Here is a 576716-nt window from a genome sequence, read left to right on the forward strand (position 1 = left end):
ACTGCAAGGAGATCCAATCAGTCCATTCTGAAGGAGATCAGCCCTGGGATTTCTTTGGAAGGAATGATGCTAAAACTGAAACTCTAGTACTTTGGCCACCTCATGTGAAGAGTTGACTCATTGGAAAAGACTGATGCTGGGAGGGATTGGGGGCAAGAGGAGAAGGGGACGACAGAGGATGAGATGGCTGGATGGCCATCTCATCCTGACTTGATCACTGACTCGATGGACGTGGGTCTGAGTGAACTCCGGGAGTTGGTAATGGACAGGGAGGCCTGGCATGCTGTAACTCATGGGGTTGCAAAGAGTTGGACACGACTGAGCGATTGATCTGATCTGATCCCTTTTGAGTTTACGTTTATGTTAGGGAATGTTCTAATTTCATCCTTTTACAGTGAACTGTCCAGTTTTCCCAGCAGCACTACTGAGGAGCTTGGTTGGCCGTGTGTGTTTAAGAGTTGGTTTCTGGGCTATTTTGTTGCATTTCTGTTTTTGTGCAGTACGCTACCATTTCAATTACTGTAGTTTTGCAGTGTAGTTCAGAAGTCAGGGAGCATGATACCTTTTGGCTTTGTTCTTTTTCTTAAGAATGCTTTGGCTGGAACCATTTTTTATGTGATGTTAAAATTTTTAGAATCTTTAAGACCTATTTTCTAAAAGAAATTGAGGCCCTGAAGGAGTTACGTAGACTTGTATACCAGATTGGCAGCAGAGCCAAGAGAAGAGTCTAGACTAGCAGTCCTGTGCCGCTTTTCCTGGGCCGCACTCGGGTGGTTGTAATTTTCCTACCATGGCCCAGCGGCCTGGCCATTCAGGTTTCTCTCAGGCGTATACTCCCCCACTGCACCCCAGCTACTGTTCTCCAAGAAGTTGGAGACCACCCACTGAAAGGTGAGCTCCTCCTTAAAATCACTTGTAGAAATCGTAATGTCCACTTTCTGTGGTTTCCTTTTTTGTCTTTGAGGAGTTGTGATTGAAGTTTTGTTGTTTCAAAAGATGAACACACACCAGAGTGAGGCAGTCTGCTACAGGGTGTATTTACAACCTATTTGAAAAGATGTGACCTGTGATGATAATAACATCTATTATTATTTACTGAATCATTCTACACAGTAATCTTTATCGTGTTTTGTCATAATCCTAGTGTATCCTAATTGAAGATCTCTGCCAGAATGACTGGCAAGTGTCTCTCAGGATTTGTCCATCTTGTCCCAGCTGGAAGCCTGTCCTAAGCACCACTGACCAACGGTGCCATCTAGTGGATGGTGAGAAACTTTGATTCTTGTTCCCTTGGGAGTGTGTGGTGGGTTGCAGATGAACACAAAATCATTAGTTGGTGTCTAGGAAATCATTTTGTGAAGAATGGTTTTGCATTTATGAATAAGCCAAAAAAAGTTAAAGGTGTGCGATATGAATACAGGCAGCAGATATTTAGTGAATACCACCGTCCACTACTACTATAGAATTACAAATATTGCCTTCATGAAAGTAGTGATGTGGTCAGGAGATGAGATGGCTTCCTAGGTCAAGAACAAAGGCATACAGTAAGAAATGGAGAGGAGGAACTGAGTAATCTTGGTCAGAATGAGGTCATGCAAGACATGAGGATATACTGGGCAGCTCATACGGATTGTCCTCGCCCATTTCCTAGGAGTGAGGGGCTAGGGTCAGGTCCTGGTCTTGAGGAATGGAAAATACTTGGGTTATGTTTTCAAGGCTAGGATTTGCTCGGTAGCCAAAAGAGTCCTGGTAAGCTGGGGCCAGTTGTTAAGGTCCTTTGTGTGGTAGACACTAAATTGGGGGTAAAAACAGGTGGTGTTTTCTCAGTATGGCAGAAGGATGAGAGGTGGACTCAAGATACAAATGAGATTGTCTTGAAGGCCAACAAGTCCAGGGAAAAAAAGGAGACAGGACAGTTTAGATACTTAATGACCTCATCAGGGGTTTCCAGAGGTAAATGACAGTTTTGACAGAGGTTAGGAAAGGGAGGCTGTAGAGATTTGAGGAGCCAGATGACTTTCAGGCCTATATTCTGGGAAGTTGATTCTCCAAATAAGTCTTGGTACTGAGAGTATTACCAAGTCCCAGGGCCTCCGTTGCTACCAACAGGTTTTTTATTAGCTTCAGATCATATTATTTCCCTGTTCTTAAGAGAAAATGCCTGTGTTTGGGGAAGGGCCCAGGTATCTGAAATAATGCTAATCACTGCTGTGAAATTCTTTAGTTTCAGGGTGAATAAAAACTAAAAGTTGTGTAGAGGCAGTAATAGGGTCATAGACCAACTTTATTTAAATAACCAATACTTTGAGTCTTGTGGTAAATTCTAGAAGGACATTTGCTTTGGTCTTTCAGGTTGAATATAGTACTTGAATTAAAAAAATTTTTAAACATAGACTCATTTGGTGCAAAACTGGCAAAAGAATGAATAGGATCACAGTTCAAGACAGGGACTTGGACTTTGGAGTAATTTTTCAGCCCAGCTCAAAAACAGCAGTGCCTTTCCATGGTTGTGTTCGGTTGCATGGTTGTGTCTGACTTTGCTACCCTTTGGACCACAGCACACCGAGCTCCTCTGTCCATGGGGATTCTCCAGGCAAGGAAACTAGAGTGGGTTGCCATGCTCTCCAGGGGATTTCCCAGACCTAGGACTCGAACCAGTCACCAGGTAGAATCTTTGCCCACTGAGTCATCAGGGAACACAGCTCAGTAATAGTAAAATATAGTAAGCAGTAAATCTATTTGTGGGCTTATAAAGCTACTAGAAATATTTAGGATTACATACTGTTTGGTTTTTCCCAACTAACATAATACCAGTTTTTATATAACACATGATCTATGCTCTGTGAAGCAGAATAATACAAAAGAAAGACTTGTGGGAAGTGAACCAACAGTGGTCATCCCCTTCTACCCTCAGTCCTTTATACTGGTTGGTACTCGAGTATCTTGGTAAGTCAGGAAAACACAGATGATGCAACTTTTTAATTCCTGTGGTTTTAAAAAGCGAGTAATTTCAGGATGACTTAGTGTTCATCCCTGTCTTACCTTTTAATTAAACCCTTTCCGCCAGAGTTTAGACAGTAATGGAACTGATAATTGGTTGAAAAGATGTGAATGGAATGCCAAGACCAAAATGTGGACTCCCTAACTCAAGTGCCATACGTGATCCTACATAGTGCCTCAGAGATCCACTAACCAGGATGGATCCCTGACTCTAGGTTGTAATTTCTGGAGCTTGTACATCTTTTTTTTAGAACACATAACCATATGTCACCAGGCTCAATTAAGTGGGCTTAACATTGCAACTTTAATCTCTCCTCAGGGAGGGTGTGTGACAGGGGGACCAAGTCACATGATAACCCATTAACAGATGTTTCAGCTTTTTTAATATTAGTCCTAGAATTTGTTTCTGAAATTCTGTAGCTTCACTGGATTTTGAAAGCTTTGATTCGAATCATCTTTTGTTGTACAGTCACTTCAGCTGTTTCAAAAATGCAGATTTACCCAAGCATGATTAATATATAGGGAACAATTTGAGCATAATGTTTGCTTAAGTGGGAATTCTGACTGCAGGAAAACCATACTGAAGAGGGTGGCACCTGAACTCTCACCATGGCATTGAGCCACGCCTGTCTCCATCTGGCGCTAAAACGTCTCCTCTAGTTTCAGCTAACCTCCTCCTACCACTTGACAGCATCCATCACGAGCTGCAACGCTTCTGATGCCCGCTTCCAAAGCCAGCCTCCGGCCTTCAAGGTAGAGTGCCATACCTGCAGTGTTAATCTGTCTCTTAAACACTTAACACAGGTAAGACCAGTACTGCCTTTTAAAAATGTAGTGCTGATAAAGGTGGTGAATGTTATGCCCACATTCTATTCCCCCCACCCCTGTCAGTCCCATGGTTTTTATGGGACTTTTTGCACGGTGCTATGATTTTGGAATTGGCTATAATGGGATTCTGTCTCCTTTAGTAAAAGGTTATAAGGTGGAAATGTTGTAGGCTGGCTTTTTCCCTTTCCATCTGGAAAAAGTTTGCTAACAAAGTTTTGTTCAACATTTGTTTCTGAAATAATGTTACATTTATTAGAAAATTTTGGTGAAAAGTTCCCATATATGCTATATACGGTTACTAATTTCCAAAGGAACCACTGGACATCTTAGGCTGGCTGAAGTTTCAGCTGATTAAGAAAAGCACCTCACGCGATCAGTGTCTCCAGGTGTTAACCACAGAATAGGGGAGGAGACTACTCTCCCTTGCCTGTGACGCACCCTGGAAGGTGTCTATTGAACTCTATCTTCCATGGGGATTTGTGATATTCACCTCTTAAAATGGTAGTCCTAGAAGCAGCTCCAACCCCTCTGCTCCTTTAGAAGATGAGTTTACTGATTTTTTAAGTCATTGTTGAAAGTATGTTTGATGTCTCAGCTAATGTGTCCAGGAAAGGGGCTAGAAGGCAAGTTAGTATGTCCCTGACTTCACTGCCAGGCTTGATCAGGCTCAGCTTTTGTGTAGGGGTTTTAGTTTGGTTTACAAGTGGCTCAAGCAACAGCAAGAGAAGCAAAAACCTTTTGGAAGAAACTCACCAAAGACTGGGCTCCCAGCTGACTTTAGGGGGCCAGCAGGAATAGTCTACTCCAGAATTAGTATCTTGGGCTTGAAATTAATTTCACATCTAAATTAAATCTGATGGAATACATGAAAACATTAAGCAAAAGATACCATTTAAGGAGCTGAGGCACTTTTTGAAAAATGGTATTAAAATATAATAAACTTATAAAGGCTGTAGTCATCAGCTCCTTTATCCCCATCTTTAAACCACTGCCCTGCAGTTGTCATCCATGCCACTAACCCCTGTGCCAGGTAGAGTATTAATGTGGAATATAACTGCTCACATCCTGGCTGAAACTCTCCTGGAGCAGAGGGTGACACAGCCTAAAACGGTGGACATGAGCAACAGAATAAAAACTAGCAACTTATCTACAAGGTCGTCACTTAGGTTACTGTTTTTTTTCATTTTAAATGATGTGCTTTCAGCTAAGAAAAGGTCATGCCTTCAACATCCTGCAGGTGTCAGTGGAGGGCTGCATTTTTTTCAGTAAAACTCAGAAGGTTAGGATTATGAGCTTCAAGCAACCAACTGATAACAGTCATCAGCTATTAAAGCCAAGACTCCAAATTAAGGCAGCTACCAAGGTTGCATAATAAGTAACCGAACTCATATTTAATCCAGGTTGAGTGACTTCAGGCTCTTCCCTGCCTGCCTCCCTGTCTCCTCACACCCCAACTGTATATTAGCAAGTATCTCTGCAGTGAAACACACTTACTTGAAATTGTATAATCTCATAATTATGACTTATAAAACCTATGAGTTCCTCTGTGAAATAAATTTGTTCACAAATAACATGTTGGAGTTTTCTGTATTCATCAGCTGGGCCACAGGACAAGAAACTCGAGGCACTTACCTGTGATGGCCTAAAACAAGCTTAAAAGAGGGCAGTGTTCCGGGAGAGGACACTGTACCGCAAGAAAATGCTGGTAAGTAAGTTGCCTTGATGATGAAGCCCCCAGAATACAGATAGCAGGAGGGAGAACACTTACACTAGCCCATTTTTGATAAAGTCCTTTTAATGGAAAATGTAAAACCCCTCTCAACTTTACAAAGCCATATGTAACACTTGCACTTTAACAAATAAAAGCAAGCCAATGTTTTAAAAAAATACATCATTAAATGTATATATGTATATATTTACATAGCATATTAAGTTTAATATTTAGCTTTAAAAGTTCACATAAATTTTACCAAAATGAGACAATTTTAAATAAATTACACCTTTTGAAAATGTTTAATTGTACAGTCAATAGCTTCAACAAAATATTGAAGTGTCTGTAGTATCTACTTTATATACTTTATATTTTACAAATTTTACAATTATTTGGCAGTAATTTTCTGATTATGACATGTATGCTGTGCGATTCAGCAATTTCCCAAATGCAGGCAATAGCTGGTGTTTGTGTCCTATTCTCACAGTAACTGTCTCAATGTAGTGAAAAATATCAGTTATTTTAGTAAACTGTACAAGGTCACATTTACACTTGATCAACAATATAGCATAGAATTTTGTATTTTTTTTCCAAAAATAAATACATCATTTTAAATCTGGCATTTTCACAAACATCATATACACTATAATACAAAAACAGCTACGAACTGCTGCTTTTAAGATTTAGCTTGTTTTCATATTGAATCACAGGAGCTGTGACTTACGCTATACTGCTGTGGTGTCAGTAACAAGTAATTACTACATAGAGAATTTCTTGGCACTGATGGTTTCATGAAACTTAAGTCAGTGTACATACATATCATAGTCTAAGAGTAAGGAATTCCAGCTCAATGGTCTAAAAACATTAAACTGGACCACATCTAATTTTCTTCCATAGCCTCTACTTCATCTTCATGTATCTTCAAAGCTCTCACCATTTCCTTGACTGCATGATACAAGATATTTTTAACCTGAAAGAGATGTCGTATTTCTAGTCACTTCAGCAGGAGATAAATTAACAAATGAAAATTGCGACAAGAGTTTACAACAAACTTAAGCCAAAGTTAAAATGAGTCACACAATTAAATACTGGTTTGGTTGGTACTGTACTGTGACAAACCAGGCAATGACAGCCTAAGCTGTTATGCATGTATCATAATTCTGAATATAAAAAGCCTGCAGAATAGGAAGTAGTTAGAAAACTCATCTCTTACCTGTAGTTTATCATCATAATTGATTTCTTCCTTCAAAAGTCTCAGTTCCTGTGTTAAATGAAATGACTGTACGAGATGTTCTGGAGACACAAAGTCTTCGGTTACCTGAATACAGCTGTGAAAATTCTGTACCTGTTCCCCAACAGAGTAAAACAGGAGTTTTAGGAGGTGGGCAAAGTGGTCTCAACAAGAGACAATTCACCAAAGAACTTATTTTCTCCAAAACGTCAAATGCACTTCAAAGTGGAACACCACACTTTATGAGAAAGTTTATCACTGAGAAGTTTCATGTAACATGACTTCATGTAAATAGAATATTTTTAAATGATGCAAGAAAAAGAACTTTTCCAGGAATCCTTCAGCAAGGCTGATAACTGGATCCTAATTATCAATTTTGTCAAGGTAGATTTTCGTGTGTTAATTAAGAACAACAAAAACAAACTGCTGTGGAGAAGGGCATGGCAACCCACTCCAGTATTCTTGCTGGAGAATCCCATGGGCAGAGGTGCCTGGCGGGCTGTAGTCCATGGGGTCGCAAAGAGTCAGACGTGACTGAGCGACTAACAGAGTCCTATAAATGGGGAATTATCAAATTAAAATTTAAATAAGCCTACTAAATATATTTTATAATTTTATCATATATATCTAATCTTTTATTAGATAAATGTTTAAATATTTTCTTGGGAAAATCGTTTTTGAAAGTATGATAACTGCATGCTAACTAGGAAAGCAATAATCATTTTACAGTTATCCTTAGTTGAAGAGTGTAGCTAAGTTATATGTAAGTACTCCTACACTATTACTGTTAATATAGAAGTAGTAATAATAACAAATGAGATTATTTAGATCAGAGACAGGCAAACTATGTCCAGCAGGCCAAATCTGGTCCACCACCTGGTGTATGGCAAGTAAGCTGAGAATGGTTTTTACACTTTTAAATGATTGGGGGAAAAAAAAATTGTGACATGAAAATTATATGAAATTTGAATTTCACTGTCCATAAAGTTTTATTGGAACTTAAAAACAAACCCACTGTATGAAAGGTATGTTTTCCCAATCAGTGCAGTCAATCTGGATGTCTGATGTTGCTCCTTTGACTTTCAGCATTTGGTCATTTCACTGTTAAGTTTAGTTTCCTTTAATCTACTCTCTGGTGTAAAACTTATGTTTGATTATTTAAGCAAAGTTATGACCAACCTAGATAGCATATTGAAAACAGAGACATTACTTTGCCAACAAAGGTCTGGCTAGTCAAGGCTATGGTTTTTCCTGTGGTCATGTATGGATGTGAGAGCTGGACTGTGAAGAAGGCTGAGTGCCGAAGAATTGATGCTTTTGAACTGTGGTGTGAAGAAGACTCTTGAGAGTCCCTTGGACTGCAAGGAGATCAAACCAGTCCATTCTGAAGGAGATCAGCCCTGGGATTTCTTTGGAAGGAATGATGCTGAAGCTGAAACTCCAGTACTTTGGCCACCTCATGCGAAGAGCTGACTCATTGGAAAAGACTCTGATGCTGGGAGGGATTGGGGGCAGGAGGAGAAGGACGATAGAGGATGAGATGGCTGGATGGCATCTCTGACTCGATGGACGTGAGTCTGAGTGAACTCCGGGAGTTGGTGATGGACAGGGAGGCCTGGCGTGCTGCGATTCATAGGGTCGCAGAGAGTCGGACACGACTGAGCAACGGAACTGAACTGTGATGAAAACTAGTTCCAGAAAGATCTTCTGACCACACAGTTTTAGAACTCTCCTAGGATTTTTTTTGTGCCTTTCTTTCAAATCAACCAATTAAAGATACCCTTCAGTCTCTTGTGTTATCGATACAACCGTTTTTCTACTAGTTCTTTTTCTCTTGACTAAATGGATTCCCAAGAAGCCAGTCAATATCATCTGTTATTTGTTCAGCATGTACAAACTGACTGCACTTTACAATTTCTTTAGAACTGCTCGACAGAGAAAGGATCAAGCTTATCCAATCTGGATTATTTCTATGCTGTAACTCCAGTGATGTTAAAAGATATCACAAAATTCCTGGGAAAGGAGAAATAACTGAAAAACTAAGCATTTACATTTATTCTCATTTTTAAAAATACGAAAATAAATTTAATTGAGAGAACTGTGAAGGGGGAGATAGGAAGTGGGAAATAGAGACTGTGGAAAAAATCTGATAAAAGTGATGAAATTCCGAAGGGGCTGGCATTTCTCCTCTGGGCGTAATGACCACCTGAACAGCTGCAGATGTCTTTATTCTGTAACTCAAGCACCGTGCCTCCACTGGTAACCTGACAGCACGTATTGTTAAACATTATCTTCACGTGAGCAGTAGGTTGTTGGTCCCTCTGGAGACGCACACAGTGGATGCCTCACACTGTCAGCATCGCTGTGCAGTCCCAGTGGGTCCTCATTATGTGTCTGTAGAACAGATGCTCTATTTCACAGAGCAGCAAAGTATGGACAAGAGATCAGCGCCTGTTCCAAGACAAATCAGCCACTAAATGGCAAGTCAACAGGAACCCAGCTCCCGTGATCTCTTGTGCAGCAGAGATGCTTTACAGTCCTGCAGTAACTCAGTCATGCCAACATACACAGTCTCCAAATGCCCTGTCCCATCTTACATTCACCTGAACAAGCTGTCGGGAGTACAGTTTTTCTGAAGTCCAAGCCTTTAACTTTTAGCATGTGAATCTTAAAAAAAAAATAATAATAACTTCTCTTTATCAGTATTCTAATTTTGTTCATACATCATTTGCCGTCCCCAGCCCGAATCTTAAAAAAAAATAATAATAACTTCTCTTTATCAGTATTCTAATTTTGTTCATACATCATTTGCCGTCCCCAGCCCCCATAGTCCTTTAGCCCTTCGAGCATATTTAAGATAACAGACTTGAGGTCTATGACAAGTCAGCCTGATGTCTGGCCTTCCTCTGCTGAGCTCGTTTCCCCTGGGAAGGGGCCATCCTTTGCTGTTTCTGTGTAGGCTCGGGAATTCTGGTTGAAAACTGGGCATCTAGACATTATAATGCAGTAGCTACAATCAGATTCTACCCCTGCCGGAGAGTGATGCTGTTGACTGACATGGGTTGTAGTCATCTATTTGTTTTATGATCTTTCCAAACTGCTTTTGCAAAGACTGTTGTTTTTGGGTCTGGTCATTGATGTCTGTGTTAGGTTATCGAAGGTGTTAGAGATTTCCTTAAAGAACAAAAACCACATACCCCTTTCTTCATTAAGCAGGCCCCTGGCCAATGTTAAGTTTTGAAGTAGATTCTAGAGCTCTGAAAAAGTTGGTTCTGTCGGTCTTAGCCAGTTTATGGTTGTTTTAAAAGCACTCTTAGATGATGACTGTTTCCTGATGACCTCAAATTGATATTTATAAATTGCTTAAAGACTTCAGGGTTAGTTCGAAGAGGCAAGGTTTAGTTTTAAAGCAGAACATATGTGAACTTCCCATTCCACTTATCCCTTTCTGGGCCATCTTGTGAGTCATTTTACATTTCACTTCCTTAGTTGATTGTCTTAATTCATACTTGCCTTCAAGGATCAGTTGTAATCATAAGTAGGTAATGTTTAGAAAATGTAACTTTTGTTTTCATGGTAGGAAGGTTATTATCTTAACACTGACTTTTGTCTAAGTCCTTTTAGTCATAAGAATGCAGACAATTTACAATTTAGGAATATTATTAACTTACTGTGAATGACCAAACACAAATCAATTAAGCAATTAAGGAAAACATTACCAGTAAAGATTCTGTGTTAATTTAGAAAACAAAAAAACTGTTGCTGTTTAGAACTAAAAGCTACTCTAAACCTCAGGATACTAGAGCTGAGACAAAGTAAATCCTGGAGGTCACCATCTATCTGCTTTGTCCAAGGATATACAAACACAGGGGTTTCACAGACTCAGCCATGTTTGCCAACAGAAGATTTTTAAGCCTGCAATTCTAGAGTAGTTTTTAGAATATAAGGAGGGCTGCTATGACACTTTCCCTCAGCTTGCCAAGATATACATCTGAATGCCCCTGCTGAGTCACCTGCGGCCCTCCCTCCCCTAGCCCCAGGTCTTCAAAGTGTTCACTGCTGACAAAGAAAAGTATGTGGATTCTTCCCTAGCACTGCTGGACTGTCAGTTCATGTGCTATCATTTGGTTCAAAGTTTCCTGACTGATAGATGCCTTGGCTTTGCCAGGGCTTTCTATTTGTGCAGTTCTTAAAGCATGGTTCCCGGACAATAATACCAGAGTCACCTGGGAACTTGTTAGAAACGTAGAATTTCAGGTTCTTCCTCAGACCCACTCTGGGCTTAAGGTCTAGCATTATGTGTTATATCAAGCGCTCCAGGAATTCTGGTGTATGCTATAGTGTGAGAAGCACTGACTTAAGCTCTGGGATTATTTTTAAGGGCTATCTGTGGTTTGGTGGAAGTGTTGAAGCCATCAATGAAAAGTTTTCAGGACTCAGTTCTAAGGACTACATAAATTGTAAATAATCATGCATCTTAAGTCCAGGTTACACTGTGAATGGAGCTTGTACTTCCTTTTCATTCTCTGTAAAAACCACATTACCACCACTTGTGAGTCACGGCCAACACCCTTTCAACAGAGTGCAAATAACCGCACTGCCATTATCACACCCTGTAAAGGAAGGGAGGTGGAAATGCCTGCAATTTTATGGCCCAATTATGCAGTAGATAAGTTTTTATTTTGGAACACTCAACAATTTAGTGGCAGAGCTCAAAATAGAATTTGCCAGTTTAGGTCACAGATGCTGCTTCAGTCTATTTAAGCATAGCATCTTAAATAGGAGTGTGTGTGTATATACAGATCAGATACAAGTGCACAGAGATGCTAAAGCACAGTGACTTCTGAACTTTAAACAGGATTATTTTGCCCACTATTTTGAGGAAAAAAAGACTATTCTCTTCCCTCTCTCCCCTGCAAGAAAGTACAAGCAGTAGAGAGACATTTACACTCATGGACTCTCTATGGTTCTCTGCTAATAGTGAGTGCCTCTAGGGTAGAGGAACTGAGGGCAAAGGTGAGAAAAAGACTTAATTTTCACCATCAACCCTTGTGTACTGTTTGAATTTTTTAAAATTGGATGGATGTATTACATTTTCAAAAGAAAAAAGATTTAAAAATAGCTGGGCTTCCCTAGCTCAGTTGGTAAAGAATCCACCTGCGATGCAGAAGATCCCAGTTTGATTCCTGGGTAGGGAAGATCTGCTGGAGAAGGGATAGGCTTCCCACTCCAGTATTCTTGGGCTTCCCTGTGGCTCAGCTGGTAAAGAATCCGCCTGCAATGCGGGAGACCTGGGTTCGATCCCTGGGTTGGGAAGATCCCCCCCTGGAGAAGGGAAAGGCTACTCACTCCAATATTCTGGCCTGGAGAATTCCATGGACTAAGTCCATGGGGTCGCAAAGAGTTGGACACGACTGAGCAACTTTCACTTTTTCCTAAACAGTACTGAACTGAATGTCCACATGAAAAAACAACCTCAGTTCACGAGCTCTATGCACAAATATTAACTAAAAAGTAGATAACAGACCTAAACATAAGACTAGCAACTATAAAACTTCTAGAAGAAAATTTAAGAGACAGTTTTTTTGACCTTGACCTAGCCAAAAATTCTGCAGATACAACAAAAGTATAAATAAAGAAAAAAGTTGATCAATTGAACTTCATCAAAAAGCACTCTTTGGAAGACACTATTAAGAAAATGGAAGGATAAGTAAGCCACAGATTGGGAGAAGATATGTAAAAACTAAAAAGCACATATCAGATATAGGACTCTTAAGCAGAGCAGGTAGACACCCCCAACACAGTAAGGAAAAAGAACCCAATTACAAAACTGTATATATAAACGCATTGCAAACACTTCTCCTACTCTTTGGATTACATTTTCACTCTCTTAATAGTGCTTTTTAATGAACAGAAACTTTTAATATATTCCAGTTTATGCATTTTGAAAAAAATGGACAAATATTTAAACACACATTTACCAGAACATATTTACAGATGGCAAGTAAGCACATAAAAAGATGTTCAACTTATTTAGATATTAAGAAAATGTAAATTAAAGCCATAATGAGATAACAATGCGTACATTCAGATGCTTAAAAACAAAACTGCCAGTAAACAGAGGAAATGGAACTCACATGTACTGCTTTGGGGAATGGAAAATGGTATAACCACCAGATTCACAGTATCTTATATCAAGTAAATCAGACACTCATCCTGTGACCAGGTTGGTATTTACCCAACTGAAATGAAAATCTATGTTCATACAAAAAACCCTTAGGTGAATGTGGCTTATAGTGCCTTTGTTACTAATCCAAACTGAAAATAACACAAATGTTCAATTGGTGAACTGATTACAAAACCAAGTGACACATGTAAGCAATGAAAAACTACCCAGTAATAAAAAGAAGCAACTACTGATACAGACTGGTTCCAAATAGGAAAAGGAGTACATCAAGGCTGTATATTGTCACCCTGCTTATTTAACTTATATGCAGAGTACATCATGAGAAACTCTGGGCTGGAGGAAACACAAGCTGGAATCAAGATTGCCAGGAGAAATATCAATAACCTCAGATATGCAGATGACACCACCCTTATGGCAGACAGTGAGCAGGAACTCAAAAGCCTCTTGATGAAAGTGAAAGAGGAGAGTGAAAAAGTTGGCTTAAAGCTCAACAGTCAGAAAACGAAGATCATGGCATCTGGTCCCATCACTTCATGGGAAATAAATGCGGAAACAGTGTTAGACTTTATTTTTCTGGGCTCCAAAATCACTGCAGATGCTGACTGCAGCCATGAAATTAAAAGACGCTTACTCCTTGGAAGGAAAGTTATGACCAACCTAGATAGCATATTCAAAAGCAGAGACATTACTTTGCCAACAAAGGTTTGTCTACTCAAGGCTATGGTTTTTCCTGTGGTCATGTATGGATGTGAGAGTCAGACTGTGAAGAAGGCTGAGCGCCAAAGAATTGATGCTTTTGAACTGTGGTGTTGGAGAAGACTCTTGAGAGTCCCTTGGACTGCAAGGAGATCCAACCAGTCCATTCTGAAGGAGATCAGCCCTGGGTGTTCTTTGGAAGGACTGATGCTAAAGCTGAAACTCCAGTACTTTGGTCACCTCACGCAAAGAGTTGACTCCCTGGAAAAGACTCTGACGCTGGGAGGGATTGGGGGCAGGAGGAGAAGGGGATGACAGAGGATGAGATGGCTGGATGGCATCACTGACTCGATGGACTTGAGTCTGAGTGAACTCTGGGAGTTGGTGATGGACAGGGAGGCCTGGTGTGCTGCGATTCATGGGGTCTCAAAGAGTCGGACACGACTGAGTGACTGAACTGAACTGATACAACAACATGGATGAAACTCCAAGGCATTATATTGACTAAGAAAAGACACACTTTCAAAGGCTACATATTACATGATTCCAATCATATGACATTCTTATAAAGGCAGGGCTACAGGGAAAGAAAATAGGTAAGTGGTTATAGGAATGTCAGGTAGGAGAAGAGTGACCAAAAGTGAGGGAGAGATAAGTGGAACATGATAGAAAGTCCAGAGATAAACCCACACCCCTGTGGTCTCATCTGTGACAAAGGCAAGCATTCAACGAGTGGTACTGGGAAAACTGGACAGTTATACGTAAACGAATGAAACCAGAACCCTCCCTGACACCATACACAAAATTACACACAAAATGGATTAAAGACCTAAATGTAAGGCTGGATACTATAAAACTATTAGAGGAAAACTTAGGCAGACCACTCTCTGACATAAATCACAGCAAGATCTTCTATTTACCTCCTACAGTAATGAAAATAAAAATAAATGGGACCTCATTAAACTTAAAAGCTTTTGCACAGCAAAGGAAATCATCAACAAAACAAAAAGAGAACCCTGAGGACTGGAGAAAATATTTGCAAACAAAGCGACTGACAAGGGATTAATCTCCAAAATACACAAACAGTTCACGCAGCCCAATAATGAAAAAAAAAAATGGCCAATCACCATTTGGGGATTGACGTAAACAGACATTTATCCAAAGATATACAGATGGCCAAAAGGCACATGAAAAAATGCTCAACATCACTGATTACTAGAGAAATGCAATCAAAAATGCAATGAGGTACCACCTCACACTGGTCAGGATGGCCACAATCAAAAAAATCTACAAGCAAAGGCTAGAGAGGATGTGGAGAAAAGGAACACTCTTATACTGTTGATGGGAATGTAAACTGGGCCAGTATGGACATTCCTTAAAAAACTGAAAATAGAACTATCGTGTGACCCAGCAATCCCACTCCTGTGCATATATCCAAAGAAAACCATGATCTGAAGAGAGACATGCACCCCAGTGTTCACTGCAGCACAATGTACAACAGCCAGGACATGGCAACCACCTAGATGTCCACTGACAGAGGAATGGGTAAAGATGCGGCACGCATGTACAGGAACACTGCTGCCGCTGCTGCTGCTAAGTCGCTTCAGTCGTGTCCGACTCTGTGTGACCCCATAGACAGCAGCCCACCAGGCTCCCCCGTCCCTGGGATTCTCCAGGCAAGAACACTGGAGCGGGTTGCCATCTCCTTCTCCAATGCATGAAAGTGAAAAGTGAAAGTGAAGTCGCTCAGTCGTGTCTGACTCTTCGCGACCCCATGGACTGCAACCCACTAGGCTCCTCCATCCATGGGATTTTCCAGGCAAGAGTACTGGAGCGGGTCGCCTTCTCCACATACACACTACTACATGTGAAACAGGTAGTAAGGATCTACTGTATAGCACAGGAAACTCTACTCAATACAATGACCCACATGAGAAAAGAATGTAAAAAAGAGTGGATATATATAACTGATTCACTTTGCCGTTTACCCGAAATTAACATTATAAATCAACTACACTCCAATAAAAAACTTTTAAAAATTTGGGGAGGACGTAGGCGGAGAGAATTTATTGAAGCGATGGCAATGTTCTTTATTACCTAATTACACATTTGTGAAAATTCCCAAAACTGTATAGTAAAAAAGAGTACATATACTATATATAAATTATATCTTAAAAAATGCACTGTCCAGTTTGATTTTAAAGAAAATGAATTTTGGATAAACTGAGTATGTGAATAAGGATTTTCAAGAGAACCTGTTTTGTGTTGTCAGATAATTACTTATAGTTGCAAAATATTTACTGTACTATTCTCTTAAACAGACTGCTCCTTTCAGGGCATTTTACATTTGGATAAAGGCTAGCTGTTTTCTGGGCTTCCCTGATGCCAGATAGTAAATAATCCACCTGCAATGCAACAGATGTGAGTTCAATCCCTGGGTTGGGAAGATCTCCTGGAGGAGGGAAATGGCTACCCACTCCAGGATTCTGGCCTGGAGAATCCCACTGACAGAGGAGCTTGGCAGGCTACAGTCCATGGGGTCACATGACTGGGCGACGTTCACTTTACTATCTATTTTCTGGTAAGAGGTTAGAAGGCCAAGAATGATACGTGGGGTGCATCCCAATTAAACATGAATCATAAATGACACATCTTTGAAATTATTCTATTAAGTCCATGGGAAAATAAAAACAACTTTAACATCCTAGAGAAAAAAACATATAAGTGTAATTTTTTCGCTAGGATGTCACTATAGAGAAAAAGATATAATGATGATTGTATTTTACTACCATAAATGTTATTTAAGAATGATAAATCTAACCCTAAACTTGACATCTTAAATACTCCTTATCACTCAAGGAGTATTTGTGGCTATTAAACAGTGTCATAAATATTATGCAGGCTGTAACTATGTATTGGTATATAAAATGTAGGAAGCTTTCCTTGGTCAAAAGACACACATCAAATACATCTCAATACATCTCTGCCACCTTTAACCAACTCTGAGACAAGTCAGCTTTCTGGATTCCCAGGCTGCCTTTGCCTCTTGTTACTATGAGGGCTAAACTGCTCTCGGTAGCTTCAGTCTATTTATAGAAACCCCAATACACGCTTTTAATCCAAACCTTCCACATCACTGTCTATTCTATGTCATTCTGCCGGTCAAGCCCCAGAAACAAAAATTAGGTGTTTAGTTTTAAGTTTTGTGAATCAATAGCTATAAAAATTATGTACCATCTTTCTTTGGACATGCTACTGTTACATTAGCAAACTAAAGGAAGGAAGTCACGTTGGCAAAAAATAGGAAGGAAGCACATTGAAAGCCTGAATTATGGAATGGTCTATCCAATAATTCATTCTATTCATATCTGGTGTCTTAGAAAATACATCATCTCTAAGACCTGATACTCTCCCCTTCTGCTGTTAACTCTCAACTATTGAGAACTGAATACATATAGTAACTTTCTTTTTTTCCCTAAAAAGTCTTTAAAATTAGACTTCAGTCCACTAAATCAGAAACAACACGACAATGGGAATCTGGTTCATATTAATACAATTTACAGTCTCAAAGCACTTAATTATATCAGATCTCATCAAGCACTGAAAAGCTGCTTTCTTAATGAAGGCATACTAGTGTAGGTCATTCTCCTTCTCATGTCTTCTTTGATCTGTATTTAACTCGGGACAAGTTCTTTCTGGTTCAGTAATGATGTGCTACAAGTAACTATTACCTGATGAAGTGCTCCTGCTGGTAAGACAATGGCATCACCGAGGAACTGAACCAGAGTGCAGGTTTTGACTCCATATTCCTCAAGCAGTCTTTGACGAAGCTTTTTGTTCACATACCAACTCTGGTCACGTATTGGATCATGTTCTGGTAGAACTTCAAGGCCTTGTTCTTTTGAAATCTGAAATATGGATTACAATGAAAATATATACCCCAATTTAAATAAAGGAAATGGTGAATCCTGTTCAGCTACATTTCAATTTTCTTTACAATAAGTCTTTTATTCTCAGAATCTTCTGGAATGATGATTAAGCTTAAGTTAAAGAAAATCATGTTCTACAATTGGAAAAGCAAAAGGATATGAAACTGATGCAGACTGATGTAATGTTAAAAAAGTAAATTGTACTCCTTTCTCATCTCCTTTCACTATGAAGTTTTCTCTTTTTTAAAAATAGTAATAATGATCATTTTTTCCCAGTTTTTTTGGCTACACCACAAAGTTTGCAGGGATCTTAGTTCTCTGACCAGGGGAACTGGACTCATGCCCCTGCAGTGGAAGCACAGAGCCCTAACCACTGAACTGGCAGGGAATTCGATGATAATGAGGTTTTCATCCATTTGGTTCCTTCCAGTAATTTTAAGGTATAGCACAAAGATGGGGGAAAGGTTAGTTTAGTAGCTTTCTTCCAAAAGCCAAACCATTTGTATATATGAACTTCACAGATATTTTTTGATGCTCTTCTTTTTTTAAGGTAGGTACAAAGATAAATACCTTATATTGCTAACCTTCTAACCCTTGAGAAATGAATTTCAAGGAACCTTTTGACTAACAAGTGAAATCTTCTGCTTTAAAAAGCATACTTTATAATAAATTAAGACTGGTAGGTGGTTCTGGGATAAGATCACAGTTACAGGGCCATAGCTCCTTCACTTTTATACGGACCAAAGACAAACGTTAAGTTCATTCAGAAAGAAGAATACGAAAACCAGCAATTATGGTCCCTTAAAAGAAATCCTTATCATTACAAAATTCAGAAAATATTGAGAAAATGGTTTGAACTAATTTCAGATCAACATGTCACTTTTTAACAAGTAAATTAAATTTACAATTACTCAAAATGTCAACCTGTTCAACCAGATATGACTCCTTAGGTCAACAGCCAAAAATATCAACAACATTAAAAAAAAATCTGCTTTCTTTACATACTTCTATGACATATTAAATTTTATATTCTATAATTCCAGTGACTACTTTTCACCAAGGGTAACACATGACTCATTAACAGGTTCTTTACGGGGATAAACAATAACTAGTAACTGAGAAGAAACTGCCATTCAAATTCCTCAAGAGAAAGGAGCTTTTGATTTTCAAATGAAAAATTCCATCCTCCTAAGTAAAACTTATTTAATCATCTTAAAATTATTTAATCATCTTATACTGCTGAATGCCAATGAGTTTACATTAAAAATTAAGTCTTCCTTCAAGGTGAAGAGATAAAACTACGTATGGAACCTAAAATTATACCTTCTGAAGAAATTCCCGTATCTTGTCAACATCTTTCCCAGCATAAATATGCCACAGAGCACCGGGTATTTCACTTGAGTCCTTCAATCGTTTTCTTAAAATGTCATCCAAATCTTCTTCCTCAAATTTCTTGAGTATTCCTAAAACGCAGAATATTTTCATACTGGTCAATAAAGACTACCAGAAATCAAGTGGCCTAAAATTGACCTCTCAGAGAAGCACAGTGCCTGACTAGACTGGACTCTTAAAGAGGAGATAAACCCAGTTATACATGAACACTGTGATAACCACAAGAGCAGAGAACACTGACCTGGGGACGATAACGTTCCCCAGTTCATTTCTTTCTGTAAACTAAGGAACAGGAGATAAAAAACCAAGGACCTTTACTCAAACTTGACCACCTTTTTTCTTCTTGTCCCAAACTATGATCATAACAATTTTATACTCACAGCATTTCATAGTTTACAAAGGACTTTCCTGACCACTATTAGGCAAGGATCATAATCTCTATTTTACAGCTGAGCAAAAGGTTCAGTGGGGAGAAAGGATTTGTTCATTACCATGACTAATGAACGGCAGAGCAAAATGTCTCATTTATTATTACTGATTAATCTATAATCAAACACTAATAATTGAGGTATCAGACCATTCTAATATGTTGACAGATTAAAAACTGTACACACATATATATATATGAATGTATAAACAAATGTTAACTGAAGTTATCTATGAGTGAAGTACAGCAATGTCATCATTTTCAAACTGCTGATTTCACTACAATGAACATTTTAAAGAAATGTTTTAACAGAAAAAGGAATCTATTGCTTAACACAAAGAATATATCAAATGTTTACTAATGATAGTGAAATCTTTTTTAAAGTTAGTTGCGAAGATTTTTTGAAGTCAAACATTAGATGTTTACAATATACAAAATACTATCCTAGAATGTTGGGGATTAGTTAAGACTTCCTGGAATAAAAGAGGCTATTAATAAGTGTAGGTAAACAAGACTATCACAAGGGCAATGATACAAGTTAAAAGGATGCACAAAGACTAGTTCAGTCCTCAAGTTTTGTTCTTAGTTTTTATTTTTGGCCTCACTGTATAGCAGACATGTGGGACCTTACTTCCCCGACTAGAAAGTGAACCAACGTCCCCTGAATTCGAAGCGTGAAGTCTTAACCACTGGACCACCAGGGAAGTCCCCTGTCAAATGTTATCTTTAAACGAAAAAGATAAAGAAAACTGTTACTGCTCTGTGAATTTTTAAAAGCTACTACAAAGAATACATCACATTTCCTACTTTATGATAGTGAAATCACAAGGACAAAGAGGATTGTTGGAGCAGAGAAGGTTTACACTTTAATAAAGACCTTGATCTGATCTGTTTTGAGGAATTTGAATGAATACAGGAATTTGCTAGGGAGACACAGAAGTTGGGGAGCCATCATAGGTGGAGGAGAAAGCATGTGCTTAAGTAGGTACCAAACATTTCTTTTTATGGTGACCAACTATAAAAACTGGCAAATTAAAAAAGTCCAAAAATTAAAGTGCTAATGAACTTTTCTCAAAAGATCAAATATTATGGTATGAAAAAGAGGGATGGGAAATAAATTAGGAAGATGAAAGAGTTCTAGCATTTAAGGACATGAAAGAAAAGCAGAGGAGAAAAGCAGACTGTATAACCAACAACCACCTCTGTATTGTAGACCAAGTGCTACAGGGGATAATTTGAACGAAGTACAATAAGTTGCAAATGATTTACCTTAGTATCTGCAAGGGACTGGTCCCAGGACCCTCCACCCCCACCCACGGCAGATACCAAATTCCACAGATGTTCAAATTGGTTAAGTATTTTTACCCTCCCTCACCCTGTATACTTTTAGACCATGTATAATACCTAATACAGTATAAATGCTATGTAAATAACTATACATATGGAGAAGGCAATGGCACCCCACTTTAGTACTCTTGCCTGGAAAATCCCATGGATGGAGGAGCCTGGAAGGCTGCAGTCCATGGGGTTGCTAGGAGTCGGACACGACTGAGCGACTTCACTTTCACTTTTCACTTTCATGCATTGGAGAAGGAAATGGCAACCCACTCCAGTGTTCTTGCCTGGAGAATCCCAGGGACGGGGGAGCCTGGTGGGCTGCTGTCTATGGGGTCGCACAGAGTCAGACACGACAGCAAATTATAAATACAATATGAAAAACATGCAAACAGTTGCTGGACACAGCAAATTCCTTTTTCATTTTTTGGGTGGCAGAATTAGAAACTTTTGGAGTACAGCATGTTTTTATTTTTTTGTTGGGGTACAATGTTGTGTTAGCCAAATTCAAGTTTTGCTTTTTGAAACTTACTAGAATTTTCTCTTTCCTCAATTATTGTCCATCCCTGGTTGGTTGAATCCACACGTGTGGAACCCGCAGATTCAAAGGGGTAACTAACTCTATGGCACTACAGGCTTTGAAAAGGTAAGTAAGCTGGCACCAAGGACACACATTTCTGTGCTAGAGCTCAGACTATAACTCACGTGTGCTTGACTTTCAAGTCCTTGGGAGTGGGGGAGGTAAGAGTTTTTACTGATTCTAACAGTTAAATTAGCTGAGCAACTATGAGTTTCTATAGTTTTGGAGGAATTTAGCTTGTGTATTATGTGTGTGTACTCAGTTGCTAAGTTGTGTCCCACGCTTTTTGACCCCATGGACTGTAGCTCATCAGGCTCCTCTGTCCATGTGATTCTCCAGGCAAGAATACTGGGGTGGGTTGCCATTTCCTTCTCCAGGGGATCTTCCTGACTCACGGATTGAACCCGAGTCTTCTGCACTGGCAAGCAGATGCTTTCCACTGAGCCACCTTGTGTATCACAGAGGCTGTTAAATATGCATGATCAGAGTGAAGACTGTAAAAAACTTCCAGGTCCTGAGCACCTAGCCACTAAGCTGCAGATACATTCTGGGTTCCAGAAAAAACTGTTGAACTAAGTCGTGGCTGGAAATCATGTATAGACTTTCCCAGGAAGTGCACATAAACCAGAATGGGAATAAAGTCTATAACTCTAGAAAAGTCTGTGATTCTATTATATGAAGAATGAAAGGTGTAGTGTTACTGAAGCCACAGTCAGTATTTGAAGAAGAGGCAGTGATTAACAGTGTCATTTATTACAGATGGTTTAAATAATAAAAGGACCAGGAAAAAACCACTGTACTGAACTATGGCTGTCCGTGAGAGCCATAGCAACAGTAATCTTAGCGGGGCAGCGGGCAGGGGCCAACCCGCACTGAGCTGAAACAGGAAAGGGAGGTGACAGACACAGTGGAGAATGCCTCATGAGGGCAGGAGTAACAGGAGAGTGGCCAGAAACAAGATTTGAAGAAGGCTTTGTGAGAAAGGTGGAAAAGTCTAAAGTTTGCTCCTACTCTCAGAAAAGAAGCCAGTGTAAAAAGAAAAGTTTAAGGACCAATGTCTATAATGAAGGGAATGACAGATGGGTAGATGGAACAAGGTTTCAGAAAGACACCCAGAGGGCAGGATCTAAAATCTATACACTGGATAGAAAATTTATTTCTACTTAGGAGAAAGGCCCCTTCTCTTTGGTATCAGAAGGGAAAAAAAGCATGCTTGAGATAACGAACGTGTCTTCATCATCTTCAGAACAAAAACCTAGTTTCTCTTCTTTACTAAATGTTTTTAAGTGAGCTTACCATTTTATTTTCATACACTCAATCATAATATGAAAGGAGTAAATAAAAAATCTTCACTTTTAAGACTTCCCTGGTGGTCCAGTGGTTGAGTCCACCTGTCAGTGTAGGGGCCGCAGGTTTGACCCCTGCTCCAGGGAGACTCCACACGTTACAGGGCAGCTAAGCCCATGCAGCACAACTACTGAGCCTGAGCCCTAGTGCGCTCCACAAGAGATGCCATCATAACGAGAAGCGTGTGCACCACACCACAGACGCGCCTGACAGTCACAAAGCCCAGCACAGCCAAAAATAAATCTAATTCTTTTTTTGGTGGTGGTGGTACAGTTGTTGAGTCATATCCGACTCTTATGACTGTAGCCTGACAGTCTCCTCTGCCCAAGGGATTTCCCAGGCAAGAGTACTGGAGTAGGTTGCCGTTTCCTTCTCCAGGGGATCTTCCTGATCTAGGGATCAAACCCACGTCTCCTGCATTGCAGGTAGATTCTTTACCAACTGAGCCACCAGGGAAGTCCTAAAAGTAAATTTAACTCACTTTTAAAATTGAAAATCCTTTGTGTAAAAAAAAAAAAAAAAGCCAGGTAAAATAATCATACCTCAAAATGAGTATTAAATATCCCTAAATACACTGCAATTTTGGGGGGAATCTTTGATGTTAACTCAGAGGCTGACATTCTGGATAGTATTACTGGATGTGTGGTTCAGTTCAGTCGCTCAGTTGTGTCCGACTCCTTGCGACTCCATGAATCGCAGCACGCCAGGCCTCCCTGTCTATCACCATCTCCCGGAGTTCACTCAAACTCATGTCCATCGAGTCGGTGATGCCATCCAGCCATCTCATCCTCTGTCGTCCCGTTCTCCTCCTGCCCGCAATCCCTCCCAGCATCAGAGTCTTTTCCAATGAGTCAACTCTTCGCATGAGGTGGCCAAAGTACTGGAGTTTCAGCTTTAGCCTCATTGTGGTTATTCAACTGTTTTTCCAAAACACCACTATTCTTAAAGTTTCTTTACCTGCTTTTGAGAGAATGCCATTTCCTTTTGCTATGCCAACATAGACTAGAATATTTACAACATCAGAAACTTCAACATGTAGATTTGTTGTTCCTATATCATGATCTTTAGCAGCAGCTACACCTGTGTATAAAATAAAATTTTATTTAACATAATACTTTATATACCCTACATGTTCCTTCCAAAATCAACTCTATGAGGAAAGTCTGTTAGTTATAATTTGAGCTTTAGTCTCCTTATTCTAACACCTGCCCACAAAATATCAAATATCCATGAAATACACCATAAAAGTTAATAGAAAATCTAACTATATTTTTACGCTATTGGCTATTAATACCTAATATACCACTGGTCTGCTTCAAAAAATATTTCAAAGAATTATTAATGGAACAGATTTAGTAGAATCTAAAAATGATTAGACAATTTATCTTGTTGGTCAGAAGTTATTTAGAATTCCACATACTCCAAGCTGATAGAAATGCAAATATATACTTACCATAAGCGCTGCACAACCTGGGTCCTAGATCAGGGCGCACAAAAAATCCCGGTAAGTGAGAGGCCAGGTTGAACTTTCCTTCTGGATTACAATATTCTGGCAACGGCAGGCTTTTTAAAAGATCTTCATATCTGAATAACAACATTGACTTTTTTTTAAATAAAGATTTACATTCTTAAGTATTTTCAAATATATAATGTTCAAGTTGTTACACTTTCCATAAGGCCTCTAACAGTTAAAAAACTTTGCTTGGCTTCATTCAAACTTTAAATGAATGCATAATATACAATAAGCAAAGAATAGAAGTGATTCTGACTAAAACTGCAATTCTGCTTCCCTAAACACAGCAAACTGAGAGCAGCAGGAGAAGGGAGGTAGCAGCAGGGCCTCCTGTTCTTTGACAGAGCCCTCTCTTCTTTACTGACCCAGCCAAGACATTCACATTCCCCTGCCGAGACCACGGAGATTCAGTTCTGTAATTTTTTTTCTTACTTCCTTTAAATTGAGGAAGATACTACTTAAAGCTCACATTTGTAGTTTATTATCTCACTCCTTGGATAATCTCAGCTCAACCTCAAAAGTCAAGAGTCAAAATAGCCAAGTATAAAAAAATATACCTTGCTGGCATCATAGTCTTGAAGTCTTCTCCTGAAGGGCAGTCTTTCAATTTTAAAACAACTGTTTCTCCACTTTTTGTTTTTTGCCGTTCTATAAGAATGCAATTGATTATTAAAAAGATAATTTTTGCCTTTTTATTCTTATTAATGTTTGAAGAGGAAAGAAAAAACGTAAACTGAATGAGCACCTCTATTGTCATACAGTAGTTACTTCAAAGACTGCTTTTATTTATGTATTCATATAGTATAAAGATGTTTATTCCTTATGTAGATATTTGCAACATTAAAAAATTCTTTTAAAAAAACCTGTTTACAACTGTTACTAAGGTTAAAATTATAATCTTATTACATTTTTATTTTTAATTTTTCAAAATGTTTTACACAAAGTATTTAATCCAAGTTTCAAAAGTTTTTGGGGTTGGTTGCCAAAAAAATTCCCCAGGAATATTAATATACTGAATATGGCAGTAAGAAACAGAATGACGTTTTTTGGCGGGGGCGGTCACTGCATCCCGATTTGTGTAATCTTAGTTCACCCACCAGGGATGGAACCTGGACCATCGCAGTGAAAGCCTGAGAACTAACCACTGGCTCACCAGGCTATTTCTAAATGACTTCTTTATCAACAAAGGAAATGAGGGACAGAGACAGGAATAGGACCCAGTCTTTTGATTCCAAGTACTTGTTTCTTTTGACCAGAAAACAAAGTAATACAAATGTTTCAAAGATTTAAACAATGTTAAGTCATATTTCCAATTTATCATTTTGGGAAGACAGGTTTAAGAAAATAGTAAAACAAACAACAAAAAAAACCAACATACTTGAAACTTCCTCAAAACCATCCCAGAATTCCTTAACATTGGCATTTGAAATAATGCTGTCTTTGCAGTTGAGGAGATCAGCTTGGTGGTCTCCAAAATCAAGACTAATTGAGTCCGCCTTCCACAAGCTAATGTTCATTTTCTTATGCACGCCAGAAACCACTGCAGGCTTATAAACGATAAATAATTAAAAATTAAAAGATATACATGGACACTTCAAAAATTTGATTTTATACACAACATACAGAAAATAGTTAATGTGTTGAATTTATGGACTAATTAATGACAAATTGTGAGAATTAAAGCAGCTTTTAAAAATAGTTACTGACCTGGAAAGATGTTCACAATATATTTTCAAAGAGAAAAAGTGATAAGAGAATGCCATGTACTAGCAGAGTACACTGTCATTTTTGAAAACAATAATTATAATATGTAGTATTTTTCAGGAAAGAGTCTGAAAAGCTACATTAAAATTTCCATTTTTAAGCAATTTAATGTTTTCATGTTTTCTTTACGATTCATTTCTATAGACAAAACATACCTTGTACATATGTAATAAGATTTCTAAATATATAGTCTTTTGGATTAAAACAAATTATATCCATTTTGATTTTATATCACTTAGAATACACACACATTCTTTACCTCTACAAAGATAATGACAAGTAAAAATATTAACCACCAAGCACAACAACAATAAATTTAAAATCTATGATTGATTCCCTCAAAGTCAATTGGTTCTTTGAAATCACATGAATTCCAATTTCCTCCAGACTCTCTAACCCAGAAACCAACAATTGAAGATTTGAGGTTTTAAAACTCCAATGCCGATGTCAAAAAAAGACCTCTAAGGCAATCTGATGCATTATTCTTAGGTGTTTTTTTTTTTTTTTTTAATCCTTTATAATAAATGAAGTAAAAAGAAAACAGAAAGTTGTGACTTAAAGAGTCTCTTGTGACAGATATTTTTACATACTCTTAAAACACATAAAATAAGTCTGAGGAGCCATAAGTGCAGAATAACCTCAAGCTAAGGTTGTTATCACAAAAGATATGTCAAAAACATAAAACAAACACTACACTAAGAATAAGAAGGTAACAACTTGGGTAACTGCAACATTAAAATTCCTTTCAATGGGCTAATATATCCAACTATTAAAACAGGTCAACTATTAGATAATTAACTATGGCTGATCATTCACGTATTAATTTCCAGACCATACTATATCTATTCAGTAATACTTCTATCCAGCCTTGTAACATTGCTTATTACAGTAACCAGCAGCTTGGGAAAAGTAAAATTTAAAAAATATATTAGAATATTCTCAAGCAGAATTCTTAGGCTACTATCATCATCATCTTCCTGAAATACTGAAAGCCTTTGTAATTTGACCCCTTGCCTCTAGTCTTATTCCAATTCAACTTCTAATCTGCTTTGCTGTGTTAATGTTGATCTGTACTACACATGAAATATAGCCAATATTTTATAACAATCACAAATGGAGTATAACCTTTAAAAAAATGTGAATCACTGTATCGTACACCTATGACATATAACATTGTACATCAACTATGTTCCAATTTTTAAAAAGTCAACCTGATTACTTTGATTCTTCAATTAAAACTGTCATCTACAGGATAAAGTTCAACTCTTTAGCATGATATAATTATAACTAAACACCTCATTTCCCCATCATTACCCCACAAAACTCTTACATCAGGTAATCAAAGCTACTGAACAGTTCCTCTAACACCTGATCCTTTTTATTTCCAACCTCCCATCCATCTAGAAAATTCCTGAGACAACATCAATTTAGACTACCAGCCCTTTTGAATTAGTACTCTAGCTTAGCCATTCACTCTTTTAAGTTTCCATAGTACCTGAAACAAAATTCTTAACACATTTAACATATTTTTACAAGTATTTATTTATGAGGCTGTTTAAGCCTACACAAACTTAAGTTGTCTAAATTGCAACCTAGCAATGGCATCAGGGATTCAAGGCAGAGCCAACCAAAAAAATATGTATTAAATACTGTGTATATATTTTTTCTGGGGTGAGGGACCAAGCTATCATCAGATTTTGCAAAGGACTAGTGACCTAAAAAGATTAAGAATCACTGTACTAAAATGGTTCTTACTCATTTTTACATAACTTATTCATTTTTATACTCTTATTGGCCAGCACAAAGACTAGATTTTACTAGGTGCTCAATAACTATCTACTGAATGAAAACAATGAAGTAAAATAGCAATCATGTTTTCCAGAATGCAAGGAAAAAACTGAACAGAACACTAAGTCATACAAACTCCTAATTTGTGCACTAATGTAGTAAATTACCACCTGAAATGTGTATCAAACATTATTATGTAAAAACTGGTCAAACAGAAAATCACTTTTATTTGAGCAGAATTAAATAATGGAGTTTCTCATTTAAGATTTGATGAACTAACTTATAAATAAATGTCCTACAGTCAAAGGCAAAAACATCTACACTTATCAGTTCAAGAAAAATGCCTTCAGTATTAACATTATAATAGCAGATATCAATCTGTTAACTGGACTAAAATACAATGGAAAGAAAGGAAGGCGATACTAAACTTTGTAAATATATGACTTTATTAGAAGTCTGCTCACTAGCAGACTGAAACTGTAACATCAAATAATCAGTGCTTCCCTATTAATTAATAAAAATCTGGCCAAAAAATAAAAATTCAGAAATAATCATTCTGATAACTTTTCTGATATCTTCTAACCCAAATGTGTCAAGATTATCTTTCCCTTTTCTCTTTAGTCCTAAGGAGAAAACCATTTGTCCTATTCAACCAGCTTCAGTTCCACCCAGAGCATACTAAATGAGCTTAAAATACTCACTTGTCCATATTTCCAACACTCTTTGAAAAGCTTCCAATTATTAGTATTTTTATAATCCTTAAGCCACAGAATATGCTTCTCACAGATCCAAGAATGTGGTATATCACTGTACAATTTACTGTTTTCATCCATGGCAGATTTTCTGCTTTCTTTGGGTTCTTCTTTGAACTCTGATTTTACATTTATCTTAGAGGCTTTATTTGGTGGAATTTTGTTTTCAACAACTGAAGCAATTATGTCATCAAGAATGTTTGGCATAGTCCTTCCACTTTTACCACTCTAATAAGAAAAAATAAATATTTTAAGCAGAAATGATTACATTTGGAAACCTCTGCTTTAATGTTCCATTAACATAGCAAACACCACCACAAACAATATATCTGGCTTCAAGAATCCAGCAAATGGATTTGGATCTCTAGTGCCTACCTACACTGCTCCTGACAATGGGAAGCAGAAGTTGGGTGGTCTCCATGTGAAAAACTGTGGGATCTGCAGAAACTTGAAGTGTGGTCTTTCTTACTTTTGTAACATTTTAGGATCAGGGTAGAGGGAAGAGAGATTAGGAAGACTCTCCCAACTTTTAAAAGCTGCTAAAAATGTGTGTCTACCTATGCAATTATTCTGTTTTTATTTTCTTTCTGGTGAAAAAGCAAAAATTGATGTCTAAACATTTTAAGTAAGAAAACTTGCATTCGCATCCATCCCTCCCCCTCACCCCCAACTAGATACATGGTTTTCAAATTTTGAAGGAGTATCTTAGGGCGATTTTGGAATCAAAATGTCCCTCCCTCAACTCTTTTAACCTGGAAAAGAAAATCTCTGGATTTTAAGTTACCGGAATTATAACGCAAATAGGAACATGCACAGTAATTTGGTATATTTGATTGCATCTGCATCTATTTATTGTGTAGTTCACAGCAAAGACCCCAAATCTAAATTTAAGGCCCATATGAAATACAAAAATCTAGCTTCTCACTCACGGGGGTTCCCATTGAATAAACTGGTGCAAAGGCAATGCCAGCATCTGTAGACCCCACGCGTAGCTTGCCAGCGGTTGTGGTCAGCAAATCTCGTAATGTTGAACCTTGCTCATTATTCTGGGATACAGGAGGTGATGTTCTACTATTTGGAGAATCAGGATCATCTTGTTCTCTCTCTTCTTTTATTTGCTTTTCAAGGGCAAATTCTTTGTTTTCTAAAATAAAACATTTTTTAAAATGCAAATAAAATTAAACATGCTATTAAAGTACAGACAAAGGGAGTCTACATTTTACAGCGACAGATGAAGCACCAGTGATTTAAGCACCTGGGCACAGACAAGAGGACGGGTTAGATCCTTCAGGAGTCAAATGATTTGAAAATGAGAAGGCCTTCCTCAGTGTTTTAGACATGAAGTGAGTTTGCACCTGTCACAAATGAAAATGCTATAGCTAAGACAGGGACAAAGTGAGATAAGTTACAAATCTATTGCCCTGGTAGCTTTACTGATGTGCTCATCTACAGATGATTCTGTACCTAGCTTTGATATGACCATAGGAAGTTGAGTTCCTAGTAAGAAACATGTTTTACTGACCCTAAGCCACAATGCAAGCAAAAGACAAAACTAAAGTGTTCTAAGTGGACAGTAGTACATTAATGTATAATAGTACACTGTTGATTACATATCTTCTATCAGACGATAAACTAGATTTACCTTTTTTTTCCTCTCTGGCCTTTTGCTCTGCAAGATCTGCTAACCAGTGCAGGGGTGACTGGGATTCTGGAGGAGTTAACTTGCTGTCTGTGCTCACATCACTCCCTGGACTGCTGCTGCCATTACTTTCAGGCTTCTGAGGGGTACTTTGCTGCTGAGACTCAGGCATGCACAGAGAAATTTTATTACTGTGATTAAGAACATTCTGTAAAACCTACAAAGGTAGAACAGTTGAATTTTAAAAATACTATCTCTTCAATTATTCAAAGTTAAAAGTAGAGGTTACATTTATACAGTAACATAGGAAATATAATTTACAAAACATTAAATCCTGAAGTGGATTTCGAATATCAAAGTTGATTCCTTTAACCATGCAGTTTACTTGAATAGAGAATTTTCACTCACTTGAGACACACCATTCATAGGAGAAAAATTTCCAACTTGTATATTCTGTTTGTTAGTACAATGACAATGGGATTTAATACCATATTTTTCTCTAAGAGTGTGCATCGCATCCAAAAGATCTGTCAAAACTACAAAATATAATGGTTAATTAAAAGGTTATCATTAGTTGTTAAGATTATAACAATTTTTTGTTTTTCTTGTGTCTTTTCACTTTTCTTCCATTTTTCCTTCATCCCTTCTATTTCAGGTTAGATCATTCAACCAAATTCATGTTCTCTATTCTTTCCTCTTTTACCTCTACAATGAAAAATCAGTATGCTCAAAAAAAAAAAAAGGCAGAATAACCTGTAATAAATAAATCAAATATACTCTTTTTCATTACATTCTAGTTCCCCTCAACCTCACTTTCTCAGCCAAGCTGCACAGCTTGCAGGATCTTAGTTCCCCAACCAGGGATCAAACTCGAGCTCCCATGCAGTGGAAGCATGGAGCCCTAACCAGTGGACAACCAGAGAACTCCTAGTTTTCTCCATCTAAAATAGTTCCTCTATGGCTTTCTTCATCACTGGGTTTGGGCTTATCCTGCTAACTAGTACACAGAGGATTCTAAGAACAGAAAAAGAACAATTCAAGATTAGATAAACCTTATTTCTTCATTCTACTACTACTACCTACTTCTAAGTAATCTGGAACAATGAAGAGCTGTTACACTAAGTCATTAATGTATATTTATACTTACCAGAACCAGGAATAATTTGAGTTGGCATCAAATGTTTGTGATCATGAGGCTGTCCCTTCACACACTTCATCCAAGCATACAATTCTTTATCTGTAAGATTATAACATGTGTACTTTTATATCAATCATGGTTTTATAATTATAAAATTGATGGTATATATAAAAAGCTTAACAATTATATAAAATGTCAATGGTAGGCTTCATATGTTTGCCTCTTAAAGGAAAAATAACCAAACAAACATTTCTACTATTCTGAGAATTTTATAGCAATAAGATATAAAACATATGAAATGTTACTAGCCTTTTCTAAAATGACTGTTCTTTAGTCTCATTAATGTATTAGTCACCTCAATATTTCCTGTAGCTAATTTTTTACTCTTAGCTATTTGTGGCAAACAGGCTTTAGGCTTGACCTTGGTACCTTAAACTTGTAAGTTTGAGGCTACTACCAAATCGTTATTTTTAATGCGTCAAAGACATAAACTGTCAGAAGACATGTAAAAAGCTTCAACTTGACAGACAGTATTTAATAGCTATTACTGCAACAAGGCTCCATATCTGGAGTAGTCAGTGTTCACACATAGCACGAGGCATATTATACACAGGAAAAGTTCAGCACCCTGATCTCAAGATCTTCTCTATAAAACTAATGGCATAGATAACTACTTATGACATGGCTGTAAGAGCTTCAACAAATGTTAAAAAGCTCATTACATTCAACATAAAAAAATCTAGAACTATTTCACAGAAAGTTTCAGAAATAAAATTTAAATCCAGACAAAAACTGATTTTAAAAGTGTTGACTTTCCCTACAAACCCTACATAGTAACTTTAAATGTTCTCTACTTATATTTTAGATACTTAGGTTAGTTACCACTATATAGCTATAACCTGGTCAGTGTAAGCTTACTGCAGTATTTATCAGTGAAATAAGGAGATATATAAATAAAACAAATATATATTCATATATTCATAAGACACAATACAACTCAAGGCAAATAGATTATACTTTAAAAATCTATGGTTGACTAACAGACTATACTTTCAAAATTAATAGCACCATGGTATCTGACAGCAACACAACTTAGGTTTATTATATATACACACCTTATCTTGTTTAAGAAAGGAGTCATGCTTACATATGCATACAATATAAAAAATACATTAATTTCTTTTTAATTTGGCAAAAGGAAAATGAAAGTAACATGGGACCAGTAAAAAGGAATGGAGTTTTACAACAGTGCAGCTAGTTCTTCTCTCAACCGAAAATATCCAAATAGGTTCTTAAGGTTCTGAAGATACTTAATGGCCTACAATGCATTCCTTATTATAGCTTTACACAGGTGTAAGATACAGATCACAGAAACAACTAGCTGTGGAGCTCTCCCACTTGCTTAGGGTTCTTTGGTAAGTGCTGGGCATGTAAGAAAAAGGGGTGAGGCTTTAGTAGCCCTATCACTCGCAAAGCCACTGATGGCTACATCACAGTTCATCTGACACACCACTTTGAAAAAGAGCTGCCTGCAACGAAAATGACATTCACTGCTTTTAGATAGTAAACAGTCTACCATTAAATGTGATTTTACTTCTAATACTTGCACAATTTGAATCCTCTCATTAAGACTAGACCCCCCCCAAACCTTCAGGTTACTAGTATTTAAGTAGCTACTTCCTTAATTGTCTTGGATTAACTTTCTCTAAAACACTTGTACAGCAGGAGAAAAAGGTAAAATTAGTTGCTTTCTTTTTAAACTTTCTAATATCTTCCAGCAGGAAGAACACTGTTTTTGTGCCATTTTATTTTTCTAGAATTTTAAAAAATTCATTTAACATATAATAAAGACTTTTTCGTTTTCTAACCAGGGATAAACAGTGCTAGTGGCAGCATATTCTTGAACATTTTGATTTAAGCTTTATGGACCAACTTTTAGAAAAATCAATTCACTCTAGCAAGTATTCAATTGTGACTTCATTGCTCGACTATGTAATTAATAGGTCCTCTAAGGGAATTCAGGCTCTGACACAGTGGACTCTGAATGCAACAAAGCCTGACCTAAATTTGGGCTACATTAAGAAAATATCTACCTGAGAGAGTGGATCTACTAATCAAACTAAAAAGGTATAGATTAGTTTTATTTTAGAAAATCTGGCTGTTTCAACAAGCTGTGGCTAACTTTTTTTTAAAAAATAGACTTCACAAAATTTCCTATTATATTTGTAATTAAGGAAGGCAGGGAAAAAAGCCTCTAATTCATCTAATTTTCCAGATCAGTGGTCCTAAAGAAAACTATCTTAATAAAAAAATTTCAATTTAGATGAAGCTGTAACTAACCTCTAGAACTCTTCCTTTCCTTTGCCTTGTAACAATCTAAGCAGACCACAAATCCACATTTTTGGCAGACCCAGTGAATGTTGAACAATGTTGCTTCACATGCATCACACATCTCCCGGACTCCCCTCACTGCTCTTTTCCAGGCAATTTTGGCTGAAATACAGAGAAATAAAAATTTAAAGGCAAACATGCTCTTTTCCATACAATTTTCACTGAAATGCACAAAAAACATTAAACCAAGGATTTCAAAGGATTTATTAACGATCCAGAGCAGATTTCTTTTCTTGATGTAATTAGTAATTCTCTTCAGAAGGAGGGTTTCTCAATCTTGGCACCCTTGACATTTGCATGAATAATTCTCTTTTGTCGGGGACTAACCTGTGCAGAGTAGGATGGTGAGTATCATCTATGGCTTCCACCTCTTAAGATGCTAATTCTCTACACCCCCAACACTTTTCAGTTAGCAAAGAAAGGCGCATTTATTTCATTCAGTTTGGCACCTTTCAGATGCTAGATGTCCCCTGGGGGATGAACTATTGACTTAAGGGACGCGAAAAAGAAGCTCATGTTTAGAGTACCTAGTATGTTAGGTGCTTTCCTTAGTAAATAAAATTACTTTATAAACAAATCAATGAGGTAGTTCTCATTCCCATTCACATTCATACAGTTAAACAAGGAACCCAGTTGAGATTCAAATATAGATTTATCTAACTGCAAAGACTGTGATGAATAAAAAGCTTAAATAACTGGGATGGAGTATGTCTTTATATGGCAAATGCTGAAATTTCCCAATCTCACATTCAAAGAGTCTTTATTGTGCCTCAATTATTACCAAAATGTTATTGTCATTTCACAAACTGCTAATTATTCAATTCAACCTCAAGTGGAAAATACATTAACTAAATACATTTAGGTGTATTTGCACATAAAAAAGTGTCATTATCAAATTAAAAGTAAACAAGCATAGGTAAGGTAAGATTAAGGACTTCTCCCATAGATAAAACATACCCCAAAGAGAAATTCTTAAAACGAAATGTGCATAGTTGCATGTTCTAAGCATTTAACTTTCTTACCATCCTTTTTCACCCAGGACAAAGCTGTTTTTTCAGATGTTACCAACTGACAGAACTTATCACCTATTATGTCCAAGATGTATTTTGATGTTTCTATGTCTAGTTCATCATCTTCATAATTTTCATGTGTCCATAAACTCATAGCTTCATCATCATACTGGTCAGGAGAAGAGAAACCATCTATTCTAACCACTCCATTTTTACTAAATGACAATCTGAAACATTAAAACATAAAAGCATTAACTAACAAGAAACAAGTCCAGGCTTAAAAAGTTATACAGTGAATTTATATTTTTATATTATAAAAACATAAATTACATTTACAATTAAAAAACATGAAAACAGGGTGGTTCTTTACATAGACAAACTTTACTAACAAATTTAACCAGCTTCTGACTCCCATAGTGCTTACAAATGGCAAAAGGTGGTATTCATGTCGGGTTGTTTCAAGAAATAAGATCTTCCCTATCACTTAAGTCAACTACTTAACTCTAATCAAATGAAAACTATCCAAGTGGTTCATGATGACAAGAGTTAAAATGCTGGCCAAAAGCTGCCTTGAGCAATACAATTACTTTATACATCATCTAAAGCAGCAACCTCTACAGTTGAAAATGCTCTAAATTACCTTAAGACTGAGACTTTTTTAAAATGCTAAATTAAAAAGTACATTTTCTTCATTAATTAAAATGACACTTTATTAAAGTGATTTGGAGGAACAAGACTGAAACAGTGTATTAGGAAATCCATTAGTACTTCCTTCTCTTAGCTTCTGCCATCCAATTTATACAGCCCACTCAATTCAGATTCCATTTAGGGTAAATGGGAGGCAAAACTGCCATTTTCCTACAGGCTGATGGTTATTTTTCAGTTATTTTTGTTCTCACTCAACTCTCTGAGAGAGGGTATCAGTAATACATTACATATCACTCTATTTTTCAAATGGACAATACCAGCAACATTCCTTTACTACTTTTTCCTATCCTTTTATTACCTTTCCCTCTTTTTCTTAAAAAAGTAACTTTCTCCTTTCATTACAATTCATATTATTTCAGCTTGTGTTACATTTATCTTTCCTTAAAACTTTCCCAAAGGTTTTTTGGCCATGTATTTATTTTGGCTGTGCTGGGTGTTCCATGCTGTGTGGACTTCTCTGTAGTTGTGACAAGTGGGGCTACTCTTCAGTTGTGGTGTGTGGGCTTCGTCTGTGGCGGCTTCTTTGTGAAGCATGGGCTTTAGGACTCCTGGGCTCTACAGCACAGGTTCAATAGCTGTGGTGAACCAGCTTAGCTGCTCTGCAGCATGTGGGATCTTCCCAGATCGGGGATCAAACCCGTGCCTCTTGCATTGGCAGGGAGATTCTTTACCACTGAGCCACCAGGGGAGCCCTTCACAAAGGTTTCATCATCTCTTCAAACCTACTCTCCTGATTTCTAGCCACCAGGGGAGCCCTTCAAAAAGGTTTTCTTATCTCTTCAAACCTACTCTCCTGATTTCTTTCCCATCTTCTCTGCAATTCCATGTGGACTACCTTCTATAACAATTCTCTGAAGTTGTTTGTCCTTTGGGGACTGTTGTCTAGAAAAACCATGAAGAAATATTCAGTTCCTACCAACACATATTTTTGGGATCTCCACTGGGCCACAGTACCTTTATTTGCCAGAGCAAAGTGCTTTTTAACTTCTTAGGAAGATGATGATGATGATTTGGAAAAATAATTGCAGATAACATCAGAGGAGCACTTCATACAAGCTTGGGACTATGCTAAGGACTCTGTATACTTTATCTCATTCCACTTTCATGAAATCTCGGAGGCAGGTACCACTATCATTCTTATTATGCAGATGAGACAGGCTTAGCTATAATCCTACTACAGTTAATAAAGTCATACAGGAACTCAGGGATGGAGCTGGAACTGAAATCCAGGAATGATTGATTCTGGAATCTGAGACATCAACTAGTCTCTACTGGCGGGATTACCCAGCTGTTCATTAAACTCTTACAAATTTATAAACTTTTGGTATTAAAGTATGATTTAGTAATACTAATATTACAGTAGAATATGTTACTAACTATTAAGTTGCTTTTATATTTACCGCAACCTGTGAAATGTGGCATGCTACTAACAAATCTTTCTAGTCATTTTATAATGCTTGTAGTACATAGATTTATGGACTATCTGCTATTGTGGCTAATGCAAATACAAATGTGACATTATTTTGTTTTATACAAATAAATTGCTGTTTCCTTTCATTTAGAAAAAAACTACTAACACTTTCTCCTTAAGGAAGAATAAATCTCTCAGAAGAGGAAGGCCCTATGAACACTAGCAGTGAGAATATGAGTTTAGTCTAACATTTAACTATTGTTAAATTGGCACACAACACTAAATTTAGTATCTTTTTACAATGCTTTTATAATGCTTCAGAAACACAGGCTCAAAGCCTCATTCCCATCTCCAAAAGACCCTCAGAATGACAGTATAACTTCCAATATCTATTAACATATTTTCCTCCCATCACAAATTTTCAACTTACCGTCTAAAGTAGTAAAATCTACAAAACACTGGTGAGTGAGTTGGTTCTTCTCCCTTTTTACTCCGAATAAGTCTACATTCTCGGCACTTTTGCAAATTAGGCCCTATCTCACAGCAGGAGTCATCCTGTAAAAAGGATTCCCCAGTTTGCTTCAGCTTCTTGACTTTACGCCAATCTTTCAACACTGAACGAGGGATGCCAGCTGTAAAACCAGTAGGAAAGTATTAGCAAGACTGTACCTTTTCACAAAGGTAAACTCCTTAAGATAATATTCAAGTCAAGTAGAAAGATCACTTGGAATGAAGGCGAAAAAAAAAATTTCATGCCAATCATACAATTATGACCATGTATTAAGATTGTAAAAGATTACAGTCCTAGGTACTCATTATAACTAAAAAATCCATAGCAGCATTTTTATTATTCTACTAATCGAATGAACTCTTAACTGTCAGTATGATTGAAATGCAGACCTAAGTGAAATTTCCAGCTGATTGAAATCTTCCTAGGTTCAATATTTGTATCTTTTTAGTGGCAAATATGAGAATCGTTCATTTTCAATGGTAACCTAAAGCTAAAAATATAGTTCTACACATAAATTTGGTATATGTAAGAAGAGTCTCTTTCAAAATGCACATGAAGAACCTAAAAACCAAAAGTTAATACTTCTGGAAACTATAGGCTAGTTTCAATGTATTTAAATAGTTTTGAAATAATCTGATTCTGCAAGTTAAGTGTGAACCAAGACAAATGTTGATTTTATCATAATATTATTTGTGGGAAGAGGGCTAAGATTCTTCTCCTAATATCTCTCCCTTATTATAATGCCCTCCATTTGATATCAATATAGTGATAGAAGCAGTATCTTTTAGAAAAATAAAAGGGTTTGAGGGATGTGAAAGAAAAAAACCAGTATTAAACTGGCTGTTTTTATTGATGGTATAAAGAAAAGAAGGCATCAGAGAAGTCTAAAGAAAAACAAAACTCAAATGCACTATACCATTTAATATTTACAGGGAAAAAATTATTTACTGTACTCTGCATCACTACTCAATCACATTTATTAACTTGAACTTAACTGTTGTTATAACACTGGCTCAAGTAATCAGTCGTCTATGGAGCAACAATCACAATAAACTGTGGAAAATTCTGAAAGAGATGGGAATACCAGACCACCTGACCTACCTCTTGAGAAACCTATATGCAGGTCAGGAAGCAACAGTTAGAACTGGACATGGAACAACAGACTGGTTCCAAATAGGAAAAGGAGTATGTCAAGGCTGTATATTGTCATCCTGCTTATTTAACTTATATGTAGAGTACATCATGAGAAATGCTGGGCTGGAAGAAGCACAAACTGGAATCAAGATTGCTGGGAAAAATGTCAATAACCTCAGATATGCAGATGACACCACCCTTATGGCAGAAAGTGAAGAGGAACTAAAAAGCCTCTTGATGAAAGTGGAAGTGGAGAGTGAAAAAGTTAGCTTTTTAAGCTCAACATTCAGAAAACGAAGATCATGGCATCTGGTCCCATCACTTCATGGGTAACAGATGGGGAAACAGTGGAAACAGTGTCAGATTTTGTTTTTGGGGGCTCCAAGATCACTGCAGATGGTGATTGCAGCCATGAAATTAAAAGACGCTTACTCCTTGGAAGCAAAGTTATGAACAACCTAGATAGCATATTCAAAAGCAGAGACATTACTTTGCCAACAAAGGTCCGTCTAGTCAAGGCTATGGTTTTTCCAGTGGTCATGTATGGATGTGAGAGTTGGACTGTAAAGAAAGCTGAGTGCCAAAGAACTGATGCTTTTGAACTGTGGTGTTGGAGAAGACTCTTGAGAGTCCCTTGGACTACAAGGAGATACGACCAGTCCATCCTAAAGGAGATCAGTCCTGGGTGTTCATTGGAAGGACTGATGCTCAAGCTTAGTAGACCATGATGCTGGGAGGGATTGGGGGCAGGAGGAGAAGGGGACGACAGAAAATGAGATGGCTGGGTGGCATCACCGACCCGATGGACATGAGTCTCAGTAAACTCCAGGAGTTGGTGATAGGGAGGCCTGGTGTGCTGTGATTCATGGGGTCGCAAAGAGTTGGACACAACTGAGTGACTCAATTGAACTGATAGAGCAGCAAGAGCTCATAACATCATACCTAAATTAAATGCAGCCTATTCAATTTTTAAAAATATATTCACTTAAAAGCTTTACATTTTGGGACAAACAAATATTTGTTGACTCCTATAAGCATACTCATACTACCCATATTAATCCAGTTATATGCTAGACTTGAGATTTACAGTTTGTTATTTCTATCATGGTGAAAGAATAAATTGTATGTCCTACCATCGTGTTTACTACTCATGCCCATTTTGTGGATCAGAGGCAGTTCAAGTATTCTCCTGAGATTGTATACTTTCTGCAGAAGCATACAGCAGAACTGTTGTCCTGAGTGCTCACTATCACCTGTTGATAGCATGGCACAGTACAGTTACAGCAAGATCACATACATCTTAACATAGGAAGTTCGGGGTTTAAACTCCAGGGTGGCCCATTTCAAACAGGCTCCAGTATCAAGCCCTTTTATGACTGCTCCCAGTTCTTTACAATTACATGTTCTGTCACTAACAAAAGGCAAGGAGCCATTTGGCTTAATCCACTAGAGAAACACATACGTGGGCACACAAATACCACTTATAGAATAAAAAATGTTTCCAGAAGGCTTGTGTAAAAGGCTGGTTATTTCTTCCATTGTGTATAAGACAGATTTCTCTGATGAACTATATAAAAAAATTTAGAGCTTCTAGAAGTCAGAATGAACAATAGAATAAATAGTACACTGCTGATACTTTTTGTTACACTACTTCCAATCATTTATTTACTGCTGCTGCTAAGTCGCTTCAGTTGTGTCCGACTCTGTGCAACCCACAGATGGCAGCCCACCAGGCTCCTCTGTCCAAGGGATTCTCCAGGCAAGAGTACTGGAGAGGGTTGCCATTTCCTTCTCTGCACTTATTTACTACTTTATTATATCAGAATAAACTAAGTGAAATCTTTCTACTTAAACTGAAAAAGGACTATTAACCAATATACTTTTACATTCCAGACAATGGAACATCCATTCGAAGTATGGATAACCCTACTACTGTGAACAATTTAAATACGGTATTATAAGAAAGAATGAGACATTCATTTAAAAGCAACTTTCAATTCTGTGACAGAAATGAACACTTAGACCGTTTTTTAAAGTAAATGAATAAATTATAAAGATAATTTATAAGGTCATATAGAGTCTGTTTTTGATATTTTTTGCTTCTAGCCTAGCCCAAATGTGACTATGCTGAAATCCGTTTATATATTTTACTCTAATGTTATTTGAATAGCAAATAAAACAAAACTCCATTTTCAATTCTATGTATATAATTTATTGGTGCCATCTAAAATCTAAAAGTTTGAGACTGAGACACTTGGTCAACAAAAAAATATCTAACTCAATGGATATTTATTCTTCCTTTATACCAGATTCAAGCTTAGTTTTCTAATTTTCAGCAAATCCTTAAAGCAACTGCTCTAGCAACAGAAAACTAAGGGGGAAGAAAATAAGAAAAATACACACTAACCTTTAATCTGTGATACATGCCATCACCCACAAAATATTTTTTGAGGTACAGAAATGAACTCGGGTAACAGGTAAACCATTGTTTTTGTGTATCACAGGACTTAACTTAAATGTAAATTTGATGGGTAATTTCAGTACACAAAATAAAATTGTCTAAAAAATTAGTCAAGGAAAAGCAGACAACTTTTAATTATCAGTAACAAAAGGCAGCAGATATGAAGATATTTCAAAACAGCAGATAAAGCAAATTCTATTATACTTGGCTTTAGAATGTACGAAAAAACCACACTATGTTTATCTGTGTAATGACTATGCATGTATAATAATCCATGCAATCATATTACACTGTGTACAGACCTCATTCTTTTTTCAGTTGACTATGATTGATGACAACCCCAATGAACATCAAAAGGACAAAGATTTAATCCACAAGGGAGATAACCCACTCAGGTTTAGAATTTATGAACTCCCAATTTAAAGAACTTCTCTACAAAGCCCAGAACAGAATCAAATCAACTCTGCCCATAATTAACAGATGGTGTTTAATAGTCACTTAATATTATTTTGGACTTGGGAATAAACGGGACTTAGAGTAGTCTGTGTTACGCTAAATGTTATTTACTATGAAGGGGAGATTTAACTAAGCCTTACAACTTGGAGGGGGAAGTGTTGATTCCAGTCTGTCTTAAAACTTACTTTGGAAACATGTAGTCACCGTCTCCAAATGAAAACAGAATATATACTTCATTAAAAGCTAATTTTATAAATTTAAGTTTAGAACAATATTGTAAGCATTAAAAGCTTGAAGATTTCCATCTCTGTTTTCTGTAAGTTTAACTACAGTATTTGAATGCTGCTGCTGTTGCTAAGTCGCTTCAGTCGTGTCTGTGCGACCTCAGAGACGGCAGCCCACCAGGCTCCCCCGTCCCTGGGATTCTCCAGGCAAGAACACTGGAGTGGGTTGCCATTTCCTTCTCCAATGCATGAAAGTGAAAAGTGAAAGTGAAGTTGCTCAGTCGTATCTGACTCTTAGCGACCCCATGGACTGCAGCCTACCAGGTTCCTCCATCCAAGGGATTTTCCAGGCAAGAGTACTGGAGTGGGGTGCCATTGCCTTACTCAACACCAAAAGAAATGTTTTGTGAAACAAAATAGGAATCACACTTACTGACCACACTAAGCCTCTTGAATTCATTAGGGAAGCAAGCAGAACACAGTAGAGAGAAAAGCAACAGGGTGTACGTTGCAATTCTCAAATGAATGGCACGTATCCTGTACCCTCTTTTGTCAACCTCCCTCTCTCTCTCTCTTCTTATACCAGCATTTCAGTCTGGCAGCCTCTCTGTCTCTAGCTGAGCTTGGTTTCCTTCGTTCTTTCACTTCTGACTGTCCTTTTCTATGGTTCCATCCTCCTGCTTTTCTCTCCTTCACTTTGCCTCTGGTTCCCATACAGGCATACAGGAAAGACCTCATTCAGAGAAAAGGCCCAAAGAAGAGCCTTTGAGCATCCAAATGTTTATGAAAGTACTTCCAGAATGTCCACATTGTCACAGATATGTCATACATTGCATGTGGATGAATACACAGCTAGTGGAACTATGAACCTCTGTCTGCATTGTGCAACATACCTAAAAAAATAAGCAAACTGAGAAAATCTACTTCTAGAGTTAAAAACGTATAGACATTTTATAGTGGCAAGTATCATTTATTCTTCCTTGGAACCACAAACAAGTTTTGAAACTTTTACTAATTATGGAAATTCTTCTTGAATTATAGAAATGTACACACAAAACCACAAAACCCCTGCTTTTCTTTAACTTCTACCCACTGTTTCGGACTACTTGAGTGAGTAACATTATTAGTTAAATAGAAGTTAATTTTCATTAGGTTTTCAATTTTGTCTCCAGATGACAGAAGGGTGAGATATGGGCCATATCCACACTATTCTGTAGTTCTCTTCTAACAGTGAGACTTAAAGGAAGTTTCTCTGAAAAGGAATTCTTTTTTCAACTATTATCTTGTTATAGGCAAATATCTAATACAGTCGTATCTTGGAGATACTGTGGGTTCAGTTTCAGGCCACCACCAAAAAGTAAAGTACACAAATTTTCCCCTTTCCCAGTGCATATAAAAGTTACATTTACACTATAAGAAAGTCTAGAGTGTGCAACAGCATTATGTCTAAAAAACAATACACATACCTTAATTTAAAAATAGTTTACTGCTTAAAAAAATAGGGTAACCATCATCTCAGCCTTCAGTGAGTTATAATCTTTTTACAATAGTAACTTCAAAGACCACTTCTTCAGATCACCAAAACAAGTATAATAACAATGGAAAAGTGTGAATTACCAAAATATGACAGACATGACGTGAGCAAATGTTGGAAAAATGGTGCCAACACTCTCCTTATACAGAGTTACCACAAACCTTCAATTTGTTAAAAAAAAAAAAAAAAAAAGACAGTATCTGCAAAGCACAGTAAAACAGGGTATGCGTGTATTAGAAATCCAGTTTTAGTGTATAGAAATGGTCAAACTTCTGAACAACTACTGAAGTACACATGGGTTTTTGCCAACATGAGTGCTATGTAAAAACATTTTTCCACAAGCCTCTTGAAAAAGAAACAGACCTTCTCATTTCCTCTTACAGGGTACTTGTGAAATGCAGAAATGCAGTCAGTGAGCACATTACTCTAGGGCAAAGGAATGAAACCGAAGATGCCTTTAAGCGCTCTAATTCTTAGACAACACTGCAAGAACATACAGCCCATTTTACTTGAGATAAATAGTAATTTACTTACCACTATTATTGTTGCTCTGCAACTTCAATTTACTTTTTTCTTTGGCACTCCTGCTGAGAATCCCATTGGGTTTTAAATCTTCTTCCATTTCACCTTTTCTCTTTTGAAGATCATTTTGCTTCTTTTTGTAAGTTGGCTTAGGTTGCCTTTTAGTCCTTTGCTCTGATTTGCTTTCACTTTCGTCCGAATCTCCACTTTCGGAGCCAGATTCATAAGTTCGTTTGGCTTTTCTTCTATTTACTTTATCATCTTTTACATATTTATCAACTATGATCTTACTATCTACACTATTTTGTAGATCATTAGATGTAGAGGCTATTAAATTGACAGAACATGGCTTAATAATTTCTGATACAGAACTCCCTGAATTTTCCATTTTATTAGTATTTTTATCTTCTTCTGAATGTCTCGTAAGCCAGGCTTTTTTCAGTTTAGTATGGTAGTTTGGTTGACTTGTCTGGGATGCTTGCCCATTTCCTACAGAGTCTGCTTTGTTTATTGTACTACAGACTACAGTGCTATCTAAGAGATGGGAGGCTGAAGACGTCTGACTTTTCGCAGCATTAGGCTCAGTCTCACTGACATTACTACTTTTATATTGAGCTGCGGCCAACGCTGCCTTGTGCTTCTTTAAATGAATAAAATCAGTTGTGCCTGAAAACCCAGAGCTGGGCTGAACAGCACTTCCTGTCTTACTGCTGGCTGGTGTAACTGGAGCTGTGATGCTGACCGTGCATTCTTGTGTTTGAGCCACTGAATGACTGACGCTTTTTGAAGAGGTACATTCTAAGGATTTAGAGGCCAAAATGGTATTTGATAATGAGTAAATTATTTCTGAACCACCCCAGCTGGAAACACCGGGGGCAGTGGCAGCAGATGTGAATGTATCCGTTTTGGTATTACACACTGTACTTACAGCAGACGTGACTGAACTGGGAACACTGCCCTGTGAGACAGCCTGAAAGTTTTTTTCGGATTTTATGTGAGCACTGTCTGAATTCACACTTGGCAGAATGACTCTTCCACTCTCTCCAGCTTCTGCTGGTTTGAGGCAATCTGTTTGATTTGCCCCAAGTGAAGATCTTTCACTAACTCGCTCTTTGGAAGCTAACTGTACTGCTGGCACGCTGTCGAGTTTCGTACTTGAAGGTGGACGCACGATGACAGACGCCATGGCAGCCTGGGACTTTCCGCTGCTTTTCTCTACACGCCATTCAGCTTTCTCTTTGCTGAGGTTATTATTAGATTTCCACATTTCTGTCAAACTCTGTTCAGAAGAACTCTTAAAACTTGCCTGAGTATCTTTTGGCTCAGGAATCAGTGTGGGAGGCTTTTGTGATTCCTGAACTTTCCCACCAGCATTTACAGGCATCACTGGAGTTAACGTTGGAGGGGAAAGGCTACTATAGCTGCTTTCCTTTCTTTCCAGGCTATGATGGATCGGCGGGTGAAATACTGGTGCTCTATGTAAAGCAGGCATACTCCGGAGTGTATTTGTAGAAGAAACTGTCAAATGAGTAGGACTCCTACAGTCATTTCTGAAAGTTGTTACTGAGTGAGAAGCAAATTGATGGGAAAGATGTTCTGGTACCTTGCCTACTAAACCTTCACTTTCTGGCTGATGTTTTATCAAAGGTGGAGGCTTTGAAAGAGATGATATAAATGAAGTCAGAGTTTGAGGATTAGCTGCTGTTGCAAGGGTATTACTCTGTTTTTCAGTGTAAATATTTGAAATCTCTTTGGATGGGTATGACCTTGGTGGTTCATTGACTACACTATTAGACAATGTAGTGAAATAGTTACTTTGAGGCAAACTGTGAGGCACTGAGTGCTTCATTTTATAAAGATCTGTTTCTATATCCTTGTCTTGTTTGATGACATGGCTCTTAGGGCTAGAAGATGACGATGCTACTCTGGAATAATTATCTCTATCACACTCAAGACCCTTGATTTTAGTCGTAAAGGGAGCAACATCAATACTTTCTTGAAGAATTCGACGGTGTTCCTCCTTATATTTGTTTAATCTCTCTCCAGTTTCCTGGGGTGGTCTCTGTAATTGATTCAATACAGGATCCACAAAATGCCTATGCAAGTGACCATCTTTTCCAGTCTGTGACCTGTTTAGATCCAGGTCATTTTTGGCTGATGTGGATGCAACAGAACGCAGTGGTTCAATGAAAGCTTTCCTCTCCAATTCTCTGTAAAGAAAATACATGAAGGTTTCTGTAAACACTTTTTCTTGTATGATACAAGTATAGCTTCTATGCATTACTATTGTATCGTAAGAGTGAAACATGACTTTGCAAGTGCTGTAATATTAAGAAAATTAGAAGGGATATAAAACCAGAATAATAATAATTATTAAGCCTAGTTTTAAGACATTTGTTTAAAATACCTATTTATAAACAATTAAGAAAAACTATAAAAGATATGTTTTAAGCACTGGTAACTTACTCTTTATGGTGATCTACTAAACATTTTGTCAGTGGCGGACTGGAATGTGCTGCGATTTTAAGAGGCCGATGAGGTTCTGCACTGGAAGGTCTGACAGGAATGTGACTAAGTAATCCAATACCATCTGCTGAGGTCACAGGGGTAGGCTGATGTAACCAAGGACTGGGAGAATTCTATTAAAAAAAAAAATCCTTCAGTTACTAGAAAAAGCTAAACACAATATCACAGTAGGCCTTTATAGTATATTCATGAAGTATGTGACTTTCAGTAAATATATTTTATGAGAAATATTGAGACAACTACCATAGTTATATGGATTTTTTCATATGATGATGAAAGTTAATCAGCATTAAAACGGTTTGGTCCAGGGGATTCCCTGGTGGTCCAGTGGTTATCTATGCTTCCATTGCAGGGGGGATGGGTTTGATCCTTGGTTGGGAAACTAATATCTATCTCACATGCCAAGAGGTGCCGGCAAAAAAAATTATTTCCAGAAATTTGTTGTTATTTACGGACTGCGGATCTTGAAGCCACTGCCTTTCCCTTACAAATGACGTACAGAGAAGCTAGCTTTTATGATTTCCTAATGTTATAACACCAAAAGACCATATTGTGACTAGTAGAAAAAGAAAACATGTTGCTAAAATACATTTCACCAGATTTCATCAGGTTTATTTGCCAATTTTTGTTGTCAAAAGTAGTTTTTCCAATGTCGTAATTCATTTAGACTGGGCACAAAAATTATATTTTCAAGGCCCATTTATACTCCATTTCACTGTAGGCATTAAACTTGGAGGTGTGGAGGTACAACAAAATTCATTTTTAATATTAACACGCAGCCTTTCTCGTAGTGAGTATCTGGTGACACTGATGTCTATGTTGAGACTTACAACTATCTAATTACATGTTTCAAGACTGCTTCTATACTATGACTCACTGAAACTCTTCCAGAACATGCTTTGTTGAGTTATACTGTATTGAGTCTGATATTGGGAAAATATAATCCTTTGGTTTTAACAAAGTGAATAAATTTGACATCTCAAAATGAGAATGTGAAAATATATCATACCAAAGATACGCTGCTATAAAATTTCTTAGACTAAAAATATATACCATAAACCTCATATAAGAAGAAAAAGTGTGTGTATATATATATATATATATATATATATATACACACACACATGATCATTCAAATATATGTGTAAAAGGTTTCAATTCTACAAGATCCAGAAATCTGAAGTTATACAGATAACAAGAGTTATTGGTATACATAAAAAAGAATACTGCACAGCTTAAAAAGGAAATCTTATTACATGCTACAAGGATGAACTTTGACAACATTATGCTACATGAAATACTGTATGAGTTCACTTTATATGAAGTATACAAAACAGACAATCATAGAAACAGAAAGTAAAGGTGGGTGTTAAGAACTAGGGGGAAAGGGAATCAATGTTTCATGGGCAGAGTTTCAGTTTTGCAAGATGAAAAAGTTCCAGAGATCTGTTGTATAGCAATGGGAATATACTTAACACTACTAAACTGTACACTTTAAAATGGTTAAATAAATTTAATGTGTGGCTTTTATCACAATAAAAATAAATTTTAAAAATGTGCTTTAGAAGATTCTAGAGGATACTTGAAGTGCATCCTGGTCCACACAAAGGATTAAGTTGTCTCTTGGAGTTTAGCAGCAATCCCCAATCTCCCATTTTTTAGAGTGGGGTTGGTAATGCCCTCAACAACCATTTCTTAGCATGAAAATTAATTTGGTTACAAAAACCACACAGCCCATGAAGGAATAAGAGCCCTGCACCACCATCTTCAGAAATACTCTGTCAGGCAGAGAGAATATCAGCCCCAGCTTCACACCCAAATATCAGGAATCTCCAACGTTAGCAGCCTTAAGAGAACAAGGGGCTTAGACAGGCATAGCTTATAGTATACATCAGTGACATACCAGCTGGGAAATACAACAATTTTTCTTTTAAGAATTACTTGGTTATACATACCAAAAGCCTTATAATTTTATATAAATTTTATATCAGAAGTTTCACTTCTAGGAATTTACCTGAGCAAAATAACTATCAGTATATACCATAATCAGTTATGAAGACACTCATTTTTCATAATAGGAATTTTAAAAACAAGTTTCCTTCTTTCAATTGGCTTTAAAAAAAAATAAAACAGGATTTTCTGAGATTTCAGCTTTACAGCTCCAAAGTTACTAAGCATCAAAACTTCCATAATCATTAGAAAAATAACTGTTTAAAAAATTCTAGCATGGGTTTCTCTGATGACTCAGTGGTAAAGAATTCACCTGCCAATGCAGGAGACAGGGGTTTGATCCCTGGTCCAGGAAGATCCCACATGCTAAGGAGCAATTAAGCCCATGAACCACAACTATTGGGCTTCCCTGGTGGCTCAGCTGGTGAGAATCAGCCTGCAACGCGGGAGACCTGGTTTCAATCTCTAGGTTGGGAAGACCCCCTGGAGAAGGGAAAGGCTTCCCACTCCAGTATTCTGGCCTGGAGAATTCCATGAACTGTATAGTCCATATGGTCGCAAAGAGTTGGACACGACTGAGTCACTCTTATTTTCACCACAACTACTGAGCCTGTGCTGTAGAGTCAGGGAGCCACAACTACTGAAGCCTGAGCACCCGTAGAGCCTGTGCCTCACCAGGAGAAGCCCCTGGAATGAGAAGCCCGCACACCGCACCTACAAAGTAGCCCCCGCTCTCCACAAAAGGCCATGCAGCAACGAAGACCCAGTACAGCCATAAATAAATAAGTAGAATTATATATATATAAAATCCTAGCACATTTTTATAGTAAGAAACCTAAAAAAAAATAATGCGATACTGAAAAAAAGCACCTGTAAATATGTTGATTAATAAATATGAGACATATGGTAAGCCACAGCTTAACTTACCCTCCTTAATGAAGGTTCAGCATTAACCGCATTTTCTGGGTGAACCCACTTAGAAGGCAGACCAAGTCCTGAGTATGCATGTGTTCCATTTGGATATTGCCAAATAATTGGATAAAGTCCAAGCTGATTATATGAAGCAGATGGATGGGCTTGTCCAAGGAGATGAGGTGACTGGTGCTGTAACAACTGTTGCTGTTGCTGGTGTGCTAATGCTAAGTGGCTCAAGCTGCTGGCATGAGCAGTCTCTAGTCGTGGGTGGCCACCAAGTAAGGAGGCAGTAGGCACTCCGGGTAACACAGTAGGAAGTAAATGAGGGTGATGAACAGAATGGTGTGGACCACTAGTCAGAGGGTGAGTGTTAATGGTAGGTAATGGAGTTTGACTGGATGATCCAGCCAGTAAGTGGGGTGCAGGAGTTAAGGCAGGATGATGGGTACCTGGATTTAAACATGTTCTATGGGATGAAGAATGAAGAGGAAAAGGATGCTGGCTTAAGAAAGGTGAAATGTGGTTAGCTCCTGTATCTGACCCAATAAGTGCAGGATCTCTGTAAACTGTAAAATGTTCATTTTTATCAATGATTAGAGGGCTTTTTGTAGTTTCTAATGTACTGCCTCTAGTAGGAACCGGGTGAAAACTGCATCTTGATAACTCATGTTCTATCTTATTTGCTGGTCTTCTTTCACCAGCAGCTTGGCTGTTCGCATAAGTGGCTTTAGACTTTACAGAATCAGGGGAATGGTTGACTTTAGGCTTAACAACTTCAGGCGAGGGATTGGATTTTGTCTTGGGAGCATCTACTGAAGTATTAAGTTTAGATTTTATAGTTTCTGGAGGTGGACTTCGCTTATGCAGCTTATCTTCTGTGACAGAAACAGCACTTAGAGAAGATAAGTAAGAGACATACTGATTTTTCTCTTTTTCCATACTCAAGTTTTCATTTCCTGAAGAAGCATTCCTTACATTTGATTGGGTTAAATCTACTTTAACTACATCACTGACCCAGTTCTGGTCAGAATCTTGGTTTCCTGTTTCCAAGTATTTTGTATTTGCAATTGAATGTTTTGAATCACTAACATTAGGATCCATTTTCTGAAGTGTTTGAAGGCCAAAGGTACTACTTGAGGTTTCCTGAGCCACCTTTTCTGTGTTAGTGTCATTTGTAATATCAATAACACATTTCGGAGTGGGCGGTCTGGATACAAACTTCTCCTTTGGTAATAATTCCATTGTGTGTGTCTTCTCTGTATTACGTTCCTGAAGAAGTAAATCACTAGAATTATGATCAGAAAGTGTGGCCTGTTCTGATGAATGGATAATCATTTTTTCTTGACGCTGAAAGTCAACAGATTTCTGTTTCTCTGTTTCTTCATGTTTTTTATCTTCCTGTATTTGATCCCAGGGATGCTGGCTATCTATTAGTGTCTCTTCTGCCTTCTCATTATTCTGAGATTTTCCTTCTTCTCCGTTTATCTTTGAAGTGTTTTTATTTTTCAACTCATTCTCTGGCTTCTGCTCTGAGGAATTATTTATTATTCTCTTATTTGAATTTTCTGAGTCACTACTCTCAGAAAAGTCTGAAACATTGTCGGTTCGCAGTCTTTTCATATTTAGTTTCTTTTCATCCTCCTCAGCTTTCCTTCTTTTGTTCATCACCTGTTTTTTACCTTTAGGATTTTCTAGGAGATTAAAAAAAAAAAAAAACAGTTTTACCTTTCATATCAATATTAAATAAGCATATTTTAAATGAATTATTTGTTCCCATGCCTTTAAAAGTTGGTGGGTCCTACCTCCTCGTGCTATATAATCATATTTTTCCTCCTTCATCTTCTCTTCATCTGGTATACTGCTATCTGAGCCCTTCCTCTTATTTGGACGAATATTTCTTTGTTGCTGGTGTGAATTCTGTTTTGGTACAGCAGTTTGGGAGTTCATTGCTGGTCTGGGACTATTTGCTTGGGCACGTGTATAATGACCCTAAAAATAATTGATAATGACTATTTACTACCTGATCCTAAGTAATTTAAGGGAAAATATTTTACCATAATCCATCACTAACAACATACATACGTGAACAGTGTTGCTATTTTGACTGGCACGAGACCTTCGCCGTGATGTAATGCCAATATTTTCACCTTTTAACAAAGAGTGAACAACATCATCTAGAAAGGTCATTTGAACCATAGAAGGATCGACATTCTGTGGTTCTAGTACCTAATCCATGACACAAAACAAGAACAAAATTAAATCCAATCAGCTAGCCAATATAATGATAGGTACAATTTCTTTACTGAATAAAGGTGTTTAGAAATCAGTTTGAGATACCTAATTTGTAAGACACTGTCAGACTACAATAAATCACCTTTAATCATTAAAGATAAAATTATCTCCCAAATGTTATGAAGGTAACTGTTTCATGTTCTAACCAAAACTTAAAAAGCAAACACATCTATTGCAGGTATACCTTGAAAAACAAGAATTAGAGGTATTCAAGAATATATTGCCAAGTCATAATATGTATTTCAAAAATAAAAAATAATTTTCAGAAAACAGCTGTAAAATAAAACAGGAAGGTAAAGCATGATGGGAATTCCCTGACACGCTAATGGTTAGGACTCCATGCTTTTACTGCCAGCTCAACCCCTGGTTGGAGAACTAGATCCTGCAAGCTGCGCAGCGTGGCCAAAAGAGAAAATAGAGCATGGGAAGCAGAAAAGGACCAAAACTGTTTAAATGAATAGTAATCTTGAGGTTAAAGAAAAAACTATTTTAAAAACTAAAGGCAATTTTGTGCTTCAGTGAGGTCAAAGTTTGTTAGCTTTTAAGGAAATAAATTATACAATTTATTTAGGATTTTGATGAAAATTTTAACCAAAGCATCTGCATTGTTTATACAGGGAGTTCTTATTTATTCAGATACCCTCCACAATCCATCCAGTCAGGAAAATGCAAATAATCTATTTTCTGGGGGGTAAATACAGTACAGCTTTAAAAGATTTGAAATTAAGAATTTAATTTCAGACTGTTGCTTAAAACTCCCTATGATTCATATCCTTAACATTCTCCATATTCACTATAAAACTTAAAGGAGTAAAACAACTCTGAAATTGAATGTAAAAAGAACTTTAGAGGACATTTAAATTTTCATTTGTGAAAAGAAACCATTTGGGAAATATCTTTTATTACTGGAGAGACAGAAAAGCTAAGACTTTAAGAAAGTTTTACCTGACTTAAGGATGAACCAAAAAAAAGACTAAACAAGAAAGTCTGATGCCTCCATTTTAGGGACTGATTTTCTCAGTGCTGAAATAAATTTGGCATCACTATCTTGCTGTAACTTCAAGTGAACTCTATGTAACATCATATAAATGTGAACTTTTTAGGATTATATGACCGCAAAAAACCTAGAGATGGAAAATAGTACCAATCTGTTGATCCACTGGGGGTGGGGAGGAATGGAGTATGTGAATTGTAAACAGTTTCTTTTCCACATCTGGACTATTTACCTGATCATTCATAACGATCATGGTGCGAGTGAAGAGATCATGATGAGTAATTATGCCAGTGAACCACTGGGTGGCAGAGTCTTGTCTATATACTCTCACTCTGTATCCATTCAAGGAGTAAGGACCTTAAAAAACACAAAACCACACATCAAACACGACTTCATGGATGAAACGAAAAGGTAATGTGGAACTTGATGTACGAGCCTTTTAGCTGCTAAAACTTTTACCATAAGCAATTACAAATTTTGATTCCTGCAACAGTTTGGAAAAGCTGCCAAAGTCTTAAAACATGCAGAAACTGTTAACTGAATTTATGACAGTAAAATGCCATACTGGTGTACTTCTGGATTAAATTCACATTGTAAGACAACAATATCTGTATGTATATGCAGGTATCTTTCAGAAAATAGGCAATGATTAAATAATAAAAGATACATGCATATATCTGTATATATTTAAATATGTCAACACAATGGAGATAAAAATGTCTTCAATTCACAGGTACTAAAATGATATCAAATATTTGAAAGTTTAAAAAGAATTGTGAGGGAGGAAAACTGGTATACTTTATTAATGATAGTATTATACATTAACAATTTACAAAATGCTTTCACGATTTATAAATTCTCATTTAATCTTCTCCAACTCTGAGGTGTTTTCCTGTTTATAAACATTAAGAAAGTGAGGTTGATAGGTTAAATAAATTTTTAAGTGAAAGAACTAGGACTGAATTTATTTTTCTGATTCCTAGGTTGATGCCTTTTCTTCTAGAATTAAGACATTTAGCACATCAATGAATGGTTTAATGTTTGCCAGTTTTTAAAAGACTATGCCAGCAACAGTCTAAATATATCAAATTAACAGATCTGTAGAAAGTATTCCATATTACTTGTAAATTAAACATATTCATACCTATAATCAGTTTTACAAAATATAGGCTTAGAATTTCTAACTATGGAAGAAATAGACTCCAAATTAGTTTTTCTGAATGGAATACTGAAAAAGCTTACAGAAAACTCCAAATACGCCAATTTGCAACTCCCATCAGGACACTACCTTAACGGTCTTGTTCTACCACCAAACACAATCTGGAGTCAGCCTCAAATAATTCTGCTTAGGATGGAATGGACTATTGCTTTCATCATTTCATCTCTAAGAATATGACAAGGAAAAAGGGTTACTTAAAAAAATAGTAGCCTGGCGTCTTCCATAAAGTGCAAAGAAAGAAAGAAGAAAAAAAGAGAGAGGTCATATCAACCAGTCAATTTGTGGACCTTTTTTGGGTCCCGGATTAAAAATAAATAAAAATCAAGTCTGTGAAAAATCAATGAAGACATTTATGAGACAAATGGAAACTTGAACCTGAGTAATCATTATTTGAGGAACTATTAATTTTCAGCACAATAATAGTATGGCATCTGTTTAAAAACAGAACCCAGCAATGTCTTAAAATTGATGGAAATAACAGTATAGATGGGGCACAATCTATCAAGATTTTATTTTATAGTCGTTGGGGCTGAGAGAGGATATTTCAGTGAACTTTTATGTGCCTATTTCTGTATATGTTTCAAATTCTCCGTATTAAAAGTTTAAAAAATATTTAGCCTAAGAAGAATGTATAAGTAGATGATTCGCTATTAAAAAAAACATTCAACGAAAGGAAGCCACAACTCTGAGATTATCTCTATTAATGCTTAAATTAAATGGCATGGAAGCTGAGGCTGAGATAAACATGGGAATTTAACAAGATTACCTTTTAAAAACAATCAACCAAACATTGATACTGCATGTCGTATTGTTCCAGTTTCAGTTCAATTTCACAAAAAGCTTATGTTTTCAATACATAGTTTTACTGACAGGAAAAGAAATCATTTAGAATCATAAAATCTCAACTGAGGACAAGCTTATATCTTACTAAAAAAAGGAAATAAAACTAAGACTAGTATTGTGGTCATTGCTGAGGAAGGCAAACTGAAATAAGCCATTTTTATCAGATACCAACAGCATTCTTCAAAGGAAATCAACTGTGGCTCTGGGCAATCCTCCACAGAAAACAATGCTTCCTTCTCCAGGAAGGACACACCTACAGCGTCCGTAATACGGAAATTTTCCTATCAACAAAACACCTGTGTGGTCAGAATTTTATTCCAGGCATTTAGCTCAAATTAGTAAACTAGCAAAGTTATCAACTTCCTATTGAAATTATTCTGATTTTGCTATTATTTTCTGGGGCCTGTATATAATTGAAAATATTAGACTGGGTCTTCTATTTATACTGCATGTAACTAAACAACCAAAAGCAAACAAGAAATTGCCCAGTTCAAAAAACAAAAAAATTAATGCATAACTCAAAACAGTTACCTTGCATAAAAATCTCCTGAACCTTTTGTTCCTTTACCCAGACTTTCACTTCTTCCTGAAGTTGCGGGTTGTCCCTGAGAACTGGGTTTAGGCTGTCTATGTCGTCCTAGAATTATAGATTAAGAGAAAGGTCCATGTTACGCTGTCCTAACATTAATGTTACCAACCTTCCCTCCTATGTGTTCTAAGGACTGAAGAAAATTCCTTTATCTAAATGTATGCAAAAATGCAAATTCATAAGTTATAGTTCATTAGCAGTAACATAACAACAGAGCCTAAGAAATAAATCCATGGTAAGATTTGATCTTTGACAAGAATGTCTTAAGGAAAAATTTGAAACGTACTAATGTGTTCTCTAACTGTAAGCCTTATATAAGTCACCTTTTTAAGGGTTTCACTGTTAGAAGCAATATACAAACCAAATAGGTTCAGGTCATCTAAGGTTGGTAGCAAACAAATCAAACTGAGTATTTTGGGAAGCAATACATACATACATAGATGAGTTGTCCTCTCCCCACTATACCTAAAACATTAGGTTCAAACAAGTCATTATTTGACAAGACAACCACTGTCTTGATCTAAACACCATCAAATTCAGTTCTACTCCAACTCATCTGACCAGTAACTTCACCGATGAAAGTTTTATTTTTTCAAGCCAGTGTCAAAGCATCCAGGCAATTTAAATTACATTATTGATGATATTATCCTCATAACAGGGTGGATCTAGACACAGAAACAACCGGCTCTCTCCTTGGAGTGAATCACACAGTCACATGGTTTCCCACAATCTGCTGGCCTCCCGATGGACTCTCTGACATTCTGTTCTCTCTCAAAGCACTTCTGCTGCTCCTGCATGTGAGACCAGTGGCAGGGGCCCTAGAGTAGAGCTGGAAGAACAGAGCAGCACTGTCAATCTGGCGGCCCTTTTCAAAGTGGACGAGCAGATCATGGGAACCAGTGAACAGAAAGGTGCTACAAGAGGAAAATTCTATCTGGTGATAAAAATAATTCAGCTGTTTGGAAAAGCCAAAAAGGGGCTGAAGAGTACAGAGAATCCCTAATGAGGCAGGTCATACTTCATGCTTTAACGCTCATCCACGTAGAGCACTTTTCTTCTCACCTCATCACTGCTTTAAGGGACCACTCTGCATTTCTCGAATGATACTGTGGTAAACACTGATATTTTGTTTATACCCAGTGCACACCAACAAACAAAACTGTAAGACCTTTACACTTATCACCGTTGCTCTCCTTGGAAAATATACAAAAATGCTGCTTCACAGGAGAAGCAAATACTGGAGTGGAGAGATGTCACACAAAAAAGTAGGTAAAATCTGTCATGGGGGCGATGGGGGAAGCCCAGCCCATGACCTGTCTTCCCTTTTGTAAAGAAACTTCCTAACACTCCCTTTTCTCCACTCCACTTTAATAATACACTGCGCACTGTGTGAATCTCATTACCTGAGTAACAGAAAGTATCATGGGGAGTGTAGACGCTAACCCTCTTGATGCACACGAGGTGACAGTGAAGTCCATGACAGATAAAACACAGGAAACTTTCTGTTTCCCAAGGAAAACAATGACCATTTCCAGACAGTTCCGACAGATACCAAGTTATTTCTCACTTTATCTTCCATACACAGATCCAAACTTAACTCCTTGGAGTCAAACACTAATCATTTTCCTAAATGATGGTCCTTCAAGTGTTTGAGTTATGGTTTTATGTTTCCACAGCTTGAGTTTTGTTTCAATGCCTATCTTTATCATAATCGTTCTTCTTACTCTTATTCTAGACATTTAACTGGCATGAAAACGATGAGTACATAGAAAATTCACACAATTACATGGGTATCACAGCTGACTTACATGAAATTTACGTTTAGGGTTCTGCTGCCAAGCCTTTCTATTTTGGGGAGGGGAATGGTATAAATTGCTATTAAAGCAGCACTGCCAATGTTTTGTAGACAAGTACAGGTAGGATTTATAAAATCAGTTTCCTATACAGAAATTTTTAAAATTAAAACTACTGACATGTAAGTTTTGCTCAATATTTATGTTTTATTTATTCAACAGGTTAGGCTTCCCTGGTGGCTCAGCTGTAAAGAATCCATCTGACAATGCAGAAGACTCATGCTGGATGTCCTGGAGGAGGAAATGGCAACTCACTGCAGTATTCTTGCCTGGAAAATCCCTTGGACAGAGGAGCCTTGGTGGGCTACAGTCCACGGGGTTGCAAAAGTGTCGGTCACAACTTAGTGACTAAACCTTTTTTTTTTTAATTCAACAGACTGAAAAAAAGAGCTACGTTTCCAAAATCATTAGACAGCAGTTATCGTCTCAATAACGACCCATTCATTTCTAGGGAAAAAAAAGTATACTATTAAAAGTTGATAGTATCAGTCTGGAGAAGGCAATGGCACCCCACTCCAGTACTCTTGCCTGGAAAATCCCATGGACGGAGGAGCCTGGTGGGCTACCGTCCATGGGGTCGCTAAGAGTTGGACACGACTGAGCGACTTCACTTTCACTTTTCACTTTCATGCACTGGAGAAGGAAATGGCAACCCACTGCAGTGTTCTTGCCTAGAGAATCCTGGGGACTGGAGAGCCTAGTGAGCTGCCGTCTCTGGGGTTACGCAGAGTCGGACACGACTGAAGCGACTTAGCAGCAGCAGCATCAGTCTACTTACTCACATAACCTTATGTAAGTTCAAATTTCTATGTATCAATTTCCTCAGCATTTTAAGCAGGGTTACTAATATCTCTTTTCCTATTAACAAGTATGTTTTTACAATAATTTAAAAAATTTTCAGAAATTAGTCTTAACACATTCAATTCTAATTTAACCATGGTACTGACATGCCATTTACATATTTATGAGTTAATTATGAAACTAATTAAAACCCATGAAAATTATCCCAATACACGCCTGACTATGATAGTCATATTGCTGCTGGAATCTTTCTCTACATATAGTGCTTTGTAAGTTAGAGGCATTTTCATTGTTCTTCAAATTCTTATAGCCTGGTTTCAGTTTTGATCCTCAGATGCACATGATTACATTTTTTTTAGCCTTCTGTCTTGTCACCAACCATTCCCACTTGATGCGAATATATCTGGGGAAAAGGCCACATGATCTTTCTTACTCCACTCAATGCCTAAGGACATCCTGCTTCCTTTACTTGCATCCCACAGACGACTTCCCTTCTCCTATTCACTGCACCAACTCTCTCTGGAGTTGATGAGATTATGTTTATCTCCCTATGTACTCTACCTATCCTGAATGGTATGTCATTGTCTTTGCCTTTAAAATCCTTTCCCTTCCTCTCTTTAAATAATGATGGGGCTAAATTATACCCAAAGCTTGCCACCTGATGTGAAGAATTGACTCATTGGAAAACACCATGTGCTGGGAAAGATTGAAGGCAGGAGGAGAAGGGGACAACAGAGGATGAGATGGTTGGATGGCATCACCGACTCGATAGGAGTCTGAGCAAGCTCCAGGAGTTGGTGATGGACAGGGAAGCCTGGCATGCTGTAGTCCATGGGGCAAAGAGTTGGACACGACTGAGTGACTGAACTGAATGTAAGCTCCTACAGAGCAGGGACAGTGTTTTCTGTATGTTCTCTATTGTGCTTGAAAGTGAAAGTGAAGTCGTTCAGTCCTGTCCAACTCTTTTCAACCCCATGGACACCAGGCTCTGTCCAAGGGATTTTCTAGGCAAGAGTACTGGAGTGGGTTGCCATTTCCTTCTCCAGAGAATCTTCCCGACCCAGAGATCGAACCCAGGTCTCCCGCATTGTAGACAGACGCTTTACCATCTGAGCCACCAGGGAAATCCCTATGACAGTGGGAGGCAGTCAGTCTTGATGCTAAGAGTGAGAAACTGAAATCTTCCCCCACCCCAAAAAGAGGCACTTCTGTAGAACTGTAGTCATCATTACCATTTTAAAGAGGCTCACAAAAGAACAAAAGATCAAATCTTGTTAAGAGTTTTAGCAGGTTGCCAAATGAAGTTTCTCCCCCCATTTATTGACCTAATGTTGTGAGAGTATAAAAAGAAAAAATGAGATACAAGGCTATAATGCAGACTCACAGAGAAGGGCACCATAATCATAGATTACTAATAAATATTCACTATCTTTGACAGAATGGAACTAACAAATTCAGCTCTGCCTTGAGCTTTTCATTAACTGCAATTACCCCCCAACAATTTCATATTATATAACTAAAGTAACATGTATTCATTAATCTCCTCTCCCCAGATAATGAAGGAATAGCACTCTCTGTGAATCTTCTTCATAAACTCCATCCAGTGTATTAATTACACAAATTACAACCTCCAGCAAACGACTAATGGGAAAACAAAAAATCAGTGCAACAAGATCTGTTGTACTAGAAATTTATATAGAAAATATGGGAAAGTTCTAAATAATGCCTTAAGTGAAGTTCTGGACTATTTATTTATTGCTCACTTGTGTGCTGTTACTTTCCTCCTTTTGAAAAGACAGAAGTTAGATTTAATTGAGTATTAGTGACACCTTAATGTAAATAATAAAAAAGAAAAATAGCTAACAAGATTGTGCATTTACCATGGCAGATACTATGGATGCTTTCCAAACCTATGAATTTTTGTAGAGCTGAGATTATTATGCCCCTTTACATGTTATACACAGAGAGGTCCATGGTTACAGTCAGGATGTGATGGAGAGAGCTTGAATCTAATTCTGTGACTCTAAACCCCAGCCTCTTCACTTATTCTGTTTTCTCATGAACTAGTATAACAAAAAGGCATAAATAATAGACTATTTACTGTCACTGCCATTCAAAATCTGACACATTTCTTTCATTATATGGAAGAGAGGAATGGAATAGAGGAAAGATATTAAGATATTAAGTCACAATGGGTTAAAAACAAAGAATTCAACATTAGGTGGAAGTTATCTTTCTATACAACCTTATATTGGCCATGTGAATTTCTGCATATAGAAACAGTCTAACACTCATCAAACAGAAAAGACTTAGGATGTTAAATTCATGCCATCTTATAACAAGAAAGGATAAAAGAAAGAGAAGACAATCACTTTGGCAATGTGACATAATCATGATCTACAAATTCTCAAATGCTGTATTTTTAGGTAAACATTACCCTGAATTACAATGAGATGATCAAAACACACATGTATTCCTCATGAATACAGAAGAATATGATGACATTAAAAAGCATCATTTTAAAAGCTAAAATCAAAAAAATAAAAAAAAATAAAAGCTAAAATCAGGTTGGAATATCTACTCTGACAGTAAGACTACTGCACTAACCTAATTTTTGTGCAATTCTCTGCTTCATCCCAGTTCAAAGGGAAACAATAAATATTTTACTAATGGGAAAACTAAGATCACAGCACTAAAATTTTCATATATGCCTGGCTAGGTTTACAAAACAGCAATAACACCAAAGTGCTCAAAGGATATATAACACATGTTCTAAGATAATAAAGAAACAGTTTGTCATACCATAACAGTGCTCCCTACTATTTCAACAAATATTTCCCTTATGTTACACATCCTCTAGATTTAAATACTGACCAAAGAGCCAGCAGAGCCATGAAACAGGTAACAGTACACCAGTTCTAAGTTTCTATCAATATGACTGAGTTGACTGGCTTAACAATTTTAAGAGATTTGCTCTAAAGTCTTAACTGATGACGTTCATTTTAGGATACAAGAAATACAGGGACAGTTCTTAGAAAGGTATAGTCTTTCAAGATTGAACCCGGAAGAAAGAGAAAATATAAATACACCAATCACAAGCACTGAAATTGAAACTGTGATTAAAAATCTCCCAACAAACAAAAGTTCAGGACCTGATAGCTTAACTAGCAAATTTGTATCAAACATTTAGAGAAGAGTTAAAACCTATTCTTCTGAAACTGTTCCAAAAAATTGGAGAGGAAGGAAAACTTCCTCATTTTATGAGGCTCCCATTGCCCTGATACCAAAACCAGAAAAAGATAACACACACAAAAGAAAACTACAGGCCAATATCAGTGATGAACATAGATGCAAAAATCCTCAACAAAACACTGGCAAATTGTATTCAACACTACATTAAAAAGCTCATACACCATTGATCTAGTGGGATTCATCCCAGGGATGCAAGGATTTTTCAATATCTGCAAATCAATCACTGTTATACACCATATCTACAAATTGAAAAATAAGAAATATAAAACTGGAGCAGCTTCTCTCCCTTTGGACAATTTTCAATGGAGAATGACCTAAGGCCTGCTTTCAAACTTATACTGAGTGTGCCTTAGTAACAGAATTTTTTTTCCTCTTGCAATAAAGTCCCTGACCTTTGTGATGACATCTTAAATCCAATTATATTACATAAATTCCCCTATAAAAATCATACCTGACTGTATTTTATAAGAGTTATCATAAAAGAAACTGTATCTTGAATGTCAGATTGGGTAATTGAACATGCTTTGCAACATCACTTTGCCACAGTCATAATTTAAATTCATGCTTCAGCAAAACTACAAATGCTTGTCCTTAGATCCCTGAGGTTGCTAGCCAACAATGAATAACATGAATGATAGGTTCATATAGATCAAGAGTGACATCAACTGCTATTATTGCCAGTTCCTGTATAACTTATAAAAGAACCCAATTTGTTAATAAGGCTCTACTGAAATTGGAAATCTGTTAAGTCTGAGAGTTACTACAGAGGTCTTCAGAAAGCACAACTGTCTAACCATCTGCAATTTAATTAAATGCAGCTACCACTGAGGGCTTCCATATATCTTCCTGATCTAAAGCAAGAGTTGGCAAACTTTTCCCCTAAAGGGCCAAGAGTAAACACATTAGGCTTTGCAGATTATACCATCCCTGTCTCAACGACTCAACTCTGCTACTATAGGGCCCAGAGCAGCCAAACAATACCATAAACAATATGTAACTGAATGGGCATGGCTGCATTTCAATAAGGTTTATTTACTGGCATTATATGAAATTAGAATTTCACAGATTGATCAGTGTCATGACATTCTTTTGAGTCTTTTCCCAACTATTTAGAAATGTGAAAGGCCTTATAAAAAACAGGAAGGAGGTTTGATTTGACCTGCGGTCACTCTGCCTACCCATGATTTAAAAGAACACATAAACTACTAGTATAAACCAAAATTTAAAACTTCTCATCAAGGCAATGCAGTTCAATGGCAAACAGACTGCAAACTGTTTCCATAAATGTCTGCATATTCATCAGGATAGAAAAACAAACCAATTACCAAAATCTTTTCATTATTAAAGAAAGAATATTTTAAGACAAGTCATTTTTTTAAGGCTTTCACAAGTAAAACAATTTCCCGGGTACATTCCTGCACTCTCTGAATATAATAGTGTACTTGATTTCAGTGTAGAAAAGTTATCCATTTTGAAAGATAAGATTCAATCCTTTGGGTCAATAAGAATTATATACAGAGGTCAGTACTATGCACTTCTCTGGACTCCAGAGTAGGGTAAAAATAGGAACATGTATTAAAAAAGAAGAAATTTCCCAAAATTTATCCTATGGTTCATATATCTTAAGACTGCAAAATGAGTGTTTTCTCCATAAGATAATTTAATATAATCTCATTTATACTGTCTCCTAAGGAACACAGATACTCATTCAAAACAAACAAACAAAAAACAGGGGAGAGGAAGAAACAAACAGGGAGACAAAGAAATCTTAATTTCTTTGCTTCTCTACTTCCTCCAAGGGCTGACCATGTGACAACTCTGAAAAGAAAGTGATTAGGGTTAAGAGGAAGAAAACACATCACCACACGCTGTCACAAAATTATCTCAAAATACTACTGGGAGCAATGACCAACATATTTCAAATATTTTACCTGATATTTTCTATTACATAAGGTGAACGCTAAACTGTTTCTAAAATGTCTGACTCTTTGGCACCCCATGGACTATACATATACAGTCCATGGAATTCTCTAAGCCACAATACTGGAGTGGGTAGTCTTTCCCTCTCCAGGGGATCTCCCCAACCCAGGAACTAAACCCAGGTCTCACACACTGCAGGTGGATTCTTCACCAGCTGAACCACAAGCAAAGCCCCAAATCTTTCTAACATAATTCTAAATCTTGTATTGCCAATTTTGGTGACTTCTTTACAACATATATGATAAAACCTAAAAATTTCCAGATTCTTAATCACTGTTAAAAGTTTAAGTTTTAGGCAAAATTTAAATTGTTATAGTTTATTTAGGATTTATATGATTCACTGCATATAAACCACACATCAATATTTTTAGAGTCAAGAGCACTGGACTCATTACTTATATACACTACATAAAACCTCTGGAAGACAAAATTCTCGCTTACCATCATTCAAGAATTACCAAATTTAAATGTATTCCAGTTCTTCTGTCAATCAGATTGGAAAATGTAAAAAGTTTATGACACCATTCATGGGAGAGAAAACTTTTTCTGAAAGGCATTTGGACTACACATCCTATCTGAAATAATGAATGTTTCTGCAATTCATTTCAGCTCACAAGAAATTGTGGGAAAATAAGTTAATGATGTCAGTATGACAAAGAGGTAATGTTCATTCCTTGAGTTGAGCTATTTCAAATCCTAAAAGATGATGCTGTGAAAGTGCTGCACTCAATATGCCAGCAAATTTGGAAAACTCAGCAGTAGCCACAGGACTGGAAAAAGTCAGTTTTCATTCCAATCCCAAAGAAAGGCAATGCCAAAGAATGCTCAAACTGCGCAACTGCACTCATCTCACACGCTAGCAAAGTAATGCTCAAAATTCTCCAAGCTAGGCTTCAACAGTATGTGAACCATGAAATTCCAGATGTTCAAGCTGGATTTAGGAAAGGCAGAGGAACCAGAGATCAAATTGTCAACATCCTCTGGATCATCGAAAAAGCAACTGAGTTCCAGAAAAACATCTATTTCTCCTTTATTGACTATGCCAAAGCCTTTGACTCTGTGAATCACCACAAACTGTGGAAAATTCTGAAAGAGATGGGAATACCAGACCACCTGACCTGCCTCCTGAGAAATCTGTATGCAGGTCAAGAAGCAACAGTTACAACTGGAGATGGAACAACAACTGGTGTCAAATTGGGAAAGGAGTACATCAAGGCTGTATATTGTTACCCTGCTTATTTAACTTATATATAGAGTACATCATGCGAAATGCCAGGCTGGATGAAGCACAAGCTGAAATCAAGATTGCTGGGAGAAATATCAATAACCTCAGATGTGCAGATGACACCACCCTTATGGTAGAAAGCAATGAAGAACTAAAGGGCCTCTTGATGAAAGTAAAAGAGGAGAGGGAAAAAATTGGCTTAAAACGCAACATTCAGAAAACTAAAATCATAGCATCTGGTCCCATCACTTCATGGCAAATAGATGGGGCAACAATGGAAACAGTGATTGATTTTATTTTGGGGGGCTCCAAAATCACTGCAGATGGTGACTGTGGCCATGAAATTAAAAGACGCTTACTCCTTGGAAGAAAAGCTATACCAAACCTGACGGCATATTAAAAAGCAGAGACATTACGTTGCCAACAAAGGTCCATCTAGTCAAAGCTATGGTTCTTCCAGTAGTCAGGTATGGATGTGAGAGTTGGACTGTAAAGAAAGCTGAGCGCTGAAGAATTGATGCTTTTGAACTGTGGTGTTGGAGAAGACTCTTGAGAGTATCTTGGACTGCAAGGATATCCAACCAGTCTATCCAAAAGGAAATCAGTCCTGAATTTTCATTTCAAGGACTGATGCTGAAACTCCAATACTTTGGCCACCTGATGCAAAGAACTGACTCGCTGGAAAAGACCCTGATGCTGGGAAAGACTGAAGGCAGGAAAAGGGGACGACAGGGGATGAGATGGTTGGATGGCATCACCGACTCAATGGACATGAGTTTGAGCAAGCTCCAGGTGATGTTGGTAATGGACAGGGAAGCCTAGAGGGCTGCAGTCCATGGGGTCTTGAAGACTTGGACACGACTGAGTAACTGAACTGAACTGTATCTTCTTTTAGTCTGCTTTCAACTCCATAATCCAGCAATCTCAAGTCTTCCTTATACAATCTTAATATCAAGCAAACTTCCTCTTACCTCTAAAGTACTGTATTTGCCTAACTTAATTAGAAATTTGTCATTTTAAAGTCTACTATTTTTATATGATTATTATTCTATGTGCTAGTACTCTCTTAAAAAATTTACATAAGCTTTGAACAACATACTCCCATGCTATTTCTCAAAATCTTCATCACTGTACAACATGGTTTTCCATAGTTTTAGTATCTTCAACTACATACTCTTCTACCCAACATTTAGCTTTTTAGTAATCTAAGGAAATAAATGAATAACAAATCAAATTAATGCATGTATATGGAGAGTCTAGGTATTTTAAAACAGAAAAGTTTTTTTTTTCAGTTGATCATATACTCATATAAATTATATAATTATAAACTCAAACTGAGTGACACAGAAGGAAGCTAATGATAGAAAAAAATTAATTTAAAAACTTCACCACATAATTTTTAAAGACAATCATATAATTTTGTATATAATTTAAACAATAGATAATTAAGTCCTGTCTATATATAATTTTATAATCCCTGGTTGATTTTGGTTAATTTAGATGAGTGGTATCCTACAGTTTCAATACAGCTTAAATATATCCTAAATTAGGAAAAAGAAATGGCAACCCACTCCAGTATTCTTGCCTAGAGAATCCCATGGACAGAGCTGGACACGACTGAAGTGACTTAGCATGCTTGAATGCATTGGAGAAGGAAATGGCCACCCACTCCAGTGTCCTTGCCTGGAGAATCCCAGGGACGGAGGAGCCTGGTGGGCTGCCGTCTATGCAGTCGCACAGAGTTGGAAACGACTGAAGCGACTTAGCAGCAGCAGCATATCCTAAACTGACTGTATATGATTAATGGGACGAATTTTTTCTCAGCCTTTAAAAAGTATCTATTTAATAAGCATGTTCACTTAACAGTATAAGCAATTTTTAAAAAATCTTAAATTTTGATTGACAGATGAGATTAATACTTCACAAATATTAACATCATTTAATCCTAACAAATTCCTTGGTAGTCTGGTATTATTCTCTCCATTTTACAGATGAAACAAATTCAAGCATTAAGTAATTTACCCCAAATCACATGGCTAGAAGGCACATTAGCAAGAATCTGCATAATGTCAAAGCCCTTTCCACAAAGCCATTGTCCAAACCATGAACTGGCAGAATAAAGAATGTGAATACTCTCTGCTGGGTTTTCAGTATCTTCCTTATGGTATTAGTGTCATGATGACAGAAGTAAAAAGAAATCCAATTAACCAAATTATTTTGTTATACACAGAAAATGATGTTTGCTAAAGTCGGTTCACAGGAATATAGTATTCCAAAATTTGGAATAGTTATCAAAAACAATAAACTCTCATTTATCAGGTATAAGTAACTTATCAGATCTCAGATGGGATTTTAGAATGGGATATACTATATTAATATACATGTCCTATTACACAATTCTTAGGGTTTTTTGTTTTTGTTTAAAATGTATTTATATGGCTGTGCTGGGTCTTAGTTGAAGCATTTGATATCTAGTTCCCTGCCTAGGGATCAAACCTGGGTCCCCTCCATTGGGTGTCTGGAGTCTTAGCCACTGGACGGAAGTCCCCTCTTGCATCAATTCTTCACAAAGCACCTACTTGCTTTATTTTTATTTGTTCAGTTATATCAAAGTTAAAGAAAAAGCCAATTAGATTATTTTATTAATTATATTAATTTATAATTATATATTTTATTATTATAATTAATTTAAAACAACTACCATTTGGGTTTCTCTGCTCATCTCTGAACTGAATGAAACTGACCTTTTAAAAAGTGTTCTCTTGAGTAAACTTGATTAAGACTTATAATATTTCTGCATTTTCAACTACAACTTGCTAAGTGTCCTCTCCTCTCAGAATTACCACAGAGCAAAAATCAGAACAATTAAGTAAAACTTTTAAAACCACTTGAAGGAAAATGTGTTTCCTTCTAAACCACATGTTAATATTCTTTGTGGTACCTTTTATAATAGTTTTGAACTTTTTATGGCGGTTCAAAAGTCTGGAAGGCAATTTTTCTTTCAAGTTATTTATCAGCATGGTTTTTACACAGTTGAGTCATCCTGAGTTCAACCTATTGAGTCACCTGCTTACAGCATCTGCCAACCACAATTTACTAACTGCAGTTTCCTCAAACTTACAACTGAACAAACTCAGGAAGGCCTGGGAACTGTTTAATGTTTTCCAAAATAGTAACTGAAAATATTCCTTCAGAACAGCCTATGTTTAAGAAAATAAAACAAAAAAAGGCAACTCTCTTCCTCTTGATGAGCCCTCCACCGATGGCAGTCTCACTGTATCTTGTGAAGAGGGAGAGAGGGAGCTCAACCTGAGGAGGAAATAAACTTATACGCTTGTATAGTTTTTTGGAAAGTGATCCACTAAAAGTAATTCCTAGTCAATGACTATTCTGATCATACAGAGTGAACATTTATTTTTAAAATATAAATCGCGGGGCTTCTCTGGTGGCTCAGTGGTAAAAGAATTTATGTGCCAGTGCAGGAGACATGCACTGCATCTCCTGTCTGGGAACATCCCACATGCTGTGTAGCAACTAAGCCTGTGTGCCACAGCTACTGAGACTGTGCTCTAGAGCCCGGAACCGCACCCAATGAACTCTCGTGCAGCAACTACTCAAGCCTGTTCTCTTCAACAAGAGAAGCCACCGCACCGCAACTGGACAGTAGCTCCCACTTCGACACTAGAGAAAAGCCAGAGAAGATTTAATTTCAAAATTAACACCATACCACACATTCCAGGGCTGATTTTCACTATTTCCAATATACTGTTATGGAAATGACAAACCTATACATTTAAGATTATATAATACTTCTCTTAGGATGAATATAACAATATATCTAGTCCAAACTGAAATAATCAACAAGTCCTGTGACTTGACGGTCTTGTTGGATCTGCCAAGTGACTTAATTAGACTTTTATCATATGACCCCAAGTTAAGTATCTGTTTCCTCATTAAGTCTATGCAAATATGATGAAAATACAAATACATGACAAATGTGTCAAGTTATTCAGAAAAAAGGAGGGAGTTAAAATTACAACTCCAAAGTCTCATAATAAAAGAACATCTTAATTACCTATGACTGCTAAGCAAGGTAGTATGCATACCTGTACCTTATCACAATTACCAGGTCATTGTTTTGCTATTCGGAAAGGGTAAGTTTAATGTACTTAGAAAATCTTATCAGGAAAAAAGAGAACAGAAAATGAGTGAGGCATGTTAAATGATTATAAAAAGAAGGGCAGTTTTTAAACATTACAGAAATAAGAAAATTTATCAAAATCCCACTAATTCTGCAAATATTTCTAGAGTTCCTTCGTTTAATAACATACTAAATAAAATTTCAGCTTTTCAATAATGCAATTATCATCATTATTGATTAACTGTTATGATATAGTCTAATTATTGACTGATATAAAGTATTGTTGCTTCTATACCAAACTGTTCTACAAAGACAAAATTTGAGTTGTAAGTACAATTTCTTCTGTAACCTTTTGTGTTATCACGCTCCCAATCTACCATCATCATACTTTTTAAAACTTTGTTTTTGATATTTCATATGCTATGGTAGAGGAAATCAGATTAGATAATTTGTTGGAATTATGTTTGAAACACTAAGTGCTGGAGAGTGAGTAAAACATATTAGAAATACATTTCATTCAACAAGACTTCTGAATACCAAAGTTCTGCCCCTGTGAATCCTACAGCCTGTAGAATGATATTACAGCCTGGAGGAACAGAGACTAATAGACACACCACTGCAAAACAGATTAAACGGTTTTACATATAACACAGAGGTGAGACCAAGATGGTGGGGAAAGACAGTCCTGATACGTATATCAGGAAAGATACCCCAGAAAAGGAGGCATTTGAGTTGGGACTTGAGAAAAGCATGAATACCTAGATTCTTGAGTTGAAACTTCAAAAACATAATGGCACCTATCAGGATATGGTAGAGTAGAAAAGAAGGGCTCTTAGGACATGTGAAAGGCATGTGCAGACACAGACATAGATGCAACAGCATGGCCCATATGGAGAACTCAAAATACAATGAGATGGACTGAGTGCGGACAATGGAGTAAGCGAGCAGGAAGACTGAAGGACCCTATTTAGAGAGCTCCGTAATAGTCCAGCCAAATGAGGATGGATGCTTTACAACAGAGATGCGGAGGATGTTGTGGACAAATACAATGTTAAAGCAGCATCAGCAATTTTTGGAGCCAATAAGTAAGGGCAAGAGAGGAACCTAAAACATTCTCAGATGTTGATTTGACAAAATGGGGTAGATACTGTTACGCCTTTAGCCAGGATACAAAATTATTAGGAAAGACAAGGTTTGAGTGCTGAAACTTTACCACTGTAGTAGGCAGCAGCAAATACAGGTTTCACCTTCTCAATGACATCTACCATGACCACAACACGCTAGCCTGCCTCCCCCTTCTTCATTCTCAATAGCTCTTACTTTGCTTTACTTCTTTTATCGTGGCAATAATTAAACTATCACATTGTGAAGTGAAGTGAAGTTGCTAAGTCGTGTCCAACTTTTTGCAACCCCATGGACTGTAGCCTACCAGGCTCCTCCTTCCATGGGATTTTCCAGGCAATAATACAGGAGTGGGGTGCCATTTCCTTCTCCAAGGGATCTTCCCGACCCAGGGATCGAAGCCGGGTCTCCTGCATTGTAGACAGATGCTTTACCATCACACTGTACTACTTACTTATTATTATTTTTATTTTCTACTGTGCCCTTTCTGGAATTTAAGCTCCAAAGGGACAGGAATTTATGTTTAAACAATGTTTAAAATTATGTTTAAACAACGCTGGACACTTAGAAGAAGCTAAAAAAATAAATGTTAAATGAATGACAGTATAGCAAGGAGGTCTGGACTAGAGGTACAGATTCAGAAGATAAGAGTTTTAAAACGATAGTGAAAGCAACTGGAAATATGACACTGCTTAGATTGAGTAGTGAAAGACGACACCAAAAAGCAAGACCGTGGAAAATGACCCTACATTAAAACTACAGAAATCTTTGAAGCAGTTAATAAAAGTATACACAAGACAGTGATTCACAGTGCTAAATGCAAAGGTCCAGTAGGAGAGGAATGAGGACTGAAATAATCTATTTTTTTATAAAGAGATTATTAGTGATCTTAACAGTAACATTAGTTTTGTGGAAGTGGAACTAGAAGTCAGGCTGCAATAACTGGAGATGCTATTGGGAGGTTAGAAAATATAAAAAGATTTTAAGTCCAGCTATGTAGCTAAAGGAGTTAAGAATGGATGTGATCAGAGAACCTTTATATTTTATATTAGGATGCAGATAACTGAATTTATTTATATGATGAGAAAAAAAAGAGGAATAGGTTTAAGATACGGTAAATGAACACAATGCGTATGTGAAGATGGATTTCAGAACACAAGGACAGGGGTATATGCCTTTTAAAACACAAGGCATAGAGAGGAAAAATTTCAAGACAATAATACACATGAAAAAGAAATGAGTACATCCCTAGTGGGATATATCCTAAAGATAAAAAGAACGGCAACAAAACATTTAGACTGCTTTCAGTAATTATACTGTTGGTGGTAATGTCAGTGCTTTGAGGGTGGTAAGCTGCACAATGTACAAGAAAGCAAGTGAATAAACATGTGACATTCTATCATTTCTAATGTTGGGAACTTGTAACTTTTTAGAATATGACTAATGTAAATAGTTAGAATTAATTACAGACACTTTTAAATTTATTTATGTATAGACACACATAAACATAAAGAGAAACATTTGGTGATGAATACTAATACATGGGATTATACACGAGGAACCGTAACACAAACAATACTGGCCATGAATTAGTAACTGTTACACCTGGAAGACAGGTATATGGGAATCCATCTTACTATTCTACTTCTGTGTTCTAAACCAAAATCCTCTCAAGGTTTCTACTCCAATTTTAATCAGAACAAAAAATAGTCTTTTTAAAAGCCCCCAAAAGCCCCACTTAAATCTACTTTTATTATCTTTCTTACTTCATCCTCTAGTAGTGGTGGTTTAGTCACTAAGTCGTGTCTGACTCTTGCAACCCGTGGACTACAGCCCCCCAGGCTCCTCTGTCCATGGGATTTTCCAGCCAAGAATACTGGAGTGGGTTGCCATTTCTTTCTCTAGAGGATCTTCTGGACCCAGGAACAGAACCCTGGTCTCCTGCATTGCAGGCAGATTCTTTACTGACTGAGCAAGAGGGAAGACCGCATTCTCTACTAACCTCTAGACAGTTGTTTCTTGATGTTCTTGGAATGCTTTCATTTTAGGGCCTTTCTATTTTTGCTGTTCCAGCTAATACTTCTTACCAGGTTTTATATTTCTCCATAGCATTTATGTTTTCTAATATACTCAAATAGTTACTTTGTTTGTTGTCTCTGCTGACTAAGTTAAGCTCCCTGAAGGAAGGGAATTTATTTTTAGTTTTTGTTCATGGCTATACCTTAGAAAAGAAAGTAGAAAATGAAGTTGCTCAGTTCTGTCCACAGAGAAGGCAATGGCACCCCATTCCAGTACGCTTGCCTGGAAAATCCCATGGACGGAGGAGCCTGGTGGGCTGCCATCTATGGGGTCGCACAGAGTCGGACACGACTGAAGTGACGTAGCAGTAGCAGCAGCAGCAGTTGTGTACGACTCTTTGCGGCCCCATGGACTGCAGCCCACCAGGCTCCTCCATCCATGAATTTTCCAGGCAAGAGTACTGGAGTGGGTTGCCATTGCCTTCTCTGGCTATACCTTAAGTACCTAGAAATGTGCCTACAACATAGCAGATGCCCCCAAAGTATTTGTAAACTTGAATTAGTCATGGAACAAAGGGACACATCTCTTGAGATAAGAGAAAACGAGGTAAGCAAAGGTACATAAATAGGTTTAAGGACAGGAAGTTAAGGGGGTTCCTGCTTATAGCCTCAAATTCATCTGTGCTGCAGGAGCAAGGTCATCTACTAAGGGAAAAAGGAAGAAGCTGAATAGAGTAGTGACACCTTGGAATAACTGCTTTAGGAAACGAAGCTCAAAGGGGGCATAGAAAAGGCTGCCAAATGGCACCAGAAGCTCAGCTGAGACTGGAGACAACACAATGACACCAAAATACACTGGTATAATTTTCTCCTTCCATGGTAAACATTCAGGGCGAGGCTTTCAAGAAGAGATTTCTGCGTTGATATAAACGTATATACCTGCACTGTCCTTGTGGCTATCTGAACACTTGAAATGGGGCTAGCATGACTGAGGAAATGAGTATTAAATTTACTTTTGCTTGACATTTCCCTAGCAGTCCAGTGGTTAAGACTTCATGTTCCCAATGCAGGGGCCATGGGTGCGATCCCTGGTCAGGGAACTAAGAATCCACATGGAGCAGCCAATAGATAAATTAATTAAAATTAAAAAAAAAATAATAATAAATTTGCTTCATTTAAATTTAAATAGCCACACGTGACTAGTGGCTACCAATAATGGACAGGATATTTTCATTGGGATAAAAGTGGAGAAAATAAAAATACTACTCCAAAATAAGAAATTAAAAGGTAGATGTGACAGAAACACAAAGGCATTAGACAACTGAGGTGGTTAAGAATGACTGAAATAATATGTCACACGAGAGAGATTTTGGCTGGAAATAAAGAGAAAACTTAGAGAATGTAGGAAATTCACCAATTAGGCTGACCACTGCCAATTATGTGACCACTGGAAAGGTTGTTATGTGAATGACATCTATTTTGTGCTCAGGGTTTAAAAAATAATTACTTTGAACGGCTTCTTGAAGGTAAATGTTATGCATCATGAACCAAGATTTACCCAACCAGACCTATTTATTTTCTGAACTACCATATTTACTTTATCACAAAAATTTTTATAGGGTAAAAACTTTTTTCTTATACATATCTTACAGACAATAACAATACTATGATGAAACGGGTACTATAGAGCTAATTCTAAAGATGAAAAATGAAAGGCTGTTAAGTGGTTATACACTTTGCCTAAAATTTCAGATTAAACAGCAGAGTTGGGATATGAGTCAAAAAGTTAGCCTTGTTCTACCACCACATTCTGATATTTTAACAGATAGAAACTTTTGTTTCCATAGGAAGAGTCAAAATTCCCTAAAATTATAAACTTTATATACATGTACTTAGATGTGTTACTCAGTTCAGTTCAGTAGCCCTTTGCGACTCTTTGGGATCCCATGGATTGCAGCATGCCAAGCTTCCCTGTCCATCACCAACTCCCAGAGTTTAACCAAACTCATGTCCATTGAGTCAGTGATGCCGTCCAACCATCTCACCCTTGTTGTCCCCTTCTCCTCCTGCCCTCAATCTTTCCTAGCATCAGGGTCTTTTCCAATGAGTCAGTTCTTCACATCAGGTGGTCAAAGTACTGGAGCATCAGCTTCAGCATCAGTCCTTCCAATGAATATTCAGGACTGATTTCCTTTAGGATGGACTGGTTGGATCTTCTTGCAGTCCAAGAGACTGTCAAGAGTCTTCTCCAGCACCACAGTTCAAAAGCATCAATTCTTCGGCGCTCAGCTTTCTTTATAGTCCAGCTCTCACATCCATACATGACCACTGGAAAAGCCATAGCCTTGACTAGACGGACCTTTGTTGGCAAAGTAACATGTCTGCTTTTTAATATGCTGTCTAGGTTGGTCATAGTTTTTCTTCCAGGAGTAAGTATCTTTTAATTTCATGGCTGCAGTCACCATCTGCAGTGATTTTGGAGCCCCCCCTCCCCCACCAAAAGTCAGCCACTGTTTCCACTGTTGCCCCATCTATTTTCCATGAAGTGATGGGACCAGATGCCATGATCTTACTTTTCTGAATGTTGAGCTTTAAGCCAACTTTTTCACTCTCCTCTTTCACTTTCATCAAGAGGCTCTTTAGTTCTTCTTTGCTTTCTGCCGTAAGGGTGGTGTCATCTGCACATCTGAGGTTATTGATATTTCTCCCAGCAATCTTGATTCAAGCTTGTGCTTCATCCAGCCCAGCGTTTCTCATGATGTACTCTGCATATAAGTTAAATAAGCAGGGTGACAATATACAGCCTTGACGTACTCCTTTTCCTATTTGGAACCAGTCTGTTGTTCTATGCCCAGTTCTAACTGTTGCTTCTTTTTTTTTTTTTTATTTTATTTAACTTTACACTATTGTATTGGTTTTGCCATATATCAAAATGAATCTGCCACAGGTATACATGTGTTCCCCATCCTGAACCCTCCTCCCTCCCTATTAACTATTGCTTCTTGACCTGCATACAGGTTTCTCAGGAGGGAGGTCAGGTGGTCTAGTATTCCCATCTCTTTAAGAATTTTTCCACAGTTTGTGGTGATCCACACAATCAAAGGCTTTGGCGTAGTCAATAAAGCAGAAGTAGATGTTTTTCTGGAACTCTCTTGCTTTTTCCATGATCCAGTGGATGTTGGCAATTTGATCTCTGGTTCCTCTGGCTTTTCTAAATCCAGCTTGAACATCTGGAAGTTCACGGTTCACGTATTGTTGAAGCCTGGCTTGGAGAATTTTGAGCATTACTTTCCTAGCGTGTGAGATGAGTTCAATTGTGCTGTAGTTTGAGCATTCTTTGGCATTGCCTTTCTTTGGTATAGGAATGAAAACTGACCTTTTCCAGTCCTGTGGCCACTGCTGAGTTTTTCAAATGTGCTGGTATATTGAGTGCAGCACTTTCATAGCATCATCTTTCAGGGTTTGAAATAGCTCAACTGGAATTCCATCACCTCCACTAGCTTTGTTCGTAGTGATGCTTTCTAAGGCCCACTTGACTTCACATTCCAGGATGTCTGGCTCTAGGTGAGTGATCACACCATCGTGATTATCTGGGTCGTGAAGCTCTTTTTCGTACAGTTCTTCTGTGTATTCTTGCCACCTCTTCTTAATATCTTCTGCTTCTGTTAGGTCCATACCATTTCTGTCCTTAATTGAGCCCATCTTTGCGTGAAATGTTCCCTTGGTATCGCTAATGTTCTTGAAGTCATCTCTAGTCTCTTCCATTCTATTGTTTTCCTCTATTTCTTTGCATTGATCACTGAGGAAGGTTTTCTTATCTGTCCTTGGTATTCTTTGCAAATCTGCATTCAAATGGTTATATCTTTCCTTTTCTCCTTTGCTTTTTGTTTCTCTTCTTTTCACAGCTATTTGTATATATTACTGGATATATGTTTGTATGTATTACTAGATATATTATTAGATATCCTAAAATATAACCTTAATAAATTTAGCAATTTATTTTTTAAACTGTTGTGTGCTGATTTTTACTCTTCTTTATACATCTTTTCATTTGATTAATCTGTCAATTATCTTTGATTTTTAGTAATATTGGCACTAAATCAGCCACTCTTAAGTCCTTACAGAGTAGAGTCTGGAGCAAAAGGCAGAGCTCCCAAGTTGTGTCATCATTCAAACTGAACTCATAAAAAATTTAAGTACAAATGTGTATTTTTATCTATCATGGAACAAGACAGAATGGAGAAGAGATACCTTGGACTGATCAAGACAAATAAAACCTAAGCAGTAGTTCAGCCTGCTCCTTACAATGGTGGGAGGGACCATCATTAAGCACATACCACAGCCAGAGAGGAGCTTCACAGTCCTTTGCAATTTTAAAAACATGCCAGTCAGACGCTTCCAATTGATAAGTGTGCCTAACTGATCTGTATGTACTGTCATATGTAGATCATATAGATATATGACCTATATATCTGTATGATCTATATGTATCTAACTTGTAAGAAAATTTCTCAACAATGGGCTTTGCTAAGCATTGGAAGGAATTGTTATCATACGATGGAACTTAATTTCTTCAAAGTAAGAGTGAATGTGGGAGGAACAACATTAAGCCTCATCCTTCTGAATGTTTCAGGTATTGCATTCTGGAATGCCTGTAACATCCTAAGGGCCTTCAAGCTTGAAGATTCTACATGAGGAGGTCATATATATCCAGGCCTTACTCATACACGGAATTTTCTATTTCCAAAAATGTCTACCCTATACATGGCAGAGGGGAGAAGGGCTATAAATGGGAAACAATAACATGTCATTTCTATGTAAAGGTAAAGAACATATAGAGAAGCACTGGCTATTAAAAACATTAGTTTTTAAATGCCTTATTATTTTACATACCGACAAATTTGTGATATACAGGTATCCCCATTTAAGTACAAATGTGATGGAAAGATATTAACCATTTATAATTAATAACATTTATGAAATTATTAGGAGAGATCTAGAGATCTCAAGAGAATGTGTGAGTGATACAGGAATTTGGTCTGGCATGAGACTGAATTGTTATGGCATTATGAATATCCAGGGCAAAAATGGCACAGTATTGAAACTCAAGAGAAGGCAAACATTGAGAAAGAAATGATACTTTCTCATTATTAGGGTGCTTAGAGAATATAGCAGGCCAATGTTTGCTAAGCATTTCTAAGTGCCTTGAAAAGATTACTTGGAAGGCCTCTACTTTTCTAGTTGTCTTAATTTACAGTCCAAGAGCTCTAAATAAAGTGGGAAAGGGCACTGGTAATTCGTGGGGATAGTTTCTTTTCTATTAACATAATAACTAGAAAGAGGTGGTAAAGACATTTAACGGTTGAAAACCCAGGGATACCTACCATCCTAAAATTCACTATAAAACAAAGAGCCAAATATCAATAGTACCAGTGGCTGTTAATTATACATATCAACTTGGGTAGACTATGGTGCCCAGCTGTTTGGTCAAACACCAGTCTAGATGTTGCTATGAAGGTATTTTTCAATCAGAAGACTGAGTAAAGCAGACTAACCTCCATAATGTGGCAGGGGTTCTTTCTATTAGTTGAAGGCCTTAAGAATAAAGAATGAGGTCCTCCAAAGAGGAAAAAGCCTGTGCCTTCAGACTGCCTTTACAATCAGCATCAACTCCTGCTAGAATTTCCACTGTTGGCATGTCCTGTATATTTCAGAGTTCCCAGTCCCAACAAGAGGGTGAATCAATTTCCTTAAAACTTCTTCTACTCCTTTTCTCTCTACACACACTTGTATACACCCCCACACTCTATGGTGTTGTCTCCCTGGGGAATCCTAACGTACCCCTGTACAGTCAAAGCTATGGTTTTTCCAGTAGCCATGTATCGATGTGAGAGTTGGACCATAAGAAGGCTGAGCACCAAAGAATTGATGCTTCTCAACGTGGTGTTGGAGAAGACTCTTGAGAGTCCCTGGATTACAAGGAGATCCAACCAGTCCATCCTAAAGGAAATCAGTCCTGAATATTCACTGGAAGGACTGATGCTGAAGCTATAATACCTTGGCCACCTGATGCAAATAGCTGACTCATTGGAAAAGACCCTGATGCTGGGAAAGATTGAGGGCAGGAAGAGAAGGTGGCGCCAGATGATGAGATGGCTGATAGTATCATCGACTCAATGGACGTGAGTTTGAGCAAACTCTGGGAGACAGTGAAGGAAAGGAAAGCCTGGCATGCTGCAGTCCATGGGGTTCCAATGAGTCGGACATGATTTTGTGACTGAACAACAATAACAACAACTATGAAATACTATTAACTTTCCTTATCTCTTTCCCATCTTCTAAACCCTTGCTTTCTGAGAAAAAGTAAAACCAAAAAAAGAGAAACAGGCAAATAACTGATATTACTACATCAGGTGATTCTATAGTACAGAACACTATAAACATACCTCTACTTTAGAACTTATAGCTGCTGCTGCTGCTGCGTCGCTTCAGTCGTGTTCGACTCTGTGCGACCCCATAGACGGCAGCCCACCAGGCTCCCCCGTCCCTGGGATTCTCCAGGCAAGAACACTGGAGTGGGTTGCCATTTCCTTCTCCAATGCATGAAAGTGAAAAGTGAAAGTGAAGTCGCTCAGTCATGTCCGACTCTTAGCGACCCCATGGACTGTAGCCCACCAGGCTCCTCCATCCATGGGATTCTCCAGGCAAGAGTACTGGAGTGGGGTGCCATTGCCTTCTCCGAGAACTTATAGCACATTTCTGTAATTATATTTAAGTCTCTCCTCCTGGCCTGAAAGAGAACCAAGTATTTTATCTGTCTTTAAATCTCAGTAGCTAGCAAAGAAACTGGCACAAAGCAATAAATGAATGACTGATTGTTACAATTCAACAATCACTGGATCTTTTCCCCTTGCATCTTAAAAACATAGCTTATCTAAAAGGCATGTCTATGCCTAATAATTTAATGACAGGAATCATACCCCTAACACCGACAGATGCTTCAGAAAATGTCAATAGTTACAACACAAAACAGTATACTTTAAAATAATTTATCTTTAGGGTTAACAATCATTTAGCCAAATTATGCAGTTGTAGAAAAGTAGGGGAAAAAAAGATTATCTCAAGTAATCAATACAGACATATATAACAAAGCAATAGAATAGAGCTCAGAAATAAATTTTAGAATAAATGGTCAACAGATTTCCAATAAGGGTGACAAGACTATTCAATGGGAACAGGACAAATGAGCCTTGGAAATCTGGATATCCACAAGAACTAAATTGGATTTTTCCCTTATACTATCTAAAAATTTATTTTAAAATGAATCAATGACTTATATATAAGAGCTAAAACTACAAAACTCTTAAAGGCCATTTTTCATGATGTTGGCGTTGGTAACAATTTCTCAAATACGATACTGAAAGCACAGGCAATGAATAGGTATTATTTATTTATTTGAATAGCTATTATTTAGAAAACGAAAAATAACAAGTGGTCTCACAGAGAAATTGGATCCCTGTTGGTGAGAATGTAAAATAGTACAGAGCCTATGGAAAACTTTTGAACTGTGGTGTTGGAGAAGAGTCCTGCGAGTCCCTTGGATGGCAAGGAGATCCAACCAGTCCATCCTAAAGGAGATCAGTCTTGGGTGTTTACTGGAAGGGCTGATGTTGAAGTTGAAACTCCAATACTTTGGCCACCTGATGCGAAGAGCTGACTCATTTGAAAAGACCCTGATGCTAAGAAAGATTGAAGGCGGGAGGAGAAGGGGATGATAGAGGATGAGATGGTTGGATGGCATCACTGACTCAATGAATATGAGTCTGGGTAAACTCCGGGAGTTGGTGATGGACAGGGAGTTTGGGCGTGCTGCTGTCCATGGGGTCACAAAGAGTCGGACACGACTGAGCGACTGAACTGAACTGAACTGTGGAAAACAGTTTGTTTCTCAAAAAAGTAAAACATAAACTTTCATATGCTCTAGCAATCCCATTCTTAGGTATATACCCACAAGAAGTGAAAGGTGGAACTCAAATATTTGTACACCAATGTTCACAGCAGCATTATTCGTAATAGTAAAAAGGTAGAAACAACCCAAAAGTCCATCAACATATGAATGGATAGCCAAAATGTGGTAAATACATACTATGGAATATTATTCATCTATGAAAAGCAATGAAATGCTGACACATGATACATAGGTGAATTCTGAAGACATGACATTAAGTGAAATAAGCCAGTCACAAAAGGACAAACTGTATGAATACACTTATATGAGATATCTAGAAAAGGCAAAATAATAATAATAATAACACTGACCCAAAAAAGAGAACCAAGAGGTAACCAAGGGCTGGGAAGAGCAGGCTACTTGGAAATAGGGAGTTATTGTTTAATGAACGAAGAGTTTCTATTTGGGATGTTGATAAAGTTCAGAATGCGCATTGTGGTGATGGTTGCATAATACTGTGAATATATTCGATTCCACTGAATTGCACACTTAAATGTTTAAAATGCTAAGTTTTACTGTTACCTTTTTTAAAACAAATGCCTGTTATCCCTCTGCTCCAAAAGGGCAATGAGGTTGCAGCCAATCAGGTGGCTGACCCAACTAAAAAATGGTTAAAAAATTTCTGACTAGTCAACCATTCCACCTTCATGGGAAACGTATGATTAGAGTTAATACAAGTGGACCATCCAACACACATTATGCTTATTCACTATATTTCAAGCATTTAATCAGACCTGCTGTCTTAGTGGCTTAGCTAATTTAAATTCATCCTGAGACAATTTAGGGGGTCACCTAATCTAAGAATAGCAGTATCCTCTCTTTTTTTTCCTCCCACAACCAGGGTAGATTCCTTATACCTCTCTGGTGTCTGCTACTTTTTCTGTATTTTGTCTATATTTACATTTGTATTTTTCTATGCACTTCCCCCATTAGATTGTAAGATGCATGAAGGCAGCGTATTTGTATTCTTGAATACAACACAGAAGGTCCTCAAACACATGAATAAAAAGCCTCGAATCATTATTTATTGACTAAGGGCTAGTATCGTTTTTGCCTTGAGTCTGAAGCCTAGAAAGACTTGGATTTTTAGAGATAATCCTTTTAACAAGAGGCTAAAAGGGCTTTGTTTGAAAGTATTGTTTTTAATTTTAACTCTGAACAAATCTCTGAGCCAAACAGAAAACTAGGCAGCTGAGAAAACTGGGTGAGGGCAAAACATTGTATCTGTTTGGATTCTAGCCTGGGGAACAAGGGAATCTGAAAACGATGCACAGATTTGCGGTATAGCTTGATGCCAGTATTTCCAAAGTCTAAGGAGATTGTGCAGGTAATACAATTAAGGACAACTTTAATCTTATATATAGGAAAGACGGCAATCCTAAGAAAAACAGCAAAGTGCCAAACAAAAGAATGATGTGCAGATAAGAGATGTTTCCCATGTGACGGCTCACAAAGGCAGGGTGGCACAACAGAAATAATGTCTTGGATCTCAAGTTTTTGGTTCAAGTTCTGTTTAGGCTACCACTAGCTATGTGAACCTAGATGCCAAATCACAACTTCCCTAAACCTCAGTTTCTTCGCCTATAAAAACTGCTATCCTAGATTCTCTCCCTTCCTCATCTTTCTTCCTTTTTCTCTCTTCAGCTGTTTATTCTCCTACAGCCCTACCCTCAATTTTACCAAGAAACACAAATATTAGATTTAAAAAGTCCTGCAAAGGAGGGGGTGTGGGAGAATCGACACTCACACACAAAAGTCACGTGGAAACTAGTATTATGAGAAGCAAAACCTACGATTAAGCAGAAGAAACCTGTCTGCAGAAAGAAGACTGAGGCATGGGGGAAGAAGGAATATGTGACTTGAGTTTCTGACCTTCTAGTTCCTAATTCCATTCCAAATAAGGTTCAGCTGTACTTTTCTGCAATGGATATTCAAGATATTTCCTGTCGTATCTTTTTAATAGCCCCATCCCTTCAAAAATAAAACTAGTTTATATGGTTTTCCATTTCTGCTGCCTATTCACTGTAAGTTAATAGGTACTTCTCAAAGAGTTATGTGGATTAAATTAATATATGTACCCTGAAAGCATTATATATAATAAAATAATACAATCTGTACTCCTCATAAGGTGAATGTAAGAATGAATAAAACAGTGCACATGTAAATATTTTGGAAAATGTTGAACCTTATAAATATATTAACAGCACACTGAGAAATTAAATTTTAATTGATATTTTAAATAAATAAAGTGGCTGTGCTTTACTAAGAATCTGGGGTTGGGCAAAAGGAATAAACAAACAGTATCTACCTATTTTGACTGGCAAAAATTCTTCTCAATGATAACTAACTGATTGATGGCTTAGAAGCTTTGGAATCTGATGTCTACAAGCATAATTTCACATACTTTAAATTCATAACAGCAGTCACAAAAAATTAAAAAGAGACTGGCAGATTTTTCAGCATATGATCATAGCAGATTTGGGACCAGGAGAGAACTTTTGCAGACCGTGACTTATAAATGTTTTTAATCTGAATATTGCAGAACAGCTCATATGCGGGCCAAATTTCAGTCAAAATAACATGTTCCTGAACTTCATGAATACATTTTCAACACACCAAGTTTTGCAACTAATTTTTAAAAATGAAGAACTCTCTTTTAATAGCAGCAGACAATACATATTGGCATACCTGATTCATGGGACCTAATGTTTCACAATTATGGCAATATAAAATCAGGCAAGTGGGAGATAAAAGCAGCACTTACACAGAATGAAGAGCAAAATTACTGAATATTAAAACATGATGTACCAATTTAAAATTTTTAAAAAGCTTGCTTAAAAAGGAAGTACAATGATTCTGTTTTAGCTTCTGGTTCCGCTTTTCTTATTGTCCATTCTACTTTCTAGGCTTCAGCTTGGCTCTGCTATTGCAAGCTGTCACTTTTGACTAGAAATGGAATAAAGCCAAGTACTACACAATAGCAGCTTCCTGCTCTGGCCTCATCTCCTAGACCACCCCCAGGCCAACGCCTGCCCACAGATGCTGATTCTACCAAGCCATTATTACACCCGCAATCAGTCCACAGTTATGGCTATGACCCTGTATTTTTTATAGTCTCGGCACACTGTATATCCTACAATCTCACAGTTCTCATTTTACTGACATTATGGCAACAATGTCAGGCACCTCTAAATTTCAACCAAATGATAATATGAAGGCAAAGTGAAATGGAAAAGGGAAATGCATACACAAACTTATGGCCTAATGGAGAACATGCTCAATTCTGTCAAAATATAATTCAGAAACTGATATAGAAAAATAAAGAATAGAAAGCGCTCAGAATAACTGAAACTAATCCAAACAGTCCTGTTATTCCCATTTTGTATAATTTTGATTTGCATCTGGTATTGCCTGGTTTACTAGTTTTCTCTCTTTTGAGATAAACCTAGATTTAGGTTGAATGCTTCTTATCCCTGAGACTAAAATCCATTAGCCAGAGATTAGTTTGATTAGGTCAATGTTGGTCACAAATGTTTGTTCACAGTCAAGCAAAGAAAAAGAACTCTTTAACTTTCTGAATATCACTTCATATTTTTTGAAATTAAAAGTATCTATTAGCAGCAAGTAGAGCTTATGATCTTCCCTAGGGAAAAAATATAAGGATGTGTTTGTTGTGGAGAGTAATACCACAATTTCTGCATCTTTTCTAATATCATTTTCTTAAAATAGGAGTTTAATAGGAATTCCCCAGTAAAATTCACTGGGGAATCTTACCTAAATGCACTTTTAAAATAGAGAGAGGGAAAAAGAAACACTACTACAAAGACATGTTCTGTTATGCAGTGGCCATGGCTTGTACCAACACCAAAAGAGTTATCTAACACCAGCCGCAGGAAGAATGGTTGAGAGTTCCAGAGAAGACAAAGAAAACAGACCGTTACAAGAAAGAGGCGCAGATGGTGGCAGAGAAATGTCCAATGGTTGCATATGCTAAGAAGAGAAAGGAGTTTCAAATATCTACCACAAAGGTTTAAGACACCATCTACAGAAAGGGAAATTTAGGGCATATCTAAATAGCAGCGACCTTCTATTGAATGGTTTCTATATAGTAATAAGCTCTTAACTGTGTCATTCATTTAATCTGAGGTAGACAGTATATTATAGATGAGGAAACCAAGTATATAGCATGCTTTAGGCTTTTCCAATGTCACATGCTAGCAAATGGCAAAGCCAGGATTTGACACAATATCTGTATGAATCGACTTCAAAATTCATAGCTAGGCTGATTCTCTAAAACAAAAGATCCAATCAGTTAGCTCCTTCTGATATAGTACAATAACCAGATGTCGTTGTTAATACTTAATTCGACAAAATATAACATTTGGCTGTAGAAAATTTTGGTTTTGTTATTCTCTTGCTTCAAAGCTTCCAATGATTCATAGGGCCTACAAGATAAAAGTCACTTAGGAACTGTACTTAGCAGTCCTTTTCCTCTTTTATCTGACCCCACAATACTTATTTCTCTGGTATGATGTCTATATTTAAAACCAAACTCTCTTCTCTAGCTAGACTGATATTCTGCTGCTACTGCTGCTGCTAAGTCGCTTCAGTCGTGTCCGACTCTGTGCAACCCCATAGACGGCAGCCCAACAGGCTCCCCGATCCCTGGGATTCTCCAGGCCAGAACACTAGAGTGGGTTGCCATTTCCTTCTCCAATGCATGAAAGTGAAAAGTGAAAGTGAAGGCACTCAGTCGTGTCCGACCCTCAGCGACCCCATGACTGCAGCCTTCCAGGCTCCTCTGTCCATGGGATTTGCCAAGAGTACTGGAGTGGGGTGCCATTGCCTTCTTCGACTGATATTCTACTGACCCCTAAACCTAACTCATCATTCATCATGCAATTCTTTCCACCAAATGTCTGCCTCACTCTCCTGAGTTTTCACTTCCCTCTCCATTCAAATGAATCCTCAAGTTTCACCCTCTTCACGAGATGTCTTTGTACCATTTCAGTTTCCGCTGACTTCTCCTTTCTTCTGTATTCCTGAAGTCTTCACTATGTATTTTTTTGGTTCCTTTGATTTGAATAAATCAAATCTATTTCAAGGAAACTTTTTAAAAATCTAAGTTCTCATCATGACTTATAAAGGTCTTAATAAGGACTATAACACACTTACATCAACCTTTTTTTTTTGTTGTTGGCTACACTGTGTGGCATGCGGCATCTTAGTTCCCTATAAGGGACTGAACCTGTGCCTCCTGCAGTGGAAGCAATAAAAGCTTTAATCACTGGATTGCCAAAGAAGTCCCTTCAGCAACTTCTAAAAACCATCAAGCACCAAAGCAGGATGCTGTGAATAGGGAAACCACATAATTTAAATAACTACTGAATGAATGAAGTCAGTTGGGATATTTCTAAAGCTAGACATTAAAATTTTTTAAGGGTAAGTCAAAGGGAAATAGAGTCTGAGCATAAAACTGCCATTTAAAGACTCCTTTCTGGGAAAAACAACACAAAAACACATCAGGTGAGCTAACAGTTAAGTAGGACACAAAGAACTCCAGGCCCTCTCTCCTGCTCTGGGCCTGTTTCTGCCCATCTCAACTCAAGGGCAGAGGCTCATTCTTGAAGGCGGGGATGTGAGTGCACGCCACTCCCTTATCCTAATAGCTGTTTCTTACGAATATCTATTTCTCAATAAAAAGTTCAGTTATCACTATAAAAACAATAACAAAACTCCCACTATTTTCTATCATAAAAATAAAACAATAGTTTGCTAGGCAGTTTCTGAAAGTCTGTTTTTTTTTTTTTTTTCTTTTAGTAAAATTATGAGGGAGCAGTAATTTGACACCAGAAAGAATAAATCTGAGAGGAATTCTGGGACTAGGAATAAAGCGTGTACTAGGTCAAATTCTCATTTCCTCTACAGGAATGTTAGTTTAAAAATGCTCTGAAGTAATATATTTATACAACAAATTGAAATGAGAGTAAAGAAAAGTGTGAAAAGTTAAGACTTTTCTCCACCCACCAAAGCAATATTAACAATAAAGTTCTGTTTACTTCCTTCTCTAAACTATTAGCAATATCATCATAGTACCCTGGGAAATAAATCTGCATATAAGTCAAATTAGCACCACCAAGATTTTCAAAGTTGTCAGTGGCTCACTTATGTCAAATACTTAACAAAATATAACATTTGGTTGGTGACAACCAAAGAACTAGCTTATTGTTCCCCTAGGCTGTCTGGAGGCTAAATTTCACTTCCCTCAAATTCATCTCAATTCCAAATAACAAAAATATTAAGAAGGAAAAATACATGTGTCTGGTACACTCCACTCTTTAAACTACTGGTAACTTGTCCTGGGCAATCATTCAAGCTATTTTTAGTAAACCAGATGTGTTGAGCAACAACTAACTTAGGGACATTCTGAAACTGTGGACAATGAATTTATATATCAATAACGGAAAAATTGTGGTTCAAAACAGACTGTGACGAAAAATAACTTTCTCACTGAAGGACTACAGTAATGATAAACAGAGCTGACACAGTTCAGACACTTTCATTAACAGAATATTTTAAAACTTTGCTCAAGTCTTTAATCAATCTTTAGTCTAAGAACGAAGAAAATACTTAGGTTTGCTCCACGCATTCCCTTCAACCAGCAATTCACAGCCCAATAGTACCATATCAAATACTTAATAAAGTGTTCAATGCCTGTGTTTTGTGATAATAGAAAATAAAGTATTAGGAGTCTTATCTCTGAACTTTTAGCAGATTAGAATGACCAAGTACTTCAAATAGGATTATTCCTTCAGGTCTAGGATGATTCTACTTTATTCTAGGGAAAATACCTCATTACTACAATGAATTTTAATATATAAAGATAGACGTAGGGGTTAATTAAAAGCAAGCACATTCTGCTTCAAATCTTGAATGCCCTTTGTATTATTATTCCTTTATTGCAGGTGTGTGCATGGCCAGAAGCTAAAATCCAGGACAAGATGATTTCAAAATCATGCTAAAAGTTCAATGTTCATATTTCATTATCAAACTGTTTTTTACATTTGTTTGATCAAAACTTCAAATTTTAGTGGAAAGTTTTAAAAACTTCTCTACTCATCCTCCAAAGGCAATCATACATAGAAATCATAGTAATTAAAAAAAAAAAAAAAAAACCAAAACTATAGAAAGTATCTTTAAAAACAAATAATTTTTCCCTCCTCTTTCCCAGCCAGCTGAAAGACATAGTAGAATCTCAAGAGTTTCCTCCTACTTCCTCTCTTTTTCCCTTCCCCCTTTACTTCAAAGAAAGTTAACTGCAGCAAGCCTGATCAGGAAGTCTCAAAGGAGGAAGCAGAAACTCATTTCTATGCAAAAGGAAGGAAAAAACAGAATTAACAATACCATAGTACACTGCTTCAACGATGTATTAACATGCCTTCATTATACTGTATGTAAGATGTTGATTTCTCTCCTCATTCAGTATTCTTTCCAAAATATTGAAACCTATGATCAATGATGGTTGCACCCTGATTAACCAACCACAAGTCACTTTAAAAAATGACACAATCAACTAATACATGTCATCTGATACTCAATACACTGAAATAATTCAGAGAGATAAATGTAGGATTCAAACCAATAACCTAAAAGTGAGTCATCTGAAAAAATCTGTATTAATTTTGAGTCATCAGTTTTCTAATCATTATCTTACAATATATATTATTGTGATATATTAAATACGGCTGTACAACTAAAAGTTAACTTACGGGAGCATTCTACCACAGAATAAAATGCTGAGATGAGAAGTCAAGGAAAAAGATGGTGAATAGGAATTCCCACTATAAAACTATTTAAATAGATTCACAGTGAAGCATCATTTGGAATTTTTCATACAGAACTTAAGCATACTCATCACCTAATACAGAAAAGCCATTTCCAAAGACTTTTTAACCTGCCCTATTTAAGAACTCTACAATGGATAGTTAATACCCGGATTCAGAAGAAACTGACTCTTGAAATTTAAATAAGTGAGAAAAAACAGGGAGACCATTTAAAAAACTTAATTTCCCCCTAACTCCCTTTGACTTACATAAGGTTACTCTAAGGTTAAGATATGTCAAGGCACTATTTACAAAATCTATGCCAGGAACAGCTGCCATGTTTAACATGCCAAGGAATTTAATGTACTGTTTGGACAACTGGTTAGAGAAGAGCATTCTGGGATAAAGCCACTCTAATTATATGAACTCTAAAAGTCTTTCCTTATGTGGACTATATCTATATTTTATAAATTCATTTAAATAAATAACTTTGAAAACCTAGACTGAGACTTCTTCAGTCTCTGGAGTAAATTTTCATTCAAAATATTACAGTAGGTGACTATAATTTACATACTGGAGTATGTATTTTTAATTTTAAACCTGTTTTAAAAACATGAAATACAGAAATTAAAATGCTACAATAAGCCTTATTGTGTATCATTTATTCCTTCAAAAACACTTAAGAAACACTAAAATTAAGGTATGCTGGATCCTAAATCAAGTGCTCTTAGTGTAATTTCTTAAAATTAAAATTCACATTATTTATGAAACACAAACGGTTAAAATGTCAAGTGAATAATAGCACCTTAGGAAGATATTATATCCTTCTAGGCCAGAGAGCAACTTACCTATACTAGCAAGGGGAATATATATAGCTAACAAAGATAATCATACAAATCACCAAATCAAGTAAGACTTTAGCTCTTATGCTTTTATTTCTAATAAAAATAATAAAATTGTCAGAATCTAAAACAGTTTTAAATGTGTACGAAAACCCCTGTGTAATATGTTAGTACATTCTTTTAATCATTACAATTTTAATAAACATGTTGTAGAGTTTTAGGCCACCTGGCAAGAGTTTATTTTTAAAAGTAATTTCTACATAATGATTTCAGTTCTCTAAATCAAACCCAAGCTGTAACTTCTATAGTGCTAATCAGAAACCACAGAATTAAAATGCTAAGTTGGAAGGTTCCTTTGATTTCACCTAGTGTAATTCCCACTAAAAGACTGTTAGAAATGAGACAAATTACAGTAAGGCTATAAGCAAGCAAAATGGCAATCACAACTAAAACCAAAACAAAATAAAACCCGAGGGAAAAGCTCTAACACCTCCAATATTAAACTATAACTTGTTATAAATTTTTAGCTGAAAATACCATAATCAAATAACAGTACAAAAATGAGGCCATTTAATGAACTATGAAAAATAATGTGTAAAGACAAAAGCAGATCCATGCAGACTTCAAAGAAAAAAAATAACATTTAACTAAGGGAATTATCATCTACTTTTGGTAGATCTAATAAAAGAAGAACCTAACTACTAATTCCCTAAGCATTATAACCTCACATATAACAAACCACTGCTCATTAACTCAAGCTCTTGTTCTTTCCATGGAAACAATGCCTCTATACTTTACTTTTGAAATCAGTAACTATTCTGAAATGAAACAGGAATATGGACTTTCAGCTTCATTTTAAAAAACAAGTCAAACTAGTCCAGTTATACTTTCTTTCAATGTATGTACTATGTTATCTTAAACATTTAAGGAAAAGAAACCTATAAAATACTGATATAATTCAATCTAAAATTCAAATATACAAAGAAAACAAACTGCTGTGCATTTTAACCTTTACCTTTAAAAAATTAACTGATAAAACATAACTAGATTTTAAAAACATTTAGCTTACTACTTTTGATGAGTTTCTTTACATGATTTAAATCTAAAAACCAGCTAGAAAATGTTTTTCCAATTAAGTTTTGTATTTAAATTGCAACAACTGGGAATTAAAATCTAGAAACTGAACAATTCGACTTATGACAATCTAAAAGGAAAATTACCACTTAAAAAGAAAATGAACTACTATTATGCTAAACTGATATGCCTGTATATAGTAAATACTAATCTCATTTAATTACATGAATTGACCCAAATCTTAACCTTTAGAGCTGGAGACAAAGATAATTTATACTAATATCTACCCAGTTATTATCTAACAATGAACATCATTTGAATGGCAGGGACTTTTATTTTGCTCACTTGTGCAAGCACAGCCACAAGATGCTGCCTGGCTCACAGTAAGTTCTCTGTGTATACTGATTGGATAAATCAATCATTTACCCTATAATCAAACTTTATCAAATGCATTAAGTTTCTTATATACCTTGATGTTAGCTAGAAAGCTAGACTTAAATATTCAAAAGAATATCTGAATATCAACGAAGCTTAATGAATAGGTAATTTTTTAAAGCGACTTGAAATTTCTTACCTGGTAGGGCTGAAAGGCACTATCTTCAGTTAAAAAATCCAGTTGTTTATCTACAAGGAATTCTACTGCAGTGATTGAACTGGGTACACTTTTTTCAACCAGGGGTTTGAAAGTCTGGTAAGAGGGGGAAAAAAAAAATTCTAATGGTTATTTTCTGGGTTTTATCCTCAAAATGTGAACAGGTATATATAAACACAATGTATTAAAGTCATTATTATAATGATTTTAGGCTACCAATTAATACCAGTTTTCATACTCTAAAGTGATGCTTTTATCTGGAGTATTTTCTATTATTAAAAAGAAATTAAGTAAATTTTAATCAATAATTTGAAAAAAATCCCAGTCTATTAATAACTCCCAGTTGTTTAAAAGGATATAATCAAATATACATATGTATAAAAATTCCTAACATAAAGAAAGAGAAATTGTTTCCAAAAAAGCAAACTGGGTAGGAGAGGTTATTATCCCAACTCTTTTAAAATATTCTTAAGTATTATTCTTTATAAAACAGAGTAGTTATGATTTACATGTGTAGTTTATTTCCTAGCTCATTCACATCAAGGATTTTAAATGATCAGGATGCATCTGGTCTTTTAACTCCACCCCAAGTACTACTTACCCCCGCCCCTGCCCCAAGCACAAATAAAAATCCAGCTGCTTCAGTAACAGCAGCACTGGGGGAAGGGCGCAGGAAAAGAAGAGGGAGGTAAAAAGTATTACACAAAGCTCACAATCACCTTCCAGTAAACTCTCTCCAGATTTCCACTATTAGAAAACTAAACAAAACAAGGGGGCACGCGGTGGTGGTGGTGGAGGGGTGAACTGAGCAAATCCATAGTTATTTGAAGACAACTTTTACATAAATGAATTTACTCGTATTTTGGGTAGGAGGTGGGAGTGAGGGAGGCAAGACAGGAAGAGGAAGGAAGGAAATAAAGGTATAGGTATGCACTTTTTATGACTATCCTAATTATTTTCAAAGTAGAAGCAATGTGAATAAAAGCCAAGGATATTATATTCATGATAGTGTTTTAAAACTTACAAATGAAAACAATATTCTACTGTTTTAAAAACATAGTGACTTTACTATTAAAGAATCTAAGTTTGGAAAATGAAATAAAAAAGCAACTCAGTTCCTAAAGTTCTTGTATCACCAAGGGAAATCTTTCTTGCTACAAGCAACTTGTGCGACCATTTGGATGTAAACCAAAGATTTCTGCAGACAGTAGAAATCTCCAGGAGATACGAAGCTGTTGTAATTCCCTCTTCTCTTATTTATATCTTCAAAAAATTTAACATCTTGCTAATCACAACTAAATACTCTGCTGAAAAACCTTTCAAGATTTTTAATTCAGAATGGCTCTTAAACAGTTAACTTCTCTATTTAAGATATTATCTTTAAAGTTTTCATCAGGAGCCTATGTTTTGAAAAAGCTGAAAACACAAGAGAATAAATAAGCATTTTAAAAATGCCTTATTCCTATACTATTCACTTCATGAACTAATAAATATTTGTTCATAAATGAACATAAAAAAATTATCTTACATTTCCAATTTATTTTCAGTATTTATGATTAGAGAACCTAATCACAGTAATATCCTCCTTCCCATGTTCTAGGGCTAACCTTTTATGTATCAAAAGTATTTTTTTGTGTGAGAAGTTACATTTTCAGAACAGGTATTTCCCTATTATTTAGCTATCTCCTGCTTCTGTGGCCATCTGACACTTTCCATTTACCATAACTAAATTCTTTACGTGAAATATGTAATATTCTCAAATTAAATGTGTTTAATTTTTAGCAAAAAAATTAGAAAACACTGGCAGCTTCTCAAGAGAACTTTAAATCCCTGAACTTTATATCGAAGCTCTTATTTCTTTCTAAACAGTACCAAATCAGGTCAACTTGGGAAGGTTAAAAAAAGGCTCACAAAAGGTACTACCTAAATGCCTAAAGATATTGTACCGATTCAATTAAGGAGGACTGGAAAAAAAAGTAAACTTCTCCACTCCGAATGCCTCTTTCTTACGCAAATAATACAGGTGGTTTGCATTTCCTATGAGACCTAGTCATTTTATAATATGAAAAACATTCCTGTGAAGAGAACCTTTCAGAACTCTGCTTTTTAAGGTAAGTCAGAGATCTAAGGGTAAATTTCAATAGGCCAATTTATCATAATTTAAATTACTGAGAAAAAAAATTTAGTTTCCAGGCCAAAATAAATTCTCATTTTAGGGTATCTAACCGAAAGCCACTGGTAGAATCTAGCTATCAGAAATGTTAAAAGACTGGTTTATAATGGTCTGTTTCTGATACATGAGTATTTATAATAACCATGTTCAAATGTAAGTCAAAAGTACACCATGCTTCTTAAATAGCAAACAGGACAAAGACTTGCAAATTTTAAAACGTGCAATTAATCTTAAACTACAAATATGTTCCCAAGTGCCGATAAATACTTTTATAGTACTTGTTAAAGAAATGTTTCAATATGTATTAAACAAGCAACCCTAAAAATGTGCGACTGTTCCTACTTTACTGAAAAATTATAAAGACAAACAACATATAAAACTAAGAGTTAAAATACATCCTAATTCCCTAAAGTGGCAAATCAACGATGTAACCATTAGTAATTTTTGTATGCAAGTCAAAAACATCCACTTTAAAGACATTAGCTTAAAAATAAAAACAAATATTTAAATAAAAGTGAGTGAATCCTACAGATTTTGGACGAATCTGTAGTGAGTATTTCATGGGTCTAGGTGCACTGGAATGCAAAGAAACTAGAACTCATGCATAGCTAAGTAATTCAAGACTCTAAAGATACACCATTCTATGAGGAACTTCCACAGCCTAAGGGGAAGCTACAAGCTACCATCAGATGAAAGTCACAGTAGAATGTGACCCTAATCACAAAATGACTTCATTCTAACGCTGAAAAAAGTCTTTGAAAATCCAAATTAAAATTGCCAACTAAACAAAACACCTTTTCAATTTCATTAATGGACTGAGAGTTCGTTTAAGGTCTTTCGTCTTTGTTAACTGCACTTTAAAAATAGTATAAAGTCAAATAAATACTTAGTAGAGAGCCTGCATTTCTACTAGGGCCTACCACGCTATAGGAAGAATGCTTAGAACAACTGTATCCTGTTTGGGGCTCCATGCTGCACCACATTCCATTCACATGAGGAAGAGGCGAACAGATGAGCCCTCCTCGAAAAACATTTTTAAAATAAATCAGCTACAGTTCTCAAACATAACTCAGCTGCTCAAACAAACCATGTTAAAGCTCACCATTTAACATTTGACTGGAAATTCACAAGGTTTATGTCTACAGTCCAAGTTTCTAACAATCTCCAGTTAACATTTAACAATTTCTTTTCCAAGTGAAAAAAATTAGGCTCATAAACTACAGAAATCTGATATGAATCTCGAAATACTAAAGCAGAAAACAATCTAAGATACATTTTAGAAGTCAAGGTTTAGTCTTAAAAAAAAAAAAAAAAAAAAGATCGGAGTGACTCGAAAGAACAAAGTCCAAATTCCCACCCAAGCAGGTCTATTGAAAAACACGATACTGTTAGAAAACACGTTGGGGGTGGGGACAAGCACACACCAGACAGAAAAAACCCTCACAAAACAAACACCCCTACTTCCCTTAAGACATTATATTCTAAACCCTAATCCAAAACATTTCTGCTATAATACTTTAAACAACTGAGCTTGTTTTTTTTATCGTACCGTGTTATGAAATTACTACCAACACAATAAATCTCTCTCTAAACAAATGAAATCATTAAAAATTCTAAAAAACTAAGACCACGAAAGCTGGATCTGAAAAAGACAGTGACCTTAATTCCTAAAATCGAGAAGCAAAACCAAATGTAAATTAAGACAAAAGAAAAAGGAAGCAGAAAAATACAAACCGTACTTTGTTCTTGAGAATTTTAAAGTATCTTTAAATCTCCGATATCAGCGACAAGGCTTTAAAGGTCAAGAAGTATAGCTGACATTTCCATTTTGTTCTTGAGCAGTATTTTTTTTTTTAAATCTAGCCTCAATAATTCTTAAGTCTTCAAAAATCACAGGCAAATGGCTCTCAAACCAAGCATTTCTGAGCTCACTTGCAGCGTCGTCATTGTATAGTAAGAAAAGCCAAGACCACAGAACGAAGCAGAGGCTGTAACCTAACAAGTCTCCGACGAGCAAATGACGATTTTCTGTCTGCTCTGGCTCAGTCCTGGCAGTGATGAGGATTACAACTTGCTCTTTGTCATCAGCACTGTGGTGTTAACGACCAAGAAATCCTGCAGCTGAAGCACTACTGCATCCTCCGATCTGGGTCAGGATAATTTCTCCCGAGGTCGCTTACATAACCAGTAAGATACTCCAAATAGAGAGAACAGCCATCCATCAGCTAGAGAAAGCCTTTTCCCACTGTACTCTGTCTGTGTGGAAACACTGCAGTAGCTTCCAACAGCGCAGACACCCAAATGAGAACGACTACTTGGCTTAGGGCACACTGAGAGAAGGGAAGAGGCGGTGCTCTGTAAACTGTAACTAATCCTCCGTCACAGGTGCTGATGGAGTCACTTCCAGCACGAGTCACATTACTGGTGATTACTCATTTGGCTGCGCCATAGAGACTGGCTCATAATTTTAACAACAGACAAAGACAGACTAGTGGCGAGACTGAGAGCTCAAGTTTACTGTCTCCTTCACAAGGCAAATGCAAATACAAAGTTTCTGCCTTACAGATTTACCAAGGTGAGAAAGTGCAAAAAACAAGTCATATGTAAATATCTCTCAACTGGGCAAAAATAAAATGTAACTTTAAACCTATTAAGAATACTTTCTAGTGTGTTTTCAAGTAAAGAATTTACTTTTACTCATTTTTCATTGGAAATAACACTGATATTTATAAAAACACAGGGAGCAAAAACAGTTTAAAACATTTCTGGGGTAATAATCTAAGTGAAATCAAATGACATAACCAACAACCACACCAACAACCACACACTTTACTCAAAAGAACAACTAACTGGTAATATTTATTTTGGCAGATTAAAAAATATTCCTGAAACATTTTTTATTATTTTTAAGAACAATTTAAATCGTTCATAGTTATAAAAACCTTTAATAGCTACAGATGGCTATTCAGCACCTGACGTGATTAGTCTGAACTGAGATCTGTGCTGTATGTATAATAAACACACTGAATATGAAGAAAGAATGTCAGATATCTCCAAGTACAAGAAAACATTCACCTATTTTTAATGATGTGTGTGAATGGCCTTTTATTTTAAATTTGTCCCAATGTTAGGTATTGCAATTTCAATAAATCTAAAAATTTACACTGATTTTAATACCACACAACCAATTTATCAAATCGTGTTAAGAGAAAAACTTCCAATTCCCAGCCAATGCCCTGTCCCTTTAAATCTATTCCAGATGTATCAGCTTCATTTCATTAAAAAACATTGTTAACTACTAGAAAAAAAGATATTTTAAATTTAGTCTATTATGCATTGTACTAATGAAAATCTCAATCCTTTTTTGTTTTAAAGATGAAAGAGAGCAATAGTGATTATTCTAAAAATATTAGTAAAATTCAGTTTTAGAACAGTGATAGAAATGAAATGTAACTTTAGAACAAAGTACTTTTTAATAATGAGTCAAGTGAATCACATATAGCATACCAGTATTTCATTTCATAATTACTTAAGATGTGATCATAAAACATGCATGGAATTAAACGAATTCAGTGTAATATAAGTTACCAAAAAAAAAAAAACAACTGGAGTAATATGGCAGGCTTATTCTGAGCCCAAAACAAACAGCAACTATTTGATTCAGGTTATTACATTATATTATAAACTATCAAATTTTAAAACATGTCATACTACTTTTCTACAGTTTACTGTATTAGAGAATGAGTTAAATATTTCACAAGATGCATTTTACAATCTCATATAAATTCGGATTTGACTATGTTGTTATTAACTTAAAAACATGTTTGTTCCTCAAGTACTATGTCCCCTACAAAATCAAGTAGCCTTAAGAACTATACTTAACAACTGCCACAGTATTTATATATTGCTAGTGATACACAATTTAATAATTTTATAAAATTAAAATAATTAACGTCAGTACTGAAAAACCACTCGTTTTTATTTCATACTGCATCACGGTTACATTAGATACTTTTCCATTACCAGAAATACGACATTTTTGTGTTTAGTTGCTAAGTCCTGTCTGACTCTTTGCAACATAGTTGACTCTTTAATGGAAATAAATAAAGGTTGTAACCCTTAAGTATCTTATTTACATTGGACTTGATAAATATTTTTATAGGGCTTCCTTGGTGGCTCAGAAGGTAAAGAATCCGCCCGCAATGCAAGAGACCAGAGTTCAATCCCTGGGCCAGGAAGATCCCCTGGAGAAGGGAACTGCAACCAACTATAGTATTCCTGCTTCGGAAATCTCACTGGCAGAGGAGTCTAGTAGGCTACAGTCCATAGGGTCGCAAAGAGTTGGACACGGTTGAGCAACTAACCCAAATATTTTTATAAATATATAAATGTATGTTTGGTCTGGTACACTGACAAATTTCTAACAAAAATATTGAAGTAACAATGCTGAGAAAGCATTTGGTAGCAAGCGTAAGTTGCTTAGCTTTTACAACATGTCTACTTAAATTATCTCTTGTTCTTACAACTTGTAAGGGATGGTATTAAACATCACCTTTCAGATGGCAAAAAGCACAAATTTGAGGAGAGCAGCATTTTAATTCTTTAAACTGGTTCTTCTTACGACTTATACCTTCCTTAATGCATTAAGGAAGGAAGTTGAAGAGTTAAATTTTTTTTTTCTTTTTTTTTTTCGGTTGGGTAAAAGGTCTTTTCTGGCAGCTAAACCAGGCTAGAGGAAGAGGAAACTACTCCAGTTACTGCCCAGAAATACACATCTCTGACTTCCTTCCTTTTTAGCTGGTTTCTAGGTTACAAGCTGAATAAATCAACAGAGGTGAGAAAGTAAACAGAGGCTAAAAAGGCAGGCAATACTGTATGGCTATCTGAAGAAAATCTGTTCCTTCCAATAATTGTAGAACCTTTATACATATAATTAAGAGTTAAACTAGCATTTTGGTCCCATTTATTTTGAACCATGAAAGAAATCCCTCATCTTTACAGATACGGAAATCTAAACAAACAAGTGGATTTCTCCAAGTATACAGGCTGTACAAAACACCAAAACCTCTAAGTTTCAGTGCTTTAGCATTTTAAGTACTTTTTCAGACACAAGAATAGGAAAATAAGAGAAACAATAGTAATTTAAAAATGATTTGAACTTGATATGGCCTTATCTGAAGCTGATTAGATTGAGGAAAATACTTTTCATTATGTCCTATTAATCTATAAAATATATAATCAAATGTGTAACTCTTGCATCATGGTTATTACCCTAATGATTAACATCTTCACATTAATATATCTATGTAGATATTCCAGGCACTGCAAAGATGGTGTAGCATGGTACACTTCAACAGACCATGAAGTTCCAGGATTTCCAGATGATACAGACCTAACACTGATTTTTAAACTCTCTTTTCTCCCCTAAGCAAGCAGGACATTCAATCAACCAATATGTGTGGGATGTCTTGAATTAGTGCACCTTTCCCTCCTTTCTTCACTATATCCTGGGTAAACTGCCCCAGTCATAAGAGGAAAGTTATGCAACAACAGAATGTGTTCATTTAACTCTGTAAATATTTATCATAATTTTTATGACATGTAGTTGACTAAGAAAAATCACTGCTGAGAACACTAAAGCACTATGCAAACAGTCTCTGTGTTTCAATAAGCATCATGGCTGAACTCAGTGTCCTTTTCTTTTTCTTCTAGTCCTTCTGAGCACTAATAAAGCATACTTGAACTGGGGTAGTGGTTTTATCAGTTTGTCGTATCTATGGCTTCTCTTTAAGAATCTCACTGCTCAATCATTTTACTTCCCAATATCATGAGGTTTCACTTACAATCATTCCTCTGTAATGGCAAGGAATTGGTTTCAGGGTCTAGGAGTATATCAAAATCTTTCAAGGCTCAAGTTCCTTACATGAAATAGAATAGTATTTGCATATAACCCTCCCATATACTTTAAGTCATCTCTAGATTACTTATAATATCTAATAAAACATAAATACTATGTAAATAGTTGACAGTTTTAGTGGCCCAGTCATGTTCAACTCTTTGTGACCAAATAGACTAGTAAGCCTGCCAGTCTCCTCTGTCCAAGTAATTCTCCAGGCCAAGAATACTGGAGTGGGCTGCCATTCCTTTCTCCAGGGGATCTTCCCAATCCAGGGATCGAACTGGGGTCTCCTATATTGCAGGCAGATTCTTTAGTGTCCTGAACCACCAGGAAAGTCCCCCAAATTGTTGATAAGCACAAGGAAAATTCAAGTTTTGCTTTTGAGAATCTTTTGGTATTTTTTCTTCTGAAATTTTTCATTTATGGTTGATTGACTCCTCATATGCAGAACACACAAGTAGGGAGGTCTGACTGTCCTTTTCCTCCTCTACAACTTCATGGGTGTACGCCATTAAGATAACTAGTTTTTATTGCCATTAATAAATAATTCCAGGACTTCCCTGAGGGTCAAATGGTCAAGAATCCACCTGTCAAATGCAGGTGACATGGACTCAGTCCCTGGTCTGGGAAGATTCCACGTGCCATGGGACAACTAAGCCCATGGACCACAACTACCGAGCACTGCAACCACCGAAGCCCAAGCACCCTAGGCCAAGAGAAGCCACCAGCAATGAGAAGCACGTGGCACATCACCATTAGAGCAGCTGCCACTTGGCACAACTAAAGCAAGCCTGTGTGAAGCAATGAAGATCCAGTGCAGCCAGAAATAAATTTAAAAATTATAGTAATAGATTTTTAGACCTAAATTTTCATCTTACTCTAACCTGTATTTTATAGCTTTACTACTGGAGGACACAGATATACCCTGTAACCACATAAAACCAAAAATAACTAGAATTAAATGCTAAGTTTTCACGCTGCTTTCAAAACCACTAGAAATATTCTCACTACAATTTTAGAAATAGTTACCTCAAAATTCATTAATACAGTGATGTTTGATGATTTACTTTGGTTCCCTTACTCATATTATTATATTCTGAATACCTGATATTTTCCCTTTAAACCTCTGTCAATAATTAAAAAAAAAAAAACTATTCCATAATTTTAATATGACTAATAAAAAAATCAAGAACATTTTGGAAGCAAACACATCAAATTTACGGAAAATATAATCAGACAAGTTCCAGAAAGAGAGAAAAAAATAAATACAGATCAATGATATGGAACTAGCCATAAAAGATACAACATATTTTTAATGCTTTAATTAATACAACAAGGTGAAACTGGAACACAACACACATAAATAATAATCAATGGATTGTTTAAAAAGTCCCAAAATAGTTTGAAGTAGGTATGGGGATTTAGGGTAAAATAAAGGTGGATTTTCAAATCAGAGGGGGTAAAATGAAAATCAGGAAATTAAATACAAGAAAAACAGCTGTTAAAACAGAAATGGAACTTTAGTGACTAAGGTTCTCATTTTTACAGATGAAGAAATGGACATTCAGGGAGATTGAGTGACTTCTGTCAAAACACTTGTAGAAATCCTGCAACTAGAGACAAGATTTCTTAATTCATATCTGAATGAATGACTTTTACTATGTAATATGGTGTGAAAGAACCATGTTTTCTTCATGCTTGTTGACATGAGGTAGCAGAGAGCAAAGTGTCTTGCTATCTGCTGAATAAAGCTTTAAACTTTGAACGTAAAATGGAGGAAACCAAAGATACTTATTTCAATTATCAAAAAGAACAAGCACCTGTCAAAAAGAACTAGGTAAACAATTCAACATAAAGGAGCTTTTAAAGATAACTTCTGAAAAACAGGTGGCTCAGATGTAAAGCGTGTGTCTACAATGTGGGAGACCCGGGTTCGATCCCTGGGTCGGGAAGATTCCCTGGAGAAGGAAATGGCAATCCACTCCAGTACTACTGCCTGGAAAATCCCATGGACAGAGGAGCCTGGTAGGCTACAGTTCATGGGGTTGCAAAGACTCAGATACGAATGAGCGACTTCACTTTCACCTTCTTTCTGAAAAACAGCATTTCAGACAATGAGAAAACACTGATATTAATAGTTTTTTAGTTTAATTCTTATTTTGTCACTAGAATTTCTGTCAAGAAAAAAATATTTAAATGTAGAAAGTATAAACTAGGGATTAAAAATAAACTAAACCATACAAAACACATATTGGATCCTGTTTCTAGAAAAAATTAGTCTTCCTTATAAATAAGTAATTATTTTCAGTTCAGTCGCTCAGTTGTGTCCGACTCTCTGTGACCCCACTGACTGCAGCGCACCAGTCCTCCCTCTCCATCAGCAACTCCCAGAGCTTGCTAAAACTCATGTCCATCGAGTCAGTGATGCCATCCAACTATCTCATCCTCTGTCGTCACCTTCTCCTTCTGGCTTCAATCTTTCCCAGCATCAGGGTGTTTTCCAATGAAGTCAGTTCTCTGTATCAGGTGGCCAAAGTATTGAAGCTTCAGCTTCAGCAATAGTCCTTCCAATGAACATGCAGGGTTGATTTCCTCTAGGATTCACTGGTTTGATCTCCTTGTAGCCCAAGGGACTCTCAAGAGTCTTCTCTAATAACACAGTTCAAAAGCATCAATTCTTTGGCGCTCAGCTTTGTTTATAGTCCAACTCTCATATCCACACATGACTACTGAAAAAAATCAGCTTAGACTAGATGGACCTTTGTCGGCAAGGTAATGTCTCGGCTTTTTAATATGCTGTTTAGACTGGTCGTAGCTTTTCACTTTCATGCATTGGAGAAGGAAATGGAAACCCACTCCAGTGTTCTTGCCTGGAGAATCCCAGGGATGGGAGAGTCTGGTGGGCTGCCATTTATGGGGTCACACAGAGTCGGACACGACTGAAGTGACTTAGCAGCAGCAGCAGCAGCTTTTCTTCCAAGGAGCAAGCATCTTTTAATTTCATGGCTGCAGTCACTATCTGCAGTGATTTTGGAGCCCAAGAAAATAAAGTCTGTCACTGTTTCCATTGTTTCCCCATCTATTTACCATGAAGTGATGGGACCGGATGCCATGATCTTAGTTTTCTGAATGTTGAGTTTTAAGCCAGCTTTTTCAATGTCCTCTTTCACTTCCTCTTTCACTTTCATCAAGAGGTTCTTTAGTTCCTCCTCACTTTCTGCCCTAAGGGTGATGTCATCTGCACATCTGAGGTTATTGATATTTTCCCCGGCAATCTTGATTCTGGCTTGTGCTTCCTCCAGCCCATCGTTTCTCATGATGTACTCTGCATATAAGTTAAATAAGCAGGGTGACAATATATAGCCTTGATGTACTCCTTTCCCAATTTGGAACCAGTCTGTGGTTCCATGTCCAGTTCTATTGTTGCTTCCTGACCTGCACAGTTTTCTCAGGAGGCAGGTCAGGTGATCTGGTATTCCCATCTCTTTCAGAATTTTCCCCAGTTTGTTGAGATTAGAGAATAATTTGGAAAACAAAAGCATTGAGTGTAGAAAAGGATCTCATAGTTCTAAGCATGAACTCAGTTAAGCATGTGCCCTTTTGGCCTTTTTTTCACCAGTATGTTATATTTGCTACCAAGTTTTAAGGAACATATGCTTTATAAGTTGCTCATTTCTCTTAGTACTCTTTTTCTCTTTCTTTTTTGGTGGCAACACAGCTTTTGGGATGACAGTTCCCCAACCAGGGACTGAACCCAGGCCCCTGCAGTGAAAGCACAGGGAGTCCTAACCACTAGATTGCCAGGCAATTTTCCACTTAGCACTCTTTTCATGCTATTACATTGTCATCATTTAAAATATCTAACTAATAAATACTTAAGCAAATGAACATTAAGTTTTCATTACATCTTTTCTCAGTGTTGGAGATTTAGGTCTTCACTTTTCCACTATTACAAAAATCAGAGGAAAATCATCCTTCTTTTGTTAAACAACCAAAATTCCAAGTTTATATGGGTTCAAATAAATTACATGTTAGAATATTAAATTGACAGATACTAACACAGAGCCATTACTGGCAATCTTTGGAGAAAAAAATAACATCAAGCTACTAGAGATAAGTTATCTATTTATATTATTAATATTTGGAAATAAAGGAGCTATTCAGAAAAAAAATACATGCTAGCAAATGAACTTCAGCAAAACTCCAAGATGGACAATTAGAACCAACGAAGAGAAAAAAAAAAAACACCAAACCCACACAGTGATTACTAAGAGCCAAAAAGATTCACTGAGAGTAATTTGTCTTTTAGAAAAAACAAAGGTTACTTTTATGAAGAAACTCTACCATAGGTAAATCAATGAAATATGGGCTACATGACGGTTCTTGGTACATTTACATCTAGTTAAACAGTACTGAATAATAGTATTACTTTTAACATATAACATACAATCCCGTCATCTTTCATCTTACACACTATCACTTGAAGGCTACCTTTATTTACAAATTAATATATGACAGAATTATTCCAAAATAAATCTTACAAAAAATGCAATTAAGACCTAGATTTTAAAATCATCAAGAAAAGTGGAATAAGGTTACTCTCAAATTAAATAGTCAAAAATTTAGCTTCTATTTTTAACTTCAAAGAAAAAAAATCAACTACACAGGTAGAATGTAAGAGAGATCCAGATTCCTAGAAATTCATGTGAAAAGAATCCTGGAGAATTTCAAGACACTAAGCCAACAGAAGTTATGTATTTTTAAAAAAGAAAGGACAGAGTTGGGGATAAATCAAATTTTGACACAAAGTACCTACACCAAGGGAGGTACTACTAGTCCCTTTAGACTTTACATTGGTCATACTATGTTGGAATATCTTGTTCAATTTGGGACATAAAAGAGGAACGATTACAAACTAAGATGTTCGACACTTTAAAATCATGGATTATTAGAATCATTTGAAAGAATGAACAAATAATATTTAATTATATACAATTATTTAAAGGGTTGGGTAATTTGAAAAGAAAGAAGCTTATAAGCAAAATTTCCAGGAAGCCAATTCTAGCTCAACACAAAGAATGTACAAATTTTTAATAATTAAACACTACCAAACCAACATAGACTGACTTACGAAGTAATGAACTTCCAATAACTAGAAACAATCAAGAATCTGGATGAAAACTAACTTGACAAGCTTGTCACTGATGGATTCCATTTCTGGCTTTGGCAAAGGGTTGTTCATGAAATATCAAAGACATTTTCAAATTCTAAGATTCTAATACTGTATTCTTTAAGCAGCTTAATGTTTAACAGCAATTTGAAGATAAACAAAACTAAACCAAACTTTTCATAAACACTGCTACTGCTACTTTTGCATATAAAAAAGCATAAAAAGAGTACTGCTGAATGTTCATGTTCACCTTATTGACCTAAGGTGGCAAAACGAAAAGTAAAAAGTAAGATCTCCCATTTCAGACTAAATTAACCAAGACTTGCTCTGCTTGGTAGAAATAAAACTATGTGGGAGACTTTCCTGACACAGAAATTTCTGTACTCCACAGATCCTTTTATCTCTTATGATGAAAAAGTAAATGTAATTTTGTGAGAATAAAAAATATTACAAAATTGAGTCAACTCAACCATAAATGCAAAACATGTGTTAAAATGTTAATAACCAGAAAATCAAAGAAGAAATTCAAAGTTAAGCTAAAGAAACATTTAAAAATATTTTTTCTGATTTTTCTTAATCAGTTCACTGCTTGTACTCTTGGAAACTTTAATATGATATCTACTTGGTTTTGATAACTTCTGTATGGCAAACATCTGTTACTTGTGCAGCCCAAGTCCTCAATTATTTCTCCATTATATTCTTGTTTGTTAAAAACCTTGATGTTAGTTAGCAACAATCTGGAAGCTGAATTTTTCAAATAACAAGGTGAATTCACAATCTCCATTAAGTATAATACATTAACTATTTTGGTTATTTTAAAAATACATTCTAGGTGATAATTATCACATATGCTAAACAGTATTTAGATTCAAAATATGGTAATATTAAGCTATCAAAATTTCAAGCATATTTAATTTAGTATTGATAACTTATGCTAACATTTTGACAGCCCTGAAATAACAAAATACTAACTACAATGCCAAGTAAAAAGACTACAACAGAACAGAGAACTTAAAGACTTTGGCATTTAAGTATTTTCTTTGAATTACTATCAAATTATGAGTCATTCAAAATGAACTTCCCTTCCCTTCCAATATATTACAGGACAACTGAAAGTTATATAGCAAAAAACCCCACAAAAACAAAACAAAAACCCCCCAGAGAAAAGGAATACCCATTATCTAATTTCGGATTAATATATAATTTTGCTACACCTCCTTTAAACAAACTCCTTCCCCTCTAAAGCTCTGTTTTCTTAATTTAGGTCAGTTCCTATTCCATTGAGAACATCTCTCTCTCTAAGAGGCAACCAAAGTCCCAAGGCTAAGTGGGAAGGGAAAAAGGTAAGACCCATTAGTGGTGCACAGAAGCTTTTTGCTTAAGTTTATCTCTATACAGAGAGGAAATTATCACAATTAGACTCTTCATAGATAATAAAGATTCCTTACAGGATCTTAGTTTCCTTCAAAGTTTCAGCAGCCTGTAAGTAGTCTGGGCAAATAAACTTCTTTGGGACTCCCATGGATTTAGTGGTGTTTTACCACTTTCCAAACTCCCTGAGAAGTTGCTTTCTCCTCAGGGATAGCTTCTCTGCATTGACTACTTACCACTTGCTTTTAGGACTTTTTTAAAGTGGAACAAGTTTTCCTAATTTCAGGAATCCTTAGGATCATCTTTCCTATTTCCCAGCACATTTACATCAAACTATATTTTATATTTTAACTTTGAGTGTATTCTACCTTGGCCTTGGATAACATGCGCACACTTATAAAGTTATATTATGTAGTTAAAAAAAAGTTAAACCATTTAAATGGTTATGGAACTATGAATTTTTCTACTCTAATGGGAAGAAACACTACATAAGGAAGCAAGTGCTAAAATAACAACAAACTAGTGAATACAATGGAGAAGGAAATGGCAAGCCACTCCAGTAGTCTTGCCTGGAGAATCCCACGGACAGAGGAGCCTGGCAGGCTGCAGTCCATGGGGTGGCACAGGGTCAGACACAACTGAAGCAACTTAGCACAGTGACTAGGGGAAAAAAAAAAAAAGCAGACCCACATATAAAGAGAAAAAGTTAATGGTTACTGGTTGGGAAATGAAAGGGGGGAGGGGATTAAGTAGCTGATTTTATACTATAAAATATAAAGCAATATATATGTCAATCCTAAAGGAAATCAGTCCTGAATATTCACTGGAAGGACTGATGCTAAAGCTGAAACTCCCAGTACTTTGGCCATCTGATTCAAAGAACTGACTCATTGGAAAAGACCCTGATGCTGGGAAAAACTGAAGGCAGGCGGAGAAGGGGATGACAGAGGATGAGATGGTTGGATGGCGTCACTGACCCGGTAGATGTGAGTTTGAATAAGCTCTGGGAGTTGTTGATGGACAAGGGAAGCCTGGTGTGCCTCAGTCCATGAAGTCACAAAGACCACTGAGCAACTGAACTGAACTGACTGATATAAAGCAAATCTCTTAAAAGAGATGGGAATACCAGACCATCCTTATCTGTCTCCTAAGAAACCTGTATGGGGGTCAAGAAGCAACAGTTAAAACCCTGTATGGAAGAACTGATTGGTTCAAGATAGAGAAAGGAGTATGATAGGGCTATCTGCTGTCACCCTGTTTGTTTAACCTACATGCTGAGCACATCATGAGAAATGCCAGGGCTGGATGAGTTACAAGCCAGAATCAACATAGAGGGGAGAAACAACAACCACCTCAGATATGCATATGATACCACTCTAATGACAGAAAGCGAAGAAGAACTAAAGAGTTTCTTGATGAGGATGAAGGAGGAGAGTGAAGAGCTGGCTTAAAGACTAAATATTAAGGCTCCAAAATCACTGCATATGGTGACTGCAGCCATGAAATCAGAAGACAATTGCTTCTCGACAGGAAAGCGATGACAAACCTAGACAGCTGCTGAAAAGCAGAGACATTACTCTACAGACAAAGGTCCCTGTAGTAAAGGCTGTGGTCTTCCAAGTGGTCATGTACGGTTGTAAGAGCTGGACCGTAAAGAAGGCAGAAGGCCAAAGAACTGATTCCTTCGAACTGTGGTGCTGGAGAAGACTCCTGAAAGTCCCTTGGAAAGCAAGGATATCAAACCAGTCAATCTTAAGGGAGATCAACTCTGAGTATTCACTAGAAGGACTGATGCTGAAGCTGAAGTTCCAAAAAGGTCATCTGAGGCAAGCAGACAACTCATTGGAAAACTTGGATGCTGGGAAAGATCGAGGGCAGAAGGAGAAGAGGGTGTCAGAGATTGAGATGGCTGGACAGCACCACCTATGCAATGAAGATGAACTTGGGCAAACTCCGGGACATGGGAAAGGACAGGGCAGTCTGGTGTGCTGCAGTCTGTGGGGTCACAAAGAATCGGACACGACTGGGTGACTGAACAACAACTAAAGACACCTACATACTTTCCACTGCCACTTGCTTTGTCAGAAAGGAAGGAGCTTTCTTTACCACTCTCTTATATTAGTGAGCTAGACTGAGCTTCAGTATGCTTCGTTAAGCTTATTACTATATTAACTGGTGAAGAATCCTGAAGAATATGCTTTACTTCCAGAGCTAAATGCTGAAGGCACAGAGTGGTGTTAGCCAAGTCCTGAAACAGTGGTTCTCAAAGGACCACCCTCCACCATCTAGATACATGGACAGTACCAAGCATCTAGTTTAAAATGAAGATTCTCAGGCTCCACCACTACCAGGATCAGAATTCCTGGCTGGACAGCCTAGCAACCTGTTTTTAACAAATGCTTGGGTAACTCTGGAGCACCTTAAAGTCTGAGGACCACTGGATCAAGGAAGAGCTCTTAATGTAACCTCTTTGGGGTCAGTGTACTCTCTGGGTCTGATGAAAGCTATAGGTCCAAAGAAACACGACAACATAGAATTTTGCATCATAATTTCAGGGATTTCCAAGATCGTCTGAGACTCTTCTAAGAAAATGCATTTGTAAGCTTTAACCCTAATCATATACTCAATTAAAAACTCTGAGGATGTGGCACTTTATTGTAAATATTTTAAAAACTTCATTTTTAAAACCTTTCTCCCATATCCACATATCCACAAACAGGCTGTAAGCACCCTGCCCAGGTGAGCAGGTATACCTGGATGATAAGGCTGGCTTCTCCCACAATTTCCCTTTCCTGCCTTCCTCTGACCATGACCTAGTAACATTCAAAGGCACCAAGGAAATCTTCTTGGCTCTTCTACTTGGGTAATCCACCTGACCTCCCTGCACACCCCCAAGAAGGACACTAGCCTACAGGCCCTTGTGCTCTCTTTGGTGCCCCATATGCTGCTTGAGCTTTCTCCCTTGTGGCACAGTGACTTTATCTCTCCAGGACCTCTGAATAAAACAAACTTTGTTTTCATGTGTCTCCTCTTGTGGCTATACCTCAAATAAAAGAACACACAACAGGCCTAGGCATCCTCAGTTTTAAAATGCTATTTGAGTTAAATCTGAGGTTCAGTCAGCTTTGAGAACCATTGCTTCATGGATCCATGAATGTTGGTTGAGAACACCTAGCCTAGAGTGATCATATCTCAGGATGAAGTGCCCCAGTTCAGGGCTTAGAGAGTCTCTTGACAGACCAGTCTTATTATCACTTCAATAACTCAACCTTCTACTCTCTCAGAAAGCACAGGGTCTTTAAATAGCTTTTCAATAGCTTTACATTGGAAAGCTGTTCATTATCAGTTTGGTGATATGAGAATCATGTAGAGATCAATTTCACACACCAGGTTCTCAAATTCAAATCAACTAGAAGGAAATGGCAGTCCACTCCAGTATTCTTGCCTGGAGAATCTCATGCACAGAGGAGCCTGGCAGGCTACAGTCCATGGGGTCCCAAGAGTCAAACACAACTTAGCAACTAAAGAGAGAGAGAGAGAGGGCTAATGGGGGATAAGCTCTTTTGTATTATGCAGAGAAACCTGTTTAAAGATGCCTTGGATTCCTAAAGATAGCACAGCAGTCAAAGAAGCAGGCTCAGAAAGTGGCAATGCTACATCCCTAGAATAAAGGAAAAGAAAGAAGGGAGCCCAAAGAGTAAACAATGTAACCACAATAGTGGCTTTTTCTTGATGCTTAAAAAATACAAGTAATCCAATCATTGCTGTTCCTTACTTTCTACTCAATAGCAGAAACAGAGGAAGTTCAAGGGCAGATACAAAGAGCCAAAAGTACAGTTAATCATTCAACAAAAAAGATTTCCAAGCTGATTAAAACTGCCTGTGAAGGAGCAAAATAATTTCCCAGGTAACAAGAACTATGAACCAGGAATTAGTTGGCTTAAGATTGTGACCCAAGGAGGTGTGAAATGAAATGTATTTTTTTCAGTCCACAGAGGTGATGCCCCCAAATTACTTCACAATCTTCTATCATGTTTGATCAATTATAGCGATTTGGGGGATGGGGAGAGATGGGGCACATTAAGGTTAAGTGTTTTATCCTGACATCTAGAAAATAAACGTGAAGTTACATTTTCAGGTACTCATCTTTAGAATGGTAACAGTTATACGTGGAACCTAAATACGACACAAATGAACCTATCTACAAAACAGATTCATAGACACAGAGAAGGACCTGTGGCGTAAACAAAATGAATGCACAGCAAGGTCCTACTGTAGAGCACGTAACTATATTCAGTGTCCTGTGATGAACCATAATGGAGAAGAATACAGAACAGAATGCATATATACGGCTAAAGCGCTTTGCTGTGCAGCAGAAATTAACACAACATTGTGAATCAATTACACTTCAATTAGAAAAAACATGGAGCATTTACAAATAGTCAATCAAGCTCTCAAATTACATGCTTTAGTTGTTATTAATATAAATGCATGACCATTAATTATTCATCCAGTTATCAAACATGTGTGTACAGCCCCCGTAACGTGCTATACACCTACTGCGCACATCATATACCGAAAGTGAGAATTTTGTTTGTTTGTTTTCCTTGACCTCTAATCTAGATAGTAAAGGAACTAACTCCTCTTGTACAACGAAATTTAACAAGAGTAAACGTTAAATCCACAGTTTAGGTTCCAAAAAGCCACTACTTAAGTATGATGCAACACACACTCCCATCCCATCCCTCACAGGCATACATTACTATACTATGCAGTAAAACTTGTTTGGCCCCTTTTGATGCAAAAAAGGATTAGAAGTTTTATTCATTCCACAAATAGTCACTGGAATATCAACAATGTGTTAAGCACTGTCTCAGAGATTTGTGGATGATGCAAAGGTGAAGATAAACAGAAACTTTGTATAAGGCAAGAATGTTCTGTGATGTGAATGCTAAAATTGCTATTACAGTGTTCTAAATATACGAATTACAGTTCCAGTGATTGAGATCATTTCAAATGAAGATTAAAGTCATCCCATTCAGAAAGATATCGATATTAAAAAAGATAACAGTAGGTGACATGGATAGCACAGGTCTGTCTAAAATCAAGGTATGTTAGGGCTGGTTAAAGGAACCAGAAATGTTTAGCCTAAGGTCTTTATTATGCTTTAATATACAAGAAAAAAGTGACATTATCTTGTTCTATAGCTGAGGATCTAAACCTGTTTTGTGTTTTTTTTTAAAATCCTTCAAGGGTCCCCAAAATCCTTCAAATTGTTAAAAATTTTTGAATGTGAGAAAATTTTCCCCCTGGGAAAAGAGTTTTTGATACAGTCTTTCAGATTTTCAAAGGAGTCCCTGACCCAAAACACTTTAAGAAACAGTGCCCAGAAGATAAAGTAGGTTCAATATATGTAAGTTACATCTAGCTGGTTCAATGTCAGGAAAAGCTTTGTAACAACTGTAGCTAAGCAGGATGAGATGAGCTACCTTATGAAGTAGTAATATCTCAGAAACAAAGCATTCCTCCATGCAGAAGGTATTCATTTATATAGGACACTACAACGTAAAAGGTTGTGGACACACTTCAAAATATGAAAGAGCTCTTATTGTGAAAGATATTTCAAAATTTTAAATATTAAAGAAGAGCAAGAGTTTTCAGTGTTTATCAAAAGAGTATCACCTGCTAAAATCATTGTTACTTAAGATTTAATTTATGGGTAGGGTGTATATGGCATAATAAATCGCTATAAATGTGTGTATGTAGTATTTGTCTGTATAATAGCTAATTCTCTTCTAGACAACAGGAAAAAATGGGATGTACGAGTTCCTAAGATACAATTACAACAGGGTGCAAGAATTGTGCATGGCATATTGGACACTGGGAGAACATAAAGGGGATTCAGAGAAACTGAAGACAAGGAAACACCAAGGAATCTAAATATTCACTGAGCTCAGATTATCTCATCTACATATTGATAGCTATGTCACCTTTAAACTGGGCATTCACTGGTGATACTTATCATTGGTGATACCTATCAGATACGTTTTTGTCTTCTGCCAAAAACGTAAAAGATGAAAAAAAAAAAAAGACCACCACCACAAGAGAAGATTCTACATATGGACATCACCATATGTTCAATACTGAAATCTGATTGATTATATTCTTTGCAGCCAAAGATGGAGAAGCTCTAAACAGTTGGCAAAAACAAGACCAGGAGCTGACTGTGGCTCAGATCATGAAATCCTTATTGCCAAATTCAGACTTAAATTGAAGAAAGTGGGGAAAACCACTAGTCCACTCAGGTATGACATAAATCAAATCCCTTACGATTACTACGCAGTGGAAGTGACAAATAGATTCAAGGGATTAGATCTGATAAGAGTGCCTGAAGAACAAAGGACTGAGGTTCCTGACATTGTAAAGGAGGCAGGGATCAAGACCATCCCCCTAAAAAAGAAATGCAAAAAGGCAAAATGGTTGTCTGAGGAGACCATACAAATGGCTGAGAAAAGAAAAGATGCAAAAGGCAAAGGAGAAAAGGAAAGATATAAGAAGCATCTGAATGCAGAGTTCCAAAGAACAGCAAGGAGAGATAAGACAGCCTTCCTCAGTGATCAATGCAAAGAAATAGAGGAAAAAAACAGAATGGGAAAGACTAGAGATCTCTTCGAGAAAATCAGATATACCAAGGGAACATTTCACGCAAAGATGGGCTCGATAAAGGACAGAAACAGTATGGACCTAACACAAGCAGAAGATATTAAGTAGAGGTGGCAAGAATACACAGAAGAACTGTACAAAAAAGATCTTCATGACCAAGATAATCACGATGGTGTGATCACTCACCTAGAGCCAGACATCCTGGAATGTGAAGTCAAGTGGGCCTTAGAAAGCATCACTACAAACAAAGCTAGTGGAGGTGACAGAATTCCAGCTGAGCTATTTCAAATCTTGAAAGATGATGCTGTGCAAGTGCTACACTCAATATGCCAGCACATTTGGAAAACTCAGCAGTGGCCACAGGACTGGAAAAGATGAGTTTTCATTCCAATCCCAAAGAAATGCCAAAGAATGCTCAAACTACTGCACAACTGCACTCATCTCACACGCTAGGAAACTAATGCTCAAAATTCTCCAAGCCAGGCTTCAGCAATACGTGAACAGTGAACTTCCAGATATTCAAGCTGGTTTTAGAAAAGGCAGAGGAACCAAAGATCAAATTGCCAACATCCACTGGGATCATGGAAAAAGCAAGAGAGTTTCAGAAAAACATCTACTTCTGCTTTACTGACTATGCCAAAGCCTTTGACTGTGTGGATCACAAGAAATTGTGGAAAATTCTTAAAGAGATGGGAATACCAGACCACCTGACCTGCCTCTTGAGAAACCTGTATGAAGGTCAGGAAGCAACAGTTAGAACTGGACATGGAACAACAGACTGGTTCCAAATAGGAAAAGGAGTATGTCAAGGCTGTATATTGTCACCCTGCTTATTTAACTTATATGCAGAGTACATTACGAGAAGCGCTGGGCTGGAAGAAGCACAGGCTGGAATCAAGATGGCCGGGAGAAATATCAATAACCTCAAATATGCAGATGACACCACCCTTATGGCAGAAACTGAAGAGGAACTAAAGAGCCTCTTGATGAAGGTGAAAGAGGAGAGTGAAAAAGTTGGCTTAAAGCTCAACATTCAGAAAACAAAGATCATGGCATTTGGTCCCATCACTTCATGGGAAATAGATGGGGAAACAGTGGAAACAGTGTCAGACTTTATTTTTTTGGGCTCCAAAATCACTGCAGATGGTGACTGCAGCCATGAAATTAAATGACGCTTACTCCTTGGAAGGAAAGTTATGACCAATCTAGATAGCATATTCAAAAGAGGAGACATTACTTTGCCAACAAAGGTCCGTCTAGTCAAGGCTATGGTTTTTCCTGTGGTCATGTATGGATGTGAGAGTTGGACTGCGAAGTACGCTGAGTGCCGAAGAATTGATGCTTTTGAACTGTGGTGTTGGAGAAGACTCTTGAGAATCCTTTGTACTGCAAGGAGATCCAACCAGTCCATTCTAAAGGAGATCAGTCCTGGGTGTTCTTCGGAAGGACTGATGCTAAAGCTGAAACTCCAATACTTTGGCCACCTCATGCGAAGAGTTGACTCATTGGAAAAGACTCTGATGCTGGGAGGGATTGGGGGCAGGAGGAGAAGGGGACAACTGAGGATGAGATGGCTGGATGGCATCACTGACTCGATGCACATGAGTCTGGGAGAACTCTGGGAGTTGGTGATGGACAGGAAGGCCTGGCGTGCTGAGATTCATGGGGTTGCAAAGAGTTGGACATGACTGAGCGACTGACTTGAACTGAATGACACCTGATGTTCAACATATTTTCACATGCATATTTGCCCATCTGTAAATCTTCTTTGATGAGCTTCTTTTACTCATTTCTTAACCAGTTTTCTTATTGTTGAGTTTCAGGAGTTCTTTGTATATTTTGGACAGAAATTGAAACCGAGTACCCCTAAAACCGAATTCCTCTGAACAGCTTATGATTAACCTCTCTATCCAAAACTTCACTGCCTTTCTTGCCCCACACCTGTTCCCCTCTGGATTGAATAGTATCAATTAAAAGGGTGGTACTGAAACCTAGCAGGACCCTGTGAGGCCCTTCTGGGTATAAAAGCCTTTCTGTGTTCTCCCTTTTTGTTTTCAGAGTAAGTCTTTAGGCCCCCAGACCTTTCTGAGTTCTGAAGAACAGATTAAAGCAGTTAATAATTAGGGAAGTGAGAGAATGCAGAAACAAACAAAAAAAGCATTTAAGAAACAATGGTTCAGCAACAAAACAGAGTCCCAGTTCCTCCTCAAGGGATATACCTAACCATCTGATGCATATCTTTAAGTAGTTCTGTAGGATATAAGATCCCTGCCCAGGTGGAGGATGTGACTACAAGTTGACAGCAATCATGTAGACCCCAGACTGGTTACAACAAGAAGGCTGATGACTAAGATCCCTGAAACACCACCCTGTTACCTTACTAGCAATCAATCAAAAATAGTCATGCACCCTGAGCCCTCAGCCCAAATGCTGTCTTTAAAAACTCTTCCATGAAAGCCACAGGAGAGTTCATCTGGTCCTTCTGAGCATGAACAGCCTGTTCTCCTTGTTTTGCCCTGCAATAAATCTTCCTCTGCTCCAAACTCTGACATTTTGGTTTGTTTGGCCTCACTGTGCGTAGGACATATGAACTTGGGTTCAACAGCACAGTCTTTTGTCAGACATGTCTTTTGCAAATACCTTTCTCCTAGTCTATGGTCTGCTCATTCTTTTAATCTCCTTATTTTTGCTATGTATATTTAAATTGATTTAATGCCTTTGTTATCTCTGTATTTTAATATAATCTGTTGGTCTTTCTGTTGCACAGACTCTGGGAAACTTTAGTCTTCCAATTAGCACAAAAGAAAGTACAACTTTATCAGGGTAATTTCTCATACAGCACCAGTAAACTTCAGCTCACTTATCAAAAATTCAGAACTAGTGAAGTTTAAATCACTGTACTTCTCAGGAAACTGAAGCCCAAATTTTTTGGTAGTATTAGAAAAAGGTTTTCCTATGATTTATTCCTGTAAGAATTTTCTAAGAGAAACTGAAATTTTTCTGTCTTGGAAAACTGGTAATTTAATTTACAATTATTCATTTTGCTAGGCACATGATAAAAATGATTTAAGATCTGAAGTAAAAAAAAAAGCATGAATGTAAATACATGACTGGAAATATTAATTAAACTAGAAAAAATGTGTGTGTGTATCCATGTATGTATGCTCAATCGCTTAGTCCTATCTGACTCTGTGATCGCATGGAGTATAACCCACCAGGTTCCTCTGTAAATGGGATTTTCCAGGCAAGAGTACTGGAGTGCTTTGTGATTCCCTTCTACAGGGATCAAACCTGAGTCTTCCGCATTGGAAGGTGGATTCTTTACCTCTGAGCCACCTGGGAAGCCCCCCACAAATGACTGATTGATAGTAAAAAGCACTGGGAATATTTCTTTTCTCTTTTTTGCAATTGCAGCAGTAATCTGCAGTCTTATAAATTAAGACAATGAGCAGTGACTTGTTTTCATGAAGTGACTAGTACTATTTGATGGATGGTATTTACATATTTATAGTTTATTTGTATATATTTTAAGTTAAATCCCATTGCAATTAAGCTCCAAGGGACTGCATAAATTCCTTTCTGAGTATTATGGCAGTCAATATTAAAGTTAGTGGGTTACTGGTGGACTCTTTTTAAAAAATACATTTTCACTACAATTGTATTTATTACAAGGTATTTTATGTATGTATATAAATGCAGATATCACAGATATTTTAAGATTATGTCATTTTTAGAAAATTAATTCATTATTCAAAAACCTGATTACAGAACAAAAATTCTAAGATGACTTTTACTTACAAAATGTAAAGAATTTAATAAATTATTTAAATCACAGATAAATACCTAAAAGGAAAGATTACCCACCCTCCCTGAAAAAAAGCTCCAATATGTACAATGGAGACTTTTTCAAATAAAGAGATGATAAACAGGATAACACTTTGAAAATACATAAATTACACATGAATGTTCTAGAAAACAGTGAAAGCAACTTCTAGGCCCTAAATAGGAAAATATCCTTAAAGAAAGGTCTAAAGGCACAAATTTGTCTCCTGGGGAACTTGGAAATACAAAGTTTTTCTGAAATTGCTAAAAACACTGGAAAATATGTAAAGTGGGTTGAGAAAAAGCTCCTGGGGTAATACTATAGGGCAAGACCAGTAGAATCTGTCCATCTCTAATGTTTATGATTCCTCAGAGATACTTATGGAAAAAGATTAACATATGCAATGTTACAAAATGCTGGCAATTTTGCTCTTAGTAGAAAATTATTTATATTGAAATTCATTTTGCAATAAAAAGACAAAAATGAATAAATGAGGTCGGTTAAGGGAATTTAATTAATGAACTCATGAAAATAGTTTTGACGAGGTAAGAGAATCAATGCGAAGTTTTCTTTTTGAGGGGAGATAACTGATGTTGAGAAAGAATCCTACATTGTTAGTTATTAACCTGTGGGACCACTTGCAAATGCTCTATGTTACTCAGTAAGAAAAACCTCATCAGTACAGTACTTTTGCTACCCTTTTCTCTATTACAAAGATAATCTTTTAACCTAACATTTCGGTTTCTTTTTTCTATTTTTGTGGGGGAGGGAGAGTGGGATAGAAGAGAGATATATACAGACATAAAATATTTATATTTCCATTCTATATTTTAATTCCATTCCCACAAGCTTGTTTTTTTTAAAAAAAAAAAAAATTGTTTTAAAGGCATTCCAGTGGTCATTCCCACAGACTAAATGACCACTAGGATCTATTTAAGTCTATGGGGAGTAATTAAGACAGGACAAATGTCATTAGATCATACTAATATTCTACAAACATTCTAATGCCAAATCCACTTCATAGCCCATCATTATTAACATGATATAAGACCACCTACTATTCTTAATGTCTTAACTTACTATTCTTAATCTTTAATTGGAGGTGGGCCATAACCCACCTCCAAGCTAGCCAACTATTTTTTCTAGTATGATTACACAGTCCAATCCTCCTAACAAGAATAATCAATTCAGCTATTGTTATTTCAGAACCAACCCCAAAGAAGGACACTCTTGACCTTTTACTGAAATGCTCTCCTTGCCATCAAACCTTAACTAAAATAAAACTTGGCCACTCTATTAATTCATCCACCTAGCCATCAAATCAACCAACAAGTACCTGGAGAATAAGCACTGTGTAGAATCAAACATCTGCTCTCACAGAATTTTCAGTTTAGTGGGGTGGAAAAACAATAATCATTACTTTTCTAGCCATATTCTAAAGTGAAGATCTCTCTTGTTTTGTTATCACTGATGGCCACTGTTACCACTCTCTTGGGTGCTATAACACAGATGACAATAGTTAACATATTTTTGTCTTGCTTTTGGAAAACACTTTACAATATCAATGCACTCCCTGTCATTAAAATAGGGCCTCAGTATAAAATTTTCAAGTCATCCCAGTTTTACAATCCAACATAATCTCTTGCAAATGATCCTACAACAAATTTGACTGAATCATTCCCTTATTCAAATCACTTTGTATTACAGAAAGGTGTCCAATCTTCTTCTTCATTCAGATTTCTTTTTTGCCTCATTTTCCACTAGTGCCTTTCCCTAATTATGCATATCTTATATCCTGAAACAGCCTCTGTTCTTTCTCATTTATTTGCCTCTGTTGGCTTAAGATATTTCCCCATATCCACATTAAAATTCACTCAATCCTTTCCAGGCATAGTTCAAACATAGATTTTTCTATGACCTTTCAGATACTGCCAGTCAAAATTAATGTCTTCCTACCTCATAATCATTGATGTTTATTTAGACTTCTACTGTAACACAACAAAATAGCTTTAATTGCTTATTTATTTACTGGCTGCACTGCCTGGTATGTGGGATCTTTGTTCTCTGACCAGGGATCGAACCCGTGTCCCTTACACCAGAAGCACAGAATCTTAACCAAGGGACTGCCAGGAAAGTCCCTAATCGATAATGTATTTATGCATGTATTTATCTCCACAAAACTTTGAGCTCTAGGTCAAAGATCTCTTCATATTCATCTCTGTATTTTCCACAGTATCTAACAAAGAATTTGTGCAACAAATACCATCATGAAATATTTGTAAAGAACATTTAAAAATCGACAGTTGTTAGGGAAAACACTTTCCAGCAGATCTTAGAAAATCATTTTTAAAAGGTGCTATTGAAAATGCAGAACTAAACTGTTAAAGCCAGTATGCAGTTACTATATAAGACACTGTAACAAACCATCTTGAGGTCACCAAGTTGAAAGGGGAAATTCACTTTAGGGATTCTCCCTTGAAGAGGAAGAAATCTTTCAAAAGTGTAGTATTTAGAAAAATTCTGAGAGAAGCTATAAATATTATAAATTGAAAATGTGAATAAGAATTTAAGTGCTTCAAGCTCATGAGTTCTTTCCTCATGGGTTCCTTTCTTGCTTGGATTCCATATAGGTTCACTAGTTGGCCTTCTGATCAAGAAAGAGGTAGCTGTCATAAATCATAAACTTAATTTTGAAAATTTCACAAGCAAGAGCTTCTTTACATGCAAAAATACCTACAATTTACTTCCAATATGTCAGAGGACAAATTTTAAATATTTCAGTCAAATAATACAGTTGTAAATAGAGTTGTTATTTTCAGTAGTTATGTTCTATACAGTCTCTACAAATGACCAAATACTGAGTCAGAACCCCTAATGGAAATAGAGAGGTAGATTCCTGGATCCTCAGGTAACAACATTTTCATCAACCTATCAATATATAACCTCTGATGTGTGCTTCTGCTTTAAGACATTTTATCTAAGTATACTGTTGATTCTTTAACATTGAAATCAAAGCCAATAGCACTGTAACTCAAACCTGAATGAAGCTTACCCAACTGTCTCATTTCTGAAAGATCGCCTCTGATACAAAAACTTAAGTAGCACTGTGTTTTTAAGTCATTCCTGAATGTAGTGGGAAAAACAGTTTGGTTGATTAGAACTAGAACTTTAGCTATGAATATGGCACGAAGTTATCCGCTCAGAAAAGTTAAAGCCATATTAGTAATTTTGAAAAAAAAAAAGTATATATTATGTGAAAAAAGTACACTTTAACATACAAAAAATAATGTCAACTTTTAAGACACCTGTTTCTTCATTCACATTTTGATTTTCCAAAGCCCACTGCAAAGATGGATATGAAAACTCAACCAGATTGTTTCAGAGAATGAGAGCTTTCTAAAAGGAAGAGATGAGGGACTTCCCCAGTGGTTCAGTGGTAAGACTCTGCACTCCCAACGCAGGGGTTATGGGTTCAACCCCTGGTTGGGGAACTAAGATTCCATGTGCTGTACAGTGTGGCTAAAAAATTTAAAAACAAACAAAAATGCTTCGAAATTAAAAAAAGGAAAAAAAAAAAAAAGCTTGGGCTTCCCTGGTAACTCAGTGGTAAAGAATCAGCCTGGCAATGCAGGAGATACAGATTCAAGAGTCTTGATTCAGGAAGATTTGACATGCCTCAGAGCAACTAAGCTCCTGCACCAAAGAAAAAAAAGTTGACTTTTGGATGTCCCTGGTGGTACAGTGGTTAAGAATCTGCCTGCCAATACAGGGGACACGGGGTTCTATCCTTGGTCTGGGAAGATTCTACATGCCATGGGGCAACTAATTCGTGTGTCACAACTACCGAGCACAAGCCCTCTAGAGCCTGTGAGCCACAACTACTAAGCTAGAGCTCTGCAACGAGAAGCCCACACACCGCAATGAACAGCAGCCCTCACTGTAACTAGAGAAAGCCTGTGCAGACCCCGTGCACAGCAAAACGAAGACCCAGTGCAGCCAAAGATTAATTACCAAATATTAAATAAAAAATAAATAAAGTCATTAAAAAAAGGGAAGAGATTGAGACAGTTAAAATTTTCTATCTGCAAAACGGAAAGGTTAGACAAGATGATTTTTTTTTAATTTATTTTTAATTGAAGGATAACTGCTTTTCAATGTTGTGTTGGTTTCTGGAGTACAGCAATGTGAATCATATGTATACATATACTCCCTCCCTCTTTAACCTCCCATCATGGACAAGATGACTTTTTAAAGTCCATTATATTTCTCTAAAACTACAGCTGTTTCCCTCAGCCCCCAAGGACCATTAGGAATCATGATGACAAGTTCAGCTATATCTTTGGTGCATGATTCAGTGTTTCATCATGCCCACATATTACAGACTAGACATTCTGAAGAATTAAGGGTTCATTTTATACACTTGACAGGTAAGTGTAGATGAAAGGACTTCTACAGCTTCAGCTAGAGAAAAGAATGAGATTGTAGGAAGAAATAGACAAAGGAAAAATGGAAATAGGAAAAGGTGAGAAAAGGTTAAAAATAAGACTAACTAGAATATGTGATATAAATTACAAAAACATAAACTAAAAAAAAAATTAATTTGTGTTTTATCCATTTCCCTACAGCTGCTGTAATGAAGTGGCTTTAGCAATAGAAATTTGCTGTTTCATAGTTCTGGAAATGAGAAGTCTGAAAAGAAGTTGTTTATGGGCCATATTATCTCTGAAAACTCTGAGTTTTTCCTTGCCTCCTTCTAGCTTCTGTTGGTTTTCTGGCAATTTTTGTGCATCACTCCAATCAGTCTCCACCATCTCTCAATCTGTGTCCATTTTCTCTATTCTTATAATAACACTAGTCTTACTGGATTACAGCCTGCTATCTAATAACCTCATCTTAATTTGATTGTGTCTACAAAGATGCTGTGTTCAACTAGGTCACATTCACAGGTATCAAGATGTCAGGGCTTCAGAATATTTTTTGGGAGAACACATTTTAACCCAAAGCACATTACTTCCAAACATTTATATATTTGGAGTGTACTTACCACAGCACTTAAAAGACAGAATTATCGTAATGTCTTAAAATTATTAATAATTTACATATGAATAAACACTATAAAGTTTATAGTTCTAAGAACCACTCGAGAAAGTATGTACTATGAAAACATTTAGAAATCAAGATGATATTTGAATTATTACATATTTAAATAGTAAAACTGGATTTCCTACTATAGCATATTAGAAAGTCCATTTTACAATGGATATTTTTCAAGAGAAAAAAGTTCACCTGTTTCAAATGCCCTATAAACAAATATCCAGTGTATTATTGCTGCCCATAGTTTTTGTACAATAACATTAATTTATAATCTTCCCTTCAGCAAAATCATAATCATAAATTATCAACTCATATGAATTCCAAGAAGCTCTACATGAATGCCCTTATCCTATTTTCTTTTTTCTTTTTTTGGCCACACTGTGCAGCTTGCAGGATCTTAGAGTTCCCCAATCAGGAACTGAACATCCTGGTCCTTGGTAGTGAAAGTGCAGAGTTCTAACCAGGGAATTCCTCCTTGTCCTATTTTCAAATTTCAAGACTGTCAGCAAAAGTCATCTCTATGAGAAACAAAGAGACAGCTTCTCATAGAACCCAGTCTTTTTGAATTTTCTGTTTTCAGTAGATGATTAAGTCTTCAAATTATCTCATTTACAGTAACAATGATGATCCTTTAAGTTATTCCTAACACATACATGTGGACTGTTAAATACTTAGAAGTGGAATGTCTGAGTTAATGGGTATATTTAATTAGAATTGCTGATAATCTGCATTTTCTAAAGAAACGCAGAAGTATAATACATTTAAAACAAACGTATTACTTAAATGGCTATTCCACTAGGCAATTATCACACTTCAGTGAATATAACATACAACCAAGTATCTAAGGTAGCATGTTAATTCATAATTCAGTCTGGTCAGAGAGCTCTGTTAATTATAGTTCTCATGAAGCCAAGGTTAGGGACTCTATCTCACGTAGAGCATTACATGTTTGGTTTCAGGGCCACAAACTACCCTCTAAAACAATAAGTCAGCATAGTTATCAGAAGAACAATAAAACTACCAATCATGTATTTGTACCAAAAGGAAAGGAAGGCTATCTGTGTCTAGATAAAAAAAAAAATTTGCCCATCTTTCAAATTTACTACTTCAGGAAATACTACCATTTGGAGGAGCTAAAAAAAAAAAAGGATCTGTCAAAGAAAGATAGTTTTATAACACCATCTTTTTTACATGAATAAATATCTTTGGTAACTATTTCCTCCTCTGAAACTTAAAGGCAGATCATCTAAAAGGAATTTTTATTGCTTTCACAGTGAAAGTTGAGACTCAAGAGAAAAATCATTAAGAAAACTATAATAAACACTTTATATTCAATTTAAAGGCCTCAGCAGATTTCCTCAATACCTACTGAAGTATATACTACAGGAAAGGCACTAAGGGAAAATGCTTGAGAATCACTGTCTCTCAGAAACACAAAGTACAAAATTAAAATATATTCAGGGAAATACCAGTTACCATTTTATCCCTGTAAGCACATCTGATTTCTTAGCCCAAATAAATTTTGACAAATTCTTATTTTTTTCCAGAGATAATGTATGTAATATTTAAGCATGCATATATGTACACATAATATATAGGCCATGGACAAAACACATTTTTCCCCCAGAATTCTATACATTGTTCTTCATTAAAAAAAAAAAAAAACCCCGCTATATTCTGAAATGAATCCACTCCCTGTCTCTATATACAGAGCGATATCATTCTTTTTAATGGTTAGCTACATCCTACTCTACAGGATGTATGTATCATACTTGACTTAATAGCTATTTATGCTGTTTCCATGCTATTACACACAAGGATAAGCCTTGTAGTTAAAGTCATTTCCCAAAAATGCATGTAGACTGTAGGATAAATTTCTAAAAGAAAAATATCTGAGTTAGTATATAATTAGAACTCTATGCCATCAAGTTTATACTCTATGCCATCAAGTTTATACCAAAATATACTATCAGTGAAAGACTGGCAGCTTCCCCACAATCTTTTAAAAAAAAATGTTATCAACAATATTGATCTTTGTTAACTCGGTATTTGAAAAATGATGTTCCATTATAGCTTTCTCTTGCAGGAGAACCTTTTTAAAAAGCCAGCAAGTTGTATGTTATCTTCACAGACAGCTAAGACTGGAGAAAAAGTGAAAAGCAATCTACCCAACATATTATAACTGCATGTTTACTCTTTCTTCATGATTTAGCAGAGTAGAAAACAGTGCTGTGTCCAAATAAAGCAGTGAACAAGAACCTGTTATCTGACTTTATTGAGCCAAAAATTACAAAGGTTCTATTTATTATTAGATTATATTATAAAATATTCTGATTTTTTACTGAGACTTTTTCTGATATCAACAAAACACTTTCAGAGGGAAGAGCTAGGATACCTCTGAGAAGCCACTTTCTCTTACAACTGATAAAACAATACATTCTTATGGCATCAATTTTACTTTATCTTGAATTATAGTAATTACCGTGCTTGTCAGGTTTCCCTTCTGGCTCAGCTGGTAAAGAATCCGCCTGCAATGTGGGAGACCTGGTTTCGATCCCAGGGTTAGGAAGATCCCCTGGGGAAGGGAAAGGCTACCCACTCCAGTATTCTGGCCTGGAGAATCCCATGAACCATGTACAGTCCATGGGGTCACCAAGAGTCGGACACGACTGAGCGACTTTCACTTTCTTTCAGTGTGCTTGTCAGAGCAAGAAATTTGCCTTTCTCATCTTTGTATTCCTAGCAGCGTCTGTTAGAATAGCCTTCATATGAAAGTGAAAGTCAGTCAGTCATGTCCGACTCTTTGCAACCCCATGAACTATTCAGTTATTATCAGGAATGCAATCAAAATAACTCATATTGGATATCCGAAGGAGTTCATAACAGAAGTTTGGGCATAAGGCTGTCTCTTTTCAGACACAGGCATCCCCAGATTGCTGGGCTACCTCTGAGGGAATGAGAACTTAGGATTCACAGCCAGGAATTTAAAACACAAAAACAACCACCCAGCTGCCTGTTAAACTTCAAAATGGAAAAGTACTCAAGTATAAATAAAAGTATCATGCTTTACGCGAACATCCATGTTAACAAGTAAACTCTTTTTAGGTTGGCAGGAATAATTCTAAGATTGTTTTGTCTACACTGCAAAAGCAACATTTATTATTGGTAGCATCTGCCATAAGAATACCAACTATGATAAAGTCTGTATAGTAAAAACACTGAGCCCTAGACTGGGTTAAATTAGAAAAACTCAGATCACAGACATCAGTTCTTTTATTCACTTTTCATCTGTATAAAAGGTTGATTGGCAGAGGCTCTTCAAACAGACTTGACAGTGTACTCCATTGTGAAATATATATAATAGGTAAATAGAAATAACATTTTATTTTCAAATTGATGTCTTTTAAGACTTAAAAAAAATTTACCTTTTGGTTGCAACACAGGGCACATGGCATCTTAATTCCAAGACCAGGGATGGAACCCTATTCCCTATACTTGGAGGCACAGTATCTTAATCACTGGACCACCAGGGAAGTCCCCTTTTAAAACATTCTTATATTGACCTATGGAGAAGGCAATGGCACCCCACTCCAGTACTCTTGCCCAGGAGCCTGGTAGGCTGCAGTCCATGGGGTCGCTAAGAGTCGGACACGACTAAGTGACTTCACTTTCACTTTTCACTTTCATGCATTGGAGAAGGAAATGGCAACCCACTCCAGTGTTCTTGCCTGGAGAATCCTAGGGACGGGGGAGCCTGGTGGGCTGCCATCTATGGGTTCACAGAGTCAGACATGACTGAAGCGACTTAGCAGCAGCAGCAGCAGCTATTCACTTAAAACAGGCAAAAACAGAAATGTTTTAAAAAGTTAAACTATAGCCAAAGCTAAGATTCAAACACATTAAGTATAGCTTTTGCTATACTCCAATTAATAAATTAACATTAGCTACTTAGCACACCTAACTAAGAATGACTAGGGTTACCTACAGACAAAGGGATCCAGGTAAAGTTAAGCGGAGGTGATGCAGTGGTAAAAATACCTGTCTGTCAATGCAGGAGACACAAGAGATGCAGGTTTAATACCTGGGTCAAGAAGATCCCCTGGAGTAGGAAATGGCAACCCACTCCAGTATTCCTGCCTGGAGAATTCCATGGACCAAGGAGCCTGATGGGCTACAATCCATGGGGTTACAAAGAGTCAAACATGACTGGGCACACTAAGTATAAACATCATCTATTTAAGCATTTGTAAAGTGAAATTTGAGCGCAGAAGAATTGACGCTTTTGAACTGTGGTGTTGGAGAAGACTCTTGAGAGTCCCTTGGACTGACTGCAAGGAGATCCAACCAGTCCATTCTGAAGGAGATCAGTCCTGGGTGTTCTTCGGAAGGACTGATGCTGAAGCTGAAACTCCAATACTTTGGCCACCTCATGCGAAGAGTTGACTCATTCGAAAAGACCCTGATGCTGGGAGGGATTGGGGGCAGGAGGAGAAGGGGACGACAGAGGATGAGATGGCTGGATGGCATCACCGACTCGATGGACGTGCGTTTGGGTGAACTCCGGGAGTTGGTGATGGACAGGGAGGCCTGGCGTGCTGCGATTCATGGGGTTGCAAAGAGTCGGACACGACTGAGCGACTGAACTGGACTAAAAGTGAAATCTATTTTATGGTTTGGGTTTGTAAGTGTGAACCTCAATCTGCCTCTAACTGGATGATTAGTTAGCTCTTCCAGAACTAGTGCTGAGATTTCATTACTGCTTCCTTTTCAAAGTTATGTTTCTGATAATAGGGAAACAAAGCTCTCATTGTTTATAAGCACACATTTTAATAAGTGATTTCATATCTTGGGCAGATAAATCCTCTACTTTAAAAAAGACAAATTTCTGTAATAGCATGTGTGTGGGCTGAACTGTAGCCCATCTAAAATGTTCTTATGTTAAGTCCTAATTTCCAGTACTTCTGAATGAGACCATATTTGGAGAAAGGATTTTTACAGAGGTAATCAAATTAAAAATGAAGTCATTAGGGTGGGACATGATCTAGTATGACTGGTGATCGTTAAGAGAACATGAATGAAGAGGAGAGATAATATAAAGACACAGAAGAAGGCAGCTATCTATAAGGCAAGGAGACTGAGGACAGGTACTTCTCTCATAGGCCTCAGAAGAAACCAACTCTGGTGACACCTTATCTTTGATTTCTAGCCTCCAGAACCATGAGAAAATTAATTTCTATTGCTTAAGTCACTCAGTCTCTGGTAGTTTGTTATGGCAGCTGTAGCAAACTAATACAGCAGGTGTTTCATCATTTAACATACTTCACAAAAAAAGTTCTAGAGAAACTGCAGGGAAACTATATTGAAAAAGAAAAAAGTGAGCAAAGCATGTTACCACCACACAAGTTTGTCTTCTGAGCAAAATCTCAGATTGAGTCATCATATCCTGAGTAAAATTCACACTAAACACTTCTTGCCTCCACTCAAATAGGGCTTTAGGGGTAAAAAGTTATGTGGTTCAAAGAAAAAAGGACTTGGTCAGATAATAATTTGCTTATTGGCCTTTATTTTTCTGAAACTAGACTAAGGCTGTCTGAGTGGTTGAATTTTGATATGCAAAGCAACACGTTTTCAGGTGATGGATACTTAACATTTGCTATAAGTTTAAATCAAGAGATAATAACAATAGAGTTGTAAATAAAAACTGTTAGATGTCTCTTAACAGTAAATAGTAAAATACATACTAAAAAAAAAATACACTAACGCATTAATGATGAATTTCTGCCTTGACTTTCAGAATATTTTTTTGGATTTTTTTCTGCATTTTAAATCCCCAAACTTTGAAAGGACTAGCAGTATGTAAGAGGAAACTAGAATATTCTTTTAAAAAGTATACCCTGACTTACTTACTCTGTGATTTTTCTAAGTCATCAGAGTTCAAAATATTTAGAAAGTATGTATTCAAATGCCATGACTTCAAGTACCACCACCATTGAGCTGTAGAAGAATTTTAACCATCTATAACCTAATAGTAACACCAGATTTATCATCAAGATCAAAGAAAGACTTTTTTGTTTTCCAAACAGTCAAGTAAACGCCACAGTAAACAGGTAAATTGTGGGGGTGGTTTTACTACCATAAGAAACACAGCTACTTTCCAACATATTTTTTCAGACTCCTAGTTCAGTCTGGTCAGTCATTTTCTTTTTCTTCTTTTTGTCTTACATATCCCTGAGTTAACTAAACTTATAAAGTCTTTCTCAAAGGCATACTTCTATACTTTAATTCAAACCTTATACCAGTATAAGCAATTTGATTAAAATAGATTTTCCTGATGCTTCTTAGTGCTTATATCTGAAAAGAAGGTATTACATACAAAATTTCTTTATTTCAATATTTTATAGTGGTTGCCACCACAGTAAATAATTTGGCAAATTCATTTGAATTTTCCTTATATCTCCTTTCTTTTCACCTAGTTCCTTTACTTCAAAAAAGACACATGAATGTTGACATTCACAAAAATAGTTAATACTTTTTACTCAATGATTTACTTAAATAAGCATGCATGGAACACCTAGATATCACATATTTCAGGATATTTCAATGTTGCATCATAAATAATATACATGTAAAAGTAAGTAGGACCATTAGAAAGCAGGTTAAGGTTTCTTGGGTTAAGTTGGCAAAGTATATACAAGCATTTTAGTCCATCCTGAAATTCTACTAAAAAATAAATCAGAGAAATTCTTTAGAATGAAATACTTCAGAAGGTTAGGAGTAAAACGCGAAGAAGGTTTCATCATCATAAACAAATGAAAATAGAAAAATTAAGTGACTACACATATATGTATGTGAGTATGTATATTCAATATATGTATGTATATACATATACACACACACTAATAATTTAAAGGCAGAGACTTCAGCCTCTTCCCTGTTTGGTACCCAGAATCATTATAGACAGTTACCTGACAGGTAGGAGACTCGTGTCTTTCCTGGGGAAAGTAACCAATTTGAGAAGTGACAAGTCAAAATCCTACTACTGCATCTGACCCACGATTACTTTTCCAGGTCATCATTCAGCAAAGTTCAAAACAGACAAATCCCATCCATGCCCTTGGAACTTCCAGTCAACACCTGACAATAATTTACTCCTCTACCATGAGCAGTCAGCCAGCAATTACTTGGTATCTGTAGAAAGCCTCTAACTTAAAAAATAGACTCTATAAATAAATAGACAAATAGAAAAGAGTTATCTGTAGGAAAAAGAGACTATGAAGAGCTAACAAAACATTAATGACCAAAATTTACATTCTCAGAATAAGATATTTCATCCATGGAACCCAAACAAGATGCTATTAAAAAAAAAATAGTAAAAACCTTAAAAGCAAAGTTGAGGCAATTTACTTTTTAGAAAATTAGAAACTGATAATAGAACAAAAATACACAGAGAAATAGAAAACAGGACAGAAAATTAGAGAATCAGAAGAAAAATGAAGAACCAGCATCCATTTTAGGAGAGAACAGAAAAAATGGAGGGAAAGTTTTAATCAAAGGGGGAAAAACAAAAATAAATAAAACTAAGAAAATCTTTGGGCTGAGGAAGTAAACTGTCATATTAAAAGGGCCTTAAACCCAAAGGATGAAAACAGACGCATATACAGAAACATCACAATAAAATTTCAGAAACTTTGGGGATAAGGTGAAGATTCCACAAGGTTCCAGGAAAAAAAATGGTGACATATAACGGATCCAGGAAACAGTTGGTCCTCAAGGCTTCTCAACAACTACCTTGAAAGCTTTTAAATGTAATGCTGCATTTTCAAAATAGTGAAATAAAAATCTCTAAGCTAGAATTAAATGTCTAAACTATTACCAAGGAACCAAAGAAACATATCTTTCAAGCACTCTATCTCAAGGAGGTATTCATGATGTACTCCACCAAAAGGTACCATGATGACGTGATTGACAGAGTGAAGAAAGACAAGGATAAAAGAAAGAAATGAGCCAACACGTAACAGGGAAGAAAGTACCCTCTATAAATACAGTAAAGGTATAGAGTCCAAGGTTACAGCTGTGTAACAGACCTGGCTTCCCAGGTGGTGCTAGTGGTAAAGAATCAGTCTGCCAATGCAAGAGACACAAGAGAGCCGCGTTTGATCCTTGGGTTGGGAAGAGTCCCTGGAGTGGGAAATGCAACCCACTCCAGTATTCTTGCCTGGAAAATTCCATGGACACAGGAGCATGGCAGGCTATAGTCCAGTTTAGTTCAGTTGCTCAGTCGTGTTTGACTCTTTGCAACCCTATGGACTGCAGCACACCAGGCCTCCCTGTCCATCAGCAACTCCCGGAGTTTACCCAAATTCATGTCCAGTGAATTGGTGGTGCCATCCAACCGTCTCATCCTCTGTCGTCCCTTCTCTTCCTGCTTTAATCTTTCCCAGCATCAGGGTCTTTTCCAAAGAGTCAGTTCTTCACATCAGGTGGCCAAAGTATTGGAGTTTCAGCTTCAACATCAGTCCTTCCAATGAATATTCAAGACTGATTTCCTTTAGGATGGACTGGTTGGATCTCCTTGCAGTCCAAGGGACTCTCAAGACTCTTTTCCAACATCACAGTTCAAAAGCATCAATTCTTCAGTGCTCAGCTTTCTTCACAGTCCAACTCTCACATTCATACATGACTACTGGAAAAACCACAGCCTTGACTAGATGGATCTTTGTTGGCAAAATAATGTCTCTGCTTTTTAATATGCTGTCTAGGTTGGTCATAACTTTTCTTCCAAGGCTATAGTCCATGTGGTCGCCAAGAGTCAGATGCGACTGAGCACACACACACAACAGACCTAAATGGTAACCAATCTATAATGTGACAGTGTGATTCAAAAAATAGGTATACTGAGATCTATTATCAATAAGCTCTTTGCTTCTGTAACTTCTTTTGTAGCTTGAGGACTGAACCCAAGTTGAAGTCTATATATATAACTGGCTGGCTTTGACCATGTGATAATGAAGCTCGTGTTTTCTTCTGTGATTCATATACATTAACTGAGAACATGTATTCCATGTTTCAACTTACTCCTGAGAATTAGAGGTAAACCACAGTGAATTCAGAATTTTGAAGGAAGACAGTGCCCATCCTCTCTGACTATACTCTAGTGAGGCACCTTGTAACCAGTGTATACTAAAGGTCTGCTACCTGCCTAATGGCAGGAAAGAGGATTCATCATGACTCATCACTACTCACTTTATGAGTGAGTCTTTATGACCTTCCCCTGAAGAAACTCTGAAGCCTCACAGTGACCTAGAAACTGTTCTAATATTTTCTACTGGAAGCCTTCATCAAACAGTGGCAATAACACATTCTCCATACATACAGAGTTAAGTCTGTTTTTGTTACACAGTTTTTGAAAGTAAACAGTAACTGTTTATGGATACATACTTTGGTTATGAAACTATGAATAAAAGCAAAGGAATGATAAAAGTCATCTCACTAGTTAAATGTTTTGGGATAGGTGAGAAGGAAAGATAACTGGGAAGGGGAACACGGATGAATACTGATAATGTTCCACTTTTTCACTTGAATGGCAGCTTAAAGAGTAAGTCATTTTCTTATGTAAATTCACACAAATAAAATTTTATGTCAACACATTTTATATATGATTTTCATAGTATATTTCATAATTTTAAGAATAGGTTTGTATTTCCTGAGCTAGCAACAATATAAGTCAGATTAAAAAAAAAACAACAAACTTCTCTGTTAATCTAGAAATGTTCAAACTAGGCTTCTTCCAAGACTGTTTTATGAATGTAATTCACCATATTAACATATTATAGGGTAAAAAAGGATATATTATAAGAGGAAAAAAATATAAGTATCTCATGAGATGCAGAAATAGAATCTGATGAAATTTAATAATCATTTATGAACAAGAAAAAACATTCTTTAAGCAATATATAAAACAAGAAATCCATTAACTAATAAATGGTATCTATGCAAAATTCAGAGCTAATATCACTTATTAGTAAAACACTAGGGCAGAGATTTTCAATTACAATGCTTCTAACAAGTAAAAGGGTAGTAAACTTGTTCATGATTTAAATGGCTTCTGGGACAGGTGAACAAGATGTAAGGCGATAGGAACCCTAAATATAAATTGCATTAACGTCAAAATGCTTGACTGCTCTAAACTATAACATTTTTACTCATTATGAATTGAAAAAATGTGAAAAAATGAGCTGCTGAAGATGACATATGTAATATAAAACCATTAAAGGATTAGTATCTAGAAATACAAAGAAATCCTACAAAGCAGTCTTTTAAAAGAAACAAGCTTCTATTGAAAAACAGACTTTGAAGTCATGTCCAACTCTTTGCGACCCCATGGACTGTAGCCTGCCAGGCTCCTCCGTCCATGGAATTCTCCAGGAAACAATACTGGAGTAGGTAGCCATTCCCTTCTCCAGGAGATCTTCGTAACCCAGGGATTAAACTTGGGTTTCCCGCACTGCAGGCAGGTTCTTTACCATCTGAGCCATGAGGTGGGAAACAGCGCACATACTGAACAAGTGACTGAAAAAAGAAAAAGTCTAAACGGTCAACAGATATATGAGAAGATGTGGGTTATCAAAGAACAAATGAAAACAACAGTGAGATACTACTTTATACCATTAGCTGCAATTACAAAGATACATACTAAATGTTGATGAAGACGTGAAAAAAACATAAAGCTGATGAGAAAATACATGGAGACAATGGTCCTGGAGAGCAACTGGGCAATACCTAATAAAGTAAGAAGTGTGCCCTAAATGCAGTATTTCTAGTTCCAAAAATACACCTTCAAAAAGGTGTCACTGTACACCATGGACATATGTACAAAAACATGACTACAGCACTGTTTCTAACTTCCCTGACAGTCGAGTGGTTAAGACCCCGTGCTTCCAATGCAGGGTGAGTGGGTTAGATCCCTGGGGGAACTAAGATTCCCACATTTTGCATGGTTAAAAACAAAAACTATTGTTTTTAACAACAACAAGAAAAGAAACAACCTAAAAGTTATTAATAGAAGTATGGATAATATATTTGACAAAAATATAACTGAATACTATACATAAGTTAAAATAAATGAACTAAAACTACTAAACCACAAAAAAATTAAAATGAAAAAAGCATACTACACTCATTTCACAAAAACAAATCACATTCATTTAATAAAGTTTTAAAAAAGCAGATCATATATACAGAATATCAAGTTTAAAACATACAGAACAAAACCACATATTGTTTATGGATGCCTATATGCAAAATAACAATATAGTAGCACATACGAGAACAAGAAACTACAAATTTAGGGAGCTATTGCCTAGGGAGAGTGAGAAAAGCTACATAAGGAGAGGTATATGAGGGCTTCCCTGGTGGCTCAGTTGGTAAAGAATTCACCTTCAATGCAGGAAACCCGGGTTGGGGAGAGCCCCTGGAGAAGGGAACAGCTACCCACTCCAGTATTCTGACCTGGAGAATTCCATGGACAGAGGAGCCTGGCAAGCTATAGTCCGTGGGATCAAAAAGAGTCAGATACAACTGAGCAACTTTCACTTGCAACTTTATAGGAGGAGCACTTTACTTTCAAACATCAAAGGCCTGCAAAGTGTTAAGATAATGCTGCATAGCATGAACACAGGGGAACATTAGGCTATTCTCATTTACTTTGCTTTTAATACATCATTTTTCTTGCTGCTTTAAAAAATGTAACTATTAAGCCATACATCTATTAAAAACCATGTTAAGTTTAATTTTTAGCAAGATAAAAAGCAAGCACAATTGCTCATAATAATGAATATTTCCAATCTCTCATTGATTTACTCCAGGTAATCTAAACATTAAACTATTTATTTCTGTGTCTGATAATATTAAAACTCTAAGAAATGTGAAGAGTTAATCTAATCTGAGCCAAAGGATTCTTTACAGAAAAAAACTGAAAAAAGCTAAATAAAAATGTCTTCTATTAACTGAAATAGGTATATAAGAAGTATAAGATTTTAAAAAGAAGAAAAAAAAAAAAAAAAAACCCCAAAGTTTATGAGATAATATATTTTAAAAGTTTTAAGAAGTGGAAATGTAAAGTAGAAAGTTTACCATTAAGAGTTTTATAAATGCCTTGTATGATATGTCATAATACTCTAAATTCCTGGATTTTCTCTTTTCTCTCACCCTCCTTAGATTTAATTCTTCTGCTATAGTCACTTCCTTTAAAAAATCCCCCCCTCAAACGAAAATCCAGGACCAGAGGGGTTCTCTGGTGAATTCTACCAAACATTTAAAGGAAATTAATAGTAATCCTTCTCAAACTCTTCCATAAAACAGAACAGAGGAGAACTCTTCCAAACTCATTATAGAGGGCCAGCATTACCTTGATACTGAAAACAGACATGGATCTCCTTCACACACACACACACACACACACACACACACACACAGTTACACACCAATAACCCCAATGACCACAGATGTAAAAATCCTCAACAAAATATTAACAAACTAAATTCATTAATACATTAAAAGGATCATACCTCACTATCAAGTGGAATTTACTCAAGGGATGCAAAGATGATTAAATATCTACAAATCTGCCAATGTGACATACCATGTTAAAAATTAAGGACAGAAACTATATGATTATCTCAAGATGCAATAAAAGCATTTGATGAAATTAAACATACATTTATGATTAAAAACGCTCAACTAAGCAGGTATAAAGAGAATATATGTCAACACAATAAACACCATATGTGATAAGTTGATAGCCAACATAATACTCAAGGGATAAAATCTGTGAAAGCTTTTCTTCAAAGATTAGGAATAAGACAAAGATGCCAACGCATGCCACTTTTACTCAACATAGTATTAGAGGTCCTAGCTAGAGCAATTAGGCAAGAAAAAGAAAAGGCATCCAAATTGGAAAAGAGGAAGTAAAACTATGACAACTTGCACATGACATGGTATTATATAATTCTTACCTAAGGTCTCCATCAGAAAATTGTTAGGACTAATAAATGAATTCAGTAAAGCTGGAAGATACAAGATCAAGACACAAAAATCTGTTGTGTTCCTTTACACTAATAATGAACTATAAGAAAAACAATCTTATTTACAACTGAATCAAAAAGAACACAATACCTAAGAATAAATTTAAGGAAGTGTAAAATCTATACTGTAAACTACAAAACATAAACAAAAGAAACTGAAAAAACACACAAATGTAACATATTCTGTGCTTCTGGGTTGTAAGAATTAACACTGTTAAAAATGTACACATTACCTAAAGCAATATACACATTCAATTCCTATCAGAATTCCAATCCTATTTTTCACAAAATAGAAAAAATAATCCTAAAATTTCTACAGAATCGGAAAAGACCCTGTATACCCAAAGCAACCTTGAAGAACAAAGCTGCAACAATTAAAACAGTATGGTATTGGTATTAAAAAAGCAGACAAATGGATCAGTGGGATATAATAAAAAGCCAAGAAATAAAACTCCTGTGTACATGGTCAATTCATTTATAACAAAGTAGCCAAAATACAAAGAGAAAAGGGAAGTCTCTTCAATAAACAGAGTTGGAAAAAGTGGACAAGCACGTGCAAAATGATGAAAGAAATTGGAACACTAACTTTTACCATTAAAAACAAAACAAAACACCTTGCAATGGATTAAAAGACGTGAATGTAAGATGTGAAACCATAAAGCTCCTAGAAAAAAACGTAGGTGGCAGTAACCTCCTTCATGCAGGTCTTGGTGATGATTTTCTAAATTTGATACCAAAAATAACAAAAGTAAAATTAAACAAGCGGGACTACATCAAACTAAAAAGCTTCTTCACATGGGGTGGGAGGTTCAAGAGGGAGGAAACATAGGTATACCTATGGCTGATTGATATGGCAGAAAACACTACCTTGTAAAGCAATTATCCTCCAATTCAAAATAAATATATTTTTTATAAAAGCTTTTTCACAGCAAAGGAAACTGATAATAAAATGAAAAAAGCAAACTAGTGAATGGAAGAAAATAACTGCAAGTTATATATGTTGTAAAGGGCTGGTATGCAAACTATATAAAGAACTCATACAACTTCGTAGCAAAAAACCAAAAACAACCAAAGATAAAGGAGCAGAGGATTTAAGATTCTCCCAAAGAAGACATACAGATGGCCAACAGGTACGTGAAATAACAAGTAATGGTGAGAATGTGGAAAAAGGGATCCCTTCTGCACTGTTGGGGAAAGTAATTAGTGCAGTTCTTATGAAAAAAAAGTATGGACGGTCCTCAAAAAACTAAATATAGAACTACCACATAATCTAGCAATTCCACTTCTGGGTACTAATTTGAAAAGATATGTACTACCCTATGTTCACTGCACAGATACAGAAAACAGAAAGGTGAATTATTTTTGCTTTTATCTTTTATTTTAAATAAATTGAGTAATTTTCGTAAAAACCACAAAAACAAAAATAGAGCACCAAACCAAATTTAGGATTCTTAGGGTATCTGTCAATTGTTAACTTCTTTCCTGAAGCTATCTAATGAACAAATTAAATAAAAACAAATAACAAAAATTCCACTTGACACATTAGTTTCCTTTCTTTTCCTTTTGTTCATAGCACTTTAGACAATTTGACAAGTTGTATATCTACCAGTATGCAGGTTATCTGCCTTTCCCTTAGGATGAAAGCTTTTGTTTTTCTTTCACAGTGAATCCTCAAAATATAGAACAGTGCCTTACACCTAAGTAGTAGTATTGAATGAGTATCTGTTGAATGAATGAAAACACTTAGAACAATGCTTGGAATACTTGATGTTACCTGTCATTGTCATCAATATCACTGTCATCATTATCTCACATGAATTGCAATCTTCTCTGAATTGGCTGTGGAATGTTTATAGCCCCAAAATTTCTTGATTCAATTGCAACTGACAATAGTTCTTTACAGTGTCTCTGGGGACTATAGTTATTCCTTAACTACTGTTATCAAGGCAGCTAGACTTTACATGGCTTTTGTCCTAAGTGTACTTAGCCATGTCAGTGATGTTTTTTAAAAAATCTTAAGGCAACACTTTTTGCACACCATCTTTTCTACCTCATAACATTTCAGAATGACTTAAAAAATCAAAACCCAAGAAAACTCAAGACTTCAGAAAGGAAAGCCAAGAATACTTTCTACTAAATTGAGTATAATGAAGATGATGTTTTCTAATTGCTTTTAAATCCAGCTCTTTCTCTCATGCTGTTAGCATAAGTATACTCTTAGTTTGGAAGCTGCAATGAGTACAAATAAACTTCTGGTATTAAAACTGACATGGTGTTTGAACTGCCAATTTTACTACTTGTTCAGGACATGGCAAAGAGAAAAGGTACTTAAGGCCTCTGAGCACAATGCATTTATAAAAGAAACATAACAATGATAAAGAGGTTAAGGAAAAAATGAATATAAAATTCTTCAGAAAGACGGTCCTGATGGTCCAGTGGTTAAGAACCCGTCTTCCAATGCAGGGAATGTGGATTTGGTTCCTTATCAGGGATCTAAGATTCAATATGCCACCGGGCAACTACGCCTGTGCACTGCAACTACTGAGCCCTCACATTCGAGAGACCACTCAACACAAGTAAAGAACCTGTGTGCCACAAGCACTGAGCCCACACCCGGGAGCCTGCCTGCCACGACTACAGGGAAATTTGTGCACCATGACGAAGAGCCTGCGTTCTGCACAAAAGATCCTGGATGCTGCAATAAAGATCCTGCATGTCTCACTAAGGCCCTAAGCAGCCAAATGAATGAATGAATCAATGAATGCAATGTATTTTAAAAAATTCTCTAGGGCCATAAGGTTGGGGAGTGTGTGTGGGATTAGGTTTGCTTCTGGAAATGAGCTTTTTTGACAACTATCGTTGTTGTACAGTCATTCAGTCGTGTCCGATTCTTTGCGACTCCATGGAGTGCAGCACACCAGGCTTCCCTGTTTTTCACCATCTCTCAAAGCTTGCTCAAACTCTTGTCCATTCAGTCAGTGATGCCATCCAACCACTACATCCTCTGTCATCTCCTCCTGCCTTATATCTTTCCCAGCATCAGGGTCTTTTCCAGTGAACTGGCTCTTCATATCAGGTGGCCAAAGTACTGAAGCTTCAGTTTCAGCATCAGTCCTCCCAATGAATATTCATGGTTGATTTCCTTCATGGTGGAACTCGTTTGATCTCCATGCAATCCAAGGGACTCCCAAGACTCTTCTCCAACACCACAACTGAAAGCATCAATTCTTCAGCACTTAGCCTTCTTTATGACAGCTCTCACATCCATATACGACTACTGGAAAGATCACAGCTTTGACTATACGGACCTCTATCAGCAAAGTAATACCTCTGCTTTTTAATAAATTGTCTAGGTTTCTCATAGCTTTTCTTCTAGAAAGCACAAGTCTTTTCATTTCATGGCTGCAAACTAAACACAAAAATCAGATTCTGATAATGCGCCTTTTCTCTGGCACATAAAGCTAAACTATAAATATTTATTGTTATTTTATTTTATTTTTTGGCTACAGTGGGTCTTCATTGCTGGGAGCAGGCTTTCTATGGTTGTGGCTCACGGGCTTCTCATTGCAGTAGCTTCTCTTTTTGCTAACCACGGATTCTAGGCACAAAGGACTCAGCAGTTGCAGTTCTTGCACTCTAGAGCACTGGCCCAGTAATTGTGGTTCACGGGCTTAGTTATTCCACAGTGAATAGGATATCCTGGACCAGGGATTGAACAGGTATCCCTTGCATTACAAGGTGGATTCTTAACCACTGGACTACCAGTGAAGCCCACGTTATTTTATTTTTAATATAATAAACACAAGGACTGATTCACAAAAGCTATATGAGTAATTTTAGAATACCAAGCAATTTTATCAAATTATTCCATCATTCTGGAGAAGGCAATGGCACCCCACTCCTGTACTCTTGCCTGGAAAATCCCATGGACGGAGGAGCCTGGTGGGCTGCAGTCCATGGGGTCGCTAAGAGTCGGACAGGACTGAGCGACTTCCCTTTCACTTTTCACGTTCATGCATTGGAGAAGGAAATGGCAACCCACTCCAGTGTTCTTGCCTGGAGAATCCCAGGGACGGGGGAGCCTGGTGGGCTGCCGTCTATGGGGTCGCACAGAGTCGGACACGACTGAAGCGACTTAGCAGCAGTAGCAGCATTCCATCATTCTACATACCCACCAGGAAAGTTAGATATCCCAACTATGTGGACTCTTCCAAACACCTGTAAATGTCACGTTTAAAATATTTCTGGGACTTTCCTGGTGGTCCAGTGGTTAACAACATGTCCTGCAATGCAGGGGACATGGGTTGGATTCCTGGTCAGACAACTAAAGCACCACACGCTACTGGGCAACTAAGCCCACACTCCACAAGTAAGAGAGGCACACACACTGCGGTGAAGATCTGTACGGCAAAACAGAGACTGGATGCAGCCAAAAAAAAATACATCTTCCTTCTCTCTGAGGATGATGTGATTATTGCTGTTGTTTTTCAGTCACTCAGGCATGTCTGACTCTTTGCAAACCCATGGAACTGCAGCACACCAGGCTTCCCTATCCTTCACCATCTCCCGGAGCATGCTCACACTCCTGTCCACTAAGTCAGTGATGCCACCCAACCATTTCTTCCGCTTTTATCCCTTTTTCCTCCTGGCTTCTATCTTTCACAGCATCAGTCTTTTCTAATGAGTCTGCTCTTTTCGCATCAGGTGGCCCGCATCAGTCCTTCCAATAAATATTCAGGACTGACTCCCTTTAGAACTGACTGACTTGATCTCCCTGCAGTCCAAGGGACTCAAGAGTCTTCTCCAACTCAGTTCAAAAGCATCAATTCTTTGGCGGTCAGCCTTCTTTATGGTCCAACTCTCACATAAATACATGACTCTGGAAAAACCATAGCTTTGACCACATGGACCTTTGTTAGCAAAGTAAAGTCTCAGCTTTTTAATATGCTGTCTAGGTTTGTCATAGCTTTTCGTCCAAGGAGCAAGCGTCTTTTAATTTCATCGCTGCAGTTGTGATCAGCAATGATTCTGGAGTCCAAGAAACTGAAGTCTGTCACTGTTTCCATAGTTTCCCCATCTATTTGAGATGAAGTGACGGGACTGGATGCCATGATCTTAGTTTTTTGAATGCTGAGTTTTTAAGCAAGCTTTTTCACTTTCCTCTTTCACTTTCAAGAGGCTCTTTAGTTCCTCTTCACTTTCTGCCATAAAGGTGGTGTCATCTGCATATCTGAGGTTATTGATATTTCTCCCAGCAATCTTGATTCCAGCTTGTGCTTCATCCAACCTGGCTTTTCACACGATGTACTCTGCATATAAGTTAAACAAGCAGGGTAACCATATACAGCCTTGACATATTCCTTTCCCAATTTGGAACCAGTCTGTTGTTCCATGCCTAGTCCTAACTGTTGCTTCTTGACCTGTATAGTTTTTTCAGGAGGCAGGTCAGGTGGTCTGGTGTTCCCATCTCTTGAAGAACTGTCCACAGTTTGTTGTGATCCATATAGTCTAAGCCTTTAGCATAGTCAATGAAGCAGATGTTTTTCTGGAATTCTTTTTTTTTTTTTTATGATCCAATGGATGGTAGCAATTTGATCTCTGGTTCCTCTGCCTTTTCTAAATCCAGCTTGAACATCTGGAGTTTCTCAGTTCATGTACTACTGAAGCCTAGCTTGGAGAATTTTGAGCTTTTCTTTGCTAGCATTTGAAATGAGTGCAATTGTGCAGTAGTCTGAATATTTGACATTGCCCTTCTTTGGGACTAGAACAAAAACTGGTATTTTCCAGTCCTGTGGTTATTAATCACACAGTATTTCCATTTCCATGTCAGTCAGTTCAGTTCAGTTGCTCAGTTGTGTCCAACTCTTTACGACCCCATGGACTGCAGTACGCCAGGCTTCTCTGTCCATCACCAACTCCTGGAGCTTGCTCAAACTCATATCCATCGAGTTGGTGATACCATTCAACCATCTCATCCTCTGTTGTCCCCATCTCCTCCTGCCTTCAATCTTACTTAGCATCAGAAAATGAGTCAGTTCTTTGCATCAGGTGGCCAAAGTATTGGAGTTTCAGCTTCAGCATCAGTAGTCCCAATGAATATTCAGGGCTGTTTTCCTTTAAGAAATCATTTCTATGTAAGGTGTTAATTTATCTGCCCTTTTTCCTCATCCCTCATTCATGTTGTGTGCTATTAATTTATAGATATTACTTAATATACTCAATTACCTGATTGTTTGATACTGAAAAGTGTACTCATCAGGTCCTTGTGAACCCATTCAATGACTCTGTGTGTGTATATCTATATATATATTTGGGAAAGATTCAATTTCATCTTTTTCCACAGGCTACCATTTTCCCCTAGCTGTATACATAGTAAAGTCCCTCCTTTTCTGATGCTTTATCTCTGTCACAAATCAAAATTTCAAATCATGCTCAGTTATGTTTTGCAGGTAGATATTTTACTGCATTGGTCAATTTGTCTATTCTGATGTCAAATGTCACACTGTTTTAACTGCTGGAGCTTCACAGACATCCTCTTAATTCATAGAAAAAAATGACCACTTACAGCTGGATCTTCTTTCAAAACGTACATTATTTTTAGTCATTTTTCCAGATAAAATTTACTTTATCAACTTCAAAAAGAACTCCACCATGTTTACGACCAAATTTGCATTATATCTATAAATGAATATAATGCAGAACTGACATCATTTTATTGTTTATGTGTAAGTCTGGTATTATTTCTTCTTTAAATATGTCTGATACAATTCATCATTGAGATTGATTAGTGCAAACAGTTTACTTTTTCCAAAAGTACCTCATTATAAATTAAATTTTTTTAATACATGGAGAGATAATTCAAGTAATCCCTTTCTTTCTCAGTAAGCTTTGGAGTTTGTGTCTTAAGGAATTTGCTCATTTCAAGAAAATAATCACATTTAAGTTTTCCATTATAGTCTCTTTATCCTTCTAATGATGTAGATCTGTAGTGATAATCTCTTTGCATTTCTTATACATAGTAATGTATATATTCTACCTTCTTGATCAGGCTTGAGGCTTATCAACTTTATTAATCTTTTCAAAGAATCAGCTCATGATTTCACTGATACTGTTTTATTTCACCAATTTCTCTATTTCCTTTCCTACTGTGAATTTAATTTTGTCTTCTTTTTTCACATTCTCAAGTTCTAGTTTCTTCAATCACTGATTTTGATCCTTTCTTCCTTTCTCATATATGGATTTCAAGGTATAAGTTTTCTGTTAAGCACAACATTTTAGCTGCATCTCACGAATGTTATTGTTTTCATTTTTACTCAACTGAAAATATTTTCTTAATTTCCTTGTGACTTTGCTTTTTGACTCACTTAGTAGTGCATTAAATGTCTATAAATTGCCACATTTTCCAGGTAACTGTTACTGACCCCTAATTTCTAGGTAGAAAAATTTTAAGTTTATAGTGTACCTATTCCCTGTTCTCAAGTGCATTTTATCGGATATTAACATAGCCAGTTCACTTCTGTTTTAATTGGTGCTTGAAGAGCCTTTTCATCTCCATACTTTTACTTCTTAATATATGAGTGTGTTTTATTTTATATTTAATGTGCTTTACTCCTAGATGGTATATAGCTGGGATTTGCTTTGGCTCCCATTTAATAGTCTTTGGCATTTAATTGGGGTGCTTGGGAAATTTACAGTTCTTTTAAATACTGATTTGTCTAGTTTTAAATCTACCATCTGGCAATTTGATTTGTATTTGTCCATTTATTGTCTTTTTCCCCTCTTGGGATTATTTTAGTTTATATTTTTATTTTTACTAATGACTTATTTACTGTATCTCTTCATTGTTTCCAATGACTGCTCTAGGGTTTACAATAAGCATCATTAACTTATTACAGTCTACATTCAAATAATGTATCATTTCATTTATAAAGCAGAATTCTTTCAACAGTACACTTTTATTCCTCCCTCCTGTTCTTTGTACTAATGTCATGATATATCTTAATTTTACCTGTTAGCAAACTGACAGATTTTTGCTTTCATCAGTCAGTGGCTGGACCTATTACATATATAGCACAGGGAATTCTGCTCAATATACTCTAATAACCCAGTTGTTGTTGTTCACTCACCCAGTCGTGTCTGACTCTTTGCAGCCCCATGGAGTGCAGCACACTGTCCCTGTCCCTCATCGTCTCCTGAAGTTTGCCCAAGTTCATGTCCGTTGCATCAGTGATGCCATCCAGCCATCTCATCCTCTGACACCCTCTTCTCTTTCTGCCCTCAATCTTTCCCAGCATCAGGGACTTTTCCAAAGGGTAAACTGGTTATAACAGGTGGCCAAAGTATTACAGCTTCAGCATCAGACCTTCCAATAAATATTCAGGGTTGATTTCCCTTAAGATTGACTAATTTGATTTCCCTGCTGTCCAAGAGATTGTCTAGAATCTTCTCCACCACCAGAGATAGAAGGTATCAATTCTTTGGCCTTCTGCCCTCTTTACAGTCCAGCTCTCACAACCATATGACCTTTGTCGGCAGAGTAATGTCTCTGCTTTTCAAGACACTGTCTAGGTTTCTCCTTGCTTTCCTGACAAGAAGCAACTGTCTTCTGATTTCATGGCTGCAGTCACCGTCCATAGTGATTTTAGAGCCCAAGAAGAGGCAATCTGTCACTACGTCCACCTTTTTCCCTTCTATCTGCCATGATGTAATGAAGCTGGATGCCATGATCTTAGTGTTGTTGTTTTTTTTAATATTGTTTTAAGCTGACTTTTTCACTCTCCTCCTTCACCCTCATCAAGAGGCTCTTTAGTTCCTCTTCACTTTTTGCCATTAGAGTGGATCACCCCTGTACCTGAGGTTGTTGATGTTACTCCCGCCTATCTTGAGTCCAACTTGTTTTTCATCCAGTCTGGTCTTTCTCATGATGTGCTCAGCCTATGGATTAAACAAACAGGGTGACAGCAGACAGCCAGGTTGTATTCCTTTCTCAATACTGAACCAATCAGTTGTTCCATACAGGGTTCTGTTGCTTCCTGACACACATATAGGTTTCTTAGGAGACAGGTAAGATGGTCTGGTATTTCCATCTCTTTAAGAGCTTTCCACAGTTTGTTACAATCCAGAGTCAATGGCTTTAGCATAGTCGATGAAACATAAATAGATGTTTTTCTGGAATTCCTTTGTCTTCTCTATAATCCAGTGAATGTTGGCAATTTGATCTCTGGTTCCTCTTCCTTTTCTTTCTTTTTTTTTTCTCTTCCTTTTCTAAATCCAGCTTAGACATCTAATAACCTAAATGGGAATAATCCATATATTCCTGGCATCTATTCAGAGAAGTGTACAGAAAGCAATGCACTCTTTTATAAGAAATGTTTTATGATTTTTAAACTAAATTTAGTGAACAAATAAGTCAATGGCCATTTAAAGAAACTAAAAAACTCTCCAAAATACCCAAAAACCACACACATGAAAAGCTTTAAAACAAAAAAATCTGTGTTTTGAAAAATTAATAATTTATTTCAGGCTTCAGTCCTCTTGTGTAGATTCAAGTTTTCATACGGTATCATTGTTCCTCTGCAGATTCAAGTTTTCACACAATATCATTGTTCTTCTGCCAAAAGGCCCTTAACACTTCTTGAACTTCATGTTTGCTAGTAACAAATTCACTTAGCATCTGTTTGATAAGTCTTTTCATTTCTCTTTATTCAGAAGTTTTTGTTTTCTGCACAAATAATTGTAGGTTTAGTGTTTTCTTTCAGCACTTTAAAGATGCCATTCCACTATTCTTGTGGACTGAAAACTGTCTGGCAAGTAGTCCATTTGTTCACCTGACGGTAACTTGTCTTTATTCATTTGCGGTGCTGTGCTTAGGTCCTCAGTCATGTCCAACACTTTGCAATCCCATGGACTGTATCCTTCTGGTCTCCTCTGTTCATGGAGATTCTCCAGGCAAAGTCGCCATGTCCTCCTCCAGAGGATCTTCCCTATCCAGGTATCGAACCCAGGTCTCCTGCACTGCAGGTGGACTCTTTACCATCTCAGCCACTAGGGAAGCCGAAGAATACTGGATGTAGTGGCCTATCCTTCCTCTTGGGGATCTTCCCAACCTAGGAATTGAACTGGGGTCTCATGCATTGCAGGCGGATTCTTTACCAGCTGTGCTACCAGGGAAGCCATATATTCACCCGCTACTTTAAGCATTTTCTCTTTCTCAGGGATTGGATTATGACATACCTTGGTATGTAACTGTTTTCCTTTTTGGTGTGTTTGTTTTGTTTATGTTACTCTGAGTCTGCCAATTTATAATGTTCTTCCCAATATCAAAAGTTTTTGGGTATCATTTCATCAAATATTTTTGTTAGCTGCCTCTTTGCTGGAACATTAATCATGGATATGTTAGAATGTCTGATATAATCCAATAGGCCACCAAGACTTTATTGTGTCCTTCCCCACCAGTTGGCTTTGTCCCTTATTTGGAATAGTTACTATTATTACCTTAAGATCACTGATCTTTTCTTTTGCTGCATCTAATATCCTGTTAAGCCCATCCAGGCAATTTTTCATTTCAGTAACTGGACTTTTTTTCATCACTAAATATTCACTTGGGTTTTTATATCTTATATTTCTGCCATGTTCATGTTTTGCATAAATCCTTGCATACACTGACTGCATTTATAGTAGATTTTCAAGTCTTTTGTGCAATTTTCCTTCCTATCAACAGTTTGCCTTTTGGAAATATGTATTTCTTGTCTACAAAGTACAGGAGATGAGAATACATGTGTAAAAAATTTTTATACCAGTGTGACTTTGCTAAGACATCAATGTTTATGATTTTTTTAAATGTATGAAAGTTAGGTCTGAAAAATTAAAAATTAAAACAATAAGAGTTCCTTCAACACAGTTTGAAAAGTACTGATGTAGACTTTTAATTCTGAATTCGTATTTTCTCTATTTTTTGGTCTCAGCTACATTTGTTTAGGGGGAAAAAAAAAGTAACTGAAGTATTTCATTTCAATGCTTCATCTAAATCTATTTTATTATTTTAAAAAATTATTCATGTATTTATCTTTGGCTGTGCTGGGTCTTCATTGCTGCAAGGGTTTTTCTCTAGTTACAGAGAGCAAGGGCTGTCTTTGTTGCAGTGTGCAGGCTTCTCATCGAGGTGACTTCTCTTGTCACAGAGCATTGGCTCTATGGTGTGCAGACTTCAGCAGCTGTGGCAAGTGGACTCAACAGTTGCAGTTCCTGGAGTCTAGAGCACAGGCTCAATGGTTGAGGTGCCTCAGCTTTTTTGCCCCACAAAATGTGAGATTTTCCCGGATCAGGGTCGAACATGTGTCTCCTACAATGCCAGGCAGACTCTTTACCACTGAGCCATCAGGGAAGCCCTAAAGCTATTTTTAAAGTGAAAATTTATATAGTAGACCTTTAGAGACTTAACATGCATACTAACATTTTTTATTTTGCCTTTATATTTCAATGGCAGTTTAACTGGATGAAAAATTTCAAGTTCTTTTCAAACTTTTGTAAATATGAAGGCATTTCCTATTCATATTCAGAACTGCTGTTAAAATGTGATGTTATCTAATTCTTCATTTAATGGGACTTCTCTCCCATCTTTTGAGAAGTTTTAGATCTTTATTTCTGTTTGACAGTTTTACATTTAATCTTGTGTTGTGGGTTTTTACTAGTCTCTCCTTTGACTCTTCTATGAAACTTTTTTAATCTAAAAATACTCATCCCACCATTCCTCCCTGTCTCTAATTCAGGAAAGCCCCTCCTCTTTATTCCTTCAAATATATTCTCCTCCACTTTTTTTTTCCTTTCCTGAGATTCTTTTCATCTGAAAATTAGTACCCTGATTTTTTTTCAATATCTCTCAATCTTTTCTTACATATTCTATATTCATAACCTTTCCTGCTTTTTTTCTGTGAGATCATTTCACTGTAATCTTCCAATTAACTATTTCATTCTTCTAACAGATCATTCTATTATTTATCTTATTTTTGTATTCAATTCTAGCTGTTTAAACTGAATTATTTTCTTTTGAATTTTTTGTTTTGCACTGTTAATATCTTTCTTGAAATTTTTAAGCATGTGTACATATGTTTCATAATAATTCCATAGTCTCTGTTTGTCTATTTTTGTATTTCCATTACAAATGAAATCTGTAATCAGTACATTATTTTTCTTTTCTGTGGAATGTCTTACTGCTTTGGCCTGTGCCCTCATTTTCTTCTAGGAAAACTCACTCAAGCAAAGTATATGGAAGAAGGCCAGATCATAGTCTCTGTCAGCCCTACTGGGCTTAGAATACTGAGGCAGAAAATATCTAAGGTAAAAAGTTTCAGGCACCAGAAGAAAACTACACTCAATGTATGTTCTTATAGTATACAATTCTACCTCAAGAAACAAACAAAAAATTACAAAACAATAACCTAAAATTATTCCTAGAGCAATTAAAAAGAGAACAAAAAACTCTCAATGTTACTAGAAGGAAAGAAATCATAAAGATCAGAGCAGAACTAAATGAAAAAGAATTAAAACAAAGGCAAAGATCAATAAAACTAAAACCTGGTTCTTTGAAAAGATAAACAAACAAACCAATAACAAGACTCATCAACAAAAAAAGAAGATTCATATCAATAAAACTAGAAATGAAAAAGAAGTTGCAACTGACACCACAGAAATACAAATCATCATGAGAGAGTACTACAAGCAACTATATGACAATAAAAGGAACAACCTGGAAGAAATGGACAAATTCTCAGAACAGTACAACTTTCCATGACCGACCCATGAAGAAATAGAAGATATGTACAGACCAATCACAAGCACTTACATTGAAACTATGATTAAAAATTTCCCAACAAACAAGAGCCCAGGGACTGACTGCTTCACAAGCAAATTCATGAAAGTGAAAGAGGAGAGTGAAAAAGTTGGCTTAAAACTCAACATTCAAAAAACAAAGATTATGGCATCCGGTCCCATCACTTCAAGGCAAATAGATGGGGAAACAATGGGAACAGTGACAGACTTTATTTTCTTGGATTCCAAAATCACTGTGGATGGTGACTGCAACCATGAAATTAAAAGACGCTTGCTCCTTGGACAAAAAGCTACCACCATATTAAAAAGCATATTAAAAAGCAGACATGTTACTTTGCCGACAAAGGTCCATGTAGTCAAAGCTATGGTTTTTCCAGTAGTCACGTATGGATGTGAGAGTTGGACTATAAAGAAAGCTGAGTGCTGAAAAATTGATGCTTTTGAACTGTGGTTTTGAAGAAGCTTCTTGACAGTCCCTTAGAAAGCAAGGAGATCCAACCAGTCCATCCTAAAGGAAATCAGTCCTGAATATTCATTGGAAGGACTGATGCTGAAGCTGAAGCTTCAGTACTTTGGCCATCTGATACAAAGAACTAACTCATTGGAAAAGACCCTAATTCTGGGCAAGATTGAAGGCAGGAGGAAAAGGCGACGACAGACAATGAAATGGTTGGATGGGATCACCAATTTGATGGACAAGAGTTTTAGCAAGCTCAGGGAGTTGGTGATGGACAGGGAAGCCTGGCGTGCTGCAGTCCACGGGGTCGCAAAGAGTCAGACACGACTGAGCAACTGAACTGAACTGAACTGAACACCTATCCTTCTCAAACTCTTCCAAAACACTGCAGAAGGAGGAATACTCCCAAACTCAAGGCCACCATCACCCTGATACTAAAACCAGACAAGATAGAATAAGAAAATAAAATTAACACCAGTATCACTGATGAACAGTAGTAAAAATCCTCAAAATATGATTAGCATGCAATCAAACAACACATTAAAAGGATCACACACTATAATCAAGTGGGATTGATCCCAGGGATGAAAGCATTCCTCAATAAACACCAATCAATCAGTTCGATATACCATACAAACAAACTGAAGGATAAAAACCATATGACAATAATCTCAATAGATGCAGAAAAAGCATTCAACAAAATTCAATATCCCTTTATGATAAAAACTTTTCAGAAAGTGGACACAGAAGAAACTTACCTCAACATAGGGGCTTCCCTGGTGGCTCAGACAGTCAAGAGTCTGCCTGCAATGCGGAAGACCTGAGTTTGATCCCTGGGTCAGGAAGATCCCATGGAGAAAGGAATGGCTACTCACTCTAGTCCTCTTGCCTGCAGAATTCCATAGACAGAGGAACCTGGCAGGCTACAGTCCACGTGGTCACAAAGAGCTGGACATGACTGAGTGACTAACACGCACACCTCAACAAAACAAAGCCCATATATGACAAACCAACAGCAGACATTATTCTCAATGGTGAAAAAAAATGAAAGCATTTTCTTTAAGATCAGGAAGAAGACATGGGTGCCCACTCTTGTCACTATTAATTCAATATAGTTTTGGAAATCCTAGCCATGGCAATCAAGAACAAAAAGAAATAAAAGAAATCCAAGTTGGAAAAGAAGTAGTAAAACTGTCAGTGTTTGCAGATGACATGATACTACACACAGAAAATCCAAAATATACCACCAAAAAACTAGCTAATCAATTAATTTAGTAAAGTTTCCAGGTACAAAATTAATACACAGAAATCTCTTGTATTCCTATCCACTGCTACTGCTACTGCTAAGTTACTTCAGTCGTGTTCGACTCTGTGCGACCCCAGACGGCAGCCCACCAGGCTCCCCCATCCCCGGGATTCTCCAGGCAAGAACACTGGAGTGGGTTGCCATTTCCTTCTCCAATGCATGAAAGTGAAAAGTCAAAGTGAAGTCACTCAGTCATGTCCAACTCTTAGCAACCCCATGGACTGCAGCCTACCAGGCTCCTCCGCCCATGGGATTTTCCAGGCAAGAGTACAGGAGTGGGGTGCCATTGCCTTTTCCATTTCTATCCACTAACAACAAAAAAATGGCAACCCACTCCAGTATTCTTGCCTGGAGAATCCCAGGGACAGAGGAGCCTGGTGGGCTGCTGTCTATGGGGTCACACAGAGTTGGACACGACTGACACGATTTAGCAGCAGAAAACAGAAACAACAGAAAATGAGAAAGAAAAATTAAGGAAACAACTCCACTTACCACTGCAACAGAAACAATAAAATACATAGGAATTAACAACCTACCTAAGAAGAAAAAGACCTGTATGCAGAAAACCATAAGATACTGATGAAAGAGGACACAAACAGATGGAGAGATATATCGTGTTCTTAGGTTGGGAGAATCAATAATGTGAAAATGACTGTACTGCAGAACTCTGGATTCACAGAGTCAATGCAATGCCTATCAAATTACCAAGGCCATTTTTCACATAACTAGAACAAAAAATTTTACAATTTGTATGGAAACACAACGTACCTTGAATAGCCAAAGCAATCCTGAGAAAGAAAAATGGAGCTGGAGGAATCAGGCTCCCTGACTATAGACTATACTACAAAGCTACACTAAAGAAGACAGTAGGGTTCTAGCACAAAAAAGAAACATAGATCAACGGAATAGAAAGCCCACAGAGAAACCCATAGACCTATGGTCACTGTGTCTTTGACAAAGGAGGCAAGAATATGCAATGAAGAAAGACAGCCTCTTCAGTAAGTGGTGATGGGAAAAGCTGGACAGCTACATGTAAAAGAGTGAAATTAGAACACTTCCTAACACCATACACAAAAGTAAACTCAAAATGGATTAAAGACCTAAATGTAAGGCTAAACAGACAAGTCTCAGAATGGGACAAAATATCTGCAAACGGAGCAAATGACACAGGATAACTTTCCAAAATATACAAGCAGCTCATGCAGATCAGTATCAAATAAACAACGCAATCAAAAAATGGGCAAACCAACATTTATCCACAGAAGACATACAGACAGCCAACAACATGATGACACATGAAAAGATGCTCAAGCTCACTTATTATTAGAGAACTGCAAATAAAAACTACAATGAATTATCACCTAACACAGGTCAGAATGGCCACCATCAAAAAAGGCCTACAAACTATAAATGTTACAGAGGGTATGGAGAAAAGGAAATCCACTTGCACTATTGGTAGATATGTAAATTGATACAACCACTAGGCACAACAGTATGGAGGTTCCTTAAAAAACTAAAAATAAAACTATCCATATGACCCAGCAATCTAACTGCTGGGCATATACCCTAGAAAATCATAGCTCAAAAAGACACATGTACCCCAATGCTCATTGCAGCACTATTTACAATAGCCAGGACATGGAAGCAATCTAAAAGTCCAGCAACAGATAAAGAAGATGTAGTACATATATACAGTGGAACGTTACTCAGTCATAAAAAGGAATGACAGTGGGTCATTTGTAGTGATGTGGATAAACCTAAGAGTCTGACATACCGAGTGAAGTAAGTCAGAAAGAGAAAAACAAATATTGTATATTAATACATATATATGGAATCTAGGAAAATGGTACTGATGACTCTATTCACAGGGCAGGAACAGAGATGTAAACATAGAGAACGGACTTGTGGAAATGGTAGGAAGGAGAGGGTGTGCTGAATTTAGAGAGCAGCACTGACATATATACACCACCATGTTTAAAACAGATAGCTAGTTGGAAGATGCTGTTTAGCACAGGGAGCTCAGCTTGGTGCTCTGTAATGACCCAGAAGGTTGGGAAGGGGGGTTGGGTGGGACAGTCTCAAGAGGGAGGGGATATATGTATATATATAACTGATTCACATAGGGCTTCCCTGATAGCTCAGCTGGTAAAGAATCCGCCTGCAAGGTGGGAGACCTGGGTTGGATCTCTAGATTGGGAAGATCCCCTGGAGAAGGGAAAGGCTACCACTCCAGTATTCTGGCCTGGAGAATTCCACAGACTGTATAGTCCATGGGGTCACAAAGAGCCACACATGACAGAGCAACTTTCACTTTCTTTTTCACTCCATAACTGATTTACACACTCAACACTGTAAAACAATTATATTCCTATTTTTTTTAAAAAACTGATGTATGAAAAATTCCCATATAAATGAAAATTAGACACCACTGGGCAAAGAATAGAGAGAGGAGAGCATAGGACATAAACGGTTACCTAGCCAAAAGCCAAGCAGGGCCAGGCTGAGACATTAAGTAAGAAAGTCAAGAAACATTTCATTCAGAGTCATGAAAGTAAGTGCCTAGTCAAAAATACAGGGAAAGCTTAATGGCTACAATAAACTAATTGAGCCTAGAGAGAACACTAATGTGTCTGGAAGTGCAAATTGGTAAATAATGGCTATTCATTCAGAAAACAGGAATTACACTGAGTGCAAGAAAGGTAACAGAAAACTAAGAACCAACTCTCATGTATTCTTAGTATACTTAAATGTGATATAAAATGAGACGACAGGTACAAGAGACCTGGCTTTTTCTCTTCTTGAAAATAACTGTAAATAACAATAAAACAAATAAAAATTAATCAATACTTTCGTCATCTAAACAATGACAATAGCTAAATTTTATTAAGCTTATTGCACACCACGGACCACGTTATGCATTCTCTCAATTTTTAAATAATTTATCTTGAATGCACTCAACACTATCTAGTTTATCCTTATAACAAATACCATTTTAATATGTAATAGCTTGAGAAATCAAGGTTCAGAAAAATAATCAAATTTCACAAAACCAAGTAAATGGCTGAGCCCATAACTCAAACTCATGTCTTATCTCAATGAAGAGCATGCTAAGACTCTTTAAGGGAGGTAGTAGCAAAAAATATGGCCCACAATCTAAGGAGCTTCCAGTAGTGATGGAGACCAGATTAATACACACAAAACACCATAAAATTATTTTAGATTGACTACAAGATATAAACAGAGAAGCCCAATGGAAAAGAAGGTTCTTATTTAGACACACTCATTCATTGAACAAATGTTTCCGGAGACCCTGATATGTGCTAGGCACCGGTATTAGCAAAGGAGATAGATACCTCAGTATATCAACAAAATTCCTGCCTATGGAGATCACAGTCCTAATATGTATGTGCATGAGTGGAAAGGAAATGGCAAGAAAAAGTCAGATGGTGGTTAAGCGCATTTTAGAAAGAAGAGAGATTTTCAGGATTTTAAACTTTCTTTGATTAAATTTATATGCTGTGATTACTCAATAATCAGAGAAAGTTTAAAATGTCAAAACACTAACCAACAGAATGATCTGAGAGTATTGGGAAAAAATTGGCAGTACACTGATAACTCTCGAATTTGTGTGTATTTGAAATTTTTCATGATAAAAGAACAAAATATTCCAAGAATTCCCTGGTGGTCCAGGACTCTGTGCTTTCACTGCCTAGGGCCCAGGCTCAATCCCTGGTAGGGAAACTAAGATCCCACAAGCTGCTCAGGATGCCCCCATTCCCAAAAAAGACAAAATATTTTCAGGAAAGAAAGATTCTAGCCCCCTAAATTATTATAAATAGATATATAGATATTTTCATAAGTAAATAAAATAATATTATATTTGTGGACAAGTGTGAAGTGTTGGGTTTATTTCCAAAGTTGTACCAGTAAGGGCTTAATGTCATAGCTGATTTATATTACATATGATTTTGTTAACAAAATTGAAAGTCAACATACATATATATAAATGCACAAATATGGGAATAATTTTTATTTAAAATTAAGTGTTTTCCTTCCCAGACAGTGTATTTCTTGAGAACACTGATAAATAACTTTGCATCTTTCTATTCCAAGTACATAACATGTGCTAGCATCTAACACAATCTTAATGTCTAATAGATAGTCGTATCAAAAAGTTTAATATAGCTTATGTATTTTACCTCTGCTAAAAGGAAGACTTTACTCAATCTGAGGCACTGGTTTTGGTTATATTTAAGAAATTTAAATAAGCAATTATGTAGAAACCATTATATTTTAATTCTATTTCACAAGATGTAGGATTCTTAGCATATTCTATGTTATACTAAATTGCTTCAGTCGTGTTCGACTCTGTGGGACCCCATGGATAGCAGCCCACCAGGCTCCTCTGTCCATGGAATTCTCCAGGCAAGAATATCGGAGTGGGTTGCCATTTCCTTCTCCATAATATGCTGTCTAGGTTGGTCATAACTTTCCTTGAGTTATGACCATCTATTACATCCATAGATTTCCTTTCATCTATTCTATCTATAGATGATGAAAACCATTAACCTTAAAAGGTAAGATATTAATTTCTTTTAAATGAGACAGATTATTTAAATGTAAGACATAACATGAATACTCCCTTCCTTGCATATGAGGAAGGTAAAATACTGCTACTAGAAATTTGTCTCAAAGAAAAAATTTGAGTAAAAATGCTACCACCATCACTACTGCCCTGCAAAATTTTCCCACCTATTTAAATAGTTATGATCCACAGGGAATTATGAGGTAGAAACCTAAAAGCAATAACCACACAGTTATCCTGCTACAAAAATAAGGAAATGTCTTTTAACAATCTCTTCATATGAACACTTGCTATTTTGTCTTAAGATTTTTTTCAGTGCCTGCAAATGAAGTACAAGGCTCATTTCACCTTGATCTCATTTCTCAGTTAAATTCTGGATATTTAAACACTTAAAACTTTTTTCAACAAAATTTACTTCTAAGTATAAACATATTTCCTTAAATCAAATGCCAAAACTAAAGAAATAAAATGTACTAAAATCCAAGATTATTCTGAGTGCTGCTAAAAAGCAAAGAAGGAACTTGAATGATACATGGCACCCTTAAATGACCTTCAAACACTGTACCGACTAAACTCCAGGGCAGGGGGTGGCAACTACTGTCACAGAATACATTAAATGCTAACTCACAGGTGGTAACAGACATATTCTATTATCCTTTGGCACGTAACACTTTTTCAGCACTATTAAATCTGATTTATTGTCATAAAAAGTTCTGATTAATAAAGGAGAAACACAACAACATGATCTTTGCTATTCTTTCCCAATATAAATTTGTGTTCAAACAAGTCTGTGGTTTTTTTTTTAAATTGAAACTTAATTTTTTTTAGATTTACAAAAATACATCTAATTTGGCCTTCACTTTAATACATCAATAATCAAATTTTATCAATTCCATGTTCTTTGAATTAAAATAGTAATGAACATAAGTTAATATAATCTGTAATTACATGTCCTATGAGTACATTCAGGCAATTTTGTTTTAAATTGTGATTTCTTTTGTTTTTTAATTTGTTTCCTAGCTAGGAAGTTCTGGTTCTTCACAGGAAGAACTGACCTAGAAAAATGGAGACACTACCTCACAGACGATAAGGTCAGACAGGGCAGTCTGACAAAGCGCCTCTGAATATTGCTATCAGAAACTGTCATTCTAAGTAGCTCTGACCTTGATAATAAAATCTGTAACACAACCAACCTGAATACAGAATCCAAAACTGGGGTTGATCTAGGAGTGAGAACAATGCAAGAAAAATCTTAGTACTGTATGAAACATCTTTGTAGTATATAAAAAATTTGGTTTTTCAATATAGTGTGATAGTAGAGAAAAATATGATCATCAGATGCAGTATTCCATAAAATTTGTTATCTATTCATAACAAAAAAGAATCAGACAAAATACGAAAACTTCCTTAACCAGCAGAGACAAACATAATATGGATATATTTTAAGTCTGAAATCACATCTATTTACCACTTCAGTGACAGTCCAATGAATTAAAGACAAAAAATATTTTTCTAAATTTAAAAATCACTGAAACATATTAAAAAATACATAAATACATGCAGAAAACAGTACAGAATGAAATGTCAATAAAGATGTTAGTACTTCCTAAATTGATGTAATTGCAATAAAAAATATCCAGTCATTATTGTGCAATCTGACCAGTTAATTTGCTACTAACTGTGGTATCTGAGTTCTACAATGTCCTCTTGATTCACTTTCATTTTTAATTTTCTTGAATATGTCTTTACTTTACAGTTTGAGTCTTCATTACACCATTATGTGGATATTCTATTCATCTGTTTCTACTGTACACTGGTTTTATTTGGTTTTTCATCCCTGTATCCCTTTAGGCTAGACAGAAATCTTCTAACTGCTTTTCTCAGATACTATATAGAGAAAATAAAGATAATTTGAAGCTTTTGGTAATATTATCTTTCCAGGGATAGAATAACATTTCTTTTTAACAGGCAGCTTAAAGCAAAGGATACTAGTAAAGCTCAGATCATTGTAAACCAGTGATGGAGATGACTGAACACTGGGCTTTAATTCCTATAAAGCTGGTCTATTTCAGTTACTATTTAGTGCTTCTTAAAAGAGGGAGACTTGTTCACATTTGGCAATATATGGAAACATTTTCCATCATCACAATGAAAATACAAGAAGGGGCTGGTACAGGTATCTACTGAATAGAGAGAGGGATGTAGCTAAACATCTTTCAATGTACAAGACAGTTTCCCACAACAAAGGATTGTCTCATCCACAGTGTTAACAGTGCTGAAATTGAGAAACATTGATTTAGAGTATAGTTTCTTCAGGTTTTAACATAAAATCTAAGAGATTTAAGGAAAAAGTTTTCTTCTTAGGGGTCATGAACTCAAACTTTTATCTTCCTAGTCCAGTAAGTGTGACAAGATTCACTACTTAACTTCTCAGCCTCTTGGTGGTCTTTTCTAGAATCTGCTGACCTTAGGGGATAAAGAAAGCCCAAGTGTCAGTCTCAATATACTAGTTTTCTTTTCCCCCTAGAGCTTTAACCCTGTAATTTTTCGCAGCTTCAGACACTATATGATGTCCTAAAGATTATTTAATTTTTATTCAGCTTTTCCAGTGACTCTCAATAGTAGAGCTGATTCAGATTACCTTCTCTACCTGACAAGGTTCTAAATATATATGGGAGAACAAAAGGACAAGCAGCAGCACTATACTCCCGAAGAACAATGACATGGTTGGCTTGGCTTGCCCCACCAGATTTCAAGCCATTCTAACAAACACACCAGAAAAAAAGATTTTTTAATTAAAAAAAAAAAAAAAAAGGAAACCAAAAACCCGAAAAAGAAGACAACAACAACAACAAAAAAGTCCTCAAATAAATAAAGAAATACTAATTACACTATGTGTTACTAGAATAGGAATGTGGAGAGGGGAGGATAGAAAAGATAAATCCTTCAAATAAGCTAAACATACATGGAGACAAATGACAAAAGCAGGCATTAAAGACTGATGGAAACAGGACCGAGTCTTTCCTGAGGCAACTGGTTACACAAATAAAGTAAGGAAGTAAACATTTAACAACTACCTCACAGCATATACAGTCAATTTTAGGTGGAACAAAGAGGAAAAAAACAAAAACGAGTGTATGGCAGCTAAAAACAAAATGAATGAAAAAACTACCAAACATAATCAAACTGTAAAATGGACAACAGCCATGGTCAGATATTTAACTGAAGAGGAAATACAGATGGCAAATAAGCACATGAGATCAACACCATTAGCCATTAGAGAATTACAGACTAAAACTACAGCAAGGTATTATTTCACAAATAACTGAATGACTAATATACAATAATAGTGATGACACCAAATGCTGGCAAGGACACAAAGAAACTGGATCATTCATATATTACTGATGAAAACGTAAAATGGTATGCTCACTATGGAAAAGAAAATGGCACTTTTTTATAAACTAAACATGTATTTGCCACATGACCCAGTAAAATAAACTTTCAGGTGGCATTTATCCCAGAAAAAAAGAAAACAAACTAACGTCAAAACAGAAAACTGTTGACGAACGTTCATAGCATCTTTATTCCTAATAGCAAAAACTGGAAATAATGCTAATGTCCTTCAACAGGTGAAGATGAAACAAACTGGTACGTCTATACCTTGGAAATGCTACTAAGCAATAAAAAGAAACTTACTGATGCACACAAAAAATAAGGAAATTGTGCTTAGTGAAAAATTCCATCCCTTTTTAGATGGATACAGTATGATTCCACTAAGATAAAATTTTTGAAATAACAAAATTATAGAGATAGAAAAAGATTCGTGGTTTTCAGGGACTGGGTACTACAAAAGTGTATCTCCTGAGGGATCCATGTGATGGAACTATTCCGTACCTTGACTGTGGTGGTGGTCACATAAATCTAAACCGTTATGGAACTGGATGCAACACACACATACACAGAGTACGTTAAAAACTGGTGAAGTCTGAATACACAACTGTTATTTCCTCACTGTTCGTCACTAATTCAGCACTATTCAGCAATAATACTGAATTATGCTATTGCTGAATAAGATGTCATACTATTAGGAGAAACTAGGTTTCTTTCTATGTTTCCCAGGGTAAGTCTCTTTCCCTCTCTGAGCCTCAGGTCCTGTTTGTAGGTGGATTCTAATTCCACTAGTTTCTTCTAGCCTAGAAAGTATAAACTCATCCATAGACTGCAGATGTACTACAGGGACTCCATTGAAAAGGCAGGCAGAAATGCAACAAATTCAGGACACCCAGTCTCTGTGCCCAGATGAATGCCAGAGAGCTCAGAGACAGAAGAGCAATCATGTGGCCCCAAAGACCACTTATTCATGAGCAGGGACAACATACAGCCTTGAAGTGCTCCTTTCCAAATTCTCAACAGTCAGTGTTCCATGTCTGGTTCTAACTGGTGCTTCTTGACCTGCACACAGGTTCTCAGGAGGCAAGCAAAGTGGTCTGGTATTCTGATCTAGATCTTGAAGAATTTCACACAGTTTGTTGGGACCCAAACAGTTAAATGTTTTGGCATAGCAATGAAGCAGAGTAGATGCTTTTCTTAAATTCTCTTCCTTTTTCTATGATCCAACGGATGCTGGCAATTTGATCTCTGGTTCATCTGCCTTTTCTCAATCCAGCTTGTACATCTGGAAGTTTTCGGTTCATGTACTGCTGAAGCCTAGGTTGAAGGATTTTGAGCACTACCTTGCTAGCATGTGAAATGAGTGCAACTGTGCGGTAGTTTGAACATTCTTTGGCATTGCCATTCTTTGGGATTGGAATGAAAACTGACCTTTTCCAGTCCTATGGCCACTGCTGAATTTTCCAAATTTGCTGACATACTGAGTGCAGCACGCTAACAGCATTATCTTTCAGGATTTCAAATAGCTCAGCTGGAATTTCAACACCTCTACTAGCTTTATTTGTAGTAATGCTTCCTATGGCCCACTTAACTTCACACTCCAGGATGTCTGGCTCTAGGTGAATGATCACACCCTTATGGTTATCTGGGTCATTAAGACTTTTTCTGTACAATTCTTCTGTGTATTCTTGCCACCTCTTCTTAATCTCTTCTGCTTCTGTTAGCTCCTTGCCATTTCTGTCCTTTATTGAGCCCACCTTTGCATGAAATGTTCCCTTGGTATCTCCAATTTTCTAGTAGAAATCGCTAGACTTCCCCATTCTATTGTTTTCCTCTATTTCTTTGCTTTGTTCACTTAAGAAGGCTTTTTTATCTCGTGTTTCTATTCTCTGGAATTCTGCATTCAGTTGGGTATAACTTTCCCTTTCTCCCTTGCCTTTCACTTCTCTTCTTTATTTCAGCTATCTGTAAAGCCTTCTCAGACAACCATTTTGCCTTTCTGCATTTTTCTTTGGGATGGTTATCATAAGTTTGTTTTCTAAACCTGTGAGTCTGTTTCTCCTTTTTAAGTAAACTCATTTGTATCATTTTTTTAGATTTCAATTATAAGTGATATCATACAATACTGTCTTCTCTGTCTGACTTACGGCACTTAGTATGATAATCTCTAGGTCCATCCACGTTGCTGAATATAGCATTACTTTATTTTAAAATTTAACTGTTGTTTTATATTGAAGTATAGTGGCAGAAAGTGAAGAGGAACTAAAAAGCCTCTCGATGAAAGTGAAAGTGGAGAGTGAAAAAGTTGGCTTAAAGCTCAACATTCAGAAAACGAAGATCATGGCATCTGGTCCCATCACTTCATGGGAAATAGATGGGGAAACAGTGGAAACAGTGTCAGACTTTTTTTTCTGGGCTCCAAAATCACTACAGATGGTGACTGCAGCCATGAAATTAAAAGACGCTTACTCCTTGTAAGGAAAGCTATGACCAACCTAGATAGCATATTCAAAAGCAGAGACATTACTTTGCCAACAAAGGTTCGTCTAGTCAAGTCTATGGTTTTTCCTGTGGTCATGTATGGATGTGAGAGTTGGACTGTGAAGAAGGCTGAGCGCCGAAGAATTGATGCTTTTGAACTGTGGTACTGGAGAAGACTCTTGAGAGTCCTTTGGACTGCAAGGAGATCCAACCAGTCCATTCTGAAGGAGATCAGCCCTGGGATTTCTTTGGAAGGAATGATGCTAAAGCTGAAACTCCAGTACTTTGGCCACCTCATGCGAAGGGTTGATTCATTGGAAAAGACTCTGATGCTGGGAGGGACTGGGGGCAAGAGGAGAAAGGGACAACAGAGGATGAGATGGCTGGATGGCATCAGTGACTCGACAGATGTGAGTCTCAGTGAACTCCGAGAGTTGGTGATGAACAGGGAGGCCTGGCGTGCTGCGATTCATGGGGTTGCAGAGAGTTGGACACGACTGAGCGACTGATCTGATCTGATCTGATAGTTTATTTGCATTTTTTATTTTTTATGGCTGAATAATATTCCATCATGTGTGCGTACACACACACATATATATACACCACATCTTCTTTATCCATTCCTCTGTCAATGGACATTTTGGTTGCTTCCATTTTTGGCTATTTTAAGTAGTGTTACAATGAACATTGACATGCATGTATCTTTTCAAATTATGGTTTTCTCTGGATATATCCAGAGAAAATGCTCAGGAGTAGGACTGCTGTATCATATGGATCATATGGAGAAGGCAATGGCACCCCACTTCAGTACTTTTGCCTGAAAAGTCCCATGGATGGAGGAGCCTGGGAGGCTGCAGTCCATGGGGTCGCTAAGAGTCGGACACAACTGAGCGACTTCACTTTCATGCACTGGAGAAGGAAATGACAACCCACTCCAGTGTTCTTGCCTGGAGAATCCCAGGGACGGGGGAGCCTGGTGGGCTGCTGTCTATGGGCCTGCACAGAGTCAGACACAACTGAAGCGACTTCGCAGCAGCAGCAGCAGGACTGCTGGATCATATGGTAGTTCTGTTTTTACTTTTTTATGCAATCTCCACACATTCTCCATAGTAGCTGTATCAATTTATATTCCCACCAGCAGTACAGGTCAGGAAGATTGTCTGGCGTAGGAAATGGCAACCCACCCGAGTTTCTGCCTGGAAAATTCCATGGGCAGAGGAGCCTTTCAGGTTATAATCCACGGGGTTGCAAACAGTCGGACGTGACTGAGCACTCATGTACAGCAATGCAGGAGGGCTCCTTTTTCTCCATACCCTCTACAGCATGTACTGTTTGTAGACTTTTTGATGATGGCCATTCTGACTAGGCAGGATGTAGTTAATATGGAGAGTAAAAGGTAATTAGACAGAAATGAGTTAGATCTGTGAGGTGATAATGGAACAAAAAGGGAAATGTGGTAAGCCAGTGTATCTAAGATTATTGAATAGAACAAAGAGTTCATACTATTGCTTCAAATCAAGACATTTACTATTAATGAAATAGAACTAGAAGTCAAAAATAAAGCAACACATATGTCAAGTGATTTTCAATAGAGATGCCAAAGCAATTCAATGGAAAAATTAGTCTTTTCAACAAATGGTGTTGCTACAATTGGATATTCATTTCCCAAGAACAAAAGAATTTCTACCTTTCCCTTGTACCATGAACAAAAACCACCTTCTATTGTAGACCTAAATATAAAATTAAAAAGCATAAATCTTTTAAAAGAAAACCTCTATGACCTAGATTTGGGCAGAAGTGCCTTAGTTTATTCAGTATGATATAACAGACATACCATAACTTGGCAGCTTAAAAAAAAAAAAATATTTCTCACAGTTTAGGAGGTTGGGGAATCCACGATCAAGGTTTGAGCACATTAAGGTTTGAGCAGATCAATGTCTGGTGAGGGCCTGCTTTCCAGCTCATAGATGGTGTCTTTTCACTATATCCTTAAGTAGTAAAAGGGAAAAGGAGCTTTCTAGGGCTCCTTTTACAAGGGCACTAATCCCATTCATGAGGGCAGAGTTTAGCCTCATCTACTCCCAAAGGCTTCACCTCCTATCATCACTCTGCAGGTATTACAAAATATGAACTTGGGGAGATGCTAGCGTTCAGTCCATAGCACTGAGAAATGGTCACAAACTAAAGGAAACTAGAGAAACTTGACAGCCAAATGCAATGTGGTAGCTTGGACTGATCCTAAAACACAAAGAGGACACTGATGTAAACACTGATGAACTCTAAGGTCTCAACAGTAATGTCATTTCTTGGTTTTGACAATTATATCATGGTCATGCAAATTTTTAACAATGAGGAAAACTGGGTGACAAGTATAAGGTAAAACTCTACTTTGTACTAACACACAGCTTTTTTCACTCTAAATTATTAAAACCTGAGTTTTTAATATTTTAAAATATTTTCTTAAAATGGGCAAAGAGTTGATCTAAAAATACATACACTGTGCCAGACTCACAGGACAATAATGATGATGTCTACTTTGCATACAACAGTGAAATGAGAAGGGGGGAAGTTAATGCACAATGGTTCTCCAGTAACTAACTTCTACACCATTTTCACCTCCTCCCTAACAATTTGGGACTCATCAACTTCTCAGTCTTTCCTTGACCACCTACATAAAGGATAGGATGATTTTAAGTGAAAAAGGCAGAGTAAATATAAAGGAAAAGAAGAGAATACATGAGGACTGGAGGCTGAAAGATGTGAAGACTGTACTAGGGATCAGGTTGGGACTGTTTTTAAAAGATAAAATTTTTACAAGTAGGGTCTAGGCATAGAAAGCAAATCTACAAGTATAAAAGGTGGGAAAAAAGGTTTTGTTTTAGAAAAAAAGCTTGCTGTGCATTACACATACAGCTTAGTTATGGTTATTTCTTGAAGAAGCTACAGAAAAAATAATTTCCATACCCTTAGATAACTGCAATATTAAAGAGATTAATACTGGCAACTGAGGTGCTAAGTAAGGAGACCTGACTTAACCTGGATAGGAGATAACTTTGAGTCTTTAAAAAATGGGCTCTTTTAAAATTTGTTCAGTTCTCTGTTGATCTTATAAACTTAAGAGACTATAATCAGTCACCTTCATTTTGAAGTATTGTGACTTTATTTGTATTTGATTCAGATGGCCTAAAAACCAGTTTGTTTCTTCAGGCTAGTCACTTGTGAAATGGGAATGTGTCTACGTAGTAGAAATGCTTACAAAATCACAAATTTTGAAATGTAAACAACAAAGAGTACGTCTCATCACAAATAGCAGAAAAATAAGTTGAGGATAAAATAATTATAAGATTACACAGATATCTCAGAATCCACAAAGGAACAAAAGATGTGGGTCTCACAGACTATATATCTAGGAAGTTGTTAACCATAACAGTTCTCTTCATCTCTCACTGTTGCTTCTTTTTTGAAGTTTGAAGCTTCACACGAGAGAAAAACTAAAAGTTATATGTGTACCTATTCAAAGAGGACCACTCACATTACTCCAAGTTTAGCACTATACAGGCTAGGTGTCCATCCTTGATCTGATCATCAAAGACTAGGAGAAAGAAGGATGCTGCAATACAAAAGAAAGCATTTAGGTTTTCTGATACTGAAGGGAAAAAGGCAGTTTTCAGAAAAACTGTTATCTTCAATAAAGAAGGTAATTTTCAGCACAGTTAAAAAATAATATAAACGTATGTGACATTTTGGGGCCTCCCATATATCTTACAGGCAGATTATCAAATGTAATTCATGTTTCCATATCTTAAATCTTTAAAAGAAATACACTACATTTTTTGTTTGTATTACATGGGATATCAACTAAATAGTTCAAGAATACAGTATTTTCTGAGCTCCCAGATACTTTTCTATGACCTTATATTTAAGGTGACTACCATGTCTGAAATCAACTTTTGCACTGGTCTGATAAGTAACCTCGAACAGGAATGGTCTGATACAGCTGCTGGTGTTAAGTCACTTCAGTCGTGTCTGACTCTTTGTTACCCCATGGACTGTACCCCACCAGGCTTCTCTGTTCATGGGGATTCTCCAGGCAGGAATACTGGAGTGAGCCGCCATGCCCTCCTCCAGGGAACTTCCCAACCCAGGGATCGGACCCAGGCCTCCCACACTGCAGGCGGACGCTTTACCATCTGAGACACCATGGAAACCCATACTTCCTCCTATTTTGCTACTATTTTAAATTACCTTAGAAAATTAGTGTCACAGTAAACTACCTCTTCTCCTTCACACCATAATTTAGCTCTATTAAAATATTATTTTAAAAACTAGTTCAAAATTCATTGGCTAATGAGAACTTCAGTTTTGGGGAAAAGAAAGTTTAAAAATGTCTGGATTTAGGTGCTCCTACATGATATGGCATTCCAACTGTATTTTCATACCAAAAGTAAAGTTGGCCCCTGAAGGGTGACATTTTCAATAAACTTTTATGACTCCACAGTATGCAAAAAGGTAAAAAATGAAAAACAAATTTTTATACAATGTTTGTGTGTGTATATACATATATATAATCTAATCTTTGATTCAAGGGTTCCCCCCTCCCATATACGAACATTCAATCAGAAACAAAGGAAACGAGTTTCCTTAACTTCAGTTACAAAAAGGCATAGAGGTCAATGAGTGTAAATAGATGATTGAAAAAAAAAATTTAATAGACCATATATTCCAGTGGTTCTCAAAATACATAAAACAATATGCAGAGGAAATTCCATCCCTTTGCCCCTCCTTTCCTATATCTATATATTCATTCTTCAAACAAACAGACCCGTTTGAAACATACCGTATCATGAGGGTAACCGGAATTACTGATTTCTTATGCACCCTTGTGGAGTTCCTCTACGAGTGTATCAGTAGACACAAACATACGTATTGACTTCTCTCCCATATCTTATACTTACTTTGAAAAAAATAATATAAAGCTATATGTAGAACAGTACAACTTGCTTTCACTTAATAATATGAAGTTATTTTTAATTATCATTACATTTAAACTACTAATGATAAAAACAAATATAAGGCTAAATAAAAGGCCTCATTTAAATGTTATACACACACTCACATATTTAGGTTTGTCAGCAGTACTGATGTAAAACCATATAAAGAAAATGTTAATGATTTATATGACTGTAAATGAGAAATGAGATTTTCTGGGAGTTAGCAGAGGTTGCTTACCTATCTTCAGTAAAACATTAACCTCAGTGAGATCTCAAATGGCCTCTGTAAAAAGTATGGCAACTCCAAGGCTTAAGCTTAAACCAGACCACAATTAATACGTGAATAAACAAGTTACCTAATTAAAGTCAAGAACCTCCATTTTCAGCCCTGTAGCTATTTAGGTGAAGTGGCTAAAAACATAAAACTGAATAAAGAATATACATTTCATAAATGGGCAATACTATAACTAACACTTTCTCATTTCCTCCTGGTATAAAGCAGCATAAAAGTTGCTGCTGCTGCTACTGCTAAGTCGCCTCAGTCGTGTCCGACTCTGTGCGACCCCATAGAGGGCAGCCCACTAGGCTCCTCTGTCCCTGGGATTCTCCAGGCAAGAATACTGGAGTGGGTTGCCATTTCCTTCTCCAATGCATGAAAGTGAAAAGTGAAAGGGAAGTCGCTCAGTTGTGCCTGACTCTTAGCGACCCCATGGACTGGAGCCTTTCAGGCTCCTCCATTCATGGATTTTCCAGGCAAGAGTACTGGAGTGGGGTGCCATTGCCTTCTCCAATGAAAGTTGCAGGAACACTGAAAACCCAGAAACTGTACCATGCAATTTTTTTCTGCTTCCAAATTCAAAGAGGGGATAGAAACAAACTGTGGCCTGGACTCTTGTTACCTTCAAAATATATATTTTTCTGTGCAGAAAAAAATCTTTCATAAGAAAACTATATGTTACTACGAGCCCAAAGCATTTATCATGAAATCACCATAGTAAAAACATATATTTAAAAGTCTATAAAAAAGAAAATTAAGACCTAATACTAAGTATTATCCATTTTTAAAGCAAAGCAACCTGAAAGATTGCTAACCAATGATAATGTTAAGAAAATATTCAAGTGTCATCAAAGTACCAAAAAAAGTGATGCTTTTTCCACCAAGAGACAGACTAAAGCAGGTGTCAATGGGTCAGCAATGAGAATTTATGTCATCATCTCACACCATGGAGACTACAGAGATGTACTAGTTATTTAAACTAAGACTAGTCCAGAGTTAACAACATGACTAATAAGATGCTCTATATAATCCATAAGTATGATTCATTTCTACAAATAGTTTACTAGGTAAAATATAAGGACCCTGAGTGTAGGGTCTTATAAGGCTATGCTTTAGTCCCATGTCTGTCGATCACAAGCTGCAGGTCCACAGACAAGCTGCTTACATCTATAGCTTCAGTTATCTCATCTGCAAAGTGTAGATGATAAAAAGCTGTTAACGATTTAATTAGATGATACTTTAAAAAGTACCTCGTATGAAGTAAAAGGACTTCCTTCCTTGGTAAAGAATCTGCCTGCAATGCAGAAGACCTGGGTCGGATCCCTGGGTCAGGAAGATCCCCTGGAGAAGGGAACGGCAACCCACTCCAGTATTCCTGCCTGGAGAGTTCCATTGACAGAGGAGTCTGGCAGGCTACAGTCCATGGGGTCACAGAGAGGCAAACACTACTGAGTAACTAACACACACACACACACACACACAAAGTAAAAAGATCTCAATAATGCTGTGCTGTCACATACTGTATGTCATTGATGTCAAAGATATTATCTTCTAGTATCTTGGGGATAGAGATATCTCTAAGGGAATCTCTTAGGGAAAGAGAAATTAAAAATACAAACAAAACATCTTTAACTATCATTGTCAAAATGCTGATAGAAAAATATGGAAAGCAAGCATATATACAAATAATTAGACTGCAAGGACTTACAGAAATGTTGAATGCAACAGGAATAAAATTATTTTAAACTATTTATCTGAAAAGAACTCCCCACTTGTTTGAAAGTTATTTCACAAATGCACACTTCAATCTTTCCTGTTATTTTGAAAAGTACATACTAAGTGCTTTCTTATGTTTCTTCTTCATGTACTTTAAAACCTTACTATTAACTTGAAAATCATTCTACCATGTTACTTGTGATTAATATGTCAACAATTGTTTAAAACAACTGTTCTTCATTTTCAATGTCATATTAAGGTCAGTACAGTAGCAACACCAACATATGACATGAATTGAGATCTATATGAGTAAAGGACTGTAAAACTCACAATCAATTATGATCTGCATATGAGTAATTTGAAAGCATGTATTAAATCAGTAAAAAATTAATTTTAGGTTTGCATTTCCTAAAAAAAATATTAATTTCACCTGCTTCCACATCTTCATATTAAAAAAAGGACATGCATATAGACTTACTCTGAGGGCACTAGCTGAATGGGTGCAACCTGAGCTGAAGTTTACAGAGATTCTGGAAGTAATAACAATGCAAAAGCCACAGTCTGCTCAAAGATAAAAGGCTATCAAGAGACTTACCAGCACAAACCTGGAACCACAAAGTAGGCTAACAAACCAAACCTTGACATAAGAGTAAAACTACCCTACTCTTTCTACCTTCATGGGTCTACAAAGAAAGCTGAGTTGGTAGCGAGCAAACATAACTTAAAAACAATTTCTTTGAAGTTGTAACCATGAATCAGCCCTCACATGGACTTATTCACATTAACTTAGTAATACAAAAAAAATCTTTAAGCTTAAATTTAAAGTGATCTAAGACCATCATCAGTTCAGTTCAGTTTCTCAGTCATGTCTGACTCTTTGCAATCCCATGGACTGCAACACTCCAGGTTTCCCTGTCCATCACCAACTCCCGGAGCTTACTCAAATTCACGTCCATTGAGTCAGTGATGACATCAACCATCTCATCCTCTGTCGTCCCCTTCTCCTCCTGCCTTCAATCTTTCCCAGGATCAGGGTCTTTTCAAATGAGTCAGTTCTTTGCATCAGGTGGCCAAAGGATTGCAGTCTCAGCATCAGCTGAGGGACTCTCAGCTGAAAACACTGTTGAAGGGACTCTCAACAATTTTCTCCAACACCACAGTTCAAAAGCATCAATTCTTCGGCCCTCAGCTTTCTTTACACTCCAACTCTCACATCCAAACATGACTATGGGAAAAACCAAAGCTTTGACAAGATGGACCTTTGTCGGCAAAGCAATGTGTCTGCTTTTAAATATGCTGTCTAGGTTGGTCATAACTTTTCTTTCAAGAAGAAAGCATCTTTTAATTTCATGGCTGAAGTCACCATCTGCAGTGATTTTGGAGCCCCCCCCAAAAAAAGTCTGGCACTGCTTCCATTGTTTCCTCATCTATTTGTTATGAAGTGATGGGACCAGATGCCATGATCTTAGTTTTCTGAATGCTGAGTTTTAAGCCAACTTTTTCACTCTTCTTTTTCACTTTCATCAAGAGGCTTTAGTTCTTTGCTTTCTGCCATAATTGTGGTATCATCTGTATACCTGTGGTTATTGTTATTTCTCACAGTAATCTTGATTCCAGCTTGTGCTTCATCCAGTGTGTTTCATGATGTACTCTGCATACAAGTTAAATAAGCAGGGTGACAATATACAGTCTTGATATACTCCTTTCCAATTTGGAAACAGTCTGTTGTTCCATGTCAAGTTCTAACTGTTCTTCTTTGACCTGCATACAGATTTCTCAGGAGGCAGGTCAGGTATTCCCATCTCTTGAAGAATTTTCCACAGTTTGTTGTGATCCACACAGTCAAAGGCTTTGACATAGTCAATAAAGCAGAATTAGATGTTTTTCTGGAACTCTTGCTTTTTCCATGATACAAAGGAGGTTGGCAATTTGATCTCTGGTTCCTCTGCCTTTTCTAAAACCAGCTTGAACATCTGGAAGGTCATGGTTCACATACTGTTGAAGCCTGGCTTGGAGAATTTTGAGCATTACTTTACTAGCGTATGAGATGAATGCAATTGTGCCGTCGTTTGAGCATTCTTTGGCATTGCCTTTCTTTGGGACTGGAATGAAAACTGACATTTTCCAGTCTTGTGGCCACTGCTGAGTTTTCCAAATTTGCTGGCATACTGAGTGAAGCACTTTCACAACATCATCTTTTAAGATTTGGAATAGCTCAGCTGGAATTCCATCACCTCCACTAGCTTTGTTCCTAGGGATTTTTCCTAAGGCCGATTTGACTTCACATTCCAGGATGTCTGGCTCTAGGTGAGTGATCACACCATTGTTATTAGCTGGGTCATGAAGATCTTCTTTGTATAGTTCCTCTGTGTATTCCTGCCACATCGTCTTAATATCTTTTGCTTCTGTTACATCCATACCGTTTCTGTCCTTTATTGTGCCCATCTTTGCATGAAATGTTCCCTTGGTATCACTAACTTTCTTGAATAGATCTCTAGTCTCTTCCATTCTATTGTTTTCCTCTATTTCTTTGCACTGATCACTGAGGAAGCTTTTCTTATCTCTCCCTGCTATTCTTTGGAACTCTGAATTCAAATGGGTATATCGTTCCTTTTCTCCTTTGCCTTTTCATTCTTTTCAAAGCTATTTGTAAGACCTCCTCAGACAACCATTTTGCCTTTTGCATTTGTTTTTCTTGGGGATGGTCTTGAACACTGCCTCCTTTACAATGTCACGAACCTCCATCCATCATTCTTCAGGCACTCTATCAGATCTAATAACTTTAATCTATTTGTCACTTCCACTGTATAATCATAAGGGATTTGATTTAGGTCATACCTGAATAGTCTCGTGGTTTTCCCTACTTTCTTCAATTTAAGTCTGAATTTGGCAATAAGGAGTTCATGATCCGAGCCACAGTCTGCTCCTGGTCTTGTTTTTGCTGACTGTACAGAGCTTTTCCAGGTTTGGCTGCAAAGAATATAATCAATCTGATTTCAGTACTGACTATCTGGCGATGTCCATGTATAGAGTCTTCTCTTGTGTTGTTGGAAGAGGGTGTTTGCTATGACCAGTGCGTTCTCTTGGCAGAACTCTATAAGCCTTTGCCCTGCTTCATTCTGTACTCCAGGGCCAAATTCGCCTGTTACTCCTGGTATTTGACTCCCTAATTTTGCATTCCAGACTCCTATAGTGAAAAGGACATCTTTTTGGGGTGTTAGTTCTAGAAGGTCTTGCAGGTGTTCATAGAACCGTTCAACTTCAGCTTCTTCAGTATTACTGGTCGCGGCACATACTTAGATTACCGTGATATTGAATGGCTTGCCTTGGATACAAACAGAGATCATTCTGTCGTTTTGGAAATTGTACCCAGGTACTGCATTTCGGACTCTTTTGTTAACCATGATGGCTACTCCATTTCTTCTATGGGATTCTTGCCTGGAGTAGTAGACATAATGGCTATCTGAGTTAAATTCAGCCATCCAGTCCATTTTAGTTCCCTGATTCCTAAAATGTCGATGTTCACTATTGCCATCTCCTGTTTCAGTTCAGTTCAGTCACTCAGTAGTGTCCAACTCTTTGCAACCCCATGAACCGCAGCACACCAGGCATCCCTGTCCATCACCAACTCCTGGAGTCCACCCAAACCAATGTCCATTGAGTCAGTGATGCCATCCAGCCATCTCCTGGATCCAGTTGTCCCCTTCTCCTCCTGCCTTCAGCCCTTCCCATCATCATGGTCTTTTCCGATGAGTCAGCTCTTCGCATCAGGTGGCCAAAATATTGGAGTTTCAGCTTCAACATCAGTCCTTCCAATGAACACCCAGGATTGATCTCTTCCAGGATGGACTGGTTGGATCTCCTTGCAGTCCAAGGGACTCTCAAGAGTCTTCTCCAACACCACAGTTCAAAGGCATCAATTCTTTGGCACTCAGCTTTCTTTATAATCCAACTCTCATATCCATACATGACCACTGGAAAAATCATAGCCTTGACTAGATGGATCTTTGTTGGCACAGTAATGTCTCTGCTTTTTTAATATGCTATCTAGGTTGGTCATAACTTTCCTTCCAAGGAGTAAGCGTCTTTTAATTTCATGGTTGCAGTCACCATCTGCAGAAATTTTGGACCACTTCCAATTTGCCTTGATTCATGCACCTAACATTCCAGGTTCCTATGCAATAATGCTCTTTATAGCATTGGACTTTACTTCCATCACTAGTCACATCCACAACTGGGTATTGTTTTTGCTTTGGCTCAGTCTCTTCTTTCTTTCTGGAGTTATTTCTCCACTGATCTCCAGTAGCATATTGGGCACCTACCGACCTGGGAAGTTCATCTTTCAGTATTCTTTTTGCCTTTTCGTACTGTTCACGGAGTTCTCAAGGAAAGAATGCTAAAGTGGTTTGTCATTCCCTCCTCCAGTGGACCACGCTGTGTCAGAACTCTCCAACATGACCCCATTGTCTTTAAAGTGATTGAAGACCATTACTACGGTGCTACTCCAGGTATGTGGCAGACTGAACAGCAAATCCTCTCTACCTTCATTCTAGGCCTCACAATATTCTCACAAAATCCCCCAACCATCTTAGCCTGGAAAGGGGGTGTGGAGAGTTAAAAATTAACTAAGCAAAAGGTATCATGGACAGCAAACAGGAAAAACTTTAAGACATGAGAATTAACAGATAGTTTAACATAGAATAATTAGAAGTTGTGAATGTTTAAAAAAATAAAAAGCTTGAAATGTGCAGAAAACAGAATTTTTTTTTGCTATTTACAAGAAAGGCAAGCAGAATTAGAAAACAATCAGTTAGAACTTCTAGGTACAAGAAAAGAGACTAGTTGAAAAAAAATTTTTTTTAATTGTTTGTTTTCTGGCTGCACTATACGCACGTGGGAGCTCAGTTCCCCAACCAGGGTTCAAACCCACGGTCCCCTGCATCCCTGCACTGGAAGCAAGGCATCATAACCACTGGACCACCAAGAAGTCCCCTTAGTTGAAAATTTCTGATAAGAGCAATGGATGGTTGAAAGGTTATTAAATATCACGGAAAAGAGTAAGCAAAGTACAAGACACGTCAGAGGAAATACAGCACAGAGACAAATCAATAAAACAGTAACAAATAAATGAAAAGGAGAGTGTGATCAATTGTACTTTAAGTCTAATTCACTGTTTCACTAACAGGAGAGGGATGGCAACGTTGAGCAAGAAAGCATAGCCCTGCCCCCACGAGTTACATATTCTAGCAGCAGACTGACATTCATCACATAATCACATGAAATATATACAATTAAAATGTAAAAATTGTAACTGTGACTGATAAAAAACATTACAAAAATTTACTAAGTACTTTTAATTTAGACCATGCGTATAGAGCCCTTCCATTAAGAAATGAAGTAATATCTGAGGTATAAATCAAATTATTTGGGAATGTGTTCTAAAGCTGAGATAAGCCAAAATGCCAAGGCAGGAGAAAATATGCTGTTTTTTAGGAATTCAAAGAAAATTACATGGATGAGCTAAGAAGAAGAATGGGGCAACAGGGGATGGAGATGTGTGGTGAGAAGGGCAAGATCATGCAAAATCTTGCATGTTTACTAAATGGATGTTTGCTCTTTTATTTAAGATTAGAAGACACTTAAGACTTCTAAGGAAAGCAGGTGAAAACTAGATTTTCATTTGGAAAATATATTTGTAACTGACTTTTTCTGAGAACCAAAGAATGCTGGGAATTCTTTCTAAAACCATTATCAAAATAATGTTTTTATAGTAATGATGTACTTAACTGTAAACATTAAGTACAAGTTAATCACAAGTACAATAAATGATGTAAAGAAGGTCATTATGAATTCACTGTCCCAGTAGTGAACTTCCCTCTTTTACTAAGTGAGAGAAAAGAGAAACGCTGTCACCAGATACCTTTGATTTTTAGACCTCTGAAATTAATAATGTTATGCTGTTATTTTATGTATTATAATTGAGATGAACATGATGGACAGGGACTTTTATATAAACTCATATATTTCACTTTCCTCTATTTCTAAAAATAAGTTTACTATTTTAGTTAACTTTTACATTTACTTTCGACTACCTTTATTGTTCAGAGTATATTCTATTTGAATTTTCAATTTCTTTAGTTTATTCTACAATTTTTATCATTTCCTAATCTTTTAGCAATTTGTTAGTACTTTTATATTAATTTTCAAAAATTTAATCTACTTTAATTAAAAAAACAAACGCCTGATGGAACTTTGCTGAGAAGGGAAATTTAGTTTAAAAAATAAAAAGCATGAAAGTGTTTCTCAAATTTCTCTCACATGTGTTGTGACCCACTTTTTTGTCTTTTTATTTTGAAATAATTATAGCTTCATAGGAAACTGCCTAAAACAAAAGTCATCTACTTTCTTATAACAAGTAACATCTGATAGAACAATAACATAACGTCAAAACCAGGACTATTTCTCCAGATTTACATGTACTCATACCTGTGTGTGTGTATACGCATGCAATCTATTCAATTTTATCCTATGTTCAGATTCATATATTTTATTCAATTTTATCCTATGTTCAGAATCATGTAACCACCACCACAACCATTATATAGAACTGTTCCATTACCAAAAAGATCCCTAGTGCTTTCACACAGTTTATAAAAACCTTGAAACAGCAAAAGGGTATAAAGCTCCGTTTGGAAGAGAAAGATTCAGGCAATCTGTGGATGAAGAAAGGTCAAAGGTTGAGCAGCAGGCAAAAATTTTTTTTGAGGGACAGTTGTATGAGAGTAACTCTTGGTTTAAGACAAAGACACAAAGATTCTGTTGAAGCTTCGTTCTGTTTTGTGATTTCTTCTCTAGCTACTTACTCAAAAAAGACAGTGTATGCTGATGTGCATTAACTTTTGATAATACGTAATGATGAGAGGGATACCAAGTTACTGGGCTTCCCTGGTGTGGTGGCTCAGATGGTAAAGAATCTGCCTGCCTGTATCCCACTGCTGGGCATACACACTGAGGAAACCAGAAGGGAAAGAGACACGTGTACCCCAATGTTCATCGCAGCCCTGTTTACAATAGCCAGGACATGGAAGCAACCTAGATGTCCATCAGCAGATGAATGGATAAGAAAGCAGTGGTACATATACACAATGGAGTATTACTCAGCCATTAAAAAGAATACTTTTGAATCGGTTCTAATGAGGTAGATGAAACTAGAGCCTATTATACAGAGTGAAGTAAGCCAGAAAGAAAAACACCAATACAGTATACTAATGCATATATATGGAATTTAGAAAGATGGTAACAATAACCCTGTGTATGAGACAGCAAAAGAGACACTGATGTATAGAACAGTCTTATGTTATGGACTCTGTTGGAGAGGGAGAGGGTGGGAAGATTTGGGAGAATGGCATTGAAACATGTATAATATCATGTATGAAACGAGATGCCAGTCCAGGTTCCATGCACAATACTGGATGCTTGGGGCTGGTGCACTGGGACGACCCAGAGGGAGGGTATGGGGAGGGAGGAAGGAGGAGGGTTCAGGATGGGGAACACATGTATACCTGTGGCGGATTCATTTCGATATTTGGCAAAACTAATACAATATTGTAAAGTTTAAAAATAAAATAAAACTAAAAAAAAAAAAAAAAAGAATCTGCCTGCAATGCAGGAAACCCAGGTTCTATCCCTGGGTTGGGAAGATCCCCTGGAGAAGGAAATAGCAACCCGTTCTATATCCTCGCATGGAGAATTCCATGGACAGAGGACCCTGGCCAGCTACAGTGTATGGTGTCACAAAGACGCTGAGTGAATTACATACCAAGTTAGGAGTAGAGCAGGCTCAGCTTTATTTGTACTACACAGTGATGAAATTTTAAAGCAAGCTGACTTAAAGCCCAGTAACACCATAATTTAGCTGAAATAGAAGACTATATGCATCACTGCTCTTCGAAAACAAAATTCATCTGGTGTTCCAAAATTAATGTTCTTCAGATATGCTATGTTTAAATGGACTCCACATACTCCAATGAGAGAAAAAAACAAACCATAAATAGCATTTATTTTAAACTTAAAATTATAATAGTATTAGGGCTATACCATGTATCTGTACATTACAGTGCTGCATCATAATAAGGACTGCAAAAGACTTTATCCAAACCCATATGTACCACTACTACATATACATTACTGACTCTACCTCCGAGATTATAAAAGATAAGATTTGTCTGCACACACACCATATGCCATAATACCAGGTGGAGGAGTGTATACCAGAGACTTTCTGGCATTACTAAATCAAACGTAGGAGACAATTTTCAAAATTACACATACACAAAAAAAATTCTAAATCTATAATTATTTCTCCACCCAAAAAGGTCAGTCTCCCTTTTCTTCACTGTGAAAGTGAATTATTTTGATATGCCTTACCTTCAAATTCTCCTGAAAATTAAAAATCATCTTACTTTCTTTGAAATCCACAGGGGAGCCCCAAGATTATCACAACTATCTTTGGGCTTATCCAGTTTAGATGTCACAATGGCTTGCCAATCTTTCATAGTTCACATTAACTATTTCAACTTAATGACCTTAAGATATCAAAATCACACTTAATTCATAAAGCAGTACATGCACAGTAAGTTATCTATTTAATTTGAAAATAAGACTTTTGGAGCCCATTTACCAAGAAGGGAGGAAGAAAACTGGGGAATTCTGAAAGGACAATCTGTTAACCAGAGATACCTATGGGAAATATATGAAAGTGAATGAGAAAAGATTATCACTTCTACATAATTATTTGAACTTTTCAATAGACAGTTACTTCTTTCCACAGTTAACCATACCATGTCTCAAGTTTATTTATCTATAAAATAGGGATAATAAACATATCTACCTCAAAAAGATAATGTAAAAACACTGACAAAATTCCTGGAAGTTCGTTAAGACCTCAAAAATCAAACGATGTTATTATTACTTATACTATTACATGTAAAAAAGTAAAACTTACATGATATGTTTTTAAATAGTAAGTAAAATAAATATACTTTAAAACAGTATCAAGAGAAATCTGCATTTTTCATACAACTCTTCACAGGTGCATTTAAATAATTATGTGTCAGACAGCAAGGACTGATTTACAGTACTTACATCATGCTTAGCATGTAGCAAACTTTAAAATATATGTTGAATGAATGAAATTATCATGTAACATATATATAATGCTGCTGCATTTTAAGTTACTTGTGACCATTTATAAACTAAGAAAATATACAGTGAAAGGGAAGCTCCTTTTGTAAAGAGGCAAACATCTAAAACTCAACACCAAAGTAGAGTTTTTCCATTCAAGAGCTGAAAATAATTTCTCAAATGAGAACACACAGTAAACAGACAATCATATTTCTGGACAAGAAGAAAATATAATCAACAATATCTATCTATATTTTATATGGCTACTTGCTTTTGGCTGCTTTAAATTATATAGCAATAAAATAAAAATCCCAAGCAATTCCAACTGTTACAAAAAAGACAAACAGATATGGGCAAATATTTATAATGTGAAGGTCAAATTATCAAGAAAATGATTCCAAAATAATTTTAGGATATAAAGGTTTTTAATAAATTATTAAACATTCAACATCACAGTAATCTAAATCTACGCACCAATCACTGATGCTGAAGAAACTGATGCTGACTGGTTCTGTGAAGATCTACAACACCTTCCAGAACTAACAACAACAACAAAAAACCCAGATGTCCTTTTCATCATAGGGGACTTGAATGCAAAAGTAGGAAGTCAAGAGATACCTGGATTAATACAAAAGTTGGGCTTTAGAGTACAAAATGAAGCAGGGCAAAGGCTAACAGAGTTTTGCCAGAGAATGCACTGGTCATACCAAAACATCCTCTTTCAACAACACAAGAGATGACTCTACATATGGACATCACTAGATGGTCAATACTGAAGTCAGATTGATTATATTATTTACAGAAGAAGATAGAGAAGCTCTATACAGTCAACAAAAAACAAGACGTGGAAGTGACTGTGGCTCAGATCAAGAACTCACTGCAAAATTCAGGCTTAAACTGAAGAAAGCAGGAAAAACCACTAGACCATAAAGGTATGCTGCTATTGCTAAGTCGCTTCAGTCATGTCTGACTCTTTGGGACCCCATAGACAGCAGCCCACCAGGCTCTGCTGTCCATGGGATTTTCCAGGCAAGAGTACTGCAGTGGGTTGCCACTGCCTTCTCCAATAAAGGTATGACCTAAATCAAATCCCTTATGATTATACAGGGGAGGTGATAAATAGATTCAAGGGATTAGATCTGATAGACAAGAGTACCTGAAGAACTGTTGATGGAGATTCGTATCACTGTACAGGTGGTGGTGACCCAAACCATCTGCAAGAAAAAGAATTGCAAAAAGGCAAGGTGGTTGCCTGAGGAGGTCTTACAAATAGCTTAGAAAAGAAGAGAAGTGAAAGGCAAAAGAAAAAGGGAAAGACACACTCAACTGAATGCAGAGTCCCTTGGACAGTAAGGAGATCAAACCAGTCAATCCTACAGGAAATCAACCCTGATTATTACCCGGAAGGACTAATGCTGAAAGCTCCTCCAATACTCTGGCCACCTGATGGTGAAGAGCTGACTCACTGGAAAAGACCCTGATGCTGGGAAAGATTAAGAGCAGGAGGAGAAGGGGGCGACAGAGGATGAGATGGTTGGATGGCATCATGGACTCAATGGACGTGTTTGAGCAAACTCAGGGAGACAGTGAAGAACAGGGAAGCCTGGCATTCTACAGATCATGGGGTGGCAAAGAGTAGGACATAATTGAGCAACTGAAAAATACATTTTATCCAGAGGATACTTCACTATGACCTATGATGGGACTCTGAGCCACACATTATCAGTGTGACCTCCAAAGGAAGTGATAATTAAAAAAGTATTAGTCTGACCCTCTGAGAGGGGCTACAGACTAAGTCAGCCATGCGAACAGTTTGTTATCAAGTCCCAGTAAAAACTATCAAAACCAAAGGCTTGCCTTAGCTTTTCCTGTTTTACAACTATCCATGCATATTTTTATACACTGTGGTCAAGAAGAAATAATGCTATTCATGATTCCATAGAGAGATGATCAGGAGCTCCATGGGATTCTGTACCTTTGACAGATTTTCATTTATACCTTTTCTCTGCAACAAACTATGGGCTGGTGCATAACGGTTTCCAGTAATTTCTGAGTCCCCCCCAGCAAATTACTGAACCTGAGGATAGTTTTCAAAAACCCTTGGATTTGCAGTGGTGTCAGAAGTAAGAGCAGTCTTGTAAAGACTGTTTGTTCAAAACTGTAGTTAACTGAGCTTAGTGCAGTTGATGTCAGAAGTGGGATTTGCATTACAAATGCTAACTACCTAAACTGTGTAGTCTGGAAGAAAAAGAATGAGAGGGTAGGGGATGATAAACCTTTTAATTCATGGGTGACAAAGGACCATTCATGGTATACAACTGTAACCAGACAATGATCAGTCAGTAGAGCTAAAAGTTATCAGTGGAATTTAGGAAGGGTGAATCTAACTCGTAGAGATCTGGCACACTGAATACATAAAGAAATGTACAATTTTTTAAATGAGCTAACTATACAATTCCTTGACTATTATTAACTGTAATAGCTAAAAAGAAAGAAAAAGAAACATTAAGCCTGACACCTGGTCAAGCTAGGGAAGAAAAAATTTACTAACTAGAATAAGCAGATTAGAGGGTCTCTCTCCCCTTCCACGAGGAAAGCAAGGGATGGCAACCAGCCTATAAAAATGAGCTTTTAATGAAATGGGTCAGGCAGACTCAATAAATAATGCCAGTTAGGCACCAGGAGTGGGAAAGAATTTGTACTGACTCAAAAGGGCCTTCTGAGAGACTGAAGTCAAAAGAGCCTTGGGAAAATGCCCCTCCATCTTAACCGCACACCCATGGGCTCCCTACAGACCTCTAAACCTACTCAAGTTTCCTCTGGGGCACTTGCAATTTATGCCAATGCACTATGACTGCCCTTGCCCTACGACTGATCACAATAAGACATATCTTAAAATATACATCTAATATTAATGTAATTACTATAATTCTCATTACTCCTTGTGTACTGCCTATAAGAGAGAAGTGAGCCTTACTATCGATAATATCCAATCCCACACAATGATAAATAGTCTCAGTACAAGCTTGTGAACTGAGTGACACAGAGTGACTGTTTCAAACTGACTTAAGAATTCCAATAAAATGAGGAAGGGCCAATTGTAACTAAGCCTGTTCATAACAGTATCTGATATATTGCACAAGAGTCAATTCTGTTAGCAGCATAGCAAATTCCTCTGCAATACAGACTGATCAGAGTCGAACACTACTGATCAACTAACACTTTCATATATAAATATGTGTGTGTGCGTATACATGTGTGTGTTTGTATAAAATGCTCTGTTACACCTTACCACACTGTAAAGTATAAGGTAAATATAATTCCATGTGCTATAAAGTAGAACCTTGTTGCTCTGAGGTTTTTATCTATAAATTTTGTTGCTTAACCTTTACAACTCTACATAGTAAGTACTATTATTATGAAGGTAGTGAGACATAAGGAGAATAAATTAAGTTCATCCAGATACTAAGAATAAAGGGCACAACAGAGGTTTGAAACAGAAGTCCAACATCAAGGCTTATGTTCTTTAATACACTGCCTTCCTACATGGCTGCTAGGCTCCTGTTGGCTTTTTCAGCCAACTGCATTCTCGAAATCTATTTTAGAAGATCCCTAAGGTCATATCATGCTATGTAAACTTCTGGGCAAATAGTAATTCAGACAGAATTAAAAACAAATCTTAAACAATACTTATTATATTTTACTTGGTCATTGTTTCAATCGTTAATTTTATCAGAAAATCTTAATTCTTTGAACTGTTAAAAACAGATATTAATATTAATGTTAAATGCTGCATTAATATAAAAAGTAGATATCAAAATATATCAATAGAAACTTAAAACAAACTAATAAACTAACTCATTTGAATAAAACTATTTCCAAAATAAAACTTCCAGATAAACTGATTACATTAGAATTTCTACTTTCTTGGGAAACAACAGTTGTTTTCATTAAAAAGAAATTATCATTAGGCATTAACCTTCCATTTTGAAGGATGATTTTAATTACTCTATAATACTTTAATACATATTGATAATTTTAACACCACTATAATCAAGATGTTTCTACTTAAATTTTATTTGTTCATGTTTCTCTATTCATATTTATAATCTTAAAGCTGCATAATCTTTCAGATTATCTTCCAATCCTAAAGAAGGGCAATGCCAAAGAATGTTCAAACTACTGCACAATTGCACTAATTTCACACACTAGCAAAGTTAATTCTCAAAATTCTCTAAGCCAGGCTTCAACAGTATGTGAACCATGAACTTCCAGATATCCAAGCTGGATTTAGAAAAGGCAGAGGAACCAGAGATCAAATTGCCAACATCCTTCGGATCATCGAAAAAGCAAGAATTCCAGGAAGACATCTACTTCTGCTTTATGGATTATACCAAAGCCTTTGACTGTGTAGATCACAACAAGCTGTGGAAAATTCTTCAAGAGATGGGAATACCAGACCACCTGACCTGCCTCCTGAGAAATCTGTATGCAGGTCAAGAAACAACAGTTAGAACTTGATATGGAACAACAGACTGGTTCCAAATAGGAAAAGGAGAATGTCAAGGCTGTATATTGTCCACCTGCTTATTTAACTTATATGCAGACTACATCATGCGAAACGCTGGGCTGGAAGAAGCACAAGCTTGAATCAAGATTGCCAGGGGAAATATCAATAACCTCAGATACACAGATGACAGCACCCTTACGGCAGAAAAAGTGAAGAACTAAAGAACCTCTTGATGAAAGTGAAAGAGCAGAGTGAAAAAGATGGCTTAAAGCTCATTCAGAAAACCAAAATCATGGCATCTGGTCCTGTCACTTCATGGCAAATAGATGGGGAAACAATGGAAACAGTGACAGACTTTATTTTGGGGGACTCCAAAAATCACTGCAGTTGGTAATCGCAGCCATGAAGTAAATTAAAAGATGCTTACTCCTTGGAAGAAAAGTTATGTCCAACCTAGACAGTATATTAAAAAGCAGACACATTACTTTGCAGACAAAGGTCCATCTAGTCAAAGCTATGGTTTTTCCAGTAGTAATGTATGGATGTGAGAGCTGAACTATGAAGAAAGCTGAGTGCTGAAGAACTGATGCTTTTGAATTATAGTGTTGGAGAAGACTCGAGAGTCCCTTGGACTGCAAGGAGATCCAACCAAGGAGATCAGTCCTGGGTGTTCACTGGAAGGACTGATATTGAAGCTGAAACACCAATACTTCAGCCACCTGATGCGAAGAACTGACTCATTGGAAAAGACTGTGTAGTTGGGAAAGACTGAAGGCCAGAGGAGAAGGTGACGACAGAGAATGAGATGGCTGGATGGCATCACCGACTTGATGGACTTGAGTTTGAGCAAGCTCTGGGTTCGCAAAGAGTTGGACACAACAGAATGACTGAACTAACTAATCTCTCAGAATATTAATTCAACACCACTCACAAATTTTCAGACATTTGTTTCCTTTTTTCTTCTCTAATAGGACTTAATGAACAACTTTCTGCACGTAACATTATGTCTTTAATTTTTCTATCTGCATGCCTGTCTAACTTATCCTAGGTATCTGATAAACAATGGAGGAACTAAAATTATTTTTACTTATTAAAAAAATTTTTACTTTTTAATAATTATTTTATAAGGATAATTTCCTAAGAGAAGAATTAATTAATCAAAGAGTAGAAACTTTTTTATGGTTCTTGCAACTTAATACTTTCCCCCCAAATAATGTCATTTGATGACACACAAGAAATGAAAGACATGTTTACTCATTGGAATCCTTCTTAGTATTAGACTTTTTCATTTAAAAATTTTAATCCTTTACTATATATAATTTAATCTCATAAAATGCTTTATCTTCCTGAGAAATAATAATCCTAAAGGTATATTATTTCATTGTTTACTAAGTACAAAGAACTGTAAAACTAAGAATTCTAATTCTAAAACACAACGATCAATATGTAAAAACTCTCGAAACGAATTTATGTCAAAGCTCAATTCACAGAATATGGCGTATCTTCACATTTCAATAAAATTTGGTTAAAGTCATAATCTAACCAAGTCTGGCAACATAAGAGCTGAACATAAATGCCAAGTGTGTCCCAAAGAGAGGTGAATTCTATTCTACCTTGAGAGGGTTTCTTTCAAAATAGAAAGCAAGTAAAAAGCATTTTCATTAGGCAAATAACCAAAAGGAAATATACCGATGAAGGTTTACGTGCTTATGATCTGATCACAACTCCTGGTCAAACCAATCCACAATAACCTATTTAGTGAAGGAAAAGCTGCACTGGAAAAAAAGAGAAGTCAGAGCTTCTTAAAACTCATTCCAAAAATTCAGATAATCATTTTAGATTGGAAAATTTAGTTGACAGTGAAGATATTCCATTTCCCCCTATGATAACTTAAGGAATCACATTCGGATTTGATTAGAACAAGGGTATTTATTCTAAACATTTTTGCTGTTTATTTTTAACTACTTGCCATGTTCAACACTTGTAACTGACATTACCATAACTGGCTGATGATGCTCTCTTATACTTTGATCTTAGCATAAAGTAACAGACAGGAAATTTGCTGTAACTCCTATTGGGGTTCTTTTTCAGTAGTTGGGATAGAGTAAATTCATCACTTTAAGCGTTTACTCACTGTCTTAATATGGGTAAGGTACCCTGCTAGAGTCCTAGGATGATACAAAGATGACCATGACATGATCCTGTCCTCAAAGAACTTACAATCTATTAGAGAAAGACAGACATGTAAACAAATAAGTATTATACAAAGTAGAACGTGCCAGGTGTTAAAACAGAGTTACAAAAACCATGTTCTAAAGGAGCACAAGATAGTGAAATTAATTCTGGATGGGGAAGTCTGGAAGACTGGGCCAGCAGAAAGTAGCAGAAAACTCAGCCCCTTAGAAAATGCAGCAGTGTTACAGCCCAGCTAGGTTAGGGTCAAAGCCCCACTCCCCACAGAAGGTTTTCCTAAAGGAGATGGAGCCAGGGCCCTAACCCAGTTAGGTAGGCAACTCGTTGATTTCAATTATGAATGCAACACTTTCGTTCCCTGGTGCAGATAAATGGGATTTCATGAGTATTTTATTTCATTAAAAAATAAAATAAATTTAACAACATATTAAGTAACTTACATAAAAATGTAAGTTACCCTGGCCTCCATCATCAGAATGGCCTCAGGTGGTACCCTGATCATACAGGACCAAGCAGAAAGACAGACACCATTTCGGTGTGTTATATATGCGGTGCTTCAATACATGTTATGCTATTGAGATCGTGGGAAGAAAGATGAAAGAGACAAGAGACACTTTCAGACAAGTAACTTGGGTATTATTATACTATACCACTTTTGAAGTTTTACTTTAAAAATTTTAATGGAAACTTTAGAATAGGTTAATGAGATAACAGGATTTTTCTTTTAAGTCATGATTCCAAAAACCAGCCGGTATATTTGCTGGTTTCTATTGATTTCTTAGAATAAGGAGTAAACCAGATAATACAACCAATATGTAATATTTAACAGGTACCACACGAGGTGTGAAAACAACTGGAAAGAAGATAACACAAACATGTTTAGGTACAGAAGAACAAGAAAGCAATGATCTTGTGCCAACAGTTACAAACATTAAATCTGCAGAGAATCAGAAACAAGACTAACGCTCCACTATGTTTATCCTATTGTGCCCTCACATTTCCCTAAAATAACTCCAATTTGCATGCACAGTATTTTACTACACTATATGAATTCTCAAATTCAGAAATTCGTAACTACTGGTTGTAGATCTCCTTAAATAAGTTTCATTTTAGTGAACAAATAAACAAACAACAGAATTTTAGTCACCTATATTACACATAACTGAATGTTTACAAAGTCTTAAAGTTAAAATGATTATTTTCTAGGCTATACCATCCATTCTCATTTTTATTATTTGTTCTATTAATTTTTACAGCTTCCTGGAACAAATAAAGGAAACAGAAAGGAAGACACTTCCTATCTGAATTAAGAATGACATTACATTAGACAGATTTTCTTTAAATATAATAAACATACAATTCAAAAAGACTTTCTCTCCTAAAAGGAGCTGAGCAAACAACAAAACAAATATATCTGTAATAATATTTTAAATGTCATATTAAAAAAACACAAAACATATTAGAAAAACACAAAACTCTAACACGTAATTGAAAATACAGTTCACAAAACTACAAGTGGCTTGATAAATATGAAAAAAAAAAATTCATCCTATTAAAGAAATGCAAACTAAAACAATAAAATCGTATTTTAAAATACCAAATTAGAAGAATCAAAAAAACAACACAATTTGTTCCTGAATTGTAAAAATCCCCCCTTTTAAAATGTTTGTTTGGGTTTTAAAACAAGATGTTCTGAAAACAAGTAATCAATGCTTATGGGGAAGGAGTTGGAGGCTTAAGAGTCAGGGAGGGATGAGAATAATCATTTACTGGGGACAATGGAAGTTAAGTATAACTTTTAAATAATTTGTGTAGAGTATCATGTTTTAGATTTTGTTGTTTTCAGGTTCATACCCTTTAGATTCTATCACTGTGAACCTAAATTTTAAAAATAATCAGATTCAGACAAAGATTTATATATTTATAACAAGGACACTGATTACACTTTTTTCTAATAACAAAAATTCAGAAAAAACTAAATCACCAAACTAATTACCAAATAGCTGTGAAAAGAAGAGAAGTGAAAAGCAAAGGAGAAAAGGAAAGATATAAACATCCGAATGCAGAGTTGCAAGGAACAGCAAGAAGAGATAAGAAAGCCTTCCTCAGCGGTCAATGCAAAGAAATAGAGGAAAACAACAGAATGGGAAAGACTAGAGATCTCTTCAAGAAAATTAGAGATACCAAGGGAACATTTCATGCAAAGATGGGCTCGATAAAGGACAGAAATGGTATGGACCTAACAGTAGCTGAAGATATAAATAAGAGGTGGCAAGAATACACAGAAGAACTGTACAAAAAAGAGTTTAATGACCCAGATAATCACGATGGTATGATCACTCACCTAGAGCCAGACTTCCTGGAATGTGAAGTCAAGTGGGCCTTAGAAAGCATCACTACGAACAAAGCTAGTGGAGGTGATGGAATTCCAGTTGAGCTATTCCAAATTCTGAAAGATGATGCTGTGAAAGTGCTGCACTCAATATGCCAGTAAATTTGGAAAACTCAGCAGTGGCCACAGGACTGGAAAAGGTCAGTTTTCATTCCAATCCCAAAGAAAGGCAATGCCAAAGAATGCTCAAACTACCGCACAATTGCACTCATCTCACACGCTAGGAAAGTAATGCTCAAAATTCTCCAAGCCAGGCTTCAGCAATACGTGAACCGTGAACTTCCAGATGTTCAAGCTGATTTTAAAAACAGCAGAGGAACCAGAGATCAAATTGCCAACATCCTTTGGATCATCGAAAAAGCAAGAGAGCTCCAGAAAAATATCTATTTTGGCTTTATTGACTATGCCAAAGCCTTTGACTGTGGAGATCACAACAAGCTGTGTAAAATTCTTCAAGAGATGGGCATGCCAGACCACCTGACCTGCCTCCTGAGAAACCTGGATGCAGGTCAGGAAGCAACAGTTAGAACTGCACATGGAACAAGACTGGTTCCAAACAGGAAAAGGAGTACGTCAAGGCTGTATATTGTCACCTTGCTTATTTAACTAATATGCAGACTATATCACGCGAAATGCTGAGCTGGAAGAAGCACAAACTTGAATCAAGATTGCTGGGAGAAATATCAATAACCTCAAATACACAGATGACACCACCCTTACCACCCTTATGACAGAAAGTGAAGAAGAACTAAAAAGCCTGTTGATGGAAGTGAAAGAGCAGAGTGAAAAAAGTTGGCTTTAAGCTCAACATTCAGAAAACTAAGATCATGGCATCCAGTCCCGTCACTTCATGGCAAATAGATGGGGAAACAATGGAAACACTGACAGACTTTATTTTGGGGGGCTTCAAAATCACTCCAGATGGTGATTGCATCCATGAAGTTAAAAGACACTTGCTCCTTGGAAGAAAAGCTAAGACCAACCTAGACAGCATATTAAAAAGCAGACACATTACTTTGCAGACAAAGGTCCATCTAATCAAAGCTATGGTTGTTCCAGTAGTCATGTATGGATGTGAGAGCTGGACTATAAAGAAAGCTGAGCGCCGAAGAATTGATGCTTTTGAACTGTGGTGTTGGAGAAGACTCTTGAGAGTCCCTTGGACTGCAAGGAGATCCAACCAGTCCATCATAAAGGAAATCAGTCCTGAATATTCACTGGAAGGACTGATGCTGAAGCTGAAAACACCAATACTTTGGCCACCTGATGCAAAGAACTGACTCATCTGAAAAGACCCTGATGCTGGGAAAGATTGAGGGCAGGAGGAGAAGGGGACGACAGAGGATAAGATGGCTGGATAGCATCACCGACTCGATGGACATGAGTTTGAGTGAACTCCAGGAGTTGGTGATGGACAGGGAGCCCTGGCGTGCTGCGATTCATGGGGTCGCAAATAGTCAGACAGGACTGAGAGACTGAACTAAACTGAAATTACCAAACACTAGGTAAATGGATTATCATACAATATTAGGCAGCCATTAAAAACTGAGGAGAAATAAACACATTGAAACATTAACTAATAGAAAACCCAGGACCTACTTTTTTTTTTTTCAGGATCTACAATTTTAATGAAGCCTTAGCTAAAACTAATGATTAAAAGAAAGCCTTGATTTTGTATCCTGCTGCTCTGCTGAATGCATTAGTTTTTTCTTTTTTTAAGTTTTTATGTGGACCATTTTTCAAGTTTTTATTGAATCTGTTACAATATTGCTTTGCGTTTTGGTTTATTTTGGCCCTAGGCATGCAGGATCTTAGCTCCCTGACCAGGAATTTAACCCACACCCTTTGTACTGGAAGGCGAAGAGTTAACCACTGGACAGTGCGGGAAGTCCCTCATTTACTAGCTTTCACGTTTGTGCATGGTATGACCACACAAAGTCATACCGTTGCCAAACAAAACTTTTACTACTTATTTTCCAAACTTAGATCCTTTTTTCCCCGTTGTCTAAGTATCATCCTTGTCTTGGTCTGGAAAAGTTTCCAGGTTTTCACAATTAATCTGTTAGCTAAGAAGAAAGATATAAAATCAGCACATGAAAGTCAACTACATTTCTATACTCTAGTAATGAAAAATATGAAAATAAAATTAACAAAACAATTCCATTTACAATAGCATTGAAAAAGCTGAATTACGTAGGAATAACCATAGAGGGAAAACACTGGTACACTGAAAACTACAAAACACTGCAGTGTGTTAGTCGCTCAGTCGTGTCCGACTCTTTGCAACCCATGGACTGTAGCCCACCAGGCTCCTTTGTCCATGAATTCTCCAGGCAAGAGTACTGGAGTGGGTGGCCATTTCCTTCTCCAGGGGATCTCTGGACCCAGGGACAGAACCCACATCTCCTAGGTCTCCTCATTGCAGGCAGATTCTTTACCATCTGACTACCAGGGAAGCCCATAAAACACTGCTAACAGAATTGAAAAGACACAGAAAATAAATGGAAAGATATGTGTTCGTGGACTGGAAGGCTTATTAAGAGATCAATACTGTCCAAAGTGATCCACACATTCAATGCAATTCCCATGAAAAGCCCCACATTTCTTATAGAAATAGACCCATCCTGAATCTGAAATGGAATCCCCAGGGACACCAAACAGCCAAAACACTCTTCAAAATAAACAAAGTTGAGGGACTTACACTTCCTGATTTCAAAACTCTCTATAAACTAACACTGAGCACTGTGGTATTGGCATAAAGAGAGATACACATAACAAAGAAACTGAATAAAGACCAGACATAAAATCTTATGTATATGGCAAAAAAAGTTTTGATAATAGTGTCAAGAATATTCAATGGAGAAAGGACAGTGTTTTTAACAAACGATGGCGGGAAATGGAATATTCACTAACAGAGGAATGGTAGTGAGCCTTATCTAATGCACATACAAAAATTAACTCAAGATGGATTAACAGACTACATATAAGACTTAAAACATTCAAATTCTTAAAAAACATATGACAAAAACTTGATGACAATGAAATTGGCAGTGATTTCTTGGATATAACACCAAAGGCAAAGATAAGAAAACAAACAGTGGAAAAATTTAACTTACTGAAAATTTTAAAATTTTCTGCATGGAAAGATACTATCACCCATGTAAAAAGACAACCCACAGAATGGTAGAAAATATGTTGCAGATCAAATCTAGTAAGAAATCAAAATCCAGAATACTACAGAGAACCCCTAAAATTCAGTAATACAGAAACAATCCAATTCAAAAATGGGCAAAAAATTTGAAGAATCATTTTTCAGCAGATATACAAATGCCCAATAAGCATATGAAAAGATGTTCAACATCACTAATCATTAGGGAAATGCAAATCAAAACAACAAGGACATTATCACCTCAAACTCATTAGGATGACTATTATCAAAAACTTGAGGGGAGCAAGAGGTGGCTAGAATGTAAAGTAATACGGCTGCTCTGACAGTAGCTGCAAAATAAATTAGAAGACAGAATTACCATGTAATCCAGCACTTACACTTCTGAATATTTACCCCAAAGAAGTGAAAGCATGGTCTCCAAGAGATATACATAACCCTAAGAGCACAGCAGCATTCTTCACAACAGCCAAGCGGTGGAAGCAATACAAGTATACACCAACAGACAAATCACTGAACATGATATAATATATACATACAGTGGAATACCATTCAGCCTTGTAACACAAAGGAAGGAAATTCTAACACAGGTTACAACACAGATGAACACTGCAGACATGCTAAGTGAAATAAGTCAGTCACAAAAAGACAACTGCTGTAAGATTCCACTTATGTAAGGTACAGCAGAGTCAAAATCATGAAGACACAAAGCAAAATGATGGTTCCTAGGGTCTGAGAAAAGGAGGGAATGGGGGCTAATGTTTAATGGATATAGAGTTTCAGTTTTGTAAGATGGAATAATTTCTGTACACTGAAATACAGTGAGAATGTAGTTAATACCACTGAACTTTACACTTAAAAATTAGTAAAATGGAAAATTCTATGTTAAGCATATTATACCACAATTCCAAAAAACCATTTAATTCTATGCTTGAAAAAAAAGAAAGCAGAGATGTATACTTTTTAAGAAAATATGTCAAAGAATTAAGTTAGAAATATTCCTTGGAGGCAGAAATAGAATGATTATGATTTTCTAGTTTACACTATTTAGCACTTTCCAAGTTTTTTACAATGTGTGAAAGTGAAAGTGTTAGTCACTCTGTTGTGTCCGACTCTTTGTGACCATGGACTGTGGCCCTTCGGGCTCCTCTGTCCACGGGATTCTCCAGGCAAGAACACTAGAGTGGGTTGCCATTTCCTTCTCCAGTACTTTTTTTTTATTTAAAAAATAAGTTGAATTTTTTAAAGTTTGGTGTTTATTTAAGTAGTTTTGTGGGGTTAAAAGATTTAACAGAAACAAATTTGTAGAATATGATAAAATTATTATTAAATAGTATTTCCTAATAGAAACTTTCTCCAAAATGAGTAATTTATAAATATACATTAGGAATTCACCTTAATTTTAACTGTCTCTAAGAAAGGGCAAAGATTTTTCTAAAGTTCTGTCTATTCTTTAACTATGTTCCCAGGGAATACTTTCTGGTATTATTAATATTACTGCTTTTGAAACTTTTCATTCAAAATTCACTTATATGTGATAATTACAGATTTCATCCAATTTTTGAGTTGTTTATAAAATTATAAAGCATACTAGTGACAGTTTAAAAAACTTTATATTAACAATCCAAAAGACAAAGGATAAGACAGTTGGATGACATCATCAACTCAATGGACATGAGTCTGAGAAAACTCTAAGTGATAGTGAAGGACAGGGAAGCCTGGCGCACTGCAGTCCACAGGGCTGCAAAGAGTCAGTCACGACTTAGCGACTAAACAATAAAACACTCCTGCAACAAATATTTTTTAAAAATCTATCTTACTGAATAATATTGTCTTTATTTTCCTAGAATATTCAAACTATCCTATCAAAACTATAGTTCATAAATATTACCTTTCATCCTTCCATATTATATTCTCTTTTTAAAATGCCTTTAATTCATTTTATTCTCTCTCTCCTTCCCTCCCAATCTTTGCTTTTTATCCACTTACCTCCTTACACTTTTAAAGGGTTAACTAAAACAGAAAATTTAAAGCACTCCAATTGCCAACAAATTAAACTATCCTTCTATGTAGTTAATTTATGTTGAAAAATTTCTAAAAGTATCTTGATAATATATAAATACCAAACACCTAAATTGATGTTTCAATGCCTTTAACATATTTCTTTGATATTAATATAAGAAAATTATTTTATTCAAACTGAATAATTATTAAATGCTGAATACTCTTCCAGAAAACAGGGATAATAATGGTTAAAGAGATGTGACTTTTCCCCCACAGAATTAATGATGAGAATTCACTGCAATCTATTGTTTTCTTAAATGGAGTATCTCCTGATATGAAGTAATGTTTTCTTACTACCTTAAAATCCACAATTGACCCTTAAACAACATGGGGGTTACAACTCAACCCACAAACCAGTTTAAAGTATGTGTATATAACTTTTCAATTCATTCTCCATGTCTGTGGTCCCCCATTTGTAGAGTCAACCAACTGCAAACAGTGTAGCATACGAGTACATATTTATTAGAAAAAAATCCACATACAAATTGACTCACACAGTTTAAATCCATGTTGTTCAAGGATCAAATGTAATTCTTCCATAAATATCAGATATTATCCACAATGATTCACTCAATTTTGACAAAATTTAACAAAGAAAACCATATGCTACTTAATGATTTATAAAAAGTAACCCACAAAGTGTCATTCAGAAAAATTCTTTCACATTGCATACAAATCAGTCAACTATCCCTAAGCAGTCATCAATTCAATTCATGTTTCCCCTAAAAAACAGAATGAACTATTTGTGGACGAAATATGCTCAAAGAGTATTAACAAAAAGACATAAAATTGTTTGAGAAAATAGAAGTAGTATTTTGAAATATCTGCCAGCTACTTCAGAGCTTTGTTATTTTTGTCTAGTGGCTAAGTTGTGTCCAACTTTTTGTGATGCCATGGACTGCAGCCTGCCAGGCTCTTCTGTCCATGGATTTTCCAGGCAAGAATATTGGAGTGGCTTGGCATTTCCTTCTCCAGGGCATCTTCTCAACCTAGGGATCGAGGTTTCTCCTCAATCGAGGTTTCTCCATGTTTCTTGCATTGGTGGGGAGAAGCCACTACTCAGAAATATTAATCTTTAGTCACTAAGAAAACTCAAAAACTTATATTTAGCTCTTAATTCTTTTAAAACAAACAACTGAAAATTATTAATGACATAAGGAATATAGATCTTACCAATGCAGGCCACTGAATCTGTTTGCTCTTTGATCCCTGAGTCTGGCTAGGGTTGATCCTTCTGGCCCAGATTAAGTGGTATTCCACCAAGAAGGTTGAAAAATCTTCATAAACTTTAACCCACTCTCGTTTATCCCACTCAAGATCATCAAATTCCACATACACCTAGGAAAAGAAAATAAAACTCATAAGCAATGGAGATTGTGATATTTTAAAATTTAAGCCATGAAATTAAATTACAAAACCCATTAACAAATTCATTATTCAAATTAACAGTTCTCTTAAAAATCATTATTTATCTCTCTTTAAAAAATTATAACACTTATTGTATACAGGAAGATAAACAGTAAGTTTACTAAGAAAAGCAATTCAAGTAATATTGTTCAGTACAGATTGGTGAGTATCTACTAATGAACTATGTTGATACTGATGATTCTAGAAGCAGAAGTCAGGAAATGCTTTCTAAGGACCAAACAGTAATTATTTTAGGCTTGGCAGATGATATGACTTAACTACGTATCTCTGACTTTCTAGTATCAAAATAGACATAGACAGAATGTAAACAAATGAGTTTGGCTTTTTTCCAACAAAACTGTTCAGTACAAAGACAGAAGGCACTATAAGGATGGTCAACATATGAAAAATCAATTAATGTAACATAACAGATTAAGAGAATGAAGAGAATGACAGGATCATTTTAACTGACAAAGAAAAAGCACTTGACAAACTGATCACTCTGTCATTACAAAAATACTCAACCAGGACTAGAGGGAAACTCTCAACTTAATGAAAATAATAATGAAAATGAAAACCCCACAGCTGAATCATACTCAATGCTGAAAGACTGGAAAGCTTTTCCACCAAAACAGGAACAAGACAAGGATGTTATATTTGGGAAACTGAAGCTATTTTATTCTAAGTCATGCAATCATTCAACTCTTCTTTTCCCACCCTCATTCTTTTTCATTCATACATCTGTATCATGGAGCTGTCTTCCCTACAAGATTATTAGTTATGCTGGAGGCAATCTTATTCTTATGTTTTTCTTTTAGCCATCTTTTGCTCCCTTACACCTGATGTGTTTGTTTCCACTTACTTAAATTCTGTTTGTTCTTCTGGCCTTGCTCAACTTCTTGGAGGATGTTTATACCCCCCACCTCTATTCAAACTTAACTGTGAACATCTACAAGCAGTTGTTTTTCATACAGTTTTATCAGTATATAATCAAATAATGGGTACAAATGCACTGAGGGTAGAACTGTTTCAGGGAACACATCATTGCTGCATACATACAAAGTACTTAACAAATATTACAAATCTCATACTCTTGCAATCATGGAATTTTAAACATGGAGGTAAACTGGTAAAACATATGTTTGACTTGAGATATCTCTGCCCCTGCCCATTACTAAGCTACTTAGCTATGTTTATGTATTAGAATTAGGAAAGAGAGAAATACATTGTTTAAGTATATAATCTCTGTTCATGGTTACCCAGACAAACTCATAGCAGAAGCTCTGCTGTCTTCTACAAATGTATCCTTAGAGGTTACACTGAGGCCATCTGATATTCTGCAAATATTTCAAATGATACTACTTTCTCCACTACTTTAAATCTTTCAAGGTTCTCAGTTACTCAATTCTGCATAAAAGGGTTTTGGGTAACACCAGTAAACTGAAGTTGAGACCAGGTTCAGGAAAACATTATCACTATTTTTGCTTTCCCCTTATCAACAATACATACACACACGGATAAAAATATGGTATACCCAGTTGTGGATGTGACTGGTGATAGAAGCAAAGTCCGATGCTGTGAAGAGCAATATTGCATAGGAACCTGGAATGCCAGGTCCATGAATCAAGGCAAATTGGAAGTGGTCAAACAGGAGATGGTAAGAGTGAACGTCGACATTCTAGGAATCGGTGAACTAAAATGGACTGGGATGGGTGAATTTAACTTAGATGACCATTATATCTACTACTGTGGGCAAGAATCCCTTAGAAGAAATGGAGTAGCCATCATGGTCAACAAAGAGTCCGAAATGCAGTACTTAGATGCAATTTAAAAAATGACAGAATGATCTCTGTTCATTTCCAAGACAATTCATTCAATATCACGGTAATCCAAGCCTATGCCCCAACCAGTAACACTGAAGAAGCTGAAGTTGAACGGTTCTATGAAGACCTACAAGACCTTTTAGAACTAAAACCCCAAAATTATGTCCTTTTCATTATAGGGGACTGGAATGCAAAAGTAGGAAGTCAAGAAACACCTAGAATAACAGACAAATTTGGCCTTGGAGTATGGAATGAAGTACGGCAAAGGCTAGTAAGAGTTTTGCCAAGTGAATGCACTGGTCATAGCATACACCCTCTTCCAACAACACAAGAGAAGACTCTATACATGGACATCATCAGATGGTCAACACCGAAATCAGACTGATTATATTGTTTGCAGCCAAAGATGGAGAAGCTCTATACAGTCAACAAAAACAAGACCAGGAGCTGACTGTGGCTCAGATCATGAACTCCTTATTGCCAATTTCAGACTTAAATTGAAGAAAGTAGGGAAAACTACTAGACCATTCAGGTATGACCTAAATCAAATCCCTTATGATTATACAGTCGAAGTAAGAAATAGATTTAAGGGATTAGATCTGATAGACAGATTGTCTGATGAACTATGGACAGAGGTTCGTGACATTGTACAGGAGACAGGGATCAGGACCATTCCCATAGAAAAGAAATGCAAAAAAGGAAAATGGCTGTCTGGGGAGGCCTTACAAATAGTCGTGAAAAGAAGACAAGCAAAAAGCAAAGGAGAAAAGGAAAGATATAAGCATCTGAATGCAGAGTTCCAAAGAATAGCAAGGAGAGGTAAGAAAGCCTTCCTCAGTGGTCAATGCAAAGAAATAGAGGAAAACAACAGAATGGGAAAGACTAGAGATCTCTTCAAGAAAATCAGAGATACCAAGGGAACATTTCATGCAAAGATGGGCTCAATAAAGGACAGAAATGGTATGGACCTAACAGAAGCAGAAGATATTAACAAGAGGTGGCAAGAACACACAGAAGAACTATACAAAAAAGAGCTTCATGACCCAGATAATCACAATGGTGTGATCACTCACCTAGAGCCAGACATCCTGGAATGTGAAGTCAAGTGGGCCTTAGAAAGCATCACTACGAACAAAGCTAGTGGAGGTGAAGGAATTCCAGTTGAGCTATTTCAAATCCTGAAAGATGATGCTGTGAAAGTGCTGCACTCAGTATGCCAGCAAATTTGGAAAACTCAGCAGTGGCCACAGGACTGGAAAAGGTCAGTTTTCATTCCAATCCCAAAGAAAGACAATGCCAAAGAATGCTCAAACTACCGCACAATTGCACTTATCTCACATGCTAGTAAAGCAATGCTCAAAATTCTCCAAGCCAGGCTTCAGCAATACGTGAATTGTGAGCTTCCAAATGTTCAAGCTGGTTTTAGAAAAGACAGAGGAACCAGAGATCAAATTGCCAACATCCGCTGAATCATCGAAAAAGCAAGAGAGTTCCAGAAAAACATCCACTTCTGCTTTATTGACTATGCCAAAGCCTTTGACTGTGTGGATCACAAGAAACTGTGGTAAATTCTTAAAAGAGATGGGAATACCAGACCACCTGATCTGCCTCTTGAGAAACCTGTACGCAGGTCAGGATGCAACAGTTAGAATTGGACATGGAACAACGGACTGGTTCCAAATAGGAAAAGGAGTCCGTCAAGGCTGTATATTGTCACCCTGCTTATTTAACTTATATGCAGAGTACATCATGAGAAACCCTGGGCTGGAAGAAGCACAAGCTGGAATCAGATTACCAGGAGAAATATCAATAACCTCAGATATGCAGATGACACCACCCTTATGGCAGAAAGTGAAGAGGAACTAAAAAGCCTCTTGATGAAAGTGAAAGAGGAGAATGAAAAAGTTGGCTTAAAGCTCAACATTCAGAAAATTAAGATCACGGCATCTGGTCCCATCACTTCAAGGCAAATAGATGGGGAAACAGTGGAAACAGTGTCAGACTTTATTTTTTGGGGCTCCAAAATCACTGCAGATAGTGACTGCATCCATGAAATTAAAAGACGCTTACTCCTTGGAAGGAAAGTTATGACCAACCTAGACAGCATATTCAAAAGCAGAGATATTACTTTGCCAGCAAAGGTCCGTCTAGTCAAGGCTATGGTTTTTCCAGTGGTCAGGTATGGATATGAGAGTTGGACTGTGAAGAAAGCTGAATGGGAAAGAATTGATGCTTTTGAACTGTGGTGTTGGAGAAGACTCTTCAGAGTCCCTTGGACTGCAAGGAGATCCAACCAGTCCATTCTAAAGGAAATAAGTCCTGGGTGTTCACTGGAAGGACTGATGTTGAAGCTGAAACTCCAATACTTTGGCCACCTTATGCGAAGAGCTGACTCATTGTAAAAGACCCTGATGCTGGGAGGGATTGGGGGCAGGAGGAGAAGAGGATGACAGAGGATGAGATGGCTGGATGGCATCACCGAGTTGATGGACACAAGTCTGAGTGAACTCTGGGAGTTGGTGAAGGACAGGGAGGCCTGGCGTGCTGCGATTCATGGGGTCGCAAAGAGTCAGACACAACTGAGCGACTGAACTGAACTGAACAAAATATTTCAGTCAAGAACCTAAAGATCGATGGTGTATTTTTAATCTGAAAGGACATATACTCAACGTAAATTCTTCCAAATGCAAAGTCCTTGATGTAAAATTAAAAGTTTCATCTAGAAGTGAACTTTCTAAACTCATACTTACCTTGCATAGACAGTGTTATGGGCTATTTTAGGAATCTGCTAGCACCTGGGGACAGAAGGAAACTGAAACCAGGCATTCTGCTTCTTTGCTGTAAAGCCAATTTACCTCCATAATATCTACAAGAGTGAAGGACTTGACAGTTTACTGTAGACAGATAGGTAGGTAAACAGGTAGACAGTTGTGTGTGTGTGTGTGTGTGTGTGTGCACGTGCATGCTAACAAGCTACCTTACTACTGTTCATGGAGTCTGGCAAAGGACACAAGACCCCTAAGACTTCATTACTTAGAGCAAAAGCTACTTATTACTTAAAACAGAGTATCAGCATGCTACTTATGTTGGTTCCTCATGCCTCCCAACTCCCATGGGAAGGAAGTGAAGGGCCCAGGATGAACACCTATATACACAGAAAGAAGAACAATGACCATGGAATAGTCTTCCACTTTTATTTTAAGTGGAAGCAAGCATGTTTGGTTGGTAAAGTCTTTGCCTCATCCCTCCTTGCCACTCACTGCAAATACAACCCTGAGAAATGGCCCAGATAAAGAGCAGTCAGGGTTTTGCTTTCTTGGTATACATAGCAAGGGATACACAATGCAAATGTTAGATTACCTACATACCAACACAGGTAAGATTTTGTACCTTGCTAACTTGATCAGTAACAAACTTATTAGCCTTACAAAATATAGGTATGTAAATGGCAAGAGGCTTAGAGAGGCATAATTTCTTTCAATCTGTAAACCTATCTAAAACACTGTAAGTTAACACATTGTGCTGTGCTTAGTAAATACTTAATAATTATCACATTACTTTGTATTAACTCCCTCCTCATCTATATTAGATCCTTCTATACACTTAGTTCCCTGTCTTACCAGTTAAAATACAAGATCTTTGAGGGCAAGGATTAGTATACCTTCATCTTTTTTTGCATCTCTAGTGCCTAGCAAAGTAAGGTCCTTGTTAAATTTTTTGAATATCCACCACAGTGCAAAACATATTATAAACACAAATAAATGACAAATTTGGGGAAAAAGCACCACAACACTAAAGAAAAAAGGTACTAAAGGCAAGATGAATAGAATTGATCTATTTACTGATTAGTCACTGGTTTCATAATTCTGTAGATAAAAGAAAAGGATGAAGATTTCACACAGTAAATACCAGATTTCATATTAGAGCCAATCAAGATGAACACTGGAACTTCAGAAATTAGAGATATACATCAAGAGTTAACAGCCATGCATACATAGCAACAATTTACCATGTAGTGAATATGATGAGAGAAAAAGGCTAAACAAATAATTATCAAAAATAATCAGTATAAAAAAAATCAGTATGTGATAGTAAATATGTAGAAAATACTTTATTCCCCCTCATATATGATAAGGGGCTTGTGTAACTTAATGACGCTATGAGCCATGTCACGCAAGGTCACCCAAGATGGAATGGTCATAGTGAAGAGTTCTGACAAAATGTGATCCACTGGAGTTAGAAACGGGAATCCACGCCAGTATTCTTCCCATGAGAACCCCTTGAAGAGTATAAAAAGGCAAAAAGATGTGACACTAGAAGATGAGACCCCCGCACCCGACCCAAGTTGGAAGATGTCTTCCTGGGGAAGAGTTGGGGGCAATTACTAATAGCTCTAGAAAGAATGAAGCGGCTGGGCCAAAGGGGAAATAACACTCGGTTGTGTACGTGTCTGGTGGGGAAAGTAAAGTTCAGTGTCATAAAGAAGAGTATTGCATAGGAACCTGAAACATTAGGTCCATGAATCAGGGTAAATTGGATGTGGTCAAGCAGGAGATGGCAAGAGTAAACATGGACATCTTAGGAATCAGTGAACTAATATGGATGGAAACGGGCAAATGTAACTCAGAAGACAATTGTATCTATGACTATTGGCAAGAATCTCTTAGAAGAAATGGAGTAGCCCTCATAATCAACAAAAGTGCAACCTCAAAAAAGACAGAAAGATTTCAGTTCATTTATGAGGCAAACCGTTTATCATTACAGTAATCCAAGTCTATGCCCCAACCACTGACGCCAGTTGGACGTGGTAACGAATGAACAACAACAAATATGTTATTAGCTCAAGATACTATAACAGTGAATTCTAAGAATTGCTCACTGGAAAGTTAAAAAACTGTAATGTTTTTAATATGTGCTTTCTACAACAGATATCAATACGCCAAGATTCTCAGTTTTACATATGTTTAATAGGAAATCCCTAAAAGAAAAGCTGTCAAACTGTTAAAGCAATCATTGGCAAGAAAAAAAAACATAAACAGCAATCATGCAATTCAGTTTCTGCTATTTTGCCCATTAAAATTAACCTAACCTTTGAACTCTTCAAACACAGTTACTGTTTATATACAGAATGTCTCTTTTCTACTATATGGCTTGATTGCTTTAAATTAGCAAGTGGATTCTGCTCACCTGATTTCAAGACATGTAGGCAGCTTACATGAATCTAATTTTTCTACAACCACAAAATAAAACAATGACCATAAACTGAGAAAAGCCCCATTCTTCAACAATATACTCTCTATTTAATGACATTTATAAAGAAAACCACAACTGTTTCTTCTGCAAAATCAAATGATATAAGACAAATTGAGTTATTTTTACCATGGTTTCAATAACAGTAAGTTGCTATCACATGAATTTAGTGCAATTATCAGTTCAGTTTAGTCGCTCAGTCATGTCTGACTCTTTGTGAACCTATGGAATGCAGCACACCAGGCTTCCCTGTCCATCATCAATTCCTGGCGTTTGCTCAAGCTCATGTCCATCGAGTCGGTGATGTGATCCAGCCATCTCGTCCTCTGTCATCCTATTCTCCTCCTGTCTACAAACTTTCCAAGCATTAGGGTCTTTTCTAATGAGTCATTTCTTCACATCAGGGGGCCAAAGTATTAGAGTTTCAGCTTCAGTCCTCCCAATGAATATTCAGGGTCAATTCCATTTAGGATTGACTGATGTGATCTCCTTGCAGTCCATGGGACTCTCAAGAGTCTTCTCCAACACCACAGTTCAAAAGCATCAATTCTTTGGCGCTCAGCCTTCTTTATGGTACAACTCTCACATCAATACATGACTACTGGAGAAACCATAGCTTTGACTATCCAGACCTTTGCTGGCCAAGTAATATCTCTGCTTTTTAATATGCTGTCTAGGTTGGTCATAGGTTTACATCCAAGGAGCAAGCATTTTTAAATTTCATGGCTGAAGTCATAATACGCAGTGATTTTGGAGCCCAGGAAAATAAAAGTCTGCCACTGTCTCCACTGTTTCCAAATCTATTTGTCATGAATTGATGGGACCGGAAGCCATGATCTTAAGTTTTTCTGAATGTTGAGTTTTAAGCCAGCTTTTTCACTCTCGTCTTTCACTTTCATCAAGAGGCTCTTTAGTTCCTCTTTGCTTTCTGCCATGAGGGTGGTGTCATCTACATATCTGAGGTTTCTCCTGGCAATTCTGATTCCAGCTTCTCCTTCATCAAGCTCAGCATTTCACAGATTAGTGCAATATAGCCTCATCTTTTTATTTACTCCAAACGAAGGGTGAGGATTTACATAATGTCATGTAAGAACTAAGAGTTCCCAGACTTGATTCTGTCAAAACTAACCAGCAACACAGGCTAAAACCACTTACACTCTAAGAAATTTTAACATTAAAAATAAAAGCACAGACTACACCAAGAATCATTTCTTTGTATATATTAATAAATAAGCATTAGAGAAGCCAAGTAAGTCATGCACAAAGTTCATTAACTAATAAGGTAAAGTTCAGTTCAGTTGCTCAGTCGTGTCTGACTCTTTGTGACTCCATTAATCACAGCATGCCAGGCCTCCCTGTCCATCACTAACTCCCGGAGTTCACTCAGACTCACGTCCATCGAGTAATACATGTCTAATTTTACCACAGGTCTTCCAGGCTTTTAACATGCTAGTATTTCCTATACATTATTAATGGGAGAGTTTATACTGAGAAATTTTCCCAATTTCTTTGTCCATAAAATCTTCTCTCATGGGATACCTAATAGATATTTTTCTATAAACTAGCAGTAGGGGGTAAACAGACTAGTTTTTTCCACAAGATTTACCTATTTACAAATCTATATAAATATTTTGGTAATAAGAAATCAATGTGTAAGAAAGGAGGGAGATTAGCAGATGCAAACTATTATACAAAGAACGGATAAACAACAAGGCCCCACCATACAGCACAGGGAACTACATTGACTATCCTGTGATAAACCACAAATGGTTTCATGTATACGTTTTACATATAGGCTTCATATATACACTTTATATATAAGGAAGTAATCAAATAGAAGAATTTGAGAAATCAGAGTTAAATAATGTTTTTATTACTGCTGGTATAGAGTTGTATTTAAAATAAGTTTTCTAGATTATTGGAAGAAATTGTGAAAACAAAAGTACAATCATTTGGGAAATTCATTTATTATTAAGACAAAAAAGATATTAAAGAAAATAATTACACATAAATTATATACAATAAGGAAATTAGATCTCTTTTAAATTTCACTTCATAAAAAAGTAAACAATATAACCATAATTTTAGGTTCCTTCCAAAGTTATTAACACTAAGGGTCAAAATTAATAGGCATTCACATGAACTAGGCCAAGCTTAAACAAACAGAATATGTTGAGGAATAATCAACACATATAAGAATTATTTTAAAGAAACAAGTTGATCTTAAAAAAAATTAACTGAATTTGGAATTAGACATGAAAAATAGCCTCGCATAATCCAAGGAATAGCTGGTTTGAAATAACGTAAGAGGTTTCTGCTATTTTCTCTTTTATTTTCGTCATTATTGTGAAGTGAAGTGAAGTGAAGTCGCTCAGTCGTGTCCGACTCTTTGCGACCCCATAGACTGTAGCCTACCAGGCTTCTCCATCCGTGGGATTTTCCAGGCAAGAGTACTGGAGTGGGTTGCCATTTCCTTCTCCAGGGGATATTCCTGACCCAGGGATTGAATCGGGGTCTACCGGACAGACACTTTACCATCTGAGCCACCCAACTTTTTAACAAATAAGTATTATATTCTGTGTAGTTACATTAAATTTGCTAAGGTCAACTAAAATTAAAATTGTAAGGACAATTCTATAGAGGAGTAGAATACAAATTCACACCAAAATAGTATCTTACTAGAATGACAATCATAACAAGTAAAATTAAATATGCATTGTGCTATATGAATCTAGGTTCTGAAAATTCTGAAATAGTCTGGGGACCGCAGATAATCATTCATCTCCAAAGGGGTATTCAAATCTCTATCACATTTAACAAGTATTATTGATAATGGAAGTAATGGCAATATCAGTAACAACAGAAAAACAGCTAGCACTTGAACAGGGCCTACTATGTGCATATATTAGGGGGCTCCGCAGGTGGCTCAGTGGTAAAGAATCCACCTGCCAAGCAGGAGACAGGGGTTCAATCCCTGGGTCAGAAGGATGCCCTGGAGAAGGAAATGGCTACCCACTCTAGTATTTTTGCCTGGGAAATCCCATGGAAAGAAGGGCCTGGCAGGCTACAGTCCATGGGGTCCCAAAGGGACAAGACTCACCAACTAAACAGCAGCAGCACGTGCGTATACTAAGCCATTTGATCGTTACATATACCCTGTAAGTAGGCACTACTGTGACCGACTTTTTCAAAAGTGGGAACAGATCCAGAGAAATTATTTGCCTAATGTCAAGCAGTTAGTTAATGGAGTCAATGAAAACAGTAAAATATCTTATAAGAGGTTTAAGTCATATAGCAGCACAGGGATAGTCCTTACAAGCTGATCCACACAGCATGTGATAAAATCACTGATTAGAGACAGCTGTCCATGTAGCTGACTCCTTTGTGGCATAAAAGTAGAAGAACCAAACACTTCAAATGGCCTTAAGACTTTCCATATTAAGTCTACAAGTTGGAGCCCTATGGAGCAAAATAAGAAAAAGGGTCAAAAAAGATAGCAAACAGTAAAATAAGAGACCAAGCTTGCTTTCAAAATCTATAGTATTTAATAAAGTGAGACTAAGCTTGCTTCCAGTATTTATATTGCTTATTCCTCTATGAATTAAGTTACCGAAATAATGTTACTACTTGGTGAACAAAATGCATCAAGAATTGCAAAGTATCCAAAGATGCTTAAGTTTCAATTACTTTTCTCTACATTCAATAAAAAAGAACTATATTCCTATCGTGTCATCTAAGTTCCTTATTATAAAATTCGGTATGTATACTACTTGGCTTCTCAGGTGGCTCTAGTGGTAAAGAACCTGCCTGCCAATGCAGGAGGCATAAATACTACTATCTTTTGGAAAGATTGAAGTGAAGTGAAGTGAAAGTCGCCCTGTCATGTCCCACTCTTTGAGATCCCAAGGACTATACAGTCCTTGGAATTCTCCAGGCAAGAGTACTGGAGTGGGTAGCCTTTCCCTTCTCCAGGGGATCTTCCCAACTCAGGGATCGAACCCAGGTCTCCCGCATTGTGGGCAGATTCTTTACCAGCTGAGCCACCACAGAAGGCCAAGAATAGAGGAGTGGGTAGCCTATCCCTTCGCCAGGGGATCTTCCTGACCCAGGAATCAAACCGGGGTCTCCAGCATTGCAGGTGGATTCTTTACCAACTGAACTATCAGGGAAGAGGGGTGGGTTGGAAAGATTAGGTAGAGTATTTAATACAGTATCATTGATGATGATGACTGTCTTAATCTGCACGTGCTGCCTTAACAAAATACCAAAAATAAGAGAAACTTATTTTCTCACAGTTCCAGAGGCTAGAAGACTGAATACAGCAAGGTTTACTTAAGAGAAGGACCTTCCCTTGATTGCAGACAGGCTGCTTTCTCAGTGTGTGCTCACATGACCTCTTCTTTGTGGGAGCACAGACAGTCTCTTCTTAGGAGGCAACTAATCCAATCATGAGGGTCCCAGCCTCATGACTTCACCTAGCCCCAACTGTCTCCCAAAGACCATCATCTCCAAATACCTTCACACTGAGGGTTAGGACATATGAATTTGCGGAGGATAGAAACACTGAATCCATAACATTAGGAAAGACAGCAGCAGCTAAAATCTGAGTGCTTATCATGCGCTGGGTAAGGTTTTACAAAAAAGGAAACAGAGAACTTAAGCAACTTATAGCTTTTGGACAATTATTCAAATGATACACAATTGAAAATGGCTAAGCTTAGAGCTCTCTTTTAAAGTACTGAATGGCTAAGAAGAAGGAAAACCATCAGAGCAGTTCTTTTTTAGCATATGGAGGCATTCTAGACACCACAGTAATTTCTAGACAATACAAAAGATGAGTAAGAACCAGGAGCTTTACTAAACAAGGTGGGGGGAAGCTTTCCAGGAACACAAATTCTGCGATTGCTTTTAAAGCATAGGAATGAATTAAGGTAGACAGCTCTTAGATGGGTTAAGAGAAAAGGAATTTCTGGGAGTAGTTTACAAAACTGAATCCATGAGTACGTAACCCAAGAGTTTAAAGGAGAAGGATAACAAATAAAAATACAATGAATAAAAATCCAAGTTAAATGCAAAGTCCTGAATACCACACAAAGGTGTATTAATAAATTCACAACATAATTTGTTTAGAAAAAGACTCAAATTCTGGTTTTAGTCTTTTGAGATATAATTAGAAATTATATTAAATATAATGTTTTATAGAAAAGAAGTCAAATGTATGCAGAAGCTCCCATACCACTTCAATTCTAGGAGTACCTTTTAAAGTAGGTTGGAAATCTTATGAGATAACATAAATATCAATCATTTCTAAGTATGATAGCTTTTGATTTTTTTTCCCTTGGTATTTGATTATTAGACTCTTAAACTCAATCCTAGAGCTCCACAAAACTCCTAGAGATTTATCTTTTGAAAATTTATGCTGGCAGTTTTCTAATTTCTATCACCTAAGTGGCAAGCTATTCTCAAAATGTTTCTGTCACTACTGAGCATCAAACAATCGATGCTTTTGAACTGTGGTGTTGGAGAAGACTCTTGAGAGTCCCTTGGACTGCAAGGAGATCCAACCAGTCCATCCTAAAAATCAGTCCTGAGTGTTCATTGGAAGGATTGATGTTGAAGCTGAAACTCCAATACTTTGGCCATCTGATGTGGATTAGCTGACTCATTTGAAAAGACCCCGAGGCTGGGAAAGATTGAAGGTGGGAGGAGAAAGGGGAAAACAGAGGATGAAATGGTTGGATGGCATCACCGGCTCAATGGACATGAGTTTGGGTAAGCTCCAGGAGTTGGACAGGGAGGCCTGGCAGCTGCGGTCCATGGAGTCACAAAGAGTCGGACACAACTGAGCGACTGAAGTGAACTGATTATTGCTACCAACTCCAAATCCAGTGACTCCTTTCAGAGCTTTCTGTTCCACCTGAAAGATGGTTTGTTCCTTCTTCTTGTAATATAGTAAAAAACTGGGTCTTTTCTCCTAGTCTATAACAGGGACTATACTATGTTCCTGTCTTTAACCACGTGGACTTTCATTAACTGCGCCCCAGATGACAATGTAATAGGCAATTAGTCCATCAGATTGCTGAGGTAACTCAAAATCATCACTAATATTCTTTCTTAGACATTTGTCTTTCCAGGTAAGTAGCTTCTCAAAGAGCTGGCCAGAGGTAAAATACATCTCTTTGACACTTTGAATGAAAAAACCGAAGTGCTTCTATTCCTTCTCTTCACAGTCCTGAGAGCCACCTCTGCTTTCACTCTTTTGGTATCGTTAGTTTCCTCCATTTACCTTCTGAAACAGATTTTTAAGAAAGTTACTATAGAAATATAGACTTGTTATAACAATGTAAGGTAGTGATGAATGTCCTTTTTTACACTATTTATAAAGAACTCAGCACTGGGGCACTAGTAACAGTTTGTAAAATTAAAATATGCTTCTGTTTCTCAATCTAACCGTTCATGTTTGTTAATAAAATATTTAACTAATTATGATAAAGAAACATGACACTTATTTGATCAATGAAGAAAAACAAGAATAGAAAAAAGTGTGTCCTGAAAGGCAGAACAAATATATTTGAGTGAAAATGTACAGTGTCCTAAATATATTATTTTCCTGTAGGGCAGTAGTATTGCTATCCATCTGAAATACAAAAGAACTAAAAAATGAGCTAAAAGGCTCGTACTGAGCCAAGAAAGATGTTACAAATTCCATTCCCTAAAAGTAAATGCACTTGACCCAAAGGTAAACTCTCTCATCGTAGGTCAAAGCTTACTGACCCTAGTGTACAGATAATAATAAACTGTATTATCTAGTTTCCAAGTCCAAAGCAGATGATTAAGGCAAAACAAGCAGAGTCCTTGAAGACATGCTTTCACAGCATTCTAAAAACCGTAAAAAGTTTCATAAAGACTTTAGAAAACACACCTGGACTTGTAATTGGTCAAAAAATAGTATTACGGTATTACAATTCAATATTAGACATTTAATTGAAAAATACATGCAAAGCACTTAAAAAATCTTTATCATTTACTGTATACTTTGTATACCATGTGACACAAATAAAATGTGTATATTTAATTCTTGTCCCCTCTACTACTAGTTTGTAATATCTATTTAATGAGTGACACAGGAAATGTCTAAATTTATATTCAGAATAGTCTAAGATCATGCAAAAATACATTTTAGAAAACTCTCATGGAAATGGTTAATGCATTTAACACTTAAATTCTATAACATCTGTATACCAGCTTTATTCATAATTGCCAAAATTTCGAAGTAATCAACCAAACTGTCTTTCAATAGGTGAACAGATAAATGAGTTGTGGTGCATTCATACCAAAAAAAAAAAAAATTCAACAATAAAAAAAAAGACCATCAGAATGAAAAACTGCTTTTAATCTCTGTTAAAATTCACTACTAGTGTATTACTAAACGTTATTCAGTCCTTCTTTAATACTTCTATACTTCCAGTCAACTAACACAATATTCAGTATCAAAAATTTTATATGAATAATTATACAAGGCTTTTCCTATCAACCTAAAAGACAGTGCCAATGTAGAGTGCTCTGAAGAGCACTGGGGAAAGAAATTTCAGCCACCTAGCTTTTGAGACATCAATGGCCCATAAGCAGTTAAGTCATCAAAAATTATAATTAAAACTAACAGAATTTTAAAATAATGGTACCAGAATATTCACTATCAGAATAAGTACACTCATACTAAATTGTGCACTCATTTTGAGGTAGATGTTTATTTTTTCTACTGCAGAAAGAAAACTGTAAGATTCCAAGTCTTTTTATTTTTTAACTGAAAGCTAGGGCCTACTATCCTTGTAAAACATTTTGGATAAAAGAATTACTCTAGCATAGGAGAATGACCTAGTTATGTTTCATTCCTATCATTGGCTGATACCTGTATTAAAGCACAGCAGGTGTCATTACAAAGGTTCACTGCAAAATCATTATTAGGTTGTTTCACCTATAGATGCCGTATACCAACACAATTATCATCACAGATTCTTGACAGACACTTAGGTTATGGAGATCATTTGGACTTCCTTGGGCCTCAGTTCCTTTGATATTAAATTGATTCTGAAACCATTTAAATTTCCTGGGCTGCCAAATGTGTTTTCGAGAATAGAGCTATGTGCGGTATTTTCTGTAAAAATAAAGAAGATAACCTACCAAGCAAAGATCAAAATACGGACTATACCTTTGCTTATTTCCAGAGACCTAGAACATCTCTTAGGACATCTACCTAATAGGGCTAGAAAATCTACTAGTGGATCTTCTGCAAAGAGTCGGAAACGACTGAGCAACTGAGTGTGCACATGTGTGTGCACACACACACATAAACATGTAAAGCCAATCTGTTGTACTTTTGGAACTCCCCACAATTAATTTTTTGCAATAAATATAATTATACTTTTCTTTTCCCCTTAAGGATACTGTGGCTATCAATATGTTTTACTATGAATTTACTGAGTCACATCTAAAAAACACAATTACCATTAAGACTTTACCTTAATTCAGTTATAAAGGATAGTTCCAGCTGGCAGATAAAAGATGAATTATAAAATTTATGAGAAAAAAATACATGAGGAATCCCTCTTCTCACAAAACAAGCAATCTGCACCTTTGAGACTGTATGCACATTCTGACTAAAAATACCTATATCCCTGACTGAAAAGTGTTGGTCGCTCAGTCGTGTCCACCTCTTTGCAACCCCATGAACGTAGCCCACCAGGCTTCTCTGTCCATGGATTCTCCAGACAACAGTACTGGAGTGGACTGCCATTTCCTTCTCCAGGGGATCATCTTGACCCACGGATAAGACCCAGGTCTCCTGCATTGTGAGCAGATTCTTTACTGTCTGAGCCGCAAGGGAAGTCCTATTCACAATATTATTCACTGATGTATATTAATTCAATCTTCATAATAACCCAAAGAGCTATGGCTCCCATTTCAGTCAGTTCAGTTGTTCAGTCATGTCCGACTCTTTGCGACCCCATGGACTACACTATGCCAGGCTTCCTTGTCCATCACCAACTCCCGGAGCTTACTCAAACTCATGTCCATCGAGTCAGTGATACCATTCAACCACCTCATCCTCTCTCGTCCCCTTCTCCTCCCACCTTCAAACTTTCCCAGGATCACGGTCTTTTCAAATGAGTCAGTTCTTCGCATCAGATGGCCGAAATATTGCAATTTCAGCTTAAGCATCAGTCCTTCCAATGAATATTCAGGACTGATTTCCTTTAGGATGGACTGGTTAGATCTCCTTGCAGTCCAAGGGACTCTCAAGAGTCTTCTCCAACACCACAATTCAAAAGCATCAATTCTTCGGCGTTCAGCTTTCTTTAACAGTCCGACTTTCACATCCATACATGACTACTTGACAAACCACAGATTTGACTAGACGGACCTTTGTTAGCAAAATAATGTCTCTGCTTTTTAATATGCTGTCTAGGTTGGTCATAACTTTTCTTCCAAGGAGTAAGCATCTTTTAATTTCATGGCTGCAGTCACCATCTGCAATGATTTCGGAGCCCCCCGAAATAAAATCTGTTACTGTTTCCACTGTTTGCCCATCTATTTCCCATGAAGTGATGGGACCAGATGCCATGATCTTCGTTTTCTGAATGTTGAGCTTTAAGCCAACTTTTTCACTCTCCCCTTGCACTTTCATCAAAAGGCTCTTTAGTTATTCTTTATTTTCTGCCATAAGTGTGGTGTCATCTGCATATCTGAGGTTATTGATATTTCTCCCGGCAATCTTGATTCCAGCTTGTGCTTCATCCAGTCCAGCATTTCTCATGATGTACTCTGCATATAAGTTAAATAAGCAGGGTGACAATATACAGCCTTGACGAACTCCTTTCCCGATTTGAAATCAGTCTGTTGTTCCATGTCCAGTTCTAACTGTTGCTTCCTGAAACCTGCATACAGGTTTCTCAGGAGGCAGGTCAGGTGGTCTGGTAGTCCCATCTAATTCAGAATTTTTCACAGTTTGCTGTGATCCACACAGTCAAAGGCTTTAGTGTAGTCAATAAAGCAGAAGTAAACATTTTTCTGGAACTCTCTTGCTTTTCTGATAATCCAACATATGTTGGCAATTGGATCTTTGGTTCCTCTGCCTTTTCTAATCCAGCTTGAATATCTGGACATTCACGGTTCACGTATTGCTGAAGCCTGGCTCGGAGAATTTTGAACATTACTTTCCTAGCATGTGAGATGAGTGCAATTGTGCGGTAGTTTGAGCATTCTTTGGCATTGCCTTTCTTTGGGATTGAAATGAAAACTGACCTTTTACAGTCCTGTGGCCACTGTTGAGTTTTCCACATCTGCTGGCATATTGAGTGAAGCAGTTTCACAGCATCATCTTTTAGGATTTGAAATAGCTCAACTGGAATTCTGTCACCTCCACTAGCTCTCTTTGTAGTGATGCTTCTTAAGGCCCATTTGACTTCACATTCCAGGATGTCTGGCTCTAGGTGAGTGATCACACCATCATGATTATTTGCGGGTTTTTTAATCAGGACTTTTGCAGACTCTTACGTTTTTATGAGAGGCAAAAAATGTAAAACAAATGAAACAATTTCTAAAAAGAAAAAAGCTGGATGACTCACACTGCTTGGTTTTAAGACTCACTATAAAGCTATAGTAAACAAGACAGTGTGGTATTACCAAAAGACATATACACAAGTCAGTGTTAAGAAAGAGGGATGGTATGGGGAGAGAGGTGGGAGCGGGGCTCAGGATGGGGAACATGTGTACACCTGTGGCAGATTCATGTTGATGTATGGCAAAACCAATACAATATTGTAAAGTAATTAGCCTCCAATTAAAATAAATAAATTTATATTAAAAAAAAAAAAAAAGAAAAAAAAGTCCAGAAACAGAGCCATACAGAACTGACAACTGATTTTTGAATAAATGGACAAACACAATCAAAGGAGATAGTCTTTTTAACAAAACTATGCTGGGGTAACTGGTCACTCACATGCAAACAAAACAAAACCAACCCCTCCTCAAAAACCCTTCAATCCATATCCCACAGTACATACAAAACTTAAGCCAAAACAGGCTACAAATATAAACCTAAAACTTTCTGGAAAAAAACAAAAAACAAAGTCTTTGTGGCAAAGACTTGAACCAATACTTCACAAAAGACAAGATACAAATGACAAATAAGCTAAATGAAAAGATACTCAAAATCATCAATCACTGGAGAAACCACATAAAAAACGCAATGAGATACCATTACATACCTAACAGAAGAACTAAAATTTCAGTCTTGTGGAATAAAACTTGTACTTCCACAGAAACCTGTATATAAATGTTTAGAGCAGTTTTATTTTTAATAGACAAAAGCTAAACAACACAAATAGGGAATGAAAAACCAAACCTGCAAAAATATGGATAAATCTCAAATGCATTAGGATAACTGAAAGAAACCTGACTCAAAAGGCTACATATTGTACGGTTCTATTCACAGAACATCGGGGCAGCGGGGGGAGACACAAAACAAGGACTGAGAATTGATTATTAGTTGTCCAGGGTTAAACAGGGTGGAGGATTTGAAGATTTAACTACAAAGGAGTGGTAACAAAAGGAAATTCTGTGGGACAGTAATTACACTGTTCAACAGTTACCCTACCACACCTTGTCCTAATTCAAACAACTGTTTTACCAAAAAACGTAAACTTAAAAAAAAATGTAAGAAGAAAATTTAGCTAAAACAGTAAAGAAGGAAGGAGCAAGATGGACGACCATGTCACTCTCTTCTCCCAAAGTGAAAGTAAAAGTGTTAGTCCCTCAGTTGTGTCCCACTCTTTTGGATCTCATGCACTGCAGCCCACCAGGCTCCTCTGTCCATGGGATTCTCCAGTCAAGAATACTGGAGTGGGTTGCCATTTCCTTCTTCAGGGGAATCTTCCCAACCCAGGAATCAAACCTGGGTCTCCTGCACTGCAGGCAGATTCCTTACCATTTGAGTCACTAGGGAAGGCCACCTTCTCCCAAAGGAATGATGTTATAGAAATATTCTGACTGGTATTATAGTACAAAGCTTCATATGCCTTTTGGGGTACAGAACAGAAGAATGAGATGGCAATCAAATATCCTAATGGGCCAGAAATGTCTGCAATTATACATTATCATGGTACAAGTTGACCCCAGGATGCTTTTTCCTTGAGAAAGAGAAAGAATGTAAGTCCTCTGACATACCTACCTCCACCATTCCCATTATTTTGCTTTGAAAAGGCAAATGTGGAAATGGGGGTGGGGGGAGGGAGAGGGAAATGACAGAGCTATGGAAACACTAACACACTGAAATCAAACACATGTAACTGGTAATATAAATGCCATAAAACTGGTAATGTAACAACTTGCACAGAAAGACAAGAGCATGCCCTAAAATTTAAAAGGACATAAATTTCAGGTCCCAGAAAGCTTAAGATAGGCAAACGTATTTATAAACTTGCAAACGTTTTGTTTCCAGGAGCTCTTAGAAAGGGTTACCCCAAATTTTTGGGAAAACAAGTGATAGCTTTTTATCATAGGCACAAGGGGGCACCGGAGCACAGAGTATTCGGGATGCCTTGAGATATACCTAAGGACTTCCCTATGTTCAGCCAAAAGAGGAACCCAACAAGTGGTATACTTACTGCATTTCCATTTTTTTCAGCTGAAAAATTTCACAAAACTGGATTTCAATGTCTGCAATTTTCAACAAACTCATGGAATGAATTTTTCTTCCTATAAAATCCTATTAACAAAAATTGTTTTCCTCTCTTATTTGATTACTTATTTTTGGCTGCGCTGGGTCTTCATTACTGCACACAGGCTTTCTCTAGTTAAGCAGAGGCTACTCTAGTTGCAGGGCTCGAACTTCTCCTTGCGGTGGCTTCTTGCTGCAGAGCACAGACTCTAGGGCACTAGGGCTTTAGTAAGCCTGACACACAGGCTTAGCTGCCCTGTGGCATGTAGGATATTCCAGAACCAGGGATAGAACTTGTGTCCCCTGGTCAGAATACTAGACCCCACATGCTGCAACCAAGGCTTCGCACTGTTGTTTCTGTTGTTTAGTCGGTAAAAGTGAAGTCGCTCAGTCGTATCCAACTCTTTGCGACCCCATGGACTGTAGCCTACCAGGATCCTTAGTCCATGGAATTTTCCAGGCAAGAATACTGGAGTGGGCTGCCATTTCCTCTTCCAGAGGATCTTCCCAACCCAGGGATTGAACCCGGGTCTCCTGCATTGCAGGCAGACGCTTTACCGTCTGAGCCGTAAGTCATGTCCAACTCTTTGTGAACCCATGGACTGTAGCCTGCCAGGCTCCTCTATCTATGGGATTTCCCAGGCAAGACTACTGGACTGGATTGTCAATTCCTTCTCCAGGGAATCTTCCTGACCCAAGGATCAGATCCCAGTCTCCTGCACAGCAGGCAGATTCTTCACCACTTAGCCATTAGGGAAGAGTTCTCATGTCACAACTAAAAGACCCCAGGTGCCTCAAGACCTGGAGCAGCAAAATAATTAATTAAAAAATATAAAATGGTACAGTATTTGCATACAAGCTATGCACCTCCCCATTATCTTTAAATCATCTCTAAGTTATGTATAAAGTCTAATACAGTATAAATGTTATGCAAATAGTTGTAAATACAATGTAAGTGCTATGTAAAGTTATCAGCGATAGGCAATTCAAGATTCATTTTTGGAGCTTTCTAAAATTCCCCTCATTGCCCACCCCAAGTATTTTCAATTCTTCGTTGGATGAATCCAAGGATATAGAACACTCAGACATGGAAGGTCATGGAAAACAGACTGTAATGAGTCAGTAGCCTAATCCCGCATAATGTTAAATGAGAGTTTGTTTTTTAGGGGAGGAGTCATCACTTAAAACTCCTGGATTTAAACAAATGTAGTAATGCTTCCAATCACTGCAGCTATTACTTCTATTGCTTTCAAATTTCTCATCTTTAGGCAATGACAGCCTCTTCAATTAGTTTCTGAATCTTCTAGATATAACCATAGTAGTCTTAGATAGCTTCCTTGCTTCTACACAAGGGCATTAACTTGTCCAACTCCTACCTCAGACCTGAAATCAATCATATACCCAAGGAACCCTAAAACTTCAGCAGGAAATGGCATTCAGAGACAACAGTCTGGGTTCTAGGAGTTCTCATTACTCCTGAACTCGTCAAGTATACTAGTCAGAGTTAGGATATCTTTATATTGATACTCCTATATAAGATTCTACATCTGTTTGTAAACGGCATGACTCTTATTCCTAACTCATTTCTCCCATATTGAAGATCCTGTTATACAAAGACATCAACATAAATTCATTTGCTTGACTGCAGGATACATATATAACAATCTAGGGATAATACCAACACTACTTAATGAAAACATCTCTGCTTCATTTTGTTTTCATTTTTAGGATCTTTCTTTTTTTAATGATTCAAACTTGTTTTAAAATAATGTAAAACATTTACATAGTTTCAAAAGTCATATCTACAAAACAAACATGTTCACAGAACCCTATAAATATTCCTTCTGTCCTTGTTCCCTATGATTGGACAGTTTATGGTTAATTCCCAAGTTAAAAAACTAAAAGCAGAAATGCACACAAACTATGAATACAGAGTAGATAAATAACAACACTTTATAAATTTCTCTATATCTTACTGTTATTCCATACTATGTATACTGGCCCTCTAATGAAAAGGACATCTTTTTTGGGTGTTAGTTCTAGAAGGTCTTGTAGGTCTTCATAGAACCGTTCTACTTCAGCTTCTTCAGCATTACTGGTCAGGGCACAGGCTTGGGTTATTGTGATATTGAATGATTTACCTTGGAAACGAACAGAAACCATTTGTCATTTTTGAGATTGCATCCAAGTACTTCATTTCGGACTCTTTTGTTGACTATGATGGCTATTCCATTTCTTCTAAGGGATTCTTGCCCACAGTGGTAAATGTAACAGTCATCTGAGTTAAATTCACCCATTTCAGTCCATTTTAGTTCACCGATTCCTAGAATGTCGATGTTCACTCTTGCCATCGCCTGTTTGACCACTTCCAATTTGCCTTGATTCATTGACTATACCAAAGCCTTTGACTGTGTGGATCACAACAAACTGTGGAAAATTCTTCAAGAGGGGGGAATACCAAACCACATGACCTGACTCTTGAGAAATCTGTATGCAGGTCAGGAAGCAACAGTTTGAACTGGACATGGAACACAGACTGATTCCAAATTGGGAAAGGAGTTCGTCAAGGCTGCATATTGTCACCCTGTTTATTTAACTTATATGCAGAGTACATCACCAGAAACACTGGGCTGGACGAAGCACAAGCTGGAATCAAGATTGCCGGGAGAAATATCAATAACCTCAGATACGCAGATGACACCATACTAATGACAGAAGCAAAGAACTAAAGAGCCTCTTGATGAAAGTGAAAGAGGAGAGTGAAAAAGTTGGCTTAAAACTCAACATTCAGAAAACTAAGATCATGGCATCTGGGCCCATCACTTCATGGTAAATAGATGGAAACAGTGACAGACTTTATTTTGGGGGGCTCGAAAATCACTGCAGATGGTGATTGCAGCCATGAAATTAAAAGACACTCCTTGGAAGGAAAGTTATGACCAACGTAGACAGCATATTAAAAAGCAGAGACATTACTTTGTCAACAAAGGTCTGTCCAGTCAAGGCTATGGTTTTTACAGTGGTCATGTATGGATGTGAGAGCTGGACTATAAAGAAAGTTGAGCCCCGAAGAATTGATGCTTTTGAACTGTGGTACTGGAGAAGACTCTTGAGAGTCTCTTGGACTGCAAGGAATTCCAACCAGTCCATCCTAAAGGAGATCAGTCCTGGGTGTTCACTGGAAGGACTGATGTTGAAGCTGAAACTCCAATACTTTGGCCACCTGATGTGGATTAGCTGACTCATTTGAAAAGACCGTGAGGTTGGGAAAGATTGAAGGCGGGAGGAGAAAGGGGCGACAGAGGATGAGATGGTTGGATGGCATCACTGACTCAATGGACATGGATTTGGGCGGACTCTGGGAGTTGGTGATGGACAGGGAGGCCTGGCGTGCTGTGGTCCATGGGGTCGCAAAGAGTCAGACATGACTTGAGCGACTGAACTGAACTGATACTAGCTACCATGACACAGAAGATACAGTTTATTTGCTTCTATAAGTGAAAGTAAAAATGAAAGTTGCTCAGTCCATGGAATTCTCCATGCCAGAATACTGGAGTGGGTAGCCTTTCCCTTCTCCAGGGGATCTTCCTAACTCAGAGATGGAACCCAGGTCTCCTCATTGCAGGCGGATTTTTGATCAGCTGAGCCACCCTGGAAGACCAGAATACTGGAGTGGGTAGGCTATCACTTCTCCAGCGGATCTTTCCTACCCAGGAATTGAACTGGGGTCTCCTGCATTACAGGTGGATTCTCTCTCTACCAGCTGAGCTATTAGGAAGATTTAAAGGAAAAAAAGGTCAATGTCAAAGAGGTGGAAATAAAAGTGTCACTAGGAAACTCAACAGACTGGCCCAGGGTAAAACAAGTTTTACCTACTGCTCCCAAATCCCTATTTTCTATCCAAGTTGCACGAACCTTTTAAAACCTTAGAAATATGCATCCAAAATATATTCTAGGTAAATAAAATTTAATTTACCAAGATCAACAATGGAAAAATGGAGATCTTAAATTCAGATGATGAAGTTACAGAAGTGATTTCATGGAAGATATGGAGTGATGTTCAATGTTCTGCATCACTACTTTCCAGGTCACGTATTACAGTGTACACAGAATATTCTTTGGAATCAAGAACACTGAGACTTTGGCAAAAATTCATTGAGCCTCAGTTTTCAAATCAGCAAGATAGAAGTAATAATGGATATTATAGAGGGTTCTGGTAAAGATTAAACATGATATTGCAAGAAAAGGATTCAAAGTAGCTGACACGTGTTGGCTTCTGTTTTTGTCCTTGAAGCATGATGTACTTCATAAAGACTAAAAAGAAAATGTTTGGCTAGAGATTTATCACCATGATCAAGACTTAATTGCACTGAAATGTTAGACATGATCCATAAAATAGTTATTCAGGAAAATTAAGATGAATTTAATGTTAAGAAGAACCATCAGAGAAATAGGCCTGCTGCTGCTAAGTCACTTCAGTCGTGTCCGACTCTGTGCGACCCCAAAGACGGCAGCCCACCAGGCTCGCCCATCCCTGGGATTCTCCAGGCAAGAACACTGGAGTGGGTTGCCATTTCCTTCTCCAATGCATGAAAGTGAAAAGTGAAAGTGAAGTCACTCAGTCGTATCCAACTCAGCGACCCCATGGACTGCAGCCTACCAGGCTCCTCCATCCATGGGATTTTCCAGGCAAGAGTACTGGAGTGGGGTGCCATTGCCTCCTCCAGAGAAATAGGCCAGTTTCACTTAAAAATAAGAGTGGGAAAGGGGAGGGGAGAAGACACAGACACACTAATATTTTTTATGATTTTTTAATTATACAATGGTTAAATCACATTAATATTTAACCTGTATTTAGTATTTTAACATAAAAAGTAAAATTCTCTTCATATATAAAAGGAAATTCGTTATCAGAAAACAGCAACATGTCTTTATCTTTCAAAAACAGGCAAAGAAGGAGGACTACTGAGTAGCAGAGACGCCAGAAATCCACAAACCTAAGGGTGACATCTTTCCTTTCCCAGCATCAGGGTCTTTTCCAATGATTCAGTTCTTCGTATCAGGTGGTCAAAGTATTGGAGGTGGGAAAGACTGAAGGAAGGAGGAGAAGGGGGACGACAGAGGATGAGATGGCTGGATGGCATCACCAACTCGATGGACATGAATTTCAGCAAGCTCTCAGAGTTGGTGATGGATAGGGAAGCATGATGTGCTGCGGTCCATGGGGTCACAAAGTCGGACACGACTGAGTGACTGAACCGAACTGAAGGGTGACATTATGGAAATTTGGGAAGGAGAACAATCAGAGGCAATAATATTTACAAGTATATAATGGAAATTGGCCATATGGAGAATTTTTTTTAATAATGTTTTCTTAATGTTAAAACATATGGGTATTGATTATTATCAATAATGAAACTGGTGAAAAGAAATAATCAACAAATTTAGGCAATTCAATTTGAAACTGTAAGTCACTGCTATTTACCATCTTCAACAGGTAAAAGTCTATACAACATAATTCTTGCTCTCAAGGAGATTTACAATCATATTTCAAAAGGACTGCAATAAATATTTAGATAGCAATCCGTATTAAAAACACCATTATAAAGCATTTCAAATTTAAGTTCACATAATACATGTACGTACATTTCTCAATTCTTTTTTAACATCTAAATTCTCTCAATTCAACTCTATAAAGTAGATATTAAGTACATTTTATAAATGAAAACTTTAAGACAGAAAGGTTGTATGAGTTATCCAACATTACACAGTCAACATTTGGTAGAGCCAGAACTCAAACATGAGCGCTACTATTATAATAGTACACACAGTTCCAAAACGAAATACTATTCACAATGTGAATGAGAGACCAAAGAGCAAAAGTTAGTTTTTAATTATACAGATGTGGATAATTCTAATGAGAAATGGGAGACGATATTCCCTATGAAAATATGAACTCTACTAAGAAAAGTACTATTTTACCAATATTTTATTTCCCAGGGCCTGATACACTTTAGGAACTTAAATAATTTTAGTGGATTGAATTAATGAAGGTGATGAGTGAGTGAAATAGTATGACTACATATAATTTTCAGATACCAGATTTTAAAAGGACATATATAAATAATGGAAGGAGAGAAATATAACTAAAAATGTTCATAAAATTAACACCAACTTCCTAAGAATAGTACATCAGAATAAGCTAGTACATCAGAATAAGCTAAATTTTATAAATGATACAAAAGAAAACCAAACGAGTCCACTGGCTGCATAAGAGATGAACTAGGAAGAAACAAGAATATTGCATGGAAAAGATGATGTAATGTTAACAGATGCAGAGAGAATAAAGAACTACTCACACCTTCTCTTTTGCATCCATCTTCTCCACCAAGGAGAATTGAGTAGAAAACTGGAAAAGGTAGAAGAAACATAGTTAAAAAGTAAATGAAGTTGAAATGAGAAAAGAAGACAGTGAGAGAATACCTATCCACTTTTAAAATTATGTCTTCTCTACAGACCCTGAATTAGGCTGCACCTCTAATGTGTATAGCCTGTAAAACAACGTAAGAAAACAATTTCTAACACTGATTTTGAAAAGAAGAAAAATTTTAAGAAAATTATGTTAAAAAACACAAAAACATATACCCTTTGAGTTTAAAAGATTTTTGACAATCCATTAATGATCTGTATCCAAAACACAAAAACTTTTGTTTGAAGATGGCTTATAAGCACTAAAAAAATTAAAAGGCTATTCCTGGAACATATTTCTTTTCCACCACAAGTTATCCTAAACTTATTTATCAGTATATTTTTTCTTTTCAGGTAGACTAGGGTAACACTAGATGTTTTTAATTAAAATATTGTAGGGAAAGATTCTGAAAATCTTTAAGAATAAAATTTTAAAATATAGGATCATTAATAATAAGTACAACCAGGTACTCATAACTGTATAAACAAACATAATTTACAATACTAACCAAGAACTAAAGTAAAACTGAATGTCTTCAAAAGTAATCCACGGGGCCCTATCTTCATACTTTAATCAAGATACTCAGATGACTCCACAGGATTCAAATTTAAGAAAAATAATATGTTGGATGCTAAGTTTCAAAAAAAACTCAACTGGAAAATAGAATCAACTAGTACTAAAATAACAGCAATAGCAATGGTAGCAGACTTTCATGAAATGAAAGATTAAGCTAAAGTAAGAATCTGGGAAAGGTGATAAACACTCCAGCTTACAGCAGAGAAGCCCTCAAAGTCAAAAACTGGTTGAGGGTAAAGTAGGCCTAATCGAAAGAATTAGTCTATTTAAGCAACAGCCAGACCACTGCCTCTCCCTGGCACTAGCCTAGCAACTGCCTCCTCTCCCACTTTGGCAGAAAAAGAGTTTTCCCCCCTAGAAATAGATTATCAGAGGGTCTCTCAAGCAGAGCTGAAGTCATTACTGAAATAGGATGACAAAGTGAAGCTATACATAGTGAGATGTTGAGAACCAATCCCTTCCCTCCCACACAGTCTTTTTACCTCAAAGGGTTCAACTTTTGAGAGCCAGGGAAAACACTAATTTGTTTCTCTGGGAAACCTGACCAGTTTAAGATAAAAGACATTCAAATATACAGACATCAGGTGTTCCCCAAGGACATGGGCTGATCTCCAAGCAGGTAAGACTACAGTCAACAAATCCTGCCCACATGCTAAAAGCTCCCAAAGTGCTTTTTAAGATTTATGTTATTAAGTATGAGCAGTCAAAAAGGAACATCAAATATTTTATGTGGAGAAAACATGAAATATAAAACCCAGACACTGGATTACACAGAGGAAAAAAAAGCAAAAAAATAAGACTCTGAAGGGAGAAGAAAACAAGCAAAAAACACACAAAAGCTAATATTAATAGTCTCAGTAATATAATAGAAACAACATAAAAAACACAGAAAGAGGATTATAAAAGAATTTAAAAATAACCATTCAGGGAACAGAAAAGTTTAAGGAAATAAAGAACAGAGATGAAAAGCAAAAAAAAGTTAGAATATGTAGTTGAAAACTTTTCCTACTACCTGGAACAAAAAGAGAAGTCTTTACTATTTACTAAAGATATGGTATGAAGAGGACCAGTATGGTCCCATATCCCAGTACAAAATTTCCAGAAAAGAGAAAAAGAAAAGAATTCAGAAAAGACAGAATTAAAACAATTCAAGAAATTTTCCTGGAATTGAAACTCCAAGATCCCATACTGAAAAGCAACTCCTAGAGAGCCAAGCACACAGATGAAAAGAGATGTACATATAGAAATGTTGTGGTGACATTTCTAAGCACAAACAAAAGAGAAGATCCCAAATGCTTATATCTTATAAAAGAATCAAAAAGCAGAATAGTATGACTTTTCAAAAGCAACATCAGAATCTGGAAGATATATCAGTGCTTTCAAAACTCTAAGGAAGAATGTCCCATCTTTAATTCAGAATTTTATATCCAGTCAGACATGAGTCAAGTTTGAGGGTAGAATACAGATACTTTCAGATGAACTAGCCATTAAAATATGTCCAAACAGGCAGCCCTTTTCAGAGACATTACCGGAGGATACACAGAATAAGCCAAGACAAAGAATAAGCCAAGACACAGAATTCAGGAACATAATCTGAGAAAAAAAGAGGGGCAAAGGAAGTGCAGTGCCTCACATATAGTAAGCTTTATACAAAGTCTGTTTCGTAACTGTTTTTACTGAGCAAGAGCCTGTGGGGCCCTTCTAGATACAAATCCCACCCATGTCTTTGTTTCCAGTTTGTAGGAAATAGCTTCATTCAGACTCCTTCACTTTCCCTGAGTTCCAAGCGGCAGATTCAAACAACTGCTAATCAGGGAAGGTATTGTGAAAAGCTGCTTAGTTGTGTCCAACTCTTTGTGACCCCACTGACCCCTTATACAGTCCATGGAATTCTCCAGGCCAGAATACTAGAGTGGGTAGCCTTTCCCTTCTCCAGGGGATCTTCCCAATCCAGGGATTGAACCCAGGTCTCCCGCACTGCAGGAGGACTTTTTACCAGCTGAGCCACAAGGGAAGTTCAAGAATACGGGAGTGGGTAGCCTATCCCTTCTCCAGCAGATCTCCCCAACCCAGGAATCAAACTGGGGTCTCCTGCATTGCAGGTGGATTCTTTACCAACTGAGCTATGAGAGAAGCCCAGAAACAAAGGAGGAGCAATCAAGAAGCAAGTGCAGCAGTAAAGCAGGGTCCTGATTCCTCAAGGAATATACATCATAATGCCTTAGGGTTCTTCTGCAGAAACAAGGTCCCAACCCAGGTGGAGGACAGTAATTTCAAACTGAGCACAAGATGCCAGGAACACCACCCTGTCACCACACTACCAATCAAGCAGTGGAAGATATCTGAGACTCTGATTCCACCTCCCGCCCTCCCATCCCAGTAACTCCTGCTTCAAAAACTTGCATTGTTGAGCAGAATCTTCAGAGCAGGTTTTTGGACTAGAGTCTGCCATCTCCCTGGAGAAGGCAATGGCACCCCACTCCAGTACTCTTGCCTGGAAAATCCCATGGATGGAGGAGCCTGGTAGGCTGCAGTCCATGAGGTCGCTAAGAGTCAGACACGACTGAGTGACTTCACTTTCGCTTTTCACTTTCATGCCTTGGAGAAGGAAATGGCAACCCACTCCAGTGTTCTTGCCTGGAGAATCCCAGGGACAGAGGAGCCTGGTAGGAGGCCGTCTATGCGGTCGCACAGAGTCGGACACAACTGAAGCGACTTAGCAGCAGCAGCAGCAGCAGCTGCCATCTCCCTAGGTTGCTGGCCTCCTGGATAAAGTGACCTTTCATTTGCAACCAAGGCCTGTCTCTCCAGTATTGGCTTCTGACCAGTTAGCAGTTGAACCTGAGGTGAGTAATACCTCCAGTCACAATTTCTCTCCAGCTAACCTAATACCACCAGATTATCCTTCTTAGTACAGTTCCTTTCATCATCTCACTTTAATAATGCAAAATATACATGACTACATTCTGAATCAAGATCAAGCTTCTACATTTCATATTTATAGCTCTCCATTACATCTTCTAAGGGTCAGCAAACAGGTCCTACAAACCAGTTACCTACTTTTGTACGTAAATTTTTATTGAAACACAGCTACCCTCACTAATGTATGCACTGTTCATAGATGCTTTCTCACTCTGGTATCAGAGTTGGTTGGGACATAGTCCAGGGACATAGTCCATAAGGCCCACAAAGCATAAAATGTTTACTATTTGGTCCTTTAAAGGAAGTATTTGCCAATCCCTGACTAGCTCAATCTCTTATCTGTATCAATCACATATACATATTTAGCATGTCTAAAATGGAACTCACTTTTCAGAGACTAGCTCTTCTCAATTTCATTATTTTATGAATATTTAATAAATACCTATTGCGACTTTGTTACATGCCGAACACTGTTCTAGTAAGTTGGTATGCGGGGACAAAAAGAAAAGCCCCAACTCTTACAGAGCATAATTTGTTTCAGAGAGCAATAAACCAAAAATAACCTATACATGTTAAGTATACGTCAGTTGGTAATAAGTGTTATGAAGAAAAACAGGTATTTAGGGTAATATAATGACAGAAGACTGGGGTGATATTCTAGATATGATCTTTCAAATGAATAGGATCTTGAATTTAAACAGAATCTTGAATTAGAAAGTGAAGCACAGGAATGCTTTGGGGAAAAGCAACCCAGCAGCAGAGGGGAACTCAACCCCAAGAGAGGTGTTTCTTTAAATTTGGAATGAGTACCGCCCTTGCCTCACTCTAGTCCCAAATCCTGTTATTAACCACATATATACAGAATACATAAAGGAACCTCCTACCAATCAAAAAGAGTAAGCAAGCAATCCAATTACATAAGCCTTGGTCAGGGACCCCAAAAAAGATATATATCCATACAGCCAATAAGCATATGAAAAAGTACTCAACAAATTATTCAATGAAATGTAAATTAAAATTAAAGAAAAATACTATTACACATATCTGAAAATAGGCAAAATTTCCAAGTGAATACAACTTTATTCAAAAGCCAAAAAATTTGGAAACAACCCAGCTACGTGCAATTTGGAAAAGAGCTCAATTGCGATATATTTGTACAATGAAATATTTTATGCCAATAAAGAATAAATTTCTGGTAGATCCAATAACATTAATGAATTTATTAGTTCCCTAGGGCTACATTAATATATCAAAACACTATCTTTTGTAACAAATCACATTAATGAAATAGAGAAAGCAATAAAACCGGGAGTGAAACCACACAGGACCCTGTGGGGCTCCTGAGAATAGAAGTTCTGTTTCTCCCATGTCACGTTTGTAGAGACTAGGTTTTAACCTCCATGATCCTTCCTGAGTTCCCAAGAGCAGCTTCAAATAGTTGCAAAAGATGCAGAGACAAGGGACAAACAGTCAAGAAACAATGGTGCAGTCCGGGGGCAGGGTCCTGGATCCACCTCAAGGTGTACACACAGTAGGACCTTTGAGGTCTTCTGTAGACTGTACACGCGTGCTAACTCGCTCCAATCGTGTCCAACTCTCTGCAACACTATGGACTGTAGCCCACCAGGCTCCTCTGTCCATGGGATTCTCCAGGCAAGAACAGTACAGTGGGTTGCCACGCGCTCCTCCAGGGGACCTTCCTAACTCAGGGAAAGCGCCTGAGTCTCTCAACTCTAACCTGCACTGGAGATGCGTTCTTTACCACAGTGTCACTCGTAGAAGTTGTTGTTGTTCAGTCACCAAGTGGTGTCCAATTCCTCACCACTCCATGCCACGCTGCCCTGTCCCTCACCACCTCCTGGAGTTTGCCCAAGTTCATGTCCATTGCATCAGTGATGCCATCCAACCATCTCACCCTTTTCTCCTGCCTTCAATCTTTCCCAGCATCAAGGTCTTTTCCAGTGACTCGGCTATTCGCATCAGGTGGCCAGAGCATTGGCCTGGAGAACTAGAACTTGCCAGAACCAGAGGAGAATGAAGCATTTTTCATTCCAGAGAAGGTGACAATGTGATAAACTTGAGTGGCATAGAAATTCATCCCAGGAGACCACCTGAGGCTAGATTAAAGGAATGAAGGCCCTTCCAATACCTTTATCCTTATCTGCCTTTGAGCCACTGGTACAAAACTCCTCACCAAATCCCCCAGGTTGGAACACACAGTTTTGCGAGCATTAGCCCACTATGACACTCCCTTAGCTTGGCAAAGCAATAAAGCTCTTTTCTATTTCACTTAAAAGCCTTTCTCTGAGATTCAATTTAGCACTGGCATCAGCAAAGGGTACTTTGTATTTTGATCTTGATAGTAGTTACATGAATAGATAAAAAACGTATTTTTCTTTAAAGATCAAAGAATAACACTGAGTCTTCAAAAAATTGAGTTACCCTGCTGAGTTTGTGATTAACTTCTCTATCCAAAACTTTATTTCCTTTTTTCTCCTGCCTCTGCTCCCTCACAATTCAATTCAGTTCAGTTCATTTACTCAGTCCTGTCCAACTCTTTGTGACCCCACTGACTGCAGCATGTCAGGATTCCCTATCCATCACCAACTCCTGAAGCTTGCTCAAACTCCTGTCCATTGAGTTGGTGCTGCCATCCAACCTTCTCATCCTCTGTCGCCCCCTTCTCCTCCCGCCATCAATCTTTCCCAGCATCAGGGTCTTTTCTAAAGAGTCCATTCTTCGCCGTCAGGTGGCCAAAGTATTAGAGCTTCAGCATCGGTCCTTCCAATGAATATTCAGGACTGATTTCCTTTAGGATGGACTGATTGGATCACCTTGCAGTCCATGGGACTCTCAAGAGTCTTCTCCAACACTACAATTCAAATGCATCAATTCTTTGGCGCTCAGCTTTCCTTATGGTCCAACTCTCACCATGACTACTGGAAAACCATAGATTTTTGACTATCCGGACCTTTGTTGGCAAAGTAATGTCTCTGCTTTTCAATATGCTGTCTAGGTTGGTCATAACTTTTCTTCCAAGGAGCAAGCATCTTTTAATTTCATGGCTGCAGTCACCATCTGCAGTGATTGTGGAGACCAAGATAATAAAATCTGTCAGTTTCCACTGTTTTCTGATCTATTTGCCATGAAGTGATGGGATGGGATGCCATGATCTTAGTTTTTTGAATGTTGAGTTCTAAGCCAGCTTTTCACTCTCCTCTTTCACTTTTATCAGGAGGTTCTTTAATTCCTCTTCACTTTCTGCCATAAGGGTGGTGCCATCTGCATATCTGAGGTGATTGATATTTCTCCCGGCAATCTTGATTCCAGCTTGTGCTTCATCCAGTCTGGCATTTTGCACGATGTACTCTGTATAAATAAAGTTAAATAAGCAGGGTGACAATATACAGCCTTGACATACTCCTTTCCCAATATGGAACCAGTCCGTGGTTCCATGTCCGGTTCTAACTGTTGCTTCTTGACTTGCATACAGATTTCTCAGGAGGCAAGTAAGGTGGTCTGGTATTCTCATCTCTTTTAAGAATTTTCCACAGTTTGTTGTGATCTACACAGTCAAAGGTTTCAGCATAGTCAATGAAGGACAAGCAGATGTTTTTCTGGAACTCTCTTGCTTTTTCTATGGGGTGTTGGCAATTTGATCTCTGATTCCTCTGCCTTTTCTAAATGCAGCTTGAACATCTGCAAGTTCACAGTTCATGTACTGTTGAAGATTCACTTGGAGAATTTCGAGCATTACTTTGTTAGCTACGAGATGAGTCCAATTGTGCGGTAGTTTGAACATTGTTTGGCATTGCCTTTCTTTGGGATTGGAATGAAAACTGACCTTTTCCAGTCCTGTGGCCACTGCTGAGTTTTCCAAATTAGCCAGAGGTATAACTGAGCACATACAAATGTTGGTTACCTAATGGCATTCACAGTTGTCAGAGGGACTAGAGCTTTCTAGGAGCCAAAGCAAAAGATAATGAGTTAAATAAGCCAGTATCTTACTACGTAAGATAAAAATATGTTGACAATTGCACTGATACAATAAATACAGCCATTTAATTTGAAGTCCTACAAGTGGCGTGTATATATATACACTTCAGAATCACTTTCTCTAACAGGTTAAGACAATGAAGTACAAATACTTACTCTGTGACTTCATCTGAAGGTAAGTTTAGAGCTGTGCTAACTACTGTGCTAACTACTACATTTGCTGTGCTAACTACCCATCGGCCACAACTACTGAGCCCGCAGACTCCAGAGAACACGTGACAGAACTAAAGAGCTCATGCACTGCAACTTCTGAAAGGCCACACACACTGCAGCCTGTGTGACACAATTAGAGAGCCCATGTGCCGCAACTACTGAGCCTGTGCACTCCAGACTCCACAGGCCACAGCTAGAGGGCCTGCGTGCTGCAGCTACTGAAGCCAGCCTGCTCTGGTGCCCATGTGCCACAATCACTGAGGCTGCACACCACACCGAGAGAGTCCACGCACTGCAAATGATCCTGCGTAACACAACAAGGATCCCACATGTGGCAACTAAGACCCAATACAGGCAAAAAAATAATTTAAAAAAAACACCTTACTTGAAAACCACTGGTAAGTTCAGGTGTTTTGCGCATAAGCTGCTTGTTTCTCCTTGCTTGGTGCCCTGAAATAAACACTAAAGTTTCCTTTACCACGACCTGCTGTCAGTACACTGGCATGCTGAGCACTGGTGAAAAGACCCAAACTGGGTTCAGGAAGAAGAACAGAATATATTCTTTGACTATGATATGGTTTAAATAAAAGAAATAACGGTAAGACCACAACACAGCATATACATCAAAACAATCATAAAATAGTTGCTAAATAAAATATCACTGAAAAATGACTAGTTCAGAGTTATCTTAAAACCTAAGTCATTTAATCAGACAGACTAAAAGAAATATGATTTTCAAATACTTAATATCATTTTTCAATATATGGCTTTATCTGCGAAAGATAATGAGAAAATAGGTCAGCTATCTTAAAACCTAAGTCATTTAATCAGAGTAAAAGAAATATCATTTTCAAATAGTTAATATTATTTTTCAATATGTATCTTTATCTTCAAAAGATAATGAGAAAATAGGTCAAAGACAAGCACTCTTCAATAGCTGATTCATAGATAGCTCAGTTGGTAAAGAATCTGCCTGCAATGCAGGAGACCCCAGTTCCATTTCTGGGTCAGGGAGATCCCCTGGAGAAGGGACAGGCTACCCACTATAGTATTCTTGGGCTTCCCTTGTGGCTCAGCCGGTAAAGAATCCACCTGCAATGTGGGAGACCTGGGTCCAATCCCTGAGTTCGGAAGATCCCCTGGAGAAGGGAAAGGCCACCCACTCCAGTATTCTGGCCTGGAGAATTCCATGGACTGTACAGTCCATGGGGTCGCAAACAGTCGGACACAACTGAGCGACTTTCATTTTCACATACAATTGTTTGAACTTTAAGAAGTCTGGAGCTAAATACCAAAACAGATTATTTACTTGTATTTTGCCTTTTATATATATGAGTGATGAAATAAACTTACTTCTGCTTATATAACAATAACATCTTTTAAAAATGACATGCTATATTTATATGTATAGATTTATAAGAATGGTATCCTGAGAGTAACAAAATAGACACAATTTCATACTGTAGGAAAATTTTATGAAATAGTGGCAACTACTGGAAAGGAGGAAATCTAAAGATTAATTTAGTAAAACAGTTGGTTAAACTCCTTTCTGGTGGGAAAAATGCCCTTCACAGCTGCCTTATGTTGAAAAAAAATTTCTCTCTTTTGATAGGAGATAAAGAAATCAGGAGGTAAGACAACGGCAGAGGCTGTGCATATGTGCTGTGTGTGTGTGCACCCATGCGAGAGAGCGATAAATGCTAAGACATCTAAATAAATTGTTTTAACTTTTGCCAAGTAACTAAACTTTTCTCCTTCTAGTCAGATTAAAGGCTGAATGCAAGAAAGTCACAAATATTTTGTGATGAAAATTAGTGAATTTAAAAACGACATCTTGGGCTTCCCTGGTGGCTCAGCTGGTAAAGAATCCAACATGTAATGTGGGTTCGATCCCTGGGTTGAGAAGGAAAAGAAAAAAAAAATGACAAACACTGATAAATCCCAGATCAATAGGGGAAAAATTAAGATTGATTCTAACCAAATCAATGGAGAGAGAACCTGAGTAAACAGTGAACAATAAAGACTGAAAGGCTCACACTTCTACAAAGGTATTTAGACTTCTTACAATGTTAGCTGAATATTCTATGTTCTTCTAAAATTATTGATTATTGAGAAAACCTTATCTACTTAACTTTCTTATTGAGTTTTGTTTTAAGAAGCACATGACTCTATGTGCTATATTTTCTGATTTACAAATTCCAATTTAAAGATCAAATTTAACCAGATCACAAAAGGGAAGGTGCTCAAACCATTCTCACAGTTTCTTCACGGCTCTCATAAGCACCCTCACCAAAAGAAGATTGTGATGCTAGTATTCTGAGGTAAAAGCAAGATAGAAATGCAGAAAAACACTTTATCGAATAAAAAAAGAATTATTCTGACACTGAAAGAAAGCAAGCAAGCTACGTTGGATAAATTGAAAAACAACAGCTTAGTTTTCCCCAAAAGGCTTTAGGAGTGAATTTGATCAGATGCCTTTTCTACAATCTAATGCCCTCTTTTTAAGATCCAACTCCATTTTACTGGTTTTGAAAATGAGTAGAGCTTCCCTGGTGGCTCAGTGGAGGAGAATCCACCTGCCAATGCAGGAGACACAGGTTCAATCCCTGATCCAGGAAGAACCCACATGTCGCAGGGCAACTAAGCCCGTGTGCTGCAACTACTGAACCTGTGCTCTTGAGCCCACGCTCTGCAACAAGGAAAACCACCGCAATGAGAAGCTCGTGCACCCCAGCTAGAGAGCAGCCCCTGCTCACCCCAGCTAGAGAAAGCTCACACAGCAACGGAGCCCCAGCAGTCAAAAATGAATGAAGAAATTTAAAAAAAAGAAAATGAGTGAATGTAGCAGCGTGGGCTGAATAATAAAAATATGGTTTTACTTTAGTATATGTAATATCACAGGCACAGTGCAGATAAACTTCATTAGAATTTTACCTGTAATTGTTTACCTTTGCAGCAGCAGCACAGAAAGGTTTATTGCAAGATGGGTGGCTCATGGCCTGAAAAGCTGAGAGCTTTGAATTTTACCTATAAATTTTAGTGTCCTATCCATATACATATTTTTTAAAAGTCCCAGCTTATTAATAACTTTTTCAACCTAAAAAATCTCATGTGTGACTTTTATCAGGAGACACTGATTTACTAATTTACTAATTACTGTATCAGGAGACACAGTAATTAAAAAGTTACTGTAATTTGATAACATTACTGAAGAAATAATCACCCATAGTTTTCTTTAAGGCTTTTATGTACAAATGTATAAAACTGGCTTTTCCTGCAGTGTAACTGATACAGGCCATTAAGTTTGGTTCATATGGACTCAACAAAACTATAGCATAGATGTCAAGATTTTTTAAAGTTTTAGTTTAACGTAGTTACTCTTAGACTACCTGATACCTCTAAAAAACCTTTAATTTTTTTAAGGTGACATATAAGCTATACCAACTCATTATCAACTGTAATCCTTTAAAGAACTAGCTCAGTATATAATCTTAAGGCATACATAGTTGTTACAAAGCCAGAAGTAGAACTAAATATAACATTATATTTCTTAAATTTTCCTTAAAATAAAATCTTTTACCTACATCTGACACAATGAAAAGCAAATATAATATTCTATGGAATAGCAACACCTGAAAGGAAAAGATCTAGTCTGGCAACTGGTAGTACTATAAAATTAACACTTGATTCTCAAACATTATGGTACTCCTTTTCCTCCTTCCTACACATTCAAAGGATGTGATTAAAGGAAACAGAGCTTAGAGTGTTCATGCTGAACACCCTCAACTACACAGCTGAATCTCTTACATCCTCTAAAGAGAGACTGTCCTTCAGAAAACAAGCTTTAACATACATTTATGCAGCATCCTGCTCCTAGTTATGAGTTCCAGATATGGTTAGTGTTCAGTGATACATAATCTCTATGTAAAAATTCTATACTTTTGAACAGTATTTACAATCAAATAAGAACACTAAAACTGTTTACACTGCACAAGAGAAAAAAAAGACCAAGGCAATAAAAAACACGCTTTAATCCTGAATGACAATTTCATAAGCAAATTTTTCAATAAAGTAAAATACTATTCATTCAACATACAGGATTTTCTTGTTTTATTGTTGTTTTATAAAATAAACAATCACATTTTAAAACTACCTTAACTGTAATCCTTGATTTGGGAAAAATGACATATCTCATTTTATCAATATTTTCCAAAGTGCTTTTAATATTTTAGAAAGATTTTGGTATTATTAAAAAAAATGTTTAAATTTCTTTGATACGTTACTAAACCACTAAAGGCCTGTCAAGTAACAAGGGGAACATGTCTAGTTGGCTAATGCTGTCTGTGCTGGCAATTTCTCAAACATCTGTTAAAGGTCAGATTTCTAATGCATGGAACCAATCAATAGAACTACGCAATTCTCCTAGCACTGTAAGAAGCTAAACAAAGAACACTATTTTACATAAGAAGAGAAACAGAACCTTAGCTTTGTAATTAATAACTTGTAGCAAAGTCTATCCCCTTTCTCCTCACAGAATTCATACATTTAAAATCATAAATTTTGTACATAAAACTCTACAATTTAGTTAAAAATTTGTAACTGACTTTTTAATTTCACACTCCACAGAAGGGCTGAATGTCCAAATGAAATTTCAGGAATAATTTTAACATTGCAAAAATACTTATAGCAATGATTTTTTATGAGTATGAAAATTTTAATAGTAGCAACTTAATTGAGTGATTCATTTTGCAAGTAATTCACATTAGGGGACAACTGAGTTTACAAGAAGATGTATCATTAAAACCAAATTTGTCACAGAAACATTCTGATTTTATATGATCAGAGACTGATGTCAACTACTTTGAAAAACATTTTTGACCCAAGTCATCTTGAATACATTCTTTACTTTATGACTTGATCGATTTAAACAAGCAACAAAGCACAACAGGTTACCAAAGAATAATAGTATCACAAGAAGCATTCTCAGTGTACATATATAGATGAGGCTACTTCTCCAAGGCCCAAAAAATAATCTACCAGATACATTTAAAATTTTAAAAGAATTTTGTATCAGGCAAAATGATACAACAGATGAACATGTTCCAGGCAAAAGATAAAGAAAAGTCCCAGAAGAATTAAGTTCAAGACAGTGACCATAAAAATGAACAAAGAATTCAAGTGAAGATTGACTGCACAAAGCAAGAAGCTAGAAAATTTTAACAAAGGGACAGAAAATGTACAGGACAACCAAAGATGAAGAATACAGTAACTGAAATGAGAAATACACTAGACTCCAGGGGTCATCCACCTTGACACCAGGGACTGGTTTGTGGAAGACAATTTTTCCAAGGATTTGGGGGGGGGGGTGGTTTTGGGATAATTCAAGTGCATTACATTTACAGTGTACTTTATTTCTACTATTATTACATCAGCCCCACCTCAGATCATCAGAGATCATTAGATCCTAGATGGTGGGGACCTCTGCAAATAATAGAGAGGAACCTATCAGCAAGCTAAAAGTCAGAGTTGTGGAAATCACTGCTTCTGAACAAGAAAGAACAAAGAATGAAAAGAAAAGAGGACAGATTAAGGGACCTCTAGGACAATATCTAGTTCACTAATATTCTTGTTATAGGGGTCCCAAAAGGAAACGAGAGAAAGGGGTTGAAGCATGTTTGAAAAACTAAAAACCTAAAACTTCCTTAACCTGGTAAAGGAAAGCAAATCCAACAACACACTAAAAGGATCCTACACCATCATCAAGTGGGATCCCAGGGATGCAAGGATTTTTTAATATCCACAAATCAATGCAATATATCACATTAATAAAGAACAATTATCATCTGATCATCTCGATAGATGCAGAAAAAACTTTGGTCAAAATTCAACACCCATTTATGAGAAAAACTCTCCAGAAAGAAGGCACATAGGGAACAAACCTCAACATAATAAATGTCACATATGACGAGCCCAGAACTAACATACTCAACAGGGAAAAGCTGAAAGCATCTCCTCTAAGTTCCAGACTGAGATAAGGATACCTACTCTCAAAACTTTTATTTAATGTAGTATTAAAGCCATAGCAAGAGCAATCAAAAAGAAATAAAAGGAGTGCAAACTATTAAGAACTGTAGTATTAAGATACTACACACAGAAAATCCTAAAGACATTGCTGGAAAACTATTAGGTACATCAAAGAATTCATTATGCTGCAGGATACAAGGTTAATATGCAGAAATATGTTGCATTTCTATGAAAAACAATGAATAATTATAATAACAATAAATTAGAGATAAATCATAGAAATAATCCCATTTACCAATGCATCAAAAAGGATATGTAGGAATAAACCTATCAAAGAATGCAAAAGACCTATACTAGAAAAACTGAAACACAATGATAAAAGAAATTAAAGATGATACAAAAAGATGTGATTACTATGTTCTTGGAATAGAACTGTTAAAATGACCACATAAGGCAGGGAAACCTACAATTCAACACAGTCCCTATCGAAGTAACAGTAGCATTTTTTTCACAGAGCTATATCAAATATTAAAATCTGTACGGAAATACAAAAACTGAATAGCCAAAACGATCTTGAGAAAGAAGACCATGAGTGGGGGAATCATGCTGCCAGACTTCAGACTATACTACAAAGACTCAGTAATCAAAACAGTGCAATACCAGCACAAAAGCAGATACGTATATCAATGTAAGGAAACAGAGAGCCCAGAAATAAACTCACACACTTACAGTCAATTACAGCCAACAAAGGAGGCAAGCATATACCATGGAGAATACAGTCTCTTCAATAAGTGGTGCTGGGAAAACTGGACAGCTACCTTCAGAATATTTTCTCACATCATACACAAAAATTAACTCAGAATGAATTAAAAGATCTAAATACAAGACCAGAAACCATAAAACTCCTAGAAGAAAATAAGTAAAACACTGACATGAACTGTAGCAATATTTTTTTTCAATCAATCTCAAGCAAAGAAAATAAAAGCAAAAATAAACAAATGAGATCTAATCAGACTTAAAAACTTTCACACAGCAAAGGAAACTATGGACAAAACTAAAAGATAATTTACTGGATGGGAGAAAATATTTGTTAGTTGTATGACTGGTAAGGCTTTATACTGAAAATATATATTAAAAGCTCATAAACTCAAAATCAAAAAATAAACAACCTGATTAAAAATTGAGCAGAAGACCTGAATAAATATTTTTACAAAGAAGACAAACACATGAACGACAGGCACATATAAAGATGTTCCATTTTGTTATTCATCATAGAAGTGCAAATTTAAACCATAATGAGATATCACCTCACCTTCCAGATTGGCTATAATCCAAAGACCGCAGTAACAAACCCAGTGAGGATGTGGAGCAAAAGGAACCCTGTACAGTGCTGGTGGGAATGCAAATTGGCATAGCCACCGTGGAAATCAAAATGCAGGTTTCTCAAAAAAACTAAACGGAACTACCAAATGACCCAGCAATTCCCCTCTTGGATATATATATAATATTTGAAAAAAATACCAATGTTCACAGCAGAATTACTTACAATTGCCAAGATAAGAAGTAATCAAAGGGCCCATCAACAGATAACTGCATAGTTTATAGGTATCTACACACACACACTGGAAAACTACTCAGTCAATAAAAAGAATGACAATTTTGCTGTCTGTAACTTCTACAGACTTGGAGAGTATTACGCTAAGTGAAATAAGACAGAAATACAAATACTAGATGTTATCACTTCTATGTGAAATTTAAAAAATGAAACAAACTGGTGAATATAAAAAAAAAAAAAAACAGACTCATAGATATAGAGAAGAAACTAATGGTTACCAGGAGAGAGAGGGAAAGGAGTAGTGAGAAAATGTTCAACTCGTAGCTCTAACTGTGATTTCAATGATTACAAAACTCTAGTAGCATAACCGAAGTTTTATTCCCTAAGTTAATGTGCATCAAAACTAATTAGAAAAATAGATAAATCTTATAAATGATTTCAAACAGATTGAAGAAGATTATTTCACTTCGAAGTATTCACCACGCACTGAAAAGTAAGAACAGTGTGTCATAAAAAAAAAAAAAACCAACTGAGTATTTTTAAAGCTCTAGTATTTAGAATTTACTCCATAATGAAGAACCAAATTTTTCCTATACAAAGGCAAGGTTTGGGAATAGACAAAAAATTCTGCCTTGACTGTAAGCAAAGATAAGTGTTGGAATAAAACTCTTCTCTAAGGTTACAACTGATCATAGTTGATGTAGTTGTCACTGTGGTTTTTTAAACCACACACCTCACCAGATACTCTGGAAACAAAACAAGAAAGAAAATTGAGAACAATGCAAAAAAAGAAAGGGAAACAAGAAGGTTAATAAACTAAAACTCAAAAAAAAAAACAACTGGTGACTAAAATACATTTTAACTTTTTCTTATCCTTGGCTTTTATTTTAATAAAGTACTACGGTACTTTAGTACTTAAAATTATTTTAACATAACTGTTAATGCAAACCTCAAAGTCTAAAAAGGAAAAGAACAGTCTTTGTCAGAATAAGCTAGGTGATAGAACTGTAACAAAAACCCACAAAACCTCTGCAGCTTAAGGTTATGGAGAAAAGGGAACCAGGTACACTGTTGATGGTGTTGGAAACTGGTGCAGTCACTGTAGAAAACACTCTGGGGGTGTCTTACAAACTAAAAACAGAGCTACCACGTGATCCAACAGTCCCACTACGGGGTATACACCCAGAAAAAAGTGAGAAGGCTAGTTCAAAAAGATACATGCACACCAGTGTTTATAAGCAGCACAATTACAACAGCCGAAACACAGAAACCTGTCAAGTGTCAATCAAGACAGGATTAGCTTAAAAACGTGGGATATATATGCGTGTGTATGTGTGCATACACACACATATACACAATGAACTATTATTCATCAATAAAAGTAAATGAAATATTGCCATAATGCAGCAACAAGCATGAACATGGAGACTATTATGCCTTTTTAAATCGTAAAAGAAAAACAAATATTAATACTATGTGATACCACTTACATGTAGAATCTAAAAAATAATGCCAAGAAATCCATATACAAAACAGAATCACAAAAGAGAAAATTACCAAAGGGGGGAGAGATAAGGGGGAGGAACAAATTAGCAGTAAGGGATTAACAGACATAAACCACTACACGTAATAGACATAAGCAACAAGGATTTACTATATAGCACAGAACATAATACCCAATATCTTAATAACCTATAATGCAATATAATCTGCAATAAGAAAAGAAAACAAACATGTTGTACACCTAAAACTACCATAATAAATTAACTATATTTCAATAAAAAATAAGCATCATAGACTTAGAAAAGAATATACTTGTTTTCTTTCATACATCACTTTTTGTAACAATGCATTTATTGGTCAGAATTAGTCACATAGCCCCAAGTAACACAAGGGGACAAGGAAAAGCAATCTTATTCTGTGGCTTGTAGTACAAAATATATTTGGTGAGTAGTATTAACAAGCAAAGACAAAGGCATTTAGTTTGAAGACAAAACTCAAAGTTGTCTCCCAGGAACTCATTATGAGCCAGAGCCTATCTTGTTCTAGAATGTCCACCAGTTGAGAAAACAGGACCCTGGTATTTCAAATTAATATGATGACTCAATACAATTACAAATAAACACACACACACAACAGTGTGTGTTTCATCACTGGGCCTCTTAATTATTACAGCATTGAATTTGTAAAATTAAGACTAATATCTATGACTCTAATACCTCCAGCTGTGACTTCCTAAACAGTATATAAATTCACCCATTCTCAATTTCTTCTCAGTGAGGTCATATACACATTCACAAACATACTCAGATTTCTATTAGGAGTTACTTACTAGTCTTTGAAAACAGATAAATATTACTTCATCTCAGAATTAAAAACTTAATCCCATTTCTAAATATCCAGAGTCAAGATTAAGAATAAAAATGTTTCTTCATGAATAACTACTTACAAAGTATTTTTGAAAAAAGTTGGGGTATCAGAACAATTTAACTGGGGAGTGAATATTTGGTTCAACAAACAGAGGGGGGGAAAATGTATTTCCAAATAGAAAAAGAATAAAGTTGTATTCTTACAGAAGAATTGATGCTTTTGAACTGTGGTGTTGGAAAAGACTTGAGAGTCTCTTGGACTGCAAGGAGATCCAACCAGTCCATCCTAAAGGAGATCAGTCCTGGGTGTTCATTGCAAGGACTGTTGTTGAAGCTGAAACTCCACTACTTTGGCTATGTGATGCGAAGAGCTGACTCATTGGAAAAGACCCTGATGCTGGGAAAGATTGAGGGCAGGAGGAGAAGGGGACGACAGAGGATGAGATGATTGGATGGCATCACCGACTCAATGGACATGGGTTTGGGTGGACTCCGGGAGTTGATGATGGACAGGGAGGACTGGCGTGCTGCGGTTCATGGGGTTGCAAGGATTCAGACATGACTGAGCAACTGAACTGAACTGACCTTACACTACATACAAAAGTTCACTGAAAATAATTTAGAGATTTAAATATGACATAAAACTATACAATTCTTAAGAGAAAAATCTTTGTGACCCTGGATTAGGCAATGGTTTCTGAGACAAAACACCAAAAGTACAGTAAGAACAATAAAAATAGGTAAGACTCACCAAAACTAAAAGAACTTCCTGCTTCAGAGGACATTACAACAAATTGAAAAGCTCCAGAATAGGAGAATGCATTTATAGTCATTCTTTGATAAGGAATCTGTACCATCAAAATGCTAAAAGATGTCACACTCTTGAAAATATTCTGCTAAATGAAAGATAACATATGAAAAAGGCCAAGTATCATTTGCTTTTGCGTATATGAAATGTCTAGAACAGATATCCATACAGATAATAAGTACATGACTGGTTACAACAGGTTGGGGGTTCAGGGGGAGATAGGAGGTAATGAGAAATGGTTGCTAAATGGGTCTAGAGTTTCCTTTGTGGGTGATAAAAATAGCTTGGGTTCACTGTTGCCCAAACTTGACACTAAAATACCAAAGAATTATGTACTTTAAAGGAGTGAATTTTATGGTATGTGGTGTTGTTTTTGTTTAGTGGCTAAGTTGTGTGCAACTCTGCAACTCCACGGACTACAGTGCAAAAGGACTCCCTGTCCTTCACTATCTCCTGGAGCTTGCTCAAACTCATGTCCATTGAGTCCGTGATGCCATCCAACCATCTCATCTTCTGTCCCTCCCTTCTGCCCTCAATCTTTCCCACATTCAGGGTCTTTTCTCGGTGAGTCAGCTCTTCCCTTCAGAGGAACAAAGTACTAGAGTCTCAGCATCAGTCTTTCTAATGAATATTCAGGCTTGATTTCCTTAAGGATTGACTGGTTTGATCTCTGGGTAATCCAAGGGACTCACAAGTTTTCTCCTGCACCACAGTTTAAAAGCCTTGAGTGACTGTGGCTCACATCATGAACTCCTTATAGCCAAATTCAGACTTAAATCGAAGAAAGTAGGGAAACCCCTAGACCATTCAAATATCACCTAAATCAAATCTCTTACGATTATACAGTGAAAGTGACAAATAGATTCAAGGGGTTAGATCTGATAGACAGAGTGCCTGAAGAACTATGGACAGAGGTTCGTGACACTGTACAGGAGGCAGTTAACAAGACCATCCCCAAGAAAAAGAAATGTAAAAAGGCAAAATGGCTGTCCGAGGAGGCCTTACAAATAGTTGAGAAAAGAAAAGATTGGAAAGACAAAGGAGAAGGAAAGATACACCCATTTGAAGGCAGAGTTCCAAAGAATAGCAAGGAGAGATAAGAAAACCTTCCTCATTGATCAATGCAAAGAAATGAGGGAAACAACAGACAGGGAAAGACTAGACACCTCTGCAAGAAAATCAGAGATACGATAACAATGGAACAGTTCATGCAAAGATTGGCGCACTAAAGGACAGAAATGGTATAGACCTAACAGAAGGAGAAGATACTAAGAACAGGTGGCAAAAACACATGCAAGAACTAAACAAAAAAGATCTTCATGACCCAGATAATGCCGATGGTGTCATCACTCACGTAGAGTCAGACATCCCGGAATGCAGAATCAAGTGGGCCTTACAAAGCCTCACTACAAACCAAGCTAGTGGAGGTGATGGAAGTCCAGTTGAGCTATTTCAAATCCTACAAGATGATGCTGTCACAGTGCTGCACTCAATATGTTAGCAAATTTAGAAAACTCAGCAGTGGCCACAACTGGAAAAGGTCAGTTTTCATTCCAATCCCAAAGAAAGGCAATGCCAAAGAATGCCCAAACCACCACACAGTTGCACTCATCTCACAAGCTAGGCAAGTAATGCTCAAAATTCTCCAAGCCAGGCTTCAACAGTATGTGAACCGTGAACTTTCAGATTTTCAAGCTAGATTTAGAAAAGGCAGAGGAACCAAAGATCAAATTGCCAACATCCGTTGGATCACTGAAAAAGAGAGCGAGTTCCAGAGAAACATCTGCTGTTGCTACTGCTACGTCACTTCAGTCGTGCCCGACTCTGTGTGATCCCATAGACGGCATCCCACCAGGCTCCACCATCCCTGGGATTCTCCAGGCAAGAATATTGGAGTGGGTTGCCATTTCCTTCTCCCTCTGCTGCTGCTAAGTTGCTTCAGTCGTGTCCGAGTCTATGCGACCCCATAGAAGGCAGCCCACCAGGCTCCCCCATCCCTGGGATTCTCCAAGCATGAACACTGGAGTGGGTTGCCATGTCCTTCTCCAATGCATGGAAGTGAAAAGTGAAAGTGAAGTCTCTCAGTCATGTCTGACTCTTAGCAACCCCATGGACTGCAGCCTACCAGGCTCCTCCCTCCGTGGGATTTTCCAAGCAAGAGTACTGGAGTGGGGTGCCATTGCCTACTTCTGCTTTATTGACTATGCCAAAGCCTTTGACTGTGTGGATCACAACAAACTGTGGAAAATTCTTAAAGAGAGGGGAATACCAGACCACCTGACCTGCCTCCTGAGAAATCTGTATGCAGGTCAAGAAGCAACAGTTACAACTGGACATGGAACAACACACTGGTTCCAAATTGGGAAAGAAATATGTCAAGGCTGTATATTACCACCCTGCTTATTTAACTTACATGCAGAGTACATCATGAGAAATGATGGACTAGATGAAGCACAGGCTGGAATCAAGATTACCGGGAGAAATATCAATAACCTCAGATATGCAGATGACACTACCCTTATGGCAAAAAGTGAAGAAGAACTAAAGAGCCTCTTGATGAAAGTGAAAGAGGAGAGTGAAAAAGTTGGCTTAAAGCTCAATATTCAGAAAACTAAGATCATGGCATCCAGTCCCATCACTTCATGGCAAATAGATGGGGAAACAATGGAAACAGTGACAAACTTTATTTTTGGGGGCTCCAAAATCACTGCAGATGGTGACTGCAGCTATGCAATTAAAAAATGCTTGCTCTTTGGGAAAATGTTATTGACAAACCTAGACAGCATATTTAAAAGCAGAGACATTACTTTGCCAACAAAGTCTAATCAAAGCTAAGGTTTTTCCAGTAGTCATGTATGGATGTGAGAGTTGGACTGTGAAGAAAGCTGAGCACTGAAGAATGGATGCTTTTGAACTGTGGTGTTGGAGAAGACTCTTGAGAGTCCCTTGGCATTGCAAGGAGACCCAGCCAGTCCATCCTAAAGGAAATCAGTCCTGAATATCCACTGGCAGGACTGATGCTGAAGCTGAAACTGCAATACTTTGGCCACCTGATGCAAAGAACTGATTCACTGGAAAAGACTCTGATGCTGTGAAAAGATTGAAAGCTTGAAGAGAAGCGGACAACTGAGGATGAGATGGTTGGATGGCATCACCGACTTGATGGACCTGAGTTCAAGTAAGCTCCAGGAGTTGGTGATGGACAGGGAAGCCTGGGATGCTGCAGTCCATGGGGTCGCAAACAGCTGGACATGACTGAACGACTGAACTGAACAATTCAAAGGCATCAGTTCATCAGCAATCAGTCTCCCTTATGGTCTAATTCTAACATAGATACATGATTATTGGAAAAATCATAGCTTTGACTATATGGACCTTCATCAGCAAAATGATGTCTCTGCTTTTCAATGTGCTGTATAGGTTTTTCATAGTTTTCTTTCCAAGTAGCAAGTGCCTTTTAAATTCATAGCTGCAGTCACCATCCCCAGTCATTTTGGAGCTCAAGAAAATACAATCTGTCACTGTGTCCACTTTTTCCCCTTATTTTGGCCATGAAGGGATGGGACCAGTTGCTATGATCTTACTTTTTTGAGTGATGAGTTTTAAGCCAGCTTTTTTACTCTCCTCTTTCATCTTCATCAAGAGGCTCTTTAGTACCTCTTTGCTTTCTGCCATAAGGGTGGTGTCATCTGCATATCTGAGGTTGCTGATGTTTCTCCCGGCAATCTTAATCTCAGCTTATGATTCATCCAGTTCAAATTTCGCATGATGTACTCTGCATATAAGTTAAATAAGCAGGTGCTAATATACAGCCTTGTTGTACTCCTTTCCCAATTTGGAACTAAGTAGTTCTATGCTAATTCTGTTGCTTCTTGACCAGCATACAGGTTTCTCAGCAGACAGGTAAGGGGAAGGGGGTCTGGTATTCCCATCTCTTTAAGAATTTTCCAGAGTTTGTCATGATCCACACAATCAAAGGCTTTAGTGTAGTCAATGAAGCAGAAGTAGATGTTTTTCTGAAACTCTCTTGCTTTCTCTATGATCCAACAGATGTTGGCAATTTGGTCTCTAGTTCTTCTGTTTTTTCTAAATCCAGTTTATATCTGGAAGTTCTCAGTTCATGTACTGCTGAAGCCTAGCTGGAAGGATTTTGAGCATTACCTTGCTAGCATGTAAAATGAGTGCAATTGTAGGATAGTTTGAACATTCACTGGCATTGCCTTTCTTTGGGACCAGGATGAAAACTGACCTTTTCCTGTCTTGTTGCCATTGCTCAGTTTCCCAAATTTGTTGACATACTGAGTGCAGCACATTAACAACATCATCTTTCAGGATTTTAAATAGCTCAGCTGGAATTCCATCACCTCCATTAGTTCTGTGAAAGCAATGCTTCCTAAGGCCCACTTGACTTCACACTCCAGGATGTCTGATTCTAGGTGAGTGACCACACTATCAGGGTTATCTGGGTCATTAAGGCCTTTTTTATATAGTTTTTCTGTGTATTCTTGCCACTGCTTCTTAATCTCTTCTGCATCTGTTAGGTCCTTATAATTTCTGTCCTTTATCCTGTCCATCCTTATATGAAACATTCCCTTGATATCTCCAATTTTCTTGTAGAAATCTCTAGTCTTTCCATTCTATTGTTTTCCTCTATTTCTTTGCACTGTTCACTTAAGAAGGCTTTTTTATCTCTCCTTAGTATTCTCTGGAACTCTCAATCAGTTGGGTGTATCTTCCTCTTTCTCCCTTGCTTTTAGCTTCTCTTCTTCTCTCAGTTATTTGTAAAGCCTTGTTAGCCAACCATTTGCCTTACATTTCTTTTTCTTCAGGATGGTTTCAGCCATCACCTCCAGTACAGTGTTATGAACTTCTGTCCATAGTTCTTCAGGCACTCTGTGTACCAGACCCAATCCCTTGAATCTATTCATCACCTCCACTGTGTAACGGAGAAGGCAATGGCACCCCACTCCAGTGCTCTTGCCTGGAAAATCACCTGGACAGAGGAGCCTGGCAGGCAGCAGTCCATGGCGTACCTACAAGTCGGATACGACGAGTGACTTCACTTTCACTTTTCACTTTCATGCATTGGAGAAGGAAATGGCAACCCACTCCAGTGTTCTTGTCTGGAGAATCCCAGGGACGGCAGAGTCTGGTGGGCTGCCGTCTGTGGGGTCGCACAGAGTCGGACACGACTGAAGTGACTTAGCAGCAGCAGCAGCCACTGTATAAACCTAAGGGATTTGATTTAAGTCATACCTGAATGCCCTAGTGGTTTTCCCTATTTTTCAATTTAAGCCTGAATTTTGCAGTAAGGAACTCACGATCTGAGCCACAGTCAGTTCCACGTCTTGTTTGTGCTGACTGTACAGAGCTTCTCCATCTACAGCTGTAAAGAATATAATCAATCTGGAATGTCAGTATTGACCATCTAGTGATGTCCATGTGTAGAGTCAGCTCTTGTGTTGTCGGAAGAGGGTATCTGCTATGACCAATGCGTTCTCCTGGCAAAACTGTTAGCCTTTGCCCTGCTTGATTTTGTACTCCAAGGCCAAACTTGCCTGTTACTCCAGGTATCTATTGGCTTCCTACTTTTGCATTCCAGTCCCCTATGATGAAGAGGTGGAGAAGGCAATGGCACCCCACTCCAGTACTCTTGCCTGGAAAATCCCATGGACGGAGGAGCCTGGCAGGCTGCAGTCCATGGGGTCTCGAAGAGTCGGACACGACTGAGCAACTTCCTTTCACTTTCACTTTTCACTTTCATGCACTGGAGAAGGACATGGCAACCCACTCCAGTGTTCTTGTCTGGAGAATCCCAGGGACGGCGGAGCCTGGTGGGCTGCCGTCTATGGGGTCGCACAGAGTCGGACACGACTGAAGCGACTTAGCAGCAGCATGATGAAGAGCACATCTTTTTTTGATGTTAGTTCTTGAAGGTCTCATAGATCTTCATAGAACCATTCAACTTCATCTTCTTCAGCATAATGGCTGGGGCAAAGACTTGGATTATCATGATGTTAAATGGTTTGCCTCAGAAGTAAGCTGAGACCGTTGTGTCATTTTTGAGATTGCACCCAATTACCGCATTTCAGACTCTTTTGTTAACTATCACTTTTGTCGACTGGAGGAGGGAATGGCAAACCAATCCAGTATTCTTGCTTCAAGAGCTCCATGAAGAGTATGAAAAGGCAAAAAGATATGACACCAGAAGATGAGCCCCCTAGGTCAGAAGGTGTCCAGAATGCAACTGGGGAATAGCAAAGAAATAGCTCCAGAAAAAATGAAGAGGCTGGGCCAAAGCAAAAACAATGCTCAGTTGTGGATGTGTCCGGTGCTGAAAGAAAAGTCCGATACTATAAAGAACAATATTGCACAGGAACCTGGAATGATAGGTCCACAAATCAAGGTAAATTGGAAATGATCAAGCAGGAATGAAAAGACTGAGCATCAATATCTTAGGAATTAGTGAACTAAAATGGACAAGAATGGGAGAATTTATTTCAAATGACTATTATATCTACTACTGTGGGGAAGAATCCCTTAGAAGAAATGTTATTTGTACTATATCAAAACAAAGCCATTACTGTTTTTAAAATAGGTATACTCTTATTTTGAAATGCCATAAAGCCTACAGTAATCAAATGACAACAAAACTAATGTGGATAGTAACAGAGAGCAAACAAATTCAGGAATTACGCTTTAAAAATCAAATATACCTATTAGCTTCATGACAGAACATGAATGAAAAAACGATTTTAGTTAGATAAATCAAATGCTGATTGACAAAATGTCAATCACTTCTCAACCCTTCCACAAAGCATTTCAAAAGGATTATCACTGTATCTCATTTTTAAAAGATCAAATATTAATTGAGAAAGTTAAGAATAAAAAACAGGGATTAAGAATAAAGGTAGGATTAATGCACTAAAACACCTATGAATGACACATTGTAGCATATGACTTAAGGGCAACCCACTGCAGTATTCTTGGCTGGAGAATTCCATGGACAGAGAAGCCTGGTAGGCTACATTCCACGGGATGGCAAAGAGTCAGACATGACTGAATGACTGACTCTTTCACTTTTTATTTAAAAAAAAAAAAAAAAAAAGGCCCACACTATAGTTGTAAGAGGTTCCCAAAACATGGTAGTTTCTGAAGCATGAACTTTAAATTGTATATCCAATATCTATCTAACCCTGTTTTCTTACTATAAGAACACTGCCTTTGTTGAGGAAAGCAACAGCCTTTCCTAAACTCCCCATCCTTCTCGGTGATACAATGTCATGGGGGATTCCCTGGTGGCTGAGTTGGTAAAGAATCCACCTTCAATGCAGGAGACCCAGGGTCGATCTCTAGGTGGGGAAGATCCCCTGTAGAAAGAAATGACAACCCACTCCAGTATTCTTTCCTGAAAAATACCATGGACTGAGGAGCCTAGTGGGCTACAGTCCATGGGGCCACAAAGAGTTGGACACAACTTAGCGACTCATTGCAGACGGATTCTTTACCAACTAAGCCACTAGGGGCTTGACTGTAACAGATGGTATTTACTAATAATTCAGTTATATCATTCATAAAAATAACAATAGTAACTATCATTTTCTAGCTTCATAGCAATGATGAAGATAATTGAAACACATCTCAGAAGGCAAGGCACATGATGTAAATTAGGTGAATTTCAAAAGAGGATAGAAGTGAGTTCAAGCAGGGTCTGTGGGGAGGGCTTTTTATCCCCCATTCCTTGTAGGCAAGACTCCACCCTTTATGACTTCTAATTTCCAAAGAGCAGAACACTTACTAATCAAAAGAAGAGCAGCTAGGAAACCATCTAAATCAAGATTAAAGGGACCACAGATGCTCAAAATTAGGAGACTGGACAACCTAAGACTCATTGGAAAAGACCCTGATGCCAGGAAAGATTGAAAGCAAAGGAGAAGGTGGCAGGGAGAGATGAGATAGTTAGATAGCACCATGGACTCAATGGACATGCATTTGAGCAAATTCCAGGAGATAGCTGAGGACAGAGAGCCTGGCATGCTGCAGTTAACAGGGTCACAAAGAGTTGGACACAACTTAGCAACTGAACAACAACAAATGATAGTAGAAAGACAGTGAAAAATCAACGAAACCAAAAGGTGGTTTTCCACAAAGATCAACAAAATTGACAAACCTTCAGCTAGAAATTTTAAGAAAAAGAGAAGACTCACATTACTAAAATGAGAAATGGGAACAGAACAACACTGCCAACTCTTTAGAGACAGAAGAATTATGAGAGCATTCTACAGGACAACTGTAATTCAACAAATGAGATAACCTAAATAAAACAGACAACACAAAACCTATCAAAACTAAATCAAGAGGGGAAAAAAAAGAAAATACAAACAGACCTCTAAGTAAGGAGGACTGAATGAACAGTCAAAAATCTCTCAACAAAAAGTTCTGGACCTGATGGCTTCACTGGTGAATTCTAAGTATTTTAAGGACTAAAACGAATCCTTCTCAAACTTTCCCCAAAAACTGAAGAGAAAGGACAATCTCTGAGCTTATTTTAACCAGGCCAGCATTACTCAGACATTAAAGCCAAATCAAGACACTATAAGAAAACTATAGACCAATACCCCTCATGAACGAAGATAGAAAAAAAATCCTCAACAACCAACCACCAAACTGAATTCAACAATACATTAAAGGATCATACACGAAGTGAGGTTTATTCAAAGAATCCAAGGATGGTTCAACATACAAAAACTGGTTGATGTAATAAACTACCACATTAATAGAATGGAAGGAAAAGGTCCCACGGATCACCTTGGTTAATGCAGGTGACTGATTGTTGCAATATCTCAAAACTTCAACATCCTTTCACAATAAAAATACTCAATAAAACAGGAATAAATACAAACTACCTCAGCATAACAAAATCCATATATAAAAAACTCAGTGAACAGCATATTCAGTGATGAAAGGCTAAAAGCTTGTTCTCAAAGATCAGAAATAGGCACTTCAAAGGAGGTATTTTATTTGCAACAGCAAAAAAAAAAAAAAGAGTACTTATGAATTAATGTAACCAAAAGGAGACAGACTTTCACAATAAAAACTATAAAACAATGTTAAAAGAAATTTAAAAAAACAGCAATAAGAGGAAATACATCCGATGTTCACAGTTAGAAAACTTAATATTGTAAAGATATAAATACCATCCAAAGTGCATATTCAACGCAATCTCTATTCAAAAAATCTCAAATACACTCTCTCACAGAAATAGAAAAAAAGCAATCCTAAAAATTCATAGAGTACCTCAAGGGATCCTCAGAAGCCAAACTAATCTTGAAAGAGAAAGTTGTAAGACTTAAACTTCCTAATTTCAAAACTCACTACAAAGCTACAGTAATCAAAATGGTGTGATACTGCCATAAAGAAAGACATGAAGACTAATGCAATAGAGAGCTCAGAAGTAAAACCTTGCATATATGGTAAAAGAAGTTTTAAAATGGTGTCAATAACATTCAAGGGAGAAAAGATGGTCTTTTTTTTGTTTTTTTAAACAAATGATGATTGAGAAACTGGATAGTCACATGCAAAATAATAGACTTGACTCTTACATATTTTACAAATAGTAATTTAAAATGGATCAAGGACTCACACGCAAGATCTAAGAACAATAAACTCCTTGAAGAAAACATAAGACAAAAGCTTCATGGCGTCAGCTTGGACAATTTCTTGGATGTGATTACTACGGCAAAAGTAAGAAAAATAAAATACAAATTGGACTTAGGAAAAATTGCAAAATTTTGTGCATCAAAAGAGACTACTGATAAAAGTAAAAATGTAAACCACCAAATGAAAGAAAATGTTTTTATATCACATATCTGATACGGGGTTAACTTCCAGAATATACAGTAAACTCCTAAAACTCAACATTATAAAATCAACATGGGCTTCCCTGGTGGTTCAGTACTTAAGAAACCACTTGACAATGCAGGGGATATAGGTTCGATTCCAGGTCTGGGAAGATCCCATATGTTGTGGCGCAAGTAAGCCCATGCATCGCAACTACTGAGCCCGCACACCTAGACCTGGTGCTCTGCAACAAGAGAAGCAATTACAATCAGAAGGCTGCTGCACACAGCAACCAAGAGTAGCCCCCACTTGCCACAATTAGAGCTTGTGCACAGCAATGAAGACCCATAGCAGCAGAAAACAAACAACTGAATTCAAAAATGAGCAATGGGGCTTCTCTGGTGGCTCAGTGGTAAGGAATCCACCTGCCAATGCATGAGACATAGGTTCGATCCTAATCCAGGAAGCTACCATATGTCGTGGAGCAACTAAGCCCGTACATCACAGTTACTGCGCCTGTGCTCTACAGCCCAAGAGCTGCAACTTCTGAGCCCCCGTGCCGCAACTACTGAAGCTCTCATGCCCTAGAGCCTATGCTCCGCGTCAAGAAAAGCCACCTCAATGAGAAGCCCGTGTACCACAAGAGAGCAGCCCCTGCTTATTGCAACTAGAGAAAAGCCTGTGTAGCAATGAAGAACCAGCACAGCCAAAAATAAATACATCAACTTCTTTTAAAAAAAAATGTGCAATGGACGAAATAGACATTTTATCCAAAAAAGATGTACAAATGCCAATAAACACATGAAAAGATGCTCAATATCACTATTCATTAGGGAAACACAAATCAAAAGCACAAGGACATACTAATTCACACCCATTACAATGACTAATATCTAAAAAACAGCAAACATGAAATCACTGGTGAGAATGTGAAAAAATCAGAAACCTTGCACACTTAGGAATGTAAAACAGTACAGCCATGTTTACAGTGTTAAACATGTAGCAGGGGTGATCAGCTGGGGTGATCCTCAAATCAGTAAAAACAGAATTCTATGAGCCACATTTTGGAGTATATACCCAAAAGAATGGAAATCATGGTCTCAAAAAGAGATATATACACCCATATTCATAGCAGCATTATTCACAATAGCTGAAACATGGAAGCAACCCGAGTGTCCACTGACAGAAGAATGAATAGCAAAATGTGACATATACATATAATGTTTGATGGTTTTCAGGGGGTTGGAGAGAAAGGAAGTATGAGGAGTTACTCTGTAATAGTCACAGAACCTCAGTTTTACAAAATGAAGAGTTATGCAGATGGATGATTATTATGGCGATACACATAATAAATGTTAAATATTTAATGGCACTAAACTGTACACTTAAAAATAGTGATTGACAGATTTTATGCTATGTGTATTTCACTACTACAAAAGGTCTTTAAAATAACATCACAATGACATACCTCAACGCAACCAATAAGAATGTCTAAAATTTTAAAAAGCTCTGTCAAATGTTGGTGAGTCTACAGAACAACTAGAATTCTTATGCACTGCTGGTACCAATTGTGTTGGTACGTTGAGAAGTCTGGTATTGTCTCAAACACATTAAACATCATATGACCCAGACACTCTAATGCTAGGTATTTTTTATTTCCCCTAAGAGAAATGAAATATTTCCACAGTAACTTTAAATGAACTATTGATCCATGTTAACAATATAGATGTATCACAAAATAATTATGCTGAGGAAAAGAAGCCAGACAAAAAAGAACATTTACTTTATGATTATATTCGAGCAAAATTCCAGAAAATGCAAACCTGTCTATAGTGAGAAAAAGCAGTGAATAGTTCCTAGTATTAGGGGGTGAGCATAGGGATTTACAAAGAGATTGCAAAGCAATTTGGGGGATTATGAGGTGTTTACCTTCTTTTTTCTTAACTAAAGTATAGAGTTAACATACAATATTATAATAGTTTTGGGTGTGCAGCATAGTGATTCAATATTTTTACAGATTATACTCCATTAAAAGTTATTACAAGATAATGGCTATAACTCCCTGTGCTATATACAGTATATCCTTGTTATTGATCAATTTTAAACACACAAGTTAGTACCTTTAAATTCCATAAGCATATCACATGTCTGCCTCTCTCTCCCTACTTTTAATCCAGTCTGTTCTCTATATATCTGTGAGCCTATTTCTGTTGTGCTATATATCCCTTTGCTTTAGTTTTTAGATTCCACATATAATGATATATAGTATAACTCTTTCTCTGACATATTTCACTAAGCATAATATTCTCTAGGTCCATCCACATTGCTGTAAAGCGCAAAATTTCATTTGTTTTTTTAAGCTGAATAATATCCTGTGTGTGTGCACAAATGTATATAAAACACAAGAAGATGTGTTTATTTTCTTGATTATGTTAGTTTTATCTTGGAATCATGTATTTTTATATGTGTCATTAAAATATTTACAGTTTACTCCATTACAGCTCAGCAAAGTTGTTAAGCATTCTTAGATTTAAAAAATCACAAACAAAAAACTGTTCATCTTTTTTTCCAGAGTAAATTTCTTAATTGTCTCTTATAGAGGATTATTAATAGTAGGAAAAGGGATGGGAAAAGGTAAACCTAAAGAATTGAAAAACAAATGCTCATCCAATTCAAATGCAGTTCAGTTCAGTCACTCAGTCGTGTCCGACTCTTTGCAACCCCATGAATCGCAGCACGCCAGGCCTCCCTGTCCATCACCAACTCCCGGAGTTCACTGAGACTCACGTCCACCGAGTTGGTGATGCCATCCAGCCATTTCATCCTCTGTCGTCCCCTTCTCCTCCTGCTCCCAATCCCTCCCAGCATCAGAGTCTTTTCAAATGAGTCAACTCTTCGCATGAGGTGGCCAAAGTACTGGAGTTTCAGCTTTAGCATCATTCCTTCCAAAGAACACCCAGGACTGATCTCCTTCAGAATGGACTGGTTGGATCTCCTTGCAGTCCAAGGGACTCTCAAGAGTCTTCTCCAACACCACAGTTCAAAAGCATCAATTCTTCAGCACTCAGCTTTCTTCACAGTCCAACTCTCACATCCACACATGACCACTGGAAAAACCATAGCCTTGACTAGACAGACCTTTGTTGGCAAAGTAATGTCTCTGCTTTTGAATGGCAAATGCAGTTAAGACAACACAAAACAATGTTTTTTATTCATATTTTTATTCATACTAAGATGGGGGAAAGCAGCATATGAAACATTTGCGTGTCTAAGAATTGAACAATTTAAGGGGAAATATGTATTATTAACTAAAGTACAGATTTTGCTTAAATTTCACAAAATTTTATGCTAGTGTCCCTTATTTGTTTCCACATCTTATTCAAGATTCCACATTGTATTCAATTGCATTGAGCGGCCTCAGCTGCATTCAACAAATTTGAAAAATTCTTTTCATTTTTAATCTATTACAAATATTTTCTAAATTTCCTTGTTATGGCTTCTTAGATGCATCCATCATTTAAATGTGGATATTTAATTTCCAAATACATGGGATTTTTAAAGTATCTTTGATATCACTAATAATTTCTCATTTTGATACTGATTTCTCAATTTAAATGCTTTCTTCTCTACAATCACCCCCTGTGCTTTTTCAGGCTTCCAACTTTATTGAGGCTTTCAGTGAATGAGTCAAAGATCTCCTTTAGTAAATGCCACACTGCACTTGAAAATATGTGAGTTATTTTCAAGTATCTTTTGATATTCATCTCTCATGTAATTCCACAGTGATAAGAGGTAAGAATATATAGGAAAGATAAAAAACCACAACAGGAAAGACAAATGTACATTATGGTTTGGACATCAGTTAAATAAGGCAGTTATAACATAGACTATCAGTTTAAAGTAGATACAGTTATGGGTCATTATACAGAAGTCCAAGGGAACCACAAATCAAATACAATAGATTCGCAGAAACCAAAAAGAAAGGAATTTAAACACACTACAAAAGAATATCAAACCAAACAAAAAAGAAATGAACGAAGAACTACCCCCAAAAAACAGTAAAATAAAGATAAGAATGTCAATAAATGTATGCCTATCAATAATTACTTTAAATGTCAATGGACAAATCACAAAGATGGCTCAACATAGGCAAATCAAGGTAATACAGCACATTAATATATGACAAAAAAAATCATCCATAAAAATCAAACAAACAAAAAAAAGCTTTTGACAGAATTCAACATCCATTCATGATAAAAACTCTCATCTAAGTCCACAGGGTCGCAAAGAGTTGGACACAACTGAGTGACTTTTACTTCACTTCAAGTGGTGTAGGGGGGAGACACCGCAGCACACTAAAAGCCATAGATGACAAGGATGCCCATTCTCACCACTTCTATTTAACATAGTATTGGTATATTATGATTCACAGCAATCAGACAAGGAAAAGAAATAAAAGGTATCCAAATTGGAATTGAAGAGGTAAAGCTGTCACTATTTGCAATAGACACGGTCCTCTACACTGAAAACCCTAATGTCTCTGCACAAAAAAATAGCAGCATAAATAATTTTAGCAAGATATCAAAATACAAGATTAATATATAGAAATTACTGCATTTCTACACATCAGTAATGAAATGTTAGATACAAACAGTAAAAAACAACAAGAAGAAGTCAAGGTTAAAATCACATCAGGGAATTCCCTGGTGATCCAGTGGTTGTACCTCCATGCTTCCACTGCACGAAGGCATGGGTTCAATCTCTGGCCAGAGAACTAAGACACCACAAGTGTAGTCAAAAAATAATAATAATAAAAAATAAAATTACATTTAAAAAGCTAGGAATAAACTTAACCAAGGAGGTGAAAGACATATAGTCTAATAACAATAAAACACTGATAAAGGAAACTAAAGATGATTCAAAGAAATGCAAAGATATCCTAAGCTCTTGACTGGAAGAATTAATATTGTTTAAATGGCCATACTACCCAAAGCAATCTACAGATTTAATGCAACCCCAATCAAACTACTCAAGACATTTCTCACAGAACTACAATTAGTCTTCATTAGTTTTATATGGAACCACAAAAAGACCCAAAATTGTGAGAGCAATTTTGAGAAAAAAGAACAAAGTTAGAGGGAAAACCTTCCAGACTCTGGACTACACTAAAAAGTTATAGTAATCAAAACAGCATGGTATCAGTACAGAAAGCAGACACATATCAATGGAACAGAACAGAGCAGCCAGAAACAAACCTGCACGCCTACAGACAATTTTTGACAAAGGAGGCAAGAATACACAATGGTGAAAAGACAGTCTCTTCAACAAGATATTAAAAAAGCTGGACAGCTACATGTTAAGACAGTGAAATTAAGAGTATTCCCTCACACCATACACAAAAATAAAATGGTTTAAAGATCTAAGACATGACACCAAAAACTCCCATGAAAGAACACACACAAAACATTCTGTGACATAAATTATAGCATTATTTTCTTACATCAGTCTTCAAAGGAAAGAAATAAAAGCAAAAATAAACAAATGGGACCTATCAAACTTAAAAGCTTTTGCACAGCAAAGGAGGCCATCAACAAAATGAAAAAAAAAAAACAAACCATAGAACAGGAGAAAATATTTGCTAACAATGTGATGGACAAGGTGTTAATATCCAAAATACAGAAAGAGGCTCATGCAACTCAGTATGGAAAGAAAATGGACAATAAAAAAATAAGTGGGCAGAAGACCTAAACAGACATTTTTTCAAAGACACACAAATGGCTAACAAGCACGTGAAAAGATGTTATACTCTTGGTGAGAATGCAAATTGGTAAGGTCACTATAGCAAGCAGTATGGAGGTCCCTCAAAACACTAAAAATACAATTAACATTCAACTCCTGGGTGTATGCGTGTGTATATAGGAAAAATGAAAAACGATAATTCGCAAAGATACATGCACTACGATTTTCACAGCAGCACTGTGTACAACAACTAAGACATGGCAACAACCCAACTGCTCATCCAAATGATCGGCCTAAGATCTGGTATGTATGTGTGTGTGTATAACACACTCACACACACACAGAACATTATTCAGCATAAAAAAAAATGCAATATTGGCACTTTAGCAACATGGATGGACCTAGAGAATATTAAGCTTAGTGCAATGCACACAAAGATAAATATTTCATGATATCACTTACATATACAATCTAAAAATAATAAAAATGAGCCTATATACAAAACAGAAACAGATTCACAGACAGGGAAAATAAAATTATGGTTACCAAAGGCGAGGGAGGGAGTGAGGGGAGTAAGGACTACATTAGGATTATGGGATAAACAGATACAAACTGCTACACATGAGAGTAGATAAGCAAGAAGGACTTACTGAATAGCACAGAGAATTATACCCAACAGACTGTAATAACCTATAATGGAATATAATCGTAAAACTAAAAATACTGTAAATCAACAATACTTCAATATGAAAAAAGATTAAAAAAAAAAAAGCAACCTCAATGTACAACTAAAATGTCAGGCTTTCAGAGATAAAATGGGGGATAAATGTTAAAAAGCATTAAAAATACTTGATACTTAAGAAGTAGCCAAATTAAAAATAAATAAATTTATTTTTTAAAACCACAAGGATGATGGTACTATTTCCATCTACACATAAGGAAAGGAAGGGAATAAAATGCAGTGATTTCACAGTGAAATATGAAAGCAATATTAATCAACACAGTACAGACAAAGAAATGTGGACAGATTAGAAAAAAAGTCAGAATTTACTGATGAGATCTTAAAGGTATCTACAGCCAATTAAGGCAATGTTATTTAAAGCAGTAAGAAAGTATAAGCAGACAATTACAAATAATCATCCAAGAATTCACATTTGCCTTTGTAATACCTCATATGATTCAACTTACATTTTTTTGTAGAAGTTTCTACTTTATTATTAAAATTAAAATGCATTTTCAAAGTACCCACCAAGTAATAATAGATGCAGCTTTCACACAGTTTGGTACAGACTACCATTTAGAAACCCAGTGAACAACTAACTCTAAGTACCACCAGATTTTTATCATTCTATTCCTGGATCTTTTGATTTCAGGTATCTTTCTTAAATTATCATCCTTTACTACACTGAAGTCTAACAGTTACTTGAAAAATCAGATTTAGTAAAAGGAAGATAAAAGGCACTAAAATAAGTGCTTTATATAACTTAATTCCTGTAACACTGAAGTAAACTATTTCTTACATATCTCAGAAAGCCAAGAAAAAAGTCAGATCATTTTTCACGGACACATACAAACAAGTAGCAATTATTAATAAGATGTTACAAACTACTGGAAAATCTAGGCAAAAGATGATGATGGCCGGGACCTAGAGTGACAATAATGGAAAAGGTGAGATGTATTGGAATTCTGGATGTATTCTAAAGGCAGCACCAAAAATATTCTGCTGAGACTTTGGTTATGGGATGTGGGAGAAGGCTGTCAAGGATGACTTCCAAGGAACTGAATTATAAAGATGGAGTTGCCGTTCACTGGATGGTGCAAACTCACAGCAATCCAGGTGTAAGGGGCCAGAAACAGGAGCTCAACTGTGGACATGTTACTTTTGAGACACCCATTAGATACTGAAGGGAAACAATGAAGGGAGTGTTTCAGTGTGAGTCTGGGGTTTGGAGGAAAGGTCCAAACTAGGATATGAATGTGGGAACCATCAGCATGCAGATGTCTATCTCCCAAGGACAAAAGTTTAGGTAGAAAAGAGGTCCAAGAACTGACTGCAGTAGAAACAAGGAAAATTAGCACAAGAGACCTCAAAGGAGAGGCAAGTGAAGCAAGAGAAAAATCAGACGAGTGTAATATCCTAAAAACAAAGTGAACAAAATATAATGAAAAAGAGGATGATTAGTCATGTTAAATACTAGAAATAGGTCAAGTAAGATGAGGCATGAAAAATGACATTTAATTTAGAAAAGAGCAAGTCACTGGTGACTTTGATCATAGCAGTTTCCCTGGAATACTGAGATTAAAAATCTGCTACAGTGGATTCAAGAGATAGTACCACTGAGGATATTATCCTCAAACTAAGGATAGTATCAAAAGCCTTGTAAGTCATGGGGTAAAAGATACAAAACAGACTATTTTGCAAAGCAGGGATTCCAATTTCCTTCTAATCACCAATAAATTTCTTCATTTGCAACACAGTTTCTATGTTGTTGTTAACACTTCAGTTCTTTGTATGGAATTGGTATAACTTCTCTGGTAGGTCAGATGGTAAAGAAACCCATGCAACGCAGGAGACCCTGCATGTTCAGTCCCTGGTCAGAAAGGTCCCACTCCAGTATTCCTGCCTGGAGAATTCCATGGACAGAGGAGCCTGGCGGGCTACAGTCCATGGGATTGCAAAGAGTCAGACACGCTGAGCAAGTAGTTTCTTTTACTTTTAGATACAAAATGTAACCGTTTTATAAAAGGAGAAACACAAGATACAATCAACTTTCAAAAAAAATCTTCAATAGACTCAACAAAATCAGGGTACATGAAATGTTAATAGACACATTCTTCAGAAGCAAGTTTCTCAAGCTTGACCTTTTTCAGAGGCTCCCACAGAGCATAGCACATCACAAAAGCACTCAAAGGTTTATAGCTTCCGGGACCTCAACTCAGTTTTTCCTCATGTTTCCTTATTATTTCTGCAGAGCTTCTCAGAAACCCCTTTTCCAACAGAAAACAGCCTAGGGTATATATTGAAGACTGAAGAACAGAGGAAGAAAAAATAAGTTTTAAAGGGTAGAAAATAGTACTGGATTTAGATTACATTGCCCCTTTTGTCCTATAATCAAAATCAACATATTTCCAAACTCTTTCATTTCCGTTGCACTAAGTGAGCAAACTTCACTGAGCCTTCATTTTCCTTCTAACATAAAAGGGCACTCTAACATGAATCATAACATTCCACATTATTTAAAAAGACAGAAATAACAAAGGTAATAGCTTATGCTCTGAAGAAATCAAGTCTTTCTTTCTGTAACTCTGTGACATTAATATTATAACTAAAAACAATCAGCAGTGTTAAGTACACTGTCCATAATTCTGAAGTATGGGAGAAGGTGGAAAAGAAAAATAGAAATCTAAAGAAACCTGGGTTTAATGTTTTATTACAATAGAAAAAAATATCATTTCCATTTAGAAGATACTAAGATAAAAGATCTCAGGCTCCAAAATCACTGTAGACAGTGACTGCAGCCATGAAATTAAGACACTTGGCTCCTTGGAAGAAAAGCTATGACAAACCTAGATAGCATATTAAAAAGCAGAGACATTACTTTGCCAAAAAAGGTCTGTTTAGTCGAAGCTATGGTTTTACTAGTAGTCAGGTACAGATGTGAGAGTTGGGTCATAAAGAATGCTGAGTGCCAAAAATGATGCTTTTGTACTGTGGGACTGGAAAAGGCTATTGAGTCTCTCGGACAGCAAGGAGATCAAACCAATCTTAAAGGAAATCAACCCTGAATATTCACTGCAAAGACTGATGCTGAAGCTCCAATACTTTGGCCACTTGATGTAAACGACCCACAAACTGGAAAAGACTGATGCTGGAATGACTGAAGGCAAAAGAAGGGAGCAGCAGAAGATGCAACGGTTAGGTAGCATCACCGACTCAATAGACATGAATTTGAACAAATTTCAGGAGATAGTGGAGGATAGAGGAGTCTGGCGTGCTACAGTCCATGGGGTCGCAAAGAATCAGACACAACTTAATAACTGAACAACAACAACGAGTTCAGAATTTTTAAATTGACTGTCCATTAATTATTCATTTTGCCAGTCAAAACTGCTTTAAAAAAAGAAAAACTTCCTCAGAACAAAGTTTAAGAAAAATTTTTGCAAAAATCTGGATTATTTTCTCTCTTATGTAAAAAACAGCAACAAAAAAAGACTAGGCAAAAAATTAGTACCTAATGCACCTACCATCACTTGAATTCTTTGCATTTTTGAAATTAATAATGCTGGACATTTTTCTCATACATTTTTTAATTTCGCAGGTAATTGTCTAAGTCAAGACATAGAAAAATACAGCCATTTTTTGTTTAAAATGGAAATTTTGATCTACTATTTCCTAAACCCCACCAAGGTTCAAAACATCAAAAAGTTGGGAAAAAAACACATTAAAAAAATAGTGTACATAAAGTCAGTTTCCTATTCTCCAAGTTTCAATCTTCACTATAGTAGTACTCTTAAGAAGTAAAAATACAACAGTTCTCTAAAACGTAATATAGGTGAGAAATCAATTGAGAATGGAGTCTACTGCAGAAGACTTTTATTTTGTTAAAGATTTTTATTTTATTAAAAATAAAACCCCTATAGAGAATGTGTATATGTGTGCGTGTATATACATATATATATGTATATACATATACATACACATTAGTAGACTGTAATTTTATGTCATAAATATAACATTTTGAAAAAGAATAGTATTAAAAAGGATTGATAACTTAGGAAATAACTTAAATACACCTTAATATTAAGAACTCTGATAGGTACCTCTTTGAACAGTAAATAATTACTCACCAAATTTTTTACCTGTGTTTGTGAACACAGAAATGTTACAATTTTACTTGAAAATAAACTGCTACATATATAACCTGAAAGTAAAGCTCTATAAAATAAAATTTAGATTTCCACTGATTACAATTATAAAATGAAAAACAGGTTAAGGAAACCAAACAGTCAACAGACTACTGAAAATTTAAGCAAAAGATTTAACATGCTTACTAACATTATCATTTCACCTTTTCTTTGTGAGAGTCATCTTATAGATAAGCTTTACTATAACTTTGTTAAGCCCATTAATGAAAAGAACTAATAAGTAATTACATGAGCTAAAAATATACACAGGGGGAAAGAAAGGGAACATTATTTTTAATACAAAAATCATTTTGGGGGAGACAAATCAGTGACTTATAAAGGTATGTATTAATGATTCAGGTATACCCACATGCATTTAAAATCAAAATACAAAGTGTTTAAAAATGAACCTAAAAAAACGATGAGACCTGCATAGAAGAAAATTATTGCAGAACTTTAAAAAAAAAAAAAAAAACCTTAATAGCTGGATACTGCATGCTATTTGTGGAGAAAGCAATGGCACCCCACTCCAGTACTCTTGCCTGGAAAATCCCATGGACAGAGGAGCCTGGAAAGCTGCAGTCCATGAGGTTGCTGAGGGTCAGACACGACTGAGCGACTTCACTTTCACTTTTCACTTTCATGCATTGGAGAAGGAAATGGCAACCCACTCCAGTGCTCTTGCCTGGAGAATCCCCGGGACGGGGGAGTCTGGTGGACTGCCTTCTATAGGGTCGCACAGAGTCAGACACGACTGAAGCGACTTAGCAGCATCAGCATGCTATTTGAAATTCAGACACAATAATGGAAAGATACTCTTTCCTCTTGAATTTGTCTATAAATCTGTATACAATCTCAAGCAAATATACTAGAATATTTGTGAGAAAGAAAATTGAAAAGAGTTACAAAATTAATTTTTAATTAAATACACAAAGTATTATACACATAACCAAGTTGAATTTACTCCTGGAATGCAAAGATGGTTCAATATACAAAAAAAAAAAAATCAATGCAATAGATCACATTATAAAAATGAAAGGAGTAAAAATGATCATCTCTGTTGATAGAGAAGACACATTTGACAAAATACAATACCCTTTCATGATAAAAAGTGCACAACAAACTAGGAATAAAATGAAACTACCTCAACATAATTAATAAAGGCCATACATGAAAATTCCACAGTCAAAATCATACTTAACAGTAAAAAAACTACTAAAATTTAAGACAAATATGCTTGCTCTTAGCACGTCTATTAAATATGGTGTTGGAAGTTCTAAATAGAAAATCAGACAAGAAATTAAAAAGACATTCAAACTGGAAAGAAGAAATACTATGTTTGCAGATGACATGACATTATATGGAAAAAACTAAAAATTTCAGAAACACAGAAGAAAATAACTGTTAGAGAAAAAAAAAGTTAGCAGTGGCAGAATATAAAATCAACATGTAAAAATCAGTTATACTTCCATACACTAACAATAAGCAATCTGAAAAGGAAATTAAGAAAATTCCATTCACTATATATGTGTGTGTGTGTGTGTGTGTGTATTTACTAAATACAAAAATAATACAATACCTAAGCAATTAATGTAACCAAGGAGGCAAAAACTTGTACACTAAAAAATACAAAATGCTGCTGGAAAAAACTAAAGACACAAATAAAAGAAATACTGTGTTCACAGACTGTAAAACTTAATACTGTTAGGGTAGCAATTCTACTCAAACAGACTTATAGATTCAATATAATCTTTCATGGTATGTACATGCAAGAGAATGTTATTTGGGCAGAAAAATAAAGTTCTGATTTTTGCCACAAGATGGATGAATCTTAAAAAACACTACAGTAACTTAAATAAGAATAAAATTCACATATTGTATGACTCCACTTATATGAAATCAAGCAAATTCAGAAACAAACAATAGGTTAGAGGTAATGAGGAGCTAGTGTAGGAGGGAACTGAGAGTGGCGAGTGAAAAAGTTGGCTTAAAGCTCAACATTCAGAAAACGAAGATCATGGCATCTGGTCCCATCACTTCATGGGAAATAGATGGGGAAACAGTGGAAACAGTGTCAGACTTTATTTTTCTAGGTTCCAAAATCACTACAGATGGTGACTGCAGCCATGAAACGAAAAGACGCTTACTCCTTGGAAGGAAAGTTATGACCAACCTAGATAGCATATTCAAAATCAGAGACATTACTTTGCCAACAAAGGTTCGTCTAGTCAAGGCTATGGTTTTTCCTGTGGTCATGTATGGATGTGAGAGTTGGACTGTGAAGAAGGCTGAGCGCCGAAGAATTGACGCTTTTGAACTGTGGTGTTGGAGAAGACTCTTGAGTGTCCCTTGGACTGCAGGGAGATCCAACCAGTCCATTCTGAAGGAGATCAGCCCTGGGATTTCTTTGGAAGGAATGATGCTAAAGCTGAAACTCCAGTACTATGGCCACCTCATGTGAAGAGTTGACTCATTGGAAAAGACTCTGATGCTGGGAGGGATTGGGGGCAGGAGAAGGGGACGACAGAGGATGAGATGGCTGGATGGCATCACTGACTCGATGGACGCGAGTCTCAATGAACTCCGGGAGTTGGTGATGGACAGGGAGGCCTGGCGTGCTGCGATTCGGACACGACTGAGCGACTGATCTGATCTGATCTATTAGTTATGACAGTGGACAGTGGTGACTGCATAAGAATGTGAAGAACTTTGTACCATTAAACTGTACTCAAAAATGGTTTAAATGGTAAGTTTTCTGCAGGGCATATTTTACCACAATAAAAAAAAGAAAAAAATTTACATGCAAGAATTCCCAATATATTTTTGAAAGTTAAAGAAGTCTGCCTTCCCTATATTTAAGATTCTATAAAAGAGCAATTATTAAAATACTCTAATCCTGCACTACAAAAAAACAGATAAATGGAATACAGAAAAAGGTTCATAAAGATTCCTAAATATTAAAATACAGCAAAGAGAAAGGAGACATTTCATATAAGTGTGGAGTGGGGGGTAGTTAATGTTTTAAAATATAATCTGGGGTTAGAGTACTTTTTAAGACACAGTATTATGAAGTTAGTAAAAAAAACTTATTCATCCTATAAATGATAAGCAAAGTCATAGGAGAAACATATTAAAAATGTTAAAACATAATTAAAAATGTTTTAATTAAAAACATATTAAAAATAACAATGAGGAAAAAAATTACATCACATGTAAAAAATGAACATTTACTTTAAATATAAAAAGACTACCTATAAATCAGAAAAACAAATCACAAAAGGGGCCAAAATATGACCAAGCTATTTATATATTTTTTAAAATACGGCAAATAAATACATGAAATTCAAAAACACATAAATGGGAATCAAAGTAAGGTACAATTCTTTGGGCAAATTAGGCAAAAATTATGACTGACAGTAGTCAATAGTGATGAGTGTGGGAAAACCAGTGTTCCCACAAACTGCAGCTGTAAACAGGTCTGTATGGAAATTAGTATGCTTTTTCAGCTATCAAAATTAAAGGCTCTTCAATCTACCTTCAAAATATAGTTATGGCCCTACATGTTCAAATATGAAGGGCCAAATGAATTATGCCATTTTAAGAAAATGTCTTGAGCACCCTTGGATTTTGTTATCTGAGGGGGCCCTAGAACCAAGCCCCCAAGATACCTAGGGAAATGGCACAAGTAGTAAAATATTCATTTCAGCCAACCACCAACCAATCTCTAAGCACAGTCTGCTATTACAATTTGGCCCTAATTCTCCAATTATTTTTATTATTGTTATTTCGATATGAACCCTCTCTGAAGCCAAGTCCTTTTCCTCATATCGTTTGTTTTTGGGGGGCAAGGGGGTCATGCCGTGGGGCATGCAGGATCTTGGTGCACCTGCCAGGGATTCACCCCATGACCCCTGTAGGGGAAGAGCAAGGTCTTAACCACTAGACTGCCAGGAAAGTTCCTCCTCATGCCATTCTTTCTACCAAAATCATTTTATACCTATTCTACTATATTATGCCAGTCACTCTTCAGGGACCAAAATATCTTGTTTCCTCAATAAATGCATCCTTCAAATTTGTATCACTTCTATGGATCCACCCAGATAAAAACTGCCTATAATTCATTAAGCACTTAAAATTGGCAATCATGCCCAACAATATTTACATGTGATTAAGGCTCTATACCTTACAAAACACATGTCTTAAAAACACTACCTGTCATTAGAAGGTGCTCAAATATTTTTTGAATAAAAATATTTCAGTACATATTCATATTAAATATTTGCTCATATTGAATGACAGTGTATTTATTGAATATACTATCTCATTCACACAACAACCTTGTGAAATGGTTAAAGCAAGTAATTATTATTCTAAATCTTCTATTTATTACTGACATTTTACTGCTAGTTCTATCAGCTATTTAATTTCCCACTATGATTATAAATTTGTCTATTTTCTCTAACAGTTCTATTTCAGCTTTATGTACTTTAAGTCATGTCACAGGTACTTAGAAAACTAATATTATATCTTCTTGCTGAATAAAACTCGTCATGGTAAAGAAAGCCTCTTCATCCCAAATAATGCTTCTTTTCTTAAACACTGTCATTAAATCATGCATGCACGCTAAGTCACTTCAGTGAAGTCTGACTCTTTGCAACCCTATGGACTATAGCCCACCAGGCTCCTCTGTCCATGGGATTCTCCAGGCAAGAATCCTAGAGTGGGTTGCCATTTCCTTCTCCAGGGGATCTTCCAGAACAGGGATGAACTTGCATCACTAACATCTCCTGCAGTGGCAGGAGCGTTCTTTACTACTAGCTCCACCTGGAAAGCCACATCAACTATCTTTAATTAGTATCTACATGGAAGTTTCTTTTCCCCCATCTTTTTACAACCACCTTTAGGTATTCTTCGGCTTCCCTGATAGCCCAGATGGTAAAGAATCCACATGCAATGCAGGAAACCCTGGCTCGATTCCTGGGTCGGTCGGGAAGATCCTCTGGAGAAGTGATATGCTACCCACTTCAGTATTCCTGGGCTTCCCTTGTGGCTCAGCTAGTCAAGAATCCGCCTGCAATGTGGAAGACCTGGGTTCGATCCTGGGAGGATTTCCTGGAGAAGAAAAAGGCTACCTACCCATTCCAGTATTCTAGCCTGCAGAATTCCATGGACTCCATGGGGTCGCAGAGAGTCAGACACAACTGAAAGAGTTTCACTTAAGTATTCTTATGCTCTAGATGGATTTTTTTATAGACAGCAAATAAGTGTGTTTTGTGGGTTCTCACCTCCAGGTTTGATAACCTGGAAACATCATTTTTTAATAGAAACATTCAGTCAATTATACTTAATAGAAACATTCAATTATACTTAATGTAATTACTGATACATCTGTGTTTACATTAAACCTTGTATTTTGTGCTTCGTCTTGCCTTTCTTATGTTTGTCTCTCTTATTGCCTTCTTTTATTTTTATCATTCCAACTTTTTCCCTTCTACTAGTCTGAATAATAAGTTGTCTATTCTTTTAATGCTTACTCTAGAATAGTGTATCTAATAGATCTTTCTGCAATGATGGAAATTTTCTTAGTTGTGCTGTCTAAAATCATAGCCACCAGTAAGATGTGACAACTGAGAACAGGAAATTGGCTACAGTGAATGAGGAACTGATTTTCTATTTTATTCAACTTTAATCAACTTAATCTGTCACACAAAGTAAATGGCCACAATATTCAACAGCGTAGCTCTGCTCTTCACATCCTGGGTCTAGCTAACTCCATCCTCGCTCGTAGTGTGGTATAACACGCTCCTCTACTCTCATATGTCCTGTAAATTAGCTTATTGGATGTAGAGGTTTGAATATATTCAAATTCAGCAATTTTTAGTATAAATATTTCATCGGTTGGGCTGTATACTTCCTACTGTATCTTATCAGTAGACTTACGTGTGTTTTCCTTTTAGTGATGCTCAAGTTGATCATGTATGAGTGCGAGGAATGAAATGATATACACTTACTCCTATCTTTGTAAGTTAACTCTGGAAAGACACTTGAATTAATAAAAAAAAAGGCTATATAAAAGAGTGGGAGGGTAACTGAGATGATGGATACAGGGTGGGAGTATAATTATTCTAGATATATATTTTTATGTTGCTTTGGCACCTATTAAAAATAATTTTAATAAAATGGAGATTTTAGTAAAATGCAGATCAAAATATTTACATATGATGTATAAAAAACAGCATTTAAAATATGAAGCTCGCTCCACCATTTTCACATACATTAAAGCTTAACTGTATCCATTGTCAGACTGCAATGAATACAATACAAAAAAGATTGAGAATCACTGGCTTTAGCAAAATATCTCAGATTTTTCTGCATCATGATCAATAAAACTTACATACCTGGACCAAATTAGTTTAATCTTTTATAGGAATATCCTCATCAGGAGTCACTTTATAATTACATCTTTAATCTTTAATTACTAAGAAAGCTCTTATTTGTTATAATAATCATTTTCTTTAACAACAATTATACACTACTTAATTTTCAATGTACAAACCATCAATTATAGAATTTTTTTGTCAGGAAGTTTCTCCCTGAAGAAAAGAATTACATAACCTAATTTTTTGACCTGAGAAATCATTATCAAACACAACTGGTAAGATCAAAACTGTTCTAAATGAACAGTTTGAAGACTCGGTACCCTAGGATTTCCTTCTTTTCTAATAAAGCTTCTGTGCTGTGCTTAGTCACTCAGACCTTCCAAATGTACAAGCTGAATTTAGAAAAGGCAGAGGAACAGAGATCAAATTGACAACATCTCTTGCGTCACAGAAAAAGCAAGGGGATTCCAAAAAAAATCTACTTCTGCATCACTGACTAAGCTAAAGCCTTTGTGTGGATTACAACAAACTATGGAAAATTCTTCAAGAGATGGGAATACCAGATGACCTTACCTTTCTCCTGAGAAACCTGTAGTCAAGTCAAGAAGCAACAGTTAGAACTGGACACAGAACAATGGAGGGGTTCAAAATTGGGAAAGGAGTATGTCAAAGCTATACTGTCACCCTGCTTATTTAACTTATATGCAGAATATATCATGCAAAATGCTGGGCTGGATGAATCACAAGCTGGAATCAAGACTGCCATGAGAAATACTGACAACCTCAAATGTTAACAATTTAATGGCAAAAAGTGAAGAGGAACTAAAGAGCCTCTTGATGAAAGTGAGGAGATGGAAAAAGCTGGTTTAAAATTTGACATTCAAAAAATGAAGATCATGGCATCCAGGCCCATCACTCATGGCAAATAGATGGGGAATATGTGGAAACAATGTCAGATTTCATTTTCTTGGGCTCCAAAATCACTGCAGATCATGACTGTAGCCATGAAATTATGACTCTTGCTCCTTGGAAGAAAAGCTATGACAAACCTAAACAGTGTATTAAAAAGCAGAGACATCACTTTGCCAACAAAGGTTTGTACAGTCAAAGCTATGGTTTTTACAGTAGTCGTGTATGGATATGTCAGCTGGACCATAAAGACTGAGTCCCAAAAAATGGACGCTTTTGAATTGTGGTGTTGGAGAAGACTCTTGAGAGTCCCTTAGACAGCAAGGAGATCCAATCAATCAATCCTAAAGGAAATCAGTATTGAATATTCATTGGAAGGTCTAATGCTGAAGCTCCAATACTTTGGCCACCTGATGTGAAGAGCTGACTTACTGGAAAAGACCCTGATGCTGGGAAGCCTGAGGGCAAAAGAAGAAGGGGGCGACAGAGGATGAGATGGTTGGCTAGCTACACTGACTTAATGGACATGAGTTTGAGAGAGTTGGACTGTGAAGAAAGCTGAGCGCCGAAGAACTGATGCTTTTGAACTGTGGTGTTGGAAAAGACTCTTGAGAGTCCCTTGGACTGCAAGGAGATCCAACCAGTCCATTCTGAAGGAGATCAGCCCTGGGATTTCTTTGGAAGGACTGATGCTAAAGCTGAAACTCCAGTACTTTGGCCACCTCATGCGAAGAGTTGACTCATTGGAAAAGACTCTGATGCTGGGAGGGATTGGGGGCAAGAGGAGAAGGGGATGACAGAGGATGAGATGGCTGGATGGCATCACTGATTCGATGGATGTGGGTCTGAATTAACTCCAGGAGTTGGTGATGGACAGGTAGGCCTGGCATGCTGCGATTCATGGGGTCGCAAAGAGTTGGACACAACTGAGTAACTGAACTGAACTGAAGGGAGACAGTGAAGGACAGGGAAGCCTGATGTGCTGTAGTTCACGGGATGGCAAAGAGTCAGACATGACTTGGGACTGAACAACATCAACAATAAAGGGAACAGGCAAAACACACACACACACACACAGTTTGATCAATGTAGTTTTAAAGGTAAAGACAGACCAAAATTATATGGTGCTATTCAAAACATTGGAAAAGTTTACCAATTTTAATTGTTTCAGAGTTTCAATACCCTATCTTTCTGTACTGACTTGATCCTAAGATTCAGTGTAAGGTATATACATAAAGCCATTTTGCACTAAAGAGCAATGCATATAACTTTATCCATAAATTACATAAACATACAGTCCCTTTTCAATATTCCTCTGTGTCTAAAGATGTTTTCTGAATCTTAAACTCACTAATTTTGACAGATGAATCAGATTTTTCAGCTCCTTAGATTCTGGGAAAGATTGAGGGCAGGAGGAGAAGGGGGTGACAAAGGATGAGATGGTTGGATGGCATCACTGACTCAATGGACATGAGTTTGGGACAGTGGGAGACAGTGCAGGACAGGGAAGCCTGGTATGCTACAGTCCGTGGGGACGCAAAGAGTCAGACAGGACTAAGGGACTGAACAACAAGTGATAGTCATTTTCACACCTCCCCTAGCCTTGAAAAATTCTAAACTCTATTCTACAAATGCTAACTTAGTTTCTACTTCATGTTCTACTGTTTCTACCTTCTTTGGCATGAGACAGGAAATCTTCTAAATTTACCATACATTTTTTAAATATAGCAAATACTAGAAGACATCTGAAATGAAGATGCTAAATTAAATTTAAAATTCAAATATCTGCCATGTGAAAGTCACTCTGTCATGTCCGATTATTTGCGACTCAATAGACCATACGGTCCATGGAATTCTCTAGGCCAAAATACTGGAGTGGGTAGCTGTTCCCTTCTCCAGGGGATCTTCCCAACCCAGGGATCAAACCCAGGTCCTCTGCATTGCAGGCGGATTCTTTACCAGCTGAGCCACAAGGGAAACTCAAGAATACTGGAGTGGCTGTGGCAGATTCATTTTGATATATGGCAAAACCAATACAATACTGTAAAGTTAAATAAAAAAAAAAAAAGAATACTGGAGTGGGTAGCCTATCCCTTCTCCAGCGGATGCTCCCAACTCAGGAATCAAACCGGGGTCTCCTGCATTGCAAGCAGATTCTTTACCAACTGAGCGATACCAATATAAATAATTCCATATAAATAATAAAGGGATTAAGATCTGAAACACAAAAATAAACAGGCAGCAAAGGACTGACCCTCTAATGCTAAATTAAGAAGATGGGAGGAACTAAAATAACTAAAGTCACTAAGTGACTAAAAAAAAGAACCTCCCCAAAGGATCTGAAGCACGGGACTGTGAAAATCAAGAAAGCAAAGGTTTAGGGAGGCTATTTACCACAGCACTGGAAGGGCGCTTTTTCCTTTTTAAGCTTTCAAAGTGTGAAGTACTATGTTCATTGAAAGAATTTTTTTTACTTCTTTTAATAAATTTGAACTACAAGATATCTTCACAAAGAATTACATGTAGATGATCAAAACACCCAGGTACATGAAGAAATATACCAAATTATTTTAAGTTCCAATACTTTAGCCTTTAGATATTTCTTTATTCTACTTCAATTTATTTGATCATAAAAACCCAAATCCTATGACTTCATTTTTTATTATCCAGAAGAAACACTGCACAGAAATTACATTATTTACATACAATTGTGGGTCTCTGTAATAAGGTAACACAATAGATGTTATTATGAAATGCTTCACTAACTTGTAAATAAAGCTATTGGGACAGACCTAATATTTATTTCTGCTTAATAGACACTTTATTCCAAGACAGTACAGGATTTAAACAGAAACTATATCAACATCACAATTCTAGAACTACAGAATAGGAAAAACTGTGAACTCTAGACCAATTTCATTCACTAAATGGAATAAACAAGAAAACTGAGGCCCAAACTATAAATCAAGTGCTTAAACATTTTAAGCAATCTTTCTTTGTCATCAGTTATGTATTATTATGTATACTTATACATTTAATTCCTATTTATTCAAATGAATTTCAAAATATGTTCTCCTAAGACCTATTTTGTTTGGCTGACTTGAACAAATACAGATGAAATACTACACGTGAAATCCGTAATCCAAACTTTTTATTAATTCCAAAGAAGCCTACTAGCCAATAAACGCCAAAAGGCAGAAATAACTGTACTCACACCTTTTATTCAAAGATGTGAGCACTTATCTACCCTCCTCAAATTCTATAGGACTCAGAGCTTCAACTGGCGGCATCCAGGAAACAGGTCTAGACCATGCTGCAACCTTACAATTTTAGCACCAAGTCCAACCAAACAGTAAATGAATAATAAACTGCTTTCTCTTAATTAACCAAGTATCCTATAATCAGATCAATAGGTTCTATATAAAAAGAGAAAAAAACATTTTGAGTTTACTAATGTAATTTCATAAAATAGCTAAAATACAAAATGACTACAAATTCTACATGAAAAGATTCTACCCAATTAGATAATTTCAGAGACTCTTTCAACATCTTAAACACTTCAATATTTAATAAGCAATAATCTTAAAGGATAAAGTATACAATCCATACCAATTTGTCAGATTAATAATTTTATATCAAACAAAACATATTTATTAAAAGTCCACATTGAAAAAAATGTTTACCAGAGTTATTAGGCAGAGATTAATTAGTGTCAAATCTTGAAACATGAAATCAGCAGTGTTTGGTACCACCAAATTGCCACCATTAAAAAACCTGGCTAACAATGACAGAGTCGAAAAATACAACATTTATGGTATATAGCCTAAAAAGTAAAGGTTGCTATTTCTTTTTAATTTCTAAAATATTACTACTACCTCTTGCTGAGATTTCTCTTTAATAATGGCACATTTCCTGACATAAAATTTTAGGTATTTCTTATTTTAAATTACTAAGAAAACTAGGTATTTATCTTTTATATACATTAATTTTTTTAAAGCTCTGGGATACATCTGGACACAACAGAGTAGAACATATCGCCCTTCATGAAAAACACCTAAAATTATTCAAAGTCATATAACAAAAATCTAATGTCTCAACCTTAAATAACACATGAGGATGAAAAAAAGGCTATATTTCAAATGCTTTCAAAACAAAATAAAAGAGGCAAAGAAATACTACCACGTGTATCAGTTATGGTGCTTTTGGTACTAAAGAAAAGAAACAACAAAAAAAAAACAGAAATAAAGTCATTCTTCGTAATGAAAAAAGTTTTCTAAGTGAAAAACTCAATAATGATATTTAGGTTTCAGAAAAACAATGTGATCAGTCATATTTTTTGGTGCCTTTTCAATACTGTTAGCCTCTATATTTCAACTTTATCCTCAAACTGGCTCACCTTAAAATAGGAAAACAGCTGTGGCAATTCCAGACTAACACCTACACAGTACTCCTTGGCTTCATTCTGATGGGGCTTATTTAAGGTTTATACACCCATCAATGTAACCAGAGGAGTTTATTCCCTGATTGGTTTAGGAATACCATCGCCTACTCTTTAGTCAAACCACAGGATAATGAACAGGGAAAGTAACCACTTAGGTACACAGTTTCACACAATAAAAAAGGAGATTGAAAATTAAGAGCAAATAATAATTGACAACTGAGATCGTTGGTAAGAACAAGAAATTTATGATACTCAATTTATTTGCCATTCAGTAGAAAATTATCCCATGGACAGAGGAGCCTGGTGGGCTGCAGTCCATGGGGTCGCTGAGGGTTGGACACGACTGAGCGACTTCACTTTCACTTTTCACTTTCATGCACTGGAGAAGGAAATGGCAACCCACTCCAGTGTTCTTGCCTGGAGAATCCCAGGGATGGGGAGCCTGGTGGGCTGCTGTCCATGGGGCCGCACAGAGTCGGACACGACTGAAGTGACTCAGCAGCAACTTAGCAGCAGAACATTTACTAAACACTTCGACTGTACTGTAAAGTAGAAAGAAAATATGAGTTTCAAAGATGAAGATATTCTTCGCACATAACTTACAACTGCCAAAAAGTAATACATTTAACCTACAAACTTTGGAAAATGGCCTATATACTTTCAATTATGTTGAAAAATCTAGATACTTTTACTTTCAAATGCAGTATCCTCCCTATATGAAGCTAAGAGAAAGACTGGAGATCTCTTCAAGAAAATTAGAGATACCAAGCGAACATTTCATGCAAAGATGGGCACAATAAAGGACAGAAATGGTACAGACCTAACAGAAGCAGAAAATACTAAGAAGAGGTGGCAAGAATACACAGAAGAACTAAACAAAAAAGATCTTCATGACCCAGATAACACCAATGGTGTGATCACTCACTCAGAGCCAGACATCCTGGAGTCTGAAGTCAAGTGGGCATTAGGAAGCATCACTACAAACAAAGCTAGTGGAGGTGATGGAATTCCAGCTGAGCTACAAGTCCTAAAAGATGATGATGTTAAAGTGCTGCACTCAATACGCCAGCAAATTTGGAAAACTCAGCAGTGGCCACAGGACTGGAAAAGGTCAGATTTCACTCCAATCCCAAAGAAAGGCAATGCCAAAGAATGCTCAAACTACCGCACAATTGCACTCATCTCATACGCTAGCAAAGTAATGCTCAAAATTCTCCAAACGAGACTTCAACAGTACATGAAGTGAGAACTTTCAAATGTTCAAGCTGGATTTAGAAAAGGCAGAGGAACCAGAAATCAAATTGCCAACATCCCTTGGGTCATAGAAAAAGCAAGAGAGTTCCAGAAAAACATCTGCTTTATTGACTACGCCAAAGCCTTTGACAGAGTGGATCACAACAAACTGTGGTAAATTCTTGAAAGAGATGGGAATACCAGACCACCTTACCTGCTTCCTGAGAAATGTGTATGCAGATTAAGAAACAAGAGTTAGAACCGGACACAGAACAACAGGCTGGTTCCAAATTGGCAAAGGAGTACATCAAGGCTGTATCTTGTCACCCTGCTTATTTAACTTCTATGCAGAGTACATCAAGAGAAATGCTGGGCTAGATGAAGCACAAGCTGGAATCAAGACTGCAGGGAGATACATCAATAACCTCAGATATGCAGATGACACCACCCTTGTGGCAAAAAGTGAAGAAGAACTAAAAAGCCTTTTGATGAAAGTGAAAGAGGAGAGTGAAAAGCTGGCATAAAACTCAACATTCCAAAAACTAAGACCATGGAATCTGGTCCCATCACTTCATGGCAAATAGATGGGGAAACAGTGGCAATAGATGGAAATAGATGCAAACAGTGACAAGACTTTATTTTCTTGGGCTCCAAAATTACTGCATACCAAGACTGCAGCCATGAATAAAAAGACGCTTGCTCCTTGGAAGAAAAGCTATGACCAACCTAGACAGCATATTGAAAAGCTGAGACATTACTTTGCTAACAAAGGTCCATCTAGACAAAGCTATGGTTTTTCCAGTAGTCATGTATAGATGTGAGAGTTGGACTATAAAGAAAGCTGAACGTCAAAGAATTGATGCTTTTGAACTGTAATGTTGGAGAACACTCTTGAGAGTCCCTTGGACAGCAAGGACATCCAACCAGTCCATCCTAAAGGAGATCAGTCCTGAATATTCACTGGAAGGACTGATGTTGAAGCTGAAACTCCAATACTTTGACCACCTGAAGCGAAGAACTGAGTCATTAGAAAAGACCCTGATGCTGGGAAAGATCGAAGGCAGGAGGAGAAGGGGACGACAGAGTATGAGATGGTTGGAGTATGAGATGGCGTGACTGAATCGATGGACATGAGTTTTAGCAAGCTCCGGGAGTTGGTGAAGGACAGGGAAGCCTGGTGTGCTACATCCCAATGGGTTGCAAAGAGTCGGAAACGACTGAGCGAGTGAACTGAATGATAACATTCTGTTTTAAATTAACAGCATCAAAATATGTGCCAGAATGTTGTATCACAGGTGAAAAGGGCGGAAACAAGAGTTTCTTTAATTTTACACAAAACACGATTCACACCATTTGTTGTTTTTTAGTCACTGTTGTGTCCCACTCTTTCACGATCCCATGGACTGTAGCCCACCAGGCTCCTCTCTCCATGAAATTTCCGAGGCAAGAATACTGGATGGGTTGCCATTTCCTTCTCCAGCATATCCTCTCCACCCATGAATTGAACCCGTGTCTTGTGCACTGACAGGCAGATTCTTCACCACTGGGCCACGTGGGAAGCCCAGTCCACAGTTTAGAATAGTTTAAAATCAGTGTTTCAAGGTTACCTACTCCTCACTAAGTGACCATGAGACAATTCCCCTACGTACAAACTTAAATGTTTGGTCTGCAAAACACAATGCTATGATTTTTGGTTCCTTCTGTGTACTGGAAAAAACCTGATACATTTGGCAGTCATAAATGTTCAACATGTATAACAAAACAAGAAACTTTCTAAACAATGGAGCTAAAAAAAAAAACATGCTGAGGGCTCAAAATCTATTTTACTTCATCAATAACTTGGCCCTCCTGAATAAAAAGAGTTCAGATAAAGTCTTTTGTTGGTTAATATAATTGCAAAATATCCCAGATTTTTCAAAATATTTCTTAAATGTAATCAACAGAATATGTGAAATTATCCAAGCACAACTGTGTAAAACTTCTACAAATTTACTCATTTACTTAAGAGATCAGATAGTGATATCATTAAAACTTATAGCATAAATATTTTAGCCTCAATGGATTTGTATCAAATCATATGTTCATAATGTAAGAGGTTTTTTTTTTGCTACCATGGTGTGTTGGGCAGAATGCCACCCCCAAAATATTCACGTCCTAATACATGAAACCTGTAACCATGTTAAACTTCCATGGCAAAAGAGAATAGAAATGGAATTAAGGTTGTTAATTAGCAGATGTGGAGATCCTGGACTATCTGGGTAGGCCCAATATGATCACAAGGGTACTTCAAAGTATTTAAAGGGAAACAGGAGAGTCAAGAGGGTGATGTAACTAGAGAAAAACAGAAAGATAAATTGCTGGCTTTTAAAGACGAAGAGGACCACGAGCCAAGGAATGTGGGCTGCTTCTACAAACTAGAAAAGGAAAAGAAATCATCTCCCTTAGAGCCTCCAGAAAAGAGCAAGTTCTAATCACACACTGATTTTGGCCTATGGAAACCCGCAAGTTAGACTTGTCATCTCCAGAACCATTAAAATATAATTCATTTATATTGCTTAAATCAGGCAGGGGTCTCAACCCTGTTAGGAACCAGGAGGCATAGCAGGCTGGCCAGCATGAAGCTTCATCTGCATTTACAGCTGCTCCCCATCACTAGGAATAACCTCTGAGTTCCACCTCCTGTCAGATCAGCAGCAGCATTAGATTCTCACAGGAGCACAGACCTTAACCCTAAAGTCAATACAGAATATCCTGAGATTGGCACAAAATAGAAATAAAGTGCACAATGAATGTAATGTGCTTGAGTCATCCCCAAACCACCCCCACCTCACTCCCATGGAAACATTTCTACAAAACCAGTCTCTGGTGCCAAAAAAGGCTGAAGACTAGTGGTTTAAATCACCCAGGTTGTGACAGTTAACAGTAGTACACGAAATTAAAGTGAAAGTTGCTCAGCAGTGTCTGACTCTTTGGGACCCCATGGACTATACAGTCCATGGAATTCTCCAGGCCAAAATACTGGAGTGGGGAGCTGTTCCCTTTTCCAGGGGATCTTCCCAACCCAGGGATCGAACCCAGGTCTCTCGCACTGCAGGTGGATTCTTTACCATTTGAGCCACAGAGGAAGCTCCACAGGAAACTAATGCACATGGAAATTCTTCTTATCAAGACCCAAAATAAGAGAAATGGACTAACTTTTGAAACATAGTATCCCCTAAACTTCCCTGGTGATCCAGTGGCTAAAACTCTGTGCTCCCAAGGCAGGAAGCCTGGATTTGACCCCTGGTCAGGGAATCCCAGGGACGGGGGAGCCTGGTGGGCTGCCATCCATTGGGTCGTACAGAGTCAGACATGACTGAAGTGACTTAGCAGCAACAGGGAACCAGATCCTACACGCTGAAACTAAAGAACTTACATGCCCTCAGTTCAGTTCAGTCGCTCAGTCATGTCCAACTCTTTGCGACCCCATGAATCGCAGCACACCAGGCCTCCCTGTCCATCACCAACTCCCGGAGTTCACATAAACTCAATGTCCATCGAGTCGGTGATGCCATCCAGCCATCTCATCCTCTGTCGTCCCCTTCTCCTCCTGTCCCCAATCCCTCCCAGCATCAGAGTCTTTTCCAATGAGTCAACTCTTTGCATGAGGTGGCCAAAGTATTGGAATTTCAGCTGTAGCATCAGTCCTTCCAAAGAACACCTGGGACTGATCTCCTTTAGGATGGACTGGTTGGATCTCCTTGCACTCCAAGGGACTCTCAAGAGCCTTCTCCAACACCACAATTCAAAAGCATCAATTCTTCAGCGCTCAGCTTTCTTCACAGTCCAACTTTCACATCCATACATGACCACTGGAAAAACCATAGCCTTGACTAGACGAACCTTTGTTGGCAAAGTAATGTCTCTGCTTTTGAATATGCTATCTAGGTTGGTCATAACTTTCCTTCCAAGGAGTAAGCGTCTTTTAATTTCCTGGCTGCAATCACCATCTGCAGTGATTTTGAAGCCCCAAAAAATAAAGTCTGACACTGTTTCCCCATCTATTTCCCATGAAGTGATGGCACCAGATGCCATGATCTTTGTTTTCTGAATGTTGAGCTTTAAGCCAACTTTTTCACTCTCCTCTTTCACTTTCATCAAGAGGCTTTTTAGTTCCTCTTCACTTTCTGCCATAAGGGTGGTGTCATCTGCATATCTGAGGTTATTGATATTTCTCCTGGCCATCTTGATTCCAGCTTGTGCTTCTTCCAGCCCAGCATTTCTCATGATGTACTCTGCATATAAGTTAAATAAGCAGGGTGACAATATACAGCCTTGATATAGATGTCTGACTCTAAGTGAGTGATCACACTATTGTGATTATCTTGGTCGTGAAGATCTTTTTTTTTTTTTTTGGCCCTAGCAAAGATCAAAGATCCTGAGCGACACAACTAAGACCCAGTGCAGCCAAATGAATAAATATTGGACTTTTCTTATGGCTCAGTTGGTAAAGAACCTGCCTGCAATGCAGGGGACCTGGTTTCAATTCCTGGGTTGAGAAGATCTCCTGAAGGAAATGGCAGCCCACTCCAATATTCTTGCCTGGTTAATCCCACAGACAGAGGAGCCTGGTGGTCTACAGTCCATGGAGTCAGAAGAGTTGGGCACAACTTAGTGACTAAATCATAATCATCCCCTAAACTAATTATCCTCTCAAATCATGTGCCATAAACACATGCACAGCTGAGACTACTAACAACCCTGTTAAGTTTTAAATTACATAGACATGCAATAACAAAAAATTAAAATGGCCTATTTAATAGTATTTTTCATATAACTGATCAAGCTCCTTTCGCCTTGATTCATTCTGCAGCCACAAAAATATACCATCCGAATTACATTTTGGTGATGCTAAACTGTCTCAAGTTTCATTTAACTTAGGTAACATGAATGGAAAGAGATATGAATACAATAAAGTTTGAAAATAACTCTAAATCTGTAGGTTCCAGGCTAAAAACTCAGATTATACTGTACATTTTTTAAGACGGTTAAAGGAAAACTGTCAAAGGTTCACACAGTTACAGTATAGTTCAAAATACATTTCTGAGGGAAAATTTTCACAAATGAAATGCACAATTATTAAGTGCACAATTCAATGAGTTTTAATATATGTATGCACACATGTAATCAACAATTAAGATGCAAAACATTTCCATCATCTGAGAAAACTCTTTCCTGCTCTTTCCAGCCGATTTCCTCCATCCACATACACTTTTCATTTTTAAATACCTAATTAACCTTGCCTTTTCAAACAGTATTTGAAAACTCCCCTCTTTATATCATTTAAATTCTCATATACATTTTTAATAATTTAACTTTGATAAATTGGCTGTCACCAGTGATACTCATAACTTAAAACCGTATCTCCCAATTCTCATGTAACTAAAAATTTGTGGAAAACAAAATATCATTTCATGTTTGTTTAGAAACCATTTAAAAATGCTAACCCATAATCTATCTTCCACATAAAATCAAGACAATTACATGTCAGAGTAAAAGGAAGAAAAATAAAATCAACACACGCTTTTTACGCAAATACACTGAACTGCCACTCTGCAGCACCGTTAAGAAATGTTTGGGTTGTTTTTTTAAAAAAGCTGATTTTTTTTTTTTTTTTTCCAATGAAACTAACCAACCAGAATCTCCAAAATTACCTCTATTCTGCAAACATGCTTTGCAATATCAAGCCGACATTAATACAGGCAGCAAGAAACCATATCACTGACTACATTCATGAAACTGGGCTTAAGGAAAACAGACTCAAAACCTCCAACAAAAATATTAGGTATGTACACGTATAGATACTAAAGAAATTTCGGAATTGTAAACCTGCACATAACAAAAAGATAAAAGTTCCCCAATTTTAAATATTCAGTGAAAAATACCCCAGGGTATTACCAATAAACTCTGGATTATGTATTCATAAATCAATCTTTCAAAACCTATCAATGTCCTGCCTGTACTTGGCTCCTTAACTCCAACCCGTCCCCTAGTGAAAATGTTACTGGAACACTAACAGCGTATCCCGTCACAGAATCTTGCACATTCCTACACTACTGAAAGAAACTATTGGCAGTGTCACATGTAAGGAAAAGCAAGCAAAGAAAAAGCCACTTTAAGGTTTCGCGGGGTGTTACACGTTTTAATTTACAATATCTCGTTTCACTTAAAGTCATATAAAACCCAGGAACGGATGACTTTAAAGAACTATTCCCTTCTAACAACAACAAAAACTATGGGGGAAAAAAAATCCCAAGGAAAGAAGGGAGGGAGGGAGGGAGATATTAATTTCCACGACCATCCAAATCGAAATTTTCCACTTTCTTCGTTTCCGATTAGAAAACCAAGCATCTACTGTATAAAAAAGGTTTAATCAGGACACCTGCCACTGCCAAGGCCTTTGCCTCGAAAATACGTACGAATCTCAAGACAGGCTGTAAAACCAAATACCTCTTTTCTTTCCTCCCTCCCCTTCAAGTTTTAAATCTCCAAACCCTTTGCACTATTGAGAGTTTTGCAAACAGACGATGGTGAAGCTGGCCCCTCACCGCCACGAGCGACCCGCCCCCACCCCCACCTGCACGCGCGGCGCCGGGCTCGCAGCCCCGCCTTTCCGTGAGGTCTCCGCGGCCGCCGGGGTACCGCAGGGGAAGCCGCGGCCGAACCCCACCCGGACAGTGGCCGAACGGCCCTGGCGGGCGCCGGTAAGTCCAACCTGATCACCGCCTCCACAGAAGAAGCTACTCGTGGGGAGGTAGCGACCCCGGCAGGGTATGTGGGCAAACCCGCCCAAGAGCGCAGGAGAGGGGCGTGACCGCCAGTTGGCCCGGCTGAACCAGGTGCCAGAAGTAACCCCACACTGTGCGGCGGCGGGACCACGAGTGGGGGTGCGGCCGGGGGCTGGAGACTGAGGGGTGTTCGCGCTCTTACCGCCAGGTCGGGATTGCGGCTGTCCCTGTGTGACACCGCTCGGATAACCCCCGCTCGCCAGCCCCGCCAGCAGCGTCCGCTCTCCCCGCGCTCCAGCCGCGCCTCTTCGCCGAGCGCCAGGCAAAGGAACCGCTTCCCCACCAGCTCCGGCCGCGTCTCCACCGCCATAGCCGTCACTGCCAAAGCAGCCGTCGCCTCCTCGGCTGCCAGGCAATCAACGAAAACTCCGCTCCTACCGGCTGTCCATGCTGAAGACAGCGGACCCGGGAAAGGCGGCGGCCCCGCGAGCGAGCGCAGACTCGGGGGCGCACCGGACGCTCTGCCCAGAAGGGCACAGCGACCTCAGTCACTCAGTCCTCAACACTGCCCTGGACTCTCCGACCTGCAGCCTCTAGCTACGGTTCCACAAATGAAAGAAAGAAATTAACAAATTTCCACACGCCGCCTGAGACCCCGACGCAGCTCCGGCCGCTGCCGCCACCGCGCCGCGGCCAGTACTACTCCGCCTCCCCATCCACTAGCGTAGTTGCGAGCGCGCCGCGCGTCTCCTTCCGCCGGCGCGGGCTGGGGGAGGGAGCCGCGGGAGAGGGTCGGAGGAACCACCGCAGACGGAAAGTAGTGCCCGACGCGGCGGCTGCGGGACCAGACTAGATTTAAAAAAAAAAAAGGAGGGGCGGGAGAAGGGAATGTAGTCCTTCAGAAATGTAGTGTTTGGGGTCCAACTCTCTACTCGTCGCTCCCTGAGAAGTGGGGGGTTTGGGTGGGGGATTGAGTGAGGTGAAAGTGAAGTGTGCTGGTTCCACTCTGGGTCGCAAAACAAACTCCAGATTAACAGCCGCATCTCCAGAGTGATTTTCCCCCCCCCAGAACAAATGGCGCCCTGCAGTCTGAGTTAGCCCGAATTCTGCCTGAATTAGCAGTCCCGCAGTCCCAGCAGCAACGCAGAGCAACACTTTTCAACTGAAAACTAAGCCCACAGAACTCAGTCAGTGCAGAAACAAAGTACACGTCTTTAAATGAAAATGAAGAAAACACTGTCATCCTTTCATATTTCCTGTTTGGGGCGACACTCACTACACGTTCAATGGTGTCCAACTCTGCGACCCTATGGGCTATACAATGGAATTCTCCAGGCCAGAATCCTGGAATGGGTAGCCTCTCCCTTCTCCACAAGATCTTCCCAACCCAAGGATCGAACCCAGGTTTCCCACATTGCAGGCGGATTCTTTACCAGCTGAGCCACAAGGGAAGCCCTAACACTCAATACCGGTTTGGGCTATTCAGAGATTTACACCTCGCTACTGCTTTGTTTTAAGAAAGCCAAACACTCGGTTGAGGGCTTTTGTCAACATTCTTAAAATTCAAGAACAGTTTCTCCATACATTTGAGTACTTTCAATACTAGTACATACCCCAAACTCGTTGGTCTGACAATAAAAACGGTTTGGAAAGGCCCCGGATTCAAAGTTGTTAGAAAAATATCGTGGAAAGAAAAGGGTTTTAGCCAATCATAGTTCAGGAAAATAAATTATGTATACTTCCCGTCCAATCACAACAGGACGCTGTAACCCATCCAGCACACATCTCCCACTTGGAACAATTAACTCCTTTGATCTCACCGTTGAGTTCTAAATCAAGCATCCATACCGATGTCAGTGAGAAATCTGACATACTTTTATTAAAGATAATTTTTAAAATTCCTGTTGTGGGTTTTATTTCCAGGGCCACTAATGATTACATCAGCTCCCCAAATTATTCTAGCACAATAAAAATCTATTCTAAATTTCAGTTTCTTAAAGATTTTTCTAAACCTCCACGAAAAGTTACGTTACCTGTGGCGGATTCATTTCGATATATGGCAAAACCAATACAATATTGTAAAGTTAAAAAATTAAATTAAAAAAAAATAAAGGAATTTAGAAATCTGAATATTTTAAATAGACGTAAGGCTTTTATCCACTTTCTTACAACACCTAAGCTGTTTTTGAAATGGAAAATACATGGCCCCTGTTAATAGGTTGAAACCCTAAATTAAAGGAAAAGTTCTTTCCAGATTTTAATCATCATGGTCTAATTCTGCTAATCTAAAGGCCAAATGTAGACATGTAATAAATATACAAAGGAAAACCATGTCTAGAAATGCATACTTGCAAGATGAGAGAAAAATTTAATTTTATTATGCAATCTTTAACTTCCAAGTCCACTCTTTCAGTACCTACTGTATATTACTTAGCAAATCACCTTACAGGCTAAGATTTCTAAAATCTCAAATTGGATTAAGGAACCAGTAAAATAACCTGGTGAAAATAATCTAACATGTGGAAAGAGGGGAAAAAAGAAGAAGATTGACATTCAGATACCAAATTATCAATGACTTGCTTTGTGATCTTTGGCATGACACAGATGCTTAACTGAAACTGCCTGCTTCCTAATCTCAGTGATATTCTAGGAGCAAGTGAGAAAATATAAATAAAGTCGTTTGAGAAAAGCTGCAAATAACACTATTATCACATAAATATCACTCACTTTTAGAAGGAGAGATTGTCAGGTTACCTTACATAAAGGTGCCAGCTGACTTTAATTTTGTAGGCAAACTCCTGTAAATGGATCCCTAGGAACCCCCTGCTGCTGCTGCTGCTGCTAAGTCATTTCAGTCCTGTCCGACTCTGTGCAACCCCATAGACGGCAGCCCACCAGGCTCCCGCGTCCCTGGGATTCTCCAGGCAAAAACATTGGAGTGGGTTGCCATTTCCTTCTCCAATGCGTGAAAGTGAAGTCGCTCAGGCCTGTCCGACTCTTAGCGACCGCATGGACCGCAGCCTACCAGGCTCCTCCATTCATGGGATTGTCCAGGCAAGAGTACTGGAGTAGGGTGCCATTGCCTTCTCAGAGGAACCCCCTAGACATGTAGAATGCTGTCCTTTTAAGTGTTCTGAAAAGCATGCAAATCCAAGTCAAAATGTTTCAAATGCAGAAACAAAATTTTTCAGATGGTCATATAATATATCTTCATTAACATTTTCAATCCAAACATCTTATGTACTTACAACCATATTCCAGATACTAGTCTATGAATCGTCTGAGTACAATTAGTACCTAGGGTTTAACAACAACAAAAACAATAAACCACTAATTTGTGGATATTTTGCTTATGGAAAAACTTGAAATTCATTTTTTTAAATGTAAAATAAAAAGGCCTTAATGGATTTTGTTGTTGCTGGCATCTTTTGCTTTGTTTCGGGCAGTACAGCTGACCCTTGAACAAAATGAAACTGAACTGTGGAGTGACTTACACACAGGTTTTTTCAGTAAGTACTATAGTACTACACCACCCAGTTGAATCCACAAATGCAGAACCTCTGACACCAAGGGCCAAATGCAAAATACTCCAGATCTTCTACTGTACTGAGGGTCAGCATCCCTAACACCCAAGTTGTTAAAAAGAAATTCAACTGTATTTACATAATTTTTGCCAGCAAATCATAAGTGTAAACATAATCAAAAGTTTATAAAGTGTAACATGGAATAAAAATATTTATTTGTTCAATTAAATGCCCTTACATCCTTTACTTTCATAAAAATAGTCAGAAAATGTCAATATTGGTAAATGTAAAGAGTTATATTAATAGTACTAAAATTATAAGTTATAGTACTTCATTATATCAATCCTGGGCGTTCTTTGGAAGGACTGATGTTGAAGCTGAAACTCCAATACTTTGGCCACCTGATATGAAGAGCTGACTCAGTTGAAAAGACCCTGATGCTGGCAAAGATTGAGGGCAGAAGGAGAAGGGGACGACAGAGGATGAGATGGTCGGATGGCATCACCAACTCAATGGACATCGATTTGGGTGGACTCCGGGAATTGGTGATGGACAGGGAGGCCTGGCGTGCTGTGGTTCATGGGGTCACAAAGAGTGGGACACGACTGAGTGACTGAACTGAACTGAACTTCATTATATAGTCAAAGACAGTGACAGAGAAGTATTTAAAATAAGTTTACAGAAGCTGAAAATTTAGAAATATAGACTACAGCTTCTACTCTTTCCATTCCAAAATCCAAATATGTTTATAATATATCCATACACACATATGTATCAATTCAGGCAAATTTCCTACATCCAAATGCATTGTAGGATTATTTGGTTTTTTAAAAAGCCACAAAAATTTACTGGTTTATTATTTTTAAAAAACTGACTTATAAAGGAAGATAATGGCTTCATTACAATATGGACCACAATTACCCACTTATCAATAATTAATAGTTCATCAAGTTCCATTTTAAAACAGCCAACTAGTTATTAACTTCTTACTTTTTGACTCAGTTTAATTATAGAAAGGGCCAATTAGCTGCTCTAACATATACCAGTATCCTGGGTCACTACATGTGTCTGTTTTAAACATCATAGGTAAAACAGATAAAAAAGTTCAGTGCATACACAGATGGTCCTCAACTCAAGAATGGTTCGACCTAAGATTTTTTAACTTTAGGACAGTGTGAAAACAATATGTATTCAGTAGAAATCTTATTTTGAATTCTGAATTTTAATCTTTTCCCAGGCTAAGAGCAGTACAATACTCCCTCCTGATGCTGGGCCTTGGCAGGAAGCTGCAGCTTCTAGCCAAGCCAGGCAAGAAACACAAAGGTTAACAGGTAATATACATTTAAAACCTTTCTATACTCATACAACCATTCTGCTTTCCACTTTCAGTACAGGATTCAATAAATTACATGAGATATGCAACACCTTATTATAAAATATGCTATGTGTTAGATGACTTTGCCCAGGCTTATGAAAGTATTCTAAGCATGTTGAATGCAGGTAAACTTAAGCTAGGATGTTCAGTACATCAGGTGTTTTAAATGCATCTTCAACTTAGGATATTTTCAACTTCTGATGGGTTCATCTAGAAGTTACCCCATTGTAAGAGGAAGAAAATCTGTATCTTGTAATAATATTAGCCACCATTTTTGGAACAGTTATGATATGTCAGACACTGTGCCAAGCACTTTATACAAGAAATCTCATTTTATTTTTCAGCTCATTTTTTTTTTTTAGCCTCACCTCAAGGCATATGGGATATTAGTTCCCCAGCTACCAGCGGTGAAAGTACGGAATCTTAACCACTGGACCACTAGGGAAGTCCAATGATTTTAAGATGAAGAAGATGTGGTTTACAGAACTTTATTTGCCTAAGATTACACATTAAGGAACTGGTGTTCAAAACCAGACTTTGTTAAGTCCAAGCCCCTGTATTATGCTAAACAGTAAGTTAAAAGAAACAGGAGAGTCAGTTACCAAACTATTTCATCCTTATTTAACCCAGATTATCCATAATAGATTTGCTTATTTTACACTTATTATGTGTCTCACATCCTGCAAGGTTCTGGAGATAGGGCTTCTATCCTTTAAGAAGTTCAGTCTAAGAAAGATGTACAATAGAAATGCCTTGGTTGGTTTAATATTTAAGGAAGTATTACTGGAATGGCATACAAGGTAAGTTTAGTGCATTTTAACAAAAAATTTCAAATCCATTATAACTTGGAATTTTTTAGTTATTGTCAAATGTTAAGACTGGAGTGGGTTATGAAGTCTTAGACTCATACAAGTATAGAACTGTGGAAGCCAATGAAGAAAGTCAACAATTTCAAGTGAATTCTGCAAATGGAATACCAAGAACAGAATCGAACATAAATTTATGTTAAAAAAATTATGTTACCATGTTTATTAGTAAATCTTAATTTTTTTCTTTTTTTGCCATATCATGCAACATGCTGGAGCTTAGTTCCCTGACCAGGGATGGAAACCCATGCCTTCTGCACTGGAAGCAGAGTCTTAACTACTGAACCACCAAAAATGCCCCAAACTGCTTATTTCAGTATTTCCTTAAGCACTTATTTAAACTGAATTCTTCAATCACAATTACAATAATAATAAAGTAATTCAAATGTCACTTCCTCAAGGAAGCCATCTGATCCCAAGATTATCAAACCACCAAATATGGATTTTCAAAACTTTTCCCATTTGTCTTAGCACTCATCACAACTGTATATATAACATTTATTGTGTAAATGGTTGTTTTATGTTTGTCTCCCCTGGCAAACCATAAGTTCCATAAAAGCAAGGACAATTTATCTTGTTCATAACAATACTCCCAGCATCCAAGACTTGTGCATATTAAATGCTCATTACATGTTACTGAATTAACGAATAGCAAAAAAAAAAAATATATATATATATATATACTATATACCTTTTTCTATTAATAAATCCAACCCATCTAAGAGAACTTACAGTCTCTAAATTGAGGGCCATATTCATAAATAAGAGTTCATGTTTTTTCTATAGGGTTATTCATCACCTTTCTAACAATGTCTTACATACATTATCTCATTTCATCATGGAGGTACAATGCAAAGCCTTCCTAAAACTTGAGCTTCACCAGAAAAGCAAGGTGGTTCCTAGGGATAATTTCTAAAGAAGAGACACAGAGAAAAGAGTTAGAATCCACCGGAAAAGCTCACACTGTTACTAAAGTACCAATTTAATGCAAATCCCAAAATGATCCTATAAGCAATATATATGCAAAACACCAGCCTATTCTTAGTATTCCAAAGAGAACAGTCTCAAATAATGTCTTTGACAGAGCCAACATATCGATATAACTTTAGCCTCTTGATGCTAAGAACATACCAATATAACTTTGTCTTCTTGATGCTATGTGGAAGGAACAAGAGGGAGAGAGAAGAAATGAAGGTAAGAAGATACGAAAGAAGGAGAAAACAAATCTCTACTGGGCCTCCACATTTGTTAGTTTCTAATTTATATTCTGGATGCACAGGACCTACCACTTCTTTTCAATATTTTTCTATTAAAAATAAGACTAAATCTGATTTTTAATGATAATTTTTAATTTAGAAAGAATGAACATAATAGCACTGAAAATATCCTAATCTGCTGAATGAGAAACTATAAGAAAAAAATAAATGAAAAGCTGCCACTGAGCACACAGCAAGTCTTCCCAGGGTATCCCACAGCACTGTCTTGTGTGTTCATCACCCCTCTCATAAATGTGTCCACTATTAACTACCATTAAATATGCTAGATGGCAGTTTGTACTCTGCGTCTTCAACTTGACACTAACTTCTTAGCAGGTTACATTCCTAAAGGGTTATGTATCTGTCCTCACAAGCCTTCACTACGCCACAAGTAAGCAGTAGCGAAATGAAAGTCCCAAAGAATGGCTGTTCACATCCATGAAGCTTAGTTACGTAAAACTGTCTACACTTGGATTTGAAGCTATAAATGAGGAAAACTCAAAGTAAAACCTAAGCTAAAAAGTAATAATGACTCAAAATCTCAGCATGCTAACTATATTCCACTGATGTTCCTTCCCAGATGAAAGTTTATGATCAAGAACACACAGTTTTGAGGCACATTTCTTAAATTAATGGCATTTGGCTTCAAAGAAACAAAACCAAAACAAACAAGGCCTAGCAGTAAATATGGGAAATTTGTAGTCATTTCTTTCTTTGGCATATTCTAGAAAAAGCCACATGACTACATATAATGGGATTTATATGTAATGCTACATAACATAAACATGCGATAAAAATAAATTACTCTATATAAAGAAAGCATTGCCTTCTCCCTCCATGTGCGCTTCACTATTACAAATAATTTACTTATTCAATTAAAGAGTGTATAAAATAGTGCTCCAATTCTAAGGCCGATGTTCACAGAAGCTCAGTATTTGGGGGCCCCTAGATCATTTTCTTTATAAATCACAACTGACACACATAAAAAAGAGACCTCAAAAAAACTTTAACTACAGACTTAAAATTCAAATCAACATCCCCAAAACATTCTGCTACTCCAGGGCACATTTTGATATTACCGATGATTAAATGGCCAAAAGAAATATTCAGAAAGCTAACCAACTTTTCACAAAGTATGCAAACACTAAGGTTAAAACTGGTCAATCCCCATGCCACAGAGCCATTTACAAATGGATATTTTGCGCATCAAATGTACAAATACGAAATTAGTAGTCACACACATGTGTGCTCAGTTGTGTCAGACTCTTTGTGACACCATGGACTGTAACCCGCCAGGGTCCTCTGTCCATGGGATTTTCCAGGCAAGAATACTGCAGTGGGCTGCCATTTCCTACTCCAGGGGATTTTCTCGAGCCAGGGATTGAACCCATGTCTCCTGCATCTCCTGCATTGGCAGGTGGATTCGTTGCCACTGAGCCACCAGGGAAGCAGTCACATATGTAGTGTAATGAAGGAGCAAATGCCCAGGAGTCTATGTTACTACTATTGCTAACTACTGTACTATTGCTAACTACTTGGGGCAAACCCCTCTGCTTTTCTAGGAACTGTACAGAAAAAGGAGAGGCTAACATCATCAACTAAGTTTCTAAGAATTTGCTTCTAAGGCTTCTGAATAATCCAGTAAGCAGCCAAGTACACTCTCCTGATACATGGTAGGTTCAGAACTGACAAATATTAAAGGACCAATGTGCTAAGTTGCTTCAGTCACGTCTGACTCTTTGCAACCCTATCGACTGTAGCCTGCCAGGCTCCTCTGTCCGTGTGATTCTCCAGCCAAGAATACTGGAGTGGGTTGTCATTTTGTTCTCCAAGAGATCTTCCCAACCCAGGGACTGAACGTGCGTCTCTTTTGTTTTCTGCATTGGCAGATGGGTTCTTTACCACTAGTGCAATCTGGGAAGCCCTTAAAGGATTGATAGAATGCGATAATCTTGCTTAGGAAAACAAATGTGTTTAGCCTGAAAGTTTCTCTCTCAAAGATCTCTCAAAGATCTCACAGAAGACACACATATTAATCATTAATACATGCAAACTAATAATACAGACTAAAGAATTTCCCAAATAAACAGTTTTAAACCCTTGGAGAAATGCTTCCTCTTCTCTCCAAATTTGCCCTTAAAACTATCGTATTAAAATAATCTAGCAGAACTAACTTCAAATGGAGAAATTTTTGAGACATTCTGCATTACAAATAACCTTTATATTTGAAAAAATATAAAATATATATACAAAGAAAACTTTACTTTGCATGCCTTTATATTCTTCTTTGTTTATAATAGCTAAAAATCCATTTTTCAATTATTCTAATTACAAAAATTATCTGAAAATCATTTACAAATGTAAAAGTTTCATTTACTTTTACAGCTAAATGTGCATGGATCTTTCTTTCCCCACTTGCACTTTTTGATATTCACTAGTTCAAAATGTTTATACAAATAAGCCAAAATCTTTGTTTCAACCTTAAGCCATCCTCAGAAAATACGTAAGTATTCTTCAGTACTTTCTTCTGGTGTTTTTATGATTCAAACTTTTATAATTCCCTCAAATTAGAAGGTCGCATCTACCCCTGAGGGAAGGAAAGGAAATCATCCTGGCCCCAAACAACTCAGGGGAAAAGCAGGATTACTGAGAAGAGAAAAACACAGAGCCTGTCTAAAACTAACATTGGTCTAGGATGAAAAATAAGTTCTGTTGCCCACCACCACAAGGCTGAATAGTTCCCAGGGCCTCAAGCCTACCACAAGGCAAACAAGCTCCCAGGCACACGTAATAACAGAGAGGAACCACCACTCTACTAGAGAGAGGAACCGAAGAGTACAGAGAGAACCTCTCTGACTCTCAGATGTACCAGTAAGGCTTAAGGATGAAGGTGGAGTAAAAACATTGAGTTAAACTTTTCAGCAAATCAACTCTCACCTTAAGGATGAAGTGATGACAAAAGTATTTACAGTTGACAATACACTGAAGGTAACCAAAGCAACAAAAAAACCCCATAAATCATCAACTTCAGACAAGACTGATTCAACTCCCCATACTAACAATGTAACAGAACAAGAGTCTTGCCTACTTCTTGGCATAAATACTATATACTTCAGTCTCTATCATCATGCAAATGATAGCCGGCATTTGTTCAAAAAGTGTAGGCCTAGCCATGGGGGTGGTTTCCTTGGTCACCAAGGTAATGCATGCATGCTGGGTTATCATTACCTTTTTTATAATTTATACAAATCCATCCATCCAAGTTCTTTCATTTGTACTATTCCTTTAAATAAAGTAATTTCTTACCCTCCTTCGAAAAAAATTCCACATTACACAAAATCTGAAGAGCAAGCAAATCATGTAAGTCATATGTTGGAACTATCAGCCAAGGAATTAAAAATAATTATGAATAATGACAAAGGCTCAAATGGAGCAGAAAAACAATATGCATAATAGATGGCAAGTCAGAGACAGAAAGTACAAGAGTTGAACAGAAATGCTAAGAGTCAAACTGAAATGCTCAAAACAAGAACTGCACTAAAAATAATTTTAAAGTCTTTGGTAGGTTCAGACTTAACAGAGCTGAGAAAAGAATCAATAACCTTGAAGACAGGTCACAAGAAATTACCAATGTTAAAACTAACCAGGAATTAAAAAAAAAGAGTGGGAGAAAAAAAATCTACACAAATAGGAGGGAAAGTTTCAAATTCATTTTATGAACATAAGGTCCTGCAAACCAAAATCTGACAAAGAAATTACAAGAAAAGAAAACTCACTATCCCTCATATATGCAAAAATCCTCAACAAAATATTAGCTAATCAAATTCAGTAACTAATAAAAAGGATAACACACCACAACCAGAGATAAATACAGGTTTATCCCAAGAATGCAACTTGACTCAGCATTAGAAGATCAATCAGCATAATTCACCAGTCAACAGACTAAAGAAGAAAAATATGATAGCACCAACAAATGCAAAAAACATGCATTTGAGAAAACCCAACTCTCCTTCCTGAAAAACTTCTCAGCCAATCAGAGGTAGAAGGGTACTTACACAACCTGATAAAATGCATCTACTATAAAATTATTGCTAACATCATATTTAAGAGTAAAAGACTACCTGGTTTCTTCCAAGGAGTCAGAAAAAGGAAAGGAAATCTGCTGTCACCACTCCTATTTAATACAACATACTTAAAGACCTAGAAAGTACAATAAGACAAGAAAAAAAGAAATAAAAGGCATACAGATTGAAAGGGAAGAAATAAGACTGCCTCTGTTTGCAAATGGCATGATTGTCTACCAGTACTATTTAGAATAACACCTAAAAAGATTAAAACGCATATAAATGTAATAAAATAGGTACAACCTCTTCATGCTGAAAACTACAAAGTACTGATGAATGAAAGAAGACCTCAATAAGTGAAATGATATACCATGCACATTTATTAGAAGACTCAATTCTCCCCAAGTTGATCTGTAAATTCAAAGTAATCACAATGAAAATATCACCAAGTATTTTGATTTTGAGAATCAATGAGTTGATAGTAAAATCAATAAGGTAAGGAATTAGAACCACCAAAGCAATTTTTTTTTCGAAACAGTTTTGAAAGGAAAAAATAAGATTCAAAGTATCTTACCTCAGGACTATTCTATAAAACTCCATTAATAAACTCAGCATGACATGAGCAAAAGAGTAAACAAATTAACTGAACAAAATGGAGAGTCCAAAAACAGACTCATATGTACATAGTTAATTGGTTGTCAAAGGTAAAAAAGTAGTTTGGAGAAAGGACAATCCCTTTAACAAACAGGGTTAGAATAATTAGACGTTCATACTAAAAAAAAAAAAAAGTTCATCCATCACACCATATATTAAAATTAATAAAATTAATTCAAAATGAACTATAAACCTAAAATATCTGAAAAGCTAAAAATCTTTAAGAAAAAAACAATTTTCACACTGATTTAGGCTAAGATTTCTTAAAATCCATAAGATTCAAAATTAAACATTAGTGAAATAAAAAATTCCTAAGGTCACAGACTAGGGGAAATTATCTACAAGCCACACATCTGATAAATGATTGGTATCCAGAAAATTTAGAGAACTCTCAAAATTTAATTAAAAAACAAAACTTACTGAGCAAAAAATTTGAAGAGACACTTTATCAAGTAAGATATACAAATAATAATAATACAACTGGCAAATAAGTACATGAAGACACCCAATATCACTAGTTTTAGGGAAATGTAAATAAAAACTATAATGACATACTATTACACATCTATTAAGATGGTTAAAATTAAAAGAAAATGAAAACTGACAATACCAAATATTGAGGAAGATGAGGAGCAATTAGAACTTTCATCCAATAGTAGCTGGGAGGAATAATGTCCTTTCTCCATTGAACTACTTTTTTACCTTTGACAACCAATTAACTCGACCCCAAGGAGATCAAAGTCACCTACCTGAGGTGCACCGGTGGGGAAGTCAGTGCCACGTCTGCCCTGGCCCCCAAGATGGGCCCCCTGGGTCTGTCTCTAAAAAAGGTCGGTGATGACACCACCAAGGCAACTGGTGATTGGAAGGGTCTGAGGATTACAGTGAAACTGACCGTTCAGAACAGACAGGCCTAGACTTAGGGGTTACCTTCTGCCTCTGCCCTGATCATCAAAGCCCTCAGGGAACCACCAAGAGACAGAAAGAAGCAGAAAAACATTAAGCACAGTGGAAACATCACTTTTGATGAGATTCTCAACACTGCCTGGCAGATGCGGCATGGGTCTCTAGCTAGAGAACTTTCTGGAACCATTAAAGAGATTCTGGGGACCTCCCAGTCTGTAGGCTGCAATGCTGATGGCCGCCACCCTCATGACATCATAGACGACATCAACAGTAGTGCGGTGAAGTGCCTAGTTAGGTAAGAATGGCAAAGGAAACCGAAAAATAAAGGATTATTTGATAACCAAAAGAAAAAACAAAGAAGACTCTGCACATGGACATCACCAGATGGTCAATACTGAAATCAGATTGATTATATTCTTTACAGCCAAAGATGGAGAAGCTCTATACATTCAGTAAAAACAAGACCAGGAGCTGACTGTGGCTCAGATCATGAACTCCTACTGCCAAATTCAGACTTAAATTGAAGAAAGTAGGGAAAGCCACTAGACCACGCAAGTATGACCTAAATCAAATCCCTTACGACTATACAGAGGAAGTGACAAAGAGATTCAACGGATCAGATCTGATAGAGTGCCTGAAAAACTATGGACAGAGGTTCGTGACACTGCACAAGAGGCAGTGATCAAGAAAAAGAAATGCAAAAAAGCAAAACGGTTGTCTGAGGAGGCCTTACAAACAGCTATGAAAAGAACAGAGTGAGTGAAGTGAAAGTCACTCAGTCATGTCTGACTCTTTACGACCCTGTAGACTACACAGTCCATGTAATTCTCCAGGCCAGAATACTGGAGTGGGTAGCCTTTCCCTTCTCCAGGGGATCGTCCCAGCCCAGGGATCAAACCCAGGTTCCCGTATTGCAGGCGGATTCTTTAACAGCTGAGCTATCAGGGAAGCAGGGAAAGGCAAAGGACAAAAGGAAAGATATACCCATTTGAATGCAGAGTTCCAAAGAATAGAAAGGAGAGCTAAGAAAGCCTTCCTCAATGATCAGTGCAAAGAAATAGAGGAAAACAACAGAATGGGAAAGACTAGCGATCTCTTAAAGAAAAATAGATACCAAGGGAACATTTCATGCAAAGCTGGGCACAATAAAGAACAGAAATGGTATGGATCTAACAGAAGCAGAAAATATTAAGAAGAGGTGGCAAGAATACACAGAAGAACTGTACAAAAAAGATCTTCATGACCCAGATAATAATGATGGTGTGACCACTCACATAGAGTCAGACATCCTGGAATGTGAAATCAACTGCGCTTTAGGAAGCATCAGTACAAACAAAGCTAGTGGAGATGATGGAAATCCAGCTGAGCTATTTCAAATCCTGAAAGATGATGCTGTGAAAGTGCTGCACTCAATATGCCAGCAAATTTGGAAAACTCAGCAGTGACCACAGGACTGGAAAAGGTCAGTTTTCATTCCAATCCCAAAGAAAGGCAATGCCAAAGAATGCTCAAATGATGGCACAGTTTCACTCACATCACAGGCTAGGAAAGTAATGCTCAAAATTCTCCAAGCCAGGCTTCAACAGTAGGTGAACCGTGAACTTCCAGATGCTCACACTGGATTTAGAAAAGGTCGAAGAATCAAAGATCAAACTGCCAACATCCTTTGGATCATCGAAAAAGCAAGAGAGTTCCAGAAAAACATCTGCTTCTGCTTTATTGACTACGCCAAAACCTTTGACTCTGTGGATTACAACAAACCATGGAAAATTCTTCAAGAGATGGGAATACCAGACCACCTGACCTGCCTCCTGAGAAATCTATACGCAGGTCAAGAAACAACAGTCAGGAGTAGACATGGAACAGTCTGGTTCTAAATCAGGAAAGGAGTACATCAAGGCTATATATTGTCACCCTGCTTATTTAACTTATATGCAGAGTACATCATGAGAAATGCTGGACTGGATGAAGCACAAGCTGGAATCAAGGTTGCTGGGAGAGATATGAATAATCTCAGATATGCAGATAACACCACTGTTATGGCAGAAAGCAAAGAAGAACTAAAAAGCCTCTTGATGAAAGTGAAAAAGGAGAGTGAAAAAAAGCTGGCTTAACCTCAACATTCAGAAAATTAAGATCATGGCATCTGGCCCCATCACTTTATGGCAAATAGATGGGGAAACAGTGGAAATAGTGACAGACTATTTTTGGGGGCTCCAAAATCACTGCAGATGGTGACTGCAGCCATGAAATTAAAAGACACTTGGTCCTTGGAAGAAAAGTTATGACCAACCTACGTAGACAGAATATTAAAAAGCAGAGACATTACTTTGCCAACAAAGGTCCGTCTCGTGAAAGCGATGTTTTTTCCAGTGGTCATGTATGAATATTAGAGTTGGACTATAAAGAAAGCTGAGTGCTGAAGAATTGATGCTTTTGAACTGTGGTGTTGGAGAAGACTCTTGAGAGTCCCTTGGACTGCAAGGAGATCTAACCAGTCCATCCTAAAGGAAATCAGTCCTGAATATTCATTGGAAGGACTGATGCTAAAGCTGAAACGCCAATACGCCAAAATGGCCACCTGATGAGAAGAACTGACTCACTGGAAAAGACCCTGATGCTGGGCAAGATTGAAGCGGGAGGAGAAGGGGACGACAGAGGATGAGATGGTTCGATGGTATCACCGACTCAATGGAGATGAGTTTGAGTAAACTCTGGGAGTCGGTGATGGACAGGGAGGCCTGGCGTGCTGTAGTCCATGGGGTCGCAAAGAGTTGGATGTGACCGAGCAACTGATCTGAACTGAACTGAGAGTTATAAAACTCAAACAAGACATTTAACTCAGGGTCATAGTTTAATACAGCAAACGGATACAAATTAAAATCATTAAAGCCAAGAGGGGCATAAGGCAGAGTCCAGGAGACACCAAGCTTTCAGCTGTCCCCACCCAGTGGAGTTGGGTTCACAGCGCTTATTTCTCCCAAGAGCTTATAATAATATGTATGAATACAAGCAATCAGGTAAGTTCACCTGAGGTTCAATGTCTAGCATTTTTATCTGAGGTCTGACACATAGGTAGGGCTAACTATCTGCATGGCTAACTTTAGTCTCCAGCTCCTCTACAGGTCAAGCTGATACCACACACAGCCACACTGTCAGGATAAGCAACCTACGGTGGTCAAAGGCTCCCCAGTAAACAAAGACACCCTTATTAAGCGGACATTCCAGGGCTTAAAGGTTACCTCCCAGGAGCTGGCCAAGGTCAACCCCTAGGCAGCTTTGGGTACAAGTGAGCTATTTTTACTCAAAATACTTCTGACATCAAATCTGTAAGTTTTTTTCCTCACACCAACTAATTCTCCAACTCCCCAGAGACCAATTAGGTGTCCTAGAATTCATTTCAGTTCTGACATTAACTACTCAAGTCAGCATTAGACTCCCCCAGGCTTTGCGGCTCAGTCTCCCAAGACAGCCCTCACTTCAAATGCCAGTTCCAAGTTTTGGGTCCCCAGGTTACCCATATTTCTGTTCAGCTTGGCTACAAGGTCAAGGGGGCTCCCATAAACTCTACCCCCATTCAGGTGCATTAAATTGTTAGAAGGGGCCACAAAATTGCAGAGAAAACAATACTTACTTACCAGTTTATTATAAAGGATACAAGCAATTAGTCAGGTAAAAAGGCACAGAGGACAAGGTCCAGCGGGTCCTGAGCACAGGAGCTTCCGTCCCCACAGTCTGAGTGTGCCGCCCTATTAGCAAGTGAACAGGTTTCTCAAATCTGATGCCCTGTGAACTGCACAGTTTAAAGGTCTTTATGTAGGCTCTACTATTAACTAGTAGAAGTGATTAATGAAATCATGGGCCACTCATAACTGAACTCAAACTCCAAACCCTCTCCCCATCCTTGGAGGTCCAGGGATGAAGTCAAAGTTCTAACCTCTAATCACATTGTTGGTTACTCTGATAACCAGCCCCCAACCTGAAGCTATCAGGGGCCCAAGAGTGCATAAAGTCAGGCATGGTTAAAAAAAGCATATTATGAATATGTTCATTTCAGGAGTTTTTAGGAATTCTAGACCAGGAACCAGGGACAAAGACAAAACATGTGTTTTTATTATGCCTCAGGAATGCTATTCCTTTACTATACAACCTCAGATGCATTATACTTATGGAAAACAACCAAACCCAAAAGGCTCTGAAGTGTAGGAGTCCATTTATACAACGTTCTTGAAAATGCAAAACTACAGGGACAGGAAACAGACCAGTAATTGTCAAGGTCTAGGATGTGGGGGGAAGGCTGGTCTTATTAATGGCACAAGATAACATTTTTCATCTTTATTGTGATGGTGGTTACACATATACAAGTGCTTACCAAAATTCCTAGAACTATACACAGAGAACAATGATTTTTCACTGTTTGTGAACTGTACCTTGATTAACCTGAGACAATCAGTACTACAGTCACCTAAGACAATTCCATTCTTTAAAAGTGGCAGATAATAAATATTATGTAAATAATAAATATTTTTCCTAAATGGAAAGCAAGAGAAAATTATTTCTCTGCTCTATAAGTTCCTTATAAAATTAATGTCTGCACACAGCCAAAGGGAAACATGTTGACTCATTGGCTGGCAGGATTATGGGTGACTATACTGTTGTGCTTCAAGCTCTATTCATATTGTCTGTGTAATAGTAAATAAGCTTCTTAAATTTTTTATTGTAGGTGACAGTGTAATACTGGTAGGCAAAATTCTACTATGACCCTCAATGACTCATGTTCGTGTACAATCATCTCTCCCCTGAGTGTGGGTAGAACTCGCAACTTATTTTTAACCAATGAAATATAGCAAAGGTGACGGAATATCACTCCCACAATTATGTTGTTGTAAATGGCAAAGGTGAAAATACTTTGCAGATGTAATTAAGGTCCCTAATTGGTGGCTTTAATCAAAAGAGAGATTTTTCCCAGGTTGGCCTACCTGATAAGGTAAGCCCTTTAAAAGAGGGTCCAGACCTGTGTTCTACAGGTGGAAGGAAATGAATTCAGCCAATGAACACGTGGACTTGGAAGAACATCCAGAGCCTCAATGATATCTTAGCCCAAGTCAACCCTTCTGATTTGCAGCCTCGTCAGTCCCTGAGCAGAGAACTCGGCTTAAACTTTATCCAGACTCCTGATCATGGAAACTGGTGATAATGTATCTGTCATTTTAAGCAGCTGTGGCAATTTATTATACAGCAATAGAAAAGTGGGCTTCTCTGGAGACCCAGGTTCAATCCCTGGGTCTGGAAGATCCCCTGGAGAAGGGAATAGCTACCCACACCAGTTTTCTTGCCTGGAGAATTCCATGGACAGAGTCCAAAAGGCTACAGTCCATGGAATTAAGAGAGTTAGACACTACTGAGCAAGCAACACACACTAACAGAAAAGCAATCCAGTAATTAAAATTCTTTTCTGAAGAATCTTGGCTTTAACCATGGCTCATCTTGAACTAGAGGAAATGTCCTATTCTTGTTAAGCATCAATTTTCACAAAAGAATGTGAACCTTAACACAAGCTTCACTGCACAATGGTTTAGATTTAATCCATAACACAGAGGATCTATATTTCAGTGAGTTGTCAGCAAATAAAATCTCAATTCACTGCTGCTCAATACTTGGGGAAGCTTTCACACAAAACAGCGTTTTTATGGAGAACTACCTGCAGATGCTTCATATAATCCATTAGTTACTCTAAAACTTGGGAGATGGGGGTTATTATCAAAATCTCTAAGGAAATAGATGACTATGGTATTTTAAACATTTAAGACATTTTGACATTTTAAGAAATACTTATTTTGGAAACAAACCATAGAAAACAGAATTCAGTCAAATTCTTTTGGCCAACAGTAACAGCTATAAGGAAATTTCTCTTTTATCTGTTATACTAACCAATCTGCAACAGAAGGTTAGAGGAAGAAGTCATTACAGAAATGGAGGGGAGGAAGGATCAAGATGGGAAGATCTCTAATGAATTCTACTGGGGAGTGAGGTTCTTAGAATTTATCATATTGGCTCCCCATAAAGCTGATTTCACTGGAATTAATCATGGATGGGATTCCACTGGCCATTTTGTGGAATGCTATAAAAAACTGATTTCATTTCTTGAAGTGATGTGGTTTAAAATGCTTTTCACACTACATTACATAGTGTCCTCAAGAACACTGTCAAGGAAAAATTTGTGTTCTTAATAAATATTAGGAAGAGTTGTGCTTTTTCCCAGCAGTTGCTTTGTTTTTACTGTATGGTGGCGGTGGTTTGGTCACTAAGTCGTGTCTGACTCCTTATGACCTCATGGACAGTAGCCTGCCAGGCTGCCTTGTCCGTGGGAATTCCCAGGCAAGAATACTGGAGTGGGCTGCCATTTCCTTTTCCAGGAGATCTTCCTGACGGAGGGATTGAACCTGAGTCTCCTACACTGCAGGCAGATTCTTTACCAACTGAGCCACCAGGGAAGCCCTTTTTACTGTATGGTGGTGGTGGTTTAGTTGCTAAGTAGTATCAGATTCTTGTGACCCCATGGACTGTAGCCTGCCAGGCTCCTCTGTCCATGGGATTCTCCAGACAAGAATACTGGAGTGGGTTGCAATTTCCTTCTCTAAGAGGTGCTATTAATTATGTTACTGACCTAGTTTTCTATGTTGGCTGCTAGAAATCTTTATGCTACACAAATTTTAGGTTAATTCTTTTCAACCTTTGGTTCTGAAAATTTCCAGACATATAAGTAAGGAGATAACTGTAGAATGAATGGTCATGCAAGTTAACAATACTGCATATCTCTTTCCTCCCATTTCTTTTTCTTTGGGGGTGGAGGGGCTTGGAGGACTTTAGAGCAAATCGCAGATACCGTATCTTTTCACTTATACATAGTAAAGAATATATCACCATCAGTTAAAGACTTTTCTTTAAAGTCTGACACTATATTTCCATTAACTCATCTGACAAAATTAGCAATAATTTCTCAGTATTATCTAATACATAGTTCAGGTTCAAATTTCAATCCTCTTTCAAGTGGAACTTTTGCTAACTACTTGTTTGTCTAAACCAGGAAAGAAACAAGAACCACACACTGTAACTGACTGATACATTTCTTCAAATCTCATTTAATCTGTAACAAGACATTTGTCCTGTAGAATTTCTCATATTCTAAACTTAGGTGACTATTTCCTTATGGCATTAAAGTATTCCTCCATTTCCCCACGGAGCAGGCAATGGCGCCCCACTCCAGTACTCTTGCCTGGAAAATCCCATGGATGGAGGAGCCTGGTGGGCTGCAGTCCATGGGGTCTCGAAGAATCAGACACGACTGAGCGACTTCACTTTCACTTTTCACTTTCATGCATTGGAGGAGGAAATGGCAACCCACTCCAATGTTCTTGCCTCTAGTGTTCTTCAGGACGGGGGAGCCTGGTGGGCTGCCATCTATGGGGTAACACAGAGTCGGACACGACTGAAGCGACTTAGCAGCAGCAGCAGCCATTTCCCCATATTTCTTGTAAACTGTGGTGATATCTAGAGACATGATTCATTTTCAAATATTTGGCAAGAACACTATAGGTGATACATGCACTTGCCTAATATATCACATTAGCACACACATAAAATCTGGTTGTCCCACCTATAAAGTGATATTCAAATTGATTATTATACTCAAGTGTTGCCAGCCTCATTTACCCAGTGACCATTCTCCATTATTTATTTAGGGGTTGTCCAAAGGTGATACGCTAATACTATCATTTTATTCCATTTGCATTTATTATCTGGAATTCTAATAAGGAGTTTCCTTAAATAACTATGTGGTTACCATGAAACTCAGTTTACACAGGAAAAACAATATAAATTCTTGATTCTTTCCATTAACAATTTCTCAGAAAATGAACTGGTGATCTAGCACCTTCCAAAGCTATGATATCTATTTTTATTATCAATTTCTTTTTGTCTTTCTCACTAACTTCTAAGTTGTGTTATCTTGCTCAATTCTATAGAAATAAACATAGTGCTAGTACATTCAGAATTCTGTGGACCCACTCCTGAATGCTAACAGTTTCCTGAAGTACTGTGAACTATTAACACTGAAAAAATGTACGGAGTAATTTTAACAAAAACAAGGCCACTTTCACAAACTGACGATTTGAACAATGACAGCAGTGCAGGGAACAACAAGAAAACCGAAGTAAAACTTTGCAGGAAAGGTGCCTTAGAATTTTTTTAAAATTCAGAACGACATTCCTCCTCACTCCCCTAAAGACTTCTTCAGAACTTTCTGCCTATCTTTGGTATAAAGCATGGGTATACAGCCACCCCTTTTTCCATAGAGGACTGATTCCAGAACCCCACAGATACCAAACTCCAAAAATACTCAAGTCAAATCCCTCATAGAAAGTGTCATCATATTTGAATATAACCTATATGCATCCTCGAATATACTTTAAGTCATGTCTAGATTACTTATAACGCCTAATACAATGCAAATGCTATAAAAACAATTGCCACTGAAGCATATTCAAATTTTGCTTTGGGGAACTTTCTGGAATTTTTTTTTCCTGAGTATTTTTGATCCTAGGTTGGTTGAATCCATGGATGCAGAACCTGTGGCTACAAAAGGCAGACAGTACATACAGAATCCACATGAATACTCTAGGTATACTGTAGAATGAAGAATTAATTATAAAGGCAACATAATAAATTCAGTTCAGTTCAGTCGCTCAGTCATGTCCTACTCTCTGCAACCCCATGGACTGTAGCACGCCAGGCTTCCCTATCCATCACAATCTCCCAGAGCTTGCTCAAACTCGTGTCTATCAAGTCAGTGATGCCATCCAACCATCTCATCCTCTGTCATCCCCTTCTCCTCCAGCCCTCAATCTTTCCCAGCATCAGGGTCTTTCTAATCAGTCAATTCTTCATATCAGGTGGCCAAAGTATTGGAGTCTCAGCTTCAGCACCAGTCTTACCAATGAATATTTAGGACTGATCTCCTTTAGGATGGACTGGTTGGATCTCCTCGCAGTCCAAGGGACTGTCAAGAGTCTTCTCCAACACCACAGTTCAAAAGCATCAATTCTTCGGTGCTCAGCTTTCTTTACGGTCCAACTTTCACATCCGTACGTGACAACTGGAAAAACCATAGCTTGACTATACAGACCTTTGTCAGCAAAGAAATGTCTCTGCTTTTTAAAATGCACTCAAGCAATAGAGAAAGTCATAGGTGAGAAAAGCTGCTTCCCTACAATTACCCTCTGACAGTTAAAAATCATCCTGTGATTCCAAATCACAGGGTATCTTATACCTCACATAACTAAAAAGAAAAGCAGAAATGTACATGATACATGTAATAAGCATAACACGGCAAGTGTTATCAAGCTGTATAATTAACTCCCTCTAGAACGCCAGAGTGAGTGAGTGTTTCTGGAACAGTTTAAAATGCTTCCCAGAGGAATTCTACAATATATACAAAGAACTTATACTGATACTTTCCAAACTCTTTCTAATGATTGAAGAGAGAACACATTCTATGAAGCCACCAAAGGCATTCTAGGAAGCCTCCATCACCTTCAAATGAAAACCAAAGACACTATCAAATAAGAAAATTACAGGCCAATATCTTTGATGAATATAGATGCAAAAATCTTCAACAAAATATTAGCACACCAAACCCAACAACACATAAAAAAGATTAGATACCGTGACCAAGCTGGATTCATTCCAGGGTCACAAGGCTGATTCAACATACACAAATTAATTAATGTGATACACCACATCAACAAAAGAAAAGATAAAAGCCACTTGATCATCACAATAGATGTAGAAAAAGCATTTGATAAATTCAACATCCATTCATGAGAAACACTCTTACCAAAGTGGGTGTAGAAGGAACATGTCTCAACATAATAAAAGCTATTTACGACAAACCCACAGTCAACATAATACTCAACAGTAAGAAGCTGAAAGCCTTCCCACCAAAATCTGCAATAAGACAAAGATACCCTCTCACCACTTCTATTCAACAGAGTATTAAGTCCTGTGTGTGTGTGTGTATGCACGCACGCGCTCCAACATGTCTGACTCTCTGTGGCCCCATGGACTGTAGCTTGCCAGGCTCCTCTGTCCATGGAATTTTCCAGGCAAGAGTCCTGCAGCAGGTTGCCATTTCCTTCTCCAGAGGATTTTCCCAACCCAGGAATGGAACTTGTGTCTCCTGCACTGGAAGGCGAATTCTTTACCACTGACTCACTTGTGAAGCCAAATAGTATCAGTGGCTTCAAGTAAATATAAAAAATGGAAAGCTTGGGAGAACTTGTCACATTTGAAAACATGAGAGAAATTCAGTGCAGTATGACTGAAGCTCAGAACACTTAATGGCACTGGGGTATTTGGGGACAGAGAGGAAATGAAGTGGTGAGAGCTGAGGGTGGATGTGTTAGCAGGGAACTGAGTCCCTAGGTAGAGAAAGTTGGAATTACTCCTTTCCTTAACTTCTCCATGTCCATTTTTTCTATTACCTTTCTCATCTGTTTTACTATTACTGCTCCTCTTTTCCCCCAAATTTTTCTTTTAATAGTTCAGTCACTTCTTTGGGGGGGGGGGGGTAGGTCAGACCACACAGCATGCGGGATCTTAGTTCCCCCATCAGGGATCAAACCCGTGTCCCTGTCCCCTGCATTTGAAGTGGGAAGTCTTAACCACTGGACCACCAGAAGTTCTACAACTATTTTTAATTAATGACTCTTTCCTCCATTTCACTTAATCTGATTCAAAATAGTTTCATACTGCACTTCAATATTTATATGTAATCTTTTAATATGAGATAATTAGTATTCACTTAACACATTATACAAAGACCTGAAACTTCATTTTTTAATAAGAAGGAATCTGTACCAATACTCTTGACCCTCCCTTTTCTTGTATAGTGACTCTCACATTGTACTCAACTTGGTTGTGGACTGTCTAGTAAGAAAAGGAGAGGCTCCCTTGTTTCCTTTTCTTTTTCTAGGTCTCTGAGGAAGGTGGATATCAATATGTGTGTATGCTAAGTCACTTCAGTCGTGTCTGACTCTTTGCGGCCCCATGGACTGTAGCCTGCCAGGTTCCCATGTCCATGGGATTCTCCAGGCAAGAATCCTGGAGTGGGTTGCCATGTCCTCCTCCAGGGGGTCTTCCCAACCCAAGCATCTCTTCCCAAACCTTCATCTCTTATATCTCCTATACTGGCAGGCGGGTTCTTTACCACTAGCACCACCTGGATACCAATATAAATACTGCCAAAGAAGGCAATGGCACCCCACTCCAGTATTCTTGCCTAGAAAATCCCATTGACGGAGGAGCCTGGTGGGCTGCAGTCCATGGGGTTGCTAAGAGTCGGACACAAGTGAGCGACTTCACTTTTCACTTTCATGCATTGGAGAAGGAAATGGCAACCCACTCCAGTGTTCTTGCCTGGAGAGTCCCAGGGACGCGGGAGCCTGGTGGGCTGCCCTCTATGGGGTCGCAGAATCGGACAAGACTGAAGCGACTTAGCAGCAAAGCCTATCCATACTGGAAAGGCTTCCCTCCCTCCCCTCCCCTCCGCTTTTTTTTTAAACCGGGTCTGAAAATTTGCTTTGCAGTACACAATTTAAATTGATGCCTTGGTATTGCTGTATTTCACACTATCATCACAGAATCTTCCACAGTTGTTTTCCACAGCAGCTTAGAGCTGCAATCCTCCTCGGTGGGAAAAACAGGTCTGGGCTCCAGACTCTTTCCAGACAAATAAGGCAACTTTCGGAGAGCTTTCTAAGCAGCTGAATCAGAGAGCTGCCACAACACTCCCTTTGAGAGTCCCCAGAGGAAGTTTTCTTGCCAACTTCAGAAACAGCTATTTGTCACCACAAAAGAGAATTCATTCTAAACTAAAAAAGAAAAAAAAAAATCCAACTTAGCATAAATTCCTTGCCCTAATAGAGATTTGATTTTTAAATAATACGTGAAGTAATCATTACTTTTTCTTTGAAAGGCAAGCTTAATTTCCAAATAAAAAGGTTGCTTCTAATACCAAGTCTGATGACGTTAATCAAGAAGGGAGGTTTTCATCTACAATAACAAGTTAAAAGATCATTTTTAACACTAATTAGTAAATAAAAATAAGCATTTAAAATGTAAGAAAAAGCAAAACAAATTACACTTTTATACACCAAGCTCGAAGTGATTAATCCGGGGGTGGGAGGACCTAAATAATTAAAAATAACTCAGACACATAACTCACCACAGTACTGCCCGAATAACCCTAATATTAAAATCTTCACTTTAAAACTGTGTGATTCTAACTAAAATGTAAGTCTAGAAACCAGCTGTATCTTCGAGAGCAGTGTCAGATAAAAGTATTAGCTTTCTTATTTAAAGGAGGAAAAAGGGACCATGAATTAAAATTGTATGGATTTCTCTTTGAATTTCTCTTTCTTTTCTTTACTTATTCTTTTCCTTATCTTCTTTTTTTAACACCATTGATAATTTAAGAAAGTTCACTGAGTATGGTAACCTGAGAAAATTATACATTTATAATAGGAAAATTTAAATAATATTAAAATCTAGACTGATACCTATGTAAGACTCACAGACTGTTTTTAAGTAGAAAAGAACAAAACATAATTTCAGAAAGTACAAATTATTTAAATTAAAATAATACATTCAACAGTACCTAAAAGGAAAAAGCATAAATGTTCTGCCTTCACACATAAATTGATTTGTGGTTTATCGATCAATACTTTGGCCACCTGATGCGAAGAGGTCACCCATTGGAAAAGACCATGATGCTGAGAAAAACTGAAGGCAAAAGAAGAGGGTGGCAGAGGATGAGATGGTTAGATAGCATACTGACTCAATGGACATGAATTTGAGCAATCTCTGTAACCAGTCCATCCTAAAGGAGATCAGTCCTGGGTGTTCACTGGAAAGACTGATGTTGAAGCTGAAACTCCAAATATTTTGGCCACCTGATGTGAAGAGCTGACTCATTTGGAAAGACCCCGATGTTGGGAAAGATTGAGGACAGGAGGAGAAGGGGACAACAGAGGATGAGATGGTTGGATGGCATCACCGACTCAATGGACATGAGTTGGGGTAAACTCCAGGAGTTGGTGATGGACAAGGAGGCCTGGTGTGCTGCAGTTCATGGGGTCGCAAAGAGTCGAACGCGACTGAGAAACTGAACAGAACTGAACTGGGAGATAAGAAGGACAGGGAAGCCTGAGGCGCTGCAGTCCATGGGGTCTGACTGCTAAGTCACTTCAGTCGTGTCCGACTCTATGTGACCCCATAGATGGCAGCCCACCAGGGAGCCACCAGGCTCCCCCATCCCTGGGATTCTCCAGGCAAGAACACTGGAGTGGGTTGCCATTTCCTTCTCCAATGCATGAAAGTGAAAAGTGAAAGTGAAGTCGCTCAGTCGTGTCCGACCCTCAGCGACCCCATGGACTGCAGCCTTCCAGGCTCCTCCATCCACGGGATTTTCCAGGCAGGAGTACTGGAGTGGGGTGCCACTGCCTTCTCCGATGGGGTCTGAAGGAGTGAACAATCACATTTTCATGGATCACACAAGTGGCTACCATAAATGGAGGTAATAATGTTAAACAAGAGTAGAAAAAGTCTGATAGAATTAGAAATCTCCCAAACTACTTTAGAAATGTTCTTTTTCTAACCCACATTTCCAAATCACATTTCAAAAAAAAAAGAGAGAAATGTGACATCAGAAAGTTTTTTCTTTCTGCAAGTGATCAGAAGCAGGGTATATGATTTCTTGGTAGTCTGACTTTCGATTACTTTTCAAAATACAGATAATTACTAATCCAAAGTAAAGAACTACAAAGCTCCATTATAAAATAAATTTCTAGGTTCCAAAAGGGAAAATGTATTAAATTTTAAATGTCACATTTTAACTCCATACTTTCAAGAGGTAAACGTATTTAGATTGGGCTTCCCTGGCGGCTCAGACAGTAAAGTGTCTGCCTGCAATGCGGGAGACCCGGGTTTGATTCCTGGGTCGGGAAGATCCCCTGGAGAAGGAAATGTATTTAGATTAACTTCCTGATATTCTGGGCAAGAATCAACACAATGATACTAAAATAAATTAAAATAATTTAGTTTTAAAAGACACACTATTGTGGGTGTGAAGAAACTGTCACTAGCCTACCACTGGTAAAAGCTGTGAATTGCTATCAACTTTTCTGATGACAATTTGGCAGTACCTACAACAACTTTTAACATGTATCTACTCTTAAACACTGGAGAAGGAAATGGCAACCCACTCCAGTACTCTTGCCTGGAAAATCCCATGGATGGAGGAGCCTGGTGGGCTGCCATCTATGGGGTCGCACAGAGTCGGATACGACTGAAGTGACTCAGCAGCAATAGCACTCTTAAACACAGGGCTTCCCTGGTGGCTCAGATGGTAAAGAATCTGCCTGCAATACAGGAGATACAGGTTTGATCCCTGAGTCAGAAAGATCCCCAGGAGAGGGAATGGCTACCCACTCCAGTATTTCTTGCCTGGAAAACTCCACAGTCAGAGGAGCCTGGCAAGCTACAGTCCGTGAGTCTGGAGATGAGTCGGACATGACTGAAAGACTAACATACACACATTCTTAAACATGGCCATTTCCCTTCTAGGAATTTTGTCCTATTAAAATACATGGTCAAACGCACAAGAGTAAACACACACTAATGCTTCCTGTAGTAATGTTATTGACAGAGAAAATCTTAAGAAGCAAAATATATACTGATGTGTTATAAATTTATAGATGAAGAAACAGAGGCTCATACTGGTGTAAAGATAAAGGCATACCACATATATATTCTAAACAGTTTCCAAAAGTATAATACCTTCACTTTACTTTATTCCTCAAAGCAGAGATCAAATGTCATTGCCCTGAGGAAGATTTCCTAGAGACCCATCTTCCTTCTATGTGAAGTGACCTCCTATGAACTTTTATACTAAAAGCCCAACATATTTTAGTACTTATAACATCCTAAAGGAAATCAGTCCTGACTATTCATTGAAAGGACTGATGTTGAAGCTGAAATGCCAATACTTTGGCCACTTTATGCCAAGAACTGACTCACTGGAAAAGACCCTGATGCTGGGAAAGAACAAAGGCAGGAGAAGGGGATGACAGAGGATGAGATGGTTGGATGGCATCACCAACTCAATGGACATGAGTTTGAGTAAACTCCGGGAGTTGGTGATGGACAGGGAGGCCTGGTGTCCTGCAGTCCATGGGGACGCAAAGAGTCAGACACAATTGAGCAACTGAACTGAACACCATGCTTTAATTATTTACAAAGCAGGGACTATGTTTTATATCTGTTTATCTAAATGCCTAGGTATTAAAGAACAAAAACAGAAACTCATTTCCTGGAACTGTTCACTAAAAAACCAAGTAGCAGTGAGTACCAAGCACTCAGACTGTAGTCTCCAAATACCAAGTTTCTTCAAACAAATGCCTGATTCCAGGTCTGGATCAGGACATTTACATGATTCTGGAGTGTCTTATCATTCCAAAAAGCAAAGAAGCAATCAAGGACAACTAAGGTCATGTCAGGAAAACCTAAGAGCCAACTTGAAGAGTCTTGCACCAGCCAATCTGAGGATCTGGTAGAGAGCAATGAGCTAAAACATTAAATATTTGTAAATCCACAAATTCATCAAAGGATACTAAAATTAACTTACTCATCATCATTGAAGGATCCTAAGGAACCAACTCATTAGCTTGAAAACTGATAAACAAGGGGAAAAAAATTGAACATTTTATCCTTCCTTTTTTAACTTCATTTTGGGGTAACAAATAGTTGACAAGGAAAATTTCTCTACTCAAAAATATTTTAATCATTAAATATGAGAAAGATTTAATTAAAAAAAGAGTATCACCATTTTGCAATTCCTAATGAATTAATAAATCTATACAATAGCCATCAATGGCCACCAACAGACATTATGCGCCCCTTAATGGAAATATGCAACACAATTTATGAGGTAGCCAAGCCAAAAAACTCAAACCTCTAAATCTAACCACCGGTCTGTAGGAAATGCAGGGGCACAGGAACAAGTTAAATGATATCACAGGTATGCAACTAGTCAAATCAAGACTGAGGGAAACTGTACAGGATAAACAACCTAATTTCTTCAACAAACTTGGACCTTTATAAGGGGCTGTCATGAGGGGATGGGACTGGCCAAAAGACTACACAGAAGAAGGAATCTTCTGTTACCTTCTAGTAATTTATTCTGTAACACTTATGATGGGATCTCTGCTTCAACCCTACTCTCATCCACTTGCAAGGGTCTGTGGCTCACTTTCATATACTATTGCTTGAAGCTGGCCATCCCTTGACCTTAGTGCTAAAACGTCTCTTTATTTGTGAAGTCCTGAGATATTTCCTTGAATTGAAAAGACATAGGGCTACACCAGCTTCACCTCCATTTTTCTCATCTCTCCTCCATATGTTTCATTATTTCCTTCTGAGTTGCTCGACCTGAATTTCTGTTTCAAATCATCTGTGCCTCCTTCCATGCAAGATGGCTTTTTATCCCCACCCAGTGCCATATGACTTGCATTGCCTACAACAGTTGGGTTATACTTACCTGACTGATTTTCACGTTTGCCATATGACTCGCCCAACTAAGCCAATATAACGTGAGTGGAAATGAAATGTATGCCAAGTCTGAGCAAATGCTTTTACTGCATGTTTCTACCAGTTCTGTTTCTTTTTCCTTTAGTCAGAAGAAAAGCATGTCCCAAAGAAGAGTTTATTCCTTCAGCCTGAATCCTGGAAATGAGACGATGACGGAAGAAGATCCCCAACCAGGTGCAACTAACATAACCTGCTGCTGCTGCTGCTGCTGCTGCTAAGTCGCTTCAGTCATGTCTGACTCTGTGCGACGCCATAGACGGCCTCCCACCAGGCTCCCCGATCCCTGGGATTCTCCAGGCAAGAACACTGGAGTGGGTTGCCGTTTCCTTCTCCAATGCATGAAAGTGAAAGTGAAGTCGCTCAGTCGTGTCCGACTCTTAGCGACCCCATGGACTGCGGTCCACCAGGCTCCTCCATCCATGGGATTTTCCAGGCAAGAGTACTGGAGTGGGGTGCCATTGCCTTCTCCATAACCTGAACAAGAAACAAACCCATACTGCTGTGAACTACTGAGATTTTAAAGTTAGTTGTTAGTGCAGCGACGGAGAAGGCAATGGCACCCCACTCTAGTACTCTTGCCTGGAAAATCCCATGGATGGAGGAGTCTGGTGGGCCGCAGTCCATGGGGTCGCTAAGAGTCAAACACCACTGAGCGACTTCACTTTCACTTTTCACTTTCCTGCATTGGAGAAGGAAATGGCAACCCACTCCAGTATTCTTGCCTGGAGAATCCCAGGGACGGGGAAGCCTGGTGGGCTGCCGTCTATGGGGTCTCACAGAGTCGGACACGACTGAAGCGACTTAGCAGTAGCAGCAGTGCAGCAAACCTAGCAAAACCTAATACTTGGTAATAAAAGAGATAGACAGGATTTTCAAATATCTACAAAAGATTTTTCTAAAAGTAGTCCGCAACTTCTTTTTCTTTAGACCTTAGTTCATTAAAAAAAAAAAATCTCAAGAGAAATGAAAACATAATTCCACACAAAAACTTGTACATGTTTTATGTTTACAGCAGCATTATTCAGAATGTCCCAAAAGCAGAAACAATCCAAATGTCCATTAACTGATGAATGGATTAAATAAAATGCTGTCTATCCATACAATAGAATTTTATTCAGCAATAAAAATGAATTAAGTATGGATGCATGCTACAAATAGTTTAAACATTGTGCTAAGTCAAAAAAGTCAGTCAAAAAGACCATATATTATATGATTCCATTTATGTAGATGTATGGAGTATTTTTGGGGAATGATTCAGTTCACTTCAGTCGCTCAGTCGTGTCCAACTCTTTACGACCCCATGAATCGTGCCAGGCCTCCCTGTCCATCACCAACTCCCAGAGTTCACTCAGACTCACGTCCATTGAGTGAGTGATGCCATCCTACCATCTCATCCTCTGTCATCCCCTTCTCCTCCTGCCCCCAATCCCTGCCAGAGTCTTTTCCAATGAGTCAACTCTTCGCACAAGGTGGCCAAAGTACTGGAGTTTCAGCTTTAGCATCAGTCCTTCCAAAGAAATCCCAGGGCTGATCTCCGTCAGAATGGACTGGTTGGATCTCCTTGCAGTCCAAGGGACTCTCAAGAGTCTTCTCCAACACCACCGTTCAAAGGCATCAATTCTTCGGCACTCAGCCTTCTTCACAGTCCAACTCTCACATCCATACATGACCACTGGAAAAACCATAGCCTTGACTAGACGGACCTTTGTTAGCAAAGTAATGTCTCTGATTTTGAATATGCTATCTAGGTTGGTCATAACTTTCCTTCCAAGGAGTAAGCGTCTTTTAATTTCATGACTGCAATCACTATCTGCAGTGATTTTGGAGCCCAAAAAAATAAAGTCTGACACTGTTTCTACTGTTTCCCCACCTATTTCCCATGAAGTGATAGGACAGGATGCCATGATCTTCATTTTCTGAATGTTGAGCTTTAAGCTAACTTTTTCACTCTCCACTTTCACTTTCATCAAGAGGCTTCTGAGTTCCTCTTCACTTTCTGCCATAAGGGTGGTGTCATCTGCATATCTGAGGTTATTGATATTTCTCCTGGCAATCTTGATTCCAGCTTGTGCTTCTTCCAGCCCAGCGTTTCTCGTGATGTACTCTGCATATAAGTTAAGTAAGCAGGGTGACAATATACAGCCTTGACGGACTCCTTTTCCTATTTGGAACCAGTCTGTTGTTCCATGTCCAGTTCTAACTGTTGCTTCCTGACCTGCATACAGATTTCTCAAGAGGCAGGTCAGGTGGTCTGGTATTCCCCTCTCTTTAAGAATTTTCCACAGTTGATTGTGATCCACACAGTCAAAGGCTTTGGCATAGTCAATAAAGAAGAAATAGATGTTTTTCTGGAACTCTCTGGTTTTTTCAATGATCCAGCGGATGTTGGCAATTTGATCTCTGGTTCCTCTGCCTTGTCTAAAACCAGCTTGAACATCAGGAAGTTCACGGTTCACATATTGCTGAAGCCTGGCTTGGAGAATTTTGAGAATTACTTTCCTAGCATGTGAGATGAGTGCAATTGTGCGGTAGTTTGAGCATTCTTTGGCATTGCCTTTCTTTGGGATTGGAATGAAAACTGACCTTTTCCAGTCCTGTGGCCACTGCTGAGTTTTCCAAATTTGCTGGCATGTTGAGTGCAGCACTTTCACAGCATCATCTTTCAGGATTTGGAATAGCTCAACTGGAATTCCATCACCTCCACTAGCTTTGTTCGTAGTGATGCTTTCTAAGGCCCACTTGACTTCACATTCCAGGATGACTGGCTCTAGATAAGTGATCACACCATCGTGATATCTGGGTCGTGAAGGTCTTTTTTGTACAGTTCTTCTGTGTGTTCTTGCCACCTTTTCTTAATATCTTCTGCTTCTGTTAGGTCCATACCATTTCTGTCCTTTATCGAGCCCATCTTTGCATGAAATGTTCCCTTGGTATCTCTAATTTTCTTGAAGAGATCTCTAGTCCTTCCCATTCTGTTGTTTTCCTCTATTTCTTTGCAATGATCACTGAGGAAGGCTTTCCTATCTCTTCTTGCTATTCTTTGGAACTCTGCAAAGAGTTCCCCTGAAAAGGGGAATGATTAGGGTGATTTAAAACTAATTGTAAAAGGTGGATAGCTCTGTACATATGCTAAAAATGACAGAACTGTACAAGCTTTAATATAAGTTACAAGCAATGTGAATTTTAAGGCTGTTATTTTTAAAAGTCTGTAAGTGGATGTTTTTAAAAAGTTCTATCACTATAAATGAAACAAGTCAATTTTCTGCTCTAAAGCTGTACAAGTTTACTTTGCAAACCAGGAGCACATATTGGAGTAACAACCTGAGTAAAAAGCCCTGCTGCTGCTAAGTCACTTCAGTCATGTCTGACTCTGTGCGACCCCATAGATGGCAGCCCACCAGGCTCCCCGATCCCTGGGATTCTCCAGGCAAGAACACTGGAGTGGGTTGCCATTTCCTTCTCCAACGCATGAAAGTGAAAAGTGAAAGGGAAGTCGCTCAGTCGTGTACGACTCTTCTCGACCCCATGGACTGCAGCCTACCAGGCTCCTCCGTCCATGGGATTTTCCAGGCAGGAGTACTGGAGTAGGGTGCCATCGCCTTCTCCGGTAAAAAGCCCTAAATACCTAGAAAAGAGTACATAAATAGCATACATCAGAAAACATTCAGGATACAAGCTTGGAGTAAAAAAGATTTTTAATTGATTCTAAGTGTAACTTTCAGATGATATGGATATTTAAAAAAACAAGCCTTCAGAAAACAAAGTAACCCAGAAACCTTTGTTCAAGGTCAAAGCAACTAATTACTATGAAATGTTCTCTACACAGGTACAGTCAAATTGTTTTTCACTTTGGAAAAACATAAATCAGTCAATAAATAGTCACTGAGCACAGTGGGCCGTTAAGATACATAAAGGTTCTCTCTCCGTCATTTGCAAATCCTCAAATTTGGAAATAAAATGGTGGCACCTAATTTTGCCTATACAATGAAGTAAAGTAACCATAACAAAGTTAGGCGATTGTTGGGAAGAAAAGCAGAAAGTCATCACATCTTCTGAGTAAAGTGGTCATATCCAAGAAGTGAGTGACTCACTCCTACACATAAGGCTCCTAATTTTGTGCCTAAACATAATTATAAAAATTACTAGCTCCTGGGCCTTCAAGGTCTCAAACAACTGAAACAAATAATACAAGAATGACATCTCTGCATACAAAGCATGAGGATAGGAAGAGTGACAGATACACACACAAAACAACCACACCTACTTCCTTTTCTCAACAACTTTACCAACTAGTCCAGGAAACTGGACAATCAAGTAATGGTGTTGTCACGCAGTCTGACAATAATTTAAAACAAAAACATAACTGTTTTGTACCAGGCCCATACTAAGCATATTACATAAACACTAGCTAATTTAATTTCTGACAAGCCCATAGGAGAGGGCTTGTCTAGACAGCAAAGTATCTGACCAAAGATCACACACAGTCAAGCTGATGAGGTCAGAATCCAAGCCGCATCATTCAGCATAAAATCCTCACTTTTAATCATTTAGCTACACTGCTTAATGACCTTTAAAAATACATTATCAACATTGGGATTAGAAGGCACACTGTGGGGACTTCTCTGGTGGTCCAGTGGCTAAGACTCTGGGCTCCCTCTACAGGGGGCCTGGGTTCAATCCCAGGTCAAGGACTAGATCCCGAATGCCAAAACTGAGAGCCAGAATAGCCAAGCAAATAAATGTTTTTAACACATATAATACCTCTTTAAAAAAAGAAAGCACATTGTGAAGAGAGACAGAAATGAATGAGTGATACGGTCTTCGTGATGAAAACATCCCAACCACGTACTACAGAAGCAGTGGAATTCAGCAGAGTCCGATACTGGCAGTTATACCTCAAATAAGTAAATGAAATGACTCTGAAAATGTATCAAGTCACTAATCTAATAAAAATAGAAAGAAAGGAGACAGAGCAGTAGTTTGCAAATGGGCCCAACCATGTCTGTGTAAGAGCTGGCTTATCAGCATCACAGTCATGACCATACACCCTTAATCTCTCATCCACAAGAAGCAGGGGGCTTTAGAGAGCTTCAAGTATTTGAAATAATTCCCTTATCTGATAAGCATTAAAATTAGTTTTATTTCAACCAATAGCAAAAGATACCTTTTACTGCCAAGACTTCTGCTTACAAAATACTTAACATTTTTCAGCCCTCCTAAATAATGTAAATTTCTGTTTTGCCTGTCCTTAATTAGTGAAGGTCATCACCATAAACACAGGGCAATGTCCTGGGGTGTTACTGAAGTTAAGAGCCTGGCACTGCCTGACTCAACAAACAAACTGCTACGCTTATTTGAACACTTTGTCTGCGCCTCACAATTTTCACATCCTCCCCGGCTAAAAATTTTAAATTATTATAAACAAGGATGCTTCAATTCTTTGATTAATTAATAATGCCTTATAACAAAATAGACATTTTATATAAAAAAAGGTGAGTCACTGATTCATTAAAATAAAGATTAAGCATATCAAAGAAAATCCCTAGTTAACAGTATAGAGCTAGATAACTTCAAATCATTCATTAGAGATCCTAAGAAACAAGAAATGTATCATATATTGACAATTATTCAAAACCTGTAATTGTTTTAGTTCAAAAATGAAGCATTAGCACAATATGATTTCTTAATAGGATTCACATTAAAATAGAAAGTATTAAGTACATATAACTATGAGCAATAAAGTGATAAACACAAAAAAACCCCCACACAACAACACACTCCTGGAAAAAGGAGTTACCAACCTATTACCTGAGTAAAACAGAGAGACACAGTATTATTTAAATTCTTTAAAAGTCTTAAATTATTAACTTTTAAGCTTTAATCCACAAAAATCAGATAACAGAACTTAACTTTTCTAAAATTTATAGGCAAAACTGACTAAAGACCGATGTTAACTGTGCTTTGATTTTTAAGTTAAAAAACCATATATCACATTCAGCTCTTTCTCCTTATACTTACTCTTAAAAGGTACTAAATCTAAGATTCTTTACATGGTTAAAAAAAAAGTACCACAATTTTAGTATTTAAAATCTAGCCAAATTGGCCATTTAATAATTTTTTTAATATGAGTAAGTAAAACTAAAATACAACTTCTAAGGAAATGGTTTTCTTCCCATGTTAAAATAACATGCCAATGGTTACCAAGGAAATATACTTTATGAACATTCATTTGCACAGATTCCAATTATGAAATGTGTTGCAATAAAATGGAAAGCATGGAAAACACTTAAGGTGAGAATCATTTTTACAAATTTTGCCAATTTGGGAGTATTATACCTTCTATCTCCTTACTTGACATAAAATGACCTCTAAAACATCACCAGCAGCTCATTATCCACTTACTATTGAAGCTGAAGCTTGGTTTCCCCTCACTCTGTACTCAGTGAATATTCAACAGCTATTTTTATGAATAGGCTAGAGATTTTTTTAAAAAGCTAGGTCTTTAATCTCCCTCCACCCACAAGTGCGAATATAATAAATTGTTTTCTCAATTCATCTTTCTTGTGGTTAAAGGAGAGAGAATCAATACCTGGGGATCAAACTCTGAATCCAAAATCTACAATATAATATTCCAGGAATATGAGCTGCATAGCTCTAAGCAGAAGTAACAATTATAAAAGTAGAATAATAGCTAATAATTATTGAAGTTTTTTGTACAACATATCAAGTAAAGTGAGTGTGTGTTAGTCGCTCAGTCGTATCCAACTCTCTGCGATCCCATGGACTATAGCTAACCAGGCTCCTCTGTCCAAGGAATTCTCCAGGCAAGAATACTGGAATGGGTTGCCATTCCCTTCTCTACGGCATCTTCCTGACCCAGGGATCGAACCCAAGTCTCCCGCTCTGAGGGCAAATTCTTTACCTTCTGAGCCACCAGGGAAGATCATCTGTCTTTAGACATATACTTCAACATAATCAACTTATTCCAGCCTTACTTTCCTTTTTCTAAAGTCATATAATTAACATTATCCTCCTGTTTTTTTTTTTTTAAAGCACTTCCACATTTTTAACTCACATCTGCAGGGTCTGGAAATACTGAAACAAAAAAAAACTATCCTAACTGCCTAAATTTCAATTGGCTCCTTTGCTATTGTTCAGTCACTAAGTCATGTCCCACTCCCTGCGACCCCATGGACTGCGGCACAGTAGGCTTCACTGTCCTTCACTCTCTCTCGGAGTTCGTTCAAAGTCATGTCCACTAAGCGGTGATGCCATCCAACCATCTCATCCTCTGTCGCCCCCTTCTCCTCTTGCCCTCAATCACTCCTTTGCAAAGATAATGGAAAAGGAGACTATTTCAGCAGAGTTGCATCCTGCAATTTAGCAAACGGTAACAGTCTAAGACGATAGTGCCAAACGCGGAACAGGTGAGAGATTTTCCCATCTCCACCTTGGCCTCCCTACCCTCGCTCTCCTCTCCCAACTCCCAGGGTCTCCAGAGACCAGAGCCCACCACCTTCCTGCTGCAGCCCAAGCCCGCCAGGCCTCAACCTTCCCACTTGACCATAAGGCTCAAGACCGAGTTTGGGGACAAAAGAATAAGGTGCTGAAAGGCATCAGTCAGTCTTGAAATTCCCAACTTGCTGGGGAGGCTTAAAAAAAAAACAAACCCGAGGAAACAGGAGGTTCTGCTTCTAAGAAGTGGCAGAGACCAGGCCGGCAGGGTTGGGATAAAGTAGAAGACAACAAATCTACAAGAGACAAAATAAGGAGTAAAGAGTGTCAGAGCTGAGGTCCCGAGGAAGTCCCAAGAGTCACAGCAAGAAGCTGCCCGCCTGGTTAAAAATCAGGCGAGGGGGGCAGCAAACCATTAACAAAGATTTTTGAGGAAAAATATTTTTATAATATGGGATTCATAACGGAAAAACAATTTAAGCGATCTCTTGTGTGAAAATTTGGGGAGACGATGGACTAAATGACCTCAATGATCTACGGTGGATCTAACAACATCTGATTCTTTGCCTAACCAATGCTTCTACCCCAGAAATATGTCTACTCCACCCTCACTCCAGTGTCTTCCTCCTTTCAAATCTCACACTCACAACCTACCAGCTGCTTTTCATTACCACTGGGATTAAAGGAAACCAATTGTATTAAAATATAGTTATCAAAACAGTACAAAAAATGTGATTTGATAACACTATATGTGCTTTTTTAATCAACTCAGTAAATAATAAGTGGAAACAGTGGATACAGTGACAGACTTTATTTCTGGGGGCTCCAAAATCACTGCAGATGGTGACAGCAGCCATGAAATTAAAAGATGCTTGCTACTTGGAAGAAGGTGATGACCAACCTGGATAGCAAATTAAAAAGGAGAGACATTACTTTGCCAACAAAGGTCCATCTAGTCAAAGTTACAGTTTTTCCAGTAGTCATGTATGGATATGAGAGTTGGAGTATAAATAAAGCTGAGCACTAAAGAATTGATACTTTTGAACTGTGGTGTTGGAGAAGACTCTTGAGAGTCCCTTGGACAGCAAGCAGACCCAACCAGTCCATCCTAAAGGACTGAATATTCATTGGAAGGACTGATGCTGAAGCTGAAACTCCCAATACTTGGGCCACCTGATGCAAAGAGCTGACTCATTTGAAAAGACCCTGATGCTGGGAAAGATTGAAGGCAGGAGGAGAAGGGGATGACAGAGGATGAGATGTGTTGGATGGCATCACCGACTCAATGGACATGAGTTTGAGTAAACTCTGGGAGCTGGTAATGGACAGGGAGGCCTGGCGTGCTGCAGTCCACGGGGTCTCAAAGAGTTGGACACAATGGAGAGACTGAACTGAACTGAACATAGCAGCAGATCTACCATAGTTTCAAAGCAATGATGTGTGGTATAAGTAACATTTCAAGACACCTCCAAAAATTTAATGTGATATGAAAATGCCTGTGATTTCTATCCACGAAAAGTTAAAAGTGGTACAAATAATACTGTAGTTTGTTTCATATCAGTACATTTATAGCTGAAGTTTATGCTAACTTTCAGGAAAACATTAGTAGAGAAAAAGTTATTTTTCACCTTCTAAATTCATTGCCTCCTGAACTCTATTCAGAAACCTAATTTGTGAACCTCAAATTAAGAGGCTTTGGTTAAACCCCTGATCATTTTCTCTCCAGGTTAATATAATAGCCTTGGGATGGATCACCCTGCCTCCAATATTTCATCAAATCTATCCTTCACCCTGATGAAGGATCACAAACGTTCATCTTAAAACAATACTCCCCTGCTTAAAATCCCTGGAAGGGTTCCTCGCGGCCTATAGGACTGTATGGCATTGACAGATGCACTCTCCAGGCTCTGTTTCTCTAAACAGTACTTCAACGAGTTTCCCAGCATTACACTGAACTTTCAAGACTTTCTGCTGTGTTCTCTTTTCTACTCGTACATGATTCTACTCAAGTGTGGGTGTGTGAAAGTCGCTCAGTCATGTCCAACTCTTTGCGACCCCATGGACTATACAGTCCATGGAATTCTCCAAGCCAGAATACTGCAGCGGATAGCCTTTCCCTTCTCCAGGGGATCTTCCCAACCCAGGGATCAAACCCAGGTCTCCCACATTGCAGGCAGATTCTTTACCAGCTGAGCCACAAGGGAAGCCTATCATCTTCCAAAGCATCAGTGTCCTTTCCTCCAGACAGACCAATGTCTTCCTTGCCTATGAACTTCAAAATCAGTAAAGATTTTTGCCTGGCACATTATCCTGGGCTGTGATTATCTGCACATATTCCTTTTCCCATACATGACAGTTTATTTTTCCCCAAATTCAGTGTTCCCCCTACTGCAAAAAGTGGTCTTGAGTATTTCTGAATTTTTCTAAACTAAAAATAATATCTCATATCCCGATTATAGAGTTCAGTTTACAAAGGGATTTCTTACCTGTCCTTGTTTAAGTCTCTTAATAACCTTACGAAGACAAGCAGTCTAAAGGATTACCTTAATAACCCTATAAAAATAAGCAGTCTAAAGCTTTACCTGTTTTGTAGATGAGGGAACAGAAATCCAGTGATATAAATGATTAGACCTGAGCAAGTCAGTTTAACAAGCTAGAGCTGGGATTATAAAATCCAGGCTCCTTGGTGCAACACTTATTTTGAACTAAAACCAATGTACCAGGCCCAGGATAGGTACATAAAAAGCATGAGAGTGCTTCTTTATCAAGGTGGATGAAACTGGAGCCTATCACACAGAGTGAAGTAAGCCAGAAAGAAAAACACCAATACACTATACTAACACATATATATGGAATTTAGAAAGATGGTAACGATAACCCTATATGCGAGACAGCAAAAGAGACACAGATGTATAGAACAGTCTTTTGGACTCTGTGGGAGAAGGCGAGGGTGGGATGATTTGGGAGAATGGCATTGAAACATGTATATTATCATATGTGAAATGAATCGCCAGTCCAGGTTCGATGCATGAGACAGGGTGCTCAGGGCTGGTGCACTGGGATGACCCAGAGGGATGGGATGGGGAAGGAGGGGGGTTCAGGATGGGGAACACATGTAAACCCATGGCGGATTCATGTCAATGTATGGCAAAACCACTACAATATTGTAAAATAATTAGCCTCCAATTAAAATAAATACATTTATATTAAAAAAAAGAAACTATTCAACATGGTACCAATATAACCCTATAAGCAACAGCTTTTTTTTTTAAAATACAGTAGTACAAGTCCTTTGCTGTACACCTGAAACTATCACAACATTGTTAACCAACTATGCTCCAATATAAAATAAAAATTTTTTAAAGTATAAGTCCTATAATAAAATTATAACATAAAGCTAAACATTCCCTAATGTTTAAAAATATAACCAGTTTTCTCTTTTAGAGTTTTTAATTACATTATTCTACTAGTCTAGACCTCTGAAATAAAAGTTTCTTGTAAACACTAGTTAAATATTACACAACTAACTAGGCGTTATTACTTCAGTCACTAGAAAGAGAAAACTAAAGTAATAGCTTAATATTTTAAGAATGTTCCAATTTAAAACTGTCAGATAAGAATTCTAGACATTTGTTAACCTGCTAATTCGTATGTATTTTGATCAAGTTGTTGAAATTTTTCAATGCAATTTTTTCACATGTTATAACATGGCCAAGTATTTTGGTTCCCAATAGTTCTCTCTTTTGAAATTTGAGGCTTATAGAATATTGAGTTTTCAAGAGGGTGCTGCATGAACAGTAAAGAACAAAATTCAATTTAATGAAGCAAACATTTATTCTTATATGTAAGGCTGGTAATGCAGGACGAGATGTGGAAGACATCAATTCCTGCTTTCGAGACGCTTACTAGGAAGGATGACAACCATAAAAATATCTACAATTTTTAAAATATGATGCTTATATGCTTTAAACGTGATGCTATACGTATTACACACCTCAGGTAAACCTTCACATAAGCAGTTGGAGCAAAAAAAAATTTAAACATCCAAAATATCCTTATTTGGAATGAAAAATATACTGTATATACTACCCAGGATGGATATTACATAGTGGCGGAAATCTATGAACTACAGTCACAAGTAACAATAGGTAAGTCTCAAAAACAGGATACAGTAAGGGAGGAAAGTGTTAGGGAAGGGAAGAAGAAGAAAGAGCGCAGAGGATCTGGAAGGAAAGGAAAGATGAAGAGCTTCTTCAAGTGATTTTTAGCAAGGAGTACATGCTTTCTTAGAACCAGGAATAATTTTTTTTTTTTTTTTAAAGGACGGTGGTAATTACATAAAGGAGTTTCAAGGTAAGGTAAGGACAGGGAAGGAGGCGAGCCCTGGTGGAAGGCTAGAGCTAGCCTGGTGTTGAGTATTTCCCTTTCCCCTGTTAGGTCAGGTTCCGGTGAAATAGTTTCTCCTGAGGGCATAACTTGTTAAAAAGAGTATTTCAAAGAGTATTTGGTGTATTTCAAAACGGTTTCTTTTTCCTTCCCCTGCCGACTTCCAGCAGGGACGAACTTTTCTCCCACATTAACTGTGACGATTGGATTCTCCTGCAGCTTTTAACTCTCAGAGCTGTCCACATTGGGTCTCCAGATTCAATTATGGTTTAGGCTTTCCTACCCTAGCACTGATCCTTGCAGAGGTTTCCACTCTGGTGAGTTTTAATTCTCTGTACTGCCTCTCTCCCCAGTTTGGGAGGATGTTTATGACCTCATTTCTCTGAAGCATCTAAAAAGAGCTGTTAATTTTTTTAGTTTGTCCAGCTTTTTACTTGTTGTTAGAACAGAGTGGCAACTCCTAAAGCTCCTTCTTACATGCCAGACTGGAAACAAGATATTCTGAGTTTTGCGATATGTTTTTAATTAATGGTTTTTTAACAAGTGCTTTGTATATTAAGAATGTTAACCCTTGGTTTTACGAATGTTTTTCACCAATTTGTCATTTGTCTTGAAATTGTTTATATTGTTTCTGATGACATAGGAGTTTTAAATTCTTATGCAATCAAATCTTATGAAATTTGCCCCTTTGGTTTCTGATTTTACGGCATGCATTGACAGGCCTTTTCATTATCAAGGTTACATTGCCTTCACATGTGTTCTCTTTTTATATTTTCATGGTACTTTTAGATTTTACATTTACAGTTCTTATCCATCAAGAATTACTTTTTCTTCAGATTTTATTAAATGGCTAGATGGCTGTCACAAAATCATGTACTAAATTTTACATCATGTCCCAACTGATGTAAAATTCTACTTTTATCTTAAATACCTATATACAACTCTTATTCAAGACTTGACTCAACAAACAAAAACAAAAACCCAGCAACAGAGATAGGCCTTGTAAGGAAGTGGACAGCTGGAGACAAGTGATAAAAGAAGACTCACTTTACATTGTTCACCGTTTCGAATTTTATTCCATGTGCTTTGAACTGCCACTCAAAACTATCAACAAAAATTGTTTAAAGTTCTGCTTAGTGGACATAATAGAATTACCAAATATTTCAGTTCTCTGTAAATTACATCATAACAACCCAGTACGTACCTGAGCAATACCTGAAATCATAGATCTACCTTGATTTCAAACCTGGGAACTATGATTTAAATGAACAGCTAAAGTACCTGAAATATGTCTAAATCCTTCATCATTGCAACCAAAGCTACTACCTCAAATGTGTAACAGCCTCAGATACGTGCATTCCCTAGACCCAGACATTCCCTAGACCCAGCCACCGGCAGATGCATTTTGCTTTCTTCATCAAATGTTCGCTAGTAACTATCAAATACTTAATTCAGAATCTAATCTTTCTGTTCTAATGCAATTCAATTACGGTATTTTCAACATTCTTTATAATTTGATTCAGATGCCAAAACTGGCCTGTTGTAACCATAATACCATAAAGCAAACTAGCTAACACGTAAAAAGCATTCATCTAGCCGCAGATGGAAAAACAACAGATTTTGTCTTTTAAGTTATTCTCTTTAAGATCTTCATGTCATTTTCTAAACGACTATTAAAGGTAGACTATACTTTTAATAAACTATAAAAGCTAGTAATTTTAGCTCTTCTATACATAAAAATATTTTCAAGCACTTGAAAATACTCCACCAACAGAAATGGGAAGGTGACCTAGTATTCAGTTTCATTAGTATTCTCATTAATTATATAGATTAGATACTATCTCTGTACTCTGTAATTCTCTTACTACCTGCTCTCCGAGGTACCTTCCCACTCTTTTTTTCTAATAAATCAGCTCCTTTAACATGTAGGAGACACATATTCCACATAACTCCCAGGAACTCTAAAAGTGAAAATGCAGAAGAAAAATCAATTCTTTTTAATAGCCTAATTACCCTTACTCTTTAAAACCCCTTGCATTTGATTATCATAATATTATCCTCATTTAACAGGAAACATAGATACACTTGCCAAACATCACATGAATGGCAATTAGAAAAAGGTCTCCTGATAGAATGTCCTTTGCCCTAAATATGCTGCATCCCACCATGATTAAACACAACACCCAAAGAAAAGAGTCTTTGCAGAACACAGTGAAGGAAGCACTCAAATGAATATTAGCAATATGCTTTTTAAAAAGCAATTAAGTTTAGTATTTAAAGAAACAATTTTCCATCTTCTAAACAAGAAATGGTCTCAAGTATGCCAAAAGAGACCACCCGTTAAAAGGCAGAAGGTCATGTATTCCCTTTTCTCCCACCTCTCCGAGCCTTGCCTTACACCACGAAGCACTAATCTAAAGGCCATCTACTACGAGATCTCAACTATCAAGGCACAGCCCAGTACACCCACTACTAAACTCCGGGTTCTTCTCACATAAGGCAACTCCTCAGATGAAATTACAGTCTGTTTAGACTAAGAATTCTCAACCAAATCAGGCTTGATGTTCCCCTTTCATAAAATATTTTCCAGCTTCTGCTTTATCACCCAGAAATGAAATTAAAAACAATCTCCCTACAGACTTCAAACAAACCCATGTTATCTATCTTAAATAAAATATGGATGGAAAAGTGAAATGAAAATCATTTAAAATAAGGTATGTATTTCAGCATGTTAATCTTGAAACAAAACGGAAGTAGAAAACATACAAGAGTAATTACCAGCTAACCATGAAAGCTATGAATACAAAGTACTTTGTGACACAATTTTCCAAAACTGTAAACAACTCCTGATCAAACTGTGAACAAAACAAATATTTCTTTCACAAGTTGCATATAGAAATAGACACTGGAAAATTCAGTAGCGGTTAAAACCATGCTTTATACATAAAACAGAGGTTCTACATTCAGATAAGTACAAATATTACACAAATGTCAGGCAGTGTGTGTGTGTGTGTGTGTGTGTGTGTGTGTGTGTGTGTTTAGGCAGTGTGTTCTTAAACCTTGCAAAACATGGGAACATTCTTTGTTCAGGACAGTGTGTGCACCTAGAAAGAGTATACAGCATCCCTGGCTCTCACCCATCAAACGCTAGTGGTTAGCTGCAATCATTCCAACAACCCCCAAAAAATACCTCCAAACCTCCCCCTAGAGGGAACCTCCATCTGGACCTACTGTCTTAAACACAATTCGACTATCACAGTATAATGTAAAGAACACTTGGGAAATATGCATTAGAGTTCCAGTTCTATCACCTGTAAGTTATGTGGTCATTGGCAGTGAGTTCTCTAAACCTCAGTTTCCAGTGTACTAGACAGGAATAAACATTACCTAGGCTCTGAGTTGTAAAAGTTCTAAAAAACATTATTTGAATTTTTACTGGGTAATTTACTCTATCCTAGAGAATAGGAAAACACAAATAACTAATTTACCACACCTGTCCCTAAACATTTTGCCATTCAGTAGGTCAGACCTAGGTAAAACACAATATAAAGCAGAATGACAGGCATTAAATAGAAATTCAAGTAATTAATTATAGGGGCCTGGAGAAAATGAATAACTATGAAAATCAGGACATCAAGTCCAGGCATAGGCACAGAGCATGAAAATATAGCTTGGTTCAGAGAAGAAAGGTAAAGGAAAAAATACGTTAGAGACTGGAAGGGCAGGAAAAATTAACACTGTAAAAACATTTAGGGTCAGTTTGTGGAGGAATCTGAATGCCATTCAAATACTTTGAGTTTTATTGGGCAAGAGAACTTTTTAGAAAACTGGTATTTATGTGGCACATCTGATTTTCAAATAATGCTGAATAATGGCCAAAAATGATTCCAGACAAATGCAAATTTTCACTAATGAGATCCCTGAAATTAATATATAGGTTCTTAAAATGCATAAATAAGCAAAAAGAGCCTCAGTTCAGTTCAGTCCCTGAGTCGTGTCCAACTCTTTGCGACCCAAGAGTAAAAAGGAGTTTCCGATTTCATTCCTTGCATAACAAAAACATTACTAATGTACTGAACCTGGGACCTTAAAAGAACTCAAGATTATCTCCTATTCGTTTTTTATTTTCTCTCAAACAAGTGGCAGAATTTTATAAAATGTATTTCGCGTACTTCATGTCACCCCTGGAAGGCAAGAGATAAACTGCAGTATTACTGACCTCTTTTTACTACAGGGAAACTGAGGAACAAAAAGAAAAAATTACAGTATGGTCACAAAACAAACTATTATATTTCCTAGAACTTTTAATTAAAGGCTTGAAGCCCACGTTTCATCCTTTCTTCTTCGTACCATCTGAATACTAGAATTATCTCTTATTACCATCTTAGCAGGAAAAAAAAAAAAGACGCGAATTAAATTTCAAGATCACTTCCTCGATTCGGTATTGCCACCAAAAATATCAGAGTTTAAATTCTGCCTCCTGAAATTAAGACACCTGCGGGACCTGCAAGGTGCGAGCAGTAACCCAACTTCCCAAAAAACAGCTATAAATAGCAAGACAGGTCAGAAATCCTAAGCCCAACTTTTACTCTGAATATCTGGCAGGTCAGAGGTGTGTTTGTAATACAGGCTTTGCGGATGTTGTGATGGGAAGATGTCGTCAGAGGCCCAGAACAGTGCTATCTACACACTCACTACTGCAAACTTGAAATCAAGGCTTTCCTCCTCTGCCCCTCCCTGCATTGCACCACAAACCAGGAGACTCCTGACAGGCCTGTGCAACGATTCTCCCGACCTCTGCCTGAAAATGCGGTACTTTGATGATGTCCAGGGCCTCAGTCAACAGTGAGAACACCGATGTAGCTAAACACGTCTCAAAATTTCTCCTCTCCAGAATCTAGGGCCTGGTCCAAAAGGATTCTGTCAGAGAGAGAGTTTCCACGACTACTATTTTGCTTTTCACACAGATCTTAACATCCCTCACCCCCAAGTCCCCTTCCTCAGCCTCTCACTACCCTCTCCCCTCTACGCCTGGTGGACGCGCTGGACCAAAGGAGCCAGAGCAGGGAGGTTACAGCCAAGGATCCAGGCCCCAAGGCCGTCCGGCGCGGGCAGGGGTCCCGGCAGCCCAGCCCCCGGAGCCGGGCAGCCCAGACTTGGCCTCGGCCAACGCGCCGCCGCCGCCTATCAGCGGAGCGTAGGGGCGGGGCTGGCTGGCTCCGCGGCGGCTCCGCAGGCGGGCGGGGAAGGGTTGGGGGGGACCGACCGCCGCGCAGCTCCGGCCGCCGCGCGCAGACACCGGGCCCGGCTCCCGAGGGCGCCAGCGCGGCCCCGGGGAGTGCGAGGAGCCGGAGGGCGCGCGGCCTGCCGTTGGCCGCCTGGTCCGCCACCCTCGGCACCCACCCGCCCCCGAGGTGGGGTCCAAGCCCCCGGGAAGATGGTGTCCTGGATCATCTCCAGAGCTGTGGTGTAAGTGTCGCTCACGGCGCCCCTCCGCCCCCACGCGAGGCCCTGGAGGCCGGGGGTGGCGGCAAGGGCCGGGAGGAGAAGGGAAGGCCCGGGCCTGGGCGGGGTGGGCTGGCCCGGCCTCGGGCCTGCCCGGGGTCTGGGAGCCCTCGGCCTCCTCACCCTAGTCCACGTCGCTGCGGGGCTCCCTGCGTCGGCCGAAGGCCCGGCTGCTGCGGTGCGGCCGGACTGCGTGCGGCTCGTCGGCCCTGCTCCCGCGGCGCTGGGTGGGCAGGCGCGCAGGGCAGGCGGCGCGCGCTCCCTGCTCCCTCTCCCCGCGGTGCGCGGCACCGCCCTGCGGGCCCGGGAGCGGCGCGCCTCGCGGCGGCGCCCTGCGCAGGCTCCGCAGAAGCTAAGCGCGGGAGGCTCGGCGATCCTCCTGAGGATTTCGTGGCAGCGCCGAGCCTTTGTATCGTGCGTTGCGGGTCTCCCAGGGCCGCTGATTGCCTCTCGGTCACGTGTGGTAGGAGGAGAGATTTGTCTAAAAATCTGAGACCGCTCCCAGCTCAGATCCCTAGGAAGGGTCTCAGTTGCCCCGAGATTTACAGCTTATCGAGAAAGGAGCTCATTATTGAATGGTGACACTCGCCTGCTCGAACGGATCCCAGAATTTGGCCCTGTCGTGGTGGAAATATTTGCAAAGGGATTGAGAGGTTGCAGGTGCCTCTTGCCTTTGTTCAGAATATCCATTCATTTCATTGTGCTTTTACCACTGTTACAGGCCCATAAGAAAACAATTAGTTGAGTTGTGGGGATTACTCTGTAAAGGTTGGACTACCATTTAAACTGATTTCCTCCAATCCTTCTTGACTTAACCCCCACCTGGAACACGAAAGTCACGAAGTAAACAACAGTGACGTAGTTATAGCCAGGGGCCCATGGATTCATTAATCATGATCTCTGTAGGAGTATTATCTCTGTACCTTTCTGAAATGTTTTCAGGTGGCAGGCTTCTCCGATTAGCTTTATAATGTGGAAGAAAGAACGTTGCCAGATTGCTCATTTATTTCTCAATCAGAATTAGCTAATTTTTCTGTTGTTTTGTGTTTTGTTTTGGGTTTGTTTTGTTTTTTCTTTGAGAGTGAATCAATCGCTTAGTAGCCCTGTTTAACTTGATTTACAATAGCATTCAAGATGTGTCATTTGATTGTCTGAATGCAGTTTTCTTCTTCCTCGGTATAGTTTTTAGTTTTAAAGCTTCAGAGGGTCCCATGTTCATATGTACAAAACTAAAAATCAAGAAATAATACCACAGATGTCTTAAAGTTTTGTTTTTTAGAGGTTTTTTTTTTGGTTTTTTTTTTTTTGCCTTTTGGGGCCTTCTTTTGAGTCTACGTTTTCATAACACAGACATAACTTTCCTGACCTAGTAGGTGTCTATCAATTGTGTCAGTGCCTGGAAAATCAAGTATCCAGTTAAGATATTGTCATGTTGTTTTGTTTGTATTTTTTTTGATTCTCGGGGTTCCTTTAACCAGTTCTTTGACAGAAAATTGTGAAGCACTCATTTAATTTGCATTCATCAAAGTCAGATTTTTTTTTTTTTTGATCATTGATTATGAGTATGAATGTCTTCTGTGTGATATCTAGAACACAAGGGTTGATAATGTATGACCAATCTTAATGGAACTGATGGTTGCAATACCAGATACCTGCAGTACAGGGTGACGTCTTCTAAGAGTTACACCCAGAGCTATAGGGTTTAGACAAGGAAAGGATTGTATCTGGTTGGAGAATCAGAAGAAGCAAGGGAGATTACATTTGAGATGGGCCTTCAAAGACGGACTGACTTTAGACAGCCGAAGATGAAAAAGGAGAGGATCCCAGATAAACTGGTCACTGTGAGCCAAAGAATCGAGAAGGGAAAGCCCAGATTAGTTACTGAGGACTTAGAGACGGGGGAGAGAGAAAGCTGGAAAGGTAGGCTGGGGCCTGTTTTCAAGGAATATTCACGGAGAAGTGATAGCTATTATTAGGCAGCCATGGATTTGCTTTAGAAGATTCTGTGCCTTAGGTGAGATGGTTGTGAATGGTGAGACTCTGAAGATGGGAGACCCCTTAAGGAGTTCCCTAACTGGAGAGAGGATTAAAGCCTGCAGTGCTAGAATGTACAGAATTAAAAGTGCAAGGCAAAGGAAAGGAAGATAATAGTGAGGGAGAAAAGGTCATGAGAATGTATTTTTCAAGTGTCAGGAAGTTTCTCTCTTGAGCCCTTGAACTATTAACATATTAAAAAGCACACTTGCCAGGGAATATAAGCATCATTATATTTTGTCCCTCTGCTCCTCAGTTTCTCTTTCTCTAAGCACTGAACGTTTTCTACTCCCTTGATCACACATAAGAGTAAGAACATGAAGGATCAACCCCAGGGTTTATACAAACTTGGAAACCTTTTCACACTTGCAGATAGGATTTACTGCATTCTTCTAATCCTCTGGAACAGCCAACTAGTCCTGAGCCTAAAGAAAGATCAGACAGTTCTCTCCATATGAACCTTGGGCGATATGAACAAGGAGCACAAGGACCCTCTTTAACCTGAGCTCCCTGAGTGCGTGAGCACTTTCTCCCTAGCCCAGTGGCAGACCCTTACTAGGAAGAGCGCTGACTTGGTAATCAGCCCTGGATGCCAGTTAATGGACCCGGGCAACATACTAAATCTGTGCTTCATCATCTTAAAAATGATTATAATATTTACTACTTAAAACTGTTGTCAATATTTTAACTAAAACACCAACTGTGCCTGACATTTGTTATGCACTTGAACTTAGTATATAGATAGGTTTTTTGTTTTTATGAGGGAGAGAAGTTAGATGGTGTAGCAAGAAATATCATTGGACTGTCATCATCATTAATATTATCATTGGAAACCTGGAATTTAGAACTAGCTTTGGTTGTATTAACCAGATACATGATCTTTAGTCAGGTCTCACTGATTATAAACCTCTGTTTCTTACTCTGTAGAGGTAGAAGGATCTGGTAATCTCCAAACTGTTTTGTACAGCTGTAGCATTCTGTGACGCTATAAGGATTTTCATTTTTTTCCAGTCTGTTTAAAATTAGCTTGCTTTATTTTTACAGGCAAAATTGAAAGGTTAGTTAGCAATTATTGATAGTAATCTGAGACTACCAAATGATATTATATGTAATATAATACGTGATACCCATAACCTTCTAAAACATGATTCTTAGAGGTTGAGGGAAATCCCATTTTTCTGATTTGTGTCTACAGCATAGCTGGTCGTTATGATCAGGACCGAACACAGATTGTCTGAATTCAAATATCAGCTGTGCCATTTAGTATTGGCTGCTGTCTATCCCATTGGATTAAATGTGTTCACATATATAATGTTCATTCTCCTCCATCAGGTAGATAGTAAGTATTCAGTAATGTTAGTAGTTATTATCAGAACAAGGAAGAACATATTCACCTACGGTCTCAGCATACTGAACATTTAAACTGTTTTCAGTTTACATTTTTCTTTGTCTTTCTGTGTAGGTTACATAGTGGTAATTAACAGTATAGTAAAAGTAATTTTTACACTGCCGTTTATTGTTATATGATAAGCATCTCCTACATTGCCCTGAAATCTTATTTTATATCTTCCATTTGCTCAGGCCACTATTCATAATTTTCATAGCCATTCTTTGATCTTTTAATTTTCCTTTTAGATCATTTCTAGTATTTCATTATCATAGGTAATGCTATAATGTAATTATAATGCTGAATTGGACATCATTTATATATACTTTTTAAGTGTTTCCTTAGGATAAATATCCAAGAGGAGTATTTCTGACTCAAAGGTTATAAATATTTTTGTGACCTTTGATGTCAATTTCCAAATTAGTATCCAAAAAAATATTAATATTTTACACTACCACCAGCAAGGTATGAGTACTGTCTCTATCACAGTGTAGCCAGATTGGGAAGGTTTAATTTTTTTTATGTTTTCCTAATGAATATAACATTGTTTTCCTCTGCATTTTTCTTATTAGAATTAATATTTGTCCTAATATTTATTAATTATGTCATATACAAATAATCTATGCACTTTACCCATTAATCTCTTGGCTACTTAATAATTTACTTGTTTGTCGGAACTCCTTCAGTTCAGTTTCAGTTCATTCGCTCAGTCGTGTCCGACTCTCTGTGACCCCATGAATTGCATCACGCCAGGCCTCCCTGTCCACCACCAACCCACAGAGTTCACTCAAACTCACATCCATTGGGTCAGTGATGCCGTCCAGCCATCTCATCCTCCGCCGTCCCCTTTTCCTCCTACCCTCAATCCCTCCCAGCATCAGAGTCTTTTCCAATGAGTCAACTCTTGCATGAGGTGGCCAAAGTACTGGAGTTTCAGCTTTAGCATCAGTCCTTCCAAAGAACACCCAGGACTGATCTTTAGAATGGACTGGTTGGATCTCCTTGCAGTCCAGGGGGACTCTCAAGAGTCTTCTCCAACACCACAGTTCAAAAGCATCAATTCTTCGGCACTCAGCTTTCTTCATAGTCCAACTCTCACATCCATACATGACTACTGGAAAAACCATAGCCTTGACTAGACAGACCTTTGTTGGCAAAGTAATGTCTCTGCTTTTTAACATGCTATCTAGGTTGGTCATAACTTTCCTTCCAAGGAGTAAGCGTCTTTTAATTTCATGGCTGCAGTCACAATCTGCAGTGATTTTGGAGCCCCAAAAAATAGAGTCTGACACTTTCCCCATCTATTTCCCATGAAGTGATGGGACCGGATGCCATGATCTTCGTTTTCTGAATGTTGAGCTTTAAGCCAACTTTTTCACTCTCCTCTTTCACTCTTCATTACCTAATAAATTAACCTTAAGTCCTATTTGATGCAAGTGTGTTTCTAAATCTAACTATACTTCTCTTTAGATATTTTAAATTATCCAGAGAGTTCATAGTTTTAATGCAGTTTAGAGTTCAACTTGTTCATTTTTTATTTTGTGACTTTTTTCACTTCTAAATATAAAATATTTACTCCAAATATTTAATTAGTACTATTTTCTCATATAGAATTTTTAGATAAATTTAGAAACTTCCCTTTAAAGTCCATAAATCTGCATTTCCCTTTTTACATCTTAACACATTTTAGTTTTCCTTTTACTATAATTTTATTATCTGGCAGTGGTAGTAAAACCTCAGTTCTCTTTCTTTAATTGGTCCTCTTCCATTGTATTTAGTGAGTATCTTTAGAGTCTAAATTACATACCTTAAAAACCATATCCAGCGGGTGTTCCCAACATCATCCGTTTTCCCTCTCCACTTTATCTTTCTTGTCAGCATGAAAACATGCTATTATTGCTCCCATCTTAAAAAATAAATAAAAACCTGTCTCTCAATCTTCTCTACTTTCCATCTCATTTACCTATTTCTCTTCCTCTCATTAAAGCAAAAAACTCAAAAGAACAGTCTACATACACCTTCACCACTCATCCTTTGGGTCACTCTTGAACCCATACCAATTAGGCTCTGCCATCAACTCCTCCACTAAAATTACCCTTCCATAGGTTGGCAGTGGCCTCCACATGGCCAAAAGGGTCGGTCCTCTTCTGACTTATCAGCAGCTTTTGATACAATTGCTCTTTCTCTCCTTGAAATACTTCCTTCACTTGGATTCCCAGAAACCTTGCTTGCATTGTTTTCTTCTTACACTCACTGGCCACTCCCTACTTAATCTCCCTTGCCACATTCCTCCACATGCCCTGAATTATTAAAATTCATGTCTCCAGAGGCTCAGCCTTTTTCTTTTCTATCCACACTCCTTTGAGGGCTCTCATTAATTTACGCCTTCAACCCAGACGTCTGCTAAACTCATGATCATATGTATTTTTAACTACTTGAGTCTGCATGGAAACATCTGTCAGGTTGGCCAAAAAGTTTGTTCTGTGAAACATTACAGAAAAACCCAAACAAACTTTTTGACCAACCCAGTAGAAGTCATCTGGAACTTAAGCTATCCAAAACTGAACCCCTGAATTGCCCTTTTGATCTGACTTTGGCAGCCTACCCAGCTCAATTATTGACAACTCAATGCTTCATTAGTTCAGGCTAAAAAAACTTGGCATCATCCTTGATTTTTCTTTTTCTATTGTTCTCTACATTGAATACTACGGTAAATCTCGTTGACTCCTTCAAGATCTATGCAGCATTCAGCCAATTCTCATCACCTTTACTTAACATTACTCTAGTCCAAGCCCGTTTCATTCCTGAAATGTATTATTATAAAAGCAACCAGCTTCTACCCTTTGTATGTATGTATATTTGTTAAGATTATGACAGAATTAGTGAAAAACATCTTGATTAATTCTTAAATCATTGGGAACTTTTAAGGGAAGTCACAATTTACTAGTGATTTTTCTTCCTTTTGGTAGAATCTCAATAATAGCTAAAATGACTGTTGTTTATTTGTAAGTCGTGTACAACTCTTTTGTGACCCTATGGACCGTAGCCCGCTGGACTCCTTGTCCATGGGATTTCCCAGGTAAGAATGCTGGCGTAGGTTGCCATTTCCTTCTCTAGGTGATCTTCCTGACCCCCATGTCCTGCATTACAGGCAGCTTCTTTACCACTGAGCTACCAGGGAATTCCCGGAGAAGGCAATGGTACCCCACTCCCGTAACTTGCCTGGAAAATCCCATGGATGGAGGAGCCTGGTAGGCTGCAGTCCATGGGGTCGCTAGGAGTCGGACACGACTGAGCGACTTCACTTTCACTTTTCACTTTCACGCACTGGAGAAGGAAATGGCAACCCACTCCAGTGTTCTTGCCTGGAGAATCCCAGGGACAGAGGAGCCTGGTGGGCTGCCGTCTATGGGGTCGCACAGAGTCGGACACGACTGAAGCGACTTAGCAGCAGCAGCAGCAACCAGGGAATTCCAATGGCTAAAATAATTTCTTTCAATTAAGTTAAGGTAGATTTTAATAATAACTTTATTTACCAGTTTTGATGAGTTCATCATGTAAATCGCTTAAATGTTCCTGAGTGATGTCTAAAAGAATAGGACACTTACTGCTTTTAGGTAATTTGAAATAAGGAAAATAGGAGCAATGATATTTTCAAAGAAATTTGAAAAGTTAACTATCTTAAACATGTAATTTTCTGTGAATGTCCTGCAACAGGTCATTTTTGGTGTCTTCCTTAATTAAGACAGAAAACACATCCTAAATGTTTGGGTCTTGTTTTCATCGCACAGGCCAAAACTTCCAACAAGATTCCTTTGTCAGCCTTCATTTCAGAAACAATTGGCTTTTGTCCACTTTTTGTCACTGCTGCTATATTAGCTATTTCTTTTTCCACTGGAGTTTTTTTTAATTTGTCCCTGCCACATGGCATTTGGGATCTTAGTCCCCCAACCAGGGATCGAATCTGTGCCACCTGCGATGGAAATACGGTGTCTTAACCACTGGACCTCCGTGTATTTTTTTTTTAATAATTTTAGCACAGAGATTTTTGTATTCTCTTTTTTCAGTATAGATTTAAATGTTTAAATAAACAGTATGTGTGCTTAGTCGTTCAGTCATGTCCGACTCTTTGTGACCTCGTGAACTAGAGCCTGCCAGGCTCCTCCGTCCATGGAGATTCTCCAGGCAAGAATACTGGAATGGGTTGCCATGCCCTCTTCCAGAAGATCTTCCCAACCCGGGGACTGAACCCAGATCTCCCACATTGCAGGCAGATTCTTTACCATCTGAGCCACCAGGGAAGCCCAAATAAACAGTATATTACAATAATAATAGTATAAATGGGTAACTTAAATATCTTAAATATGATATTACTGTTTTGGTCATCACATGGAGAAGATTACTGCTGAGTCTTTGTTAGAGGAACGTGAGCTTATTTCTGTCATTGGTCATGCATTTGCTTTAAACTGCCACTTTGGTTCAAGTTAAATGACAAGTTAAAGATAAAAATGGTTATAAGTGTCTTTATGTTTACAAAACTGTCTGTTAATAGTTTAAGCATAGTTATCCCTATTACTGAAGCAAATTTACCAGCTTCCGGCCTGTTGAAATTAACAAAAGCCACTATAACTAAAATTCAGGTGAAATGTCCTACTAAGATACGGTGGTCAGAGACAAGGGTTGCAATTGGAATGGAATTATTTAACAATGGCTAGAGATTATTTTAAGTAAAGATCAGACTAGCTAATGTTAAAATATACAGCTCTTTATATTGATATTCAAAGTATTTTTCATTTCATTGGAAAGTGAAAGTGAAGTCGCTCCGTCAAGCTCCACTCTTTTCGACCCCATGGACTGTAGCCTACCAGGCTTCTCCATCCGTGGGATTCTCCAGGCAAGAAAACTGGAGTGGGTTGCCATTTCCTTCTCCATATTTCACTGGAAGATCCTTTAAATAGGTCAGAGTTTCTTAAGCTGGCACTATTGAAATTTTGGACCGGATAGTTCTTTCTTAGAGGTGGCTGTCCTGTGCATTGTAGAAGGTTTAGCAGCATCCCTGGCCTCTATTCACAAGATGCCAGTGGGACCTCCCACAGATACAACAGCCAGAAATATCTCCAGATGTTGCCTGGTTCTATTGGAGTGATGCTCTACAAGATACAATGCCCTCAGCATCCCCATCTGAAAATGGCTTTGTTTACTATTTCCTGCTTCTGTGGGAGAAATTATAAGCCATAACGATATGGAAATTCATAAAGCATCTCGGGATATCTTTTAAGAATTTTCTAGATAAAGTACTGTTGCTGATCATTCTCATATTTTTAATACTATTTCAAAATTAATTTCTATTTCAGAATGTACGGACAATTTCCCCAAATTGATGACAATTGTTGGTGCAGCACACTTTGAAAATAATTTCTGTAATCTCTTATTCTGCATACCAACTCTCATAGTTCTTATTTTCTAAATTTATAAATGAAATGTGGTTTACAAATTCCAGTTTTCCTGGCCTCAAAGTTGTTGGCATATTAGGATTTGAATGCAGAGTCAAGGGTTACTAGTATGTTGCTTTCTTTACTATTAACAGTCTCATCAACTCTGCAAAAGCAGAGCTACATAAAAAAAGAAAAATCATGAAAACAAAAGTCATAAGAAAAATCTAAACCCAATAGACTTGTGCTGGCCAGTAATTCAGAATTTAATTTCAGAATGTATTCAAATATTTCATTACAGAGAGCATTAATATTTTCAAGTAATTATATGCCCATTTTACCATTTTTTGAAAGAATTATTCTCACCCATATATAAACCCAAGCATTCGGTTGTGGAAATTTCCTTAACCTTTTATGTCACATTTCTAAGTAATGTAGTATATATAGTTTGCTAGGACTTTTACAGCAAAGTACCACCAAACTGGATAGCTTAAACAACAGAACATCATTGTGTCAACAGGGTTCTTCCTGCTGCAGGCTGAGAGACAATTCGTTGCATGTCTCTCTCCTAACTTCCACCCTGATCTCTGCTTTCATCTTCACCTGGCATTCTCCTTTCATGCCTGTTTCTGTGTCCAAATTTCCCATTTTTATAAGGATACAAGTCATATAGGATTAGAGCCCACCCTAATTACCTCATTTTAACTAGATTACCTCTGCAAAGACCCTGTCTCCAGATAAAGTCACCATATCTTTTACGGGGGACACAATTCAACCCGTTAACAATCTCTTTTATAAAAACAGGAAAACTAGTATATGGCAAGGAATAATTTGAGGGATTGGATTAGAAAAGTAGGGGGAAAAAAATCTAACAAAATAGCTGTCTATACATAATTTGAGTTGTCACATGAGAGAGCGAATACTGATTTTTCTATTTTAACTGTAAAATGCAAGGCTAGAGCAATAGGTTGATGTTATAGGGAAGATAATTTTATTCAGTGTAAGGGAAAACTCTGACACCTGGTGTTGTTCAGCATTGAGACTGACAGTCTCAAGAGAACAGTATGATGTTCTCCATCACTGGAAGCATGAAAGGAAGAGTAGAAAGCTAGTTACGGATCTTGATTGTATTACTTGTATGCTTCCTACAGAGAATCATAGATAAATTACTGTGAAGCATTTTGTATTTAATAAAACTACTTAGATATTTAAATGAACATATTAACATTATATTGTGCTTCCCTGATGGCTCAGCTGGTAAAGAATGCACCTACAATGCAGGAGACATGCCTTTGATCCCTGGGTTGGGAAGATCCCCTGGTGGAGGGAAAGGCTACCCACTCTAGCATTTTGGCCTAGAGAATTCCATGGACTGTAGTCCATGGGGTTGCAAAGAGTCGAACACGACTGAGCGACTAAGCATACACACACATTAGCCTTGTATTACAACAATATAAAGAATTAAAAAGCAGCATTGTTTCTCACTTACAAAACAGAGTGATTATATACAGCACTGAACAAGTTACCTGCTAAGCTTCTGCTAACATGACACTTTTTCATTGTCAAACTGTAATCACCAATCTTAAGGGCTCCCAACCAAAACTGTAAAGTGGAAAAACTGACTTTAGTCTCTGGAGACACCATCATGCTGGTACCAAACCCAAAACACCAAAAAGAAAAAAGAAAATGACAAACCAATATGCTTGATGAATATAGATTCAAAAGTTCTCAACAAAATATTAGCAAACTGAATCCAACAGTACATAAAAAGATCATACACTATGACCAAGTGGGATCCATCCCAAATTCATAAGGATGGTTCAGTATATGCAAATCAGTGTAATACACCACATTCAGTTCAGTCACTCAGTCGTGTCCTACTCTTTGCGACCCCATGAATCACAGCACGCCAGGCTTCCCTGTCTATCACCAACTCCCGGAGTTTACTCAAACTTTTGTCCATCGAGTCAGTGATGCCATCCAGCCATCTCATCTTCTGTCGTCCCCTTCTCCTCCTGCCCGCAATCCCTCCCAGCATCACAGTCTTTTCCAGTGAGTCAACTCTTCACATGAGGTGGCCAGAGTATTGGAGTTTCAGCTTCAGCATCAGTCCTTCCAATGAACACCCAGGACTGATCTCCTTTAGGATGGACTGGTTGGACCTCCTTGCAGTCCAAGGGACTCTCAAGAGTCTTCTCTAACACCACAGTTCAAAAGCATCAATTCTTCGGCGCTCAGCTTTCTTCACAGTCCAACTCTCACATCCATACATGACCACAGGAAAAACCATAGCCTTGACTAGACAGACCTTTGTTGGCAAAGTAATGTCTCTCCTTTTGAATATGGTATCTAGGTTAGTAATAACTTTCCTTCCAAGGAGTAAGCGTCTTTTAATTTCATGGCTGCAGTCAGCATCTGCAGTGATTTTGGAGCCCCCCAAAATAAAGTCTGACACTGTTTCCACTGTTTCCCCATCTATTTCCCATGAAGTGATGGCACCAGATGCCATGATCTTCGTTTTCTGAATTGTTGAGCTTTAAGCCAACTTTTTCACTCTCCTCTTTCACTTTCATCAAGAGGCTTTTTAGTTCCTCTTCACTTTCTGCCATAAGGCTGATGTCATCTGCATATCTGAGGTTATTGATATTTCTCCTGGCAATCTTGATTCCAGCTTGTGCTTCATCCAGCCCAGCGTTTCTCATGATGTACTCTGGATATAAGTTAAATAAGCAGGGTGATAATATACAGCCTTGACGAACTCCTTTTCCTATTTGGAACCAGTCCGTTGTTCCATGTCCAGTTCTAACTGTTGCTTCCTGACCTGCATACAGATTTCTCAAGAGGCAGGTCAGGTGGTCTGGTATTCCCATCTCTTTCAGAATTTTCCACAGTTTATTGTAATCCACACAGTCAAAGGCTTTGGCATAGTCAATAAAGCAGAAATCGATGTTTTTCTGGAACTCTCTTGCTTTTTCCATGATCCAGCAGATGTTGGCAAATTAACAGCAGTCAAAAACCACAGGATCATCTCAATACATGCAGAAAAAATATTTGACAAAGTTCAACATCCATTCATGATACAAAAAACAAAAACTCTTACCAAAGTGGGTAAAGAGGGAACATATCTCAACATGATAAAAGCCATTTATGACAAACCCAAAGTCAATGTAATATTCAGTGATGAAAAGATGAAAGCCTTCCCATTAAAATCCCACAAGGATGCACACTCTCATCATTTCTATTCAGCAAATTATTGGTAGTCCTAGCCAAAGCAATTAGACAAAGAAAAGACATTGAAAGATGTCCAAATTGGAAGGGATGAAGTAAAATTGTCACTATATGCAGATGACATGATACTATATATTTGAAGGATTCCACACAAAACCTACTAGGTAAATGAATTCAGCAAAACAGCAGGATACAAGATTAACATTCAGAAGTTGGTTTGCTTTTCTTTACACTAACAATGAAATATCGGAAAGGGAATGTTAAGAAAAAAAAAAAACTTTAGGAATGCACCGAAAAAATAAAATACCTAGGAATAAACCTGACCAAGGAGGTGGAAGACTTATACACTGAGAACTATAAAACATTGATAAGTGGATAAACTGATTTTTTTTCTTTAACATTTGGGAGGCCCACAGAAACAATCAACCTATATCTAGGTTTCCTTAAGTGTTCACTTAAAGAATACAGGAATAGAAGAGAACAAACTTAGGGGTATTTGACTAATGGTTATCATTACAGCCGAGATCAGTTCTTCCACTGCCCTATGCCTTGGTCTTTGCTTCCTATGGGAACACTGACCCACCTCACTATTGCTGAACAAACTTTCCAGTTGTTCATTTGATGTTTGTTTATTTACATTGTATTTTTTAATCATTCATTTTCATCAAGCTTAGTTTCTGTTTCTGATTTTCTGAAATATGGGCCTTTCAGCTTTTACTTTGTATACCTAGGCTAATTTTGCCAATATAAATGATAATGGTTTTAAGGTGTTTAATAGATTGTAAATGTATAGGACAAACTTTTCTCTAAAGATATACCTCTTGGTCCATATAGAAGAGCTTTGCTAGTGTATAAATCTTAAACAATCTAAAAATAGTAAAGTATTAAATAAAAGTATGAGAAAAGTAGTCTGAAAGCTCTGTGTAAAGATATTCTGACAGGCTATCTGGTCTTTTCCTTGCCGAGTAAAAGTTTCAGATGTACGAATTAAACTTTTTTCCCCCATAAAGTTTACGCACTGTCATTATGATTAAATATTTTAGGAACTTATAAATTCCACCTCTTGTATTGTTTTATATGGTAAATAAATATGATACAAATTCTACTTTATTTCAGTTGATCTCCTGAGTTTAAGAAAGGTGCTATCTAGGCATAGGGGATTAAGAGATACAAACTGTTATGTATAAGCTACAAGAATATATTGAACAACACAGAGAATATAATCAACATTTTATAATAACTATAAATGTAGTATAACCTTTAAAAACTGTGAACCATTATGTTGTACACCTGAAACTTGCATAATATATTCCATCAACTATATCTCAAAAATAAATAATCGTTTTTAAAGAAATGAAATGTACTGATTTCTAGTAACTCTGTACCCAATTACCTTAAATGCTTGCTGGTGACAAATCTTACTGTGCTTTAAACTGCAATAACTCATCTGAAACAAAGATCACTTAAACATAGGTGGTAAGCCATTCTAAGAGTAATAGTTGTAATAAAAAGAGACCTTGCTTACCTTAAATGAGAAGTACAAAGAAAAGGCTGAACATGATACAACCTATAAGCTAGAATTGACGCTGCCTATTTAAATATGTGAAGGAGAAGAGGGCAGCAGAGGATGAGATGGTTAAATAGCATCACTGACTCAATGGACATGAATTTGAGCAAGCTCTGGGGAGATAGTGGAGGACAGAGGCCCTGGTTTACTGCAGTCCATGGGGTCACAAAGAGTCAGACATGACGTAGAGACTCAACAACAACAACAAATCTAAACTGCGGAGAGGAGGAACTCTTTGGGGAAGGACAGCATTCAGTTTCTTCCTTTGAAGAATTCAGTTTGGCTCCCCAACTTCAAAGTACGTCATCACTTCCCTTGTCCTCACTTTTATATTTTTCTCACCTTTTTGTCTGGTTGTAATCCTTTTCCCTTCTCTCTCGATAGTGCTAAGGAGAAAATGGAATGATCTCTGTCATGTGCTGCTGCTGCTGCTAAGTCACTTCAGTCGTGTCCGACTCTGTGTGACCCCATAGACGGGAGCCCACCAGGCTCCCCCGTCCCTGGGATTCTCCAGGCAAGAACACTGGAGTGGGTTGCCATTTCCTTCTCCAGTGCATGAAAGTGAAAAGTGAAGGGGAAGTCGCTCAGTCATGTCCGACTCTTCACAACCCCATGGGCTGCAGCCTACCAGGCTCCTCCATCCATGGGATTTTCCAGGCGAGAGTACTGGAGTGGGGTGCCATCACAAGCCTATAAATATCTATAGTCTCCAAACCAACAGAGAAAGGAGGAGGTTAGAGGATTATAAAAGACCAAAATGAAAAGGACAGGGGGTGAGAGACACATGGACAACAAAAAGATAGTAGAAATGGGTTCAAATATATAGATAAAGATAATAAATGTAAAAAGATTCTATTTCTTTGTTAAAAAGAGACAGTAACAATGGAAAAGACCTATGAAGTTATAAAATGTGGTTGAAAGATAAAGGATCTAAATAAATGGATAGCTCTTATTAATGAATCAATATTAGTTGATGGTTATTAATTCTTCCAAAATAGAATTCCCTGGAATTCCAGGAAGAATTTGCTGGTTTTGCTTTCATGGAACTTGATAGACTAATCCATAGTTCATGGGGGAAGAACAGAAGCTCAGGAATCAGTAAGACAGCAACAAAAAACAAGGAAGGAAAATTTGTTTTATTACATTTCAATATTTATTATAATGTTGTAGTAATTGGGACACTGTAGTATTGGTGCAGTGCTTGACAGAAAAGGAGACACAAGCAAGAACCCACAAACTGACCTAGGCATATAAGGAAATCTGATATGACAGTAGTAGTAGTCAAAATCAGTGGGCAAGGAAGGATAATTAGTGTTGTGACAACTTGGATATCTCAGGAAAAAGAGGAATGTGACTACAGCCTTCAGTTCAGTCGCTCAGATGTGTCCAACTCTCTGCGACCCCATGGACTGTAGCACCACAGGCCTCCCTGTCCATCACCAACTCCCAGAGCTTACTCAAACTCATGTCCATTGAGTTGGTGGTGCCATCCAACCATCTCATCCTCTGTTGTCCCCTTCTCCTCCTGCCTTCAATCTTGCCCAGCATCAGGGTCTTTACAAATGAGTCAGCTCTTCGCATCAGGTGACCAAAGTATTGGAGTTTCAGCTTCAGCATCAGTCCTTCCAGTGAATTTTCAGGACTGATTTCCTTTAGGATGGACTGGTTGGATCTCCTTGCTGTCCAAGGGACTCTCAGGAGTCTTCTCCAACACCACAGTTCAAAAGCATCAATTCTTCGACCCTCAGCTTTCTTTATAATCCAACTCTCACATCATACATGACTACTGGAAAAACCATAGCTTTGACTATCCAGACCTTTGATGGCAAAGTAATATGTCTGCTTCTTAATATGCTGTCTAGGTTTGTCAACTTTTCTTCCAAGGAGCAAGCGTCTTTTAATTTCATGGCTGCAGTGACTTTGGAGCCCAAGAAAATAAAGTCTGTTACAGTTTCCATTGTTTCCCCATCTGTTTGCCATGAAGTGATGGGACCAGATGCCATGATCTTAGTTTTCTGAAAGTTGAGTTTTAAGCCAGCTTTTTCACTGTCCTCTTTGACTTTCATCAAGAGTCTCTTCAGTTCCTCTTCACTTTCTGCCATAAGGATGGTTTCATCTGCATATGTGTGGTTATTGATATTTCTCCCAGAAATCTTGATTCCAGCTTGTGCTTCATCCAGCCCGGCGTTTTGCATGATTACTCTGAATATGTTAAATAAGCAGGGTGACAATATACAGTCTTGATGTATTCCTTTCCCGATTTGGAACCAGTGTGTTGTTCCATGTCCAGTTCTAACTGTTGCTTCTTGACCTGCATACAGATTTCTCAGGAGGCAGGTCAGGTGGTCTGGTATTCCCATCTCTTTAAGAATTTTCCATGAAAAAAAAAAAAAAGAATTTTCCATGGTCTGTTGTGATCCACAGAGTCAAAGGTTTTGGCATAGTCAATAAAGCAGAAGTAGATGTTTTTCTGGAACTCTTTTGCTTTTTCAATGATCCAACAAATGTTGGCCATTTGATCTCTGGTTCCTCTTTTGTAAATCCAGCTTGAATATCTGGAAGTTCACAGTTCACATACTGTTAAAGCCTGGCTTGGAGAATTTTGAGCATTAGTTTGCTAGTGTATGAGATGAGTGCAGTTGTGCGGTAGTTTGAGCATTCTTTGATATTGCCTTTCTTTGGGATTGGAGTGAAAACTGACCTTTTCCAGTCCTGTGGTCACTGATGAGTTTTCCAAATTTGCTGGCATATTGAGTGCAGCACTATCACAGCATCATCTTTTAGGATTTGAAATAGCTCAACTGGAATTCTGTCACCTCCACTAGCTCTGTTCTTGGTGATGCTAAGGCCCACTTGACTTTGCATTCCTGGATGTCTGGCTCTAGGTGAGTGATCATAGTATCATGTTACCTGGGTCGTGAAGCTCTTTTTTGTACAGTTCTTCTGTGTATTCTTGCCACATCTTCTTAATATCTTCTGATTCTGTTAGGTCCATACCGTTTCTGTCCTTTATTGAGCCCATCTTTGCATGAAATATTCCCTTAGTATCTCTAATTTTCTTGAAGAGGTTTCTAGTCTGTCCCATTCTACTGTTTTCCTCTATTTCTTTGCATTGATCACTGAGGAAGGCTTTCTTATCTCTCCTTGCTGTTCTTTGAAACTGCATTCAGATGGGTATATCTTTCCTTTTCTCCTTTGCCTTTAGTTTCTCTTTTTTCACAGCTATTTATAAGGCCTCCTCAGACAACCATTTTGCCTTTTTGCATTTCTTTTTCATAGGGATGGTCTTGATCACTGCCTCCTGTACAAGTAAGACTACAGCCTTACTTCACAGCAAACTCAAAAATAAATTATCAGCGGATTACTTGCTGAGATGTGAAAAGTAAAACATTTATGACATAACAATAGAGGTGCTGCTCTTACCCTCATTTTGCCTTTGAGAAATGTGAGGGTTAAGGACATGAGATAACTTGCCCAAGGTGATAACATACTAAGAGGCAGAGCTAAGTGGCAGTCTGGCTCTAGAACCAGACTTAACCAACATGCTATCCCACCTCCCTGAAATATAAATTCCATCTGTTATTTTTAAAATTTCACATCAGCATTGGGATAGAATTTACGTATAATAATTTCAGTGACTTTTGTCAAATAATTTACTCTTGCATCACCTCCCCTACCACCAATGCAAAGACTGATTTTATATTCTCAGCAATGGTAGCTGAATTTTCACTGCATTGGCAATAAATTTGTCTTTGCCAATCTATGTGGAAATAAAACCACCTAATTATATTCAATAAACTTCTCAGGATATAGAATTTTAAAAACTCAGTTTAGAAACTAATATTGCTCTTTTTTAATTTCTCAATAGCTTGAGGCCAGGGAAGGAAGATGTGATGGAAGAAGCCCGTACTAGAATTATGGCCCAACATGGGCAAAAATTGCAGACAGTTTCATAATATGTGTAACTCACAAAGTATGATATTGGGATGGAATAGGAATTCTTTAAAATCAATAAGAAAATAGTCTAAAAGAAAGATGTACAATTGAACCAGTAGCAACAAAACAGGGAAAGCAACATACAAAACGCATTAGTTTTCAAAGAAATGTAAATTAAGACCACATTGGAATTCCATTTCATGGTTTCTAGCTTGCAAAAATTAAGAAGTCTGAAAATACCAGGTGTTGGCAAGGATGGGTAGAGCAACGGGATCTTATATTCGCGATGCCAGTAAGAAAGTAAGATGCTCCAACTGTTTTGGAAAACAGTTTGGCCCTAACTCATAGTATTAATCATACCCTATAACCAGAAGTTCCACAACTAGGTAGTGTTTGGCATGGAAACCAGGAGACATTTGCAAGGATATTTATAGGAAAGTTCTTAAAGCAAAAATCTACCAAAGGGACTTCCCTGGTGGTCCAGGGGCCAAGACTCCAAGCTCCCAGTGCAGGGGACCCAGGTTTAATTCCTGGTCTGGAAACTTGGTTCCAAATGCTACAACTAAGAGTTTGTGTGCCGCAACTAAAATATCTTGTGTTAATCGTATCACAGCTAAGACCTGGTGAACCAAATAAATACAGTTTTTTAAAAACCTACCAAGAATACTAATTTACATGGACATGAGAACGGGTAAATAAATCTTGGTCCGTTTACATAATGGCATATTACTCAGCAATAAAAGTGAATGAGATACATATTCCAAGCATCAATATGGATGAATATTTGGAAAACTAAAGTGTGTTTTTTTGGGGGGTGGGAAGCCAGATATGATTGCTTTTAGTGTGATACCATTTTAAAGTGTCTAGCATGTGCTGTGCTCAGTCACTTCAATCATGTCTGACTCTTTGCGACGCTATGGACTGTAGCCCGCCAGGCTCCTTCGTTCTTGGGGATTTTCCAGGCAGGAACACTGGAGTGGGTTGCCATGTCCTCCTCCAGGGAATCTTCCCAACCCAAGGGTCTAACCAGCATCTCTGCATTGGCAGGCGGGTTCTTTACCACTAGTGCCGCCTGGAAGCCCAAACTAAACAATGTATAGAGATGTATACATATATGGCAAATCTGTTTTTCAAAAAAGAGAATAATAAACACAAATTTTAGGATAAGGGTTAACTCAGTAACTGGAGAGAAAGGGACTCTGGGACAACTGTGTTGGTGGTGTTCTGCTTTGAAGCTGAATGACTGACTCACTTCATTATGCTCCTAACTTAGAACTATACGTCATATATTGTCTGTATAACAACTATTACATTTTTTAAAATGCTTAAGGGAATTCCCTGGTGGTCCAGTGGTTAGGACTCCACCCTTTCACTGCCGAGGACTCAAGTTCAGTTCCTGGTCCAGGAAGTAAGATCCTGCAAGCTGCGTGACACAGCCCAAAAAAAATAGCATGATACTTACAGTGCGTCAGGACCAAGGTATCTACAGTAACTCCTGTAGATAAAGACAATGCAGAGCAGATACCAACAGAAAGGAGATACTGCCCCTGTCCCAGCCCCTATGCTTCTGGCTGGTGCTGAGGCCAGTTTTAGTGCTAAGCCAGGCCCCAGATGGAGGGAGGGAAGGAGCTGCACCTGTCATGAAGAATATGTGAACAAAAGGCCAGAACCTCTGTGAAATCGCCAGACAGGCTGTCTCTAGTCCTTTTTTTTCCCCCCTCAAAACTGGTATGAGTCCAACGAACATGTCAAGTTCCTTATATATTCAAAGGATTTTTGAGCTTCTAAAAGTAGTGCATAGATGGCCAGTTAAGAGGATCCCCCCCACCCCCGCGCTATTTTCAGATAAAAGTATTTTTCTTGTCTGTCCACTTGGTATATGGCCATGAAAAGTAATTTGGCGTCTAAAAACAAAAAAGTGCCAGTCAATATGGCTTCATATAACTACTTCCAGATTAAGATAGACCTAAGAGTATTGATGTCGAAATGTAGAATAGTTTTCTTAACAGCTGCTGCTTTGTGTTCTTAATTATGTTACTTCTCTGTTTTGATAGTTTATCTGGTCAAAAAATGTTGCATTGCTTGAAGTTCCCTAATCCCTACAGGAGAACAATACAGCTTTTGGTTACGTGTTTTAGAGTCGTTCTCCACTACTACCCAGCAGAGACAATAGTCCTAGAATCTGGAGTGGGTTTGAACTTATCTATGGGAGCTAACATGTAATACTAACATTTTTTATCATTGTGTAGCTCTGATTCCTTATGCATCCTGAGCATTATTTATAGAAGAGGGGGAAATGGAAAATATTAGAGTTGTATGTTTTCCATGTGGTCAGCATTGCTCTGGTGGTGATCTGGCTGAAACATCTGTCACCCACTGATGGCCAGGATTTATCTGGCTTGTTAGGCTGTCCCCTTGCTCCTTTGTCATTCCGTGTGCTGTGCTCACTTGGTCAATAGAGGAGGACATTCAGAGCCACACAGCACCTCAGGAACACAATTAGACATTAGCTTGTAGATATGCAGGTTATATGGAGATTTCTAGTTTGAAAATGCAAAGTAAATACATCTACTAGATGTAACTGTAGAAATTATCCATATTCTTGCACTACCCCAGTAGTCACCCAGAAACATCAATAGGATTGCCAGCTAGTTTAACACTTTTTTTAAATGTGAAGAATGTTAGCCTCTTTGAGGAATCTTGGAGGATTTCATAAGAATGGTTTAAGAAGGGGAAATTAGAAAATGAATCATCCATCAGCGTGTACAAGAAAAGGAGTACCGCCCAAAGCCCAAGTGCATTCTGGTGGAATAAAGGAAGTGGGTAAGTTTGGAATGTTTCTTGTTAAAGACGACTGGAAAGCAACAAGGTTCTGCTGTATGGCACAGGGAACTGGATTCAGTGTCCTGTGATAAACCCTAAGGGAAGAGACTATGAAAAAGAATTACTTGTTTAAGTGAATCACTTTACTGTACAGTAGAATTTAACAGATTACAAATCAATTACACTTCAATAAGATAATTCATTTTTAAAAGACTGGAATTCATGAGATAAAATGGAACTTCAAATAGAAACAAGAAAAGGTTTGGAAACTGAGATTAAAAAAAAAAAAGCATGTTAGTCTACAATTGGGCTCATAAGTAAGTGACCATTTATTCCTTTTACTCCTAACCAGACTCTTATTCTATTATTATTTTGTTAGTCAGAGTCTTAAGTTTTGCTAGCATTTAATCCTTCAATAAAGGGACAAAATTTCCTAACATGACTCACTCTTTAAAAACGAGTTTTGTATGATGGGGTATTTTAAAATTACAGCTTTGAACCAGAAAAGCAACTCAACAGATTTACAAATGTTGAGAATTGATGACATCATTAAAATTGAGAAACATGGTTGATAGTGATAACTCACCTCTTAAAATCTTAATAAAATGATTTTCACTAATACACGCATACTACTATATGTAAGACAGATAACCAACAAGGACATACTGTGTAGCACAGGGAACCCTACCCAATATTCTGTCAAATGATATGAGATATGATGTAATAAGATATGAGAAAAGAACCTGTTGACATAGAAGATGAATATATGTATAAGTGAATCACTTTGCTGTGCACCTGAAACTAACAACATTTTAAATCAACTATACTTCAATAAAACTAAAATATTTAAAAATTTATTTTCACTGTAACTGAACACATGATAAACTGAGTATCTGTTTTCATAGAGATGGTTTAGATTCCTCAGTTAAAATAAGAGCTCACCAAGCACTATAGTAGTTTTAAAACACCTTTCCCAGAGCCCAGTCACAAACACTGTAATAATGGATCTGGGGTGGGGTTGGATATCCTTATTTTCTTAAAGCTCCCTAAGTGATTGGAATGTGCAGCCAGGTTCAAAAACCATTATAGTAGAGGTTATGAGATAGAAAACCTAATTGTGATTTTTTTTGAGAAATAGTGTCAGGAAACACAGAATTGAGCTACTGGAATACCATTGCCATTTTAGAACAAGGAAACAAAAATTGTAAAATATCCTTAGTTTAGTTTTCAATGGTTTGATGATTTTGACAATCTGAGTACCTAGAAAATATCTGCAGCTAAGCAATAAGCAACATTAGTGGCTTATAAAGAAGTAATCTTTCCAAAGCTGGTCTTTTCAGATTGAGTTACAGAAGTATTAGAGGAAAGGAATGCAGTGGCGGGAATATCTGGATTTTATTACAGCATTGTCTGTCGTGCTTCAAGAAATTCAACTTGGAAATGCATTTCATATTTCCAGTTAGTATTTGAATGAAGTCTACCAAACAGCAAAATATCACATTTGTCAGCTTAACTAAATTGCACATTTGCCTCAGCATGCACATCTATGCTGCCTTAAAAAGATCATTTGTAAGATTTGTCAGTATGGAGCTTTATTTTTAGTGAAACTCATATCAAAATCATTCCATGCCTTTAAAAGTCTCCACAACCTTAATATCATATATTAGAATATGGTATACATCTTGGTTTTTAAAAAAGGTATGCATGCTCAGTCGCTCAGTCGTGTCCGACTCTTTGTGACCCGATGGACTCTCTTTTTAAAAAAGAAAAATAGGTAATGAAAATCTGGAGAGGTTGAGAAGGAAGCATGCGGGCAGATTTAATCTTTCATAGCAACCTTTCATAGGGTTGAAATGCTAGCCTTTCCTAATCCTGTTCCTAAAGGATTAGTGTAGGCCCCAACATTTCTAAGTTAAAATTGTATTCGTTCCTTCAGTTTTATTGTCTGTTAATTTTAAGCAAAATGTAATTTAGGGTTTTTACATTAAATTTCATGTATTTTAAAATTTCATTTTTGTATACTTTTCCTGTCACTCTTTCTCTACTAATAGTACAGAAAGATGTTTGGATTATCAGACATTATCACTAATTATTTGTGGTCAGTGGATCTGGGGCTGAGTTTTAGAGTTCTACTTTGTTCTTTTTAGTACTGTTTGTATAGTTAATATAAATTATTTCTACTAAAAACAGTTTTTTAATTGAAGTAGCGTTGATTCACAACCTTTCATGTTTCATGTTTCCATCATTATATTTCTTCTTCTGTCTATACTACAACATGCTCACCACCAGAAATTTAATTTCCATCATATGGTTGACCTGTTTTAGCCATTTCGCCCTCCCCTTTCTTCGCCTCTGGTAACCTCTGCACTGTGCTCTGTATCTACATTATTTTTTTGTTTCGTTTGTTTATTTTGGTTTTTTGTTTTTCATATTTGACATGAGTGAAATCATATGGTGTTTGTCTTTGTCATTACTTAGCATAATGCCTTTAAGATCCATCTATGTTGTCACATATGGCAAGATTTGATCTTTTGTTATGGCTCATAAACATTTATTCTGTATCTTGGCTGTTGTAAATAAGGCTGTCCACCAACTTGTGGACCTAAAGTAAGGTTGCTTTAACAGTTTGATCCCCAAGTCTAACAGATTACTAACCTAACCCATCTCCTTTAGGAAGACCTCAGCTCCTTACTTCCATCTCTCTGGGCACATTCAAGGGCACAGGATGCTACACTTACAGTCAGAACCACTAACTGCAACCCTGCAATCCTCTTGCTCCAGCTGATGCTGCCTTCCTCTGTGTCTTATGAGGCCCACCAGCGCCCCACAGCCATGCACCAGGCAGAAATGATTCTCCCTTCACTTCCAGTCTGTGCTCACTGCCACCACGGCTACCTGGAGTTGCTTGCGGCTTCCAGTTATCTATTGCTGCAAACAGACCACCCCCAAAACTTAGTGGCTTTAAGAACAAAAAACGTTTTCTGTCTCAATTTTGTTCTACACAAAAAAGAACATAGCTTTTCCTTAACCTTTCTGAAGTTAAGATGACATGGCAAGCTTCTTTTATTTGCAACAATGTTTTAAGAGGTTTCATGCCTTAGAAGCTTTTTGATGCATTGCAAATTTTTTTTTCCAGTACTAGTAGACCTAAAGTCTTCAGTGTTAGTGGTGGAATAAAAAAGTTTGCAGGTGTCATCTTTAAATATTTAACTGACAGCTTTTTTCCTTGTATGCAAATCATACTTTATTTTTCTCCTTTTCTCTTAAACTGACTCAGGTTCTAGGATGATTTGATTAAGTTGACTCACTTTGGTCAGTAAGAAAGTAAAATTGATTCTAAGTTAAGAGGAGAATAGGCTATTTGTCAGTTTTTAGGTGATAGTGACTCATCCTAGTAAAAGTAGCTAACTTTCAGTTTACTGAAAAGGTTGTCTTGATTGTTAAGGATTAAATTTCTCAAGAAACGATTTTACTTAACCAAGTTTAAACATTTGCGTGGAGAAGAGAATGTGTTTTCTAGAAGTGATTTTCTCTGAGTGACAAATATGGCCACACAATTTGTTGTGATGCTATCTATATCTAGCAAACAATATTTGGAAGGGTTTCATTTTGTGAATCTTGTTTTTCTGTGGCTGATATGTATGTGTGTTTTTTAAAAAATACTCAAATTTGTCCAGCTCCTCTTTTGTGCCTCTTCCCTGAGGAAAGCTCGGTAGTATTTAAAGTACAGTTCAGTATGTTGCTCTGGAATCTAAAAAAAACATTAGAGGAAAAACATAAAAGGTAAATCTTAGGCGATCAACCAATAAGAAAAACATTCCATGAAAAGAAAAATTTAATGAAGCAAATACATTTTAAGTATGTTGAGAGAAGATGCTCTCCACAAAACTGAGATGAAGCAAACATGAGGAAAACAACCACCAATCCAAATGAATATGACTTTGGGAAATAAGGCCATTTTGCATGTATTTTGACACTAAGACTTCCGCTACTGAAGGAAGACTTGTTACTGCTTTTTTGACTTTATGATTTAATAAACTATGATTAAAAGATAACTTTGTGTGTCAAATGGAGAATTTAAATTGCTGATGAATGTTTACCTCAGTGATGATGATGTTCAGTCTACCAAAAGAAAATGCTACTGCTGTTATAATTTTCTAATCCTAAATGGCCACTGCAGTTTTTTAAGGCCATGAAGGTAGAAAATTCTGAAAGAGATAGGCATACCAGACCACCTGACCTGCCTCTTGAGAAACCTGTATGCAGGTCAGGAAGCAACAGTTAGAACTGGACGTGGAACAACAGACTGGTTCCAAAGAGAAAAAGGGGTTCGTCAAGGCTGTATATTGTCACCCTGCTTATTTAACTTAAATGCGGAGTACATAATGGAGAAGGCAATGGCACCCACTCCAGTACTCTCCCCTGGAAAATCCCATGGACGGAGGAGCCTGGTAGGCTGCAGTCCATGGGTTCGAAAAGAGTCGGACACGACTGAGTGACTTCCCTTTCACTTTTCACTTTCATGCATTGGAGAAGGAAATGGCAACCCCCTCCAGTGTTCTTGCCTGGAGAATCCCAGGGACAGGGGAGCCTGGTGGGCTGCCATCTTATGGGGTTGCACAGAGTCGGACACGACTGAAGCGACTTAGCAGCGGCAGCAGCAGTTAGGGAAGGCCTCTGTGAGAAGTTGGCATTTGAGCAAGGACTTGAAGGAGGTGAAGGTATTAGCCCCGCAGAAACTGGGGAAGAGCTTCCCAGGAAGGGAGTTGACCAGGTGCAAGCTCCAGACTGGGGCTCTGCCCAGCACCGGGAGGTCAGTGTAGCTGGTCAGACTGGGGCTCTGCCCAGTGTCAGGAGGCCAGTGTGGCTGGGCCAGAGCAACAGTGCGGCCAGTTATGTAGACCATTGTCAACAAAACCGGAATTTACTCTTGAATGAGATGAGTTCTGACCAGAGGAGCAAGATTTTATTTTAAAAGATCCCTCTATCATGGAGCATCTACTAGAGGGGCAAAAATGGAAGCTTGGAGACCAGTTAGGAGGCTGTTAATAAACCTGTGCATGGGACCAGGTTGGTAATAATCATCAGATTCTGGGTTTGTTTTGAAGATTGTTAAATGCAGAGGTTTGTTTGACAGAGTGTGGATATTCAAACTGATGAAACTGGATGAGTCTACCTAGGGATTGAGTATATCTAGAGAAGAGAAGAAAGTTGACAGATTATTCCTAAAATGTATTTGAAAATGCAAAGGGTAGACAGTCCTCAAACAGAAGAGCAAAGAATAGAAGAACCAAGTGGAATGACACATTTAATCAGGTATTAATAGTAGGATGAGTTGAACAGATAAAGTTTATAAACGTATAGCATTTAAGACAAGGTGGTATTAGAGCAAGGATGGACACATAGGCCAGTGAAAGAGCTTAGGGTCTGAAAATAGTCCTTTATATCTGTTATGGATACTTGTTTTATGACAAAAGGTAGTACTTACAGAGCAGTGAGGAAAGGTTGTTATCTACAGTACTGTGGTGTTTCCATGCCAACTGGATATCCATATACCTATACAAACATAGCCACTAACTCAGACCATCACAAAAATATTAATTCCAACCTGATTACAGAAAAAGTAAAACAGTAAGATTTCTAGAACATAGTTTAGAAAAATATCTTTGTGACTTTGTAATAAGGAAACTCAAACAAAGCACAAAAAGTGTTAGTCATAAAGATATCTAATAATGATAAACTGAAACAGACTAAAATTAAATACTTTTTTTAATCAAAAGACATCATTAAGAGAGTTTAAAAAAAGGCAAAATGGGAGAAAAACATTCATAACATATGGAAGTGTACGTTGGTTCATATTCAGATGTACAAAGAAAAATGGACAAAAGACTTCACACCAAAAACAGGGAGGGAGACACATGCGAACAGCCAAGAAACCTAGGGAAAGATGCTCTGGCTTCTCTTTCTGGAATGGTGGCAACGTGATGTGATGCAGAACCGCTATTTCTGTCCCCTTGTGTATCTTTGTAAAAAGAACTAGAGCTTCCTGGATCTTTATTTGTACTACTTTTGTACCAGTAGATCTTTAGGATTGAATAGGAATTGAGAGTGTTCAAACTTTAATCTAAAATTTGATTGGCTATATGTCTAAGAAAAATATGGACAAATTCCTGAAAGTGAGATTACTATTACTATTACTATTTTGAGGAAAGCTCTCATGCAACCTCTTTTTTAAGAATTAGATGCTTCAGCCTTCCTGCTAGAACTTACAGGTATAAGAGGGGGCAGTCAGAAAAATGCAGACCAGGACACTAACCTATCATGAAAGAAACACGATTACGGGGGAAGAAAATGCACACAAAAAGCATATTTTAATGTTTCAAGTTGTTTTTTAAGATACAACCTAAAGGTGGAGGCTACCCTGTGTGGCAGTTATTGCTTGTCATAAGAGGAAGGTTCTCATCAGATGGCACTGGGATCCAAGGTAACCAGCATGTGTTTAGCAGGGACTGGAAGTGATAAGGATAGAAAAGCATCTGTGTTTCGAATGCTCCAGTGAGCAGTCAGCACTCTCCTGAGATGACCCTTTCCTGTTGCTAGGCACTCATTTCTGTTTCTGGAGTGGGTGCAACATTATGTAATGCTGAACCACATTCCCATCCTCTTTATATATATCTTTGGGAAGAAGAATTAAAGCTTCCTAATGTTTTATTTTATACTATTAAATTTTTAAGATTGAATAGAAATGGATGTCATTCAAATTTGGCCTAAAATTTGAATGGCTGTACATTTCAAGGGGAAAAATCTATTTCTGAATATAAGACTAATTTTAAGAAAAGCTCTTTTACCATAAGCATCAAATAATGTTAGGAACTCTCATGTATAATCAGTAGTTTAGGTGGCTGATTTACATAATTCACATCACATATAGGCAACTCCCATATTTCAACTTATGTCCTCTGGCCCCAGAAATGCCTCCTAAGAGACTGATTTCCTTTCTTCTTATAGACTGTTCTGACTGTCCATTTTAGAACAAAGCCTCTGAAAATTTAAAGAGCAATTTAGAGTTTAATTTTCGGTGATCTGGTGGTGGGCACTCCCACTAAGAACATGAAAAAATGCTAGATAAAATATTTAATAACATTTCAAAATATACTATTGATGAAAGCTATTAGGACCCTGAATATTCTTATAAATAAAATGAAAATAAAACACCGGTTGGCAACATAATCAAAAACTTTATAACCATTCAGTATTATGTAAAGAAAATGGTATTGTTATATGTAATGGCTGGGAAATGCAATGTTTAATCGTGGTCTCCTCTACAAATCAAAATAAATGCCTTCTGTTGTTTTAAAAATACACCACCAAACTGACTAGGAAGTACGTTATTCAGAGGCCAAAAGCCCAGCAAGGTAAAGGGAACACTAAAGCTACCTTTCACTCACAGGCATTTCCTGAAACCCGATGACCTTGTTTTGGTTTTCCTGTTCTCATGGGGCATGTTGGGACAGCAAACACTACCAAGGATTCATCCAATATGAGCAGTAAAATAGCATAAAGCAAGAAACCAAAGAACTAAAAAGAACTGGGCCACATTCATTCCAAAGAAGAAGGGGAAAAAAAAAAAAAAGGCACAGGTAGGACAAATATAAAGTACAGAATAAGATTTAAACCTAAATGCATCAGAATTACAATAAACATTAGTGGACTAGCAGTTCTAATTAAAGACAGATTATAGGTAGCATAACAGAACAAATCTAGTTACATATTTTCAAAGGGATGTATTTAAGCAAAAACATACATACTTAATCTTTTGAGGGAAAAATACTTAATGAAAATACTGTTAATATGGCTTTCATTCTTTCTTACGTTCTTTTGTAAATGTATTTCACTGTTTTTCATTGAATAATGTGAATGCTACAGAAAATTTAAGAATATAATAAACATCTCTAATACCCTTGACCTAGAATCACCTGTTGTTAACAGTTTGTAATGGTTGATTTATATATATACACACACACATACATGTGCACACACATATACATACATGTGCACACACACATACATATATTATGCAATAGTAACAGCAGTGGAAGCACAGAGTCTTAACCATTGGACGACCAGGAAGGTCCCAAAATTATAGAGATTTTAAACTGCAATGGTTGCCAGGGTTTGGGGGTGTTAAATAGTCAAATCACAAGGGTTTTTATAGGGTAATAGAACTATTCCTTATGATTCTATAATGGTGGATTTATGACATTAGGCTTCCCTGGTGGCTTTTACGGTAAAGAATCTGCCTGCAATATAGAAGACTCAGGTTCAATCCTTGGGGAAGGGAAGATCCCCTGGAGAAGGGAATGGCTACCCACTCCAGTATTCTTGCCTGGAAAATTTCATGGACGAAGGAGCTGGGTGAGTTGCACTGTCAGAACCCATACAACTTTACAGCACCAAGAGTGAATCTTAATATATGCAAAATTTTTAAAAGCATTTTGGAGATTGAGGGACACAGGATGAAATGCAGAATATGACAGAACTATGTTACAAACACATTAAACAACTTTGTTGAAGGGAGTGAAGGAAAAGGGTGAGGATTTAAGCAACTTTGGAAATTACTGGGAGCTATAAGGCTAAAGTAAAAAAACTGCATTTACCACTGTACTTGATTAAGTTGCATCCCATGAAGGTGTGGGTTAACAGTTCTGAAATCACTATACACGTATACTGGAGTCAAACACTAAATTTTTCTCACTGTTGGAATGGCAGCTACAGATAAACAAGCTACATGATCCACATAGCAAAGAAGAAAGATGAGGGAGGCATTGCAAGCAAGAAGCACACACTCCAGGAAAAGTAGAAATACAAGAGGCATGTTGAGGACACCATGTTGAAGCAGATGGTTTATATAAGGCAGTGGTTTTCAAGTTATGCTCTCTTGAGCTCCCACGTGGGCTGGTTCACAAAAGGGGAAGGAGGCCAGCTATTGAAGTCTTTAAGCAATTCAGTACAGTGAGTGTGAAGTGAAGTCGCTCAGTCGTGTCCGACTCTTTGCGGCCCCATGGACTGTAGCCTATCAGGCTCCTCCGTCCATGGGATTTTCCAGGCAAGAGTGCTGGAGTGGATTGCCATTTCCTTCTCCAGGGGATCTTCCCTACCGTGGAATCGAACCCAGGTCTCCCGCATTGCAGACAGACGCTTTACCGTCTGAGCCACCAGGGAAGTGTGGTTGTACCAGGAAGTACAATTAGGAAATACAATTAGGAAGATTGATCTGACAGTGGAGCCAGAGGCTGTGTAGGGAAACCATTCTGTAGGTAGGTTGAGATGACATGACCGTAAATGTATCTTCAGCCACTGGTTTGAAAATAAAAGCAGAGGATGAATGTGTGTATGCTCACCAAGGGAAAACCAACATGACTGGGTTACAAATGAGATAGATGTTGTAGGAGGGGAAGGAGGAGTCAAAGATCCATTCACTGATAGTAACGGGTAAGGAGGGTTGCAAGGTACAGAACGTACAGTTATAAGTAAATCCTAGGATGTAATGCGTAGCATGGTGATATAGTTTATAATACTGTATTGCATATTTGAAAATTGTTAAGAGAGTAGGTTTTAAATGTTCTTACAGAAAATTCTTGTAACTGTGTATGGTGACGGATGTTAACTAGACTTATTGTGGTGACCATTTCCAGTATATGCAAATAGCAAGTCATGTCGTGCATTTGAGATTACTATGTTAAATGTCATTTATGTTATTGTTCAGTCACAAAGTCACATCCAACTCTTCATGACCCCATGGATGGAATATCATTTACTCATCAGTTAGAAATAAAGGGAAAGAATTAAGTTTTTTTTTAAAAAAAAAGGAAAGAAAAGAAATACTGTCTTGCTGCCACATATGGACAGATGAAGAGAGGTGAGCCAGTCCAGGCAACATAACAGGACTTCTTCATTGGCAACTCAGTATGAAAGGTCTTGTAGAGTCTTCAGTTTTACAAAAGATCGTCATCATAATTATAATTTATGAATAAAATGGGTATTTTTAAAGTATTTTATTTATTCATTTATTTGGCATGCACGATCTTAGTTCCCTGACCAGGGATTGAACCCACACCCCTTGCAGTGGGAAGCAGAGTCTTCTCCAAACGGATACTTTTAAAGCATTAAAAAAAAGAACCTCATATTGAATTTAAATCCAGTGGTACTAGATTATATGGGAATATGGAAAATATGTTGAGTCCACATTCTAGATGGAAATGCAACGTGGACTGAAGCGATTAACTTGAATATGTAACCTTTATCTGCGGTGACTGACGGTGGGATTCTACCTTAGGTTGGCAGTGAGGATGAACACAGCAGACCTGAGAGCTGTGTTCTTGTTTACACTTCAGGTCCTAAGGTCAGCTGATTCCTTAGAAACCACTAAGCTGGAAAGGCTCTGTAGGATGCCTGTGTTAAATTGAAAAACCCTAGGCTCTGTGGCACAGCTAAAAATCCCATAGCCAGAGTCTGGGGACTGGCTTCTGGTGAAGTAACATTCTCAGGGTATAGTATTGTTAGGTAAGGCAGAGACTGTTAAGAATGAGGCTTCCTGGTGGTGAAGATAAAATCCCCAGCAGAAGACTTGTTATTCCTCTGACCTGGTGACATGAGTCCCAAACCAATGGTTCAGCTTTGTGAAGGGTAAGAAAGTCACCGGGGATTTACAGCCCATCCCCTCAAACCCCCCCTGCCAATAAAATAAATTCCATATGAACTAAATATATAGAGAGATACAAATATTTACTTGCTCTCAGCATAAGAAAGCCTTATCTAATATAAATGCAGACATTTAATACAAAAATTCACAAACATATAACATATTCATATTAGCAGAATTCATCAACAAAATCAGTATTAGTTAAGATATAAAATAGACCCAAAAAAGGCCTAGAACCAACAATACTCCAGTTGTAATAAGCACACCCAGCACCTATATCTTGGTTTCAGATATATTTCTCTAGTAAAAGAAATGTATTCTTGGAGAAATAGCTAATTGGAGCACTCCTTGGAGAAACAGCTAATTCTAGGAATGGGACAAGAAATATACAAGATGAACCTTGACCATCTTTTAGTATCACGCAATAACAAAGTGCTCAAAAAAGATAAAAACAATGATGGGGGTATATCAAAGGGACATAAAAGTCAACTAAAAGAGATCCCAGTGACCAAATCTAGAACAATTTGAGCAACAAAATAAAGTACTATTGTGTTAGAGCCCAAAATGTATAATAAATATCCATGAGTTCATACTGATATAAATGATGGTTTAATCAATAAACAGAAGAGAATAGAAAAATTTCCCACGCAGAAGAATCACAAATAATTTATGTAAATATTCTGCCCTCATAGAGGTGGAGCATAATTCTTCACTCCTTAAGTATATAGGCTGTATAGAGTCATTTCCTTCCAAAAGGTATGGTATGGGAAGTGGGGCAGTGTTTTGGCAGGGAGTATTTAGTAAGCTTACCTGATAATTTCTTCTACAGCCACATGATCCAGGTTGTCATCAGTGATAAGGGTTGATCATATGTACCCTTGATACGTCATGAAAATGACACAGTATCTTTGTGGTGTTCCTCCCCCAAACCCCCATCCTGGTCCAACCTTGACAAAACGTAAGACAAGTACAATTGAGGGACTTATGAAAATTACTTGACCAGCAATCTTCAGAACCATCAAATCATAAAAAATAAGGTTTGGGAAACTTTTTGGGTTGCTTGGGGTGACAGGTGATTAAATGTAACGTCACAAATGGAGCGGGATTCCAGATGGTATCCTAAAATTTGTTGTTTAGTTGCTAAGTCGTGTCTGACTCTCTGCGATCCCATGGACTGTTGCCCATCAGGCTCTTCTGTCCATAGGATTTCAGAAACTAAGCAAATCTGAGTAAAATATGAACTTTAAATATAATGTATTGTTACTAGTTCATTAACTATGCAAATGTACCATACTACTCTAAGATTTTTAATAAGAGGGGAAACTGAGTGTATGGTGCATGAGAACTGTCTGTTTTATCATTATAATTTTTTGTAAATTTATACTAAAACTAAATTTTTATTTTAAAAAAAGTAAATTGAAGACATTATGACATTTTAGTCCTGATCACTGTGTCTCGTAAACAAGCGCATTCTTTTGCATAGCCACAAAATTAATATCAGCTAAGAAAATAACTGATAAGATATTAACATCTAAAGTACAGTTTGTATTCAAATTGTCCAAGTTATTCTAACAATACCTTATGTAGCTGCACTGTTGTTTTACAAAGAACAACCAGAACAAAAATACCAACAGATTTCAATCAGGGATTACACATTGCATTTAACTGGCATTTTTTTTCTCTGTCTCCTTAACATAAAACAGTTCTCTCATGACAAGGAATTTTAACAACCCTTTCTTTTCAATGGACATATCAGCTGTCCTTTGTTTAATCACTTTTGTAATTTTTTTTAGGGAGCAAAAAGCCATACAGTCAGAATTGGTGGATTCTGCACCGTTTCTCAAGAGTGGGAGTAGGATCATCCAAAAGGGCTGTCCTGAAACAGTGGTATTTTCTAAGAGCCAGAGTGCGTGTTGGTGCCAGCACGCTGGTGTTGCTGTCAGGCTGGCTTCCTGCTGTAATGAGTGATGTCAGAGTTAAACGAGGTGGTGGTATAGTTCTTCTGGCACATATTTGCTTTCTTTTTTTTGTTGATGAGTTGCCCAGGATAGGATAAAGTTCCCTCCTCTCTGATTTGCTTGTACAAAGAAAGTACCTAGAGATCCTCTTATCAGCTGACCACTTCCAAGAGAACAGAGAGATTATCTTTAGATGCTTTCACAATGTTTAATTTTTATGTCTGGTGGTTCGATTTTTATAATTTCTGTTATTGATTATTTGCTAAACAAAATAAGGAGACCAAACCTTCTTTAAACCTCATGAATCAAAGAGTAACATGCAGGGTGCCTATGAAAAGAGGGAGAGTTCTCAACATAAACAGAAAGGTGGTTCTAGCTCTAAGGAGTGGCATGAGAAAAAAAATTATTGAACTGGAAATAACAGGCCTATTAGATGTGAACAAGTGACATGAAGGAAGTGGTTTAAGATATATGAAAATAGACTGTTTTGATTCCCAAATCATCACAAGTTTAGTTTTAATTAAAAAGCAATGGGGACTTCACGGTGGTATCCTTACTTCTAGAATATACAGTGCCTGTCACAAAGTATGCCATCGGAGCGATCTGTTTTTTAATAATGGAGAGAAATTAACAGATTATTTGAAAGCAAAATATTCAGTTCACTTTAGACTGGTTGGAGCCCAGTAGAGAGTTGCTATGCTTGTTTGTGAGGGGACTATAGATGACTACAGTCTGGATTGCACAGTAGGTATGAATGCACAGTGGGAGGACTTGGCAGCAATTTTAAATCTGAGTTCAGTTCAGGGAAGTTCACTTGGAGGTCAGGATAGAACCCATGTTTGTGGCTTTTCTTACTCATCTCCTTTTTATTTGTATAGAGGCATTACTTTAAGAGAGGAAGTTTTCTCAACATATTCAGAAGTGGTTTATGTGAATTTTTCTTCACCAGAAGCCTTTTTTAAACTTTAGATTACAGCGAACTCTCCTTATCTTTAATGTTGATGGGGCTAATGCTGAGTTTGGGTTTTAACAGATCCTGTGTTTAAGGGGCTAAATAAAGAAATAGTTTCTCTGAGCTGCGAGTTATTCAGGAGTCAGGGGTTGGTCAGATGATGTGCGTAATTCTTAACTCCATCAAGTATAGCCACTTAACCAGTTTGATAGGAATGTAGAGCATGTGAATGTTGATTAAACATGTCAATATTCCTTATGTAGACTTTGTACACAGTCAAAAAATGGGTCTCATTCCTCCAAAGAAGACATACAGATGCCCAACAGGAACATGAAAAGATGCTCAATGTCCCTAATTATTAGAGAAATGCAAATCAAAACCACCCTGAGGTATTACCTCACACTGGTCAGAATGGCCATCATTAAAATATCTACGAATAACAAATGCTGGCGAGAGGGTGTGGAGAAAAGGGAACCCTCCTACACCATTGGTTGGAATGTAAAATCATACAGTTACTGTTTGTGGAGAACAGTGTGAAGTTTCCTTAGAAATCTAGAAATAGAATTACCATATGATCTGGCAGTCTCACTCCTGGTCATGTATCCAGAAAAAAACTATAATCCAAAAAGATACAGGCACCCCTTTGTTCATGACAGCAGTATTTACACTAGCCAAGACACGGAAGCAACCTAAATGTCCATGGACAGATGAATGGATAACGAAGATGTGGCAAATACATACAATGAAATACTACTCAGCCATAAAAAAGAATGAAGTAATAAGAGTTGCAGCAACATGGATGAACCAACAGATTATCATACTGAGTGAAATGAGTCAGACAGTTAAAGACAAATATTATATCACTTACATGTGAAATCTAAAATATGATACAGGTGAACTTACTTACAAAACAGAAACCGGCGCCCAGACCAATGGTTACCAAAGGGAAAAGGGAGGGGGATAAATTAGGAATTTGGAATTAGCAAATACAAAGTACTGTTCATAAAATATAATACATAAATAAGGTCCTACTATATAGAACAGGTAACTAACTATCTTACAGTAAACCATAATGGAAAATAGTATGAAAAAGAATTATACACATGTATGTATGGATATAAAAAACTGAATCACTTTGTTGTACAGCAGAAACTAGCACACTATAAATCAACTATACTTTAATAAAAATGTTAGAAAATGGGTCTCAGATATCTTGTTATATGTGACAGTAATGCATTAGTGCGTCACAATTCACAATTACTTAGATAACTTGTGAACATTGATTTTTATTCAACTACTGATGTTGAAGGTATTTGCTATGAGTTACACATTGTATGAATTACAGAGTTTTTTGGTATAGAGCAAAGAACACAGGTTTTAAAATTGGAAGTTCTATATTTTGCTTCGGCTTCGATGCTTGGTGGGTACTTTATTCATATCATTACTTTCTGAGCCTTATCATCTATAGAGATAGAACAATAATACCTATCTTATGTATGAGTTTCTTATTTGTAGTGACAATTAGAATGGAAAAATTGGACCTGGTAAACTGGGGAATGCTGTTGATTTTAGGAAATGTTGTCTTCTTTTAGTTCTGTATGGCATTCTATACAGCGTCCACAGGAAGCCCAATTCTCTAGGATATTCTGTATTGAGTTCAGCATTATTTTTAAATATTTTTCTTTAGTCTGGGTATACCACACAGTAGGCCTGGTAGTTGGAGGGTGAGGTGATGGCCAGGGGAGAGAGTAAGAAGATGATGAAATACTAGTCTGATCTGCTGTGGATTGATTTCTTCCCTTTAGTGTTATCTTTAGGTTTCCTTTTAGAGTAGAAATTAGAGCTCTAAAGTAAAGTTAGAAGTTTAGCTCTGACGACATGAAAATTCCAAGCTTCATAGCTCTTGATGACTATAATTAAAACATGTATAAAGTCTTACAAAAGAATTTTTTTAACTGTGTTTTTTTTTTTCTCCTTGGCAGTTTTAAACTTGTATCATTGATTAAAGAATTCAGGGTTTGGGGTTTTCTCATTGGGCTTTTTTTCCTGATTGTAATTTTCATACTTTCTTTAAGACCACGTGTTTTACTAAGTGGGAATTCTCTACTAGAGAATTCTTAGCAACAGATCTTTTCTTGAAATTTGTATAATTCAAAGTTACGTATTATTTTGCAGTAATCATGCATGAACTTCTGCTACCTGATGGCTGCTTAAACAGTAGCATAATGACTCATTTAGCAAGGATATACACAGATACATGGGTTATCACTGAACCCTGTACTAGCTGTAATCATTTGGCCATAAACAGGCACAAATTTATTATTTTCAAGGATTTACTAATTTTTACCACTTTATATAACTCTTTTTCCTTATAATCTCTTAACATTTATTTTAGTGTTTAGGTAAGGACGGAGTTTGGCAAAAGTTGAGAGAGACTAGTCATTTTCACATTACTTTTAAAAAATACACTTTGACCTTAGCATATGGACTGCATATTGCTTAATCATAATCAACTTTAATCCAAAACTAAAGTAACCTAAGGTCGTCACACCTTAGTTTCTTGAAGATGCAGAATTCAGAAATTCAGATTCTTCAGCCCCACTTCCAAAGATTCTCATTCCCAGTTGATCCTTGTATCCGGACAGATTTGGGAGCTTCTAAACCATTTATAGAGAGCTTTTCAAATAGTTTAAGGGTTTAGGATTCCTCAGAGGATTCTACAATCAGTGAAACTAAATTAAATTCTCTAGGACAACTTAACACATTTGTCTCATTTATTTGCATTCATCTCTTATTTTTTGATGATCCCAAGAAAGATTTCCTCTGAGGGGAAAAATACTACTTTGAAAAAATTCAGAAAACTACTGTTATAAAATAGATTGTTTCTAAAATTCCCTCGTGTTTAAAATTGATTTTATTTTAAAAACTCAGAGTCTGTGTTAATGTTAGAGACCTAATCTTCAAACAGAATCGAACTATGATAAAGGACAAAATACATTTGCCCTCTTTATCCTACATGAAGCCTTTTATAAATATAAACTTGGTTGCCAGAATAGCCTGCCTTTTTGTTTTCACTAAATTCTGTGAATTCTTTCTACATATAGTATTTCATTGTCCTCCTGATAGAAGCACACTGTAGTTTCACTTGGCTAAAAGACATATAGGCAGTGAAGTGCTGGGAATGCTTAACAATGGAAGCAAAGGGACTGATTCATGTCATTTACCAATTTCCATGATGTAAATACTCCCAACAATAGTAGCCTGTTTCACGCTACGAGTGTGATGTCACCGAATGTGGAGCTGGGCTGAGACAGCCACAGTACTTAGTATTTCCACTATACACATAGAATAGGCATAAATAACCTCAAGAGCATAGCAAAATCCAATAAGATAATTAGGAAATGAGGAGTTTGAGTATTTACTGTTTGACTACTCATGTGTTTTCTATATTCAATTAGTTGACCATAAGCTATTCTAGAAATTGTTTCCATGCTTCTTTGGTGAAATAGAGTGTTTCAAAATGGGAGATTTTTACATTTTCTACTTTATTTTTTAGATTACCTATACATTTTAAACAATAACAAAAACAGTATTTAAAAAGAAGCCTTCCAAAGTATTTTAACATGTGGCTAAGTTGGGGAACCACCCATGGTTCCCAAACTCGGCTACCCAAACTAAAAAATGCCTTTTTGGTTCTCTGGTACCATAGAGCTGAATCCTGTGCTTAGCCGTCATTTTGACTATTTGTTTATGCTCTGCTGTGTTTTTTCAAATTATCTGAGAAATCGTTTGCCAAATGTATATGTTAGAAAATAAAGAAAAATTAAGAGAATTAAGACTAGGAAAAAATAGCAATCAAAATAGAAAATAAAAACCTGTGAATATAAGTACTGTATAAATATACCAATCCTAAGGCCCGTCATGGTTGAACAACAAATTTTGCCTATCGGCTTCCTGGCAACTAGTCGGTAGGGAAAAAAGGAGCAATATAATTCTTATCAGATAGAAGGTAGGGCATCATTTTCTCAAAGAAAACTTAAGTACTGAATTCCAAGGTAAATCTCACATATGAGATTTAATATACAGGAATACCAATATAGTACACAATGCTCTTAATACTATTCCCCTGTTATTTATAGTCATGGGTTTCATATGGCAGTTTCTTATACTGTACTTCAAGAAGAAACAAGAATGTATTAAAAAGTAATAATAATTCCGTTAAAGTGATTTTTCCCTCAAAGAAGAGACGTGTGATGCTTAAGAACATAACCTGGTAGTCGAGCTTGATCCAAATTTAGGATGACACCACCTAGAGAAATAAAGGTTTAGAACAAGGATGGCCAAAAACAAAAAAAAGGGGCAAGTTAAATCCACTTAGCGTCTGTCCTTTGTTGTGAACTCATGTTGGTGCTGTGTTGACAAGTTTCCGAGACCAGGGTCGGCAGAAAAGAGTGCAGTGAATGAGTAGCAGTTTCTCTCTTGGTCACAGGAATGAACAGCTGGGAGACCTCTGCATGTTTACTATCCTTAGGCCAGGCTATTTTATGTGCATTTCACTGGTCTCAGTCTTTAGTGTAAAGTGAATTACAGACAGATGGGGTTTGTTTATACTCTGTGATGAGGGCCCGGAATGTTTTATTTTGCATTGCTCTTTAAGACTGTACATGGTATCTTGTTAATTATGACTGACTCGCCATAACCTGGTACATGTCTTTCATCATCCTGATTTTTGATCCTATCTTTTGTTTCTTTAATATTAGCTATTCCATTTTAGTTCATCTCTCTTTTCATTGAGTTTCTCCTTTAATGTAATAGAACATTATAATTAACATTTTTTGTTTGTTTGGGAGCATGATTCTGAAAGCAGTGGAATAAGGAGAATTTGCCAACTGAGCAACCCCAGGTGCCAATGAGTTTGGTCATATTATGTATTGGTGTAATATGGTTTATTATCAGCAATAAGCTATTTGTTATGCTTACTTTTAACAAACTACAGTTACAATTCTATTATTAGAGCAGTAACTTGTAATACAAAGACAATTCAGAGGAAATTAAGATAGTTCTGAAATTAAATGTTAGCATCATTAACTATAATATTTGGGGGTGTTTTCCTCTTTTAAGTATCAATTTATGCACCATGTGATTGTTCTAATCCACATATTATCTAAAAAACACAGTTCATCCACTGGAAAAAATGCCTACTGACTCTCCTACTGTATTTTACTTGTTTGACTTTTGTGTTATTACATAGTCCTTAAATGGGTATTTTATACACTCCTTATAAGAATATAAATTATGTTACTTTGCCAAAGAGCAATTTGGCAGTATATTATCAGAGATCTTCAAAATCTCAGCCCCTTTGACTTAGCTATTCCACTTCTACGATATGTCATTAGGAAATAAACAGTGATTTTTAAGTGTGGATTGCAGTGAGAGTGCCTGACTTTGAATGTAGCCAATAAACTTACAAAATATTTGACAATGGATTTTTTTTTAAACTTCTCTAAGGCTCAGTTTTTCATTTATAAAATAGGTATGAAAATATCACCTATCTCTAGGTGTTAGTAGGAGAACTAAGTTGAAATGATATATCAAAAGTGTTTAACATCCTGCCTAATATAAAATGTTGATAAATAATTGCTATTATTAGTAATTATAGAAAGACTTAAGGATAAAAATCTATGTGCTCTAAGATGTCAATTATGTTTAAATTATGATATTTTATAACATAATTAGAACTTTTTTTAATATTGGTCTTTAAAATGTTAAGATAATGTTGTAAGATTGTAGAAAAACTTGAAAAGATAATGCCAAAATGTTAAGACTGGATCACTGTTAATAATTTTTAAAGCTACATGATACATTCTCTGACATAAATCATTCCAATGTTTTCTTAGATCAGTCTCCAAGGCACTAGAAATAAAAACAAAAATAAACAAATGGGACCTAATCAAGCTTATAAACTTTTGCACAGCAAAGGAAACCACAAACAAAATGAAAAGACAGCCCTACAGACAGAGAAAATATCTGCAAACAGTGCAACAGACAAGGGCTTAATCTCCAAAATATAAAAACAGCTCATATAACTCAAGAACAACAAAAAAACAACCCAATCAAAAAAATGGGCAGAAGACCTAAATAAACATTCCTCCACAGAAGACATACAGGTGGCCAATAGGCACATGAAAAGATTCTCAACATCACTAATTATTAGAGAAATGAAAATCAAAATTACACACCTGTCAGAATGTCCATCATTAAAAATTCTACAAATAAGTGCTGGAAAGGGTGTGGAGAACAGGGAACCATCCTCCTACAATGCTGGTGGCAATGTAAGTTGATGCAGCCATGATGTAAAACAGTATGGAGATTCCTCAGAAAACTAAAAATAGAATTATCATATGATCCAGCAGTCCCACTCCTGGGCATATACCCAGACAGAACTATAATTCCAAAAGATACATGCACCCCTATGTTCATAGCAGCAGTATTCACAATAGCCAAGACATGGAAACAATCTACATGTGCATCAACAGATGAATGGATAAAGATGTAGTGCGTATATACAATGGAATACTACTCAACCATAACAAAGAACAAAACAGCATCATTTGCAACAACACGGATGCAACTGGAGAGTATCATACTAAGTGAAGTCAGTCAGAAAGAGAAAGACAAATACTATATGATATCACTTACATGTGGAATTTAAAACATAACACAAATGAACCCATCCAGGAAACAGAAACAGACGCATAGAGAACAAACTTGTGGCTGCCAGGAGGTAGGGGTGGAGGAAGGATGGATTGGGAGTTATAGGTTAGCAGATGCCAACTATTATATATAGAATGGATAAACAAAATCCTACTTTAGAGCACAGTAAACTGTATGCAGTATCCTTGGATAAACCATAATGAAAAAGAATATGAAAAAGAATACATGTATCTGTGTAACTGAGTCATTTTGCTATACTACAGCAATTACAACATTGTAAATCAACTATACTTCAATTAAAAAAAACTAGCTGATAGAGGGATTTGTTTTATTAAGACTATTCTATTTGTGTGTGGCTTTATTTTTCATTTTTTAAATTATTTATTTTTGGCTGTGCTGGTTCTTTGTTGCTAGGTCTTTTCTCTAGTTGCAGCATGCAGGGGCTACTCTTCATTGCAGTGCCCGGGCTTCTCATTGTGATGGCTTCCCTTGGTGCGGAGCCTGGACTCTAGGGCATGCGGGCTTCAGCAGTTCTGACACGTGGTTCCTGGGCTGTAGAGCACAGGCTTTAGCAGTTGCGGCACACGGGCTTAGTTGCTCTGCGGCATGTGGATCTTCCTGGATTCAGGGATCAAACCCGTGTCTGCTGCATTGGCAGGCGGATTCTTTACCGCTGAGCCACCAAGGAAGCCCTTTCAGTGTTTTTAAAAGAATGACAAGAGTAATAAAAAAGGAAGTTTAAATCTTTGGAATTAGTTCTTTGTAATTTAAATGTTAAATTGATCAGTTTGTTATTAAAATGTTATTGATGCATTTATAAAAGTTTGAAAGACTTTGAATGATATATTAGGCTTGTGAAAAGTTTAGTAAAAATCGTAACAAATAAATTTATAAAAGAAAGATGGTTTATTCAGTCATGGAATTTCTTGGTTTTTATTGTCTTTTTAATGCTTTTGTATATCTTCCAAAAATTCTGCAATAAGTTCTTTTTTAGAATCTTAATCAGAAAAGTATTTAACCAATTTTTTTATGAATTGATGCTTAACTTTTATGCTTTGATGACATTAAATCTAGTATTGAGTACACCCTTATTCATTGCTTCTTAGATTGCCCTTTGAATATGTAATTTTCAAACAATTTTGGTGGAAGTTGGATTGTGTCTTAACATCTGTCCAGAAGATAGCTATTTCAAGTATTTTTCATATATGAAAAATGATACAAGAACCGTCCTCACTACTGCATTCCCATAAATTTTATTTCCTTTTTTAAACAGTGTTTTTCAGCATAGCCAGTGTTCATATAGGCAACTTTACCTTAACGGGGGGAAAGGGTGTTATGAGTATTTTGGCAAAGTTCTCACCTCTTTAGGCAAAAATAAAATTAAGAGGAAATTAGCAACTATTTCTTCCTGCCTCTGTAACTGAAATGATATTCATATTTATAGGTCAACTTTATTTGTAGTAAATACTCCCTTTATAAACTGCAAGTTTCTCTTGTAGGTGGCCTTCTAAAATAAACTTTATTTGCTTTTGTACACTATGTGCTCATGCTTTGGCTTTATGCCTGACCTCCCAGGTTGCAAACATCTACAGTAGAGCCCAATATTAAAGAAAATGAACCCAAAAAATCACTGAGAAAATATTACAGTGTTAGTAATAAATTATCCAGTATATTCTCATTGGAGCAATAAATTATCATATGAACAGTGGTGGTCTTTAAAAATTGTCCCACTATTCACTAAGACGTTTAATCTTTCCCATGTTCCAAATGAAATACATTATTAGTTTCTACTCTTTACAACATTTTGGTGTTAGGGACATAATATTTGTTCATTTCACTGGTTCTATTCAATACAGAGGTTAAAAAATAAAGGCAAAACACCTGTATACATAGCACCAACTAGCACCAAATCTTACTATGTGTAAGAAAATTATTTTCGAAGTCAGTTATGTATACATTAAGAATTCAAACAATCTAAAATAGAGTATGCTAAAGGAAAAATGACTAATGCTAACAAATTCTAAAATTCACAATAAAAGTAATTTAGAAGTCTCTGGAAGAGGGTGGGATCTTGATGGGAAAAAGTTAATTAAGCCGGTGTTGGGGGGGTGGAAATAGAAGAAAGAAAGGAGAGGAGGGAGGGGAGGATAAGGAGGAAAGGAGACATGCAGGCAGGAAGCACACACTCCAGGACTGAAGTGAAATACAAGAGGCATATTGAGGAAACCGTGTTAGAACAGGTGGTTTATATAAGGCAGTGTTTTTCCAAATGACGTTCTGATGAGTCCCCACATGGGCCGTTTGGCAAGCAGGTGAAGAGGCCAGCTACTACAGTCTTTAAGCAGGGCAGGACAGCAGGTGTGTTAGGAAGACTGCTCTACAGTGGAGCCAGAAGCTGTGTTGGGAAAACCATTGAGTAAGTCAGATGAGATGGCACAAGCCCAAATGTATCACTGGCCACTTGTATATAAATAAAAGAGGATGGAGGCATGGGTGCTCCCGAGAAGAAAGCTGAGTTACAGACTGAATGCGTGATACAGCAGGGGAAGGAGAAGACGACTCAAAACTGATGGTGATGGAGAGGTTCATGTTGAATTAAATCCAGCTACTAAGTACTAGGTTGTATGAGAATATGGAAGATAATATGTTGATTGTGTCCCAATTGTAAAAGGAAATACAGAGTAGACTGAAATGATTAACTTGAATATGTAAACTTTATTGCGGTGGCTGACAGTGGGGTTATACCTTAGGTTGGCAGTGAGGATGAACACAGAGCAGACCTGAGAGCTGTGTTCTCGTTTACACCTCAGGTGCTAAGTCAACTGATTTAGAAACCACTAAGCTGGAAAGCCTCTGTGCCTTGTAAGGTGCCCGTGTTAAACTGAAACGTCCTAGGCTCTGTGGCACAGCTAAAAGTCTCATAGCCAGAGTCTGGGAATTGGCTTCTGGTGAGGTAGCATTCACAGGGTAGTAGTATTAGATAACGGAGAGTATTAATGATGAGGCTTTCGGTCGGTGAGGATAAAATCCAAAGCAGGAGAAAACTTGTTGTTCCTCAGAACTGGTGACATGAGCCGCGAACACGTGGTTCAGTTTTCTGAAGGATAAGTCACCAGGGATTTATAGCCCATCCCCCCTCCCTCAGATAAACTATAAATGAACTAAAAATCTCTCTATCTTTCTCTATATCTCTCATATAAAGATATATTCATTTGCTCTCAGTCTAAGAACGCATATTTAAATGGAAACACTTATTTGAAAGTCCTTAAATTAGTGTTACGGGCTGAATGGTGTCCGTCTCCCAAAACTTGTATGTTGAAGTCTTAACCTGCAATATCTCAGAATGTGACTGTATTTGGAGATAAGATCTTTAAAGAGGCAAGTAAGCTAAAATGAGGTATTCAGAGTGGGCCGTAATCCAATATGACTGGTATTCTTACAAGAAAAAGAGATTAGGACACACACACAGACCAAGGTATGAGGACACAGTGAGAATGTGACCACCTGCAATCCACAGAGAAAGACCTCAGGAAAAAACTAAACTAGCCCACACCTTGATCTTGGACTTCCAGCCATCAGAACTATGAGACAATAAACAGCTGTAGTTTTAACCATCCAGTTTGTGCTATTTTGTTATGGCAGCCCTGGCAAACATAATACATTATGTATTTGAGCAAACTTCATAAACAAAATCAAAAGATAATAACCTAGAAAGATATGGGCTAACATACAAAACACACAAGGGCCTTGAATCACCTACACTCCAGTAACAGTGAGCACACTTAGCACTCAGATCTTAAATACCAGACAGTCTTAAATACCACTCACTGTCCAATAAAGGAAACCAAGGCTCCATGGAGAAGTGGCTGATTCTAGGAATGCAACAGGAATTATTACATGGCATGAGCCAGGTCCATTTTATAGTGCCAGAAAGTAATTAGTAATTGCTTAAAAAACAAAAGTCCCTCCCAATTATAGACGTACAAAGGGACACAGGAACTAACTGAAAGATTTCCCAATGTTCAGAGCTTTTGAGTAACAAATAGATTAAAAACTAAAAAGTATAAAATAAACATACAAGTACATATTGATGTAAATAAATTATTGAATAAATGGCTGGGGGATAATAGACAAATCTCCCATGCAGAAGAATTCCAAATAATTTATATAGCTACTCCACCCTCAAGGAGGTAGAGGTCAACTCCTCACTCAACGTGGCCTGTGCATAGTGACTTCCTTCCCAAGACTACACCATGGAAAGCAAGGTAGGGCAGGGAGTAACCTTACAATGGCGAATCGAACAGGCACCACTTCAGCCTAGTGTTCAGGGTTGACAAAACAGTGATAAGTCATACTAATAGTATGTGCCCTTAATATAATATGATGTGATAGAACTGTGCTTCTGTGATTTTCCTCACCAAAACCCATACAGTCTCTAATCATGAGAAAAACATCAGACAAATGCCTGTCGAGCAGTTTCCTACAGTGTTCAGTTCATGTCCGACTCTTTGCGACCCCACGAACTGCAGCACGCCGGGCCTCCCTGTCCATCACCAACTCCCGGAGTTCACCCAGACTCATGTCCATCGAGTCAGTGATGCCATCCAACCATCTCATCCTCTGTCGTCCCCTTCTCCTCCTGCCCCCAATCCCTCCCAGCATCAGGGTCTTTTACAATGAGTCAGCTCTTCCATCAGAGTACATCAAAGTATTGGCGTTTCAGCTTCAACATCAGTCCTTCCAGTGAATATTCAGGATTGATTTCCTTCAGGATGGACTGGTTGGATCTCCCTGCCGTCCAAGGGACTCTCAAGAGTCTTCTCCAACATCACAGTTCAAAAGCATCAATTTTTGGAGCTCAGCTTTCTTTCTAGTCCAGCACTCACATTCATACATGAAAAACCATAGCCTTGACTACTTTGTTGGCAAAGTTGTATCTCTGCTTTTGAATATGCTGTCTAGGTTGGTCATAACTTTCCTTCCAAGAAGTAAGCATCTTTTAATTTCATGGCTGCAATCACCATCTGCAGTGGTTTTGGAACCCCCCAAAAATAAAGTCTGCCACTGTTTCCACTGTTTCCCCAATCTATTTGCCGTGAAGTGATGGGACTGGATGCCGTGATCTTAGTTTTCTGAATGTTGAGCTTTAAGCCAACTTTTTTACTCTCCACTTTCACTTTCATCAAGAGGCTCTTTAGTTCTTCTTCACTTTCTGCCATAAGGCTGGAGTCATCTGCATATCTGAGGTTATTGATATTTCTACGGGCAATCTTGATTCCAGCTTGTGCTTCATCCAGTCCAGCATTTTGCATGATGTACTCCGCATGTAAGTTAAATAAGCAGGGTGACAATATACAGCCTTGACGTACTCCTTTTCCTATTTGGAACCAGTCTGTTGTTCCATGTCCAGTTCTAACTTGCTTCCTGACCTGCATACAGATTTCTCAAGAAGCAGGTCAGGTGGTCTGGTATTCCTGCAGTGTAGTTGATCTGTATTCCTCAAAACTGTCCAGATCATTTCCCAAGGAGTCTGAGAAATTGTTACAGCCAAGAGTCCTAAGGAGGGAAGACAACTAACTATAAATATGCTATCTTTAATGGGATCCTGGGACAGAAAAAGGATGCTAGGTAAAAACTGTAAGAAATCTGAATAAAGTATGGACTTTGTGAAAGTCATTCAGTCATGTCCGACTCTTTGCAACACAATGGACTGTAGCCCATGGACAGACTCCTCTGTCCATGAAATTCTCCAGGCAAGAGTACTGGAGTGGGTTGCCATGCCCTTCTCCAGGGGATCTTCCCAACCCAGGGATCAAACCCAGGTCTCCCACATTGCAGCAGATTCTTTACCATCTGAGCCACCAGGGAAGCCTGAACTTTAATTAATAATATAGTTTAAATTATTTATTAATTATGACAAATATACCATACTCTGATACAAGGTAGTAGTAATAGGACTAAGTGTAGGCTATTGGGAACTATCTGTACTATCTTCTCAACTTTTCTGTAAAAATAAAACTATTCTAAAACTCTTTTTAAAAATAAACCAAAAGGAAAGTAGACAACAGAATTTCATACACTTCATGTATCAGAAAACCAGTGAACACGGGAAAAAACTCATACTTTAACTATTAAAACATATGAGATGATTATGTATCTCTTATTTAGCTGGCAGACTTTTTTAAAAAATCAAGATACACACGATTGGCAATGTACAGGAATGTAAAATAGAACTCCTTCTCTGCAGTGCATATTTGGTAATAGGCAAAAATGTCTATACTCTTTGAAGCAGCAACATCACAACCAAGAAGTGAATATCAGTGTGCACAGAAATTTTTTTTTTTATTATGTGCAGTAGTGCAAAGACATCTGGTACAAGCTGCTCAAGCTAATATGGGAAGCACTTCCTCTTAAGTTTTCACACCCAACCTGGGAACTTCTTGGAAAAAAATTTTTAATGACTGGTCAACCTGTGATCCAAGGATAAGAAAAATGGGCTAAAAATATTAGCTCTTTATTGACATAGGATAGGAAAGTGGACTGAAGTTCCCTTATGTCCAAGACTTTCTCCTATAATCAACATCCTGGGGCTGATCAAACTAAGACCGCTACTTCCCCTCAGGGACAATCCCTGCTGGGACCAATCTGCCCTTGTTATCAGGGCCAATTTGAGCACTATCTGGTCTAAATTTTGGCTATGAAACTATGACCACAGAAAAATATGATTTTTGACAGTGTGGTCACAATATACTTTAGACTCCAGAGAAAGTTTGAAGAAAATTCCTTTTTAGAATTCTTGCCCTGAGAAAATAACTCCTCCTGTCCCTTAAGAAAGGCTTCCCAGATGGCACTAGGGATAATGAATTTGCCTGCCAGTGCAGGAGACATAGTAGACACTGGTTCAATCCCTAGGTTGGGAAGATTCCCTGGAGGAGGGCTGGCAACTCACTCCAGTAGCCTTGCCTGGAGAATCCCCGTGGACAGAGGAGCCTGGCAGGCTACAGTCTATGGGGTCGCAAACAGTCGGACATGACTGAGTGACTAAGTACAGCACAATAGCAGAAATCTGGAAATTAACCAAAAGCCTATACAGGACTGTTTAAATAAACCATACAAATATCACTGTGGAATGTAGTGAAGATATCAATACTGTGGACTAATATTTGAAGAGAAAAATTCCATGATATATTATGTGAAAATGCCAATGTGTACTGTGTCATGTCATTTCTGTCTCTCTCTCTCTCTCTATATATATATATATATATACACACAAACACACACATATTCCTTGGATCTGGAATTTGGTGAAATAATTTAATGCTATCTGTTCGAATTAAATCCTGTTAGTAATTGTCATTTTATAAGTGCTTTGAGTTATTTTAATATATCTTATAATAAATATATCAAGTATTGTTTCACAGCATTGTCATAATTAGAAATCAGAGTGAAGGACCACTTTTTCCATTATCACAAATTGTGTGTGTGTATGCAAACATTATGTCTGTTTTAGGTTTGCATCCCATGGATAAAAAATGGGATTTGCATAAAGTGTTGCCTGTGGTAATTTCTGACTCATAGGCTGAGGACAATTTTTATTTTACTTTCTGCAATTTTGTATGTTTTCCAAAATGTTCAGGGATCCACAGAATATTTTTTGTCAAATAAAAGATTTTTAAACGGCCATTTTTAAAATTAATCTTTTGTTCCTATAAACCTGTGTAAAATATTGAAACTATCCTTTTTGTTTTCAAAAAACATTTTTTTCCTTTGCTTTTCTGAGTGGATTTAGTTTATACAGCAAGTTTTTGTACACATTTACACTGTCGTGTGGTCTCCATGTACTATCTACTTTTCTATCAGGTGAAATTTTCATGAGCTATTAAAACCATTGTTATGTTTGATTCGTCTTCTTGCACTTTTTGCTTTTAGGTTGGTGTTTGGAATGCTTTATCCTGCATATTATTCATACAAAGCTGTGAAAACGAAAAACGTGAAGGAATATGTAAGTATAGTTTTGTGAGTGATCAGTTCTAGTTGAATGTTTCCACTGTATACAATACTAGAAAAACATTATTTTAGAAACAGCTGGAATAATGTTTTGGGTTAAAAATGTTATATAAATGTAATGAAGTTCGTCTTTTTTTAAAACTAATTTTGAATATAATTCCAAAGTGGAGTTTCAAAAATAGTTTGCTGTCAGTTGGCATTTAAACAAGTATGATTCCCAAATGAGTCATTGCATCTCTATTCAACCTCCAGTAAAATAAGAGGTTGGGAAACTGTCTGTTTTTTAGTCTTATAAATGTATAGGTTTACCTGGAATATCTCTTTGGTCCCAAAATCTTTTCCTTCCTTCATAGGCTTTTGTCATCTTCTAATTGATTAAATATATAGATACCTTACGACTACTGACAATTACAGTCTTTTTTTTCTTCTTGAATCATAGTATATTATAATGACTTCCTCTTCAGTCATCAATCTTTCTTTTCTCTTTCACTTTCCTCTTCCCCATCTCTTAGCTGTTTTTTCTTTTTTTTTTTTTTACTTTCACTAATTTTTAAATGTTTATTATAATAAATTCTTCAAATGTTGTTTTAAGGTACTGGCATACTTTAGTTTTTAGATACAAGCACTTTTCTTCAGTTAACAGTGCTTCTCAAGCTACTTGTGATACAGGGCTACTTTGGGTTTTGTTTTGTTTTTAAATAATTTCCATTATGTCATAGACCAATACTTTTTAAAATAAATTTTAAAAATAGTCACTAGAAAAATGAAGTCAAATTCCAAAAACATACAAAATACTACCCAAACTTTTATTATTAGATGTAGTCGATCTGAAATTATTGTCAATTTTATATTTAAAGCAAAACAGTAACACTCCACAACCTTGCACTAGTCCACACACAACACTCTGCCTTATGGTGTCATATTTTAATTGGAATTCTGTTTTGAAAAATAAAAACAAGACTTGCTCTTCATTTCTAAACACCACAAAAATATAAGCTAGGAGTATACAACTTGCTACTAATTAATTGTACTGGCCAATACAACCCTCATTTGAAAAATTTATGATAGTGTGACTACATGAGATTTTTTTTTTTTTCTGATTCTACTTTATTGTATATTTGAAGTACAGGGTGATATGTTCCTCAGCTCCTACCTGTGAAGTATTATAAACCTAGAATAAACAACAACTGGTATATCTGAGTGTCTCTGTGTACGTATCTGTGAAGTATTCTCATTCCCCTCCCAAATGTACAACGTTTTTGTTGGGAAAAAATTACAAACTGAAAATGAAGTTCTAATGAGGACCTTGTCAGCAGGGTGGCACGCAAATGCCATCCCCTAAATAAAAGATAAGAATATAGCAAAAGGAAATATAAAAGTATGTATGTGTTAGTCGCTCAGTTGTGTCCAACTCTTTGCGACCCCACAGACTGTAGCCCACCAGGCTCTTCTGTCCATGGAATTCTCCAGGCGAGAATACTGGAGTGAGTTGCCGCTTCCTTCTCCAGGGGATGTTCCCAACCCAGAGATTGAACCCAGGTGGATTCAATCCAACTGCATTGCAGGTGGATTCTTTACCATCTGAGCTACTAAGGAAACCCATAAAAGTATAACAAATTACAATGAAGAGAGGCCCTTCATGTGTAAATTAATGATAGAAGAGCAGGAAAAACAGTATTATTCAGGGATTGACCTAAGAACCATTATGACAGTATTACTACATTTCTTACTAAGTATCAATTTAATTTTGTTAATGTTTTTAAGGACTTAAAAACATAGATTTGTGTTTTATTCCCTTAATACAACACTCAAAATTTTACTACTGCATTATTCTATAAATTTGGTGTTAGTAAGAATGGTCTAATCCTCAAATTTTAGTTCTGCTTCATAAGTTAAAGTAATTTAACCTATGGAAGAGAATCCATTCACATTCTTATTCAAACTGTTGGAAAAACTTTAAGACTTGACATGTGCTTATATATTTATATATACACACATACCTACTGCATGCATACATATTTGATATATACTTCACATATTGCCTTGCACATCTTTTTAGAGATTAACTCATAAAACAAAGAATTATCTGTACATAATTTTGCTACAGTATTATGACTCTGGAGCAAGTGTCTTTAACCATCCCTTTGGGAATATCAGAATCATGAGTGATCGAAGGGAAACTGGGGAAGCAAAAAAGCAGGTGGCTGGAGTTTTGATAATTACATGGTAATCAAATCTGCTTCACAAATTAAGCAAGAGCTAGAGTGAAACGGAAAAACAGGCACTGAAACAAGAAAGGCAGGAATCGGCTTTTGACACAGAAGTATGATGCTACTCTGAGACCTCCTGGGGACCGAACTGTCTGCCATCAAGTCTGCTGAAGAGACTAAGCAGAGATATCATACTAGAAAAATAGCATCTTAACGTTTACGTAATTTCTACCAATTTCAAAATACTTCTGTGTATTATTATTTCCAGTTGCTACTACAACAGTTGCCACACATTTACTGGCTTAAACCAAAGCAAATGTTTCTTTTCCAGTCTCAGAAGTCAGAAATCTGAAATGGATCCACAGGCCTCATTCATTTGGAAAACTCTAGGGGAAAATCAGTTTCCTTACCTTTGCTAGCTTCTACAGGTGGCCCACACTCCTTGGCTTACGGCTGTATTCCTCCAGCTTCAAAGCCAGAAACATTGGACTGAGACCTCCTCAAGCTGCTATCTCTCTAGTTCTCCTGAGATAAAAGAAGGTTCTGAAGTCCTCTTCCCCTAATAAAGACTCTCGTGACTACATTGGACTCACCTGAGTAATCCAGGCTCCTTGCCCCATCTGAGGGTCGGCTGATTAGCCACCTGAATTCCATGTGCAGCCTGATTTCTCCTCTAACACTCAACCTAATGTATTCACAGGTTCCAGGGATTAAGACAGGGCCATCTTTGGAGGAGGGAGACATTATTCTTCTGCCTAATACAATATCTCAGTGGCCCTCACTCCAATTCCATAAAGTAGTAAGGAATATTGGACTATTACAGGCTCAGTGAAGTGAATTAACTTGCCCAGGGTCACATGGAGAAGGCAATGGCACCCCACTCCAGTACTCTTGCCTGGAAAATCCCATGGATGGAGGAGCCTGGTGGCCTGCAGTCCATGGGGTCGCTAAGAGTCAGACATGACTGAGCAACTTCACTTTCACTTTTCACTTTCATGCATTGGAGAAGGAAATGGCAACCCACTCCAGTGTTCTTGCCTGGAGAATCCCAGGGATGGGGGAGCCTGGTGGGCTGCCGTCTATGGGGTTGCACAGAGTCGGACACGACTGAAGCGATTTAGCAGCAGGATCACATGAATCATTAAGGCAGGAAAGGTATCAGATTAGAAAATAAATGAGGATTTTTCTTGCTTGAAAAGCAAAAAAGTTGAAACAGCTTTCACCACCAACCAGCGAATATGCCTGTGATTAATTCCAAGGTGGATCTTCTGAGACCCCAGTTATATGGATATTTTCTAAGTGAAATAGCTTAACCAGTACAAGGGCAGGACCCATAAACATCTAAACCAACTGTAAGATGATTAAAGATAAAATGAGAAGTTTTTGAAAGTTCTGTATGGTCTTGGCAGTTCTTTAAATATTTCTAGCATAATTTTATTTGTGATAAAAATTTTGAGTATCATTTTCTTAGTGAGCCTCACCTAAACTTAAGTCATCCGATTTTACCCCTGGTTTATAGCAATTTTATCAAAACTCTGTTCTCACAAAGTTTTCTTGTAATCCCATCCAAATTTGTTTTTTATCTGGTAGTTTCTTAATAAAAGTAACTTTCTTAAAATTTCCCTGTTATATTCTTAATAGCCTTTTATACTATCTGTACTATATTTTTTGTATATATTTGTGTTTATTTCCCCCACCAGATAAGCTCCAAAGAGAGTTTTGTTGTTTTGTTAATTGCTATATTTCTATACCTAGAACAGTACATGTTACATAGTAGGTACTCAATATTTTTTAATGAGTAAAGAAGGAAGAAGAGTTGACTTCTAAGTATATAACAAATATTAAATGGTACTTACAAGAACATGTCCCTTTCTTCAGTGGATGGGTCTAGTTTCTCAGCTTTGATTCTGCTTGTTAAGGAGTACACAGACCAGTCTGACTTATCCCTAAGTCCAGTTATTCTGTGATGTTTGGTTAATACCTAAATTCTACTGATATCTACTTCAAAATTATTCTCAGAAAGCAAACATTTTTGGTTAATTTACTTCTTCCCACCCTAACTGCTACCATTGTCTTTAAGCCTGCAAACATTGTAGATTGCACCTGATCAAACAGATGCTTTATTCAAATCAAAACAAATGGAAAGTGCTGTGTATTTTGGCAACCTTCCTTTCTTCCTTTGCCTATTTTTAAAACGGAGCTTTCCTAGGATATAATTTCCTGCATAGTGTGGCAGCTATGGCCTACTTAAAGTCTTGCAGTCTTGCAGTAATTGAAATGTAAACTTACTGAAGAATTAGTATGGTTTTGCAATTTTTTTTAAGCCTAGACCGTCTCACGACTTGAAAATAGAGTGTTTACTTCCAAGTTGTGTATAATTGCTGTAGCTTTTCTAGGAAACCAGTGTTCTTATTCTAAGAATGTTGGGGAAAGTGGCAATGAAAAGACTGGGTAGCAGTAGTTAGAAATCACAGACATTTGGTCCTGAGATTTACTGTGAGCAAGAACAAAGAACAGGGAAGACTCTGGGAGATTACTTTCTGAAAGGCCCTCCAAAACCTTGTTGACTTAGTTTTTGAAAGTGACCTAATTTTTGACTGAATATTTGGGTGATATGAAGCTGAACAAATATGCCACATGCTTGTCATTTGGTAAAATCTTAAATTGTCTACTAGTTTTGTCTGTTAGAAATTTGTCTACCAGTTATAAAGGGGAAAAATGTAATAAAGAAACTTTGTTGTCAAACGTGTTCCCTAGGCATCTTTTCATATTTTGGATTAAAAACACTCATTTGATTGAAGGGTTTTAATAATTTGAGAAGTATGAAAATTTAATGAATTAAAGGGATTTTTTAAAATTTTATCTATGTTTAATTGAAGGATAATTGCTTTAAAATATTGTGTTGGTTTCTGCAATGCCTCAAAAAGGGGGATTTTTTTTTATTTTTTGAAAATTAGTTTTGTCAGGCTGCATTCCTGTTTATTTTTTATTCTAATCTACTTTTAATTACTTTTTGTTTTTATCAAAGCTTTACTTATTTATAATTTTAAAATCAAACAGTTGTCGAAGGCTTATTATGTAAAACAACAGTTCCCCACCTTCCTCATCTCTATTTCTAACTTTCGAGGAAACTGCTTACAGTTCTTTTATCCAAATCCGTTAGTATTTATTTATACATCTAAATACATGCTTGTATTGCTGTTTCTTAATTTTTCAGATGTATCTCATCAGTTGACTTCCTTCTGTTAAAGATGATTTGTTAGTTACCCAATGTCAGTATTTACTTGCATAATTTCCCTATGGCCTTCCAGTATCATTAGAATGTAATTGGAGTTGGATCAGTATTCAGTGTTTGCACTGTTGAGGCTAAATTAGCAAAAAGCAATAGAGTGTAGAGATAAAGAACTAGGCTGCTTGGCTTATCACCTTGGCCCTGTGCCTTACTAGCTGTATCTTTGAACGGGTTATTCTTTGCCTCACTTTCCTGATCTGGGAGAAAAGCACTGTAGTAGTACTTGCCTCCTCAGGTGGTTGTGAGGATTATGTGAGTTAATGCAACAAAGCATTTAAATCAGCACCTATTATATAAGCTTTTTCAGCATGGAAACACCATTTGCATCTGATGTCTACAGTATCCTGCCATGACCATTCTTTTTCTTCACAGTTATTTGTGATTCGTCATCTTGTTTTTCTGTTTTGTTTTGTTTGCTTATTTGGCATTCTCTGTTCTCTTTGCTTATTTAGACCCAAACTCTGTGACAGATGTGTGAATTTCCTCTCAGTGCATTCTCATCCATTAGATATTCCAGACTGACTCTTAGATCCTCAGGTTTCTTAATCTCCTGTTTCCTCTTTCTTCTTTTACTTCCTCATTTTGATGGATGCCTTTCTTCCCAAGAAGGCTTTTTTTTTTTTTTTTGGAGATGAAAGTAGGCTGAAAGTATTTTCCTTCAGAATTTTGTCTTTTAACTTCTTTAAGGATTTTCTCTACTTCATTTTCACTAATTGTTTTATCTGGGGTTCCTTTTGTTCAGTTAGAAAGCCACTTGGACTGGTTCTCTAATTTTCTGATCTTTTTTCTTCTCTTTCCCAACTCTTTTTTTTTTTGGCTGTATTTTATGATAGAGTTCCTCAATTTTATCTTCTCTTCTGTGTTTAATTTCCAAGGGCTTCTTTTATTCTCTGAACGTCCCTTTTTCGATAGCCTCCTATTCCTACTTTGTTTAAAATAGTTTCCCTTTCATCTGAGGATATGAATGATAGCTCTTTAGACATGTTCTTTCTACATTTCAGTCTCTGTTTTTCATGTGTGATTTTTCTCAAAAGTTAGGTGATCCTCAGTTCTCTACTCATATTTGAATATTATAATGAAAAGCTGATTCAAAGTCCTGAACCCCTGCAGAGGCTTGCTGACTGTGATCTTCACTACAAGGTGATTTAACCAGGCATTTTATTTGTTCCTAGGACTGCCATAAGGAAGTACCACAAACTGAGTGCCTTAAAACAATAGAATTTTATTGCCTCGCTCTTCTGGGGCTGAGATATGGGCAGGGCCACTTTCCCTCTGAAACCTGTTGATGGGAATCCTTTCTTGCCTGTTCCTAGCTTCCAGTGGTTGGCAGGAAGCAGTCCTTGCAATGGTTGGCAGGAAGCAGTCCTTGCAGTGGTTGGCAGGAAGCAGTCCTTGCAGTGGTTGGCAGGAAGCAGTCCTTGCAGTGGTTGGCAGGAAGCAGTCCTTGGTGATTCTTGCCTTGCAGGGGCAGCACTTCAGTCTCTGCCTCTGTTATCCCATGATGTTCTCCCTCATGTGTCTTTGTCTCTGAGTCTCTTTTTTTTCTTCTTTTCAAGACACTAGTCACATTGGATTAAGGGCTCACCATACCCCAAGATGACCTCATCCTAGCTAATTATATCTTCAGTGACCCTGTTTCCAAGTGGGGTCACATTCTGAGGGTTAGAACTTTGCAGTACTCTTGCCAGACTACTGTAACAGAATGCCACACAATGACTAGCTTAGGCCACGTAAAGTTATTTCTCACAGTTCTGTAGGCTGCAAGTTCAAGATGAAGGTGCCATCAGGGTTGGTTTTGGGGGAGGCCTCTTTGTAGCTTACAGACATTCTATCTGTGTCCTCATATGACCTTTTCTCTCTGCATGCAGGGAGAGAGATTTCCTGGGGTCTCTTACTCTTCTTATGAAGTGGGGACCCATATATTGAAATGGAGCCCCATCCTTTGAAGTGGGGCCTCCTCCTTATGACCTTGTTAATCTTCATCACCTCCTTAAAGTTTCTATCTCCAAATACCATTACTCTGGGGGTTAGTTAGCACTTCAGCATGCAAATTTTAGGGGAACACGGTCTGTAACAGACTTCAGCATATCTTTCTGGGGGACACATCTTAACCCATCACAGTCATTTCCTCAGAAAATTATCAGTGTCTGTATCTTCAGGTGTTTTCTTTTGTGCAGGGCAGATTGTTCAGAGAAGACTCTTCCATTCTGAAAGGCACTTGGTTGCTGGCATTCTGGTGGGAAAACAAGGATTGGGGCCCTCAAATACTCAATTTATTATCTGTTACTTAATCCCTGTTGGCCCTACTCAATTGCGCCAGAGATTTGCAAATCCAACAGTCGCTCTTTCCAGAGAATAAGCCTCGGGGAGTGAGGGGTGTCACCAGACCGCTAGAGTGGGAGGCCATCCAAGGATCTACCTGCTCCTCACAGTATCCCTACAGCCATCCTCCATTTGTCCTTTTTTGGCCAAGAATTGTGTTACCAATTTTTGAACCTTTTGGAAGCTCTTCAGTGTAAACTTGGGCTGCTTCTCAACTTTTCCCACCGTCCACTTACTCTTCAGTTTTCTCAGCTCTTCTGGGTCAGTTACTACTCAACCATTTCTTTCCTGGGTCCAAAAACGTTGATGCTCTCTTCTATATTCTTCCTGACTTAAGTCTTTCTGAAAAATCACTTTACTGTTATTTTAATGAGATTTGTAGTGGGGATACAATTAAATGTGTGTGTTCTGGGATCGCAAAGAGTTGGACACAACTGAGCGACTAAGCACACACACATTCATTCTACTATATTTACCCATAGTTCCAAATTAACTTTATGAGTGGGATACTTGTGGCTGATTTATATTGTCATATCAGATAATACTTGTTTTACCGTTAACATTGGTTTTTAAAATGTGTTCACATAGGAGATAGGTTTGAAGTAGGAATACATATTATTTTTTTCAATCCTTAACAATTTTAAAATTTAATTTTAGCTGACATGCAATGAATACACATGTATCTTGTCTTGAGTAAGAGTTGTTCACAGATCAAGTTGTGATAAAATCAGTTTCTGTTTGGGACAGTTAAGAAGAATCACTTGGGATAGTTCATTATTTTTTAAATATTTATTTATATTTTTTATTTCAGCTGTTTGGCTATGCATTTTAATATTCTACCATTTACCTTTTTTAATGTAAATTAATTTTTTTTAATTGGAGGATAATTGCTTTACAATATTGTGTTGGTCATTATTCTTTAACGAAGTAAATCCACTTACATTTACTTAAAGTAGGTGATGAGTATGCTTTGTAAACTTAATATTTTGTATTGGGATTACTTATTTTATATATAATTCATGTTAGTATGTAATTTCACTGCCTGAAGTAATTGATCCTGTTGTAATCATCAAGTGACATACTCTTCCTATGTCTTCTGAAAATAATTTCTTCAGGATCATTACAGTGTATCCTCTTTAGGAAACAAATGTTAAATTTAAATTAAGATTTATATTATTGGGTTTAAATAAAAGCCTAACACAATTCCTTCTAAACTTTAAAAATGTAGATAATTCCCTGGAGGTCCAGTGGTTAGGACTCTGGGCTTCCACTGCGGGGGTCTGGGCACAGTCCTTGATAGGCCAAAAAAAAAAGGTAGCTAAAATTTAATAATGTGAATTAGAGCCCTCCTTGACCTTTACAAAGTAAAATGAAAGCATTCCCACAATTTTCACGCTGAGATGGAGCTAGCAACCACAGCTGTCCAATGCGAATGCTTCATAAAACATACACAAAGAAAAAAATTTCTCCCAGTAACATTTAAACCTAAGAGGCTAAGTCAGGCTTTTGCTAATATCTAGGAAGAATTCTACCAACTGTAGTGCCAATGGAAATAGATTTTAAAAATCAGGGACAGAAACTGTTGTTTCCATTAAAGGAAATGTTGTTAAATAGTAAATTGGAGGGAGGCCTAGCCACCTCCACCCTAATCCCTAGTGATGGAACAGCTTAATACAGCAACCAAAAACACCAAAAAACTCAGCTGCCACCATCCTCCGTGCTGCAGGAAAACCATGTTCAGAAGCAGCCAATTCTGCCTCCCCCATACCTGTTCACAAACCATAGCCTCACTACTTTGAAGAAAACCCCCCAATAAGTTCCGAAAGGGAGAAATAATAATTGAGTACATGAGAAATTCAAAAGTGCAGTACTAGGCAAATTCAAAAATAAAAATGACAGTAATATATTTATTACAATTTATATTCTTGAATATTAACAGTTTCAAATGCAATAGTGTAAACACCTTTAATTTGAACAAGCAGGAAGAAAAATGAAACATTCAATTCACAAAGTAACAAAAATATCAGAATTAAAGGAATCTATAAAGAAAGTAGGGTAAATAAAAATGCAGAAGTAAAATAAAAACAAAATCAAGAGAATTACAATATTTCTGAGTTGTTTCCTTGAGTAAATCTAACAAAAGGTACAGAGGAGAGTAGGAAAAAAAAAACTGATAAATAGGACAAGGTTTAAGTGACAGAAAATTAAATAATGGGGGGCTGTAAATGAATGCCTAACATAGTTCTTTCTAAAATTTTAGAGTAAATTTTTTTAAATTTAAAGATGGGATGTTTTCTAACAATGTAAGACATACCTGAAAAAGTGAAAAAAAGTGTTAATAGCTCAATCGTGTCCAACTCTTTGCAACCCCATGGAGTGTAGCCTGCCAGGCTCCTCTCTGTCCATGGAATTCTCCAGGGAGGAATAGTGGAGTGGGTTGCCATTCCCTCCTCCAAGGGGATCTTCCCAACCCAGGGACTGAACCCAGATCTCCTGCGTTACAAGCAGATGATTTACCCTTGAGCCACCAGGGAAGCCCTAATCTTTCCTTTTCCTTTTTAGCTACAGTTTACATTATTTAAGCAGAGAATAGCTTTTACACAATAGCAGGATCTACCTTTGGAGTGTTCACATATGTACATCATCTTTCCATTATGTAACTTCAGTAATATAGTGCTTCACCAGCTACAGCTATAATCATCATATTGTCAGCCAGATTGCCATCACGCTGTGAAAGGTCCTCCTAAAAATATAAAAGCTAGAGCTGTTCCTGAAGACTTTAGCTAAGTAAGAAAAATAAAATCTGTCAGAAAACCTCATGTAATTTTAAAAGCTCACGAGTGGTATGTTACTTCAGAAATATAATAGATTGTAACAAGATTGAAGATATTTTGAATAACTATAAAAATTTAAAATATATAGAATTATATAGATGGATCACTTTTCTTAAACCACAGATTCAGACTGCAGGTAAAATTGAAAAATTCATCAAAAGGTCTTGAAAAGTCACAGAAATAGATGGAGTTAAGTAATTTTATTTGAGAATATTATATTAACTTTCAAAGGTTTCCAACAACATCTTTTAAATAAAGGTTTAACACTTCAATGTTATTGTATTATATTCTTCTTTAAAAGATTGTCAGAATAAATTATTAGAGCCAGCTGGAAACGTTTTTGCCAATGACATGATGTTTGAATATAATTTCAACCTGCCCATCAGTTTTCTTACTTCCTCTTTAGGAAGCAGATTTAGACGTACTCTTAGGGAGAAAACTCTAAGGGCACTTCCACCTTGGGCAGGGAGAGGCTTTCCATCCAGTGGTCTGTGTCCAGATAGTTCTGGACTCTAGGATGGGACACCCTGCGTGGGACTTGTGGGCAGAAGAGCCTATAGGCTGCCCTACCCTGGCTACTTTACTCAAAGCTTTTGTCTTTTCAACTGATAGCCATAAACAGTGCCTCTGAGAAGTGGGCTAAAGGCTCAGTTCCTGCTATTCTTTGAGGTTCTTTTTAAAAAAAAAGATGATGTGCCTAATCAGTGTTATGAAAACAAGGGCTTATTTTAATTGTTTATAGCGAACAAATTATCAAACTGAGTTCATCTTGCTTCCAAACCGAAAGGCTCTTTTTACATTTTCTTCATGAATGATAGATACCACCTCCTTCTAACTGGTATTTTCAGAAAAAACACCGGGTACCTCCCACTGCAGTCCTTGTCGCTCTTTGAGGAACACTGGAATCTCCCTGGGATCTTGTTTAAAATGCAGATTCTAATTAAGTAGTTCTGGCCTGGGCTTGAGATTCTGCATTTCCAGCAGGTGCCCAGATGCTGCCAGTGCTGCTGGTCTGCACACCACAGTTCAGGTAGCAAGAATTTTGTGCATGTTCTCAACTCTGCTTACACATTACAAATTCATAGAGCTTGGCTTCTGAACACCTTGCTGCCCTCTCTCTTCCCCTGAGATGATGAAGCCTCGGAATCTACATAATTGCTTTTAATTCCCAAGTAATTCTTATCCACAGCCAAACTGAAAAGCATTGACTAAGAGAGGTATCTTACTATATTCTGAAAAGTGAATAATTACCACCTTGTGCTTTTTTTTAGTATAAGTTTATGTAGGCAGATGGGCACAAAATAACAGATTGTTTTAGAAACATCTGTATGTAAATGGACCTAAAACTTGGAATATATTATTTAAAAAATTAAAAGAAAATTTCTGGTCACACCGTGTGGCACGTGGGATCTTAGTTCGACCAGGGAGCAAATCTGCACCCCCTGCAGTGGAAGCTCAGAGTCTTAACCACTGGACCACTTAACCACTGGAAAGTCCCAAAAAATAATGTTTTAATAAAGTTAAGCATATTATACTATCGTGGGGTAAGGGTATTGAGTTGGGTGTTCTCCTAGTTTCCATACACAACATTTCTACATCAATGAAGTTTCCCTTTGGAATCATCCTCCTTTCTGCCTATGCCGTTCCTCCCACCTTTTTGTTCCCCTCACTGTGCTTACTCACGGTGCTCATACTGTCCTGCCCACTGTACACAGCCATCCGCTCCATACCCCAGGTATCCCATGCCCTGTAACTTGCCTCTCTCTCTCTTCACTCAAATGTGAATCTCAGTTCTCTATATGAGGCTGACTGCACATGCTTTTGAAGGAAAATAATTTGATAGCACAGATTCACTTGTCAGTCATGACAGATGTATTCTTCCTAGAGGTTTTTTTTTTTTCTTCCAGTCTTTGCTTCTTGAGAAGATGCTGTTTTCCCGTGTAGTCTTTAGGCTGCTGCTTACTGTTTGGATGATTATTGTATGTTTGACATATGCTGCTGCTGCTGCTAAGTCGCTTCAGTCGTGTCCGACTCTGTGCGACCCCATAGACGGCAGCCCACCAGGCTCCCCCATCCCCGGGATTCTCCAGGCAAGAACATTGGAGTGGGTTGCCATTTCCTTCTCCAATGCATGAAAGTGAGAAGTGAAAGTGAAGTCGCTCAGTCGTGTCCGACTCTTAGTGACCCCATGGACTGCAGCCCACCAGGCTCCTCCATCCATGGAATTTTCCAGGCAAATGTACTGGAGTGGGATGCCATTGCCTTCTCCATGACATATGCTATTGAGCCTATAAAGCTACAACTTGTATAAAGAAAGTGGTATCTTTTACTTGAAGAAGGAAAGTTTTCATCTACTGTGTTAGTCATAATCTTGCCAGTCATCTGGAATAAAAGAGTATACCTTTCAGTGGCTATATTAGTTCACGTGTGCAAAGAGCAAGGTGGAATTGACCGTGTAAAGATTCATGACAAACTTGGGGACCTAGGTGCCTAAGAAGTGGTGCCAGCCGTTGGGAATGCCTCAAGTTGGAAGTGCGGTGGCCCAAGACTTTGGGAACACTAAGGGAGTAAAGATGACAGTTTAGTGTGGAAGCATGACAGTTAGGATGGCCGTTTAACCCCGATTACTCCTTTCTGCCTTCATAGGCTCTGTCCCATGCTAAAATCCACGAGAAATTCTGTGCGGTTCTATTAAAAGTGAACTGTGTCTCTAACAAATATTTATTATTGCAAATGAATCAATAGGACTTCAAATAATAGAAAAAGTGAAGTGCGAATTATCAGCCAGTGTGGATGCAAAGAGTTATTTTGTATTAAGAGGTCATTCCTTCCTAAATTCTGATCCTGGGAACAATTCCCATAAGCAGTTCCCGCTTTTTTATATTCTTTTCAACACTTCTTTTAAATTAATTATCATCTAGCTTTTGAACATTTTTGTGTTTTTTCCTTCTCTCAAGTTCCTCAAACTTACATGGGATCAGGGATGAGATACATGGGGCTTCTGTGACTCAAGAGCATTGAGGAAAAACCAAGGTAATCTTGTGAAAGAGTATCCGTTTCTAGTTGCAGTCTGCCCCATTTTAATTCATTTTAACACCAAATATGTCTGTATAATATGAGTCTTTCCTCCTCGAAACAACAGGGTATTCTGTGAGGTCTTTGGCAGTGATGTCTGGAAACTGCAGGTAAACCATGATGCAAGTTCAGCATCTGAAAGTATTAATATAACTGACTCCCAAACATCCTAGTTCCTGGCAAGCTACAGAAAGTTAAGGCAGTAGGGCTGTGAGGGAGGAAGCACCCCAAAGCCAGGGGAACGCAAATCAATCCTAGTCTAACATACCTACCCCAAGGCATGCCCCCTCTTTTTTAAGAAAAAAGTATTTTCAACCAATGTCTCTATTCACTGTGGATTGAACTTCAACTAGCTTATTTTCAAGCATGCTTCTAACTTGGCACAGCTCTGGGAAAAATCCCATAATCGAGCCATCTGGGTTGGATAAAAAAGGGCGTTTTTCTATTTGATTTCTCACATTTTGTTCCTCTTTGTTTTTAATGGGGAAAAATCATTATGAAATAACCAAATTATTGCATAATGTTACTGAAACAAGAGAAACCTTTTCAACTCGATCCTGTTTCTAAAGAAGTCTCTATTAGAAGTTCTCTCTGTTGTCTCTGAAATGTGGTGTAGAATGAATCTTTTGGGTGAGCTGACTTGAGGGAATAACTAATGGTCAGAAAATAAAATTCTCTTTGGGTGGTCTGAAATTCGGCAGTGTTTGTTTCTTTTCAGACTCAGCAAGGATTTTTTTTTTTTTTTCCAGTGAAGCATATTTTAGCATTTTATGCTCTGGATTTACTTAGTGTGGTTATAATTGAAATCATTAGGCATATGTAATTTTTCATTTTTTCTGAAAAACCAGCATTAATTGCCTATGATTCAAATAATCTTAAATTAAGAGACACTGGAAAGTTGTTTAATATCTGATAACTTTGAAAACAACTTTGATAAAATAGATTATATGTTATGAATTCCTCTTTGCAGTCTAGAGTTATTTGTTTAAATTGTTCAGACCTTAACATTAAGAAACTGTTCAGTAAAAGCCTTCCTGTATATTTGGTTTATTAGGCACAGGGATGGCCAGGTCCTAGGAACATGACGATGAACAAGACAGTTTCAGTCCCTATTGGTTAAGAAGACTCGAGAGTCCCTTGGACAGCAAGGAGATCAAAGCAATCAACCTTAAAGGAAATCAGTCCTGAATATTCACTGGAAGGTTGCATGCTGAAGCTGAAGCTGCAATACTTTGGCTGCCTGATGTGATGAGCCAACTCATTGGAAAAGACCCTGAAGCTGGGGAAGATTGAAGGCAGGAGGAGAAGGGGATGACAGAGGATGAGATGGTTGGATAGCATCATCGACTCAATCAACACAAGTTTGAGCCAACTCTGGGAGATAAAGAAGGACAGGGGAGCCTGGCATGCTGCAGTCCATGGGGTGGCAAAGAGTCGGACATGACTTAGCAACTGAACATCAACAACATTGGTTGTAATAGTCAAAAGGCAGAGGCAGATGTTATACAAACCTTTACACAGATACACTGTAAAGGAAAGTAGATTATATATGCACAAAGATTATATATGACTTTTGGAGGGGGTGGAGGCAGTTAGGAAGGCTTTCCTTTAGATATGAAAAAATGTCATTCATACAAGGCAAATGAATAATATATAGTATATTAAAATATTACTAGTTGTATGCTGGATCAAACATTGTGCTGCAGGTAATCACTTATTATCCATTTATATGTCTTCTTTTACTCATCCCTCCCATGAAAGCTTCTTCTGCATAGGAATGCCTTGACATCCAGGTTTATGACTATGTCATGTCAAAGCCTTTTGTTTGTAATAGCCCCGGAGTAATACGTGTCAAGTTAACATAGCTTTTTCGTCATTGTGCATGTACAATTTAGTCATACCTGCACAAGTACAACTAAACCACAAGGCTGCTTATTGTCACCCTGTTTATTTAACTAATACGCTGAGCGCATCATGAAAAATGCCAGTCTGGATGAATCACAAGCTGGAATCAAGATTGGTGGGAGAAACATCAACAGCTTCAGATATGTGGATGATACCACTCTAATGGCAGAAAGCGAAAAAGAACTAGAGGAAGTAAAGAACCTCTTGATGAGGGTGAAGAAGGAGAGCAAAAAGGCTCGCTTACACTCAGTATTAAAAAAACTAAGATCATAGCGTCTGGACCCATCAGTTCATGGAAAATAGAAGGGAAAAGGTGGAAGCAGTGACAGATTTCTGCTTCTTGGGCTCTAAAATCCTTGCAGACAGTGACTGCAGTCATGAGATTCGAAGATAATTGCTTCTTGGCAGGAAAGCTATGACAAACCTAGACAGTGTGTTAAAAAGCAAAAACATCACTTTGCTGGCAAAGGTCCTGTACAGTCAATGCTTTGGTCTTCCCAGTGGTCACGTACGGTTGTGAGAGCTGGACCTTAAACAGAGCAGAGCACCAAAGAATTGATGCTTTTGAACTGTGGTGCAAGGAGATCAAACCAGTCAGTCTTAAAGGAAGTCAACCCTGAATACTCATTGGAAGGACTGATGCTGAAACTGGGGCTGCAATAATTTGGTCACCTGATGGGAACAGCTGACTCACTGGAAAAGACCTGATGCTGAGAAAGATTGAAGGCAGAAGGAGAAGGGGACGACAGAGGATGAGATGGCTGGATGGTATCACCGAAGCAATGGACATGAACTTGGGCAAACTCCAGGAGATGGTGAGGGACAGGGAGGCCTGACCTGCTGCAGTCCATGGGGTCTCAGAGTCAGACATGACCAGGTGACTGAACAACAAATATCATTTAACATACATTATTGTTAATGTCTGGAGAAGGCGATGGCACCCCACTCCAGTACTCTTGCCTGGCAAATCCCACGGAGGAGCCTGGTAGGCTGCAGTCCATGGGGTCGCGATGAGTCAGACTCGACTGAACGACTTCACTTTCACTTTTCACTTTCATGCACTGGAGAAGGAAATGGCAACCCACTCCAGTGTTTCTGCCCGGAGAGTCCCAGGGCCGGGGGAGCCTGGTGGGCTGCCGTCTATGGGGTCGCACAGAGTCGGACACGACTGAAGTGACTTAGCAGCAGCAGCATTGTTAATGTCATTGTTATCATAATACCACAATGCTCGTAGCATAGCAAGAATAAGTTATGTAAAGATACAATTTGAGAAAGATGCCTTTGAATTAATATGCCCTCACCACAGTTCTCCATAACTCTTGTGAATGTTCAGCAATGTGCCTCACATCAGAACAGGATATTCCTCAATATAAATATACCAGTGCATTGCTCTCAACTTCTGTGATGGAAATCAGGAGGATTATTTTATAGTTATGGTTTACTTTTTGTTTGCCTTACTTGTTTGTCCTGGGATCTAAATCAATTGCATTGCAAATTCTGTCTCAGAATATTGAATCATAAAAACTTGTTTTGTTGAAAAATGTTTAAAAACCATGAAATGAGGCCTACTTTTCTTTTGGCATCAGGAATAGGTAAATGCATACCTATTAAATGGAGCATGGTCTTTTGATAGTAAATTTAGCCTATGAGTACATTCATTTTACAGTATTCACTCAGGCTTAAAATATCCTAATTCCTTTGAGAGAGTAAAGCAAGAACACTATCACATGACTGTCTGGGTTTGTGAAATGCTAAGTCTTACAAAAGCCTTCTGGATTTTGAGTAATAAAGCAAGTACTGGCTTGTTAAGTAGGATAATCTAATCCATGCACTGTATAAACCAGAATGTAATTTTAGATACTGTGGTTTTATATCACAGATGACTCTGTTTTCGAAAGAACTTGCCTAACTATAAGAGTATATTTTCTTACAAAAATAAATTTATTTTGATATTTAAATGATTTTAACATTTCATTTGGGTAATTTTTATTTGCAAATATTTTATTTTTAAAAAACATTCATCACATTTCTCTAGTTATGAAAAATATGGTAGGGAAAGTGTGTCCCAAGATTGATAAATGATTGCCATTTTATTGTGACCACTTCAAAAGAACTTTATTACAAAATAATTAGGAAAAAGAGGGAAATTATATTATTGTTCATAAGTTAGCCCAGGTCTCTAATAATTTAATAAATATTTCTTAACATTTATTTTCTGCCAAGTACTATAATAATCATTAGGTATACTCTTGGGAAAACAAAACCAAAGTCAGCAAAATAGGCCATTGAACAACTGTTTTTCATGTAGTCTGCCCACTGATTTTTATGCATTTTACTCTCTGAATATTTTGGCTTACCACTCAGAATATAATTGTTTTAAACTTTATGCATATTTCTAATGAGCGTCTGTATCTGATTTCTTGACCTACTGAAAATACCAAGGGATTTCTGTAAGTCATATGTACTGACATTACAGACAATAACAAATTTATACAGGTAGAGGCCACACTAGCCAAAGGATAATGAAAGTAATTAAAAAAAATATTTCTCTGGCTTTGCCCCAGTCTACTGCATGAGAACATCAATCTTGCCTATCTTCCAGTTTCTTCTCAAATACTTTTTTTTTTTTGGATGCCCAGGTCTTAATTGTAGTATGTGGGGTCTAGTTCTCTGTGCAGGGATCGAACCTGAGCCCCCTGCATTAGGAGCTTAGAGTCTTAGCCACTGGACCACCAGGAGAATCCCCCCAATATTTCTGAGAGTCCCCTGGGGATATCTCAGGCAGCGTTTCTTAAAATGATACTCCTCTTCTCCGTTTCCAGGTCATCATGGTAGTAGCATCCATCAGTGCCAACCAGGGCATTAGTGGTGTCACAGGTGGCAGCCAACAGCATTTTGACTGATGTCCACCTAATTCTGGAACCATGGCTCTTGCAGTCCCCACAGAGGTTAGAGGATAACCTTTTATATTAGGGTAGGCTAAGCTGCTGTAATTATAAATAAGCAGGAAAGTTGCTCACTCAGTGATGTCTGACTCTTTACAACCCTCGGACTGTAGCCCGCCAGGCTCCTCTGTCCATGGAATTTCCCATGCAAGAATATTGGAGTGGGTTGCCATTTCCTACTCCAGGGGATCTTCCCAACCCAAGGATCAAACCTACATCTCTTGCATCTCCTGCATTGAAGGAAGATTCTTAAGCTGAAACAAAAATGCAATGGCAGAGGGAATATAAAAACATTTGTCTTTAGCATAATAGTCCAGGTCAGTGTTGACTTCATCAAGAAATGTTTCTCAAGCAACCGTGTAAGAAATAGGGCTCTGCCCATCTGTAATATGTAGATTCCAAGGTTACTCTGCTCCCTGCCTTCCCAGCCACAGGACAAGAGAAGAGCCTGTGGGGAGACACACTCACTTCCCAAAAGCCTCAGCTAATATTCTATTGGCGAGAACTGGACACATGGCCCTACCTCTTTCAGAAATGGACTGAGAAGCGCTGGCTCTGGCTGGGTGACTCCCCAGCCAGCCTCTGTTATTTGCCTTTTTATGAATAGCAAGCTGTCACCTCCACCCCGTCCTGTTTCACCATCCTAGACCTTTCATTGCAGCCACCTCTCTCTGACACCCAGAGAAGCAGAGGGCATGGTTGGTCACATAATCTATTCCATCTCTACCCTAGGCAGACCCCTATTCCATCGGTATAAACAAATTTCATAAATCTTTACTACTCTTTTGAAATCCACTCTCCTTCCCACCCATCCCCAGCGTTAAAGATGACCTGCCCTCCTACTGCAGAGTAAAGACAGAGGTCCTCACCTATGAACCACTTCAGCCTCTTCCCAATATGGCCACTGTCCTTTTGATTCTATTTCAGAGGAAGATGCACCCCAGCTTCTTAATCTCACTCTTCTTTCTCATCTTATTCTTGTCTATCTCATACAAGTTCTTGCTCCCATTAAGTATTCCTGCTTCCTCGTAATTTGAATCTCATTATCTCTCCAGTAAAATGTTCAATCCTTGAGGCTATAAGCATGCTTTTATTTAGCCTCATGCTATTTTTTATTCCCCCCATTTTTCTTTTTAAACCAGGCCTCGAAAGACTCCTTTATATTCAATTGTCATGTCTTTACTTCTTGTCTAAGCTTTTTGCAGTCTTTACAAAAAGGAGCACGCTAAGCTCTGTGTGGTTCCGTATTCATTCAACAATTCATATATTTACTGAGCTCCTCTGCAGATACAGAGGGTTGAGCAGAACAAAATAAAACCTTTGTCCTCTTGGAATTAACATTTTAGTAAGGAAAGGCAAGGAAAGCATTTTAGTATTTGTTAGATGTGTCTGTGATATGTGCTAAAGAGAAAAATAAGTCATGATAAGGGAGTTAGAAGGACATTGTTATTTTAAACAGGGTAGTGAAGAAAGTGCTCTCAGATAAATATTTGAGCAGAGACATGAGGGAAGTGAGAAAGCTATCTACATGGATAACTGAGGGAAGAGCATTTCAGACCATGAAACAGCAAGTACTAAGGCCCTGAGGCAGAAACATATCTGCACCCAGGAAGGACAGCAGAAGGGCCTGATGTGCCTGGAGCAGAACAGGGGGAGGAGGGACAGAGCAGATGAGGCCAGAGAGGCAGCTGCAGCCAGAACCGCAGGGCCTGGTAGGCCAATGTAAGAATTCTGATGGGGGCCAACAGAGGAGTTTCAGCAGAGGAATGACCATGTAGTCCAGTAGTCATGTCCAGATGTGAGAGCTGGGCCGTGAAGAAGGCTGAGCGCCTAAGAATTGATGCTTTTGAACTGTGGTGTTGGAGAAGACTCTTGAGAGTCCCTTGGACAACGAGATCAAATCAGTCAATCCTAAAGGAAATCAGTCCTGACTATTCATGGGAAGGATGGATGCTGAAGCTGAAGTTCCAATGCTTTGGCCGCCTGGTGTGACAAGCCAGCTCATTAGAAAAGACCCTGAAGCTGGGGAAGATTGAGGACAGGAGGAGAAGGGGGCGACAGAGGATGAAATGGTTGGATGGCATCATCAACTCAATGGTCGTGAATTTGAACAAACTCCAGGAGGTGGTAACGGACAGGGAAGCCTGGCATGCTGCAGGTCATGGGTTCACAAAGAGTTGAACAGGATTTAGTGACTGAACAATAACAACAGTGACCTGCTCTCGAAGGAGACACTCTGAGTGACGTACGCAAAAAGACCCAGAAAAGCAGAATGATCACTTAGGACACAGTGAGAATAATCCGGACAGGAGATGATCGTCGTCTGGACTGGTGAGGTGTCTGTGGAAGTGGCGAGGAATGATTTTGATTGCTGATATATTTCCAAGAGTTGAGAGGCTGCATAGTGCTGGGACCTACCACCTGCCCCTCAGTGGAGTTTCTCCTCCACGTCCCACCTTTCTTTGCCTTGCTTAGGGCCCAGGAGGCTGATCCATACAGGTTGCGTCATTTCTGACTTCCCTTTGGGTTTGGCTCATGAGAGACTCCTGCAGAAAATCAGAAGGCTGGCTGAGCGTAAGGTCAGATTACGGTTCTCCCGGCTTCCTCCCTGCCACCAGGGGTTGCTGTGAGTGTCCCCCTGAGGCCACACATTGATGGTTACCTTGTCTGGATTCCAGTAAACCTGTCCCCGTCCACCCTTCTTCATACCAGGCGAGTAATGCCGGTTCCTGCTGTCGCTAGCTCAAGGGTGACCGCTATTCTTTATTGGTTTTCTTGAACTTCACCCACAACTGTATAAATAGTCCCTTTAATAAGCTTTCCTCAAACTCTTGTACTCTTGACTCATACTGGGAACTAGGTGTTTAATGCAGTAAAAACAGCAGAACATTTTGTTTATCACTGTTATTTACTTGTTTTTCTCTCCAGTAAAATGTTAAATCCTTGAGGACAGAAGCTGTTATGTTCCTGTTTCTAGTCCCATGACGTGAAGTAGGTAGAGCTTATTACAGCTATATCAATGAGTATTCTATGTAATGATCCCACCTGAGTCCTTAGAAATTGTCTAAATTATGTTTTATTTGAAAGATGAACCAAAAGTAGGATATGTGTGTGTGTATGTACCCATCTTAGTGCTCATAAGCTCCACCTTGTTGGATAATTCAATTCCCTGGGGTCAAAAAGACTTTTAAGAAAAAGTTGAGTAAAGCTTTTTGAGTTGAGTAAAGAAAAAACTTTCTTCTTGTTCTTTTTTTTTTAATACAATATGTTCTTGTTGGTTATCCATTTTAAATATAGCAATGTGTACATGACCTTCCCAAACTCCCTAATTATCCCTTTCCCCCCACCCTCGGCAACCATAAGTTCGTTTTCTAAGTCTGTGAGTCTCTTTCTGTATTATAAATAGGTTCATTCATATCATTTCTTTCTAGAGTCCACATATAAGGGATGTCATACGATATCTCTCCTTCTCTGTCGGACTTAACTTCACTCAGTGTGACACTCTCTAGGTCCTTCCACGTTGCTGCAATGGCATTATTGCACTCTTTGTAACGGCTGAGTATGTTTGTACCTCGTCTTCTTTATCCGTCCCTCTGTCGATGGACATTTCGGTCGCTTCCATGTCTTTGCTATTGTAAACAGTGCAGCAGTGAACACTGGAGGGCATGTATCCTTTCGGATCATATTTTTCTCTGGATATATGCCAGGAGTGGGATTGCGGGGTCATATGGTACCTCTATTTTTAGTTTTTTAAGAAACCTCCATACTGTTCTCCATAGTGGCTGTACCAGTTTACATTCCCACCAACAGTGTAGGAGGGTTCCCTTCTCGCCACACCTTCTCCACCATTTGTTTGTGGACTTTTTGAGCAGCTTTCTTATTCATTGTTCTCATGAAGATATCTAAACATTGGTTTGTTGATTTTACCAATTGTTTCTGAACTGGAAAGTAATAGAATTTGTTCCCACTTTCTTAACATAAATTTTTTTTCCTGTAACTTTAAAGGTGGATTATGATATATTACAGCTGCCTGTTAAGTTACTGACTTTTATTTGCATAACATTTTAATAGCATTTATTTCTATTAGATTTGGTTATATACAATCAAGAGATTATCAGTTTGCATTGTTTTCCTACCAGTTTTTTGGTTTTAGTACTACATTTTGTTATTGATGTTTTCTGTCCATCTAAAGAATATTTTACCTTAACATATTTTTAATTATCATTTTGTGTATTGCTCTTTTCTTTCTTCCCTTTTTTTGACCTTGACGTCATTCTGTTATTTTCTTTGGGCTAGACCTTAAAGAGTCGGCTGAGCAGCCTTGAGGTATAGTTTTAATAAAAGGTTTGCTGAGTAATCATTTGGTGTAAAATCCCAACCAAATCCATTAATAGGAAAAAGAAAGCAATGTCTTTTCAAGGTTAACTTTCTTCATACTTGCTCACATGAATAACACACACTCCCTGCATTCATTTAATTATTAATTCAATTATTGTTAAGGTCCGTATTTCTAATAAGGAAAACAAAAAAATACAGACATTTATGAGAGCAGATTGTCAAAGAATATATTCGTTAAAGATAAATGAGAACCATGGAGTTTTGCTTATATAAAATTGAGCCAATACCACAGGAAAATGACCAGGAATACACTATTAATTGTATAGTTTGTTGTTTTTTAACTAAAAAGAACCTTCTTTCTCTTCTTTTCTCCTCTTTAAATTTTTGGCATTATTTAATATTCTCACAACCTAAATAAATATAGTCTTTTTTTTTTTTTTTTTTTAGAGTTAAACATTATATATGTGAAAGCACTTATATATTTGGTGGGTTTTAAATGAATTTGAGGAACTTCTCTGATGATCCAGTGGCTAAGACTCTGTGCTGTCAATGCAGGGGGCACAGGTTCTATCCCTGGTCAAGGAACTAGATCCCACACGCTGCAACCAAGAGCTCACGTGGCACAACTAATACCCGGCACAGCCAAAAATTAACAAAAACAAATAAAATGAATTTGAAAACTGGGTAAGTACTTGACTTTACTGAAGTCAAAGTGCTTTTTGAATGTATGGGACTCTAGCAGCTCAAGTCTATTTGAGAACTAGTATTTCAGAGAGTATCACCAAACATTAACTACCCATACTGTTCAACTCTATTGGGTAAATCATGACTATTTGTGGAGTGTTGTTTTTCGTTCTTATCCATTTGGAAGATCACAGCCATAATGAGGGTTGTGAAATAGTAAAATGATGAAAATACAAAATAGTGAAAAAATAACTAACTTAAATCATTTATTTTTCTGAAAGTTTCCTAAAGTTCCTATGGGAGAGACCAGTTAACTTACGCTGCCACTCTCCCAGGAAAGAAGGTGGTAAGGTTTACACTGAAATCCTTGTGCTGAGTGCAGGAGGGAGAGAGAGAGAAATGAAAAGATTGACCTGACAGCAACCTCTTGTTTGAAAATCTGCCTTTTTCAGGCTTCATTGTAGACTATGGCCCTGTGCCCATTTCCCAGCTCAGCCTCTTGCACAACTTACTTATTTTGGCCCTCAGTAAAAGGAGAGGAGTTTGCCGTGTTATTTATTTTTGAACTCTGCCCCATGGAGCACTGGGATTTCTTAGAGTCTCCTCAAGAGTCCTACAGTGAGTAGAATGGAAGGGCCAACAAGAGCAGGGTGTGTGTTTTTTTGTAATTGTTTCACAGTGGTTTTCAATAAAGGCTTGTTTAGTTCAAAAAAACTTGATCACCTCCAGGGTCCCTTCTAGCCTTATAAAAGTGCACTGTTTTGTTTCCAGGTTTTTCCCTTTCATTTCTTTTTGAGAGGATAACCTTGTGAATACAGTTAAAAGGTAAAAGTACTAAATTAATGTTTGATTTGGAAAGGCTAAATGAATGAATTTGTGTGAGAGCCTCACTTTGCTTTTAAAAGAGGGCAGCAAGAGAAAACACATAGGATTTTAACCCTGGAAAAAAATCTCCATACTGGGACAAAAAGCTTGGAATTGGCGGCAGTGAGGGAGTAAAGTAACTCATGAAAAGTGAAAAACTGAAGAGAATATTTAGTCTAACTTTTTTGTTAATTTGAGATGATAATCATAAATCGGTTTCATTGTATTTTAAATGTAGATAATGTGCCATTTGGGAGAAGGAAATGGCACCCCACTCCAGTACTCTTGCCTGGAAAATCCCATGGATGGAGGAACCTGGTAGGCTGCAGTCCATGGGGTCGCGAAGAGTCGGGCACGACTGAGTGACTTTACTTTCACTTTTCACTTTTATGCACCGGAGAAGGAAATGGCAACCCACTCCAGTGTTCTTGCCTGGAGAATCCCGGGGACGGGAGAGCCTGGTGGGCTGCCGTCTATGGGGTCGCACAGAGTCGGACACGACTGAAGCGACTTAGCAGCAGCAGCAATGTGCTATTTGCTTCAGGCAGTTTTTTAAGCTCTTAAGTGAAGTAAATTGGGCTTCCCAGGTGGCTCAGTGGTAAAGTATCTGCCTGCAGTGCAGGAGACACGGGTTCAATCCCTGGGTTGGGAAGATCCCCTAAAGAAGGAAATGGGAACCCACTCCAGTATTCTTTTCTGAGAAATCCCATGAACAGAGGAGCCTGGTGGGCTATATTCTGTGGGGTCACGAGTCAGATACACACACACACACACACACACACACACACAAGGTAAATTACTCTTCATATGTCACAACACATTGTTTCAAAAGTTATTCCTGGCTGTTATTAATTGATTTTTCCAAACAGAAAACTGTTAAAGCTACCTGAGTTACAGTTTCATATTTATAAAATACCCAAAGAAGCATCTGTATTAAAACTAAATAGGTCAATTTTTTAACTAATTATAGAGACCTAATTTTTTTTCTGTCATCTTATTGTGATGAGAATAGGGAAGTAGTGGTTATTCTTGGACCTCACATTCAGCAATTCCTCACATTCCTTTCTGTACATGGGTAAAACTGGATAATAGCACCAATTCGAGAGTCAGGCAGCCGGGATTCAAATTCTGGCTAAATGAACTTGAATACCTCTCTGTGCCACCAGTTCCTTATAATTATATACTTATGTAGTATATTTCATAATGCTATTGTGGGGGATAAGTGAATTAATATATGTGATGCTCTTAGCACAGTCTCTGGCCTATAGTCGGATGATTTTTTGTGTTGGTGAGAAAGCAGAGATTTTAACCCTTAACGAAAATCCAACCTATGTGAGTGATAAGGGTCTGTGTACTTAGGGAGGTAGAAAGGAATAAATTTGTGAGAATGAGTTCAAGAAAAATGAATATCCTTCTCACCATTCTGTGAGAAGGATTGCTGCAGAGACACAGAGTCTCAGGGACCTTATAGGATGCTCTAGTCCGTACAAGAGGTAAAAATATCCTGAATTACTCTTAGTCCATTAGTACTGGAGTGGGGTGCCATTGCCTTCTCCGATATTTAAAAGACTAATAAAGATTAAATATGGTCATATCATACTATATAGTTTCTATAATAATTAAACAGTTACAGTCCATGGGGTCGCTAAGAGTCGGACACAACTGAGCGACTTCACTTTCACTTTTTCACTTTCATGCATTGGAGAAGGAAATGGCAACCCACTCCAGTGTTCTTGCCTGGAGAATCCCAGGGGCAGGAGAGCCTGGTGGGCTGACGTCTATGGGGTCACACAGAGTCGGACACGACTGAAGTGACTTAGCAGCAGCAGCAGTCTTCATAAAAAAGCATGTAATAAGATCTTTTAAATAATTTTCCTCCAGTTAAGAAAAATATGTCCTATTTTTCATTTAGGTTCCTACATTATACTGTATTAAGCCTAGAGGTTTGTTATCCTTCAATTCTTGTATCCCAGGACAACTGATGTGGTGACATGAGGAAGTCAGACATAAAACCTGTTGAGAATTAAACCATCGCCTTCTTCATTTAATCCAACATACTATGTATGATATATACGACTCTTCAGAGTCTCAAATAATTTTGGTCCATTATTTCATAAGTATTTTTATTATTTGCAGGTTCGATGGATGATGTACTGGATTGTCTTTGCCCTGTATACTGTAATTGAAACAGTAGCAGATCAAACAGTCGCTTGGTAAGTTCTAGCATTGAGAAATGTCCATAATGTAGACTCTTATCTGGCGTTCTGTGTTCTTATCCTGCTCTTGCTGTTAACTAAGAGATTTTTTTTAAATAAATGTTTAAAATTTTTGTTTATTTGTCTATGTCATGTCTTAGTTGCAGCGCGTGAGATCTTTGTTGCATCGTGGGGGATCTTTCCTTGTGACACGTGGGCTTAGTTGCTCTGTGGCATGTGGGATCTTAGTTCCCCAAACAGGGATCAAACTTGTGTCCCCTGCAGTGCAAGGAGGATTCTTAACCACTGGACCACCAAGGAAATCCATCCGTAACTAAATGAATTTCATCAGTCTACCTAATTATCCATTGCATCATTTCCTTTAGCTGGTTTCCCCACAAGGACATTACCTTCCTTATGGAATCCCCCACATAAAGGCAGTTCATCCTCCTGCCCACATGCCGCTTCCTCCCACCCTTCTCCCACACATGTCCCAGGATCTCGGAACAGAGAAAACTTGGTTGTCATTATCTTTTTTCCACACACTGATGACTTCACACTATTTTTGCTTTATTAGTATTTCCTAAGCAAACTCCCCTTTTGAAGCCCACAGCTTCTGATTTTAGCACTTCCCTCCCATCCTTAAAATTCTCATCCACAAACATTCGAACTGGATGACATCAAGTCCACATGGCTACCACCCGCTCCCAACACCAGCTCCTGGACTGCCCTATTCCAAACAGCATGAGGCAGAATTGAAACATGTTTCTATCCTCAAGGATCAAACATTTTACTGAGAAGTCATACTTAGTGGAACAACCTGAGTCTCATTGTGCTATATTTCAGGAGTATATTTCCAACTATACCTTGCCATCACTTGGAGAAGTCGTTTTTTCCAAACTCTAAACATTTACTACCTTGCCACTATCTTCAACCACCCTTGCTGCACAAACCCCCAACTTAGATCAGCCCAACCACACTCCTCTTCTCTTCTTTACCCAGGCTACCAACTGAGCTGAAAAGACATCAATCAGTTGCTCATATAGATATCAATTTGAAAGTCACCATTCCTTTTACTTGCTTTTGGTCATTGGCTTCTTCCATTCCCTCCTGTTTCTGTTTCAAATCTTTACTGTTCTCTGCTTTAACTGTCTTTCTGACTTTGTAAGTCTCATCATATTCTCATAGCACACTAGGTCACATTGGATGGCTCAGAAAAAATAGAAGTCATGAGACTTAAATGTTCTTCACAACCAGCCCTTATGTATCAACTTCTCTGTATCTGCATCCATCTTTCTCTTCCTCCTTCTGTCCCACAGTTCATTTATCTGTTATGTTTTGGTAAAGGGGTTTGGAAGGGTTTTTTGTTTGTTTGTTTGTTTTTAAGTGGCAGAACAGATTCTAAACCAAGCTAGGTGTCTTGAAGTTTCCATGTTCTCTCTTTAAATGCATCTCTGTTTTTCCGGTTGCAAATGTACATATATACACTATTAAAAAGTAAATAAGGTAGAAAAAACTTGTCATGAGCAACGGAAGTCCAGAGACTCCTCTGTAGCTGCACTGTGCAGAAACCCTTCATCATCTGTACAGTAGTCGGTCCTCACTGCCCCCCGCCCACCTGTCTCATCAGAAGAGCCCAGATTTTATATCACGTACCTCAGTAGCGCATAGACCACAGGATGCTTGTTCCCTTGTGCTGTGTTACTTAACTTTTGCTATGGCAACAAACCACCCTAAGCACAATGGGTTAAAAAACAAACATTCATTTCTTGCTCAGGGTACATGAAGACAAATGGTCAGCTGCCAGCCTTGCTGGGCTCAGCTCAGTTTTAAGTGTCTTCTTGTTCATGGACCAAGCCTGAAGAAGCAGATACCCTCACGACAGAAAGCAGAATTTGAAAGCAAGAGGTTGGGGGGTGTTGAAGTGAGGGAGTCAAGTGACATTTAAAGCTTTTCTTTGCATTTAACATATGTTGCACTCACATTCTGTTGCCCAGAGCAGGTCACATGACTAAACCCACGGTCCTTGCTTGAGGAAGTGTAGTCAGCCTATGGGAGAAGATGCTGAAAAACCCCAGTGGGAAGGGGCACGGGTATATAAGCCTAATTTCCAGGTTCCCACAATGGCGATTCCTTTCTCCTTCCAAGTGAACGATTTAGGTCTGTCAAGTGCTGCACTTCTGGCCAAATGAAATTGGAGGGGACATTTTCTGGGAGCTCTAAGAGAAGGAGATGTGCATATGGGGTAACATTGCACACTTGGAGCTTATAAATGCTTAAAAACACACCTAACACTTGGGAGGTATGTCCTGCTATGCCATGGCAGCTAGGCTCTGCAGACAGGGTGGGTGCACCTTACTGTCCTGGTTAGATGCTTTTAATGAACTCTGCCAACAAAGGTCCGTCTAGTCAAGGCTATGGTTTTTCCAGTGGTCATGTATGGATGTGGGAGTTGGACTATAAAGAAAGCTGAGTGCCGAAGAATTGATGCTTTTGAACTGTGGTGTTGAAGAAGACTCTTGGACTGCAAGGACATCCAACCAGTCCATCCTAAAGGAAATCAGTCCTAAATATTCATTGGAAAGACTGATGCTGAAGCTGAAACTCCAATACTTTGGCCACCTGATGCAAAGAACTGACTCATTTGAAAAGACCCTGATGCTCGGAAAGATTCAAGGCAGGGGAGAAAGGGAGAAAACAGAGGATGAGATGGTTGGATGGCATCACTGACTCAATGAGCATGAGTTTGAGTGAACTCCGGGAGTTGGTGATGGACAGGGAGGCCTGGCGTGCTGCAGTCCATGGGGTCGCAAAGAGTCGGACGTGACTGAGCGACTGAACTGAACTGAACCTGAACTGAATGACCTCTCTGAACTGCTCCAGTTAGTTTGGCAGCTTGTCTGACTTTGTCTATAGAGAGCAGTCTTGGAACTTCCTTGGCTGTCCAGTGGTTAAGACTCTCCCTTCCAATGCAAGGGGTGCAGGTTTGATCCCTGGTCTAAGATCCAACATCCGCGGAGGGTGCAGCCAAAAAGTAAACAGTTTTTTTTAAAAAAATGTACATGAATGGAACAACTTTGAACTAGAATCTCTGCGAGGGGATAGGCTGCTCTGATCTATATAATTAGTGAGATTAATTTGTCAGTTCAAACATAGTTGTTTTCCTGATCACAACTTCTTACCTGTGAAAGCGTAACACAGTGACTGAACTTTAAAAAAATTTTGTGTATGATTTCCTCATTGTCTGTAGTTTTATTTTCACCAGCATCCTTTTCAAATATTTTCTTGTCAGGTTCCCCCTCTACTATGAGCTTAAGATTGCTTTTGTCATATGGCTACTCTCTCCTTATACCAGAGGAGCAAGTTTAATATACAGAAAATTCCTTCATCCACTACTTTCTTCAAAGGAAAGGGTAAGATGTATAAATTATTTCCACAAATCATTTGTTAGAAATGCGTTTCATCATCACATGTTGCATGCTATAAAATGAGTGAAACTATTATATTAGGGGAGAAAGTCCTAGTTTTCAGCTTCTTGACATTCTTTTTAAATAAAATTAATATTCTACAAACTTGATTTTTTTTCCCAGGAAATTGATGATTATATTGTCCAAGCAAAAGAACGAGGCTATGAAACTATGGTAAACTTTGGGCGGCAAGGTTTAAATTTAGCAGCTACTGCTGCCGTCACTGCAGCAGTGAAGGTAATTTTCTATTTCCCTTTGTTTTTAATCCTGTGTCAAATTGCCAGTGAACAAAGTAGGGTGGCTTTTTATTTCAGATCATTATAAATTTTGGCACAAATTTACCTTCTGTTTATTTTTTTAATGTTAGAAAACAACAAGTAGACTGTTTTAAAGATATTTTAACACGTCTTCTATAATTGTTAGATATTTTGAACTCTTAATTGATGACAGAATGAGAGAGAGTAAATAAAACATACTGGGAAAATGTCATTTTGCCGTAATCTTCCTACTTTATAACCTTAAAATAGTTCTGAGTAAATAACCTTTAGTAAAGATGACCATTCTTTCTTTGTCTTTGGTGTTTTCTCCCCTCTATCTCTCCATGGCACTATCTTGGTAGGATTTCTGGCTTACTTCTGCACCCATACTTCAACCAATTTGAGGTAACTGATTATTCAAAATAAGGCATGAAAAATTTCTGCTCTTAAAACTTAAGATTTTACTTAGCCAATTACTAATGTCATGTGTTGTGTTTTGCAAGCCAAATTATCAAAGGAATGCCTTATGTGAAAATTCACAGTATGGCTTTTGGATTTCTTTGCATGTAGTAATTAGTGTGGTTGATTTTAAATCCCATGGCATTATTGGTTTTGGTGTGTAGTATGTGGAAAGAAAATAGGTTTCAGCTTCAGAAAGTTCTGAGTGTGACTTTCCAAATAACATCAGCCTTTTACTTAACTTCTGCTTTGGGAGGATGGCAGGGAGGAGAAAATGAGGCAGAGCAGAACTCAAGTCCTGGTCTGCTGCGTAAGAAAGTAGAGGTTTTAAAGTGGTTGCCTGCAGGGGGATGGACCAAAGGTTTCTTGCTTTCTTTGTTATAAAATTTAGCATTATTTAGCATCACAAATCAAGTACAAGTTATTTATTTACACCCCCAAGAAGATGCTTTCTGAATTTTCCATACTTAAAAGCAACATTCAACTGGATTCTGTGGCGAAAAACTAAAAACTAAGTTTCAGCATCAAAAGTTGTTTAGGAATATAGACATTTTATGTGTCTATATTCCCAAACAATTTCTGATGCTGAAATTTAGTTTTTAGACATTTTAGAGCACTGTTTTAGGAAACATGCTGCTGCTAAGTCACTTCAGTTGTGTCCAACTCTGTGCGACCCCATAGACGGCAGCCCACCAGGCTCCCCCATCCCTGGGATTCTCCAGGGAAGAACACTGGAGTGGGTTGCCATTTCCTTCTCCAATGCATGAAAGTGAAAAGTCAAAGTGAAGTCGCTCAGTCGTGTCCGACTCTTAGCAACCCCCTGGACTGCAGCCTACCAGGCTCCTCCATCCATGGGATTTTCCAGGCAAGAGTACTGGAGTGGGGTGCCATCACCTTCTCCGTTAGGAAACATAGACGCACACAAATCTCATTTGCCCTGTTCACTTCAACACTTAAATATGGTTTATAATCCTACCTACTCTGTGAGACTCGTAACTGTTTTGTGGGATATTTATTTTATTTTGACTTACTACTTCCAACCTCTACATGAGGAACCAGAAACCCCAACCGGATTATCTTTCCTCATTCCTTCATTTATTTTTATTTTATACATACTTTGCTGCCATTGGTGTTTAACATCCTATATGTTTATTTAAAGATATTTAGTGTACTGACCATCTAGGTTTGTATCTAATGCCTACTGTATGGTAGGTGCTTGGGATGCAGCAATTAACAAAACAGATACAGTCCCTACCCTTTCAGGCCACTACTGTCAAGCTGAATATCTGTATCTACTAACTGAAAATTTTATCTCATATTTGGTTGCTTAGAGCCTACCCCTTGCCCTCCACTATTAAAAAAAGCATTATCTAGTAATTCCCTGGTGGTCCAGTGGTGAGGATTCCGTGCTTTCACTGCAAGGGCCAGGGTTCAGTCCCTGGTCAGGGAACTAAGATCCCAAAGCCTCAGGTTGCAGACAAAAAAAATAAATAAAAGGTAAAATAAGCATTATCTTACTGAAACACCTTTTTGTAGAAAGACTATAAAAGTGATCCCATACCTATATTTCTTTAGCTTCTTTGTGATATATTGCTTGTCTTTATTTATATATTTAACAAATTAAAACCACTTCCCCACTTCAAAGGCAAGAAACAGCATAAAAATTATCTAAGTTACCACTGCAAAACAAACCCACTGTAACTTGAATTCACTTTGGAATTCTCTCTTTTCACTTGTGATCTTGTGATCCTTTTGTTATCAAGTTCACTGTGTATAGTGAACTTGATACGGTGAGGCAACCCTCATCATTCTCCCAATGAGCAGAGGAATGTTGGCATCAACCATACTGGATTTTATTCATTAGAGATGGTCATTAAATATGCTGAACACAGCATAATGTTAACACTATTTGCCTCAAGTTTTACTGTGCCTGCTTTAAGGTAGGGGAAATTAGTTTCATCTCTAGAGATGTCAAGGAAAGACACTGACTGTGATGGAAGAATCACTGAACCAGACATTTCCTACTGAAGAATAAATTGAAACCGAAATAGGAAATAGGTCAAGTTTTTAAGGAGAAACTGCAGGAAAGCTAATAGTAAGACTTGAGAATTATTAAACTTTTTTTTTTTACAATATATGGTTTGTTAAAAATATCTTTCAGACTAAAAATACTGAACTCTCAGTGTGACCTTTAAAGACTGGCAATACCCCCGGCTAGGCTTCCCAAGCTGAACCACCTGAGCATGTTAAAGATGAAACTAGGAATCTAATCAGAACATTTATTACACCGTAAAGCAATTTTCTGAAAATGTTACTCAGCTCTGTGACCTCATTACCCGGCATCTGTTCACAAGGTCAGTGTACAAGTTTATTTTGGCTGAGCAAAGCACAAACATATGAAGGAGCTTCAAGGATTTTGCTGAGGATGTTCAGCGTCCCATAGCTTTCACATGGGAAATGCCGGCGGCTTTTGTACAGACAAGCAACACTCCTGCTGAATGAAGGACAGAGGAAGAAGAGAACTGTTAGTCGTATTAAGCGCCTCTTAGGATTTTCTCTAGCAGCCTTTTCTTGGTGAATTCTTTAGCAGATATTATTTTTTAAAGAAATCAATTATCACAGAAATGAGAGCCTTACAGTTAAAATTTCTGAAATCTTATTGACTGTAAATAACGACAGTTAGGTCAGAAATCCTGACATCTTGCTGTCTGTTTTAATGGCTTTCTGTTTGTGAAAGAATTTGAGGAGATTCAGCTGCTTAGTATCATCTGTATAAAAAAAGAGAGCCCTTCTTTAGACAATGGAGAAGAAAGATCATATTTTTTTTTCTTTGCAATCTAAGCACAATGTTATAATGAAAGTTGAATTCTGTAGCAGTTGAGTTGTCAGCATTTTTTAGCCCTGCTTCTGTCCTAATTAGCCATGAGATTTAGGGCAGTCATCTGCACTGATCTCTCCAAGTATCCATGTTCTTACATATAAAATGAAGGGGTAAAAACTGACTTCTAAAACTCCTACTCGAAAATGACGGTTCTCATCTGGGGGCAATTTTGGTAATGTCTGGAGAGATTTTGGGTTGTCACAGCTGAGGCAGAGGCGCTGCTACTGGCATCTTAGGGAGAGGACAAGTATGCTGCTTACAGAACGGCTTCCCAACACAAAAAAAATTAGACCAAAATCGCACTAATGCTGAGGTCGAGAAGCCCTGCTGTGAAAGTATGGTAAGTCAGAAAAGGCTTAAAGGATGTGTAAATATGTACAGGTAATTTGGGTGTTAGGTTATAGATCATCCTCTTTTACATTTTTCTCTGTTACAAACATTCTTCAATAAATATATATTGCTTTAATCTTAAAACCATGAAAATATAGTACTCACTTAATGCAAATGCAGTCAGTTCCATTCTTGGCTTGATCAGATTGTGTTAACTATCTATAAGGACAAGGCATTTCCCTAAAAACTGCAGACTACCCTTATTCTCAGTTATAATGTAGTATGTCAAGGATCAATAAGAAATAGAGCTTAATGACTACTCATTATTGAACAGTGTCCTAAAAATTATTCCATAAGGAATTGCTGGTATGCTTATAAGATTACAAAGCATTGCTGATTATATTTTTTAATTCTTAATTTAAAAATTCTGAGGATAGGTTGAAGATTTTATACAAAGGTGATGATAAGCACAGTAAATTCCTCTTATTTAACACACAATATGGCCCTGGTGGCTCAGCGGTAAAGAATCCACCTGCAATACTGGAGACGCGGGTTCAATCCCTGGGTCAGGAAGATCCCCTGGAGTAGGAAATGGCAACCTACTCTAGTATACTTGCTTGGGAAATCCCATGGACAGAGGGGCCTAGCAGGCTATCGTCCATAGGGTTGCAAAAGTCCATGGACACAACTGAATGGCTAAACAACAACATAGTAATATTAGTATAATGTTTAACCAGGAAACAAAATATTTAAACAAAGCAGAATGGTTGGGTATAAAGAGGTTAGAATTAGTCATACATCATGGTCCGTTTTTACAGATGCCATCCATAGACCTGGATACTTGAGTAGACATGCAAATTTTCAGGTATCAGTGAGCTTCTGTGTGGGGCCAGCTGGGAAAGCTGCTTCTTGGCTAAAGCATTCTTTCCAGAGCTTGGACCCAGCCCTCCCACCCAGCCAACCTTACCACATTCTTAGTTTCTTAAATAGATGTTCTGGGCTCATCTAAATTCAAACCCTGAGGCCTCTGAGCTCCCTGAAGACAGGAACACTTCGTCTAATGATGTAAAATGTTCTACAGAATACTTTTTAATTACTTTGACTTTTGTTTTCTCATCATAACCTTTCGTTATTTTCTCTTTGATTTTTAGGACTAAATTTAACATACACAGTGTATATACAGTTCTGTAGCGAATAGGATCTAAATGCAGGATATAGAATTACCTTGTGGTTAGTAACTCCCTTCCAACTTACTAAGACTGCTGTTTCCACACATATTTTCCTCCACAGACTAGAACCTGTCTTCATTTTTCTTATACTTTTTAGCTTAATAGTGTATAAACCAAATGCAAGAAAATAAATCAAGCATTATTAATTTAAACAAAATATAAATACCTTTTAGTATTGTTTTTGATAAGTGGCTATAATTTCCTGCTTGTGCCCTCAAAATGTAGAAACAGTTTTTCTTTTAATGATGGGAGTAAGGGATTTAGATACTGGAAAGATGATGAAGAAATAGGTCAGAAATTCATATAGTATATTATGTTAACAATTAAAACTTCATTATACCCTCTGTGATGACTTCTGGGATGGGGGGGTGGTAGAAGGGAGGTTCAAGATGGAGGGATATATGTATACTTATAGCTGATTCACATTGTTGTACAGCAGAAATCAACACACTGTAAAGCAATTACCCTCCAATTAAAAAAAAACACTTCATTATACCATCTATGACTAATTTTGTAATATAAAGAAATTTTTGAAAAAAATAGAAATCACTCATCTGCCTAAACATTATACTGTTTTAATTTTTTTAATATTTATCCCTGTCTAACTATAACCATACTGCACACTTGCACCCATATTTTGCATGATTTAGAATTCTGAGGTGGAGGGGAGGCATTTTCTCCTAACATTTTATTGCAAACATAATTCCCTTATTAATGGACTTTTTGTGCAGAATATATAAAAATTAGAGGGAATAGCTCTGCCTTTAAATGCAGTTATTTTATAGTGACACCTCTCCTTTTAAAGTGGTCACATTCGATACTTATAATTTATGTAGTATTTTTGAAGTTCACAGTTGTATAATAGTTTCCCCCCCATGTTATTTCTATTCTGGGGTTATTAGAAAACATACAGTGAAAAGAAATGATTTTTCAACGTGATAATGGCTGTTGAAGTGCTGTGAGTCCTCAAGGAAAGTACACAGCCTCTTTTTGCTTTTCCCTATATGGTTGCTGGCCTTTTTTTTTTTTTCTGAGGATTGATAATACCAGGGCTAGAGGGCTGATTACTCAAGAACTGCATTAAAATCCTGACTGTATACAGATCACACACATCTCGGTGTCGGTCCTTGCTCACCTTTCATGTAAACCTGAAGCGACCTCCTAGTGAATGGTGTAATCTAGCCCTGTAGATACCCATGACCATACTTGTGGTTTGGTACTGAACCTCTCCATATAAACTCCAGTGTTTACGTTCAAACATGCTGCTATCTATAGAGAACTCTGTAGCAGTCATGAGTAATGAAAAAAAAAAAGGCTTAAAAAGAATAGTTTACTTATTACATATTCAGTATCAGCCCCATACCAGGTAAACTCAGAGAACGGAAGAAGCCTAAGATTTGTCCCTCTCTTCTTAAAATCTTACCCCGAAGGCAAAATATATAAAGCACAGCCACAGAACTAACATTAATGTGAGTTCATTTGTGAGATACACCCTAAGTAATTAGTTGATGATAATCATTAAAGATTCTGAAGTCTGTGGATGATGTAAAGCTAGACTGATTCAACAGCACGTTGACTTATTTGCATGCTGAGATATACTTTCTTGAGTGGGAGGGTTTGGGGGTTAAGAATATAGGATATTATGGATGTGTATTACCATCTGTTTGGCAATGGCAAAAAAAGTCAAGAATTGCTGAGAGGGCACAGAACTACAAAGATTGGAACAGAGAAAATGACAGTTCTGCAAAAACAAGGCATCTGTTTCAGACGAGCGCTGGTCACTTCCTTTTAGCGTGTGTCTGAGTCTTTTGTCATCCTCTACTTAATAAATAAATGATGTCTGATAAAAAGAGAGTATAATAAATTAAACCTTGTCAAGAATGTTTAAAGATATGTGGAATCCAACTACTTTTATTGAAAATATAGATCCTTTTGGTGGCTCAGACAGTAAAGAATCCATCTGCAATTAGGAGACCCTGGTTCGATCCCTCGGTGGGGAAGATCCCCTGGAGAAAGGAATGGCAGCCCACGCCAGTATTCTTGCCTGATGAATTCCATGGACAGAGGAGCCTGGCAGGCTACAGTCTATGGTCGCAGGGTCGGACACGACTGAGCGACTAACACTTTCAGTTTTCACTAGACCCTTTAATTATGCTTTTTCATAATTCAGAGACTATGGTAGAAATTACGAAGCTTAAATGGGGTATGGAAATGGTGTTCAGGTTTGACATAATAGGATATCACTAGGAGTAGCTAATCCAAGACTCATGAATCAAGACAATTTTCTTCAATGTAAAATACACATTAGCAGTAACATTGGGATGTTTGTAATGCCTTAGGCTTTGAAATTTAAAGATGAACCATTATGGATGAGTTTCTACAGTACCATTATAAGTAGAGGCAATCATAAATTCATATGTGTGGGAAGAAGAAATAATAAGTGTAAAAAAACCTTTAGAAGAATATTTTTAATCCATCTATAAATAAGAAATGAGTCATCTGTATGCTATGCAAATTTTCAAAGTGGGTAAATTTAGAAATTATTTTTTTCTCTTTACAAAGCTTTATACTTCGGGAGGAAATGTAGTTATGTCTGAAAAGTTCAGAAATGTTCCTTTCAAAGCTGTGCAATGATGAAAAGCATTGAGTATTCTGCAGTGATGGAGATACTCTCTACCTCACGGTCACTAGCCACATGTGGCTAGTGAGCAATTGAAATGTAGCTCGTGCAATTAAGGAGCTGAATTTCTTCTTTCTCTCAATTTTAGTTAACTTTAAATACCCACTTGTGCCTAGTGTTAAGTGCCATATTGTTAAAGCTTTAAGTCATATTTTGTAGTAGTAGATATGCTTTGCCAGATGGTGAATTCATTAACTGAATATCATTTCATACTCAAGATTGGGGCTCTTAAATTTTTTTGTGTGGTGTTCTAGGTAGAGCCATTACCATTCCTAACTTGACTTAGCTTTGAAACAGCATCTCTTTTACTTTAAAAAAGTTCTTATGAATCATAAATATAAGCCTCAAAGTGCTAGTTCTAGGAGAGAGCAATATTATGGATGATGTTTATAGTCAGGATAAGCTCATGATACCTTTTTTTTTTTTTTTTACATTTTCAAGTTAAAGCAGAAATGTTTGGGAGTGAAATGTACTGATGTCTACAACTTGCTTTGAAATGCATTAAAAAGTGATTGATGGTTAGGTAGATGGTAAATTAGTGATGAACAAGATCCAGCAAAATATAAATGATATATGGGTATCCACTGTAGAAGTCTTTCAACTTCTCTGAAGGTTTCATTATGAAATGAATCAGCTTCATGATCAAATGTTGGGGGTAAGTTAAATGCAAACATATTAAGTATTTTAAATGCACCTTTTTTCTTGGATCTATCGCTTCTCTGTTAAACAGAGCCAAGGAGCAATAACTGAACGTTTGCGAAGTTTCAGTATGCATGACCTAACAGCCATTCAAGGTGATGAGCCTGTGGGACAAAGATCGTACCAACCTCTCCCAGAAACAAAAAAGAAAAGTAAACCAGGCTCCGGTGAAACAGCAGGTGTGCTTGTTTTGTTTTCATATTGTTCTGTCATAATTGGGATCTTGAGTCAAGATGATTGGAGAAGGAAATGGCAACCCACTCCAGTGTTCTTGCCTGGAGAATCCCAGGGACGGGGAAGCCTGGTGGGCTGCCGTCTATGGGGTCACACAGAGTCAGACACGACTGAAGTGACTTAGCAGCAGAGTCAAGATGGGTACCAGCTGTCTGAATTTGGGTAAACTACATTTATCTTTAGTTTGGCATCACCGACTCAATGGACATGAGTTTGAGTAAGCTCCGGGAGTTGGTGATGGACAGGGAAGCCTGGCGTGCTGCAGTCCATGGGGTCACAAAGAGTAAGACACGACTGAGCGACTGAACTGAACTAAAATTTATCTTTAAGCTTTTGTTTTTGTTCTCTAAATAAGGCTAGTGCTTGCCTTTTGTTGACTCTGGAGAGAATCCCACTAAGAAAGTAGCAATAGCCCCATGTGCTGCCATGAATTTCTAGACAGTGAATGTGGCCATCTACCAACAGCACTAGTCCTGACCTGCGCTCTCCACTCTGGTTACTCAAACTGTGTAGCGACATCTGAAGAGTTTAAACCCTCTTTATTGTAAGTGCTGTGAACAAATAAGGATATTGAACCATAAGATGAAAAGTTTTAAGCAGTGACAAAAGAGCAGTTTGAAAATAAGATTACTCCAATGGAAAAATGTCTTGAAATTATGAATTATAGACCAAAAACCCACTTGTTCTAATATAAATTATAAGAATGTCATGGTTGATATGTTCTAAAACTTTAATAAATTGTGGTCTTAGAAACATGCACACAAACAAAAAGACATGGTTCTTGTAGTCTTTTTTTTTTTTTTCACATGAAAGAAAATTATAGTTCAAGGCTCAACTGAGAACTAAGATCTTCAGGACATTTCTTATTAGTGTCTTATTAGGTCCATAAAGTACAGGGCTATTGGATCTTTTTGGTTTTTTGGTTTTTTTCCAAGTAGAAGTTTTGAAGTACATGAAAATCATTCTTTATAATTAAAACCAACTTGAAAAGAATAGTTCCTTCTTATAAAGAAAGAATAATGAAATTTCTTCTAAGTTCTCCCTAGAATAACTTACAAAAATTGGTGGCTATTATCTAAGAAGTAATAATTAAGTACTGGCCATTGAGTAAGGTACTAATGCCTTTAAGAATGAGTAAACTTTGAACCTTGAATCATCATCCTTAATACTTTAATAATGTAAAAGTAGCTCCTATTATAAGGCATTTTCTTAATAGGCATTTAAAAAATTAGGTGTACTGACTTTGAATATGGGATCTGCTATATATATTTTGCTGATTTGGACCAGTAATCTGAGTCGTTTATCAGTAGTTGATTCATAATTATACCTTAAAATTGGTTAAGAACTATATTCCAATTATTTAAATGAAAACAGGATTATAAACTTGAAAATCCATGACACCATTTTTATGGGATCCATCTATTAAATTTAAAATGCTGTGACTAAAATATTTTAAGATAACAAGGTGCTAAGTAGCTCTTCTGTTAAATTTTAAACCGTGAATTAAAATAACCAGAAAGTTGGGAAACAAACATTCTCATACACTTTTTATGAATGTTTAATGTATAACAATCTTTTTGGATGACAGTCTAGTAACAGTTTTCAAAATGTATTCTCTAACTCAGCAAGAAACTTCTAGGAATAGTCATAAAGAAATAATCAGGCAAGTGTTCAAAGACATAGGTACAAAGATATATGAATGTTCATTTTATTGATGTTTATAGTAACAAAATATTGGAACAAACCAAACTCCTAAGAGAATGGTTAAGCAAAAGGGCGGCTATTAGCAGTGAAAAATTATAATGTCAGTTTATATTGATACTTACTGACATGAAAACATATCCAGATTGAGAGGGCAAAACAACAATAATGAAATAGTGTGTTTGTTATGATCCTGTACCATGGAGGCACAATAGACAGATGGATGAAATGGATTAATATATGTAAATTTATTTTTAAGATTTATGTATGTAGAAGACAGTCTGAAAAGGTATTATGAAAATGTTAAAGCATTTAGCTCTGAGTTGTGGGCTTCTAGTGACTTTTTTTTAATTAACCCATTATTCTTAAAATCAGAAATAAAACAACTCTTCATCTCCTTTAATTAAGGTATTCATTTTCTTATATCTTGAATTTTTTTCTATTTTATTTACTTCTAAAATTCCCCAAGAAAGAAAGCAAGTTGGTAAGTTTTTCAGTGTGGGAATTACATTTACAATTATATTTACATAAGTCTGTTTACTAGTTCATGTAATCAATACATTTATCTCAGAACACAAGCAAATTCAACTATTTGAAAAAGTAGTTCCCTCTTAAAAGCTAAATGGCTTGCTCTGAGCAGTTTGAGGTTGGCTGATCAAGAGAAGTCTTGCTTTGATGAAGTTATTCTGGTTCACATGTTGTCACTATGGGAAAAAGAGCTACCTCCAAATGCTTTTTTGTAAGAAAATAGACACCTTGAACATGATGTTCACTTCCTTAGAAAGAACACCACGTTCTCATAAGTGGAAATATTTTTTCTGCAAAGAAGCTGCTGCTCTCATATTAGTTAAAAGTGCTTCAGTATTCATTTTCAATATACAAGCACATAAAGGGAGTTTTGTCTTGTTTTCAATGCTTTACGTATTTATTTAACCCTGAAGATGACTATGCGGGTTAAATATTTTTATCCTTATTTTGTAGATGAATAAACTGAGACCTAAGGAGATTAAATTACTTGTCAAATACCAGGTACTCAATGACAGAAATGAAGTATCCAAGGTTTTTCATCTAATCCTCTGTCTTTTTACTTTATAAAGAGACTACACTTAGTGAGACACTTGGGCTGGAACAAGAACTTCAAACAATTTAGCAGGAGGGGACCTTAGAAGTGCTTTAGTCAAAGAAGGCCAGTAGATGACATCCCTTCGTGCCCATGGCAGATGTTGCTAATGGATTGCAGCACTTCCCATGCTGGCTCAGAATCGAACTCAGCATAGCACCCAGACAGCTCTACTGGCTCAGGGTTGGCATTCATGTATTAATAGTAACCTGTTCATCTCCCACCTGCTTCAACACCTTACCGGATACGAAAACAGGCCCAGAGAGGCAAGACTCACTCAAGTTCCTACAGTAATAGGTAGCAAGGTGCTCACTCATTTCTCCTCTCATGGATCCAGGGCTTCTTCCAACACGATAGCTAAGGCTTTCTTCTCCCAAGTCAGACCTTCCATGCTTCTGCACTCACATTAATACGTGGAAACTGCTTCAAACATGCCTGGTCTTTGCTAAGTGCTGGATCAGTATTGGCTATTATTATTATAAAGGGGTGGGAGGGAGGAGAGACTTAAAATATACCAATTCTAAGATGTTCAAGCTATGAATAAAACCTGGTCAGTCTGCATAAGCATTTGCTCGTTTCCTAAAATGGCAACAGAGCACTGGGTTGAAGCTGGCCAAACAGCTGCAGCCTCAGGCCTCAGGGCCCCTGACAACACAGACTTCTCGTTCTTAGGTTCTTAGTCACTGCCCCTCAGGAATGTGCATAGACAGCACCATTCTGAGGACCTTGTCCAATCTAGATTGATGATGGAAAACGGCTGACCCTAGCATCACCTTTGTTTACCAGCGGCACCCACCAGCTTCACCTTGCCTGGGCTTGGCAGACCTGCTCAGCCAGCTCGCTGGGTTCCTGTTCAGATAGGGCATCTAGATTTGGGCTTTTCTCATAATCTCGGGTCTTCTCCTCTCCCAAAGACTTTAAAATTCTTGGACAACTCTGATTAATACTATTTCCACCATGCACATCAGAATTTTCATAATGCTTATTTTCAGGCTTTTAAGTAGAATAGAAAATGCATGTTTTAGTGAAGATATTTGATTTGACTCCTTTTTTTTTTGATGCAGTTTAGTCTTAATAACTTGCTAAATTAAGCTGGTCAACTTCACCTCCTAACAAATCCCAAGCTTGGCTACTTCCTGCTTAATCCTTGGACTCCATCATTTCTGACTTGTTGTCCTGCAGTAACCTCCCTGTTTCCAGTATCCACTTATGATTCATTCTCTAAAGTGCAAGAAGACTCTTACAAAGAACCAAAACCTAATCATGTCACCCTCCTGCTTAAAATGCTTCAATGCCCTCTCCCCTTTGTTCTCTGATGAAGTCCTAACTCAGCAGCATGTGGTGTATTAGCTCCCCAGCCTTGGCATCCCACTGCTTCCTGTGCTGGGTGTATAGAATCACGAGCCTTTCAGAATGCAGCTTGGCCACCACCTCCTACGAGAAGTCTTCTCTCACAACCCACTTCCCTCTGCTGTGTGCTCCCGTAGCACCTTGTCCTTGTCTTCTATTTATAGCATTCATTACAGTCGACTCTGTCTCCTCTACTGGACTGTGTATTTCTCAGGATAGAAAAGGACAGTTATGTCTTTTTAACATTGTATCCCCCATAACTTAGTATACTGCCTCACACATAGTAGTATTTTAAAAATACTTGTGGGGACGTCCCTGGTGGTCTGTTAGCTAAGAATCTGCCTGCCAGTGCAGGGGACATGGGTTTGACCCTTGCTGTGGGAAGATTCCACAAGCCATGGGTCAACCAAGCTCATGTGCCACAGCAAGAGAAGCCGCTGCAGTGAGAAGCCCGTGCACCACAGCTAGAGAGGAGCCCCCGCTCTGCTGCAGTCAGAGAAAGCAGCGAAGACCCAGCGCAGCCAAAAACAAACAAATCTAAATTTAAAAATGAGTTTTAAAACTTGTGCAATAATGAATCAATCTATCACTTTTCCTGAAACAATAATTAGAAAACTAAGATATTTTTAGTTGAAATTAGGAAACAATAAGATGTGTGTGTGTGTATGTGTATATATATATATATATAAAATATATATAAAATTATCATTTTGAGTGAAATTCCAATTCCTAATTATATAAAATGAGAGGTAATTAAAATCGCAAGGGCCATGTTTGCCTCATCTTTTACCTTAGAGAACTTTTTGTTCACAGTCGTTTCCTGATTCTTTCCTTGATTCCTTCATCTGTGTTTTACCTTAGTTTTATTATATTGGGATTGGGAATATTATATAAGCAACAGCAATAGAGAAGAATCTAGAAATGGCAATCTAAAACAATTTTTTTCTGGTTTATATTGAAGTAATAAAATTTTTAAAATAAAAATTTGGCAATTTTTTTAAGAAAGAAAAATGAAGAAATTTAAAATCGCTTAAAAGCTCACTTTCAACAGATATTATGTTTTCATTTTTGTTTTTCCTTCCTTTGTTTCTACATTTACATTTTTTCCACTTAATACTGCACCAGGGGGGTTTTCCCAGGACTGCTGACCCTACTTCCTCTCCTGGCCACACTGGCCTCCTCACAGCTCTTGCACAAAGTTATGCCTCCCCATGACCCCGGGCCTTTGCATGTGCTATCACTTCTGCCTAGCACACACTTCCTGCAACTGCTGCAGGAAAGCAAAGGATCTTGGCCTATGTAATGACTGATTCTGCTTTCAAATCCCTCCTGATTTCTAGACTAGAAGTCTGGCACCATAAAATTGGACTTCCTTAATATATAATTATGGAGAAGGAAATGGCAACCCACTCCAGTGTTCTTGCCTAGAGAATCCCAGGGACAGAGGAGCCTGGTGGTCTGCTCTTAATATATAATTAAAGATGTTTATCTTATTATGAGACCCGGAAGCTTAATCACAACTCTTCATAGTCTGCTCAGTGATGCTCAAGTTACTCATGTACTGTGAGAGCAGATGAATAAACAATTCATTCAGTGTGCTTTGCTTCACACACAAGAAGTCCATCTTGGCCCCCTCCTGAGCCTGATACCACCCAAAGAAGGTAGCTATGCTCCTTACCTTTATTAAAGTAGAATTTGAAACATAATGGGGCCTTGTAAACTCACTCCTGTCCTTTTTTTCTTGTTTTTTGACCTCATCCTGTGGCTTATGGGATCTTAGTTCTCTGACCAGGGGTGGAACCCGGGCCCTTGGCAGTGAAAGCCCAGAATCCTAACCATTGGACCACTAAGGAATTTCCTCACCCCAGTCTTTATAATCTACTTACTATTCCCCAGTTGCCTTAGATTTAGGCCCCTCTCTTGCTCCATCCAAGCAGTGGTTCTCAAAGCGTAGGCCCCGAACTAGTACCGTCAGCATCACCCAGGAACTTGTTAGAAATGTAATTTCTCAGCCCAACCCCAGGCCCAGCAATGTGTGTATCAGTGGGTTCTCCAGGTGACTCTAATATGTGCTGGTAAGTTTGTGCTTTAGCATAAGTTTATTGAAATTCTAATAAGCTTTGAGAACCACTGCTTCAGGCATGGGAGGGAGTATTCTTGTCCCTGCATCGCATTCTCAGGGTGCTCTCAGAGTTCCTGACAACAACCAGCTTGGCTGCCTGGTTATTTGCCTGCTGGTCAAAGTTAAGTCCTCGTCGCTACACACAGCATCCTGTTAGCACACCCACATGATCTCTCACTGACCTTCCTGGTGCTGGCTGTTTTCTTTGAACTAACATCAGTCATCATAGCCTGTGGTGTTTCTAATTACTGTAGCCTGACTGGCTGGATTTTATCTTAGCAGCTGCAACAGTGTTGGTTTAACTTCTCTATCACCTGCCCCCAGTGAGTTTATCTTGCCCAAAGTTCTATTCCCTTTGGGTCTTATATGACTCCTTAAGTGCACTCTACCATGTCTGGACTTGACAAAAGGACCCTAAGTTCCTAATTAAAGTCAAAGGTACAAATGACAGACCAAAACACATTATTGCTTAGGTAGTTTAGAATTCACAAGAAGGAGAAAGGGCAGGAAGAGACTTTTCACTATGTATCTATTTATATTCTTTGATTTTTGAGCAAGATAACTGTTAACCTACTCAAAAATATTTTTAATTATTCTGAAAAATGCATAGTAAAAATAGGAATTGCCAGGGGGAACTTCCTGGAAGAAATGAGCCTCATCTAGACTAGTGCAAGGGGTGAAGATCAACAGCAAAGGGCAGGGAACTCATTCCAGATGAAAAAAAGGAAGGAGTAAGCCGACAAACGCAGACTGCAGGGAACTGCGGACAGACGGGGTGAAGAGGCGGTGCTGACTGGTATCCTTTTACCAAAACATGCTGATTTTCACAACTCATCTAGGTTACGGAATTCCACTGAGAGACGGGGATGAGAAAACAGACGAAGAAGCAGAGGGGCCATATTCAGATGACGAGATGCTAACACACAAAGGGCTGCGAAGATCACAAAGCATGAAATCTGTGAAAACCGTGAAAGGCCGAAAAGAGGTGAGTGGAGCGCAGAGCTGTTTTCCTAATGATTGGCATTAAGAGATTTCCCTGCTGCGTGCTCATTTAGGATATTAATGATCCCTAAATGAAGGATTGGGATGATACAGCATGGGTTATATTTAAAATTGTTTATTCCGGTCAGATGGATTAAGATCTCTGGCAATTTAGAAAATGATAATAAATTCCTAGTCTTCCGCTATAAGTGGAAAATAGTATTCTCACGAAACAAAATCAGACAATTGATGGGAGTACCCAGTACCAGCCCTCACATATATATAAAGAACGCAGCTAACACTATCAAGTACATAGTTTTGTTTTAAACCAAATCTATATAGCGTTTAAACGGTAAAAGTTTATTCATAATAATATATTGTCTTTGTGCCCAGAAAGCAGTGGAGGATTTCAATGAAGGCCTCAGATCACTGTGGGCAGCGTTCATGGACATGTACCAAATAAAGTATAAATAATAACAGTTTATGTTTTTATTTATCACTAGTGTTAATAATCTGTGCACATATTTAACACAATACCAATTACATTTTGGAATATATAGATAGTGCTGTCTTTTGAGTGCACGCTTAGAGGACAGTTGATTCTTTACGTCAGAAAAGTTTAAAAATTATTACTATGATGATTATGAAGTCCTATCTAATTTCAAAATCTGACTCATAATGATAACACATTTCTCTTTTCAGGTGCGGTATGGGTCACTAAAATACAAAGTAAAGAAGAGACCACAAGTGTATTTTTAGCCATGTACATATCAAGTATCCCAAGTCAAATTATGCTAATACATCAACTTGTTTTTCTAACATCATATATTCAGGATTTATCCATTAAAACCATGCTTTAAATTGTGGTGGTGATAGGGTTTACTTTCGTTAATTTAAATAGTTTTTCTTTAACAACTACTTCCAAATCTTGACTACTAAAGGTAGTTATGCAAAAGTAGATAGATAGATATATCAGAAATAAAGAAAATTGTGTTATCTGTTGTCAGATTCTTCAAAACACTAAGTGCCTGGGATACAAGGTGAAACCCAGATTCACAGTGTACTTGAAAGATGGTTCAAGCAGCATCAGCCTTTGTGATCTTGTCTTGTGTTTACCTCCATTTCTGTTGTAACTATCACATGAGGATAGTATTTAATAGGCCTCTGATCCAGCAGTGACAGAACGAGGGTATAAGATAAAATATGTTTTATATACTCCTCAAATTTTTACTTTGTTAATACTTCTACTTTTCCCACCATCAACTGAAAGTTTTCAAGACAACTATTTGAAAACCAGGTATCTACACAGCACTTTCATTCCTGACTAGTTTTGCACACTTGAAAATTGTTTACTTATTTTACAACTATACATTTAAGTTTTATTAACACTGTCTTGACTGTCTTGTCTTTATTAACACTGTCTTGACTGTTATTTGTCATATTCTGACTTGTCAAATTTATGCCTTGAATTATATCATCTCTTTTCCTATGGGTTTCATTAGTTATATTCATTTAATTTTAATAATAAAAAATAGAGCTCATTGTTCATTTTCAACTATTTCTACATATCTTTCATACAGATAAGTTCTTTAAAATTTACCAGCTTCCCATATTTAGTTCTACATTGTAGCTGAACTTAGCATGTTTTTGTTAACAGTGGTTTCATTTTCAGCTTTTAAAAATGGTAGCTTTTGCGAAATGGAATCAGAGACCAGTATAGCACGTAGATATCTTCTAATTCATGAAATTAACCAACAGCCAATCTATTAACAAGCTTGGCACTGACACGGGCTGCTGATTTATTAAATCTGGCATTGACTTTACCCATTTGAATCATTTCACTTCTGGCTGAGATAATTTCCTGAAGATCCATGCCAATGCAAAATACAAATGTTGTTAATCTTACATATTAGAAGTTATTAGAATAGATTTTAGAAAAATATCATGTTTTTAATCCAAGAGATTTTGAGTTACCAAACTTTGAAGCTTTTTAGGCATAGATAACTATGCATTATGAACCCCAAGTCAGTATATTTCTGATGATGGTTTTAGTAACCAGTAATCAAAATTGTATCATTATACAAATCTGTATGATTATACTCTTTCATATAATTTAGTTGATTATTCTGTGCACCCAAAAGAAAAAAAAAAAAAAAAAGAGAGAGAGATTTGTGAGATCTTTGACCTTTCTGCCTTTCAAGAAATGAAGCCAGCTGGGAGTGTATATTCAGGACCCACTCTGAGTGTTGGTAAAGAACAGAATGTTTACTCAGGAGTACCTTACCATAATTCATACATTTCTCTTCATGCAAGTCTTAAAATGTCTTCCAGATTATCTCACATTCTCAATAAGTAATACCATGTAAAACTTCATTAAATTTATTTTCCCCCAAAGTTTAATTCTGAGTATCTTCATCTATTTTAACCTTGACTAATTCAAAATTCCTATGAATTCTGGTTATAAACTCTGGAAGAGAGTTTAACGTAGATTGCCTAGAACACTTGACTTCCCAATATAAATGCTACGTGTGCCTTGCTTACCTTTCCTACACTAGGGCAGTGTCATCTCAAATTGCCTAACAAGGTCATGTAAGTGACTTTGTATCAAAAACATTACTTTTGGGGGCCGATTTGCACCACTTTATTTTATTTAAGTCTAATTTCAGTCTGTCTGCAGTGCAGGAGACCCGGGTTCGATCCCTGGGTTGGGAAGATCCCCTGGAGAAGGGAATGGCAACCCACTCCAGTACTCTTGCCTGGAAAATCCCATGGACGGAGGAGCCTGGTGGGATACAGTCCACGGCGTCAGACACAACTAAGCGACTTCACTTTCACTTTCACTTTGCAGTATTACACCTATGCTTTAATTATCGTAAACTCACAAATACTGTCCTAAATTGGAGGAATTATTTATCCCTCTACACTTCTAGAGTCAAAACGTTTAACCAAGAGCAACACTAGTTTCAAAGAGATGATGCAAATCCTTCTATTTAATCATATCTCAAGGCTTCCTCTCATACGTTTGTTATAACCTTACATACAGTCAATGTCGTTTCACTGTTCTGTCATTTCCTTTCTGTCCTTTCATTTCTTATATTTTGCTTCTTTTCTCTTCTGTGTGTTTTAGCATGCTTTCATTTGAATTTTGTATAATAAACTTGTACTTTTTTTTTCTTTTAAGGTGGAACAGGTCATTTTTTTGTTTCTCTGCTTTTAAATCTAATGCTTATAAAAGAGGTGTGTTTATCCCTAGACCACAGTGCCTTGCACCCCACCACCACCATTTGGTAAATGGGCATTAGATGCTGCACAAGCCTTTAGGGCACTATTTTGGTAGCTATAAAAGTTTATCCAGAAACTGTACCTGGTGTCTCAGTTTATTGTCATTCAACTTGTTCATGAATATTAACTATTTCCAGGGTTTGTTTAGAAGGAAGAATTGATCTGTTCTTTAGTTTACTATATTTTTTTTTTCTGGTGTAAAAATGAGCCAGAAATAAGCCTTATTGCTAAGTAATTATATAAACCCACATAATCCCTGCATAAGATTCCCTCCACACACTTCACTATATGTATGTGGATTTGGATAGAAAATGATGTTGCCAGCATTACCAGTTTTAAATACTTGACTATACAGATTGATGGAATAAAATTATTAAAGTGTTTTCAGGGAACTTAATCCATATGTCACCACCAAAGATTTCTACAGTGTTATAAGGTATGTAAATATTCCAAATTTCTGTAAACATTGGTTAGATAAAGAGTTTTTCTCTTTTTTTTGGAATAACACAGTTTGTACTCTGGAATGCTTGAACTTTTGTGTTATTAAAAATAATACAACACTATCTTAAATATTAGTAATTTGTATTTTTAATTGGAATGGGCTAAATTTTTATTTTGATTTTCTTTTATCAGGAAAATAAGTTAATATGTACTGAAAAGCAATTTCCTATGTTTTCTTCTGTGTAAGTTGATTCATTTACAAAGCAATTTGGTAAATTTTGAAAAGGTTATTGTGGTATCTAGTGTGTGTTTCTTAGTAAACATCACTTAAGAATAAAGCTTTCTGAAAGGAAAGTACAACTTTTACTCTCTTAATGTTTTTAAGATTATTTTGGTAGTTTCCTACAGATTTAATGTATATTAACCCTTTAAACATTGACCATGAATTAACATTTTCTTTTATAACACCTTTTAAATCTATGTACTTCAATAGTTAAGAGAAAGCAGTTTTGCAAGTTTTAATCTCTTTGTAAAAGCTATCTTTAGGCCCAGTATGAGGATAATTTTACAAATGTGTTTTTTGAAAACTTTAATATAAAATAAACTCATTTTACTAGTGATAGTGATAACTTGTATTTTTTTTCTGTGTCTGTCAAGTGTATATGTTAGGTTGCATGAAATGATATTATTTATTACTGAGTGTGTCTTGATTAAATAATAGACAATATATGCACACACTTAAGATTACAAATCATAGAGCAAATTATGCAAATCATATACATTCTTTGAAATATTGCCATTTGCAACAATATGGATGGATCTGGAGAATATCATACTAGGTCAGGGAAAGCTGAATATTGTATGATATCACTCATAGGCAGAATCCAAAAAGTAATACAAGTGAGTCTATATTCAAAACAGAAGCAGACTCACAGACCTAGAAAACAAATTTATGGTTCCCAAAGGGGAAAGGTAGGACGCAAATTAGGAATATGGGATTAACAGATACAAACTACTGTGCATAAAATAGAGAAGCAGAAGAACTTAATGTATGGTACAGGGAGCTGTATTCAATATCTTGTAATAACTTACAGTAGAAAATAAAACTATATATGTGTGTCTAACTGAAAAAAATCATACATTCTAGAATGTTCATCCATAGAATTACAAAAGAAATAACTAAAATTTGGATGTTAGAAAAAGAAGATGGGAAAAAACAACTCGTACAGAAACCCTAGTCATCGATTTATATTGTTAGCTGTCTCAGACACAAAATATAACACAAAATTCAATTTTATGTATCCTGGACATGTTCTAGGGTTCCATCTGTTTTAAAATCAGATGTCTGTCTGCCTCACATTTAAGCTTTAGAGAGAAAGCCTGTGTTTAAGAAAGTTTCTTTGTGTTACTTCATTATGATATATGATGTGTTCAAGTATTTCCAAATGGAGTTATATTTTCGTTTTTATTAGAATATATATCTTGTGATGATCCAAAGAAGTCAGAAATTTAAATAAAAATTCAAAGAACACAATGACTATATAAATTGCAGCATTTTTGTCAGTGTTTTATTCTCCTTTTTAGTAGTTCACTGTTCTTGAAAAAGAGATTCATGGAACAAAAATCATGTCAGACTGATTCATTGTTCTCTGAAAAACATTCTGCCCTTTTAACTACCCATCAATATTTTATCCTTGAAACACTCTCCTTATGGTCTGTTTTTGGTAGTGTTTTTTAAATTGCTTTTTATAAGATGATGCTTTGAATTGAAATTTTAAAGCACAAGATTGATAACGGTCCATAAGTGTAGGATAGATACTGTGTCCAAAAAAACAGGAAAAGTATCCTATTTACTCTTTCTTTACCTGGCAATCCCAGTTAAGGACAAGGGGAAAGAATAAAAAAATATATATATGGTATTTTGGCACTATATGCAAATCAAATTAGCGTAGTTTTTTTCATTCATAAATATTCCTTGAGTGTCTGTTGTGAATGGTAGCTCTGTTGTGTTTCTGCACAATGCCTCTATCCAAGTAGGATAGCATAACAGTTAATTTAAGGACAATAATTCTTGCTTTAAAAATAACAAATTCACTGTTACCAAATGTTTGGATTGAGTATTATTTATGCTTTAATTTATCTTAGACTATTGAGTACTTTGGTTTCTCTCAAAGCAGGTTTTGGTGTTTAGTTTTTGTTTTTTAAATTCTTGGTTCTCTTCTTTCCCTTACCTCTTACATCTGATACATTAGTAAGTTATTTTGACTGTCTCCAAAGTATATATTGAATGTGACCATTAAACTCACCTCCCCTTAATTTTCCCTAGTTTAAGTCATCATCATCTCTCACCTGGAGTACTCAGGGCATAACTTTTATTTAAGGCAGCATTTCTTGAAACTTTACTACATTTTTTGTATGTAGCCTTGCAGATTTTTCAAGGTGACTTTTAACCTTGAGTTTCATAGAACTGTCACAGTGTCTTATCTTTTCACCTGTATCTTTGAGAATTACAGAGAAGTTTGTGAAGAGAGAAGGAAGGTAAAGAGCAGGAACAGATAGTTTTGCACATCAGCCTTGGAAGAGAAGTTTTTCTCTTCTAAGCATTGTTTAATGCTGAAATTTAGAAAAGGTGAGTGAGAAGAGTCAATGAAGTCAGGTTAGAGTATCTGACTGATTTATAATGCATTTGACAGTGCTATCTCAATGTATTATGAAAGAGTTTGGAATAAATGTGGGGATTTTTTTCTTCCTCAAAAATGTTAGACTTACTTGTTACTTTAAATTTGAGTGCTGTAACAGATCCTGGTGGTGCCAGGAGTCAACAGTTGGTATCTATTGATCAGAGTTCTCCGAGAAATGAAACCAGTAGTGAACCGGAGCAGGAGCCTATGGTCCTTGCACCCCCACCACATCCTCTGCCTGCCTTTTGTCTGTGGGCAACTTTAGTCAAAGAATAAGTTTAATCAGAAAAGTGAGAAATGTGGAAACAAAGGAAAACAGTCAAAGGAGACTAAATAGTAAGAATGTAGTCACTAAGCATGGCCAAGGACATTTAGTTCTTTCTCAAGGGCTATAGATAATATTCTGAGCCATATCCTGTGAGCTGTCTTAGAGACACTGAAACCCCAGGTGAGATACGTTAACTACATGATGACTAGACTGTACCCAGGACATGAGCTGCCACAGTTCCAAGAACTGGCCACAAAGAAATGCGAACAAATGGACCCTGGAACTGAAGATTAACTGCCTAAAACAACCAAGATGATGCTGGTCAGACCAACGATGACCAATCTGAAGATGACTGTTAGAGAAGACTGTGCTGTTTCTGCATGTAGCTCTCCCCACCCACCCACCACCACCACCACCCCACTACCACCCCCCTCTATAACAGCTCTCATCCCCTGCTTGTCAGGGAGGGGTTGGGGGCAAAAGTGGGCCTCTGGACAAATGCCCACCACCCACCCAGCTGCCCACATCTGAAATAAAGCGAACTTTCCTTTCTACCAGCCTGGCCTGTTTCCTGGCTTTCAGGCAGCAAGCAACCAGACCCCACAAACTCTTTCAGTAACAGTAATATGTGTGTGCATATCTATATGCATTGGGCTGGCCAAAAAGTTCCTTTGGGTTTTCCTGAAAGATCTTATGGAAAAACCCAAATTAATTTTTTGGCCAACCCAAATACATATATATAGAGAGAGAGATTTTAAGGGATTGGTTCATGTAATTGTGGAAGTTGGCAAGTTCAAAATCTGCAGGGCAGGATGGCTGACTAGAAACCAAGGAAAGAGTTGATGTTGCAACTCCAGTCCAAAGGCATTCTGCAGGTAGAATTCTCTCTGAAGGCCTTCAGCTAGCTGGATGAGGGCCACCAACACTATGAAGGATAATATGCTTTACTTGAGGTCTACTGATTTAAGTGTTAATCTCATCTAAAAACTACCTTCACAGGAACATCTAGACCAATCCTTGAGCAAATGTCCAAGTGCAGTGATGTATCCATTGACACATAAAATTAATCATCATAGTATCCTTAAAATTAAGTTCCAAAGGAAACTCTATTTACCCTAAAATATAAAGTTGTTTGTCCGATTCAACATATAAAACTCCCGAATCTTGCATTTTGTTAGTTTATCTTACAAAGAAAGGGAATGTTGCAGCACATGCTTTATTTGAAAGAGGGAAATTTTGCCTCATGAGGCTTGTGATGCCCTGTGTATTAGATTGTGATAAATAAGATTTATATATCATTTGTTTCCACACTTTGGGAAGTATGTCTGTTTTACAGATAGGGAAACCAAGACTCAACAGTGATCTAACCCAAGCACAATAATTGTAGCTCCAGATTCTTGTGTTGTTAATTCCATTATACTTGGTTATCCTGGCTATCACAGAATACTTAAACAGCTAAGGTAGAAATGGTTCTTACCATTTCTGCATTAGATAAAAATCTCACATTATCAAAGATTAAAATGGATTGAAGTTTTTGAGTAACATGTAGTTAATAGTAGATTTGACTCTTAGGGTAACTGGTAAGGAGAGAAAGGATGCTTTTGAATTGAATAGGAAAAAGACCACATTTACTATCAATTATTGGCTGAGACAAACAGGAAGTGATCTGAAGAGAGGATGTGGCTCAGCCAGGAGGAGTATCCACTCAGGAAGTGCTTTCCTTCCTCACCTTCCCACCAGCATTTGCTCCACCACTTTCTCTCTTCAAACCACACCTTGTAAAGCCTTTTATGTGCTCTGTTCACAACAAGAATTTTCGTGTTGATCCATACTAGGTTTTAACTAATAAAACAGAAAAGGGCCAAATAACTTTTTACACAGGAGATGAACTTCAGTCTTTTCAGTAAAAGCAAGTACAGTGGGATATACAGCAGGCAACCGTTTCCCTATGTTCTAGGAAAGTGGAACTGAGTATTTTTAGTTTACAACACCTTGTATAAAAGTAAAGCTTGCAGGGGACTCCCAGGGAGGGAAATTAGACAAAGGAAGATTCGGGGAACTCTTTATTTTGTTTATTCTGAGAAGGGGTTGCGAAGAGTCGGACAGGACTGAGCGACTGAACTGAACTGAGAAGATAACCCATTTAAAAAGCCAAAGTTTTTAAAGTGTAATTTAACATTAAGCAACGTAGGGAAGAGGCTGTGGTTGTTTACCTTGGAATAAATCCTAAAATTAGAAAAGACTATTGAAGAGGGGGGAACCTTAATTTTGTAAACTTATTAGAATAAAAGGGGGGGGGGGATTCAGAAAACAAGCATACATAATTGTCTTTAAAAGGATATATATCTTCCCAAGTGCAAAGTAAGGTTATATGAAATCTGGTTGATATTTGACCTGACAGTCTCAAAGCACATTAGACTGCAGCAAGTAATAATTGCTTCCTCATTTAGATTAGACAATGAGTTCTCTCTGCAAGCTGCTCTCCTCTAAATAGATTGTCGAGAGTAATTGAAACAAGTTATACTGGGAAGTGGAGTGACCGATTCCTCAAAGTGTGAGAGCAGAGCTATGGTAACCTCTTAAGCCTGGCCTTCATCCTGTTCCTATTTAGGGAATCCGCAGGGCAGCCCGCGAGAGAGTGCAGTCTGCAGTTCGCCAGCTTTATTGTTTAGACTTGAAGGGAAGGTCATATGCCCTCTTTGACAGAGAGGTTTATGGTCTCTCTCCAATTAGCAGCGCCCTCCACCAGACAGACTGTTGGCCACATTCCAAGAGCGGGGTTTGGTAGCAGCCACTGATGAAGGAGAAAACAAGGTTATTTACCCTGTGACTGTAATTCTTGGCACAAGTCCTCTCTTTCAACTCAGACACGTTTTCCTTTTGTTCCAACTTGCCTTTGGAATTCTGAGTAGGACGTGAAGGGACGAAAATGCGACTCTATATCAATATTTAGTAGTGTAAGCAACCCGTATGTTGGCCTCGAATACTTGTTACTATTCCAGGGCTGCACGGTTCAACAACATCAATTACCACCACCCCCCAAAAAAGGCCACACATTCAGAGTGTTGCTAGTAAACGTAAATGCTTGAGCACATGCCCACACATAACCTCAGAAAAGGAAGTTTAATTTGCAACATCTATAAAATAACGACAGTTTTACATTAGGACACTTAAGAAATCCCAAAGGTAAAATGTGATTGGGTTTAGCTCTCACTGGACTGTTAAAAAGAGTCCCGGGATTATATCTGGCTCGTTCTGTTCTGCCGGTGGGTTAAGATGATAGAAATGCTCTTTGGTTGATTTAAACCAGATACTCCGACTATTTTTGTCCGGTTTGCAGGCGTTGCAGCACTGCAGAAGGCAACACTGCCCCCCTCGGCCGTCCGCCAACTGAGGACGCAGGAGCCTAGTCTCCACCAGCTTTACCCGCGGCCATAAAAACCTTTCAAGTCCCCCTTATTATTCCAGGCACATTCCAAGGGAGTTGAGTCACAGGGTTCACTTGGCTTTTCTTCTGCTCTGAACTGCTTGTACCAGGTGGAATACGACATCCAACTTCGGAAATGGAATCCATAACCGGTCAAAGAGCGCTTCAGGGCAACCCCCAAATGCAAGCCTACTGTTAACTTCTTCCGCACCTGGAGTTCGCTGGCTGTGCACCTGGCGTCCCATGGCCAGACCAGGATCGCGTGGTCAACACATCAGGGTTTTTCTTTGGGGAATCCCATGCTGCTGCTGCTAAGTCGCTTCAGTCGTGTCCGACTCTGTGCGACCCTATAGACGGCAGCCCACCAGGCTCCTCTGTCCACGGGGGGAATCCCATAGAACTGCTCTATATTCCCTGCCAGTTTGAGAAGCTCCGAAGGCTGCACGGCCGAGGGGCCGGGGCTGGGTTGGAAACTTTTCCTTTTGGCAGTACTTTTCGGGAGAGTTTGGAGGCCTAGGCGGGGAGCCCAGGGGGCTGCGGTTCCGACGGCTTTTAAGTCAGCTCCGAGGGAAAATTCCCAGCCCCTCCCACGCGTCCGCCCAGACTCGCCGGCCGCCAGGCCCGAGCTGCCCGCGGTGGGCGAGTGCGCACATTTGGCCGCCCAGAAGCCACATCTGGAACGTTAACTCCAGCACCCAGATGTTCAAGGAGCTGGGGTAGTCCAAAAGCCCAAAAGGCGGGGCTACCGCGGCTGCAGCTCCTCCCTGTAGCCCAGACAACTGGGGTCCAGACTCAGGAGACGCCCCGGGCAGGGGAAAGCAGGGCGGGCCTCGGAGGTTGGAGTTTGGTGGGGTGGCTAAGGCCGCAGGCTGGGCTCACGGTACAGGAGCCACGCTGAGGGGTTGGGGGAGGGGTGTTGGTACGATAGAGGCAGGTTGGAGTTGGGACGCGGAGAATGGCCAGTTTGCGGGGAGGTGGGGGAGGAATTGGGGCCGCGCCAGTGCCTCGCCCCGCCCCGTCACCGAGTCGGCCCCACTGCGTGGGATTTTACAACCCAAGTCCCCAGGAGGCGGCGGAGGAGGGAGGGGCCGGCGGGCGCGTTTCCTGGGGGGAGGGGCGCGCTGACTGTGCTGGGGACTGAGGGCGGGGTTCCCCCTCCATGCCTCAGGTCCAGGCAAACTCTAAGACAGGCGTTTTCTCCTGCAGAGCGACTAGCCTCTACTTCCCCTGCACCCTCCCGGGTCGGAGAGAGGCATCATCGCCGGTGAGCCTAGCCAGGAAGATCGCTCCTCTTCCCCTCTCCCCTCACCGACCCCTAACCAGGAGAGGGAGGAGCTACACGTCCTTCTCTAGAGTTTTTCCAAAACCAGATTAGGAGTAGTCTGCTGCATGCCGGCGGCTGAGCCCCTCTTGCGTTTGTTTGCACGCAGGAGTTTTGACGTCTCGCTAAGCAACGGTGTTTGCCAAGGAGTCCTGGCTGTTTCAGAGAGCTTGCGTCTGTTGGATGCTCCAGTTTGAACAAATCGTTTCCATTGATTTATTTAACCAAGGCGAGGGCAGGCCGTGTTCTTTTTTAAAAATTGTCCTTCATCCAGGTTGTCCTTACACTTTGATCTAAGGGTGTCATAACACCCCAGGTCGTTGCGTAAATGTTTTGTGACAATTTTTAAAACCAGAGGAGGAAATATCCTAAAGGGAAAAAAAAAAAAAAATCACTACCTACAGGAAAATGATTTTAAAAGATGTTGGTCCTTTTCCACCTGTCATCCTCAGTCATCACGTAGTCTCTACCAAAATAATATGTCCATTCGCAGCCTTCAACCTGAGGCAAATCTCCCTCCCCCTATTTCGAGCAAAGTACGAAAACAGGTCTTCTGGTCCTACCTTAGTCACCAGCTGAAACAGTTCTAGCGTTTCCTTTCTCAAGAATTGCTGACTGAGAATAAACAAAAGCATACAAAATATTAAGTGTTTAGGGTACAGTGCTCTTCCATTGTTTTGTGGCAAGTTACTCTCCCTCATGGGCTTCCCTGATGGCTCAGCGGGTAAAGAATCCTGTAATACAGGAGACAGGCGTTCAACCCTGTGTGAGGAAGGTAGCCGAGAGGAGGAAATGGCAACCCCCTCCGATATTCCTACTTGAACAACCCGGGCTACAGTCCATAGGGTCGCAAAGAGTCAGACACAACTAAAGTGACTTAATTACCCATGCACACTACCTCGTGGTGCCTGGTGCCTCAGTTTCTCCATTCCTAAAATGTCACCTGTACCTATAGTATAGAGGTGGTGTAAAGATTTAGGGTTAATGAGATAGTGCAGATCAAGTGCTTAACACAAAGCGCAACGCGTAGGAAAAACTTCATCGTAACTATTATTATTAGTGTTAATGAAAATAGGCTCTGTTTATCAATAAAATAAGAGTTAGGCAATGGCAGTTGGATTGCTCCTTCAGTTAGTTTTTCCACAACCTTTTTCTTTCTCTGACCGTGACTGACCTGACTTTTCAACAGAGGACGGAACTGGAACAGGTGACCATGATTCTAACTGGATGAGAGAAGTGTGCCCTCTTGTGGGTCTCCTCTTACGTTACCATGGACGTCCCCCAAGAGAGGAGGAGGATGGTGGCCCTTGTGGTCAGGGCTCTAATCCCACTTTCCCTCAAAATGTCTCCCATGCAGTTTTCTGTCAACTTCCTTGAGAAATATTTTCCAAATAATAATGCAGCTCTTCTCCCTTCTCGTCGCCCTAGATTCCTCTCTCTCACACTCCACATCCATCTGTCGGCCACTCCTGTCAGCCCTAATTTATAGATGTGGATATATCACAAACCCCATACCTTCTTACTACCTGCTACACTAGCAACAGTCCAGATCTTATTTCTTGGCAAACCTACTGCAGTAAGCGCTTAACTACTCTCCCCACTTCCACTGCTTCACCCTACATTTCATTTTTCACACAGGAATCAATCCTTTTAAAGCAAAAATGAAATATGCTTACTCTCCTCCTGCTCAAAATCTCCTAATTGTCTCCCATCACACTTGGAATAAAACCACACACCTAGCAATGGCCCATGTGATTTGGCTCCTGTCTGATTCTCTTACCTCATCCTCTGTCACTTTTTGTTCATTCCCTCTCCAGTCACATCAGTCTTCTCACTGTTCCTCAAAAAATGTCAAACCTGCTTCTGCTTCAAGATCTTTTCATTTACTGTTTCCATTGTCTTCAAACCCAAATCTTAGCATGGTTTTTCTCCTTACCTCATTCAGATGTCTGCTCAAATGTCACCTAAGAAAAGACCTCTTGATTATCCCATCTAGTGTAGATGCAACATAGTCATAATTCTTCTCTAACCAATTTCCCAGGTTTATTTTCCTTCATATCTCTTACCAAATCTCATAAATGTTTGCCTGTTTACTTGATTATTGTTTGTGTTATCTCTAGGGTGTATGATGCATGCAGATAGGGACTTGGTTGATGCTGTTCATAATGCAGTCAGATAATCTCCAATCTAAAAGAGTATATCTTATAAAAGGCACCTAATAAAACACTTGTTAAATGGATAGATAAAAAGAGTCTCATACCTGGAACAGCAGGGAGGCAATCAAGTGTCCCTCAATTAGTATAAGCCTAAAAAATTTCATGCTTCCCTAACTTCATGACTTTATTCCTCAGTGGCTCCTGCTCTAGGATGAAACCTAACTAAGTGGACGTTAAACCTATATGTATATAAATATGTGAATCAAACTATACTCACCCGGTGGAGGAGGGATGGAGAAAGAGAAAAAAAAAAAAAACAATGTAAATAGTGTGGTTAATTCTGTTTACCATTTAACTCAGCAAGTGCATGTACTGAAATAAGCATGAAATGGAAGACATGAATCTGTACTCTCAGTTCCTCTGTGCTCTTCATCATATGATCAATGTGCCGTGCTAGATATTTAAGGGCTTCCCTGATAGCTCAGTTGGTAAAGAATCTACCAGCAATGCAGGAGACCCCTATCCTATTCCTGGATCCGGAAGATCCTCTGGAGAAGGGATAGGCTACCCACTCCAGTATTCTTGGGCTTCCCTTGTGGCTCAGCTGGTAAAGAATCCACCTGTAATGCAGGAGACCTGGGTTCAATCCCTGGGTTGGGAAGATCCCCTGGAGAAGAGAAAGGCACAGTATTCTGGCCTGGAGAATTCCATGAACTGTACAGTCCATGTCGCAAAGAGTTGGACACTACTGAGCCACTTTCACTTTTTAGATATTTAAAGATAAGCTGATTGTCTGAAATGTATGGCCCTCAAATGCAAGGCAGTTGGGAAAAGAGTTTGAATCCACCACAGTAGCGTGTGCTGCTGCTAAGTCGCTTCAGTCGTGTCCGACTCTGTGCCATTCCAGAGACGGCAGCCCACCAGGCTCCCCCGTCCCTGGGATTCTCCAGGCAAGAACACTGGAGTGGGTTGCCATTTCCTTCTCTAATGCATGAAAGTGAAATGTGAAAGTGAAGTCGCTCAGTCGTGTCCGACCCTCAGTGACCCCATGGACTGCAGCCTACCAGGCTCCTCCGTCCATGGAATTTTCCAGGCAAGAGTACTGGAGTGGGGTGCCATTGCCTTCTCCACAGTAGTGTGTGGCCTTGGGCAAATCACTCACCCTTTTGGTGCCTCAGTTTCCTCATCTGTGAAAAAGGCCAGTGATACTGCCTCCTGAATAGGATTGTTATAGGAATTAAATAAATAGTATTTGTAAATTCTTAGAGCAGTGCTTGGAATCTAGTTAGCTATATATGAATATTTTTTAAGAAAACATGTCAAATGTTTGTACTTGATTTTCTAATTTCTCAATACCTTTACAACATAAGGTATTGCTCTACTCTGATTAGTACTGGAATTTTCATTATGGTTTTAGGCCAGTAATTTTCATTTTAGCACCAAACACAGTAATTATTTTACAGCCATTTCTACGCTAGCATTTATGCTTAGCTATAAATTCCAATTAGGCCTAAATATCCCAAACTTTGCAAAAAAGAAATTGTACCTTCAGGGAGTCACTCATCCTATTATAGTTGAATAAAAGATGTTCCTTACTTTTTAGTTTTTTAAGCTTTTCTTGGCCATCTTTTCTATAACATAATATTGTTATTTGGGAATTGAGTGTCAGTCAACTCTACAGAAAAACAAATACCAGTGCTTTTCCTAAATGTGTGTGCCAAGTCACCCCTGAACCAGGGAAACCGGGCCAGATAATCTCTAGAAGGCTTTTTAGCTCTGTTTTTCTGTGGTTTTCATGAAAATAGCGCAGAAATGAGAGGTTTAGGACTTAGCACTATGTTAACTGTGCCTGATTGCTTTGTGAATCATGGACAACAGAGATGGTTTAAACTCTACTGTATTATTTGGAACAGACTAGATTCATATTCAGATTCAACAAGAACAAAATCTGTTTGAATTGAAGACAGTATGTCAGTACCTTTTCAGGCTCAACATTTTACCACTCTTTCCAAGGCCTCATTCACACAGATCTGCATCAAGGCCTCTTAAGAAAGAACTGGGGACTTCCCTGGTGGTCCAGTGGCTAAGACTCAACACTCCCAATGCAGGGGGCCCAGATTTCATCCCTCCTTAGGAAACTTTATCCTACGTGCTGCAACTAAAGTTCGAATGCTACAACTAAAAAAAAAAAATATATATATATATACATACTATCCATATAATTATATATATAATTACATACATATATATATCCTGCATGTTTCAAGGAAGACCGAAGATCATGAGTGTCATAACTAAGACCAGGAACAGCCAAACAAATAACTAAGTATTATTTTTGAAAAAGATGGACTGGAAACCCCTCCTGCCAATGTTTGTTAAAATCTCCTTGAGATTACATATGATACATTAATAAACATGCCTCCTGTAGTCTATACCTTAGTTATAGTACCATCATTCATATATTCATTCCTTCAATAAATAGTGACTGAAGGCTTAACACATACTAGGAATTGTACTAGGGCTGGCCACTTGATTATCCAAGTTAGAAATCTAAGAGTTAACTTAAATACACTCCTGACCCTTGCTCCCAACATATTAGATCAGCCACCAAACTTGTGTCAATAGTACCCTCTAAATATCTCTTAAATTTTTGTTCACCTGTCTATTCACTCCCCCTGTCATGATGTTGGTAAAGCCCAGCTGAATTTTTGTTCACCTCTCTATTCAGTCCCCCTGTCATGATGTTGGTAGAGCCCAGCTAAGCCCAGCTACTGTAGAAAGCAGAGCATAAGGTATTCTAGCAAGGAGGCACCAGCCCTGCACGGTGGAGTGAGGGGGAAGAAGGGCTGAGGTTACTGTTGTAACCACCAAAAATGACTCAGCAGGCATGGGACTTCTCCACGAGAGAGAGAGAGAGAGAGAGAGAGAGAGAGAGAGAGAGAGGGAGGAGGGGAGTGTACATGCTGCCATGTCTCCTGGCTCCATTTGCCATTAGTGAATGTTTACTTCTCAGAGAACTAACTGCCCCCCAGTTTCTGGGCTGTATCATCTGACCACATGGTGGCTTGTAGGAGGGCAGATCCCACGCCCAAGGTGTGATACTTCATCCAGTTTCAAAAGTAGAGCAGCAACTTGGCACAGATGAGGCTCTTATCAGATAGAGAGAAGAGACAAAGGATTTGAGAAGGAACACAAGGTTTGTGTCTTAATATAAGCAAAGACTTCAGCATTTTTTTGTAACTGCCCACTGTGTAGACTTTGCGCCTGTCACTTCTTCCCTTCTAATTCATTCTCCATGCAGTACCTGGACTCATCTTCCAGATCCACATCTTTCATCAGCTCTCCCCAGTTTATACCATGGCATGTCAGGTTCCACTGTATCCCCTGGCCTGTTTATCAGTATTCTTATTAAAGACAATTTTACCAAAAGAATAGACAGTCAGTCCTATCAAGCTTTCATTAGCATTTATTGGGGGTTTTTTTCTGACTCAAAAATTAAAACACTGATTTTGGAAAATAATAAAAGTCTAAAAAAGGAAGTAAAAATCAATTACCTTTAAGGAGAAAACTTCTGTTAACATTTTGGAGTACTGTCTGGCCATGTTTTATCTTTGTATATGTATGCATTTTTTAAATTATCAGGCATATATTAAATAAAGTTATACTTCAATAATTACTATGTTGAAGTTTATATTCAATCAAAAATATATGTCAAGACCACTCAAATTGTTCAACTTTATGGCAATTTTTCATTTCTTTGTTTTATTGTCCTGTTACTTAAGTGTGCTTTGAAAATGTATGTTTACATTTCAGAAATAGAGCACTTTAAAAAAGCCCTCTGGGGAAAAAAACTCTCTGTAAACATACCTTCTTTTCAATATATTTTCCTGCTTTGTTTTGAATAAAATAGCTTAATAATAAATAATAAATAGATTAATCTAAAAATCATAATGCAACTAACTATTAACATTTGTTCTGCTACACTGAGAAAGATAATTTAAGGCAATTTGCTGCTTTCCACATCATGGCCTAAAACTTTATACAAAAGTTGCCCTATATTAAGGACTTAACAAAAAATTATTTTATGATTCTGTGTGTGTGCTCATTCTCTCAGTCATGTCCGACGCTTTGCCATCCCATGGACTGTAGCCCACCAGGCTCCTCTGTCCATGGGATTTTTCAGACAAGAATAAGGGAACAGATTGTCATTCCCTCCTCCAGGGGACCTTCATGACCCAGGGATCGAACTTCTGTTTCCTCCTTGGCAGGTGGATTCTTTACCACTGAGCCACCTGTGAAGCCCTTTATGATTCTATAAATACCAATATAACACTTTAACTTTTTTATCAATAAATTGTATATTAGCATCACAAATTACTGTTTTTTCCTAACCTGTCAAGTATGGACTGTCCATAGCAGTTGATTAAAGTGCTATGTGTTTTAAAAAAAAATCTCGGTCAAGCCTAGATCTTGAAAGCAATAGCAGAGAAAGTTAATCTTTAAAAATCATTAAGCTTTATTAAAACTGCATCAGCATATCCACACACACAAAAAGCTACTAAATAGTGAATGCTTGTGTAATTTATTTAAATTTTAAAAGTCTAAAGTTTAAGAAACTATGAAATCAAATTGAATCCATATTAGTATGAAAACCCTTGTATGAGGTTTATTAGAGCAACAGAAACAACACCATCCTAACTTTTCTAAAACTTATTTTAAACCATCACTTCAACTGTATAAAGCTTTTAGAATGCAAATAACATCGCACAAAAGTGATCTTAGAAAAGTGTAGTTATAATTTTGAATACTGGGACATTTAACTATTTAGTCTTTATTTAACGACTGAAGTCTTTGTTCCTTGAGAACATATTAATATATTTATAAATGAAAGACATCTCTTGTCTAATGATTTGTTAGAGAACCACTCATGGTTCATTAGATAAGCATTAGATTATTTTACTTCATTCAATTAGAAAAAAAAATCTGTATGTTGGCCATGTTTCATTTCACACATGATATTATTTTCTTAAGCCTTCAATTTAAGGGTATAAATTATAGAAAGCAAAGCATAACATTCTCAACTAACATTACAATTATATTCAAATGACTCAAACTGTAAGTAATCATTTTTAAAATCTAAGTTTTCAAAAGTATATTAAAACAAAACATAATCTGATTCATATTAACTACCAGCTCATTTATACTTAAAAATCAAGTTTTTTTAGTTACAAAAGCAGATTAAAATTTTTCCCCTGCTCTTAGAAACAGAGTTCTGATGTACATAATGAATCTAAGTCAGCATTCACAAAGGCTACCTAAAATTCTATCATCTTTCAGCTTAATGTCAGGTTAACCATAATTATGCAGAAACAATTCAAAATTAGAGTTTACAATGGAAGTGTCAGCAAGTCATAACTTAGATATCACCAAAGTCGTAACTTGAGATATAACATCACAGATATTATACTGTTTCCCATCAAATACCACAGATGGCAATATACAACAGACAGAGTTTCCAGAAAACTAAAGCTATCAGAGCTATAAATAAGCAACGCATTATATACTGGAACACAGCAAGGCCAAAGCATTAATGCTATTAAAAAGGGAATAGGATGTGAAACAAATGTCTCTAAAATATAAAACATAAGCAGATCACAAATCAAAACATGTCACTTTACATTTATTTATAAATCTATGTTTTGATAATTATTTTTATAAAGAAAACATTTATTTCTACACTGTGTCAGGCAGTGATTCTTTTTTTCTGCCTCCCTGAATAAGGTGCACTCTTCAAACCCTTTTCCTGACTGGCATTATCACATCAAGATTTCTCCTTGCTGCCACCTCCTTCTGCCGCTCCTGGCACGGCTTGGAGGTTCCCTGCGGACCTGGTGCCGCCTTTGTGAAGCGGCTGCTGAGGAGACTCCAGCGCTCACCGTGGCGGACGAAAAGGAAGGAGTCAAGACTGAGAACTACGTATTAATTTGAAGGTGATGGGGCAGGATGGTTCTGTGGTGCAGTTTAAGAGGCATACACCTCTCAGTAAACTGTTGCTGCTGCTGCTGCTAAGTAGCTTCAATCGTGTCCGACTCTGTGCGACCCCATAGACGGCAGCTCACCAGGCTCCCCCGTCCCTGGGATTCTCCAGGCGAGAACACTGGAGTGGGTTGCCATTTCCTTCTCCAGTGCTTGAAAGTGAAAAGTGAAAGTGAAGTCGCTCAGTCGTGTCTGACTCTTCGCGACCCCATGGACTGCAGCCTACCAGGCTTCTCCGTCCATGGGATTTTCCAGGCAAGAACACTGGAGTGGGGTGCCATCGCCTTCTCCTTTTCAGTAAACTAATGAAGGCCTAGTGTGAAAGACAGGGTTTGTCAATGAGGCAGATCAGATTCCGATTTGACCGGCAGCCAATCAATGAGAAAGACACACCTGCAGTTGGAGAAGGAAGATGAAGATACGATTGATGTATTCCAGCAGCAGACAGGATGTGTCTACTAAAAAGGGAACCTGCTACTTTACTCCAGAACTCTGCTCCTCCAGACCAAGAAGACATTCTCAAATAGAAAACTACAATTTGGTTCCACCACATGCTGACTACTACAGTATAGTTTCTCTATTCCTTCCTTTTCCCCTTCCCCATTCCTTTATTGTACATAAAGTAACTGGTGTATGTACACAAACATATTGCATTTTTTAAAAAACTAAATCGCCAGTGGTATGTTTTGATTGACATCAAATGGAGACGGGTTGGGGAAAATTACTGATTCTGTGAAAATACCCTTTTTTCTCCATTAGTGGCATGCTCATCAGCTGTTATTTTTATATTCCAGTAAGTTATTTTGCTCTCACTGTTTAACAAAAAAAAGAACAACATAAAAATTCTTGCATATTTTGTTCGATTGGCCAATTTTAATGTTTTTTACTTATCATTGTAAAACCAAGGACAATTTTATAACTTTTTTTGTATGTAGCTGTTACTTTTTTGTACTTTTTGTACGTAGCTGTTACATGTAGGCTGATCTATCTTTAAGTAGGGATAAATGGCTTCCCTTGTGACCAGGCTGGTAAAGAATCCACCTGCTATGCGGGAGACCTGGGATCGATTCCTCGGTTGGGAAGATCCCCTGGAGAAGGGAAAGGCTACCCTCTCCAGTATTCTGGCCTGGAGAATTCCATCGACTATATAGTCCCTGGGGTTGCAAAGAGTTGGACACGGCTGAGCAACTTTCACTTAAATTACTCTAAAAGAAATGAATCCTAGATGGTTTTCCATCCAAGTCAAGTGTCTTGTTGTTTAAATAAGCTTCTTGTTTAAAATGAAGAAAACAAACAAAAAAGATTCCTCCTTAAGAAACATTGAGCAGGCTCTTGAGTTCCTTCTTCCTCTGCCCAACTCAGGGCCTCTGCTAGCCTGTTTCTATTCTCAGGGGCCTGTCCTCCTATGGATGAAGTGGTGGGGGAGTCAGGGGGCATGCTTGAGCTTCTGTGCTGCCTGTTTACCACCAGCCACAGGCAGGCCTTGAGGGATGGGGCTCTTTCTGCTAAAGCTTCTAAGCCATACAAATCTAATGGAGTTCCACCTTAGTTTTCTCCTAGTGTAGAAGTCTTACACTTCTTGCTGCCTATTCCCAGAGGAGGCAGCCACAAACCCCACTGTTCTCAGTCTAGCCTGAATCTATCTGGATGTTTCTATCATCTCCTCACACAGACTCCACCCCAAAAGGGGTGAAGTGTGGGCACCTGCATCCAACCTCCTTCTCCTAATCCCTCCTTTCATCTCCCCTCCCTAAACTGAAGCTTTCCCTAAACTTCCCTTTTGGACTGGAGGGCTCTGCTCTTACATCTCGTTTTAGTTCTGTGCAAGGTAACCTTTGCCCTTTCTCTTCCCTGGGGCCACAATGGTGGATTGGCTGCAAAGGAACACAATTTATGGTAGGAATTAAAAAAAAAATACACGTCAGTTCAGCATGTTCTAGATAATCCTCATTATGCTATGGTAAATGTTATCCAATATTGCTGATAACTACACAGTTTTCAAAGCACTTTCTTATCTGTTATCGCATTACCGTCATGTTACAACAGGATGGTTGGGTTCCCAGAAAACAGACTCTGAGACAGAAATTTACATGCAGGAAGTTTCTGGGGGCGAGGGCTCTCAGGAACAGCATCCGCAGGGGATTGAAGGAAACAAAACTGGGCAGATAAAGAGTTTGGACTGTGATGCGTGGAACAGAGGGCTTGGCCAGTCTCACACAGAGCTCTGGAGTTGGGATAACACTTCATATTTTTACCAAATTGAGGCAAGAGGGCCTGTCCTTTACAGTCCTGAAATTACAGTCATTGCATATGAGCTGCTTCCTGGGAAGAGGATGTGACCTTGGGTAGGGCAGCTGCTTTTAGCTACAAGCAATTCTCTAGAGGGACTAAGATGAGAACTGTTAGCCAACGAGCCCCAGGCGGCTGGAGAATGAGTGCTGCAGCCCTGAAGCGGGGCTTGGGGAATCATCAGGGCATCCACTGTATTTTACCAAAAGTGAACCTGCTTCCTGCCCCTTCTCCATATTTCATGCATGGGAACCTGGGACACTGGGAGCATAAGAAGATCAAGTTCTCAGAGCCAGTGAGTAACTTGCTGTGTTCATGGCTCAGGCACGTCCAGCTTTTTGTGACACGGTGGACAGTAGCCCACCAGGCTCCGCTGTCCATGGAATTCTCCATGATACTGAGTGAGTTGAATTCCAGTATCTTGCTGGTTGAGTTCCAGCAAGAATACTGGAGTGGGTTGCCATTTTCTTCTCCAGGGTATCTTCCTGACTCAGAAATCAAACCCCCGTCTCCTGCATTATAGGCAGATTCTTTACCATCTGAGTCACAAAGAAAGCCCAGTGAGTAACTGACATATTTTATTTGGCCTGCAAAATGATTCTATCAGGTATATCTTGTTAACCTCCCTTTTGCTGGCTCTCTGTACACCAGTGCCAAACAAAAATATGGAGACAGAGTTATGGAGAAGGAGGAAAGACTGACTTTATTTCTTCGCCAGGCAAAGGGGGAACACAGTAGGCTAGAGCCTCAGGAACTATGCCCCCTGCCCCACTCCTGGGGAGTGTGCGTGTGTGTGTGCGCACACGTGCACACCCACGCACACACTCAGTTGCATCTGACTCTTTGCGACCCCATGGACTCTAGCTCACGAGGCTCCTCTGTCCAGGGATTCTCCAGGCAAGAATACTGGAGTGGGTTGCCAATCCCTTCTCCAGGGGCTCTCCCCAACCCAGGGATCAAGTCTGTGTCTCCTGCATTGCAGGTGATGCCTTTACTACTGGGCCACCTGGGAAGCCCACCCCTGGGGAATAGGGAGAGGATATGTAGTCATGTGTTCTTACACTGTTCATAAGGTTCCAGATGAACCAAGAACTTCCAGATGTACAAGCTGGATTTAGAAAAGTCAGAGCAACCAGAGATCAAATTACCAGTATTCATTGGATCATAGAGAAAGCAAGGGAATTCCAGAAAAACATCTACTTCTTCTTCACTGACTACGCTAAAGCCTTTGACTCTGCGGATCACAAAAACTGGAAAATTCTTAAAGTGATGGGAATACCAAACCACCTTACCTGCCTCCTGAGAAATCTGTATGCAGGTCAAGAAGCAACAGTTAGAACTAGACATGGAACAAAGGACTAGTTCCAAACTGGGAAAGGAGCGCAACAAGGCTGTATACTGTCACCATGTTTATTTAACGTCTGTGAAGAGTACATTATGTGAAACGCTGTGCTGGATGAAGCAGAAGCTGGAATCAAGATTGCTGGGAGAAATATCCACAACCTCAGATATGCAGATGATACCACTCTAATGGCAGGAAGTGAAGAAGAACTAAAGAGCTTCTTGATGAGGGTGGTGGAGGAGAATGAAAAAGCTGGCTTAAAACTCAACATTCAAAAAACTAAAATCATGACATGCGGTTCCATCACTTCATGGCAAATAGAAGAGGGGTAAAGTGGAAGCAGTGACAGGTTTTATTTCCTTGGCCACCAAAATGTGTATAGACAGTAAGTGCACCCAGGAAATTAAAAGATGCTTGCTCCTTGGAAGAAAAGCTATGATCAACCTAGACAGCCTATTAAAAAGCAGAGATATTACTTTGCCAACAAAGATCCGTGTGGTCAAAGCTATGGTTTTTCCAGTAGTTAGGTATGGATATGAGAGTTGGACCATAAAGAAAGCTGAACACTGAAAAATTGATGCTTTTGAACTGCGGGTTAGAGAATGCTCTTCAGAGTCCCTTGGACTCCAAGGACATCAAACCAGTCAATCCTAAAGGAAATCAGTCCTAAATATTCTTTGGAAGGACTGATGCTGAAGCTGAAACTCCAATATTTTGGCCACCTGATATGAAGGACTCACTCATTGGAAAAGACCCTGATGCTGGGAAAGATTGAAGGCAGGAGGAGAAGGGGACGACAGAGGATGAGATGGTTGGATGGCATCACAGACTCAATGGACATGAGTTTGAGCAAACTCCTGGAGATGGTGAAGGACAGGGAAGCCTGGTGTGCTGCAGTCAATGGGCTGCAGAGTTGGACACCACTCAGTGACTGAACAAAAACAGCAGTGTGTAGTCAGGCAGGCTATGTGATAAGGATCAAGGCAGTAACAATTCTATATTCTTCTTTCTTGACAATTTCAAAAGGATGGGGTTGCTGACAAGATTAGGTGTGTTCAGGGTCTCAGGTGGTCTGTCTCCTACTCTTTTTTATTTTTTATTATTTATTTATGTGGCTGCATCAGGTCTTAGATGTGGGCATATGGGATATTTAGTTGTGCCATGTGGGATCTACTTCCCTGACCAGGGATCAAACCTCGCCCCGCCATGAATTGAGAGCAGAGTCTTAGCTGCCGGATCACCAGGAAGTCGCCAGTCTCCTAATTTTGACCAGCTTCTCTGGTACCTTTAATCTTCTCTCAGGTTATTCTAACCTTGATTAGCAACTGTTCCAATCTGCTCTTTGGAAGTCAGGGAAGATCATGGAGGCCAGAGTCTTGCCTACAAGAAATGACAGACAAAAGATGCCACCATGCCCGGGGTCCCCACAAAGCCCCACTCAGCATCGTGCTTATGTACAAGGCCACTGAGATTCAGAAATTTAAGTGATTCTTTCAAGTATTCAAGGCCAGCAAATCATAGAACAAAAATCCAGATCATCTAACTCCATGTCTGTGCTTTCTGCATCTCACATACTGACTAGGTCATGCCAAAGTTGCTGGGGATAAAGTAATTTTAGAACTGGAAGAGGCTTCAGAAAGCAGTCTGACCCACTCATTTCTCAGAGAGGTAAAGTAATTTGGTAAATAGTTCAGGGAAATGAGCTAGTAAATAACCTCTCTGGGCCTCAGTTTTCTTATCTGTTAAATGCAATAAGCTGCGCACTTAAAACTGAGTGGTTTAAAGATTCAAATAAGATAATGGATGAAAAAGAAACTAGAAACTGATTGAAATGGTACAGGAGTGTCAGTGTTTAGCCATTTAAACACTATGTTGGGGGTAAGAAGGGGCGTCCAGCTATTAACAGCAGAGCCAGGGCAGCACAGCAGAGTGTAACATTTTAAGTTTGGGGTATGTTTGCACAGAAAATGAGTTTATGATTTAATAAATTCTGCTAGTTCAGATTCTTGTTAAAGCTGGACAAGTCTCCAGGAAAAAAAAAAAAAGCAAAACCACTTTCTGGCAGGTTTTAATTAGAAGGGACATCCTAGGAGGTATTTGCTGTGAATAATTCTGATCAATATTCAGAATTCAGAATCGCAAAACTTTCTATTCTCAGATAAATAAAAGCGCAGCTTGGTTTGCTTTGGTGTAAAGGAAACACCAAAGTTCCTTCCTCTTAACTTTGGAACTCCTTGTGACATAAAAACAAAAGATCCAAAATATTTTTGTGCTTTGTTGTGTTATGCAGGCTGAGTTCCTAAAACACCACAATTAAACAAATTTAGGTTATTCTTTATCCACGAACAATCACAATTTCTCTTGTATTCATTCTTAGCGTGGAGCTTGGAATTTAAGAGTTTGTGAGTTGATTGTTTTCTTCCTCTTCTGGAAAAGTTACAGGTGAATTAATTTTCCATGTTTTTAACATCACAAAATAGGAAGTTCTAGTCATAAGGGTGCTCATAACAACAATAACAACTCTATCTTTTTAAAGGACAAAATACATGTTATCTATTACTGCATAACAAGTCACTCCAAAACTTAAAACAATAGTTGTGTGTTGTCTTTCACAGTTGCTCTAGGTCAGGGACTCTTAAACGGTTTGGGCGTGTGGTTCTGGCCTGCCGTCTCTCTCAAGAGGTTGTAGTGGGATGTCAGCTGAAGTCTTGAGAAGGCTTGACTGAGGATGCAGGACCCACTTCCAAATGGCTGGTAAAGTGGTGCTTGTTGTTGGTGGGAGACCTCACTTCCTTTCCCGGTAAACTCTCCAGGGTCACTTAAATGTTCTCAGAGTATGACAACTGGCTCCCCCAGAGTGAGAAACCAAGAGAACAGGGTGGAAGCTTCAATGCCATCATGACCCAGCTCTAGAAATCACTCATCTTTGCCTACTGGTAACGTGGATCAGCCCTCAGCCCTGATTCAGTGTGGGAGGAAACTACCCAAAGACGTAAATTCAAGGAGGCGAGGCTCATTAGAGATGATCTTGGAGAAGTTGCTGGCTGATGTGTGAATTCCAGTCATTTACATTGTCATAAATCAAACATGGGCAGTGAGAGAGGTTTGACAGTGCTCTTCACCTTTCTCCAGAGGAAGAGAAATGCCATGATAGTTCAAAGAGATTTGACATGGAAAATCCAAATCCTCCAAGGCTCTTTACACTGAGAGTTTCAGTCAGAGAGAGCTGAATGATCCATCGGGGGCTTCCCAGGTGGTCAACGTAGAAGACGCAAGAGACGAGGGTTTGATCCCTGAGTAGGAAATGGCAACCAATTCCAGTATTCTAGCCTGAAAAATTCATGGACAGAGGAGCCTGGTGGGCTGTAGTCCAGGGGGTCACAACAGAGTTTGAGTGACTGAGCACGCACCCCAGGCACACACGAATGACTCATCTGGTTGCCGTCTCCACCCTCAAAAATGGAGCTGATCCACCCTCAGAATTCCAAGCCAACTGTTAAAACTTGTATGATTTAAAGGCATGTAGGCTCAGCCAGCAAAGGGAAATATCAACTGTGGTGTCTCTACTCAAGCACTCATGTAAGAGAAAAGGTTCTCTCCTATCTGATGGCTCAACTCTGCTAGAGCCATCTTACCACTGGTACCTCTTACGTCAAAAGCGTTGAGTAGGTGCTGAGACGACTACATGCTCAGAATATTTGACTCCCCAGACCCAAATTCCAACTCTAATCTCCAGTCAGAAGGCAAATAGGTATCTTGAATATGTCATGTCTGAAACCGAGCTCATAATTTCCACCCCTCTAACACTAAAATCCTATTATTCTCCTTTTAATAAATGCTACCCCACCATCACCATCCACTCAGCAGGTCAGGCAAATAACCTGAAGAATGTCCTTGAATCCTCCTTTTCCTCCATGCCTAAATCCCATTCTTCAGTACATTTTATGAGTTCTTCTCCAAAATCGATCTCAAATTCTTCCACTCTTTTCCATCTCCACCACCATCATCACCATGAGCACTACAACTCTAAACAAAGTCATTTCTACCGGAACGAAACATGAGTATTCTAACTGGGGACCTCATTCTCACTCTTGGGGTCTTCTTCTTTCCATTTTCCACTCTCCCAATAGTGTGGTATGGTAGGAAGCCGTCAGTCAAACACCATGTCACTGAGCAACTGATGTCTGAGATCAGAGAGAGCCTGCTTCCTTCCCAGTTTTAACCATAGAGCTCTGAAAGATGTACCACCAATATCTACATCATCTTTTTCCTTGTACTCTCACTTAGACTTGGAAAGGGGCATATAGTCTCATTCTGTTTAGTTAGGATCACTGTAAGGCAAACCAGTGATGTTGGAGCACTGAAGTAGGTTTAATTATAGTTTACACATTACAACATCCATCTTAGTTTTTTATTGTGGGGTTTGGTGAGAACTCATGTATGGATATGTTTTGCAGGGCATTAACCTTTTAAACAAACTAAGCCTTAATCCCCAGGGGATAGAAACCACTGGTAGAGTGAGCCATGTGAGTCAGGGTGGGAGTCAATCTGTAACATTTTAAATAAAAAACAGAAAGACAGCTCTGAGTGTGTATGACAAATAAAAAAACCACATGAAAATGATGGTAAATCTAGACCTTACGTCAAACATAAACATGTGTTCTTTAAAGAAAAAGATTCAAGGGCATGTGACTTTATGCTTATTGTTTTGGGGGCTGCAGGGTCAGAGGGTCATCTTGACCAAGAAGACAGTCACATGAGTCATGAAAAATTCATTACAGAGAAAATAACATGTATAGTAACTGAACTGCTGCTGCTGCTGCTGCTGCTGCTGCTGCTAAGTCACTTCAGTCATGTCCAGCTCTGTGGGACCTGAAGAACTGCAGCCCACCAGGCTCTTCTGTCCTTGGGATTCTCCAAGAATACTGGAGTGGGTTGCCATGTCCTCCTCCAGGGAATCTTCCCAACTCAGAGATCAAACCTGTGTTTCCTATGTCTCCTATGTTGGCAGGAGGGTTCTTTAACATTAGCCTCTTTACCACTAGGTTCGTTACCACTATGAGCCTGGGAAACCTCATAGTAACTGAGAGAGGAACCTAAAAGCTTCTGGTGAAATATGAATTTCTCAGGCCTTTCTTATCTCACTCTTTATTTAGAGTTCAAAGAAGATATTGATGGTTGAATTATCTCTTCATGGATTATATATACAATTAGAGGTTATAGTTTTCTTATAACTAAAAATATGAGGAAGGTTATTTATAAACAGAAAAAGCCTGAAGCTAGGACCAGCTCTTTTGACCATATTAATAATGAAACTTCCCTTGGGTGGAATAAATGTAAACCAAACTTACACTAAATGAGTCATTGGAATGCTCTTACATTTTTCCTTCCAAATTTTGAATTTTCCTGTGTGAGTGTTAAGAAAGGCCATTAAAGTTGTTACCAAAGACTTACCAAATCAGAGCATGATTCAGGGTTGCTAGAAATAATTTTTTTTTCTGTTTGTAGTCCTTATTTATCCATTGATCTAAGTAAGATGTATAGTATAGTTTACTTTTAAACTCTCCTTTAAATTTTAAACTTTTACTTTTAAACTCTCCTTTAAATTCAGTGTGTATTCTGCTATTACAAAATGAAGGGATGATTATTTACCATAAACCCATAATGATGCCATGCTTCAGTGATGCCAATGATGCCCAAAGCTAAATCGACATCAGAGATCTTCCATCCTAGTTTAAAACACTGTGAATATTATCTAGAACTACTTCCAGATATATTTTAAAATTCTAAAACAAAAAAAAAGACTTCTCAAGTAATTCAACTTTACTTTAATCTTGGAGCTCTTTAATACACTTAAAAATTTTTTTTTTGGTTGTGCTGGATCTTCATTGCCACATGTGGGCTTTCTTTAGTTTTTGAGTGGGGCTATTCTTTAGCTGCAGTGCACAGACTTCTCATTTCGGTGGCTTCTCTTGTTGCAGCATGTGAGCTAGAGCGAGAGGGCTTCAATAGTTGTGGTGCATGACCTTAGATGCCCCATGCATGTGGGATCTTAGTTCCTGGACCAGGAATTGAACCCATGTTCCCTGCATTGGCAGGCAGATTCTTAACCACTGGACCACCAAGGAAGTCCCAAGAGAGTATTTACACAAGTAAATATTATAATAACACTATTTGAACTTGTAAAAAAAATTTGGGCATCACAGAGCCATGAGGTGAAAGGGCAGGAGCCCTGTTTATTGCTTTTTGGCCTTGGTTGATTCAACTGGGAGATTTAAAAGAAGGCCCAAAGACTCAGAAGACTAGGTTTCTGCCAGCCCTAGGCAAGCTTCTGCTGCTTTCCCACTGGGTGCCCTATATATATATTACAACACACTGACCACCTCTGAGTTTCATTTTGTCTTTTCAAAGTGGAAATGATACCACCAGCTCCCACAGTTGCTCTGAGACTTAAGCTAACTAAGGACTGTGAAAGCAGAGCGTACTGTGCAAATACAAGCCGTCACTGAACTCTTCATGTGAGGATGAGTATTTTGGGGTTGGTGCTGCCTGTTAAATAAAATATATCACTGTATTTAAAAAAAAACAAATACATTCTCGAAAATGTTTTTACAATCTTTAAATTTTAGGTTGAGTGGTTACATAGGTGACCTCTTTTTGAAGAATTATATAAGGAAAATGGGGGCGGGCGGTGTCCCAGAGGGAGGACATATATGTATCCATACAGCTGATTCACTTCATTGTACAGCAGAAACTAACACATTTAAAGCAATTATACTCAAATGAAAAAATGAAAAGGAAAAAGGAAAGCATAATCAAAAATTCAAGGAAAAGAGGCCTCTTAGGACAGATTAATTTATTAGAGAACATAAAGAATCTTGAGTCTCAAAATGGAAATTAAGAAGTGTCTGAGCATTATGTGAATTGGTACATCTTGAAATGTCTTATTAGATGAAAGGAAAAGTGACAACCATATCTGATTTTTAGGAGCTTTGACATTATGTTTGTATTTTGATTATTTAGGACTCATGACTTGGGTAGGACAGTCTGAACACTGTCAGTGTTTTCCTCAGCAATGCAGGCAACAAACCACCTTGACTTAACACATGTAAAAAGAGAGCTCTGCCCCAGGACTGGGCAGCCACTCTTCCAGGTGTTTTTTGCTCTCTGCAGCTTTTGCTCTACCTCATCCAACACATTACTTCTCTTAGGAGTGAGCCATGTCATTGCAGACTAGTCCAAGCCAGCTTTTTACTTCTCCCCCTCAGTGTACTTTCCGCTCATTCCAGCACGGTTTCACATGTGTATGGTGTGTTTATCACAGGTGTGGTTTATGATGACAGACAACATATACTGGTAAAGATCATCAAAGGATCCATGTCCCCAGCCTTGCATTTGCTCAGAAGATTGGTTGATGAATGTCAATGCATACATTTTAAGTTAAAATGCTTAATGTATCTTTTCAAAACTTGACCTCTTGCTTCAAATGACTTTTTTTATTGATTTCTTTGATCATGCTGTACAACATGTTGAATCTTAGTTCCCCCACTAGGGATTGAACCTGAATCCAGTCTTAACCACTGGACCACCAGGGAAGTCCCCAAATGATTTTTTTGTTAACTACAGAGGATGAGATGGCTGGATGGCATCACTGACTCAATGGATGTGAGTTTGAGTGAACTCCGGGAGTTGGTGATGGACAGGGAGGCCTGGCGTGCTGCAATTTATGGGGTCGCAAAGAGTCGGACACGACTGAGTGACTGAAATGAACTGAACTGAACTGAATGCAACTACCAGTCCCAATTGTGTCAAAAAGAGAAGGCTGCTGTGTGTTTCGCCAGGGGCCAAATCTAGGACTAATAATCTCAATCATAGAGAGATAGATGCTGATTCCATATAGATAAGGAATTTGTAATGGTCAAAGCTGTCCAAAAAATGCGTTGTTGGTTGATAATCCTGAGAGTGGAAGGTTTTCATCAGCGGCTGATACAGTGTTTCTTAATACATGTTCATAATCTTCTCACCTGTTCATTGACCTATTCATCAAAAAACGTATTAAGCACACACTACATGCTCAATATGTTTGATACAGTGGGGTATTCCCTGGTGAGATCCCCAAGGAGGACTCCAGGTTGGATGATAAAGGGGATGGGATAAAGAGAAGCTGAACACACTAACGTGATTTTCTACTCAGAGTGTAAAGGTCTATTTGAGGGCTTATTGGAAATGCAAACTTTCATGCCCCACTTTAATCAAAATCTTCATTTTAACAAGATCTCAGGGTGATCTTTGTTTGAAAAACACCGTTCTAGGTTTCTTTCTAACTCTCAGATAATATGTTTCTGTGACTCTACAGCCTTCTATGCCAGTAATGAAAGATCTTTGGAAGAGTGACTTCATAAGGTCTGGAGCCATGGCGTGGCTTTCCAATATGGCAACATACTTTAATGATGTCACCTCAGTCTACATGTTCATTTCCAGGGCAGTCTGGAAAAGACCTAGGTCCAAATGCCTTTTTCCTAGATCGATCTAGTGGAAACGTCTGTGCTACATCTCTATTCTCTTTCAGTAGCACAGCATCTGCCTGACTTTGGGATTCCACATGCTGTTACGGACTAAATCAAGCGAAGAAAGAAATCTTATTTACATGTGATTCATACTAATGTTGATAATGCTCTGATATCTTACACTTATTGTAGGAAACCTAGATTTTTCTTAGTAAAAGATGGAATCAATGGGACTTCCCTGGTGGTCCAGTGGCTAAGACTCTGAGCTGTCAATGCAGGGGGCCTGGGTTTGATCCCTGGTCAGGGAACAAGATCCCTTATGCTGCAACTGAGACTAGGCACAGTAAAAAATATACATTTTTTTCTTAAAAAATACGAAATCAAGTATATGAATGCACACAATAAACATACCTCAGAAAGTGTCATCTTCTGCTAAACACCTCTCATCTGTCATCAGAAAAAAAAAATTCACAGGCCTTCCACGGCCAACAGCTCTAGAAGTGACATGACCTCAACCGTTCCTCACTCTCATGCCATCGTCTCCCTTACGTCTTCATGCTATTCATCTGCCCTTCTGTCAGTTACTAGAGCTTTATTCTGCATTAGGATCTTTGCGTGTATAGTTCTGTCTGCATAAATCTTTTCCTGAGTTTCAGTGAGATTTGCTGTTCATCCCTTGGGTTTCAGTTCAGGTATTACATTTTCAAAAGGTACTTCCCCAATTCCCCCACCTGCAGAAGATCCCCCCATTATTCCCTCTCACAGTCCATAAGTACTTTCTTTGCTGTACTTCATTAATAATCTGTTTTTATTAGGTTTTTGACTTGTTTATTGTCCCTTTCCCCCTACTGGATAGGGAGGTCTGTGAGGGCAAAGACCCTATATTGCTTTTCATAGCATAGTGCAGCTTATAGTAGGCTTGCAATCAATATTTGTTAAATGAATTAATGAACACAGTAAAGTTACTTTTCGGAGACGGCAATGGCACCCCACTCCAGTACTCTTGCCTGGAAAATCCCATGGACGGAGGAGCTTGGTAGGCTGCAGTCCATGAGGTCGCTAAGAGTCGGACACGACTGAGTGACTTCACTTTGACTTTTTACTTTCATGCATTGGAGAAGGAAATGGCAACCCACTCCAGTGTTCTTGCCTGGAGAATCCCAGGGACGGGGGAGCCTCCGGCTGTGGGGTCGCACAGAGTCGGACACGACTGAAGTGACTTAGCAGCAGCAAAGTTACTTTTTTTTTTGCTGTGCTGGGTCATCCATGTGGCATGCAGCCTTCTCTATTTTGTGGTGCTCCATGGCCAGGGATCAAACCTTTGTCTCCTGCATTGGAAGGCAGATTCTTAATCACCAGACCACCAGGGAAGTCCCCAAAAGTCACTGTTTTATTTTAAAGTTTCATCTGCCTCAAATGAAGTTGTAGGCAGTTATAATCACTTGCAGAAAAATGTCACAAACATGAAATAGAATAGCTTCAAACTTTGATCACAGAAGTAAGGTAATTATGAAAGATTAATATGATGAATTTTCTTTTTTAGGTTGGAGTATCTCTTTTGTCATCTGTAACCTTGATATTACTCCAGCTATGTTTTAGTATAATTTTTTCTATAAGTAGATGACATCATTTTAATCCAGTTTTTAAAATTCTTTAAATCTCTGACAGTGCTAATTAATCAAACACAAAGCCTATAAAATAAGCCTGGTGTTTTGTCCTTTGCTGATTTCCTGATTATAATGCTCACCCTTGGCCCATGAGCACACTCATTTGGCAGAAATTCAGTTTATTTGATGGGTAAGAGCATCAAAATATTTCTTTTTCTTGGTTAAATCAATTTCCCTTCTGCAGAGATACAGTAAAAATGGAGCTGATATGTCAAATACACCTGTAGATACGATTTCTCTGAATTCTTCAAATGCTGCCTAGTTCATCTCTGAAAAATAGAGTGGGTAACATGGAGGAGACAAATGTCAAATACAAATTCAACAAGTTGATCAGCCTGGTACATCCGTTGACTGGCAGGGCTCATCTTTCCCTTCCTCTTCCCTAAGTTATAAATTTTTTGAGGCTTAGGATGTTGTCCTCTTCCATGGCAATGTTGTACACATACATGCTGACTGCCTGATTGATTTATAATATTAATAATTATGTGGCCTTCCCTGGTGGTCCAGTGGTTAAGACTCCAAGCTTCCACTGCATGGGGCATGGGCTCCATCCTTGGTCGAGAACTAAGATTCCACATGCCTCATGGCCAGTATATATATATTACTCATTATCCACATGAAGTGGTTTGAACTCCATGGAAGAGTGTTCCACATAATACAAACTATTTAGGATCCAAACACAACTAACAATTCCTCTCCAAGCAAAAAACTTTCATTCCATCTGCTTCACTGAGCAACATTAAGTAATGTATAATCATTGCAACTAGTACTCTATGTTGAGTACATAACATATGCTAGGCATTGCTCCATATGATTCACATATATTATCTTATATAATACACTATTATAGCATGCTAGCCTTGAAATGCATGTGAAAGATCAAATGTAGAGAATGGGCCATTATATAGAACTTTGTTGTTTGTTTTTTCCCTGCTGCTGCTGCTAAGTCGCTTCAGTCATGTCTGACTCTGTGCGACCCCACAGCCGGCAGCCCACCAGGCTCCCCCGTCCCTGGGATTCTCCAGGCAAGAACACTGGAGTGGGTTGCCATTTCCTTCTCCAATGCATGAAAGTGAAAAGTCAAAGTGAAGTCGCTCAGTCGTGTCTGACCCTCAGCGACCTCATGGACTGCAGCCTACCAGGCTCCTCCGTCCATGGGATTTTCCAGGCAAGAGTACTGGAGTAGGGTGCCATTGCCATCTCCATTGTTTTTCCTAGCCTTATTGAAATATAATTGACCTAAAACATTGTGTTAGCTTAAAGTGATGAGTAAAATACACATATATATTGGGAAATGTTTATCACAGTAAGGTTAGTTAACCCATCCTTTACCTCACAAACATTTTGCTGTAGTTATAGTGAGAACTATAGTTCTATAGTGAGACCTATCTAGTCAAGGCTATGGTTTTTCCAGTGGTCATGCATGGATGTGAGAGTTGGACTGTGAAGAAGGCTGAGTGCCAAAGAATTGATGCTTTTGAACTGTGGTGTTGGAGAAGACTCTTGAGAGTCCCTTGGACTGCAAGGAGATCCAATCAGTCCATTCTGAAGGAGATCAGCCCTGGGATTTCTTTGGAAGGAATGATGCTAAAGCTGAAACTCCAGTACTTTGGCCACCTGATGCGAAGAGTTGACTCATTGGAAAAGACTCTGATGCTGGGAGGGATTGGGGGCAGGAAGAGAAGGGGACGACAGAGGATGAGATGGCTGGATGGCATCACTGACTCGATGGACGTGAGTCTGGGTGAACTCCGGGAGTTGGTGATGGACAGGGAGGCCTAGCATGCTGTGATTCATGGGTTTGCAAAGAGTCGGACACGACTGAGCGACTGAACTGAACTGAACTGATATAGACCTATATAGTTCTATATGTGAGAACTATATAGAACTATGGTGAGAACATCAAAGTTCTACTCTCAAAGCAGTTTTCAAATATATGGCACATATTTTTAACTATAGTCATTCTATACATCAGATCCCTGGAAATTGTTCAAACATGAAGTTTCACCCTTTGACGAACATTTCCCTATTTTCCCCAACCGACAGCCTTGGGGAACCACCAGTCTACTCTGTTTTTGAGTTTGATGCTTTGAATCCACGTGTAAGTGAGATCATACAGTACTTGTCTTTTTCTGACTTGTTTCAGGTTGTGTAGTGCCCTCAAGTTCCATCTGTGTTGTCGCAAATGGCAGGATTGTCTTCTTTTTTATAGCTGAATAATATCCCACTGGAGAAGGAAATGGCAATTCACTCCAGTTTTCTTGCCTGGAGAATCCCCATGGATAGCGGAGTTAGAGGGCCACAGTCTGTGGGGGTCACAAAGAGTCAGACACGACTGAGTGACGAAACACAATATCCCATTGTCTGCACAGATCACATTTTCTTTATCCATTCATCCATCACATAGGTTGTTTTCATGTCTTGGTTGTTGTAAATACTGTTGCAATTAACACATGAGCGTAGATATCTTTTTGAGATAATAATTTCATCTTATTTGGACACACACCCAAAAGAAAGATCGTTGAATCAAATGATATTTCTATTTTTTATTTTTTTAGGAACTTTCATGCTGTTTTCCACAGTGGCTGCACCAGTTTGCATTCCTGCATGCACCAGGGTTTCCTTTTCTCCACATTCTCTTTAGTATTCATTACCTCTTTGTCTTTTTGACAATAGCCATTCTGACAGATGTGAGGTGATATTTTATTATGGTTTTAATTTTCATTTCCCTCATGATTAGTGATACTGAGCACTTTTTCATGTACCTGTTAGTCATTTGCCTGTCGTATCTAAAAAAGTGTCCACTCAGGTCCTATGCCCATTTTTCAACTGGATTTTCTTTTGCCATTATATAAATTCCATATATATCATTAGACATGTATATGGTTTGACTTTTGTTAACACATTTGACAAAAAAGTATGGATTTACCCTCCACCCTCCTTTCCTTAAGTCTTAGTGTTGGAAAACAAGTAATGCCATGTGAGCAGGAGAGAAATTTGCCTTGACTCGTTTTCTACCTCGTGCTATTATATTATAATGTCTATAATTTCCTGATAAGGAAGCTGAGGTGCAGAAATGTTTAGGTCTCTTGGCTGGTGAATGTTAAAGTCAGGCTTAGGCTGTGGTTTATCTGATTTAGGAGTTCACAGTCTTCAAAAATATTCTATAAACTCCCTCTAATGTTTATTTACATTTTTGGTAATTAGTTGTGGTTTATTTTATTAGTCCCCAAAAGACTGAGCGACTGAACTGAACTGAACTGAAAAGTAATGTTTACTTCCTAAAAAATAAATCAAGGAAATATCAGGAAGAACATTAGGATGAGAATCTAGGGACATGTGTTGTAACCAGCACTATCGTGAACGTTCAAAGGGGCTACAGTCCATGGGGTTGCAAAGAGTTGGATACGATTGAGCGAGAAGCACACACATATCCTAAATGGGATGAGCCTTGAAAAGTCACCTAACTTTGATTCTTAATGAGGTATCTGGATAGAAAAATTCTATTTCATTCCAAGGCATTTACAAACACCTTCAGTGAAAAATAAAAAGGTCAACGTGTGGCTCTGTTATATCTCATCCATACAAATACATATATTTCTTACTTGTTGTAAACACTATGCCGATGTTATTTTACCTTTGCTAAGTAATTGTAATTTTCTAAACCAATAATTTCAGAGAATAGTAATTTAGAATAAATTATCATAAAGGAAATATTTTACAAATGTACCCATCACTCTTTATTGCTCATATCAATTATAAATAGTGCAGTATCATACATCTAGATAAGTAACCTAGATCAGGAGTTTTTAACCTGATTGCATACTGGAAATACCTGGATATGGAATGAGGGGTAGGAATACTTTTGAAAAAAACATGACCTTAGAGCCTCAATAGACCAATTATATCAGAATCTCTGGGGTAGGGCCTCAGTGTCAATATTTTTTAAATGCCCCCTTCTCCATGATTTTAATGTATAGCTGGAATTTACAACTGCTGATCTAGAATAAATCATTGTTTGCTGCACTACAGTATCTGATCATTGCTCAACTGCTTTGTCAAGAGCCAGCTAATTCAGTAATACAATGGTTTAATGGACAATCAATTGTTAATTCAAAAATAATATTTCCTTATTCTAATAGTATCATTTGAACTCACAGAAGTTTTTCATCAGCAATCTTAAGTTAGTCGTTATAGTTTTTAATGGCTATATTCATCTTTGAATCCTTAATAATTATAGAAGTAGAACTGCTCCCTGTCTAAGTACTTGATATATTATAAGGTGAAAGGAAGATGAACATTTGGCTGTTTGAAAAAAAGAAGTTGTGGATTTGGGATTTGAGTTTTGAAGTTCCCTTTTGAATTCTAATAAGCTGTCTTATTTTGAAATCTCTATTTTAAAACTAAAACAATAATATAACTTTATATTTTTCTCCCAGATTCTTCAACAATTCTTAAATGTCAGCATTTATTTCCACAGTGAAATAAATGGGACACAGAGGTTTTTGTTAACTTCTCTCCAGAAAATTCAGTAATAACACTTAAATTTATATTCACTGATACTGAAAATCTCTTATCACCAAAGGACTCTGAAAGTCATGATGAAAGATAGCTAGTTCTAGATCAGGACGCAAAGGAGACTCAACTCTTTGGATGGCTGATTAAAGGAATTATCTCAAATTCTACAGTCATAACATTGGAACAGTTTTGGTTGTAATTTATTTATTTACATAGCCATCTGGTCTCAAGCACTGGAGGAAAGAAGGTTATTATATAATGCACAGATGAATCTGCAATTCTTTGCACCAATACATTTGAAAGGCTTATTTAGGCCCTACCTTGCTGCCCAAGTTGACCCACTCTCTGTGTGCAGAGCCACTGGCCCTGGGCCACTGGTAGAGGCCAATCTCAGAACCATCCACTGAGGCCTCTTTTTTTTCCCTAAGGAGTGGGAAACAAGGAAAAGGCTTCTCTAATCCTCCTTCAACCGTGAACCACCTGCCAGAACACATAGAGAACCCTCTCAGTGGGAGCCACAGCACTCAAGCATGGGGCAGTATCCATTATATCCACCCTATAAAATTCAAGGCCAGGATGGAGTCTTAGGAAGGAAAGGAAAAGACAGGTGTAACCAGTGTTGCGTAAGTCCTGCTGCTGCTCTTCATCCTTGACCTCTTATTTGCAACCTTACTGTGGATTCCTGAGTTAAATGTAAATCAAAACATCACCTCCTTGGACTTCACTGGTGGTCCAGTGGCTAAGAATCCACCTGCCAATGAAAGGGATGCAGGTTCGATTCCTGCTCTGGGAAGATTCCACATGCCAAGGGGCAACTAAGCCTGTGTACCACAACTACTGAGGCTGCGTGCTTCAGCTACTGATGCCTGCAAGCCTAGAGCCCACACACTGCAGCAAAGAGTAGCTCCCACTCTCAGCAACTAGAGAAAGCCCATATCCAGCAACGAAGACCCAGCACAGTCGAAAATAAAATTAATAATTAATTAATGAAAATCTTTAAAAAAAAAATCCCCTTCTTAAAGAAGGAGGCGATGCCATCCAGTTCTGACTCTCCCTATATTGATGTGCTGTGCTGTGCTTAGTCGCTCAGTTGTGTCTGACTCTTTGTGACTCCATGGACTATAGTCCGCCAGGCTCCTCAGTTGGTGGAATTCTCCAGGCGAGAAGATTGGAGTGGGTTGCCATGCTCTTCTCCATATATTATGTGTGTGTGTGTGTATATGTATATGTATGTATATATATAGGCTCTGTGCTGCCCATCATTTCATTCTTATGTGCCTGTATTGAGACATGGCTCCTGGATTTCAAAGTGTTCCCATGAGAGGCAGCAAAAAGATTTCTTCTGCAGTTCAGGGTCCTGCTGAGGGGGAGCGCTCCTGTAATCCAGTGGTCTTTTTCATGGTCAGTTTTTTTCTCCACTTGAATCTGAAGTAAGCTCTGATTAGAAAGCTGATCAAAAGCAGGATGGTGAAAAACCACTTCTGGAACTACAAGGGTATTTTTTAAATGTGAAAAGTCTTCATTGAAGGTCAGTGGAAGGGGGAAAAAAGGCTGAGGAGGTGGTCTTCTCATTGAAAGTTGTAATGACGACAGCCACTGCTGATTTTGTTTGACTGCTAATAATGAATTTGCTTATTATAATACTTCACAGACACTGTACTGAATTCATATACATGTATTAGCCTGCTTGTGGCAGGTGAGATAATGTGCTTATCTTTTCTATATTCAGGGGAACTGAACCTGATCTTTTAATGAATAGATACAAGAATCTTTTGCTGTACTTCTATTCAAAGGAAATCTAAGTATATTGACTCAGAGAATTGTTTTTGTTTCATGCATCAGATGTATTTTATATTTATTTTTTAAACAACATATATTTTTCTTGTTTTTTAGAATCATGCACGAGGATCTTCTGTACAATTTTAAAGGGACAACAAAGGCCAATATATTTTTTAAATTCTTATTTAATCTGATTTCTTAGTGTTTCTGAAGAGCTTGCTTTTTAAACATGCTTTTATAAATTTGCATACTTTCTTTTTGGCAGTCGTATCCTTCAAAGCAAGGACTATGTCACGAATGTCTTTTTTACCCTAGTAGTTTTTGGCACAATGGCATACGCATAATAAGTCCACAATTAATATTTATTGGTTGGTTAATTTTATGTTACATACGAGACATAATTTATTATAATAATGAGTTTTCATGCTTACAGACCCTAGCAAACTTTTTGAAAAGAGTAGTTTTCTGTCTTAATTTTCCCACCTGTTATTCACTCTACATCCACTGAAAGGTAGTTCCTATCCTCACCAATCCACTGAAAAAGACTTTGATAAGATCCCTAGTGACTGCCTAGTTGAAAATCCCAGTGGCTACTTTTTAAAAAATTAATTATTTTAATTGGAGGATAATTACTTTACAATATTGTGATGGTTTTTGCCATACATCAACACGAATTGGCCATAGGTATACACGTGTAAGCAGGGTGAAAAGACAGCCCTCAGAATGGGAGAAAATAATAGCAAATGAAACAATGACAAAGAATTATTCTTCAAGGTACACAAGTATCTCATGCAACTCAACACCAGAAAAGTGAACAACCCATTCAAAACGTGGGCAAAAGACCTAAACAGACATTTCTCCAAAGAAGACATACAGATGGCTAATAAACACATGAGAAGATGTTCAACATCACTCATTATTAGAGAAATGCAAATCAAAACCACAATGAGGTATCATCTCACACCAGTCAGAATGACCATCATCAAAAAGTCTACAAACAATACATGTTGGAGCAGGTGTGGAGAAAAGGAAACCCTCTTACACTGTTGGTGGAAATGCAAACTGGTACAGCTACTATGGAGAACAATGTGGAGATTCCTTAAAAAACTGGGAATAGAACTGCCATATGACCCAGCAATCCCATTGCTGGGCATACACCCCAAGGAAACCAGAATTGACAGAGATGCATGTACCCCCAATATTCATTGTAGCACTATTTACAGTAGCTAGGACATGGAAGTAACCCAGATGCCCATTCACAGATGAATGGATAAGGAAGTTGTGGTACATACACACAAATGGAATATTACTCAGCTGTAAAAAAAAAGAATGCATTTGAGTCAGTTCTAATGAGATGGATGAACCTGGAGCCTATTATACATAGAGGAGTAAGTTAGAAAGAAAAATACAAATACTGTATATGGAATTTATCAGAGAAGGCAATAGCACCCCACTCCAGTACTCTTGCCTGGAAAATCCCATGGACGGAGGAGCCTGGTAGGCTGCAGTCCATGGGGTCACAAAGAGTCGGACACGACTGAGCGACTTCACTTTCACTTTTCACTTTCAAGCACTGGAGAAGGAAATGGCAACCCACTCCAGTGTTCTTGCCTGGAGAATCCCAGGCATGGGGGAGCCTGGTGGGCTGCCATCTCTGGGGTCACACAGAGTCAGACACAACTGAAGTGACTTAGCATAGCATAGCATAGCATGGAATTTATAAAGACAGTACCGAAGATCCTACGTGCAGGGCAGCAAAGGAGACACAAATGTAAAGAACAGACTCAGTGGGAGAAGGCGAGGGTGGAATTGGAGAGAATAGCAATGACACACATACATTACCATATATAAAATAGATGACCAGTGCAAGTTCAATGCGTGAAGCAGGGCACCCAAAGCTGGTGCTCTGGGTCAACTTGGAGGCGGGATTGGGGGTGGGGGTTGGCTATTTTTTAGTTGATATTTTCCTAGACCTCTCTGTGTATTCAGCAACTCTCTAATCAGTTGGTTCCATGTTATTTCATACTTCTCTGTTCCTTCTCAGTGTCCCTTGTAGATTTCACTTTCTTTGCAGGAATACCGTGGTAGATTCATCTTAGTGCCACGTTTCTTCTTATTCTGCCCTTCTTCAGTTACCTCATCCCATTAGCAGGACTTCAGTGCTATATGGTGGTGAATCTTAAATTTACCTATCCAAACAGACAAGGTTTTTCTGAGCTCTTAAGTCTCCTGCATTAGCAGGCAGGTTCTTTACCACTAGCACCACCTGGCAAGCCCCTATAACAACTAATACTAGCAACCAATTCATTATTTTAAAAACCAGTAATAGAAAGAAAAAATTAAGCATTTGTCCTGCCTCTGCTTTATGAACTGTGCCTCTGGGAATCTATATAGTAAATGAGGGAAACTTTTTTATTTTGGCTAATAAATGAAGGACCAATAGAATTATAATATTATCATTATGCAATCCTTAATGATTCAATGAATCTACTTATTGATCACCAATATCTACTTGCATGATAAAACAAGAGATAAACAGACATTTAGTGTCTCCTAAGGGAAACACATCCCATTCATCAAAACCCCTTGCCAAAGGCAGTCTAATCTGAATAATTTTTAAACTGTTAGACTCAACTTCCCTGGTGGCTCAGACGGTAAAGTGTCTGCCTACAGTGTGGGAGACCTGGGTTCGATCCCTGGGTCAGGAAGATCCTCTGGAGAAGGAAATGGCAACCCACTCCAGTACTCTTGTCTGGAAAGTCCCATGGACGGAGGAGCGTAGTATGCTATAGTCCTTGGGGTCGCAAAGAGTCACACACAACTGAGCAACTTCACTTCACTTTAGATTCAACTATCAATTTATAAACAGAGAATGGAAGAACATTTTAAACAACACCATAGGGTTACAATAAACAAAATTCAATCTGTGTCTACAGGACAAATGACTTGGTTTCTTCAACAAATAAATTATAAACCAATGGGAGACAAAGGAGATAGAGGGAAGGCCTAGAAAAAAAATTTAAAAGACCTAAGAAACATGTGGTGAATTATAATGAGTGAAATCTATATGGATCTTGATTCAAACAAACTATTGAAAATTATTATGAGCAGTTGGAATGTTGAACACTGTATATTTGATAGTATTAAATAATGATCATCAAATGCTTCCAGTATTAGAGAAGGAAATGGCAATCTACTCCAATATTCTTGCCTGGAGAATCCCAAGGTCAGAGGAGCTTGGCAGGCTACAGTCCATAGGGTCACAAAGAATCGGACATGACTGAGTGAGTATGTATGCATGTGTTAAGTGTGATAATGTTATTTCAGTTATATTTTTTTAAAAGACACATCTTTTAGAGATACATACTGAAATATTTATAGATGAAATGGTATGATGTCTGAAATTTGCTTCAAAATTATATGGAAGGAAGGAATTCAGTGGGATGTAGTTGAAATAAGATAGGTTATGATTTAAAGATTCTTGAAGCTGAGTGATTGGGTAAAAGGATTCATGTAAATGTCCCATTATATAAAGTTTTCCTTTTTTGAGAGTCTTGAGTCTCTGACTCTAGTACAGAACTCTTTCCACCACTCCATTACTCTGATCATGGAAAAATCAAGAACAATTCCAGAATTTTCTACATTTCTTTTTTAACTCAAAAGAGGTTCCCAAAACAAGAAGTAAAGACAGTGGTTAAAAATGTCAGCCCTTAGAGTTCATGAACCCTGTTTTCTCATCTGACTTTGCCAAGAAATTCCTATGTGGTCTTTGGTAAGATTAGATTTTCTGTCTTGATTTGGTTACCCTCCAAAAGTGGTCAGATGTCAAGGTCCACATTATGACTCGTCGGCAGCCCTTCTAGCCTAGGAAGGCTCTGCCACTGCAAAAAGATGATGTGTAAAGGGAGCCTATTTTAGGAGAAAAATCTGATTTTAAATAATTATTAGTACAATGAGTTAGATGAAAATGTAAAATGAAATACCAGAGGGAAAGAAAAGATGCTTTATATGAAAGACTGTTATGTTATTTGAAAGACTGTTACAGCTTTATAATTAACAACTGTTTTTCACTGTAATATAAGACCTTATGATTGGTGTCCTCCATAACCATTTTTTTCTACATGCAGTTGTTTTTTCTGCTTGTTATTTGAAATATAATAATATGAATGCATTCTACAGTGGTTCTAATCTGTGGTTAACATTAATTTTGTGTGTAAAGGCTGCTGGTTCTTATATGTTGAGATGTTTTCAATGCCAATATCCACATACAGCTTTGCAAACACATGAAAAATGATGTTCATTCGATGCTGATCCTTTTTTTTTTTGGTCTCTCTTGCCTCCTGCCCTAAATAAATGAGGTGGTAAAATAAATGAAATCAACTTTCTCTTTCACCCACCTGGCATCAATTGTTTCCAGTTCCAATCATCTAGTCAGGGATAATTTGTCAGCCGAAGAGGTTGAGGGTCATCCCAGAATTCTCAGTTGCTTATGTAACAACCAGACAAAACCCTTTTGTATAGCCATTCTTTCTTCATACCAACCTCTCCCATACATTTGGACAGACATGCTTTCTCAACCACAAACATATGCATCCTCTAATTTTCTTTCTCATATCTGTAAGTTATTTTGCCCAAGATATACTTATTCATATGTTTCATATTTAGATTGCCTCCTGTAATATAATCTTTAAAATCCTGTCATAACTATTGGAAAATTTTTTTTAATAAAGCGAAGACTACTTGCTGGGTAATTATAGAACAGGGCTGTTACATAGTCTACAGAAGGGAGGAGGAAAAGGGAGGGAGAGATTTGAAAACAAAATGGATTTACCAGAAAGTTTTGAAACATTCACAACTCACAAAAATTAATGATGAATCTTGGGTTGAAATTTCTCGCTCTGGAATATATACAGGAAATGTTGGCAGCTAAACAAGATGCAAATGATTCTCGGATTGAAAATTAGAATGTGAAGAAAAAGCACAATGAAAATGTATATGTATGTGGAGGGGATACCTCAGAAATGTTCAAAACCAGCTGTTAATAGATTTTCTACTGGGTCTGCCATAAATGTGTGGAGACATACAGTGTTAGAATGGACCTGGGATTATAAATGTCAGAAGTTCATAAATAATATTTGGAATTTAAAGCCCAAACATTCTTCATATTGTTCTCTATCATATAGCTTTTTCAAAAATAGACGCACACAAGTCATATCATAAGAACGAGGGCTTAGCTACCCTCCAAACTCTAGGGTCAAATGGTTAACTTAGCCAACCTGAACTTTGAATATTTATTTTTTAATTCACACACTACCAGAGAGCCCTGTATTTCAAAAAAAGTTTTACTGAGAATCTTAGCTATTCCAATAAGAACATTCAAGCATTTACTGCGGTTTTAAATAAAATATCTTAGCAACTACATTGTAAGACATGCTTTAAAAACTTTAGGAAGTTGCATGATTTTAATTAAGATAGAGGCAGATTCTGGATTAGAAGGTGTTGAGTGGCAGAAATTGGCCGGATGCTCACCAGCCTCCTTTCCCCTTCCTGGATAAATAAGAAGACTCATGCCCCAGTTCTGCTTGCAGTTGAGTTGGGTTTTTTTTGACTAGATCCTGGCCAATGGAAAGTGAAGGAAAGCAAACATACAGTTCTTCCAGACTTATCTTTAAAACATCCTGGTTGACTCTCCTTGCTTTCTCTCTTTACTTAATGGTTGAGTAGATGACTCCAGCAGAGGAGTCCACGGAGGCACTAGGAAACAGCAGGGCCAAAATGCAGAAGTATCCTAGGTTTTGAGTCCCTGTCTGGAAGACAGCCTCCAAGGAGAGCTGCCCAATCTGTATTGTACTGGGCAGGGATGTAAGAAAGAAATTTTTTAACTATTATAGATAGTGGGAATACTTTCACAATGTGAAGGATGGTATGTCAAATCACCATGACATACGCTTTAAATATCTTACAATTTTGTCAATCGTACTTCAATCAAAGTACGTTCCCTTCTGGGGGCAATTGAAGACTGAGCCCTGAACCAGTAAGATCTGACACTATCTTCAGGTAGATAGTATTAGAATTGAAAAAAATAGAAAATTTTATTACTAAGCCACTGAGACTTGGGAGAGGTGCATATCATTAGCTTCTAATACTGATTACCTTGAGAAACATTGTATGTTGACATTTGGTACACCGTTCTCTTCTTTACCAAGAGCCACTGTGCTCTCGGATACTAGAATTTCCTCTCTGTATTTCAGAGCAGTGAATTTTAACCCCATGATTTACTATTAATTTTAGGTTGTGGAAGTTTTGAAGTTTTCCAGTGTGTTCATTTTGCTTGCAATTATCCCTCTCATGAAGTGTGTAAGTAGCTCTATTTTATAATTACCAGGTGTGGATTTTTCTCTTTAGGGAAAGTTTCTGTGTTAGGAAAAACCCACGTCTTCTGTGCTTCTCCTTTACTCTCACAATGCTAACCATACTCACACCACTTCTGACACCAGATGTGCGGGGTTTTCTCCCCCACACCAAACAATGCTATTAACACAAAGCACCAAATCAGCTAGGTGTCCTACAATTGAACTCAATTTTAACACCATCTACATGAAGATAGTGTCAGATCCTACTGGTTCAGGGTTCAGTCCTTAATTGCCCCCAGAAGGGAATGGCAACCCACTCGAGTATTCTTGCCTGAGAACTCCCATGGACTGAAGAGTCTGGCGGGCTGCCGTCCATGGGGTCACAAAGGGCTGGACACCACTGAGCAACTCACACCTTTCCCTACACCTGAAATGCTAGTTTGTTTTGGTTGTTACCTGTGCTTCTAACCAATTGGCTCTAAGTCGGAGATTCCCACAACCTCTTTGTTGGCTTTAACTGATTTGCTACAGGGCTCACAGAATTCAGGAAAACAATTAACCCAGTTTATTATAAAAGGATTTCATAAAGGATACAGATGAACACCCAGAAGTAAGAAATGCATAGGGCAAGGTGAGCAGGAAGGGTCTCGGAGTTTTTATGCTCACTCCAGGTACACCATTCTTCCAGCATCTTCCTGTGTTCACCAGCCGTCCAAACACTGTACTTTGGGGATTTTTATGAAGGTTTCTTCATGTAGGCATGATGGATCATTAACTCCATTTTCTCTCCCTCTCCCCTTTCTTGTGAATGGGGAGTTGGGTTGAAAATTCAAAGCTTCTAATCATGGCTTGGTCTTTCTGGTGATTAGTCTCTACTCAGGAGCCTGCCAAGAATTGCCTTTTTAGAACAAAAGACACTGCTGTCCACCAGGAAATTTCAAGGGATATAGGAATTTTGTGTTAGGAACCAGGGTCACAGATCAAATATTTGAACAAAAGAGACTCCTAGTGCTTTTGTCACTTAGGAAATTACAAGAGTTTTAGGTTCCTGTGTCAGTAATCAGGAACAGATATATATATATATTTTTTTTTTTTCTATCATCTCACAGTTTCTAATAACAGCATCTTGCATCTATAAGAGCATCTTGCATCTACTCCTCCATTCTTAGCAAACAGGGTTCAGGATTCATTAGCTCTCCATCGCCTGTTCAGCACAGACTGTTTAAAGAACAGGTCTTGTAGCATGTGCTTGGAAATCCCAAGGCTGTCATCTGTTTCACCTACCATTACAAAACCTTAAGAACAGAATCTCTGGGTTCTTCACCATTCCCACCATCGTCAATCTGTTGGCAAACCTACCTACAAGTTCTTTTGTCCTTGAAACTGCTCTGTGTTGAACCAGTCTTTCTCTAACCAAATTCATCAGCAACTCAAAATCAATCTATTTTCCATGCTCCTCAATTTTCCTTACCCATGAAGGTTGCCATTTAGCTTGAATGCACAGTCTTGACCTTACCAAAAACCTTCTGGTTCTAGGGCACACTTCACCCTAGTAGAGTAATTAGAGTAACTTCAACAAGAAGAGGCATTCTCCCAGGGCTCAGTTCAGTTCAGTTCAGTCGCTCAGTCGTGTCCGATTCTTTGCGACGCCACGAATCGCAGCACGTCAGGCCTCCCTGTCCATCACCAACTCCCAGAGTTTACTCAAACTCACGTCCATTGAGTCGGTGATGCCATCCAGCCATCTCAACCTCTGTCGTACCCTTCTCTTCCTGTCCCCAATCCCTCCCAGCATCAGAGTCTTTTCCAATGAGTCAACTCTTAGGACAAGGTGGCCAAAGTACTGGCGTTTCAGCTTTAGCATCATTCCTTCCAAAGAAATCCCAGGGCTGATCTTCTTCAGAATGGACTGGTTGGATCTCCTTGCAGTCCAAGGGACTCTCAAGAGTTTTCTCCAACACCACAGTTCAAAAGCATCAATTCTTCGGTGCTCAGCTTTCTTCACAGTCCAACTCTCACATCCATACATGACCGCTGGAAAAACCATAGCCTTGACTAGATGGGCCTTTGTTGGCAAAGTAATGTCTCTGCTTTTGAATGTGCTATCTAGGTTGGTCATAGCTTTCCTTCCAAGGAGTAAGCGTCTTTTAATTTCATGGCTGCAATCACCATCTGCAGTGATTTTGGAGCCCAGAAAAATAAAGTCTGACACTGTTTCCACTGTTTCCCCATCTATTTGCCATGAAGTGATGGGACCAGTTGCCATAATCTTAGTTTTCTGAATGTTGAGATTTAAGCCAAATTTTTCACTCTCCTCTTTCCCAGGGCTCAAACCTAACCCAAATCTCAGACCTGCGCTGGATCCTGGCAAAAATCTAAAACAGAGATTCCCAAAGTTTAGAATGCATTAGAATTACCTTGTGGACACTTGTTTAAAGCAGATTCCTGAACCTAATAGCTTCAGAATTTTAATGCATAAGGTTTTGGGTAGGCCTTAGGAATCTATATTTCCATGACACCCTTCAGGTTTAACTGTTCCTAATGATCCAAGGACCATACTTTGAGAAATGTAGATGGGGTGATGTTAGATATCAAGTGACATATTTAAGATACCCTGGGAAAAATGTTACTTTGTGTCAAAACAAAATCTACTAAAATAGATTTATGATGTTCTCAGGATTTTGATGTTTGCTGCCTCCTTTCCTTAGAACTCTGAATCTCCTACCTTGCTGACTCTTGACCTTGGCTTAAGGTCTCTGAACCAGGACTCATGCCTTTTGTTATGTGTCCTTAGCTTTGCCTTTCAATGTTATTTCGGTCCTTACATTGTGCAAGGAAATCACCCAAAGTTCAGATTATTTAGGTGTGGGGTAAAACTCTTTCCCAGGCACAACTGACACAGCATTTCTCAAGTTCCTTGTGGATGGAAGGAGCCATGGGATTAATTCTGGCTAATGAAATAGGAGCAGAAGTGTTAATAACATATGTGGGAGTCTTCAGTCTCTCCCACTGCTTCCACCACTTCTTTCTGGTCACATTTCAGATAGTGCAGCTATAAGCTGGTGGAGTTTTCATCTGCTCAAGTCCTTCAGGGACTATGTGGCGCAGAGCTTTTGATTCATATGGAGTATGAGTTATGAGCAAGAAATAAACTTGTATTGGGTTAATCCGCTGAGATTTGGGGGTGGTTTGTTATCACAGAGAAAACAAATCTGTTCTGACTAATTCTGACTAATTTGAAGCTATGTTGTGCTGGAACAGAGTTTGCCCAAGGCCACCTCTGTGCTTGCTTACTTAGCTGACAGCTGCTGACTACATTAGAGAATTAAACACATACGGAGGCTGGCAATGTAATAAGTTGTCTTTATTTTGTGATAATGGTTCGATGAGCACCTAATAAATATGGTTAAGTAAATAAATCTTTAGTTTGAGATAGAAATATTCAGGGGAATTTCCTCAGCTCTTCGAATCTCACTGGTACAGAGCTGATGAATTATTTATCATTAATCTTTTTTTTTTTTGGCCATACCATGCAACAGCTTGGAAAATCTCATTTCCCCTACCAAGAATCAAACCTGGGCCCATGGCAGTAAAAGTGCTGACTCCTACCCCTAAGCCCTTGACCAAGAGGGAATTTCCAAGCATTTTATCTTTTTTCTTTTTTTGTAGCATTTATTTTTTACTGTATTTCAAGCATTCAAATACGAAGCTCATTTGCACTGACTTTAATCTGAACAGAGTTTTCTACATTTCTTCTGGGTCTTTGCTATTATGTAGATGCAGAACCTTAATGTATTTTATAAGTTCAGAAAAACATTACAATTTGTCCCAATAAAATACATTAAAATGACTGAGTCACACATTTTAAAATTTCACTCTACTGGAAGAAAGAAAGAAAGAAAAGAAAGAAAGAAAGTGAAGTCGCTCAGTTGTGTCCAACTCTTTGCAACCCCATGGACTGTAGCCTACCAGGCTTCTCTGTCCATGGGATTTTCCAGGCAAGGGTACTGGAGTGGGTTGTTATTTCCTTCTTCAAACTGAAGGTAGCATGAAATACAGAGGTAGTCACAGTTCTGAAGAGGCATGTAAATTTGTGCAGTGGATTTGTATTCTATGCGTCCTCTATAAAAACTTTCATTGTCCATATAAAGCACATTAGGTTGTCTAGAGTCCTTGTTTTACCTTTGCAAACACTTTAGTCGTGTACTTAAAAGAATGGCCTCTACACAGATTCTGCTGTAGTGATTCTGATTCTTGGCCCCAGTTCAGTTGCTCAGTCATGTCCGACTCTTTGCGACCCCATGGACTGCAGCACGCCAGGCTTCCCTGTCCATCACCAACTCCTCAAGCCTACTCAAACTCATGTCCATGATGTTGGTGATGCCATCCAACCATCTCATCCTCTGTCGTCCCCTTTTCTTCCCACCTTCAGTCTTTCCCTGCATCAGGGTCTTTTCAAATGGGTCCATTCTTCGCATCAGGTGGCCAAAGTGTTGGAGTTTCAGCTTCAGCATCAGTCCTTCCAATGAATATTCAGGACTGATTTCCTTTAGGATGGACTGGTTGGATTTCCTTGCAATCTTGGCCCCAGAGCAGGATGCAAAAACTGGCCATTTTCTTTCATTTTCTCTAGCCCTTCCCCATTCCAAATGGTTAGTTGTTTTTAAAGGTTTTTGTTTGGTTTGGTTTTTTTGTTTTCGTTTTTTGTTTCTGGCCTAGTTGTATGCACTCCTAGTCTGGCTGAAATTCTGGGCTCTGATTCAGTTGAGTTTAATATTGTTTACTGTCAGAGTTTTCTTGGGAGATTGGTATTTTAATTAACAACATATTGATTTTAGATACTAGAAAATGTCATTTGACCCAAAATGTTTCTCCATTCTAAACCTCCTCAGCAGACTTCTTGCTAAATCCTAGTCTCTCCCTAAAAATGATGCCGATATATTTTGGGCATATTTACATTGTGGCTCAGATGGTAAAGCATCTGACTACAATGAGGGAGGCCCAGGTTTGATCCCTGGGTTGGGAAGATCCTCTGGAGAAGGAAATGGCAACCCACTCCAGTATTCTTGCCTGGAAAATCCCATGGATGGAGGAGCATCATAGGCTACAGTCCATGGGATCTCAAAGAGTGGGACATGACTGAGCGACTTCACTTCATTTACATTGTTCAATGTAGTTTTTCTTATACAAATCAATCAACATATTTAGTTCATCTTGGCTAAAATATTCCCTTTATCATAGTTTGCTAGTTTTTTCCCTTTTCCTATGTTTTAATTCACTTATATCACCAAGAAAATCTTTAGCTTCATATAAAGACAGGATAATTGCTTTGAACATAATAGTTATTGCTAATAACCTGTAATGCTTTAAACCTTAACATGTTTATTAAGATAATCTGGTGGTAACTGTAATTATTTATTAAGCTCCTGCATTGTGATCTCTCAGGGTTGCCCTTTGTAAATATCCCTCCTTCTTAATATTTAGAATAGACAATTCTAACTCCAATATCAAAATGGGGAAAATGCATGGATGATCAGATCATTGACTAAATCAGAGAAGAAAAGGCTCATATTGTCTGGGTTGGGTTCCCCAGTCCAGAAGAAGACCCTGAGATGAAGATTCAAGTTCAAGCAGTTAATTCAGGAGATGATCCTAGAAAACACTGAGAGGAAGAGGAGAAGTGAGACTGGAAAGGGAAAGATGCCATAAAATGTAAGTCACGAAGCAATTTCTTCTGTGGGTAACTGGGGCTCCGTCCCACTGGGGAACTCTGGGAAGGAATGGGGAACATTCTCCTGAGTTCTCCCACCTAAGAGATGCAACTGAGGTGTTTGTCCCTCAAGTTGGTTGAGGTTGCTCCTGGGGGTATTAACTCTCTGGCACTTTCAACTTGCCCTGCACAGCTTTCCACTGCTATGCAACCAAAGCAACACTCTCAGTGGTGGTGTAAGCAACCAGAGGCTGTAGAAGCAGATCCTGAGAGATGTGGGAGGGCCTCAGTGTCTGCTACTTGTAATAAAAGGAGATCAGTTTCACTAATAATCAAATACATGCAAATTAAAATAACAATGAAACTCTATTTTGACACACTTTTGATATATTAGAATAAAAAGATTTTTATTTTCCTCAAAGCAGAGGCCATTAGAAAGCTGGCATTCACAGGCTACTGGTGAGGGTAAAAGTTACTATCATATTACTGTGAGGGCCGTTTGGGATATGGATCAAAAGTCTTGAAAATGTGCTTCTCATTGATCCCAGGAACTCTGCTTCTAAGAATATATTCTGAGAGGATAATTACATAAGTATGCAGTGTTCACTGAATCATTGGTTATAAAAATGAAATAACCAGAGAAATCGAAATGTCTAATAGTAAGTTATTGGTTGATCCCTAATTCATCCATCTAATCCATCCATCAAATGAAATACAGTTTAGTTCTGTGAACTGATGAAGTAGAAATGAGCACCTGGAAATAATTTCACAATATACTTATAAGTGTTTAAATCAAATTCTCCTATTTGCTAGAATACGTATGAGTGTGTTGTGTGCACATAAAAATTCTGGTGCATATAATAGCATCTATTGCTGATTAGTAGGAATATAGGTTTTAATTTTTTTCCTCTTTTAAATATAGTTTTTGTAATTTCAGAGTTACTTATAATACTATTATAATATCTTATAACAAAACTAAAATTATTTTTTAAAAGTGGACACATATGTAGTTTATGAAATTATTATATAAAGCCCCTTGGGTTGTAATAAGTAATACATCAAAAATGCCAGCTGTATAAAATAGATGTAGAACAGTAATTTATAAGGGAAAGCTACTTCTGTGACCTAAAAAACATAAGATATATATCAGTCTAATTTTAGATAAAGTTTTTTTTTTTTGTAAAATTGCAATCACCTGATTCTTTCCTAGAAAAATTCCACAGTACTATCTCTTTTCTTTATACAAAAATATGGGTCATAGTAATTTTGTCTTGAGTAGAGTGGTAGCTCATGTAATTTCATAACTTGGAGGAAAAACATATCATAGAAGAAACCAAAATTACAAGTAGCCTATATTTAAAAGTTCATGTATATCCTGTAGCTATAAATGTGGAATATCAACAGAGAATATCTTTCCTCATAAAATCAAAAGGCTGTAGAAAATAATTATGAGCAAATGTCATGACTCTTACTTTCTAAAATGAGGGTTCCATATATTATCTAATTTATTTCTCACCAAAATCTCTTTGAGATTCAGTTCAGTTCAGTTGCTCAGTCGTGTCTGACTCTTTGCGACCCCATGAATCCCACCAAGCCTCCCTGTCCATCACCAACTCCTGGAGTTCACTCAAACTCATGTCCATCGAGTTGATGATGCCATCCAGCCATCTCATCCTCTGTCGTCCCCTTCTCCTCCTGCCCCCAATCCTTCCCAGCATCAGGGTCTTTTCTAATTAGTCAACTCTTCACATGAGGTGGCCAAAATATTGGAGTTTCAGCTTCAGCATCAGTCCCTCCAATGAACATCCAGGACTGATCTCCTTTAGGATGGACTGGTTGGATCTCCTTGCAGTCCAAGGGACTCTCAGGAGTCTTCTCCAACACCACACTTCAAAAGCATTGGTTCTTCGGCACTCAGTCTTCTTCACAGTCCAACTGTCACATCCATACATGACCACAGGAAAAACCATAGCCTTGATTAGTACATTATTATTATTATTACTGTTGTATCACACATGAAGTACCTGAACGCTTAAGAAGTTTTAACCAATTTTTTTCTGTCTCACCTGAAAAAGCATTCATTTTAGGAATCAGAGATTTTTCTGACTCTTAAGTTGATTTATTTTCTTCTAACACTGCACAAATGACTCAGAGATACAAGCTTCTTGTCCCAGGCTCCACTAGTTGAATTATGCATGAGCCCATGTTCCCTCATAGATTAAATAAGTATAAGGAATATGTATAGATTAGGGCAGTTTTTCCCAAACTATAGTGCATCAGAATCACTTGGAGGACTCCTTTTTGTTTTTTTAATAGAGAGGTAATTGATATATGATGATGTGCAAGTTTAAGGCATACAATGTGTTGATTTGATAATTGGAGGGCTTATTAAAGCACAGATTGTTGGTTTCCAGCCCACAAATATTTGAATCAGTAGGTCTGGGGTGGAGTCTGTGAATGTGCATTTCTAGCAAGTTCTCAGGTAATTGTGATGCTGCTGGTCCAGTGACCATTCTTTGAGAATTGCTGACTTAGGAGTCATTAACTATCGCTACTACTAGAGTTGGTTTTGTTTATCTGTCTATGGCATTTTAACCACAATTTAGATTATGAATTGTTTATATATGTGTGTGTGCATGTATATATATTTGTGTCTACACATAATATATATTTGAGCTCTTTTCTGTGGGTGTAGATCTATTTTTTATGATATTTTAAACTGTCTCAGGTTTTCCCAAAATTATTTAAGTCTTTGTGATATTGTACCATTGGGTTGACATTACAAACAGTATCTCTAATATGAAAAGTATTTGGGGTAATTATTTTGGGTAAGAGTGGTTTTATAGTTATCATTTTTTATTAAATAACATAAACTAATGACCAACTTTCATTGTCTTCAGAAATTAAGAAAATAATGTTTGATGTGCCACTCAAAATTGCACATTGCATCCCGCTATTTTCTAGGTTCTCTATATCATAAAGAGTGAGAGATCAAATACTGTTGTTATGGAAACAGAAAACAAATACAGCAGAAGTGCCTGAAATATGTGCTACTTACTTGTTCCTCTCCTTTCCTCCAGATATCCTTGGAACTTGAAAGTAATTGCCCAATCTCCCTATGCTAGAAGAAATCTTAGTATCTGGATCACAGACTAAAGACTCTTTAAGCACAGCTGGTAAAGAATTCACCTGCAATTCAGGAGACCTTGGTTCAATTCCTGAGTTAGGAAGGTCCACTGGAAAAGGGATAGGCTAATCACTCCACTATTCTCAGGCTTCCCTGGCAGTTCAGCTGGTAAAGAATCCACCTGCAATGCAGGAGACCTGGTATGATCCCTGGGTTGGGAAGATCCCCTGGAGAAGGGCATGGCAACCCACTCCAGTATTCTGGCCTGGAGAATTCCATGGACTATTCCATGGGATCAAAAGAGTCTGACATGACTGAGCCACTTTCATTTTCACTTTTCAAGATTTGTTAAGCACCTTCCTTGTGCCTGGACACTGTGCCAAGTTGCTAGGGACATGACAGTGACTAAGACCAAGCCCTCAAGAAACTGATAATTTTGACAAGCAATCAGAAAATTGTATTTGTGTGGTAAGAGGTATGGTACCTTCTGCCTGTGGATCCAACGGATCAAAGCAGAAATCCTCTTTGTTTGCCCTAAGTGCACATCGCCCATTTCAACAGAGAATCTCTTATCCTATCAAGTTAAGGACAAAGTTAATTTTATCCATACCATTCATTAACTTTTGTGTCATTTTGGCATTTACTTCTTTCAGACTAAAGGTTCTGAATCTTCTAATATTAAAAATATAAAAATAAACAATAGCTGCTGCTGATACTCTTAAAATGTGCTAAGTGGGTTTTCACGGACTAGATATGAAATCTAAAGATTCATGTTGCCTTTGGAGGCAGTTGTCCTCAGTGAGAGAAGATGAAACTGCTGTCGAGATTCAGGTTCAAGTGAAAATTTAAAGTGTTAGTCCCATCTGTCTCTTTTGTAATCCCATGGGCTGTAGTCCACCAGGTTCCTCTGTCCATGGAATTCTCCAGGCAAGATTACTGGAGGGGGTAGCCATTCCTTTCTCCTGCACTGCAGATAGATTCTTTACAGTCTGAGCCACAAGGGAAGCCTTTCAGCAAAGTGAAAATCGCATCTGACTCTTTGCAACCCCATGGACTATACAGTCCATGGAATTCTCCAGGCCAGAATACTGGAGTGGGTTGCCTTTCCCTTCTCCAGGGGATCTTCCCAATCCAGAGATCAAACCCAGGTCTCCCACATTGCAGGCAGATTCTTTACCGGCTGAGCCACAAGGGAAGCCCAAGAATACTGGAGTGGGTAGCCCTTCTTCAGTGGACCTTCCCGACCCAGGGATTGAACCGGGGTCTCCTGAATTGCAGGTGGATTCTTTACCAACTGAGCTATCAGGGAAGCTCAGGGTAAATATCTGCAGGACCAGTCCCCAGGGATCTTCAGATTCAGATCAAGGACCAGAAACTTCTGATGCTTAGCCTTTATCTTTGGAAAAGAATCAGGGGAGAACATCCTGACAACTGCGGACAGCTATATGCTCTTTCGGAGAAGGCAATGGCACCCCACTCCAGTACTGTTGCCTGGAAAATCCCATGGATGGAGGAGCCTGGTGGGCTGCAGTCCATGGGGTCACTAAGAGTCGGACACGACTGAGTGACTTCACTTTCACTTTCCACTTTCATGCCTTGGAGAGGGAAATGACAACCCACTCCGGTGTTCTTGCCTGGAGAGTCCCATGGACGGGGAAGCCTGGTGGGCTGCGGTCCATGGGGTCGCACAGAGTCAGACACGACTGAAGCGACTTAGCAGCAGCAGCATATGCTCTTTCAATTTAAGTCTGAATTTGGCAATAAGGAGTTCATGGTCTGAGCCACAGTCAGCTCCTGGTCTTGTTTTTGCTGGCTGTATAGGGCTTCTCCATCTTTGGCTGCAAAGAATATAATCAATCTGATTTTGGTGTTGACCATCTGGTGATGTCCATGTATAGAGTCTTCTCTTGTGTTATTGGAAGAGGGTGTTTGTTATGACCAGTGCATTTTCTTGGCAAAACTCTATTAGTCTTTGCCCTGCTTCATTCTGTATTCCAAGGCCAAATTTGCCTATTACTCCAGGTGTTTCTTGACTTCCTACTTTTGCATTCCAGTCCCCTATAATGAAAAGGACATCTTTTTTGGGTGTTAGTTCTAAAAGGTCTTGTAGGTCTTCATAGAGATTGCCAACATCCGCTGGATCATGGAAAAAGCAAGAGAGTTCCAGAAAAACATCTATTTCTGCTTTATTGACTATGCCAAAGCCTTTGACTGTGTGAATCACAATAAACTGTGGAAAATTCTGAAAGAGATGGGAATACCAGACCATCTGATTTGCCTCTTGAGAAATTTGTATGCAGGTCAGGAAGCAACAGTTAGAACTGGGCATGGAACAACAGACTGGTTTCAAATAGGAAAAGGAGTTCGTCAAGGCTGTATATTGTCACCCTGCTTATTTAACTTATATGCAGAGTACATCATGAGAAACGCTGGACTGGAAGAAGCACAAGCTGGAATCAAGATTGCCAGGAGAAATATCAATAACCTCAGATATGCAGATGACACCACCCTTATGGCAGAGAGTGAAGAGGAACTAAAAAGCCTCTTGATGAAGGTGAAAGTGGAGAGTGGAAAAGTTGGCTTAAAGCTCAACATTCAGAAAATAAAGATCATGGCATCTGGTCCCATCACTTCATGGGAAATAGATGGGGAAACAGTGGAAACAGTGTCAGACTTTATTTTTTTTTTGGGCTCCAAAATCACTGCAGATGGTGACTGCAGCCATGAAATTAAAAGATGCTTACTCCTTGGAAGGAAAGTTATGACCAACCTAGATAGCATATTCAAAAGCAGAGACATTACTTTGCCAATAAAGGTTCGTCTAGTCAAGGCTATGGTTTTTCCTGTGGTCATGTACGGATGTAAGAGTTGGACTGTGAAGAAGGCTGAGCGCTGAAGAATTGATGGTTTTGAACTGTGGTGTTGGAGAAGACTCTTGAGAGTCCCTTGGACTGCAAGGAGATCCAACCAGTCCATTCTGAAGGAGATCAGCCCTGGGATTTCTTTGGAAGGACTGATGCTAAAGCTGAAACTTTGGCCACCTCATGCGAAGAGTTGACTCATTGGAAAAGACTCTGATGCTGGGAGGGATTGGGGGCAGGAGGAGAAGGGGACGACAGAGGATGAGATGGCTGGATGGCATCACTGACTCGATGGACATGAGTCTGAGTGAACTCCGGGAGTTGGTGATGGACAGGGAGGCCTGGCGTGCTGCGATTCATGGGGTCGCAAAGAGTCGGACACGACTGAGCGACTGATCTGATCTGATCTGATCTGCTCTTTCTCAACAATGGGTTCCTCTTCCCGGATAATATGCCTTCTTTATTTCTAATTGTGGAGACCGTTTGGCTATTTGAGCTTTCTGTTACTTCATTTTTCTAATGACACATGTTCTTTGTTTAGCTTCATTCTCTCTCACAGGGCTCTGGCTTGAAATAGCTCAGGAAGGGGATTTCATGTCTTGTAGTTATCTGATTTTAGAAATAGCCCTTTCATTTCTCACCGTAATTTTTAGCATAATACGTTAGTCAAAGTTGTCTCATTTGTTTCCTCTTATTTCTGCATTTTCACATGGGTTTTTTTTTTTCTTTTTTCCTATCTCTTGCATAGCACCAAATAAAAGTCCCACAAAAACCATATAATCTCAACAAATTAAAATCATAAAAATGTTAGGACAATATGGTACTTATTTCTAGGCTTTCTTTCCTAAAATATTAATACCTTAGGTTTACATTGCAATTCAAGGCACTGTTGCAGATATTTATCTTCCTATTATTCTTAGGAAGGAGAAACATTTATTATAATCCCAGTCTTGCATGTGGAGAATGAATACTTTGTCCAGAGTTGCAAAGTTAGTGACAAAGTTAAACGCAAAGGCTCTGGATTTTTTGGTTCTTAACCTAGTATCCTTTGTAGTAGATGCTATTGCAGTAAAAACATGCTTTTATAACATAAAAATAGATATTTAAAAGAAGCATTGTTTATAACATTATTTATAGATTATGTTTTATTCTTGGCCAAAATTTATATAGGTTTTCTCTAACAATTTCAAATGAATTTTGGTTTTATTTTTTGAAAAATTGCAGTTAGATGAATTCTATGCAATGTTAAGTTTTGGCAGCATGACGGGCCCACCATGGCAGATGTGTAAAATACTTCTGAAGGTTTGTCCTTCACAGCTGTTTGCAAGTTATTAAAATATTCATATGGAATAAACCAAAGTTTGTATCTTCCCTGAGGTTGATCTTTGTTTTCTAAAAACAAGGAGCTACATGGAAAGTTTGAACATGGCATATTGCTCAGTCGTATCTGACTCTTTGCAACCCTGTGGACTATACAGTTCATGGAATGCTCCAGGCCAGAATACTGGAGTGGGTAGCCTTTCCCTTCTCCAGGGCATCTTCCCAACCCAGGGATTGAACCCAGGTCTCCCAGATTGCAGGTGGATTCTTTACCAGCTGAGCCACAAGGGAAGCCTGTATCATGGGGCAGCCATGTTATATTTGAAACATGGAAAAAGATGACTCAAGTCAATAACTTTCCTACCCATCATCTTCCTCTACCACTGGGCCTGTGAACTTCAATCTACTCCTTTGAGATAAAAGATCTATTATTACCATTAAAAGAAAACCAGACCAGATGTTATCCAGTAGGCATGATGGATATTAGACAGTTAAGATTTTTGAATTAATCTATCCCATTTAATTTTATCTTCTGTATGGGCTTTGTGGTTAAGGGGGTTAGTTAGAAATGAGGTCTAGTCAAGAGGCTAGAAGCAGCATGATTCACTGAGTATCTGGGAGTTGAGAAGGCTGAGGAAAACTAATAAGCCACTGACAAACACTCCTACTTTAGGCCATTCTGCTTATTCACGGAAGGTCAAACGATTTGTAAATTGAGCCCAGCAGAAGCTGGCATGAAAAATTAAAGTAGAATATTTTTACCTAACAGAAACTTATCCAAAGAATATGAAAACACTGAATTCAAAAGGATACATGTATCTTTATGTTCATCATAGCATTATTCACAATAGCCAAGATATGAAAACAAGCTGTCCATCAATACATGATGCTTAAAGATGTAATACATATATATTGCACTGTTTATATACAGTGAGTAATATTGCAATACTACTCAGTGTAATACTTCTCAGCCATAAAAAGATATTAATAAAATCTTGCCAATTGTGAAAATATGGATGGACCTTGAGGGTCTTCAGTTCAGTTCAGTCACTCAGTCATGTCCGACTATTTGTGACCCCATGAACTGCAGTACACCAGGCTTCCCTGTCCATCACCAACTCCCGGAGTCCACCCAAACCCATGTCCATCGAGTCAGTGATGCCATCCAACCATCTTATCTTCTGTCATCCCCTTCTCCTCCTGCCCTCAATCTTTCCCAGCATCAGGGTCTTTTCAAATGAGTCAGCTCTTTGCATCAGGTGGCCAAAGTATTGGAGTTTCAGCTTCAACATCAGTCCTTCCAGTGAACACCCAGGACTGATCTCCTTTAGGATGGACTGGTTGGATCTCCTTGCAGTCCAAGGGACTCTCAAGAGTTGAGGGTATTATGCTAAGTGAAATAAGTAAGATGGAGAAAGATAAAGACTGTATGATTCTACTCATGTGTGAAATATTTTAAGAAACAAAGCAAAACAAACACATATACACAGAGAAGAGATTAGTGGTCACCAGAGGTGAAGGTGGAAGTGGGAAGGTGAAATAGGAAGAAGGGGTCAACTGTGTGGTGACAGATGGAAACTAAACTTGTGGTGATGAGCGTGCTATGTCTACAGAAGTCAAATTTTAATGTTGTACACACGAAACTTATATAATGCAATAAACCAGTGTTGTGTTCAGTCGCTAAGTCGTGTCCTACTCTTCCTGGCTCCATGGACTGTAGCCCACCAAGCTCCTCTGTCCATGGAATCTCCAGGCAAGAATACTGGAGTGGGTGCCATTTCCTACTCCAGGGGATCTTCCCAACCCAGGGACTGAATCTGCATCTCTTGTATCTCCTGCATTGGCAGGCAGACTCTTTACCAATAGCACCCCCTGGGAAGCCCAAACCAGTGTTGTCGTTATTGTTCAGTCACCCAGTTGTGTCTGACCCTTTGCAACCCCGCAGACTGCAGCACACCAGGTCTCCCTATCCCTCACCATCTCCCAGAGTTTGCAAAAGTTCATGTTCATTGCATCAGTGATACCATCCAGCTGTCTCATCCTCTGATGACCTCGTCTCTTTCTGCCCTTGATCTTTCCCAGCACTGGGGACTTTTTCAGTGAGTCATCTGTTCACATCAGATGACCAAAATACTGGAACTTCAGCTTCAGCATCAGTCCTTCCAGTGAATACTCAGGGCTGATCTCGCTTAAGATCTTCCCAACCCAAGGACTGAACCTGCATCTCTTGGGTCTCCTGCACTGGCAGGCAGGTTCTTTACCAATAGCATCACCTGGGAAGCCCAAGCCAGTGTTACCTCAGTAAAAAGCAAAACAGAAAATGACAGAAGCTGATAGATTGTAACTGACTTTATTTTGAAGCAAATATAGTCTATTAGTCTGTGTTGTCATGGTGTGTAAGAATTTTAAATAGTTGATGATGAAATGAGGGACAGTGCAACACATAGAAAATGATGCTTTTATCAGAATGGATAATTGTAAATAAATTTTGGTAAAAAAGAACCCCATCCTTCCCACAATCAATGCAATTTCTTCTACTCCATCTAAAATTTGGGCACAGTTACTTCAATACAATTCATTTCAACTCAAAGAGTTTGGGGCTATCCACTCTATGATGGAGCACCAGGGCTTCAGAGACAGAAAGCAACAGCTATTGCCCACATCTAGAAGAAAAGCCCTGCACCTCACAAAGCAGGTTACAACTGAAGAAATCATATGCAACCTGTTCCAGAGAGAGACATAAAGTGCAGGAGTAACATTCCTTCTGTTTTCTTTAACTTGTAAAGAAAATATTACTGGTGTTTGCTACCTCTGCACTCTACTTAAAAAAACAAAACAAAACAGATATATGTTTGGCCAATAAGCATGAGAAAAGATGCCCAGTGCTATTATTATTACTAGTCATCAGGAAAACGTAAACAAAATATCACTATGCTATGCTATGCTAAGTCACTTCAGTTGTGTCCGACTCTGTGCGACCCCATAGACGGCAGCCCACCAGGCTCCCCCATCCCTGGAATTCTCCAGGCAAGAACACTGGAGTGGGCTGCCATTTCCTTCTCCAATGCATGAAAGTGAAAAGTGAAAATGAAGTCGCTCAGTCGTGTCTGACTCTTAGCGACCCCATGGACTGCAGCCCACCAGGCTCCTCCATCCATGGGATTTTCCAGGCAAGAGTACTGGAGTGGGGTGCCATTGTCACCCAGTAGAATGGCTAAAATGGAAAAGATGTAATACCAAGTGTTGGTAAGGATTTGGAGCAATTGAAACACTCATATACTCATCATACGACCCAGGAAATTCCAGTCCAGGACTTATACCTGAATATCCCTACCAGCTTTATTCATGATGGCCCAAATATAAACATCCAGATGTTTATCAGTCAGTAAATGGATGGAACATTTTTGTATATTGTCATTCAATGGAATCTATTGAGCAATAAAAAGGAATTAACTACTGATACATACCAAGAAAACAGATGGATCTCAAAAACATGCCAAACTAGTAAGACACAAAAGAATACATAGTGTGTGATTCCATTTGCAAATAACAATTACCATCAAAACTAATATATAATGGTAAAAAGCAGATAAATGGTTTCTTAAGGCTGACTTGTGGGGGTTCTGGGAGGAATTGACTGCAAAAGGGTAAAAGAAAAAAAATTTTTTTAAATAAATTTATTTATTTATTTATTTTGGACTGCCCTGGGTTTTTGTTGCTGCATGTGGGCTTTCTCTAGTTGTGGTGAGAGCGGTGCTACTCTTTTTTATGGTGCGTGGGCTCTAGGGCATGTAGGCTTCAGTAGTTGCAGAACATGGGGTCATTAGCTGTGGCTCCTGGGGGTTCTAGAGGACAAGCTCAATAGCTGTGGTGCATGGGCTTAGTTGCTCCTTGGCACGTGGGATCTTCCTGAATCAGGAGTGGAACCTGTGTCCCCTGCATTGGCAGGAAGATTCTTAGCCATTGTGCCACCAGGGAAGCCTAGGGAACTTTTTGAGATAATGAAAATACTGTACAGTTTGACTGGGGTGAGTATACATGGGTACATACTTTTGTTGAAAATCATCAGCCAATGCATAGAACATGGTACATATTATTATATAAAAATTAATACATCAATCAAGTGGATTGAAAAGAAAAATACTCTTATCTTTATGATTTATACACTAAAGTTACTTTTCACAAGAAAACTTTTTCATAGAGGATCCAGATTTGCCTCAGCATGGTACCCAGCAGTAAAATAGTGGAAACTTCTATAGTTTAATGAAAAGTAGGCCACTGATGGCTTCCCCAGTGGTTCAGTGGTAAGGAATCTGCCTGCAATGCCAGAGACACAGGAGATGCAGGTTTGATCCCTGGGTCAGGAAGATCCCCTGGAAGAGGGCATGGCAACCCATTCCAGTATTCTTGCCTGGAGAATCCCATGGACTGAGGAGCCTGGCACGCTACAGTCCGTAGTGTCTGCACAGTTGGATACAACTGAATAACTGAGCGTGCACACAGGCCACTGGGGGAATCGTCTCTAGCAATTGCTACCGGGGCGACTCCCTCCCTGTCAAACACGGTATAAGTGTGATGACTCAGGAGTTAAGCTGCAAGGATTTGATTCGAGCTCAATATCTGCTGAGTGACGTTGGGAGAGTTAATTTCTCAAAGCATCAATTTTTTTCATGAATAAAATAGGGATAACGATGATCTCCATGTTGTGGTGTGTGCAAAGATTAAACAAGACAGCATATGTAAAGAGCCCAAGATATTGAAAATACTTCATAATGATTAGCTATTATTTCTGGCTTAACCCCCTACAAGAGTATGGAGATCCCGAGGAGCAAAAACACAGGCCAAGAGCCACTCTCTGTAGATACACATGTATTTTTTCCCCCTGGTTTTTGTTTTTCCTCAAAATGTACATAAGGCTCTCATGAAAGGAATATTCTTCTCCTTTCCTAGGAGAAAGATGAAGGCTGGGGATATTGGGTTGAATCTGAGAGGCTGAACTAAGAGAAGGCACAAGGCTGAATTCTCAGCTGTTTCTAATGGTTTTGCAAAGCAGATAAATTTAATGGCAAGCAGTTGCTTTCCAACCATTTATCCTCCTCTCTTCGCTGCAGCAGGAACGTTCTGGACCACACCAGGCACAGGTTAAAAAAAAAGCCCCCACCAAATATTATCTCATGCTCACATTTAAAATCACAAATCAAGGATCTGTGAATCATTTGTATTCTGGTTTCAGAGTCTAGTGTTTAAATTCAAACTTTCCAATATTTAAGATCCCATCAACACAATCAATAGAGAATGGTGTGTGTTTGCAGACAGTGTCACTGCTAAGTTTTAAAACGCTTACCCTATTTCCTTTTTACTTGTACGTTTACAAATTCTGCTTAGATTCTTGAAGTGAAAGGAAGTGAATTTTTAAAATTTTCTTTGGATAAAAGGATAATAAGAAAATAATCTGGAAGATTCATTTATTCAGAAATACTTTCCCAGTAACTCAGCATTTACTAGGCATTTTGAATAGAATTTATTGGCAGAATTTTATTTTTTTAAATTTGGCTGCATGGGGTCTCAGTGCAGCATGTGGGGTCTTCATTGCCGCGTGGAGGATCTAGTTCTCTGACCAGGGATCGAACCCAAGCCCTCTACATTAGGAACGCAGAGTCTTAACCATTGGACCACCACGAAAGCCTATAGTAGTAGAATTTAAAAACTCTGGGATATAAAACCTGATTTTATTTTCTTTGATTTGAAAAATCTGGATCAGTTCTCAATTCTTGACATGTTACAATGAGCGTGTAGTTACTTTATACGCTATTGTGCACATAAGTTTGCAAAAGAAAAAGACAGGGAAGTAACATTGCTTAAATGTAATGAACTTTCACAATTGAATCTCTTTTGGGGTGTGGGCTTCCTGAATGCTTAAGATGGTGTGTTTCCATGGTGATGTGGAAAAACAGAGAAGATAGTGAAACATCACCCGTGAGAATGTAAGTCTGAGTATAAACTTGCAGGCACCTGTAGGAACAGTGAAAACATGTGACACCAGTAGCCCAAACCAAGTGAAAAACTCAGGCTTTTCTTGGCAAACTCTATCTGCTAGATGTATCTCATTAGTTAAGTGATAGCGTGAAAGAAAAGGCCTGAGCTAGTCTGAATGAACCAACCATGAAAAACTAAGATTTTCCTATTTTGTGACTTATTTAAGAACAGATTTTTTTTTAAACATAAAAATATCTGGTTGATTGTTTTAAGCAATGTGTAAGTTTAGATTCTCTTGATTATGATGTGATTGGAGGAAGCTGTAAGAAATTGAAATGATTTGAATGTTATCCGTAGGAAAAATACTAAACAGAATAACTGCATGTTTAGGGAAATAAGCCCCCTCTCCACTTACAGGGAAGCTTCATCCATATACTCAGAACTCCCAATCAGAACTTTCCTGGTGGCTCAGATGGTAAGGAGTCTGTCTTCAATGTAGGAGACCTGGGGTTGATCCCTGGGTCAGGAAGATCCCCTGGAGAAGAGATAGCTACTCACTCCAGTATTAATAAAATGCCATGGCAAGACGTTTTCAAACTCAGAGCATTTATCTCCCCAGAGAATTTCTTAGGAAGTTGTGGGATGTTATGTTGCACACAAAACAAATGAGGAAAAAGAGGAAGATACAAGATATGCAACTCAGGGGAATGGTGAAGGGACTCCCCAGGGTGATGGTGAAGGGAGTTCCCAGGATGACAACTGTATATCGAGCTTAAAGTCCATACCAGAGTTGTGTGACTCAGGGGCGTATCTGTCATTATTTATTCAACTTAAAAATGACTGGTGAGCCTGGTCCTGTGCTTATCTGTACTTGGCTTTCTTGGGTCACATATAGAGGAAATGCTACCTCTTCTATTCCCGCTTGGGTCAACTGGGGACATTTGTTTACCCCATATATATAGGTTCCACTTGCACCTGTTCCTATGAGCTGAAGTTTAGCCAAAGTAAGATTAGAAGCAGCATACTCCCCCCTGAGGTCCAGTACCTGGCCCATACTGTGCCCTGCCAAATATCCCAACTGTGGTGAGCCCAGTAGTTCTCAGGACTCAAGGTCTGACCTGCTGTCTACCCAAAGAGCTTTGATAACATCTCAGTGACAATAAATCCAGACTATGGACGCAGAATCATACTATAAGCATCCTTCTGTAAATTCCCCTTTTCCATTCCACATCGTCTTTGTGAAATTTATTTATGTTGATACACGTTGGTCTAGTCCATTTATTTTCACAGTCATATAGTAGTCTACTGCTTTATTGTACTTTAACTTATTTATTTGGTATTTTGTCTGGACTTTTCACCTGTTTACTTTTTGTTGTTACAAACAATGCTTCTATGATAATTTTTTGCACACGTCTCCCTATAAATGTATAAAAGAGTTTCTCTTTGGCATTTGCTTAGAGAAAGATTGCTAGATTATAGTGTTTGTGCATAACTTGAATATTTCAAAAGTTTCCTAAGTAATTTTCACAAATTTTTACTCCTACCAGCAATATATAAGTTTCTGGTACTCTACATTCTCACTAATACTTGGTTCTAGCAGACTTATTAAAGTTTGTTATTAATAATTAAATATAGCAAAATGATTTCTAATTATTATCTTCATTTGCATTTGCACGTAACTGCTGAAGCTGAACATTCTCTCATGTCCATTCAAAATTACTACTCTACGATTTGCCTGGCCATGCTTTTGGCACATTATTCTATTTGCTTATTCATCTTTTCCTTTGGATTTGAGGAAGTAACTTATGTATTCTGAATAATAATCCTTTGACTATAAACATTGAAAATATCTTTGCCCACAGTATAGCCTTCCTTTTCTCTTTTATTATAGTGTTCTTTTTTGTTAAATTTAAAAATATTAAATTATAATAGACACAAAGTGCACAAACCTTAAAGACATACTTCATTAAATTTTTACAAACATAAATATATGGGCTTTCCAGGTGGTGCTAGTAGTAAAGAATCTGCTGGCCAATGCATGAGACATAAGAGATGCAGGTTTGATTCCTGGGTGGGGAAGATCCCCTGGAGGAGGAAATGGCAACCCACTCCAGTATCCTTGCCTGGAGAATCCCAAGGACAGAGGAGCCTGGCGGGCTACAGTCCATGGGATTGCAAAGAGTGGGACACAACTGAAGTGACTTAGCATGCACGTACATATAAATATATTATGCATTTTGATATATTTTAAAATGTCAAGTTAATAAATCTTTTCCTTTATGGTTTGTGATTTAAGAAATCCTTCTCTAACCCAATGTCATAACCCATTCTCTTATTTTTCTTTTAAACATATTAAAGTTTTATTTTTGTTTACATTTCATGGACGTGTTTTCTCTATGTGTCTGTGTTTGTGTACATAGTTTGAAGTAGTTTGTAAATCAACTATACTTCAATTTTTTAAATTGCTCATTTCTAAACAAAAAATACTTATAAAAAAGAATTAGTGATCCAGTTTTTTTTCCATGTGGATAACCATTTGTTCGAGCCATTGTTACCCTCTAAACCACAGATCTACCACTTCCATGCATCAAGATTCTATATATCAATGGGTTTAATTCTAGGCACCCCAACGTGTCCCACAGGTCTCTGTCTAATTTTACCCCAATACCTACTCTCTTAATTACTGTAACTTTATCATAAAAATTAATACCGGGGAGAGCAAACACTGCTTTAGGCTTTGTACCATAAGCTTCTAATTGGGCATTGAAGCATGAAAGCACTCAAGGGATTCTGCATTCTCAGGTTGGTAAGGGAGAAACCGTGCAAGATTTGTGGTCACAGCGTCTGGCCTCTGTTTTGCCTTATCTGGGCGTGTGGCTTTGGGTAGGTCACACTCTGTCTGGGCCTCAACTTTTTCATCTTAAAACATGTAAATCTGACTCGCTCCCTAAGGTTCCTTCCAACTCAGGAACTCCTGACTTTATCATACCTGTCTTGCCATATTTGCAACAACCTAGCCCTCGTGCCCAATAAGCAGCAGTGTGTTATGGAATTTACCACTGGAAAAGAATGTCTCCAACCTGTTACTTTTTGTGTCCTTGTGTTTGAGGACTAGTTTGTAATTTTTTTTTCCCTTTAAAGTCTTTCAAAGCTTGTCAACTATCTGAGCTAAGAAGAGAAACAACCCTCGTTGATTTCTCATAAATGTCACATCTATTTTGTTCATACTTTTTAAAACAACTTGGTTTACATGGAGATTTTAGTTGGCCTCACTGAGACTGTAAAAATGCCTCTTCCTCTTTCAGAATGGGTTATTTCGAGTAGTGATATAAATGAAGATTGGCATGCAATTTGATCTTGGTCAGTTTGAACTACAGCCAGAAGAAGAAACTTTCCCGCCCTTATAAAGCAACTTAATTTTATGGTGATGTGCTATAACTAGTGTGCTTTATTTTAAGAGCTTTATTCATTCATTTACATTTACAAAACAAATACTTAGTGGGTGGATATAATTATTCACAGTACTGAAGACTTGCTTAAAAATGAGGTTTCACTATGGACTTCCTTTAAAATATTATTTATTGGAAAATATCATTGAATGTATAGTAAGACAGGTGTGAAGTCAGGATTTTCTAGGTTGGAAGCAATTTTTGGAATCAGTTAAATCTCTATGTTTTAGGACAAGAAAGCCAAGTCTAGACAGAACAAAAGCAATGTGGCCAAAGACTGAACTCAGGGGATCCTTTCTGCTCCAGAAAACCTTTTTATGTGAATTGAGATTTATCTATCTGCTTTTCTCATATTTTTAAATTACAATGTTCTATATATATTCAAGGACAAATCCAGGTTCTGTGGAGTCTAAAGTAATTCAATTGGGAGTTCGCACTTTTAGGCAAGGACACAGAATATAAAATTAAGTATAAAATTAATTATGAATATAAAATCGCATATTCAAAAGAGAAAATATATCACAATAACTTAATGAAGATTTAGAGATTCCAATCCCTTTCTCCTAAAATCTCTTTAGGCAATTTACCAGAAATACACATGGTAATTTCCAAGCACTCTGCCTTCCCTTCCCCACTTGGACACTCTACAACCTCTAACATTGGTAGCTTCGTCAGCTGCATGGTAAAGCCTCTTCTGCACAATACCATGCACATTACTACACTAATTTTAAGAGTGATCAACAAAGTAAGAAGCAGTACAGCACAGACAATAAAGGCATCTATATTTCACTTTTATGTCATAACAACAGACTGAAAGCACATTCGTTATGTGTAGTGGAATGCATGGAACTCAGCTAAAAATAGGATAAAGAAAAATGATACCTTTTATTCACTGTCTGTTTCATGCCAGGCTCTGCTTTGTTTTTAGATGAGGAAACAGAGGCTTATAGGGAGAGGTAGCTATCTGCATTCTATCACCCCAACCTTTCCCCAATGATTCCAAAAATAAGTCTGTTGAAATGCTCTGTAGGGGGCTGGTACATAAAACGCAAAGTGATAAATGAGGCCACTTCCGGATGATGGAGCTCAGAAGCACAGAACATTTCCCCAAAGATACTAGACTCACATCCTTTTGGAAGTTTTCTTAACAAAAATAACAGACCACACAACTGGTCAGAAATAGAGTTTGGGTTATTTCTCAACACTGTAGTTTGAAATACATTATATAACTGTAGCCTGTGACGTACCAGTGAGTGCCGATGTCAACATATTTCTTCTTATCTTATGATTTTATTCTATCAGTTAGTAGAATATATTAACATATTCACAAATTAATGGTTTCTAGGATATAGTTTACTACATGTTTAACAATAAGCCACTTCAACACCCATTTTCAATACCTGTGGGATGAAAGATATTTAATTTTAAAAGAGTGTATCTTATACACCTGTTAAATACAGTGAAAAGTGAGGTGAAAATGTTAGTCACTCAGTCGTGTCCATGTCCAGCTATTTGCAATCCCACCAGGCTCCTCCGTCCATGGGATTCTCCAGGCAAGAATACTGGAGTGGGAAGCCAGACTTCAGCTTGGACTTCAGCCAAGGGGTTTTCCTGATTTAGGGATCGAACCCAGATCTCCTACATTGCAGGCAGATTTTTTACCTTTTGAGCCACAGCGTAAATATTATAGTCCTCCTTTGTTTACAGCTTTGCTTTCCATGGTTTCAGTCACCCCCATCAACTGTGGTCAGAAAATATTACGTGGAAAATTTCAAAAATAAACAATGCAAAGTTTTGAGTTGTATGCTATACTGAGTCGTGTGATGAAATCTCCTATGGTCTTGCCTTGTACAGCCTGGGATCTTCACTGTTTGGTCCTGACATCCAGCCGTCGGCATAATCATGGCCCAAGGACCCAGGATCACCAGATGATCCTCTTGCTGTAGCATCAGAAGGTCAGTAGTAGCCTAATGCTATGTCACAATGCCTACGTCATTAACTTTACTGCATCTCATCACAGAGGTGTTTTATCATCTCACATGATCACAAGAAGGGTGAGTGTAGTACAATAAGATATTTTGAGAGACCACATTCACAGAACTTTTTTTGTAGTATGTTGATATAATTTTCTATTTTATTATTTGTTCGTGTTGTTAATCTCTTACTGTGCCTAATTTTTAAAGTAAACTTTGTCATAGGTACATATATACTCTGTAGGAAAAAAACACGGTGTATCTAGGATTTGGTACTACCTGCGGTTTCAGGTATTCACCGGGGATCTTGGAATGCATCCCAGTAGGATGTGGGGGACAGCGGTGTGTTAAGTGTACCAGAGCATGCTGTCTGAGAGGTAAACTAGTCTTGTTACTGCCCTTGTAACCAACTACTTTTCTGTAACTTGAATTCTTTCCTTTGGATACAGGCTATGACACTCTTAGCCTCTTTCAATGTAGTGTTCTTGGCTACGAAATGAAAATGTTAGAACTCTGAAACAGTCTGATTTTTTTTTTAAACAGAGGACTGATACATGAGAATGTTTATTTCAGCATTATTCATAGGGTGGGGAGGAATTGGAAGTAACTTAGGGAAACATACCGGGAGAATGAATAAGTAATTTGTGTTGCATAATTACCATGGGATGGTACTATTATAAGCGCCAAACTATATGTATATATTGCAATGCAGATAGATCTGAAAATATATTATAGAGTGAAAAAAATATAAGAATGATCAGTTCTGTAGAATAATACCATTTATGGAAATTAAAACACGTATTTTTAACACATAATAACAGTAAGTTTTTGACAAAGATAAGTGGATATTCAAATATGCATATTAAATACATCAAGGTGCTGCAGTGAGGGCTGGAATTGGGCATGGAGATCAAGGAAGAAAGAGTGTGGTGGTGGTGGAAAGAAGGATCCTGCATGGACCAATGTTTCTAGGGAACCATGAAATAAAAGATATAATTAACTCAATCCTGTGCACTTGAGATTAAAATTTGAAAGTTGTAGCATAGTCACTTTCTCAAGAAATACTACGAGCTTATAAAAGTAAACACTAAAAAGGCCTGGTGTGCTGCAATTCATGGGGTCGCAAAGAGTCGGACATGACTGATCGACTGAACTGAACTGAAAAATACTGAAAATAGTATGAAATATAAATTTAACAAATACAGGAAGTATAAACCTTCTCATGTAAATTAAAAATTATTGATAAAGGAGAGGTGAATTTAAGGAAAGAATCAGGACTTTTATAATCAGGTCCTCAACTGACATATGTGAATGCAGGTTGAGTTTGAGTCTTGAAGAATTTACAGGAAATCCATACGCAATGATTATGAAAGGTTAGATGTTCTCAGCATTGGACATTCCTCCAGCATCATTGTGTTTGTCCTCTTTCCTTCTTTCAGCCAGAGCTATTTTTGGCTTTACTTTCTCTGGCTTGCTTCTATAGCCAGTACTGGGCTTCCTCTTCCTTTGGCTGCCGTCTTGGCATGCACATTATTGATATTTCTTCTAAAGAAGTAAGTAGTTCTTGCTTTGACCACACGCAATGTAAGCTCACTCTCTCTGTCTTGCTTTCACACACACACACACACACACACACACACAATGACGAAAGCCAACCCTACAGTTAGTGGCTTAGGAGTGAAATTTAATACAAGGGTTAAAGAGGTGGTAAACATGACGAGGTGAACAAAAATGTTCCAGAGACTTCCAATAAGTTATTTGTTTCATAAAGAAAGGGATGACTAAGACCAAAACTTTTTTCTTATTCTGTATCTTATCTCTATTCTCATAGCCTAAATTTAAGTATTTAAGTTAATTCTTGTAGCTCAGCTGGTAAAGACTCCACCCGTAATGTGAGAGACCTAGGTTCCGTCCCTGGCTTGGGAAGATCCCCTGGAGAAGGGAAAGGCTACCCACTCCAGTATTCTGGCCTGGAGAATTCCATGGACCGTATAGTCCATAGGGTTGCAAAGAGTCAGACACGACTGAGCGACTTTGACTCACTTAACTTTCACTATCTATTATATGTTTAATATTTTATCTAGAAAAAAATTCCTGATGATCATAAACCCCATTACCAGGTAGAGACTGAATTTTAAGCTCCCAGCAACTTTTTCTGTAATTGCAACTTAGTATCTTTCTTTTGGCAGTAGGTTTTTGTCTTTGTGTTTAGAGGCTTCCTAGCTAGCTAGCTAGCTAAGTCGCTTCAGTTGTGTCCGACTCTGTGCGACCCCATAGATGGCAGCCCACCAAGCTCCCCCATCCCTGGGATTCCCCAGGCAAGAACACTGGAGTGGGTTGCCATTTCCTTCTCCAATGCATGAAAGTGAAAAGTGAAAGTGAAGTCGCTCAGTCGTGTCTGACCCTCAGTGACCCCATGGACTACAGCCCTCCAGGCTCCTCCGTCCATGGGATCCTCCAGGTAGAGTACTGGAGTGGGGTGCCATTGCCTTCTCCAGGTAAGCCAATTTTACTACATAGAAGTTCAAGATCATGTTTGTTGCTTAAATGTAAAGAATTTGAAATATAACATTGCTATTTTGCTTATCTGGCACTAACAGGGAATGAAGACATTCAGATTAATGGACTTTGCAGATATCTCAAGGTTTCATTTTTAAAGGGCAAATAATATTATTTAAATTTTATGATTAGTAGTTTTGGTATATTACTTTGGAAGAAAATATTTTACACTGAATTTTTCAGTTTTTAGCTTTACTTCACAGGGTATGTTAGTTATCTATTCTACTTTTATTGATGGTGGCTGTCGTGAATAGTAATGAAGTGTCTGGTAGTGGCAGGTGTGGCAGTGTGGTGTGGTGGTTAGCAGCTAAACTGCCTGGGTTGAATCTTGGTTCTGCCAGTAACAAATTGTGTGGCCTTGGGAAGTTATTTTACTTCCTTGTACTCTATTGGTTTATTATAATGATTAGATGAGGTAATATGTATAGAACAGTTAGAACAGTGCCTGTCATGTACTAAGCAATACTTCTGTGTTTGTTTAGCAAAAATATACTCCAGAAAGTGTGATTGAGGTGTATGTAAATCGCCTTGGACTGCTGTGGTTCTCACTTTAAATTATGTTGGTGTTTTATGGTTTCTCGGCCTTCTCTCTTTCTGTTGGCTGCCGGTTGAGTTCATTTCTACTACCTCCCTCCCTTATTAAGTGAATGTTTCTATTTTGTGGTGGCCTGAGACATGAGGATATCAACTTATTAGAATTACATCTAAAATTAAGTTGGATGATTTGAAGATCTTTCTTATGAATCATGCATGTGATCATTAGTTCTTGGATGAAGAAACATCCATCTAACTTGCTCAGAAATGGTCCCTTTCCCTCCTTTTCCAATCAATTATGTCCTGAATAGTTGCTAAATGTTCTCTAGTTAATAGGATTTATCATAACAGCTTTCATTCTGTAAATATATTTTACACTGAGTATCACCATTCTTTACTTTTCCCTCCCCATTTATACGAATGTATATATGAAGTAGCAATCATTCAGGGAGAGCATAGAATTTGTGGGGCAAAGGGGGAGAGGAACGGATATCGTGGCAAATGATGGCTGGACAGTTTCCTCTGCACTTCCCTATCTATTACTAATAATGGAGAACTTGGATAACTTTCTGCTAGCTTCTGAACCTACATGGTTCCTTAAAGGTTTTTTTAACCTAACCTGTGTGAAAGTAGGTACATAATTCAAATTCCAATTGTGTTGTGTGAATTAAGGCAGAGCTATTAAAAACTCATGTAAATCATCACTAGATTGACTCTCCTCCACTGGCTTCCACTCTCTGCCTTAAAAATACCCCAAACCAAAGAACAAATAAACCATTTTTGGGGAGCGATTCTTCTTGGCCTTGTAGTGAATGGAAAAAGTAAATCTAAAAGCAGTCTTGAAGGTAGCCAAGAAGACTTTAATTTAAGGCATGGTCATAAAATTTTAGAATTGGGAGATGAAAGATGATTTGGTTTAATTTCTTGATTTTTAGATGAAAAAACAGGCCAGGAAAAGTTAAGCGACCTGGTAAAACTCACAAAGATGGAACTTGACATTTTAAATGCTTATGAGGCTACATCTTTCTTTTTTCCATGATATCTACTTTGCACCATGAGATATATTGTAATCGCACCAGTATGATTTAATCTCAGTTGTAAGTGATTTAAACAAAACAACAACAGAAAAACCAAACCTTAACTAATTTAAGAAAATGGGAAACATTATTGGTTCGTATATTTAAGAGGCATGGGGGAGGTTTGATTTCAGGCATGGCATGATCTACAAGCTCAAATAATGTCAACAGAACCCATTTTCTCTATTATGGATCTGCTTCACTGTTAGTCTCAAACAGAGGCTGCCTTTAAATTTGAACGATGGTGGCAGCAGCTCCAGACTCTATATCTGCTGAGATTCAAGTTCAATAGGAAAGAACCAGGAATCCCAGAAATGGACTCATAACCTATTGGCTGATGGGGACCACGTGCCATGTAGCAATCACAGAGGCCAAGAGGAGTGTGATACATTTCTTGGCTTAGCTCACATACAGTAAGAATCAGTATACAAATGATCTGAAAAAAGTTGATATAAACATGTCCCCTATTGTTTTCTAACAAACAATTACACAGCATTTACTCTGCCAAGCTGTTCCAAGAACATTACAAACATTAACCCATTTAATCATCTTAACAACCCATGAGATAATTACTATCCTCATTTTAGAAATGAGAGCACCAAGTCATAGAGATGTTAAGTCATGTGTCCCCAGGTTTATAACCTGTAGAACAGACACAACTCCAACCAAGGCAGTGTCACTCCTGAATACCTGCTTCTGTGCTGTGTGCACTGAGTGATTTAAACCTTTCTCTTTATCTAGTACAGCCATCTTCTTAACTACAACGGTTTACTGAGCTGAGACTATGATTTTTCTTCCTTCTGCTCAAGAGGAGGCTGATTAACAGAAACCAGTGGTTTACAGAAGATGGACTGGCAGGCCCTGAGGTTAGGGGCCGGTCTGCTCAGCACAGGTTACACCTAGTTCTCAGTGTCCTGGGCTTCCTTTTTTCAAGAGTCGTTTGGGCTCTTGTAGACTGTGTTCACGTGCACATCACATTTGCTAATTCTGGGAACTGAGAAGATTTGCCAATAAGCTTCTTGGAGATGGATGACTTCTTAAATGTCAAATGCAACATTGAATCATTAAATTGTGCTGTTTAAAATGTCAGGAAAAACCATTATTTTTGCAGACAGAGCTTCAGTGCAGTCTGATTTCAAGTCTGTGAAATGACTCCTCTCTTTGAGAAGAATCCTTCTTTTCTTATTTTAAAGTGTTGCTGTTGTTTTGTCCACAGAAGTATGGTCTAAAAGGCGGCTCTGGCCTCTAAGCCCAGTCTAACACAAGGAAATAGTTTGATTCCTCCAAGATGCTTTGATTCCCATACTTGCCTAGTCTTTCCAGAAACTCCATTGATAGCTAGCCACTGTCCTGCCCTCCTTCTTCTTTCTCCATCCTCCTCCTCTAATAGCAGAGCTCCAAGTGAGGTTTCTCCCAGAGTCCATTCCAGTTACACTATTTTAATTTTTTTTTCTTTTGGCCACCCCACACAGCATGTGAGATCTTAGTTCCTTGATCAGGGATCGAACCTGTGTCTCCTGCATTGGAAGAGTCCATGCTTCCCACTAGGGAAGTCTTCTGGTTATATGCTTTTAAATCATTTTTCTACAAAGCACAGTGGGGACTAGTAGAGTGGCACTTATTCCTCAGGAGAATAGTTTAGCTGAGAGATTGAGAGAGGAGCAGCCTGCAAGTAGGTTCCAAATAATGACCAGTCCTAGTGGAGACTTAGAACCTTGAAGGTTTGGATCTATTTCTCCACCCCTGTCATTTTCATCCAGGTTCTGTCCCAAGGTTAGGAGCCTGAATTAAATCAACAAAAGTAACCTGAAGTTTAGTATGTGTGGCTGGGTCTCCTAACTGCCTTTGTTGTAGGGGGCAAGGGAGGGGAAGGACTAATGCTCTCACCATGGTCTGTGAACCTCCAGCCTCATAAAGTACTATTTTAGTACAGTTAGCCCCTCCTCCGCTTGCTTCCTCTCTCATCATGACCCAGCTTGATCATCTCAAAATTGCTAGGTTGTAGAGGATGACTCCCAATCCGTCTTTGTATACAAAATTATATGGTAAGGCCTACCACATAATTTATAAGATACACAATTAACTTGGAGAACAGGGAGTAAGTCTGTTTTGACATTGTAAGAGATTGCCATCTTGTGTCCTAACAAGACTCATGATGAGTAGATTATTTCACATGTTCTATCTTCACATTTATAAAGCACTTTGAACTATATGACATGGAGCCCGAAGCACTGAATTGCATGTCAAAAGGTTGTTTTTAGCCTAACTCTAGAACCATCTAGCTGAGTGATGCTGAACAAATCAAATCAAATCAAATTTCTGATCCTTTTTTTTTTCTCTTATGGAATGGGGAGATAAACTAGATAATTTTAAAGATCTGCTTCCTGTTTGAACAATCATATATAGATCTATGAAAACAAATGTTTAAAAAAATATTACCAATTATTTTTTATCTTCACAGTCTCAGAAACTTAAATGAATATTTGCCCCTATGTAACAGATAAGAAAACTGAGACACAGAGATTTATAGTCCATCCAACATCAAACAGGATCTTCAGAGAGATCCTATTCCCTTGTGCGATGCTTTGTCAGTGAGTCACTGACCTACATCACACAGGCCATGCTGGCTCTTCCACTCTGGGAGCAGCACGGTAAAGTCAGTGGATACGAATAACTTGGTTCCCAGATCGCTCAGCTGGGAGATGATATTTGGAATGATGGCTTCAAAACAATTCTGACCAAGCAAAGCATTAGTCAGCTTGGGAAAAACTTTATGACTTGGGAGGAACTTCTCAGGGAGGAGAGGTAACAGTATATTCTATTCATCCCAGGAGGACCATTTGCCATAAGTCAGTCAGGGAAGAATTTGTTTTGGACCCACACAGAGAAAAGGGAAGCAGTGAGGAAAAGCAGACCAGACTGCAAGTTAGGAGGCTTCACATCTAGTCTAGCTCTGCCAAATACTTAGCACAGGGCAAGAGACAGACCCTTTCTGCCCTTAACTTCTATGCCTATGAAATGGGAGGATAGGAATAGATGGTCTCCAAATTTCTCTGAGCTCTGACATTTATTTTTCCTCTGTCACAACAGTGATTGGGAGGCTTCTCCTTAATTGCTGAAAAAAATCCTAAATGACCAGAATGATCTTTCTCCTCATGGTTTCCCTCTCCCCTGGTTCTGGGTTCCCTTTAGCTTATGAACATCTTCCTATAAAGAACCTAATCCAGGCTTGATCTGTATTATTGTACTTGTATTATGTTCTCCCTCCTCTCTTCTGTGGTGGACTCTTTGCAAACAGATTCCAAGTCATTCATTATAGGGTCTCCTATAGCACATAGTCGGAGAAGGCAATGGCATCCCACTCCAGTCCTCTTGCCTGGCAAATCCCCTGGACAGAGGAGCCTGGTAAGCTGTAGTCCATGGGGTCACTAGGAGTCGGACACAACTGAGTGACTTCACTTTCACTTTTCACTTTCATGCATTGGAGAAGGAAATGGCAACCCACTCCAGTGTTCTAGCCTGGAGAATCCCAGGGACGGGGGAGCCTGGTGGGCTGCCGTCTCTGGGGTCGCACAGAATCGGACACCACTGAAACGACTTAGCAGCAGCAGCAGCATAGCACATAGCAAATGCTACCTTGTCTAAGTATTTATTTGGCTGCACTGGGTCTTAGCTGAGGCATGTGGGATCTAGTTCCTTGACCAGGGATTAAACCCAGGGTCCCTGAATTGGGAGGCTGGAGTCTTAGCCCCGGGACCACTAGGGAAATCCTATACTGCCTGGTCTTTTGTTTAGTAGAATTACATATCCAGGAAGCTTCAATATTCTTAGTATTATTCTTAGATATTCTTCAATATTCTAAGTATTGCTCAATATTCTAAGTATTATTCCTCTCAAAATTTGAATGCTAGTTATGTAATAATTTCTTGTATAACTTTCATGATAAGCTGCTGCTGCTGCTGCTGCTAAGTCACTTCAGTCATGTCCGACTCTGTGCGACCCCATAGACGGCAGTCTACCAGGCTCCCCCGTCCCTGGGATTCTCCAGGCAAGAACACTGGAGTGGGTTGCCATTTCCTTCTCCAATGCATGAAAGTGAAAAGTGAAAGTGAAGTTGCTCAGTCGTGTCCGACTCTTCTCGACCCCGTGGACTGCGGCCTACCAGGCTCCTCCATCCATGGGATTTTCCAGGCAAGAGTACTGAAGTGGGGTGCCATTGCCTACTAATATGCAAGTACAGAATTCCTTCACGAAAGTGTACAATTATTGGTTGACTAGCCTATACTGTTTTTTTTCATTAAAGAATAGCAACTTATGTGTGCATATGATTTTATATATACATATATATTTTCTCCTGTGCCAGCATATATTTTTTATTGGATTAAAGAGGGGAACAATTCTTTTATTTATTTAAAATTTTTATGCTGGAGCTCTGGTTGCAACTGTCTCCTAGTTTTTCCTACTATTTGTTTATTTTGAAGCTGTTATCAGAACTGTAAAGATAAAAGGTCCCTTTAGGTCATCTGTGATCTAACCCCTTACTGTACAGTTGTGAAAACTGAGGCCCAGGCCCTCTTCCAGCAGAGAGGTTAAGGTGATCCTGCTGGTCATACCCAAGAGAAAGCTAGAGCAGATGGGTCTTGCTTCTCAGCCCGAGACTTGTTTCCCTGCTATAGCACAGTAATATTTACAGACATTTAACATAACACACATACATGTTTATATAAAAAGAAATATTTGTGTTTTGCTTACATTCTGTTACAGAAAGGTAGAGAAATTGAAGTATAAATTTCCCTCTTGAATATCTCTGCAATGTGCATCTTTATGAATAGTCTTCATTGGTTGAAGACACTATTGCCAGGGAAGCACAAGATGTGTCCCGTTTCTTTAGCAACCTTGCTCATGCTGTGCCAAGCAGACAGAGTACAAGTGCTGGTTAATAATTTATAGTATGCATTCATCTCCATTTCTCTTCGACTCAAATATTAATTCTCCATTGATCCTCATTATTTCCTTTTTGCCTGGGCAATATACAATGTGCAGAGAGTTTGATGAAAGGGTTATTTCCTAGGCTCATCGTGGCCCCCTGTGCTCTGCCAGTAATTTACTGACTTTATTTACTCGTGGTGATGAGCACACCATATAGGAGATGCCAGCTGCTCAGATTGTCTGGGGTGCCTTTTTTCTAGGGCAGGACAATGTAAAAAGCACAGCTGTTTTTCTAATTTAGTATGTGCAGCATGTGCCTGCATTTTTATTACATTTTTAATGGAACAATGCAGGTGAATATGGAATATAAAGAATCTCAGCCCGATTTCTATTAATGAATTGAATTTGTTTAAAAATATCTTTGGAGGGTTTGTGTATGAATTCTGAAAAACAACAGGCTCTGGAAGATGGGGCATAAAAGATTTGATTACTTAGAAATTGTATAGTTGAATAATTTGTATAATTTTTGTACATATAAATATACTTAATACATGCATAATTATGTATTTGCATAATTTGTATAATTTTTCTTAAGTTATAATCTTAAGAGATAGAAGAAATTTAATATGTAAACCATCCTTTACTATATATATTAAAGGAGAGAACCTACTTACATTTTGACTTATAAAAAGGATGTCAAACAGTGACTCATTTTTATTTACTATCAAATGCATTCTTGAATTTTTATTTGTCTGAGGATATCTCTTTTTTTCAAAATGTGAGCATATTGCCTATACTGTGAAGCCAGGAGGGTGACCTAATTAAGGAGGAACAATCGCTTTTCCTGCTTCCTCATTTGGTCACTTTTTCATTTCTTTTCTGTCCCTTTGTTCCATGAAGGGGACTGAGTGCATTGCTGTTCAGACCACAAGACCTCACCAGCTAGCTCCTTTCACCCCTTCTCTTTCTGACTTTCATGTATATCTTCCTCTTTTTTTTTTAGAAAAAAATAGAAACATTTCTGCTTTTATCTTCTCTCACTACCTCTTTAAATCTTCTGTTAATTTAAATGAACTCGAGAATTGCAAGAACTCTTGGCACAGCCAAGTTTGTGGGCTGAATGGCTTGCCCATTACATACCCTTCGTTTCTCATGGATGATGAGCCAATGAACTGTGGAGTACTTGGTGCTCATAATATACTGTAAGGGTGATGGATTCATACGAAATTGTCCCTACTCATCTGGCGGCCCAGTTTTTCCGGGAACTCAGTGAGATAGACCTTCTCTTTGAACAGTCAGTCATTTATGCAATTCCTACATATTGGGGAGGGGGGCAGGGAAGTCTTAGTAACTGTGTTCTACTCTTGAAAATTGTAGCTATATTTCTTGGCAAGTTACCACTTTAAGTATCAATCCTTTACTTATATATGCATCCATCAGGATCTAGCAAGGAAATCAGAAACCACTTCTAAGTATTTAAAGAGAAGAAATTCAATACAGAAATTGTTTACACGGGAGAAACTTGGAGCAAAACAGGTTTATTAATGAGACAGAAGTGAATGAGGCTGAGTTTATTAACGAGACAGAAGTGAAGGAGGCTGAGTTATAGGTATGCCTGAGAAACCAGGGTCACCTAGCAGAGGCTGGAACCATGAGAGCCCTGTCCAGCAAGAGCTGAAGCCAGAGAGGAGACCCATCAGTCACTTGAGAAGTTGTCCAAGTTAGGGGAGCTGTGGCCTCGGGTTTCCCCTACTCCCCATCTCCTCCATGATCTCATGCCAGTACCTCCCACTAGCCAGTCGCTAAGGGCAGCCAGTAACACTGGAGCTCAGGGAAAGCAAACTGTGGAGATAAACCCCTCTTTGCTTGCAATACAGATCAGAGTAGGATAGAGGCTGGGTAACACAGGGAAGGGAGAGGAGAAAGCATCATATAGTGAATAATCTCAGGACTCCCTCTTGAGGGTCACCATCTGACCCTAACTGAATTCTCTTGAACCTCAATAGTGGGAAAAAAAAAAAAACCTTCATGAAGGTTTACGAATCCAAGGGGGCAGGGATCACAGAATCTGAAAGTTATCTAGAGCCTGTCTGTGATTCTTGGAGAACCTACTTAAGCTCCCTTCTTCTTTGGGACTTTCTATTTATCTTTCTCTTCCCTCCCACACCCACCACTACTTCCTTGCTTAAACTTTCCCTGTGGTCACTAGTCAGAATTATATAGGTTTTCTGGGGAAAACCTCAACTCTTCTTCAGCTGGCTGACAGTTTTGGTTTGGGGTTAGAATAATTAAGTTAAGGGTAGTGTCTGCAGAAGAGTTGCTCAAGTTTCAGAGGTGGGATCAGGCCTTTGAACATCTGCACAGGAAATGATCCCTGACTGCTATGGTAGGTTTTTGTTCCATGTGTCACCACATGTTGCCAAATATTTGAATTATTTGGTTCATGTCTTTGCAAATCTAAATATAGATTTCTTTCTTTCTTTCTTTCTTTTTTGGCTGTACCATGTGACTTGTGGGCTCTTATTTCCCCAGTCAGAGATCAAACCTGGTACCCGGCAGTGAGAGCGTACAGTCCCAACCTCCAGGGAATTCCCTAGATTTCTTGAGGAAAAAACTTTGTCCTGTAGAATTTTACATCTCATAACATGGTGCTACTCAAATATTAGGTTTTGCAATGTTTTTGATTGAAAGGTGACGGTCCCTAGATGGGGAAAGATAAGCTCTACTGTCTGCTGTTTTGGTTAAGTTACATAATCTTTAAGCCTCATGTTAAGGCTTTTAAAGATAAAAGTTTAAGTATAAAGAGCATGCTTCTATAACTTGTCAAATTACATCACAAGCAATTTGAGGGCAAGGCCAATATCTTGCAATATCTTTTATGTATAGCGTCTAGCACATTGTCTTGCAGAAATAAGATGCTCAATACATGTTTAATAAAGAAAGATCTGATTGAAAAATCAAAACTAAGATTGGCCAATCTGCAATGTGAATAAGCTTTTAATGTTTACACTATTTAAAGTTTTTTATTTCTTTGTATTGTTTAGTTTTAAGAAAAAATGTTAGAAATCTAGTTATCAAGGATTGAAAACTCAAATTCCTATCACAGATCAAGTAAGTAATGAGAATTGAACCTGTTTAAGACAAAAGAGAATAGTGGGGATTGTGGAAGTGGTGATTATTTTTTAGTATTTAGTTATTTATTGGGCTATGCCAGGTCTTAGTTGCAGCATGTGGGATCTAGTTCCCTGACCAGGGATTGAACCCATGCTTCCTGCGTTGGGAGCTCAGAGTTTTATCCACTGGACACACCAAGAAGTGGGGATTACTGGAGATTTTTAAGTGACGACTCTAATGTGGGCAGCTGATGTTCTGTCCTGGCCAGTTGTCAAATGGAAGAGTGGCGGCAGTATTGTCAGAATTTCTGAATATGTATGTGAAATTTCTATAGCCATGTTTGTGGTTATATTAGCCAGTTAGAGGATTCTGCCAAAAACAATGCCTACATCAAAAAAAGAGCTCATTGTAGACTTCCACGTGTTCATAAGTTACCTTTCTAAGATTGCTTTGGCAATTGTCTCATGATTTTGGAGCTCTAACTGCCTCTGGCTTCCTTTGCAATTTTAACTGGAATACTTTATCAGCGCCACTTTCTGTTGTATTCAGTTTAGTTGCAGAGGTACTACAAAACAGGAAAGAATGCTGCTAGTTATTGCTGAACTTTGACTTTCTAGGTTATGTTCTACAGCAAACCTTTAAAAAAATACATGAGTGATAACAGATTTTCAACCAACCAACAAATGATACAAAACATGTCCACAAAGGTTATGTTCAGATGTGGTCAGCTCGGAGAAGGGCAGCACGCTGTTGATGAGGCTAGGCTTATGAGTCCTTATGGCCAAACGACAAGTTAGTTTCACACACAAAACCCCTCTGTGTATCAGCAGAGAGCAGTGGTTCAAACAGGGCCACTTGAGTTTCATAAGATCAACTCCAATCTGCAGTTGATTTGATGTTGAGGGGAGCTAATAAAGGTAATAAATGAGTCATTTTCCAACATGATATAACTAGAATTGGTTCTTGGCCCAGAGAGATGTGAGTCAGTTTAGTCCTGATTCAGTTCCCAGTCTGATGCACAGTGACTCACTTCCCTATGTGATGTCATGTTTGTTCCTTGTAAGATTTGACCTCCTCTTTGTTTTGTTGTATTAGGGTTAGCATTTTTTTTTTAATAGAAGAAAATGAGAATATTGTAGAATAAGATGAAATACTCCAAGGAATACTGAATCAGACAACTAAAGAAAGCCTTGATTTTCTCACGATGAGCCTGAAGGAGTAATTAAGCTTTAAATGTCTATATTGTTGTTCCCATCTATTAGGACTGTTAATTTCCAAACAGCCTAGCTATTCGCCAACATTTGATTAAAAACATTTTGCATGCAAAAGAAGGAAAATTGGTATAACATCGCTTCAATTATTTGGTAGATGTATTTATACAAGGCAGCTGCATCTGAAAAAAGTTAACAGTAGATGGTCAGATGACAGAGGACAATGGATTGATCTTTCCAGAAAGATACATTAATTTATATACAGAAAGTAACCCGAAAATGGCACATTTGTTGTAGAATCCATGAGCATTTCCAGAATGTGTAGAATTTTAAAAAGGGCTTTTTATGCTTATGTCAATTGTGAATGAAATTTAGTATTTGTATCTTATGTTGGGAGTCAATTTTGAAAGTGAAAGAGAAAAGCAACTGATGCATCTCAGATACCATAGACTGAAATGAACCAACTTTGGTCTTTTCCTCAAGGAAGACCAAAAGCTCACCCTTGGCAGAAAACTATACTGATAAAGTCAAAGCAGTATAAGTTAAAGTTGTTTCAGCGAGAAGCAAAAGTAATCCCTTTTGGCTAACTTAAGCTAAAAAAGAGGAAATTCTAGATGATGGCTGAATCAAAGGAGCTGCCATATAACCAAGCCTCAGAGCACTTTGGGGGTCCTCAGGCAAGTTACTTCTGGATGTGCTAGGGCTCTGTCAACTTGCAGCTCTGCTCCAACAGCCTTCTGTACCCTGTTCTCATTGTTCATGTTTGACATGCCCAGAAGAATAATCCATTAATTGGCCCACCTTGGTAGGTGTATCTCCCCTTGGATGAATCATCTCTGACAGAGGAGCAAGCTGCATAATTCTCATTGGGAGAATTGTTATGAGCTGGCAGTCATCCCAACTTGTGTCTGCTACAGAGACCATATGGTTTTTTCTCCTACTTCTTTCCCCTACAGCCCCAGTCATAACAATGTTTTGTTTTTTTTTTTTAAATCTGTCCTGTAGATGAGTGCTTCTCAAAGTTTTATGTTCATATGATCACCTGGGAGTTTAGTTAAAGCGCAGATTCTGATGCAGCAGAACTGGGGTACTACCTGAGATTCTGCATTTAGAGTCAGCTCCCAGGTGATTCCGGTCTGTGGACCACATTTGCAGTAGCAAGGGTATTTTGGCTGCCTAAGTAATACCCATTCTCTCCTCTCATTTTCCTAGTGGCTCAGAGGTCTTTATCCAAGTATTCAGGTCCACCCCTATACTGTGCGTGTGTGTAGGGAAAGAAGGACATACTGTTAGCTCTAGTGGTGGGTACCAATTGGCCTAAGTCAATCAATTATTCAATATTATTTCCATGTCCTAGAATCTAGAAGAGTGGCTAGTGAGTAGTAGGTGCTCAACATTTATTAAATGAACATATGCATTGATGTGAGCATAGATATATGACATGAATTTATCCAGTTAAGATGAATTTCAGGACACTGGGTTGGAATGCTCAACTGCAAGCCCCTCTCACCACTGGATGTGAATGCTCATGAGTTGACAGTGACTGGTAGCCTTCCCACAACTGTTAGGGAGTCAGTCTTGCAATGAGGCTGACACTAGAGAAGGCAGAGCAGAGACAGACAGAAATAGGCCACTGATAACACATTGAAACACTGGCTTAACTACTCTGTGTCTACTCCAACAGTCATTTGAATCAAAAATCCCCTTAACTTTTAAAGCCAATTTCAGTTAGATTTTCTGCTACCACTTGAGTCCTAACTAACAATGAAGGGGGAGATGTCTTATTCCATTCCTAGGAAGTCCCATTCTGATGTAATGTGGATGCCTTTATGGGTCACCATGGTCAGAAAGCATTTCATAACATCCAGTGGTGTGATTTAGAAAGACTTTCTTTGGAGGTTTGCTGAGGAAGTGTCCACAGGGAGAGCAGAAGTCTGTGATCTCAGCCTCTCATCCAACAGCTGGGATGTGGAAGGTTTATGTTCTCGACCCAGAGCCCTACTTCCATATTGCTTTCCAGATAGAGTGAGAGAATGACTTATCAGTGGGGGTACAAACAGATTCAGGGACACTAAGCAACCTGAGTTAGGTGTTGAATATTTTCAGCTGTCCAGGAAAGCCAATTTTGCAGCTCTGGATCTTTGAGGCCTGATGGAGGCCTGTAGTTTACCTGACTAGGGATGGGGAAGAAGCCATCAGTCCTGTGAGTTCGGGGCAGTCCATCCCGTGGGAGAAGGAGGAGGCCCCTGCTGTAGTTAGGCTGCCTAAAGTAACCTTCCAGAGTTATTTCTAGACAATTTTGCTTGTCACACATACTAACCTTAACTCCTGACCTGGCCAGTCATTTAAAATCCTTCACATGCTTCACCAGTCAGTTCAGGGTAAAGTCCAACGAGTTTGTTTTCCAAGACAGTCACCATCTGGCCTAACCTAACTCTTCAGTCTTTTTTTAAATTTATTTTTGGCTATGCTGGGTCCTTGTTGCTGCTCAGGCTTTCTCTAGCTGCAGTGCATGGGTTTCTCATTGCCTAGCACATGGTCTCAGCAGTTGTGGTTCGTGGTCTTAGTTGTCCTGTGGCCCACGGGATCTTCCTGTACCCGGTATGCAACCCATGTCCCCAGCATTGGCAGGCGGATTCTTAACCACTGGACCACCAGAGAAGTCCTTCCGTCTTTCTTTTGTCACTTTCACATTATATCATAAACTCCAAGTGTACCAGACGACCTTCTTCACTCCTAACGTTTCCTGTCTCCTCGCTTCTCTGTGCCGGGAAGACTTGTGCGCTATGCCTCTTCCTGGAATGCATATTGCTGTGCAGTCTGCCCACTAAATTTCCTCCTCATCAAAGCTTGCTCATCCTTTAAAGTTTCAGCTCAACTACTCCTCTCTCTGGGAAACATTCCCAGATCTTTAATCCACATACCCAGCATAATTAATCATCGCTGCCTTCGCGTTCCCACAGCATTCGGCGCACACTGTAGCTTATCACCTTGTTAAGCAACATAGCAGTGGCCTCCCCTAGATTATGAGTTTCCTGAGCACCAAGAGTTTGTTCTTATTTGTTCTTATAGCTTAAGCCCTACTGGGCTTCTGTCCATGGGATGGATCCTGCTGGCCCCACTGTGGGATACTGCCTTTTATTCTCCTTTTATTCTGCCCTTTATTCTCATTAGGGAGCTGCCTTATGGCTAAAGTTTACTAAGTTGTACAGGCCTCTCCCTGGTGATAAGAGAATCTAAAGATGGACGAGGTGCAGCCTGTTAAAATGTTGGAATTTGTAACCAAGCCTGAAGAGGGCTAAACAAGTTTGGAAGGGGACAAAATTAGGAAGAGATGAAGCTTAATCTTTCAGAAAAACTTCTCACATGGTCAGTGGGACCTGGGAGAATAGCCATTGACACAGAAGAAGATAAGATGATCTAGTGTAGAAAAGGAACACTGTAATAATTTTTTTTTAAGTAATTATCCCTTTGACTGCGCTGGGTCTTTAGTTGCAACATAGGAATCTTTAGCTGCAGCATGTGGGATCTAGTTCCCTGACCAGGCATCAAACCCAGGTCCCCTGCATCCAGAGTGAGAGTCTTAGCCACCAGACCACCAGGGATGTCCCCAGGAACAGTACAATAGTTTTTAAAAATTAAGATTTCCCTTTCTCTGACCTTTTCTTGATATGATTGTGTTGATGTTAACGTTATTACTGAAACTTAATCCCAAGGTATCAGGATATACTCCAAACAGCTGTGAATGTGGCCATTCACTGATTTGCCCCCACCACTTGGACATACAGGGGTAGGGCTTTCTGTTTCCACAGTCATGGAGCCTGGGTTGTTCCAGTTAAAGTACCAATGACAGGCACTTAAATTAGACCATACAGAGTGAAGGAAAATCATTGGCCCTTTCATTTTCATCAGGTCAACACACTTTAAAGGTTTGTAGTTATACACTTCGACCTCTATGGGTTTCTAGAACAACAATGTACCGTCCAGAACGATAAGACCCAGCAGGTGATGTGGCTTTTCTGAAAGTTTATTCAGTCACCTCAGGACACACCTAAAGGTAGGCTGATGCCAAAGTACACAGGCCACTGGGTGTGAGCCTGCCGGGAGCAGAGACTGGGAGGACTAATGGAGCTGTTGGCATGGTGACAGACTGCAGGTCTGGTCTGGCCTGCATGACAGCTGCTCATGTTCCCAGGACCAGAGCCAGCTGGTGGCTCACGGCAGTGGTTTCTGGGTCCTGGCTCCATCCCAAGACCAGCCCAAGCTCCTTAGCCCTGACCTGGCTGTGGCTTTGTTCTGTTTCCAAACTGTGGTTCCGACCCCTGAGCCAGAAGGTGAAGGCAGGCCTTTGCTCCCTAAACCATGCCCTTCTCCCGGCCGGACATACAGCCTGCTCTGGGCGGGCCTGGGGGCCAGAGGAAAGGGCCAGGCCTTTGAGGTTAAACATGGTCAGTCTAAGAACTTTTATATAGTGCTTTCGCCCCTTCTGAAGTGGTCTCAGTGTACACTTCTGTGGTGCTGCCTGTGCATTGGGCCCCAAGAGTGGGTAGAGATCACAAGGGATGGAGCAAAAGTTGGCAGCACATTATCCTAACCTTGGAACATTCAGAAGGCAGCTCAAAAACTGGACTTCACAACTGGCCTTGTTTCCACAAGAAGTGTCACTTCAGCTCAGGGTCTCCTAAAGTGAAGTCAGGAATATCACAACATTCTCAAAATAAGATGGATTTTAATCTCTATCAGAATATTTCACAAACACTCCAAAGAAAAACCTCCACGATTTCAGTCTTTTGCCAAGTGTATCTAAATCATCTCTAGAATGTGTCTGTATCTTTAGTAATCAGAATGGGCGGTCTTGCTGTGCAAATCAGCTGCTGGTCCTCCCACAGCCCACTGCCTTCCTGAGCTCCTAAACTCCTCCCCTCCTCTGTGGAGCTCTGAAATACGCCGTTAGAACAGAGTCTTTATTTGCCTGTTCCCCCCTCAGTTTCTGTCTAATTCTCCCAGATTGTGAGAGACACAATAAAGGGGAAAATTTTTTTGTTTTTCAGAGCTTCCCTTTTACAAACTCTTTTTTTAGAAACCGCAACCTCGGATCCCAGCAGAGGTTCCTGGGGGTTTTAAGAACATCAATCAGTTTCGCAGCTGGAGGCCGAGGCTTTCCTCAGGGAAGACTTTTTACATAAAACAGATTGTACTTTGTCCTTGCCAGGGCAGACAAAGGTTTAAATTAAATATGCAGTAAGCTGCATTTGGCTGCTTGCCACAGCCTGGGGGAGGAGGAAGGGAGATCTTGTCTCTACTGTCCCCTTCTCTCTATGGTAGTTGTTTAATCCCCCCCCACCCCCCCCACCCCACCCCCGCCCAGTGAAAGGAGCCTGGAGTTGAGATGCTGGCTCAGAGTTAGGGTTTTCTGCAAGTTCATTGTGTAACAAGTCACCTAGCCACCTGGGACTTCAGTTTCCTCTTCTGTATAATGAAGATTTGGAGATGATCTGGAAAGGTCTTTTTCATACTGAACCTTCTAGTTCAGGTCAGTTCAGTTCAGTCGCTCAGTAGTGTCTGACACTTTGAAACCCCATGAATTGAAGCACGCCAGGCCTCCCTGTCGATCACCAACTCCCGGAGTTCACCCAAACTCATGTCCCTCAAGTTATCTCCAAATTCTGCCGCCTGGATTTCCAACAAATGCCCCAAGCCTCAGCTAAGAGTAATGCATCTTCACTGGTGCTTGGGTGACTGAGGTGACCAGGCTCCTTTTTCCTTGGATCTAGGAACCAGGAATGTCATATTATAAGAGAAAGGCCCAATAGAACCTGATAAATGGCAACTGACTTGTCTCTCAGTTTTAGGGAGTAATAGATAGTGATGGGGGTTGTCGTGAATTGAAGAGAAAGACCCTTCAAAAAGGACTGAAAAGAAAAAGTGTTAATCGTTCAGTTGTGTCCAACTCTTTGTGACCCAGGGGCTATAGCCCATGAATGAACGTACGGCAAAGGCTAATAGAGTTTTGCCAAGAGAACACAGTGGTCATAGCGAACACCCTCTTCCAACAACACAAGAGAAGACTCTATACATGGACATCACCAGATGGTCAATACTGAAATCAGATTGATTATATTCTTTGCAGCCAAAGATGGAGAAGCTCTATAGTCAGAAAAAACAAGACCGGAAGCTGACTGTGGCTCAGATCATGTACTGCTTATTGCCAAATTCAGACTTAAATAGAAGAAAGTAGGGAAAACCACTAGACCATTCAGGTACAACCTAAATCAAATCCCTTACGATTATACAGTGGAAGTGAGAAATAGATTCAAGGGATTAGATCTGATAGAGTGCCTGAAGAACTATGGAGGTTTGTGACATTGTACAGGAGACAGGGATCAAGACCATCCCCAAGAAAAAGAAATGCAAAAAAGCAAAATGGCTGTCTGAGGAGGCCTTACAAATAGCTGTGAAAAGAAGAGAAGCGAAAAGTAAAGGTGAAAAGGCAAGATATACCCATTTGAATGCAGAGTTCCAAAGAAGAGCAAGGACAGATAAGAAAGCCTTCCTCAGTGATCAATGCAAAGAAATAGAGGGAAACAACAGAATGGGAAAGACTAGAGATCTCTTCAAAAAAGTTAGAGACACCAAGGGAACATTTCATGCAAAGATGGGCTCAATAAAGGACAGAAATGTTATGGACCTAACAGAAGCAGAAGATATTAAGAAGAGGTGGCAAGAATACACAGAAGAACTGTACAAAAAAGATCTTCATGACTCAGATCTTCACGATGGTGTGATCACTCAGCTAGAGCCAGACATCCTGGAATGCGAAGTCAAGTGGGCCTTAGGAAGCATCACTACGAACAAAGCTAGTGAAAGTGATGGAATTTCAGTTGAGCATTTCAAGTCCTAAAAGATGATGCTGTGAAAGTGCTGTATTCAATATGTCAGCAAATTTGGAAAACTCATTGGTGGCCACAGGACTGGAAAAAGTCAGTTTTCATTTCAATCCCAAAGAAAGGCAAAGCCAAAGAATGCTAAACTACCGCATGATTGTTCTCATCTCACACGCTAGTAAAGTAATGCTCAAAATTCTCTGAGCCAGGCTTCAACAGTACATGAACTGTGAACTTGCAGATGTTCAAGCTGGATTTAGAAAAGGCAGAGGAACCAGAGATCAAATTGCCAGGATCCACTGGATCATGGAAAAAGCAAGAGAGTTCCAGAAAAACATCTATTTCTGCTTTATTGACTATGCCAAAGCCTTTGACTGTGTGGATCATGACAAACTGTGGAAAATTCTGAAAGAGATGGGAATACCAGACCACCTGACCTGCCTCTTGAGAAATCTGTATGCAGGTCAGGAAGCAACAGTTAGAACTGGACATGGAACAACACACTGGTTCCAAATTGGGAAAGGAATACATCAAGACTGTATATTGTTACCCTGCTTATTTAACTTATATGTAGAGTACATCATGCGAAATGCTGGGCTGGATGAAGCACAAGCTGGAATCAAGATTGGTGGGAGAAATATCAATAACTTCAGATATGCAGATGACACCACCCTTATGGCAGAAAGTGAAGAAGAACTAAAGAACTTCTTGATGAAAGTGAAAGAGGAGAGTGAAAAAGTTGGCTTAAAACTCAACATTCAGAAAACTAAGATCATGGCATCCAGTCCTGTCACTTCATGGCAAATAGAGGGGGAAACAGTGGAAACAGGGACAGACTTTCTTTTTTTGGGCTCCAAAATCACTGCAGATGGTGACTGCAGCCATGAAATTAAAAGATGCTTACTCCTTGGAAAGCTGACCAACCTAGACAGCATATTAAAAAGCAGAGACATTACTTTGCCAACAAAGGTCTATCTAGTCAAAGCTATGGTTTTTCCAGTAGACATGTATGGATGGGATAGTTGGAGTATAAAGAAAGATGAGCCCTGAAGAATTGATGCTTTTGAATTGTGGTGTTGGAGAAGACTTGAGAATCCCTTGGACTGCCAGGAGATCCAACCAGTCCATCCTAAAGGAAATCAGTCCTGAATGTTCATTGGAAGGACTGATGCTGAAGCTGAAACTCCAATACTTTGGCCATCTGATGCGAAGAACTGACTCATTTGAAAAGACTCTGATGCTAGGAAAGATTGAAGGCGGGAGGAGAAGTGGATGACACAGGATGAGATGGCTGGATGGTATCACTGACTCAGTGGACATGGGTTTGAGTAAACTCTGGGAGTTGGTGATGGACACGGAAGCCTGGCATTCTGCAGTCCATGGGGTCGCAAAGAGTTGGACATGAGTGAGTGACTGAACTAAACTGGGCTGTAGACCACCAGGCTCCTCTGTCCATGGAATTTTCCAGGTAAGAATATGAGAGTGGGTTGTCTTTCCATTCTCCTGGGGATATTCCCAATCCAGGAATTGAACCCACGTCTCTTGCATTAGCCTCATCCTAACTCACCTCAAACCAATGATTGCCACTTGGGATTGTGAACCACTCAGGCAGCCAGTTCTTTATTTTGATATGAAACTTCTAAACTTTTAAATATTGGCAACTAATTTAAAAAAATCTTGTGGGTCTCACAAAATAGACTAATAGGACTGTGGAGTAAATTCAGCTTGAAGAGGGTCAGTTTGCCAGGTTCATGGACTTTGAGAAGATAAGAATTTCTGTAGTCTCCATGTCACAAGCTGTTCAGAGAATCTGTGCATTTAAAGTATATTGTAAGCTGCAGAAAATACTATAGATCTGAATGATAGAACTTTAGGTTGTTCAATCATATTTTTTAAATATAGAAAAGTTACACTGGAGGATAAGATTCAGGAAAATAACTTTACCCATATTCAGGCTGCCAATCAATTTTTGGCCTGGGAGTTAATGGTTCTGTTTTTTTTTATTTGTTAAAAATAATTTCTAATGTCTACTTCCAGTTAAAAAAAATTGACTTCATGTTTTTGTGGAAAATATTCTGTGTAATGGAAGACATATTCAAACTTCAAAATTGTAATTTGCCTCTGTAATAATGGTAGACTTGTGTGTTGTTATTATTAGCATATTATTAATAAATGAGCATATCATTTTAGTATATAATTGAATGTTAAGATTTGTATTGTAAAGGTAATATGCTTTTTAGTTTTCTGTCATTTGGATACCTATGTGTTCTATAAACACATAGGTTTCCTTTGGAGAAAGAAATGGCAACCCACTCCAGTATTCATGCCTGGAAAATCCCATGGACCGAGGAGCCTGGTGGGCTACATTCCATGGGGTCGCAAAGAGTTGGACACGACTGATCGACTTCTGTGTCTGTGTGTGTGTGTGTTCTATAAAACTGTAACAATTGCAATAATAAGTCTGCTAAAGAGAAGTAAATGAGAGAAGTTTTGTTCTCTTCATGTTAAAGTTAGGCATAGTTTTTTTATCTTGAGAGAGAGAATCAAATGCAAATGGGATTTAATCCCTTAGAACATTCACTTAAGTGGCTAGATTAACTTTTTTGCTATTTTCATTGTATAAGAAATGCAAATTTGAATTTGAAGAATGTATTTGAAATACATTCAATTATTCAACTACTATGCAAGTAACATTTGAACAAAGTAATTTATTGGGAAACAAGACAAAATGATTTTTCTTGAAATGCCATAACCTTACTAAGTAAAATAACTGAAGTGGCACCTAAATATAAAGGCATTTCCTTATTCGTGGATAGATAATAATTCTCTTTTCAGCTTTTTTCCTTGATCTTAGTAACCTATTAACATAAGAACTTCATTTTTTTCTCATCTAGAGTTTGTACCATTTTCTTACCTTGTATTGAAGCCTTTTATCTTTTTGTCTAATGTATACAGTAGATCTCTTGGATTTGATCCATTAATTTATAGCTTCTGACATAATTTACAAATGTATTTTGTAGTTTGAAGCTTTCACTTTTAGTAAATTGAAGGACACAAGTAAATAGGATTTCTCTCTAAAAGCAGAGTAACATGTGAAATATTTACCCAATGAGATGGCGCAAGTGTAATCAGAATGAACTCTGCCATGCTTAGGAGAAACACCAGCTGTAAACAACTGTCCCAGACTTACTGGTTCTTTTTAACAACAAGTTGCAACTGTGTAATTATTATTGCTAGGATAATTATAGTATAGGGAAGCACTGTAACATTTGGCGGCTGTGCTAGTCTGGATAACTAACCACTAGCTGCCACAATAGACCAACTCTGAAGTCTCAGGGGCTTTACACAACAAAAAGTGTCTTTCTTGTAAACACGAAGTGATGCAGTCAGCAGGGATTTCCTTCCACCCGAAGGCCCCAGGCCCATCATCTTGTGGTGCTGCTATATTAACATGTGGCTTCCAAAGTCACTGCATAAGGGATGGAAAAACAGGAGGCATCCTCCTGGGTCTCACCAATTAATCTTGACCTGGAAGTGGTACCTGATACTTCCGCCCACCTTTCACTGGCCAGAACTAGACACATGGCATTGTTTTGTGAATCTGCAGCCCAAGTACTGATGGTGATTTCTATTTCACATCACACATCTATTTACCTCACGGTGCCTTGAGACCTTTGCTGCTGGCTCATAACCTGACTGTGACCTCTTTGCTTCTATAACTAGACTTATCATACTCTCTCCAGTCTATTTATGGCTCAGATACACAAAAGGAATGATCTGACTGGCTTATTTATCATCATTGTCTTTGTTTAAAGTCATATGAAACGCACTGTCCAGTCTGCAGATGACTACTCTTGATTGTGTGCCGACACCTGTTTTATCCATCTGTGGGAAGGAGTTTGGAAATAAATTGCATAGGATTTTGGAGGCAAAATGAATAAATAAATTTGGTACAATTATTTTGAATAGTGAAAATTTAAAAACATATAACAATGTTTTCATTGTTATTGTTATAATACCACAATAATTGCAAAATCAAAAGTTCTCAAGCTTTTGTAAAGAACTACAGCTTTACGTTTTCCAAGCATATTGAAGTAGCTGTTATGTCAATCCATAAACTAAAGTGTATAGAAAAGTAACTTTGTTTTTTTCAATAGCTGAATTTAATTTCTGTTTCATGTCTCTATTCCATCAAGTGGGAGCAACTAAATTTTGTTAAATTTCAGGCCTCCCTGACCTGCCGAGGGTTGCATCTAAGATTCAAGGGGTTTATGTAGCATCGTGGCATTGGAGGGTGCATAATCTTGCCCTCTGTATAAATCCCCCCTAGCTTTCATGAGCTACTAACCATGACAGAGACCACCACTTATCTACAGAATTGATGTTTTTGAACTGTGGTGTTGGAGAAGATTCTTGAGAGTCCCTTGGACTGCCAGGAGATCCAACCAGTCCATCCTAAAGGAAATCAGTCCTGAATATTCATTGGAAAGACTGATACTGAAGCTGAAACTCCATTACTTTGGCCACCTGATGTGAAGAACTGACTCTTTGAAAAGACCCTGATGCTGGGAAAGATTGAGGGCAGGAGGAGAAGGGGACGACAGAGGATGAGATGGTTGGATGGCATCACTGACTCGATGGACATGAGTTTGAGTAAGCTCTGGGAGTTGGTGATGGACAGGGAGGCCTGGTGTGCTGCAGTCCATGGGGTTGCAAAGAGTTGGACATGATTGAGTAACTGAAATGAACTGAACCTGGCTCACATAGGTCTCTGTGTGCTGCTAACATGCAAATGCTTCCTTACCTGCTATATTATGAGAAGCTCTGTTTCTCGGCTTGTCTTACATTTATGCATTCATTCTACTGCGGCAACACCACTTTGTGGCTTTGGGAACTCAGCGGGACTCTGAGGGGACCATGAGCTAAGACATAGCGTGCAGCTTTTCCACCTACTCCTATACGTGCTGAACACAGCTCTCAGGTTTCATCTGCAGAAGGGGCAGAGTCTTCTGCTCTAGAATTCTTAAGCGAAGTTAGGCATTTTATTTGTCCTCCTTCTGACCTCAAGCAGTGGGCTCAGATTAGGATGGGAGTAGATCAGACTTGGGCTTTCCAGGTGGTGCTGGTGGTAAAGAACCCCCCTGCCAATGTGGGAAACGTAAGAGACACAGGTTTGATCCCTAGCTTGGGAAGATCCTCTGGAGGAGGGCATGGCAACCCACTCCAGTATGCTTGTCTGGGAAATCCCATAGACATGGTGGGCTACAGTCCATAGAGTTGCAAAGAGTTGGGCACCATTGAAGCTACGTGACACACACAGAGGATCAGATGCAGGGCTCATCTCAGGGGCACACTAGTGTCTTGGTTTTTCTTTCAAATCTCCATACTCTTCCCCATCAGACAAATCTTTTTGAGAACTGGCAACACAGGAGGCTTTGTCCTAACATGTCAGGTTTCTTAAGCTTATAAAATTTTCTGGATTCTGCTGTGTCATTCTCTGAGACAATGAAGGCAGAACATCTTATGAAATGGAGAATGGTGATAACTACAATAGTGTAGATGGATGAAAGTATCTGTTAATATTTCAGAATTTCATCTGTCATTTTGCTGGCAGTCAATATTGCCAAATACTTGTCTTTTAGGAGTTTCTTCAGTCCATAAATAAGAGTTATTTGTCATCATGCTGTGAAAAGTTCATTGGCTCAAGATTTAGAAGGTTTATGTTCTAAGTCCTAGTTTTTTCCATTTCTTTGGAAGCATAACTTCTATGTCAACAGTAAGTGCAAGTCCAACTGTTTGTCTAGTTTATCTGTGGACTTTGATTCTGTTGATTGTGTAGCATTGGGAAATTGACCTAGATAGACTTCATGTTCCAGTTTTTACTATATATTCCCATAGCACTTTGTACCTCAGCTACAGGGACTTATGTGGTTTAATAATAATAGTTAATATTTAAGTAGCATTTCTAATCACCAAGTATTATTTCTAGTGCTTTGCATGTACTAGTTCATTTGTTATTTATTTATGAGATAGATACTGAGAAACAATCCAAAATAGAGATAAATTTAAAGCTACACAGTCTAGTTCCAAGGTTAGTGCTCTTAATTACTGTGGTGCCCAGTCTCTTAAAATAGAGAGTAATTTGAAGGAAAGAAATGGGAAATGTATTATTGTGTTCATTACTGGAGTACTTTCCTAGTTTGATTTATAAGCACCAGTCTTTCAAAAGTAAACTATGATTCCATTCTGCCTAAATTCTGCATATATTATCCAAAATTTCAGGTATGCTGAGGAAGAGCTGAATGAATGCTAATATTACCATTATTAGTATTATTAAGCTATTATTTTTCTAAGGTGAATAATAAATACATTTATTTAAACTCCTCCTTTCAAAAATGGGTTTAGGCCAGAAATCAACACAAGTAACTCTTTTCATTCCCACTTGGAAATAATAATTCAAAAATAGAACTAACTGGATAATAATTAAGAAATAATTTCCCTTTTTTTGGGTTCTGCACATTAAAAGTTTACCCTGGTTGAACAGTGTAATTGCAGTATAACGGCATGATAAGACCTTATTGCCATCTAGTGTCAGGAAGGAGCACTGCAGCAATGATGCCTTTTCGTTCCTCTTCCGCTGGCAGCTTTCTTCATTGATGGATCTACATCGCTATTAACCTGCACTCCCAGGTGGCACTGTTTGATTGATGGTAAAGACCATCAGCCATTGATTCTGTGGCCTATTTTAATAATTTGATTTCAGAGTAACTCATTTCATTTCTTACTTCCAAAGCATGGTTTATTTTATGAGGATGCTCTCCGGGGACCGTAAGAATTTTCATCCAAGTTAGTAACTGTGTCTAAATAGTTTGAATGTGCTCAGCCCTAAAAGATTTCTTTACTTTAGCTTCAAGATGCTAAACATGGGAAAAATCTTCATGACTTATATTTAAATTGTTATGAAATGTTTCAGACACTCAGAAGGACATAAAGAATAAAAATTTACGAACCCAGTGTATTAAAAGGTCTATTGCTATGTAACAAGTTGCCTCAAAATGCAGCAGCTTAAACAGCAAACATCTGTTTTCTTACAGAGTTTATGTGGGTCGGGAGTCAGGGACTGGCTTAACTGGATAGCTCAGGCTCAGGGTCTCTTAGAAGTACAGGTAAGCTGTGTGCTGGGGTTGCAGTAATCTCAACCCACTTGAGATTTCCAGGCTCACTTGGGGCTGGAAAATCTGCTTCAAGATCACTCACTCACGTTGGCGGTTTCTGTTTCTGGCTGGCTGTTTGCTAGAGTCTCAGTTCTACAACTAGAACTTTTTTTTTTTTTACTGCCCACAGGCTTAGTTGCTCTGAGACATATGGGATCTTCCCAGACTAGAGATCAAACCCGTGTCTCCTGCATTAGTAGGCAGATTCTTTACCACTGAGCCACCAGGAATGCCCTACAAGTGGAACCCTCATAGGACTTGCTTCTCCTGGACTCAGAAGTGGGATGGTGGCAGGGAGGGGATGGGAGGGTGGGAGTGAGGAAGAGTGAGGGAAGCCACAGTCTTCCTAATCTCAGAAGTAACTTTAACTTGTACCAGATGTTACTGGCCACACAATCCAGCCTCAGTTCCAGGTGGCAGGGGACTCCAAGAAGGTGTGAATAATGGGAGGTAGTCACCAGTGATCACTGGAGTCATCTTGATTGATGGCTGCTTACTAGACCCGTCATCAAGCTTTTTTAGTTTTTCTAATTAGAGTATAATTGCTTTACATTATTGCGTTAGTTTCTGCTGTACAATGAAGTCAATCACTTATATGTGTACATATATCCCCTTCCTCTTGGACCCCAAACCCTGCCCCTTTAGGTCATCACAGAGCACCAGAGTTGAGCTCTGCCTACCTAAATGGTAATCATCATTATGAAGTTTATGTTTTTCAACACCATAGGTGTTTAATACTTGTCTTAGTCCATTCAGGATGCTATTAATATAACAAAATACTACAGACTGTGTGACTTTTTAAAACAGAAATTTGTTACTGGAAGCTGGAAGACTGAGATCAAAGTGCTAAGCATGGTCAAATGAAGGCCGGCTTCAGGGTCGCAGACTTCTTATCTTCATATAGCAGAAAGGGACAAAGGAGCTCTTGTCCCCTTTTACAAGGCTAAGCTCATTCATGAGGGCTCTGCCTTCATGATCGAATCACCTCTCAAAGGCCCCACCTCTTAATAGCATTGCACTGACCGTTAAGATTTCAACATTTATTACCATATATGTATGAATCCATAAAGGATATACAGTAGGTATTTTTTCAAGCTTTGTAGAAGTGGTATTTTAACATAAACATCATTCTGTCACACTGCTCAACATGTTTTCTGAGATTTATCCATGTTGATACCTGAAATTCTAATTTTCCCTTTAACCCCTTTACAATATTTCTTGCATGCATATAATATATTTTATTTTAAAATTCCCTTTACTGGACATTTAAGTGATTTTCTTTCCTTTTGTTATTCCTGCAATTATAATCTTTCTACTTGCCTCCTATATACTATAATTGTTGTTGTTTAGTCACAGAGTCATGTCCTACTCTTTTGCGACCCCATGGACTGTAGCCCGCCAGGCTCCTCTGTCTATGGAATTTCTCAGGCAACACTCCTGGAGTGAGCTGCCATTTGCTTCTGCAGGGGATCTTCCTGACCCAGGGATCGACCCTGTGTCTCCTGCTTGGCAGGCAGATCCTTTACCACCTGGGAGCCACCTGGGAAGCCCGAATACTATAGTATTTATACTTAAAAGTAGTATACAGGTCTTGCCAGCTTGAAGCATGTGCACCATTTACCTAGTTACTGGATGCTGCCAGATTTCTCACTCCTGGTTTTTTCTTCTGCTTCTCTTAAATTATCTCCAATTTTTCCTAGTGAAGATCATATCTTGTATATGTCCAAGTCCTTCAGCTCATCTCTCATTGCTCTTAACTAAATAAAGTTCATAATTTTAATGTCTCTGTGTGCTGCATTCTGGATAAGTTTTTCACTGGTATCTTCCAATTCACTAATTGTTCAGTGTGTCTGGACTAGTATTTTCCTGATTATTGCATTTTTAATTTCAATGATTCTATTTTCACTTCTAAGATTTTAAATGGACTCTGTCTTACTTTCTCTTTGCTTTTTCTGTTTTGGTTTTTGCCTTACAAATTCTTGCTTCATAAGGTGAAATGTATTCCATATTCAATTACTAAATATACTTATTTTCAAATTTTGTGAGACTCAAATATTAGTTTGTTTTGGATTCCATTTACATTTGGATTACAGAAGTTTTGGCTATCTTTCTTTGCATATTTTTCGTGGCTTTGGAACTTTGGTTTGTGGACACATTTTGAGGCACGGCTATACTTCTGAATAAAACATCTACTCTCTTTCTACTCTCATGAGGATGAGATGGGATCTGTGATTTATAGAAAGTAAAGCTTATTTTATAAGCTGACTATAAAGCTTTAATTAAGCTCCATGGAGAATTCCATTTTTTCACCCTTTCGTCATTAGTAAAGTTTTGTTTCAGTGGGCCAGGCTTGTTGATACTCACGAAAGTGACATGCGTCCATGTTTGGGCTAAAGTGTTTAAGGAGTAGCTCAGGACAGGTTGGTAGTAACTGCAATAATTACTGAAGATATCCAAGGGGAGTGGACTTCCCTGGTGGCTCATTGGTACAGTATCTTCCTGCCAATGCAAAAGACACGGGTTTGATCCCTGATCCAGGAAGGTCCCCTGGAGAAGGAAATGGCAACCTACTCCAGAATTCTTGCCTGGGAAATCCCATGGACAGAGGAGCCTGGCGGGCTACAGTCCATGGGGTCACAACAAGTTGGACATGACTTAGCAACTGAACAACAACAACTCCAAGGGGAAGGTGAATCTTGGGAAACTAGTGTTGTCTTTCTTAACCTTTTAAAATTATAGCTCAAAAAAATAAAATAAAATAAAATTATAGCTCCATCAGATAAGATGTGGTTGATCTTTATTTTCTGTTGTTTCTATTATGAAAACAGATTGTGTGTTCTCCCACACTGCCCTCCCCTGCCTAATATAATATTACACTATGATATGAAATAAACTTTCAAATTATACTCACCAGTCTGGAGATTCAGACACATTTTTGCTTCTTCTTACTTGAGAATGACTATCTGGGAACACAGTCTAGCTGTTTCTTCCCACATTGAGGGTCTCTTTCCATTGCCAGTGTTGGGGGATCCAAGTTCTATTTTATTAAGGAAAGTAACAATTTTCCTTTTAGAGGTTGGAAACAACACACAATTCCTATCTCAAATTTTCAGACTTATTTTTTTAGAAAACGAACATGTATTATGTGTAATGTGTGTTATTACATAGTCACTGAAGGAATTTTAGAACGTCTGGGAAAGTAGAAGATGAAACGTATCTAGAAATCTGTTTTACAATTAACTATTAATATTTTGATATATTATTTATATAGAAATCATTTTAAAGTAATATAATATCTACTGTTTTGATCTAGAAGTACATTGTGAATATTTAATATATCAACAAAGTATGTTTATAAAACACATTTTTAAATGCAAATTTTAATATCTATAGATTTAAAAATAGCAGCATTTTCTCAGTTGCATTGAAGACTTATGGAGAGGATTGATCTATGTGTTATTCATATACTGATTCATTTCTTCAGTGCACATTTTAAGTTGCCAGTTTGTTCTAAGAACATTGCTAGAATCTGGGTGTACAGAGCCGAGTCAGATGTTTTCAGTTTCATTTTCACCTTCACAGGCTTAGAGGCTAGTGGTTGGGACAGGTAAGTTACAGGTTGGTAATGTAATGTACACAGCATAAGGCAGCACTGGATAAAATGGAGAACAGAGTAAGTGCCCTGTTTTATTACCAGGGAATCCCCTCTGTTGTGAAAGGCACTGATTTATGTACTCTCAAGAAAGAGAAAAAACCCAAGATGGAGAATCTGTAAGGGAAGGAGTTCAGCCCCTTCAGGAGCAAAAGTCAGAAAATCCAAAAGGCTACATTCTCATGGAAAAGGGCTTCCTAGGTGGCTCAGGGATAAAGGATCTGCCTGCCAATGCAGGAGACAAAGGAGACATGGGTTTGATCCCTGGGTTGGGAAGATCCCCTGGAGAAGGGTATGGCAACCCACTCCAGTATTCTTGCCTGGGAAATTCCATGGACAGAGGAACTTGGTGGGCTATAGTCCATGGGGTCACAAAGAGTCGGACATGATGGAGTGACTGAGCACGTAGGCATGCAAGAAGAGATCAGGCAGAAACCTTAAATATTTAAACCTGGTGCTGGGTGGAAGGAGGAAAACTAAATTTCCCCTGAAAATGGGAACCACAAACAGGTTCTTATTTTGATTTGTGGTCTAAATTTACTCTACCAATATGGGTCAAAAATTTCAAGGAGAGAATTTAAAGTGGTCTCAGTTTTGTATCGACCCATATGACTAGCAAAGACAAACTCAAATCCTTTCTAGAAAAACTTGACTTCCATCCAGACTGACATTAATTGATAAGACTCCATCAATAACAACTATATCTCAATTTCAGTGATGATATAATATGAAAAATAAACATCATGGAAACAATGAAACACAATTACTACTTGGGGAAGAACAGATGAACGTGTCTTAGCATTAAGCTTGTAGGCTTCCAAAACTATCTTGGAAAAAAATAAAGAGACAGCACTGATTGGAAGCAAATTATGGAAGAGAGTCCTCCATCTACTCTCTTTTTTTAAAAAATTGTTTACTCATTTATTTATGTGGCTGCTCGTAGTTCTGGCGTGTAGGATCTTTGATCTTTAGTTGTGGCATGTGGGATCTTTAGTTGTGGCATGTGGGATCTAGTTCCCTGACCTGAGATTAACCTGGGCCCCTGCACTGGAAGTGGGGAGTCTTAGCCACTGGACCACCAGGGAAGTCCCCCTCCATCTATTCTTTGTCAACATCAGAAGTCCAAGACACACTGTTCCAAATGTTGCTACTTTTACATGTCCCAGTGGCATCATGGCCAACCTAAGCTTCTTGAATTTAGGAGCGTAATTCTCACCATGAATACCCCAGTTCCTAGTCTACTGCTTGGCGCAAAGCATGTGTTTGTTTAGGTGGCCATAATAGATACCATAGACCAGATGGCTTAAACAAAAGAAATTTATTTTCTTATAGTTTTGGAGGCTAGAAGTCCAAGGTCAAGGTGCCAGCAAGGTTTGTTTTTGGTGAAGCCTCTTTTGCTAGCTTGTAGACGGCTGCCTTTTGCTATGCCCTCACATGCGCTTTCCTTTGTGTGTGTATGGAGAGAGACAGCTCAAGTGCCTCTTTCTTATAAGGACATCAAATCCTACTGAATTCCGACCTTATTTATCCCTTATTGCCTTTTTTTTTTTTCCCCAGCCGGACCAGGCAGCATGTGGGATCTTAGTTCCTTGACCGGGGATTGAGTCTGTGTGCCTGCCCAGGGAGCATGGAGGCTTAACCACTGGACCACCAGGGAAGTCCCGCAGTTGCCTTCTTTAAAGGTCCTATCTCTGAATAATCACACTGGGAGTCTGGGCTTCAGCACATACATTTTGGTGGGGTGCGGTGGGGGACACAAGTTAGTCCCTAACAACATGTCTTCAATAAGTATTTGTTAAATTAACATCACTTATGTCTATAGGTATCCCTCTTTCTGATGGTTATATTCCCTTAACATAACTTAGAACTGATCTTTTAGGTTTTTGTATGCCTGACTGAATTTGATATTTTCCTTCCCCTTGTGGATCCTTCTGAAGAAATTGATATCTCTGTTCTTTCAGGTATTCACCAATATTTCATAATTGTGAGTATATGCAACACAATTTCTAGAATGGCCAAAATGAAAAGACAGAAATAACCAAGTGTTGGCAAGGATACGGTGCAGCAGGAGTGCTCACACATTGGCGGGGGGAGTGCAAATTGGTACAGTTACTTGGCAAACTCTTTGGCAACATATTAAAGCTAAACACATGCACACAAAAAGAATAAAACACAAGAAAAAAACATAACCCAAACACATGGATACCTATGACCCCAGAAAATTTACTCCTCAGTATTTATGCAACAGAAATAATACATCCATATGTTCATCAGAAGACACAGATGAAAATGTTCAGAGCAGTACTGTGCATAGTAGCCCCAGACTAGAAATTACCTAAATGCCCATCAAAAATAGATGAATAAGCAAACTCTTGGTATAGTCCCTCAATGATGTCTTATACAGTGATGAAAATGAATGATCTGCATCTATGGGCAGCCACACAAAGGAATCTTATATAATGGTAAGTGGAACACTACTTACTGTGTTTGTAAGTGTACTGGCACAAGTGGGCGGTGGAAGCGATTCACCCCAGGTATAGGGAAATGAGGATGTGGATTGTGTGTAGAGAATTTAAAAACAATAATAAAACTGACTAAAAGTCAGTTTTTCTTTTTTATTATCACCATGTGCTGTCATTCAAAGCATTTTAAATTATAAGATACTCCTTCCTGTTGAGGTAGGCCATTTCTTTCCTCACCTTCTCCCACAGTTGTCCCATCACTGGAGTGAAAGAAGTCCATCATAAAACAGTATATACTATATACAAAAAAACAGGCAAAACTGATCTGTGCTGCTAGCAGTCAGGATAGTTTTTTATCTCTTTGGGGGCAGTGCCTGAAATGGAGCAGAAAGGGATTCTACAGGCTGGAAATATCCAGAATATCGGTTATAAGGATGTGTTCAATTTGTGAAAATTTGTAGAGCTGTTCTTTTATTATCTGTGTACTTATCTGTGTATTAGACTCCAATAAGTTTTTCTTTTAAACTACTACTTATTAGGTGTACTTAAGAGTGATCATTTTGCCCAGGAATGTATTTCTGGCTTGATTTTGGGAGGAAATCTTTCTGTCTGCTTTGATGGAAATGTCCATCAGGATCACTCTGTAGCCTGTGGCATATACGTTTAGAATCGACTCCTAAAAACTCAGCACAGACATTTCTTGAGTGCTTGTGACATCGAATAGGTATGAGCTCCCTGTTCTAATGATAAAATAGAGGAGCTGCTTCTTTGGGCAAGAAGAGAAACTGTCTTGTAAGGCACAAAACTAGACATTTACCTTGAAACACAGATGGCAGAAAACCTATAATATCTCTCCTTTGCTGTTTCTGTGGAATGTGAATTCTTTTTGAGGTCACTGCCTTTGCAGAAGAGGCACGGTGTTGGAGCTGGGAAGAATGAGAGTGAGTGGGTGGAGTAGATAGATGCCAAAAGAAGCTAAGGAAGAGCAAGAAAGAGGAGAGAAGACTTTGCTTCTTCTATCCCCATTAACCAGGGTAGATAAAGAGATTAAACAGAACCAAACCATCATTCATTGTCACTGAATAACAGAAAAGACATCACTCCAACAAAAAAAGTAGGAAGGATGTCACCTCAGGATAAAGGATTCTTCTTAAATTGAGTAAGTTTCACTTTGTGAAAATCTACTTCATTGCACTTATTTTTTATATTCTCCTTCAAACTCGTAAAACTTCTGGTATTTGAGAATGACCTCTGCTCTAGTCTATGGGTCAACCAATATTTTCCAGAAGCGTGATAAAATAAATATCTTTGGCTTTGGGGACCACATTCTCTGTCACACCTACTCAACACTACCATTGTAGCACTAAGCAGTAGTGAACAATATATAAATGAATGGGTGTGGCTATGTGTTATAAAACTTTTGGACACTAAAATTTGTGGACACAAATGTTTTGAATTTTATATGATTCTTTGGGCCACAAATATTATTCTTGTTTTGATCCTCCCCCTCTTCTAACCTCTTAAATTTAAGGCAAAAGCCATTTAATTTGTAAAACTAAGCTGCAAAAAAACAGATGGTAGGCTGGATTTGTCCTGCAGGTCATAGATCAGATTCTGGAGCTTTCTTCTGACATCTGTACCTTCATTCAACCTGTTTCCACTGCATGTCTTGTCCTCCTGCCTTTCTTTCACCCTTTGACCCTTTTCAACAGCTCTTCTACTGAGTTCTGCCCAAGCCTTTTGGTGGATCGCCTTCACATGCTGACTCACAGTGGTTCTGCCTTTTGTCAGCTGGAGGACCTTGGGCAAATCATTTAATATCTCATTGTTTTAGATTTCTCACCTGTTAGATGGAGATAATACTAGTATCTGCCTCATGGTATTGTGTGTATGTGTGTGCATTAAATGAGATAAAGCATATATGAGGCTTTTCAGGTGGCGCTGGTGGTAAGGATCCCGCGTGCCAATGCAGGAGACATGAGAGATGCTGGTTCGATCCCTGGGTCAGGAAGATCCCCTGGAGGAGGGCATGGCAACCTACTCCAGTATTCTTGCCTGGAGAATTCCCATGGACAGAGGAGCCTGGCAGGCTGCAGTCTAAAGGGTCGCAAAGAGTCAGACATTACTGAAGTGACTTAGCACAGCACACACAGTGCATATAAAGCACTCGGCACAGTATCAGATGTACTAAATGCTCATAAGTGTTATTTAAGTTATTTAATGTTACTTAGGTTAAGCACTTACGCTATTTGTGTTTTGTATGTAATAGTTTTGTTCCTTCATTTAAAGCTTCCTAGTGTCTAATGTTTCTCTTGTGTTCTTGAAATAATAGCCTAGTGCTCTGTTTAAAGCAGGTGCCATAGATATTGAAAGTTAAATACTACATTTAAGAAAGTTAAAATTTTCTAGAAACAGCTATATGGAAGGTAGGAATCATCGTAGCAGCCCAGACCATAACTACTCCTGGAAACGAGGGCAAGCTTGTATGGCATTCTCAGGCTGTCAGTTTGGTGCCTCTTCAAATTCCCTTTCCTTAATAAGTGTTTGTTCAGTTGTGGAAAGGTTAAGCGCTCCTTGTGGGAAAGGCAGACCTAGCTCCCTCAGCTCTTGCTCCTTATTAAGAATACTTCCCCTCTAGCTCCAAACTTGCTTACTTCCCCCAACAAGTCTAACTTAAGTCTAACTCACAGACCACCCCACGCAACATTACTGGGTATTAAACAGCCACCTTTACACACTCCTGTGGGACCTTACTATTCCAAGTGACTTTTGAATGTATTCCTCTCAACCACATATCACATTCTTCACAGAAGGAATTTTGAAAAATACAGCATTCTCTGTCTGGTTCATTTCCTATGATAACTTAGTGCTTGCCTGCCTCTTAACCCAGCTCATTGATCAACTGTTATCAGTTTTTGGTTAAAAGCCTTTGCTCTGTAGGGAGGCAAACTGCAGTATCCGTCTTGGATTGAGTCCTCTGGTTCAGCACAGGGAGAGAAGGATCATGGGCAGAGATGAGGTGTTTCAGATGTTCTGTGAGATATTGAGGTGAACTGCTATTTGGATATTTAAGAAGGACACTGGATTGGGTGAAAGAGGCAGTCTCTGCACTTCAGGATGGTTCTCCTGTGCCTGAGAGCTTGTAGGGTGGGTACAGGTGTGCCACTCTGTCTGATGGGAGGAGACTGACAATGGGCTTCAGAGGGGAAGAAAAGGTGCCCTCAAGCAAGTTTGCTCACAGAGAAGGTCTTGTCCACTGGGAATGAGACCTGGCAGTGGAGAAACGATTGATGTGGAAAATGTATGGGTACTAGGAACATGGACTTTGGTGTTAAATGCTCTACCACTTACTAATAATTATGGGCTACTTCTATGTCTAGAAATAGAGATGATACTCTATCAGATCAGATCAGTCGCTCAGTCGTGTCCGACTCTTTGCGACCCCATGAATCGCAGCACTCCAGGCCTCCCTGTCCATCACCAACTCCCGGAGTTCACTAAGACTCACATCCATCGAGTCGGTGATGCTCTATAGGGCCGTTGAAAAGATTAAGGTTAATATATGTAAAGCTTGTGGCAAGTGATGTTCAAATATCAGAAAGAGACATGGTCAGTAACATATGAGATATTTCTGGCAATGTGACCCCATTTGAATCTATAAAGAGTAGTCTGGCATTTAGACACATGACTCACATATGTTTCCATGTGCCTTGGGTGGCCATGAAATTAACTCCCTCCCCCCCTTTTATAAACCACATCCCTTTAATAGAAAACTGCAGCAAATCCATGCAATATGTGAAAAGGACCACTTATTTATTATCACTACATGTCAAAAACCATCTGGACCATTTTCTTGTAGCAGATGTTTGCCAAATTAACTTTGGAAACAGAGAATTCATGTAGGGTATTTCTGTTAGCACAATGAATGCAACTAGGACACATACAGATACATTTTTCAAAACAACATTAAGCCATATTATAGTTAGGTAAAAACCCATGGTGGCTGCACACGTTCTTAGAATTTGCAGTATGCTCAGGAAATGTCAATAACCTATCCTTGAACTTAAAAGAAATTCATGTAGAAAGGATCTGAAATTCACAACAGCTTAAAACATTTGACCGTGAAGATTTAAGAACATTTATCTTGTTTGTGGGAATGGTAATTATTAAGTGTGAGAAATGGAATATTTCCTGCTGTATCAGTAAACAAAGGATTCACAGTCATCAGAGATTGCAGACCTCTAGTGTGAGCCAGTGAGCACTGACGAAACTTAGGATGTGAAAACACAGGATATTGGCCCCAGGGAGCTGAGGTGCACATCAAAGGAATGATTTCAGTGAGCCCAGAATCTTGCGTCTTCCCATAATAGAAAAGTGCTAAATTGTTTAACTTGAGCTGTCTGGTTTTCATTTAAATCACAATAATCTTCTGACATTCAGACTACCTGCCTTTTGTTGCAAAACTTCTATATAACCTGGCACCACCCCTCCATAGTAAAGAATCTGCCTGCAATGGAGGAGACCCCAGTTTGATTTCTGGGTTGGAAGGTCCACTGGAGAAGGGATAGGCTACCCACTCCAGTATTCTTGTGCTTCCCTTGTGGCTCAGCTAGTAAAGAATCCGCCTGCAATGTGGGAGACCTGGGTTCTATCTCTGGGTTGGGAAGATCCCCTGGAGAAGGGAAAGGCTACCCACTCCAGTATTCTGGCCTGGAGAATTCCATGGACTGTATAGTCCATGGAGTCGCAAAGAGTTAGACACAAGTGAGCGACTTTCACTTTCCCTTTCCAGCTCTCCTTGCCTTCTCTGAGCAGTTCTCTAAGAGTCACTTGAGATGCTGCCTCCCAGGGTTGAAGTCCAAAAAATTCAAGCTGAATAAAATATAATTCTCAACTTCTAGGCTGTGAATATATTTAACTCTATGTTCAAGGTAAGATAAACCCAAGTAAGACGGTAGGCACTGAGAGAGGGCATCAGAGGGCAGACAGACTAAAACCACAATGACAGACAATTAGCCAATCTGATCACATGGACCACAGCTTGTCTAACTCAATGAAACTAAGTCATGCCATGTGTGGCCACCTGGCAAGATGGACTGGTCATGGAGGAGAGGTCTGACAGAATGTGGTCCACTGTCTCCAGTATTCTTGCCTTGAGAACCCCATGAACAGTATGAAAAGGCAGAAAGATAGGACAATGAAAGATAAACTCCCCAGGTCGGTAGGTGCCCAATATGCTACTAGAGATCAGTGGAGAAATAACTCCAGAAAGAATGAAGGGACAGAACCAAAGCAAAAACAACACCCAGTTGTGAATGTGACTGGTGATAGAAGCAAGGTCTGATGCTGTAAAGCGCAATATTGTATAGGAACCTGGAATGTTAGGTCCATGAATCAAGGCAAATTGGAAGTGGTCAAATAGGAGATGGCAAGAGTGAACATCAACATTCTAGGAATCGGCGAACTAAAATGGACTGGAATGGGTGAATTTAACTCAGATAACCATTATATCTACTACTGTGGGCAGGAATCCCTCAGAAGAAATGGAGTAGCCATCATAGTCAACAAGAGTCTGAAATGCAGTACTTGGATGCAATCTCAAAAACGACAGAATGATCTCTGTTCGTTTCCAAGGCAAACCATTCAATATCACGGGAATCCAAGTCTATGCCCGACCAGTAACGCTGAAAAAGCGGAAGTTGAACAGTTCCATGAAGACCTACAAGCCCTTTTAGAACTAACACCCAAAAAAGATGTCCTTTTCATTATAGGGGACTGCAATGCAAAAGTGGGAAGTCAAGAAACACCTGGAGTAACAGGCAAATTTGGCCTTGGAGTACAAAATGAAGCAGAGCAAAGGCTAATAGAGTTTTGCTAAGAGAATGCACTGGTCATAGCAAACATCCTCTTCCAACAACACAGGAGAAGACTCTACACATGGACATCACCAGATGGTCAATACCAAAATCAGATTGATTATATTCTTTACAGCCAAAGATGGAAAAGCTCTATACAGTCAGCAAAAACAAGACTGGGAGCTGACTGTGGCTCAGATCATGAACTCCTTATTGCTAAATTCAGACTTAAATTGAAGAAAGTGGGGAAAACCACTAGACCATTCAGGTATGACTTAAATCAAATCCCTTATAATTATACAGTGGAAGTGAGAAATAGATTTAAGGGACTAGATCTGATAGACAGAGTGCCTGATGAACTATGGACAGAGGTTCGTGACACTGTACAGGAAACAGGGATCAAGAGCATCCCCAAGAAAAAAGAAATGCAAAAAAGCAAAATGTCTGGCTTAGGAGGCCTTACAAATAGCTGTGAAAAGAAGAGAAGTGAAAAGCAAAGGAGAAAAGGCAAGATATACCCATTTGAATGCAGAGTTCCAAAGAATAGCAAGGAGAGATAAGAAAGCTTTCCTCAGCAATCAATGCAGAGAAATAGAGGAAAACAATAGAATGGGAAAGACTAGAGATCTCTTCAAGAAAATTAGAGATACCAAGGGAACATTTCATGCAAAGATGGGCTCAATAAAGGACAGAAATGGTATGGACCTAACAGAAGCAGAAGATATTAAGAAGAGGTGGCAAGTATACACAGAAGAACTGTACAAAAAAGATCTTTATGAACCAGATAATCATGATGGTGTGATCACTTACCTAGAGCCAGACATCTTGGAATGTGAAGTCAAGTGGTCCTTAGGAAACATCACTATGAACAAAGCTAGTGGAGGTGATGGAATTCCAGTTGAGCTATTTCAAATCCTGAAAGATGATGCTGTGAAAGTGCTGCACTCAATATGCTAGCAAATCTGGAAAACTCAGCAGTGGCCACAGGACTGGAAAAGGTCAGTTTTTGTTCCAATCCCAAAGAAAGGCAATGCCAAAGAATGCTCAAACTACTGCATGATTGCATTCATCTCACACACTAGTAAAGTAATGCTCAAAATTCTCCAAGCCAGGCTTCAGCAATACGTGAACTGTGAGCTTCCAGATGTTCAAGCTGGTTTTAGAAAAGGCAGAGGAACCAGAGATCAAATTGCCAACATCTGCTGGATCATGGAAAAAGCAAGAGAGTTCCAGAAAAACATCTATTTCTGCTTTATTGACTATGCCAAAGCCTTTGACTGTGTGGATCATGACAAACTGTGGAAAATTCTGAAAGAGATGGGAATACCAGACCACCTGACCTGCCTCTTGAGAAATCTGTATGCAGGTCAGGAAGCAGGTCAGGAAGCAACAGAACTGGACATGGAACAACAGACTGGTTCCAAATAGGAAAAGGGGTATGTCAAGGCTGTATATTATCACCCTGCTTATTTAACTTATATGCAGAGTACATCATGAGAAACGCTGGGCTGGAAGAAGCACAAGCTGGAATCAAGATTGCTGGGAGAAATATCAATAGCCTCAGATATGCAGAGGACAAAACCTTTATGGCAGAAAGTGAAGAAGAACTAAAGAGCTTGTTCTTTAGTTCTTTCATCACTTCTTGATGAAAGTGAAACAGGAGAGTGAAAAAGTTGGCTTAAAGCTCAACATTCAGAAAACGAAGATCATGGCAACTGATCCCATCACTTCATGGCAAATTGCTGGGGAAACAGTGGAAACAGTGGCTGACTTTATTTTTTTGGGCTCCAAAATCACTGCAGATGATGATTGCAGCCATGAAATTAAAAGACGCTTACTCCTTGGAAGGAAAGTTATGACCAAACTAGATAGCATATTAAAAAGCAGAGACATTACTTTGTCAACAAAAGTCTGTCTAGTCAGGCTATGGTTTTTCTAGTGGTTATGTATGGATGTGAGAGTTGGACTATAAAGAAAGCTGAGCCCCAAAGAATTGATGCTTTTGAACTGTGGTGTTGGAGGAGTCTTGAGAGTCCCTTGGGCTGCAAGGAGATCCAACCAGTCCATCCTAAAGGAGATCTGTCCTGGGTGTTCACTGGAAGGACTGATGTTGAAGCTGAAACTCCAATACATTGGCCACCTAATGTGAAGAGCTGACTCGTTTCAGAAGACTCTTATGATGGGAAAGATTGAGGGCAGGAGGAGAAGGAGATGACAGAGGATGAGATGGCTGGATGGCATCCCTGACTCAATGGACATGAGTTTGGGTAAACTCTGGGAATTGGTGATGGACAGGGAGGCCTGGTGTGCTGCGGTTCATCGGGTCACAAAGAATCGGACACGACTGAGTGACTGAACTGACTGACTACTGTGATAATGTTATTTATAATAGATATTTATTTAGTCATGTCCCAAACCTGACACTATGTTTAGTTGCTAAGTCAAGTCTGACTCTTTTGCATGGACTGTTTCCCGCCAGTCTCGTCTGTCCATGGGATTTCCTAGGCAAGAGTACTGGAGTGGGTTGCCATTTCCTTACCCAGGGGATCTTCCTGACCCAGGGATCAAACCCACATCTGCTTGGCAGGCAGATTCTTTACCAATGAGCCACCAGGGAAACCTGGCACAGGAATCTTAAAACCCTTGGAATTTCCTGTGCAGAGAGCAATAAAGGTGTCTTTTGTTGTGTTAGTGAGGTGTCTTTTTTGTTGTATTAGTGACCATTATATCTACTACTGTGGGCAAGTATCCCTTAGAAGAAATGGAGTAGCCCTCATAGTCAGCAAAAGAGTCCCCAATGCAGTACTTGGGTGTAATCTCAAAAACAACAGAATGATCTCTGTTGTTTCTAAGGCAAACCAATCAATATCACAGTAAACCAAGTCTATGCCCCAACCACTAATTCTGAAGAAGCTGAGGTTGAACAGTTCTATGAAGACCTACAAGATCTTCTAGAACTAACATCCAAAAAAGATGTCCTTTTCAACATAGGGTACTGGAATGCAAAAGTAGGAAGTCAAGCGATATGTGGAGTAACAGGCAAATTTGGCCTTGGAGTACAAAATGAAGCAGGGTAAAGGCTAACAGAGTTGTGCAAAGAGAACACACTGGTTATAGCAAACACCCGCTTCCAACAACACAGGAGAAGACTCTACACATGGACATCACCAGATGGTCAATACTGAAGTCAGATTGATTATATTCTTTGCAGCCAAAGATGGAGAAGCTCTATACAGTCAGCAAAAAAAAAGATCGGGAGCTGACTGTGGCTCAGATAATGAACTGCTTATTGCCAAATTCATACTTAGACTGAACAAAGTAGGGAAAACCACTAGGCCATTCAGGTTTTACCTAAATAAAATCCCTTACAATTATACAATGGAAGTGACAAATAGATTCAAGGGATTAGATCTGATAGACAGAGTGCCTGAAGAACTATGGATGGAGGTTTGTGACATTGTACAGGAGGCAGTAATCAAGACCATCCCCAAGAAAAAGAAATGCAAAAAGGCAAAATGGCTGTCTGGGGAGACCTTACAAATAGCTGTGAAAAGAAGAGAAGTGAAGGGCAAAGGAGAAAAGGAAAGATATAAGCGTCTGAATTCAGAGTTCCAAAGAATAGCAAGGAGAGATAGGAAGGCCTTCCTCAGTGATTGATGCAAAGAAATAGAGGAAAACAATAGAATGGGAAAGACTAGAGATCTCTTCAAGAAAATTAGAGATACCAAGGGAACATTTCATGCAAAGATGGGCACAATAAAGAACAGAAACGGTATGGACCTAACAGAAGCAGAAGGTATTAAGAAGAGTGGTAAGGATACACAGAAGAACTGTACAAAAACGATCTTCATGACCCAGATAATCATGATGGTGTGATCACCCACCTAGAGCCAGACATTCTGGAATGCGAAGTCAAGTGGGCCTTAAGAAACATCACTATGAACAAAGCTAGTGGAGATAACGGAATCCCAGTTGAGGTATTTCAAATCCTAAAAGTTGATGCTGTGAAAGTGCTGCAGTCCATATGCCAGCAAATTTGGAAAACTCAGCAGTGGCCACAGGACTGGAAAAGTTCAGTTTTTGTTCCAATCCCAAAGAAAGGCAATGCCAAAGAATGTTCAAACTACGGCACCACTGCACTCATCTCACACACTAGCAAAGTAAGGCTCAAAATTCTTCAAGCCAAGCTTCAATAGTACCTGAATCGTGAACTTCCAGATGTTCCAGCTGGATTTAGAAAAGGCAGAGGAACCAGAGATCAAATTGCCAACATCTGCTGGATCATCGAAAAAGCAACAGAGTTCCAGAAAAACATCTATTTCTGCTTTATTGACTATGCCAAAGCCTTTGACTGTGTGGATCATGAGAAATTGTGGAAAATTCTTAGAGAGATGGGCATATGCAACCACTTTACTTGCCTCCTGAGAAATCCGTATGCAGGTCAAGAAGCAACAATTAGAACTGGACATGGAACAATGGACTGGTTCCAAATTGGGAAAGGAGTACGTCAAGCCTGTATATTGTCACCCTGCTTATTTAACTCGTGGACATGGACATGAGATTGAGAAAGCTAAGGGAGTTGGTGATGGACAGGGAAGCCTGGCATGCTGCACTCCGTGGCGTCGCAAAGAGTCAGACATGACTTTCTCCTGCGAGGAGAAAGGGTCTGGAGATTGAGTTCAGTCATCAATTTTCAATGACTTAATCAATCATGAAGATGTAATGAAGCCACCAAAAACCCCCAAAAGAGTGGAGTTTGGTGTGCTTTTGAGTTGGTGAACATGGGGAGCTTTGGGGAGAACCATGTGCTTGGTTGGAGAGGGCATGGAAGCTCCGTGTCCTTCCCATGCACCTTGCCCCATCTATGTATCTCTTCCATCTGGCTAGTCCCCCCTTTATAATAAATTGGTAATCTAGTAAGTAAAACATTTCTCTGAATTCTGTGAGCTGTTCTAGCAAATTAACTGAAATTAGGGGGTTACTGGAATATCCAGATGATAGCCAGCTGGTCAGAAGCACAGGCGACAATCTGAACTTGCATCTAAAGTAGGGTGGTGGTGGTGGCAGTCTTGTAGGACTGAGCACTTAATATGAGGAATCTGATGTTATCTCCCAGTAGCTAGTGTTAGGATTGCATTAAACTGTAGGACACCCAGCTGGTGTTGGGGAGCTGCTTGGTGTGGGGAAAAAATCCACACTGACATGGGGTGCCAGGTCTTATTAAGAAACAGAGTTACCTTCTGTTGATTCATAATGAGTGTCTAATTCCTTTTCATTCACAAACAAGCTGTGCTGCTGCTGCTAAGTTGCTTCAGTCGTGTCCGACTCTGTGCGACCCCATAGACGGCAGCCCACCAGGCTCCCCCATCCCTGGGATTCTCCAGGCAAGAACACTGGAGTGGGTTGCCATTTCCTTCTCCAATGTGTGAAAGTGAAAAGTGAAAGTGAAGTCGCTCAGTCATGTCCGACTCTTAGCGACCCCATGGACTGTAGCCCACCAGGCTCCTCCATCCATGGGATTTTCCAGGCAAGAGTACTGGAGTGGGGTGCCATTGCCTTCTCAAGCTGTGCTAGTACCTGGGAATAAAAAGTCTATTAAGACTTACCCTCTGCATAAATTGTAGTACTATTTTCTTTGGATCTGTCTCCTAAAGCAAAGGAAACAAAAGCAAAAATTAACAAATGGGGTCTAGTTAACCCTTAAAAGCCTTTGCACAGCAAAAGAAACCATCATCAAAATGAGAAGGCAACCTATGGAATGCAAGAAAATATTTGCAAGTGATACAACCAATAAGTGGTTAATCTTCAAAATACATAAACCACTCATACAACTCAACATCAAAAAACAAACAACCCAACTAAGAAATGGGCAGAAGACTGAATATACATTTTTCTAAAGACATACAGATGGCTAACGGGCACATGAAAAGATGCTCAAAATTGCTAAATGCAAATCAAAACGAAAATGAGGTATCACCTCACACTTATCAGAATGGCTATCATCAAAAAGAACACAAATAACAAATGCTGGAGAGGATGTGGAGAGATGGAAATTCTTGTACACAGTTGGTGGGAATGTAAATTGGTGCAGCCACTGTGGAAACAGTATGGCAGTGTCTCAAAAAACTAAAAATAGAAGTACTGTGTGTGCTCGTGTGCATGCTGTTATGTCTGACTCTTTTGCAACTTCACGGACTGTAGCCCTTCGGGCTCTTCTGTCCAGGGGATTTTCCCAGCAAGAATACTGGAGTGGCTTGCCATTTCCTCCTCCAGGTGATCTTTCCCACCCAGGGATTGAACTCAAGTCTCTGGTGTCTCCTGCAGTGGCAGGTAGATTCTTTACCATTGAGCCACCTGGGGAGCCCAGAACTACCATATGATCCAGCAATTCCATCCCCGGTTATATATCTGAAGAAAACAAAAACATTAATTTGAAATGATACATGCTTCCTAATGTTCATAGAAGCATTATTTACAATAGCCAAGATAGGGAGCAGCCTAAATGTCCATTAACAGATGAGTGGATAAGGAAGATGTGATACATATATACAATGGAATACTAGTTAGCTATAAAAAGAATGCAATTTTGCCGTTTGCAACAACACAGATGGACTTGGAGGGTAATTTGCTTAGTGAAATAAGTTGGACAGTGAAAGACAAATAACTGTATAATATCACTTATGTGTGGAATTTAAAAAATGAAACAGATTCCCAGATAAGGATAAGTTAGGGGTAGAGGATTAAGAGTTACAAACTATGAGGATATATGGTACAGCACAGAGAATATAGCCAATATTTTCCCATAACAATATATGAATTATAATCTTTAAAAATAGTGAATTATTATATTGTACACCTGAAATCGGAGAAGGCAATGGCATCCCACTCCAGTACTCTTGCCTGGAAAATCCATGGACGGAGGAGCCTGATTGGCTGCAGTCCGTGGGGTCGCTAAGAGTCGGACACGGCTGAGCGACTTCACTTTCACTTTTCTTTTTCATGCATTGGAGAAGGAAATGGCAACCCACTCCAGTGTTCTTGCCTGGAGAATCCCAGGGACGGCGGAGCCTGGTGGGCTGCCGTCTATGGGGTCGCACAGAGTCGGACACAACTGAAATGACTTAGCAGCAGCACACCTGAAATGTGTACTATACATCAATAAAAAAAAGAGGAAAAAAATAGAACTAGCCTCTGCCCTCGAGGATCTTTTAGTTTAATTGGGAATCAGGTAAAGTAACATATCAGGTTACTTTAAGATTTAAGGTTAAGATTCAGATGTGCCTCCTGTTTTGTGGAAGTCCAGACCAGGGGACCAGGGAGTGGAACTTGAAACATGAAGGAAAGTTTGCAAAGCAAAAAACAGGCTGGGGGTAGGATGGAACATCATCAGCAATTTGTCTGTGTTTTTGTCATCAACACAGACAAGACAGGATAATCATGACTATAAAATCTAATAGCTTTAAAAATGTTAATCTCTAATGTTTTCAACAGGCTTGTGAAGAGACTTCTTGAGCTTGAGACTTAATGTACCTTAAAATCCAGTATTTGCCTACCATAAAGTCACATGATGCTAGACCATGAAAGGATATTAAACATCTTAAGGTCCTTTCCAATATTAAAAACCTCTTTTTAAAATATGAAAATGGGACTTCCTTGGTGTTCCAGTGGCTAACAGTCTGTACTTACAGTGCAGGGGGCTGGAGTTCAATTACTGGTCAGGGAACTAGATCCACATGCTATAACTAAGACCCCTTGCAGCCAAATAAATAAAAATAAATATAAAAAAAAAAACCAAAGTAATTTATCTTTTTATAGAACATGTGGATCAGCAAAAGCTGAGAAAAAAATCGTCTTTAATCCTGCTTCTAAACTGTCAGGACTGTTTCGTAGCTAAATATTTGTAAATGCCTGAGATTATTCTCTTGAGGTAAATGAGGAGTCACTCCAAGATAGGAATTGCAGACTTAAAGAAAATGCCCATTTCAAGGCTTTTCTCTCAAACTGACGAATACAAGAAGACAGCATTTACTTCTGGAAACCTGAGTTCTGGAATCTTAAGTTTTCTTCAGAGTCCACCATTACGAACTCTGAGAGATGGCATGTTTCCAACCTTCCTAAGCTTTGGCGCTTTTGGCCAGCGGGCAATTGCCCACAGAGCCAGGTGATCAACGGATTTCATTTGGCGGCAGCTGTGAAGACCGACCCGGACAGCTGGAGGCGTGAAGAGCTCGCTTCCGGGAGACGGCGGACATCCTGAGGCGCTAACACGGTGTCCGGCTGAGGCGAGGCGGAGAGCAGGTACAGAGATCTGGCCGCCAGTCTCCCCTGGCAGAGAGCACTCCAGTAAGACCCGAATGTATGTCAAATCAGAGGCCTGCCCCTCAGGCTGAGGTTCCGGGACAAGCAGAGGAGCCTCCTCCACACAAAGTCTGGGTGCCCCTGGGTGCTTCGCGCTGGGGCCAGGGTCGGGGAAACCCTGGTTTGTTCAGGTCCCTGCAGTCTTCTGGGTCTTTGGCATGTGAGCCCCAATTGATTTTCAAAGCTAGATATTTTGGGGGCTCATCTTTCAGGTGCAGTTCTTAAAGGTTGGGGTACCTTGTGTGGGGTTCGTTCAAATCCTTTGCTCCTCAGAGGTGTTCTGGGTGCTGTTTCTTCTGACTGAGGGTCTCCTGCCGAATGCGGGATGTGGGGAGGGGAGTGGGGCTGTGTCCCAACCTTTCCCACCTGCTTCCTGTGGACTTCTGCTTTGCCCCATGTATAAAAGTTGCTCCGTTTTAAGGTTTTTTCCAGCGGAAATTCTTCCATTTGTATCAGTGTGTGTGTTGTCATCTTGAAGCTGATTTTTAAAAGGAAGCAGTTAGTCACATATTTATTTTTTAACAATGTCTAAAGTAAATTTTTGGGCTCCAAAATCACTGCAGATGGTGATTGCAGCCATGAAATTAAAAGACGCTTACTCCTTGGAAGAAAAGTTATGACCAACCTAGATAGCATATTGAAAAGCAGAGACATTACTTTGCCAACAAAGGTTCGTCTAGTCAAGGCTATGGTTTTTCCTGTGGTCATGTGTGGATGTGAGAGTTGGACTGTGAAGAACGCTGAGTGCTGAAGAATTGATGCTTTTGAACTGTGGTGTTGGAGAAGACTCTCGAGAGTCCCTTGGACTGCAAAGAGATCCAACCAGTCCATTCTGAAGGACATCAGCCCTGGGATTTCTTTGGAAGGAATGATGCTAAAGCTGAAATTCCAGTACTTTGGCCACCTCATGTGAAGATTTGATTCATTGGAAAAGACTCTGATGCTGGGAGGGATTGAGGGCAGGAGGAGAAGGGGACGACAGAGGATGAGATGGCTGGATGGCATCACTGACTCGATGGACATGAGTCTGAGTGAACTCTGGGAGTTGGTGATGGACAGGGAGGCCTGGCGTGCTGCGATTCATGGGGTTGCAAAGAGTCAGACACGACTGAGGGACTGAACTGAACTGAAAGTAAATTAATATTTCTGTTTTCCTCCTGAATAAGATTAATGATTTTAGAATTCTTTAACTTCCTGTAAGTATTTCTTCCATGGTCTGCTTTGAGTAGCTTTTCCATCTTCTGTGCTATTTTTATCTAGTATTTTAATTCCGTTTTGTTTTCCATACAAAAAAGTTATCATCATGTATTTATTTTTTAAAAAGTAAACTTTTTTAAAAAGCAGTTTTAGGTTCATGGCAAAATTGAGTGGAAAGTACTTGGAGTTCTCATATACCTTGTGCCCCCATCCTCATTATTTTTATAGTCAATTCTTGCTTAAATTTACCAATGGGTTTTCTGTTTTTTTGTGTCCATGCATCCCATACCTTCTGTCTGCATTTATTTTCATTAATGTGAAGGGAACCTCAATTCTAATTTCTAGAAATGCAAAATAAATGTGTACATACTTTTTCAGGGGTGAAAACTTCTGTTTGTTGGGTCTGTGGACTGAGTTTGTCATTAGAGTTCCTGTTTTTTTTTTTTCTTCTCCATATTCTTGGTGAGTGAGGTCATCTTCATGGACATTGTTTCTTTTGAGAGTTCCATGCATGCCTGGGGTGGGAGACGTCCCAGGAAACATGTTTTCAGTTTGCCTCTGTCCACGTTCAGTAGTACTCATGAGTCCCCAGTTATTTTTGTTGTAAATAGTTTTGGACTTAAAGAAGAGTTGCAAAGATAGTACAGGAAGCTCCCATACACCCTTCACCCAACTTCTATTACTGCAGCCCTTGGTGAGCCTATGTTTGGCCTTCAGTAATTTGTTAAACATTTCTAACTAAATTCTTTTCAGTGGCTTCTAAGGTGTCACGTGTTTGTCCCAGTTAAAGGCCTGGGTCCTGTTTCTTCCTTGTGGATGTCTGTCTTTCTTCAGATTCTGTGTTGGTTATTGGCTCTGTGACCTCAGTTTTCTGATTTCATGAAAAATTGTTAATTTGCAGTTTCTTTAGCTTGTTCCTTGTTTAAGTGTAGGTGTGATGCTTTCCAACACTATGTCTTCAAGTGGAACCAGTTTTGGGGTTAGTTTTTTCTTCTGTATTTCTGTACTTCTCCAATGATGCGAATTTGGGGACTACACAGGCAGTCAGCATAGTTTTGGTGCTGCTGATGCAGTTAGCTATCGATTGGTTTCCTGGTGCCTCAGACAGTAAAGAATCTGCCTGCAATGCAGGAGACGCAGGTTCGATCCCCGGGTGGGGAAGATCTTCTGGAGAAGGGCATGGCAACCCACTCTAGTATTCTGGCCTGGGAAATCCCATGGATGCAGGAGCCTGGTGGGCTAAAGTCCATTGGGTCACAAAGAGCTGAACATGACTGAGCAACTAACATTTTCACTTTTCGCTGGTTGCAATCCTAGGTTAGTAAGCAGAGATTCTTTGGTTTCTGTTTATGGACAGGTAGGTGGATTTTATTTTATTTTTTTAATTAATTTATTTTATTTTTGGTTCTGCCTTTGTAGCAAGTAGTGATTACTAGTGACTCCATGGCGGGGGGTTCCCCTGAAGATAGAAATTTCTTAATGTTTTCTGTTTTGTAACTTATGTGGACTGCCTATGTACCTCTATGGCACTTTCCATATAGTCTGTCCTACATGTGATTTTCTTCTATTTTATTCTGCTTCTGTTTGTTTTGTGTATTTTATTTTATTTTATTTTTTTTTTGTTTTGTGTATTTTAGATTGGATGCACTTTGAATAAAGAGGACATAATTTCTACTTTTGTACACCATGTTAGTGCAGAGGATATTTTTTCATTCAGCAAGTATTTTCTGATCCCCTTCTGGGCGCCAGGATCTAATCTAGGAGCTGGGTGTACAGTAGGGAGCAAGCAGAGAAGTTCCCAGCTCTTTAGTATTGTGAGGAGTCAGAGACAGAATAAATATGTGTAATTACCAACTATGGTAAAGAAAAGTACAGGGTGCTCTGAGGCCTAATTTTTGGTGGGAGCTTAGAAGGACTTCTCTGAGGGAAGGAACTTGTTTGATTTTTGCCCACAGCATGCAACTTTGGGGATCTTAGTTCCCTGACAAGGGATTGAACTTGGGCCCTGTGCAGTGAAAGTGTGGAATCTTAGCCACTGGACTGCCGGGGAATTCCCAGGAAAAACTTTTAAATTGAGACTTCATGGTGAAGAAGTGTTAGGTAAAGAGTGGGAGGGAACAAACAGCATCACAGAGAAAAGTATATACTAAAATATTTTGGTGGCAAAAAGTGTGGTGCATTCACAGAATGGAGCAGTCAGTGAGGCTGGATGGAGTGAGGTGAAGAGTCCCATGAAATGAGCTAAAGGAGTGGTCAGAAGCTGGAAGGTACAGGGTCTTGGAAGAGTTGATATTTCATTGTAGTCTTGGCAGCCATGGAAGGGTTTTGATCTAGTTTACATGAGCAGAAGACTGATTATAAGGCAGAGAGAATGGGAATAAGCAGATAATCTGGGCAGTCCAGGCAAGAGAAGACAGCGGCCAAGACAAGGGTAGTAGTAACAGGAATCAAGGAAAGAAGGATTCGAAGTACAGTGTGGATGTGGGAGGGGCAGGATGATGCTGGGTTTGGGGAGGGATGATTGGGACAGGGAGGAAAGTACCAACAAATCTTTTCCAGTTGATTTATTCATTTCCTCCTAAACGAGGGAAGAAAATGGTGATGTGAGTCTGGTTTTTTTTTTTTTGGTGTGGGTGGTGGGGAGGGGACTTTCATTGAGCAGACACCTGCTTTACAGCTACATAAGTCTGGTTTGTTCCAGCTGCTGTATTCCATCCTATGTTCTGTCTTGGTCTAGTGAGATTTTCCTTCTCAATGGGATTGTTATTTGACTGGGGGTGCGTTGAGGATAGGGGAAGGATATGTTGCTTCTGTCTCCTCTGTCCATGGAATTCTCCAGGCAAGAATACGGCAGTGGGTTACCGTTCCCTTTTCAAGGGGATCTTCCCAACCTAGGGATCAAACCTACATCTTTTATGTCTCCTGCACTAGGCGGCAGATTCTTTACCAATAGTGCCACCTGGAAAACCCACATAAAACTTAACACAGTCCTTGGCTTGATGCTAAAAGTCATTTTTGAAATACACTTCTTTGGAGCACTTTGTTTCTTCAGTTGGACGAGAGAGATTTTACTTTCATTTGGACTTAGCCCCTCTTTCAGTTTTCAGTCCATTGGTAAACTATGGTGCGCTTGGCATGTTGATGATCAGTTTTTCCTCTGCTCTTTAATTTTAGTCTGCAATAGAATCAAATTGCTGGACCAGCACGCAGCCAAGCACTTTATCCAAGCCTGGTGTTTGTGAGGTGAGCTACTGAGGAGCACACTGAAACATTTTGCAGATGTGTTTTTTTCTTTAACCTCTGCGGTAAGACATTTTCCTAGCTGTGCTTCAAGTTTTTCCCATTCCAGTTTTGAAATTTCCACATGGGGTTTAGCCACTGGGTGAAGAGCCCTCAGATTCTATGCTCACCATCATGCTGGCTTCAGCCGTGAGACCTTTGATATCTTTCTGTTTTTCTGAGCTTGGGTTTACTGCCCCACTGGCTGGCCTCTGCCTTTATTCTTTCCCAGTATTTTATGGTGGTCACCTATGGGCTTTCCCTTTCAACAGTTCTCTGTCCTCAGGGAAGCACTCTGTCTTGTCTGTTCTGTGGTTTTTGATTTTGACTCTGTTGCTTCCCAGCTGTGACTGTTGCAGTTTGAATCACAGTGCCCCAGAGCATGGACCATTTTTCTTCACTTTTGCCTGTTTCTGTCTTCTTCTGTTCTGACATTGTTTCAGACATAGTTTTTAATTCAGTAGAATTTTTCTCATGATTCTGTTTCTTAGTTGCTGATTCCAGTCTGTCTCTTTAAAATAAAGCCAATTTTGTCAATTTCTTTCTTTCTTTCTTTTTTTCCATTTGGCAATGTAGAGATTGCCATTGCTCTTAACAGCTGCTTTCCAATATGTCATTACTCAGCCTGGGAAGTAATTTTAGAATGTTGTGTGCCCCTGACTGGAACACTGCGTTACCAATGTCCCGAGGGTGGTGCATCTGAAGGTGGGGATGACCTGGACGAGAATCTGTGATATTTACACAATGCCTTGCAGTTCACAAGGGACCTTTACATCTGTGATCTTGTTTGGTACTCATAATAAGCCTAAGAGGGTGGCAGGGCATTATAATTTCCTGTTTTAAAGTCAAGGAACCTTGGAATTTAGAAAGATGGTAACAATAACCCTGTATACGAGACAGCAGAAGAGACACTGATGTATAGAACAGTCTTTTGGACTCTGTGGGAGAGGGAGAGGGTGGGATGATTTGGGAGAATGGCATTGAAATATGTATAATATCATATATGAAATGAGTCGCCAGTCCAGGTTCGATGCACGATACTGGATGCTTGGGGCTGGTGTACTGGGACGACCCAGAGGGATGGTATGGGGAGGGAAGAGGGAGGAAGGTTCAGGATGGGGGACACGTGTATACCTGTGGCGGATTCATTTCGATATTTGGCAAAACCAATACAATATTGTAAAGTTTAAAAATAAAATTAAAAAAAAATAAAGTCAAGGAACTTGAAGATCACAAAGTGAAGTGTTTTGCCAATGTTGCCTAGCTAGAAGGTAATGGAACCACCTTCTTTAGACTACAGGATCTTGTCTTTTCAATATAATTTATTATTATTATATTTAATATTTGTCTATTTATTTATTTGGCTACCTTGGGTCCCATTTGTGGCATGCGGGATCATTGGTGCACCATGTGAGGTCTTGTGCTGGGGAATGCAGACTCTCCAGTGTGGCTCATGGGCCCAGTTGCTCTGCACACATGGGATCTCCATTCCCAAACTAGGGACTGAACTCACATCCCCTGCATTACAAGACAGATTCCTAACCACAGGACCACCAGGAGACTCCCTTCAATATCATTTAAATTTCGGAATGGAATAGACAGGGTTCTTGCCTGGAGAATCCCAGGGATGGGGGAGCCTGGTGGGCTGCCATCTATGGGGTCGCACAGAGTCGGACACGACTGAAACGACTTAGCAGCGGCAGCAGCAGACAGGGTAGATTCAGGCACAATTGAATATAGAACTCAAAACAATATTGTTAGGAACGAGTCTTTCTCTCTCTTGGCTCTGCCTTCCTCTGAGTTGACTTTCTCTTTATCCAGGTTCTTCCCTTTGGGGGCCATGTGGCTTCCAGTAGCTCCAGGCTGCTGCTGCTAAGTCGCTTCTGACTCTAGCGTCTGACTCTAGTCGTGTCCAACTCTGTGTGACCCCATAGACGGCAGCCCACCAGGCTCCCCCATCCCTGGAATTCTCCAGGCAAGAACACTGGAGTGGGTTGCCATTTCCTTCTCCAATGTGTGAAAGTGAAAAGTGAAAGTGAAGTCGCTCAGTCGTGTCCGACTCTTAGCGACCCCATGGACTGCCGCCCAGCAGGCTCCTCTGTCCGTGGGATTTTCCAGGCAAGAGTACTGGAGTGGGGTGCCATTGCTTCGGGTTACATGTGCTTTAATTTGCTTCCTGGGGGTCCCGGAGGCTGCTCTCCAGGCGGAGGCGCTAGGCTGGGCTCTCCTTCAGCGGGCCCCCCACGCCAGCCCTGCAGACCCTCAGGAAGGGCCGTGTCTTCCTCCAGGCCACCCGTGCCCTCCACGAGCTCCTCGTAGGTGATATTCTCCATGAACGGTCGCGGCCTGAGCAGCTCCACCATGTTGGCCCACTCCAGCACTTCCTTCCCCAGCAGGCGCCTGCCCACCTTGTCTACCTGCTCACGGCAGCGCGTGAGCAGGTCTAGGGTGCGCTCCTGCACGGAGCCAATGAGCCGCCGCACCTCCTCGTCTATGAGCTGGGCTGTGGCCTCACTGAACGGCTTCTCCACCAGCGCCTCGCCTGGCTGTGGGAGATCAAAGGACACCTGGCCCAGCTTCCAGGCTAATATCTTCCAATATAAGGGGAAGGAGAACATGCCTCTCCTGCAGAAAAACAGCAGTTTGCTTTGCATTGTCCTTAAATGAGTTCCATGTTTATTTCTGAGCCAGTTACCATGGTTAGAGGGGTGTGGTGCTGACTGGTCAGGCCTGAGTTACAGGACCTCCCCTGCTGGTAGAGATGCTATCAAACGGGCTTAAATCATGTGACAGGAGAATGGGAGGGAAGGGGTTCCCAGAAGAAAACTGAGGTGCTGTTACCAGAATAAAAGTGAATGCATGGGACTTCTCTGGTGGTTCAGTGGTTAAAAGTCTGCCTTGCAATGCAGAGGACATGGGTTTGATTCCTGGTGGAAGAACTAGGACCCCCCATGCCTCAGAGCAACTATGCCTTTATGCTACAACTGGAGAGTCTGTGCCCTGCAATGAAAGATGCCACACGAGGCAATGAAGATCTCATGTGCCACAACCAAGACTCAATGAAGCCAAATAAATACATAAATATTTTTTTAAAAAGTGTATACATGCTGAGTGGGCTTCCCCGGTAGCCCAGACGGTAGAGTCCACCTACAATGCAGGAGACCCAGGTTTCATCCCTGGGTCAGGAAGATCCCCTGGAGAAGGGGATGGCTACTCACTCCAGTATTTTTGCCTGGAGGATTCCATAGACAGAGGAGCCTGGTGGGCTACAGTCCATGGGGTTGCAAAGAATCAGACACAACTGAGCTACTAACACACACACACACACACACACACACACAAATGCTGAGTAGACATGACATGAGATGTCCTGTGATATTTTCCATTTGCTCCTCAGATCTTCTCACTGCTCTGCTCTATGTTCCAAGGGTCTAACCTCGTATAAAGTGCACTGATGGACTCCCTTTTCCTCGTTTCCAATTATGTTTGGCCAATGGAATGCTCTGGCAGGAGACCAGAGTCAAGGAGAAGAGGTAGGGAAGAGTGTTTATTTTACCAACTCATTCCTGTGAGGCTAGCATCTGAAGCTGAAGGTCACAGGTCCTGCTAGGCAATCCTCTTTACTTTGCTTGCTCCGTACCCAGGTTCTGTTAACTGTTTTCCGTGTTTCCTCAGTACCCTGGGGTATTGTACAATCTCTTTCACTTTCCCTACCCTCTGCTCCCACTTTTGTAAATGGTCCTTTCATTAATCTGTCCACACGTTACTAAATTTGGGTGTGCCATATCTTTCCTGCCAGGGCCTGGTTGACCTCTACAGGCAGGAAAGTAAAAACTTAATCCGTGGCACATGAAAAATGATTTGGACCATTTGTGGTACTGGGTTAGGAGTTGAGAAGGTATACTGGGCAATGAAAACTATGATCAATGTAGGTATGAAGGATGACTACAGAAAAAAGGGAGGAGTAGTTTTTTTATGATTTTATTCAAATCAGAGTTGTTAGAAGTTGCTAACAATTTGTGCTGTCTAAAAATGAAGTGAGCTGCCTTACAGGCAATGAGTTCACCGTCATTCAGTTCAGTTCAGTTCAGTCGATCAGTCGTGTCCGACTCTTTGTGACCCCATGAATCGCAGCACGCCAGGCCTCCCTGTCCATCACCAACTCCCGGAGTTCACTCAGACTCACGTCCATTGAGTCAGTGATGACATCCAGCCATCTCATCCTCTGTCGCCCCCTTCTCCTCTTGCCCCCAATCCCTCCCAGCATCAGAGTCTTTTCCAACTCTTCTAATGAGGTGGCCAAAGTACTGGAGTTTCAGCTTTAGCATCATTCCTTCCAAAGGAATCCCAGGGCTGATCTCCTTCAGAATGGACTGGTTGGATCTCCTTGCAGTCTGGACAGCTCTACTGCTGCTGCTAAGTCACTTCAGTCGTGTCCGACTCTGTATGACCCCATAGACGGCAGCCCACCAGGCTCCCCCATCCCTGGGATTCTCCAGGCAAGAACACTGGAGTGGGTTGCCATTTCCTTCTCCAATGTGTGAAAGTGAAAAGTGAAAGTGAAGTCCCTCAGTTGTATACAACCCTCAGCGACCCCATGGACTGCAGCCTTCCAGGCTCCTCCGTCCATGGGATTTTCCAGGCAAGAAAGTGGAGTGGGGTGCCACAGCTCTAGTGACACCCAATTTTCAGGATTTTTTTTTTGAAAGGGAATTCCTTCCTCAGATAGTCAGTGGATTAAATGGTCTTAAGCTGACTTATTGGAAAAGACCCTGATGCTGGGAAAGATTGAGGGCAGAAGGAGAAGGGGGTGACAGAGGAATAGATGGTTGGATGGCATCACCATCTCAATGGACATGAGTTTCAGCAAACTTTGGGAGATAGCGAAGACAGGGAAGCCTGGCATGTTGTAGTCCACGGGGTTGCAAAGAGTCAGACACGACTTAGCAACTGAACGACAACAAAATGATCTTCAGACTCCTTCTACAGTTCAATTCATGCAGGAATTGAATTTCCAGAGGAAATTTTCATTTTTCTGTCCTTTGGATACCCACTGCTTTCTCACTGCCTGGCAGACTTTTTGGTGTTGAGACCGAGGCTGTGGGTACCCCTGCATTGATCAGTTTGCACTGATCTCCTGGGTCATCCTAGTTCCTAGCATCCCCCAACACCCTCTGGTGTGAATGTCAGGAATCAGAGGTGGTGAGTTGTGTTTTGTTATTTTGTCAGTTACATGTTAAAGACAATAAAAATCCTCACCCAAGATTTTATCATCACAAACTGGCAAATGTCCCCAAGTGGACGCTTTGGGGAGGTAACTGTTGAGGCTCAATACTAAAGGTACCATGTTGTCACAAAGAAATCAGCTACTACCCCTGGAGAAGTAAGATTACATGGGCATCAGGAATTCACTATATGATGACTATTAGTACTAACTTAAAATCTGACATGATGATCATAATCTCCTTATTATGTTTCTGCATTCAAAAATTGAATTAAAAATCTCTTCTAAGGTTTTATAGGTTCAACCAAGACCTTTCTCCTCTAGTTCTATTTTGTTTAGAAGGAATATGATTCCTTAGAGACAAATTCTCCTACCCTGCAGGTTTTTATGAACTGATTATATCACCTGGGACTGGTTACAAGTGACACACTGATCTGGTCAACTTAGCTTAAAGTGGAGCTTACATCTGAAGCACCAGGCTTGAAAAGGACAATTTGCAGAGCAGCAGGAATCAGGAATCTTGGAAGAACACTGCTGCAGGTACAAATCAGTTCTCACTAAATTTCTGGCCATGAGTTGTGATATCACAGGTGTGAAATTCTGGGAAAGGAGTCCTAATGGGCCATTTGGGTCTCAAGCCCATCTTTGGTTAGAGGAGGGTAGGGCACCTTGATTGAAAGTCCTACCAAAACCGCACACGGGGGAAGAGGCAACCTGCCTGGTAGTTGGAAAAATGGAAACTGCTATCCACAAAGCTACTCTTACAGCAACTTGAGAAATTGTCACATGAAACAGAGATTGAAACAGGTGTTACAGTAGTTCTGTGATTGTATAGCCAATCCTAGAAAAGTGGATTATGGTTAATGTGGAAAAAGTGCCAACACGTAGACATGTATTTAAGAAATATCCACTGAGAGAAATACTATTTCAAAGCATTGTGATTTCATTGTTCCTCTCACTCATGGTCTTAGGATTATCTATGGGACAATGAGCTATTGCCAATACAATGTGGGTCTAGAGACGGGTTGACAAACTTTTTTTTTTGTAGTGGGCTACCTCATAAATATTTTAGATTTTGGAGACCATACAGTTTCTATTCAACTCTGCCATTGCAGTGTGAAAACAGCCATTATATGAAAGTAAATAGGCATGGCTATCTTCCAAAAAATCTACATTTACAAAAACAAGCAGTGGTGAAATTTGGCCCACAGGTTACACTTTGTGGAGCCCTGGTCTAGAGGGATATTTTTATTGACTATGGTAGCTTGGTGAAGCCCAAAGTCAACGACTACAGGCTCAATGTGAGTGAATAGTTCGTGTTGCAGCTGAGTCCTTAAGCATGTTATGATGAGCTGTGGAAGACGTGTCTGGTGCGGAGGAAAACACAAGGGACTTTACATCAGGTGGCCTGAGTTCATATCCTTGCTCAACCGCTCTGTAATTGAGGGCAAGCTACTAGATCTTCCTGAGTCTCCAGCAATGTAGTTAGAACCCAACTTGAAGTGAAAGTGAAAGTTGCTCCATTGTGTCTGACTCTTTGCGACCCCATGGGTATAGTCCATGGAATTCTCTAGGCCAGAATACTGGAGTGGGTAGCCTTTCACTTCTCCAGGGGCTCTTCCCAACCCAGGGATCAAACCCAGGTCTCCCACATTGCGGACAGATTCTTCACCAGCTGAGCCACAAGGGAAGCCCAGAACCTAACTTATTTATTTATGCTTTCCATATGACTTTAGGAAGGGAGGAGAAAGGAAACAGAGTGTTCAGTGACTATTATGTGTCAAACTGCATGCTGAATATTTTTCATATATTACTTCATCACTTATTTCATGGGTAGAAGGGTAAAGAGGACCTGTTCCCCTTGCTTTCTTTACAATCCTCTTTCCAGCCTGGCTGCCTTAGAGCTGGGCAGCCTCCCTTCTAGAATCTGGGTGGTTCTGAAGTGTATTGACAAGCAGGAGTTCCTGTGGAGGGGCTATCAGTCAGGCCCTGGGGTAACACTTTAGGAACATGGGGATTTTCAGAAACATGATAATTTTACATGTTTGAAGGACTAAGCACTTTCTGCTGCATGGACCCAGGGGACAGAAATAGAAACAGTAAGGAGCCAAAAAAGGCATGAACTGCCTGGCGAAGAGGGGAGTTTCCTATTGCTAGACGTATACAAGCAGAGGGGTTCTGGCATGTTGGAGAGGGAATAAGATCTGGAGAGGGCTATAGATCAGGCCCTCCAACTCAGGAATCCTTTCAGAGCCTGTGGAAGTTCAGAATAGACAGGTTCATGCACCAGTCCCCAGCCTTTTGGGCACCAGAGACCAGTTTTGTGGAAGACAATTTTTCCATGGCCAGGGGAGGGAGGATGGTTTCTGGAATGATTTAAATGCATTATATTTATTGTGCACTTTATTTCTATTATTACTATATCAGCTCCACCTCAGATCATCAGGCATTAGATCACATGTTGGGGACTCCTGGATTCTTCTTTGAGCCGTTCCTGAAGATATGTTGCCCTAAATATTAGCAATAGTCTACCCCTAGCTGTGGATAGGCTCTTCTCCATGATTGAAGAGTAATTAACATGCCTTCTCTGGGGAAGGATATTAGTAGATAACATTTATTGAACACTTAGAATGAGCCAGGCACTCACAGATGCACTGCAAACATTCTATCTTCTCAAAGTTGCTTTAAGAGGTAGATGCTCATTGTTATGTCATTTTAGAGATGAACCAAGTGAAGTCAAAGGAGGTTATATACAGTTAACTAAGACCACGTGGATAACTCCAGAGCCCACTCTTAATCCCAAAACATTTGAAAATTTAATGAACACAAATGGCCGCTGTTAGCAAAATTAAATAGTAATGTTTGAGGTGCTGGTATCCAGTTTGGGGTTGCCCTCTCGGGGTAGGGAGCTTTCAAGTTTAGTTCCTGCTGTGACTGTTCCTTATCTGCATTATAACCTTGAGTCAGAATATATGTTGGGTGTTCACTGCAGATTCTGCTTTTGTGGAGGCCATTAAGGAAGTGTCTCATCCTGGTAACTGGGGTAGGAAGGGGAGGAAGGGAATACACCAGCAAGTTCAAAAGAAATCCTAAGACATGCATGCAGTTGGGTTAAAAAAAAATGCAAAAATTTATTTAGACAGCTGGGCTTGGGAGAGAATGATCTTTGTTTGGGGAAACTGCTTAATCAGCCCTCTAGTGTAGAAGGCGAGGGCTGGAAGAATGGTCTGGATGGCAGCATCTGGGAGAGGAGTTCAGGCCCTTTGGACTGATTCTCAAAAGATGTGTTGACCATAGCTGACAGGTAGGTGGCACATACATACAGTCTCTTAACCCCCACTTCCCCTTCCTGGGAGTGAGGCCGCAGCACGCTGGCTTGCTCTGCTAACATCTGACACATGCTGGGCTGAATATTTGGGACTTTACCATGTAAAGCTGTGCTAGAGATGTTAATTTTAACCCAATTTTCCTTGGATGTGAATGCTGAAAAGCTGAGGAAGGGGTGTCTGACAGTGATTTGCTACAGGCCTGGAAACATTTTAGATATGTGATTCAAGAGAAAAAAATAAAACCACAGAGAACACAGTTGGAGCTTCTATCCTGGAAAGCACAGTCCCCAAACAACCCCAGGCTGCTGCTAGCTCCAGCTCTGTGGTGTGACCTTGGGCGGGGCATGCAGGTTGTCTCTCTGAGTCTCTGTTTCCCATTTGTAAAACAAGGGCAGTTGGACTGGATGATCTCTCAGGTCAACCCCTCATGCTGAAAATTATGTGAGTCCTCAATATTTCTTTCTCGGTATTAAAGTGTTTATTCATTTTTAAAATTCTCTACTAATTTTAGAAGATATTGCAATTCAAGGAGAAGAGTAGTGACATGATACTAGAAAAAAAAAATCAATGTATTTTCAGAATTTAAAAAAAATTATGATAAAAAAAGTAAATTCTATATGTCTGTGTGTTTCTTGCTCCCTCTTCTGTCCAAACTCTAATTTACTCTGGGTATTTTCACATTTTGAAGACCATTGTGTAAACTTACTTCCTTACTGTTTGAAATCTGTGCTATTATTATAATTGCTGATATTTCCTGTCTCCTTTTAAAATTGAGGTGAAATTCAAATAACATAAAATTAATCATTTTCAGCTGTATAGTTCAGTGGTATTTAGCACATTCATAATGTTTTGCAAACAATACCTTTATCTAGTTCCAAAACATTTTCCTTGCCCGAAAATAAAACCCTACATCCATGGAGTAGTTACTGTCTGTTCTTTCCTCCCCTTAGTCCCTGGAAGCCATCAGTCTGCTCTCTATCTCTATGGGTTTACATTTTATGGATATTGCATATAAATGGAATCATACATGTAACCTTTTGTGACTGACTTCTTTCACTTGGCAAAATGTTTTTGAAGTTCATCAGCATCATAGCATGTATCAATACTGCGTCCCTTTTTATGGCTGAATACTACTCCTTTTCATTGTATGTATGTACAATGATTTGTCTATCCATTCATTAGCTGATAGATACTTGTTTCTATCTTTTAGCTATTGAGAACAATGCTACTGTGAACATATGTGTACAAGTATTTGAATACCTGTTTTCTGTCTTTTTGGGTGTATATCTAGGAGTGGAATTGCTATGGTTATTCTGTGTTTAACTTTTTGAGAAACCGCCTATTTTCCACCACTGCACCATTTTACATGCCCACCAACAATGTATGAGGGTTCCAATTTCTCTACATTCTCTTCATGCTTGTTGCTTTTTATTTTTTTGAGTATAACCCTCTTAGTAGATATGAAGTAGTATCTCACTGTGGTTTTGATTCTTACTTTTAGGAGATCACAAGATCCTACCACTGCAACCCAGTACAGGAATGAATAGATACCAGGCAAGTCCTTTGGTAAAATTAATTTGAAAGGCAAGTCCTTTGATAAAATTAATTTGAATCATCAATCTGTTCTGTATCCCTGGCCACTTAGTTTCAGGCCTATCTCAATCTTGTTCCTAGGGTACAGCTCCATGCCTTTCTGTGAAAATGTCTTTTACTGACCCTTTGTTTGTCCTTAACAGAAAATACTTTAAAAGTCATATGCAGAAGAGGGTATGAAAGCCAACAGTCAAGGAGGGAAATGTTTTGGTTTTGGCGAACATTCACTGAAATATACTGAATTCTTTTCTCTGGGGTACGTTCTAGGTGAGATGTTTAATTACTCCTGGTTCTATGTGGAATTGAGAGTTGAGAGCATCTTCTTGGATAGACATCTTCTGGAGATACAACTGTTTCAAACATTTGGTCTCTTACAGGGATACTTGAAGCTTTTTTTTTTTTTTTTCAAATAATTAAAAAAAATTCGTGTATCTATTTGTTCTTGCCTGTGCGGGATATTCACTGCTTCGTGGGCTCTCTTCTACTTGTGTTGAGGGGCTACCCTCTAGTTGTGGTGGCCTCTTTTGTTTTTTTTTCCCTTAATTTTAATTTTGTTTAACATTAAAAGCATTTTGTTTTGCGGTATAGCTGATTAACAATGTTGTGGTGGTTTAAGGTGAACAGTGAAGGAACTCAACTGCACATGTGCATGTATCCATTTCCCCCCAAACTCCCTTCCATACAGGCTGGCACATAATATTGAGCAGAGTTCCATTGGCTATACAGTAGGTCTTTGTTGATTATCCATTTTAAATATAGCAGTGTGTACATGGGAAAGACTAGAGATCTCTTCAAGAAAATTAGAGATACCAAGAGGGCATTTCATGCAAAGATGGGCACAATAAAGGACAGAAATGGTATGGACCGAACAGAAGCAGAAGATATTAAGAAGAGGTGGCAAGAATACACAGAAGAACTATACAAAAACTATCTTCATGACTCAGATAACCATGATGGTGTGATCACTCACCTAGAGCCAGACCTGCTGGAATGTGAAGTCAAGTGGGCCTTAGAAAGCATCACTATGAACAAAGCTAGCAGAGGTGATGGAATTCTAGTTGAGCTATTTCAAATCCTGAAAGATGATGCTGTGAAAGTGCTGTATTCCATATGCCAGCAAATTTGGAAAACTCATCAGTGGCCACAAGACTGGAAAAAGTCAGTTTTCATTCCAATCCCAAAGAAAGGCAATGCCAAAGAATGTTCAAACTACTGCACAATTTCACTCATCTTACACACTAGCAAAGTAATGCTTAAAATTCCCCAAGCCAGGCTTCAACAATACCTGAACCGTGAACTTCCATACGTTCACGCTGGATTTAGAAAAGCCAGAGAAACCAGAGATCAAATTGCAATATCTGCTGGATCATCGAAAAAGCAAGAGAGTTCCAGAAAAACATCTGCTTTATTGACTATGCCTAAGCCTTTGACTGTGTGGATCACAACAAACTGTGGAAAATTCTTAAAGAGATGGGACTATCAGACCACCTGACCTGCCTCCTGAGAAATCTGTATGCAAGTCAAGAAACAACAGTTAGAACTGGACATGGAGCAACAGACTGGTTCCAAATTGGGAAAGGAGTACGTCAAGGCTGTATATTGTCATCCTGTTTATTTAACATATATGCATAATACATCATGTGAAATACTGGGCTGGATGAAGCACAAGCTGGAATCAAGATCACTGGGAGAAATATCAATAGTCTCAGATATGCAGAGGACAAAACCTTTATGGCAGAAAGTGAAGAAGAACTAAAGAGCCTGTTGTTGAAAGTGAAAGAGTAGAGAAAAGGTTGGCTTAAAACTCAACATTCAGAAAACTAAGATCATGGAATTTGGTCCATCACTACATGGCAAATAGATGGGGAAACAATGGAAACAGTGACAGACTTTATTTTTGTGGGCTCCAAAATCACTGCAGATGGTGATTACAGCCATAAAATTAAAAGATGCTTGCTCCTTGGAAGAAAAGCTGTGACCAACCTAGACAGCATATTAAAAAGCAGAGACATTACTTTGCCAACAAAGATCCGTCTAGTCACAGCTATGGTTTTTCCAGTAGTCATGTATAGATGTGAGAATTGGACTATAAAGAAAGCTGAGTGCTGAAGAATTGATGCTTTTGAACTGTGGTGTTGGAAAAGACTCTTGAGAGTTCCTTGGACTGCAAGGAGATCCAAGCAGTCAATCCTAAAGGAAATCAGTCCTGAGTATTCGTTGGTGACTGACGCTGAAGCTGAAACTCCAATATTTTGGCCCCCTGAGTCGAACAACTGAGTCATTTGAAAAGACCCTGATGCTGGGAAAGATTGAAGGTGAGAGGAGAAGGGGATGACAGAGGATGAGAAGGTTGGATGGCATCACCAACTCAATGGACATAATGAGTTTGAATAAGCTCTGGGAGTTGGTGATGGACAGGGAAGCCTGGCGTTCTGCAGTCCATGGGGTCGCAGAGTCGGACGTGGCTGAGCAACTGAACTGAACTGTGTACACGACCTTCCAAAAATCCCTAACTATTCCTTCCCCCTGGCAAACACAGGTAATTTTCTAAGTCTGTAAGTCTCTTTCTGTTTTGTAAGTAGGTTTGTTTGTATCATTTCTTTTCAGATTCCATATATAAGGGATGTTATATATTTCTCCTTCTCTGTCTGACTTACTTCATTCAGTATGTTGCTCTCTAGGTCCCTCTATGTTACTGCAAATGGGATTATTTCATTTTTTATCAACCCAAGAAGTGCTGCTTCTGCAGAGGATGCCTTTGAACTTCTAACTGTAGTAGTTCCATCTTAAGGGAACTGTACTCAGTGGTTCATCAGCCTAGAGAGAAAGGTAAACACCTTCCCCTTCTGAATTCCAGATTTACATGTTGCATAATCAGTGAGGTCTGGCAGGCTGGCAGATGGCTAAGGTTAGCAGGGATTAGTTCTTCCCCACTGCCATCTGAGTGACGTTTTATATCAGGAATTTCTTCTCTTTCCTCACACATCATTCCTCTTGCCAGTCAGTCAAGGCCAAGGTCAATATTTTTTATGGACACTCCACTTTGAAAAAATTGATGAGAGGAGGCTTCTCTAGTTTCTGTGGTAAATGAGATTTACCTACTCTCTACTACAAAATGAAGCATTGAGTAAAACTTACTTAAAAATTGGAAATAAGACAAAAAGATGGATAATATGTCATTTTAGCATCATCTAGGGACATAGTTTAGCAGATCCACTCAAGGAGTATTTAGGCAGAAAAATATACTCTGTTCATCCTAACCATTATTATTCATTGAAGTCTCATGTTAACATGTAGATTTGGCAAATAATTTCTGTCCAATAGAAAAGATAGCCACAAAGATTATTACTTTTTGCTCTTCTAGGTCATTAGCCAGTTTTGTATTTAACCTAGTGATCTTGTTCTAATGTTCCAAATACTTACGAAAATCTAGATCCTGAAAATGGTCTTTGAGTGAGCTTTACCATCTTAATGGTTCCCTAATTATTTAACAAATTGAATAACCTCTTTGACACACATTCATCTGATATTTGGATGAGAATCATGTTTTTAGCTTTTTGAAAATTATGTTTTGACAAGTGTTTCAGATGATTTTACTGGAAATCCAGGGGACGACGGAATTGGGTCAAAGCTAGCTTCAGTAGGGACTTCCTGGTGGTTCAGTGGTGAAGACCCCACGCTTTCAATATAAGGGGATATAAGTTTGATTCCTGGTCAGGGAACTAAGGTCCCATATGCCACGTGGCAAAGTCAAAAAAGCTAGCATCAGTAAGGTGATTATGTCCTGTGAAGACTGCCATTATGGCTTTCCCAGACAAGATGATCGCAGATCCATTTGCTGTGTCTAGCTGAGCAATGCAGATTTTGGGGGTTGAGGGGGAGGCATCTGACTCCTTTCACTTTAAGACTATGTCTTAGGGTATTTCAAAGCCTTTCCTTCCATTGTGTAGTTGCATGTGTGTGTGCTCAATCGTGTGCAACTCTTTGTGACCCCATGGATTGTGGCTTGCCAGGCTCCTCTCTGTCTATGGGATTTTTCAAGCAAGAATACTGGAATGGGTTCCCATGTCCTCCTCCAGGGGATCTTCCCAACCCAGGGATCAAACCTGTGTCTCCTTGATCTCCTGCATTAGCAGGCGAATTCTTTACCACTGAGCCACCTGGAAAGCCCCTGCCTTCCATTGCCAATGTTAATTCTGCCCAACATTGAGACTTCTGCTTCTGGCTTCTCTGTGCTCTTCCAGCACTTCAGTATTCTTTCTATTCCCAACCTAGATAGACAATTGGCAAGCCCTTTTTCTCCCAACTTCTTTTAATCTTCCTCTCTTGAGTGTGAGACTTCTATACTTAGGAGTTCTAAAAGCTAGATTTTCAAGCCACTCTGTACTTGTTGACTCCTTTCTCCTCCTGTGTCTGTGAGGCACACATGTGATCTGGCTGGAGAAGAAACACTAGGGAAGAATTTTTTTTATGAGAGCAACTTGTGAGTTCTAAAGTAAAAACTTGGCTTCAGACTGAGTTGAGTTTTTTCTCGTCTTTGGGAATGAGTGATCCTGTGTGCTCAATGACATCACTGCTGCGCTTGCTGTCATCAGTTCCTTAGGCTATTTAATCTCTTGGTCACTCAGCAGCAGCTTGGGCTGTTCTGTTTTTCCTTTGATGTGTATATCTTCCCACAGTTCAAACCAGGATTTTCTGGACTCATTTTGATATTCCTTCCTCTTTTCCCACCCCTGAGAGTCTTACTCCTCTTTCTTTTAGTTCAGAGTTAATTTGTGTTTCATCTTCTCTATGCTTTTTGGGTGGAATGAGCTCTCGAGAGCCAGATTATCCTGTCTTGATTTAGGCTGAGGAATGATACATTTAATTTGGAGGGCTTCTTTCTTGCCTTTCTATTCTTTTGTATTCTTGTAATGTCTTCCCTGAGACATCTCATTTCTCTCAGCTTCTGGGATTCCAGGGGAGGCCAGGGCTGAACAGCTCTATACCGAGTTTCTGTCTGTCCCAGGTCAGCTCAGCTTTCCCCTCCAGCCATATAACCACATTGATGGCACTCTGGGAGAATGCCAAAGTCCTCAGTTGTCCATCTTGGGGTCAAAGGTATCAGAAGGTCTGCTATGCCCAGGCTTGTTAGAGTCTGAAGGAAGCTGTGACCTCACCTCTGTTTCTCAGGTTATCAGAGTTTTTGTAATGGGCTTCTCAGCCTCAGATGGTAAAGAATCTGCCTGCAATGCAGGAGACCTGTGTTCAATCCTTGGGTCAGGAAAATCTCCTGGAGAAGGGAATGGCAGCCCACTCCAGTATTCTTGCCTGGAGAATCCCATGGACAGAGGAGTCTGGTGGGCTACAGTCCATGGGATCGCAAAGAGTCAGACACGACTAAGTGACTAACACTTTCACTTTCTCAGGGGGAGCAGGACACTGTCTTTACGCCTCCCCAAAAGCGCTTTTTATACTCTGCCATGGGATGTGTTTCTGTAAGCTTTATAGATCCCCCACAATGCCTAGAATAGTTGCAAAAAGATGTTGCTCAATCTGTGTTTGATGAATAAATGAATGAATCAAATTAGTGGGATTTATTTTGGCACTTGAGTTCCGCTTTGGTTCGAGCCCAGATTGGTTCACGTATAGCATTTCCATAGATCTAGCTTTGCAGCCTTCATTATTGAAAATGGTATTGTAATAGTAATTTAAGAAATTTCATAAAAAATATAGATGCTGATATAAATATAGATGCCTATATAATTAAAAGCTGGGGTCTTCTGTTTTTAACATTTTGCAAAACCCTATTTCTACCTATTTTGAGAAAAGGCCAGATGTGGAAGGTCTGCTAGGCTCATGTCAGACCAGGACAGTACTAACAACTTAGCCACTGTTTGTGGTTGAACCGGTAGAAGGAGGTCAACTGTGGAGTTTTGATGTTGCATCCCTGACTGAAGACTAATTAATGTTATTAAGTGATTAGATTACTTAATACAAAAGAAGAATAGAATCTTCCTTACATAGACTGACTGCACACTGAGAGTCAGTTTCTTTCTGTATGCAGACTGAAGAAAGATTATTTTAATTTTTAAGACTTCTTTCTTGCCTTTCTACTCCTTATTCTGTTCTCAAGCTGTTGTTGACAGGATCTAGGTTTTCCCAAATGGGACAACTTGAAACACAAATGAACTCATGCTCAAATGAAATATATGAGAAAAGAGAACAGCTCTCAAATGTATTTTGGTGATTAGCCATCAAGCCAGGAGAGAAAGGGCAGCAGTTGGCTGGAAATCATCCGTATGAAATCTGCATTCATTTAGCATCCTTCTTTATCCATATGTCACTTTCCTGTTTCAATCGAAAAAGTAAAACAAGTAAACACTTTTAAGCATGCATTTTTTTGAGGGGGAAAAGATTTAGTCTTAAGATTATGCACAGTATTCATACAAGAGAATTTTGAAATATTTTAGAAGCAAATGAAATTAGATAGTTGCAAATCCTTTACAGACTGAAGTGATGTGTAACAATAAATAAAATGAAGAGAGGTTTCTCTAGTCATCTTTGGGAGATAAAAAGAGTACATTTAGAGGGATTGAATGAATAACATTTTTATGAGAGGTTTATGAAACACTGCAGCTTTTAATTTGGATGCTGATGTACTTGGAAAAGAGAAAAGATGTCATCAAGAGAAAAGATGGAACAAAATATGACTCATTATTTTTTTGTCTTTTTTTTAGTTTAAATAAATTGAATAAAAAACTTTATTCTGAAAAACTGTGACTCATAGTGTGCTAAAGAGCCTTCAGAGGTTATTTTGTCCAGTCTCTATTTTATACAAAGAAAATTGGTGCTTAGAGACACTAAGTAACTTGCCCAATGTCACCCAGTAACTTAATGGCACATCCCGGGGTTGAATCTAGTCTCCTCTTAAATAAACCAATATTCCAGTAGTGTTATGACTCCCCAGCCCCCATTTACCTAATGTGGTAAAGGTTTGGGAGAATCCAAAATGCTCCAATTGAAGACACAGAGAATTGCAGAATAATTTGCAATCCCCTGACCTTGCTTTGCAATTGCAGAGTGTGCAGCTCATTTTATTTAAAATATGCTAGTCTCTAATGGATAGTTTTATGGCAGACTTACATTTTAAAATTTTTGTGTTACACCTTTGGAAAGGAGGGAAATTTCCCAAGGTCAATGCAGTTTCCTTGGATAGGCTTTGGCTGTAATTAAAATTTTCAGACTCTATTCTGCATTGAGATCCATGTGAAACCAGGGTGTTTTAGCTTCATTATCCCACTATTTTGGTAGTTAAAAATTTAAACATTTATTTGATTATCCTGGCACATATCTCTGTGAACATATATCTAGTTGACAAACATTATTGTATTTAGTTCTTTCTGAAAGTTTTTTTAAGCTCTTTGCTTTTTTTTATTTTATAAAGCTTTGTTTGTGTCTCCTGAAGATTTACCAATTTTTGCTGACCATTTGTTGCCTAACTTTTTTTCTTCTATCCTTTTGGCTAAATGAATAGATTTTATTCTAGATAGTCCTATGACCCTTTTCAGACTTTGCTATTTAATTTTGAATGGGCAGAGATTTTCTCTATGGATTAATTCATTTTTAATTGTGGTAAAACAGAGACAAAATTTAACATTTTACCTATTTTTAAGTGTACAATTCAGTGGCGTTAAGTACATTCTCAGTTTATGCAATGTTGTGCAGCTTGTAATGGTTAATCATCTTCAGAACTTTTTCGTCATCCCACACAGAAATTGTGTGCCCATTAAATAACAATTTCCCATTCTTCTCTCCCCTCAGTCCTTGGTAACTTCTATTTTACTTTCTGGATCCATGAATTTGACTAGTCTAGGCACCTCATCTCAGTGGAGTCATACAATATTTGTCCTTTTGTGATTGGCTTATTTCTCTTAACACAATTCTTTTTTTCTTTTAAAATTAATTTTATTGGAGTAGAGTTGCTTTACAATGTTGTTAGTTTCTGCTGTGCAGCACAATGAATCAGCCATACATATACATGTATCCCCTCCATTTTGGACTTCTTTCCCATTCAGGTCAACACAGTGAATTAAGTAGAGTTCCCTGTGCTATACAGTGTGTTCTCATTAGTTGTCTATTTTATACATAGTATCAATAGTGTGTATCTGTCAATCCTAATCTCCCCTTTCCTTCTTGGTATCCATATATTTGTTCTCTTTATTTCTGCCAGCACAATGTCTTTTATTAAACTATTGTTGATTTACAATATTGTGTTAGTTTCAGGTATATAGCTTCAGATTCTTTTTCTTTTACAGGTTATTACAAAATATTGAATATAGTTCCCTGTGTGATACAGTGAATCCTTGTTCATCTATTTTATATAGTAGTTTGTATCTGTTAATCCCATACTCCTACTTTATTCTCCCCCTCTCCTCACTTTCCTTTTCCATAACCGAAAGTTTGTTTTATATGTCTGTAAGTCTCTTTCTGTTTAGCATGATATTTTTAAGGTTCATGTGTATTGTAGCCTATTTCAGAATTTTATTCTTTTTTTTAAGGCTACTTAGTACTTTATTTTGTGTGTATGTGTATATGCTGCTGCTAAGTCGCTTCAGTCGTGTCCGACTCTGTGCGACCCCATAGACAGCAGCCCACCAGGCTCCCCCGTCCCTGGGATTCTCCAGGCAAGAACACTGGAGTGGGTTGCCATTTCCTTCTCCAATGCATGAAAGTGAAAAGTGAAAGTGAAGTCGCTCAGTTGTGTCCAACTCCTAGCGACCCCATGGACTGCAGCCTACCAGGCTCCTCTGTCCATGGGATTTTCCAGGCAAGAGTACTGGAGTGGGGTGCCATTGCCTTCTCTGGTATGTGTATATATTTGTCTATATATCCCCAGGTGGTGCCATGGTAAAGAATCCACTTGCCAATGCAGGAGACACGGGAGTAGAGGGTTTGATCCCTGGGCCGGGCAGATCCCCAGAAGTAAGGAATGGCAACCCACTCCAGTATTCTTGCCTGAAAAATTCCATGGACAGAGGAGCCTGGCGGGCTACAGTCCATGGAGTCACAGAGTGTCGGACACAACTGAGCGACTGAGCACACACAGGAACATTGGCTACAGGTGTCTCTTTGAGTCCCAGCTTTTGATTCTTTTGTGTATGTACCTAGAAGTGAAATTGTTGGGTCATATGATAATTCTGTTTTAACTTTTTGAGTTAAACACCAAACTGTTTTCCACCACTACACTGTTTTATATTCCTAACAGCAGTAAACAGGGATTCTGATTTCTCCATATCCTCACCTACACTTGTTATTTTCCTTTCCTTTTTTTTTTTTTTTTTGATAACTAGCCATCCTAATGGGCATGGAATGGTATCTCATTGTGGTTTTAATATGCGTTTCCCTATAGTGATGTTCAGATCTTTTCATGTGTTTGTTGGCCATTTTATATCTTTTTTGGAGAAGTGTTCCCTTCAATCCTTTGCCCATTGTTCTGGATCAGGTTGCTTATATTTTTGTTGTTGAGTTATAGGAGTTCTTCAAGCATTCTTGATAGTAATCCCTTATCAGATGTAACTATTTACAAATATTTTCTCATTCTACAGGCTGTCCTTTCACTCTCTTGATAGTGTCCTTTGTACAAAAGTTTTTGATTTGGCTGAAGTCCAGTTTATTTTTTCTTTTGTTGTCTGTGTGAGGTTTACAGCATGTTGAGCATCAGGTAGGCTGCTGTGTTTCAGCTGTGAGGTCAGGTGTGCAAGGATGGCGGTGCCTGGGTCTCCACAGCTGTGATCATCAGCCACAGATACTCTGGGTTCCACCTCGCCCAGGGAGCACCTCTTACCAACCCTGTAGAGACGGCTGCTTAAAGCCTGGCAGAGGACAAACAGGCTCTTCTCAGATGGATAACCCAACAGTGCCACCGTGCAGACCAGAAGTCACATGCCATAAAGCTGACAAGAACTGTCAGTGTGGATCTGGCTGAGTGTAAGGCAGTGCTGGAGAGGCAACTGCAGCACTGTGGCTGGGACCTGCATCTTAATCCTGGCTGGGCTATTTACTAGCTGTGTGATTATTCAATTCTCTGTGCCTTTTTTATCGTAGGTAATATGGAAATAGGTTTGCCAAAATTCGTGAGTTCATCCACATTAAGTGGTTGGAGTAGTGCTTGAAACACTGCTCCACATTGTCTTTCTGTGTTTATCAACTCTGCATGCTTTCCCTTGGATTTATTCTCAGGTACATCTCCAAGTGGTGATGAGGTGACGCCCCTACTCTGCCCCTGCAGCTGCTGGCTAGCATAATCCTTAAAGACTCTCAGAGTCTCCCTGTGTCTAGTTTAATGGTGGGATACTCACTGGTCCTATTGGTTATGTGCCTGCCTCTTAGACCAGTCCCCATAATGAATGTGACAACTTGCCAGTTTTGGGTTGCATGCTCCTTCCTGTGACCCCCATATAAAGAAGGGATATATGTATACAAATATATATATGCCTGCACTTTCCATTCATGACTAAAAAGATGCATTTAAAAATTTGAGAGGGAGTGTTTTTCCCTAGTCTGCTTATTAATTAAAAAAAATCCATTTATTTGACTGCAACTGGTCCTAGCAGCTCGAGGGTAGGATCTTCAATCTTTGTTTGTGGCGTGCAAACTCTTAGTTGTGTCCTGTTGGGTTTAGTTCCTGGACCAGGGATTGAACTCAGGCCCCCTGCATTGTGAGCATGGAGTCTTAACCACTTACCACCCGCTTATTAATTTACAGGTTGTTTAGACTACCTTAACTTCACCCACTAGTCTTCAATTCTATTGGAGATGTTTTATATAAAATTAATAGTGGTCATTAGGCATTGTTTTAGGTGCCAGCATAGTGACATTAAGGCTTCCCAGGTAGCGCGAGTGGTAAATAACCCACCTGCCAATGCAGGAGATGCAAGAGACTTGGGTTCGATTCCTGGGTCAGGAAGATCCCCTGGAGGAGGGCATGGCAATACACTCCGGTATTCTTACCTGGAGAATCCCATGGACAGAGGAGCCTGCTAGCCTACAGTCCACAGGGTCTCAAAGAGTCACACTTGACTGAAACAACTTAGCGTGCACACATAGTGAATTAAAATGAAGGCTGCGTATGAGCTCTGCCAGCTCAGCTTCTAAATTTAAGAGCTGAGGCTAGGTCAACTTCTGGATGGCTTTCTGAGGTCGCTGGACTCACTCATTCATTGGTATCCCACTGCCCCCATGTGTTGGGGTGTAATCTGACAGAAGAGTAGTAGGTAATTTCATGAGATCTGTGTTTTGACTCTCCATTGTCATACAAAATGTGTGATTTCTTATTTTGTCACAAAGCAAATACGACTATGATTGGTTTTGCATTTGATGTAGCTTTTCTAGCGTATTATATTTCACATTGAATCATGTTTGGGACAGTTAGAAAAATCAAAATGGCTTTAGAAGTTTTATTTTGACTATAAAAATGATAAAGGCTCACTGTAAACGATTCAAGAAGTATGGGAAAGTATAAAGAAGAAAGAAAAATGGCCTCCAAATCTGTCACCCAGAGATAAATACTGTTAACATTTTGACAAATATCCTTCTGGATATCCTTCTGGGCATTTCTCTGTGCATATATATTGTTACCTGTCTAAAAATGCAAGAATGAAGGCTGCATTTCCTCCAGCGCCTTCTGGAGCCCTTTGAAATGCTGGTATGATATATTGAGCATTTTCTATATGGACTCCTTAAAACAATGAAAAACAGTGTTTGTCTACATATTTATTGATCTGTATATTTTTTTCCTGTAGAAGCTACTGGGCTTCTTACAGAAGGACTGGCATATCAGTCTGATTTTCTAATTCCTTAATTTCTGCTTTTTTCCTATTGTAAGTCCCTCTTGTTTTCCTTAGGCTTTTGTTGTTCTTTTTCTAACTTCTGAGTCATACATTATGGCAACCTAAGTTGAGTCCTGTTTTCTGACCCTCCTTTAACCACCGGAGGAAACTCAAGAGTTCACACTAAATAAACATCTCTCTGTTTTGATAACTCTTTAACTTGGAGTAGAGAGACAATGGGAAAGGCTGGTGACCTTTTCACATAGCCGGCTATAACAGATGGGATTGCCATTTACTTGTGTTTTGGAAGCTCAAGGCAAATAACCATAGCATCTGGGATGAGATCAGTTAAATTTAAGAATGGAAGAAAAGAATTTGGGTCTTTCTACAAGATGAAGATGTAACAGTTCGCTCTAAATGTCACCACCGAAGGAAATGTTACCCTCTGCATACACTTAGCAGTGCTGGCTTCACCCAGCAGGCTTAACAAAATTTAGTGTGGATTGTAGACTGAAGGGCCTGATGTGCTTAACAGAGTTTGGTGATTCCTATTACAACAGGAAGTTTCTGGAAATGATATTTCCTCTGTTGATGTACTTGGTGTGGCTGGTCTTTTCAGCCTGAGGTCCCGAAATCTCCAGCATAAAACCTGCCTTTCTAGGAGGACCAAGAGTTCAGACTGGAGTCAGGATCTGTGCTCAGTCATTATGAGCTGTGACCTTATTGAGTCTCCTGCATCTCTGAGCCTTAGTTTCCTCTCCCAGAGTACAAGACTGATACAAGAGTTAAATTGGCTAATGCATGGAATACAGCACTGATTTTCGAACTATTGAATGGGGGCATTGGCCAGTCGGACGAGGCACAGGTCACAGTGCTGAAGAGGGTCCTAGAAGCATCCTTTTATGTTTTTAGTTCTTGAAGAAAGGGGACATGGGAAGTCCTAGCAAGGGGAGCTCAGATAATCAGGACAATGGGGGCCTCTTAAGGGTACTCCGTGTAATGGCTGCTTGGTAATGGATGAGATAGTATTTTAATATTCATTTAAATAAGAGTTTTTGATGTGGATATCTTAAAAGTCTTTATTAAGTTTGTTATAGCACTGCTTCTGTTTTATGTTTTGGTTTTTTGGCCCTGAGGCATGTGGGATGTTAGCTCCCCGACCAAGGATCTAACCCGCACCCTCTTATTCTGGAAGGGGAAGTCTTAACCCCTAGACCTTCAGGGAAGCCCTTTTAATATTTTAATAGCTAGCGTTTCAGCCTGGAAAAAAGCACTTAGCACAGCGTCTGGTATCCAGTAAGCATTAAGTACTTGTAAGTTATGGTGGTTCCTGTTATTATTTAAAAACTAGTGGACATGATGATGACTATACATATTCCTGCCCACAGACTTGTGCTCTCATTGTTATACTTCTTGAAGGATGGTCATGAGTTATAAATAAGGAATATGGTCCAACATAGCTCTCTCTCTTTTTTTTTTTTTTTTTTGCCAGTGCCATTTCTTATTTAGTCTTTGGTTTCTATCAGGATCCTTTTTATCACCATGTTAGCACTCCCCCTAAGGATCACTTCTCATTGACAGGAATCACTGAATATTCAGTATCTCAGATGTGCTCAGCACTATGTTAGCACGCTGGCTCTGGTCCTTGTCCTCAGAGTCCTGAAAAACCTCTTTGATGGCTTCCTTTGGTTCTTTTAAAGCCTTCGGCGGCTCCCAATAAACTCTGGATTCTCCGTCAAAATCCCCAGTGCTGTCCTCTGGCACTCTTTATATTACCAAACATTTTCACACTAGACAGAATGTTCCACATTGGATTTTATTTATTTATGGCTGCGCTAGGTCTTTGGTGCCTCACACAGACGGTTGCTGCGAGCTGGCTCTCTCCAGTTGCAGTGAGCAGGGGCTATTCTCTAGCTGCGGTGCATGGGCTTCTCATCGTGGTGGCTTCTGTTGTTTCGGAGCATGGGCTCTAGGGTACACAGGCTTCAGTACTTGTGGTGCACAGGCTTAGCTGCCCAGCAGCATGTGGGATCTTAGTTCCTGGACCCGGGATGGAACCCGTGTCTCTTGCATTGGCAGGTAGATTCTTAACCACCAGACCAGCAGGGGAGTCCCAGTCCCACATTCTTGACTAATGAGACTATCTGTCCCTCTTCTCCAACCAATTAGTTAACTTCCTGCCTCCTTGACTCTTATAATTTGTCCATGTGGCATATCTTCCCCCCTCAGTCTTCACCTGCTTGGCCTCCTCATGTTTCCTAAAAATGCCATGAGAGTTTCTGATCTTTGCTCAAGCTGCTTTCTCTATAGAATACTTTTCTCCATGCCTCTCTGTCCTGTCTCCCCTTCTTCTAACTCCTCCAACCTTGTAATTATATCCTCTATAGAATTTTTTGGCATTGTTATTTGCACCATTAATTTGATACCTGATATTACTTTGGTTTTACATCTTTTGAAAACTTAGGTCCTACATAATTTCCATAATTGTATTATATGCTACTGGAAAGTGCTTTGCATCTGTACGTCAAGCATCCATAATGAGAATGCAATAAATATTTATGGATAGTAGTGATGATGAATCCACTGTTAGTTCTGAGTAGGGGATTTACATGTCCAATGCAAGGGAGGCAGGAGAGATTTTGCGGCAATGTACAGAATGAATAGGATTAAGAGAATGTGGAAAACAGGAGACCAGCTAAAAGTCTGGGGAGGTAATTCATGCCAGGGCAAAGGTAATGGCACTGGGAGTGAGGAGGATGACACCAATCTTAGGGCCACCTGGAAGAGAAAATCTGCAAGGTAATAGTACAGATTCCATTCAAGGGATAAAAAGTAGACTCAGAAATATGTCCTGAGGTCTTTTGTTTACAGAACAAAAAAAGTGACAGATAACTGAGGAAAATTTGGATGCAGATAGTTTTGCTTTGTACGTGTTGAATATGAGAGGGTTCACAGACAAGTACGAGCTGGAGAATAGAGTTAAAAATCATAGGTAAGGACTCCCTTGGTGGACCAGTGGTCAAGAAAGACTCTGCCTTCCAAAACAGGGGATGGGAGTTCAATCCCTGATTGGGGAACGAAGATCTCACATGTTGCACCGTGTGGCAAAACAAACAAGCAGAAACCCACCAAGGTATTGGTAGGGTCATTCAGAGAAGGAATTAATAGAAAACTAGGTGGCACTAGTGGTGAGGAACCTGCCTGCCAGTGCAGGAGACAGAAGAGGCGCTGGTTCAGTCCCTGGGTTGGGAAGATCTCCTGGAGGAGGGCATGGCAACCCACTCCAGTATTCTTGCCTGGAGAATCCCATGGACAGAGGAGCCTGGTGGGCTACAGCCCATAGTATCACAAAGAGTTGGACATGTCTGAAGTGACTTAGCATGCATGCATACAAAGAAGAGTAGAAGCCCAGGGACTGAGCCAAAGATCAATCAAGAACTGGACACTGAGGAGAGAGAAGGGGCTGGGAGAAGACATAGGAAGAGGCTGAATCTAGAAAGAACAGTGTCGTGGAAACCAACAGAGGACAGTGTGAAGAAGGTTGGGTAGTCAGATTCTATTCGTACTTGTGGAGAATGAAGAATAGCAGACTGAGAAAAGACAGGACCTGGGGTAGGGATTCACCTACTTGTGTGGGGGAGAGGAACTTTAGTAGGACAGAAACTGCCCTATGAGAAAAGGGTAGATATGAATGAAAGGAAAGTGATTTTTTAAAAAAATTATTTATTTGGTTGTCCTGTGTCTTAGTTGTGGCATGTGGCATCTTTTTATTGAGGCATGTAGGATCTAGTTCCTTGATCAGGGATCAAAGCCAGGTCTCCTGCATTGGGAGCATAGAGTCTTAGCTACTAGACCTCCAGAGAAGTCCCTAGAGGAAACTGATTTAAACCACAGTCTTATCTAGTTATTGCTGATAAAAGGGAAATGTATTGACAGCATGGAGGAATATTGCATGGAACCTGGGGTTAGGTTCTGCAACCAGGCTGTATGAGAGTCTGGGGCAGGAACTTGACAGCCAATGGTCAGCTTCATTCTTTGTTCTCTCCACAGTATTTCTTTAAGTACTCCAGTATGTGCGTAACCAAAGCTCCTGGATTTGAGTATCCTCAGTTCAAGTCAGGAGTTCAGATGTGATTATGGACACCCATCATCTAATAAGCTGTGGCCAGGGCCAAAGGGTCTTAACACAAAAATGAGGATGAAGGGGTCCAGCTTGTGGGTGGGAGGAAGTTCTCAGGAAAAACGGTGTTGACTCTAACTGAAGAGTTAGATAGCAAAAGGAGGAGCAACCCAAGAGTAACAAAGGGAAGCAGCATCAAATACATAGGCTTAAGGTGGAGAGAAATGTGTGTTCCAAGGCAGGAGAGATGGGATCCTTATAAAGGGACAGCTTAGAAAAGGAGGTAATTGGAGGTCTCGGAGAAGGGGAGATTATACGGAATCTAGTGAATAAGTAGAGGGGCTAACTTCCAGGAGAAGAGAGGAAATGTTTAGTCTGGTGCTAGGAAGATAAAAAAACAAAAAGTGATATGATAATGTAAGGAAGGGGAAAGTAAGATTCCTATTAGAAATCTGTGGTAGATATATCCTGCCCTCCTTCCCCAAAGATGTCTTTATTCTAGTCTCTAGAAACTGGGAATATGTTATATTACATGACACAAGGATTTTGTCAATGCAATAAAGTTAAGGATCTTGAGAAGGGGATGTTCTCCTGAGTTATCTGCGTGGGTACAGTATAATCTTTATAAGAGAGAGGCAGGAGATCAGTGTTAGAAGAGGAAATGTGACAATGGAAGCAGAAGGCAAAGAAAAGGGGCGGGAGGGAGAGAGAGGATAATTTGAAGATGCTGTGCTGCTGGCTTTGAAGATGAAGGAAGGGGCCACCAGCCCAGGAATGTGGGTGATATCTAGAAGCTGGAAAAGGCAAGGAAACAGACTCTCCCATAGAACCTCCAGAAAGAATACAGCCCAGCTTACATCTTGATTTTAGGAATTCTGACTTCAATAACTATATGATAATAAATTTGACTTATTTTAAGCTGCAAAGTTTGTGGTAATTTGTAACAGCACAATAGGAAACTAACACAAATTCTTAGTCTTTTCTGACAAATGCGTGCATGCTTAGTCGCTTCAGTTGGGTCTGACTCTTTGAGACCCCATTGGACTGTAGCCCACCAGGCTCCTCTGTCCTCCTCTGTCCATGGTATTCTCCAGGCAAGAATACTGGAGTGGGTTGTCATGCCCTTCTGCAGGGGATCTTCCCGACCCAGGGATCAAACCTGAGTCTCCTGCATTGCAGGCAGATTCTTTACCCTGTGCCACCGGGGAAGCCCTAGTAGAGGGCAGACCATAGAATCTGGATAATAATGATAGAAATAAAGTGGTAAAATAAGTATTAGAACTTATTGAGGGTTTGCTGTATGCTCAGGCACTGTTATAAGTGCCTTACATAAATTAAGTAAATAAATAACCTTTACATAAATAAAGTATCATGAAATATTCTCAATAACTCCCTAAAAGAGGTGCTATTATGAGCACTATTTACTCATTAGGAAACTGACCTGTTGGAAGGTTAAGTGACTTGCCTACTGCTATACATAGTGGCTCAGTTGGTAAAGAATCTGCCTGCAATGCAGGAGACCCAGATATGATCCCTGAGTCAGGAAGATCCCCTGTAGAAGAGAGGGCTACCCACTCCAGTATTCTTGCCTGGGGAAGTCCATAGACAGAGAAGCCTGGCGGGCTGTAATCCTTGGCGTTGCAAAGAGTCAGATACTACCGAGTGACTAACACACAGACAGACAGACAGACAGACACACACACACACAGTAATATCAGTGCTGGGACTTGAACCCAGTAAGTCTGACTCTGAGGTCTATGCCCAAGTTCTACGATGGACATGATGAGGTGGGTCTGTTCTTCGCATCTCATTTCTGAAGGCTTGTGTCTGGGGTTGGAATCAGATGAAGGCCTGACACTGGACACTACATGGCCACAGCAGACATTACTCTAGCAAATGAACTCGTAATCTAGTGTGCGTTAGGGTTAGGGTTGGGATAACTTCACTTTCTCTTCTCTCTCGTCTTCAATAATCTCTACTTTTCTACGTCAGCTCCTCTGATTGTCTTTTTCCTGAACATTTACTTCTCCAGCTCCTCTTTGAAGAGCCAAATAATGGAAGCAGGATAATAGCCAAAGCTTTTCTAAGTGTCAGACTTAAAAACAGAGTAGATTAAGTTATACATTCCTCTTTGAGTTAAACACCTAATACATGCTAAGGACCTTTCTGTGGAAGGTGTTTTGATTAGCTTGAGCTTCTATAACAAAATACCCTATTGAAAGGCTGATTTAAACAGCACACATTTATTTCTTACACTCTGGAGACTGACTGAGAAGTCTGAGGTCCAGGTGCTGGCAGATTTGGTTCTTGGTGAGAGTCCTCTTCCTGGCTTGCAGGTGACCTTTCTTCTCCCTGCATCCTTATGTGGTGGACAGAGCGAGCTCTGGTCTTTTCCTCTTCATATAAGGTCTCATGACTTCATCTAAATCTAATTGCCTCCCAAATGTCCCATCTCCAGATACCATCACACTGGGGCTTAAGGCTTCAACATATGGATTTTGGGACGAGGACACAAAATAACAAAGATATAACAAAGTCCATTACAAAGGTATATTTAGTAACTGAGAAGAAGCGCTTGTACTGTAAGTGATTTCAGGGTTGAAGTTGCATAGCATCTATAGGATGCAACCTAGACTGCTACTCAAGTTCAATTAACTCAGCAAGGTGGTAACTAAATGAGGACTGTTGGAAGGATATTCCAGACCATTTGTATTGCTATTTCCAATTCTCTATCCCTAAGAGCCGCACAGAGAAGGTCATTTGGACCTTGAAAGTCATTGACCAAAAATAAAACTTAGACACTATGATGCATTATGCATGCTGCGAAAGGTAATGTTTAGTTACACTTACGTGCTCCGCACTCCAATTGTATTCTGAGATCAATGCCAGGCCCTTTGGGAGTACAGAGAACGAGCATGAGTTCTCTGGTTTCAAGGAGTCCTTTTAGTAGAAGCTTCTGTTTTAGAACTGAAGAGGGCTAAGGGTAAACATTTAGCTCCCCCCACCTTTTTTTTTTTCATTTCTAAATTAATTTATTTTAATTGGAGGCTAATTACTTTACAATATTGTGGTGGTTTTTGCCATACATCGACATGAATCAGCCACGGGTGCCCATGTGTTTCCCCCATCCTAGTTTGCTTTTGGAAACTCTGAGAGAGAAATTGTTGGACATGTCATGATTCCGACAGCACAGATGAGCATCAGCAGAGCAGATGGGTTTGCACTGGGAGCAGCGTGAAATTGTGCTTCCCTCTTGGGCTGTGCACCTCACACACTCCAGTTTGAGTTAGGCTCCATCACTTACTCATTTCATGAAGCTAGGTATGTTGTTCAGTCTCTCTGCACTTCTCACCTATAAAATGAGTCTAATAATAGTGGAATTTTTCTTGCTCAAGGGTATGTTTTTCCTTGAACGCTATACTAATGATTATATAACAACAATGTATCTTGCTTGAGGACATGTTTCTCTTTCTTAACAAGAACCGTCTAACTAATCCTGCTTTCCTAAGATGTATGTTATGAGAGTGGGTCTGGTAAGACCCTTCTATTGTTAGTAACCAACTGAAAAAGTATATAAAGCCTTGTTAAGATTGGTGAGTGGGGCAGCCTCTGCCCCCTTCTGATGTCTATGACAGAAACCCTCTGTCCTTTTTTCACTTGAATAAAACTCTGCTACACACACACACACACACACACACACACACACACACACACACACAATAGTGGAATCCTTGTGAGGATTAAATGAGATCATCTATGTTAAGTGATTATAATAGAGCATTAAGAAAACAGTAAATTTAGTGTCTTTATTCTAGGCAAGAAGGAATCAATGCCACAAATATACTGGTAGTTCTTGGGCTTGGAAGCTTATTGATGCAATATTATTTAATTATTCTTTGAGTTCTTCCATTATTAATAGGAATTGCAAGATTTAGCAAAACACAGGATACCCTGTACAGATACAGAACATCCAGTTAAATTTGAATTTCAGATAAACAATGAATACTTCTTAGTATAAGTATGCCCCAAATACTGCAGGGGCAACAAATACACATTATTTGTTGTTTGCCTGAAATTCAATTTCAGCAGGGAATCCTGTACTTTATCTGGCATCCCTAGTAGCCTTGTGACTTAAGGCAAGTTACTTCTGTGTGTCTCAGTTTGCTCCTCTGTTAAATGGGTGATTAAATGGGTTGTTAAATGTAAAGCACTTAGAACAGTGGCTCATAGTAAGTGCTATTTGAATTATTAAAATAATTATTACCATGCAGGTGAGGGTTGTACCTGAATAATGCCAGGTTTCTGGGGTTAAGTCATAGAATCATAATATTGAGGACTCAAGTGACATTTAAAAAAAATTACATGTTCACTGCTATTGCATTTAGCACCCATTTGGGATTGTCTTTAAAATGTAACTTTCAAATGAAATCAAGAGAGACTCCATCCTCATCGTAGGCCCCTTTGACTTTAATGATTTTCACTCTCCCATAAATACTTATGACAGGATTGACAGTCATCAAGGAAAATTCAATACTCACTCTCCGTCTTCCTAGTTTTGCCCTCTGGAGCAGAGTTGAAATGAAATTCAGTTTCCTCCTTTTGCTCAAGTCGCAGAAGGTTTTTCTGAAGAATTTTTAGAAGTTTCAAACCAGTTCAAAACTGTTTCTTAAATAGAGGCCTCTGGCATTGAGAAAGTTTTAGATGAAAGACTCTGAATCTGAGGTGTAGCTGTGGTTCTGATGGGGGAGGTGTTTATTTATTAATTTAACCCAGATATTGTATTTCAAATTTGTCAGAGGTTCATACTTGCCGTTACTATTATTATTTTCTATCAGAGTCTTAACTAGTTAAAACTAGTAGTTATACCTGTCTTTGATCTGAGAAAGTAGCTCAACTAAAGTGATTTCTTTCCACTTGAAGTAGCCCTCCAAGCCCTTATTCTTCCTGAACTCCACTGGTCAAAGTTCTGCTTATCTTTCCAGAGTCTAATAAGTTCTGCTTCCTTGAGGGCATCTCCAAGTCCTGCCAGAATTAATCTTTCTGAGACCATTTGTCATAGAGAAATAATCTTTATGAGAACATGTATAATGTACGCCCTCAGATGCTGGATATACTCTCCTTTAGGAGGAGGGATGGAGACCATGTGTAATTCATTTTGGAATTCCCTGTGATGCCTTACAGGTAGTAGACTGCTCAATAAATATTTGTGGTATTGAACTGAAAACATGTGAGCCTTTGGTAGGACTTTAGTGTAACAGCCAAAGACTCATAATTTCACAAATATTCACCTTTTTGTGAATAATATTGCAAACCAAATATGGTTCAAATATTGCAAACCAATTGGAAGGGGCTGCTTTTATTAGAATTGGTGAAATTAAAATATGGAAGAAAATAGATATTTTATTTCAAGTCCAAAGCATTATTCAATTTATAGTCTTAAGATAGGTTAAGATAAGATAGGTTGGAGCATGAATAATTCACAGTAGACATAGGAAATAAGTGCTTTGGTGGAAATTCTCTGTGTTATTAATGAGAGGATTCCCTTTATTCCTACTGGAAGAAGAAGGGTGTTACCTATGATGTGGATAACCGCTGGCTGGTATTAAGGCTCTAAGCCGATGTAAAAGGACTGGAACTCTCACTGGATAGGTTGCTTTCCATTTGCTGCTCCACTCACTCTCTGCCCTCATGCCCAGGAGGCTGACCTTCTCAGATTGCGTCTCCTTTGTTCACCAGCTGGCAGCCTTCAGGTGGGTTTCGCCAACAGAAAGCACCAGCTGGTCAGGAAAAAGAGGTGGGGGGAATTCTTTTTCTGTTTCTTCCCTGTTTCTACATTGTATCACAGGCAGCAACTGGATTCCTCCACAATAACAGCTCCTGCCGGGCCCCTTCTCTGTAACTGCTTCAGCTCTCCTAGGTCTCATGGGAGGTAATAGGTCCTTCACCATTGATAACCTCTGGTGCTTTAACAACTCTGTTTCCTAACCTCTGCCTTCACCTCTATGACTAGTCCTTTCATTCATCTTTCTTTATTTGAAATATCCGGAGTTGATATTTTTGTTGTTACAGTCACGCCATCCAAAGCAAAGACTTAATAAAAGATTAAATCCTTCTAAGCAAAGACTTAACAATATTTTTATTTATAGGAGCTTTTAAAATTATTTTCTTTCTGTTTAAATTGGAATATAATTGCTTTACAATGTTGTGTTTCTGGTGTACAATGAAGTGAATCAGCTGTCAGTTCAGTTCAGTTCAATCGCTCAGTCGTGTCCGACTCTTTGCGACCCCATGAATCGCAGCATGCCAGGCCTCCCTGTCCATCACCAACTCCCGGAGTTCACTCAGACTCACGTCCATTGAGTCAGTGATGCCATCCAGCCATCTCATCCTCTGTCGTCCCCTTCTCCTCCTGCCCCCAATCCCTCCCAGCATCAGCTGTATATATACATAAATCCTCCATCTTGAACCTGCCCTCAACCTCACACACCTCTCTAGGTCGTCACAGAGCACCAAACTGAGCTCCCTGTGCTGTACAACAGCTCCCCACTAGCTATCTGTTTTACACATGGTAGCTTATTTATATCAGTGCTATTCTTTCAATTTGTCCCACCCTCTCCTTCCCCCACTGTGTCCACAAGTTTGTTCTCTATGTCTGTGTCTCTATTCCTGCCCGGAGACTTAACATTCTTTACCTAGTAAGTCTTCATGAGGTCCCTCCTATGTCCCAAACCCTTCCTGTGGGGATGGCAGAATAGGCAGTAGAGAAGAAAATATTGTTTGGATGTTTTAAAATATGATACCATACTTTGTGCATTTCATTCTGTAACATTTTTTGCTTCAAAATTATGATTGTGAGGTTCATACTTGTTCGTCTGTGTAGCGCTAGTTCATATCATTTTCATAGCTTATTCATTCTCCTGATGATGGATATTTAGGCTGTTACAAGTTTTTTTTTTTCCTACTGCAATTAATGCTAGCAATGACAGTGATTTCTGTATGCCTGTTTCACTCATTCAGTAAATAAAATAAGAGCCTCTTCTATGCGTATACTGCAGTATCGCTTACAATGACATTTTTAGAGCATTTTCCAGTTTACAAAATGCCTTTCAATCTATTAAAGCCTCTCATTGACAGAGACTAGGCTTATGCTAGGGTTTTCTGGGTCTCAAACCAAGGCTCATTACAGTACCTTATGCTATGAAACCTCTTTATGTTTATAAAGACTTTCACCAATGTGAAATAACATCATCACTGCTGAAAAGTACCTTTTGCAGTAGCTCAAAGCCCACTTGTTCTTTCTGTTTATCTTTCAAATAAGGCTTCAGATTCTACTGCTAAAGTTTCCCAAAGTATTACAAAAAATTTTCAATTTTCCATCCCGAGGTAAAAAATAGTTCCTTGCCATAACCTTGGCATTGCTGCCTTGTCAATGTGGCTTTTTAGTGAGTTTCTCTATAATCAAGATTTCCATGGATTTTTTTTTAGTTGAGTTTTTACAACTATAAAATTAGTACAAGATTGTTATATAAGGATTTGGAAACTGTAAATGCAGAAAGAAAAACTCACCCAGAAACGAGCACTGTTATCATTGTGATACATTTCTTTCCATTTTTTTTTTCAATATGTTTATATAGTTGAGCTTGTGCTGTTGATCCAGTTTTGTACCCTGCATTTTCCACTTAACTTGATAATGTAAGCTTTCCCTCTATGGACTTTTAGTGGCCAAAATTTACCCAGAAAGGAAGTCTGTGTCTCTAAGGAAGCTTATTCTCAGAAAGGAAAAAATTCTGTTCTTCACAAGGTTATGGGAAAAACGCCTCTGGTGGTTCAAGCTGTCCCTGAATAACTCTTTATTAAATGTGCAAGTAAACTTTTGTGTTCTGTTGGAGTTGGGTTTCCATGAAGATAATGGCTAGAGTAAATAAAATATGTAAAATGTGTGTATATATCTCATGTGTGTACACGTGTGGGTATATATGTGTATATGTGACTAGATGTTTATACATACATACATACACATTCACATACATACACATTCACACACATAGACACACACCCCTTAAGGAAGAAGTTGTATAAAGACAGACATACCTACCACATTACTATTATTTTAGTATTTTGAAGTCATCTTTTTATGATTCTATGTTATCTTAATCTCAGGCTTCTTTCAGGAAGTGAAGTGAAGTGAAAGTCACTCAGTCGTATCTGACTCTTTGCAACCCCATGGACTATATAGTTCATGGAATTCTCCAGGTCAAAATACTGGAGTGGGTTGCTGTTCCCTTCTCCAGGGGGTCTTCCCAACCCAGGGATCAAACCCAGGTCTCCCACATTGCAGGTGGATTCTTTACCAGCTGAGCCACAAGGGAAAGCCAAGAATACTGGAGTGGGAAGCCTATCTCCTCTCCAGTGGATCTTCCCGACCCAGGAATCGGACTGTGGTCTCCTGCATTGCAGGCAAATTCTTTACCAGCTGAGTTACCAGGGAAGCCCTTCAGGAAGCGGGTGACATAAGTGTTAATGACAGCTTGGAGTCCAAGTTAATCTGTTGTTGGAAGAACTAGTTATTCATTCCAGGGATTCTCCATCAGTGTAACAAGACAGCCTCTACCCATCAACTGTTTTGTTTATGATGAAGCTAATTAAGCAGATTTGAGTTTACAATGCAAATAATTGCAAGTAATTAAGGTACACTAGACTTGTAGTATATGCAAAACAGCTATCTTCTTAAAAATTATTTATTTTTAATTGGAGGAAAATTGCTTTACAGTTTTGTGTTGCTCTCTGACATATATCAGCATGAATCAGCCATAGGTATACACATGTCCCCTCCCTCTTGAACTTCCCTCCCACCCCCACCCCATCCCACCCCTCTAGGTTGTCACAGAGCACCTGATCTGAACTCCTTGCATCATACAGCAAATTTCCACTTGCTATATATTTTACATATGGTAATGTATATGTTTCCATGCTACTCTCTCAAGTTGTCCCACTCTCTCCTTCCCCTACTGGGTCCACAAGTCTGTTCTCTATGTCTTCATCTCTATTGCTGCCCTGCGAATAGGTTCATCAGTACCTTATTTCTAGATTCCATATATGTGTGTTAATATATAATATTATTTTTTCTCTTTCTGTCTACTTCACTCTGTAGAACAGGCTCTAGGTTCATCCACCTCATTAGGACTGACTCAAATGTTTTCTTTTTATGGCTGACCATTGTATATATGTACCACAACTTCTTTATCCATTCATCTGTTGATAAATCTAGGTTGCTTCCATACCCTTGTTGTTCAGTTGCTAAGTTGTGTCCAACTCTTTGTGACCCCATGAACTGCAGCACGCAGGACTTCCCTATCCTTCACTATCTTCCATGTCCCAGTTATTGTAAATAGTGCTGCAGCGAACATTAGGGTACATGCCAATGGCACCCCACTCCAGTACTCTTGCCTGGAAAATCCCATGGATGGAGGAGCCTGGTGGGCTGCAGTCCATGGGGTCACTAAGAGTCAGACACGGCTGAGCGACTTCACTTTCAGTTTTCACTTTCATGCATTGGAGAAGGAAATGGCAGCCCACTCCAGTGTTCTTGCCTGGAGAATCCCAGGGACAGGGGAGCCGGGGGGCTGCCGTCTATGGGGTCGCACAGAGTTGGACACGACTGAAGCAACTTAGCAGCAGCAGATCTTTCAGTTATGGTTTTCTCAGGGTGTAGCCCAATAATGGGATTGTTGGGTCTTATTGTAGTTCTAGTTGTACTTTTTAAAGTAATCTCCATACTGTTCTCCATAGTGGCTGTATCATTTTACATTCTCACCAAGAGTGCAAGAGGGTTCCTTTTCCTTCACACCCTCTCCAGCATTTATTGTTTGTAGATTCTTTTTGATGATAGCTGTTCTGATAAGTGTGAGATGATACCTCATTGTAGTTTTTATTTACATTCCTCTAATAATGAGCAATGTTGAGAATCTTTTCATGTGTTTATTAGCCATCCAGAACAACTATCTGAAAATAGAATCGAGTTTCCTCAGATTCAGTGAACATGTTTGTGATATAAACAGGAATCAAGTCAAGAAGTCTGCAAGGAAATTTTTTTTCATAATCTGTCTTCAGCTTTTAAAAAAGTTACATCATAGTTGCCTATTTTAATTTATAAAGTATGTAAGGGCATGAATTTCCCCAAGCAAGGTACAGTGTGCATAGGAGCCAATGTGAGGTTATGGAATAGATTATTTTTTGGAAATGCTTTTGAAATGAAATGCTTTTGAAAGTCATAGTTAATAATATTGGAAGTCATTTTCCAGTTTACCTGAATTCTCTGTAGCCTCCTCTTTGACTTCAGAGTGTGTAACAGCTTCATCTCCATCACCACACAGGAAGTAGAAAACATTCCTTGATTCCTGGCTGGAATTCTGTACAGATGCCTGACAAGCTGGTCCCGCAGGGAATCATTCTTCTTCTCGTGGCCCCTGGGTGGCCAGTCCATCCCATCTCTGGGTCATTTTACAGGGGTGAGCTGGGAGGTAGAGCTAATTGTTACTTTCTGACGCAAGAGCTCTGCTTGGCCCACGATTGGGATTGTTTGATGCAAGAGAAGTAACATTGGTAGTCACTCCATTAGAAGTGTCTATCCTTAGAAAACTCTAGTTGGGTAGCTTTTGCAAAAGGCTTATTCCAACCTTATTTCACCTTATTCCAACAAGAGCAGTGGCAATCAGCTCCTCTTAGGTTTTGAGCAGCTTTATGCATTTTGAACTTGACAACACTCTGAGGCTAGAACCACATTTCTTGCTTCCTGCCCTGGGGATTCTGTGCTCTTGAGAACCTGCTTGGCACTCAGTATTCAAAACAGAGGAGTATTGGGGAGTTAAAAAGCCCTGTTGGGCAAGCGTTGACCAACACTTGACACACACTTCTTTACCCTTTTCTTTATGAGGAGCCCATTTGATAAGGTGACTGAACACCTAGAAGCTGGTAGTGTTGGCCAACTCAGTATCACATCTTTGAACTGGTCCTTTTTCCTTTCTTGTTTGACTCCCCCGTCCCTCACTTCTGACTCTGGGATCCCACTACCAAACAGACTACTTGAATGTTAGCCATTGTCTCTGGCCCTCCTGTTGGGATAAGCCAGGTAAGACATGTTAGGTTTGGATGCATGAAAGGATGGCGGGCTTGTGAAGAAGAATAGGAAACCGTGAATGAAGGGCAAGCTGATGCGGTCAGTTTGGGCTACTCTGAGTCTGAAGCAGTGGATGCAACTCTGACCACAGAACGCTCAGTTAATATCTCAGTATTATTGCTCGCCAGGGTTTTCCTGAAGTTAGAATCCAGGTTTCTTAGCTCCTGGTCTTCGCTTTGGATCCGTGTGATGATGATTTCTTCAGTTGC

General features: G+C 38.4%; 2 protein-coding genes, 1 non-coding gene and 1 pseudogene across 9 annotated transcripts; 2 read left to right on the top strand and 2 right to left on the bottom strand.

The window, feature by feature from the left end:
• Positions 1-5605: 5605 nt before the first annotated feature.
• On the bottom strand, positions 5606-321773 carry JMJD1C (jumonji domain containing 1C). Of its 6 annotated transcripts, XM_059882617.1 has the most exons (27): positions 321658-321773; positions 275042-307813; positions 189669-189833; positions 89661-89774; positions 54890-54995; positions 52529-52653; positions 51093-51236; positions 50813-50999; positions 49023-50701; positions 46086-46258; positions 43632-45829; positions 37208-37409; positions 34671-34885; positions 33598-33750; positions 31267-31356; positions 30528-30655; positions 30123-30336; positions 29410-29624; positions 28430-28708; positions 25555-25723; positions 24734-24824; positions 24117-24247; positions 23621-23743; positions 18906-19045; positions 17385-17561; positions 6753-6884; positions 5606-6509 (listed from the first exon to the last, which is right to left on the bottom strand). In XM_059882617.1, exons 2-27 carry the CDS (start codon positions 275207-275209, stop codon positions 6420-6422), a joined length of 7608 nt encoding a protein of 2535 aa, XP_059738600.1. In that variant the 5' UTR covers positions 275210-307813; positions 321658-321773; the 3' UTR covers positions 5606-6419. The 6 variants fall into 6 exon arrangements, with proteins under 6 accessions (XP_059738600.1, XP_005226371.1, XP_010818812.1 ...); XM_005226314.5 differs by lacking the exon at positions 275042-307813; NM_001191122.1 differs by lacking the exon at positions 321658-321773 and having other exon boundaries at positions 5825-6509; positions 43635-45829; positions 275042-275209.
• On the bottom strand, positions 181100-181190 carry MIR1296 (microRNA mir-1296). Its single transcript, NR_031015.1, has one exon. It is a non-coding gene; the product is annotated as a microRNA mir-1296 (primary transcript).
• Positions 287298-287783, top strand: LOC617130 (large ribosomal subunit protein uL11-like; annotated as a pseudogene).
• REEP3 (receptor accessory protein 3) lies at positions 321352-420791 on the top strand. 2 transcript variants are annotated; one of them, NM_001101961.2, is given in 8 exon segments: positions 321352-321498; positions 370197-370269; positions 396880-396956; positions 400231-400351; positions 400529-400642; positions 408972-409119; positions 416307-416452; positions 417151-418605. In NM_001101961.2, coding segments are annotated over 8 exon segments (768 nt in total). In that variant the 5' UTR covers positions 321352-321466; the 3' UTR covers positions 417208-418605.
• Positions 420792-576716: the final 155925 nt, after the last annotated feature.

Source organism: Bos taurus, chromosome 28 (assembly GCF_002263795.3).
Source record: "Bos taurus isolate L1 Dominette 01449 registration number 42190680 breed Hereford chromosome 28, ARS-UCD2.0, whole genome shotgun sequence".
Taxonomy (NCBI): Eukaryota; Metazoa; Chordata; class Mammalia; order Artiodactyla; family Bovidae; genus Bos; species Bos taurus.

Excerpts from the sequence above, each read along its gene's own strand:
- REEP3 (XM_005226300.4), top strand. The coding sequence starts at position 396,889 with ATGATGTACTGGATTGTCTTTGCCCTGTATACTGTAATTGAAACAGTA. Across the intron at positions 396,957-400,230 it reads GCAGATCAAACAGTCGCTTG|GTTCCCCCTCTACTATGAGC; the intron begins GTAAGTTCTAGC and ends TTTTCTTGTCAG. Across the intron at positions 409,120-416,306 it reads AGGCTCCGGTGAAACAGCAG|GTTACGGAATTCCACTGAGA; the intron begins GTGTGCTTGTTT and ends CAACTCATCTAG.
- JMJD1C (XM_059882617.1), bottom strand. The coding sequence starts at position 275,209 with ATGGCGGTGGAGACGCGGCCGGAGCTGGTGGGGAAGCGGTTCCTTTGC. Across the intron at positions 34,886-37,207 it reads AGATTTTACTACTTTAGACG|ATTGTCATTTAGTAAAAATG; the intron begins GTAAGTTGAAAA and ends TTAATGTTTCAG. Across the intron at positions 25,724-28,429 it reads AGTGTTGGAAATATGGACAA|CCTGCAGTGGTTTCTGGCGT; the intron begins GTGAGTATTTTA and ends ATCGTTTATAAG.